Genomic DNA, 576,716 nt, shown 5'->3' on the forward strand with positions numbered 1-576,716 from the left:
TTGGTCCTGTCCGACTCTTCATGACCTCATGGCCCCATTTCTGCCAGTTCTTTATTTACATCTGTTCCCAGGTAGTGCTAGTGGTAAAGATCTCACCTGCCAATGCAGGAGACATAAGAGTTCAGTCCTTGAGTTGGGAAGATCCCCCGGAGGAGAGCATGGCAACTCCACCCAGTATTCTTGCTTAGAGAATCCCCATGGACAAAGGAGCCTGGCGGGCTACAGTCCATGGTTGTGTCCAAAGAGTCGGACACAACTGAAGTGACTGAGCACGCACTTGACTCTGCACTCTGCCCACCTCTCCCGCCACATCACCCCACCATCACCAGTGTCTGTCTGGTGATGTCTGTCTGGACAGTGTCTGTCCAGAAGGGTATAGCACAGTGCCTATTGTGGATTCTGGAGTCAAGCTGTACAAATTCAGGCTCCAACTCTGCCTTGCACTGTGTGACCTTGGTCAAGTTATATAACATTTTCAAGTCTCTATTTCAAGAGACTTGAATATATATACCAATATATCAAGTACAAATGAGAGTATCTAATAGGGTCATGGCAAACAGATGTAAAGTGTGGATCATAGTCCTTGATGCCAAGAAAAGGTCCAATAAATCCTACAAGAAAGTCCATCTTGATTGTCTCTCACACAGAGACATGCAGCTTCCATGTCAGTTCATGCCCATCTTGTATGAAAATTCTCATTACCTTTATAGAGTAGTAATTATAGAATAAGGGTCTGTCCTTATCTTTCAGTTGTCTTCTCTGTTTGGGGGTTTTGTTTTGTTTTTAAAATAGATTTGTCTATTATAGTAGACACTCCAAGTGTTATCTGTAAGTTATACTTACTGGTTTGTAGCATTTGCCTTTTACTGTTACTTTTTCATTCTTAAAGTTATAACAGTTTCTTTGCCTTGTGGCATGCATGAGTACTCAGTTGCTTAGTCGTGTCCCACTCTTTGCGACCACAAGGACCGTAGCCCGCCAGGCTCCTCTGCCCATGGAATTTTCCAGGCAAGAATACTGAAGTGGATTGCCATTTCTTCCTCCAGGGAATCTTCCCGAACCAGGGATCTAACCCCAGCCTCCTGAGTGTCCTGTGTCTCCTGCGTTGGCAGGCAGTTCTTTACCACTGTGCCACCTGGGAAGCCTGTTATTTTGCTTTGTAAACATATATATTAAAATATTTTAAAATAAACTACTTATGATAGAGTAAAATAGTCACACTACAGTGTTGAGTGAAAAGTGTACAAAGTAATAGATATGATTTGATTTCCTATTCACTTCTTTTCGCACATTATAAAATCTGGAAGATTGGTCATTGGAATACCAACAGCAGTAGCTCTTTCTAGGAAGGTAAGATTACAGGGGTTTTTTTTCCTCTTTCTATTATAATAAATTTATGCATGTTGTTCAGCTACTTATATAATTGAACACATTTATATTTTCAGTTTTAAGTAAGCATGAAAAGAATGTTCCCAAAGCATGTCGCATACCTCTTCTCTCTCATTAATTTCCTTTCCGTTTGGAAGGATGAGTCTTGCCCACTGCACAGGAGACCTCTGGAAGGCAGCTGATGCCATCTGGGATGAAACCCTGCCCCTGAGAACAGCTCCATCTTTTTAAGTCCCTCAAAATGAAATGTGATAATGTATTTGTCTGCCTTAATCACTTCATGCCTTTGCCTGTAGGCTGTTACCTGCAACGCTTCTCTCTGAAGAAGAAAAAGATTTTCTGACTCTAATTGGCAGTGATTACTCACTCACCCCACAAGGTGCTGCCTCCCCGACCCTCTGTGGCCCAGCAGAATCAATCACCTCCTCCACCCTGGCTTCAAACCTTTGGTGATCCACTGAACGCGGCCCACCTGTCTGCCTCCCCCATTTACAGAGAAGCCCCTTGAGGACAAGACCTGGGCACTGGGGTTGAGTCGCTTTATGCCCTCTCTTCAGCTCAGTCCCCGTGGGCTCAATGAATGTTATATAATAGATTAATGAACCAACCCAGCAGACGTTTCTCAGCTCCTCCAAGTAAACCTAGTTACAGGTGACTAGCATCTGAGAGGAGGGAAGGGTTAGATTCCTAGAATAGAATCACAAATAATTAAAATCACGCTTCACAATCTCCAGTGAATTTTTTTCTTTTTCTCGCCCCAGAGGTTGATTTTTAATGGAAAACTTGAGACACTAAACATCTCCTTTCCCCCATGCTTTTGATCTCAGTTTGTTTTTTGATTTTGAGAATAATTGCTTTACAATATTGTGTTAGTTTCTGCTGCACCCACAACGTGAATCAGCTATAAGTATCCATATGTCCCCTCCCTCTCGAGCCTTCCTCCCCCCATCCCACCCATCTGTCGCCATGGGGCACGAGCCGAGCTCCCTGTGTCATACGGCAGGCTCCCACCAGCTGCTTTACACCCGGCAGGGTCCACGTGTCAGTGGTCCTTCCTCAGCTTGTCCCGCCCTCTCCTTCCCTCACTGCATCCACAAGTCTGTTCCCTTCGTCTGCGTCTCTGTTCCTGCTCTGCAAGTAGGTTCATCAAGATTTGGTACACACAGTTTTGTGAGTAAAACCCATTTCAAAATACAAGGGTACAAATTTATAATCCATTTCATAACACAAAGAATACATATGAAAATATAGCTATCCAGCATATTTAAAACAGAGGAAGCAGAGACCATGCATGATTTGACTTGAGAAAATTAAACAGGACTCTGCTCTATGAATCCCCATGCCCTGGAGCCTCCTAGCATAGCAGGGGTCACACTGCTTATAACTGATAGTCTACATGTATGTCACCTCATGTGACTTAGTGGAAGGACCATGTTTTTCTTCTTGTCCTCAGGAGCTTAGCACAGTACCTACCACAGCTTAGCAAGGCCTTCCGTTCAGTTGTTCAGTCATGTCCAACTCTTTGCAGCCCCATGGACTGCAGCAGGCCAGGCTTCCCTGTCCATCACCAACTTCCTGAACTTGTTCAAACTCATGTCCATCAAGTCAGTGATGCCATCCAACCATCAGCTTATTAATATTTATAATAAAGCTTATTGACATGTATCAGGAAAAATAAATTTTAAAAATTAAAAAAGGAGAATAAAAAAAATGTGTCAGACACTGTATGAGCTGCTTGTACATTATCTCATGTTATATTTCAATAACCATCAAAAGATTATTATCCTAAACTTACAGAATGATTAATTTGCATGAAGTGTCTCAAGTAGTCTGGAAAAAGCAAGATTCGAATATAGATCTTCAATTCAGTTCAGTTCAGTTCAGTCCTGCCTCCACATCCCATTCTCACGACCACTGTATTCTCCAATATAAAGAATGTGATCTCATGAGCATTTGTTGTGTGTGTTGTTGTTTAATTGCTAAGTCATGTCTGACTCTATTGCAACCCCATTGGCTGTAGCCTGACAGGCTCCTCTGTTCAAGGAATTTCCCAGGCAAGAATACTGGAGTGGGTTGCTATTTCCTTCTCCACAGGATCTTCCCAACCCAGGGATCAAACCCAGGTCTCTTATATCTCCTGCCTTGGCAGGCAGATTCTTTTCCAACTGAGCCATGGAAGTCTATTAACAAATAAGAATAACATCACAAAATATAATTCCAGGAGAAGATAATCAAAGCCCTGATTGCCCACGACCATAAGTAACACAGCCAGCTAGTTGAAGCAGAGACTTGTATATAGAAGGACAACAGTTACAGTTGAAACAGTTACAGTATGAAAAAGCATAAATTCAAGGCAATATAAGATGCTAAGGTGTATTAGAAGTGACTGAGCAGTGTAGGTATATTCAGTTTCTGTCCCACCGTGACAGGCAAATGATAGGCGGCATCAATCAAGATAGAAAGGAAAGGCATCAAGATATGTTACGAACGTGTTTTATTTTCAGACAAGGAAGGAACTGGCCAGGAATTCGAAGTCAGAAGTACGGGGACTTTTCCGCCTCTCACAGTTAGCTCCGTGACCTTGTGCAGTCCCTGGAGTTCAAGTTACCCATCCGTGAACTTGGGATAAATTGGAAGATTTGGGGTTGTTTGTCGACAGCCATATGCTTCTTTCCCCATGTGCATCTCAGTAGCTCTATTGCAGGAACCACGGTCCGTGGCAGCGCATGGTGGAAGGCTTCCCTGGCCACAGCTCACCCGCATGAAATGTGTGGAGGGGTAATTGAGTTCTGGAATAGAACGCTGGTGAGGTGGCTGGCATGCTTGCTAAGGTCACTCACGGGCAAAGCATGGTGTGTGTGAGCAAGCAGAAGTGAGGACCCACTAAAACAAGTACTCATATACGCCATGTGAGTTTATGGGTTTCCCCCCGTTTATTAAATAGAGATGATATTAAATATATGTGATATACAACCCCTCAGTGCTTAAGTGTAAGCAAATCTTCCATCTTGTATTTCATACTTTGTGCTTTGGTGAGCTGGCTAAACATAGAAAATGTTCAACAGTAGCTTCCGGATCCACTTGAAAGGCACGAGAGGTCTGTACTCGCCTGGGGCAGTGACTAGAATACAGAAAGCTGCAAAGGAGGCCATATGATAGGGGCAGCCAGGAAACAGAAAGAACTAGATTCAGGGGTCACGCCAAGGCTGAGACTCCAGTCTGAGGGTGTCTCTTTGCCTCTGTCTCTTCCCCACCTGCTTTGACTAGCAGACTTCTTCTCAGCATGGCAGAGAGGAAAAGAAAGAAATTAAAAACCACATTGATCAGGGTTGCTTCTCGTTAGCAGTTGTGAGAAAATATTTAAGAGGGGGAAAAAAAGAAGTTGAAAGTTCTAAATATATAAGGATTTGCAGGTGGTCAGAGACTTTAGGTACCTAAGCTACGCTCAACACTGTCAGCCCAGACTCTATTTTGCAAAATGGTCACTGAGTCATGGGGTTCCATTCACAGCCTCCCCCATCAGTGGAGTTCTCTGGATGCGTGTTGATTTAATGCCACCTCTTAAAGGCAGCCTATAAATCAGCTCCCCATTATGGCAGGTACTTGAAAACATATTGACGGTTAATAATGTCTGTGAATCAGAAGTGCATCTGAGAGACTTCCCCGGTGATCCAGTGGTTAAGACATCGCGCTTCAACTGAAGGGGGACCAGGTTTGATCCCTGGTTGGGGAATTAAGATCCTGCATGCCATGAGGTGTGGCCAAAAAAAAAAAAAAAATAAGACGTGCATCCGAGTGAACAGAGAAAGATAAATATCATGTGCTATGTCTTATATGTGGAATCTAAAAAATGATACAAATGAATTTATTTACAAAACAGAAAGAGACTCAGAGACATAGAAAATGAACTTGACGTTACCAAAAGGGAAAGAGGGAAAGGACAAATTAGGAGATAACAGATACACACTAGTGTATATAGCATAAACAAGGACCTATTGTATAGCACAGGAAACTATACTCAATATCTTGTAACAAGCTATAAGGGAAAATAATCTTTAAAAGAATATGTATATAACTAAATCCATTTGCTGTACATCTGAATCTAACACAACACTATGAATCAACTATACATCAATAAAAGTGGTCCAGTGGTAAAGAATCTGCCTGCCAGTGCAAGGAGATGCAGGAGGTGTGGGTTCGATCCCTGGGTTGGGAAGAACCCCTGGGGAGGGAAGCGGCAACCCACTCCAGTATTCTTGCCTGGAGAATTCCATGGATAGAGGAGCCTGGTGGGCTATAGTCTACAGGGTCGCAAGGAGTCAGACACGACCGAAGCGATTTAGCGCACACACATGCTACATACAACTATATGTTTACAGGTTGGATCGTGAGACCTAGTTCCTTGCAGCAAAGAGGGGTCCTCTCACACCAGTTCTCCCAGTGTGCTTGCCTGGGCCTCCTCTTGGGCTCCAGGGATGGGCTGGCGAGGAGCATATCTAAACCCCGTGCTCTGGGAGGAACTCATCCAAACTCTCAGTTCCCATCCCCCAAGACCACCTGCCTGTCTCGTCAATGCCTGGAAGCTCACGCCCTCCGCTTCCTACACACCCTCTGCAAGGCTGCCACCAACAAACATGTCAGAAAAAAGGAATCATTTCTAAACATCTCAGTTCCCCTGGAAGAGAGTCCTATTCCAAGGAAGAGACCCCTAGAAGGAGAAGGAAGGCCTTTCCCTGTGCATTTCTCCTGCTTTCTGTCCACTGTGGACTTCTGTATGTCTGGGGTCACTCATACATGTGAGGGGCAGGATCCTGGGTTCCATAAGACCCCCTGGCGCTTTCTCTCCTGGAGCTGACATCTAGTGTTGGGTAGAGATGAGCGGGGTAAGCCGGCCATTACAGTGACATGTCCTAAGTGCCCCCTGGTCTGGGGGAGACCTAGGGACTCATGGAAGGCTTCCAGAATGAGGTGATTGCTAAGCTGAGACTGAACACAGTGACTAGAATTGGCCAATCCACCCATTTTTGCCCACCTCTTAGTGACTTTTTGCACACCACAGACCCCTTGCATATTTGGGCAGAGAAGAGGTAGCTGGGGATAGTGTCACCGAGAAGGAATTCCACCGGGGGAAAAAAGGGCCCAGGGGACACCCCAACCTGTCCCTTCATGGTTCCACTGCTTTCTTCCTTCTCCTGAAAGCAAAGGAGCTGAATCACACAGCTGAGACCAGAGAGTGAGCCCAGGGCTTCTGCCCACCCCATGGGCCTTAGAGAAGCAGAGCAAGTTGGCAGGAGCTGGTGTGACGTCATTGGGTGCAAGCTGGAAAGGCTCCATCTCCGTGATGGCCACCCTGTGGTTACCGCTGCCCATCGTGGTCAATCAGCCGCGTGTGCCCCTCCCCCGCAGTCAGTCCCCCAGCTCCCGTGGGGCCAGTGTCACTGTCCTATTTCACACTGCAGCTCCAGGAAGCGGATGTGAGTGAGCGGGGCACACAGTCCCTGGGTGGAGAAGATCCCCTGGAGGAGGAAATGGCAACCCACTCCTGGCTTCTTGCCTGGGAAATCCCACGGTCAGAGGAGCCTGGCGGGCTACTGTCCTTGGGGTCACAAAGAGTCAGACACGACTGAGCGACTTTCATTTCACTTTCCCTCATAACTCCTTACAGCGCTTTAGTTTACAAGGCACAGGTGGCTCTTGCTCTCTTGCAGATTGAAAAGGCAGAGGCTTTGAGAGCCTGAAGTGGCAAAGATCACACGGCAGGTAGGGGGCAGTCTGGCCTGGAACCAGCTCTGGGTGTAGTCCATGTGGAATGCACAACTCAGCAGAGCTGGAGGGCACATGCTCTAGCAATCTATTTCAAAGGAAGAAGTTTTAGGAGGCCTTGGTGTCTAAAGCGAAAGAGGCATGTTATACATACACATATTCAATTATGAGAGCAATTATAGGGACTTGCCTGGTGGTCCAGATGACACCACCCTTATGGCAGAAAGTGAAGAAGAACTAAAGAGCCTCTTGATGAAAGCGAAAGAGGACACTGAAAAAGTTGGCTTAAAGCTCAACATTCACAAAACTAAGATCATGGCATCCGGTCCCATCACTTCATGGCAAAGAGATGGGGAAACAATGGAAACAGTGAGAGACTTTATTTTTATGGGCTGCAAAATCACTGCAGATGGTGACTGCACCCATGGAATTAAAAGATGCTTGCTCCTCGGAAGAAAAGTTAAGACCAACCTAGACAGCATATTCAAAAGCAGAGACATTACTTTGTCAACAAAGGTCCATCTAGTAAAAGCTGTAGTTTTTCTAGTGGTCATGTATGGATTTGAGAGTTGGACTATAAAGAAAGCTGAGCACCAAAGAATAGATGCTTTTGAACTGTGGTGTGGGAGAAGACTCCTGAGAGTCCCTTGGACTGCAAGGAGATCCAACCAGTCCATCCTAAAGGAAATCAGTCCTGAATATTCATTGGAAGGACTGATGTTGAAGCTGAAGCTCCAATACTTTGGCCACCTGATACAAAGAACTGACTCACTGGGAAAGACCCTGATGCTGGGAAAGATTGAAGGCAGAAGGAGAAGGGGATGACAGAGGATGAGATGGTTGGATGGCATCACCAACTCGATGGACATGAGTTTGAGCAAGCTCCAGGAGTTGGTGATAGACAGGGAAGCCTGGCGTGGTGCAGTCCATGGGGTCGCAAAGAGTCCGACATGACTGAGCAACTGAGCTGAACTGAACTGGTGGTCCAGTGGCTAAGGCTCCACGCTCCCAAGGCAGGGGGCCCATGCTCGATCCCTGGTCCGGGAACTAGACCCCACAGGCTGCAGCTAAGATCTCACATGCCACAAGTAAGACTCAGTGCTGTCAAGTCAGTATTTTTTTAAAAACTTAAAAAAAGAGAGCAATTGTATTTTTTTCAAATTCTTAGGAATTTGGGGGATAGAAATAGAGAAAATGTAGGGAATGGTACAGAAAGAAAATGTAATATTTGTTTGATACTCAGTGAGAGCTGTACCCCTCACGCTTGACATACCACTGACATTCAGTAAAAATTTATTGAATGAATAACTTCATTAAATGTGTATCACATGTAGTAGTAGAATTAATACTGTATATACAGGTATTTTGGCTGAGGCTTGACTATTAGGTGACGTTGACAACAAGAAAGACAGTGAACAAAGTCATGAAGTAACTCTCTTCTCTCTTTTTTTTTTTTTTTTAAATTTAATTTTATTTTTAAACTTTACATGAAGTTACATGAAGTAACTCTCTATGTCTGTTTTTATAGTTCAGTTTCAAAACCAGTGCACTTACATTCCTCTCTCTGTTTTATCCTAATATAGTTCACGTTTGAAAGTACCAGCTGGGTTAGGCTGCCCAGCTGTAAATGACTCAAGAAATCAAATACCCTTCCTCGCTGCTAATGTGTTTTTATACATTAGAGGTCACTGTTGGTCTGTAATCAATGCAGAGCTTGTTAAACAAAAAGTTATCTCCTTTGCTTGAAGTTTAAGTGTAAGCTAACAAATCAATTTATGATTTGTTCTCCATTGTTGTCAGCATTTGGTCTTTTTTTTCATTAGTTCCCCAACCAGGGATCAAACCCATGCCCCCTGCATTGGGAGCACAGAGTCTTAACCACTGGACTGCCAGGGAAGTCCCAGCGTTTGGTCTTTTATCTCTGATCTGTATGAAAATCTATTGTGTGAATGGTGTGTATGGTGAGTGTGAGAGACAAAGGTTGGTGGGAGGCGGTGGGAGGAGAACAAATATAGTTCTTACGTTGACTACAGAGACACATGCAAACGCATGCTGCATATTTTTTTTATTCCTGGGATCAGTATACTACAGTATTCTTACACAGCTATCGAGATGAAACACACATACCCTAAAATGTGTACAGCTTCTCAGTAGGGAAAGCTCCAGAAACAGCATGAAAAGTCACACCAGCTGCTGAAGAGGAAGCTGCCTGGGACTGAAACATTGCTACAACTGGGCTAATGTCTCCGATATTATGTCATTAATAAAAATCTATCATTCCATCCTTGCGCATCTGAATCTCATTTGCAAAATGTGCTTTTAATTTTTGTCCCCAGACTAATCTGCATCTCCCAGGTCTTGCTGAATTCTGGGTGGAAACGAGAGACAGTTTGCTCCCCCGCTGGCTGGCAGTCCTGGAAGGCTTAGCCATTTTGTCTGGTTAAGAATGAAGGCAACAGAGCTACTAAGGAAAAGACCGGAGTGTTCCAGATTGTAACAAACGATCATACTTTACAGGTTAAGAAAATAGTAATAAAATAAAGAGAAAAACCAAAAATTGTCATCGGACCGGGTTTTGATGCATGCAGTTAATTTTTTTCTTGGCAGCTAAAACTCATCTTGTATTTAAGAACATTTTGAAATTTGTCCCTGGAATGTTTTCAATTAGAGGCATTCTCGCATGTGATGCATCAAGGGAAAACAACACTTCAAGTCAGAACGAAGGTACTCCCAGAGACAAATATGATTAATGGGATAATCTTGTAGATTACAATAGTCAGAGGCCACGCCTGCCTTCGTGCTCTCCAAGGACCGGAGGACTCACTCCCATACAAACAGCTGCACATTCCTCAATACCATCATTATCCAATGCAAGGCTGCCTTCGGCCTGCTCAAATTCCTATAATATCCACATTTGGCAATTTCCTGTTGTGCAACTTCAGTTTCAGAAGTTAAGGCTTTAAGAGTTCCATGTGATTACTTGATAGAGCTTACAAACGGAATTGATTTTCTAAAGCGTCATTAAAGGTTGCTCTGCAAGCAACCAGACAAAAGAGTACCCCAACCAGCCATGCAGCTTTTATGTGGCTCATTGAAAACATAAAGGGCAGTCCTGTCATCTGCCAGTCAGGCCCCCAGAGTCCCCCTGAGGGGCAGGTGAATGTTTTTATTTCTGGTTTACAGGGAAGAAACGGCCACAGAGTAGTTAAGCGTCTAGCCCCAGGGCTTGGCTGAACGGAGGTGGAGTTAGGATTAAGAAAGCCAGGTTCCTGCCTCTGATTTCCACGCTCAGCCCACCAGGCAAGCCATCCCCTTCTAAGACAGTTGCTCAGCCTTACAACAAGATCTGAGATCCACTGAGAAAAACGTAAATTCCCCTGGGTCTCTGGAGCAGGGCAAGCCATAGCAATATTGGATGAAATTTGATCATACCTGTTTCTTTTTTCTTCCCATGGTGGGAGTAAAGCCTTCAAAGGGTCCTTAGTAAATTTCTGGATGCACAATACTTTCCCATTCTATTTGTCCCATTCTGCTTCCCAGGTTAAGATCTCTTTCTTGCTGTTAATACTTTGGAAATACACTGACTGATCTTCGCTTTTTCAACTCTAACCAGACTCTTCCTTCTTTAATGTGTTGAATCCGTCAATACTTTTGCTCTTTGCCCAGGACTTTTAGCCTCTTGACACTCCTTTGCCAATTGTCTCAGATGAACAAGTCATAAAACTGCCCTGGCTTAGAATGATAACTGGAAGGAGGTGGCCCGCTCCCTCTGAGTGGCACTATTTTCCTCTCAAAAGCTGAAGAGATTCCCTCCCCACCTGAGGGTCAGCGAGTCTGTTTTGCTAGTAAAACCAGAAAATTATGAAGCTGTTCATGCTAAGATATAAATAACCAATGACAGCTTAAAGTGCCTGTAAGCATTTGCGCACCTCTTGGAAGATGCAAAGCCTTAAACTACAGCGAGGATGTTAGTTGGAGCAAAGTTAAGCTGTGTAACAGGAGGAGGGAGATTTGAATGGTGTGGAGTGGAAGTTCTATGGTTCCTGAGATGATCGTGTATATCCTTGGTTCCTAAACTTGCGTGTCTATCAGCGTCACCTGGACACCTTGTTAAGCCGCAGAGGACCGGCCCCATCCCCAGAGTTCCTGATTCAGTAGGTGGGGGATGGGGTCCAAGAACTGGCATATTTAACAAACTCCCCGATGGTGCTGCTGGTCGACGCTTTGAGTAGCACTGCCTGTTCTGAGGATTCGGGGTTACTGTGCAGTTCCATCAAGAACTGCTCATGAGGCTCGGAATAAAAAATTAAGCTCTTAACAAAAAGGACTAGTACCCCAACCTGAGAAGGTAAAGTGACCCAAGAGGAGGTGGGTAGATAGATGGAGATGTTGGCTGAATGGCCTTGCTTCGCAATCCTTTCTGACCCAGGCCATCCAGGAAAGGAGACTCGTGAGCTGGGGGCACTTTATCAAGGACAGCTTTGCAGGATGTTTAGACATGAGGATTGTTAGCCAGCACTCTGAGTGACCTCAGCTGTCACAATGGTACACAAAGAGAAGTAGCTTGGTGCCCAGGCATCACCCATCAGGGGTTTAGAGATCAATACCCACACCTTGAACTGCACTTGAAAGCAAATCAAAAGCCGGTGCGGCCGGCACAGTGTACAACCCAAGGTGTAGGCAACGATTTGCAAAAATTCTTTAATTAGAGTCGATAGGAAATGTCTCTTGCTCTTTCTTCCCCTTCTATCCCACTTAGCTTGCTAAGGGATTTTAATGCTCTGTAAGACATCACAGATGTTCTTTGGAGGGATGGTGCAGCACTGACCATCAAAAGGCTGGACTTTTATAAATTTACACCAATTGGAACCTATGACCACATAGAAAATATGGGAGTCAACTTACCTAACACAAGCCTGAGTAGAGAAAACAGCTACCAAAATCCAACTGGTCTTCAATCTGGGTTTCAGTGATGTCTCTCAACGTCCTTTTTATAAGGAGATTTTTATTGAGAGAGAGAATAAACACACAGGCTTCCTCCTTCCCTCACCACCTGTAGAAAAATGAAGAACATTTTGTTTCCATTGTGTTCAGTGAAAAAAATGAAGTGTGAGATTCCTTTTCAATGTTTATAGGAGATCCTTTGGTATAAAATACATCGAAATTAATTTTTTGTCTCTCATGGAGTTGGAAAGCACCCTATAGGTGTCTGAGATTTAGAAAAACATAGCTCCTTCCTGCTCCTCTCCCTTCAACCGAGAGTTTCCTAAGGAACTTGAAAGGTGCGCTTGGCTTTGACTTCTGTTTAGATATACAACTAGACTTTTGAATAAATATAAATATCTTCATTACATCTTTTCCCCCCTTTATTATTGCTATGGATGCTGTAGTTTGAGGCTACTCAGTGCCAAGCTGTGGGCAATTATTTTCTTAGTTAAAAGGCCTTTAGGTGAAGCAGTAATTTGGACTCTAATTATGGTGGTTTCCCAACACAGTCCAGTAGTAGGAAAGAAAATATATCAGTCCCCTGAAAGTTGATTTCTTTTTCCAGAGCTCAAGTGCCTTTTAGATACTTTAAGCCACAACTATTCCAGAATTGTACAGTTGGGTGAAAATTCTGATCAACTCCTTTTTTTATATATATTGTTCATAGTTTAGAAAATAAATAACTTCCCTTGTCTAAACTGGAAAGTGTGCAAAGATGAATTGACACGTCAATGTGTTTGGGGTTAAAATGTTTAAGTTTCCTAAGTCCATTTAGGTGTTCAAATAAGAGTCAAGATTGCCACCATCAACTCACTCTTGTGAAAATCCTGAAATGAAACCTCCTCTTCCTTGCTGATTTCTCTAAGCTAGTATTCATTTCCTTTTGGAGGAATTCGGGGCAGGGGATTGAGATTTAAGATTCCAGTTTCCTGAATATTAACAACAGAAATTGAGCCCATTTAACCAGACAGTTGAAGACCCATCGCCTGCCCCAAACTATGTTAGATACACGTGGGAAATTCAAAGCCACGTAAAGAGACAAAATTAACACAAATGCAAATACTGGAGGGGACTTCCCCAGTGGTCCAGTGACTAAGACTCCATGCTCCATGCAGGGGCCTGAGTTTGAGCCCTGGTCAGGAAACCAGACCCCGCATGCCACAGCTAAGAGTTCCCCTGAGACAGTGATCAAAGATCCCAAGTTCTGTAACTAAGACCAGCACAGCCAAATAAATAAATATATTTTTTAATACTTGTTTTTTTTTTTTTTTTAAGGGCAGGGGGCTGGAGTCCTTTTGGCTCAGGAAAAGCATTTTAAATATACACCCCCTAACCTGCCCACAATAAACCCAGTGAAAGTGAGAATAACAAATACAATTAAAAAAAAAAAAAAGGCACAGGCCTTTAGTACCCTCTTCCAAGTTGTTCCTGTTTGAGATTTTACACACCGAGCACTCCATGCCCCATCCTTTACTCCCTGGCACCAGAGTCAGAGCCTCCCTTCAGTCTTTCTCTTTGGACCGAACATTTAAGCCTTGAAAGAAGAAAATCCCTCTCACACTGGAATGGGAAGTCTAAGTTACCAAAGAGCTTTTTGGCCCATCTCATTTGACTGTTACAAACCCCTGTGAGAGAGGCAAGACCAGTACTGGTTATTTCATTTATAGAGTGGGACCAGGAAGGCACAGAGAGGTCATAAAACTTGCCGAAAGTCACACAGCGAGACTCTAGCCAAGCCTGGAAGACAGCCTAGTTCTTCTCATCCACAGTTGTGTGTGATGTACCCTGAAAGGCTGCCTCTAGAGCTTGTTGAAGTATTTCAGTCCTTTACCTGGAAACCCTTAAGATCCTAGCCTGCTGTTGTACAGAACGTAGGGGGATGCCTTGCATCCATTCATGCTTTCCCTCAACAAATACCTACTGAGAACTAACCATTGCTGAACATTTTTCCAGATGCCAAACACAAGAGTGGTCAAGAGAGACCATGACCTCTAACCTCATGAAATTTACATTCGGCTGGGGAGGCAGACAACAAACAAGTCAAATACGAGGGGTTTTAGATATTGAGAAAGTGAAAAATAAAGCAGGGCAGGAAGGGTGGGGAGCAGGAAACCGGTGTTGGGCACTCTGTGAGGGAGGTGGGTGGCTGGAAAGAAGACAGCGGGAGGGCGGTGTCCAGGTGAAAGCGGAGGGCGGGCGGGGGCTGGGCTCTGATTCATCCAGGAGGAGAGGTCTAGGCAGCAGGCACAAATGCTCCTGAAAGGACTGAGAAACAGCAGGTTGGCCAGGGTGACTCAGCCCAGCAAACTGAAGAAGCAAGGACCCAGAGATAGGGTCAGAGGAATAAGCAGGAGCAAAAGCCAGATTGGGGCGGGGGTGGGGGGCACCCCTGAATCACTGTAAAGATACTGCTTTTGCTGCAGTAAAATGCGGCAGAGCCGCTGCGGAGGTTGGAGCAGTGGAGGCTTCATGAATTACCAGCTGCTCCGTGGAACGTAGGCCCCAGGGGGATGAGCAGGGTGGGAGCAGGGAGGGCATCTGGGAGGAGCCCCTGACGTATTCCGATGCAGGGTGATGACGGTTGGGTCACGCCCTTGCCTCTCACCTGTTCCAGGATGAAGCATGGCTAACTCAGACAGAGGTGTTAATGAGGTCGAGGTCAAGGAATCTTGTGAGCATCCTTTGGGCCCGTATTGCCAACCCGAGCTTCCAGATCTTTGGCAGTCCTCTCCTGGTTCCTGCCTATCAGTACTCCTAAGGGAAGTCATTGGAAAGGTGGCTTAGGCTAAACACCAGGCTGCTTTGCAGTGAGCTGAGCTTGTGGCCCCCAGGCTTTCTGTGCTCATCAGAAGGTTGGGTTGATAGCAATGCCTATCTTGAAGGGTTTTTTTTAAGTAGGAAAATCAACGAATACTTAACAAACAGGGTTTGTTTTGTGCATGCTAAGTTGCTAAGTCATGTCTGACTCTTTTGTGACCCCATGGACTGTGTAGCCTTCAAGGCTTCTCTGTCCATGAATTTGTCCAGGCAAGAAGGCTGGAATGGGTAGCCATTCCCTCCTCCAGGGGATTTTCCTGACTGAAACCATGTCTCATGTCTCCTGCATTGGCAGGCGAGTTCTTTACCACTAGCACCACCTGCGAAGCCCTTGTTTTGTAGATCTGATGTTTTAAAGCATGGAGCCTGCAAGGGGTGGGCAGTTCATTCCTTCATTCCTTGGTGGGTAAAATAGTAAAACCACTGATATGGAGGAGGGCTAGAGATCCTGCTTCTGCTCCCATCCAGGCTTCTCTGCTCTTGGTTCCCGAGAGAGGCAGATAAAGGTGTGGCCTGGGTCGGGGCACGTGTCTCTGTGCACTTCCAGTGCACACCCTCCGGGAAGGAGATGGAGTGGTGGGGCAACAGGGTGTTGGCAGTCAGAACAAGTCACCGGGGCCTCGCTTTCCTCATCTGTGGGATTAAGAGATGGGGTTAAATGATCCTCGTGGTGCACCCCAGCCTTAAGCATCTATGATACTGTGAGTGGTCTTTGTCCGTGGGGAGTGAAGGAGAAAGGATATCATTTAACTCCTGGTCAAGAATCCAGGTAAAAGACTGCCCTGGCAACCCAGTAGATAAGACTCCACCCTTCCAATGCAGGGGGTACATGTTTGATCCCTGGTCAAGGAACTAAGATCCCACAGGCCATGTGGCTTGGCCAAAAAAAGAGAATCCAGGTAAACACTAGCACTGAACACTTCTGTATACTTAGAAACTACAAACATGTGTAAATCATTTTTACTCTTGGCATAAGAAGGAAATTTTAAATCCATCTGACAATCTAATCATATGATGTTTTATCAAACTCTGAGTTTAGAAAGATGTTATAAAAACCTGATTTATTGAATGTATTAGGATAGACAAGTCATGCTCCTGATTTATATACTAGGGTCAAACACAATACCTCAAGGTCTTGGGTGGGCTTAAGTTATATCTCAGCTGTAGTTCTTTTTTTTTTTTCAAGAGCCAAGAATATGTGGAAATACTTTGTTTTGTTTTTTATCAATCACTGGAGCTCATGTGAGCTACTTCAAGGGCCAGCCATGCTCTGGGGCTTATCCTCTTGGCAGGAAAGGCAACTGCTCAGAGGTCAAACAAGGGCTCATTTCCTCCCCTACAGGCCAGCGGAGATCTTCTATTCCCAGACTGACTTTCATTCCTTTAGCTGAGCCGGAAGGCATTGTTCCCTAGTAAAACACAACACTTCGGAAGATCGTCTCTTGAGTTGCTCCCAGATTTACTATTTGAAGACTGAGTCGTGATCAGTGCTTGGTTAGAAGAGGAGAAGCAAGTAAACACGATGCCTCTGGCAGGGCGAAGACTGAGGAGCCAGAGGCTGGAAGCACAAAAGTGCAGGGATGCCTCCGGGAACTTCTCTGATGGTCCCGTGGCTAAGATTCCTCACTCCCGATAGTGGAGGCCCGGGTTCAGTCCCAATCAGGGAACTAGATCCCACATGCCATGACCAAGAGTGTGCATGCCACAGCTAAGACCCAGCACAGCCAAGTAAATAAATATTTTTAAAAAATGTACAAGGGTCCTTTCTTACCAGTATTTCCCAGGGAGAGTCCCCAAAACCAGCACAACTAACGTAATTCCCTTTTGGGGCTTCAAGAACCCTATTTTCCTTGGTTAAGCAAACACAAGCATTTGTTTGGACTTACCTAAGCACACATTCCCGACTCTTTTTCTGCTGCCTTCTCGGTTGTTGAAGGATTAACCTTGTTGGGTGTAGATTTGTGGGTCAGACACACTTAAAGTTCACTTAGTCTAACTTTCCACCTCAAATAGAGAATCTGGCCCATTGAGGGCCTCTCTTGATTCTTAACTCTTTCCAGTGATGAAGACCCCACTGCTCCATAAGGGACTGTGTTTATTTTATTTTCAGGAAGTTCTTCCTTATATTAAATCAAATTCTCTGTCTCTAAAGTTCACCCATAAAATCTGGTCTTCCACACTTCCTTTGTTTTTTAGTTTACTTGGCTGTACTGGGTTTTAACGCGGATCTTTAGTTGTGGCTTGAGAACTCAGTTGCAGCATGTGGGCTGCAGGGACTTCATTCAGGCCCCCTGTTTTGGGAGCATGGAGTTTTAGCCACTGGAACACCAGGGAGGTCCCCACAATGGCTTTGATTAGTGGATCTCAAAGTCTAACTTCAAACATCCTCCCCTGATCATCAAGGCCCTCCCCTTTATTCTTTCTTTCACTGGCCCAGTTTTAGGGAAAATCCTATGAAGTCTTGGTGAGGGCCGATCTGACAAGCCATGCCATCTTTCAAAAGAAAAGGAAGGCTGGAAACTTCCCTGGTGGTCCAGCGGTGAGGACTCAGCACTTTCACTGCTGTGGGCCTGGGGAACCCCAGTCAGGGAACTGAGATCGCAAGCTGCATGGCATGGCCAAGAAAAGAAAAGGAAAGGAATGGAAGGCTGGAGGGGCCAAAGCTAAGCTTACTGCAGAGAAGATTTTAGTACAGCTCTTTGGTTCCACGTGGCATATGACATTCTCCCTGGAGATATTCCCCATGCTTTAAGAGGATCATTTTTCCAGATTTGATAACTGATCACATTTTCTAATAGCTTCCAATATCTTAAAATTAACCCACAATGAATATTTTTTAACAACCCCCGGCCTGAGGAAATTACTTCCTATCCAAATTAACTACAAAATCACAAAAAACTTTAAATGGTTCTGTAACCCATGGGATTAGGAAGATGGCTTATAATAATTCACCGGGCTCTTCATGACATCTAGTGGTGAAGCCTGGAAGAGCTTACAGCTACTCAGAAGGTGGGAACATTCTTAATCTTATTATTTAACATTTGTTCTTTGAATATTTTGTTTTGTAAAATTGTAAACTAAATTCATTTCCCATCAACTAGAATGATAAACTCGTCTTTATTTTATGCATCTTTTCTTCTTTATACCTTTCCTATGTGGACTTACTTTGAAATCAGTGAAATTCATTTTTTCACAGATTTAGAAAAAAATCCTCCTTCTATAAAAGGTGCTTTGTGTGTGTGTGTGTTTAATTTTTATTTTATATTGGGGTATACTTGATCAACAATGTTGTGTTCGTTTCAGGTGTACAGCAAAGTGATTCAGTTACGCATCTATCTATTCAAAAGAGGGGTTTTGGATAAGCATAAATAACTCGATTTTGATCTGGAAGCATACTACAAAAATGTTTTGCATAACTGTATTCATCTTCAAGCATGCTTTTTAGATTTGAGGTTCCTGTGAAATCAGAGTCATTTATAGCTAACCTTGAATGTATTGTTATTCACAATTAGAAGTAGATAAATTTCACAGGCAGAGAAGCTGACAAGTCTTTAAGGCTTCACACTTAGTTTTGCAGGAAGAACAGAAGTTAATTAGAAGCGATTATACGTACATTGCATGTGTGTGTGCATTTGTGTTGTGCACACACACCACCAAAGCCTTGGGAAGGCTGCATTTTTTTTTTTTTTATGTTTTAAAAATAAACATAATCTCCTTCCCATGTGTTGCTATAAGCCCAGTAAATCTAGGAAGCTCAGCAGGATTGAACAAGGTCATTTCTTGTCAGGACTCCAAGGGGGAGCAGGAAGCCACGGGGAGCATCAGATGCTGGCATCCTAATCCCCACTCAGCACCGGCCTGCCGGGCACAGGGACGAGCCGTGCCAGCTCCGCAGGCTGGCGGATGACATGGACGCAAGCGCAGAGCCAGGGCCACGGCTCCCTGCCCATCGGCCCCTTGCAAGATGGATCTACATCCCCTGCCCTGGTAATAAAGGCAAAATTCCAGCTGAGTCTGCTCACTTCTTGATTCCGGTAAACAGGAAAGTGATGGAGAACAGCTACATCCAAACCTCTAAAGCAAAGAGGCTTCACTGATTTGTTCTGGGTTCTGTGGAGTTTAAAAACATATATTTAATATAATGTATTTTAATTAAATATAATGTGTTTTCAATGCAAAGGCAAAGCCCTTCACCAGTCAGCTGGTCCAGAGGCTCTGGGTGGGCGCTCCGATGTTGTCCATGTCGGGGCGCTGGCGGGAGGTGATTCGGAGAAGGTGGGGGCTTGTGGCCTGAGTCCCCAGTAGACACGTCTGGTGCCCGGATCATCAGGTGGGCAGGCCGCATGCTGGAGATCACAGAGGCCCGCACAGAGCCGAGAGGAGCCCAGCGCCTGGTCCCGGGGAAGTGGCACCTGAGCTGGGGGGGCAGGGGTCCTACCACTGAGGGTAGCCCAGGAGCCTGGCTCTGCGGGAGCTGGCCTTGAGGTTGGGGCTCCGGGGGCTGGCTGGGCACCGGGGTGGGTAACAAGACTGGTTGCTGAGCCTGTGTTCTCAGGAGCCCGCCTGGAGCCTGGTGTCCACAGAGCTGGTCACCTCCAGGGTTGGCAAGGAGCTTGGGATCCTGGGGAAATCTTTTGGGTGCCTGAGGCTACAGGAGTCCAAGGGCACTGGGATACATGGGGGTCTAGGAGTCCCCTGGGAGCCAGGGGATCCTGAAGCTAGGAGGGCTTCTGGAGCTGGCGGGCCTCCGGTGGACCAGCGGCCTGGGTCCATGGAGGAGGGAAGTCCGGCGCGTGGGAGCCAGCCTGGCTTGCGCGCACGCGTTCCGGTCCCCTGCTCCCATGGGGAGGGTCTCTCTCTCGCTGGACTATCCAGGCCTAGGGCCAGGGACGAGGGGAGGGGGCAGCTTGAATCTCTTTCCCATCCACCTCCGTGCAGCTTTTCTTGGGTCTGTGCCTCACCCGGCACTGTAATCCCTCACTTGGTACCCTTGGCTCTTGCGAAGGTATTTTCGAGTGTGGATGATTTCTGAGGGAGAAGCGGCGTGACATGGTGAGCACTAGAAATTTCTATGACTGCCAGTTTGCCGACTTTCGTATTAATAACATAACTCAATAATAAAACTACAAATAAAATTTTAAATGAAGAGTCCTATACTAAAGACATTCCTCCAACAAACTGGCTAATAAGCACATGAAGAGAGGCTAGACATCACGAATCATCAGAGAAAGGCACATCAGAACCACCATGAGGCATCACTTCACACCTACTAGGATAACTACAATCAAAAAGTCTTACAATAACAAGTTTTGGTGAGGGTATGGAAAACCAGGGCTTTTCCAGGTGGCACTAGTGGTAAAGAACATAGGAGACACAGGTCCGATTCCTGGGTCAGGAAGATCCCCGGGAAGACAGCATGCCAACCCGCTCCAGTATTCTTGCCTGGAGAATTTCATGGACAGGAGCCTGGAAGGCTATAGCCATGGGGTCACAAACAGCCAGACACAACTGAGTGCCTGAGCACTGACGGAGAACCAAGGGCCCTCATACTGTTGCTAGGGGTGTAAAATGACGTAGCCACTGAGGAAAAGAGCCTGGTTAAGCATAGAATTACCATATGAACCAGCAACTCCATTCCAAGGTATACACCCAAGAGAAATGAAAATATATGTCTACACATATGCTGCTGCTGCTGCTAAGTCGCTTCAGTCGTGTCCGACTCTGTGCGACCCCATAGACGGCAGCCCACCAGGCTCCCCCATCCCTAGGATTCTCCAGGCAAGAACACTGGAGTGGGTTACCATTTCCTTCTCCAATACATGAACGTGAAAAGTGAAAGTGAAGTTGTTCAGTTGTGTCCGACTCTTCACGACCCCACGGACTGCAGCCTACCAGGCTCCTCCGTCCATGGGATTTTCCAGGCGAGAGTACTGGAGGGGGGTGCCATTGCCTTCTCCTTCTACATATATACTTGTACAAAAACTTGTACGTAGATGTGTATAGCAGCGTTATTTACAACAGGCAAACATGGAAGCCTCCCAAATATCCATCAGTAGTGAATGCATGAATGAATGCGGTACAGCCATACAATAGAGTATTATTCAGCTACAGAAAGAGAGTATGTACTGACACATAGAGACGCACCTTGAAAAGATGCTAAGTCAAAGAAGCCAGCCACAAAGACCGCATATGATGTGCTTCCATGTACAGGAAATGCCCAGAACAGAGAAATCTATCTAATATAAAGGCAGAAAGTAAATTAGTAGTGATGAGGAGTCACTGTAATGAAGGGATGGGATGTTGAGAGCTAGAGGGAATGGAGCTTCTTTTTGAGGTGATGAATATGTTCTAAACTTGACTATGATGACGGCTACAGTTAGTGACTATGCCAAAAGCCATGGGAGTGTGCAAGTTAAGTGAGTGAATTGGATGCTACACGAGTTATACCTTAAAGCTGTTGTGTGTTTTAAGTATCTTTAAAAGTTTCTCCTATCCGAATCCATTCCATCACAAGTACATGCATCTTTCCAATTTGAATATTTTCATTTTCTTGTAGTATTTTGAAACCTTATTTTTCATGAACATAAATTTTTACTCACCTAAAGGATGGTTAAAATATAGCTAGCGTTAAGGGACTTGACTTCAGATTCAAAACTGTTTTTTACCATGGACAAAACAATCTCAAGCACAGTTTATAAAAAATTGCCTTTATCTGAAACTTCTCCTTCCTATAATGACCCCCCAGGTAGTTCAGTTGAGCCGCCCACTGGTGACAACTAAAAATGCTAGACAAAATTTTAACAAATTCGTGAAAGTATCAAAAAAGATTAGGTCAAATCAGCAAGGCCAGTGTGCGCCAGGGGAATTTGCCCATCCTGGGGGAGATGCCGCGTGACTGAGCTGCATTCCTGCATCCTCTGGTGGAAGTAGATGTGAAACCCGAGCATGTCAAAGGTAAGAACAATCAGAAACCAGCCCGACCTAGGCAGGAACTGCAAGGACATGGTCCTTGGGGGAGGTGGGGGAGGAAGGCTTGAAATAGAAGTAAATTTACGTTAGCCAAAAGAAAGATAATATACTACATTAAAAACACACCAACTAAACTTTAAAGCAAAAAAGCATAATTAGAAACTAAATTCACTCCCTAAATATAAGGGTTCAATTTAGAAGGATATTAGGATGATACAGCAGCTCTAAATGTATCCAGTAATATGACATCAAAGCTAGAAATTAAAAACTCAACGTACATGTATATCTATGGCTGAGTCCCTTGCTGTCCACCTGAAACTATCACAGCGTTGTTAATCAGCTGTACCCCCAATGCAAAATGAAAAGTTTAAAGTTTCAAAAAATTAATTCAATAAATAAGCAAAACAAAACAAACACACACACACAAGACTGTTATACATAACAGTAGGCAGATCTGCAGAACAGAACAAACTGTCCAAAAGCAGGCTTGTACAGTCCCTTAATTTCAGCAAAGGATATCAAGTTACATGTCTGTAAAAACAGCTAATTCCTGCAATGGCATGGATGGACTGAAGAGTTCTGATAACAATTGCATTAGAGTACTATGAAAAATGGGCTTCCCAGGCGGCGCTAGCGGTAAAGAACCTGCTTGCCAATGCAGGAAATGCAAGACATAGGTTGGATCCCTGGGTCAGGAAGATCCCCTGGAGGAGGGCATAGCAACCCACTCCAGTATCCCCGCCTGGAGAATCCCAACGACAGAGTAGCCTGGTGGGCTACAGTCCGTGGGGTCACAGAGAGTTGGACGCGGCTGAGCACGCACACACACGCACTTACCAGGCCCTCTGAGAGTTGCCCTTTTTTGAGTTAAATAACCCCTTTCAAACTTAAAAGTCACCTGCAGTAAAGGCTACTTCCTCATTCCTAATGCTGTCGGTCGCTGTGCTCACTCACTCCTTTGAGAGAATTGTGTGGTCAGGGAAGTAAAACTGCCCCACTATTTTAAAGTGCTTGGTCACAGGAAATCATAGGGACCCAGTGAAGGAGTTCTGTCTGCATCAATGACTGGAAAATGCAGAAAAGCAGGTTTTGACCATTTGCACATTCAATACTACCCTACAATATTAGAAATCTTATCACTAAGGAATGACCCGTCTGAGACTCTGACAGAGGAATCATCTTTGTGAAATTAAAAACTTTCAAGAGAATAAAAGCAGTCATGAAAGAATGTGCTAGAATGACAGATGGGACAGAATTTATAATTACAATCAAAATACAGGAGGAAAAGCACCTGATTATAAGGAAAGACTAAAGCCTTTAATGGCATCTTCAAAGCCGTGCTTTATATTCCTCTTATGGAATGTTGCCATCCAGCCCCACGCCTTACTAATTGTCATGTAAAACTGTGTTCAGTGGTAGACCATGAAAGCTCAGGATTCCTTTGCCGGAAGCGTTTCAGAATCCAGCTGTCTGCTAATGCTACCTTCAACCAAAAGATTATTAATATAATTAATGGTTCTAATAATTAAGCACTACAAAGGTTGTTACCACAACTTACTGGATTGACAATTGGATATCCTCACCAATTTCACTATTTCTACTTTTGATAATGACTACCCCCTCTTGAATTTAAAACCATTCTAACTCCTCCTGTTTTTCCATCCTGCTTAAGTCTGCTTTCAGACTCCTCTTTCCCTAATTCTATAGTATTTTTTTTACTATTTCCTAGTATTTGCTGGTTAGTTTCCTTCTCGCCTTTTCTATTCTCTCTAGACACTGCCGATCATACACCTATTTCAACTACAGTGTCTAAATGATTCCCAGTTCCCAAACTCTAGCCCTAAGATCTAAGACCACATTCCTGCTGAAAAGGAGTGGGATCTTATGGTCCTTGCGCCACGTCCTCAGTCGACTTTTGTCTGTGGAAAAACTTAAACCAAAGAGCTAGTTTAATCAGAGAAGTGAGAAAATGCAGAAAAAAAGGAAAACAGTCCAAGGAAATCAAATAATAAAAGTTTAGTCCGTAAGCATGGTCAAAGACGTTTAGTTCCTTCTCAAGGGCTATATACACTATTCTGAACCATATCCTGGGAGCTGTCTTATAGATACCGAAATTCCCACCAAATGGAGAAATTAATGCCATGATGACCAGACTGTAGCCATGATATCAGTTCAGTTCAGTTCAGTTCAGTCACTCAGTCGTGTCCGACTCTTTGCGACCCCATGAATCGCAGCACGCCAGGCCTCCCTGTCCATCACCAATTCCCAGAATTCACTCAGACTCACGTCCATCAAGTCAGTGATGCCATCCAGCCATCTCATCCTCTCGTCCCCTTCTCCTCCTGCCCCCAATCCCTCCCAGCATCAGAGTCTTTTCCAATGAGTCAACTCTTCGCATGAGGTGGCCAAAGTACTGGAGTTTCAGCTTTAGCATCATTCCTTTCAAAGAACACCCAGGACTGATCTCCTTTAGAATGGACTGGTTGGATCTCCTTGCAGTCCAAGGGACTCTCAAGAGTCTTCTCCAACACCACAGTTCAAAAGCATCAATTCTTCGGTGCTCAGCTTTCTTCACAGTCCAACTCTCACATCCATACATGACCACTGGAAAAACCATAGCCTTGACTAGATGGACCTTTGTTGGCAAAGTAATGTCTCTGCTTTTCAATATGTTATCTAGGTTGGTCATAACTTTCCTTCCAAGGAGTAAGCGTCTTTTAATTTCATGGCTGCAATCACCATCTGCAGTGATTTTGGAGACCCCCAAAATAAAGTCTGACACTGTTTCCCCATCTATTTCCCATGAAGTGATGGGACTGGATGCCATGATCTTAGTTTTGTGAATGCTGAGCTTTAAGCCAACTTTTTCACTCTCCACTTTCACCTTCATCAAGAGGCTTTATAGTTCCTCTTCACTTTCTGTCATAAGGGTGGTGTCATCTGCATATATGAGGTTATTGATATTTCTCCCAGAAATCTTGATGCCAGCTTGTGCATCTTCCAGCCCAGCGTTTCTCATCATGTACTCTGCATAGAAGTTAAATAAGCAGGCTGACAATATACAGCCTTGACATACTTCTTTTCCTATTTGGAACCAGTCTGTTGTTCCATGTCCAGTTCTAACTGTTGCTTCCTGACCTGCATATAGGTTTCTCAAGAGGCAGGTCAGGTGGTCTGGTATTTCCATCTCTTTCAGAATTTTCCACAGTTTATTGTGATCCACACAGTCAAAGGCTTTGGCATAGTCAATAAAGCAGAAATAGCTATTTTTCTGGAAACTTCTTGTTTTTTCCATGATCCATTGGATGTTGGCAATTTGATCTCTGGTTCCTCTGCCTTTTCTAAATCCAGCTTGAACATCAGGAAGTTCACGGTTCACATATTGCTGAAGCCTGGCTTGGAGAATTTTGAGCATTACTTTACCAGCATGGGAGATGAGTGCAATTGTGCAGTAGTTTGAGCATTCTTTGGCATTGCCTTTCTTTGGGATTGGAATGAAAACTGACCTTTTCCAGTCCTGTGGCCACTGCTGAGTTTTCCAAATTTGCTGGCATATGGAGTGCAGCACTTTCACAGCATCATCTTTCAGGATTTGGAATAGCTCAACTGGAATTCCATCACCTCCACTAGCTTTGTTCGTAGTGATGCTTTCTAAGGCCCACTTGACTTCACATTCCAGGATGTCTGGCTCTAGGTCAGTGATCACACCATTGTGATTATCTGGGTCATGAGTATCTTTTTTGCACAGTTCTTCTGTGTATTCTTGCCATCTCTTCTTAATAGCTCCTGCTTCTGTTAGGTCCATACCATTTGTGTCCTTTATTGAGCCCATCTTCGCATGAAATGTTCCCTTGGTATCTCTAATTTTCTTGAAGAGATCTCTAGCTTTACCATTCTGTTGTTTTCCTCTATTTCTTTGCATTGATCACTGAGGAAGGCTTTCTTATCTATATAAGCTGCCACAATTTGAGAGCTGGCCTCAAGAAATGGAGACAAAGAGACGCTGGAACTGAAGACTAACTGTACTTAATCAAGATGATGCCAGTCAGATCACCAATGACCAACTTCAGGATGACTGTCAGAGCTGACTGTACTGTTTCTGCCTGTAGCCCCCACCTTCAGCCTATAAAATCTCATGCCCATGGATTGTCAGTGGCAGGGGAGCTGGCCTTTGGACAGGCATTCCCCCCCACCACCCCTGGTTGCTGGCGTCCGAAACAAATTTCCATTCCATTTCACCCTCCTGGCCTCTTTATTGGCTTTTGAGTGGCAAGCAGCCGGACCTGGGTTTGATTACACATTCTATGTACCTAATAGACATTTCCACATTAATTCCAAAAACAAACAAACAAAAGCATCTGATACATCATTGCTCAAGCCAATGTTGTACCCCAAGCTATATTTCTCTTCCCTTCCCAACTTGCTGCTTTTCCTAAGAACCAGTATGCCTACCACATATATCCAAGTCACTGTGGACTCCCCTCTCTGCTTCTTCCCTCCTCCCATAAACTAAAGACAGCCTGATCCCTTTCACAAGGCAATGGTTTCTTCTTGCTCTTCTAGCTTCATCTCCTCCCCCATCTAAGAAATCTTATTTAATTCTCAGTCCTTTTATGTACACAGCATGCACTTATTCCATTTTTCAGTCACCCAGTCATGTCTGATTCTTTGCGACCCTGTGGACTGCAACATAGCAGGCCTCCCTGTCCCTCACCATCTCCCTAAATTTGCCCAAGTTCATGTCCATTGTATTGGTGATGCCCTCTTCTCCTTCTGCCCTCAATCTTTCCCAGCATCAGGGAGCTTTCCAACGAGTCAGCTCTTCGCATCAGGTGACCAAAATACTGGAGCTTCAGCTTCACCATCAGTCCTTCCGAGTATTCAGGGTTGATTTCCCTTCACTGGTTTGATCTTCTTGCTGTCCAGGGGACTTTGTCCAGCACCACAGTTCCTTACTTCTGCTAAATTCTCTTCCTTGCCTTGTTAAAGTACAAATTCCTACATTCTCTCAGATGTACCTCAAGCATCTCCCCTTGGAACCGGAGAATTTGTTCAGTATGTTTACTGACGACAGAGATCAAGTAACTTAGTTTGGCACTAGGAACAAGTCCTTGCACTACTCCTCATAAGCCTGGTAAGTAAGAGCCTACTTCCTGCTCTGGACCAGGAAGAAGTGACCACAGGGTGCTATGGCAGCAAAGGAGGCATACGTAGTCACTAGTGCGAACTTCTTTCCGTTTTTCTTGTACTGAGCCTTGTAGATAAGCAGGAACTGGACAGGTGAACATTAGGTCAGAGGAAGGCATTAGTTATCAGAGCACATTCTGGTAACTGCTAGTAAGGTGCACCACGCAAGGGGAAATGGGTGGGGGTCGGGGCACAGGGAAGGCCAGGGAGCGAGGGCCCACGGGAAGAAATCCACAAGCAAACTAGCAGCCATGTGGAGGACACGGGGTGGACGCCAGGTCAGAGGCAAGGAGGCAGAAAGGAAGCTGCTGCACCCTGCTTAGCAAAATCCAATGCTCCAAAGCTGCGGCAGCGGGATGGAGGGACAGGGCAGGGAGGACACCTTATCCTTGTTCCAGATCTAAGTAACACACATTTCATCTTCAGAACAAGCCTAAAAAGTGATGTCTTGACCCATTTTTCCTCAAGAGGAAACTAAAGCTCCTAAACTACTTGTTCAACATGACACAGCTTACAAGTAGGAACAGAGAGTCAAACTTCAAGGATCCCGCTCCTGAGTAGCACAATGTGTATCTCAAATGCACATCCCAGTATAAGGAGTAAATCATGTTGCACAAATAAATCTGGCCTGTTCAATTTACAAAATTCATAAATAAACTTCCTCAGAGAAATACTCTGGCAGGTTTAGGGTAATAATCAGGATTTTAATATTACTCCAAGCTGTGTACAATTTTAGATATAGAAATTCTACAGCGATCTTATGGGCCTAGTTCCGCTTTCTCCACTTCTTAATGTGGCACGGACCAGAGTTTAAAAGTATCTTATCAACCTGTAAACTCACTCTGCCCACTTAATCTTACCGAGGTAGGGCATCTTTTTTAAAAGGACTGATCTAAACATAAAACGTGCAGAAAAGAAAGTCAACGCTTACCGGGGGTAAAGGGACAATTGGGAGGCTGAGCTGGACGTGCACACACCGCTGCACACAGAAAACTATGGCCTGCTGTGCAGCACAGGTGACTCGGTGCTCTGCAGGGGCCTGCACGTGGAAAGAACCTTTAAAAGGTGGGACCTTCTCGGGCAGTCTAGTGTTGAAGACTTGGCCCTCCAGTGCAGCAGGTGTGGGCTCAATCCCTGATCTCTGGCAGGGAGCTAGGATCCCACATGCCTCTTGGGCAAAAAACCAACATAAAACGGAAGCAATACTGTAAAAAATTCAGTCAAGACTGAAAAAATGGTCCACATTAAAAAGAAATCTAAAAAATAAGGTGGATATATGCATAACTGATACCCTTTGCTATCCACCTAAAACACATTATAGATCAACTATATGCCAATAAAATTTTTTAAAATATATTTTAAAAAATCAATCTAAAAACCTGAAGCTAAAAGATGCTTAAGATGAGATCAATATTCTGCCATAGGCAATAGGCTTTAGTGAAGGAATAAAACATTTGTATGTTAAAATCACTTACCTAACAAACATACTATATGAATATTACAAAATACAATGTGTGTTTGGCAAACTTTCTAAAATACACTTTCGCTTCTAAAAATGAGGTGTTAGAGCTAAGTGAACACAGTATTCCTGTTTTCCTTTGGTATGTAGTATACGGCCTCCAGCCTTGAGACAAAGATAGCAGACAGTTTTCAACTCACAGATTAAGTAGTTTCTAGAACACAATGCAAGCCTAGGGGAAAATTTGGTCAAAATGGACCACAAATGTCTGCCACAGGCCTAAGAGTAAGATAGCCTGTCTGTTACTCCTGCCCCCAGGCTCAGGGTGACAAAGACTCTGTACTGAAATATTTTTGTTTCTGTTATAGATAGGCTATTTCATTATTATTTCACACCAGATAATGCATGCATCCTGATGTAAAATGTAAGTAAAATCAAGAGAACAGTTTTGTGAGTTGTTTGTGGTTTTGTTTTTTTGCTATGTCTGACAAATAAACTTACTGTTTTCTAGAAAATACTATCTATGGATGGTTTCAGTTACAATAACTAGGGTTACATTTTTTAAATGCTCTTTCTATTCATTTGAAAAATTCAGTGTTATATATACAAATGTATGTATGTATGTGTGTGTGGTACACACACACAGTTATAGGAGAAACATCAGCATTTCAGATTGGTAATTTAAATTATGTCAACTACACATGTTTATTTGTAAAACTTCCTGTAGTGAAACATGCTACAGTTACCTATAAACATTCACTTCTCACTGTTTACAATTTGAATAATTATGAAATGTTTGTATTATGCAATCAACTGAGTTATAGGAAATTCACATAAACAATGTAAGTCTGATGTCCAATCCTTTACAAATATGAAATTATTTTCACTGGACTTTCAAATTGGTAAGTATAAATAAAATGAGGTCAGCAATACTTTAGGTGAGGCAGTTTCAACAATTACCTGAAGAGGTTTTGTTAAATGTACAAATTGTAAAACAAAACTTCTGATATTAATCTCGCCCTTAATTCCAGACATGATTAATCTGAGATGGTCTCTATTAAGGAGTGTTTTATAAACTTTTATTTATTTTACTTCTTGCCTGTTTCCATTTGATCCAAGGCAACATAATCAGGAAATACATAAACTATGTAGACATCACCACAGACCAGCTAATGTGCTTCCATACAAAGTAACTAAACATTACTTAGTGACACTAGGGTTTCAGAAAGTGATTACCACAAAAACTGGACATAATTTTTATTTTTCAGAAACATGTATAAATACATTGGTGTCTCAAAGGCAAATCAGTATCTTGATCATAGTCCTAGACAAATAAGCCCTCAAATTTACTATTAACTGAATCAAAATTAAGTCTTATATACTCTTTTCAAACACTGAATTTTTAAAATACTCAGAGAAATTTAAAAATCAAATTTTAGTTTTAAAAATAGAAAAATTAAAAAAATTAATTAATCCTTTCTAGATTATAGTTTTAAGATTTTTAAGTCATACGGAACAGATGGTCTTGCCAGCCTTTTGTGAAAGACCTTTTAAACATACACGTGGCCAATTCATTTTCAACCTTAAACGAAGTTCTCTGTATATTTACACTGCATCATTTGGTAGTTAAAATAATAAATACTTCATTAAAAGATATCAATTCCTGCTGCTTCATGAATTCACAGTACTTTATTTTTTCCTACTGTTGGATTTCAACATATATTTTCAACATACCTTTCAACATATGTTGATAAAGATGACTCAAGTTTTAAGTCTATCCAAAAGGGTATCAAATCTGTGCTCCCTCTGACAGTCTTAGGTGGGAACAGTTAAGTCTCGTTAAACTAATCTATTTCTGGTAGTTTATAATGTGGGTGTTTTCTATAGCCCAGATGCCCAACTGCTGTTGAACAAACTATGAGTCTAACACAGTTAGCCTTCCCAAGTCCACCTGTCAGAATCACGTGCTGTGCGCACATCAACACACGTACATGCCTCAGTTCCTAAAGCAGTTCTGCTCCTCTAAGGAGGGAAACAGGCTTTTGATCAACACACTATCAGACACTGAAGTCTCTGCTAAAATCAGTAGGTGTCCAATTTTCACAAAAATGGAAAGAGAAAATACTTATTTAGAACAACAAAAGTTAAGCTTGGCAAAAGTAGTTATTTTTATTTACAACTGCATGTATTAAGGTTACAAGAGAAACACTAGTGATACCATCTGAACAAAAGCAATGATTTATTGGTAATGGAAATGAATGAAATATTGAAAGTCTCTGGCGAGAATCAAGCAATTATCCAGGAGCTGTAGATCTGATTGCAACATGGTCTTCCAGTGTCATCTGTACCTTTAGTGGCTTTCTCCTTTTTTTCCAACTACCTAGGAAGAACAAAAATAACTTTATATATACCTCTTATTGATTTAGACATATGAGTTATTTTCAAAATACTACTGTTATCATTTTTAAAACCTATATTAATTTTTGTATTTGCATTTCTTTGGCATGCAGTGTATCTTCATTGTTGAAGCAAACCGTGACACTCCCTCCCCTCCCAGCCTCTAGAAATTAAAACTAAAATACATGCAGGCTATTTTTGGTATTTCACACTGTTTTAAGAAAAAGTAATGCAACTTTTCAAAACAAGGTTGACAGTTTAGAGAAGTTAATAAAAAGATGATGCTACATGAGTGAAACATATTGGCATACTATTTTTAGGCAATTAGATATCAAATGTTGATCACAAAATAATGTAGAATTAAAAGAGTATGCTAAACTTATGTCTTCATGCCCAAGATGACAGGTTTCTAGACTTTTCTATCAATATGTAGACATGCAATGAAAACAGATTAAAAATGACTAATTTTGCCTAGTTTCTATTTTTAAAAAATCCTGGTTACTAAAATATACTACTAAAATACAAAGAATAAATCTAGGTTCAGTCAATGATTAGAAAAATTTTCTATGGCAAGGTTTAAAAAATGTCCTAGGTTGCTATAAACGTGGTAGCATGAAACTATAATAAATAAATCTGATTTCTAACAATGGTTCTAGAAAACAAAGCCTCTATGGGAAGGTTCTAAATCTACATTCTAATCAAACAATTTACTTTAAACCTAAAGTTCATAATAATGTATTCTCATGGCAGAAATGCCTCTAAGGAAATCTACTTGCAAGCCACTGAACATATATTTACATATAACAAAATTTCTATGTACATTTGTAAGTACAATTTTCATATTTTAAATTGACTCTGATCCAAAAGGCAGCGTCTGAATCAAGCAAAACTCACAAAGATCTTCAGTACATATCTGGTCTAAAACAGAACTTGGGATTCTGGGAATCCCAGATTCATGGGAAAAGATGATAAAAACCCATTCTACTGAATTCCTAATCACATTTTATGAGAAATGCTGTTTTCCCCATCTTGAGGAAAAACACTTTTATTGCTTTAAAATAACTCCTCTTTAATCCAAGGAAACCACGTGCTACCAAGTCCAAAAAGCCAAAAAAGACACAGAAGACAGTCTCATAAAAGAGTATGTAGATGAGAGTAAGAAGTTCAGGTTTTAAGAGCCGGGGGAGGGGGGAGTCTTCCTAAGAAAGAAGGGAAGGTGGCGCTATTTGTACCACAAATGAATTTAAGCAGATAAGCACTGAAAGCATTGTTGATCATTATATCACTTGGGAACACACAAACACAGAGCTATTAGATTAAGCAAAAGAAAACAAAAACAATTAATATTAAAAATTAACATTTTAGCAGATGTGATACAGTAGAAGACACGAATCTGCATACTGTTTCACAGGCTGATAACTCTCAACTTGCCAATGTGTATTCTCTGGAAAAAAGAAGAAATTCAGCATTCCAATAAGGAGTTTCTCACCCCAACAGTAAAGCTCTTTTATTCACTTTTAAGTCTTTATATTACACCTCTGACAAACAAAAGTTTTGGTACATCAAAATTAAGTGTCAAAAATATTTATTCAATAAAGAGTCCATTGATTGTCTATGTTAATATTTTAACTCAGCCTAACTTTTAGTCCGTAAGTCTTTCAACTGGCCTTGAACTCACTTGTGTTGGCAAAGTAGAGGACAGGCCCATAATTAATCAGCAAAAAGATTCTAGAGCTACAGTTCCAATGAGAAAACCCGTATCTCTCAATATCAGCCTAATCAATATATTACACTAGCTCTGATGTAAAAGAACTTGGTGAAACTGCTCATATTTGATTTCCAAAATGATTCTATTGTTTCTAAAAATACAAACTTTAGATCGGATTAAAACATTATCCAACTATTTAAAAATATTTATGACAATGTAAGTTTCACTGCAATATTATTTCTCAAAATGTAGTACAAAATTAAATGAGACAGGAGAAAGTAAAAACAAACAAAAAGTTGGGTGAGTAACCTGGTATGGTAATGAAACTAAAGCGCCCAGTTGCAAGATCAGAACAAAAGCTCAAACAAAATAAAGCCAACTGAGGAACATCGACTAGAAGAGATCTGAAGACAGAGATGGTTGAGGCAATCTAGGTAACAGGGGGGTTGATCCAGATGACAGAAGCTGTAGAAATCTTGCCCAGCAATGGCGAGAACGTGAGAAGGGTGAGAGCAGACAGGTGCTAGATGAGCAGAGAAGCAAGGAGGGGAGTAGAGTGAGATAAGGTCAATCTTTATATTACTTCATTTTTAAAAATCTTCTGTTTTTAGTTCATTTGAGTTGGATTAAAAAAGCTGAAAAATAAAGACAAAAATGTTACAACAATAGCTGATACGGTGAATGGCCAGTTAAGAAAAGTCTATTTCTATTACCACGATAGAAAATCTGCTTTGCTGTTCACATGCACCTCATTCCCTAAGAAGCAGAAGCCCCTTCACTTTTGCTCAGTTCTGAATACTTCTATTACTTTTGTATTAAAATAAAGCAAACCATGTGAAGAGCATATTTTTGCAAAGAAAACATCTACTTCCAATTAAAATGGCAAGCTTTCTTCATGCTGCAACATATAGAATACATTTACTACAACAACAGATAGCCTAAGTATATATTATAATCTGGGCACAATGCCTCCTATGAGCCAAAAACAGAAAAACGGAAGGTATGTTCTAGCCTCCCAAATCTGCCAAGTATGACCTTCTAACACTGTAAGAGTATGCGAGGTGGTCTAAGACTTCTCTCCACAACCAAGACTCAACAGCATTACCTTAGCTTCTGTCATCTTAATAACCTAAGGAGAATATCAATGACATTCTGAGAACTAAAATTAACTAGGAACAACTCATGCAACATAAAAACAGAAACTGAAAATGCTACATAATTCTATTTTATCATTCATTAAAATCATTTTATACAATTCTCTTCACTACACAGAGAGGTAACTCTCCTGTCTGTGCTGATAAAACACATGCCAAATCTATATTGAAATTTTAAATTCTAATTACTGTGTGGAATGCCTTTAAAAGTCAAACTGACTAAATAAGTAAAGAGAAAGTGCCGTACTTGACTTGTCCTTGAATGAAGGACTTGCACCATCTCAGTTCCATGCCCAGGGTTCCTGTTTTCCATTCTACCTAGAGCGCCCACTGCTGCCTTGAACTAAGCTTTGATTTATATTGATTAGCATTCCAAACATTAGGGCATTACCCTTTAACAATATAAACTTGTTACTATCAGAGATTATGACTACACATAACACAGTACCACAGGGACTACAAGGATCAGAGCACACATCTATTATTTCCTTCACTAGAATCCAAACTCACTGATGGCTTTTAATAAGTGACTCTCAATAAGGCCAATTTCAGTTAAACATAAGCTGCTTTTTAACTGTAGCTTTCCTACGCTAAAGTTGCTGGCTTGGCACAATATGAAAACTACTAAAATATTAGCTTACTTTTGAGAAATAAAACTACAGGACAACGGAGGACACAAGCAGTGCAATCTCATTCAGAAACTACTGGAAGAAAATGTAACATTAATATACATAAGAAAATCATTCAAACAAAATTTTTCAGACATTATAAAAGCAAAAGATTAAGAAGTCCAGAACACCAAGAAGGAAGACCATTACACTGTTACATAATTTTTGCAGCAGTTCTCGGTGTGATCCAAGCTGGGTGACCTTGAAACCCATTCAGGGAGTCTTCAAGGTTAAAAGTGCTTTTATAATCATGCTAAATAAATTGTTATTTGCCTCTTTAACTCTCATTGTCTCACAATATACAATGAAGTTTTCCAGAGGCTACATGACTTATGATAGCAAAACTGACTGAATGCAGAAGCAAATATGAGAATGAGAGGATTCTACTAGACTGTATACAGTAATTTGTCAAAATGTAAAACAATGTTCTTCTCACAAAATTGGTTTTTGTTTTGGAAAATAAGTATTTTAATTTTAAAAAATCACTTGTGCTAACACGATAATTTTAATAAATATTGTTTAAATTTTCCAGTTTTAACTTCTAAGATGGTAAGTATTAGATAAATACTGGCCACAACAATCTTTAACAGTGTAAAGGTGTCCTGGGACCATCAAGTTTTGAGTACTACTGTTTTACAGTCATTTTTAATAAGGTAAAAAAAGTACCTAGTTAAACATATGGTATTATAGAACAAAAAGAAATACTCTCAAAGAAGAAAAGAAAAATACCTCTACTATCCTAAAGAGTCAAAAAAGGTAGTTTGGTAGTCAAAAAAGAGAGAGAATAGGCTGGAAGAGATGTGAACTGTTGTTCAGTTGCTACATCATGTCAGACTCTTTTGTGACCTCATGGACTGTAGCCACCAGGCTCCTCTGTCCATGGGGTTTCCCAGGCAAGAATACTAGAGTGGGTTGCCATTTCCTTCTCCAGAGGATCTTCCTGAACTAGGGATTGAACCCGCATCTTTTGCATTGGCAGGTGGATTCTTCACCACTAAGCCACCAGGGAAGAGCTAGGGATAGGAGAGGGGATGTTAAAGAGGTGGACGCATCCTGAGATGGGCAATTATTAATGCACACTAGAAAAACTGTAACTGGATGGCAGGCTGGTAAGAAGATAAGTAAGAGTAGGGGTTACCTGGAGGAAACATGGAAATCAAGTAGCATAAGCTGAGGTGAGAAGCCAGGAAACCAGAGGAAATAACGGGATTTAGAGTAACAGATCTTAGGAAAGAATTGCGCTAGAAGCAAACTACGCAAGGCACGGTTCAAGCCAAATCCAACGGCATGTGACTCAAACAAGCAAAGGAGCAGAGCAGGCAGCCAGAACGTCTTTGCTGCTCACACAGTTTCCCAGTGCAGCACACTTCGTATCATAAAAACGTAGATGTTTAATCTCTGCTTCTTCTGACCTGTCATTATGCGTATGTCAAACATCCCACATGACAGATCTAAGAACAAAACTGTTCCTACAGCTCCCAAAAGTTAACTACGCTGTGAGACAGGAAGACAGCAGTTGGAAAACGATGTTAAAATATCTATTGTCAGTGTCCAGTTTCATAAGTTCATCCACTGTTATGAAATTTTATTTTCCTGCAACTGAATTAAAATCAAACCTCATCAAAAAGAATGAGTTTTCTGGGTGTTTCATGGCTTCAATTCCCAAAACAGGGGTCTAAATTGGTAAACCAGGTGCCTCTTCCTCCACACACTGGCAGCCCTGGGGAAACGCTTATGTGCTTCCTCTCTAAGTAATCATCCCAAGTTCTAGACCACCTGCCAGAGGCAGCCATCGGAAATACTGCAATACCTACATCTCATGTGCTGCTGCACACTTAATCTGAGTACAGCAACTGGGTTCTGTACTGATAAAGTTCTTGATGGCACATCTATGCTCTGTGGTTGTGTATTTTAAGAGTCATCCTCAGGAATCGTTACCAGTTAGAAGTACAATGCTCTCATTTCTAAAGGTCCCATGGTAACATAAATTCTTACGCAAACCTTAGGAGTATGTCCTCAAAAACAAAAACCAAACCAAAAAAGCCACTGAACACATATGCCTGTTCACTGAAGAGTTATTTGCTGAAATGTGTTCTTCAGCACAAAGACATGGTTTGAAAGCATCTCAGTGAAGCAAAGGAGCCCATTCTTCTTGATTAAAATCATTGTCATTTTAAATATGTTTTCATCAGAAACAATGATAATCAAAATCTTAATATAAACAAGCAAAAGTTCTTAAAAAGTCACTAATAATGACTTAATGTACTCCAATTTTTCACTATCCCTAACTACCTTCTATAACAAAACAATAATTTATACCTTCTTATTTGGATGCCATTCATTAATAGACACTGTGTCAATGAGACTTATCTTTATTAGAGATTTCTCTTAGTAAGAAATCTAAAAATGTGATTAGAAGACCCTACTCTTCTGTTTATCCTTATAAGATTTCATGATATGATTTTGATACTTTTAAAGTTATTTCTTTAAAATTACTATTTTTATTTCTCCTAGATATCATTTAAACAAACTTACTCGTTTGAAGTCATTCATATTTGTTGCCTGGACTGGAGTCCCAATAAAAGTAAAATATGAAATTCTTGTTGTTTCTTCTTCACCTTGATTGGACTGAACAAATATCTACACACACAAATAATTTTACCATTAACGATTACACTTCTTTTTTGATAAACATGCTCAAAGATTTAATCGATTTTCTTAGGTTATTAATAAAAATACCTTCCATTCTTTATAAGGATTAGTCCAAATTACATTTACACTAGGATTCCTATAGCATCATTAATTCTACTGTCTGCTCGGCTGTTCTTACCTGGTCCAGGGGGATCATGGCAGAATACTTACATATGTAAGCTCTGCATGATTTGGCATGATAATGTTGAAGGGTCAAAATTAAATTATTTACAGGGAATATTGAAAGAGTATGAAACTCAAGATTACAATGGACAGAATGTTACTGAAATTTTACTAAAACCACAATTTTTACTGAGGAAAATCTTGGCAGTTATATTCTTTCTGATACGCCATCATTCATTCTATTCCCTAAAATGTTAAAAGAAAAAAGAGCACGCTGGAAATCAGTTCCTAAAACTACCCTCCGCTTCTCATGTTTTTTTAAGCTCGTCTCTGTACGTGTTCAGTAGCTTCAATCGTGTCTGACTCTCTGAGACCCCGTGGACTGTAGTCCACCAGGCTCCTCTGTCCATGGATTCTCCAGGCAAGAATACAGAAGTGGGTTGCCATGTCCTTCTCCAGGAGATCCTTCCAACCTAGGGATCAAACCTGCGCTTTCTGCATTGCAGGCAGATTCTTTACCTACTGAGCCACCTGGGAAGCCCATACTGTGCCTTGCATGTTTTATTAAGCTTGCTTCTTTTATACTTTCTATTTAAAATTTCCCTCAGCATGTTAGGAGACAGACGCTTTACTCATAGGTTCTTCTTCAATACACTGGATTATTTAAATTTGCTCCATTTTTAAAAATAATACTCAAGATGCTGTCTACTTAAGAATATTGCCTCTCTTGATTTGGGCAACATTCTTTTTCCATTTTCAGATGAAAATCAGTTTTGTTGTTTTTTTAGGCAACCACAGGTTCATCTCGAATTGAGCTGACCAATTAAAAACTTCAAGTCTATAATAAGTAGACTATTAAAGTAGTTCTCTATTTATTTGCAATGCTTTTTTAATCTAAGCACGACAGTTTATATTTACTCTCTTAAAAATTCATATACTTATTTTGATTAGACTTTCTGATCAAAACTGTCTTTTCGATTTCAACTTAATCATCAAAAAAAGTGACAAGTGTGCTTTCTGTGTCTGAACTTAAGTCACTGACTAAAATGATGAGCTTAAAAGTATGATTTAATAGGACACAGTAAAGACTGTGAACCTATCACAAAGTAACTATGTTCAATGATCTCAAAGACAGAAGAGATTACATTAGGATCTCTGGGTTTAAAGAGCTTTTTCCAATAAGCAAATGCCTTCCTCCCATCACTACATAAAGCAATAGGTGTTATTAATTGAATGCTACAAATGTTACAAATATGTAACAAATATTTGTAAATATGTTACAAATGAATAAAGTCAAGAAAATATTTCATAACCAGTGTTCCAGTTTGATATAACCATTTTCTTTAATTTCATCCAGGTAAAATTCTTCTACTCAAAACTCAATATAATCCTTTATCTTACCACTAAGTATATTCTGTGAAATTCCACTGAAAGCTTCCCAAAATGAACACAGCTATAACATTCTTCTAATTTACAAAACCGGAATCTACTGACACAAAGAAATTACACTCCTTTGGCAAGTCTGTGCTCCGGTGACTCTGTGCTGGTTCCAACTCCTTTTTCTAGGCATTCTACTCTAACCCTCCTAAACCCCTGCTCTGATGGAATGGGCTCTGGTTGACAGATGGCTTAGAAGCATGTGCTGGGTTTAACACTAGAATTCAAAAAAGCAATTAGTAACTGCTAAAAAGCTGCTGATTTTGTAATGTAAATTAAGGTAACACAAAATTATGCTTTTAAAAAGTCAGTTTTTACTGAGATCATGGCCACTACACGATTCAAAAGTAAATTGGATTTTAGAAACGTATCCTCACTCATTACCAGGTACGAAGGAAGAATGAGTATCTGGTTTAAGAATAAATGTTCTAGAATAAATTTTTAACAAAAGTTGGCATATACATGCCATATATATATATATATGTATTTGACAAACCTACAAATTAAAAAAATCCACCTTCCTTTTTAGGGCACATAGATGAATTAAAAAGAAGAAAATTTAATTAGCTCATTAGACATTTTTATGCATTTCAAGCCAAATGGACCGTTAACCATTTTTAAGAATAACTTGAGTCAGCTAGGACACTGAAGATGGCATAAATTGTCACCCACAACCCGTTGCATACATGTGAATGAAACACTACTTACAGTTACACTGTTAACGTTCTGAAACTTAACATAACGAAGAGGGACAATACCATCTTCTTTAATATCATCCTCTGTTAGTTCCAGAGCTTGAGTTGGCTCACTTCTTTCTGCCTCTTCAAAATCCATAGATCGCGGTAGATTGATAAAAATTTTTACATATTTAGGACCCTGACCTATAGAACGGTAGAATAAAATTAAATGCTAACATCAAACATATAATACTTTGTCCTCTTTACCATTATGTTCACTCTATACAGACGTGCCCACATATGCACACACCTACCTCTCTTTAGAAATTTTAAGAACGTCTGAGTATTTTCACAGCCATACTCCTCCTCTCTCAATAGATATTTAGTGGTATATTCTTGGCCTGCTGAAACTACACTAAATACTATGGATACCAGATTAAAACACACATACACACATGCACACGCAAACATATACACAGAGTTCCTGCCCTCAACTGTAAGAGACAGGCAATGAGGGATGTACAGCTCCCAGGGAGGAGGTACTGGCAAGGCGGCAGTGGAGTCTGACAGCACATGCAGGATGATGAGAAGTTTCATAAAAGAAACACTGAGCTGCGTCTTGCAGTTGCCATCAGCTGGCACCTTTTGTTATTTAGGAGAAAAGCATTATCAGTGACAATATTTAGCCAGAGGAAATTAACTACACAAACTGCCAAATTTCGTCTTAGGGATTAGGCTGTGCTCAGTGCTAAAACCACTCTGTAGAATGTCTTAGTCTCTCTAGCTTCAGACCAGTACCCTGTGACTGACTGAGGAATCTCAGCATAGCCATACTGCTTACATACTCATTTCTTTGGCATTTGCTTTTACAAATACTTTGTATTTTCAGAATAAATTAACAATTTTATTAGTGAAAAAATCATTAACCCATGGAAACTTAGAATAGTAAATAACTTAAGGGAATGCCATCTGATAAACAGGGCACTGTTTCTCCCAATCAACTAAGAAAGCAACAACAAATCCTAGCCCCCTCTCCCCACCTCAGGCTCCCTCCCATGTCCATTCCCAGCAGCAAAAAAAAAAAAAAGAAACAGAAAAAAGGGGGTGGGGTGAGTCAGGCCAACTCTGTATTGAACAGAATGGGAAATGCCAAATTTGCACAATCATGTTTGCAGCATCATAATATGTATAAAGAAAGTGCAACTATAATTAGAGCACACACAGGAGGATCTAGGGCCTTAGTTTTATCGCCTGTAACAGGAAGAATGTGAAATAAGTCTCCCCCAGTTCCCACCCTGAAAAACAGCTACCTCAAACTTAGAACTCTTAGTTGGAAGAAAGGACTCCTTTGTTTTCGGATGAAGAGGAAAACGGTAAAAGTTGACTTTTTTTTCAAATTACTTTTGTCCCAATAATCTTACATTATATGTCACTGCTTTGTTCCAAGAACAATTTCACTCTTTCCCAAAACAAGAGCTCTCTACCTCCATTTAATAACAAGTTTTAACCTAAGGGACCAGTAACAGAATGGAAAAAGAAGATGGAGTATATACATATACACAATGAAATACTACTCAACCATAAAAAGGAATGAAATTTTGCCATTTGCAGCAACATGGATGGACTTGGAGGATATTATGCTAAGTGGAACAAGTCAGAGAGAAAAAGACAAATACTGCATGGTGTCACTTACTATGTGGAATCTAAAAAATAAAACTAGTGAATCTAACAAAAAAAGATACAGACTCAGAAATAAAACAAACTATTTACTAGGAGGGAAGAGGGGAAGGGACAAGCAAGGTAGTGTTAGGGAATTAAAGAGGTACAAACAACTGTGTATAAAATAAATAAGCTACAAGGATACACACAGGGAATACAGCCAATATTTTGGAATAACTATAAATGGAGTATAATCCTTAAACACTGTAAATCACTATGTTGTACACCTGAAACTTACATACTGCTGTACATCAACTATACACAATTTAAAACAAAGAAAAGTTTTAAATATAAGCCAGCAGGTCTATAGAGCAGAAAGTTACTTTATAGAAAAGCTGCCCATTACTCACCATTATCTGGCCCTTGAAATTTCATTGAATAAAGCTTAACAGGCTGATTGAATGCCACAGTAATAAGAAGCTGTGAAAAAAATAATTGTCTCATTTTTAAAGGGCTGTTAAACATCTTAAGTAACACAACAGCTAAGGAGAATTAAAATAATTAAACAGAAAAAATTTAATTCACCTAACATAAACAATGTAATACAGAATATCAGTAAGCTGAAAGTAACTTGATTAGTTTGACATTTGAGAAATACAATAACCTATTCTTTTTATAAAGGAATAACAACAAAATTTAACAGAATTAATTAAAATTATATGTTAAGAACCTAAGGCCTCATGACCTAAAAACTGGCAACATCCACTCCCCCCCACCTGAAAAACAAATTAAACAAAACCCCCAAATTAAAACTTAAACTATGTATTTTAACATACTAAGCTTAATATTTCCTGAAACAGTTTATCTGTGGCTGCATCTACCCATGTCACTTGACAATCTGGAGACAATGCACACAGGTTATGTGGAGAGACTAGATCTCAAATGGACTCTATTTGATTCAAAACTCAAGAGAACAGGACTCACAGCTCTATTAGTAACCTCTAAACTTCCATCCTAAATGAATCTGACTCACTGAATCTGGAAAGCCACCCGAGGGAACTGAAATACAAAACTGCTGAGACGCCTCTCTCTGATTCCTTCACTCAATCTTCCTTCCACCAAAACTTTGTCTGATGAAGATACCTCTATGCTTCCACCCTGGGAAGAAGGTTTCCTCAGCAGGAAGATTTCAGGGAAGCTGTAGCCAGCCCTTCTGATACAATCATCACATTAATTTAGGGCACCGTTTACAAGGCGCACAACATGACGGTATTTTCAAGCAATAAAGTAAGACAGTTCTGGTTGGAGCAAAGGAAGATGGGATTTAGATTTATTTCAAATCACTGTGGTCTATTTGCTTAAGAAAATACTCAGACTACTCTCTTTAGTTATGTAAGTACTTTTAATACTTGACCTGTATTTGGGTGTCAGGAAATAAACATGACCCATTTAGGGACCTGAACCATAGGTGAAGAGGATATGAGAGTAGAAAGCTGGAAGTAGATAAAGTTAGTAAGCATATGACATCCTCTTCCTGAAGCCACTGATTTGACTCTTGTAAGAAATCAGAATATAAATACGATTTATATTTTAGAGAAGTAACTTTTGTGAACATATAAAAGATATACTGGAATGCGGACAAAGCAGAGGCAATGGTACAGTAACTAAATAAGAAAAATGTTTTTAAGACAATAAAATTTTAAATAACAGGTAAGATAAAGACAGAGACGGCGTGATCAAGGCAGAACTACACTACCCCACTTCCTCTGCGACAACACTGCAGGAGATACAGGGAAACACAACAGGTTTACACTGGGAGTGAGGGCGTTTACACTGGGAGTGAGGGCTAGACATAAAGGAGTGTCATTTAAGTGGGTAGAAAGTATGACGGCAGCTCAAGAATGAACAAAAGGACTTAAGAATAGTGAAGGCTTAACCCAGGCTTCCGGACAATCCAAGACTTCTGTGATTCTCTGCAGTGCAGCTGGGATAAACAAACAAAGAAAGGGGGTGAGTTGACAGGGTCAGAGGACAGAGATGGTTATAAAAAGTAAGAAAAAAGTGATCATCTGGAAAGGAGAGACATGAAACCATGAGATGGAAACGTGTGTGGACACAAATACTGATAATCTCTACAAGCCCAAGCATTCAGTTACCTGTTCATCACAATCAGATTCCAAGAAGGTCATGTCTTTTCGTAAACAGTTGTCAAATCCATGCTCATCACTTTCATTCAGACATTCACAGCCAGCTTTGTTAATAAAAGGCATTAAATCCATCTGAAAATTTAAACCAAAACTTTAGGCAAAGCATTTGGATTTGGTATAAAAATCTTAGTAAGAAATGTAAATATGTAATTCTCTTTTAAACTCTAAAAAATTATGTTTTCAGTGTACAACACTTGTGGTTAACAATTTTTAATGGTTATATTCCACCTATCTTTTTAATAACCTGTACTATATTGACTTTATTCCCTGTGCTGTACAATACATCCTTGTGATTCTTTTTTTTAAACTTTTTATTTGTATTGGAGTAATTCTCTCTTGACTTAAAAAATTGCTATCTCATTTAAAAGTTACTAAAACTTTTATAATAACCCTTTTGTCTAAACTTCTGATATCTACCACTAATAATTAAAGCCAAATTGAGGCTTAGCCCACTTAATAAGTATCTAAAACCAAGTCTTTAACACAAAGATTATTAAATGCTAACTTACACTTTTTTTAGTAACAGTGTTTGGCAGTGGAAAATATGCAAATTAAAATAAATCTCTACAAAATATCTAAAGAAAGCCTACCTCCCTCTTCTAGTGATAATGCACTCTTTAAACCTATATCCAAGAAGAGTTCAGATTAAAGATGAACTAGGGACTTCCCTGGTGGTCCAGTGGCTCAGACTCCGAGCTCCCAGTGCAGGGGGCTCGCGTTCCATCCTTACTCAGGGGAACTAGATCCCACACGCTGCAACTGAAGATCCTGCATGCTGCAACTAAGACCCCAGCACAAGCCAAAGAAATAAAATAAATGGTTAAAAAAAAAAAAAGGATGAATAGCAAATAACTACTTAAAAAATTATATTACGGAAAAGTCTAAACATACATAAACAGACTAACACAGTGATCCTCAGGTGCCCACTTCCTGGATACAACAATCATCAATTCACAGCCACTCTGGTTTCACCTTTACTCTGCAACCAGTCCCAACCTTCTTCCCGATTATTTTCATGTAAATTTTAGACGTTTTTCTCTTGTTATTCATGAACATTTCAGTGTGTTCATAAGCATTTCATAAAACATGTCCTTAAAAAAAGAATCCTCAATATCATTACCATGACTGTAACACTGATAATGTTTTAGTATCATTAATATCAATGTTCAAATTTCTTCAACTGTTTCAAATATTTTACAGTTGAATCAGTTTAGACTCAGAATAAGAATCCAAGAAAAGTATAAACAAGTATATTTGGTTAATGTCTCTTAAATCTCTTTTAATCCAGTCATTCGGCCTAGCGATGTCTCCTATTTGAATTTTGCTAACTGCTCCCTGTGGCGTCCTTTAGCATTTTCCAGTGTTATGTGCTGGCTAACGCCTCCAACACAACACCACAGAGTACAGTGACGGTGGGCATCCCTGCCCTGTTTCTGACTTCAGTGGGAATGTCTCCAGTGTGTTCCCATTAAAATTTTACTGAATGCTTTAGGAATAAATGGATATTGCATTCTGTCAAATATTTTTTCCAGGGCTTCCCTGGTGGCTCAGTGGTAAAGAACTCACCTGCCAATGCAGAAGACCCAGGTTCGATTCTTGATCTGGGAAGATCCCATATGCTGTGGAGCAGCTAAGCCTGTCTGCCACTACTGAGCCTGTGCTCTAGAGCCCCGAGGCGGCAACCACTGAACCCACGAGCCACAACTACTGAAGACCACGTGCCCTGGAGTCCGTGCTACGAGGCGGCAACAAGAGAAGTGTCAGGAAGCATTTAACAGGAGGCTTCCTGTGTGCTGTTTTGGATCTGTCATGAATCCTCTGTTCAAGAGGGGTGGCAAACCGCTCCCGGGGCCGAGGAATGCATGTGTTTCCTTCGCTAGTTTTTCCATGTGGTGATAAGTAACTATCTACTACCCTCTTCCTTTCTATGAACCATACGGTGAAAGTGATTATTTACAGCCCTCTCTCTTTGATATGGATTGCCTTATGTTTCCTTGATAATCTGTAAGTCTGGACTTTTGATCTTTATCTTTGCTGAAAATAGCTACCTTGTAAGACAGTATATATACCCACACTATGTTGAATAAAACACCTTTGCTTCATCAGAGCTTGGGTCCCCATGTCTGTCTGTCTGTCTGTCTCTCACTCTCTCTCCACCCAGCTAATTCTCTGGAGCGTAGAAACCCGTCGTGCTCACTCACTTTCCTGCCCGGGCTTCTAAGACCCTCTCAAGAAGGCGCGCTGTACCTTCACCCCCTCGAGAGGGCGCCTGGTGCCTTCGTGAGCGACGCAAGCCCTGTGTCAAGAACTTTATTGGTTTTCTGCGTAAACCAGGGCATGTTGGCCTCTCTCTCTCTCTTTTACTTTCTTATTGCTGACTCCGGACCACCAGGTTCCAGTCCATTAAAGGACCTCAACAAGTGGCACCCGAACAGGGGCCTGGTACCCGTGGCAGGTTTGGACGGAGTGACCCCAAGGGCCTATTGAGGTCGGTAAGTACTAAGACATGGATCAAACGGCTGGAAAGCCCCATCACTTTTCTACTTTACTTCATCACTTATTTAAAGTTCAGGGACTTCCAGTTTCACGCCAGCAAATAGAGGCTTGCCTTCAGACAGTGGTTGAATGTAACCCTTGGTTTCCTGATGAAGGTAGTTTTGATTTAGAAATCTGGCAATGGGTCAGAGAATGTTGAATGAGCCACCAGACAGGGAAAAAATATTCCGATAGATTTCTGGCCCCTGTGGGCTCTCATTAAAGCTGTGATTCTGCCATTTCAAGGTAATTCTAGCCCTCTTGATATTCGGCAACAGGCAGAACACTTATTATGTGAATATGAATTTGATGATGAAACCTTACAAAAGGCACAATTAGAACAACATAAAATATTTTAGATTTTCCTACAAGCCCTGCCCCAGTTGCTCCAAGCGCTCCTCCCCTGCCAGGGGGCAGAAATCCCAAAGTCTCTCCCTTGCTAGAAGCTAATGATTCTGGCAATGACTCCCCTAAGACACCTTTTGACATTAAAACTGACAACACCTTTCTGAATAACAATAATAAGTTTTTACCACATTCTCTTAATTGTAAGAATTTGCTACCTACTCACTCTCCTTCACAACAGAGGCTTTCTGAATTGCTGGCTTTGCAATCACAAGTCTCTGAAGCTGATGGTTTTTCCGCCTTTCCAGTTTTTAGAAATCCTGATGCTCAAGGGCACATAATACCACAATATGAGGGTATTAACTTTTATCACATGCAACAAATTTAAAAATCTATAACTATGTACTGCCCACATTCATCTTTTACTAAAGCACTTCTAAATTCTATAACATCCTCTATTGGAAATTTTATTCCCCATGATTGGCGAACTTTAATAAAAGCTCTCCTTAAACCAGGATAATATCTTCAATGGATAATGTGCTAGCAGAGATCATGCTAACAGAAATGCTCGAGCTGGTGCTCCCCAAATGCTAACTGGTACAGGACAATTTGACACTATAGAAGCTCAAATACAGTGCCATCCTTTGTTACATGAACAATTAAAACAGTAGCCCTTGAAGCTTAGGATCAAATTACTCCGCAAGGGGAGCCTACAGGTAGCTACACTAAAATATTGCAAGGACCTAATAAAACGTATGCTGATTTTCTAGCTAGATTAGAAACTGCTATTTCCCGTACTGTAATTGGAGAAGCCAAAAAGGCAACTAGAGAAATTACCTGCTTCAGTTCAGTTCAGTCGCTCAGTCGTGTCTGACTCTTTGAGACCTCATGAATCGCAGCACGCCAGGCCTCCCTGTCCATCACCAACTCCCGGAGTTCACCCAGACTAACGTCCATCGAGTCAGTGATGCCATCCAGCCATCTCATCCTCTGTTGTCCCCTTCTCCTGCCCCCAATCCCTCCCAGCATCAGAGACTTTTCCAATGAGTCAACTCTTCGCATGAGGTGGCCAAAGTACTGGAGTTTCGGCTTTAGCATCATTCATTCCAAAGAAATCCCAGGGCTAATCTCCTTCAGAATGGACCGGTTGGATCTCCTTGCAGTCCAAGGGACTCTCAAGAGTCTTCTCCAACACCACAGTTCAAAAGCATCAATTCTTTGGCACTCAGCTTTCTTCACAGTCCAACTCTCACATCCATACATGACCACTGGAAAAACCATAGCCTTGACTAGACGGACCTTTGTTGGCAAAGTAATGTCTCTGCTTTTGAATATGCTATCTAGGTTGGTCATAACTTTTCTTCCAAGGAGTAAGCGTCTTTTAAATTTTATGGCTGCAGTCACCATCTGCAGTGATTTTGGAGACCCCAAAAATAAAGTCTGACACTGTTTCCACTGTTTCCCCATCTATTTCCCATGAAGTGATGGGATCAGATGCCATGATCTTCGTTTTCTGAATGTTGAGTTTTAAGCCAACTTTTTCACTCTCCACTTTCACTTTCATCAAGACGCTTTTTAGTTCCTTTTCACTTTCTGCCATAAGGGTGGTGTCATCTGCATATCTGAGGTTACTGATATTTTCCCCGGCAATCTTGCTTCTTCCAGCCCAGCATTTCTCATGATGTACTCTGCATAGAAGGTAAATAAGCAGGGTGACAATATACAGCCTTGACGTACTCCTTTTCCTATTTGGAACCAGTGTGTTGTTCCATGTCCAGTTCTAACCGTTGCTTCCTGACCTGCATATAGGTTTCTCAAGAGGCAGGTCAGGTAGTCTGGTATTCCCATCTCGTTCAGAATTTTCCACAGTTTATTGTGATCCACACAGTTAAAGGCTTTGGCACAGTCAATAAAGCAGAAATAGATGTTCTTCTGGAACTCTTGCTTTTTCGATGATCCAGCAGATGTTGGCAATTTGTTCTCTGGCTCCTCTGCCTTTTCTAAAACCAGCTTGAACATCTGGAAGTTCATGGTTTACATATTGCTGAAGCCTGGCTTGGAGAATTTTGAGCATTACTTTACTAGCGTGTGAGATGAATGCAACTGTGTGGTAGTTTGAGCATTCTTTGGCATTGCCTTTCTTTGGGACTGGAATGAAAACTGACCTTTTCCAGTCCTATGGCCACTGCTGAGTTTTCCAAATTTGCTGGCAAATTGAGTGCAGCACTTTCACAGCATCATCTTTCAGGATTTGAAATAGCTCAAATGGAATTCCATCACCTCCACTAGCTTTGTTCGTAGTGATGCTTTCTAAGGCGCACTTGACTTCACATTCCAGCATGTCTGGCTCTAGGTCAGTGATCACACAGCATCGTGATTATCTGGGTCGTGAAGATCTTTTTTGTAGTTCTTCTGCGTATTCTTGCCACCTCTTCTTAATATCTCCTGCTTCTGTTAGGTCCATACCATTTCTGTCCTTTATTGAGCTCATCTTTGCATGAAATGTTCCTTTGGTGTCTCTGATTTTCTTGAAGAGATCCCTAGTCTTTCCCATTCTGTTGTTTTCCTCTATTTCTTTGCATTGATCACTGAGGAAGGCTTTCTTATCTCTTCTTGCTAGTCTTTGGAACTCTGCATTCAGATGCTTTTATCTTTCCTTTTCTCCTTTGCTTTTCACTTCTCTTCTTTTCACAGCTATTTGTAAGGCCTCCCCAGATAGCCTTTTTGGTTTTTCCCATTTCTTTTCCATGGGGATGGTCTTGATCCCTGTCTCCTGTACAATGTCACGAACCTCAGTCCATAGTTCATCAGGCACTCTATCTATCTACCTATCAGATCTAGTCCCTTAAATTACCTGCTTATGAAAATGCAAATCAGGAATATCAAAAGGCTATAGCTCCAATTCGTGAGACAGGGACTATTATTGATTATTTGAAGGCTTGTCGCAATCTAGGATCAGAAACTCAAAAGATGCAAATGCTAGCTGAAACAATGGCTGCTGCCTTAAGAAAGGGAAATGAAGGATGCTTTACATGTGGAGGTAAGAACCATTTAAAAAGGGACTGCCCTAAGAAAGCTGGAGGAGGGAGGAGGGAGGAGGGTTCAGGATGGGGTACACGTGTATACCTGTGGCGGATTCATGTTGATATATGGCAAAACCAATACAATATTGTAAAGTTAAATAATAAAATAAAATTTAAAAAAGAAAAAAAAGAAAAGAAAAGTTAGAAAAGAAAAAAAAAAGACCTCCAAAAATCTGCCCTTGCTGCCGTAGAGGAATGCATTGGGCCAAAGACTGTAAATCTAAATTTGACATTGAAGGGAAACCTATTCCGTGAAACCCCAAGCAGGGGACCCTCCAGGTCCCCTTCAACAAAAACCAGGGGCAAATTCCATCTTCTCCCTCAAACCCTCAACACCCGGCAGTGCTGCTGTCAATATACCAGGCCTAAATGACTTTCTCCTTTACCTTCAACCAGTCCCCTCTAGAATACCTACTGGACTTTTTGGACCCCTGCCTCCACAAACCTTCGGTCTTTTACTTGGCAGATCTAGTTTGACTTCTAAAGGAATTACTGTTCACCCTGGAGTAATTGATTCAGATTATAAAGGAGAAATTCAAATTATGATGTCATCTCAGATTTTATGGCAACTCAAAAGGGGGATAAAATTGCTCAATTACTTCTTTTACCTTACATTTCTATTAACACCTCTAATGATGTACGGACAGGCGGATTCGGCAGTACAGATCAAAAACAGCCCTTTTGGATATCATTAGTATCTGAATTTGCCCGACTGACTATAAATATCAAAATTAATGGTAAAAGATTTTCTGGTCTCCTCGACACTGGATCTGATATTACTATTATTTCCAAACATTTATGGCCCAAATCCTGGCCTGTACAAAAAATTTCTTGCCAAATTGCAGGGATTTCTTAAACCAAAGTACAAGAGGTTTATCTGCGTACTCAAATCTATCCATGTGAGGGACCAGAAGGCCAACCTGCAACATTAAGACCTTATGTGATAGATGCACCCCTTAATCTAATAGGAAGGGACTTACTTATGCAATGGGAAACTCAGATATACATTTCACATTTTTCCTAGGGGCCACTGCTCATTTAACAAACAATACAATTATTAAAATAACTTGGAAGAATGACGAGCCTTTTTGGACAGAGCAGTGGCCCCTCACAAAAGAGAAATTATAGGTGGCAAAGGAACTTACAGATACACAACTAGAATTAAAGCATATTGAGGAATCTTGTTCTCCTTGGAACTCTATTTTTGTTATAAAAAAGAAATCTAACAAATGGCATCTCCTAACAGACCTTAGCAAAGTTAATGCATCTATGAAACCTATGGGTGCATTATAACCAGGAATCCATCACCTACCATTATTTCTCAAAATTGGCACATTATTATTATTGATTTACAAGATTGCTTTTTAAATATACCTTTACATCCTTTAGACAGAGAGAGATTTGCTTTTTCTCTCCCTTATCCTAATCATATCAGACCTCAGACCTCATAAACGGTACCAATGGACTGTACTGCCACAAGGGATGATGAATTCTCCCACCATGTGTCAGTACTACGTAGCTAAAGCCCTTGAGCCTGTGAGGAAACAATTTCCTAACTTTCTTGTTATTCACTATATGGATGATACATCGTTTTTGGCTCGATCTATCTTAGAAACTCAACACGTTTGATATAGCTCAACTACGCTTAAAAAATTCTGGATTAATCATTGTCCCTGAAAAAATTTAAACCTTACCATTACTTGGGGTTTGTTAACAGACAACGTATTACTCCCCACCGTACTGATAAATTATCAACCTTAAATGATTTTCAAAAGCTCTTAGGCGATATAAATTGGATTAGACCTTCTTTAGGCATTGCTAATTATCAATTGAATAACCTATTTAATACTTTAAAAGGAGATCCTGATTTAAATAGCCCTTGTTCACATTCTCAAGAGGCACGAGAGGAACTCTATTTAGTGCAAAATAAATTACAAAAACAATTTCTTATGCTCATCAAACTAGATTTACCTCTAGAATTATTTATACTCCCCTCTCTTCATTCTCCCACAGGACTTCTTGCCCAAAAAGAACACCCAGTAGAATGGATCTATACCCGTTTTAGGGGAATAAAGTCACTTACACCCTACCTTGATTTAATTGCTCTAATCATTATCAATGGAAGAAATAGGATTAAAACTCTAATTGGCTCTGATCCTCATAAAACTGTAATACCTATCAATAAATCTCAATTTGAGAACGCATTACAAACTTCTACCGATTTCCAAATAGCTTTTTTGGAATATTTTGGAGACATTTCATTTCATTATCCTTCTGGTAAGCTGTGGAATTTCTTCAAAAATACTGAATTTATTATTTCTCGCATTATCAGCTCACAGCCTATACCACAAGCTGAGGTTTTTTATATAGACGGGACTAAAAGCACCAAAGCTTCATTCTGGTCTCTTAAGGAATATAAAGTCTTTTATAGTAAATTTCATTCTGCTCAACAAAATGAATTATATGCTCTTATTCAATTTATTTGCCTACATCCTTACCCCATTAATATAGTCTCTGACTCTATATATTCAATTTTTGTATTAAAAAATATAGAAACCTCCACCACAAACTCCAATCAACCTATTATTCAACAACTCTTTTTTGAACTACAATCTGTTGTTAGAAACCTCAATTCTCCCATTTATATTACACATATTCAAGCACATTCTTGCCTTCCTGGCCGCATGACTTATGGTACTGAGCAGGCTGATAAAACTGGTTTCCTTTGCTACTCTGAAGGAACACCATGCTCTGCTGCATAACAATGCTGGCTCCCTACACAAGCTATGGACGATCTCATACCGCCAGGCTTAAGAAATTATTAGTAACTGCTCTACTTGTAGACCCCTACATCTTCCACCGATCGCACAAGGTATTAATCCTCGTGGTTTGCAACCTAATGAATGTAACTCATTGCCCTGAACTTTCTCCATTTTCTTTCTTACATGTCTGTATCTACACTAATTCTTTTATTTGGGCCATACCTCTTCGTGGTGAGGCTACACAATACGTTATAACTCACTTATTAGCTTGTTTGCTGTAACGAGAACTCCTAGTTCTATAAAAACAGACAATGGCCCTGCCTATGTTTCTAGACACTTTAAACAATTTTTACAATCTTTTTCTATTAAATATATTACAGGTATTTCTTATAGTCCACAGGCACAAGGCATAGTCAAATGTGTACATCACACACTAAAGTTGCAAATAAAAAAATTAAAAAAAGGGGGAATACACAGGAACACTACTGTCTTCCTTATCTAAAGCAGACTTTACTAGATTCCAACATAAGATATTTTCTAAACCTATAACTATTATTAATACAGCTTTATTTGTTTTAAATTTTTTAAACTTACCACAGGGAGATATCTTAACAAGAGCAGAAAGGCATTTTGAGGAATTGAAGGACACTTCTCTTCCTCTGCCCATTTGGTGCCAAGACAGGTTAATGTAACAACAGAAATCTGGGAAGCTAATCTTACAGGGAAAGGGGTATGCTTGTATTTCCCCAGATGGATCCAACGAACTCACATGGCTTCCTCTTCGGAAGATTCAACCCAAGGGAGCCCCTGGCCTTCAAAATGGAGATGGGACAACAAGGACCCCAGGAGGAAGAAATTCCAATACGGGCCATGGCGGCTCTAAAGATCTCCAGGAAGCGCCGCCCTTGGAGGCATCAACCTTCCAATCTCCCCACTTGGGGACAAATAAAAACCCTTACTAATGGAGCTGAAAATTTGGTCTCTCAACAGGAATGCCTCGGAGTCCTGAATATATTCTCCTGGCAATGCTCAGTCTCTTGACCTGTGCCTCCCCTGTTCGAGCTTTAACTAATCATACTTACTGGGCTTACATATCCAACGCCCCTCCTACTACAGGTGGTCGAATGGACAGAGAGAGGACCAATCGTTTCAACTAATGACTCTATACATATGCCTTCTCCCTAGAGCATTATAGGGCCCTCACACCCTGAAGAAGAAGGAAAACTAATTAATATTTCTCTAGGTTACGAAGTGCTTCCTTTGTGCATGGGCCCAGCAGAATTATGCATAAATGTTAGCCAACAAACTTGGGCTTTCGCCCTGCCTCCCCAAAAGGATTTTTGGATGTTGTTTGGATTATTTACTGCCCTTTCTTTGTCTGTGAACCATGTTTATACTACTGAGACTTGAGGGAAAGAGTTAGGGAAAGAACAAAGAACATTATGCAAAGGGTTTACTTATAAGAACTTTACACATACTCCTGTTCCTTGGGACAAATGTCAAGCCAAAACAGGAAAATTGTTTGGGGCTAAATCATCCAATTGTTGATTGGGGACCCCGTGGTATGTGGTTATCTAACTGCTCAGAAGATGTTAACAGCTCTATGTGTGACTATGCTACTCAAGTGGCATGGAAAATTAATGACACTACAATGGAGCATTACCATGACAAAGGACTTCTTGGGTGGCTTGATGGTGGATTAGCCCCACCTCATCCTAGGATCATCCTCAATAAACAGAGTGGGCCTGAACAATGGGACATTTGGAAACTTGTTGCACTGAAGAACTTGGGACTTGGACCGGATATTTCACAGGGACAAGTCGTAGTCATAATAACTATTTCTTTCGCTATAATCAGTCATATTTTATATAGGCCTGTGTCCCACTTCCTTTTGTTATAGCCATAGGAAATTTACAATTTAATAAGACTTTACGTTCAGTAACTTGTATTAATTGCAAACTATATACTTGTCTTAACTCCTCTCTTTAATAAATGATTCCCTTTTGATTCTTCGATCTCAATGAAATTTGTGGTTATCAATAAATCTCCAACGACCCTGGGAAGATGGTCCCATGGCTGGACTTGCTTCCAGATTACTTACTAAACTGCTCCAACGATCTAAACGATTCGTTGGATGGCTGATCCTTGGCATTTTGGGGTTAACAGCCATTTGCACCACTGCTGCCGTCGCTGGCGCTGCTTTACATACCACGATTCAAACACATAATTTTATCCAAAATTGGACTGAAGATGCTCATAATATGTGGGCTACTCAGGCTCAGGTAGATGAGGGTATTCAAGAGGAAATACAGGAACTAAAAACAGCCATCAAATGGGTCGGAGATCAATTAAAAGATTTGCAAAAGCAAGTAATACTAAAATGTGATTGGAATTCTACTCAATTTTGTGTTGCTGCTGCTGCTGCTGCTAAGTCACTTCAGTCGTGTCCGACTCTGTGTGACCCCATGGACTGCATGCAGCCTACCAGACTTCTCCGTCCATGGGATTCTCCAGGCAAGAACACTGGAGTGCGTTGCCATTTCCTTCTCCACAATTTTGTGTGTGTGTTACTCCTGTTCATTTCAATCACAGTGCCTACAACTGGGAACAAATCAAATTTCATTTACAAAACATACATGATAATGCCTCTCTGAATGTACAATTACAGCAAAAGGAAATCTTTGAAACCTTTTATAAACGTCTGACCTCTTCCACTAATTTAGAAACTTTATCTGAACAACTAGTTGATCAATTATCTGGACTAGACCCACTAGGATGGTTTCAAAGTATTACCCACAGCATTGGGTCTGGAACTGTAAATTTGGTGATTGTCTTGGTAATTATATTTGTTATTTATCATTGCCTTTCTATAAAGTTGGTTAATACTAAACAAACTCAATTGGTCAGGACCTTTCTTACAAATATAATAAAATAGGGGGAATTGTCAGGAAGCATTTAACAGGAGGCTTCCTATGTGCTGTTTTGGATCTGTCATGAATCCTCTGTTCCTTATTAATTCCTGAATATTCAGGAATTAAGAGGGGTGGCAAACCGCTCCGGGGCTGAGGAATGCATGCATTTCCTTTGTTAGTTTTCCCATATGGTGATAAGTAACTATTTACCACCCTCTTCCTTTTTATGAACCATTCGGTAAAAATGATTATTTACAACCCTCTCTCTTTGATATGGATTGCCTCATATTTCCTTGATAATTTGTAAGTCTGGACTTTTGATCTTTATCTTTGCTGAAAATAGCTACCTGGAAGGTATACCTTCAAGCTACCTTAAAGACAGTGTATATACCCACACTATGTTGAATAAAACATCTTTGCTCCATCAGAGCTTGGGTCCCCGTGTCTGTCTTTCTTTCTCTCTCTCTTTCTCTCCACCCAGCTAATTCTCTGGAGCATAGAAACCTGTCGTGTTCACTCTCCTGCCTGGGCTTCTAAGACCCTCTCGAGAGGGCTCCTGGTGCCTTCATGAGCAACACAAGCCCTGTGTCAAGGACTTTACTGGTTTTCTGCGCAAACCAGGGAATATCAGCCTCTCTCTCTCTTTTCCTTTCTTATCGTCGACTCCGGACCAGCGGGTTCCAGTCCAGTACAGGAGCTCAACAGAGAAGCCAGCGCAGCGAGAGCCACGCAGCACAGCTAGAGTAGCGCCTGCCCAGTGTAGCCAGAGACAAGCCAGCACAGCGGCACAGACCCAGTACAGCCAAATGTAAACAAACAAAAAATTCTTAAATGCTTTTCCTGCATATTAGTAGATCATGATTCTTCTGCTCTAGATTGCTGGATTTTGTTTACTTATATTTTATTTAAGATTTTTACACCAATATTCCTAACTGGAACTGGTTGGTAACTTTTTTTTTGTACAAACTCTGTCAGATTCTGGGATCAATGTCATACTTCAAAAATAAATTTGGAAGTTTTCTCTTTTGATATGGTCTTAAGTAACTCAGTAACACTAGACTACCTGATCTTTATAGAGATTTGCTAGAATTTCCCTGTGAAGACATCCTGGTATTTATGGAAGAGCTCTGTTACTATTTTCTCTATTTCCTCAGTGGTGACTGATCTATTAAGGAGTTCTGCTTCTAGAGGAATTGATTTTGATAAACTATTTTTCTAGAAAAGTATCCATTTCTTTGACTAAACAAGAACTGCTTTAAAGTTTACCAAGTAATAAAATCAAGTTTACCAAGTATCAGTTGCATGTTCTATCAGTCTTCATTAATAATACTAATATATACGCTAATACATGTGTATACAGTTCTGAAAGACGAAAGAAACAAATTTTTACAGGTCAAATAATTATCAATATGGTAAAAATTCATTAGAATAGACCCTTAATTATCTACAGACTAGCCTAAATGCTTACAAAGCCAAAATATTCTATTATATTAAATGTTATACTGCATTAGATGTTAAATATATTAGTCAGGGTAACATATTGTAACTAATTCAAAAAGAGAGGTAGGAAGAAAAGGAGCATTACAGAGCCAAGTTCTACTTCTATATTATTCTGAACTCCATAAACATGTCTTGAAAATGTGACAAAAACTTACAAACATTTAAATGTCTACCATCCTACCATGATGCCTCTTCATACTGTATGTAGGATCAAGACCTCAAGCTTGAAGGCAACATTGCAGTCATACTTCCAATACTTTAATGATGAAAATAAACTAAATAAATTATTTAAATAGTTTTTTAATTTATCTTGGGACACAAAATAAGTAGTGTAGTTGAACAGTTGCATTAAGTGCTCTGTTAGTCAACACTGTCTGGGACAAACTGGCCTAATATTATATATTTGATATAATTGCAAATTTACATATTCTGGAAACATGTTATTGGAAATAAATATTACTACTTATGCAATCAACTTGCCAATACTGAGGAAAGAATCATGAGAAAACAATCTCATAAATCCAGATTGTGGGACAGTGCATAAGACAGATGGTCCAGACCTGCACTGTACAATGAGACAGCCATTAGCCACATGTGTCAATTTAAAATTAATTAAAAATAGATAAAATTGAAAATTCACTGCCTCAGATGCCCTAGTCACATAAAAAATGCCACATATGTCTAGCAGCTATTGTAGTAGACTGGTGCTGTTTTAAACTTTTCAAAAAGGCAGTCATGAAAGAAAAAAAGGTATAGAGAAGTTTCTAGACTAAAGAACACTAAAGAGACTGACAAAAGCAATGCATGACCCTCCCAAAATCACTGCAGATGGTGACTGCAGTCATGAAATTAAAAGACGCTTACTCCTTGAAAGGAAAGTTATGACCAACCTAGACAGCATATTCAAAAGCAGATATTACTTTCCAACAAAGGTCCGTCTAGTCAAGGCTATGGTTTTTCAGTGGTCATGTATGGATGTGAGAGTTGGACTGTGAAGAAAGCTGAGCGCCGAAGAATTGATGCTTTTGAACTGTGGTGTTGGAGAAGACTCTTGAGAATCCCTTGGACTGCAAGGAGACCCAACCAGTCCATCCTAAAGGAGATCAGTCCTGGGTGTTCACTGGAAGGACTGATGTTAAAGCTGAAACTCCAATACTTTGGCCACCTCACGTGAAGAGTTGACTCATTGGAAAAGACTCTGATGCTGGGAGAGACTGGGGGCAGGAGGAGAAGGGGTTGACGGAGGATGAGATGGCTGGATGGCATCACTGACTCGATGCACATGAGTTTGGGTGAACTCCGGGAGTTGCTGATGGACAGGGAGGCCTGGTGTGCTGTGATTCGTGGGGTCGCGGAGTCAGACACGACTGAGCAACTGAACTGGGGAAAAAAAGCTATGAAGTACATTTCAGAGACAATTAAGGAAATTTTAATATAAGCTGTACATTACGGCAACCCACTCCAGTGTTCTTGCCTGGAGAATCCCAGGGACAGGGGAGCCTGGTGGGCTTCTGTCTATGGGGTTGCACAGAGTCAGACAGGACTGAAGTGATTTAGCAGCAGCAGCAGCAAGTGTATCAATGTTAAATTTCTTAGAAGTGATAATGGCATCATGGTTATACCAGAGAATGTCCTTATTCTTAGGAACTACGTGCTGAAATATTTACACATGAACCATCATGATGTTTATAACTTATTTTGCAAATGATGCCGCAAAAACAAAAGCAAATACATACATACTAAAGATAGAACAAAAACAGCAAAACATTCACAACTGATGAGCGTAAGTGAATGGTATGCATGTTTGTAGTACACAGTCAACTTTTTTCGTTTGACTATATTTCACCTATTATTTTAGGGGAGGAAGGGATGGAATCCAACAGGAGACAGACAGGAGTTACAAAAAGCTCTTCATGCTTCAAGTTTTTGGTTAAATATCTATCCTACCTACTACGTAAATTAGGGGCATTCATGTTCTATTTATTTTGATGAATGTGACAAATTTGTAGACCAAAACCTACAGTTAGGATGTTGGAATACTGAAATACACTAACGAGCCTTAAGACTTAAACAAAACACACGCAAATATGCGTTTGATTCCGGAATGCCCAGCATGCAAACTTCTGAAGAGGGAGACTTGATACAGCTAGCCCCCTCATGCTATTTGAAGCCATACAAGGTACACTTAGCAAATATGGGAAAGAAAAAAATAGAAATGTTTAACATTTTTCCAATTCAGTAAACATATTAAAAACCAAAAGTCATTATTTTTATAAAAATACTGCCTTCTTGGAGAAGGAAATGGCAACGCACTCCAGTGTTCTTGCCTGGAGAATCCCAGAAACGGAGGAGCCTTGTGGGCTGCCGTCTATGGGGTTGCACAGTCGGACATGACTGAAGAGACTTAGCAGCAGCAGCAACTGCCTTCTTAAAAGAATCTTTTTGATTCTTAACTTTTTGAGTATCATGTTCTACATCTTTTGCAATATTTCAACTCTCCCTAGAAGACATACCTATTTCTTTAACTCTGGCTCCAGTCAAATCACGAGTTTCAAAACTGTAGCATGTGTGAAATCAGTAGTTATATAGCCTTTCAGTGTTAAAACCTAATGACAGAAAGTCTTTAGTCTAAGGAACCCAATCTTTTTTTAAAATTGTGAATATATTTTTGCATGCTTCTATTTAAATCTACTTTAAGACACAGGTTTTCATTCAGTTTCCATTTATGTTGTAAAAACAATAATGTTCTGAGAACAGACTACCAGTTTTAAACATTGAATAACCCCGCAAGATCTACAGTTCAAAACTTTTGCAGTCTTGACACCTGATGGAAAAAAATGAAACTGTTTTTTACAGTTTTTCAGTGTATTCATAACATCTAGATGAAAACTAAATTTAATTTACTTATTAAAACTTTATTTTTTCCTGCTTATTTCCAACCAAAACCCAAACCCTGATATCACACTCAGCTGATGTAAAGAACAGAGCATTCCTACAGTTAAGCACCCAGACTGTTGTGCCCATAAGACTTCTTCATGCAAAAATCCTTAGTAATAAAGGAAAAAATACAAAGAGGTAAACACAACAGTTTACAAGTCAAATGATTTCTAAAATTTTCCAAAAGGTGTCACAACCCTGACTTATACATGCTCATACTTTCTAATTGAATATTACCATTTCAAATTATTATATCATAGTTCTAGTTTAAATAAATATTCGTTATTAAAATTCCTTAACTTTTTTGAGGACATAACCCTGCCACTCACACATATAAAAAGAACTGCTCCTATTTACCTACCTACAAAGTCTCCTTATTCAACATGAATTTAGGAGCCTTACGGAAAGACTGGCAGCCCCGTTACAGCTCTGTTTTATTGCACTTGGTATACATGCTTTCATATACTAGCTTTAATTTGAGGTAACACTTACCTTTTAAAAATTCATTTTTAATCTGCCAATACATTTACTTTATAACAAGCAAAATTAAAAAAATATATATATACATATATATCTTTTGCTATGTATGATTTACTAATTTGCATAAACAAGTCAGCCACCATGAAGTAGCTACTTTTGAATTTTACTTTCCTTCTCAAATAGCTCTCATATGATAGATACAAATTATAACTATTCATGTTATATATGAATATATATAATTCCAAAGTTTCAAAAACTTTGGAATTCTTAAGTCATCAAGCTATTATTCAAAATAATTCTTAAAAATTTTAAAATATATGCAATACTAAAGTCACATTTGGTTCCAAAATAAAATCAGTAACTAGAATTTTTAAATACGAGTGCCAGAAAATAGGGGGTATATTTAAAAAGAGAGAAAACTTTAAAAACTGGTAGAAAGGAAATTCAGTATGTTAACAGTCATACATTAAAATTTATGTGTCATTTTACATAGTTGTCAAAAAGTCCAATGCAAACTTCTTCACTTTTGGGGGAAAAATAGTAAAAATCAAATGTTTAAAAGTGGCGATTAAAATAGTTCAGAAAGCAGATTAAAAACAGGTGGCAAATAAAATTAGAAGACGGACTTCCCTGGTGGCCCGGTGGCTAAGATGCCACGCTCCCAATGCAGAGGGCCCAGGTTCATTCCCTGGTCAGGGAACTAGATCCCACTTGCCACAACTAAAGATCCTGTGAGCTGCAACTGAGACCTGGTGCAGCCAAATAAATAAAAATAAGTATTAAACAAAAAGAGAGAAAAAATTTTGAAAAAAAATTAGGAGAAGAAATTTTGGGAAAAGTTTATGATGGGGACTTAAGGGTATAATGGGCTTTCCAGGTGGCGCTAGTAGTAAAGAACCTGCCTGTTAGCGCAAGAGACGAGGGTTTGATCCCTGGGTCAGGAAGATTCCCCTGGAGAAGGGAATGGAAACTCACTCCAGTACTCTTGCCTGGAGAATCCAAGGACAGAGGAGCCTGGTGGGCTACGGTCCATAGGGTCACAAAGAGCTGGACACGACTGAAGTGACTTAGCACACATACAAGTAAGGTTATAATACATATTACACAGACAAAACCCAATAGTCAGCTACTGAATTCATCTTTAAAGTTCTCACTGAAAAGTATTCTTAACTAGTGAAAGACAAAACATGAAAAGAGTAAATTTCATTTCAACCAAATAATGACAAACGCAAGTGACATCATTTCACTTCTAAGATCACATACATAGCCTTTTGGAATATCGGTGTCCTCGTTGCTCCCAGGGTCGTTCTCTAAGTGCTGCTTGATTTTTTCCTCTAGTCCCACAGCATCGGCTCCTTGATACTGATCAATTCTCACTTTGTTTCGAAAAAACAGAAATGTAGGTGTTGCTGATATATTGTTGGTGGCAGCTGTTCCCTAGAATTGTCAAGTTAGACAGCATTACAAATTAATCTTAAACTACTCGGAATATTCACTCTGCATCTGTATGGAAGTTAAACATCACAAACATGAACTAAAAACATGTAAAATAACTTACTCCTAACTGTTACTTAAGAAAGAGCAAGCCTATTCTTAAAGGTCACAACTATATTACCCACATGTCCACACTGAAGAATAGCCCCGTATTTTTATGTTTTAGTGTTAAAGGCTTCATTCATTCATTCATTCAGGAGAACAATCAGTTTCCAGTACAGAAACTGCACTTGACAAAACCAGATACTTCTCTCATAAGCACAGATTATTTCTCAAATGGAGAAACCCAGAAGGGTATTGAGATTTGTCAACATAAAAAGTACACATGTGAAAAAACAGCAGCACATCTGTCCATGAAACATCCTCATCTAGTTTTACTCTTAAAGAAATGACTTCTGGTCTCCCATCAAAAACACTGCAACTGGTATCTTTTCAAATTCTGCTCCAACTCCATGATATTATAAGACTAGCCACCAAATGAAAATTAGTTAACCACTGATTTCATGGTTTAAGCTCTTCATGAGAAGTGTAAAGAACACAAGTAAAATAAATATGTCCTCTTGCATATTCTAACGCCAGGAAGAGGTATGACTATTTAAAAAAAAACAAAAGCATCAAGTTTACAGAGACGTTTTCTCTAAACCTTGTAAGTGGGAAAAAAAGAAGACTAGTGCCATCCAAAAGAAATACACAAATGTGAGCTGTACATGAAATTTAAAATTTTCTAGAATCCACAAACAAAGAAGTAAAGAGCAACAAGTGAAATTCATTTTAGCAACCTGTGTTGTAAATCCAAATATGCACTTTAACATATAGTCGATATAAAAGTTAATGACATATTTTACATTTTTTTTTGTTCATATTAAGCCTTCAAAATCCTATATGCATTTTACACTCACAGCACAACTCAATTTGGACTTGCCATATTTCAAGTGCTCATTTCAACTCACTACATGTGGCTACCATACAGGACGACACAGCTTCAGAAGACAGCACTTCCAGATTAGAGACGCAGAATACTGATATTAAGGCCAGAGCTACTGTCCAGCAGCATGTGACCAGAGTACTAAACAATGAACATGGAACACAGAGTTTGCACCAAATCCCCAAACTGCTTACCTATGTAACATTTAAGATTTTTGTTTTTTCAACCCAGAAATGCAAAGGCAAAAGCCTCAATGGAAAAAAAAAAAAAAAGCCACTACAGAGTCAAGATTCTCAGTCAAGATTACACTTTTGTAGTCTTCTGTGTTGCAAGAAGCCTTCAAAAACTTTTCTGGCACAACCACTCTTTCATATTACACACACGTGAACGGAGAGCTGTCACCCAGCCATGCCAACCAAGTAAGTGGGGCAACCCACCGACCTGTGGCTCAATCAGCAGCAATCGATGTTTTAAACTTTCTGTTGAGTATGCAGCTTTGGAGCTAAGGTCATAAAATGATCAATTCAAATCAAACTCTAACCAAGAATTCTCTCCCATGGGTTTTTAACCAAACAATGTGTCAACAGTATAAGATAAGATATAATTCCAGATTTGCAAAAAAATAAAGAAATGTAAAATAGAACAGCCAAGTGACCTACTAAGTTTAACAACATACTATTAGTTTTATATCAAAAAATATTAATATAAACAAACTCAGAAGCAATTAATATCAGACTACTTTTCTTAACTAATACAGCCATAACAACACTTGCATTCACCACTGCAAGACAGATATCATCCTACCTCCAAATAAACAAGTACTTAGTACATAAAGAGATAAATAAAGGATGATATTAATGTGAATTTCAAGCCAATTTGTAAATTTTCAAAAAATTTTAAAAGGGCCCTCTTGCCTTACCTGACACTGATGTACATCTACTTCCAAGAAAACTGCCTGTGGATACTTATTACTCATAGAACTGAATGCTGGGGCAATCCTTAAACACGGTCCACACCTATGAAAAACATAAGAGATACTTTGTAAGTAAGATAACACCAAAGATTATACTAATTTACACTCTAAAGATTTCGTCAATTAAAACATAAAATTAAAAAGTTCTGATCATCTTGTCTTTAGACTTTCTCTTTCCACTGTATTATTTAGACAAATGCTTACAATAGTATCACACTACCTTAATGACTACAGATTTATATTGTCTTTAAGTCTAATAGTGTTATATTCCAGCTTTCTTCTCACTGAAAGAAATTAAAGGCTAAATAAATACAGGAATATACTACACTTATGAATTGGAAAACTCAATACTGTCAAGATGTCAAGTCTCCTCAATTTGATATTTAAAGTCAATGTAAAATTCTAACAGGTTTTTTTTGAGAAATTAACAACTTTAAATTCTAAAATTTATAGGGAAATATCAAGGATAGCCCAGGCAGTCTGGGGTTCAAAGCTGAAGGAATTCCATTACCAGATACTAAAAACTACCAAGAAGCTTTATAAGTTAAGAGTATAAAGGATAAACAAACTCACCAACTTTAAAAAAATGTTCAAAAGTAGACCCATCCCATACACAGTAACCTAACTTTTGAAAGAGCTGACACAGTAGTACAGTGGAGAAAAGACAGTCTTTTCAATACGCATTGCTGAGTCAAAATGGATACCCACCTGGGGATAAAAAATGACTAACTCACCATGTACACAAAAATCAATTCCAGATGGATTATAGATCTAAATGTGAAAGGTAAAACTACGGTTTTAGGGTAAAAAAATACAGAGAATACTTTGAAAACCTTGAGTAAGCAAAAATTTATTTCTTAAAACACTGAAAGCACTAAAGAGAAAAAGGAAGAACTGATATTTGGGGATATACTTGATAAGCTGGAAAATATTACGCTTAAGACCTTTTGTTCATTAAGATAACAAAGGTGAAAAGAGAAACCACAGACTGGTAAAAAAAAAAAGTGTAAAACATATCAAACATACGACTTATACCTCTGATATGTAAACAAGCACTTACAAATCAATAAGAAGACTGTTATCCAAAAGAAAAAAAGAGTTCTCTTGAATAGGACAAATGAGGTTATCCAAGCAGTCAGTAGGAGAAGGCAATGGCACCCCACTCCAGTACTCTTGCCTGGAGAATCCCAGGGACAGGGAAGCCTGGTGGGCTACCGTCTATGGGGTCACACAGAGTCGGACACGACTGAAGTGACTTAGCAATAGCAAAAAAAAAGCAGTCAGTAAATAGAAAAAGACTTCCTCAGTCACTAAGGAAACAAAGGATGTGCAAATTAAAGCTACTCCCACTAAGACAGCTCAAACAAAGAAGGAAGCACAGTCAAGAACTTGGAGCAAATGACCCGTTAGTGACGGTGCAAATGGGTATAACCACTTTACCGGGTAAGAAAGGAAACTGAAGTTACCTGTTAAAGTAAGATTTATGCCTACCAATGACCATGTCCAGGGTATACAAAACAGAAATATCTGCATATGTTTGCCTTTAGGGCATATGAAAAAATATTGGTAGAAGTAACATTTCTAATGGCCAAAAACTGGGTATCACCCAAGTTCCTCTCAATAACAGAATGAGTAAACTAACTGTAGTTAATCACACACTGGAATACTATATAACAATGAAAATGACTGATGCAAAACCTTGTGCCAAAACATAAATGAACCTCACAAATAACACTGAGAAAATAAGTATAGTCTATTATTCCACTTAGTTCAGTTCAGTTCAGTCGCTCAGTCGTGTCCGACTCTTTGCGACCACATGAATTGCAGCATGCCAGGCCTCCCTGTCCATCACCCAGAGTTCACCCAGACTCACGTCCATCGAGTCAGTGATGCCATCCAGCCATCTCATCCTCTGTCGTCCCCTTCTCCTCCTGCCCCCAAATCCCTCCCAGCATCAGAGTCTTTTCCAATGACTCAACTCTTTGCATGAGGTGGCCAAAGTACTGGAGTTTCAGCTTTCGCATCATTCCTTCCAAAGAAATCCCAGGGCTGATCTCCTTCAGAATGGACTGGTTGGATCTCCTTGAAGTCCAAGGGACTCTCAAGAGTCTTCTCCAACACCACAGTTCAAAAGCATCAATTCTTCGGCACTCAGCTTTCTTCACAGTCCAACTCTCACATCCATACATGACCAGAGGAAAAACCATAGCCTCGACTAGACGAACCTTTGTTGGCAAAGTAATGTCTCTGCTTTTGAATATGCTATCTAGGTTGGTCATAACTTTCCTTCCAAGGAGTAAGTGTCTTTTAATTTCATGACTACAGTCACCATCTGCAGTGATTTTGGAGCCCAAGAAAATAAAGTCTGACACTGATTCCACTTATATACAGTTCAAATACAGGTAAAATAAATCAATGGTATTATAAATCAAAACAAGTCACTTTTGTTAGTGACAGGATAGGGCATGAGAGATATTTTGAGAGGTTAGTAATGTTCCATTTGTCCAGAAGGTAAACAAACATGCGTGTGTATTCAGTTTGTGAAAATTCTCTGAACTGTATATTTATCCTTGTGTACTATGTATATTTCAATGAAAGTTCCAAAAAATTAAAATTAAGAAAAATCTTGGCTTTAACAGACAGGAACACAAGGAAAAGCAGATTCTAAAGCACAAGATGTTCAAATTCACAAATGTTCAAACTCAAGTTGTGATTCTCTTTCCATTCTTAATATTTTAATCAGCATTTTCATCTTTTGCCATCTTTAAGACTCACAGCTACAAGAAAATAACTATTAATTTCTTAAATACTAAACTTGATGCTTCTGAAAATAAATTTTTGGATCTAACAATTTTAGGCCCTGAGACTAAATTTTAAAGGAACAAACATTTACAGTTGATGAAATCTATCTTTAGGTTAGCAAAATACTACTGGCTTTTAATCAGTCTTAAACATTATGGATAGGAGTACACACTGGTAGATCCTTTTTGAAGGGCCACTTGGTCATTATCTGCCAACTTTAAATGACCACAATTAAAGATTCAACAACCTTTACTCCTAAAAGTCAATCCTATCTTAACAATCAATTTCACAATAATACATATAAAGAAGTTCAATGAAACATCTGAAATAGTTTTTAAAGATAGAAATAATCTAAATGACAATCAATAGAAAAATATTTTTAGAAATTATAATATATAAAATAAGTTATGATATATGGTACAACATAAGGAAACAGAGCCAGTATTTTGTAGTATCTATAAACGGAGTGTGATCTTTAAAAACTGTGAATTACCATATGGTACATTGTAACTTATATAATACTATGTATCAACTATACTTCAACAGCAACAACAAAAATTATGACACATTCACACCAGGGGATAAGGATAAACTGTACTGTTCAAAAGAAAACTTAAGTCTCACAAAAAAATGTTCTCTGTGACCACATTTAACACACGCCTTTATATACGTATCTACATGTTATATACGTATACAAACACATACTTACAACTTAGGTGTGTCACACAATAAACTACTACTTCTGAAAAATGGGATTGGAAAGGAAGAGAAAGTTTAGGGGAGACTTTCAGAACTGCCTATACTCCTGCATCCTCCAGTTTCTCTGACAGTTATTTTCCTTTTACGATAGTGAATAAACTGACAGTAGGCGATTGAGTGTTTGCTGCATGTAAACAGAGGTCACAGGAGAAGCGCAAGCATCACGCTGTGTCACAGAATACACCTGGCATACGCACAGTATCAGAGTTTCTCATTCCTGAAAAATCCTCCTTTCTGCAGAAGCATGTGCCCAAAATAAGAAGGCTTATGGAAAAAATAAGACTGGTGTCAGTCATTTAAATCCATGCAACTTTGTAAACATATTCCTACGAAAAAACAGCAACTGGTACTCAGGAAATACCTGAGGCAGGAGCCTCAGACCTAGAGGCTACCTCAGGGGACATTTAAATTGTACAAAAACGATCAAATGGAAGTGCTTGCTGTATTATAGGTGCTGTGAGAATCAGATGCAAGGGAAGCTCGGAGCCAGCAGGGCGGCCAGCCAGCCAGGGGATAGGAGGAAGGACAAGACAAGACAGACCTCTGCTGGGGAACCAGGGCTAGGAGCTGAGGCCCAGGTTTAACTTTATTAATTTAGACTTAAACAGATCCTGAAAGGGAGCCTGCCTTTGTGGCTGAGGGCTTTTCTGCTTCCTGTTACAGGCTCTATTCCTATTCCTGCCCCTCACTACCTAAGAAAAATACTAGAATATTAACACAACCTCCACCCTTGTATGGACATCATCACTCCACTCATCAATCATGTATGAGCTAACGTGAAGCTAAACAGACTGCAAAATAATGACTGTCTTGAAAATAAATGTTCCCTTTCAAAATTTAACCTTATCTCAATCCTCTGTTTAATTTAGTTAGCTGTCGTGTAAGATGGAACGTCTTATATGATGTCTTTAGTCAAAAATCAAAATAAGTCACAGAACACAGAAGCACATAAATATACAGCAGCATACTTTCACATTATAATCACTCAAGTGAAATTACCTGCTATTTTAATAAGGTCCTTGCTCACCACTAGCATCTAAAGGTAAACTTAAACTTCCAAAATTAGCTGAGCTCACAAACAAATCATTTGAGTTCTCTGGAAAACAGGAAGGGACTAGATTCCTCAAGGGCCTTTCCCATCTCTAGAACATTATGCCCCCCAACATGCCTAAATTTCAGGACTGTACTTTTTTGACTTTGCAAAGCCCTTAATTTGAAGCCCTTAGATAGTAGATAACCTCAGTACCTTTGAACTTGCAAGAGACCAGGGACCATCTAGTCCAGAGATTTAAAGAAAGAAAAAAAAAAGGTTATTTTTCCACCTCTGAACTCTTTGATGGAAAACTTACCTGTTAGATCCAGTATGTAAGAACTAAACTCACAAAGCCGAAACTTTAAAATTGACCTAACAGAACACAATTATTTGATAAGAGGCAAATGCCAGAAAGGAGAAGGAAATGGCAACCCACTCCAGAAATTTTGCCTGGAGAATCCCATGGACAGAGAAGTCGGTGGGCTGCAGTCCATGGGGTCGCAAAGAGTCGGTCACAACTTAGCAACTAAATCACCACCACCAGACGCCAGAAAAGTTAAATGACTTGATCAAGATTAGACACTTTAGTTAGTGGCAGGGCCACAACCAGAACAGTTAACTCCTGAAGCCAATCCAATATCAGTTTTCTTTGAAAACAAGCTAGGTTCTTCTTAATAAGATTTGTATTTAGTCATAATACAAACAGATTCTATTTCAAGAACTTGCTACTCTTTCCCACTTGCTAAAGTAGTTCTCTACATCAAGCGGTAATGTGTACAAATACACTCAGCTGGTATATGGGTGTGGAAAATGTACATGCCTTCTGAAGATGTTATTTTAAAAGTCTACTTTCTCAGAGGCATGCCTGTAGAACGGGTTGTTTCTAGATGTATTATATTTACTAATGGACAAACATGGTCAAAACTGATCCTATTAGGGACACAGAGTCTCTAGCGTTCACTAAGCGTGTATCGTATGTTATGTAATTTATAAAACCTTTAAATTCATTTAGGCTTCACAATTCCTCATTTTAAAGACAAGAACAATGAAGTACAGTGCTGAAATCCGATCACAAAACCCAACTCAACTGCTATTCCAAAACCTCCAAAACAGTGGCCCACACTGTGCTTTTTGCTTTGTTTTGGTTGTTATTTCTAAGTTAACCGCCAAGATTAAAATTACTTACACACTCTTGAAAGGCAACCAGACAGATTATATACTAGATAATACCATCTTTATAGTGTTAGAATTCAAGAGTGACAGGAGCCTGCAGGAGGATGGGGGTTGGGGGTAGTGAGGGATTGTGCAATGCAGGTATTCCTGACTGGGTATTGGTTAAACAGGTGCAATCATTTCGAAAACTTATCAAACTATGCACCTAAATGGTTTGTGTACATTTTCTGCATCCTTGCTATACTTCAATAAAAATGTTTATTTTTTAAAAAAATCTCTATATATTCTCTAGGGCCTGACGAAGCCCTAGTTATCTTTCTGCCACCTATATCACTTCCTAATATTATTTGCTTGGTCCGTATGGACCGTTGGGCCTGTATTACGGTAAAGTACCTTCAGTCCACAGCAATTTCACAATACATAATTAGTACTATTATATAGCGTATTATTGGGACAAACCACCACAATCATTGTATCTCACCATCCTAATACACAGACATTCTTCTTTGTTGTTGTTGTATTAGTCGCTCAGTAGTGTCCTACTCTGTGACCACCAGGCTCCTCTGTCCATGGGGATTCTCCAGGCAAGAATACTGGAGTGGGTTGTCATTCCCTTCTCCAGGGGATCTTCCCAACCCAGGGTTCAAACCTGCGTCTCCTGCATTGCAGGCAGATTCTTTACCGTCTCAGCCACTAGGAAAGCTATTCTCAGACATTCTTAGACAGTAGCAATAACACCTAACTACAAAGTAAAACCTGCTTGAAGAAAACTGAATATATGATAAACATATCTACAAAAGTTTTACACTCATGAATTCATGATAAAAATCACTCATTGCTGAGTTTTATGGGAAAGAAAACATACATCCTTTTAAACTTGGCGTTAATCAGTGATAACAACTGTTTATGACCACTTAAGTGTATTTGGGTATATTTATCAGTTTGGAGATACCAGTTATAAAAATAAGTTATCACAGTATATAGTCCACATACATAATTCCATCCTCTGAACAGTATGGTTGGGTTACATGTTATTATTCCCATTTTACAGGTAGGTATATGAATATTAGAATGTGAGCTGAACTGTCCTCCATTGAAGTTTTGCAGGCAGAGCTTATTCAAGGCAGCATTTACTGAAAAATATCAGGCTCCATGCAATAAAGAGGTGAATTTGCATCACTCTTCTGCTTAGGCTGGAAAGAACAGGATAGCACTTTACAATCCAAACAGTGCATTCAACAATGGGACCTTAAACAAGGTATCTTAAATAGATCTCTTTGTGACTCAACTTTCTTTTAGTTTATAAAATGGAGATAATACCAAAGATTATTTTGAGGACTGCAGGAGTCAACAAGTGCTTAAGTAAGTCCCTTATACAGACTAACTTAAATGTATTAAGAAGTGATGGTTATTTTAATTGCTTAAAAAAAATACTAGAGAAGGGTGCCATTCATTGGGTTAAAGACAGTTTTTCCAATAAATGGTGTTGGGAAAGCTGGAGAGCCACACGGAAAAGAATGAAGCTGGACCCAGTAAGGGTATAAGTTAAACCATATACAAAAGTTAATTACAAATAGATCACACACCTAAAACTTAAGAGCTAAAACTAGAAAATTATTTGATGAAAACATAGGGAGGAATATCCATGATACTGGATTTGGCAATGACTTCTGGGATATGACACCAAAAGCACAAACAACAAAAGAACACCACCACAGATAAGCGGGGCTTCAGCACAATTTTCCAACTCTGCTTGTGCGTCAAAGGACACTATCAAAAAACTGAAAAGGCAACCAATGGGAGAAAATATCTGCAAATGATACATCTGAAAAAGGGTTAAGATCTCCAATATATAAAGAACTCCCACAAATCCACAACAACAACAAAAGACAAATAACCCAGTTCAAAATGGGCAAAGGACTCCAACAGACATTTCTCCAAAGAAGACAAACGGACAACAAGCTTGTGAAAAGATGCTCAACATGATCAGTTATCAAGGAAATGCAAATCAAAACCACCAGAAACCACTTCACACCCATCTAAGATGGCTATTAAAATATTTTTAAATGTTGACACATAGAGAAATTGGAACTCTCCTGCGGGGCTGGTGGAAATGCAAACCTGTGCAGCCACTGTGGAAAATACTTTGGTGGTTTCTCAAAAAGTCATACACAGAATTACATTATAATCCAGCAATTCTGCTCATAGGTATAACCCAAAAGAACTGAGAGCAGGGATTAACAGAGATCCCTGCACACTAATGTTCATAGCAGTGTTATTTACAATAGCCAAAAGACGGAACCATCCAAATGTCCATCAACCATTCATCAAAAGCTGAATAAACAGTACGTGGTATATACATACAACAGAAAAAGGAAGGAAAATAGGACACATGCTATAACACCGGAGAACCTTGAGAGCATGCTAAAATAAGCCATAAACAAATAGACATATATAAATTTCTAGTTAAATGAGTTTCAAGAATAGGCAAATTGATAGAGACAGAAAATAGAAAAGAGGTTGTTACCAGGGGCTGGGGGCACTGGAGAGAAGGTATGGGAATTTCTGTTTAAGGGTGCACAGTTTCAGTCTGAGATGATGAAAAAATTTCTAGGAGATAGGGGTAATGGTGGTACAACACTGTGGATGTACTTAATGCCACTGAATTGTACATTTTAAAAAGGCTGAAGTGGCAAATTTATGTTACATATAACAATTAAAAAAAATAAAAAATAATATTGGAGAAACACAGAAATTCTTAAACAGAAGAGCAACAATCTGCATAGTAAAATTAACAGAATGGATAAAGCATGGAAATTGAGAATAAAGAATATGGCTTAAAATAGAAATGGAAAGGAAATTAAGAAATAGGTGCTTTAGAAAACTATGTTCTTGGCCTAAAGTGGGATGGTAATAACTTTTCTCACGTCAAATAAATTATGTATAATTCTGTCATTTCTCCTCCTGCTATGGTAAGAGAAAAAGAGAGTTTATCATAAAGGCTCCAAAGTATAAACCCTCCCAATGACTAGAATTAGAAAACTGAACTAAAAATGAGATCTGTTGTTAAAATCACCTCTTCCTTTTCCCAACTTTGGCCTAGGACTTAACAAATGTCTAGGTATTTCCTCATATTAAGAATACTGTCACTATAAAACCAACAAAACCAGGAAGACACGCTTTAAAATCTAATGCACTGCCCCTTTCCGATTCCATAAGAGATTAGTTCCAAAATAACTCTTGTTTTCATCTCTATCTGCTTCCCTCCATTCCCTAAAATGAATCTAATCCTAATGCTACCGTTTAGATAGTCAACATTTATTGAATCATGTTCAACAGGTTTGAAGCACTTTTTGCTCTGAAAGTCAAAACACCCGCCTTGCGTTTATGCAGTTTGTTGTTGTTTAGCCGCTAATTCGTGCCCGACTCTTGCTACTCCATGGGTAGCCTGCCTGCCAGGCTCCTCTGTCCATGGGATTTCCCCGGCAAGGACACTGGAGCGGGTGCCATTTCCTCCTTCAGGGGATCTTGGACAATAAAATGTATTATGTAAAAGTGATACTTGTAGGAGATTTCTCCAAGTTATAGTGTAAACAACTACCAGGATGGTCAAGGTGTCAAGCAGAACTTCTAATCCTTCTATTTGGGTGGGCACGGACATATGCATGGGGAGGTCAGTAAAGACACAAACTCACTGAAACCTTGGTTCTGAATAGCCACTTCCAACGCGGCACTCTCACACAGAAACATACCACACACCCAACGTGAAAGATTCACCGGCTCTGCAACCTATGAATTACGTCGAGATTTACGAAACCCAGATAACACCTTTCAAGTTCCCTCTCCTCTTAAATCACCAGGTCAAAAATGGAGTCTATTCGGTCAAAGCCAGATGTGTGGACACCTGTCTACCTGAACTGTATATATATAAATATATATATATATCTCTCTCTACTATAATTGCCCTGATCAGACGCAACTTCTTACACAAGGCGGCCTAAGATTACTAACCAAAGGACTAACAAAACCCTTAACAAAAGTATAAAAAGTATCCTGACCCAACATCTTAATTTAAAATGCATTAGCTGAGCCTCAGGTCTAAGCACAAGGCGGATTAGTTGCATAGCAGAAATCTTCCTTCACGTTTTCCAGACCTGCAGGTGGCGAAGACAAACCATTCGGTAAGTTAAATCTGGGGGGAGGGGGGGTTCCTAAGATACAAGTGACAGCTGGACCCCGGGAAAGAAGGGGACGGACGAAAGCCAAGGGCCGCTGCGGGAAGACGCCCGCAGAGAAGGAAAAGAGCCGGGCCGCCCGCGAGCGCAGAGCTCGTCCAAAGGAGCGGGCGGGGATCGCAGGCCGGGGGACGCGGCCGTCCAGGCCTGCCAGCCCGCCGGAGCCGCCCCCCGGGGCCACAAGCAGGGGCTTCAGTCCGAGTGGCTGAGGCCTCACCCGGCAGCGGCCTGGGGCCTGGGGCCGCGGCCAGGGCCGGACACTTCCGGGGGCGGAAGGAGACGGCATGGCGGGAGGGGCCGGGAGGAGAGGAAGCGGAGGGCCGCGGCGCCCCCAACCCCCCGCCCCGGGCTCGGGCCCGGCCTCACCCCCGCATGGTGAACTTGACCACGGCGAGTCTGGAGCCCGCGCCGCTCAGCTCCGGCTGGAAATCCGGGTCACTCCCGACCGGCTTCACGCCCACCATTCTCGGGGAGCCTGGGCAGGGCGGCCGCGACGCCGCCGGCTTCAAACCTGACGGAGGAGCGGTCCCGGGGGAGGAAGCGGCGGGAGGCGCGGGAAGGCCCAGGCCTGGACTGAGGAGGCGGCGGCCGCGGCGTCTTCTCTCCACGGCGCTCTCTCAGTGCCGAGTCACGCCAGGGAGCGGAGCGGCCGAGGGGGCGGGGCCGAGGGGGAGGGGAGAGGCAAGGGACAGGCCGGCCCGCGGCACCCGGCAGCCACCGCGCGGCAGGGCCGCCTGCGCTTGCGCACGCTGGCGTTATTTCCGCTCCTTCCGTTTGGGCTCCCGCTGCCCAATCCTAAGGCGCGACTTGTGGCCCCACTCTCGACTGAGGGCTCCTTCATTGGCTGGAGTGGCGCAGGCGCGGACGGCGAGTGGTCGCCTGCGCAGGCGCACCTTGCGCCTCAAGTTCACGTCTTTCTTCGCGATGCAGAGACCTGGGGTTTTTTTTTTTTTTTTTTTTTTCTTCTCCACTGAAGAGTTTCCTGGGGTTTTTACCGAGGGGTGAGAAAGTGAGAAAATAACCTTCCTCCCGTCCCGCCCCCCGAGGTTCTTGGCTGCTGCCTTAGGTCTTAGGTTCCCTCCGGAAATACTAAGAGTGTAGTTCTGTCTCACACTGGGGACAAACCGCCGCATTAGATAAAAGACTTTGTGGCGACCCCATGGTCTGCAGCGCGCCAGGCCTCCCTGTCCCTCACCGTTTCCAGTATGGACTTTAGGAGCATGTGTTAACGAATTTTCGGTACACTCGGGCTTACTCTGGGTAGTCATCCAGAAGATATGATGCGCCTTTCACTTGTGCCTGAGAACATGGACCTTGTGCCTCAGTTGTTCGGTTGCTAAGTCCTTTTCTGAGTCTTCGCAACCCCATGGACTTGGTAGCCCACCAGACTTGTCCTCTGCTGTCTCGGAGTTTGCGCAAATTCATGTCCACCGAGTCAGTGATGCTGTCTAACCATTTCGTGCTCTGCCACCCGCTTCTTTTGCCCTCAGTCTTGCCCAGCATTAGAGTCTTGACCAGTGAGTCAGCTCTTGGCATCAGGTGACCAGAGTTTTGGAACTTCAGCCTCAGCATCAATCCTTTCAATGAATATTTAGGGTTAACTTCCTGGACAGAGGAGAGCCTGGTAGGCTACAGTCCACGGGATCGCAAAGAGTCGGAGACGACTGAGCGACTTTCACTCACTCCTTTAGGATGGGCTTCCCTGGTGGCTCAGATGGTAAAGAATCTACCTGCAATGTGGCAGACCCAGGTTCGATCCCTGGGTTGGGAAGATCCCCTGGAGAAGGAAATGGGAACCCACTCCTGTATTCTGGCCCAGAGAATTCCATGAACTATAGTCCATGGGGTCACAAAGAGTCGGACACGACTAAGTGACTTTCCCCTCTCAAACTACCCCTCTCCCTTCCTTACATGGTGATGGGAGATGCCACTATTAGAGACTAAGGTTTCTGGGAGTCCCCACCTCAGAACTGCATTTGGCAGTGCCCGTGACCCGAGTCAGCCCTCTGCAGACAGCTGATCCAGCCTACAGTTATGTTTTGTTTGATGTTACCTGTTGGTATCTGTGTATGTGTGTGTGTGTGCGCTGATGATATGGTGATATTTGGGACTTCCTATTACACATTTTGTTTTCCCTGGTATTTTTTCTTTCTTTTTTTGGCCATGCCACATGGCTTGTGGGATCTTAGTTCCCCAACCAGGGATTGATCCCAGGTCCTGGCAGTGAAAGCACCTAGTCCTACCCACTGGACCATCAGAGAATTCCCTCCCTGATAATTTCTAATTGCCTTGTATCCTCAAACTATTTATCTTTATTGTGGTGGTGTTTTAAACTTTCCAGCATACTGAACATTCTATAATGAAACCTTGAGCACTGTCAGGGTAAGGGGCGCCAACCCTCCCTGCAATGGAAAATCTGAGTAAAACTTGACAGTCAGCCCTTCATATGCACAGTTCTGAATCTGTGGATTCAGACAATCATAGTACAGATTTAGTGAAAGAACTCTGCATATAAGTGGGCCCTAGCAGTTCAAAACTATGTTGTCCCAGAGCCCATTGTATTTTGTCTCTTTTTTTTTTTTTTTGGTTATCTCCTTTCTGGAGCCTTTTATCCTCATGTTTAGTCTAGATTGATTACCTTATATTACCTACTACATGGCTGTCATCTGGGATTTCCCTTCACTGATCATTTGAGTAAGCACTACAAGTCCCTAAATCCACTGCTTTCCTTTTCTATGATACTGCTCTTGGGTAATAGAATTGTTAGATCATATGGTAATTCTTGGGCTTCCCAGGTGGCAAGGTGGTAAAGAACCTGCCTGCCAATTCAGGAGACGCAAGAGATGCGGGTTCTATCTATAGATCGGGAAGATGCCCTGATATAGGACATAGCAACTCACTCCAGTATTCTTGCCTGAAAAATTCCATGAACAGAGCAGCCTGGCGGGCTACTGTCCATGGGGTTACAGAGAGTTGGACCTGACTGAGCACCTGAGCACTCAGCGTGGTAGTTCTAGGTTAAAGTTTTTAAGGCACTGCCAAGTGGCACCATGTTACATTCCCACCGGCAATGCTTAAGAGTTCCAGTTTTTCCACATCCTTGCCAGCACTTTTCTTTTCTTTTTTGGGGGGAGGGGGCAGTGGACGGCCATCCTAATGACTATGAAGTGGTATCTCATTGTAGTTTTGATGTGAGTTTCCCTAAAGACAAGGCGTTGAGCATCTTTTCATGGGCTTTGTGGTCATTTGTTTTCTTTGGGGGAGAACTATCTAGGTAGTTACTTTGCTCATTTTTGAATTGATTTTGGGGGGATTGTAGGATATATGTATATATTGCAGCTACTAATCCCTATCATATATATGATTTGCAAATGTTTTCTCCCATCTTATATGTTGTCTTTTCACTTTCTTGATAGTGGTCTTTGATGACAACAGTCTTTAATTTTGATTAACTTTAATTTGTCTATTATTTCTTTCGTTATCTGTGCTTTTGGTGGCATATACAAGAAATCTTTGCAAATCCTGCATGATAAAGATTCTTTATATTCTCATTAAGAATTTTATCATTTTAGCTCTTATATATAGTTCTTTGATCCACCATCCACCATTTTTGAGGTGATCTTCAATTTGATTCTAATCATTTCAGAGCATTCTGGTATAAAAGATAGGTACAATTTTGCAGTTTAATACACATTTGAATGTTTGTTGGGCAGGCATTATGCAATAACTGTACCATCTCTGATCTTCATTTACCTTTAAGTTTAATCCTTTTGTAAAGCCAGTTTTCAAAAAGCAGGGGTAAGAATTTAATGAAGAAGAACTTTTATTCTACAAAAAAAATTCCCATAAATTCCTCTGAGATATACTTCTTTAAATAACTAAACTTTTATTAGCAGAAATCCAGGGATACAAAATTATTGATGAATCAGATAAACTATATAAAATCCTCATTAACTTATCAAAATTACACCTACCTCAATATTCTACGTACTCTTGCTTAATAGTTCATCGTTAGCTTGTACCAGTAGAGAACTTAAAAAAACAAAGCTTATTGACTGGGTAACTTTAAAAAAAAAATAATTTCAGGTGAGAAACTTTGCTTTATTTTTAAATTTTTGAGGACAAATTATGTAATTTATATAGTATAATGATTAACTAGAAAGGAAATCCTGCTTCATAATTTCTAAACCCTTTCTGGTTGGAAGCCATTGAATTTGAAAACTGAAAACATTTCCCGTAGTTGTCCCTAGGTGGTGCAATATCTTTTCAATCTAAGGGGTGTGATCTCCCCTTAGACAGCAGATCCTTCTATTGACCAGATAGACAACTTGTCCCACTGAATCCTTCAGTGTTGGAAACCAGGCGTTGTCTTGGAGGAGAGAGTTTCCCAGGATGTCGTTCAGTGATCTGTCACTGTCATAAATCTGCTCCTCCGTGAACATACTGGAGAAACTTGCTGACGATTCTGAGTGAGTTTTGGGTGTTTCCCAGAAACCCAAGTAGTTTTTTCTTCTGAAACTTATATCTGAGGTTCAGAAGTCATTAAGCTATCTAGAGTTGCTATTAAGAAAGCCAGATATTTAGACAAATATTTCCATCAACTCAGCCTCTGAAATAAAAAATCCACATTTTAATGTTTAGAAAGAGTATGCTGGGCGTTGGTAAGTCGTTGAAACTGAAAAATTAAACAGAAGTACACATAACTATGTTTTCACTTAGTTACTTATAAAGAGAGTTATTTTTCCTGTGGTAGTGTAGTAGATATTGTCCTGCTAGAATATACAAATAGAGAAGAAATTAAGGTTTTCACTGTATTCAAAGCCTTTTCTCTGGCATGTCCTCAAGCACACACACACACACACCCCCCCCAAACATATGCATCCTCCTCAGTTAGTCCATTCTTGAGTAGCAGTACCTACATACTGTGAGTACACCTGAGAACCAAGCGCTGAAGGCATTCAATAAAAACAAAACATATGTTAGTGGCTTTCATACAATAAGGAAGTGGTTATTTAAGGTTAAAAAAAACATTTCTCACCAAAATTCAGAATATTAGAATCAGAAGGAAGTAGGAGGATCAGTGCTAGGCATCGTATGATTTTACCTGTAAATATTTCAGCCTGCACATCTAGAAGACAAGGCTTCCTTTAAAACTTATAACCAAAACACCATTGTCACACCTAAAGCGTTAACAATTCTTCCTTACTGTCATCAAATATCCACTCAGTGTTAAAATTTCCCATTTTTCTCCTAGTTTATAACTTATTTGAATTAGTATAAAAATCAGATATATACATTGCATTGCTCGATGTGTCTGTTTCTCATCTCCTACTGCAACTTTATTTAGGGATTTCAGTGGTTACAACTTTGTGCTTCCAACGAGAGGGTTTGATCTCTCTGGTCAGGGAACTAAGATCCCACATGTCTCGTGGTACAGCCAAGAAAATAATACAGCACAAAACTTTATTTAATCTTTAATTCTTTTTTCCAACTTTTTTTATCAGAAAATATTCAAGTGAAGAGAAAAGTTGTAGAAGCAGAAGGAGGAGGAAGAGGGAAAGGAAGATGGTGCAGTGGGAAGAGGGGTACCCCTTCTTGCTTGTCATTGATTGGGGGACTCCCCAAGAAGAGTGTGCTCTTGACTAACTTCAGCTTGCTCAAGCATTCACCAGGAGCTGCCCCAGGGATAGATAGGTGAGCTCGGGTGGAAAGCTGAAGAGACCCTGGAGAAGCTAATAGCACAAGCAGTGAGCAAACCATTCTTCATGGGGCTGGGAAGTGGATTTTTCTCGAAAGGGAATCTGGCACTATTTGTAGCACACAGATCCCCTTAATCACACAGGTTTGAGGAGCAACCCTTCCTGGGCTCTCATGGGCCCCTAATCCTGACAGGAAACAGAAGTGGGAGGCTGGCAGGGCGAACCTCAGCCCCTGTTGCTGCAGCTGGTGACAGAGCTCCACATGGCATCCACTGCTTTCCCCCTCAGATCCTAGTTTCCTCTTGATGATCTCAATGAGGGGCCCCGAAATCCTCAGTTGAGAGGAGCCTGAGCACCCCCAAATCTCATCACCTTCCCTCCTTCCAGTTCAGAAGGCATGGGTTGGGAGCACATAGAAATGTTTCTGGAAAAAGACATCCAGTTACTTGGAAAGAAGTCGCTAGATTCAGTGGAAGTCATGAGATGGAAAAAAAAGAGAAGTCTCCCCAGTTGATTTTCATGTCATGTGAGAAAGTACAAAGGGAAACTCTTAAAGGGTTTTACAATTACACAAAACCATGCAAAGAACACTTAACCCACTAAGCTGCGACAGGATGATGAGTGAGTTCTCTAGGGGCCCACGTGAAGACCCAAACGTGACGTGACTTTAAGGGCAGTGGGTCCATTAAGGAAAGGACAGAATTAGCAAAGTGCTAGGCACTGTGGGGAACACCAAACCACAGATTTACAACTAGATGAGGAAGAAAAGAACAGCATGCATGAAACAGTTTGAAAATGATAGTTGGAATGAGGACAACGCTAGACTGCTGGGCAGCGCTTGACCATCTCTCTCTCTCTTCTGAAAATCATTAGTTTGGAGGAACAAACCTTGTTGCTTTTTGGAGAACCTGGAACTTAGGAAGTCCAGGAAGTTTTGGTGTGCTGTAGGAGAATAGCTACTAAATTCTAAAGACAGAATGATACTTGAGTTTTTTGTTTTGATACCTATAAGCAATAAAACGTAGCATGTTGAAGTTCCTGACCCTTACCCCGTGGGTTCTATGTATATAATTCCAGTGACAACTGTGTATTTTTGGTTAAAACATCAACAACAATGACAACTTCCTCGTTTCATTGTCTTTCTTTCCCATCCAGTTCACATGATGTATTGCTGCTACATTAATATTTGTGGCTGAAGCACCCTACAGTGACTGCCCAGTGACTCATGCCCTGTATAATCCTCTCTCTTTGTGTGCAGATGAGACCTGTGACTTGCTTCTAAACAAATAGAATATGGCAAAGGTGATGGACTGTGACTTCCCTGATATAGATAAGTTATAGATAGGTTACTGTCTATATCATCTGTATCTACAGGTATGTGACCCCATTTTTCTTGTGCTCAGTAGAGAGATGCTCTTTACTGACTTTGAAGAGGTAGGCTGCCATGCTGGGAGAGGAACGGGATTCTTAGCCATATGAGTGCTGAGCGCAATCGCTCAGTTGTGTCTGACTTTGCAATCCCATGGACTACAACCCACCAGGCTCCTCTGTTCATGGAATTCTCCAGGCAAGAATACTGGAGTGGGTTTCCATTTCCTCCTCCAGGGGATCTTCCTGAACCAGGGCTCAAATCCACATCTCCTGAGTCTCCTGCATTGGCAGATGGATTCTTTACCACTGTGCCACCTGGGAAGCCCTAGCCACAGGGAAATGGATGAGCCTGAGTGGGCTTGGAATCAGATTCTTTCCTAGTCAAGCCTTCAGATGAGAATGCAGTCTGTCTGACACCTTAGTAGCAGTCCTGTGAGATCATGAGCAGAGGACCCAGTTCATCTGTGCTTAAACACCATTCCCATGGAAACTGTGAGGCAATAAATGCATGTCATTTTAAGCCACTAAATCTACAGTAATTTTTAATACAAAAAGAAAAATGCCATAGTGTATTGGTCAAAAATTTTCCATGATGGACTTCTCTGGTGGTCCATCAGGTAAGACTGTACTCCCAATGCAGAGGGCATGGGTTCGATCCCTGGTCAGGGAACTAGATCCCACGTGCCACAGCTAAAAGATCCTGCGTACTGCAAGGAAGATTAAGCGTCTCCTGTGCCACAGCAAAGATCCAGTGCAGTTAAATACATAAAAATATTTAAAAATTCAGTGGCTTTTTGTTGCCTTTAGAATAGAGTCCAGGGAATTCCTTGGTGGCCCAGTGGTTAAGACTCTAGTCTTCTATTGCAGGAGGTCTGGGTTTGATCCCTGGTCAAGGAACTAAAATCCCACAAGCTCTGCAGTGTGGTGAAAAAACAGTAGAATAAAGTCCATAAAGCTTCTCAGGACAGTCAAGGCTTCCTGTTATCTGAATTTACTTGACTTTTCCCCAAGTTATTTTTCTATTACTGGGTCTAGGCCCACTCTCATAAAGACTACATCAAGCTAAGAGAGAGCGCTTTCAACAAAGAGTCTTTCAACAAAGACTGCCTGTTGAAGGAGTCCCTCGTGGGCCAGAAATAACTGAGTCCTTATATCATAGTTTCTCGTTATGTATGTCTACTTTATGTCCTCTGAATTAAGCTTCTTGTTTATTATATATATAGTCATGTCTTACATTTCAGTACCAGCAACAAAGTTGTTTTCCTTTCCAAGTTTTTCTTAGTCTAAATCCTGCCCATTTTTGTAGATCTCCATAAAATCAAATGTGATTATCCAGCATAACCCCAACCCAGAAGTAATTCATCTCTTTCTCCACTACTCCTTACAGTGTGTATTTCTCACATTCCACTATATCGCAGCCATATATCTTGATGGACATGTGTCATTCAATTTAGTTGCCCATCATCCAAACACTTTTTAGGGAATTCTCTATTTTGTGAGTCTTGGTGGGAAGCAGAGACTGCCTTCTGTAGAAATTAAATCTGCCAAATTCTTGCTTCCTCACTTTGCTTTTCAGTTAAGGTTCAATAACTATATATTGCAGCAAAAAATTTTATTATTTAAGTCTTTGAAAATTTTTATGGAGAAAGCAATGGCAACCCACTTCAGTACCCTTGCCTGGAAAATCCCATGGAGGGAGGAGCCTGGTAGGCTGCAGTCCATGGGGTCATGAAGAGTTGGACATGACTGAGCAACTTCACTTTCACTTTCATGCATTGAAGAAGTAAATGGCAACCCACTCCAGTGTTCTTGCCTGGAGAAACCCAGGGATGGGGGAGCCTGGTGGGCTGCCGTCTAAGGGGTCACACACAGTCAGACACAACTGAAGCAATTTAGCAGCAACAGCAAGATTTTTATATAATTCCTCAAGAGTTATGGTTAGGATTCAGTTCAGTTCAGTCACTCAGTTGTGTCCGATTCTTTGCAACCCCATGGACTGCAGCACAGCAGGCCTCCCTGTCCATCATCAACTCCCAGAGTTTACCGAAACTCATGTCCATTGAGTTGATGATGCCATCCAAATATCTCATCCTCTGTTGTCCCCTTCTCCTCCCGCCTTCAATGTTTCCCAGCATCAGGGTCTTTTCAAGTGAGTCAGCTCTTCACATCAGATGGCCAAAGTATTGGAGTTTCAGCTTCAATATCAGTTCTTCCAATGAACACTCAGGACTGATCTCCTTTAGGATGGACTGGTTGGATCTCCTTGCAGTCCAAAGGACTCTCAACACAGTTCAAAAGCATCAATTCTTCGGCGCTCAGCTTTCTTCACAGTCCAACTCTCATATCCATACATGACCACTGGAAAAACCATAGCCTTGACTAGATGGACCTTTGTTGACAAAGTAATGTCTCTGCTTTTGAATATGCTATCTAGGTTGGTTGTAGCTTTTCTTTCAAGGAGTAAGCGTCTTTTAATTTCATGGCTGCAATCACCATCTGCAGTGGTTTTGGAGCCCCCAAAAATAAAGTCTGACACTGTTTCCACTGTTTCCCCCTCTATTTGCCATGAAGTGATGGGCCCAGATGGCATGATCTTAGTTTTCTGAATGTTGAGCTTTAAGCCAACTTTTTCACTCTCCACTTTCACTTTCGTCAAGAGGCTTTTAGTTCCTCTTCACTTTCTGCCATAAGGGTGGTGTCATCTGCATATCTGAGGTTATTGATATTTCTCCCGGCAGTCTTGATTCCAGCTTGTGCTTCTTCCAGCCCGCATTTCTCATGATGTACTCTGCATATAAGTTAAATAAGCAGGGTGACAATATACAGCCTTGACGAACTCCTTTTCCTATTTGGAACCAGTCTGTAGTTCCATGTCCAGTTCTAACTGTTGCTTCCTGACCTGCGTATAGGTTTCTCAAGAGGCAGGTCAGGTGGTCTGGTATTCCCATCTCTTTCAGAATTTTCCACAGTTTGTTGTGCCACACAATCAAAGGCTTTGGCATAGCTAATAAATCAGAAATAGATGTTTTTCTGGAACTGTCTTGCTTTTTCGATGATCCAGTGGATGTCGGCAATTTGATCTTTGGTTCCTCTGCCTTTTCTAAAACCAGCTTGAACATCTGGAAGTTCATGGTTAGTATATTTTTGAAGCCTGGCTTGGAGAATTTTTAGCATTACTTTACTAGTGTGTGAGATGAGTGCAATTGTGCAGTAGTTTGAGCATTCTTTGGCATTGCCTTTCTTTGGGATTGGAATGAAAACTGACCTTTTCCAGTCCTGTGGAAAATGGTTAGGATTAGGGTATAATATTGGGGGTTTCCCAGTTGGCTCAGTGGTAAAGAATTTGCCTGCCAAAGCAAGAGACTTGGGTTTGATCCCTGGGTTGGGAAGATCCCCTACAGGAGGAGATGAAAACCCACTCCATTATTCTTGCCTGGAAAATTCCATGGACGAAGGACCCTGTCAGGTTACAGTCCGTGGGATCACAGAGTTAGACAAGACTGAGGTCAGCACATATAGTTATATAATACTGAAAGTATTAGAATGCTGAAGATAAAAATCTTAATTTACAGAAAGATTATATGTGTAATATATATATGTGTGTGTATAAAAGTGAATTTTTCTGAACTCAATATCTTAAAATTTATTTTAGTCCTGTGGTTTAGGAGATTACACACATATACAGATATTGGCAATAAACTTTGTAAACTGGTTGGAGAGGGGCCAGAATGTTAAAAGTTGGAAAGTTTCTCATTAATGTTCCAATTAACCTTTCTATTAATATTTCAAGTAATATTAATATTACTTGAAACACAGTAAGTGTACAGTTAATGTTTGTTGAATAAAAGGGTCAACTTTGTCTAGGAAATATAACTTACAGATTTTCTTTACAAAGCAAAGAAGCTTTCACACAACCTAACATTATCCTTTGGTAACACTCTGTCCTTCCTTTATTTCCAAAAAGTCCTTACAGAGTGTAAAGGGGATTATGGACTTAATGGCTTAAATGTATTCATCGTCACAACAGAGAGTAAGTGTATTTAACCCAGCTGGCCAAGGAATTAATATCTTCTGTTTAACATCATTTTTATGCTCTTCCCTCTTCTCTGATGTGATTGCCAGGCCATTAGTCAAAGTAGAAAAAAATCATAGAAGTCCAGTTTGCAGTATAAGACAATTTCAGAATTATTGATTTTCAAGTGTTCTATTGACTTTCTAGGTCAGCATTATGATTTAGTTTTTCTCATTATGGTAGAAGCAGAGCTGGTCTCTACAAATCAACAGAAACAGCATCTCAGAAACAACACCTGAGACCTAAAGGATGCTAAATGGCCCAGTGAAGGAAACTGGGGTATGCCATTTAGGACGCTGATGGATCTGTAATGTGTCTGTGGGAAGAGAGTGTCTAAGATGGGAGGAGGAGAAGGAGAAGTTTGCCACAGCAGCTGTAAAGAAAAAGAACAAAGAGTCTCCCTCATTACTCAGTTCTAAAAAGGGTTAAGTTGCAACTCACTGCAGCTGCCCACAGTGTGCACTGAGGGGAATTCAGGATGAAGAATAGGATGAAGTCTTCTTGTTTTGAATATATAGCCCCAAAGCAGTTAAATGCATATTCAAGAAAGAAATTCAGTGATGCCAGATTCTTGCATAGAAAAGCACTAAAATAATTATTTGAAATTCTCTGTGTTTGTCATTAGCAGTAATCTTTTTACCAAGATATATGTTTAACTGCAAGTATTTCCGAGCCAAAAAATTCACATAGGCTCCTTGCCTGCATCCCTACTTCTTTGCAGCGGTGCCCTCAGAGTTACTTACATGCTGTTTCCTGGACTATAGTTCCCAGTAAGGTCCGTGAATAAAACTCAACTCACAACTTCTACATTGTTTTCCTTCCGGTCAACAGTTTTGGTGACCATGAAGTGTCCCACAGCTGACTGCTCTCCTTTGCCTAAACTCTGCACAGATCCAAACACTTGCTACCAGCCAGGCCCCTTGTCCCTGTCCATCTCCTAAATGAGCCCAGATGATACGGTAAGTTTCTCCTAGTCTGGAAACTTCTGTCTTAGATGATTGATCCTGATTTTTATTATGTGGTGTATAGACTCCACACTAGTAGAGTTTCCCTGGACTTAAGGTAATTCAGGAAGGACGTACCTTGAATTCTAAGTTGAAAGATGCTGGGAAGACTGCTCAGTTGAAAGACACTGGCGAGGTTTGGACTGGGTGATTAGGTAGGAGATGGTCCTGTTCTTTTCCTTGAATGGGTTGCTTTCATAGAGTTTGTTGGAATAAAAGTTAACATACCATAGGTGAGCTTTCAGTTCTGAAGATAGGGGCAGAATTCCTCCTGGCCGGTTTACGGCTCTCTCAGGCAACTGAGAAACTTGTGGAAGTGGTAGAGGCAAGTCCTCCCATAGCACAGCGGCCCTTTGTGACACTCATCTATTAAAGAAACTTGCTTGTCTGGGACTTCCCTAGTGGTTCAGTGGTTAAGAACTTGCTTGCCAGTGCAGGGGACATGGGTTCAAGCCCTGATCCAGGAAGATTCCACATGCCGTGGAGCAACTAAGCCCGAGCACCAAAACCGTGGGGCCTGGAGTCCGTGCTCGGAGACAAGAGGAGCTGCTGCGGCGAGTAGCCCCCACTTGCCACACTAGAGAAAACCTAGTGTAGCAACGAAGACCCAGCACAGCCAAGAATAAATTTAAAAAATTTAAAAAAGAATGTATTTTTAAAACCGAGGGAGAAGAGACCTTTTTAAATTCAAACTGCTAGAGAGGCTCCCTCACCCACAGTCTGATTCATAGCCTCCTTCAGATTCTGTCAAAGATGAATTGTTCAGTCACTATCTTGTCTGACTCCTGTGAATACAAATTTCAAAAGTCTTTTCTGCAAATAGTAAAAATCCTTAGCCATTTGAGTGGATAAACTTAACTTATTCCACTTTTTTTTATAAACTAGTAAGTTTTATATTGTAATACATGTTTCTTGACTGAGTTTTAAAATGAAGCTGTGAGATCTCCGGTTGTTATCTGTTTATCTGTCTGTGTGTACATTATAGATATGTCTCTACCTCCAGATGGTATTATCAAATCAATTTGTTAAAGAGCTCTATTTAATTCACTTAAAAGTAAGTCCTCATAAATTAAATATTTATAAATGTTACAGTAACTAACCCAAATGACTTTCAAGTTTACATGATCTGGGAGATATTCAATATTAAATTAATATACAGTATTAAAGTTTATTGGTTTAATTAATACAGACATGTCTTTTATTGAACCTAGGTTTACTAAAAAGTTATCAAATATTATCTCTGTTATGAAATTTATTAGCAAGAAGAATAGCTTGGGATGATGGCTAACTTGGTCTAATGTCTCATGAAGGATTTCATGCATAATCTAAACATAATTGTTGGGAACAAGTAAATAAATACAAATGAGGTAAGCGCTGTTAGGGGAACTCTTTCTGTTTTATGGTGGTGTGCACAGGAAATGTTGTCTGCCATTCTAGTAAGTAAATAATGTCGCCTGCCATTGCAGTAAACAAGGGGCAAGCCATCAGCCCCTATAGCCCCTCATATCCACCACCCCAAATGGTGCGCCTTGAGGGGAATTCAGGAGAGAGGAAGACAAGGAGCATTATTTGCTTTGGACACTGGCCCTCAGTAGTTAAGATGCGTATCTAGGGAATGATTTCAGTGAGCCCAGCTTCCCGCGTCTTCCTATAGATAGACAAGCACTAGAACCGTGAACTCCTGGTGCCTGTTTGTGTGATTAGCAGTCATTTGGGGATGTTTGACTACTGTTCTTTTTCCCTGCCAAGCAAAAAACTTATATATATCCTGGCTCCTCCCTTACTTCTTTGGAGCAGTTTTTCAGTTATTGGAGAGGTTTTCCCCTGGGTTATAGTCTTCAATAAGGTCCCCAAATAAAATTTAACTGAAACTTTTAGATTGCCTTTTTTCTTCAGTCAACTGTATGTCTGCTTATAAATGGTAACTGAGCAACTTGAAACTTTAAAGTTTTGCTAAGTTAAGTTAAATGATAGAAATTTATTAAATATATAGATGATTGTCAAGTAAAAAAGATACTGAAACATTAATTACTGAACATAGGCTTCCTTTTACAGAGAAACTAAAGACATTCAGGACTATTATGGGGATGCATGGATAAATTTTCTATAAAACATTTTTAGAAATCACAAATAGTATTTGTAAGTTTGCCTATTTATAGAGTGCTAATGTGAAAAGAATTCATAATTGCTTACTTCTTAATTTTCACTACAAAGGAAGGTTTTTAAAGCTTAAGAACTCTATTATATGTAATCAATTTAATTAAATAAAGAAAACATCTTCAGAGGAAAGGAAAAATATAAAGAATGGAAATGCATTTCATTAAAGGAAAAGAAAGTGATTTTTATCTTAAATCTGATTATTTCTAAATGGGGAGGAAAGGGACAGACAAATAAGGATATAAAAGATTTGTGAGAAAAAAAGGAATCTTTATAAAGGAATTCTATGTGGGGTCAAGATTATCTAAGAGAATAAATTTAATTATGAAAATAAATTTTAATATTAAAGATAAGGTGGTGCAAAACTAGAGATTTATTTTCTTTCTTTGCTACGAGGAAATTTTTTTGATGTATTGATATGCTTTTTGATAACAGGAAAAATTTTCTTTCCTTTTAAGTGGTCTGTTAACTTTCTGTAAGGGCTTCTCTGGTGGCTCAGTGATAAAGAATCCGCCTGCCAATGCAGGAGACATGGGTTCGATCCCTGGGTTGGGACGATAACCTGGAAAAGGAAATGGAAACCCACTCCAGTACTCTTGTCTGGGGAGTCCCATGGACAGAGGAGCCTGGTGGCTACAGTTCACTGGGTCGCAAGAGTCAGACACGACTGAGCATGTACGCACTCACGTAACTTTCTGTATTTTGCCTTTAAAATCTTCTATTGTCACTCTGGTTAACTGAGTAAGTATTGTTTCACAGTGACCTATGATTCTACCTGACCAAGTGTTTTAAAACATTTTTGATATCTTTGACAAGCTTTCCCAATCAAGTTCTAAATGAAATTTAAAAAAAATATACACTTTCATCCATCTATTTACTGGGCTGCGCCAGGTCCCAGCTGCACAAGAAATGGAATATTTCCTGCCACATCTGTAAACAAGGATGTCACCGTCATCAGCGACTGCAGCCCTCCACTGTGAGCTGGTGAGCCCTCAGAGAACTCAGCAAGGAGAAGAACACCTGTGATCTAGCAGCCATCAACTACAGCCACTGCCTATGGTGAGCCTTGAGGAAAGGAAGCCCAGAATGCGAAAAATGCAGGATCCTGGCCCACAGACCCAAGGTGCAATCAAAGAAATGATTTCAGTAAGCCTAGACTTTTGCATCTTTCCATACACAGAAAAGTGCTAAATTGCTTGATTTGAGATATCTGGTTTTCTTTAATTAACAATCATCTTTTAAAAAGTATTTACTTATTTATTTTTGGTTGCGCTGGGTCTTTGTTGCTTTGCGCATGCCTTGCCTAGTTGTGGTGAGTGGGGCTTCCTTCGCTGTGGAGCACGGGCTTCCCACTGCAGAGCTGGGCTCTGGGGTGTGTGGGCCTCAGAGGCCGCAGCACACAGGCTCAACAGAGCAATGTTTTGATGTTCAGACTACCTGCCCTTTGTTGCAAAACCTCTGTGTAACCTGGTCCTCTCCTCACCTTCTCGGAGCAGTTCTCTCAGGGTTACTTGAGATACTGTCTCCTGGACTTTAGTTGTAAAAATTTCCACGGAATAAGACTGAAGTCTCAACTTTCAGGATGCGTGTACTTTCTCAGTCGGCACTCGGGATCTTCAGCTGTGGCATGAGAACTCCTAGCTGTGGCATATGGAATCCAGTTCCCTGACCAGGGATTGAACTCAGGCCTCCAGCCACTGGACCACCAGGGAAGTCCCCTAAATGAATTTCTTTTGATCTCTAGCAAACTTTGGGATGCTTCAGAGGGCTTCTGAAACATCTCAAAGAGAGATACTAAACTAATGAGGCTTATGTAGTATTTTAAACTACATGGGAAACATTGTCACTGATGATAAACCTTCTTAGGTTTTATCGTGTGGGTATATGTTACTAATATAAAATTACTAAACTTTGGATATATCCTGGTATATTCTCAAGCATAAATCTAATTCTTGTCTCAATATACTGTGTGTCACAGACATAACCAAATTTCCTTGTCAGTTGTAATTAGATCTTTAACCATCCCATTTTCAGTCTTTTGTCGTTTATACAGACAGTTATTAGTTTGCTCTGATGCTTTAACAAAACTGAAGACCTTCATAAAGATTCATAAAAAGGACTTTTTGACAATATAGGCGTCTGATAACTTTCTTTTTTTTTTTTTGGCTGTGCTGAGTCTTCACTGCTGCGTGGGCTTTTCTCTGGCTGCGGCAGGCGGGGGCTACTCTTGACTGGGGTGCACGGGCTTCGCGTTGCAGGGGCTTCTCTTCTTGTGAAGAACAGGCTCTAGAGCATGTGGGTTTCAGTACTTGCAGCTCCCAGGCACCAGAGCACAGGCTCAGTATTGTGGCGCATGGGCTTAATTGCTCTGCGGCATGGACCAGATCTGGGATCAAACCCATGTCTCTTGTGTTGGCAGATGGATTCTTTACCACTGAGCCAGCCACCAGGGAAGCCTGGGTTTCTGGTAACTTTGAGATCATACTACTGAACTGAGTAAGAAATACCAAAACTCAAATGGAAAACCTCATGGCTTTGTAAAACTACTAACAAAACAATCTAAATCAACAAGAATTAATTGCATGGGACTGAATGACCTGATAAATAAAATTTATAATTTTATGGCTTTTTCTCTTAAATATTAATGGCTTTTACTATTTGTTTTCCAGAGAAGAGTAAACCTTTCCTTGTACAGTAACTACAACAAGCAGCAAGTTGATAAAGTATACCTTTGGAGATGAAGATAAGACATTTACTTTTTTCCCCTCTACTGAATCTCTCCAGAATTTGCCTTCTACAGCAGGCTCCCCTCTGGACTTGTTGGCTTATCATGATCCTGGGTACAACTAGTTACACTAATCAGCGTTGTGAACTTTTCTCTGTTGTTTTCAGACTGTTTATGTTTTATGTCTCTTGATGCTATACTGTGACTTTATTAATGCTATTAGCTACATTACTTATGGGCTTCCCAGATGATGCTAGTGGTAAAGAATCCACCCCCTGATGTAAGAAATGCAGGTTCGATCTCTGGGTTGGGAAGATCCCCTGGAGGAAAGCATAGCAACCCACTCCAGTATTGTTGCCTGGAGAATCCCATGGACGGAGGAGCCTGGTGGGCTACAGTCCATAGCATCACAAAGAGCTGGACACGCGTGAAGTGACTTAGCACAGCATATCAGTGCTAAATATGCCTGTCTTTTATAAGATTATTGTTCTTTACATTACTTGATGTATAACAAAACTAATGATGGATAATTGTCTTGAGGCAACTGATCACATATATAGCTTTATACACGATTACTTAGGAAAAAGCAACAGGAGAGAAGCAATTCCTGGATCATAATAGACTGCTGCTGCTGTTACTGCCGCTAAGTCACTTCAGTCGTGTCCGACTCTATGCGACCCCATAGACGGCAGCTCACCAGGCTCCCCCATCCCTGGGTTTCTCCAGGCAAGAACACTGGAGTGGGTTGCCATTTCCTTTTCCAATGCGTGAAGGTGAAAAGTGAAAGTGAAGTCGCTCAGTCATGTCCAACTCTTAGCAACCCCATGGACTGCAGCCCACCAGGCCCCTCTGTCCGTGAGATTTTCCAGGCAAGAGTACTGGAGTGGGGTGCCATCCAGAGAAGTTTAGGTTATTCAGTTCAGTTCAATTGCTCAGTCGTGTCTGATTCTTTGCAACCCCATGAATCGCAGCACACCAGGCCTCCCTGTCCATCACCAACTCCCAGAGTTCACTCAGACTCACGTCCATCAAGTCAGTGATGCCATCCAGCCATCTCATGCCCTGTCATCCCCTTTTCCTCCTGCCCCCAATCCCTCCCAGCATGAGTCTTTTCCAATGAGTCAGCCCTTCGCATGAAGTGGCCAAAGTACTGGAGTTTCAGCTTTAGCATCATTCCTTCCAAAGAAATCCCAGGGCTGATCTCCTTCAGAATAGACTGGTTGGATCTCCTTGCAGTCCAAGGGACTCTCAAGAGTCTTCTCCAACACCACAGTTCAAAAGCATCAATTCTTCAGTGCTCAGCCTTCTTCACAGTCCAACTCTCACATCCATACATGACCACTGGAAAAACTATAGCCTTGACTAGACAGACCTTTGTTGGTTATTAACAGGACCTAATTCAGATGTAGGGCTTCCCAGATGGATCAGTGGTAAAGAATCCCCCTGCACTGCAGGAGACCTGGGTTCAATTTTGGGGTCGGGAAGATGCCTTAGAGAAGGAAATGGAAACCCACTCCTTAATTCTTGCCTGGGAAATCCCATGGACAGAGGGGCCGGGTGGACTGCAGTCCATAGGGTCGCTTAGCGACTAAACAACAAAAAACCAGATACAGCATTTGAATGGCCTTTCAACAAAATCCTTGCCTGACCCAGGAATGAGCATTCTTAGCACTGTGGGACAACCTGATCGTAAAATGCCTCCCCAAATGGTCAAATTTATGACCCAAAGGAGGGAAGATGTAAACAGAAAGAAGAGACTTGCTCATCTTCTCGTTATACTAAGGGTTAGGTTGCAACCCACTGCCCTGATGGGAATTCAGGGTGGAGAAAAATAGGAGGGGGCATTATGTGTTTTGGCTCCTAAATAATAAATATGCATAGCCAAGGAAGAATTTCAGTGCCAGATAATTTTTGCCTCTTCCCACACAGAGAAAGGGCTCTCCTGGTGGCTCAGACGGTAAAGAATCTGCTTGCAATGCGGGAGACCTGAGTTCGATCCCTGGGGTGGAAAATCCCCTGGAGGAGGGCATGGCAACCCACTCCAGCATTCTTGCCTGGAAAATGCCATGGACAGAGGAGCCTGGTGGACCACAGTCCATGTGGATGCAAAGAGTCAGACACAACTGAGCGATGAAGCACAGCCCAGCACACAGAGAAAAGCAGTAATATCATTAATTTGAGGGGTGTGTGTGTGTGATTAGCAGTAATCTTCAACCAAGATGTATGTTTGGCCTGTGTATTTCCAAGTCAAGTTTCTTTCTCCACAACCCCTCTGCCGCTAGCTGTGCTACATGGCTTGTGGGATCTTAGACTTCTGGGAACTTAGTTCCCTGATGAGGGTTGAACCTGGACCCCAACAGTGAAGGTGCCAAGTCCTAATCACTGGACTGCCAGGGAATGCCCCCAATTTTAGTTTTTATATACTAGCTCCTCACCAACCTCCTAGAGGCTCTTTCCTCAGAGCGGCTGAGAGGCTATTTCCTGGGCTCTCATTTCATTCGGTCCTCAGTAAGCTCCTTGGATGAAACTTCTCTCACAACTTTTACACTCTGAGTCCAGGAATAGTAAATTGTTGACAGGAAGCCTTTTGACCAAACCAACACTTAGCTCTTTTGAGGGGGAATTCACACAGAAACGATCCAGTCTGAAGTTGTTTCTCTCTGCTCTGATTCCCTCACTGGCCACTTCAGGGTCCATCCAGTAGTGCTCTGCTAATCCAGGTGTGATCCAAAGACCAGCAGGAATGGGCATTACCTAGGAGCTTGTTAGAAGGGGAGAATCTCCAGAACTGCTGAATCAGAAACTTCATTTTAACAATCTCCCCGTCAGCTTTAGAGGCAGCAACAGAATTCTTCCTTGTCCTTATAAACCCGTTAGTGAGATTACAAAGGAAAAACAAAGCCACGGAATATACCGTGTATCTTTTTAACACAACTGACTGTTGGCCACAAGCATGGCACCGTTTTTTTCCCTTGACTACCCATTCATTCAACAAATATTTGGGAGGAAAATAAGGGAGCACGGTAAGTAATGAACATCTACTGAACTCGTTTAACCACCTAGACATCCATGAGGCCGTTATGTCTACTTTGTATGTGGGGACTTTGAGGAGAATAAAGAGGAAAAAGCAAGACGCCCCAGTTTGACACCGACAGTGCGCAGTGGAGGAGCAGGATCCGAATCCACGGCCTTCCGAAAGCAGCACTTGCGTCCCACACTGTCTGCCGCCCACACGGGTGTCTGTGCCTTCCCTCTCCTGGGCAGGAATGTCATCTGTTGCACAAGGTCAGACTTCCCCCTTTTTTTTATTATTAATACTACAACAAATATTTATTTCTCATTCATGTCACAGTCAATGGCTGCAGGCCAGCTGCTTCAGCTCTGCTCCACGTGGTTTAGCATCCAGCTGAAGGAACAGCCCCACCCTGGGAAATACACTCCCCGGCAGAGGGAAGAGCATGAGCCCACCGCGCCATGCTTTGCAAGCTCTGCCTGGACACGTCCACTGACATCCCTCTGCATCAGGAGAAAGGACACACCCTCCTCACTGGGGGATGGGGTGGGCAATGTGAGGTAAGGACATAAAATCCTCTAGGAAGGAGGAAGCAAATAGCTGTAGCCAAAAATACAACAGATGACAGTGACTCAACGTGCAAAAAGAGTTTCCAGCTTAAAAGGTATAAAATTCTAAATATGAAAACTGATATACTGTCTAAGTATGTCACAGGTCTCCATACTGCAAAGATCAAGCAGCCGGGTTCCTCCTTTGGCCCTCGGCGTCAAGGGGCCAGCCTAGATCGGGGTCAGACTAACCAAGTTCCAGAGCTAACACCTTCCAGGAGTCTGGACCTAGTCTCGGTTGGGGGTGGGGTGGGCAGAAGAGTAAACGTGCAGCATCCCAGTCACAGGGTGCAAACACCTAGACCTGCCATTTCCTCCATCCTTCCATCTTGGTCCTTCCAGGCGGGCGGTGGAGAGCGGGAATCCGAGGCGAGAAGAGAGCCTAGAGAGGCTTTCCCTTAACCAAAATGCCGGCCGCGCACTCCATGCCCTCAGCCGACATGGCGGCCTCCGGGTGGTCTCCATGGTAACTCAGCCTGCCTCTCGGGTGCCGGCTCAGGCCGGGCGTGTGTGGAGACAAGCCTTTCCCGCCCCCTCATTTTTTTGCGACAGTTGCAGGGGACGTCACGGCAGTTGGCGGGTGTCAGCTGATTTGCTGCAGCGGCGGCGGCGGCGGCGGCGGTGGAGGCGGCAACGGGCGCCTCGCAGCCGCGCTACCGAGGCGGAGGCTGGGCTGGGGTTCCAGCCCGAAGTTTCCGCGCCCGGGTTTGCCCACCCGGCGTCCCGCCCGCACGCGTCCTCGCCTGGTCCTCTTGGCCGGAGGGACGGGAAATAGCCCGGCACACGATGAGGCTGTGACAGGTGAGGGGGCTCTTGGGCTTTCCCGGGGGGAGGTCTCAGTGCGGCTGCGCCCCCGCCGTGGGGCTCAGGGGCCAGGGGCTCGGAGGGTCCCCGCCCCGCTCCCTCTGGCGGCGGTGCCCGCCGTCCGATCGCCGCCGCTGGAAGCTCTGATCCGTGCCGGCGCCCGCAGGTTCGGGCCCGCAGCTCGGCGCCAGTGCCCGGAGCGTGTGTCCTGCCCGGGGTCTTCGGGGCCCCCCGGCCTAGTGAGTGACAGCGCTCCTGCCGACGCTGGCTCTCCTCTTGGGATGGGACCACCTTGCCTCTCCACTCCCAGTGGCAATCTAAACGGAGCGAGATGCTTGACGTTGACGGGTGGGTGGTTCTTGACAGGGCTTTTGGGAAATGTGCTTGCTTTGGGGGTCCACACAGCCCTTCCCGATGCTCTTTGGTTTGCCCTTGCCTAGGGTGCTGAGACATCTGTTAGTACACCTGCCCGCTCTCGTCTCCCTGCCCTAGGACTCGATCTAAGCGGATATCTGCCCCCAGCGCCCACTTACTTAGTGGGTCCCAGCGTTCTGAAGCTCTGTGCTTGGAGTTAGCCATACCCCCCGCCTTGGATTCAAAAGCTGCCGTTTTGTGTTTTGATTCACTTGCTATGTCAGTTTCTCAGGTCCTAGAATTTGAAATTATGGCAGCTGCATCACAGGAAGCGTTGGAGTTGATGCATCTGATTTTAGGGTTCAGTGAGAGCTACAGTTTGCTTTCACAGTAGCATTTGACATGAGCCAAAAAAGGCAAGCTGTGACTCTTTGAGATGTTTATCATTTAGGGCTTTACAGTCAGGATGTCAAGATCGCCTGTTATATGAGAGAAATTGAGTTTTGAAATATACACACTCGTTTCTTTATAAGCAATTTGTGACAGTATGGAGGTGGAGGACCGCTTAAAAGTGAAAATAAAGTGTTGAAATGCCTTTAGTATTATGAAGAATCAAAGGTTACCTTGATTTCATCCAAAATAACATCTTAGTTACTTCAAATTGGGCAAACAGAACAGTATAAACACGTATTAAATGCCTGGTTAATTTTCCTTTTTTTTTTTAAAGTATTTTATTGAAACATAGTTGATTTACAATGTTGTGTTAGTTCCTGGTGTACGTGTACGCACAGTGATTCAGTAATACAAATATATAATAGTCTGCATTTGCTAATCTCAAACTCCCAGTCCTTGCCTCCTTCACCCACCCTCCCCCTTGGCAGTCACAAGCCTGTTTTCTATGTCTGTGAGTCCGTTGCAAAGATAAGTTCATTTGTGTCATGTTAGATTCCACACATGCATTTTTTCTTTAATTTTATTTATGTAACTTATTTTTGGCTGTGCTGGGTCTCCCTTACGGTGCAAGCTTTCTCTAGTTGCAGCGCCCGGGGCTTATTCTCTAGTTGCAGCGCACCGGCTTCTCGCCGCAGTAGCTTCTCCTGCTGTGGAGCACAGGCTCCAGGGCATGAGGGCTTCAGAAGTTGCCCCTCGCGGGACAAGTAGTTGTGGCACACGGGCCTAGTTGATCGGAGGCATGTGGAATCTTCCCGAACCAGGGATGGAACCCGTGTCCTCTGCATTGCAAAGCGGATTCTTAACCACTGCACTACTAGGAAAGCCCCCCTCCCCACCCCACCCTTTTCTTTTCTTTTTTAATAGAAGGGAATACCAACCTTTATTTATACTAGGATTCTAGCTCAGAGCCATTTTAGACAGTATAGCAAAGTGGGAAAAGGCACAGATCCTGGGACCAAGATTCATATTCCAGCACTAGAATGTTAACTGCCCGACAGCTCTCTAACGTTCCCCGCAGTCCCTTCAGTCAAGTGGGTAGAGGACCACCCCTTCTAGTGGCTGTCACAGCTGCCTTTGCCCTAGTGGCCAGCCTGGGTACTCACCCTACAGGCGGCTCAGTTGAGACTGAATTCTGTAGGTCTCAGATCACTGATTAGGGTGGTTCTCACTTTTCACTTTCATGCATTGGAGAAGGAAATGGCAACCCACTCCAGTGTTCTTGCCTGGAGAATCCCAGGGACAGGGGAGCCTGGTGGGCTGCCGTCTATGGGGTCGCACAGAGTCAGACACGACTGAAGCGACGCAGCAGCAGCAGCAGTGAGTTATTGAACATCTGAGGTAGCCCCTACCTCCAGATATTCTGAGGCAAGAAGTAGAAACGTGGCCTGGCTCAAGGACTAAGTGTGATCTTGCGATTTCCTTTAACAGATAGAAGCTCTGTTTTGAAACAGAGGCAGTGAGGTGGCTGGTTTATCTGTGCAGCAGGTGAGCGCGGCAGACTCTGCAGGTAGTGAGCGGGGTGTTGTGCCCTTCTCACCGGGAGCTGGGCTGACATTTAGCCTTAGTGGTGTCCTCTATGCGGGTCAGTCCTAAGGTTTGTTTTGGATCTCAGATGCAGAGAGTTGAGTTAATCTTTTTCAATTCAGCAATCATCACTGGTGCTCTACACATCTCCTGTCCTCCCCGCCCCCCCCCATTCTTTGCCTTTTATTTCCAGTTTCCACTCCCTTCCCTTGCCCACCAGCCCCCGGGCAGCCACTGCAGCATGTATGATATGCATCCTTCTGTTGGTATGTGTTCTTCAATGTATGTTGTTTTGAGCACCCACATTTTAAGTTTATAGAGATGATATTGTGCATGATCTCATTAAATTTTTTTCTCTTCCTGCTCTGTACTATTTTTAATATTATTTATTCACTTATTTTTGGCTGTGCTAGGTCTTGGTTTCTGCATGTGGGCTTTTCTTTTTTCAAAAAAAATTTTATTTTTATTTATTTATTTGGCTGTGCTGGAGTCTTAGCTGCGGGCTCTTGGGATCTTCCTTGCTGGGAGCAAGATCTTTTAGTTTCAATATGTGGGATCTAGTTCCCTGACCAGGAACGGAACCCAGGCCCCCTGCATTGGAAGCGCGGAGTCTTAACCACTGGACCACCAGGGAAGTCCCAGGCTTTTCTTTAGTTGTGGGGGGTGGGGGGAGGTGCTACTCTAGTTTCAGTGCTTGGGCCTCTCACTGCGGTGGCTTCTGTAGTTGCAGAGCGTGGGTCCAGGGCTTGCGGGTTTCAGTAGTTGGAGCTTGTGGGATCTAGAGCACAAGCTCAGTAGTTGTGTTGCAGGGATTTAGTTGCTCCACAGCACATGGGATCTTCTTGAATCAGGGATGGAACCGGTGTCTCCTGCATTGGCAGGCAGATTCTTTTACCATTGAGCCACCAGGAAGCCCCACTATCTACTATTTAAGGATCTATTTGTGTTGCCATCTATTGCTTCTAGTTGCTGCATTCTGAGTATTTCAGAATTTGCATCTCCTACAGTTGATACTAGGGCTTCCCTGGTGGCTCAGAGGTTAAAGCATCTGCCTGCAATGCAAGAGACCTGGGTTCAATCCCTGGGTCGGGAAGATCCCCTGGAGAAGGAAATGGCAACCCACTCCAGTTTATTGCCGGGAGAAATATCAATAACCTCAGATATGCAGATGACACCACCCTTATGGCAGAAAGTGAAGAGAAACTAAAAGCCTCTTGATGAAAGTGAAAGTGGAGAGTGAAAAAGTTGGCTTAAAGCTCAACATTCAGAAAACGAAGATCATGGCATCCGGTCCCATCACTTCATGGGAAATAGATGGGGAAACAGTGGAAACAGTGTCAGACTTTATTTTGGGGGACTCCAAAACCACTGCAGATGGTGATTGCAGCCATGAAATTAAAAGACGCTTACTCCTTGGAAGGAAAGTTATGACCAACCTAGATAACATATTGAAAAGCAGAGACATTACTTTGCCAACAAAGGTCCATCTAGTCAAGGCTATGGTTTTTCCAGTGGTCATGTATGGATGTGAGAGTTCGACTGTGAAGAAAGCTGAGCACCGAAGAATTGATGCTTTTGAACTGTGGTGTTGGAGAAGACTCTTGAGAGTCCCTTGGACTGCAAGAAGATCCAACCAGTCCATTCTAAAGGAGATCAGTCCTGGGTGTTCTTTGGAAGGAATGATGCTAAAGCTGAAACTCCAGTACTTTGGCCACCTCATGCGAAGAGTTGACTCATTGGAAAAGACTCTGACGCTGGGAGGGATTGGGGGCAGGAGGAGAAGGGGACGAGAGGATGAGATGGCTGGATGGCATCACCGACTCGATGGACATGAGTTTGGGTAAACTCCGGGGGTTGGTGATGGACAGGGAGGCCTGGTGTGCTGCAATTCATGGGGGTCCCAAAGAGTTGGACACGACTGAGCGACTGAACTGAACTGACAGTTAGTACGCTGACTCTTCTCTTTGTGGACACCCATCTAGCTTTCATTTTCCTGCCACCTCAGGCAATATTATGATAAACATACCTTTTAGACGTCTCTGATGCTTTCTTTGAGATATCCATCTAGCAACACGACTTCTGGATCATAGGGTGCTTGTGTATTTTATTGAAGGTTTGCCAGACTGTGTTCCCAGAACGGGCTGCAATGGTCTGTCTTCCTGCAGGCAGTTCAGGAGAGTTTCTGTATCCTTGTATCCCCGCTGATGCTCAGTATTATCCGACCCCCTGCTTTCCTCCAGACCTCTGGGTACAAAGTGAATCTCATCTTGAATTACTTTTCACTATTACTCACGAGTGTGGGTCTCTCTTTATGAGCATTTTATCTTCTGGGATTTTTCCTTTTGTAAAATTGTTCATTCCTTTACCGATCTTTTTTTTTCTTTTTTTAAAAATTTATTTATTTTTTAATTGAAGAATAATTGCTTTATGGAATTTTATTGGTTTCTGCCATTCAACAGCATGAGTCAGCCCCAGGTATACCTATGTCCCCTCTCTCTTGAACCTCCCTCCCATCTCCCTGCCCATCCTACGCCTCTAGGTTGTCTCAGGGTCCCTGTTTGGGTTCCCTGAGCCACACAGCAGATTCCCATTGGCTATGTATTTTGCATATGCTTTACCCATTTCTATTCTGAGGTTTCACACTTTTCCTTGTTGATCTCCAGAAGCTCCTTGTATTTCCTAGATTGTTGTTTGTTGTTTTAGTTGCTAAATTGTGTCCTACTCTTTTGCGACATGCCCGGCAAACTACTCTGGCCATGGGATTTCACAGATGAGAATCCTGGAGTGGGTTGCCGTTTCCTTCTCCAGGGGATCTCCCTGGACCAGGGATCAAACCTACGTTTCCCTGCATTGGCAGGTGGATTCTTTACCACTGAGCCACCTGGGGAGCCCATTGCCTCGATTCTAGTCCTTTAAATATTGTTTCTGTTCCTATTCTGTCATTTGTCTCCAACTTTATTTTATGATGTCCTTCATTGAAATTTTCAGTTTGACATAATAAAATGAAAAATTTTTTTGCCTATGCTTTGTGTTTTTGATTAAAGAAATCTTTCCGCAACTCTGTGGCACAAAGTTATTCTCCTGTTTTATGTACTACTAACTTTATAGTTTTCCTTTAAATTTATAGGTCTCGAATCCATCCGGAGTGTTTTTTTACGTGTCACAAGATAGAGATCCGGTTTATTTTCCATATAGCGTGTCAGACTTCCTAGTGTCGGTCTCTCCTTTCACCATAGATAAGTGTTGCTACACTCACTGTGTATTAACCTCTTATACAAGCTCTCAACACTGTATTCTGTTCCTTTGGCTCATTTCTTTGCTTTTGTTCTAAAATCACGCTATTTTAGTACTATGGCTTTGTGAATTTTTTTCTTACATAAGTAAGTCTTTCCATTTATTTTGTTTTAGCTTTATGTTGAAATAATTATAGATTAAAGAAGTTGCAAAAGTGCTACAGAGAGGTCTGATTTCCCCCACTGGTTACATTTCATGTAAATCCACCCAGTTTCCTTCCAAGGTTATATTTTATACAACTCTAGTAAAATAGTAAAACCAAGAAATTGACATTGGTACAGTGCCTTATGTAGTACTTTGCCATTTTATCACCTGTGTGGATAGATTCCTGTAACCACCACTGCGGTCAAGATACAGTACAGGGGACTTTCCTGGTGGACCAGTCGCTAAGACTGCACACTCCTAATGCAGGGAGCCCAGGTTTGATCCCTGATCAGGGAGCTAGATCCCACATGCTGCAGCTAAGACCTGGCAGAGGCAAATAAATAGATAAATAATAAGTTAAAAAAAAAAGATACAGAACTATCCTGTCACCACCAAGACCTCTTTCAAGCTGCTTCCGTACTTTCCCACCAGCAGTGTATGAGAGACGGAGTTCCTTTGCATCCTAGCCGGCGTTTGGCATTATCTCTATAGTTCATTGTGATCTTAATTTATGTTTCCCAAATGGCTAGTGATGTTAAATTTCTGATAAGGCAAGTTTTCCATTCTTTTTTGATTTTCAAAGTTGGCTTGACTATTTGTGGATTTTTATTCTTTTCTATGTATTTTGAAGCTAGAGTTTCTAAAAAACAATACACTTAGAATTTTGATTTACTGTGCATCGAATGTATGTCTATTATGGGGAAAATTGATGTCTTTATAACATTAGATCACCTTATCCAAGAGCATGGCATAGTCTTCCATTTATGACCGAGCAGAAAGAAAAGTTTTGTAGTTTAAAAAAAATACTGTGAATATATAGTAATTTAGAGTAGATTATTGCTGATAGAGGAAAACGCTACTGAATTTCATATATTGATATTTTACCTTTGTGTGTTTGTTTTACTAGAAAGAGATCAAAATACGTAGTACAAATCTTGAAATAATTTTGGTACTTGTAGAGTTAGGCCTGGAACTAGGTAGCACTTTTTTTTTTTCTTTTAATCTTTGGCTGTGCTGGGTCTTCCTTGCTCTGCATTGCAGAGTGCGGGCTCTGGGGCCTGAGGGCCTCCGTAGTTGCGGCAAGCGGTTCATTCTTTGTGGCTCCGAACCCTGGAGCAGAGGCTCAGTAGATGTGGTGAAGGGGCTTAGTTGCTCCACAGTATGTGGAATCTCCCCGGACCAGTAATCACACCTGTACCCTGTGCATTGGCAGGAGGATTCTCATCCCATGTACCACCAGGGAAGTCTTCGGTAGCATTTTTATTATTGGTTTATCTGTTACATTTTTTTTTTTTTTGAAACTATTTTGTTGTTGGAACAGATAAGCTCAATGATTAGAGTGTGGGGTCAGTGAGGTTTATAGATTCTCATCCCATTTTGTCCATTTCATTGCTGCACTTTACACAGTGTCCTCAGTCTTACATATATGGATGCCAGTGATCATGGGCAGAGCCCTCTGAGAGCTTTTGTATGGATCTGTGTGCACTCAGTTGTGTCTGACTCTTTTGCGACCCCATGGACTGCAGCCCACCAGGCTTCTCTGTCATTGGAATTTTCCAGGCACGAATACTGGAGTGGTTTGCCATTTCCTACTCCAGGGGCTCTTCCCAACCCAGGGATCGAACCTGAATCTCTCTCGTCTCTTGCATTGGCAGGTGGATTCTTTACCACTGTGCCACCTGGGAAACCTGGATCTGTATCTGATACTTAAAACTGCTTTGCTGATAAGAGCACAAAATATAGTATTGGAAGAAGTCTTACACTGTGACTGTATTCAGCAAGTTCTGTCCAAGTGAAATTTTAATTTCTTTTGTATTAAGTAACATAGACACTAAATTCATAAAACAGTAATTAATTTAAGTAAAATTGGGCATCTTTTGCAAAGTGTGTTGGTGATGTTTAATGAAAAATGTAGGTTCTTTGGACTGATAGTTGTTTGTGTTCGTAGTCATCAAAAAATGTTGGAGCAATGAAACGTTAGAGCACTGGTCAGTTCAGGATGGAGAAACTTTCTGAAGTGTTGCAAGTTATTCTGTAGGCTCTTGTAGAATGGAACACTGCTGGAAAGACATGGTTGTTTAACCACTGTCTCCCATCCAGTTAGCAATTGTAACTTATGACCCCTCAAGCTCCCTGAAGACATTTTACTAGTGTTTTGCACATACCTATTTCTTTATGAATGTTGGTAGTTAGTATATGTCAATGATAACAGATTGATAGAATGTGCCAGTTACCTTCTGTTCTCACATTCAAGTTTTTTATTTGGCTGTCTTCCTTAAGGGCTCTTCTTTTTTCTAAACATTTCAAATATGAACAAACAATAAACATCACCATTAATGAGGAAAACCTTACACTAATAAAGCACGAGTTTACTAAGTTTAAGAAACTTTACTTAAAGTTACTAAGTTTAGTAGACCTTAGTGAGTGTGGTAACAATAACTTAAAGTAAACCATGTTGGTTCATTTGCTGCCTAGGTCCTAAGCCGCGTCTTTTTGTGTATGTGTCACAGATGAAAGGAAAGAGGCCAGAATATAGGTGCAACCTGTAGCTGCAGCTACAATTAGTGTGCTAGTGGGGATTTGATTAAGGGGATTCGTATTAATTGTTGACATTATTGTAGAAAAATTCATTTATTAAAAACGGAAATCCAAAGCATATAAGATCAAGATGTATTTTAATTTGTTGATGGATACAACTTTTTTAAAGCCAGGCACACGTTTCATTCATTCAGTTCAGTTCAGTCACTCAGTCATGACCGACTCTTTGCGACCCCATGGACTGCAGCATGTCAGGCTTCCCTGTCCATCACCAACTCCTGGAGCTTACTCAACTGACGTCTTTTGAGTTGGTGATTCCATCCAACCATCTTATCCTCTGTCGTCCCCTTCTCCTCCCGCCTTCAATCATTTCCAGTATCAGGGTCTTTTCTAATGAGTCAGTTCTTTGCATCAGGTGGCCAAGGTATTGGAGTTTCAGCTTCAGCATCAGTCCTTCCAGTGATTATTCAGGACTGATTTCCTTTAGAATGGACTGGTTGGATCTCCTTGCTGTCCAAGGGACTCTCAAGAATCTTCATTCATTACTTTGTTCATTTATTCAGTAAATATTTGGGTACCTCCTATGTAGCTGAAATTCTAGGCACTGGGAATACAGTATAGAACAAAAGAAACATAAATCATCACCTTCATGGAATTTATGCTACAGTGACAGATTCAGACAAGAAATAAATAAGTGAAGCATTTGGTATGTTAAATGATTGTAAGGGCTCTGGAGCAGTATAGTAAAATACTGTTGGGGTGGTGGGTTTTACAATTTATATTGGTTAGGAAAGGCCTCACTAAGCAGACAACATTTTGGCAGAGATCTGAGGTGGGTGAAGGAGCTCCAAAGAATGACTTGCTGTCCCCTAAGCCGGGGAAGACTGTGGGAGGGCCAGGTTTGGGGAAGAAGACCAGAGACTCACTTTTGAACTCGTCAGAGTTGAGAAGCTTATTAGCCATCCAGATGGAAGTGCTGAATAGGAAGCTGCGTTTGTGAGGGTGGAGTCAGAGGAGAGCCCCTCGCTGGGAACTGGGGAATTGTCAATGCTTAGCTGGTGTTTCAAGTCGTGAGGCTGGGGCTTCCCAGGTGGCTCAAGGGTAACGAATCCACCTGCCGATGCAGGAGACATAGGTTCGAGCCCTGGTCTGGGAAGATCCCACATGCCGTGGACCAACTAAGCCTGTGAGCCACAACTCCTGAGCCTGTGCTCCAGAGCCTGGGAGCCGCAACTCTTGAAGCCCAAGCACCCTGGGGCCCGCTCTATGTAGCAAGAGAAGACACCGCAGTGAGAAGCCTCGCACCGCAACTGGAGAGTAGCCCCTGCTCAACGCAGCTAGAGAAGAAGTCTGTGCAGCCATGAAGACCCAGCACAGCCAAAAATACATACGTACATCAGTAAAGTTATGTTAAAAATAAAATTGTGAGGCTTGGGGAGATCACTGAGGGAAGTGGGGAGGGCGTGTTGCCAGAGGAGACAAGTCCAAGGACTCCGCTCTGAGTATTCCCACGTTTAAAGGTCAGAAAATGAGGGAAAGTGGAGACTAACGCCTTGGAGACAATGGTAGCAGCAGCGTGTGAAGACGTGGACGCCAAGCGAAGAAGCCTTTCAAGGGAGAAGTATGAAGTGTACCAGTGCTGCTGGTAGGGCAATAAAGAGGATTAGGACTTGACGGGCTCGGCAAGGGGGCGGTTTGGGTGACCTTTCTAAGAACATTTGTGTGGCAGGTGGAACACTGTGCTGTTGTCTGTGTATACGGAGGAGGGTGATGTTACAAGTGAGGACATTCCGATGTTTCCTCAGGGTTTGCAGTTAGTAAATGGAGAAGGAAATGGCTACCCATTCCAGTATTCTTGCCCAGAGGATTTCACGGACAGAGGAGCCTGGTGGGCTGCGGTCCATGGGGTCGCAGAGAGGCGGACACGACTGAGCGACGGAGCATGCGCAGTTAGTAAACGGGGGAGCTGGGGTCTCCCGTAGTCCGTGTGACTCTCAAGTCTTCATGTGTACTCAGCAGACCTGACTGATCCCCAGGATACTGTGGCAGTTCATCTTCTAGTTGGGGAAGCACATTTGTTTCTTCTTCTGTGTTATTCTACTTTATAAACCATGAAAAGCTTCAGTGCCCAGGGTTTTGATGGCAGTTTCCTTTCTGAGGGGAAAAAGTAGGAATGCTTGGGGATGGTGGTGAGATTCTAGTAGGTGAGGGAGATGAAGTCGGTTCTACCAGATGGGCTCTGTTTTCCCTAAGATGTAGGGGCTTGGTGGGCATCGCTTGTTTTTGGCCTAATCGGTAACTCTTGAAACTGAGGCAGTTTGATGATGGGAAGACCATAAATAGCTGCAGAAATTTAAAACGTGATTCATAGGCCTCGAAGTCTATGAATCATTTTTAAAATTGGGATGTATTTTTGACCAGATAGCTCTACAGTTCTTCAAAACCCAGCTCTCACATGCTCAGGGCTGTCTTTGCAATGAGAAACAAGTGGAGTCTTCTGTTGCCATCTGCTCATTCCACATGTTCTTTTGAAACAGAATCCTGGAACTTCCTTTAGCAAAGCCTTTCTGAAGTGTCAGGTTCCCTGGAAGCAGATTTCTTGCCACTCAAATAAGAAAGTATAATCTTGGCAGTTTAGCGACCAGCTTAGTATTCAGGAGGTGAAGTCCCTCACTGACTCTAATTCTGAAGAGGCAGCTCAGTGATTCCTTCAGTGCATTTTACGATCTAGCCATCTCATTGCGTTACAATAAACAGTCTTCATCATCTGATTCAGGTTTTTCTAAGTCTTCAGTGAATTGACCACAAAAGCACAAAACAAGCACAAAGAAAATTCATAATCAGAATGACTACTACGTTCATCACACCGTGAGTTTGACTTGAACGCATTTTTTTGACAAATGATGTAGGGATGTTCTGTGAATTTGAACAAACCTTTAAAGAATCTTCTCTTCATTCATTGCCTTGGTGGCGGGTACGTTTAGTTACTTAGCCTGTAGTCTCTGCTTTTCATCATCCCTGTTGGTAGGTGGCGGCCTGCCTGCTCTTGTTCATGCATGTGTGCCCATTCTCAAGAGAGAGAATTCGAGTTTGTTTTTGTCTGCAGGCCTCAGAGGGCCTGCCTAGGGCACAGGAAGCAAACAGAATGAGGCAGCGTTAACTCTCCTATGAAGACACCTGTGTTCCTGGGCTGGACATGTATCTCGCTGTAGCATTTGAGCATTAGAAAAGCAGTGTAGAGAGATGAACACTGACCTGATACCAGATTTTTCTATATCATCTTGACGCTTGTAGCTTTTAGAAGTCATCTGGAATACCAGTATCCCATTAGATTTTGCAGAACAGGATGGTCTTGCCAGAGTGTCACTCCCTAGGCTATTCATCGTTTTAAAGGGAAGAAAGAGTCACGGTGGAGGCAGCCGGTAGTCGCTGCCTTAGTCAGGCGGTCATGGGCGGCATCACCGACGATGGGACAGCGTGATGTCACATGCCTCCCGTTGGAGACGCAGTATGGACACTGATACATACTGATACAGTATGAAGGAGCCTGCTGATGCCTTCAGATCCGACTTCCAGTTTATAAGAAAAGCAGGAGACAGATGAATGCATGGTAAATGACATCATAAATACAATTAGACAGATCTGAAATGTGGAACATTTTTCAAGCAGTTGGTTTTGTTTTTTAAAGTTAGAATGAAGCATGAAGGTCAATATGAAAAATGAAGTGAGACTTGTTCTAGAACTAAAGAGCAAGGAGGCATCACAATCAAGTGCGGTGTGTCAAACTTGAATAGTTTATTTGCTAATATTAGTAAATAATATTTATTTATTGAGTCATCTTTATACTATTTTTGAACTTTTTGTATATTTAACATTTTTTATAATAAAAAATTGGGGAGAATCACAAGGGGGAAAATAGATTTCATCTTAAGCCTTTTATTAAAAGAACAGTCAAATTTATAAATATTCCTTTGGGAGTTCCCTGGTGGCGGCGTCGTTAGGATCCCAGGCTTTCATTGCCATGGCCTGGGTTCAATCCCTGATGAGGAACTGAGATCCTACAAAGCATTGAGTGAAAGGAAAAGAAAAAAACCCTCCAAATCTAGTGAAAAAGAGGGATGAAAGATTTTTCCCCTTTGCCTTGAATTTTTCTTAGGCTTTGTTAGGCCTTTACAGAGCTAAGCAGGAGAAAGCTGAAGAAATAGGAAAAAGATAACCGGAGAGTACACTGTACTGGAAACCCGAAAGAGGAGAGTCGAGGATTAGCAAGTGATCAGCTGTGTCAAGCGAGTAGCTATAGGAGACTGAATATCACGTAAGGACTGAGTAAGATGGTTAGGAAAGTAGGAATCCACAGTCTAAGGATGTCAAAGCGTCCTGTTTCTTCACTTCTCGTCTGGGACCTTGCTTCTCTCTGCAGTACTGGAGGGTTCTTCTGTGGAGGATCATATCAAAAATGTTGACCTCTGTGTAGCGGGAGATCTTAAGTCTGTTTGAAGATACAATCTATACTACGTGAGGCAGTTGGTAGTAAGGAAATGGAAACACTGCGTTAAAGGCCGGGGGGCTTTCAAAGTGTTGATTGTCCTAACAATGAGAGAAGGAGAGAGAAAATGGGAGAAAGAATGAATGTGAGAGGGAGGGAGAGACAGATTGCCAGATTTACATGCAGGGGGCGGTAACAAGTGAAGGTATTTTGGTCAAAAGTGAGATTAGAACATGTTTGAAGGACAAAGGCTAATTTAATTGACAGACAGATAAAATGGTAGTCAGTGAGAGGGTAATTAAGGGAGTGAAGTGAAGTGAAGTTGCTCAGTCGTGTCCGACTCTGCGACCCCATGGTCTGTAGTCTACCAGGCTCCTCCGTCCATGGGGTTTTTCCAGGCAAGAATACTGGAGTGGGTTGCCATTTCCTTCTCCAAATTAAGAGAGTAAGATCCTTCAAAGAGTCCGGGAAGAATTTAAATCTAATTTAAATTTTCTTCTAATTTAATTTTTTGCTGATTTAGATTTAAATCTTCTTCTAAATCTAAAAAGATGAGATATTTCTTCCTCAGAAATAGCTTGCTTGGCACACAGTGAAAGCTTAATAATAAATGCTAGTTATTGTGATTCTCTGTTTGTTCATTCAATAAATATGTGTTCATTCAACAGGTAAATATGTATCATTCAACAAATACATACTCCTCTATCCATGGAACTGTCCAGGCAAGATGGAGCGGGTAGCCATTGCCTTCTCCAGGGCATCTTCCTGACTCAGGGATTGAACCTGGGTCTCCCACTGCAGGCCAATACTTGACTGAGCCACCAGGGAGGCCCCAGCTGGTCAGCAGGAGTGGTGGTGGTTTAGTTGCTAAGTGCTGTCTGACTCTTGCGATCTCGTGGACTGTTGTCTGCCAGACTCCTCTGTCCATGGAGTTTTCCAGGCAAAAATACTAGGGTGGTTTGCCATTTCCTTTTCTAGGGGTCTTCCTGAACCTGGGTCTCCTGCAGGCAGATTCTTTACCAACTGAGCTACCAGGGAGTCACTAGTAAAAGTCTATAACTATTCTGGGTGCTGGTAAACCACCTCATATCCTAGTGGGATGCAATTTGCTTGATAGTGATTGAATCACAAAGATGGTGGACTTACTTGAATGATCTGGTTTTACTCTAGAAGGGCACAGCTTTTAGTGGAATGGGTGCATTTATAAACAAATAATTACACACAATGGTGAGTGTTCTGCACCAGTGTGTAGAAAATATTGTGAAAACATGATTGCAGGAGTCGTGAATCATGGGTTTTGGAACAGGTCCCTCACAGCAGAGAAGAACTAGTACTGGAACGGGTTATAGGCTAAAGTCAAATGTTTATTATAGTTAAATGTTTTTGAAAACTCATGTTTGTGTGTGTATGGGCATCTTAAAGAACTTGGTGAATCAAGGCCATATGTTTTATTTTATTTATTTATTGTTTTGGCTCCACCTCACGGCTTGTGGTGGAGAAGGAAATGGCAACCCACTCCAGTATTTTTGCCCGAAGAATTCCATGGACAGAGGAGCCTGGCAGGCTACAGTCTATGGGGTCACAAGAGTCAGACACGACTGAGCGACTAAGCACACACACAGCACATGGCTTGTGGGATCCTGGTTCCCGAACCAGGGATCGAACCCGTGTCCCCTGCAGTGGAAACGTGGAGTCCTAACCACTGGACTACCAGGGAAATCTGTGGGCCATTTTATTTATTAAACTGTCTTTTGGAATACAGTGAAATACCCAAAGGTAGGGGGGAATAACCCTTAAGACCAAAGGGTTTATCTTGAGAATCAGGATTCCCACTCAGTCCAGCCTCTTATTTCTCTTCCTTTTTAGAGGTATAGTTATCATTACTATTTTTTTAAATTGGTATCATTACAGAATTATTGTAAATATTTGTATGTGTATGTATGTATGTATATATGTATAGATGTGTGTGTGTGTATATATGTATACAGCTCCTCTTTTAGAACCCCAAACAGGAGTGTATTTTATATACTGTACTGCACCGTTTCCTCTTACTATATATTTTGGAGATTATTCTTTATATCATGCATCGGTGTTCTATTGTAAGACTCGCTAATAAATTTGTTTAATCCCCGACTAATGGACACTAAAGTTCTTTCTATGAACCCATGAACAATTAGAGAAATTTTCAAATATGTAAAACTATTAATAGTAAGAACAATATGGTGAGGACTCTTGCACTAAAAATAGCTTCAACACTTATTTTTATGGTTGAAGTTTCCTGGGGAAAGGAAGCAAGTTTGGTCAGAGGGAGGAGTTGAGCTGTAATGAGTCCCAACAGAATCTCAGGTGACCCTGGAGGGTAGAAAGAAGATGGAATGACCCCTCCAGACTATCCTGAATTGATGTGAGGGGGACTGGGCTTTACTGTTTATCTCCAAATTGCGCTTCCCTGATAGCTCAGCTGGTAAAGAACCTGCCTGCAATGCAGGAGACCCCGGGTCCATTCCTGGGTTGGGAAGATCCACTGGAGAAGGGATAGGCTACCCACTCCAGTATTCCTGGGTTTCCCTGGTAGCTCAGTCGGTAAAGAATCTGCTTGCAATGGGGGAGACCGGGGTTCGGTCCCTGGGTTGGGAAGATCCCTTGGAGAAGGGAAAGGCTACCCACTCCAGTATTCTGGCCTGGAAAATTCCATGGACTGCAAAGAGTCAGACATAACTGAGCGACTTTCATTTTCACTGTCCAAATTGATCAGTCATTGGATGTGGGTTGCAGGCAAGGCGTCTCCCTTTGGCTGGGGGCAGTCATTAGCCAAATGACTAAATGCCAAGACAACCTCGTGGTCTTAGCAGCTGGGATAAGAAGTCCTTTGTTCCTCGAGGTAGATCTGGATGCATTCGAGCCACCACACTGATGATCATATTTCATCTCCATCCTTTTCTATACCTCTTACCCTTCTTCCTCTCCTCATGTCAGAGCCCAGACATCAGATCATTTTATCCATAAATACTACAGTTCTACTTACCTTTGAGTAATGTGTTTTTGTAAAGTCTAGATTCATCAGATTGATTGGAGAATGAAGTTTTCTGGTAAATGAAATTTCATGATAAATGAAGACAGCATAGAATACAGGAGGGCATTTATTTCCTTAGGAATCAGGTCTATGTGTGCCTCTGAGCTCTGAGATCAGTTTGTGGTGTGATTTTGAGAGAGTTACTGATGGACCTAAAGGAGTCTAGCACTAAGAGTTATGTTTAGACAAAACCTTGTAGTCTTCTTTCCTTTTTATGGCAGATTTTAATAAAAATGCAAAACAGTTTAATTTTCTTTCCTATCAACTTTGAATTTGGAAAATGTAAGCACCCAAGCTATTCTGTACCTATTTATTTATGTTTAAATTTTAAAAAGTTAATTTTTACTTATTTATGGCATTCAGGGTCTTAGTTCCCTGACCAGGGATTGAACCTGTGCCCTACCTGTTGTGGAAGCCTAGAGTCTACCAGGGAAGTCCCTGCCTATTTAAATTAAGGGAAGAGAGGTCCACCAAAGGGATTGCAGCTTGCAGAACCTGAGAATAAAACCTCTTCAAGTGAAATTTCAAGGTGTGGTCTGTGTCCCCTGACAACTTTTTGAAAGGAGGATATTATTGTCCATCTTTTACAGATGGGGAAGCTGAGACCTAGCCTAGAGTGGTAACTTTTTCAAGATTGCATAGAAGAGTCAGGATTTGAATATAGTTTTTCTGAGCGTAAGTTCATTGTTCTTTCAATTGTTATTTTTGTTGCTGTTGTTGACTGCAGTACAGTTTTATTTCTGTTTAGAATTGAGAAATAGGTGCAATCAGGTGAAACAGAAAAATATATGAAATTTAGGTAGGCAAAAGAGATGACTTGATTTTTATCTCTCAGACCCCCTGCTCTTGATGATTTGATTTTTTTTTACTTAAAGATGATTCATGTATAAATACTCTTGATGAGAAAGCTAATCCTCGGAGGTGAGATGCTGTCATCAAAGACTGCATGGTTAGTGGCAATATGAGGGATCAAATCTAGGACTCCCATTATTTCACTCTAAAGCTTTTTCAGTAAAAAGATTATATTTAATAGCCAATGTCTAAATATGATTTTAAGTTAGATTTGATACAAATTTCCTCTGTGTCTCAGTTTGATACTCAGTTCTCTTCATGCAGCAGGTGATGTTGCCAATAAAGAGAGCAGTTGAATGATGATGGCCAGAAAACTGCATGCTTTGCATTTACATTGCCATTTAATCAAAAACTTCAGACTTAGATTCCTGTGTCTTGCCAAACTGAATAGTTAGCTCCTGCCTCCTTTGCCCGCTTTTTATTCTGATCAGTCCCTCAGGACCAGGTTTACTTGGTACGGACTCTGTGGTCGTCTCAGTCAGTCCCTCTCAGAGATGCTTGACTGGCCTGTCCTCATGAGCCATGCTGTCCTTCAGTTCACGTTCCTTCGTCCAGTACTTGTGGTGGCTTTTCTACTTTCACTTTTATTTTATTGGATTTTTAAGATGCTGGGAAAAAATGTTTTGAGAGATTTACATTTTTTCTGGACTGAGATATATATTTCTTTGTATTAAGAATGTTCACATCATTTGGTCATATAATGAACTAAACATTTCTCATCCTGTTCTTTCTTCCTTTTGATGTATCTAAGTCATGTACTCACATGACATATAGAGCCAAATAGATCCAGAAGACTTTATTATACAAAAAGAAAAATTGAAGAGAGGAGGAAAAATGTGTTGAAAGCCCACATGTCTGTGGCATAATGATTGAAGATTACGTTGAATTTTAGGTAATTCACTGGACATCGATTGGTTTGGTTATAGCTGACAAGTACCATGGAAGACACAAGCTGTTTATCTTAGTTTTGAGTAAATGAATTAGTCTCTAAAACAGGTCCAGGTTATTAAATAAATACCAGTGATTGAATTATAGAACATATTTACTTATAATGAAGATTTTTTTTTCTTAGTAGATGTTCAAGAAATTTCTGCTGCCTAATTATTACACTGTAACCAGATTTATAGGTTTTAAAGTATTCTTTCATATGCTAATTCTAAATGCATTGAAATACATTTAGGTCAAAACAAGTTCTGAAAGTAATGTATCTTTTCTCTGATTCAAAAATTCATGTTAGAGTCTTGTAGTCTCTCAGTTGTCATGAATGAATGTGTTTGTTGTATTTGCTAAAGGGAATTGTAAACTTTTAAGGAAAATTAATTTTCCTTAAAATAATAATTTTAAGGAGTAATTTGTTTCAATGGAGAACATGTTAATATACCTAGTAAAGTCAGAATGCATGTAGTTTTGCAAGATTAAAAATGTGTTCGTACATTATTAGGTACTTGTCCAGTTTTGAATTTATGGCATCTAATTATATGTACCTCACATTATTTCTTCCTTCTTGCTGGTGAGTAGATATGTTTGCGTTTTTAAGGAGAGAATAACTTTATGTTTTCCAGCAGAAAAGTGTTATTCTCTTAGAAAAGTCATAGAATGAATTAAGAATCTTGCAGGAAATAGCCACAAAATTATTTGATTTCCTCTTTTTTAAGAAGATTAATTTTGTTTGGGAATGTGGAGTCTTAGTTCCCTGACCAGGGATCGAACCTGTGCTCCCTGCATTGGAGGCACGGAGTCTTAACCATTGGACCCCCAGGGAAGTCCCTTGTACCAATCATATTTAATCAACATTAGCAGAGTCGGTGCTCCCCAATTGCTATATGAATTTGATGCAGCTCCAGTTATAATCTCAGCAAGCTTTTCTGCAGAAATTTACAATCTAATTTTAAAATGTGTAGAGAAATTAAGAGGACCTAGGCTATGTATGGGGTCGCACAGAGTCTGACACGAGTGAAGTGACTTAGCAGCAGCAGCAGGCTGTCTAAAGGAATCTTGACTTTAAGAGCTAACACATTTTAGAGCTGGAAGGAAATATCACTGGGTTTTGTGGAGGTATAAATTTCTTGAATTCTCTTAGAAGTTAGGCAGGACTAACTTTTATAGATTGGGCTTGTATAAAAATTAAATATATAGACATTTTGCCGTGTCCCACCCCAAGCCAGCTAAGTCACATTCATCTTTCACATGTTGGCTGACTAGTGATGAATTTTCCTTACCTTCTGCCAGTGTGTGGAGGGGCCTGGCCCCCAGTCACAGGGTGATGGTGGTTATTTGTCTCCCTGTTCTCTCTCACCCCCAACAAAGTCCCCCTCCTTTCCTCACAGTAATTTCTTGTCATTCTTCTTACCTCTTCCTTTATGCCATGGGTTTTATTCTTACACACTCTGCAGATGCAGTGTATTTGAGTATGCAGTGAGAAAGATCATATGTTTATGTGTAACTCAAAACACCATGGCCTTATACAAGTAGGAAGTTTGTTTTTCCTAGCTAAATGAAAGTCTAATCTAGAGTTAGAGGACTTTTTATAAAGGATGAGCTCCCCTATTTAAAAAATATCCTCGAGCTCTCCTGACACGTAGCATCTTAGCAAGGCTGTCTCCTTGTCTGAGGAGAGACGGCAGAGCCAATACCCAAATGTAACTTGACAGTTTTCTCTGCCTCCAACTTTTGAATGTTCTCAAAACCCATTTCCCTACAGTCTGCCTCCAGCTCTGATTTAATGCCTTCTTAGCTAGGAGGCTTTTCTATCAAGTCTGTTCTGAGACTCAGGAACACAAATCTCTTTCTCCACTTGAAGCCTATAAATAAGACTTGGTGTCATTCCCCCCACCGTCCTCCCCCCGCGCCCCCCTCCCCCACTCTAGATAAGATCTGGACTCTTATTCTCCTGTTTCTTCTAATACCATCTTCCAGTCTGACACCAGGGCCCTTTGACTGATTAGTATTTGTGTGGAAATTATTTCTGTTTCTTCTGTATGTTGCTGGGACCACCCTAATCCCAGCAGTAAGACAGATCAGTATCAGTTAGTGATTGTGACCTCTCACTACAGCTTTATTTCAGGTATTCTTTTATGACTTCAACTTTTAAATATTTCACCCAGTAGGCACTTTCTGTTTAGATCCAGGATTGTGTATAATTTAAGGTCATTTGGCAGGGTGTATATATCTGGGGGTCAGTACAGGTTTGTTTATTCAATCTCATGTCCTTGGAAATACAACAGTGAATTTTGAATTCTGGTTCCCCCTCTCTCCCAGGTTGATTGGACAGATCTTGCCTAATTCCTTGGATGAACAGTTATTGTAGCAGATAAGATGATGTACTAGGATTTTCTGGAAAGCATACAGTAATATCTTTGTCATGTTACAGGCAATTGTTTTCACTTATTTTAAGGGCCGTGAAATGCATTCTTCTTCCAGGTTTCCTTGAGCTCCTTGTCACTTGAATACCAGAACGTTCCTTCCTGTTGTACCAGAACAGATACAGCTCCCTGTCGCACATATGTTCCTTAGTCCTGAATCTGTGTATTTGCGTTCTCTTCAAGCTAGGCAGATGCATTGAATAGGAGTCCTCACCTATCGAGAGAAATGGTGTTCTTTCTTTCTTTTTACTTTTTGGCCGCATCACATGGCGTGTGGGATCTGTGTTCCCCAGCTGCGGTCTGAACCTCTGTCCACTGGAGTGGAAGTGTGAGGCCCTGACGATGGGCTGCCGGGGAGTCCCCGGTGTTCTTTCTTGATCTCACCACGTTGTGTTAGTCGCTCTGAGCTTATTTAGTTGAGAGAAACCTTTGGTGATACATCTTAAAAATGAATGTTGTCACCATGGAGAAGTGAACTCCTTCCAGATTCTCTTTTTGAGAAAGTCACTGGTGGATATGTTATTCAGCCAGTAGCATGCTCTACCCAATTTGTTAAAACTGGCTCAGTGCTTTGTTTCATTTACTAATGTTAAATAGGAATGTGGAAATAATTTTTAATGTCATGGTAGTCTATGAACTGCTGAACATGGTACATAAAGGATTTTATAAATAAGAAAGGAAGTTGGGATTTTTCCCTCAAATGCGTCCCTTTTACTTGTTGTAGCAAACAAATGAAGTTTGGGGAGAAACAAATTGATGAAAGCCGTTTTGTTGTTGAGTGCTAAGTTGTGTCCGACTCTTTGCGACTCCATGGACTGCAGCACGTCAGGCTTCCTTGTCCTTCACCGTCTCCTGGAGTTTGCTCAAACTAACGTCCGTTGAGTCAGTGATGCAATCCCACCATCTCATCCTCTGTCGTCCCCTTCTCTTCCTGCCTTCGATCTTTCCCAGCATCAGGGTCTTTTCTAATGAGTTGACTCTTCACATCAGGGGGCCAAAGTATTGGAGTTTGAGCTTCAGCATCAGTCCTTCTAATGGATATTCAGGATTGATTTCCTTTAGGGTTGACTGGTTTGATTTCTTCTCCAACACTATAGCATGAAACCCATTAATTCAAACAAAAAATAAAAGATGCAGTATTAATAGACTGTATTTGGTAAATGTCATTCATAATTTTTTACTTGCCTCATTTTCTTTCCAGGGAGTGGATTTTTGTTTTAGTTTTTATTTGTTTAAAGAGTATAAGTAGTGGATTAAAGAAAAGACTTTTGCTAAAAGCAACCAGCAATGAGACCATAGATATTAAACTAGTTTCTTTCATAGAAAATGGCTATTCCTTGAAGTGTTTCTGAAAAGTTCCTAAGACAGTCTTAGATTCTACAGTGTCTAGATTATACACATATCTTTTGTTGCCACTTAAAAATCAAGTCAATCATGGGGTTCCCCGATGGTCTAGTGCTTGTCAGTTCCCACACAGGCTTGATCCTTAGTCTGGGAAGGTTCCCTACGTAGTGGGCCAGCTAAGCCTGTGTGACACAGCTGATCAACCTGTGCTGTGGAGCCCCCAGCTACACGTAGAGAAACTGAAAGTGAAAGTTGCTCAGTCATGTCCGACCCTTTGTGACCCCATGGACTGTACAGTCCATGGAATTCTCCAGGCCAGAATACTGGAGTGGGTAGCCTTTCCCTTCTCCAGGGGATCTTCCTAACCCAGGGATTGAACCCGGATCTCCTGCATTGCAGGTAGATTCTTTACTAGCTGAGCTATCAGGGAAGCCCCAACGAGAGAAAACTCCCACGCAATGAAAGACCCAGTGCGTCCGCAAATAATAAATAAATAAAAACAATCAAACCAATCATTGCCTGGCCTTCGGGGCCATTAGATCAGCCCAGCTGGCAGGGCTCTTCTGAGGGTCTGTGAGGCACTGTTATCCCCACAGGGAAAGCAGTGAGGGGGGCAGGCAGATGGCTGATGGTGGGGGCCCAGGCTTCCCAGCTAGCCAACAAAGCAGCCCCTGGACTCAGGTTCTGTCAGCCCAGACTGACTGTGAGCTCCTACAGGCCAGTCTGAGAGGAGGAATCTGAGAGCGACTGGTTTACAGGAAGCACAGTGACAAGGTAACCTGTGCTAATGGATTAGAATATATTTCAACTAATAGCATGAAACTTCCCTGGTGGCTCAGACAGTAAAGAATCTGCCTGCAAGAGACCTGGGTTCTATCCCTGGGTCAGGAAGCTCCCCTGGAGAAGGCAATGGCAACCCACTCCAGTACTCTTGGCTGGAGAATCCCATGGACAGAGGAGCTGGGCAGGCTAAAGTCCATGGGGTCGCAAAGAGTCGGACACGACTGAAGCTGCTTAGCATGCATGCGTGATGTTTAGGGGAGTTTTTGGCACTAAGGAAGTTCAAGTGGGCTTCAAAGTAAATGTGTGTGATGTGTTTTAGAGGGAAATACCGTAGCGTTTAACGTCGCTCTCACCGCATCCCCAGGTTTGCCGGCAGGATGGCAGGAAACAGCCTCGTGCTACCCATCGTGCTGTGGGGCCGCAGAGCCCCGACGCACTGCATCTCAGCCGTGCTGCTGACGGACGACGGGGCCACAGTCGTGACCGGCTGCCACGACGGGCAGATATGCCTCTGGGACCTTTCTGTAGACTTGGACGTGAGTGTTTGAAATGCCGATGGCACTTTTTGCATGCAAAAAGCTACTTAAGAAAAAATAACAGTTCCAGAATAATTTTACCTCTGTATTTTCTATGAGATACATTTTGACTAAAATTGGTGTTCAGAATGATTATCAAGATTACTCAGCAGAGTTGACTTCTGCTGGTTTTTGGCTTGATTCCCAATTATAATAGCTATCCTACCTGGCTTACTATGTGTCATTAAGATTTTTTCAGAAAATTTCTAACCATATTGAAGGAAGTTTCCGAAAAAATACTAAAAAAACAATTTTGAGCCTTCTAAGATCAGTGTCTTGAAGAGAGAACACCTTTGTAAAAATGTACAAAACGTACATTTTTTTGCCTTTATTTTAAAAATCAGGGTGTGTGTTTTTGCCATTCTTTACTGCTGTGTGCTCTGCTCCTGGGCGCTCTCTGTGCACAGACGCTCGTTTCCCATATTTTAACCTCCAATCTCTGACAACCTCCCCAGGAATTTTTCTGTAAGGAGGAACAGAGAAGATGGGGTGATAGTTGTCATGGAATGTAGAGGCAAACAAGTTGCTTTTATAAGTAAAAAACTTTTTAACAGCTTTATTGAGATAAAATTTACATCATACAATACACCCTTCAAAGTGTACAATTTAATGATTTTTACTCTGTTCTCAGAGTTGTGCAGCTATTACCACAGCCAGCTTTAGAACATGTTCATCGTCTCATCCACCTGGGTAGTTCCGTGGTTAAGCATCTGTGCTTCCGCTGCAGGGGGCTCGGGTTCAATCCCTGGTCGGGGAACTGAGATACCACATACTATGTGGTGTGGCAAAAAATAAAAAATAAAATTTCAGAGAGAAATTGCAGAAGTAGTATTTCGTGAGTACGTAGAGAGATGGAGATAAGAGTAAAGGAGGGAAACTTGTTAATATAGGTATTGTCTCCCATATACAAAGTTTTATTGCTTCCACTACCTGTAGAGCTATCATTTTGGAGAATAAAACTATAATTGCAGGAAATTTTATAATACATGGCAATAATGAAAGAAGTGAAACGTCATGGTAAAAGCTCAGCATTGCAGGCAAATGAAGTTGGCTCGAATCTTGGCTACTCTGGTGTCTAGCTGTGTGCCTTTGGGCAGTTTGCTTACCTGTCTCATGCCTGCATCTCATCATGTTTAAAATAGGGTCACACACAAGGTTTCGGTAAGGATTCTGTGAGGGAAGTTATATTAAGCAGTTATCACAGTGCTTGTACATAGTAAGGATTTATTTAATGAATAATTATAGCATCTCAGATAATAGAAAAGAAAAAAAAAACTAAAAGAAAAAAGAAAGGAGCGTGGAATGATGTCTGCCTATAGAACTAGCGGCCTCAGGGTCCCAGACTGGAGCAGCAGTGCTGGTGTTGAGTCGTAAGACCCGTCTCATCACATCTGTTAATTCTAAACGTCACTCCTTGCCACTGACAACTTGATAGCTGTCACTTTTGAACTGTGGTCTTTGAGGATGGATTTTTTTTTTTAACCAGTTGAACAGATTATCTTATATATCTCTGTACTAGTTATATCTGAAATGTTTATTAGTTAATAACTGTGACAAATTTTTATGGAATATGGTGAGATAAAAATAGAAAGGTATAAATATAACAATATACCACATTTTTCGGAGAAGGCGATGGCACCCCACTCCAGTAATCTTGCCTGGAAAATCCCATGGATGGAGGAGCCTGGTAGGCTGCAGTCCATGGGGTCACTAAGAATCAGACACGACTGAGCGACTTCACTTTCACTTATCACTTTCATGCATTGGAGAAGGAAATGGCAACCCACTCCAGTGTTCTTGCCTGGAGAATCCCAGGGACGGGGGAGCCTGGTGGGCTGCCATCTATGGGGTCGCACAGAGTCAGACACGACTGAGCGACTTCACTTTCACTTTCACCACATTTTTATTTGTCCTCTAATTATGTTGGTACTCGTTGTATGAAGCCTCCAAGTTTGCTTTTTCTCAAAATTGCTTTGGCCATTTGGTGTCTTTTATGGTTCTACACAAATTTCATCAAGGTTTTTTCTATTTCTGTGAGAAACACCATTGGAATTGTGATAGGATTGCATTGACTCTGCAGATTGCTTTGAGTAGTATGGACCTTTTAACAACATTAATTCTTCCAACCCAAGAATGTGGGGTATCTTTCCACTTATTTATTTTTCCATTTCTTTCATTAGTGTCTTATAATTTTTGGAATACAGGTGTTTCACCTCCTTGGTTAAATTTATTTCTAAGTAATTTATTCTTTTTGATGCCACTGTAAATTTCTCTGTCTGATAACTTGTTGTTATAGAAACAACAGATTTTTGGATGTTTATTTTGTATCCTGCAACTTTACTTAATTTCTTCATTAGTTTTAACAGTCTTTTGGTTGAGTCGTTAGGATTTTCTACATATAAGATCATGTCATCTGCAGAGAAAACATTACTTCTTCCTTTTTAACTTGGTTGCTTTATTTATTATTTGTTGCTCAATTGCTCCGGCTGCTGCTGCTGCCAAGTCGCTTCAGTCGTGTCCGACTCTGTGCGACCCCATAGACGGCAGCCCACCAGGCTCCCCCGTCCCTGGGATTCTCCAGGCAAGAACACTGGAGTGGGTTACCATTTCCTTCTCCAATGCATGCAAGTGAAAAGTGAAAGTGAAGTCGCTCAGTCGTGTCCGACTCTGTGCGACCCCATGGACTGCAGCCCACCAGGTTCTTCTGTCCATGGGATTCTCCAGGCAAGAGTACTGGAGTAGGGTGCCATTGCCTTCTCCGAACTACTCTGGCTAAGACCTCCTATATTATGTTGAAATGAAATGTCAAGAGTAATCATCCTTGTCTTGGTCTTGATCTTGGAGAAAGGCTTTTAGTGTTTTCTACATGGGCTTGTTCCATATGGCCTTTATTATGTTAGGATACATTCCTTCTACACCCAATTTGTTGAGAGTTTTTAATCAGGAAAGGATATTGAATTTTGTCAAATGCTTTTATTGCCCTATGAGATGATTATGTGCTTTTTTTCATTCAGTTATTTTTGTTCATCTTTTAGGTTTTGGTGAGAGTACAGTCAATTTTAGTTACTCTATTATGACTGAAAATGGAATTTTCTAGCAAAGCCATGTACATTGAAAATAAAACTAAGCATTGGTAAATTTGATTTTCTTGGGAAAAATTAAAGAATTGACCAAAAGCATTTTTTTTTCCAGTGGAGGAATATGGAATCTCTGTTTGGAAATGGGGTTGGTTGTATGAGAAAACATTCTAGGCCTATTCTAACCATAAACAATGATGGTATTTTTCTTTCAATTATAATTATGCAAAATATGACTAAGGTGATTTTGATTCCAAAACTGACAGCATGAAAGGTATTAATCATTCTCTTTTCTTAAGCTGGGTATTGACTATGTGGTTAGATGTTTTTTATATCTGGTACATATGTTATAAATATTTGTATATGTATAAAATGTTAAGAAATATATCCTGAAATTACTTAAAGCCCTGATATCACCTAAAATAATAGCATGATGTTTGGTACAAAGTAGATGAATTTGGAGGCTGATTGCCAGACTATTTTAGAATAGTGGGTATTAAGCCATCCTTTCAAAGGCACTATGGCAGTAAATCATTAGTCTGTGACGGTTATTATTGGTTCCTGATAGTTAACGTTGATACCAGCTCTTGGTAAGGGTACCTGTTCTCTATTTTTTGTGTTTGGGATGTCAGTCTAGAGGCTCTAAATGTGCTTTCAGATCACGGAAAGTATTATTTTTAAAAATAAGTGAGGAGAAATTATTTTATATGCTAATTCACATTCTTAACCTGATTTCTCTGTGCACTCGAGCTCTGTGCTAAACACTGCCCTGCTTTAAACCTTGGCTCCATCCCTCTCTGTATGTTGGGCAGGTAATGTCACCTCTTGCTGTTCCACTTTCGACTTTAGAACTATTGGGGTGATTGTGAGCATTGAATTGGTGGGAGTCACTGTTTTGCTGCTGTTAGTTTTTGGTGTCCTGAGCAATTCTTCTCAAATCTGTATCTGTACATTTATACTGAATATTTAACAGAATTCCTAAGAATGATTACTTTAGAAAACATATTGTGTATTTCTAGGTCAACCCTCGAGCGCTGTTGTTTGGTCACACGGCGTCAATCACCTGTTTGTCTAAAGCTTGTGCGTCTAGTGACAAACAGTATATTGTGAGCGCATCTGAGAGTGGGTAAGTATTTTCTCATTTGCTTTTTTCCTCTTAAGTCTTTAATGCAAATAATACCAGTGTATTTGTAAGTAGGGAATTTTATTTTATTTTTTGGGTATCTTTTAAATAAATGTCTCAGTTGTCTCAACATAAAGCTATTTGAAATATGGTTTTGAAAATGAATTTTATCTTTATTAATGATTTTTATAGTACTTTTATTGTAATTTATGGTTATGTCTCTGCCTTGCTTTTGAGAAACTCAGAATACCGTAAAAGTTAAAGTATGGTCGTTAATCCCCATGGCATTTTTACTGAGTTGGCAGACAACTTTGAGAGTTTTAAGAAACCTCAGTGATGCTAGGTTAGCATAAATTTGGAAGATGAAGCCATACAAAAGTTTGATCAGTTATATCGATGTATGTTAATACACTAACATAGCTATATCCATTCCTAAGTCTCAGAGCTTGCTTTTGGAAAGGTAGGTCATTGGACAGCAGGTGAAGGGCCTAGAATGGGGGGAATAAAAACTTTTGGGATGTTTAGAAAATTGTATATTTATGAAACACGTTATTGAAGAGAGTCAGGGAACTGGAAGAGAGTTATTTAAAAAATTATCCCTTCAACTGTCTATAATTTATGAATTTGAAAAGAACCTTGTGTAGCTGAGAACCAGTATCAGGTAAATTCATATTAGAATGCATATTTTAAACAGATAAGTGAGTTTCCTTTGAAAAATTTATACCACATGGGATATAGGAAAGTGAAAGTTGCTCAGTTGTGTCCGACTCTTTGCAACCCCATGGACTGTCCATGGAATTCTCCAGGCCAGAATACTGGAGTATTCTTTCCCTTTTCCAGGGGATCTTCCCCACCGAGGGATTGAACCTAGGTCTCCTGCATTGCAGGTGGATTCTTTACCAACTGAGCTATCAGGGAACCCCTAAGGCATCTTATAATAAGTATCAGGGTCACTGCATTTTATTAATATTCTCCTCTGTTAAATAAATCTTCAGTTTATTTCTTTAAAGGACAAGGCATATTGACATTTCTAATTTTGAATGTTGTCTCTTTAGTTTGAGATAAAGCTTTTTTCTTTTGCTCAGTCAGTTCAGTTGCTCAGTCATGTCTGACTCTTTGTAACCCCACAAACTACAGTAAAATTTCTGCAGCAAATGTGGAATCAAAACTGGAATATTGTGTTTAATTTGCAAAGATTTGGAAATCAGTTGATCTTAAGTTTTGTGTTTTGCAGTGCTAAATTTTCTAGCTACGTTGATAATCAATGGAAAATTGGAATGGTTTAAATTAAACATTTAGTTCTAGTTTTTGTCACCTGCCCTTTTACCTATCACTTAGGCCTGTGCTCTGCTTCATTATTTTCCTTATTCTGAGCTTGAGGGTGAGAGAGCAGCCACTCTGGCACAGAAGTAGAGGAGGAGAGTTCTGGACCAGTTATGGCCAGAACCGCTGCTGCGACTCCACCAGCTAACAGGGAACCAGGAAGTGCAGCCCTCCCCGGTATCCAGAAAGAATGTGGATCGGGGCAGGGGTGGTTAGGCTGAAGGGGAATTTAAGGCAGTGGCTGGGAGGGCCAGAAATTTTGGTGAACAGCGATAATGACTATATGCTGCTTTTTCTGAAATATGTCCATTTTAATGGAAGCTTAATTTTAAACTACCGTGACAAAGTTGAACCGTGCTTTTAAAACTCAGATTTAAAGTCAGCGATTATTTTGTTTTATAGGGAGATGTGCCTCTGGGACGTGAATGATGGCAGATGTATTGAATTTACAAAATTAGCTTGCACACATACTGGCATACAGGTTGGTATTGATTTCTGCAACTGGCCAACTCAGCACCGATGGTCAGTTTAAAAAGTGTTTTTTTTTTTTTTTTTTCTTTTTTTTTTTAAATTTTATTTTATTTAACTTTACAATATTGTATTGGTTTTGCCATAAAAAGTGTTTTTTTTTTTAAACACCAAGTCTCTATTTTTATATGAAAAATGGGTGGGAATGGGTAATGGGACAGGAAGACTAGAATTGCAGCAGTTGAAGTCTTCTTCAGAAGACAGTGTAGTGGGGGAGGAAGACCAAGGAGCAGAGACGAGTGTTGAAAGGTGTAAGCCAGCCATCGTCACTGCTGTGTCTGCTCTTGCTAGGTGTCTTGGTTACCCAAGTGGGAGCCCCTTTATTGGTTGGGTAAGTGTTCTGCTGCTGCTAAGTCACTTCAGTCATGTCCGACTCTGTGTGACCCCATAGATGGCAGCCCACCAGGCTCCGCGAAATAATGGAGTTCTCTCTTGCTAAAGCCTTTGTGATTCCACTCATGACTGACACAATCCATTAAATTTTTTTTTTCCTTTTTTGGCTGCTCTGGGTCTTTTCTTGCCATGGTGTGCATGCTCAGTGGTTGAGGCCTACAGGCTTAGTTGCCCCGAGACATGGGGGATCTTAGTTCCCTGGCCAGGGATTGAACCTCTGATCCCTGCTTTGGAAGGCAGATTCTTAGCCATTGGACCATCAGAGAAGTCTGACACAATCCACTTTTTGGACGATACCCTTTTCCTTGCTTGTGCAGTTGGCCTTGGGTCTGTAAAAGACGCGACCTTTTCATATACCTAACTTAACTCAGGAATTTACAGCAATTTATAGCCTCTCGCCTACATTCCTGGTGAAAGTGAAATCACTCAGTCGTGTCCGACTCTTTGTGACCCCATGGACTGTAGCTTACCACGCTCCTCCGTCCATGGGATTTTCCAGGCAAGAGTACGGGAGTGGGTTGTCATTTCCTTCTCCAGAGGATCTTTCCGGCCCAGGGATTGAACCTGGGTCTCCCACATTGTAGGCAGACGCTTTACTGTCTGAGCCACCAAGGAAGTTACTTATTCCTGGTATTCCCTCTTATTCTTTCATAATTGTCAAATTCTTTGTGCTTCAGATTACTCATCATTTACTGCATTGAGTATTGGGAAAATTGCAGTGTATATAGAAAATGTGATTTATAGTCTTAATGGGGAAGGAGAGGGAGAAGAGGGAACTCAGATTTATAGCAGATATCTACCCTTTCTTGTGTGGTGTCTCATTTAGCCCCACCCATATTCTTATGCATCAGATAGGAGTATATTCTTTTACATGTAAGGAGGCTGATAGAGTGATTAAATAACTTGCCCCAGTCTCACAGTGAGTCATTCCTGTCACTAGGATCTCAGAACAGCTTTACCTGACTCTGGGGACTCTGTTCTTTCAGTTACATCATACTGCCTCCCTTAAAACAAACAAAATAATCTGTTGAGAAAGAAAACCTTCTGTACTAACACAAATTAGAAAAGCAATGGAAAATGTTTAGAGGTGGTTAGTGTGATATAGATCTTTAGTGACTATTTATTGCCCTGGAAGAGCCTTTTAAAAATTGTTTCTTCAATGCTATTAGGGCGTATGCTTTTTTTTTTCCTTTTTAAAAATTTTTTATTAAGCCTGGTTGATTTACAATGTTGTATTAGTTTCAGGTGTTCAGCTTTTTTTCTAATTGCTTGTTATCATTATTGTTTTTCCATTCACATTTAGCTCTGTGATCCATTTTGGATTTTTTTTTTTTTTTTGGCCTCACTGTATGGCTTGTACCAGTATTCTTGCCTGGAAAATCCCATGGACAGAGAAGCCTGGTAGGCTACAGTCCATGGGGTCACAAAGAGTCGGACATGACTTCACTTTCACTTCATGGCTTGTTGAATCTTAGTTCCCTGACCAGGGATTGAACCTGGGCCCTTGGCAGTGAGAGCATGGGGTCCTAACCACTGGACCGCCAGGGAATTCCTAGGACATACGCTTTTTATTTAAAGGGCCTATATTACTTATTTTTTTTTTTACCATATGAAGAGTCATTAAGTTTATAAAGAGGAAAAGGGATAGTATATCATTTAGATTCATTGACTTTATAGATAATTTAACTGAAAAATTATATATCAATGTCATTCAGACTCATTGGATATAAATATATTGACTGCTATAAAATTTAAGATTTAAAAACTTTTGGTTTACAGTTTAAGAAAAATTAATCAGTGTATCTTCAGTGCCTCCTCTTCACCAGATCCGGTATTTAGGCCTTCTGTATTCCGACTGGCAGTCATCCCTAAGGAGAAGATGCTTTTTGGCAGATTTACTAGTGTGTGGCCATTGTTTCCTTTGTGATACTCACCTTCTCAGGTCCAGAAGCAGGTTGTTCTTTTATATACGTAGAAATGGTGAACCTTGATGACATTGGCACTTACTGAAATCACAAGGAAGTGCCAAGTTATTAAAAGAACTCTTGGGGGCATCCCTCAATTAATAATTGGAGAACCTTTTTCTCCATTAAAGTCACCTCTTTTTTGCCCATCTCAAAGTGTCTTGGAAGCTAAATTAGTGTTTGGAAGATGGTTGGAGTGTAACTTTAAAGCAAAGATGAGAGGCGTTCAGTCGGGCAGGTCCGATGAACTATCCCTGCCCTTCGGACAGAGCGCTCTCTAGAGACTGCAGTGCGCGTGTGTTTCCTGGCTGGTGTTGGGGGCGCCCCGCATCCATCCCTTCCTCCTTCCCATCCACCCGGTCCCCCCTTTCGTGGGCCAGGGCTGCCTGCAGTCACGTGACTGTGCGCATCCCTGGCAGTCCCTGGGAGCCCAGATCGTGTGTCATGGGTCGACCCAAGATCTAGTGGTCCCCGCCTTCTGATAGTCTGTGTTTTGCTAGCCCCTCTCTGGGGGTTTTATGGTGCTACCTGGCACTTCGTTAATGTGCTCCGTGCTCCATGTGTGTTCTTATGAAGTGCTCCCAGTACAGGGTACTCCATAGTTGAGAAAATCTTGTCTTCCACTGCTGAGCTCTGAGCAGTGGACGGATGAGTGTGGGAGCAGCCTGAATCCGGTTTCTTCCTTGCCTTCCCAGTTGTGGGGTGGTTACAGCAGGGTCCTGTGTGTGGTGTCCCGCTTAAACACATGTGATTTTGTATAAGGTTCAATCCCTTGGAAAGTAATAGTCTGGATACTAGATGTCCCAGACTTGTAAAAATCTTCTAGGGGAATCATTCCACTAAGAGATAACTTACTTATTTATTTTTTGAGGCTAAGGGAAGATGGGTCCTTTGATAAGTCGATGGTCTTATTTTAATAGGCATTCTTTCTCTGCTCTTTGCTTGCTGGAAACCCTTCTTATCTTTTTGAGTTATTCTTAGCATGCGTTGCATCACTGTATTGGTTCTTTCTCTCTTTGTCTTCCACAAAGTGTAAATGTGCACTACAAGAATCGTTTATAATGGTTGTCTTGCACTCTAGTCTAAGGTAACACTTGCGTTACACAGAATTTACTTCTGATTTTGTTTGAATAGAATCATCCTTGCTTCTAAACTTTATTTGGTTATAACTAGTAATTACAAACCTCTACTCACTGATTCTCATTCACCTAAAACTCTTTCTTACTTTTTGGTCCCACCCGTGCTGCCCTTTTGCTTTGATTTGTTTGTGAAGCTGATATTATTCAGATGTTTTATTAATTCATTCAACAATTTTATATTAGAATGCTACAGGGGGACGAAACAGAAGAATTATCATGAATTCTGCTCCACAATAGTTCAAAAGGGAAGATAAGATGTTAGGAAGAAAATAATTTTTATTAGATATTTTGCGTACTATTAGCGTAACTTGATGTATGCACATGTGTGTCCATAGACACATGTAATATGGACCATATAGTATGTATGTACTATATGTATTGTAGCATACACTATATATCTGGAGATATTACTGAAGAAATTGAGCATCCTACTAAGCTTGGTGAATGTATGTGAATCAAGTATCTTAAGTAAAGAACACTTAAAATTTTTTTTCCTTCTAGTTCTACCAGTTCTCTGTTGGAAGTCAGAGAGAAGGAAGGCTTCTATGCCACGGTCATTATCCTGAAATCCTTGTGGTGGATGCCACCAGCCTTGAAGTGTTATACTCCTTAGTCTCAAAGATCTCTCCAGACTGGATCAGCTCCATGAGTATTATTCGATCCCACCGAACACAAGGTCAGTGTGGCCTTTAGGAACTTCTGCACTATGGTTAGCTTACTATAGGGTTCTATAGTGTATCAAATAATATACTTGCTTATACTGTATTCTTCAATTTAAGAAATAGTGACTCTCATGATTTATGGTCTGTCTCTACCTTCATAAAGGAGTCTTTGATTGAACTAAGATTTAAAGTGTTAGATTATCTCCATTCCAAGGAATAAATCACTAGTTTTTGGCAGTCTTAGAGCATGTCAGGAATTTTCTGAATTGGAAGATCTTAACCCCTTGGAGGTGTGTTGGGAGGAACCATAGTTTGTGTCTCTCTTGGGCCTGGTTTGGTTACCTGCTATGAAGAGGTGTAGGAAGTGTTTCCATTTGTGAAGGTAATGAAAAGGGAGGCGATTATACACAATTCAGTTTAATGACCGTTCCTGGTGAGCACTTGATGTGTAGTTAACGCTCAACATACATGAGTGTGTTTTCTCCATTTCTGTTGAAACCGACAGTAACAGTTGTGAGAGCAAAAGTAAAACTGTTCGGGAAAAGGATAGTAATACTGACCGTTGAATGTGTATTCGTGTGCGCCTTTGGTGTGCTCCTGTAAGCCCTTCCCGATGACTTCGTGGCTGCGTGCTCTGCTGTGAAGGCTGGTCTCGAACTGCTGCCACCATCGACGTGAGACTCCATGTACACAGTGCCCCAGCATTGGCACATGCTTAGCATTTCCGTACGGTAACCACTTCTCACAGCGCTCGGTGACGTAGCTACTGCGTCATAGGATGTGTGGATGAGGAGACGGATGAAGTTTAGCATGATGGAGTCTCCACTTAAGGTCACAGAGCAAGCCTGTGGCTTACTGGCGCCCAGATGGACCCCAGAGAGGTTGCTTTTACCACTGGGTTACGTCATGTCCATTGGTGAACTGCCTTCCCTGGGAGTTTTCCATAGCTTTTTATTCAACGGCTATGGCACAAATATTTATTGAGTGCCTACTCTTTTCTAGGTGCAGAGGACTGAACTACTGGCAGGACTCGAATTGTAGGAAGGGAGGATGATATATAAACAAATGGCAGTCTCACAGTGTAACGTGTGAAAAGACAGAGAAATAGTACAGAGGCTAGAATTAGCAAAGGCAGTGAAGGGGCTTTGAGGGCAGGTAGGAAGGCCCCAGATTCGATGCAGTCTCATCTAAGCTTTGAGAGGTGAAGAGGAGTTTGTCAGATGTGGGGTCGTGATGTTTCTGGCAGAAGTAGTTTGTACACAGGTACATAAAGCCTTGAGGGCTTCCCAGGTGGCGCTAGTGGTAAAGAACCCTCCTGCCAGTGCAGGAGACATAAGAGTTGTGGGTCCGATCCCTGGGTCGGGAAGATCCCCTGGAGGAGGAAATGGCAACCCACTCTGTATTCTTGCCTGGAGAATCCCATGGACAGAGGAGCCTGGTGGGCAATAGTCCATGGGGTCGCATGGAGTTGGACATGAATGAAGCGACTTAGCACACACACACATAAAGCCTTATGTAGGAATGAGTGGGAAATAGCCATCTGTGAAATATATATGCTTGTATTATAGTCTGAACAGGGTAGAATGCAACTTTAATGGAAAATCTTGTGCCGTACATACAATTCTAAATGTTGTCCATTTATAACGTTGCTACCATGCATATTTTTAATCTACTTTGCCATATTCTAGTGTGTGGAGATTTGAGAATTTTGGATTTATTGGTATTTTGCACTTTTACTGTAATTGACGTTTGTGAGCAGTTCTAGCTTCTTTATCCAGTGATCATGGAATTGTAATCAGTGCATTTCAGCGCTTAAACTTGCCTAGGGAACCAGGCAGTACAAATAAAGTTTTTACTGAAAGATAGTAAGCAATTCTTCTCAATAACAGTGATGACTAATCTGTACTGATGGTCTGAGGGCTATACCTGTGGTGTCTTAATTCTCACAACACCTTATTAAAGTAAGTGCTGTCGTTATGTTATTCATTTATATTTGCTTACAGATAAGCACACTGAATTTAAGGTAGGTTAGTTCAGTTATCCACAGTTCAGTGGTTAATCGGTGAAGAAAGTGACTTTTAGCACACCCCTCCGTTGCTCCGGAGCCTACCTGAGACTGCTTTCTCGGAGTTCATGAATACTACTGAGGTGCTGTGACTTTTCCGTCGCCCGAACCTGATGGATTTGGGTTTCACATCACGTCCTTCCCTTGATCATGGTCTGTGGAAAGTGTAGTGTGCAATAACGTGTCTACAAGGCAGGTGGGGTAGGTGGGAAGGGGGAGACGTGTGCCCTGAAGACACAATATGAATGTGCTTCCCCAGGATAAATGAAAGCTAACGTTGAAGAATAAAAGTTGCTTTTTAATTTTTAAAATTTGTTCTTAAAAAGTTTTTTAAGGTTAATTGTTGACGTGGTAATCAAGAATGTTTGACATTATTAAAGCCTGCAAGTTAGAAATAAGAAATCAAGCAGCTAAAAACAGGTTTTCTTTGAATTCCGCGTGTTTGATCATTTTTATTAACCTGTGTCTCAAAATCTGGTTTCTGTTATTTCCTAAAACCTAGAATTAGGTTTTCATGCTGATTGTAAAACATGCTGTTATTTAGTTTCATTAAAGCAAACCATGGTCCACGTCACCGTTGTGACCATGTTCCCGTGTAGAAAGCAATCGTATTACACTTGTAACCGGCTGCTTCTTCTCGGTTAGAGGACACCGTGGTGGCACTCTCAGTGACGGGCATCTTGAAGGTGTGGATTGTCACCTCGGAAATAAGTGACCTGCAGGTGAGACAAAGGAGGCCTGAAGTGAGTTCTCTGTTCTTGTTCTTGAGGAGTCTTACGTTGTAGTCATGATAGGCTGCTTCCCTTTTTTACTTAAAGAGGAAAGAAAAAGCTTTCCTTTTCCATAGTCTTATTGACATAGTGCAGAAGATTCCCCTAGAATGCTATCTCTGTACATGAATTATTGTTTTTCCTTTTGATGGTAGACATATGCTTTATCAAGGATGCAAAACAGAGAAACATATTGTACAGGATATGGAGTAGAGAAGCATAGAAGAGGATTTTCCTCAGTTGCTTCTGTTTAAATTGAAAAGGTAGCTTGCTTGAGGCGGGGGGAAAAAAGCAAACCACTGCAAAAAGGGTATAAAGCCAGTTTTAGTCCTCTGAGTTCCTTAGACTTGAATTCCTTCTTACTTTTTATCAGTAAGAAAGGCAGATCAAGTATCTGGCAAGAGATACTAATCTCGTCTGTCAGGGAATTTTTAGACATTGAATCTGGGAGAAACTGAAGGAAATGATGTTTTCTTTTTTTTTTAACCTACAAGCTTATGTAAAAAACTGACAGAAATGAAAATTAACTAAACTTTTTAGCATCTGTCATTGCCAGTGATGACATTCTGCCTCTCGTTAGTCTGTTAATCTTGAGTAGCTTTGTAGCAGATATGCTGTGCCCACATGACGTTAGGGTACATTTTGGCTGCCTTTTACTACCTTAGTCCTCACCATGAGGGGCTAAATTGATGAGCACATCAAGTGATGTCTTTATTTTGTTTTGTTTATCATTGTGTGATAATTTAAATTGACAATCCTGCCAACCCTAAAGTTTTTACAAATATTTCTCTTTTCAGGATACTGAGCCAATATTTGAGGAAGAATCCAAACCGATTTACTGTCAGAATTGCCAAAGCATCTCTTTCTGTGCGTTCACACAAAGGTCGCTTTTGGTGGTGTGCTCCAAGTATTGGAGGGTAAGATAACTGTATATAAGTAAGAAACTGCATTTTTGCCCTTCAAGGTTTTGGTTTATCAGCTTTCTAAAGATAATTGTAAGGAGAAGCTTGGTTTAGAATATTTTAAATATTTGGTCTGATTTGATATACTCTGAAGTATGGAATTTGGCTACATCGTTGCCTTTTTTTTGATTTGGTCCATAGAATGATTCTGTCAGTGTTTATTAGTTATTAATTTTTGTGTCTTGCTGCCATGTTCTTCATTGTCTTGTCAGTGCGGCATGGGCAATGGCAGTGAGTTTTCTGCAAGTTGGGACATATCTTTGTAGGTTTTCATCCCCAAGTGCCATCCTTTTCTGACGTCTTGGAGTCAGGAAGGTCTTCTTCTCTCACTTTAGAGCTAATGGTGAGAGGTGCATATTGCTTTTCACATTGCTAGATTTTAATGTTTCCATGACAGAAAAAGAGCCAGCAAGTTTTGATCACCTGCCATAGTGCCTACCATATTTTCCAAAGCTTTCCATGTGTTATTTGGAAATAACAATCTGAGGGGTGGTATATTGGTTACCTATTCCTGCATAACAAATTACTTCAAAAGTTAGTCGTTTAAAACAACAAATGTGAATCATCACCCAGTTCCTGTGATCAGGAATCCAGGCATGGTTTAGCTGGGTACCTCTGGCCCAGGGTCTCTCACAGACTGTGATGAAGGATGAAGGGGTTTTGACTGGGATGAACACCCCATCCCAGGGCTCTCCTTGGCGGGGGCTCAGCTTCCAGATTTACTCACCTGCTGGTTCACAGTCGTCAGGTCCTGCTGACTGTGGGCTGGAGACCTTAGTTCTCTGCCATGTGGGCCTCTCCATTAGGACAGCTCACAGCACAGCAGCTGTCTTTCCTCCGAGTCAGTGAGCAAGAGGTGGGGCCGAGACCCCCGACCCTAGAGCTGAGATCGCATCCCCTCTGCCGCGTTCAGTTCTCTAGAAACGTCACAGGATGCAGCCTGCACTCAGGAGAGAGGCTTCCACAAGGATGGAAAACCAGGAGTCGGCCCTCAGTGGGGCCACTTTCGAGGCTGCTTTTCACTCTAGGAATGGTGGCTTTGCCCATTTTGTAGATGAGGCAACTGAGGCATGAGGGGGGTGGCTGCTTTGGCTAAGGTTATACGAGTGATGGTGGTTGTAAGTGACTGAGGTTATACAGCTCAGGCAGCCTGGCTGCGGCCGCCGTTCTCATCACTGCCATGCTGTCCTGCGTCAGAGGGCAGCCTCACCATGGAAGGGCTGCATGGCTGCTGTTTGGGAAAAAGCTTAGAGAAGAAGGCTAGCAGCTGCTCAGCTGTCGTTCACTATCTGGGATCCTTCCTTTGTCTTAAAGTTTAAAGCACATCCAAATAAAAATGAAAACAGACTGCAGGAGGATACAGTGAAAAATAGGCACCCGTTTCCCCCCAGATATGTCCCTTCCCCTCCCCAGAGGCAGTAGCTAATACCAGTTTCTTGTGTGCCCATTGTAAGCCTTTTATCCACGTGAGGGCAGCCTTCTCTTAAATGCACACACAAGAGTGAAAAGACAACCCACAGAGTGAGAGAAGAGAGCCATGGTATGCAACATGATGAGAGACTCTTCTGTTATCAATAAAAAAACAACTACAGATCAAGAAGGAGAACGCAGGCCACCCAATGCGAGATAGCTAAGAGAGCAAAGCCGAGTAGACAGTAAATATGTAGATAGGTGCCGAGTTTCATGAATCATCAGGGAAATGCATACAAACACAGCATGCGGACGGTGCTGCAGCCCACCAGCGTGACTTTCGTAGATTTGTTGTTGTTTAGTCACCAAGTGAAGAGCTGACTCATTGGAAAAGACTCTGATGCTGGGAGGGATTGAGGGCAGGAGGAGAAGGGGATGACAGAGGATGAGATGGCTGGATGGCATCACCGACTCGATGGACGTGAGTCTGAGTGAACTCCGGGAGTTGGTGATGGACAGGGAGGCCTGGCGTGCTGCGATTCATGGGGTCCCAAAGAGTCGGGCACGACTGAGCGACTGAACTGAACTGAACTGAGTCACTAAGTTGTGTCCCCATGGACTTTGCAACGCCAGTCTTCTCTGTCCTTCACCGGCTCCCAGAGTTTGCTCAGATTCATGTACGTTGAGTCGGTGACACTAATCTGACCACCATCTTCTGCCAGCTTCTTTTTCTTTTGCCTTTAGTCTTTCCCATCATTAAGTTCTTTTCCAGTGAATCAACTCTTCACATCAGGTGGCCAAAGTATTGGAGCTTCAGCTTCAGCATTGGTCCTTCCATCAGTCCTTCCAATATTCAGGGTTGATTTCCTTTAGGATGGACTGGTTTGATCTCCTTGCTCTCCAAGGGACTCTCAAGACTATCTGACTTTCTCAGATAGTTATTACCAGAAAGCAGCTTTCAATTTTTGTATGATTAAATTGTCATATTTTATTGTATGGTTTTAAAAATGATTGATGATATGTTCTAAAGGGCTCAGCAAAGCTGAGATTAAAAAAATTTTTTTCTTCCTAATATTTGTATGGTTTTATTTTATATACCTTTGAATCTTTAATCTGAAATTTATTTTGTGTGAATTGTGAGCTATAGATCCAATTTTATCTTTATTCCAATGGATATCAGAATGGATCCGGCAGTTCCTAATGCCATTTGTTGAATAATCATTTTTTGATTCTTGTACCTTTATAATATGCTGTATTCCTACATTTTTTCTAGGACCTGTTTATGGACTTGTTGATTTGTCTGGACTGATTTATGAACTAATATTGTGATTACTTTGTTTCTGATAGTTTTGTAATTTGTTTTAATAGATCATAAGGCTGGAGGGCTGGTGTCCATAGTTCTGTCTTGGACTTTTCTTGGCTATTCGTGCAGTGCTAATGTTGTATTTCTGATATATATTATAGCAAATTATGGTGAATTCGGCTGGGGTTTGTTCTTGTCTCAAGACAGTCTGCACAGCAACTTCATTGTTGTTTCTTTAAAGAAAAATAAGATAAAAACTTGGCCATTGAATTGCTCATTCCTCCTGGGGAAATTTTTTAGCAACACAGTATGTACTTTCCTCAGTGAGTGTGGTAGGAAATGCTGCTAGCTGTTATAAGATGAGGGTTTAGTCCTAGCCTGTCAGCTTGCTGCACGTGGGCCCTTGAGCAGGTGCCGTAACCCTCGTCTGTGTCGGGCTTCGTTTTGTCTCTTGCCTGCACCTCACGGCTTTGGGTTCTTCGTTCCCTGCCCAGGGACTGAGAACTTAAACCCCTAGCAGTGGAAGTGCGGCATCATTAACCACTAGACTGCCAGGGAGTTCGCTGGGTCAGCTTTTTGTCTCTAGCGATACCTGCCTGCCTGCCTGCCTCCTGCAGTGACTCTAAGAGTCACATGAGAAAAGGATTGTAAAGGCATTTTGCAGACTTGGACGTGTCTTATAAATGTAAGGTCGCAGAAGGTCAGGAGTTTGTGTTGCTGATGAAATTATAGGACGTGGCTATTGTATGTGAGAGTTATTAATAATAAAACTGAGTCTGCTAATGTCCTGTTTACACTATTTTAAGACGTTGATGAAATAAGGTAAAGTGAATTCTGCTCTAACATTCCGGTGTTAAGAGGTTTTCGTTAGAAACATTGTTACTGGGTATAGGAAAAAACTGGGAGTCCTCAGCATGCATCCTGGACGGTGGGTACTTGTCATGTGATGGAGCACCCTTCCCTTTAGATGAGAAAGGCTAAGGATTCCTGCCTCTGTGGAGGGAGCACCCCTGAGCCCTGCTGGCACAGTCTCCTGCCTGCCCACTGGAGGCTGGGGGCGTGTCATAGTTGCCCTGTTGAAGGTAACTGTGCCCCAGGGTTCACTGACAAAATGTCTTTAACTGAGGTAGTCAACTGTAAAGGCCTGAGGTTATTAAATATGGTTCTAGAAGTTTTCATTTCAGTTAAAATGTTGCTGTGTTTTACTTAAATGACACCAACATGGACTTGAACATGAATCTCTTACTCCTCGTAGGTATTTGATGCTGGAGACTACTCCCTGTTGTGCTCGGGTCCGAGTGAAAACGGGCAGACATGGACAGGAGGTGACTTTGTCTCAGCTGATAAAGTCATCATCTGGACTGAAAATGGGCAGAGTTATATTTACAAACTACCTGCCAGGTATTCAATAAATAATGACTTACGACTTTAATCAAAAGCGAGAGATTGCATGATTTCAGTGAGCCCAGGCTCTTGCATACAAAGAAAAGCGCTAAATTCCTTAACTTGAGATAACTGGTTTTCCTTAACAATAATTTTTGATGTTTAGACTACCTGCCCCTTGTTGCAAACTTTTTTATAACTTGGCTTCTCCCCCTCTGCCTCTTTGGAACAGTTCTTTCAGGGTTACTTAAGATGCTGTCTCCCGGGTTTGAAGTCCTAAAAACTCCCACCAAATAAAATATAACTCTTAAAAAAAAAAAAGCAAGCGATTCCAAATTTGTGATGTAATCTGAAAGTATGGAAATATAGAAAGTATAAATATTTAATTTAGGTAAAAAAAACTTGAAAACTTAAGTTTGTAATTATAGTTTCATATCTGAGCACAATAATTAGGTGGATTTTTATTTGAGTAAGATATTTTAATAACATTTAATTTAATGCCTATATTAAATTAACTATAAAAAATCAATACATTGTCCATTGTGAAAAAAACTCATCATATGGTATGATAAAATATTTAATGTCAGTATTTTTTTTACTGAATGTTGTATTTTCCTCATTTTCAGTTGCCTTCCAGCTAGTGATTCATTCCGCAGCGATGTGGGGAAAGCAGTTGAAAATTTAATTCCTCCAGTACAACATAGCCTCTTGGATCGAACAGATAAAGAGGTAAAATTCTTCAGGTATCATTTATAGTTGGTGGCTGCGTTGAAAAATTTCTGCAACTATAATTATTAGTGTCTTTGGTAGCTAAGCATTTCAAAGATTGATTGCCATTCAAGGTACTCTATTAGATGTAAAACATTTTGACATGGTCAGTTATTATAAGCATAATTTGTGCATTTGCTTATAATATGCTTATATGAAAGAGGAAATGGCAACCCACTCCAGTATTCTTGCCTGGAAAATTCCATGGACAGAGGAGCCTGGTCTGCTGCAGTCCATGGGGTCACAAAGAGTCAGACATGACTGAGCATGCATGCATGCATAATATGCCTATAATATAGGCATTCACTTTTCTCCAGGAATAAAAGTGATCTTATACTGATTACAAAGTGGCAATGACTTTTTGATAAAATTCATATTGATGTTATAAATTGATTTTACACTGATGCAGTTCTAAATATAGTGACAGATGTACTTTTAGAATGACAAAGATAATTATGTAATAATGCTGACTGATTACTGTTTGAATAAGATATTGCAGTATTTCTCCCAAATCATGTAGTGATGTAAATCATTAGGCATTAGAAATAAAGAAGAAAATAATTTTTTCTCTATAAAAAACAAATTTTATTATGACTTCTAGTGTTTGTTAGTTGCTCAGTTGTCTCTGACTCTGTGATCCCGTGGGCTGTAGTCCGTCAGGCTCCTTTGTCCTTGGGGTTTCCCAGGCAAGAATACTGGAGTGGGTTGCCATTCTTCTCTCCAGGGAATCTTTCCAACCCAGGGATCGAACCCAGGTCTCCTGCATTGCTTCTAAAAACCTACTTAATATCAATTTAAAGTTGAAATGCACTTAGTAATGGGTTTTCAACTCTGTGTTCTTTGAGCATTAAGAAAGAAGCTTTGGTTTTGGAAATAAAGTCTCCTTTACTTATGATCTGGGTTTCTATAACTTTTTCATTCTGAGCATTTTGTTCTATCTTTATGTGGATGAATGGCAAGGGGGTCCTTTGCCATTTTCCATGAATATTTTGAATATATAGAATTTATCCATCCATGTATAATTAAGATCCTTTATGACCTGTCCTTTATTCTCTTAACTTAAACTGCTACTTATTGCTAGACAAGTAAAGCTAGCAAACTAGACAGTTACTTCCACTTAAACTAAGGGATAATTACTCAACGTAGAAAACATACATGATGGAGATTCTCTGTCTGTCCAGTGATTAGGACTTGGTGTTTACTGCTGGGCCCAGGTTCAATCCCTGGTCGGGGAAGTAAGATCCCACAAGCTGCACTGTGCAGCAAAACAAAACAAAACAAAACAAAACAAATGCATATTATATTTCTTTAAGTATCAGCTCACCAATTCATTTTAAATTAAAATATATGTATTATGTGGTGTGAGATACACATTGTAATATAGAATACTGGTTATAACAACGAAAAGTTGTTATACTAGCAGCTTTCCCTGGTTAAGCTTGTTGTTTATCAGTCAAACTTTTAGTAATTTTCAGACTTTAAGTTAAATCAAATAACTGACTGTGCTTAATGCATGTAATTTCTATAGGGTAATGCTTTTTAGCACTGATACTGAATATAGATTATTTGTTAACTATAACTATGCACTGAAGCGTTTTGTTTTTTAACTGCTTTTCAGGATAAGCTTACATACTTTCATACTCAAGTTTTAGTGTATTAATCATCGAAAATTTAAATTTAGGAGTCTACCACTATTTAGTATTTTCAAATAGGTGGTCTCATTGAAGATACAGGATCTTAAACAGAAAATAATGTGCTTTAAAAATGAAAGTGTATGCAAGATCCTAATGAATGGTTTTTGTTCCTAGTAGTTTATAGCTAGCATATCAGGCTAGGTTCAAGTGGGTTATGAAAAATGTGATCAAATGAAAAAAGTGAAAAGTATTAGTTGCCTATTCGTGCCCGACACTTTGCAACCCCATGGGGTGTAGCCCGCCACCCTTCTCTGTCCATGGAATTCTCCAGGCAAGAATGCTGAAGTGGGTAGCCATTCCCTTCTCCAGGGGATCTTCCTGACCCAGGGATTGAACCCAGGTCTCCTGTGTTGCAGGCAAAGTTTTTAGCACTGGGCCACCAGGGATGTTTCGTGCTATTAATTGAAAAATAATCTAATTAAAAAAAAAAAAAAGAGTCTTCTAGTGGTACAAGCATGGTGGTTTAATTTTATAGCCATTCTTGGTGAATAGCTAACAAGGAGTGGGCAGAAAGTTTAGATTACCAGTTCTCTCCTTTTGAACTTTTAAGTGGAGAATTTTCTTTTTGGTATAGAGGGGTGTATCTTTGGATTCATTCCTTAATAATAGACAATTAAATAATTGCATTGTGGTTTTTATGAAGCAGAGAAAAAGGATAAAAATATTAATTCTAGAGAAAGACTATATAAATATAGTTTTTGTTTCTTTGAATGTTTGTGTTATATGTACTGGATTGAGTATTAGTTGACATATATTTATATCAATGCTACAGAATTAATTAAGATATTATTGAATACTCATTCTATAGATACACTTTTTTCTTTTTTAACTCTGGTACTGAGATGAAGTTTATATCCTAATCTGAAGAAACTTTTATCTGTGAAATATTTTGTTTTAAAAGATAGAGAAGGGAATTTGAACAATTTTTTTTTTTTTTACAGTTGCTAATTTGTCCTCCTGTGACTCGATTCTTCTATGGATGCAAAGAATACTTCCACAAACTATTAATTCAGGGTGATTCTTCTGGAAGATTGAATATTTGGAACATATCAGACACACCTGATAAACCGGAAGGTAATGGAGGTTCTAGAAAATCGTGTGCGGTTATTTCTCAATATTTCTAATTGAACAACCTGAACAGTAACCACTGTATGGGAAGTGCATAACGTAATATGTCCTTTTCTTCTTAGAACCATAGTTGATGACAGTTATTCTTTGGTATTTCTCTGAATCAACTATAAGCACGTTTATTTTTACATGTTGAATTTTTTTTTTTTTCCTTCTTTTTCTAACTTGCTCAAATATGTTTCTTTTGTACCACACATAACCTCCACAGGGCTGGAAATGACCACGTCCATTAGTTTGCAAGAGGCATTTGATAAACTGAATCCATGTCCTGCTGGAATTATAGATCAGCTGAGCGTGATCCCCAACAGTAACGAACCTCTTAAGGTGACGGCAAGTGTGTACATACCAGCGCATGGACGACTCGTCTGTGGCCGTGAAGACGGAAGCATCGTTATCGTCCCCGCCACGCAGACGGCCATCGTGCAGCTGCTGCAGGGCGAGCACATGCTCCGCAGAGGTACCTGCACACCCGCTCGCGTGCAGTGTTAGGAGAGCTCTGTGGCCGTGAACCTGACAGGGTCTGCACTCTGCGTTTTCAGCCAGCACAGTGCATCGGGTAGTTGTCGGTGTGCTCTGTGGCTGCTAGTGTAACGTGCAGTTAACAAAATACGGCCCGGGTGGCCCTTGAGCAGCTCAGAGGGTCCGGGCTGCTGGTCCTCTGCACGGTTGAAAGTCTGTGTATTACTTTATAGCCGGCCCTCTGTATCTGTGGTTGTGCATTCTTGGATTCCATCAACTGCCCCTGTGCAGTGCTATAGTATGTATTTATTGAAAAAAATCTGCATACACGTGGACCTGCACAGCACAGTTTAAACCTATGTTGCTCAAGGATCAACTGAAGTCAGTGTCTGTTACTGGAATAACCACTTAATGACTGTAAATGCAGGGCTTCCCAGGTGGCGCTAGTGGTAAAGAACCTGCCTGCCCGTGCAGGAGATGCAAGAGACACGGGTTCGATCCCTGGGTTGGGAAGATCCCCTGAAGAAGGAAAGGGCAACCTACTCCAGTGTCCTTGTCTGGAGAATCCCATGGACAGAGGAGCCTGGCGGGCTGCAGTCCACGGGGTCTCTAAGAGTCGCATATGACTTAAGCGACTTAGCACAATGACTGTAAATAGAAGTATCCAGTTTTTCTCTTTGATACATGTTTAATGTTTGCCATTTATTATTGGGTGTCTCTGGTGTACTTAGTATCATATTATCAGCAATACTGGTAATCTTTTAGAACAATACTGTCCAATAGAAATACGTGTGAAAGGGACTTTTTAATGATGAAATGTAGAGCTAGTCTGAAGATTCTTGTCTACTTTTGTTGAAACTTTGGCAGACTCGAATTTTCCTGCCTTAAGTCCCAAACCTCGTTTGCAGGCTGGCCTCCTCACAGGACACTCCGTGGCCATCGGAGCAAAGTCACGTGTTTGCTGTACCCTCATCAGGCCTCAGCCCGTTATGATCAAAGATACCTCATATCTGGAGGCGTGGATTTCTCGGTCATCATTTGGGACATATTTTCTGGAGAAATGAAACATATCTTCTGTGTCCATGGTGGCGAGATCACTCAGCTTCTAGTTCCACCTGAAAACTGTAGTGTAAGTTGAACCTGAAAGATTATTTCACTATGGTAGAGTCGAACTGTGTTGCTGCCAGACTTAATATAAATGAAATCCAGACTAATCTAAAGTGTAATGGAAGAATTAATAAAAAAAAAAATCCTTGTAATTATAAAACTAAATAGTGGTAACATATGATGTTTAGGCAAAGTTATGATTATTACTATTGGGCATATAGAAATAGAAGATAGACATTTTTTAATTCCTGTTATTCGTGCCTAAATGGCATGGCTTATCCCTGAAACATAGTAGCAATTTAGAATATGTTTGTTGAAGTTTCAATTTTTTGCTCTGAAGCAGTTTTAAGTATCCCTAAAGTCATGCTCATCAAAGTAGTCTCATCATTCTCAACTCCATCTGAGCAAAAAGATATTGAACCTGTGCTTTTATAGCTTGAATGAAAATACTTCTCAATACTTACAAATAGAATACATTTAAATAAACAGTTATTGTGACAAGGGAAAGAATAATAGGCACGATAATGATTTTGGAAAATTTTGTTCATACTTTTATGAAAGCAGATTGCTTTTTCATGATGTGTGTGTAAGTTAGCTGATGATGTCAAATATAAAAAGTCTCATAATTTTAGAAATAGGAAATTTTAGGAGGACTTAGGACAGATGAATAACAGACCCGTAATTTCTTTTACTGTGTGTTTAATGTGAACTTACTCATGTGATTAGCTGCCTTTGTGTGCAGAATCACTATTCCCCAGCACACACACATGTGTATGGATCCACGTACATAAACACACAAATATACTGTCTTTATCACACGTTTCGTGTTTATCAAAACCCCTTCACCGGTTATTGTCTTACTGAAATGAAAAGCATTTTACTGTATCTGATCCATTGTTCAGAAGGAGTCTCATTTCAAAGACCCAGGAAATTTTCCTTGGCCCTTTCTGCTTGCTCACGTGACCTTCATGATAGTGTGTATTATCTGCCATGTTCTGCCAGTGCTAGTTTTCATTTGATTTGACACATGTGGTGGTGTAGGGAGTTCTATACCAGTGTGTGTGTGTGTCTCGTTCTTTTTCCCCTGCCAGATGTGAAAATTTAGGTACTTAATTAATCTCTTCCTTCTTTATACAAATTTTTGCCTTTTTCTTTCTTTCCAGTTTGTTGTTCATTTTTAAAAAAATCTTCATCACTGTAAAAAATTGTTGTGTATTAATTTAAATAGCCAGTTTAGTTCAGTTGCTCAATTGTGTCCGACTTTTTGCGACCCCATGGACCATGGCTTGCCAGGCTTCCCTGTCCATCACCAACTCCCCAAGCTTGCTCAAACTCATGTGCATTGAGTCGGTGATGCCATCCAACCATCTCATCCTCTGTCATCCCCTTCTCCCACCTTCAGACTTTCCCAGCATCAGGCTCTTTTCAAATGAGTTAGTTCTTCACATTAGGTGACCAAAGTATTGGAGTTTTAGCATCAGTCCGTCCAATTAATATTCAGGACTGATTTCCTTTAAGATGGACTGGTTGGATCTCCTTATAGTCCAAGGGGCTCTCAAGAGTCTTCTCCAACACCACAGTTCAAAAGCATCAATTCTTTGGTGCTCAGCTTTCTTTATAGTCCAACTCTCACATCCATACATGACTACTGGAAAAACCATAGCCTTGACTAGACAGACCTTTGTTGGCAAAGTAATGTCTCTGCTTTTGAATATGCTGTCTCGGTTGGTCATAGCTTTTCTTCCAAGGAGTAAGCGTCTTTTAATTTAATGGATACAGTCACCATTTGCAGTGATTTTTGGACCCCAAAAAAGTAAAGTCTCTCACTGTTTCCATTGTTTCCCTGTCTGTTTGCCATGAAGTGATGGGACCGGATGCCATGATCTTAGTTTTCTTAATGTTGAGTTTTAAGCCAACTTTTTCACGCTCCTCTTTCACTTTCATTAAGAGGCTCTTTAGTCCCTCTTTGCTTTCTGCCATAAGGATGATGCCATCTGTGTATCTGAGGTTATTGATACTTCCCCCGGCAATCTTGATTCCAGCTTTTGCTTCATCCAGCCCAGCATTTCACATGATGGATGTACTCTGCATATAAGTTAAATAAGCAGGGTGACAATATACAGCCTTGACGTACTCCTTTTCCTATCTGGAACCAGTCTGTTGTTCCATGTCCAGTTCTAACTGTTGCTTCTTGACCTGCATACAGGTTTCTCAGAAGGCGGGTCAGGTGGTCTGGTGTTCCCATCTCTTTCAGAATTTTTCACAGTTTGTTGTGATCTACAAAAGGCTTTGGCATAATCAATGAAGCAGAAATAGATGTTTTTCTGGAACTCTTTTGCTTTTTGATAATCCAACGGATAGATGTTGGTAATTTTATCTCTGGTTCCTCTGCCTTTTCTAAATCCATTAAACCCATTTTATTTAAATCTATTTAAATAACCAATTTTATGTTTATTTTAGTGAAATAGATATCATTGTAATTCTACTAAGTTTAAGCAGTGTTAGAACCCTTGTCCTGAACCTCATTTTACAGTCCTTATGCCCCATAGTAAAATATAGGTTTTTTTCACGTCTGACTGCAAATTTGGTGAAACATCTAAATTTTTAATGCTGAAGTTGATAATGTAGATGATTTTATTCCTAAGTTTAAAGCAACCATTTTGATCTGGCTGTTTTTTGTTTTCATAAGAATACACTGAAAATACTAGAGTGTGTATGTACATAATGCATATATATATATTACAAATATTAAAAGGAAAGTGTTTTTTGAATAATTTACATAGGGTCATGTTTTCCTTTTGAACTGCATTAACATATGTATATTTCTAGCCTATGTATGTGAGCACATTTTCTGGTTTCTTTTTAAAAAATTTCAAGTGCATGTTTAATAAAATGTTTTGATCAATTGCATTTAGAAATATTTCATAGTGAGTAAAAGCTAAGATATGGACATATATGCAACTAAACAGAAAGTGGTCTTCTCACTAGATGAGGCGCCAGCCAGAGGAGCTGGTTTCCTGGACAGTGTGAAGAGAGGTACCAACAAGGAAGTCTGGTTCTTGGAAAATAATTTGCTTATAGGTTTAACAGTAGAATTTTCTTGCTTTTAATTAACTTTCAAAAGTACTGATTAAGACACATTTGCTTTGGTTTTTGTGATAATATAAGATGTAAATAATAACTGCCTAGGACAGAAGAGCGTGGTAGGCTGCAGTCCATGGGGTTGCTAAGAGCTAGACACTACTGAGCGACTTCACTTTCCCTTTTCACTTTCATGCATTGGAGAAGGAAATGGCAACCCACTCCAGTGTTCTTGCCTGGAGAATCCCAGGGATGGGGGAGCCTGGTGGGCTGCTGTCTATGGGGTCACACAGAGTCGGACACGACTGAAGTGACTTAGCAGCAGCAGCAGCAGCAGCAGTTAATAATGACTAGGCATTAACAACTGCCTAGCTAATAACCTGTTCATTTAGCTGGTCATTTTAGGCCTAGCAGCTAATGTGTTTGAAAATCAGAGAGCCCTAACTGGTTAATAAAAAGCTAAGGATTTGATATTTGCTGAATGTTTAGCAAATGACTGTTCTGCTGATATTATAGAGTTAGTGACATCAAATGCTATCTCTAATGCTTAAATTGTCCATCTCATAAATTGATCCAATGTCATTCTCTTTTAGCAAAAAATATTTTTACTTTTTAAGTGATCTGGTACTTGGAAGATTGTAACTACTACAATACTAAAAAGTTTGTCATCTGCTTTTTGGATTGTAGTAAGAGTTTTGGTTTTTATCTCAGGTAGATTGAGAAAGGAGGTGAGTTTTGATTTCTTGTAAGTTTTTTTTTCAGGAAAAGATGTTCTAAAACAAATGTTGGTTGTATTTTAGCAATGACTTAAATTATCATTAAGATGTACAATTATGATGAGTTTTTCATTCTTAATGTATAGTCATTTCTTGTTTACTAAAATGTAGAAAGTTGTTTAAAAAAAGTACTGAGCAAAATTCATTGTTTCCTAGCCTCTGTAGAGAGTGAACAAAAAGTGAAATCCCGCCTATTGGGTAGAAAAGACACTGTGGCTGGAGATGAGCTCTGAGGACAGGCTGTGTGCCCTTCCGCGGCCCCACAGATGCGCGTCTTATTGGCCTGCCGTCTAGGCATTTCTTTGTCATTCTTTCTTTCCCCACTCCTTCATCTTTATACTGTTTTAGCATCTTTTTCCCCAGGATCTTTCCAGATTCTTGCTATACATTAGCATTAATTTAGTGCCAGACTCAGTGACCCTATATATTTATTTTTAATGAACTATTTATAGGAATTTTAATTATTTAAAAATTTCAACATTTTCCTAGACAGGAAACACTGCCTATAGCATTATGTAGAGTACCTAATTTGAATAGATTTTATGTTTATTGTTCTTTAAAGGTTTTTAGTTTTTCAATTTTTAGAGGAATTTTATATATGTATATATTTTTTCCAAAACTGTAAAACTCCTTTTAGGCAGAGTGCTTTGAAATTGAATTTGAGTCACTGAATAAACTGGTTAGCTGAGATTTAACTTTTATATGGATATAGATTGTTTTCAAGAATTAAAGTACACTAAAGAAAATCTAAAAGTTTCCTGACGATATGCTTTGAGATACGAAATATTGAAGTAATTCAAGACTGTGAAGTGCCAAAGGGTTATTGGGAAAAAATCAGAATGTTTTTGGGTAGAATTAGTGTCTGCCAAGTAATGTATTTCAGTGTTCCAAGAAATGTAAACATATTTTAGGAGGAGGATCAGGTGAATATTTAAGGAAGTCTGTTACAGTGTCGACTATAAACGACAAAGGAGAGATCTGAACGAAATGCTCTGGCGGGCGAGGGTAGGGTGTCTCGTGGGTGCTCAGAGAAACCAGGGGCTTTGTTAAACTCTCAGAAAACCCATGAGATTTGACTGTGTGTTGACTTCACGGAGGGTCCTGGAACTTCTGGTTTTGAGATCGCTGATGTTAGGTTATTTGCCATTTCTGTTGCTTTCTCCTTAAGATTATGGACTGTAGAGAAAAAATTCAGTTTGAGGTAACTTTTTAATTTTGTGTGTGTGTGGTTTGGTTTATTAAGAAAGCAAAATATACTATCCATAATGTGAAAGAAATATGTACATGTATATATGTATGAGAGGTGGGTATACTATATATGCATGTGAAATATACATGTATATGAGAAGAAATAGAAGTAAAACTATCTACTAAAATACTGTTTGAATTACATAACATAATATAAAATGAAGTTCTGTGCCATTTTTGTTTGTCATTTCAAGTTGTGTTTATTGTTTTTAAGCGAGTGGTTTTTGACCTTATATGTTGCTATGCAGATATATAAGATTTTATAGGCAGTTTTACTAGGATTCAGATTTAAAGTGGAACCTTCATATTATTGTTAAATATTATTGCCACTTCAAATACTCATATAGGAGACTTTTTAGAAAAATCTTCTAAAAAGCAGGCTTGTTAACATTTTAGGTGCCTTACTGTTTTCAGTTTTCATCTGCACTTTGGATATTATTGACTGTAGTGTCTTAAAATATTTTATAAATAGGAATACTCAGTGCAAAAAGCATTGAAGGATATTAATAAATATCCTTTTGTTCTCCAGCTATGTCATTCCCTTCCTCCTGAGAGCAGTACTTTATAATTCTAGAGAGCCTTTCTATACTGTTGTTTAATTGTTTGTTTTTATACAGTTTTCAAAGGTTACGCTGCATTCACTTACTGCACAGTACTGGCTCTATTCCTCGTGTTGCACAGTGCGTGCTCACGCCTGTCCCACACCCCATGGTTCGCGTCTTCCTCTCCCTGCCCCCCCTCCCCCCCCCACCCACTGGTGACCACTGGTCTGTTCTGTATCTTACACTGTGCTTTGTACTTTATAAATATAGCATTTTAGTTTAATATTCTTCTAATAACTGAGACATTGAAGCAGCACAGAGTGGTTAGAGGTAGAATGCTTTCCTATTTGAGCAGCTGTCGGAAGTAGGCTTGAGTGAATTTCCACAGTCTGAGCTCTAGGCTAGTGTAGATGGAGAGCGCACCTGGTGCCGGGGAGCCTGAGGAGGGGCGGCGCCAGAGAGGGCAGGCGTCTTAAGGCTTCTGTTGGTAAATTATGAGAATTGAATGGGAGGATACGCACCAAATTCAGATTCTGTTTGCTTTTGGGAGTGGGGGGAAGAAGGATCGAAGGGAACAAAAACTGACTTTGTAAACTGTCATGTTTTATTTACTTTTAGTAAATATATATTATTCCCTTTCTCATTGGCATGGATGGTTGGATTATCAGAGCTTTTTACTAATACTAGAACTTTATTTAGAACGTAAATTTTGGAAAATGTTTCAAAATGCATTTTGAAGCATATATATGTGTTTCCTAAAGGGCAACCCACTCCAGTGTTCTTGCCTGGAGAATCCCAGGGACGGGGGAGCCTGGTGGGCTGCCGTCTATGGGGTCGCACAGAGTCGGACACGACTGAAGCAACTTAGCAGTAGCAGTAGCAGTGTGAACATATAGGCTCAGGTCTTTAAAAGATTTGTTAAAAATGATTTTTTAACTGATGATTATCACTTGCTATTGTTGCTAAGTCACTTCAATCGTGTTCGACTCTGTGTGACCCCATAGACGGCAGCCCACCAGGCTCCCCTGTCCCTGGGATTCTCCAGGCAAGAATACTGGAGTGGGTTGCCATTTCCTTCTCCAACACATGAAAGTGAAAAGTGAAAGTGAAGTCGCTCAGTTGTGTCCGACTCTTAGCGAACCCATGGACTGAAGCCCACCAGGCTCTTCCATCCATGGGATTTTCTAGGCAAGAGTACGGGAGTGGGGTGCCATTGCTAACCTTTTTCTAAAATTAGTTCAAAAGGTTAGCAGAACTAACCTTTTTCTAAAGATTAGTTAAAAATGATTTTTTAACTTCCTTTGGGCTACAAGTCCAAGAATACTGGAGAGGGTAGCCTATCCCTTCTCCAGCGGATCTTCCCAGCCCAGAAATCGAACTGGGGCCTCCTGCATTGCAGGTGGATTCTTTACCAGCTGAGCTGTCAGGGAAGCACCTTAAAAAACTGATTCAGTTCAGTTCAGTTCAGTTCAGTTCAATCACTCAGTTGTGTCCGACTCCTTGCGACCCCATGAATCGCAGCACGCCAGGCCTCCCTGTCCATCACCAATTCCCGGAGTTCACTCAAACTCACGTCCATCGAGTCTGTGATGCCATCCAGCCATCTCATCCTCTGTCGTCCCCTTCTCCTCCTGCCCCTTCTCATTAAATCTTATTAAACTTTTATTGTCACATACCTCCAGAATTATCCAGAAGGGGGCAGCATGGGTTTGTGAAAGTGCGAATGTCAGGCATTTAACCTGTTTCTGCTTTCGTTTGACAATGTTAAATCCCTAGCTCTTGGCAACAGATATGACAATTATGTTTGTATATGTGACCATGTGTTTGCTAGTGTGTGGTATTCACTTGCCTGTGAAGTTCACTGCCGGCAAGAACAGCGGACAAATTAGGTTTTCTTTTTAATCTGTTGTCCTTTCTTTCTGAACATGCTCCTAAGCTTCTGCCCCAGTTAGCCCTTATCTTTACCGTTTTGAATTTGGATTCTTGTTATTAATTCAGTTTGGATGTTACATTTAAAAAGCAGTGTCTGTAATTTTAGCATGGTCCCTGAAGCCAAGTAGAGTAAACTTTGGTGATGCAAAGGAACCAACAGCAGGCAGCAGAACTAACCTTTTTCTAAAATAGGTCACAATGTGCATAGTCTGTTGTAGTATTGTTTTTTCCCATAACACTTCATTCTCGTAGATTTTGAGACTGTTTTCATATGTTTTTATGTATTGAGCGTCATCTTTTTGAAATTAATTTTTATTTTTAAAATTATATAACATATCGTTATACACAATATATTTTCTAAAGATAGTCCGGCCACTTTTGTGCCACTGAGTGTATTTCAGCACAGCATCGTTTTTGATTATAGTCTATAATTTGTGTAATTTTATCAAATTTCAGAATGATGTTTTCTAACATTTTTTTCTGTTATCAGCAGTGGGGCTGAAAATTAGGATAACTAAATATTTTTGCACATCTTGAATCACTTCTGAGGATAAATTCTTAAATGTGGAATTGCTTTCTAAAAGGACATATTCATTTTTCAAGTCTTTTGAATAGTTATTGCCAAATTGTCCTTCAAAAGCTTAGGAATAGGTTTGTATCCCTATTTACCCTCATAATTCTTCATTCTGTTTATAATCTTTTAAACCTTGTTAATTTTCTAGGCTTATAAGCTGTTTGTAGAGTATGTATGAATGGAGAGCACTTATTTTCGTTTCGAAAGCACAAATGCTTTAATATACCAGTACTGTACTGTGTTGGTTATCTATTCTGATTCCCGCATGGTTTTCAAATTTTCACTACTATCATACTATTTTGTTCACTATAAAAGATAAATTTTTCCTGTTATGGATAGTATACATATATTCAAGTAGCATAGTACACCCGTCTCTTTTGTAGGAAGCTGGGGGAATCAGTAATATATGAACTGTCGGTGAGGGATTCCTTCAACAGTAATGAGACAGATTATATTCCTATTCCAGCTCTGCGAATATTGTGTCAAACATCACAGAAATTAATTAATTCATCATCGTCTTATGAGGTTGGTTTACTGAGGTATAGTGGTTATACAGCGTTGTATTAGTTTCAGGTATATAACAAACTAATTCAGTTTTATTTATATATATATAGTATTGTTTTTCAGATTCCTTTCCATTATAGGTTATTACAAGAAATTTATAGTTCCCTGTGCTATACAGTAGGTCGTTGTTGTTGATTTTGTGTATAGTAGTGTGCATATGTTAATCCCATTTATACTCCCCAACCCCCTAATCTAGCAACTTAGATATTCTTCTGTTTGGAGAGGTTTCTTTAGATCTTTAGTCATATTCTTAGTAGCACAGAATGTTACATTGGGCATGAAGTTTATTTTTGTTAATAGTCAGAAGTGATTTCGTGCTAAGCATTGTGATGACGAGCAAAGACGGTTTTTCTTGAATAGCTTAATCATAAAGCAATTTTAAAATGAATTCAGATTTATGTTAAGATGGCAGGAATCGTTAGAAAAATATGAGTTACTTTTTAAGGTAACTCTTCAGTTAGGTAGACTTCCCAGGTGGTGGAGTGGTAAAGAACTCACCTACCAATGCAGAAGATGCAAGAAACATGGGTTTGATCCCTGAGTCTGGAAGATCCCCTGGAGAATGAAATGGCAACCCACTCTGGTATCTTTTCCTGGAAAATTCCATGGACGGAGAAGCTGGGAGGGCTATAGACCATGGGGTCACAAAGAGCTGGACACAGCTGAGTGACTGAGCGTACCTTTCCAGGTACTCTCAAGGGCCAGGTATATAATAGTGGAGGTTAGGTTTCTCTGTGTTCTTTGACAGAGACTTAAAAAGCAAGCCAGGATCCTTTGTAAAACAAGAGATATTTTTAGCATCCATGTTCTAGTAATTTACCTCCAGGAATAAATAGGTTGAAGCCAAGCAGGCAGATTGAGAGTTACCAGGTCAGATGGATGGGGCCCTTCAAGTTCAAGGTGGGACGCAGAAAGGAGGAGGAGGACGAGTGGCCCCACGCCTGTAACTCAGTGCAGTCTAAGAAGCAAGGCTCTTCGTGACGGAGGAGGGTAGTTCCTGGCTTTGTGTCCTCCAGGTTTGGGTCCGGGTTGGACAGTAACTGGGACAGCTGACTGCTGTAGGGCAGGGGAAAGGATAAAACACTTTTGAGTTCCTTAAAAGAACCTTTGACTGTCTTCAGAGTCTTCAGATTCGACTGTCTCAGCCTCTGAAACCCATAAATATAGAATTGAAATTAAACTATTTTTATGTTTTAAAGGGATGAAGTAAAAAATTACCAAGTAAATTCATTGGAAAAAAATGTGTGATGAGGAAATGTACAGGAACAGTGGAAGGTGGTCATTGAGCTGTTGTATGGAAAGCTTTTGTTGACACAAAGTGTTAAAAGTGCCAAAAACTTCATTAATGTTAAGATAATATGTGAGTGATGATAATGATCATGTAAGTGGAACTATTCAGAGTAAATGAAAACACAGCTATTAATATGAGAAGAAAATATAGAAAAGGGGAAACTCATGGAATAGAAAAATTATAGCTGTCTCCACATTTCCTGTTTGAATACCTAAACACTGGCAATGGCCTCAGAAAGTAGATACAACTACATTTAAAAAAGCAGAATTTGTGGTATACTGATATAACACTAATAATAGTAAAGATAACATTAAGTACTATCATCTTTTGTATGCATGATGTGTTAGTCTCTATGCTGATTTCTTTGTGTATATTTCATTTAATTCATAGTGATTCTGTGAGGTGTGGTTTTTGCTGTTAACCGCATTGTACGGAGAAGTGAGGCTCAGAGAGGTTCAGTAACTTGCTCATGGTCACACAGCAAGTGGCAGAGCTGGAATTTGATCCTAAGTAGTCCAACCTGGGCTTCCCTTGTGGCTCAGCTGGTAAAGAATCCGCCTGCAATGCGGGAGACCTGGGTTTGATCCTTGGGTTGGGAAGATTCCCTGGAGAAGGGAAAGGCAATTCTCCAATTCCTGGAGAATTCCATGGACCATATAGTCCATGGGGTCGCAAAGAGCCGGACACGACTGAGTGACTTTCACCTTCTTTCAGTCCAACCTGAGGGCCTGAACTTGACCTTCATACATTCCGCCCCCCATTAGATGTAATTATGTATTGAAAATAGTAGCATTTCTCCAACTTTGACTATATTTTTAGTTACTGATTTACATAAGCATGATTTTGATGCATGCTTAATTTTAAATAACTGATTTATCGAGTATCTTTCACTTTGTAGACCAAAACAGCCATTCTTTTCAATTCCCATGTTTCAGATTTTTCTTCAGAGAACTGTGCATGGCTCTGTTCTTTGGTAATTTATGTTTTAGTTTTTCATCTTTGATTACTTAGGTTTGGAGTTTTAGCCCACTTTTACCTTCTTTTCCTTGTCACGCATTACTTGCTTTTAGGAATATGATGTAAGCTCTAACTGCAATTTTATGAATTTCACATATACACAGTTAAAAGTTTTGAAAACAGGTAACTAAGAAGGTAAAGGTGTCCTGTTATCCTTCTACATAAAAGAGAACCGACCACAGTTAACATTCTGCTATCTTTTCCTCTAGCCTTTTAGTCTTGTTTTTGGCCACTCTGTGGGGCATGCCAGATCCTAGTTCCCTGACCCAGGGATCCAGCCCACTCCCCCTGCAGCGGAAGCATGGAGTCCTAACCGCTAGCCAGCCAGGGACGTCCTTCTGGCCATTTAAAGTCCGTTTACTGCACTTGTGATTATATTGTAGATATAGTTATCTGTGCACGTTGCATCTTCATTTACTATTTTAACAAATACTTTCTCAAGTTACACTCGTTCGTGAAAGTAATTTTTAATGATTGTATACCATTACATTATATGAGCATACAGCATTTACTTAGCAGTTCTCTTGCTTTGGATATGTAGGTTGTACCCAATTTGAACTATTGTAAATAATATTGAATATCTTTGTAAAACTTGTTCTCATTTATGACTATTTCCTTGGATTAATATCATGAATATTTTTTGGATTAGAACCTCAGAATTTTTGTCTAATACAGTATTACCATTTTTAAGAATACTGAGGTTGATTACCAAGTTGTTTTCTGCCCTCAGTGCCCATTTCATGGTTCCTTGCCACACAAGATGTTTTTATTTACTTCCATGCCTCAGTTTCTATATCTGTAAGATGGAAATAATAATAGGATCTACTTCAAAGGGTTGTCGTGAGACCATGATGAGTTACCGCCAAGCATTTAGAGTAGTAATACCTAGCACAAAGTAAGACCCCAATAAATCTTGGTAGTTTAGTATTATAATTTCTACAGTCTTTGGCTAAATTGATAGGTGTAAAGAGTATTTTATTGTTGAAATTTGCATTTCTTTGATTACTAGAGATTATGAAATTTTTCTATAAGGATTTTAGTGAATTTTTGTTTCTTTTTGAGACATAGTTTGTCCTTTGCTCATTTGTTTCTCTTGGGGATATTAGTGCTTAATAAATTAAACACTAATTAGTGCTTAATTAGTGATTAACTTAATTGAAATATTAAGCTTATGTGTTTTTTGTTATTGTTGTTGAAATTTTCTTCTGACTTATTACTTACTTTTGATTTTTTTTTTAACCTGGGGATAATTTCCATTCCTATGTAATCTATTTTATCCTTATTTCTATTTAGCTTCTTTCATATTTTAAAATCCTAGAATCTTACCCCGTTTAGAAATTTGTTGACATTTTATTAAAAAGCAATGGCTGGATTAAAACAAACATCAAGTACTTTAATCTCTCTGAAGTTTATTTATGTCTGTAGGGTGAGGAAAGGTAAAAATCATCTGTCCTTCCCTAAAATAACAGGTTATCTCAATGTCATTTATTAAATATATTTTTCTCTGATAGGGGATATCTTTGTAATCATCCATTAAATTCTTCATATTTATTTGCTGTTTTATTAATCAGGAAGCAGTTGAAGAGATATGGAATCTGACTAGTCCTCTATTTCTTCGTTGTTATTTTTTATATGCGGCGAATGAACAAAGATATTAAAACTCGTCCCTAAAAGTCTTATTTTCATGTAGAACATAAGTATCCTATTAGATCGTTGGTCAGTGCTTCAGTTGGACCACGTGGTCTTATTTTCTAAAATACCCATGAAAGAAACAGCTTTCTACCCTCTCCCCCCATGTTTTAAGAAGGATGAGCTATGGATTTCTGAAAAAAAATTTATCTAGTTTTGTGAAAGTGTGGAAATGTGCTTAACATTGGTAGGCTCTTTTTTTCCCCTTCAGGTAGAATATTTAAAAGTGATAAGTGATGCATCTTAACTGTGCATTTATGTTCCAGAGAAAGAGTTCTGGGAAGTCAGGAAATAATGATTAAGAGAATAGTCGGATTGATTTATGAGTGAAAGAAGCTGGTCATTTATAGCTTGTTGAATGATGGGCATATTTAAAAGGAGAGACAATAGTTAGTGTTCATATATTTATAGAATATTCAGACAAAGTTTGTTTTGGGCAGCTAAGAGATTGCTCCTGGAATGATAAGAAGAAAAGAACAGTTTAGAAAACAAATTAGCAAAGCAGAAAGAAATTTATATATATATAATTTACATTGGGAATTGTTGGAAAGCAGAATAATCTCCCCAGAGAGCTGGTGGGTGGAATAAACTAGCTGTCTCTAGTTTCTGTAATTCATGGCAGATGCTTAGGAACGGGTTACATAAGAGGTTTCTGGGAACAGTTTAAAATGAGGTCTTGTAAAATGCGTGAGGTCAGGCTGGATGACCTAGGTGGTACTTTCTGACTCTCAGATCCTGTGATGGCTTGTGGCATTCTGCTGCTCAGCACTAATGAACCGTGAAGGTTATTTACTGGCAAATTCAGGTAGTGCTTATTGGTTGAGGATCAGAATTATTTGAAAAATAATAATTGACCTTGGAATATATTTGCTTCAGTTCAGTATTGTCCTCCTTTTCCTTACACCAATTATCTTAATTTTTTTCATTAAATCAAAGTAAGTGTTTTTACCTATTGCTTTTCATTAGCCCCTGCTTTTAATTAACTTCTGATGTTGTTGGTGCCTTTTCCTTCTCGGAAAGAACTAATACAGTGGTTGGAACATGATTTTGAATAATATTTACCTGTAATGTACTGACCAAGTTGATCAGATGCTCAGTCCATGCTGTACGAGTTCTGTTCCATAACAAAAAAAAAATTTTTTTTTTAATGGTGTGTGTTACACCCTATAAGTCAGTTGATAGTGGCAGGTGCTAAAGTGGAATCTGTGAGATAGTTGGTTGGGGCAAGGGAATGAAATATTAAACCTCTTATTCTTTTTTTAACCTTAACAAATTGAGCTTATGAACATTTACTGGATGAAAGGACATCGATGCCCGCCTTGGTTCACGCTTAGACGGGCGTGTGTCACGTGGGCTCTGCGTGGGCCTGCTGCCTCCGGGGGGGCCTCAGTGCTCTCCCTTGGTTCTCGCGTTAGAAGGCGCGTGTTGCGTGGGCTGTGCCTGGGCCTGCTGCCTCCGGGGGACCTCAGCGCTTCCCCTTGGTTCACGCGTTAGACTGCGCGTGTTGCGTGGGCTCTGTGTGGGCCTGCTGCCTCCGGGGGACCTCAGTGCTTCCCATTGGTTCACGCGTTAGACGGCGCGTGTTGCGTGGGCTCTGTGTGGGCCTGCTGCCTCCGGGGGACCTCAGCGCTTCCCCTTGGTTCACGCGTTAGAGGGTGCGTGTTGCGTGGGCTCTGCGTGGGCCTGCTGCCTCCGGGGGACCTCAGTGCTCTCATGGGTGTGCTCCCGGTGACAGTGCGTTTTCTATGAGAGCTGGCAGATCGTGCTGTACAGGTCTTAACCCCGCCGTCACAAAATGAGCAGGGCAAATAATGCTGGGAGATATTTCCAGTGAAAATGAAATGCCCTTTTATTAGCCCCATTATCAGGTTCAAACAATGATCACTTGATCAATCTGGCAAGAGGACAGCCATACAATTCTTGATTACAGGTGGCGCTAGTGGTAAGGAATCTCCCTTCCAAGGCAGGAGACGCAACAGACTTGGGTTTGATGCCTGGGTCAAAAAGATATGCTGGAGTAGAAAGTGGCAACGCCCTCCAGTATTCTTGCCTGAAAAATTCCATAGTTGGAGAAGCCTGGCAGACGGCAGTCCATGGGACCGCAGTCAGTCAGATACAACTGAGCCACTCAGTATATAAAATATGTATTTACCTTCACTATCATTAACAGTGAAACCTTCCTAAAGATAAATATTATGCTTTGAGGTATTGGCTACTGCTAACATAAAGTTCTTGCAAGACATTTAAGAAAATATCTCATCTTAAATTTGTTTATTTAAACTGAATCATCCTTTTAAAATATATATTCTTGAGCATGTTTTACAATATACATGATGTATTGGCACAAGTACATATTTAATTTATAAATATACATATAGTGAGGATACATTACAGAGTTCTAATGAATGGGTGTTTGATCAAACAAGTTTGGAACATAAATGTTTTTCAAATAATTTAAAGATAAGAGGTTCATATTTTTTTAGTTCTTTGTATTTTTACTTTACATGCACAATTTAAATGTCTTTTCCTTGTTAAAATATCCTTGGGGTTAAGTCAGGTTTAGGTGACTTTTCCAGGTTGAAATGGAAGAAAGTAAAGTAAAGTAGAATGTAATTAATCAAATTATAGAATGAGTCATTATAGGTGAAGTAAATGTTCAGTAACTGAGATCTCTAGAATTTAATAATTTAATAATAAAAATTGTACTAAAATTCAACTTATTTGTGAGGAAGCTAGGCCTAAATCAGAGTGAAGAAACTATGAAATATTCTTTAAGAAGTGCTTCTTCAATAATTTTGAGAATAGATAAGAAACCAAGTTAATTGTGTTTTAGCAAATCTTTTAAATGCTTTCATTTAGCAGGTAGTTGAGAATTATTTATCATTACTCTGTTCATTGTTTGAATTAAAATTAATACCAAAGTGGTACTTGAATGGCCTTTTTTTCTTTTTACATTTAAATAGGCTAGACCTTTGCTTTCTTTAGACCATTAATTTGTTTTTACACAGCCTGCGAAGGTAACCATCAACTCAGAATTAATTAGTGGGATCAAAATTAATGAGATTTTAACTGTATCTGGGTCATTTCTGCTCTAGGCAAGTTTTCTTCATACAAATTGGACTAGCATTTTCTTGAAAGAAGAAAAATTAAATTTATTTAAATCCATGTTTTAAAAGCAAAGAACCTCTTTCGTTGTGAGTTAAGTACCTCTAATAACTGTGCTTTCTTGGGCCTAGTAATACTAATTTTTGTTGTTGCTGTTTTCAGTCTTGATTATTTTGGCTATTTCAAGGCTGTTGCTCATTACAGTAAAACTAGACCTAACTCTTCAGATGCTTATTTTCGTTTGCATGGATGGTATAGCAAGGAGAGATAAGAAAGCCTTCCTCAGCGATCAATACAAGGAAATAGAGGAAAACAACAGAATGGGAAAGACTAGAGATCTCTTCAAGAAAATTAGAGATACCAAGGGAACATTTCATGCAAAAATGGGCTCGATAAAGGACAGAAATGGTATGGACCCAACAGAAGCAGAAGATATTAAGAAGAGGTGGCAAGAATACACTGAAGAACTGTACAAAAAAGATCTTCATGACCAAGATAATCACGATGGTGTGATCACTGACCTAGAGCCAGACATCCTGGAACGTGAAGTCAAGTGGGCCTTAGAAAGCATCACTACAAACAAAGATAGTGGAGGTGATGGAATTCCAGTTGAGCTCTTTCGAATCCTGGAAGATGATGCTGTGAAAGTGCTGCACTCAATATGCCAGCACATTTGGAAAACTCAGCAGGACTGGAAAAGGTCAGTTTTCATTCCAATTCCAAAGAAAGGCAATGCCAAAGAATGCTCAAACTACCGCACAATTGCACTCATCTCACACGCTAGTAAAGTAATGCTCAAAATTCTCCAAGCCAGGCTTCAGCGATACTTGAACCGTGAACTTCCAGATGTTCAAGCTGGTTTTAGAAAAGGCAGAGGAACCAGAGATCAAATTGCCAACATCCGCTGGGTCATGGAAAAGCCAAGAGAGTTCCAGAAAAACATCTATTTCTGCTTTATTGACTATGCCAAAGCCTTTGACTGTGTGGATCACAGTAAACTGCAAAATTCTGAAAGAGATGGGAATACCAGACCACCTGACCTGCCTCTTGAGAAACCTATATGCAGGTCAGGAAGCAACAGTTAGAACTGGACATGGAACTACAGACTGGTTCCAAATAGGAAAAGGAGTTCGTCAAGGCTGTATATTGTCACCCTGCTTATTTAACTTATATGCAGAGTACATCATGAGAAATGCGGGCTGGAAGAAGCACAAGGTGGAATCAAGATTGCAGGAAGAAATATCAATAACCTCAGATATGCAGATGACACCACCCTTATGGCAGAAAGTGAAGAGGAACTAAAAGCCTCTTGATGAAAGTGAAAGTGGAGAGTGAAAAAGTTGGCTTGAAGCTCAACATTCAGAAAACGAAGATCATGGCATCTGGTCCCATCACTTCATGGGAAATAGATGGGGAAACAGTGGAAACAGTGTCAGACTTTATTTTTCTGGGCTCCAAAATCACTGCAGATGGTGATTGCAGCCATGAAATTAAAAGACGCTTACTCCTTGGAAGGAAAGCTATGACCAACCTAGATAGCATATTCAAAAGCAGAGACATTACTTTGCCAACAAAGGTCCCTCTAGTCAAGGCTATGGTTTTTCCAGTGGTCAAGTATGGATGTGAGAGTTGGACTGTGAAGAAAGCTGAGCGCCGAAGAATTGATGCTTTTGAAATGTGGTGTTGGAGAAGACTGTTGAGAATCCCTTGGACTGCAAGAGGATCCAACCAGCCCATTCTAAAGGAGATCAGTCCTGGGTGTTCTTTGGAAGGACGGATGCTGAAGCTGAAACTCCAATACTTTGGCCACCTCGTGCGAAGAGTTGACTCATTGGAAAAGACTCTGATGGTGGGAGGGATTGGGGGCAGGAGGAGAAGGGAACAACAGAGGATGAGATGGCTGGATGGCATCACCGACTCGATGAACATGAGTTTGTGTGAACTCCAGGAGTTGGTGATGGACAGGGAGGCCTGACATGCTGCAATTCATGGGGTCGCAAAGAGTTGGACACGACCGAGTGACTGAACTGAACTGATACCATTTTTATTTGGGGCCAAACACATTTTTGTGGATGGGGCATGTCATGTACCAGTTCTCACCATTATTGCACTGTGTGAGTGAAGAACAGAACTACTCTTTAAAACGTACTTAATGTAAATACAGATGTCAGAAAAGAACGTATCATGTGAGAATGAAAAACTAGAATTTTTGGAGTTCAGTTATTTTTTCCTTCAGAAAATTACACCCCACAATCTACTTTTTAAAGCACATCCTCTGCTATGATTTAATTTTTGCTTTGTGTTTTACTAATAAGGGTGCTAAGATGATGTAGAGACTTTAAATCTTTTTATGAAGATGGATTGCATTTTCTTGAATTAAAAAAAAAATTATCCACCTGTATATACATGACAAAGGTGACAGTCCTGACGGTAAAACTTCTCATGAGGATTTGGTGCTGGAGGTCAGGTTCTCCGTTAGAACAGGAACACTTCAGCTTGTAAACTGTAGTCGGAGATGCTTGGCCGAGAGAGAACGCTTCTCAGTTTTGTTATCACTTCAGATGTTGAGATCCACCAATAGAACATAATTTGAAAAACACCAGAGTAAAGAATATCGATAAAAAATTCACCTTTTTAACAAACAGACTTCAGCTCCCCCCGCCTAGGGCTCATTTTATCTATGAAAGGGAATGATAGGAATGTATGTGAACATTAATGAAATGATTGTCAACTTGGGGACTGGGAAGTTGGCGAGTTAGATGTGTGACGTTAATTAAGGATTAGTTCAGTTTAAAGATTGAGGAGGCTTCCCAGGTGGCGCAGTGGTATAGAATCCGCCTGCAATGCAGGAGACGTGGGTTTGATCCCTGGGTCGGGAAGATCCCTTGGAGAAGGAAATGGCTTCCCACTCCTGTATTCTTGTCTGGAGAATCCCATGGACAGAAGAGCCTGGTGGGCTGCAGTCCATGGGGTTGCAGAGAGTCAGACACGGCTGAGCCACTGAGCACGCACGCACACACAGAGTCGGATACGACTCTGAGCGACTGAGGGCACGTTCTCTCATCAGTGCCTGATTAAAGGGTGTGAGTAGTGGGAAAGGAACGCTATTTAGAAACAGTTCTTTGCAGTGACTCATACACAGAGAAAACGATCACTGTTAGATTTGTTTTCTCTGGTAAGAAAAATAAATAAAACAGCTACTTTTTCACAGATCCTCATTGCAAAATAGAAAATGTGTGTGCATGCTAAGTGGCTTCAGTTGCATTGGATTCTCTGCGACCCCATGGACTGTAGCTCGCCAGGCTCCTCTGTCCATGGGGATTCTCCAGGCAAGAATACTGGAGTGGGTTGCCATGCCCTCCTCCAGGGAGTCTTCCCAACCCAGGGATGGAACCCGAGTCTCTTACATTTCCTGCATTGGCAGGTGGGTTCTTTACCAGTAGCACCACCTGGGAAGCCCCAAATACAAATAGGTAACCATTCATGTGGCAGTCATCTTTTTGTAAATTGAATGATGGATATATTTGATAAATGCAAAGTCAGTATTAATGTTTATTTGTAGAAATGCAAACTCTCCATTGTACTAAACTACTATTTTTTTATTCACCCTAAACTATTGTCTTCTGTTATCAGTATGTCTGGTCAAAGTCAAAAATACCTTATGTAGTGTGAAGTAATTGAAAATAAAGACATTATGTCATATTTCTGCCATGTTATATTCTAACATTGCCTGTATTTAAATGATATTTTTGTAGTTTGCCACTGTAGTCTGACTTACTGTTTAATTACAAGGTGAAGTTTTACATGCCATAGTCAGCTACCCTTTAGTCCTTAATGTCTTTTTTAAAGAAAGAAATGTTTTATGCTTATTAGGAAGCATGAAATAAATAAGCTTAAAAGATGTGAAGAAAATTCTATGTGATGTTTTAATAACAGTTTATAACATGATCTTTCTGAACTTAGTTTTCTTAACTTTGAAAATTAGTAAATAGCTACTATGCTGATTATAGTTTTTATATCATTATAGAACACAAAGCACAAATAAAGCTAACACAGTACCAAAGGTGGAAACACCTGAATTAAAGAACAAAGTGACGAGTTAAATCTTTCTGTCTTTTTCTAATGTTCTGCTTCATTCAAAAATTGATTTTGGGTTGTTTACAGGAAATAAACAGTATTTAGTTAGATAAAAATAAAGCAAAATCACAGTGAAGAGAACATGAGAGAGAAACTAGATAAGCCCACCAAGAGTCCATGTTCGGAAATGTATGCCCACACCCCCTCTGTTATGAGTGGAAAATTCAGGCCTATGTTTCCTAGTAGCCAAAACATCGAAGGAATCAGTTGCAGCAGCCTTCCCCAAAGTGTGTTCCTTAAAAACTGTCTTATGAGATTATGATGGTCAAATGAATGTAGATATTTGTAGGCCCTCTGTAGATATAATTATACTCCTGTTACAGGTTAGAGGTTCTTCGAAGCTCTGTGGATAAAAACAACTGTAACTTGTGTTTCCCATGCACGTCTGGTCACCCCCTGCCCCTGCCTCCTGCTTTTTCTCATCTGATAACATGTCAACATTTCCCAATGAGGGAGATACTGTTCTTTAGCCAAAAAAGTCTGCTCAGGCAAAGCGCAGCAGAATGAGCTTTGAGAAATTTCTCCTCTGGATCCCATAGAAGGGATGAAGTTGAAAGTGAAAGTCTCTCAGTCGTGTCTGACTCTTTGTGACCCCATGGACTATACAGTCCGTGGAATTCTCCAGGCCAGAATACTGGAGTAGGTAGCCTTTCCCTTCTCCAGGGGATCTTCCCAACCCAGGATTCGAACCCAGGTCTCACCCGCATTGCAGTCAGATTCTTTACCAGCTGAGCCACAAGGGAAGCCTGTAGCAGGGATCATATGTCTTAACATATAGTGCCTTAGCTCTCCTCCTCAATAAATAGCCACAGTAATGAATTTCAGATGGCTATTTTCATACGGGTTCACCTTGATGTGAACCGGAAGCACAATCTAATAATTCACTACAAAGCTTTAAGTTGCTTATACATGGTCTTTCAGACATATAAAGACTAATGTTTAATTTTCTCCATTGTGGATTCAGTTCTCAGTAGCTACTGAAAATCTTTACCGTCTTTGATTGTTTATATCATATTCCATCTTGTTCTAAAAAGGGATGGAAGGGCACAAAGCAGGGATGAGCAGGAAATACAGAGCAGGTTGTTTACTGAGCTTTTGTATGTTAGTTGAGGCCGTGTGCCTGCTGAGGTTCTAGGCGGAAGCTGTGAAGCACACCTTCAGATAATACAAATGGCGGCTCTTCAGAAATGTTTGTGGCAGAGGGAGCGTGAGGGTATTGTTTTTGAGCAAAAGAGCAGGGAAGAGCATGGGTCTAAAAGACAGAGTCACAGACAGAAGCGCTGCAGACCACAGCTCCAGCTGCTCGCAAAGGGAAGTTCAGACGGGGAAAGAGAACACATCATAACAGGTCAATTTCTTTCCAGCTCTGTCTGTTCGTATATAGCAATCATTTTAGTGAGGTCATCTTCCGATTTGAGCAGCAGCTTTTCCTAGGTGTCTTTTCCTTTTTAAAACTCGTTTTAATGTAGTCTTTTTCAAAGTGTTGTGATGATTGAACTGGGCATTTTAGGTGTAATATAAAAGAAGAAAATTTTCGACACATCCTGGTGTTGTGGTTCATGTTTTCGACAGCGGTGAATGTGTAACTAATTTTGATTTCACTGAGGACCAGATCCATGTTATTCTGAATTTAATCTAGATGTGATTGAGATTTATTTTTTCTTTCAGGCAAGAGTGCAGCACTGCATCTGTTCTGTAGCCAGTGACCACTCAGTTGGACTTCTAAGTTTGCGAGAGAAAAAATGCATTATGCTGGCGTCCCGTCATCTTTTCCCCATTCAAGTAATCAAGTGGAGGCCTTCTGACGATTACCTGGTGGTGGGATGTTCAGACGGCTCCGTGTATGTCTGGCAAATGGATACTGGTAAGAACAGATGAGACTAGGAAGTTAAATGCGTATATTTGGCTTCCTAGAAATGAAAAATCTTTTGTCTGAGGAAAACCCCCTGAAATGTCAAAAGGTTGCTACTTGTGTTTCTCATCACCGCTTTTTCTAAGTGTTCTTATAATTATCAACAAAAAAATACTTAGATGTCCTCTAAAATAATTTGTTGTACTCTCTCAGATACTTGTAGAGTAGTTCACTGATCTTTAGAGAAATGTGGTTAATGACAATATTCAACTTAGGACAGATATCAGACACCAGACAGCTAAGTGATTTCTATATAATTCATGAGGCAAATTGTAAGATTAAAGAATCATTTTTGCCTCTAGTTCAGAAACAATGGAAAAAGAATTGTCTTTCATTTGAACAGCAGAAAAATAATACAGGGCCTTTAATTGGAGGAGATAATGAAAAGTTTTAAGTTCTCGAGGGAACATGTAAAATTTCAGGGTTCAGATATTTTACATATGTGGCATAAGATGCTGCAGATAATGTTTAGCTTAACAATATAGGCCATGACATACAAAGTTTACATACAGAAAGCATTTTTCCTTGGAAATTTTTAAGTATGTAACTACATGTTTATTAGTTTGGGCTTTTAAAAACACACTTTATTCTACTTTTTACTATCCTAAGTCATCTATCAGTGAGTTAAACCTTTCTTTATGTTCCTAAAGAACTTATGTGCTATATAATATTTCTACTATTTTTTCCTTTTTTTCTCTGAAACTGTTTTTTGTTTTCTTAAATATTCCTGTTTGAAATCAGACTATGTGTATATTTCTGGCTTGGATGGTGGTATAAGAGGGAGAGCTCACAGGTCTTTTTGGAGCAAGTAGCCATAATCTTCACCTATCCTTCATTTACAGTCCTTGTTCTCTCTGATAGTACACAAGCAGTTTTGACAAGAGGAAGTGTTCTTGAAGAGTGTCAGACTTCTTTACTTTGGCATTTAACTTTTTTTTTTGTTTTTTTGGGCCTGATTGTAAAACAGGTTCTTAGTTTTTGTCAAATTTTGAGAGCACAAAGTGAAGGTGAAAGTCGCTCAGTCATGTCCGACTCTTTGCCAGAACACTGGAGTGGGAGCCCTTCTCTTCTCCAGGGGGTCTGCCTGACCCAGGAATCGAACCCAGGGCTCCCGCATTGCAGGTGGATTCTTTACCAGCTGAGCCACAGGGAAGCTCAAGAGAGTACAAAGGCATTAGAAAAGAAAGATGAACTCAAATTCACCATTGTTCAGTGGGGAGTGTGGACACGTTTCTCTCTAGTCTCATTGCTACACTTTAAAAAACGGATTTGCTGTTGTAGTATGTAATTTTGTATCCTGTTTTGTGTTCCTTTCTGTTGCACCCTATCTGCTGAGCAGCACTGTTTCATGTTCGCTGATTTGGTCCATGCTACAAACCAGATACAGTTGACCCTTGAACAACATGGGGGTTGAGGACCCCACCTTCTTCATAGTTGAACATCTGTGTATAACTTAAAGTTGGCCCTCCATTCCCATGTTTTCTTCACATCTGTGGTTCTCCATTCTTGGATTCAAAGGACCAAGGATTATGTAGTACTGTAGCATTCACTACCGAGAAAGGAAATCCATGCGTATGTGGATCTGCAAAGTTCAGACCTGTGCTGTTTAAGGTTAACTATATACAGAGTTTGTCTTGGGCTCTGGGATTCCCTGGTGGCTCAGACGGTGAAGAAGCTGCCTGCAATGCAGGAGACCCAGGTTCGATCGCTGGGTTGGGAAAACTCCCTGGAGTACAGAATAACTACCCACTCCAGTATTCTTGCCTGGAGAATCCCATGGACTGAGAAGCCTGGCAAGCTACAGTCCATGGAGTCCCAAAGAGTCAGACATGACTGAGCAACTAACACTTTGACTTTTTCGCTGGAGTCAGACTCAGTGTGAATTTAAGATCAACCATTTGGCAGCACTGTGATCTATGGCAAGTCTCTCAATTTACTCATCTGTAAAATGAAGATACGGAGAAGGCAATGGCACCCCACTCCAGTACTCTTGCCTGGAAAATCCCATGGACGGAGGAGCCTGGTGGGCTGCAGTCCATGGGGTCGCTGAGAGTCGGACACAACTGAGCGACTTCCCTTTCACTTTTCACTTTCATGCATTGGAGAAGGAAATGGCAACCCACTCCAGTGTTCTTGCCTGGAGAATCCCAGGGACGGGGGAGCCTGGTGGGCTGCTGTCTATGGGGTCGCACAGAGTCGGACACGACTGAAGCGACTTAGCAGCAAAATGAAGATAATAATAGCTCCCATTTTATAGTGTTCCTGAGAGAATAAAATGACATAATATTTACCTGGTATGCCGTAGATACAGGAAGTGCGCATCCATGTATGTTTGTGTATTTTGTGTGTGTCCTTGCATATGTGTATATTTCCTATTATTGTTATTTAACAAACATGCCTAACTTGTTACTTTGTTGGCCTTGGGGATATGACCTTACCTTTATTAAGAAATTTTTTTTTGAGAATTAATATTAAAGACAGTTATAGTGCTGATAATTATACAACATTATTTTAAAATACTGCATATATAAACAGTTGATATATTATAAATACAAGAGTATGTTAAACTTGTCTAGAACTTTAAACATTAATATGATAAAGAATATAATTTTTCTGAATTTCGTAGATGCTGAAATATATGATACTTGAATAGTTCAGATACTTGAAGGATATTTACAAAGAATATGAAAGTCTTTACAAATGAGACCTTACTGGAAGACAGAATTACTTTTCCAGTAGTTTCCCTAGTAGGAAATGACAAATAGCTCCTGACTGTATGTGTACGAGGATGTTATTTTTATAACCGGTTTACTATAATTAAGCCCAGTACATAATATTGCAGTTGACCAATTATCTTCTGACCTTCAGGAGGATTTTGATAAACAATCAGTCAATATGGCGTTCTTAAATCAAGATAAAGCTAGGGAAGCAGAATAAATTTTGGACTTCAACCATAATAGGGAGTGTACGCTCTTTTTCCATCTTTGCTGTTCAGGTTTTAGCTAGTGATATAGAGGTCCCTGGGGAGCCAGGAAGGCACATCCTGAAGGTATTGACATTATTTATTAATTAAATAAATAAAAAATGAAGCAAAAATAAATCAGATTCGGCCCAGGCTTGATGTATGAAATGTGTTTAAACTCTGAGGAGATACTTTTTGCCTCTACTTCGTGTTTTGGGAATGTATTTTTACAGATGAAATCACATTACATGAAAACTACTCAGGCATTTTGTGCAATTTTCTGTTTGCCATTTTGAATTACACTGATGCTTCTAGCTTAACAGCACTTAAAAATGTCTTAACTTTATAATTTCATGGAGCATTTTGGTTATTTTTCTCTTCAAATGGATAGTTTTTATTTTCAGTGTTCATTTCCTTATGAAATGAAGTTAAAGCTAGTAATACAAAACTTAGAGAGAGAGAGGTCCAAAATTTTTGTTGTTTTATTTATCCTCTTAATTATATGCTGCTGCTAAGTCGCTTCAGTCGTGTCTGACTGTGCGACCCCATAGATGGCAGCCCATCAGGCTCCCCCGTCCCTGGGATTCTCCAGGCAAGAACACTGGAGTGGGTTGCCATTTCCTTCTCCAGTACATGAAGGTGAATAGTGAAAGTGAAGTCGCTCAGTGGTGTCTGACTCTTCGCGACCCCATGGACTGTAGCCCAGCAGGCTCCTGTGTCCATGGGATTTTCCAGGCAAGAGTACTGGGGTGGGTTGCCATTGCCTTCTCCGTTAATTATATGCAATAGTGCTTAATAGGGGGTTTCCCTGATGGCTCAGACAGTAAAGAATCTGCCTGCAATGCAGGAGACCTGGGTTCAATCCCTGGGTTGGAAAGATGCCCCGTAGAAGGGAATGGCTACCCACTAGAAGCCATGGAAATGATTATTCCTTCACAACTCTGAGTAGTTAGAAAGTTAGTATAACAACCAGCAACAAGATTTGGCCAGCTCAACATCTTGACTCCTACTTACGAACTTATTAAAAAAGGTGGGTCACCGACCTAGATGGTGGCTGCTGCTTCATGGAGCTTTCTGTAGGGATCAGGTCCTTATTCTGCACACCTGATGTTCCCAGTAAGCATGTGGTGGTGTTCCCACAGGCCTCTGACAAGGTCAACATCCTTTCTGTTGGGAGATAGTGGCATGCTTCAGGTAGTGACTGTTGCTGCAAGTTGTTCTTCTTATCTGACCATTACCGAGCCTTGACACCATTGTTATCCGCACTTTTTATCATGTTTGCTTCATAATGAAAGTGATTCATCATATGCCTATTCCTGGAGGGACGGTTGTCAGTTGTTCTTGTACAGTTGCAAACACCAGCAGTGATTGCCAAATATTAGAAATTAGTGTATGAAGTCTTACCAGTTTACTTCGTTCTGTTACCTTTTTTCTTTTTTTTATTCCTGTCCCTTCAAGTTTTCTGAAATATTCCTGTTTTTGCAATAACTTCATGAAATATGTGTTTGAATCATTTTTTTAAAACTTAAGTATCCAATAAAATAGAATATGAACTAATATGCTACTGGCACAACATATATAAAGCATGGATATCCAAAAACATTTATTTTGATTTATTTAAATTGATGGTTTTGCCTTGTTATTAAAATTACCAAAGAGAATCAGGAGGTGGTACTTCAGTCCTATCTTTTGTTGTTAGTGAAGAGTTTGCTGCTGCTGCTGCTAAGTCGCTTCAGTCGTGTCTGACTCTGTGCGACCCCATAGACAGCAGCCCACCAGGCTCCCCCGTCCCTGGGATTCTCCAGGCAAGAACACTAGAGTGGGCTGCCATTTCCTTCTCCAGGGCATGAAAGTGAAAAGTGAAAGTGAAGTCACTTAGTGGTGTCCGACTTTTAGCGACCCCATGGACTGCAGCCTACCAGGCTCCTCCATCCAGGGGATTCTCCAGGCAAGAGTACTGGAGTGGAGTGCCACTGCCTTCTCCAAGTATTTTCTTCACGTATTTGACCTTTTGCCTGCAGGATATAATACAATAGAGATCTGATTTTATGTTTCTGTTTCACAGGATATAACATAGCATCATTGACTTTTCTGTATCTTCTGTATTTTTGTTTTCATTCTATTACAAAAATAAGATAAGGACTTCCCTGATGGCCAAGTAGTTAAGAATTCAAACTCCCAATGTAGGGGGCATGGGTTTGATCCCTGGTCGAAAAACAACTATTATAAGATCCCACATCCTGCATGGCATGGCCAAAAATTAAAACCAAACAAACAAGCAACCACTGTAAGATAGGATAGGCAGAGACACAAAGGATGAAATGGTTAAGAAAAAAAACAGTACTTTTCTAGTCAAGCGAAGTTTCTTATTTCCCTTTTGGATTCACTCTGAAATTTTGAAGGAAGAGGTTATTAGAGTGAAAGTATGACTCTCTGTTCAACCTTCCTCCCTGTGAGTCCTCTGTATAATTAATTACTAAGTCCTTCCCATTAGGTAGCCATCACCTCCCTTTTTTCTTTATAGTGTACTATTTTTATATCAGGCTATATTTTTAACACCCATGCTATCTTTGGCTTCCCTGATAGTTCAGTTGGTAAAGAATCTGCTTGCAATGTAGGAGACCCCAGTTCAATTCCTGTGTTGGGAAGATCCCCTGGAGAAAGGATATTCTACCCACTTCAGTATTTTTGTGCTTCCCTTGTGGCTCAGCTGGTGAAGAATCCACCTGCAATGCGGGAGACCTGGGTTCGATCCCTTGGGTTGGGAAGATCCCCTGGAGAAGGGAAAGGCTACGCACTCCAGTATTCTGGCCTTGGGAATTCCATGGACTGTATAGTCCATGGGGTCACAAAGAGTCAGACACAACTGAGCAGCTTTTGCTTTCACTTTAATGCTATCTTTATTGGTTTATGTGTCTTCTGTTTCTACCTTCTAGTCCGTCCTGTACTCTCCTGGCAAATTAACTATAGGAAATAAAACAATAACAACCACACTTGATTCATGCCACTGTCTTAAAGACAAAAACATAAGCAATTTTAGTTCACATATCCTTTAAGACAAGACCCTCCGCAGCGTGGTACGCATCTACCTGTTCTTATCTCCTGTTGTTCTTTCATACAGACTGGTTGCTCTGTGTGAAGAATAGTTCTATCCAAGATTGGGTCACTATGCACTACTTCTTGTCTTTTATATCATGCATATTGTTGCTCATGATTTTCATTCATTTGGAACATGATTTCTTTCTATTTGCTTATTCATTTAAGCAGTATATTATCTTTTAAGGAATAGTGAAAGTGAAAGTTGCTCAGTCGTGTCCAACCGTTTGCAACCCCATGGACTGTAGAGTCCATGGAATTTTCCAGGCCAGAATACTGGAGTGGGTAGCCTTTCCCTTCTCCAGGGGTTCTTCCCAACCCAGGGATTGAACCCAGGTCTCCTGCATTGCAGATGGATTCTTCACCAGCTGAGCCACCAGGAAAGCCCAAGAATACTGGAGTGGGTAGCCTATCCCTTCTCCAGCAGATCTTCCCAACCCAGGAATCAAACCGGAGTCTCCTGCATTGCAGGTGGATTCTTTACCATCTGAGCTATCAGGGAAGCCCTCTTTTAAGGAAACGAATATAAAAACAAAGCTTTCCTTTTTTCCCCAAGTAGTTAGCATTTCTCGTACTCTTCATTGCTTTATATAGATCCAGATTTCTATCTTGAAGGACTTTCCTTTTGCCTAATATTTTTCTTGTGGTGCAGGTCTATGAGTGATTCTTTTATCTTCTGTATATCTGAAAAACTTTATTTCACCATCATTTTGAAGACATTTCTTTCTGAGTATAGAATTCTATGTTGACAGTTTTTTGTTTATTCCTTTCAGTATTCCACTATCTTGCTTGTATTATTTCCAGTGAAAAATTTGCTATAAACCTTATCTTTGTTCCTCTATGTATATGCTATATCTATTTTTTGTGACTTCTTAGAAAATTTTCTCTTTATTATTGATTTTGAGCTGTTTAGTTGTAGTTTTCTATGTATTTCTTGTGCTGAGTGTTTGTTATACTTGAATCTCTGGGTATATAGTTCTCAACAAATTTGGTAGGTTTTGGCCATTATTTATTCAAATATGTTTTTGATCCTCCCCTCTCTTTTCTCTGTTTGGAGACTCCGATTATGTGCCTATTAGGATACTTGAAATTGCCCAGAGCTTGAGGATTGTATTTTCATTTTTGATATTATTATTCCTGTGTTTAATTTTATAATTTCTATTCTGCGTTTTCAAGTTTACTGAGCTTTTCTTCTGTAGGGGTCTTAAGGGAGAGGAAAGGATGCAGGTAATGCTACATGGGAGATCATTAGAGGAAGGAAGGACAAGAAAATGTTTCTGGCAGGCACTGATAAAACATATCCCTACGTTAAAAAATGTTCGTGCATTTTTCCTTTCTTAAAAAAATGGACTTCAGTCATCCGCAGTCGTGTAGTGACTGTGCATGTCCGTGTCTCCCAGGAGCGCTGGACCGGTGTGTGATGGGGATCACGGCTGTGGAGATCCTGAACGCCTGTGATGAAGCAGCCCCCGCTGCTGTCGACTCGCTGAGCCACCCGGCCATCAACCTCAAACAAGCCATGACACGCCGCAGCCTTGCTGCTCTGAAGAACATGGCCCATCACAAGCTGCAGACTCTTGCCACTAACCTCTTGGCCTCTGAGGCATCTGACAAAGTAAGTTTTATATGGGGGCTCACGTGTCCCCATTCAGCTTCATTTAATGACACAGCTTTGACACGTCTTAGGGAAGCATTTTGGGGAGATGACACTGATGAATACTAAGCTTCTGATTTTAAGCAGGTTTATCCAACACAGTTTTGGAGTGTTTCAGGTATTTGGCATTTTGAAAAAGTAACTTGTTCTTACCATTCAAATTACTTTAAAATGATTGCTACAGACGTGAGTGACTTCAGTTTCTGAAATTAGAATGAACAGTTTGTGTATAATCCATCTTCTTAACTTTCTGAGAGTCTTCCTGTGGGAAGGTTTAGCACTAGTGATCTCTTCAGGAGAAAAAAGTAACAACTTAGGAACAATTGTGGCTTATCATTTGTATTAAAAATAGGCTCCGATTTTACTAATGTTAGGCCATTTACAAGATTTAAGAACATATGTGAGAACCGGCGAGATTGCACAAGTGCTGGCATTTTCCGCGAGACCCGAGCTCAGCCACACCTCCCTTCCTGACAGCTGAAAGCGACCCGCCACTTACTTCCTTAGTTAGCAGAAAAGTGTCCTACCAAAAGAAGAAGAGTCCACCCCAGCTCATTAATTGGCTACTTACCATTAGTTTTTTAGACACTAGCCACTATTTCCTTTGTGGTATTTGTTTTCTGGGTATTATTAGAACTAGGTTGTCTCTGGTAAATGGATAAACGAAACCTAGAGACCATCCCAGTGTTTTATCTGAATCACACTTAAAATTCTTAGTTCCATCTAAGAATTCATTAGAATTATGAATGAGTCACCAAATACTTTTATTTTCATTCTCTTTTATTCCTGATTCCTACTTTTTAAATGATTAGATGTGTCCATAAATAACAAAGGGGTTGAGAGGATTGTATACAAATTTGAAAATTTGCCCATGAATTAGCGAGTGCTAATGACATAGGAAATATTTAATACAGGCAGCTCCACTGACCTGTATCCTCCAGTAATTGGCAGAAATAGTTGATCATTCTGTCTTTCCTCAAGATATTAATGTTTTATTTTCTTTGTTATATTGTATGTTTCATAGATTAGAATTGTGAAATCCTTCTGTGGTTTTTTTTTTCATGCTTTCTGTCCCATGCTCTGTAGAATAGAAAACAGGCTGAAATGCACTTGTTCCTATAATTTGTTTCAGGAGATCATGTGGATATTCCCTAGGAATTCAGTGTTCATGGCACATTGTCTGATGTTCTGTATAATTCTGATATTAAGCAAACTTATAAAACAATACATTCCAATGGCAAGTGTGTAAGTTTGGTAATTCCCAAACATATTCTTTTTCTTCTTGATAACCCCTAGAAGTAAAACTTTGGAAAAATAATGATATGACTAGAAAATTGAAGGGGAATAAGTGGTACAGTAACATTTATGAATGGCTTTTGTAAGTGGTCATGGTCCATTATGTGATTTTTTACAGTCTTGTTTGTCCCTGTTTTAATAGCGCATTTTATAGGGCAATTAGTGATAAAAGCACCAGATATCAGAGACACTACACTTACGTATTGTAAAATATATTGCTCGTGAACCTCCTCAGCCTTGTAGCAGTGGTAATTGTTGCCTGGCCTACAAGGAAAACAATTATAGAAGGGGGGAAAGGCTTAGGAAGCCAAGGCTGCAGGAGGATAATCACTTTATGAAAAATGTATGTTGGCTGGACCATTAGGGATTTCTCTAACTATTTTCTCATGTTGACTTAGATGCTCCTCCTGAGGGGAATATTTAAAGAGCCATTTGCTGGATGGCTTTCAAACCTCCAGAGAAATAGAGCCCACCCAAAGTTAAGAAAAAAAAAAAAAGAAACATAACTAAGAGCCGCTCAGTGGTACACGATTTACTCTAGGAAATCGGATCTTTTTTTTTTTTTCCATGGGTCTCAATGGAAAGTAAAACCTCAGTGGGAATACTGTATAGAAAGTATCCAGTTTTCTCCTGGTTAGTGCTGGCAATTGGGCTATTTGGAAGTAACAGATATTTTATATTGTTAATTAGGTTAATTTTGCCTGATATATACAGCTTTACAATCAAAGATAGAGAATTTACTGTCCTGTGATTTTTTTTTTCCTTCTTTCACTGGAAGAGCAAGAAGGTGATAAGTAGAATTATCCTTTATTACTGTATTGAATGCAGTACTTGGATGCAATCTCAAATATGACAGAATGATCTCTGTTTGTTTCCAAGGCAAACTATTCAATATCACAGTAATCCAAGTCTATTCCCCAACCAGTAATGCTGAAGAAGCTGAAGTTGAATGGTTCTATGAAGACCTACAAGACCTTTTAGAGCTAACACCCCAAAAAGATGTCCTTTTCATTACAGGGGACTGGAATGCAAAAGTAGGAAGTCAAGAAACACCTGGAGTAACAGGCAAATTTGGCCTTGGAGTACAAAATGAAGCAGGGCAAAGGCTAATAGAGTTTTTCCAAGAGAACGCACTGGTCATAGCAAACACCCTCTTAACAACACAAGAGACGACTCTACACATGAACATCACCAAATGGTCAACACTGAAATCAGATTGATTATATTCTTTGCAGCCAAAGATGGAGAAGCTCTATACAGTCAGCAAAAGCAAGACTGGGAGCTGACTGTGGCTTAGATCATAAACTCTTTATTGCCAAATTCAGACTTAAATTGCAGAAAGTAAGGAAAACCACCAGACCATTCAGGTATGACCTAAATCAAATCCCTTAGAGTGGGATTTGATTATACAGTGGAAGTGACAAATAGATTCAAGGGATTAGATCTGACAGACAGAATGCCTGATGAACTATGGACGGAGGTTCGTGACATTGTACAGGAGACAGGGATCCAAACTATCCCCATGGAAAAGAAATGCAAAAAGGCAGAATGGCTGTCTGAGGAGGCCTTACAAATAGCTGAGAAAATAAGGGAAGCCAAAAGCAAAGGAGAAAAGGAGAGATATACCTATCTGAATGCAGAGTTCCAAAGAATATCAAGGAGAGATAAGAAAGCCTTCCTCAGTGATCAATGCAAAGAAATAGAGGAAAACAACAGAATGGGAAAGACTAGAGGTCTCTTCAAGAAAATTAGAGATACCAAGGGAACATTTCATGCAAAGATGGGCACAATAAAGGACAGAAATGGTATGGACCTACCAGAAGCAGAAGATATTAAGAAGAGGTGGCAAGAATACACAGAAGAACTGTACAAAAAAGATCTTCATGACCCAGATAATCACAATGGTGTGATCACTCACCTAGAGCCAGACATCCTAGAATGCGAAGTCAGGTGGGCCTTAGGAAACATCACTACAAACAAATTAGTGGAGGTGATGGAATTCCAGTTGAGCTATTTCATATCCTGGAAGATGATGCTGTGAAAGTGCTGCACTCAATATGCCAGCAAATCTGGAAAACTCAGCAGTGGCCACAGGACTGGAAAAGGTCAGTTTTCATTCCAATTCCTAAGAAAGGCAATGCCAAAGAATGTTCAAACTACCGCATGATTGTGCTCATTCCACACACTAGCAAAGTAATGCTCAAAATTCTCCAAGCCAGGCTTCAACAATACGTGAACTGTGAATTTCCAGATGTTCAAGCTGGATTTAGAAAAGGCAGAGGAACCAGAGATCAAATTGCCAATATCCATCTGCTGGATCATGGAAAAAGCAAGAGAGTTCCAGAAAAACTCCTATGTCTGCTTTATTGACTATGCCAAGCCTTTGACTGTGTGGATCACAATAAACTGTAGAAAATTCTTCACGAGATGGGAATACCAGACCACCTGACCTGCCTCTTGAGAAATCTGTATGAAGGTCAGGAAGCAACAGTTAGAACTGGACATGGAACAACAGACTGGTTCCAAATAGGAAAAGGAATATGTTAAGGCTGTATATTGTCACTGTGCTTATTTAACTTCTATGCAGAGTACATCATGAGAAATGCTGGGCTGGATGAAGCACAAGCTGGAATCAAGATTGCTGGGAGAAATACCAGTAACCTCAGATATGCAGATGACACCACCCTTATGGCAGAAAGTGAAGAAGAATTAAAGAGCCTCTTGATGAAAGTGAAAGAGGAGAGTGAAAAAGTTGGCTTAAAACTCAATATTCAGAGAAGTAAGATCATGGCATCCGGTCCCATCACTTCATGGCAAATAGATGGGGAAACAATGGAAACAGTGAGAGACTTAATTTTGGGGGGCTCCAAAATCACTGCAGATGGTGACTGCAGCCATGAAATTAAAAGACGCTTACTCCTTGGAAGCAAAGTTATGACCAACCTAGATAGCATATTCAGAAGCAGAAACATTACTTTGCCAACAAAGGTCCCTCTAATCAAGGCTATGGTTTTTCCTGTGGTCATGTATGGATGTGAGAGTTGGACTGTGAAGAAAGCTGAGTGCTGAAGAATTGATGCTTTTGAACTGTGGTGTTGGAGAAGACTCTTGAGAGTCCCTTGGACTGCAGGGAGATCCAACCAGTCCATCCTAAAGGAAATCAGTCCTGAATGTTCATTGGAAGGACGGATGCTGAAGCTGAAACTCCGATACTTTGGCACTTGATGTGGAGAGCTGAGCGCCTAGAAAAGAGCCTGGTGCTTAGTTATTATCCTCAAATTGTCCAATGATAAACCTAAAGGACATTTGGATAGAACATAGATTAGCAATTTTTTTTTTCTGTAAAGGGTATATAGTGAAAAAAATTAAATTAGGCTTTGTGGCCTATATCACTTGTGTCACAGTGATTCAGCTGCCGTAATAGCGGCATTAAAGGAGCTGTGCGTGCGTGCGTGCGTGAGTGCTTAGTCGCTCAGTTGTGTCTGACTGTTTGAGACCCTGTGAACTGTAGCCAACCAGGCTCCTCTGTCCATGGGATTCTCCAGACAAGAATACTGGAGTGGGTAACCATTCCCATCTCCCAGCAGTCTTCCTGACTCAGGAGTCAAACCGGTGTCCCCTGCATTGCAGGCAGATCCTTTACCATCTGAGCCACCAGGGAAACCCCAAAAAAGGTATAGACCCTATGTAAATGGATGAATGTGACTGGCTCCCAGTAAAATTTTATTAACGAAAATAGACAATGGGCTGAATTTGGCCCTGGGTCATAGTTTGCTGACCCTTGCATCTGAAGATGGCATTATTCTATCAAGGTCGTGGATATAGTTCCCCCGTTGAATGACCTTTGCTTCATTTTTGCAAAGCAGAACAGAGGAGTGGTTTAGAGGCCAAGTTCAGATGACAGATGTATCTCTGTTCCAGTTTCATCTCAGTCATTTCCTGCCTTTTGGTGACCTTGGACAGGTAACCTCCAGTGATCTAGGTTACACATGTAATTGAAATCAAATTCTTGTAAAGGAAGTAAAGGTTGACAGTATATTAGAGAAATGAAATAACACCAAGACTGGGGAATAAAAAAGAGCATATGGAGTTAATAATTAATAAAGTCATTGCTCATCATTAAGAGCTGTTTTGGTAGAGATAATTGGGTCAGAAGTCAGGATACAATGAGTTAGGAATGAACATGAGATCAAGTGGAGGTGCAATGCGTGGAAGAAGTTTGCTGTTAGAGGAAAAGAAGAGAGTAGAGTTAGCTTTGTCGGTGGTTGCAGGGTTAAGAGCAGAGTTTATGCTTTGGGAGCTCACTGACCCTTTTGCTGGTGGAGGGAGTTATCGGTGGGGCCGTGGAAGAGGACATGGTGCTGAGAATAGAGTTGAAGAGTTCACCCTTATTAAAAACTTCCCTTACGATCTGTAATGATGAAAAGAGGGAGGGGAATATAACAAGTTATTTTCAGCACAGCATTTTCAGTGGAAGAAGAGTGATATTTGTTAAAAAAAATAAATAAAAAAAGGAAGTGGTAATAATCCCTTCAAGGTAGTCTCATCTTCTTTTTTTTTTAATCCATCATTCAACTCATAACAGGTGCTCTGCTGGGTTAGGAGTTAGAGGACTTGTACGATATAAATAAATAGGAGGTCGTAACTGGCGTGTAGTGATATTTGAGGAATGCATAAATGAATATGTCAAGAAGCACGTCTGGGCATATCTGGTGATCTTTTTGACAAGTTTTCCCATAAAGCATTTGTCAGACACTGGTTCTTGGTGAGGCGATCTTGATGGATGCCTTGGGCCAGTAGAATTTTATCAGTGAAGCTAGAAAACCCTTGTGGCCATGGAATTCATTTCATAGGCCTACTCTGTGTAACTTTTTATTTGGCCTCCTTACATCTTAGGCTGGAGAAGGAAATGGCAACCCACTCCAGTACTCTTGCCTGGAAAATCTCATGGATGGAAGAGCAAGGTAGGCTACAGCCTGTGGGGTTGCAAAGAGTCAGACATGACTGAGCGACTTCACTTTTACTTTTCACGTCTTAGGCATTGTATCAATCAGAATCACCCTATTTATGTTGAAAAAGAATGAAGTTAAAGAAATTGAAAAGTGGCCAGAATGATTTATCTTTTACCTTGCATTTCTCTGTTGTCTCTCTCTGCATGTCTCTCTCTGTTGTCAAAACCCTGAAAAAATGAATGGGCTGTATTTGCAAAGGTCAGTAGCTTTGTATTCTGTGTAACTAGGCGATAGAATGGGATTTAGAAGTCAAATATAACCTACTGAGAACATACTCTGTGTCTTTTGCTTGCAGAATTCATTCTATAAAACAAAAAAAATTTGTACTGATCGAATTGACTTTATGATTCATTGTGAAAAGGGCACTTGTCCAGTACAGACAGGGACAAGTCAAATGACGCTATGTACAGATACCAGGCCTTTCTGATGAACTGTTTTCAGCCTTAGAAAAATTCTTATGATATATCTGACCTTTGGAGAATCAATTAAACTTGCTTAACATTCTGTACCCAAACTTTAATGAATATCTTAACAGAAAATATGAGTATGTTAATTGTATATTTATTATATATATGAGTTCAGCTTTGGGTTCTTCTAAGTGGTTATTAAGATAAAATTTTTATATTACACTAATTACTGTCTGATGGTTAATAAATAAAGTTAGGGAGACCTAGCTAAGCAGCTGAACCTTAAAGCAACAGGAGAGTGAGTATCTCACTGTAGGAGAAGAAAGATTTATTCAGTGCCTGTGTGACCGGTGCTTCCCTTTAGTGGAGGATAATAATTAGAAACCGAACCTGGATGCTTTGTACGCTCATGGCTCCTGCGATGACATTGCGTCCAGTCCCTCTCAGAAGACAGAGCTGGATAGTATGTTTACAAGGCATATACAGTGATTCAAACAAAGGTATCTTTTAAGTATTTCTGTCTTCCTAAGTATATGAAATACCTTGGGCTAACCCCATGATCTCCAGCTCTAAGCAGACGCCACAGTGCTTGTCCCAGGCCCCCCTCTTGGCCTGTTATAACTCTCCTCTCCCCTGTGAGAAGCCTCACCCAGTACTTTCAGTGTATTGATCTGCTCAGCTCCCCCTTCATGTAGACAATTTCCTGCCCACCCCAAATCTCCTCTCAAGCATACTGACCACCAGCTTACCTCCCACAAAGGAGAAGCCTTTTCTTTCTGATTCTTAGTATGTTTTTACTCTCCACCTTCTGCTTCTCTTAGGCATGATCAGTTGTGTTTATTTATTCTCGTGTTTCTTTCTGTTTAGGTTTCTTTGTCAAAGTGATGTTTTATTTTTAATTCTTTCTTGAATTCAGTCATTTCATTTCTGATTTTTCTAATTCTTATTTGTGGTGTTCTTTCATAGTGAGTATCATTTTAAAAATGTTCTCCAGCTTGTTTTGAAATAGCACATTCATTTCAGTCTGCTTCTTAAACATGTCTGTTTTCTTGCTCTTATTGTCTCTCTCTCTAATAGTAGCTTTATTTTATTTTTTTGGCCGTGCCATGTGGTGTGCACTGTCTTGGTTCCCTGACCAGGGGTCAAACGCATGCCCCCTGCAGTGGAAGCATGGAATCCTAGCCACCAGCTCACCAGGGAAGTCCCGATCTTATTCTCTCTTGGCCTGCAATAATTTGACCTCAGTACTTTTTGGAATATTATTTGTGGGATGATTTTTCCTGGATTTTTTAGTGATTAATTCAGGCAGCATTTTTAGCTTCACAGGACTCCTTCCGTTGTTTGACATGGTTCAGTAAGATGATGGTGACTTGCTTTCTGACTGTTTCCGCCACTGTTCTTTGCCTTACTTTTTTTTTTAATTACCTGTCCATTTTGGTTACGTTCTTAGCACTTTCTCATTACCGGGGGGGCATCCTTTCCTACAAGGGAGCCTGAGGCATCAGTGTTGCGAGGGCCTCGGGACTCTGATGTTCCGGCCTCACATTTCTCACAACGGTGGACTCTCGTGTTCACTTGCTGTTGAGGTAGGTGAGGCTCTCCCAGGTTCAGCTGCTCTTTCCAGATTTATTTTTCAGACGAATATCTGTTGGCTCTTACAGAGTTTTCATGGCAGAGCTCTCAAATACATTCCTGCTTCCATCTTCCCTCCTTCCTACAGCATGCCGGACACCAGGTGGGCTTTGTAGCTGTTGGTGGCCTTTCCCATCCACTTGAATTTTGGAATTTATGGGTGTACTTCATCACTTAGTTCTGTTGAAAATGTTCTCAGTGGGTTTCAGTTATGCCATCTAGTTGCTCTGTCCGTTTTTATGGGGGGATTTGGAAAAACCCAGTAACTATGCTGGCGTCACTGCTGTGATCTTCCCAGAATCCCCTTCAGTCTCTATATTTGGATATTAAGTATAAAATTCAGTGAGATGAATTAGTTAAAGACAAATTATATTAAACATTTAAAATCTTACCTGTGTATTATTTGAACTAGATGAAGCATATATGTGAATATATTTTTTCTGGTTCACACTGGTAAGATACCAGTGTGGTTTTGAATTTAAAGGACACATACTTTCTATTTGGGCTTCCCTCTTGGCTCAGTGTTAAAAAGAGTCTGCCTGCAATGCAAGAGACCCAGGTTCGATCCCTGGGTTGGGAAGATCCCCTGGAGAAGGAAATGGCAGCTCACTCCTGTATTCTTGCCTGGGAAATCCCATGGACAGAAAAGCCTGGTGGGCTACAGTCCATGAGGTCGCAAAGAGTCAGATGCGACTGAGTGATTAAACAATGACAAAGGTATTTTGAAGTAATTTGATAGAAGTGTAAAGATTCATGACTAAAAATCAATATGTTAGTTCTTTGGGTAAGAAATAATTTCTTCCTGTCTAATAGGATTGGGAAGTCTGCTCTTTATTAGACCATACAACATATTTTCAAAGTTCTTGACTTTTGTAGCCTCTGTTAGAAAATAATTGAATCATTCTAGTTCAGGAAACTTTTATTGGCTCTTAGGTACTGTTTTAGGCCCTCGAGAGCCCAAATGAATAAGACATGATATTCACCCTCAGGAAATATAGACAGATAAATGCAGTGTGATGCAGCAGTGAGATGGCCGAGGAGACCCGGAAAGTGCTGCAGACACCTGGCCTAGGCTGACGAGACCAGGACCGGCTTCTTGGAGGAGGGGGCGCTGAAGAATGAGTGGAGCATCGTCAGGTGGGGGGTGTGGGTGGGTGGCGGGTGGCAGCTGCAGGGAGGGGAGTGGGGACTGACCCGTGTGCTCAGTGGAGCTGGGGGCCAGCCGAAGACACATGGGCGGTGGGGGGAGGCGAGCCATCTGTGTGTACCTGGCAAGCTCTAAAGCATTCTCTCTCACCTCAGTAGCTTTCAAACTTAAAAAAGAAGTAGCGTTAGAGTCCTTGCCTCAAAAAAAACTTTGTGAAAGCCAGTACCTATATCAGATCTGAGGATACATAGGGGAGAGTATTAATTGAAGGATGGTTTGTGAGCTGGGTTTGGCAGGACCTAGTGATCTGTTGGGCTTCCCTGGTGGCTCAGCTGGTAAACAATCCACACGCAAATGCAGGAGACCCCGGTTCGATTCCTGGGTCAGGAAGATCCCCTAGAGAAGGGAACAGCTACCCACTTCAGTATTCTTGGGCTTCCCTGGTGGCTCAACTGGTAAAGAATCCGCCTGCAATGTGGGAAATCTGGGTTCGATCCCTAGGCTGGGAAGATACCCTTGAGGAGGGCATGGCAACCCACTCCAGTATTCCTGCCCAGAGAATTCCATGGACAGAGGAGCCTGGCGGGCTACAGTCCATGGAGTTGCAAAGAGTCGGACAGGACTGAGTGACTAAGCACAGCACACGTGATTTGTTAGGCAAAGTGGGTAAGGGAGGTTAACTCAGGTTTCTGACTGGTTGATTGACTAGAAGTGGTTCTGCCCGGTGTGAGGGTGAATGTAGGCTCAGGTTTTGCGGGGCTGATGCAGATGCTTTGTGTATGATGCGGGGTGGGGAGAACTCGAGGGAGGATGTGGTGGCGGGTATCCAGGTGGAGGAATTGCCCGGGCCCACCTCGAAGTGGACGAGGTCCCTCAGAGAGAGCAGATGGGCTGAGAGAGACTCAAGATCCCAACCCGAAGGGGAGTAGAGGAAACGTGGAGAGCAGGGGGTGAGAGGAGAACCCGGAGGAATGCGGACTTGCAGACAGGGAGTTGGGCGTTTCCGGATGGGCAGAGCGATCAACTGTGTCAAACGCAGTCAGTGATGACCTTTAGAAGGACTGAGATGTGTGTGTCCGTGAGGTCACTAGTGACCTTTTCCAGAACTGTCCTCCCAGGATGTGTGGGCCAGAAGCTGGATTGCGGTGTGTTCAGGAGTGAATGGGCTTCCCTGGTGGCTCAGACGGTGAAGAATCTGTGTGCAAGGCGGGAGACCCTGGTTTGATTCCTGAGTCAGGAAGATCCCCTGGAGAAGGGAATGGCTACCCACTCCAGTATTCTGGCCTGGAGAATCCCATGGACAGAGGAGTCTGGAGGGCTATAGACCATGGGGTCGCACAGAGTTGGACATGACTGAGCAACTTTAAGTTCACTTAAAGGACTGAATGGGAAGTGTGGAAATAGACATAGCCAAGTGCAGAACACTTTTGAAAAGTTTGCAGGATAAAGGGAGGAGAAAGAGAAAAGCCAGAGGGGAATGCAGTCTTGGAAACAGGTTCCACTGCAGATTAAGGGTACAGAGCCAGGGGAGAGAGGCAGGTTCGTGATCAGGATCGGGGGGAGACGGCCCATGACACTGGGTTCCACGTGGGATGGGAAGACGGCAGATTTTCAAGGCAGAGGGAAGGCAGTTGGCTTTGACCTGGGGGAGGAAAACTTCATTTTCTGAACCTGAGTTTTAAGGGAAGACGCTGTCTCTGTGACATGAAAGTGGACGTGCCGGTGGAGAAGCTGCAGAACTTCCCCAGAAGGTCCAGCCCCGACCTCTAGTGAAGGTGGCCACCGTGACCAGCGGATTTCCAGCACAGACGAAACAGCCTTCCTCTGGAGGAAGATGCCACCTAGGACTTTCATAGCTGGAGAGAAGAACTTAGGGCCTGGCTACAGAAGTGCCCAAAGACAGACTGACTGTCTCGATAGGGGCCAATGCAGCCAGTGACTCGGAGTGGAGCCAGTGCTCATTTATCATCCTGAAAACCCTAGGGCCCTTAAGAAACAGGGAGAATCTCCTCTGCCTGTGCTCTGTGAATGGAACAACAAAGCACATCCATTTACAGCATGGTTTACTGAGTATTTTAAGCCCAGCATTGAGATGGTAGTTTGGCCACCTGATGCGAAGAGCTGACTCATTAGAAAAGACCCTGATGCTGGGAAAGATTGTAGGTAGGAGGAGAAAGGACAACAGAGGATGAGATGGTTGGATGGCATCGCTGACTCAATGGACGTGAGTTTGAGCAAGCGCCGAGAGATGGTGATGGACAGGGAGGCCTGGCGTGCTGCCGCCCATGGGGTCGCAGAGTCGGACACGACTGAGCGACTGAACTGAACTGAGACAACAACTGAGACTCTGTTGCCCAGAGTAAAAAGGTGCCTTTCAAAATCCGACTGCTGGTTGCCAGTGCACCTGGTGGCTGCCTCAAGCGCTGCTGGAGATGCACAACGAGAGCCACAGTTTCATGCCTGCTACACCACACCCATTCTGCAGCTCATGGACCGAGGGAGTAATTGCAACTTGTAAGTCTTCTTATTTAAGAAATGCTTTTTGTGAGGCTGTAGCTGTTATATTTGTCATGTTTGGTGCTTCCTCTGATGGATCTGGGCAGAGTAAATTGAAAACCTCTGAAAAGACTTCACTTTCTAGATGCCTTAGAACTGTGATTCACGAGAAGAGCTCAAAATATCAACCTTCATAGGAGCTGGGAAGAAGTCGACTCCAACCCTCAAGGATGCCTTTGAGGGGTTCTAGACTTCAGTGGAGGAAGGAGCTGTAGATGTGGTGGAAATGCCAGCAGAGCGAGAGTTAGAAATGGAGCCTGAAGATGTGAGCGAGCTGCTGCCTCCTCATGATGAACCTTGCGCGGATGAGGAGCGGTTTCTGCAGATGAAATCTACTGCTGGTGAAAATGTTGGAAGGTTTTTGAAATGACAACAAAGGATTTAAACTGTGACGTATGCTAGGTTGATAAAGCAGCAGCAGAGTTTGGAGAAGATTGCCTTCCAATTTTGAAATAAGTTCTGTGGGTAAAATGCTGTCAAACAGTGTTACCCGGTAGAGAGGGATCGTTAATGACAGGACGAGTCCATCGATGCAGCAAACTGCGTCGTTTTCTTATTTTTAAAAATCGTCACAGTCACCCCAGCTTCAGCAGCCATCACCTTGCTAAGGTCGGTGACCATGAGCATCGAGGCAGACCCTCCACCGTCAAATAGATGACGACTTCCTGAGAGCTCAGGTGATGGTTAACAGGTTTTTGTTTTTTTTTTTGTTTTCAATTCTGTTCAGCAGTAAAGCGTTTTGAATGTGGTAGGTACAGTTTTTAGACATAATGCTGTCACACTTACAGTGCGGCTTAAACATAACGTGCAGGTGCACCAGGGAACTAAGCGGTTCAGTGACTCACTTTATTGTGATGTCACCTGCTTGATCGCGGTGGTCTGGAAGGAGGCCTGTGCATTCAGAGATCTGTCCATTCTTCTTCCACACCTCTCTCTCTTCTTAGTTTGTGTCAAGATGCCTGTTTTTCTTAATCACAGTCACACCTCAGTCCCCTAGCAGCGATCAGCCTTGGTTAAATCACGCTTTCTCTGGGAGTGGATGGGTTTAGGGCAAGGGGTAGGACAAAGACAGAGGAGGGGATTCATGGTCATAAAGCAGGATGCTAGGTTTTCACAGTCTGATGTCAATTGGTTCTCAATCTTTTCACTTATATTTCAGTAAATGTAGTACAGTTGACCCACCAACAGGGGTTTGAGCTGTGCAGGTCCACTTGGAACCTTTTTTTAATGGTAAACACCACAGCACTCCAATCCAGGAGCGGTTGAATTTGTGGATAAGAGGAACCGTGGTTATAGAGAGCTGACTGTAAATTACACGCGGAGCTTTGACTGCTCGGATGGGTGGACGCCCCCAGCCTCCGAGTTTTTCGGGGTCAGCTGTCTCCGCTCTCCACAGCGTGCAGAGCAGCCTTGTTCCCGTCACCCACCCCCACCAAGGCCCGCGCCCGGCTACTCCCACTCATCTCAGGAGCCTCGGTTTGATGACCACTACTTCCGCAAAGGTGCTGAAGGTTTTCAGGCAATGCCGCTGAGTTTGGCAGTCAGCTGGGCCTTCTCAGATGCCCTGGCGCTGGGCTTATGTTTCTGGCCCGGTCCTTACTCTCGTGTACCGGTACAGGGAAGCAGCAGCTGCGCTTGTTAACGCGCTGTGCCTCTATCGGGGCTTCTCCACGTTAGCGCTGCTGGCGTTTGGGCTTGTAGTGCTCTCTTCTGGGGACGGTCCTTGCAGTGCAGCGTGTTTCTTGGCGCCCCGGCCTCCGCCCACCGCACGCCACCAGCGCCCTCTCCAGACTGTGACTCACGAAGATGTGTGCGGACGTTGCCAGTGTCCTTTGGGGCTGTGGGGGGAAACCGCCCCTGGCTGAGATCCACCGCTTTCTATCTAAGCTCCTCAAAGGACCGTTTGCTTTTTCTCGTGTTTCCAGCGCCCAGCAGTGCTTGCTGCGTTATAGTGAGCAAGCCACTGCTTGAAGGTTGATTAATGTCGGGTGGGTTCACCTTTTCCCTCATCTCCCAGCCCTCCATCTCCCGAGTCTGCAGAAGGGACACTGAGAACCTCTTGATGTCTAGAATCAAAGGTCAAGTAGGTACAGGAGGGCCTGAGCTTCCCGCCCCATCCTGACTGCTGACAAGCTGTGAGGCCAGTGTGACGGACAACCTCTTGGCTTCCATTTGTTTTTAGCTTTGAAGTGTGTGTGTGTGTGTGTGTGTGTGGTGGTGGTGGTGTAATGTAATGAAGTTAAATGAGCAACGTGTTTGCAAACATTGATCTCAGTAGGTATTCAGCGCACACTTGTTTGATACTCCTGATTGATTGATTGATTGATTGCATTCATTCCGCCCGTATTGAGCGCGGACGCTGAGAGGGCCCCAGATGAGAACAGTGTAAAGTGTGTTAGTCACGCCTGCACCCCACAGACCCCGGTCCCGAGGAGTTCCTGCTTCAGTGTGGGGGGCACCAGGCTGTTCACTGGGCTGAGCTTTCGTCTAGACCGTGGGCGCCGGGTGCGACAGAGCCCAAGAAGGGACTGGGAAGGCTTTTCTGAAGGGTCGCGTGCCTAGAGGCTTGACATCTGGAAGAAGCGTGGGCAGGAACATCCCATGCATAGAAAGTGGCGCGTGCAGATGTAGGAAGGGCAGTGATCGGGCCAGAGACTGCAGCGTGTGCTGAGACCACTGGTGGGAGAAGAGAGTAGACGCCTAGGTGGCGCTGTGGTAAAGAATCCGACTGTCGATGCAGGAGACGCAGGTTCCATCCCTATGTCGGGAAGATGCCCTGGAGGAGGCATGGCAACCCACTCCAGTGTTCTTGCCTGTAGAATCCCATGGACAGAGGAACCTTATAGGCTGTAGTCCACGGGGTCGCAAAAAGCTGGACATGGCTGAGCACAGGCATGAGAGTCGACATGTGTGAGTCTTTCTGAAATCAGATTCCTCGCCACAGTGACCCAGGAGCAATTAGAGAAGTTTTCTTTCTTCCTTTTCATTTCGTTAGCATTTAGTCTGGTCTTTTCTCTTACACGTCAGTTACCCAGAATCTCATTGTATTTCCATTCTTTCACAAATGTGTTGAGTTTTGTATACAAAATAGAAGCCCTTCAAACACAGTTTCTTTCCTTAAAACAGTTTCTTTCCTTTAGTGATTTAAACTTTTCACATGCGTCTTTAACATATTCATTTGCAATATTGAATAAAATAAGCTGGATATTATTATCTCTGTTTTCCTAGCAAGAGAAACACTGCTTGTTTTTATCTGTTAGCTGTTGACAACAGCTCTCTGAAGTAAGTAGTCTTTCTTTTATTTGGGAGATGGAAGAGTTAATGCTGGAGATGTCGAGTGGTTCATGTAAGGATCTGTCTAATAGAGAAGCAGGAGGAGTAGGGCCCCTGTCTCTAGGGCTCTAGGTCTTGTTACTTGGTCCCTTAGCCCTTTGGGAAGAGTCGCAAGTCATTCCCCTTGTGCTAGTGTTGTGGAAAGTTAGCATATTGATCTAGGAATGTCTTAATATGTTAATGCCATTTGACTGTTACTGTTATTCCAATATTATCCAGTAAGACCTGGCCTGTAGAAATATCTTTAGAAGAAAGTTTCTTTATAAAAAGTGTTTTTATTTAACACATAATTAACTTGTAATTTACATTTTATTTATGTCATATGAAATAAATTATAGTACAGTATAAAACCTTGGCACCTCCCAGGTGGCTCAGTGGTAAAAGAATCCACCTGCCAATGCAGGAGACTCTGGTTTGACCCCTGGGTCAGGAATATTCCGTGGAGGAGGAAATGGCACCCCACTCCAGTGTTCTTGCCTGAAAAATCCCATGGACAGAGGAGCCTGGTGGGCTGTGGTCCGTGGGGGGGTCACACAGAGTCCAACATAACTGAGAGTGTGCGCGTGCGCACACACACAGACACATACTTAAAACCTTAAAACCTTAATAACTAAAATACCTCTATTTTTGGTTTATGCTTATTAATATACTTGTTAATGAAAACACATGAAAGGAAGTGAAATAACATCATCTAATGCTAGACAGCATACTGAAAAGCAGAGACATTACTTTGCCAACAAAGGTCCGTCTAGTCAAGGCTATGGTTTTTCCTCTGGTCATGTATGGATGTGAGAGTTGGACTGTGAAGAAAGCTGAGCACCGAAGAATTGATGCTTTTGAACTGTGGTGTTGGAGAAGACTCTTGAGAGTCCCTTGGACTGCAAGGAGATCCAACCAGTCCATTCTAAAGGAGATCAGTCCTGGGTGTTCTTTGGAAGGAATGATGCTAAAGCTGAAACTCCAGTACTTTGGCCACCTCATGCGAAGAGTTGACTCATTGGAAAAGACTCTGATGCTGGGAGGGATTGCGGGAAGGAGGAGAAGGGGGCGACAGAGGATGAGAAGGCTGGATGGCATCACGGACTCAATGGACGTGAGTTACTCTGGGAGTTGGTGATGGACAGGGAGGCCTGGCGTGCTGCAGTTCATGGGGTCGCAGAGTCGGACACGAATGAGTGACTGAACTGAATGAGTATCTTGTAATTCATACCTAATCACAAAATCCCATTCTATTCAAAAATCAAATATTTAGAGTAAGTATATTGTCTTAATTCCAACTTAAAACAGGATTCTCTGAGGGAAAGCTCATCTTATCTGTTTTCCTAACTGTCAGTGTGCAGTAACAGCAATACGACAGCAGAGGGCACCAAATCTCCATCTCAGTCTTAACACATTTTCTTGGTCGTTAATTTTTTGTTTCCTTCTTCCCTCCTTGTCTTCCTTATTCCCTTCCTTCCTTCCCTTTCCCCAATCCTTAAAATCATTGACATTAAAACCCTACTTTTTAAAATAGCAAATGGTGGGATTTTCCTCCTTAACTGAATTTTTTAAAAGTACATTAAGACATCATTGTGTTTTTATTTGTTGAAACTTTTGTATTCAACATTATGCATCAGATTTCAGAAGTTCTTTTAAAGGTCCTTATTCAATAAAATATTCTATCCATAATCAAGAATAAAATTATTTATTCATTTTTCTTATGAATTTATTCTTAAATAATAAGCTGGTACTCTATACTTAGTTCCTAAAAATTATTTAGAGCATACATTATAAATGATATCTACATAGTTATTTTATAAAATATATTAATATTTTAAAATACATATCTTTTCTTATATTCTATTGTAGGACTCTATATTTGTAGAGGCTTGTGTGTATGTGTGTGTCAGATAACATTTCCTAGTCTTATTAGTATCCTTCGTCTCTGGTTTCAGAGGAGATTCAAAATTAAGAAAAAAATCATCCATTTTTCTTCTTTCCACTTTACCATCAAAATCAGCTGATGTTTAATGCTAACTTCATAAATCAAATTAATGTTTAGGTAGAAATCTGAACTATTTGATATTATAATTATAGGTTGAACTCAGGACCCTTTCAGGAAAAACAATGAATTATTTTACCAGGTAACTTTAAAAATTGTCCCCAAAATCATGACATTAAAAAACAGTTCAGAAATAAGTAAGCTTTTAAATTGGGACCACTGAAGTAAATGGTACAACAGTAAAATTATTGCCAGTGTTTCAATTGTCTCTTGGTCATTGGATAAGATGAAATAAGGCTGGAGTATCAATATGTCATTGGTTTTAGGGGACAAAGTTATCAGGTATTTCAGCAGACATGACTTAACTTGGCATATATTCAAATATATAATAACAGTAAATGCTGTAGAAAGGATAATATCAACATTTTCTTCTCTGCAGATTGTAAGATAACTGGTTTGGTTTTTTGTCTGTTACTGTTTCTGGGGTCTGCTGAGTTATGCTGTGCATGTATGTGTGTGTGCTGAAAAATACCTGAGGTTGAATACAGATTGATCCCGTGATCACAGTCCGGTCACTTTTCTTGGGTTTTCACTTGAGACACAATTTTAGCCACTGCTCTTCATGTGATTGCCACAGGTTCACTGTCAGTGATGACCACACAACCCAATAATTTTTTCTTATTTTTGCATTTCTGTAATATTGTAAGTCAAGTTCCTTGTTTATCTGAAATGACTAAATCTGTATTTTCCCATATACAGAAGACAAAGAACTTACAGTAAAATATCAAATATGTCTGTCTAATTAGCTTTGTTTTGCGTTACCATTGGGTTTTACTTACCAAGACCATTTCATTTGTGTATTTCACATGATTTAGATTTTCTGTTGGCCTTTTTCAAATAAGTTTTAACATTATTGCCTTAAGTACAGAGGCTTTTTTTTTTTTTCCCTCTCAAGCATGTTGTAGAAAATGGGCATTCTGCAAATATTTGCTGAGTTGAATTTAATCTTCTTCCATGATAATGCAAAAATGAGTTTGTGAGCACACATTTCAGATGTTCTTTAATAAAGATGACAGAGCAAACGCACTAATATTCCTGTTAAAGAATTTCTAGGATCAGTTGGCCTGTTCTTGAAATTGTTAAGAATGTAAGATGATTGAATGAGTTAGTTGTCTCTATATGTTGTATATCTTATGATTAAGCCAAAAGGTCCTTGGAGTTTGGTAGATGTTTTTGTTTATTTTTCTTTAGCTAATCTTTTTTTTTTTTTTTTTTTAATTTTATTTTATTTTTAAACTTTACATAACTGTATTAGTTTTGCCAAATATCAAAATGAATCCGCCACAGGTATACATGTGTTCTCCATCCTGAACCCTCCTCCCTCCTCCCTCCCCATTCCATCCCTCTGGGTCGTCCCAGTGCACCAGCCCCAAGCATCCAGTATCGTGCATCGAACCTGGACTGGCAACTCATTTCATACATGATATTTTACATGTTTCAATGCCATTCTCCCTCTTTAGCTAATCTTAGTGTAATATACTGGATATCAGACATGCCAGTGATCAACTCTGCCATCTTCATGCATGTAGCTAATTTTTTTTTAAGAAACTTTTTATTTTGTTATTAGACTATAGCCAATTAACAATGTTGAGATAGTTTCAGGTGAACAGTAAAGGGATTCAGCCACAGATACACACGTATCCATTCTCCCCCAAACTCCAGTCTCATCCAGGCCGCCAGGCAACCTTGAGCTGAGTTCTCTGTGCTATATAGTAAGTCCTTGTTGGTTGTCTATTTTAAATATAGCAGTGTGTGGTGGTGGTGGTTTAGTCACTAAGTTGTGTCCAACTCTTGCGATCTGTGAACTGTAGCCTGCTAGGCTCCTCTGTCCATGGGATTCTCCAGGCAAGAATACTGGAGTGGGTTGCCATGCCCTACTGCAGGGGATCTTCCCAACCCAGGGATCGAACCCAGGTCTCCTGCATTGCAGGCAGATTCTTTACCGACTGAGCTATGAGGGATAGCAATGTGTACATGTAGCTAAAATCTTACCCTCACAACTTCTCTTGTGTCTATATTTTGTTGTAATAAGACTTTGCTAGTCAGTGAAATCCATGGTCAGGTGTTACAGGTCATACGCGGGACTTGGTGATGTTAGAAGTTGTAGTTCATCTGCAGGATGCGGGCTTGAGCCTTTGTCTGCTCTCCTTTCCTCCTGTCTCGCTCTGTTCTCATCTGCTTTCATTGTTTGCCTTCTTTCTCTTTCCCTCTCTTTTTCTGACTGTGGATTGCCATTAGATACAGTTTTTGCTACAATGATACAATCAGTAGGACCAAGAGGTTGATGAGAGGAGTCGCACACAATCAGGCCCAGATACCAGGGTGCCAGATCCCAGATAACCTCTCAGCTGTCTGAGCACACAGGCTGTCTGCTGGCACACCTCCCAGAGAGAGGCGGCACCTGGGCAGGTCCCGGGTGCTGAGAGGGGTGCGTGTGGTTGGCATCAGAGGAGGGAGCTTCAAAGACGACCTTGTGTCCTCATTCAGGCAGCTCTTGCTGCTTCAAGAATTACCGAGCATGCTTGATTTAAAATTTTTTTTTTTTTCCTCTCTGGTAGTAATGGTTTCTCTTTCTCCTAAAATAATTTTGTAGATTTTTTAACTGGAAAGACAGTATTTACTAAAGTACTGTGTTTTACCTAATGTTGTTATTCCCTCAAACCTCGTGCCACATCTGTCTACATAATATTGATATAAAATACATTTTGCTGTGACATAACCGGCCCTAAGGCCCAGCACAGTGCCCAGGTTATAGCAACAGCTTGGTATGTTCTAGCTCTCCTTGTTAATAGTTTTGATATCAGTGATACTTTAGGTATAGTGTTTTTATTATAAATGTATAATTTAACGTCTCATTCAGGCCAGCTAGTGTCAGCAGGTGCACAGCATTAAGCGCAGTGTTTGACGTCACACAGTCAGTGTATGAAAAAACAAATACCAAAGTGGGGCAAGAAATAAGACAGTAACGTATGCGTCTGTCAGCCCAGATCAGATCAGATCAGTTCAGTCGCTCAGTCGTGTCCGACTCTTTGCAACCCCATGAATCGCAGCACGCCAGGCCTCCCTGTCCATCACCAACTCCCGGAGTTCACTCAGACTCACGTCCATGGAGTCCGTGATGCCATCCAGCCATCTCATCCTCTGTCGTCCCCTTCGCCTCCTGCCCCAAGTCCCTCCCAGCATCAGAGTCTTTTCCAATGAGTCAACTCTTCGCATGAGGTGGCCAAAGTACTGGAGTTTCAGCTTCAGCATCATTCCTTCCAAGGAAATCCCAGGACTGATCTCCTTCAGAATGGACTAGTTGGATCTCCTTGCAATCCAAGGGACTCTCAAGAGTCTTCTCCAACACCACAGTTCAAAAGCATCAATTCTTCGGCGCTCAGCCTTCTTCACAGTCCAACTCTCATATCCATACATGACCACAGGAAAAACCATAGCCTTGATTAGACAGACCTTTGTTGGCAAAGTAATGTCTCTGCTTTTGAATATGCTATCTAGGTTGGTCATAACTTTCTGTCTGTCTTCTAATCCTGGTGCGATTGCATATTTCTGTCTCCTCTCATCTGGGTGGCTTCTGTTTCCTTCAAGCTTGTATTCATGACCTGGATCTATTCTTTTCAGCCAACATTGCTGGTAGATGAATAGTTATAAAATTAAATTTGATCATGTTACTCCCCTTATTAAAGTCTTTAGGTAATAGTTCTCATACTTTGGGCTTCCTTGGTGGCTCATAGTCAAGGGTCTGCCTGCAGTGCAGGAGACCCGCGTTTGATCCCTGGATCGGGAAGATCCCCTGGAGAAGGAAGTGGCAACCCCACTCCAGTACTCTTGCCTGGAAAATCCCATGGATGGAGGAGCCTGATGGGCTACAGTCCATGGGGTCGCGAAGAGTCAGACACAACTGAGCGACTTCATTTTCTCTTTCTCTTTTTGTTGTGCTTTACTGTAGAAAGTCATCTTGGGTTTTCATTAGGCAGATTCTGTTCCATTCCAAGAGACACGGATTCAGGTCCGATACCCGGCCCCAGAGCCCGTACTTTAGCAAGCATCCCTGATGTTCTCAGCGAAGCGCTGCTTTAGTGGCTCCTGAGCCTGCACGGGAACGTTCAGAAGCCTCAGTGTGGTCCTGTCTGCTCTCAGCGGGCCACACCTTGCGTTTTTGGCCCTGGTCACCAACACCAGCACCCTCCTGTGCTTCTCCGGCCTTCGTCCCTTCTCGCTTTTCTGCCCTTTGGCGAGGAGCCCCTGACACCCGGGGTGGACTCAGTACTTTGTTTTTCTTATCGCACCTTCCACTGTCCTTTATTTGTAACACCACTCATACTGCATAGTCATGTCATTATTTGTTAGTTATCTTTGTATCCTTAGAGCCTTGCACGAACATAGATGAATGCGGCATAAATGAATGAAATACTGGGATGGAATTCAAAAAATCTTCTTTTTTTTTTTCTTCATATTTTGTGTAGTGGAAATTTATCGTACTACTTATGCACCTTAGGTTCTTAAGCTATAGTATGGAAATGATATTTATTTTCTACCTTCCTTTAAACACCATGTGTTCAGTTCAGAGCAGAGGTTTATACAAAGTGAGCAGAATTAGTGATAATTCTGGAAATAAATTTTGAAAGAACAGCCACTTGAGCTGCTTCTTGAAGGGTGAGCAGAAGTATGGCTTGAGTGGCAGCAGTGAGAATGAGAAAGGGGTGCCATCCTGGCATGAGCCACGCAGAGGCACGAATGCCTTGGCTGTGTGGTTCTGGAAGGCACAGGTGGCTTAATTTGGTTTCAGTGGAAGATTGTAGGGTTCTAGTTAGAGATGAGGAGAAGGCAATGGCACCCCACTCCAGTACTCTTGCCTGGAGAATCCCATGGGCGGAGGAGCCTGGTGGGCTGCAGTCCATGGGTCGCGAAGAGTCGGACTCGACTGAGCGACTTCACTTTCACTTTTCACTTTCATGCATTGGAGAAGGTAATGGCAGCCCACTCCAGTGTTCTTGCCTGGAGAATCCCAGGGATGGGGGAGCCTGGTAGGCTGCCGTTTATGGGGTCGCACAGAGTCAGACACGACTGAAGCAACTTAGCAGCAGCAGCAGTTAGAGATGAAATTGGAGGAGTAGGCAGCCATCTGTTTTGGAGGCTGTTTTGTGCTTTGCAAAGAAGTCTTTGCTTTGCAAAGGTTTTATCCCTGGGTTATAAAATGCTGTTGAAGCCTCTTAAGCATGAAAGGAACGTAGTTAGGTGGGAGGAGGACTGAGATAGAAGAGAGACCATGTAAAGGGGGTTAGTGTGATGCTGTGATAGAAGAGTTGACTAGCAACTTAAAACAGTTTTACAAAGATTTTTATAATGTTTGTTTATTTTGCCAGGTACTCCAGTAGGCGTGGGATTGCACACGATGAGTAAGACATAGTTCCTATAGAGAACAGGAACATGTAAATACATAAAATAGCTAATTATATCAATACAGCCAAGGCGTACAGGTTTGTGATGTGTATCAAAAATGTTATGGGAACTGGGTTCACTGTGGATTAACTTACCCTGGGAGAATTAGGATCTTGATGGAAGAGAAGGGGTTGGAGTGGAGCCAAGAAGAGTATTTTGGGTAAAGAAGGAAGGGGATCAGTGGGTGAGGGAGAGTGGTTATGGTGCTGGAACCTGTCTGTTAAAGCGGGAAAGTCCTTGGCATTGAGTTGTAATGGACCTTGAATGTTGTGCTTAAGGATTTAGCATTTTATCCAAGAACTGTATTTTCTATTTATGAAAATGCATATTGATTATAGACAATGTAAGAAATATATAGAAATAGGAAGAAAATGTAGATCTGATACAATTGCATCACAAAAAGTAATAGGAACATTTTCATGTATGTCTTTCCAGTGTTTCTCACCATGCTCAAATACATACTTGGGCATTAAAGAAATGAAATCAGAATTTTAACTCTGTTATATAGCGTGTGTGTGTGTGTGTGTACGTGTGTGCTCATGTGTAATCTTATCTCACTTAAAATTGGAATATGGGCATTTTGCCATGTGGTTAAATGTGCCAAGGAAGCATGATTTGTCTTGATTACAGTATTTATTGTATGATTATGCTTAAATTATTTATTTCCTTATTGCTAGATTATTTAGGTTGTCTTCAATCTACAATAATGGGCACTGTTTCACCAAACATCTTTGCACATAAATCCTTGTATTTCTGACTATTTAGGATAGGGTTCTAGAAATAAATGTACAGGTCAAGCAGTGTCAAGGGCTCATACGCCCCTATTCCGCTGAAAGGGCTGCTGTTGAAAGTCCTGCCTGCCTGCAGTGTGTGGGTTTGACTTTCATTGTACTCCTGGCTAAGCAATTTTTTGTGTGTTTACTGTTTGTTAATTTTATAAATGGTATCTTGTGGTTTTTTAACTGTTATTTCCTCGACAGCTAGTTTGAGTCAGTTTTCCCTTTTATTCCTTGGCTATTTGTGTCTTTTATTGTGAATTGTCCTTGACCTTTATGATATCTTTCCCTTTTATTTTGGCACTCATGTTTTTATATAGATTGTAACTTTATCAGTCTTATTTGTGGCGCATTTTTATTCCTATTTCTTACTTGCCTTCAATTTTTCTAGTAGTGAATTTGAAATTTAGGTCTGTGTGGCAAGTCCTTTCTCATCTTGAGATCAGATACATTCACCTATATTTTGATTTAGTTTTTTAATTTTGTATTTTTCATTTCTCTTAATAACCCATGATAATGGGGCAGTTTTTTGGCAGGAGACTGACATGATTAGATTTGCTTTTCAGAAGGAAGTGTTGTGGCTCGGCAGAGATTGGATGGGAGTGAGGAGAGACAAAGGGCGGTGAATCCGTTTTGGAAGAGAGAAAAGAAGGGTCTGGATGTGGTGGTGGTGCTGGGGGCGACAGAGGAGAATGGTTCTCCACCTGTGACTTGGGAGGTGCAGCAGGTTTAGTGGGAGGGTGGAGGTTAGGACATATTAAATATAAGGCTCTGTGGGACATCCAGGTAAAAGCAGTGGGAAAAACACGATTGAAACTCCTTCAGGAGCTGGTGTGGCTGATGGTGGAAATTAGGAGCCATTACAAATAGGGGATAGTTCTATTGTGGGAGAAAGAATGAGTGTTCAAGGCCTCTAACTGAGTGGTCAGAATTAGAAGTTTCAGCAAGAAGGTATTCTCTGGGAATCTCTTTTTATACTTTCTCTTTGCAAAATCAACAATGTCAGAAATAATGAGTACAGTCAGTGATATGCAAAGAGATCAATGAGGAGAGGGACAAAAGAGTTTCCATTGGGTTAATCTGCTACTTGCCTTACATTTGGCTAAAAGGGGCAGTAGACTGGGAAAGAAATAGAAGAAGGAACATGGTAAATCAATAGCACTTTTGAAGACTGCAAGTAGGCTTGAACATAGTTCTCTATTGAGGGAAAAGAATCCACAAACGGGGAGAGATTGAAGGTAAAGTAAAACAGGAATTTGGTGCAGCGACTAAAAGGATACTAGTCGTGATGAATGGATTATGCTTTCCGGCTGGAACAGTAGTCGCTTATTCTCAGACGTATAATTTGCATTCAAGTTATTGAAACAATTTTTAACCTGCTCTATGAGTAGAAAGACTCCCTGCTTCAATAATACAATTTCATTTCTTTTAAAAAAACTGACAATTTTATAATTATTTCAGCTTGGTGTTCTTCTAATTTTAAGTTCCTATCTTTTACGTGCTGCTGATTGACACAGCTGCCTTGTTCCTTTTAATGATACAGGTACCAAAAAAAACAGCTTAATAAGCATCTAAATTCCTTCAACTATGTATTGTTCATTAATGAAGGCATGACATGAAATACTTTGAATTATAACCATCTTTTCAAAATATCTGTTACAGGGAAATTTACCTAAATATTCGCATAATTCCCTGATGGTTCAAGCAATAAAGACAAACTTAACAGACCCGGACATACACGTGCTCTTCTTTGATGTGGAAGCGCTGATTATTCAACTCTTGACTGAAGAAGCCTCTAGGCCGAACGCGACGCTTATTTCCCCAGAGAATCTGCAGAAAGCACCTGGCAGTTCAGACAAAGGGGGCTCTTTTCTAACCGGAAAACGAGCAGCAGTCCTGTTCCAACAAGTGAAGGAAACCATCAAAGAGAACATAAAGGAGCACCTCCTGGATGACGAAGACGAGGATGAAGAGGCGGTGCGGCAGAGGCGGGAAGACAGTGACCCCGAGTATCGGGCCAGCAAGTCCAAGCCGCTGACGCTGCTGGAGTATAACCTGACGATGGACACCGCCAAGTTGTTCATGTCCTGCCTCCACGCCTGGGGCTTGAATGAGGTTCTGGACGAAGTGTGCCTCGACCGCCTGGGGATGCTGAAACCCCACTGCACGGTGTCCTTTGGCCTCTTATCGCGAGGGGGTCACATGTCCCTGATGCTTCCGGGTTATAACCAGGCGGCTTGTAAACTGTCCCGTGGGAAAGCCGAAGTGGGAAGGAGGCTGGCGGCCACCGAGGGCGTCGGGAAGGGGACCTACGGCTTGTCCCGGGCCGTCACCACGCAGCATCTCCTGTCTGTCATATCTTTGGCAAACACCTTGATGAGTATGACCAATGCAACTTTTATTGGTGATCATATGAAGAAGGGCCCTACCAGGTGTGACCTTGATAGCTTGATTTTTATCCTTATGATGCAGAAAAAAAAGAAACCTGTTTTCTTTTTATCACATCTTATTACCTTTTATGCGGTGAGGGGGAACTCTACACGCCTTCGCATTTTTGTGTCATCTCAGTGTTTCTCCTTTAAATTTTAACTACAACACGCATGGCTTAAAATATAATCAAACTGTACAGTTCTATCTGTACTCAGACATACTTAGTAGCTATCTTAAAAAAATACTGGAATGAAAGAGTAGGTCAGAGTTCAGCTTTAACAGATAACTTATAGACTATCTTCAGTAAATATCATCTTGGATTATATCTACCTGTAGTTGGCACTGACATTTAATTCAAGATGTACATTTGGTTAAAATGCTTCTCTTTATTGTGACCCATGTGTAATGAATGGTAAGTGTTCAGTGATTGGTTTCAGAAATTTTGTGAAGTATAGTCAGAATTTCTCAATGGGAAAAGAGAAAACAACTTTTTTAAATGCGGAAGAGTATTCTTTTAATATTTCTAGAATACTTAGCCTGAATTAGTATTTCTTATTTTCCAGAAGTCACGAAGACAACTTTTTAAATTCTGGTTTTATTATACTTTATTGAGAGTTGACCACATATAGAATTTTTTTTTTTTAATTTAACAACTACTAACGTGGCACTTCCCTAGTGTCTGGCTCTGTTGTGAGCACTTTACAAGTGGTACTTCCTTAATGCTCTTAACCCTATAAGGTGGGTACTTTTATTATCCTTTTGTTTTCAGATGATAGAGCTGGGACATGGAGGAGAAGTCACTTGTCCAAGGTCACACAAGTAGTAAGTGGTAGAACCAGAATTCAAAAGGGAACAGGCGGCCGTGGAGACCAAGATTTCTTAATGCCTTATTGCCTTTTTCAGACTTTAGGGCTGAATTATTTGAAATTTGTATATATTTTCATTTATTTATTTTAAATTGAAGGATAATTGCTTTACAGTATTGTGTTGGTTTCCGCCAAACATCAACATGAATCAGCCACAGGTACACACATGTCCCCTCGCTCCTGAACCTCCCTCCACCTCCCTCCCCACCCCACCCCTCTAGATTGTTACAGAGCCTTGGTTTGAGTTCCCTGAGTCATACAGCGAATTCCCATTGGCCGACTATTTTACATATGGTAATTATGGAACTCAATATATTGTTCCATAAATTCATTTGAACCAATGATACAGAGTGGGCTGAAATATCAGCATAATAATATTGAAAAATGAAGGGCTAATTATCATATTATCTGTCAGTGGTAGTAGATTAAATATTTCTAAAACTAGTTTAAAGCATAAACTGTAGATGTAAAAGTTTTACTTGCTATTTGCTAATCATTTAATTTCTGTATTAAAATCTGAAATGGAAAATGTTAATAGGTACAAAGCAAAAAAAAAAAAAAACAACGAAAACCCTCTCTTTTTGGTACAGCAAATTGAAAGGTTCTGTATGTATTTCTATTGCAATTCATTTGGAACTAGGAAGCTTAATGTTTTGAATGGCTCTGGAATTATGAAACTATGAATGTGTGTATATACATGTATTTTCTTCTTCTTTTTAAAGGCCACCTAGACCAAGCACCCCAGACCTTCCTAAGGCAAGGGGTTCCCCTCCAACTTCCAGTCATATTGTGCAAGGACAAATTAAACAAGGTAAAATTAAATCTAATTTAAGTAATTGACATGACATTTCAGCTCTAGAAACTGAGGAGGCATAGCTAATGTATAATCATAACATTTTGTTTGTCTCAGATTGTTAAAGAAAGAAAAGTTGTTATATTCCAGATGTAAATATGGATAATTAAGATGTCAGTTAAAAATAAATCAGATTTATTTAGAAATTGATAAATGAACGTATTTCACATAATTTTATTGTACTGTCTTCGGCCTAATTTTTATGCATTAGGGGCACCTTAACTTGACAATGCTAGTGCCTTAATTGTGTGTATCTTGAGTCTATAAGTTATACACCTATTTTTTAACTACATTACAAACGTTTACATTCATATTTCCCTACTATAGCTATTCTTCTGTCCTTTGCCGGTAGCTCATGCATTATAATCCACAATGGAAATTCTTCCTCTTTTTTTTTAATCATTATTAACTTTAACTTTTGTCTGTAGCTTTATTTTTCATTATGGGTTACAAGAAAGATTGAGTTTTTCTTCCTTTATTTTCTTTTATATTTATTTTAAGACTCACAAGTGAGCTCATCAGAGTTGGTGGGTGGGGGGAAGAATCAGTTCTGCTTAGAGAAATTTCCTTTAGGTTAAAGGTTAATGCCGTCTCTCATAGAATGTGGTAGAAGTGAAAAAGTGAGCAAGAGATGGGACTGTGAAGTTTCTGCTTGTAATGGTGACTTTGTAGGATTTTTTTTAAAGTTTTAGAGAGTCAGTGATCGTTCTGCAAGTTAGGTGAACAGGCCTCCAACTTCACATCTGCAACTTTACTCCTCCCTGGAACAAGCCCTCTTGCCTCTTAGCCGACTGTTCGCGCTTACTCTGACACCCTTAAGCGGCGTGTTTGGTTTTTAGCCCTGGGCACTGTGTGCTGGCTTCGCATTATGGAACATAAGCTCCCCAACTCCTTTGCTACTGCAGCCCATTACTTCCAGCCCCACGAGGTCACCCCTCACACTCCCCTTTCTCTCATCAAACCTTTATGCTCATTTCATAATAGTTTATATTGTTCTGTAAGAGTTTTAATTAGACAGCTTTTTATACTTGTGTATGTGCAAAATGCACACAGAAAAGTGCCCAAGACATAAATATGCAGCCCAGTGAGTTTCACAAACCAGACACCCTTGTAACTTCATCCTTGGACAAGAAACAACATTACCAGCACTCCAGAAACCGCCTCCATGCTCCCCCCATCAGTGTACCTTCCTCTTCCAGAGGTAACTACTGTCTTGACTTGTAACGGAATTACTTACTTGCGTTCCATTATGGTTGTACAACCTAAGTTCAAATCCCTAAACACTGTGGTTTAGTTTTGCCTGTGTTTTGAATTTTACATGAATTCAGTCATCATGGAGTTTGTATTCTTCTGTGTTTGGCTACTTTTGTGAGATTTGTCAGTGTTTTTGCATGTGACTATATTTTGTTTATTTTCATTGTTTTATTGCTGGATAGTTTTCTGATGAATGAATAGAACACAACTCTTTCATCCATTTTTTTGGTCAGTAGACATTTGGATTATATCCAGCGTTTGGTTTTGATAAATAATTCTGCTATGAACATTCTTGTATTTGAACCTTAGTAAGTTTGTCTGTTGCATCTGTAACTGTAAGTGGAATTTCTGCATATATTTATCTTCAGCTTTAATTGTAGATAATGCTAACATCTTTTGCTATGAAAGACTAATATGCATCCATCAAACCAGCTAAGGGGGAAAAGATGGAAAATACCGTGTTAGGTTGGGTGTGGATCCATGAAATGAGACCCTCATACGCAGCTGGTGAGCTGCCCTAGTCAGTGCTTAGTATTTCCCGTGTTTTCACGTGAGCCATTTGATGTGGCTGGTGTATCTGGTATATCACTGCTTTTCATTCCTGGTTACTGTTTTTGTGTATTTTAAGAAATTGCCCTGATATTCCTACTCTCATATGAGGATATTCTTCTCTGTTTTCTTTTAGAAACTGTCTTACTTTGCCATTCTCATTTAGATCTACAATCTGCCTAGACTTTAATTTTGTGTATTATGTGAAGCAAGGGGTCCTGTTTTGGTTTTACTTCCATTATGATCCTGAACTTGTGCAGCACGGTTTCCTACAGAGACGGCCCTTCCCACTGCTCGCAGCGCCGTCCTTGTCATAACAAGGTGTGCTTGTATACGTGCTTTGTTCCTGAGCAGTTTGAGCACGTAGGTTTGTTTGTGTATCTTTGTGCCTTAATTACAGTGGCTCCATAATAAGACAATATTTAATAGATCATCTTCTTTCCTGTTCTTCTTAAAGAATATCTTGGCTGTTCTTGTCCCTTTGAATTTCAGTATAAACTTTAGAACCTTTTTATTGTTGTCACAAAGACCTATTTTAACTTCAGTTTTATTGAATTTGTAGATGATTTTATAGGAGAATTATTATCTTAATGGGATTCACTCCTTTAATCCATCAACTCGATACATCTCTATATTTATTTAGGTTTTATTCAGCTATCATAACTCTTGTATATAGTTTTCTATGTAGAGGTCTTATATTTCTTTTGTTAGATTTATTCCTAGGTATTAGATTTTAAAAATATTTTTGTAACTGATAATAAATTTCTTCGTTTTCTGTCCCTCTGATACAGAAATGCAGTTGGTTTTTGTATATTGACCATGTATCAAACCGTCTTGAAAAATTCAACCTATTAAGGTAGTAATTTCTGTAGGTTCTTTTGATCACATGGAAAATCACACGGAACAACTTCTTTATTCCCAGTATCAAAGGGAGAACTTTTAAGCTTCCATAATTATGATACTTCCTATATGCTTTTATAGATAGCTTAAAAAATTAGCTCTACTATTCCTTTGCTAAGTATTTATCACCAGTGTATGTTGGGTTCTTTTTTTATTATATATTTGATTATTTTTGGATGTCCTCACTTTTTTATTATTTATTATTATTATTTTATTTATTATTATTCATTTGCTTATTTTTGGAGTCCTCACGGAGGCATGAAGACTTTTCTCTGCTTGTGGCGCGGGGGCTGCCCCCTAGTGGCGCTGCGGGGGCTTCTCACCGCGGTGGCTGCTCTTGTTAGGAGCATGAGCTGCAGGCGCGTGGGCTTCAGTTGTGTAATGTGGGCTCAGAAGTTTCGGCTCCCAGGCTCTAGAGCACAGGCTCCGTAGTTGTGGTGCACAGGCTTAGTTAGTTACTCCATGGCATGTGGGATCCTCCTGGACCAGGGATTGAACCAGTGTCCACTGCGTTGCAAGGCAGATTCTTCACCACTGATTAACCAGGGATGCCCTAGTTATTACTAATTTTAAAAACTTTTTAAAAATGATGATTATTTACTGATTTTTCAGCCCTTATTCCTTTAGAATGTATGCCAGAAATCATGTCATCTGTAATAAAGAAAATTTTGTTTTTAATTGGTATGCATTTTATTTTTCTTACTTTATCTCACGGGTTAACATAAAGATGTTGAAGTAGAACGGACATCCTTGCTTCATTCCCAATCTTCGGGATGAAACATTAAGTCTTTGACTGTTAAGTATGATGTTAGCTGTAAAGTTTTTCTTAGTTGAGCTGAATAGTTCCCTCCCATTCCTAGTTTGCAGAGATTTTAAAATTATGAATGAATGTTAGATTTTTTCACATGATTTTTCTGTATTTGTTGAAATTATCAAATGAACTTTCTCTTTTATTTTCTTAATAAGTACAAAAACATTGACTTCTGAGTTTTTAAAAAACCTTGAAATCCTGGGGAAGGTCACACTTGGTCATGATGAATTATGCTTTTTATAGATTATTGAATATAATTTGCTAAAATTTTGTTACGAGTTTTTATGTTAATGGTCATGAGGTCTAGAGTTGGGGTCTAGAGTTTTCATTTCAATAATTATTTCTTCAGTTTTGGTAACAGTATAGTGCTGATCTCACAGAATAACATAGGATATTATCCTCTTTGCTTTGCTGGTTTATTTTGGGGGGGATGGGCATGTGTAAAACCGATACTATTGTGTGTTGTTTTTTTTTTTTAACTTCTTTGATCTATTTTACCAGTGAAACTATGTAGGCATAAAGTTTTCTTTATGGAAAGATTCTTAACTACAAATTTAAGTGCCTAGAGCTATTTAGGATTTTTTAAAAATTTATCTTGGGTGAACTTTGATGATTGTTGTTGTTCAGTCACTAAGTCGTGTCGGACTCTTTGCTAGCCCATGAACTAGAGCATGCCAGGCTTCCCTGTCCTTCATCATCTCCTGGAGTTTACTCAAATTCATCTCCACTGATTTGGTGATGCCATCCAACCATCTCAACCTCTGTCACCTCCTTCTCTTCCTGCCCTCAATCTTTCCCAGCATCAGGGTTTTTCCAATGAATTGGCTCTTCACATCAGGTGGTCAAAGTATTGGAGCTTCAGTTTCAGCAGCAGTCCTTCCAATGAATATTCAAGGTTGATTTGCTTTAGGATGGACTGGTTTCATTTCCTTGCTGTCCAGGGGACTCTCAAGAGTCTTCTCCAGCACCACATTTTGAAAGCATCAATTCTTGAGCGCTCAGCCTTCTTTATGGTCCAACTCTCGTGTCCATACATGGCCACTGGAAATACCATAGCCTTGACTAGACGGACTTGGCAGCAAAGTGAGGTCTGTGCTTTTTAGTAGCTGTCTAGGTTTGTCATAGCTTTTCTTCCAAGGAGCAAGTGTCTTTTAATTTCATGGCTGCAGTCACTGTCCACGGTGATTTTGGAGCCCAAGAAATAGTCTGCCACGGTTTCCACTTTTCCTCATCTATTTGCCATCAAGTGATGGGACCAGATGCCATGATCTTAGTTTTTTGAATGTTGAGTTTTAAGCCAGCTTTTTCACTCTCCTCTTTCAACCTTCATCAAGAGGCTCTTTAGTTCCTCTTCACTTTCTGCCAGTAGAGTGGTATTATCTGCATATCTGAGATTGTGGATATTTTTCCTGTCAATCTTGATTCCAGTTTGTGAGTCATCCAGCCTGGCGTCTTGCATGATGCACTCTGCATATAAGTTAAGTAAGCAGGGTGACAACATACAGCCTTGACATACTCCTTTCCCAGTTTTGAACCATCCGTTGTTCTTTGTCTGGTTCTAACGTAGGAGGTTTGTGTCAAATTTATTGGCCAAAAGTTATTTAACATTCTCTTATTTTCCTTTCAATGTCATATCTGTAGGATTTGAAATGGCATCCTCTATTATTCATAATGTGTGTTTTTTTCTCTTTTTCTCCCTGATTAGTCTGTCTAGTAACTTAGCAGTTTTATAGTTCTTAATCAGCTTTTGGTTCTTCAGTTTTTATTGTTTTTTATTTCATTTGTTTTTGCTTTGCTTGCTATTATTTCTTTTGCTTTAAATTTGCTTGTAATTTTTAGTTTAAGTAGAGCCTGAGGTTATTGATACAAAACTTTTCTTCTTTTCTAATACAGGCAGCCAGCACTATTAATTTACCTCTAAGTACAACTTTAGATGTGTTGCACATATTTTGGTATGTTTTCCTTTTAAGTTTTCTTTTTTTTTTTTTCACTTTTATCCATGGGTAATTTATTGTTAAATTTATGAACATTTGGGAACTTTCCAAAGATCTTTCTGCTCTTGATTTCTAATTTACGGTCAGATAACTTACTTGGTGTGGTTTGAATTCTTTGACTATTACGGCTCGCTTTATGGCCCTAATTCCGGCCTCACTCGGTCAGTGTGCTGCCTGCGCTTCGGAACACTGTGTGTTCTGCTCCGCTGGGTGGGGTGTTCCATAAAAATGTCAGGTCACGTTGTTTGAGAGTGTTCAAGTTGAGCATACATTAGCTGATTTTTCTGTCTACTTGACTCTGTTCTTCAAATAAGGTATTGAAGTCTGTGGCAGTTGTGGATTTGTTTATTCCTCCTTGCATTTCTATCAGGTTTTGCTTGATATATTTTGAAGCTCTCTTTATTGGGTGCATAAACCTTTCAAATTGTTACTTCTTTTGCTTAATGATGCATTTTATATACTTTTCCACATTGTGGTATTGAATTTACCCACCTGGATAGTATGAGGATTTTGAAGTTGGAATGCTTTCATGTTGCTCCTCTCAGAAGAGTCTTGAGTTTTGAGAGAAGAACTAAAGTTTTGTGAAGAAGATACTAAAAATTGTCTTTTTTACAGCATTTAGTTAAGATGATTGATTTAGAAATTTCCATTTGGAGTAGCACAGATGGGTTGTCTTTTAAGGTAAATGGAGGTTAACAATCTGTACTGAAAGTTGCATCGTAAAATACTTTAGGATGGCATTATAAAACAAACTCACTTTCTATTTGAATATTGAAATGTAATATTTTTTTAATAAATATTTGTTAGGCACTTTTTTCCCCAAACAACTGTATTTTGTGATTAGAGAGATAAAACTGATGTATATTGTCTTGAATAGTTTGTGTCCCTCTGGAAGATAACCCATGAACATAAATAACCAATATATATTACAAAGTGGTGGTAGAGATAAAGGGCTTTGATTCTTTGACTGCTCTTCAGCAGAGTTTTATATAGTCTCATCATTCTACTCTGACTCCTTTTACTTTGGTTTTCTTTTCAACATTTTTCCTCTTTCCTTATGTTTTTTTTTTTTTTCCCCTGACTCCTCCTGTAGCCACACTGACTCACACTGTTTTCAAGTTGGATTGCAAACAGGAATATGCTTCTTCTTGATAAACTGTTACTTTATGTTGCTTAATACTTGTTCAGCTCCAAAATTATCTATATGGAATAAAGGCTTTAGCTGGGAATTTGGGTCTGAGAATAAAGATGATATAAAGAGTTTTGCTAACCTAATTTCTCATAAATAGTATCAGGGTATGTCATGGGCAAATAATGTCTTCACAAAAGGTTTATCTTGTCTAGCAGTTTGCTTATTAATTCAGTGTTTTCCAATAATTAACCTTTACTGACAGTCATGTACTTTTTGATACAGTATTTATTAGATACTTGATTTTGCAGTTTATGAAACATCTCACTTGAGAAAGGGATCAGAGATGTCAAACAACTGAATTTTTGTTCAGGGTCACACCTTCCTGAATCTGCCCGTGGCTTTAGGCTTTTCTGTGTTCTGACACATTGTACTTCTCTTTATCAACTCAGTAATCTCATGGCAGAAGTCTCTGGTCTGTGTCTCTAGTGCTCATCTCGACTGTGACCCTTTCTTTATGCTCAGGGGTAGGAGTAGAGGCAAGTGTAGGCAACTTAAAGGTTTAAAGTTATGCTCAGACTTCCCTGGTTGCTCAGTGTAAAAGAATCTGCCTTACAATTCAGGGATCGACATGGGGTTGATCCTGGTCCAGGAAGATCCCAGATAAGCCCGCATGCTGCAACTAAGACCTGATGCAGCCAAATTAATTAAAAAACTAAAACAAACAACAAGATTTAAAGTTATGGTACATTGTTTGCAATTTTATTTTTCAGAAGTGTGTTCAATTTAGGTTTTCTAAACTTAGAACAGGTAGTTGTTTAGTTATAATCAATAGTTACCATCCTTTTCCAGCATCTACAGCAAAAACCTTGGAGTAAATATTATGTATTAGGCTAACGAACTGACCTGTGAAACCCTTAAAACTTGGTGTTTAAACATATGTACCTTTTAAAAAAGTGCTGCAGCTACAGTTTAGTTGCAGAATCTCTTAACTTGGGTCTGCTTTGGAAGCTCAGAGGTCAGGGACATTTTTTATTTTTTGTTCAATGATTTATCTATCACAAGTGCCTCGCACAGTGGCTCGTACATAAAAAGAGTTCAGTAAATATTTGTTGAATGAATGAATCTGTAGATACCTACTCCTTATCCTTCTGGAGTCAATGTGTCAGTCACTGGGAGCTGAGGCTGTAAGGGTTGACACGAGATCCCCACCTTCAGGGAGTTTATATGTGCTGCAGGAGATCTACATATATGACTTTAGTTGACTGCTTATTTGCTTTTCCTCCAGACTCTGACTACTTTGAGAGCAACATCTTGGTCTAATCTTTATAAGTTTTTATAAGCTTAGGCCAGTACCTGGCATGGGATAGGCACTGATTATGTTAATTAAATGAAAGAAAATTTTAATAGCCTTCATATATCTAATTCAAGTTAGTGTTTATGTTATAATTTTATCTTTCACTATAATGAACTCTCTCTGCTTGGTTTCTGTCTTGCTCATTTATTTATTTTGGATGTTAGTAATGAAGGAGACCTTTTACAGAAGGTTGCTTTATTTTGTTTTTGACTCTGGTTGAAGTTGTATGCCAACGTAAAAGTACCCCTCCGTCTGAACTTACTCCCATTCTGCTGTAATCCAGTGGTGATCTAAAGGCTATGTCACTGTATGTTTCAGACATCAGCACTTTTGTGTTTTGCCTTGACGCGTGACTGTCTGAGTATCATCTTGGGTTGGTTACTCATTCGCTTTAGGTCCTTCTCCTTTCTACTGCCTGGAGCTCTGTGTTCTCTTGGAGCCTTCAGCTATTTGTGCTCTTTTACAGTGTTTTAAGGATATCCTTTTTTTTTTCCTTATGGTGTTTGATTAATGATTTATCCTAATGCTTCATATTGATTTAAAAGATGACGAGAACTCCTGTCTACTGAAGATAGAAGTGTAGACATAAGAGAAGTTTATAAAAAGGCAGATGTTGCTCTAAGATCTCTATATTAGATAGCATACCCAGTATGGAAGGCCTTTTTATAAAGTACATGGTAATTGACTCTATTTTCTCATTTCTAATTTTTTCATGTTTTCTTCTGGCTTCCCAGGTGGCTCAGTGGTAAAACATGGGTTCAGTCCCTGGGTGGGGAAGATCCCCTGGAGGAGGAAATGGCAACCCACTCCAGTATTCTTGCCTGGGAAATCCCATGGACAGAGGAGCCTGGTGGACTACAGTCCATGGGGTCGCAAAAGATCTGGATGCGACTTCGTGACTGAGCAACAACAGCAGCATGCTTTCTTCGCTTCTTCTCAAAGCTTCATGATTCTCAGGCAGCACTGCTTTAGATAAAGTGATTTACTGTAAAATAATATTCTTTGTAATTTTATTGTTTAGCTTTGGGAACTTTCTTTTTTCACATTGTATGTGGTTTTCTGCACCTTTTCGGTTTTCTTTTCATTCTTCTTCTGAAAATTGTCCTCAGAGGGCTGTTTATGTCCATCTGCTGGCAGGTAATGAGGTTTGCAGCAACATACAGAGAGCACTCGCTGCCAAAAGTGTGTCCACTTTCTCTCCTACGTAGACTTTTAATATCACAATGGCGGTTGGGAAAGAGGGAGCTTAGATTTAGATTTCGAACAAAGAGTTGAGTGGACCTGTTCAGAAACAGACACCGTGGCTGTTGTCATAGTGAGTGCTTCTGTACACGCCGTGTGAAGGGAAAGCCCAGCCTCCGTGCGCGCATGCCTGTTGTCACACGTTTACCTTCATCTGTCTCTTCATGTGAGAGTAAGCGTTTGTGAAGAGGCTCTTAGCTGCAACATTCCTTAACTTTCCCAGGTTAAAAAAGAGAACTTGTGTCAGTTCTGTCGCCATTTTGAGGCTGTGCTGTGATTTTTTTCCTGATCAGTATTTTACTGATCCTTAATAAGAGAAGCAAATTGATAGTTGACATGGCAGCTTTTCCAAGAAATTAATTGCTTGCTTATGTTTTATGGTGCAAATTTTTGATATTCAGTGTCGTACATGACTTATTCAAGTTTATTATATGTCATTAAATCTTGAGCTTTTTATTGTGGTAGTGGTACTTATTTCTTCTAATTTCTATTGCTGGTTTTCCTATATGTGAACAGTTTTAAAAGCCCTAATAGAGTTTAATTTCAAGATTCTCAATGAATTATGAAAACAGTTCTAGATTCTGTAGTTTCAGAATAGAGTATTTTTTGATGGTGATGCAGAGATTTTTAAAGCATAGTAATTCTGATTCCTTGATTTCTATTATAGTTGTTTTTTTAATTTTCAGTGTGCACAGAATTTATTAAAGGAAAGTGTAAATGGCTTTCTCTATATGCAGTATCATTTAAATAGGACTCCAAAATTATTATACTCAGAGCATTAATTTCTCTCATTAAAAGTAAAGTTATATACATTGAGCATTATTCTGTTAAGACATATTCTAGCAGTTTTGCCAGTAGCATTTCTAGTTTCCTTTAGACTTGTGATTTAGGGAAAACATTCTAGTTTAATCCCACTTCTTCTTCTTTGACCTAGCTAGGGGAATGATCATTCAGTCCTAAACTTTGGTTTATTTGTATTGAATTTTCTCACCTTCCCATTCCAGTGTCCTTTCAGAATTAATGATAAAGTCAGATGAAGTTAATACAGTCTTTTCAGGGATAACAATTATTTCTCCTTTATTTAAAGTGAAATTATTGAAAAACCTCACCAATTGGAAACCACCAGAGGAACTTGCTCAACAATTTTGGTGGCATGAAAGCTAACACCTATAAATTACTCCTTGCCGACAACGACTTACCAGCTTTTTGCATGGGGAAGTGAATAATTTGTAGGCCATAATTACTAAATTTGTAATTGCTTTTAAAAATGAAAAACTATTCAATAGAATATATAGAAATATTGGGGATTTCCTTCCAAGATTAAAATGGAATTCTTAGATTTTATTGCAGGTGGATTCTTGACCAGCTGAGCCACAGGGAAGCCCTATGAAATATACAATTGAGAGTAATTCTAATCCTTTAATAAGCATAAATGATAAGATAGTTGGAATTTCATAAGGAACAGAAAACAGATCTATTATAATAAAAATAATTTCCCAGATAAAACTTTCATGTATGCAACCAGGACTTCCTGGGGCTTATAGAGTTGGATTTTCTGTTTTTTATTTCTGCTCATATACTTTGATTCTCCTGTTTACCTCACACGTGCCTGATTGACATTATGATGCATTCGTGTGGAAATTATGAAAAGTTGTTTTCATGCAGCTGTCCTTTAGTTACAAAAGAACTTCACTGCGTGAAAAGCAAACATATCATTCAGCAGACAATGTTTAATCTGTTCAGGAGCCCAAACCTATTGCTGTTCAATGACAGAAGAAAGGAGAGGGATTAATTTGAAGATGCTTGTGCATGACATATGGTAATTTCTCCATAGGAAGGAAGTGTCAAATGGTGACCTCTAAATCTTAACATTGACCTCCAGTTGTAGAATGTGTGTGCCATACGGTCCTTTTGCTTTTCATGTGATAATTTAAGCTGAACCTTTTCCTGGTAACGTAACTTTTTGGGGTGGGTAGGGGTTGTTTCATCTATTGTATAAAGATGATAACAGTTTAGAATAAAAAGCATTCATATCATATTTTTTAAACTCTGAAGAGTGGAGCTATGTTAGGAGTCTTCCAATAAGAGTTAAGCATATTTGACTTAAAGTTGCTATAGTTTACAAGTTGGTATCATTTAAATTGAGTCTTTATAAATTGAGTGTAGAAAATTGAAATGATCTCAGTGAATGTTGGTTTGAGAGATTAAAAAATAGTTTAGACATAGCTTTAGAAAATAAATTATTAGAAAAAATATAATTGACAATCTGTAGACCAAAATAAACTTTTCATTATGTGATACATTTTAAAAATTGAATTACATTTTTGACGATTCTTAATATGTCTGTCATCATAATCTCTTGTAGCCTTAGTTATTTTAGAACTGCTTTTTATATTAGGTGTCACATCATTCAACTATAAATAGCTTTTGGTTTGAGTTACACTGTGATTGCTATTCAATAAAATATATCATTTTACTGCCATGATCCTTAATAATCATACCTTTCTGATTAAAACATCATTTTCAGTTCTACATTTATTATGTTTTGCCCACTTTGTTTTTCATTCTTCACTAATACTGAGCTTTTTTCCAGAAACTGCTGTACCTCAATTCTCTCCTCTTTATTTCTTCTGTTTCCTCTGCAAGTGGCTGCACCTGTCGTTTCCGCTCGGTCTGAGGCTGATCAGTCTGGCTCTGACCCTGCTTCCACTCCTGCTTTACATACCTGTTTCTTAGTAAATGAAGGTATTCTCTCTCAACTTTCTAACAACTTTCTTCCAATTCTGTGCTTTATTCTAATATGACATGTCCTTTTTACCGAGTTTATACATTCATCCGCTTTGTTATGTATGAGATCCTAAGTTTCCATTTTCTAACTTGATTCGCTAATGCCAATAAGGGTCGGTTATAGAAAGGTAATGTGATTCCTGGCTGGTAGAAGCTGTGTTTCCTGTAATCTAGAGTGCTGTTAAAGAAGTGCAAAGATGCTAATCTTTGATATGAAGTTAGGCTTGAAGAAGGGGATTGGTTTGCATGATGGTGTTTGCCCTGTGGTTTCTGGTGTTAGAGCTAATTATTTTATTTTCCTTGTATTATTATTCAGTGCCAGATAGACTTGGTTCTCTGTACACAGCATGTGCCCTGGTTAGAGGGGAAAGAAAGTATTTTTGGAGCTCTGAGAATGTGAATGGAATTCACAAATATTTATTCCCCAAGAGCCATAGAGGATTATTTATACTAATTGGAAGCTTGGTGGAATTTGTGAGCTCTCAGTTATATCCTCTCTCTTCATTTTGGGCTCAATCTTCACCAGTTTGTATGATATAAAAATGAATAAATTTACAGAATCTCATATGTAACCCAGGATGATTCTGACTCTTCAGTAAAAGCAATAATACTAGTCTATTCAAACGGAAAGAAAAATACAGTAAATATAAAGTACAGAATCCGTGTTCTAAATACCATTTCTTTGGGAAAAAAACATGGAAACTTAAAAGTAGAACTCTTTTTTTTGTTTTGTTTCCCCATCATAGACCTACTAAGGTTGTATGTTAAGACTGGATTTTAGCAACAATAATTAGGGTCATATTTGGTAAGCTGTTGTAAAAGGTGGAGACTTGTTAATTCAAAAATAAGCTACTGACTTTGGACCATGGTGAGAATCAATCTTCATATTAAAGTTTGGTTCATAAATATACTTCATACCTTCATGAGATATTAAAATTTAGAAGTTTAGGTAGTAATTTGTTTATATATATGTATGCATATGTGTGTATATATATTCCTCTGTTGAAAATAAATTATAATCTAAAATGTATGTGTTTATCACCTTAATGAATATAAGTATATATTCTCAGTTGTTGAGAATTTCCTTACTGAAAGGATTCATGTTTACATAGGTGCCTTGCCACCTCCCCGCCCCCTGACCCTGTCTTTCTTGCATTTTTCACCCTCTTTTTAACAATCCCCAAAATCATTTTGAATTTTATGGCTTTTGTTGTTGCAGTTTAAGAATACTATAGCTTAGGTTATTTCAAAACGCTGATTTGCTAAAATTCTGTATTTACAGGTAACTGTCCTTGTAATATGGGCGCCTGTAGTGGCTCAGACGGTGAAGCGTCTGCCCGCAATGCGGGAGGCCCGGGTTCGATTCCTGGGTCAGGAAGATCCCCTGGAGAAGGAAATGGCAATCCACTCCAGCACTTGCCTGGAAAATCCCACGGATGGAGGAGCCTGATAGGCCACAGTCCACGGGGTCACAAAGAGTCAGACACAACTGAGCGACTTCACTTTAAAATAGGGTGGAAATGATTATTTGAGAATGTCTGGATACTAGTACTGTTAAATACGGTAGTGGTTTCCATTGGTTCTTGTGTTTATATTAATATCATCAATTTCCATATTATAGAATAGAATTTTGGAAAAAATGACTTTTATTCCCATACGTTAGAGTTGATGATACTTAAAATTTTATAAATTTTAAATTAAGTTTTTATCTTGGAGGATATAGGAATTCATTTTTTCCTCTCAAAATTGGTGTTACTTACTTCAGTTACCACTGTGGCTAAACTTCTGAATCATTTTATAAGAAAAGGGATCAATAAGTACCTTTATTAAAGACCCTCTAACAGAGAAAGGAAGACATCTCTGTTGACTGATACGATGGTAGCACCAGATGGCCAGGCCTTAAGTGACACGAACCTATCTGTGGCTATCTGTGTGAATGCCCTTTTAACTGTCCGTAGGTTTAGAACTAGAGCTCTAGCTCAGCTCTAAACCTGAACAGAATGTCTTATTTTAGAGGGGCTGTTTACAAAGGTGTTTTTCTTGTGGAGTTTGTATATACTTACTGTGGAAATTTATTTTTATTTGTTTTAAAACTTTGAGAGTTCTTAGAGCTGAAATTAGAGATGACATCTGTTTAAAGGTGAGATGCAATTGTTATGTCTTTGCACAAAATATCTAATAATAAATTGAAATCATGATGTAATTGAGCACATCTGCCCTTTTGGTTTAGGCTTGGTATACTTGCATATAGAAAACTATCTGCATTAGGAAATATGAAGTGTCTGTAATTGGTTATCTTTTAACAGGATGGAGTCAGCTGGCTGCCATGCACTGTGTTATGCTGCCAGACCTGCTGGGATTGGACAAGTTCAGGCCCCCGCTCCTAGAGATGTTGGCTCGGAGATGGCAGGATCGATGCTTGGAGGTAATATTGCAGTGATATGGATAGAAAACGAAAACACTTAAAAGGCACTGGACAAGTATAAATTTGAAGCAAAATGTTATGTTTATCTAGCTTCTTATCACCTGTTTGTTATGTGATAGAAAATATGGATCCAGTGATTCTAAAAAGTAATGTTTCAGTTTGCATATTTGTTTCCTTTTTTTTAACCCAGTGAATATTTGATAAAACTTTTATATACTTGTGGAACAATTTCTTAAGTGTTGATTTCTATACAGATCATTCACATATATGCACACAGACATACTACTTATAATCCACCTCTCCACAAATCGCAGTTTCAGGTGTTAATAGAATCACATCCATCACATCCTGAGTGAATAACCACAGTCCAGTGGAAGGTCCTATGTTAGAAGAGAAGGGGAAGGTCTCTGGAATTGGAAGAGACCTGGGTTTAAGTATCAGTTCTGCCAATTATTAACTTTGTGACCCTGGGCGATTTACTTAACCTATTTGAAGCTCATTTGTAAAGTAGGGATAATAATCTAGTCCTCACGGGATTGCTGTCAGGATCAAATAAGATAATGCAAGTAGAACAGTAAGGACAGAGCTTGACACATGGGTAGGAGCTCAGTAAATGGTAGCCGTTATTTTGTATTAATAGACTTATGTGATATTAGATATGGCTCAGAATATAATATCACCAGAGACTTGGAAATGTTTCATGGGGATTTTGCTTCTTATAGCATTTGAATATAGCTATAGCAGTTTATGCCAGTCAGGATTTTTAATTGACCAAGTTTAGTGACATTTTGCCTCTTTCCTGATCTCTGTTCCCTCACCTCCAAGTAGAATTGCAGCATACTGAAATTTTCAGTTTTGCATTTAAATGGTGTTTGAATTCACTTCTGAAGTTATAATGAAAAACAATTTTTATTTTAATTGTTAACAGACCCTACTGAGTTATCTTTTCAGTTGTGAATAGTTAATAAGTTGATTGGTACGTAAGCTGACAGTTGCCCGGTGTCACTGAACCGCTGCCTGTGACACTTTGGCCAAAATAAAGCAAAACTAGAGTCAAGCTATGAAGTAAAAGTGTGTGCCGCATTGAAAGAAAAATTGAGATAATACAACTTTGAAAAATAGTTTCCTTTTATAGAGCTAATGCCATTTCACAGGAATTTATTTCCTTGCTTGTTAAAAGCATATTGTTTAAGCCTGTCTTAGGTATTCATGAATTGTGTGAAACATACATGTTTGTGTAAATAGTACCTATTTAGCATTATAATAGAAATAAATCCACTAGACAAGGTTATATTTCTTCAACAGTTAATACTTCTAACTGATTTTTTTAAACAATATTTATGTGGAAATTTAAAAAATTGAAAATGCCAAATTAAAAAGTACAAGAATATTTTTTGTGCAAGCTTCGGAAAATGAAGTTTTAAGACAAAATTGGTTAAGTGTTCAAACATTGTTCTATTAATGTTAAGGTATTTTTTCTGAACTTTTTATTTTTTGATGAGATATAGCCAGTTAACAATGTTGTGATAGTTTTAGGTACAGCAAAGGGACTCGGCCTTACATATACATGTATCCTGTGTTAAAAGTGTATTTAAGTGAGATAATTAATTGCAAGATCTTTGATTTGCTTGTATCCAATTTATTCTACTTTATTAGCACTACAACACACTTCAGTGTAGTGTTTCCCATGTAAATAAATGTTGTTTGTGTATTTTCTACCTTGCTTTCATCACGAACTTGCTAATGTTGAAACACCTCACCCACTGGTCTGCTTCCTTTCTTTGCACTTGGGTCTGTGGTTTTAGGTCAGAGAAGCTGCACAGGCCCTGCTTCTAGCCGAACTGAGAAGAATTGAGCAGGCGGGACGGAAGGAGGCCATTGATACCTGGGCTCCTTACTTACCTCAGTACATGGACCACGTCATATCACGTAAGAGCTCACGCTTTGCTACAGAGCTTTTCATGCATGTGTAGGGAAGTACCAAGACTCACAATTCTGCTTGCTACTACCTCAACAAAAGTGAATCATTGACCTTCAGGTGAAAACAGGGGATCCTCAAATTCTGCTCATTCATTTTCTGAATCCTTATAGTTTGGAGTTTGTTTGTTTTTTTAAGCGAAAAATTATGTAAATATAGAAATATTCACCAATGGACTGACCCCTTATAAAGTTAATCCTTAATTGAAAATTCTACCCTATTTAACAGTAGCATCTGTCTCTGCCCATTTCATTACAATAATTGTGGATACCAACTTGTTAGATATTGATCTGATAATATGCAGGTGCAAATACGAGGCAGATCCTTTCTAAGTAAAGGTTAGAATTGTGAATGCTTAAGAATTATCTGGTAGATTTAGACCAGTGTTCTATGGGAAAAGAGAAAATTAGCAAGGATTTTGACTGAAGATTCTTTCAAAAGAGTATAATATCAATGGATTAGGAAAGGTCTTGGGAAAAATTGTTGAAATTCTGAAATAGTTTTTGTAAAATCTTTGCAATCAGACTTCCCCGATGGCCCCGTGGTAAGGACTCCATCTTGCAACGCAGGGACTGCTGGTTCAATCCCTGGTACAAGAAGATCACACATGTCGTGGGGCAGCTAAGCCACGAGCCTCACTGTGTGGCCAAAACCCAACACAACCAAGTAAATAAATGAATATTAAAAAAAAAACACGTTGCAATCATGCTGCTAGGTCAGAGTGCACTGAAGAAAAGTTATAGTGGGCTATGATAATTTTTTTCTCATTAGGAAAAATATCCATCATTCTCAACTCATCATTTAATCCATTCTTTATTCTCCTAAAGAAGAATTCAGAATTAAAATGTTTAACCTGTTATATTGTGTATAAGATAAAATAGATCAGTTTCACTTTTTTTTTTTTTAATGATAAAGTCTCAATGAAAGTTTGAAAAAAGCTTTTTTACTGTGAACATTTGTCCTGGGCTTCAGGTGCTTTCCTTTTAAGTAGCCTTTCGTCAGTACCAGTTATTGTTGATGAGATACTCATTGTACATGTCAGGACAGACAGTATATGATTGTATAAGACAGACAGGAAAAACAGAATTTGAAAGGATTGTAACAGTTAAATCTGGTGTAACTCTACCAGATGTTTGCCAGTGGTGACTATACTGGTTGTTGGATTAGGTGTGTGAGCTTGGACACTTGAACCTTTTCTTCCTCAGTTTTGTCACAGATTAAATGCAGATGATATAGTAAGACTTTATGGGATAATTGGAGAAGGCAATGGCACCCCACTCCAGTACTCCTGCCTGGAAAATCCCATGGACAGAGGAGCCTGGTAGGCTGCAGTCCATGGGGTCGCAAAGAGTCGGACATGACTGAGCGACTTCACTTTCACTTTTCACTTTCATGCATTGGAGAAGGAAATGGCAACCCGCTCCAGTGTTCTTGCCTGGAGAATCCCAGGGATGGCGGAGCCTGGTAGGCTGCCGTCTATGGGGTCGCACAGAGTCGGACATGACTGAAGCGACTTAGTAGTAGTAGTATGGGATAATTTGACTATGTAATGAGTGTATCTTGGATAAGCTCAGGGAACTGTACCTAAGCCATTGTAAGCTCTATATTTTTGTTAAATAAATACATTTATAATCTATAAAAGTACAAATATATACCTCACATATAACCAGAATATCACACATGAACAACTCTTGTTAAATTCTTTAATCTTTTATTTTATTTACATAAATGATACAGACTTTTTGGCTTACTGGGAATTTTTCTGTTTTAATATAAAGAAGTTAAAAATCCCAGGGTCTTTAGGCAATGGACTCTATATAATTTATTAGCTTTAAAGTTCTTATTGAAATATGTATAGGTTAAAAAATCTGTAGAATATTTAAAAAATTGGGATGAAAGCAGTCTGGCACAGTGCTCTTTGTTCAGTAATTTATAGCTATTAACTTCTAATATTCCAGAAAATAGAATTAGCTCTTCAGCTCATCATGAACCTATTGAATATAAGATCCTGATATTTAAGGACAAACTATGAATATAGTTCTGTACAGTAGATTGAAGGTGAAACTAAAGAGCAAATTGCTAGAGATTCTTTTAAAAGGAGAACAATATGGAAATTAGAAAATATTGAGAAACGTTTTCAAGAAATCTTTATTTATAATAGTGGGAGACGAATTACAGAATAATATATAAATGGGAAGCTGTTATAGAAGGAGGTATGGGGCCCAGACCTAAATGCAGATAGGATAGGAATAAAAGACAATTCTAACCTTTAATTACAGACTGCATATAAAAGTCTAAGAAAAACATTAGAGGTTAGTACAGGTTCATGACAGTTTGGCTAGAGAAATGCCATTAGCAGTGGTGGTGGATGCTGTTTTATTTTATCTTTTCTGGAAAGAAGAGAGTGGTTCTAATCATTGTTTAATACACACAAGCTAGATTGTTCTTGTGTCAAATTTAAACCTTTCCATTTATGTAAATAAAAGTCCTGGTATTTAGTAACAGCATTTAGGAGTACTTTATAAATTAACTGAATGCTGACTTACTTAAAACTTTAATATTATCATTTACTGTAAAATTGTATTTTTAGCGAAAGAATAAACAAATATGCATTCTACATGTAACTAAAGCGTCTCACACTAGCAACTCCTGCTGTAGTAATCTATTCTGGAACTTTTACACTGACTGAGTGTAAAATTAGTTTTAGTTTGCTTTCCCAAGAGCTTTCTGTTTTAATAAAAGGATTTCAAGCTAAAGGAGTGGGGATTCTGAACGTGTGAAAGGAGAAGAAAGCATACAACAAATGAGGAATGGCCACATAGGGCTGCTGAGCAGATTTGCTGTCCGAAGGGATCAAAGGTTACGGAGCCAGCTGGTGGACAGCCCACACCTGCCGTGAACGTGCTCGTGGTGAAATTGCTTCCACCATTGTCATTAATGTGTGAGGAATGACGGTCGTGGCAAGTTACAGTGCAAAGCAGTCTTTTAGAAACCTAAAACCTCTTTCCAGCATAGAAATCTATTTAATCACTAAAGTAGGTAAAATGTTAAGCAATACATCTGGTAAACACACCACACATCAAATATTTTCTTATAATTGAATCAGCCGAGCATTCAAACATATGCAATAATGGCCTAAGCGATTTTGGCAGCTTCTAAGTTATGACTGAGCTGGGTCATAATTTGGAGTTATGATAGCTAAAGAGTCCCTCTCTGTTAGATATTTGTCTGAAACTCAGGAACTGCTTTTAGCTGAAGAGCAGAAGGTTACACCGGGCTGATGGCCCTTCCTTTTAGAGATCTGGAGTCTGGGGCTAGTCACTTCAAGTGGGAAGGAACTTGTTCTGACTCTGCACTCAGTAGGTGATTGAGCTGTGACTTGGATGACAGCTCAACTCAACTGGTCATCACTGACTGGGGTCTTCTGGGGTTTTAATTAGGTACATTCGGCAATAAGAGCCTTTTGCAGGTTTGTTTGAGAGTCTGAGGAAAGCAGTGGGCCGGAAGCCAGTTTCTTAGAACTGTTGAGGGTAGTGAAGGGAAAACGTTTGCAAAGCGGACAGCGCAGCACTTCACACGGGCAGTGAGTGTACGTTGACCGTCCCCTTCCTTTCCTGGTGTTGGTATAGTTTTGTCCTCCTCATTGTCACCACCTCTAATTCACTCTAATTCATATTGCTCTGGGATTCTGGATGGTAGAATGGGAATCCCTGGGGAGGAAAAAGGAAAAAAGTGCTCTGCCTTAACTGAAAATCCAGTTCACAAGTTTCTATAAAATCCGAGTCCTAATTGAGTGACAGGAGATTTTTGCTTCTGACAGTGGAGCTGTGTCCTTGAACCTATTAGGAAACATTTTATCCCATACAGCAATGCAAGCAGGGTATAAACTTTTAAAATGCTTTTAAAAAAAAATGATATTTATTTATTTATTATTTATTTATGCCTGTCCTGGGTCTCCATCGCAGTGAGGGCTTTTTCTCTAGTGTGGAGAGCGGGGGCTGCTCTCGTTGAGGTGGGCAGGCTTCTCATTGCAGAGGCTTCTCGTTGCAGAGTGTGGGTCCTAGGTGCGTGGGCTTCAGTAGTTGTGGCTCCTGGGCTCGAGGGTCCAGGCTCAGTAGTTGTGGTGCCTGGGCTGAGTTGCTTCTCCACCTGTGGAATGTTCCTGGACCAGGGATTGAACCCATGTCCCCTGCATTGGCAGGTGGACTCTTTACCACTGCACCACCCGGGGAGCCCCAGGTGTAAACTTTTGATACCTACTTTCTGATGGAAAAATAGAGGATAAGTGCACCATGATTCTTACTTTGGTAGCGGGACCAGAAATAGAAATACTGCATCTATTCTTGTGATAGTAACGTAAATATTGCAAGTATTAATATTTTCTGAGTTATCACTCTTCTCTCTTTTTTAAAGTGTTTTGAAACACCTAAAATAATTCTGCTGATAATTCTTAACTAAGGACAGAGTTCTGTTATTTTGTGAAACTGTTATATTATGATGCAGGTGAAGATAGAATGTTATGAATTGTCTCATTTATTTTGAAGGGAAAATATCTTGTCGCACCTAATTGTACGTATTTTTTATTTGTGACATTCTGCGTGTAGCATTCTGATGATTGACTTTTATTTTTCTTGAGGTCAAGCACCTGCTAGTGTATGAAACACACCCACACTTGCCCTTCATTCGGGCAGTGACCGCTCTGAGGCAAATGCTGATGGTTCCTGATTTCCTTTGGCCTGTGAAGCAGGGTGACCTTACAGGGTATAAGGTCACAAGTGTAATTATTTCTCATACATTGTGTTCTGCTTACTCACCGTGGCTCATCACTTCTTTTAATTTCAGGAATTTTAGACACATAAAAGTTACGACCGTTATATAAATCAAAATCTTTTCCAAAGAGGGTGCTATTGTAATTTTATGCAGTTATGGCCAGTGTAGTATTAATTTGCAAATTTATCATCTCAGATATTGATAGAAGGATGTGTAACACATCGTGCTTAATATGTATTGATGTCATCAGAAAGAACAATCCTTTGTTCTTATTGAGTCCCTGCCTTTTTAGCTTCTTTTTGTGTTAAGGTTACCAGGGTTAGGCTTGTCTTTTTATCCCCCTTGGAACAGAATAGGGTTTCTTTGTTCAATGAAAGACACTCCTAGTAAATGTTTTGGGTTTGACTGTCAACAAGCCATACTCTAGTACCTATCTTTACCTGGGATTGCAGTCACGTTTCTGATGATTATAAAGTAGTGGTCATTCTGAGCACAAATGTGGATGGACCATCAATATACAAGAAGGTAAGATGAAATCGTATATTACAGAGGTGCTGGAAAACTCTATTGTAGCTAGAAAAATAAATATTAGTGCATTCTCTGGTAGGCAGATATTTTCAGGGTTTGCTGGTGGGGAGAGGATGGGGAAAAGGATAGGGAGGGGTTTGCTAAATATGATTTAAATGAATCTCTCCACCCCTCCCCTGCCCCTAAAAGGCCTTAAAAAACACAGCACTCCTTCCTTCTGTTTTCTTTATGTCTCAGTTGTTTAGAATTCTCTAAGACTCTTCTTAGGAATGATTTCTAGATAACTGAAGGTTTCAAAATCACTAGAGGCTCAGATTCTAAAAAAAGAAAAAAGATTAACTCTTTGTGATGAAATACTTTAAAATGTGTTTGGCTTAGTGAACATCTTCTTGGTAGCCAGGATTATTGTTTTGGCCCAGGTTGTAAAATGATTATTGAAGAGAGTGGACTTAGCTGAAAATAAGCACCCGGACTGCTATGCCTTTTGCATTTTGTATTCTGTTTTTAAAAATATTTTTCTTCTCTTTTGGTCTAGTAATTGGTACCGGTTTTATTACTATTGGGCTGTTTTTATCTAACCCCTAGTAGCTTTCCCATTTCCAGAGTTCTGAGGTGTACAGAATCCAGGTTACCAAATTTCAGCTCAATTTAGAATAAGAGTAAACTGGCTGAGAATAAGGTCTCTCTGATGAACCCCTCCCCCCAGGTTTTAGTGTAGGTACTTTGTGGGGTCTCCCACACAGGGAGTGGGGTCTCACTTTCTGCTCACTTGACTGCTTTCTCAGGTCTTCTGTGCCATTCTCCATATACTGTCTTTTGGGGAAATATATTCTAATTAAAATTGGGGAAGGATAGGGGAAATCATTTGGTTGTTCATGAAGAAGTAATAATTCTAAAAAGACCCCTTTTGTAATTAATGTCTCTTTTGTAAATCAGCTGAAAGTGAAGCATGAGCTTTCCTGAGTTGGAAATGATTGCACATTGTGGTTAGAAAGGGAAAGTAGTAATTGTGCCCAAGTGATGTACATGAAAAGTACTTCATGTTCGGTGGGAATTCCTGTATTGTGAGGCAGAGAGGGTTTGTCTTAAGACAACCTGTATTATGCACAGTGCCGTGTGGTTGTAATGTGTCTATGTGCAGCGGTTTCACTGAGACCTGAGGGATTTGTTTCTCTTTCTTCTTCCAGAGTGCCAGAGCTGTTGGGCTTAATTTTAAGTACTTTAGACTGATCATGTATTTAACAGCATTAAACTGTTCTCCTTATCTATATTTGGCTACTCACCAAAGAGAATAACAGAGAAATTTCTTCTTAATTGGTCACAGCTATACAGGATAATCCTTTCGTTTCTCGAGTTCTTTGACTTAATATTTAAATTTAAATATTGCTATTTAATATTTTGGGTGATTTTCCTACATCGTTTGAACACATTTTGGAAATTGGAGGAGTAAAGTGGTAAATTAAAAATGAAAGCATTGTTGGATTGACTGGTTATTTAGACCTTACTGCTGAAGCAATAAGCAATAAACAGAAAACTCCGTTACCAAGTAAGGCTGGGGTTAGGCATGCCACAGATGAAGCTTGGTCAAGTCCTCTGTAAAAGAGGCTCCAACAGTATAGCCAGCAGTCTGATTTCAGGTTGTCAGTAGGAGCCTGGTGACAATTAATAAGCATGTTAAATGTAGAGCAAAACAGGGAGTGGAGCAGAAGGAAATTCAATGATTTGTTCCTTGGTGGACAGTGAGGAAGTCAGGGGATTCCATCAGGCCTAGGGCTTCTTGCCTCCTTCCTTCTCAAATATTCCAGACAGGGAACCCTGGTTATCCACTGGCTCCTGTGGAAAAGCTTCTGGAGTGGAAAGAATTTGAAATAATTTTAGCTATTTTCTCATGCCCTCTCCTCTTCCTCTTTGAGCAGTCTCCTGTTCTTCTCCCTTCAGTACAATTCTGCTGGAGTTGTAGTCAGTGGTTAGGCCCTTACGAGGTACAGCTGCCTGTCTTTGAGGAATTTGTATACTTCCTACCTGCTTTAAGAAGTTGAAGGTACTTAAGCCTGTGCAGATGACTTAGAAAAACTCAGCCAACCAGTGACACACTGTTGTACAAAAGCACTGTTGAGATGGAAATGCCTGCTGTACCTTTAGCGGAGGTTCTAGTGGCCTTTGCTGTAATAAATGGCCTAATCTTGGTTGCTCTGAAGAGTATGATATTGATTTGTGCCATTAGTCTCTTGCTGATTTGCTGAAGAACAAAACTGTGTAATGCTAATGGAAATAAAGTACTTTACAAACCACTGCACATGAATCCTGGAGCATGTCTTTGTAATAGAACAAGTGTCTAGTAAGTTTGAGTATGAATTTTCTTTATCCTAGTACAGCTTGTTTCAGTACAGACACTTAGAGTCCTGCTTAACTTGCTTTTACAGGGCAAACAGCTGAATTGGTGATCTGGTGATGTTTTAGATCTTAAGATATTGAATACGCATGAACAAATCCAACCTGGATGGGATGTGAGACGTTTACATTTTTACAGCATATTTCTAATTTTATTATCACTTTATATTGACTAGATATTATGTATAATTACATTGTTTTTAGTATTTTAGTTCAAAGCCTTGCTATGATCCATATGAGACAGAATAGATCTTATAGTTTAGAAGGAAAACACTGAAGTTATTATAAGAAAATAATATGAACCTATTTTACCTGTAATATTTATATTGTAATAGAAAAAGGTCGATTTTGTTCTAGTGTTGTTTGTAAATTCTTGGGTTAAAATGATCAAATTATGCTAAAATATTTTTTGCCTAATTCATTCTCCTTCCTGTTCTCTGCTTTTTTGGGGAAGAATGGTATTCTATTTTTCTTAGTAATATTGTCCCAATGATTTAGTACATCTACTGTCTTTTTATTAAGCAGATTTTGATATAATAAGTATATTAAATGTGTTTTAATATTTATAAATGGTTTCACTGTGCATGACATTTGCAGACTTGGTTAATATTTTAGCACCTCTAGTACACAGACATAAAGAAAAAAATTTGTTTTATTGGTTTGAGCACCCGAATTGACCCCAGCAAGATTGAGATTGATCTGGTTTCTTCCAGCCTGTTAAATGCCAGTCCAGTCATCTGTAACAGTACTTAGTATTTTTGTAATTTTTCTATACATATTTTCTGTGTTTGTTCTATGAAACTTAACCATCACTGGAAGAGATTTTCCTTGCTTGATTTAGAGATGAAAGCAAGCACCTATTTTATTGCTTTTTGTTTTAAAAAATTGTTTCTGCAGTTCTTGTCAGTGCTATAACCATTCTAATCAAACTTTGCATTTCACTAGGAAAGGATGATGAGACAGACTTACATGTGAAATGTGTACGTGGACTAAAGAACACTCAGCTTTGGGGAAGAAAATGTAGGAGGAAGGATGGGTCTCACTGAATATTCCCACTGATTTTTTAAGAAATGTATTTAAACTACATCCCTCTGATAATTAAACATCATTAAACAAGTATTAAACAAGTTCTGGCATAGTTTGTGGATACAGAGACAGAAATTGTAGCCTGTTTTTGAGATATTTTTCTGTCTCAGGCATGAAGTTAAAGAAGGCTTTTTCTTAGAAGGAAATGGCAACCCACTCCAGTATTCTTGCCTGGAGAAGCCCAGGGATAGGGGAGCCTGGTGGGCTGCCGTCTATGGGGTCGCACAGAGTCGGACACAACTGAAGCGACTCAGCAGCAGCAGCAGCAGGTCTCACTCAGATCTTATTTTGTTGTTTCATTTTGTTTTGATTTTTGCTTGCTTTTTTTCCTCCTGAAGCAAGGGTGAGTCTTCAAAACAAAGAATACCAAAGTCAGAGGAGCTAACCTAGGAGTTAATCTCTAAAGCTGGGTGATGGGTAGAGGAGTAGGCATTTATAGTCTTAATCTAAAGTGTCAGGGTGCTTTTCTTAAAGTACTTACATAAGGTTAAAAGTGACCACACAATCTTGGGTATAACCTATTTTAAGGTATGATTGGGGTTCTGAGAGCATCCCAAGCTCTCTCATATAGAATTTGGGTGGGCAATTGGAACCAGAAGCCTTTCCTGTCCCATTTCATCACTGTCCACTTCTCTGAAGAAGAACTTCAAGCACAGTACTCTCGAAGGGTAAAGGGGGAGGCAGTCGGGGTGAGTTTCAGAAGGTAATTCTCCTGGACATTACTCCCTTCTCAGCTAAGAATCTGTATCCATTACTGTGTACTTTCCCAATCACGTGACACTAATTAGGGCAAAAAATACTGTCCCCCCCCCCACCAAAGGATCTTTCTAATGAATAGTAACAAATTTACTGAACCCAGTTGTTGGTTGGGAAGGCCAATGGAAAGAGGAGTGTCAGAAGTTCTGGCAACTCTTCCTGCTTCACCACGCATTAGCCATGACCCCAGAGAGACACCACTAAGCTTCTGCACTTATTTATTTCATAGGTTCTCTTTATGTAAAAGAAGAGAAATGAACAAATCTCTTTTAAAAAATACTTATATTTTAATAATTTTACTTTCTGTTCCTTTGTGGCCGCCCTGGGTCTTTGTGGCTGCGCGGGCTTTTCTCTGCTTGAGGGGAGCGAGGGCTCCTATCTGGTTGCGGTGCCTGGGCCTTTCATTGCAGCGGCTTCTCTTGTTGCAGAGCACAGGCTCTGGGCGTGTAGGCTTCAGCGCTTGCAGCGTGGGGCTCCTTAGTTGCAGTTCCTGGGCTTTACAGCGCAGGCTTAGTACTTGTGGAGCACGGGCTTAGTTGCTCCTCGACATGTGAGATCTTCTGGACCAGGGATCGAACCCGTGTCTCCTGCATTGGCAGGTGGATTCTTTACCACTGAGCCACCAAGGAAGCCCCCAAGTCTGCTTTTTAAACTTTTTCGGTAGTAAACTTATGTGTAAAATCTTAACCAGAGTCGCAAAATATAAAACATTAAAAAAATCAAATAGTTTCTTTATGCAGGTTTCAATCTGTGTGTGTGTGTGTGAAAAATTATTTTGTGTGCACTGAAACTCTCATCCTCTTTTGTCTTATGAGATCCACAGTCAAAAATTGGTTAACTGTTCTCCACTGCCTCTTGCTCTAACCAATGATTCTCTCCTCAATTCAGTTCAGTCGCTCAGTCGTGTCCGACTCTTTGCAGCCCCATGTCCGACTCTTTGCAGCCCCATGGACTGCAGCACGCCAGGCCTCCCTGTCCATCACCAACTCCCGAAGTTTACTCAAATCATGTCCATTGAGTCGGTGATGCCATCCAACCATCTCATCCTCTGTCGTCCCCTTCTCCTCCTGCCCTCAATCTTTCCCAGCATCAGGGTCTTTTCAGATGAATCAGTTCTTTGCATCAGGTGGCCAAAGTATTGGAGTTTCAGCTTCAGCATCAGTCCTTCCAATGAATATTCAGGACTGATTTCCTTTAGGATGGACTGGTTGGATCTCCTTGCAGTCCAAGGGACTCTCAAGAGTCCCTCCTCACCCCTTTATCCCACTCCCCACACACAATGATACAGGGCAGAATTACAAACTTTCCCTTGACGAACAGAAATTCCAAAATTTTGTTATCATACATAACAACTTTTAGTTTCTGTATAACTCTTATGGTCCTGAATGGCAATCTGTGAAATATTCTCTACCTCTCCAGCAAATGACTATTCTTAATAGAGATTCATAGTGGCTAGAGTGCTTCAGAGTATGTGCTTTCAACATGTTGTCTGAAATGCACCTCATTCTGTCTGTTCCTCCTTTTTTTTTAATTGGTTGTTCAGTGTTCCGTTCTGTGGGTGGACGTTGTTTTCTTCAATGAGTTTCCTAGCAGTGGACACTTGGGTTGTTTCCAGTGTTTGATAGTATGGACAGGGCCACAGTAAATAGACTTGTGCAGATGTCTTTTCATTTTTTGATAGTGTATCTTGGATACATTCCAGGACGTGAGATTGCTGAGTCCAAGGATAAATGTATGCTTACTCTTTTGTTAGATATTGCCAAGTTCTTTGCCGTAGAGGTTGTACCATTTTGCATTCTCAACAGTGATTGTGTTTGATGGCTGTTTTCTCTCTATCATTTCCAAAAGAGTATTTTGTCATGCTTTTGGGATGTTTTGACTCTGATGAATGAGAATGAAATGTCCTTATTGTCTTATTTTGTATTTTTATTAAGAATGAGTTTAGCATCTTTTCATATAAGTGTCTTGTATTTCTTTTAAAGTACCGGTTCATATCTCTGGTTCACTTTTATATGAGATTGTTTGATTAAACCTTTATGGTATATGGTTCAAGTATTTCCTGGTGTGTTATTTTTTCTTTTAACCTTTTTTTATGGTGTTTTTTTTCCCCCCTCATAATCCAATTTATTGACCCTTTCTCATATTGTTTCAGGATTTTGTGTCAAAATTATGAGAGTTTTCCTTGCTATTGAAATTCCCTGTATCATTTCCAGCTTTTCCTCTACAGGTTAATTAAAAGTGGTTCTGTGTAAGTATATGAGGGTTAGTCACTCAGTGGTGTCCTACTCTTTGTGACCCCATGGACTGCAGCCCCTGAGGGGTTTCACTGGGAGAATATCTGTCTTTTCCATCTCCACTTAAAGATTTCTTCATTATCCCACCATCTCACTCTCCCTTCTCCCTGTTCAGGTGGTCTCATAACTCTGGGGAAGTAAGTTTAGTTACGCTTCATTTAAAAATGAAGTACCATTGAATCACACATATATATCTACTGATTATGTATGTTCATTCAAGACTATTGATTTTAAAGTCACTCTTTTTTACAAAAACTCAGCTAGTTTAAAAAGATTTCTACATTGGTAATATGGTGGGGTTTTACTTGAAATATGCTAATTTTTCTAAAATTGCAGTATCCACCAAAAATACTTACTAGTGTTTTGCTTCTAAAAATGAGATACGATTATAACTTACTCTTTCCCTCCCTCATTCGGCAGCTATTTATTTAGGGCTGAACAAAACTGTGGGCTTCCCAGGTGGCTCAGTGGTAAAAAATCAGCCTGCCAACACAGGAGATGTGAGTTCGATCCCTGGATCAGAAAGATCCCCTGGGGAAGGAAATGGCAACCCACTCCAGCATTCTTGCCTGGGAAATGCTGTGGACAGAGAAGCCTGGTAGGCTGCAGTCCATGGGGTCTTGAAAGAGTCAGATATGGCTTAGTGACTACACACAATAACAAATACAGCTGTGGGCCCTGGGGTGTATGCTGATGCATGGAGCTTACTGTCTCTGTTAGGAAGGCAGGTAATCAAAGGAGCATTAATACAGTGTGGTAAGAGCTGTTATAGATAGAGTTTAGAACTATTGAAGTGCCTAGTGGAGCCCAGAGCAATGACGTGTCAACAGCTGGAAGATAATCTCAGTAAGTGGAAATGACAGGGGCTTAATGTCAAAGACATGTATTCAGAAGGTGATATTAAAGCTTTTTTAAAGGCTGGAGCAATTCGAACTATATGAATTCATTTTAATTTTATATCAATTTAGATTTCTCTTTATGCACTGTAAGTAAATAATGATAAATGAAACAGAACGACAATGTTTTAATTAAATTTAATTGAGACCACATGTTTGTGGTCTTTATGTCAGGTATTTTGGTTCTACTTCCTTATTCAAGCTAAAATCAAGATTGCTGGTAGCAATATCAATAACCTCAGATATGCAGATGACACCACCCTTATGGCAGAAAGTGAAGAAGAACTAAAGAGCCTCTTGATGAAAGTGAAAGAGGAGAGTGAAAAAGTTGGCTTGAATTTCAACATTCACAAAACTAAGATCATGGCATCCAGTCCCATCACTTCATGGCAAATAGATGGGGAAACAATGAAAACAGTGAGAGACTTTATATTTATGGGCTCCAAAATCACTGCAGTTGGTGACTGCAGCCATGAAATTAAAAGATGCATGCTCCTCGGAAGAAAAGCTATGACCAACCTAGACAGCATATTAAAAAGCAGAGACATTATTTGCCAACAAAGGTCCGTCTAGTCAAGGCTATGGTTTTTCCAGTAGTCATGTATGGATGTGAAAGTTGGACTATAAAGAAAGCTGAGCACCGAAGAATTGATGCTTTTGAACTGTGGTGTAAGACTCTTGAGAGTCCCTTGGACTGCAAGGAGATCCAAACAGTCCATCCTAAAGGAAATCAGTCCTGAATATTCATTGGAAGGACTGATGCTGAAGCTGAAACTCCAATACTTTGGCCACCTAATGTGAAGAACTGACTGACTGGAATAGACCCTGACTGGGAAAGATTGAAGGCAGGAGGAGAAGAGGACGACAGAGGATGAGATGGTTGGTTGGCATCACTGACTCAATGGACTTGAGTTTGAGCAAACTCCAGGAGTTGGTGATGGACAGGGAGGCCTGGCATGCTGCAGTACATGGGGTTGCAAAGAGTCAGACATGACTGAGTGATTGAACTGAATTCCTTATTCATCAGAACTGTGATTTTTGAATACTCACGACAGATACTCAAAAAATTATTACAGTATTTTTGGCACTATTTTAGGTGCTCTGAAAGTTATAAAAGAGTTTAAAACACACAAATAATAGTTGTATATATGTTTTATATAACATTCAATAAAACACTTCTTTGAAAAATACATACCTTACATTTTTTATTTTTATATATTCTATTTAACTTTTGTGACTGTTATTATCATAAGTAAGTAGCATTTGAAAAGAATATGTGAGCTATCCTGGTAATGTGGCTATATACCTATTTATGTTGAAAGAAATGAACATATACTACAGATGTGCTGTGGAACACTTCAGGGGAAGTTAGTGGTGGGGGAGCAGGGGTTGCAAAATCAGATATCCCAGATTCTTGTGACACCAAGTGGATTGGGATCATTCATTCAGCCTCCTTAAAGCGCAGTTCTTTATTGTCAGCATTCTCTGCAAGGGTAGTTGATGTACTTTTGTTAATCTTCTCATCTTTCTTTATTATAGCTTATTTTCAGCGATTCTGTAATTCCTTTCCTGGTTCTTCCCCACCTCTAGCAACCCTTGCTGCCAGATACGGGGGAAAAAATGAGACTTCTAATTTAAGAATAGCTGCTTAATTCAAAGACATATTTAAATTTTTGTTTTTGGTGGGATTCATTAAAAAATGAAAGTTTATAGTCTCTGCACATTGTAGTTTCTTTGCTATCTTAGCATTCATCTGACTCATTTTTCATTCTTTTTATAACTTTGTTTGCAAGTTATTTCTTTAAAAGCCCTGCCAGAGGTAATGATTGGTGCTGTCTTAGTTACTTCAACTTTCCGTCCTCCTCTAAATCACTGGCTAGATATGAATAGTCTTTAAAATGAATTGTGAGATTTGATCAGTGTAGTGTAGTAGAATAATGATGCACTTGTATAGAGGCATCATTCTCATTACGGTGCGTGGATGTTTATGTCTTCAGCAGTTTGATGCCGTTTTGTCACGTTTCCAGGCTAAAGGCAACGTTTCATGCACCTGCTTACTTAGTTTTCTTTGAGGCTTAGCATTGTACTGCTTTCTTTATAGTCCATGAATGCATATATAATTACAATTTTGAGACATGATTTGTGTGTCTTGATAATGAACTAACAGTGTTCATAAAAATAAATAAATATATGTGTTCAATAAAAGTAAATACATGTAGTAAGTTCTGCACTTTGATTTCCTTGGGGCTAAAAGTCCAGGACCTTATTTTTTGTCCCCAAATGACCCAGCACCAAGCTCTTAGCAGGCACTTAGCTGAGGAATAGACCTTTTATAATGCCGATTTGTTGCTTGAATTATCCCAGTATTGACCATAGGGAGCTCTTTTAAGTTGATCCCAGTGTAATTTTGATATGATCCCAGTGGATTATTTAAGCACCATCTTATTTTCTGTCATAGAACATGCTCCTCACTCATCTCTTTTTTTTTCCCTACCCAAGTCTTAGGTCATTTCCCCAGGCACCCTGGCTGCCTTTAATGGACGTATTAGTAACTAAGATCTGGGTACCAGTTCTGTTTGTTGCTACTGGGATTTCACTGCTTCTTGGTCCTCGTTTTGGATAGAACTAGGAAGTGGCAAAGGAGAAAAGGAAAGATATAAGCATCTGAATGCAGAGTTCCAAGGAATAGCAAGGAGAGATAAGAAAGCCTTCCTCAGCTATCAGTGGAAAGAAATAGAGGTAAACAACTGAATGGGAAAGACTAGAGATCTCTTCAAGAAAATTAGAGATACCAAGGGGACATTTCATGCAAAGATGGGCTCGATAAAGGACAGAAATGGTATGGACCTAACAGAAGCAGAAGATATTAAGAAGAGGTGGCAAGAATGCTACTGAAGAACTGTACAAAAAAGATTTTCACAACCCAGATAATCACAATGGTGGGATCACCACCTAGAGCCAGACATCCTGGAATGTGAAGTCAAGTGGGCCTTAGGAACCATCACTATGAACAAAGCTAGTGGAGGTGATGGAATTCCAGTTGAGCTATTTCAAATCCTGAAAGATGATGCTGTTAAAGTGCTGCACTCAATATGCCAGCACATTTGGAAAACTCATCAGTGGCCACAGGACTGGAAAAGGTCAGTTTTCATTCCAGTCCCAAAGAAAGGCAATGCCAAAGAATGCTCAAACTACCACACAATTGCACTCATCTCACACACTAGCAAAGTAATGCTCAAAATTCTCCAAGCCAAGCTTCAGCAATACGTGAACTGTGAACTTCCAGATGTTCAAGCTGTTTTTAGAAAAGGCAGAGGAACCAGAGATCAAACTGCCAACATCCGCTGGATCATAGAAAAAGCAAGAGAGTTCCAGAAAAACATCTATTTCTGCCTTATTGACTATGCCAAAGCCTTTGACTGTGTGGATCACAATAAACTGTGGAAAATTCTGAAAGAGATGGGAATACCAGACCACCTGACCTGCCTCTTGAGAAACCTGTATGCAGGTCAGGAAGCAACAGTTAGAACTGGACATGGAACAATAGACTGGTTCCAAATAGGAAAAAGTGTATGTCAGGGCTGTATATTGTCACCCTGCTTATTTAACTTATATGCAGGGTACATCCTGAGAAACACTGGACTGGGTGAAGCACAAGCTGGAATCAAGATTGCCAGGAGAAATATCAGTAACCTCCGATATGCAGATGACACCACCCTTATGGCAGAAAGTCAAGAGGAACTCAAAAGCCTCTTGATGAAAGTGAAAGAGGAGAGTGAAAAAGTTGGCTTAAAGCTCAACATTCAGAAAATGAAGATCATGGCATCTGGTCCCATCATTTCATGGGAAATAGATGGAGAAACTGTGGAAACAGTGACAGACTTTATTTTTCTGGGCTCCAAAATCACTGCAGATGGTGATTGCAGCCATGAAATTAAAAGACGCTTACTCCTTGGAAGGAAAGTTACGACCAACCTAGATAGCATATTCAAAAGCAGAGACATTACTTTGCCAACAAAGGTCTGTCTAATCAAGGCTATGGTTTTTCCAGTGGTTATGTATGGATGTGAGAGTTGGACTGTGAAAAAAGCTGAGCTCAGAAGAATTGATGCTTTTGAACTCTGGCGTTGGAGAAGAGTCTTGAGAGTCCCTTGGACTGCAAGGAGATCCAACCAGTCCATCCTGAAGGAGATCAGTCCTGGGTGTTCATTGGAAGGACTGATGCTGAAGCTGAAACTCCAATACTTTGGCCACCTCATGCAAAGAGTTGACTCATTGGAAAAGACCCTGATGCTGGGAGGAATTGGGGGCAGGGGGAGAAGGGGACGACAGAGGATGAGATGGCTGGATGGCATCACCGACTTGATGGACATGACTCCAGGATGGACAGGGAGGCCTGGCATGCTGCTATTCGTGGGGTCACAAAGAGTCGGACACGACTAAGGGACTGAACTGAACTGACTGAGGTAGTACATATGTGCATACCCGCTCTTGTATACCCACATATCTATGATTATTATTTCTGTATCTGCCTATTTCTCTCTATATTATTAAAATAGATATGGGTTGATACATATCCTTTTTAATCCACTACCACAGGATTCAGCCTAGTCTTCCTCTTTTCATATTTGTAATTCTTTCTCTGAGTGTGAGAAATCTGATTCTTATTATCTGTGATAGATTTACTTGTTTTTTCCAACCCTAGTAGACGTGAAAAAGTAGTTTAAAAACTGCTAACCCATCCCTCTGTGAAAAAACCAGTTTACCAACCAGAACACAGTATTAGTGCATAGTTCTTTCTGTCTTTAGCTTTACAGTAAGCAGGGTTGTGGCCTGTTGTGCAAAGCTGCTTAGTGTCAAGTCCCTATTTTTCTTTACATCCTTCTGTGGTGTTATGCCTACTCTTACAGTGTAGTTATGTTCATTTGTCACAGTCTGCAGTGTATTCTGGGTCCCCTGACATACTTGTAAATTTCTAATTATCATTTTTTAAATTTACAAGCAACAGAGTTTACTGTTTGGGTATATAGGTTTTTGAGTTATAACCAATGAATAGGTTCAGGTATCTTCCATCACAGTGCCATAAGAATATTTCAACCACCTTGAAAATTTCCTTTTTACTTCCTTGGCAGTCAGTCCCACCTCTACCAGTCCTTGGTAACCACCAGTTTTTTCTATCCTTGCAGTTTTGCCTTTACCAAAATTCAGTATAAATAGCAATTATATAACATGTAGCATTTTGGGCTTGGTGTCTTTCACTCACCAAAATTTATTTAAAGTTCACCCAAACTACTGCATGACTCAATATTTCATTTGTTTCTGTTGCTAAATAGTGTTCCATTATATGGCTATACCTGAGTTCTTAGGTTTGGGTGATTATGAATAAGTTGCATAACTATTCACGTTTAGGATTTTGTATAGACAAGATTTCAGTTTACTTGGGTAAATATCTAGGATTGGAATTGCTAGATCATTTGATAAATGTGAGTGTCATATAAAAGAAAACCCTGCCGAACTATTTTTCAAAGTAACTGCAGCATTTTGCATTCTTGCCAGCAGTAAATCGTATTAATATTTACTGTTGCTCGGTATCATTGCCAGCACAATATAGTTAGGCTTTTTTAAAAAAATTAAAAAAAATTTTTATTTTAGGCATTCTAAGATGTATCTCATTGTTACTTTAATTTGCACTTCCCTCATGACTAGTGAGTGGGTTTCCCTGGTGACTCAGATGGTAAAGGATCCACCTGTAATGCAGGAGACCTGGGTTCGATCCCTGGATTGGGAAGATCCCTTGGAGAAGGAATGGCTACCCACTCCAGTATTCTTGCCTGGAGAATTCCATGGACAGAGGAGCCTGGTGGACTACAGTCCATGGGGTCACAAAGAATAGGACATGGCTGAGCAACCAAGGGTGTCATGTCAATGACTAGAGACGTTGAACATGTTTTCACATGATTGCTTGCAATCCATAAATCCTCTTTGGTAAAATGCATGTTTGAGTTTTTGCCCATTTTTTTTTTCCCTTTTAGGTTGATTGTTTTCTTATTGTTGGGTCTTAAGGGTTCCTTATATACACACACATCCTTTAACAGATGTGTAATCTTCTCAAATATTTTTCCCCAGTCTTTAAATTTGTCGTTCATTTTCTGAACATCATTTACAGAAGTTTTACATTTTGATAAAGCCCAATTATCAGTTATATTTCATGACTCATGCTTTTAGTCTTCTAGAAACTCATTGGCAAACCCAAGGTCTTGCAGATATTTTCTTTGAGAAGTGTTACAGCTTCCCATTTATATGATGACTTGGTCTTTCCATTTGTTTTTGTTTATACGTAGCATTCTTGCTTGCTTCGTTCTTTTTAACATATAGCATATCTTTCAGCTCATTAACTTACTATCCATACTTATATACCTCATGAATTTTGCCTCTAGTCTCACAAACTCTTGTTTATTTATCGTCTATACTTAGCACTTCTTATGGCTTTCATCCATCCAAATGTTTTTTTTGTTATCTATAGAAGAACTTAACATTCTCAGATAATGAAGTCAGAGCACATCATAATATTTATCTAAGCTAATTACTGTGAGAAATTATTAGAATATCACAAATGCCTTTTGTATTATCTTATAATGTATTACTGCCAATTAAATATGTCATCTACTAGAATAATATTAAAACAAGAGCCCCATGTATTTCAAATCAGTTATTCATTGTGCATTAAGAGATTAAGAAGTCAAAAGCTTTCCTGTGTGTGTGTTTGTGTGTGTATGATTGGCAGTAATAGAGCTAATCATAAGATAAATTGGTTCTTTGAAACGTAAATATTTATTCTGTTTCTGGCTTCAAGTGCCTTCTATATATAAACAGATATCCTAAGATGTCTGCAAATATCGTTCTCAAGAGGAAGGCAATGCTTAATAAATGTTTTAAAAAAGACAAATAAATGAATTCATCAAATAGAAAAAAAAGTTGAGTGTTGGATACTGAAGGTAGTAAAGTACTTCTAGAGAAGAAAATAATTTAATAAAGTCAGCCAAAATTAGCAATAATAAAAGCAATGGTAATGATGCTAATGATGCACTTTACTGAGCGCACGTTATATCTCAGGTGCTGTGCTAAGGCTATACCGCTTGCATCCAGTATTGAATTGAATAGGTAATGTACCCCTCTCTCGTGTCTTGTTTTCACTGAGTTGCATACCAGGATACACGGCAGCTTGGCTGGATTGCCAGAAGCTGTCGCTTTTCACTGGTTGCCGTTTTGGGACTGCCTGCAAGTATAGATCAAACTCTCTGCCGTCACAATTGTCTTCAGACAGCTCCTTCTGGCCCCTCACAAACTGATCATCTACGCTGATAATGAGAAAGAGAAGTTGAAGGTTCACCCTTACTTCCCCTAAAACCTCACGTCTTAAAGTTCTTGGTGACTGTCGTTGCATGGCCACCAACCCCAGCCTTGATTATACTTACCACCTGTGGACCTGTTCTCTCCAAGTGCCATGCTGGAGCCTTAAAGAATAAAGACATATTCCTCTCCTGTTTTGTGTTTTCTGTTAGCCCCCTGCTTCTCATTGTCTTTAGGACTCTGACCAGAACTGTTCTTTTAACCTCTTTTATGCCTCCCCATTTGGAGAAGGAAATGGCAACCCACTCCAGTGTTCCTGCCTGGAAAATCCCCATGGATGGAGGAGCCTGGCGGACTACAGTCCATGGGGTCGCAGAGAGTCAGACACGACTAAGTGATTATCACTCACTTGCCTTTCCACACACCTGTTCTTGTGCTACCCACTTCTGTAGATACATCAGGGTCGTTTAGCATATTGTCCTGTTTACCTGGAATATTTGTTTTCCACTTTTTGTCATTCCATGTAAATTCTCACACATGCTCTAGGACGCAGCTCGTCTGTTTCCTTCCCGTGAGGCTCTTTTTGACACAGGCTCTCTTCTTCACCCCATCCCAAGCAGACTGGAAGGGATTGTTTTCTTTCAGAAAGTGCTCGCTGTATTTCACTTGCAAATCTGTATTTTCCACACAGCTCTAAGTTTTTCTGAAGTCCTTATGTCTTCTCCTTTTCATTTTTAGCCCCTTTAGCTAGCATAGCGTGCTGCAGTCCATGGGGTCGCAAAGAATCGGACATGACTTAGCGACTGGACAGCACCACCGCCACCTAGCATAGCCGTCATTCCAGAACAGGCAGAAGGCTCTCCCTGCTCGTCCTTCCCTGGGTCCAAACCTCCTCCCGCCATAAAAACAGCTCTTGATTTTCTCCCTGTTTATACACTCCTTATTTTTTAAAATTAGAGATCAGTGCTTTTCAGACATTTGGAACAAAGTGGTATCCTTTCTTCAAAGGAAAACTTGACCGCAATGTGCTCGTGCACACACCCCCCAAGATAAAAGGTCAAGTCTGGGAGCTAGGAGGCCTCCGTTTTCCTCCTGGCAGTTCTAGGGAACTTGTAGGGCTCCAAGTAGTAAGGTTTGCTACCTTAGAAAGGTTTGCCCTGGCCTTATTGCTCTGTTTTTGAGTCCCTCCAAATCATTCTTCACCTAGTTCCAGGAGAGAGCATTCTCTTCATTCATTCATTCATTCATTTTGGTGATGCCAGTTTTCCTTGCTGTGCGGGCTTTTCCCTCTTTGTGGCAAGCAGGAGCTGATCTCTAGTTGCGGTGGCTTCTCTTGTTGTTGGGCACAGGCTCTAGGGCAGGTGGACTCAGTGGTGGCGACTCTCGGGCTCTAGAGCAGGCTCAGGAGTCGTGGCGCACGGGCTTAGTTGTTGCACGGCATGTGGGAGCTTTCCGGATCAGGGATCAAACCCGTGTCTTCTGCGCTGGTAGGTGCATTCTTTACCGTTGAGCCACCAGAGGAGCCCTGGGAGAGCTCTTTCTAAAACACAAATCAAATTACACCTCGTGCTCATATCTCGTTCATGAGGCTCTGTGACCTTAGCTCACACCTGAGCTCCTTGGAAGTGTAGGGTGTATCTTTCACCTTTGTGTCACTAGCATCTGGTACAGCTAGTTCGTGGCAGGGGTCTGGTATGCAGTGGCCTGGGTGCTCTGTGCCGTTGAAGTTGATGAGAGAACTTGGCGTGGTGACCCATCTTCCTCACCCTCGTGGCTTTGCTTTTTGTTCAGACGGGCAGTGCCAGCCTCGTTCTCCCTCAGATCTCGGGTCCACCTGGGTCTTCACTCCCTGTGTCACAGCCATCTTTAGCTTTAACAGCCTTCATCAGTTTGCCTTTCTTTAATCTCTAAAGCAATTTGTTACGATTATAAACAACATGCTTAGTGTACTATATTTAGTGCACCTTTTTTGTTACCACTTGATGGTATAACTTCTGCCTGGGTATCCTAGCAACAGCAACAGCAAAAAAACAGCAAAAGTCACAAATGGTTTCAAAGGTACTTTCTGATCCAGGAAGATATATTTTGCCCAGTTCTGAGGTATATAATTTTGGTTATAGGTTGTTATTTTAAGTTTATGTTTGAGTACAGTTTTGCCTTTGTTTCTCAACATGTTATAGGCTGAAAAATAAATGTTCATTTTATTGTGTCCTCTGAAACCAAAATTGGTGTTGAGTCAGCTCATAGCCTGCAAATCAAACAGAAATCTTTGAAAAAGTGCATGCAATGAATTAAAAGTATTTGGTGTAATTTTTACCATGGATCATTTTTAGGTTTTTGTTGCAAAAGAGGAATAATAAAGCTTTATCCACTTAGGTTAATGTTCTGGTGATATAGTATCCTTCCTAATTGTGTTTTCTGTTCCTTGTGTATATTTCAATAAATGTCTCTGCTGCTTTCAGAATTGTTTATAATCACATTTCATGTGAGAACAGTTTTCTAAAGAGAAGGTAACTTGGAAAAAACTGTATTTCATTTCATTAAAAGCAACTATCAAAACCTATGTTACCAGATGATTATTACATTCTTATTCAGGCTTGAAGCCATTTTGTTTATTTTTAACTGTACTTTTCTTTTCTCTAATTGCTTTCTGGCCCTTAATAAACCAACTTGTTTTGATGAAATGATCTCTCTTTAGAATTAGGGGTAAATATCTCTACCATTTTTTATAGGAAGGCTTTTGTCTGAGACGTCTGTACTGCCATATTTTATATTTTTGGTGTTATTGGGGAAGGAAAAGTGGATACTGTGTCTTTAATGGAAAGCAAAAGGTTATCTTTCTCTGGCCTTTGTGTGTATGTGCTGATGTGGATGTAGGCAGCCAGACAGGCAATGTGTGCGGAGAGACCAGGGAACCGGCTGCGGATCGATAGACGTGGTGTGGAGTGAATTAATGCGAGGCAGGCCGTCTGTCTGTCATAAGGATCGTGGGGAATGCGGAGCTGTGCGGTCACTCACTGCGGAGATCTGCTTCCAATAAATTCAAGCCTGCTGCCTGAAAATAAACTCAAGATACACACCTCCTCCCTTCCTCACTGTGAAATTTTACTTTATTCAAAGTAAAGCTACGTATCAGATTCTTGCCTCGTGTACTTTAATTGGAGCACTGGGAAACCGCAGTTGGGAAAGGCTGATTAAAGAAAAAAAATACCTGCTATTCTTTTAGATCCGTTTTTCAATCTCAGTGGAAATCTGTATTACAATGGGAAAGAGAAATACACTGTTTGTTAATCTTTGTAAATATTGTGATATATAGTTCTCTTTCTGAGTCCAAGAATATTGTGTCTCACTTTCATCTAATCTTCAATAGAATAATAATATTATAATGAACTTAAATGGTTTTATATTGCAACATTGGTTATAGTGCTGTGCTTTAAATTTTGTTCTATTAAAATTTAGTATTTAATCTTTGTTCATTTAATCACATGACACTGAAGTCTTCAGAGTTCACCACATTAGTCATTACTCGGGTATTAGGCAATAGAAAAAAATGTTCATAAAGGTACTTTATAAGCTTTTGAAAGATAAATTTTATAATACTGTCCCTGATTTTGCAGGTGGGGAGAGGCAAGTGCAGTTTCATTTCGTTGATTTTGAAAACTGTATTTCCACATTTACATTGAAAATGTTTTTCTGAAGTGGTTACAAATATTGCATACAAATGAGACGTTGTCTGCATGCATCTCTCACTACGAGCAGTGGTCTGAGCATTCTTGTCTGGATGGTGTGGCGATCTCACATAGTCTTCCTTGCTCTCTGCTTTTTATTTTTGCTGGTGCCACAGCCCAGCCTCCTGCCTTCCTCTGCTGTGTCCACACTTATACCACTTTTCTGCTCCATTCCATGTTTTTCCTTGTTTTCCTCCTGATTCACAGTGTAGAACCCATTTATAAATACCTATTTCCAGCATAATCTACATTCATTTTTTTAATTTTGTGAATCTGGATTTGGTTTTTTAAATGCCTCACATTTTCCCATTAATGTTTTGTCTTTTTTTTTAATTGTATCTCTTTATTATATCTTTTTCATCAAAGCAAACTTACTATTATTTTATAGTATATTTAAATAACATAATTTGTGTCATGGGATTGAAGGTATTGAGTTCTATTCTCAATGTATTTATTGAACCTTTATGAGATGTTGTTTACTGCCAGATATTTTGAAGAGATTCAGAAAGTGAATGTCTTAGATTTTATGGCATAGTTTGACAAATAAGATCACCTACAACAAGCACATAAAAAAATGGCAAAGTACCGCCGTATAATTAATTGACAGTACTTATAATGTTGCGTAATATAAATATGCAAGAAGCTAAAGCTTCGATGTAGGTATCCTAGTATTTCTCAGGAATATTTTCATCATCTTACTGATAGTGGATAGTGATGAAATGCCTTTTATGTTTCAAAAAGTTTAGCTTTTTAATACCGGGAAGAAAGGAATACATTTTTTTTTTCTTCTGGTCCTTGTGTTTCATTGAAAATAGCATTGTATTCTGATATAACCTCAATTCTCTTTAGTGACAGTGATGTAGTACCTTCTATTGTATTTTTTTTATAGTTAGGTTTGTTGAGGTATAATTTATATATGGTAAAATTCACTCTTTTTAGTGTACAGTTCTGTGAATTTTAGGCAAATGTGGGTAGTCATATTTCTACTATCACAATTAAGATATTTATTATTTTTGTTATTCTAAATATTTGCTTAGACCATTTTATAGTCAGTCTTCCTACCATACCCCTTGCCTCTGGCAATCACTGATTTGATTTCTGCCCTATAATTTTGCCTTATAAAGAATGTCTCCTATTATCATAAGATAGTAATGTAAAAAAGTGTCACTAAATACTGTGGAGACTATAAATACCTAGGTTTGGGGAATTTTTTTTAAATGTTATTATCCCCCCTTCCTTTTTTTGTAGGTAAAGATTACCATGCTTAAAAAGGTTCAGTAATGGGTTTTGCTCATCTTTTATCATAACTCTATGGTCCAAAAGTTCAAAAGGAGAAACTTCTATCATTTCCTTAAAACAAACTTATTAAAATTAGTTTTAAATCATCTGTGCTGTTTGTATTTGAGAATTGATTTTAGTAATTTGGTCTTTGCATTATCAGTGTCTCTTATGATATCTTCCAACAAGAGTTTGGACTCTCGGGTATTTTGTTATCATCCCATTACCCCCCTTGACTGCAGTTTAGATATTTAGCTGATCCTTAAAAAAATGAAATATATAGAATTTTGAATTATCCAAATCAATCTTTTTTTTTTAATTGATTGGTAATAAAATAACCCAGAAAATTTGACTGTAAGAAATAATAGGATGAGTTACAAGCATGGTCAAAATGAGGAATATAGTTTAATTTTTTTTAATATAAATTTACTTATTTTAATTGGAGGCTAATTACAATATAATTTTTTAAATTAAAAATGGAACATTAGCCTTCCTGACACAAGAAAAACATTCATGGTGGAGTTTGTTTTCTTATTGCATAAATGTTCTTTTTTTTTTTTTTTGGGCAGGTGAATTCTTTTTTTTTTTGCATAAATGTTCTATATGGTTCTTTTCTCCCTGTTTTCTTCATGGCAAAGACCATACCAAACGAGTACACAGAAAGGGGTGTGGATTTCTTCATTGATCTGGAATAGTAGAAAAGCACACTTTTGAAAAAACTTCTTTGAGATATAATTCACATGCCATCGAATTCACACTTATAACTACCATCCATTGTTTGTTTTTTTTTAACATATTCACAGAATTGTGTAACCATCACTGTAATCAATTTCAGAACATCTTCATCACACAAAAAGAAACCAAAGACTCATTAGTTTAAATACTCATTTGCCCCCATCCTCCCAGCCCTTTGTCCTTATTGTTTAGCTGCTCAGTCGTGTCCAACTCTCTGCAACCTCATGGACTGTAGCCCACCAGGCTCCTCTGCCCATGGGATTTCTCAGGCAGGAATACTGGAGTGGGTTGCCATGTCCTTCTCTAGGGCATCTTCCCAACCCAGGGATCTAATCTGCGAGCAGGTCTTATGTCCCGTGCATTGGCAGGGGGATTCTTGACCGCTGAGCCACCAGGGACGTTCTCTCCCAGTCCTAAGCAGCCACACATGTACTTTTCACCTCTCTGGATTTGCTTTCTCTAGTTGTGGTGAGCAGGGGCTGCTCTCTAGTTGCGGGGCACAGGCTTCTCCCTGCGGTGGCTTCTCTTGCTGTGGAGCGCGGGTTCTAGCTGTGGGGCCTTCAGTAGTTTACTGCATGGGCTTAGTTGCTCTTCAGCCTGTGGGGTCTTCCCAGACCAGGGATCAAACCCGTGTCCCCCACGTTGGCAGGCAGATTCTTAACCACTGGACCACTAGGGAGAGTCCAGACGTTTTAAATTTGAATCAAGTTCACTTATCAGTTTTCCTTTTATGGGTTGTGCTTTTGGTGTCAAGTCTGGCCTCAGGTATCAAGGGTTTTCTTTTTTTTTTTTCCCCTAGAATTTTTATGGTCATATGTTCTACATGTAAGTCCATGATTCACTGTGAGTTAATTCTTATAAAAGGTGTGAGCATTAGGTCAGGGTTCATATTTTTGTCTCCATTATAGCAGTCCATTTATGGAAGAGACTGTCTTTCCTCCAATGATTTGCTTTTGCACCTCTGTCAAATATCATTGGGCATATCTGTGTTTTCTTCTGGTTTTCTATTCTAGTCTGTGAACCTAAAACCATGGTAAGTGTTGAAATGGGGCAGATTTTTTTCCTACCTTATTTTTTTCCAATTTTTAAAAACTATTCTAGTTCCTTTGTCTTTCTAAATAATTTTAGAAGAATTTTGTCTATATATACCAATAAATCATGCTGGGATTTTGATAGAAGTTAACACTAAACCTATATATGGAGAATTTCACGTCTTTACTATATAGACTCTTTCAACTTAGAACATGGTATGTCTCTCCATTCATTTATTTAGGCCTCTTTGATGTTTCATCAGTGTTTTGTAGATATCAGCATGTAATTCCTGTATATGTTTTTTTTCAATTGGCATCTAAGTATTTCAGTCTTTTCGAGCCATTATTAATAGAATTTTTAAAAAATTAGGTGTCCATGTGTTCATTGCTAGTGTACAGAAATGTGATCTTTAAAATACTTTTTGTATTCTTTCTTTAAAAATTGCATTTCTTTATTGCCTGGACGCCTCATCGCAGTGGCTTCTCTTGTTGTGGAGCACGGACTCTGTGGCGTGCAGGCTTCAGTGGCCGAGGTGCATGGGCTCAGGTGCTCTGAGGCATGTGGGACCTTCCCAGATCAGGGACCAAAGCTCTGTTTCCTGAATTGGCGGGTGGATTCTTTACTACTGAGCCACCAGGGAAGCCCTTTTTCTTGTATTCTGCAGCCTTGCTGTACTCACTTTGTTTGTTTTGTGGATTCCTTTAAATTTCCACGTAGACAGTTGTTTTTATCTTGAATGGGATCACTTCATTCCAAACTGTACATGTTTTATTTTCTTACTGAATTGCACTGTCTAGAATTTCTAATGCTGTGTCAAATAAGAGCAACAATGTGGACATCTTTGCTTCATTCTTGATCATAGGAGGAAAACATTCAGTCTTTCACCATTAAATATAATGTTACATTTTTAATAGGTGCTCTTTATTAAGTTGAACAAGTTCCCCCTCTTCCTCTATTTCTGTTTTTCTGAGAGTTTTTAAAATCATGATGTTGAATTTTATCAAATTATTGACATGATCATATGATTGTTTCTTCTTTAGTCTGTTAAAATTTTGGATAGCGTTGAGTTGTTGAATATAGAACCAGGTTTGCTTCCCAACTGAATAAATCTCACTTTGTCATGGTACGTGATTCTTTTTAAGTGTTGTTGAATTCTACTTGTTTACATTTTGTTGAGGATTTTTGAGTCTAAATTCATGAGAATTTCTGATCTGTAGTTTTATTTTCGTTTGTATGTTGACCCTTGAACAACCTTAGTTTGAACCGAGTGGACCCACTTACATGTGGTTCTTTTTCACTAGTAAGTACTACAGTATTACATGAGCCAACCAACATTGTTGGTTGAGTATCCACAGATGAGGAGGAACCACAGATACATGGAGGACTTCGCAGTGATAGTTCTCAGTGTCATGTGATTCTATGGACACGTATCCCTCTTTTGTTGTCATAGCAATGCACTACTTCCAGATAGTGGGGGAAATCTGTGTTTTATCTAGAATGGGAAAATAGGTGAGTTAGGAAAAGACATTTGTAGGAAGTTCTTTGAAGTTCTCAGGTGTTCTGGAGAATGGAAGTTTTGGGTGCCCTCATCAGCTTTCAGTTAGTTTCCTTCAGTTCAGTAATTGTCGGACCTTCCATCTAATTCTTGAATGTGTGCTAAGTTGCTTCGGTCGGGTCCAGCTCTGTGCGACCACATGGACTGTAGCCTGCCAGACTCCCCTGTCCATGGAAATCTCCAGGCAAGAATACTGGAGTGGGGTGCCATTTCCTCGTCTAGGGGATCTTCCCAATACAAGGATTGAAGCTGCATATTTTTTGTATCCTGCGTGGACAGGCAGGTTCTTTACCATTAGTGCCGCCTATTATACCCTTGGGGCATTACATTTAAGGTCTCTTTCAAAGACCCGGAACCCAAATCCCTCTTTTGTCATCATCCCTCTTCCCAACCCTCAAATTACAAGCAAACTAATATTAAAGAGAAGCAAACTTTTAAAATAGTCCTTCACTTTCTAGGTTTTCTCTTTTTTTTTAGGCATAACTGTGTCTAAATCTACTAAAATAACTAGTAAACATGTTGAAAGGAAGCATGCGAAACTCTACAACTTGAGTTTTTTTGTTCCCAGATCTTGGTTAAAAGTAATATGGTTTGCATCCATGTATGTACATACATATAAAGCAGTAGAGAGCACACATATTTGGTTCATTACTCTCTGTCTCTTCCTAATTTGGATGAATATATGGTATTTTTTTTTAACATACTGCATTTTCATCCAGTAAGTAAATTAAACCGCTTTAAGAGGTTTTGGTCCACTTCTCTTTTAGTTTTTATAAACTAGCTCTTCTTCTTCTCTGTTTTAGCGGGGGTCTCAGCAGAAGCCATGCAGACTATCGCCACTGCTCCTGATGCCTCGGGGCCAGAAGCCAAAGTCCAAGAGGAGGAGCACGACCTTGTGGATGATGACATCACGACTGGTAAGAAGAGACATCTTTAGTGTCATCTGGATGAACTTTATCTGATATCGGAAAATGCTTCTAGGTCACTTATAGCAGGACTAAGTACATGGATGGAAACTTGCATTGATGGAATGCTTGGTTTTTTGAGACCCTTTAGTGCCCTTTCTGATCTTGAAGTAGAAAGAAGCAGAACTGTTTGTTTGGTCCAGGTTTGCTCATTGTTGCCTTAACAGTGAGCCTGCTAGCTGTGTGTCCAATTTTCCAGGGACCTTCTAATTTAGAGGCTAGGATCATTACTGAAGTGTTGGAACACGTAGAGGAGTACGCCTCTTGTGTTGTGACAGGTTTTGCAGTTACAGTCGTGTTGTTGTTCAGTCACCAAGTCATGTCCGACTCTTTGAGACCCCGTGGACTACAGCACGCCCTAGGATAGACTGAAAATATTGAAGTTGTAATAGTGATACATGCAACATAGGCTACCTGAGGAAACTTACAGGTACTCTTTCTAGCTATACGGTAGAAATGAATGCTGTTTTAAAAGTTACTTACATTGTTTGGGTATTGAGCATTCTTCTCTGTATTATTTATCACATAATCAGATGTGGTAAAATTTAGGAAAGCCGCACACTGCAGTATGTTCAACCTGTCTTTTTATAGACTTAGCGCAGTGTCGATTACTGAATATGCAAATGCATTCGGCTCAGTTTCTTTCAGTGCACAGAGGATACAAACAGCCTAGTTTACTATTTATAGTGACGTCGCTCAGTCATGTCCGGCTCTTCGCGACCCCATGGACGGTAGCCTACCAGGCTCCTCCATCCATGTGATTTTCCAGGCAAGAGTACTGGAGTGGGGTGCCATTTCCTTCTCCAGGAGATCTTCCCAACCCAGGGATTGAACCCTGGTCTCCCGCGTTGTAGGCAGACGCTTTACAGTCTGAGCCACCAGGGAAGCCCAGTATACTATTTGTATTGGTATTAAGAATGATAAGCTCTTGATTTTGGTGTGGATGGTTAAAAAAAAAAATCTGACCAAATAAATCTATAACTATTGTGAAGTGAGAAATATTAATAGTAATCAATAATTTGAAAAGAAGCATGCTCACAAAGTGTCAGTAAAATTCTCAACAGTCATTAAAGGAAGAGGGGGTAAAAAAAAAAAAACACCTAAAGGGAAGTTGGCTTTTTTCCCTCCCTTTTTCCTCTTAAAGCTGTGTGTGGCACGTTCTTTACTGTTATCACCTGAATGCTCTTAAATTTCTTTCACTGGGACGAAGTTGAAGAAGCCTACTGTTCTCTCTTGAAAATGTTCAAAGCCTGTATTTAAAACCTATGGACTGTGCCGCTGCTGTAGTTGACTTTATCAAGGAACATCTGGTTTTCAGCAAAAAATGTGATGATGGTGGTGGTGGCTCTTGCTCTTTAATGTATTGGTTCATTGATTTTAAAAATATCATCCATCTTAAATATACATGTAAGTTATTTCTCAAACTTCCAGCTTTGCTAAAAGTCATTTATACTGTAAGTTATAGGGTTTGTTTCAGTAGCTACTAGAAGATATCATTTCATTTGCAAATTTTTTATTTTTTTATTTCTATTTTTTTAAACTTTGTATTTGGTATTGAAGTGTAGCCGATCAACAATATTGTGATAGTTTCAGGTCAACAGCGAAGGTACTCAGCCTTTCCTATATATGTATCCATTCTCCCCTAAACTCCCCTCCCATCTAGGCAATTTGTAGATTTTTTAAAATGAGTTCTTGCTCTATTCAGTTTTTACTGCTTTAAAAAAAATAATATTATAGATATGTTTGGTTATTACCTCAGATTTTAAAGGTTTTCTTGTCTGCAAAAAGTCATGGTTTAAATAATAGAAGTTGCCTTTGCAATAGCAGAATATCTCACTTTGCATTCCAGAAGAAAAGCTGAATTTTCGAGCACTCAAGTAACTATTATTAAATCAGTACATTGAAATGATGAACTATGTTCTGCCGAAGTCACGAGTCAGAGTTAGGGCACGTGACTCTGTGTTTATTTTACTGTTAAAAAAAAATCAGGAAGCTTAAAAATGAAAATCTAGTTTGGAGAGTTAATTAATGCTACATAAACTATATTTTAATCTGTAAGAAGTTCAGTTAAATGCATGTGATGCATGGCTTTATCAGTTGATTTACTCATTTCCTGCCATGAGTAGTCGAGTCAAGAATGCTCAGGATCCGAAGAATTTAGATAACTGAAAAAGACTTCCTTAACATGTTGTCAGAGCAACCAGCGCACTGCAGCCTGTGGGTCGTTCACGTTACCTTTAGATTGTGTGACTTGATTAAGATGTGGTATAGATTTTTGTGAGGGTTTAGAAGAAAACCATATTTCTTTTTATTGACTAGAATCCTATATAAATTGCATTATGAAAAATATGGTAGGTGCATTTGAGAGAAACCTGTTTCAAGCAGAATAATCTTATTTTAGGCTAACCAGCATTGTAGAGTGCAAGAGGTACTGCAAAATGGAAAACTGGCCAATTCAGCTATTCATCCTGAAAACCCTGATTTTTCCCGATTATTTAAAAGGAATTGCTCTCGTAATATCACCTCATAAAATAGAAATTATATCGTGACAGAGATATTTGCCTATATTTTGAATGAATTCTTATTTGACTGCTGTAGCTAGGCTAATATGCATAGCTGTATTAATTTTATTTTTGTGGTAATCTGAGGCTGAATTCTCCAATTAACTGAATTCAACAGCTGACCAAGGTAACAATTCAAATATGCAGTATAATTTAGTGCTTTTGCTATAGGCAGAATTTCAAAGCTGAAATTTTTCTTCTGGGTGAGAGCGAATGAGGTATGCATATTGTCTTGTGACCCTTGATCTGAGCTTGGCAGTCTTTGTTATTTGTTAGTGTTTGCTGTATAAAAGTAAAGAAGCATGGATAAAGCTGTGTAAGTGTTGGCTATGATCAATTGGAACTAATTAAATTTATTTGAAATGAGTCTTAACTGGAAGAGAACAGCTGGCAAAACTGGGAAGAAAAAATTGAGCCTTGATTGAGACAATTTAAACCTTCACCCTGTCATTTCAAAAATATGCTGCAGCTTCTTTCTAAATCTCTCTTTTTAAAGCTAATATCTATTGATCGGCTCTACAAAGTAATGCCAGTAGTGCCTTGGTCAACACACACCCTCAGTTTTACTTAGCATCCAGCCTAAGGCTTATCAGGCTCTTGCCTTGAGCCAAATGTCTTAAATCGCATATCAAAGCCATGTTAGATTAATAATATCTAATATTAACAATATTAGATTAATATTATTTTATGTAGAAAAAATATTAAAACCTATTTCTCATTTTAAAAAATTATTACAAAGTATACGTGGGGAATATACTCCCTGCCCCCCAGCAAAGGAATTCCTTCAGGTTTTGTAATACTCTGTATATTTAAAATCTATTTTAACAATAATAGTAGTATTTTCTTGAAAGTACAAAGAATGGCATTAAGATTGTTTCTGGATTATTTATAATTTTAGAGTCACACACATATTCTATACCTGTGCATTTGCTTTTGTGTGTATACTTTTATTTTTGATATTCCAGTTTAAATGTTTATATATAAAAAAATCAATATTTGTAAATAGCATGTTCTTATTTTCACTGTAATATTAATAGGTAATAATTATATTAATGAAGTAAATCTCATTTAAAAACTGATATAAGTTTTTAGACAAATTGTAATCTATTTTTTTAAGGTAGACCTTTTGGGTGAGTATTTTGGTTATTTTTATGTGGTTTTCATTGAGGTAAAGGATAGCATTCTGTGAGAATGAAGAGATATATATCCCCTAAATGTTGTATTTTAAAACATCCTCCCTTAATATCAGTTTTAAAAGAATTTTGGACGGGTTTCATTCACAAACCTGCCTGGATCCGTTTAAGAAACTGACTGTATTCTCCTGGGGCTCATGCTGCAGCGTCCTACCCTTTGTTCAATACCACAAGGACACAAAGAGACCACATAACGGCAATAAAGGGTCAAGAGCCACTGACATTGTCAAAAAGAGACAACTTGATGCTAGATCAGCAGCACAGTGGGTAGATTGAGCCACTCACAACGGGTACAGCGATGATACATAAATTCGGGTGGGCGTGTTGACTCTATTTGTTGTACTTTCTCATAAAATTTAATTTATATAAAAAGGATGAGAAATGCTATGGAATAAAGAAAAAATAGAGAAAGGTAAGAAAACTTGAAAGGAGTATCAAGTTGTTAACTTTGTACCAACTGCTTTATTCTTGATTCTAACAGCATTTCTTTGAAGTGTATTCTGGTTATTTGTTCAGATAGATGAGGAAACGTGCTCAGGGAAGTTCATGTTCAAGGGACTGAGAATGTGTCCTGCCTCATTCCAGAGCCCACCTGTGAACTTGAGCACCACCCCAACCTGCCTCACAGTCTCAGACTCGCTGAACTTTGGCATCTTTTCTTTTGAAATGGGAGATGATGTCACAGTCCACCTTTACTGCTTAGGATTGCAAGCCTGAGCCTGACGTTTGCCAGCTATCCTGTCTTACTGCCTAGAAGGCGAACTTGTTATTCTAAAGTTAGAGCAAGAGATTATCTCCCATAAGGGAAAAAAATCAGCATGTATTCTTTAAATGTTCTTTTACAATTTGTTCTTTAAATTATTTACAACTAGTGTGATGTTAAGACTGTACATATAATTAGTGTTCATAATGTAAATAATTATTGTGTACTTGTAAAATGAAATTTGTGTGGTTCCATCCAGCTTTTTGAAGTCACCAACATAAAACTGACACCTTAACATAGATTCACAGAGCAAAGTCAACATTTCTAGTATATTAAGATGGAGCTGGAAAGCATGCCTTGTCTGAGACTAAATATTGATTTGTTAATTTTACCATTTACTGAGGCCCTGTTCATAAAATGTTTATACATTTGTTTTGACTGAAAGATAGGAAATTCATCTTGTTAAAGTTCCAAAGAGCAAAATTTAGGGCATTATATATTCAGAAATCGGAAATACTTTCTTAGCAGAGAGATAGAAGCCATATAATTGGTAAACTAGAATAAGACTTTCTGCATTTTACCCTTTCCCTCTCTCATTCTTTAATTTATCAGAACAATGTGATTTTAAATCATTTGTTCTAAACTGTTATCACTACTCTTCTGATTGACTTCAAAATGTTGGCTACTACAAAATATGAGTTTACTGTTATGAACGTTTTAGATAATTATACATCATGAGTGCTGTGGTTTATTTACCATGTAGTTCCCTTTTTTAAGAAAAATAAGTGTGGATTTTGTAGTTTTCTGAAATATGTCATTTCAACTAATTTACCTTTATATACTTTTTAAAAAAACTGGGACGTGAAAATGCAAAGGAAAATACTTTTTGCTGCTTAGTGTTTATAACTCAGTTTTAGCATACATTGATAGGATGTTCAGTTCAGTTCAGTTCAGTCGCTCAGTTGTGTCCGACTCTTTGCGACCCCATGAACCACAGCACGCCAGGACTCCCTGTCCATCACCAGCTCCCGGAGTCCACCCAAACCCATGTCCATCGAGTCGGTGATGCCATCCAACCATCTCATCTTCTGTCGTCCCTTCTCCTCCCGCCCTCAATCTTTCCCAGCATCAGGGTCTTTTCAAATGAGTCAGCTCTTCACATGAGGTGGCCAAAGTATTGGAGTTTCAGCTTCAACATCAGTCCTTCCAATGAACACCCAGGACTGATCTCCTTTAGGATAGACTGGTTGGATCTTCTTGCAGTCCAAGGGACTCTCAAGAGTCCTCTCTAACACCACAGTTCAAAAGCATTAATTCTTCTATGCTCAGCTTTCTTTATAGTCCAACTCTCACATCCATACATGACCACTGGAAAAACCATAGTCTTGACTAGAGGGACCTTTGTTGGCAAAGTAATGTCTCTGCTTTTTAATATGCTGTCTAGGTTGGTCATAACTTTCCTTCCAAGGAGTAAGCGTCTTTTAATTTCATTGCTGCAATCACCATCTGCAGTGATTTTGGAGCCCAGAAAAATAAAGTCTGACACTGTTTCCACTGTTTCCCCATCTATTTGTCCTGAAGTGATGGGACCAGATGCCATGATCTTAGTTTTCTGAATATTGAGCTTTAAGCCAACTTTTTCACTCTCCTCTTTCACTTTCATGAAGAGGCTCTTCAGTTCTTCACTTTCTGCCATAGGAGTGGTGTCATCTGCATATCTGATTACAATCAAATCACAATCTTGATTCCAGCTTGTGCTTCTTCCAGCCCAGCGTTTCTCATGATGTACTCTGCATAGAAGTTAAATAAGCAGGGTGACAATATACAGCCTTGACGTACTCCTTTTCCTATTTGGAACCAGTCTGTTGTTCCATGTCTAGTTCTAACTTTTGCTTCCTGACCTGCATACAGGTTTCTCAAGAGGCAGTTCAGGTGGTCTGGTATTCCTACCTCTTTCAGAATTTTCCACAGTTTATTGTGATCCACACAGTCAAAGGCTTTGGCATAGTCAATAAAGCAGAAATAGATGTTTTTCTGGAACTCTCTTGATTTTTCCATGATCCAGCGGATGTTGGCAGTTTGATCTCTGGTTCCTCTGCCTTTTCTAAAACCAGCTTGAAAGTCTGGAAGTTCATGGTTCACGTATTGCTGAAGCCTGGCTTGGAGAATTTTGAGCATTACTTTACTAGCATGTGAGATCAGTCCAATTGTGCAGTAGTTTGAGCATTCTTTGGCATTGCCTTTCTTTGGGATTGGAATGAAAATTGACCTTTTCCAGTTCTGTGGCCACTGCTGAGTTTTCCAAATGTGCTGGCATATTGAGTGCAGCACTTTCACAGCATCGTCTTTCAGGATTTGAAACAGCTCAACTGGAATTCCATCACCAGTAGATTATTTCTGAATTTGAGAGTTGACAGGAATATTAAAATATAGTCCAAAGTATGGCTTTTCTTCCTTCATTTTCTCTTTTCATATTTTCCGCTCTGGGTGATTGACTTTCCCTTTTCTTTGGTTTTAGCTGCCGCTTGTTTGTTAAAGACTATTGAATCTGTATCTCCAACCTAAGCTTGTTCTCTGAGTGTCGGATTCATGTGTCCCCGTGCCCGAACGTCCCACAGATCCCTAGATACCAAGTCCAAAATGAGCTTATATTTATTTCTAAAATTCATCTCCTTTTTGTATTGAGGTCTCATAAAAGACGTCACTGAGGGTGCCTTTAGCCACCTAACACCCCAAATCAGAAATGACAGATTAATCCTGGCTCTCCCACTTTCCAACATTGTCCACTGGTAGTTGCTACTATTTCTTGTAAAATACACCTTCTATACACCTCCCACTGATTTTCCACTTGTCCATTTCCACAAAGAAAACCCACGTCTAGACTTTAAATTCTGTGCTTTTAAGCAGTGGTCTGAGTTGCCTCTTGAGCCTCACTGTCTCTCTGTCTGTGCTTCTCCCCTTACCCTGAGAGCTGTGCCACCTCATTACTAAGGTCAGCTCTGTCCCTGAAAACCAAAAATCTTATGGTTTTTCTGGAACTAGAGGTACCAGAGTAGCCATTATCCAAGAGACCGCTCTGGGGCTGGGGCCCCACCACTGGAGAAGCAGGGTGGCTTGTATGGAGGTGGGGGGAGATGGGGACATGGGGAGGTACTCACGGGAAAGAGAGAAATACAGAGTTTTTCCAGAGTTTTCCATGTTTAACACATGCCGTTGAAGAACCAGAGTGTAGAATCCCGTTGTGTGATGGTATGTGTAGTGTATTTTTTGCCATTCTCCTAGGGGTCTGCAGTCAGTCATTTAGCACTATGAAAACTTGCTTTTTATGGTTCATTGAAAATTGCAAAGTTGACCTACCCTGATTTATTATGTTTAAGCTTATGTTTAAAAGGTTGAGCTGAGGTGACTTGCCTCCGAAAAAGCACAAAAGGAAATAAGCAAGAGCACAGATGAAGAAAAGTGGCTAATAAATACCGTTAGAGTCTTCAGCTTCACTTTAAAACAGTTTTGGGACATTTATAGACAGAAAATCTGCATAATATCAATGCATTTGACCAAGAAAGTGTTTGTGTATTTGAATGAATTAAATATCCTGAAGAATCAGAAGTGCTATAATACACATTACTTCAATTAGCTCTTACATTGGCTCCGAATCTTTTATAACGATATTTTCTAATAATAGCACTTTTATTTTTTTTTTAATGTATATGTGACTGACTGTGTAGAATACTTCAGCAAGGGGTAGGTCAGGTAAACAATAATTGATATCATCTTAGCAAACTGTTCTAAAACAACACTTAAAAATCAGGAACTTTAATAATTATCACAACAGCTCACTAGTATTTAGTAAGAACCTAATAAGTATCCATTTATGCTCTGGGCTCTTCTTAATCCTCACAACTCAATTGTAATTATCCTTATCATCACCTCTGTTTTACAAAGGAGGAAAATGAGGCACAGGACGATTAAGTAACTTTTCACACAAGGCCCACAGACGGGAAATGGCAGAGTCAGGTTTGAATCTAGGCCATCTGCCTCTAGAGCTTGTGTGGTTTTTTTTTTCATTTATATATTTTTAATTAGAGGATAATTGCTTGATGATATTTTGTTGGTTTCTGCCACACATCCACATGATCAGCCGTAGGTATACATATATATGTCTCCTCCCTCTTGAGCCGCCTCTCCTGCCCCTGCTGTGCCCACGTCTGTTCTCGGTGTCTCAGTCTGCACTCCTGGCCTGCAGATGGGTTCACCGGTGCTGGTTTTGTAGATTCCGTATATAGATGCATTAGGAGCTTGTGCTTTTAAATGGAAGGGGTTTTCAAAACCAGATACTTAAATAATCATATGAGAAAAAAGAAAAATATATTCATCATGGCATATCATTTTCTCTTTGTATGACATAGAAATGTCTTTTTAATGTTTAATATAGTACAAGGAAATATTCAAACTGTGACAAAAAGACATGCTGTTTTCTTAAAAATAAACTTGGATAATTAGTATAAGAAAATAGTTTCACATATTTTGTAGCTAAAATTGGGATTATTTTATGTTCATGTAAAGCCATATACATAGTTACAGCAGCGTACATACACAATATGAGATCATAAAGGCTTAAAGTTTGTTTTTTTAGATTTAATAGTATATGTGTTTTGTTTTATAAACTTAGACTCAATAGGAACAAAGAAGAAATATTTAATTGGATAAGAATATAGGAGCTGTTAAAAGAAAAACCTTTCATGTGAGTAAGTAACCTTCAGGATGAACTTAAAGTTTGGCCTTTTGTGAGCTGTGTAGTAATACCTCTCGGATAAGAATGAATTGCATTAGATTGTGGCACACTATTATATATCTGTATATTACATGAATTGCCCTTATAATTGATATCAAACCCATATGACCAAAAGTTGTAATTCACAAAAGTCATGACAACAATGTCTCATAATTCACAGAGTTTATGTCATACCTGTGAATGATTACTTTTACTGTGCAAACCATGTTAAAGGGGAAAAACAGGCTTTAAAATAGATATGGAGTTTGAAGAGTTCTTCTTCCTGATACTTTCTAGTCACTTTTAATATACAAAAAGATAGATTGCCTAGTATCCTTGAATTCCCCCATGACTTTTTAGATTAAAATTAATTGCCAAGCATAAAGACTTTTATTCTTAATTTGAAATGTTAAATCACGTAAGTTTATATTTACTATATGAGATGAAGACAGTCAAGAATTTGAATATCTGAATGTATTTTCTCTCCATGATGTAATAAACTAGAAAGGGAAGTTCTCCCCTCAGAGTTAGGGCAAAATCAAGTGAGAATGTTTGCCCTTTCTTTTTCGATTATGGTATATCCTAAATAATAATGTGTGAATTAAATGAAGTCAACCTGATTTAAAAGAATTCAAAGAAACTGAATTAGCTATTCTCTCTTTGCTTGTTTTCACCAAAGTTTTTTTTTTTTTTTTTAAATAATGTGGATCATTTTAAAAATCTTTACTGAGTTTGATACAATATGGCTCCTTTTTTGTTTTTTAATGTTTTGGTCTTTTGGCCATGACACATGTGGGATCTTAGCTTCTCAGCCAGGAATCAAAACCCACGCCCCAGCGTTGGAAGGCAAAATCTTAACCACTGGACCAGCAGGAAAGTCTTGCCCTTTTTGTACATACATATTTTTCTGTGTTGTTGGTATCCCCTAAAAGAATTATAAGGAATATCCCATTTGATTCAACAGAACTTTAATATGTACCTTGTATTTTTCTATCAGCACATTCTGGGGAGGATTTAATAAAGCAAGAATCCTTGTTGAGAGGCTGAAGGTATAATTTTGGAGAAGTTTTACGTTCACATATATCTCTACACACACACACATACACACACATACACGATATACATGTACCTATGACAGACTTTAGGTAGGAGGGTTCAGAGCTCTGGCGATTAGGCGAGGGTATGAACTGCATTTCAGGTGAGCCTGCATTTGTGGCATAGGTGGAGAGACACGAGAGGAAAAACTTGAGCTAAAGCTGTTGCTTCAGAACTTGGTTTGAAATGAAGCCTTATGGCTTCCAGCTCCTGGCTTGTCCTGAGGTGACAGACGGGGAGGACCATCCAGGATCAAGGTTCTACTGTTCTACTGTCAGGTCAAGTGTGTTCATTTGGAGCATGGCAGGTTTTATATCTGTGCTGTGTGTTACTTTAAAGCAGGGCTTATTAGTAAAGGGATTTATGATGTTGATGGTACATACTGGCTTCATGCCCATGTGCTTAATTCTGCTTCCATGGTTTTTCTTTTCATTCAACAGTTATTTTTGCTCACCTTCTAGGTTTTGAATACTTACTAGTTGTTGAGTATAGGGTGAAGTTTGTACTCCAAAGGGCAAGACTGATGCCTGGTTATGTTTCATTATTTGGGGGGAAACTTTTACCTGAAGAACTATTATTCATGAAGCTTTAATAAACTCGTGTTACCATGAGGCAAAACTTACATTTCGTATGTGTGTCCACGAGTGATTTCATGGCAATGGAAAGCAAAATGAAACACATGGAAATCAATGGGATGGAAAGCTGGTTTGTGGTAGCAAATATGTAATTTGAATATTTTAGAATAAATATGGTTGCGGCATAGGCCCTGATATCTCATTCTCTGTTCACATCTCAGCTTCCTCGCTTCTTCACCGTATGGCCTTGTGCAGGTTACATGACCACGCCAGGCCTCAGTTTTCTCACCTGAAATTTGAGGATTTCATAGTTTGAGATTATGAAATTGAGGTTGTTAGAGGGTTAAATGAGACAATGCAAACAATCTTCTTAGCAGAGCAATTGGCACACAGTGAGTGCTCGAGAAGTGTTACAGCCTTTCCTCGTTACTGCTATTATCCTGAAATGATTTGCTTTTAATAGAATAAATGGTTTGTTACTAACTTATGAATCGTTTATAAATTAGTTCTTCCTGATGACTTGATCATCTTTTTTAGGTAGTTTATCACTCCCAGGAATATAAATTTATTACATCAATTTATGCTTTATAGATAGAGAAATAAGCTGCACCCAAACTTCTGTGCAAAGTTTTAGAAATTCCTAAAAACTGGCTCATGAAATATAGATGAATTATTATATTCTCTTAAACATTTTTATAGGGCTTCTTTTTTTTTTTTTTTTTTGCCTCATTTCTTGTCTGAATTGAATCTGACCAAGAAGTATGAATCACTTATAAAATATAAATAATGACAGCTTTAAAAGATATTTATACTTAAGGTAGCTAAGGAAGATTTAATTTTGCATATTCAAACTCATGTTTGTCCAGTGGTGATCTGTAAGGGAGGGGTGAGAGGGAGTTGGTGATGCTGAAAACATTTCTGAAGAATCTTTTTAAATTTTATTTTATTTTCAATTGGAGGATAATTACTTTACAATATTATGATGTCTCTACCATAAATCAACATGAATCAGCTATAGGTATACAGATGTCTCCTCCATCTTAAACCTCCCATCCCACCCCACCCCACCCCTTTGGGTTGTCAAAGAGCACCAACTTTAGGTTCCCTGTGTCATACAGAAAATTCCCACTTGACTATCTACATATGATAATATATGTTTCACTGCTACTCTCTCAAATCATCCCACCTTCTCTCTGCCTGACTGTGTCCAAAAGTCTGTTCTCTATGTCTGTATCTCCATTGCTGCCCTGTAGATAGGTTCATCAGTACCATCTTTCTAGTTTCCATATATATGCATTAATGTATGATTTTTGTCTTTATCTTTCTGACTTACTTCACATTGTATAATAGGCTCCAGGGTCATCTACCTCATTAGAACTGACTCAAATGCATTCCTTTTTATAGCTGAGTAATATTCCATTGTGTATATGTACCACAACTTCTTTATCTATTCATCTGTTGATGGACATCGAGGTTGCTTCCATGCCCTGGCTATTGTAAGTAGTCGACGATAAACACTGGGTACATGTGCCTTTTTCAATTATGTTTTCCTCCGAGTATATGCCCAGTAGTGGGATAGTTAGGTCATGTGGTAGTTTTATGCCTAGTGTTTTAAGGAATAGTCAAGGCAGTCTTGACAAAAAAGAATGGAGCTGGAAGAATCAACGTTCCTGACTTCAGACTTTACTACAAAGCTACAGTCATCAAGACAGTATGGTAGTGGCACAGAAATAGAAATATAGACCAATGGAGCAAGATAGAAACCCCAGAGATAAACCCATGTACCTATGGGCACCTTATCTTTGACAACGGAAGCAAAAATACAGTGGAGAAAAGACAGTCTCTTCAATAAGTGCTGTGGGACAAGCTCAGTAGCTACATGTTGAAAGAGTGAAATTAGAACACTTGCTAACACCATACACAAAAATAAACTCAAAATGGATTGAAGACCTAAGTGTAAGGCAAGAAATTATAAAACTGTGAAACTATATTTATAACTGTAGTTAGAAAACTATACATGTTTTTCTCCTGGAGGAAATCTTAGAGCACTCTGACATAAACCACAGCAAAATCCTCTATGACCCACCTCCTAGAGTAATGGAAATAAAAACAAAGATAAACAAATGGGACCTAAATAAACTTAAAAGCTTTTACACAAGGAAGGAGACTATAAGCAAGGTGAAAAGACAACCCTTAGAATGGGAGAAAATAATAGCAAATGAAACAACTGACAAGGAGCTAATCTCCAAAATATAGAAGCAACTCATCCAGCTCAATACCAGAAAAGTAAGCAACCTAATTAATTGAAAAGTGAGCAGAAGACTTAAAAACAGACACTTCTCTGAGAAGACGTATGCAGATAGCTAATAAATGCGTGAAAAGATGTTCAACATCCCTCATTATTGAAGAAACGCAGTGAGGTATCATCTCACACTGGTCAAAATGGCCATTATCAAAAAGTCTACAAGCAATAAATGCTGGAGAGGGTGTGAAGAAAAGGGAACCCTCTTGCACTGTTAGTGGGAATGCAAATTGATATAGCCACTATGGAGAATAGCATGGAGATTCCTTTCTGAAGAATCTCACTCAGCCATATAGCTGAAAGTCACTAGAGACTTAAGAAAGCATATTTAAAAGACGATAAAACTAACACAACATTGTAAATCAATGATGCTGCAATACAGATTTTTAAAAAGATGAAAAAATCTAAAGAATAAAAGAAAATCTTCATATACTGTCATTAACAGTCTTGCCAAGTAATAAAAAGGAGAAACTTTTAATGCAACTCTCATACTTGTGAAGAATGCTTACCTTTTAGCTCAGTTTTTTAAAAGGTATGTTCCAAATATTTGACAAGCTCATGTTTTACTTCCCAGGCTGTGCTTGATTTCTCCTTCTTAGCCTTCTTCCCTGTATTCCAGATTTGTATAACTGGGTGAGAATTTGGAGATAAATGGTTGAAAGATACAGGAAATCAAGTTAACAGCAGCAACAAAAGAGAATTACTGACTTCATAGAAGCCAAAAAAAAAAGTATTGAAAATGTTATCATGGTTGATCAACCACATGGTTAAGCTGTGAGTAGCATGCACATCTTCAAGAAAATGTCAACACTGAATATGATGTCATAGTTTTAAGAAGAACTATGATATGATAGCAGAGAAGGCGATGGCACCCCCACTCCAGTACTCTTACCTGGAAAACCCCATGGACGGAGGAGCCTGGTGGGCTGCAGTCCATGGGGTCGCTGAGGGTCGGACACGACTGAGCGACTTCACTTTCACTTTTCACTTTCATGCATTGGAGAAGGAAATGGCAACCCACTCCAGTGTTCTTGCCTGGAGAATCCCAGGGACGGGGGAGTCCGGTGGGCTGCCGTCTATGGGGTCGCACAGAGTCGGACACGACTGAAGCGACTTAGCAGCAGCAGCAGCATGATATGATAGATTGGGAGGCAGAGAAAGGAGGCAGAAGACAGACTGTGTGTGAATACAGGGCATGTATGCGAATGGGATAGGGCAGGATCAGGACTGACAAGAGAAGATGCTGCCGGGAGGGAAGATGGTGAAAGGTAACAAACGCTAACTCTAACGCTCTAAGTCACTTTTCTTAGAGTGGTATTTAAGTTTATTTTAAATGTTCTGCTTATTTAAAATCCTTTAGGTTTACAATTAAAATAAATATTCCAGTAAGACAAAACATCCAATAATATGAATGCTTATATGTACAAATGTCGGTTGAAATGAAATAATTTATGTTGTTGCATAAATGCTTTGTTGTGAATTTAGTGTAAAGAATAGTAGTATCATTCATGTGCCATACAAAATCTGCACACACACCACCACCACCCCCAGTTCTGCTAGATGATCATAGAGTTGGAAGACCTAATTTGCAGTCCAGTAGCCAGATTCTGGACCTGTCTTTTCCCCATACAAGGAATTCCTCATACTGCATCTCTAAACATAAAGGTTTTATCCAGCCTCTTCTTTTATTCTGCATTATTCTTTTATTACTATATAATAAGCTACCATAAATATTGCAGCTTAAAATCTCACAGTTTCTGAGGGTCAGGGTGTTGTTTTTAGTTGCAAGTCATGTCCAACTCTTTTGAGACCTCATGGTCTGTAGCCCACCAGGCTCCTCTGTCCATGGAATTTTCCAGGCAAGAATACTGGAGTGGGTTGCCACTTTATTCTCCAGACCATAGTCCCGATCCAGGGATCAAACCCATGTCTCCTGCATTTGGCAGGCAGATTCTTTACCACTAGGGAGACACCAGGGAAGCCCCAAGGTCAGGGTGTCCAGGCAGAATTTAGTTATGCCCTCTGTTATGGTCTCACAAGGCTGTAGTCGGAACTGTGGCCAGAGTTAGGTCCCTTCTTCCAATTTATCATGCCAGTTGGCTGAAGTCAGTTCCTCGCACTTGTAGGACTGATGTCCTCAGCTCCCAGAAGTCATCCACGGCTCCCTGCTGTCCACGGGTCTGTGACATGTGGCCCTCTCCGTGGGCTTTTCCCATCAGAGCAGCTTGCTTCTTCAAAATCGGCAGGAGTCTCTTTACTGCATGCTTATGGTAATCTAATGATGGATGCCCTACGATGCAGCCTAATGATGGAAGTGGCATCCCTTTACTTTGCTGTATTCTGTTGGTTAGGAGCAAGTCCCAGATCTGAGCCCATGCAAGGGTGTAACTCACTGGAGGTCACCTTTAGGTTTCTCGCAGCACACACACTTACTTGTGTGGGGTTCATTGCTTGCACTGTCATTCTTTGCATATCTTGCTTGTTGTGTGTATGCGCATGTATGAGGGAATTTCCACTCCGATGTCCTTTTTCTGTTCTTCAGCACCTTCTCCTGTGACCTGATTTCTAGACCCTTGCCTCTTCCCCTTGTCTGCACCTCCTCCAGTCTGGCAGTAACGTTCCTCGGAATTTAACATGCAGGACTGATGGTGCTGCCACCAGCAGACCAGCTCAAGTCCTGTGGGACCATTACTCTTGCTGATCTGGACTCTAGAATGCTGGTCTTCTGTAGATGGCATTCTGCATTTTTGACTGTTATTAAATATGAAATCACCTAAACTCCATCTTTACATGAAGTGCTGTTAATAGGACTTGATATTTATCTTCTTTTGAATTCTGTCTTGTTGGCTTCAGCCCTTCATCCAGACCAGGAGCCCTTCCTCTGCTGTTTAGTGGGTTAGTTCTTCCTCCAGCTCTGTGTCCTCCATGAATGTGATGAACACACATGCTGTGTTGTCATATGCTAGCCAGTTAATTGTGGACGAGGCCTCAACAAGATTCCTCCAGCACATGGTTAGGGAGCTGCTCACCCTAATGACCAGATTTCACAGGACTGTATGGGTTTGTTTTTTCAACTCCAAGAGATATCTTTAGATGCCTTGCTGAAATCAGGATACATTACATTTATGGACAGTATAGGCTTAAGATAATGAGTTTTAAATTTGTGGCATTGAGTCTAAGAAGCATTCAAAGAGATTTTAAATCATTCTTGAAGTGCATTGAGTTGCAGTGATATTGGAGATATAATTTTTAATTAGCAGCCTATGGCAGTAAATCATCGTCAGGATTTTCAGGGGTCACGTTAGTCATTAATGATGGGATAATTGTCATGTGACAGAGCAGATATAACCACCTGGCCATGGGTATCAGGAAGTTATGTTTATCTTAATAATATGTAAAAAATTATGTTTCTGACTGTGCATGTTTTGTGATTTTCATAACAAATACTTACTGATGGACTGTTTATAAGAATGTGTAAATGCTTGATTTGTTGGATTTAGAACCTAGATCTTATGTTACTAAGTTTTAAAGTTAGCAAAAACGTATAGTAAATCAGATATGTATCAGATTATTTATGCACTATATTGTGGTAGAAAAATAATCTAGAGCCCTCTGTTATTACTGTTTTGAATGAACTTTGGATATTTGTGATTGAATGCATATGATTCATGAAATAAGGAAAGGACTTTACATATACTTTCTGAGAATAATTTCTAAAGATGAGATATTTTCTAAAACGTCATACTTTTAATTTAAAAGAAAATGTGAAGACTGATGGAGAGCTTCGTGTCGTTGGTGTAGACACAGTGGTCAAAGCCAATCTGCACAGACGTTTCCTTTTTCTCTTCCAACTGGAGTTGGTTCCTTTTGAAGTAAAAGTAACAGATGCAAGTAATAGTCCTTTCCTCTGGTCTCTGGCCAGGATTCACCTAAATTTTGGTGAAGAGTGAAAATATAGAACAAATGAAACCATCTGCCACTCCCAACCAGCCAGCGCCTGGCCCAGCGCTGGGGACAATGCTGGAGCCACGCGAGTCAGCTCCTGGGCGGGCTCCTGCTGGGGCTCAGTCAGGGCTTAGGGCACGTCCTGTCAGCACAGATTTCAGGATGCGATTCCCTCACCGGCCCCTCAGAGATCAAAGAAGCTTTTAATTTGCGTTTAATTCCTCCTTGAGAAATCATCCACCATATCCAGCAACAGTGATTGTATACAGAACAACCCCATAAGTACATGCTTTTCTTGAAATCTGAAATAAACTTAACCTCTTCAGATGCTAAATATGAATATGTTGATTCTTTCTTGCATCCCCTAATATTTTTCTCACAAAACTATATGTAAAAGAAGATAAGTGTGAACAGAAAGGATTCCTTTGTTTTAGACAGTTTGCACTTTGTCATAATTTTCATTTCTTTGAAAGAGGCCTTTCAAATAAGACTTCTAAGATTATGGTGTAACCATTTGCTACTGGGAATTTCTATACCAAGATATACCTTCAAGTTATATAAATTAATGCTATTTTCTTTAGACTATTTTTATTAGAATTTTAGCAGGATTGTGGTTTTATTTATGTATTAATTCCTTTGTGAATTTTTACAGCTTACAGGAAAATCATAGGTGTCTTACAGGTAGTCGAAGGCAGCTGCTCAGAGTTGTGACTGAACATCTGTCAGACAATGAGCTTGCGTAAGCCACTTTTCATTTGTCAGGTGTGTGACTTGGCATCTGAATGACAGATGGCAGTGCAGTTAAGACATTTTAATTTGGAGGTGTTAATCTAAGAGGCTCACACCTTTATTGTTTGCATTTTAAAAACAAATGTAGCCATGGCCACTGATGTAATTGGCTCCTTCTGTAGTGAAGAAGAATAGCTCACAACACTAGTAACTCTTTCGATCAAGCCTTTTATGGATAAGACCTGTAAAGAGAGCTTCAAAATTAGTCGTTGTGACCATTTCGTGAGCCAAAGAAGTCTATCGATCAGCAATGGCTGACATTTCAAAATGGCCGTGTAGAAAAATGTTATTGGATTTATTAATGTTTCTCATCAGCTGTAATCACCAACAAATTTAAGTAAAAATGTCACAAGCTGAATCTATTTAATAATTTGCTATTGTAAAATTTTAAACAAGTTTTATAACATCTAATTTTGATTAGTGTGTAAAAAATTCTTACTTTTGAAATCTTATGAGTGGGCTTAAGAAAAAACATTGGAAAAATAAGTGGAAAAAATAGCTTGAGAATTTGATTTAGATATTGAAAGATTTTGATTTATTGAGATGAAACTCGTAACATAAAGTTAACCATTTTAAAGTGAACAATTTGATTTAAGAATAGAAAAACATATTATTATATGAAAAAAAGAGTAGAAAGAGCTGACATACTAACTGTTGCTTGACTGATATGTCTGTAGCTATGCTGTGCTGTGTCATGTCTGACTCTTTGCGACCTCATGGACTGTAGCCCGCCAGGCTCCTCTGTCCATGGGGTTATCCAAGCAAGTATACTGGAGTGGGTTGCCATTTCCTTCTCCAGGGGCTCTTCCCAACCCAGGGACTGGATCCAGGTCTCCCGCGTTGCAGGTGATTCTTTACCACCTGAGTCACCAGGGAAGCCCAGCAGGTCTGTGTATCAGTGAAAAATGAAGAAACTAGGGCAGCTCCCTTCAGGCAGAATTGTGAGGGAGACATTTAAGCTTGGAGCTCAACCAGTATTATAAACAAAGGTAAGGGTATTTCAGAAAAGCACTGTGTGCTGCTGCTGATGACTTCTGTTTGTTTTAGTGTCCATTTTAGAAATTTACATTTTAGTAGTTACCCAAATATTGAGAGGTTAGCATTCGTTTTCATATTGCCAGAATAATTCTTAAATTTTTTAAGGCATTCTGGGGCACATTAATGTAAAGGCTTGAACAAGTATATTACAAGTATAAATGTAGTTCTTATGTGTAAAAAAATTGTATACACATATATACATAAACATACTGGGCTTTGCTGGTGGCTCAGGGGTGAAGAATCTACCTGTCAATGCAGAAGATGCAGGTTCGATCCCTGAGTCAGGAAGATCCTATAGAGAAGAAGATGGCAGCCCACTCCAGCATTCTTGCCTGGGAAATCCCATGGACAGGGGAACCTGGAGGGCTACAATCCATGAGGCTGCAAAGAGTCGGATATGCCTTAGTGACTAAACAAGAACAGCGGAGTACGTTCACTCGTGAATGGAAATGTGGACTAGAATATTTAGGTGGCTGAATATCTGTAGATATTTTACATTCCTTCAAAATTTAAATGTAAACACTTTTCTGATAGACTTGAAGCTCCAATTAAATAAGAACTTCAGCATGATTTTATGAAAAAAAAAATCCTGTCATTTGAATTATGTTGAAAATTGATGTTTGCAGGTTTATCATCAAGTTTGCATGGTCATACAATTTGTTTGTCCTACATAAATATGCAAATAGATCTAAATTTATTGTATTATTAGTAAGCTTATAATCATTAGTTTATAATTATTAGTTTATGGTGAAATAGAGCTCAGGTAAATTATGTAAATTACCTAAAAGATCTTTTTCCTTTATACTTGTGAACAATTTTAAATACTTTAAAAAATATAATTGTAATGTAAATTACCTTGTAGAAATTATAGGAAACATAAAAAGAAAATAAATACCTCTTTTTCCAAGAAAGTAACTGTTAACATAGTTTTAAATGTCTTCCAGTCTTTACAATGCATTTTTAAAATTACTGTAGGGAATACACAATTTTGTATGCTTATTTTTTAAACCCCTACTTGACTTTATATCATAAGCATTATTCTTAACCTTCATTTTAATAATTTAAAAGGCTGCATGCAGTATATACAAATAGCGTGCCTTTTCATTACCCATTTTCTTTCAGGCCGTTTCCCCTATTTACCCTAGACAAACAATCAGACACACAAATAAAAACAGTCATCACTGATCCATTAAATTAAAGGATGTGTTTTATTTTACAGACCTAAGTTTAAATATATTGTATTTAATCAATTAACTGATTTTAATTACTATATCACACCTGAACCCACCACACCCTCCCAACCAAGAACTAGAATATTGCTAATCATTTATATCTAATTTATATCTACATGTGTTTTTACCCTGTAACATCCTCCTGCCTGCTTTTAGAGGTCAGCACTCCTATGTCTATTGTTTCCTTGGTTTCTCTTTGTTTTGTCTCATATACAGTAGTGCCTAAACAATATATTGCTTTGTTTTACTTGTTTGAAACTTTATGAAAAGCTCACAGTAGATAAAGTCTTTTGTATTTGCTTTTTTCACTTAACATTGTATTCCAAAGTTCATGTTGTATGTGGCTCTAGTTCACTTATTTTTACTACTTCAGATCAGATCAGATCAGATCAGTCGCTCCGTCGTGTCTGACTCTTTGCGACCCCATGAATCGCAGCATGCCAGGCCTCCCTGTCCATCACCAACTCCCGGAGTTCATTGAGACTCACGTCCATCGAGTCAGCGATGCCATCCAGCCGTCTCATCCTCTGTCGTCCCCTTCCCCTCCTGCCCCCAATCCCTCCCAGCATCAGAGTCTTTTCCAATGAGTCAACCCTTCGCATGAGGTGAACAAAGTACTGGAGTTTCAGCTTTAGGATCATTCCTTCCAAAGAAATCCCAGGGCTGATCTCCTTCAGAATGGACTGGTTGGATCTCCTTGCAGTCCAAGGGACTCTCAAGAGTCTTCTCCAACACCACAGTTCAAAAGCATTTTACTACTTACTAATAGTGAATAGGAAAAACGATTCTAATTTGTTTATTCATTTTTCTGCCAATGGACATTTGAGTTCTTGGGAATTTTTGTTTTGTTTTTACTGTTGCAAACAGTGCTGTTATGAAGGCATCCCTGTCTTCTATATATGTATATACAATTTTCTCTTGGGTATATATCTAGGACTAGAATTGCTGTATCTTAGAACATATAAATGATCAAATTCTTTTTTGATCAAATTCTTATCTAATGAATATGACAAATTTTATCAATCTACATCCTCTTCAACCTTTGACATTTACAGTTTTGCCAGTCAAAGAGTAGCAAATGTTATCTTATTGTACCTGTGGCTTGCGTTTTGTTTTTTACTAGTAAGTTTGAGCTTGTGTGTGGGCTTCCCTGGTGGCTCAGGAGGTAAAGAATCTGCTTGCAATGCAGCCAGCTCTGGTTCAATCTCTGGGCCGGGAAGATCCCCTGGAGAGGGGAAAGCCTACCCACTCCAGTATTCTTGCCTGCAGAATCCCACAGACAGAGGAGCCTGTCCCTGCTACAGTCCCTGCTTTCAGAAAGAGTCGGACACAGCTGAGCACGTGTGTTTCCCTTTCTGTGAAATGCCTGTTCAAGTCTTTTGCCCATTTTTTCCCCATTGGGTCATTTGTCTTTCTAATTGAAGTTCTTCATATGTTAGAATAGTAATAATTTGTCAGTTGTATTTATGACAAATATCTTCTCTTGGTTTGTATCTTATGTTTTCATTTCTATAAGGTGGTCTTGAAGAAAAGGAGTTCTTAATTTTTATGTAGTTGAATTTATCCATCTTTTATACCTACTGATTTTAGGAACTTAATAAATCCTCCCTATATCATCATTTATGTTTTCAAAAGTTTTAAGCTTTTGCTACTAATATGTAGGTTCTTGATCCAACCATAGTCAATTTTTATTTATGGTGTAAGGTAGAATTGTGGTTTTGATTTTATTCATATAAATAACCTTTTTTCATGATAATGTGTATGTATCTGGACCCTCGTTTTTTGCTCCTTATTTTATTTGTAAATTTATCCCTGCACCAAAGCCATGCTGTTTTAATTACTATAGTTTTATAAATAGTCTTTATATCCAGTAGGACATATTTTCCCTCATTTTCTTCTTCAGAAGTGTCTTGGTTATTCTTGGCCCTTTCTTCTTCCATAATACATCTTACAGTCAAATTAATTATTCAGCACAAGCTGTGCTGGGAAATCTCTGGCTTTCTCCTTCATGCGCCTGCTTCTTGAATACTCACGATTTGGAGAGCAGAGCAGATTGTCCACTCTTGGCAAGTCAGTGTATCCCAATGAGAGGGAAGGAGCTGAGCCACTAAGACCAGTTCCATGTCCTAGAGGCGTCAGTCGGAAAAGTCGCCGCAGTCCTCCTGGGAAATGCTGAGTGCGAACAGGCCGGGCAGCCAGGGGGAGCTTACCGAAGATTTCTTCAGGAAACTGGAGGAGTGTGACTAAGACCTCCCTCGACTTTTAGCAATCTTCTAAAGTTTCTAAGACTGACTCTGTGGAATAAATCAGTGTGTGTGGACGTACTCCAAGCACTCTGACTCATAGCAGATGTGCCTTTGTGTACATATATCTTACTAAAGAAAATCAGTTTCCATTTTTGTGAAGGTCCTGTAACTTCTAAAATCCTTTTCAATTTAAATAAGAATGATCCGTATTTTTTCTTAGGTAAGAGATTTATTGTTACTTTATGTTTCTAAGTATTATCCTACAGTTACTAAGACTTTTCTGTATTGACACTGATGACATTTAGCAAACTATCAGAGTAGTTTAATAGAGACTAGAATAGTCTCTGTACCTCCTAAAATTTCTTTAAGGAAAAAGCAACACATTGAAGCAAGAGCTAAATGCCGTTTTACTGTTGTCCTTCACTCTCCCCCTGGTACACTTTTGAAAAGTACAGACTGTTAGCTGAGACCGCAGCTATTCCAATATCTTTGCTTATGACTGCATGTCCCCCTTATATAATATGTTATGTAATATGAAGGCGATATCTGCCTTTATTCCTGCTAATTACTTCCAGATTCAATTTCACCCAGATTCAAAACCGTAAAATCATGGTTGGTGCTTCACCCCCATTGCCTCTTCGAACTGTTAAACACAGAGACACGATCACAAAGTGTTCATTGCTCTTTTCCATCTCTTCCAAGCTCACGGCCACCACCCTAGTGTGTAGCTTTCAGTGTCTATTGTCTCTCATGTCTTAGATCTCTTAAATGCACAGTTGATGGATTGCCTGTCCTAATGATTACCATGTGATGCTCATTTTTTCCACTGGTTTTTCATTGCTTTTAGATATAATTGAATCTCCTTAGTTTGGTATTCAAGAGCTGTGTATTCTAGAACTACGTCACATTCTCGGCTCAGCTTCCATGTGTTGCTTTCATGATCTCTCTCTGGGACCAAAGCAACCTGGTTCCTGGTTCCTCTACATAACAGAGCTGTTCTGCTTGTGTGCTTTATTCATTACTTTTTACTAAGCAGTCGAAAATATTTATTAAGCATCTATGTGCCAGGCTTTGTTCTAGACTCTTCATCAACGTCTGTGAACAAAATGGCAGAAATCTCAATCCCTATTCTCATGCATCTTCCATTCTAGCAGGGAGAAGAGGTTGGGGAGGGGACAGTAGATACAAGATATTGATATATTTTCTAGTATGTTAGCAGGTGGTAGGTACTAGGGGAGAGAATAGAGCAGGATAGAGGGGAAATAGACAGGCTGGAGGCAGAGGGGAGGGGTAGTGGGGAGTGCTGTTTGGGGGCGTGAATGGGATGGTGTTGAAATATGCCTCTAGTTTTGCTATAGTTTCTTATTCTTTAGTTGCATCCCCATTTCTTCTTGTCAGATCCAAATGGATTTGGGGACCTGTCTCCAGTGACCTTCTCTGTTCGGTCTGCCCTTCTCCCAGTTGAGGTCAACTTCCCTGAGTACCCGACTTTCTTGTTGTTACCCTTCCTTAGTGACAAGTATTAGTTTCTTCCTTGGGTTTCTCAATTATTTGTTAATTTATCTTTGCTCTTCTGTTAATAGCTGAGATCTTTGAAGAAAGGGTTTGTTATACCAACTTTAAAAAAAAAGTTTATTTTTGGCTGCATGGGATCTTAGTTGCTGCTTGGGCTCTTTGTAGCTGCGGCAAATGGAGGCTACTCTCTAGCTGTGGCGGGTGGGCTTCTCCTTGCGGTAGTGGAGTGCAGGCTGCAGGGCATGTGGGATTCAGTAGTTGTGGCTCACAGGCTCTAGAGCACAGGCTTAATAGTTACAGCGCATGGGTTTAGTTGCTCTGCGGCATGGGGGGTCCTCCCGGATCAGGGATCAAACCCATGTCTCCTGCATTGGCAGGCAGATTCTTCACCACAGGGCCACCAGGGAAGCCCAGTTACACCGACTTTTATGGTTTCCTTAGTGTACTAGTTAAAAGTACTGGCCTTGGAAGCCACCTGGGTTTGCATCCTGGCTCCATCACTAACTAGCTGTGAGCCTTGGGTGACTTACTCCACCTCTCTGCCCAAGCTTCCCAGTCTCTGATCTGTCTGTCTCAAGTTCATTGTTTCCTGACTGATTTTCTATGTCAGTCTCTTATCTTTTGCATTGTCACACTTTCTAAATTGTGGTTATTTGTGTGTTTGTCTTCCTTCCCTGAATGTCTGCTGCAGGAAGGTGGAGGACATTGTCTGTCTGGTTACCTGTTTTGTCCCCCTCCCACTTGAAATGAGTGGATGTTTGTATAAGTAACATGAAGGTGTTTGGAATACCTCATGTCCTATATAAATATATAAAATAAACAGTTATATTGTTGCTAAGTCACTTCAGTCGTGTCCGACTCTGTGCGACCCCGTAGACAGCAGCCCACCAGGCTCCCCTGTCCCTGGGATTCTCCAGGCAAGAACACTGGAGTGGGTTGCCATTTCCTTCTCCAATGCATGAAAGTGAAAAGTGAAAGGGAAGTAGCTCAGTCGTGTCCGACTCTTTGCGACCCCATGGACTGCAGCCCACCAGGCTCCTCCGTCCATGGGATTTTCCAGGCAAGAGTACTGGAGTGGGGTGCCATCGCCTTCTCCAAAAAGTTATATATGTGTGTGTGTGTGTGTATGTATACACACACACACACACATATATATATATAAAATACAAAAATTTAGCAGGAGATGCACAGTGCACCTTTGGGACCATTGAACACAAGTCCTTTGTTAATATTTCTTAATGATGACAGGACAAGAATGTCCATTTTTCGAGTGGCTTCTACTATGTTTTATCTTAATCTGTTTCTTCCTCCTGTTTCCCTTAGAAATCACGTCGGCGTTCTCTCCTTTAGCATCTTTATGTTCATGGTTTTAGTAGCATCGATTTTTTTGTAAGGCGTAACTAGTAAATGATTATAGTTTGCGAATCTAAAGGCAAAGAAACAAGAGTATTTTATAATAATGGATGGGAGAAGAGAGAAGGAGAAAGGGTTTTAACACTCTTTCATTGAATTTTCAGCCCCTGAAAGTGTGGTAGTTCCTGGAATGATGGTACTCAGTACTGCTTCCCAACCATCACCTCTGCTGACTGGAAGTGGAGAGTGATGGGTCCAGTCTTCCAAGAAGATGTGACTGTCCTTGAGGGAATACTAAAATCAGCCTGTATTCTATCCAAATTCTTATAAACCGTGAATAATTTATAACCATTAATCTCCATATGATTTCCCTATGTAAATCAACCACGAGTGTATGTTTCAATACATTTGCTATTGAGGGTCTAACATGTCAAAAAACTATAGCACATTTCAGCCAAAGCAAAATGGTTCCATTTTACCATCCCTAAAGTTGATCTGTGTTTACATCTGTTTATAAAATCTGAGCATCCCCCCCACCCCCTGTCGCCCTAATGCTTCAGTGCTCTTTTCTAATAAAAAAATCAATATACACATCCAGCACTCATGAGTAACCCTATAATAATAAACAGAATACATGCAATTGAAAAAAAATAATTGCAGGAAAAAACTGATTAGGATTGTGGTCAGCCACAGTCTTTTTTAAAAAAATAGATGTTATGCAGTATTAGGAATATAATAATTCTTTTAATTTGATTATACCATCTTCTTGAGAAATCCTCGGTATTAAAATGATATGTTTTGGTGTTCTCCTTCACACTATTAATGATGCAGTTTAAGGAATTCTAAAAAAGATGTTTTAAACCTTTGACTTAATTCAGTTTTATAATTCTTTTTCTCTCTCTTTTTTGATGAACATTTATAATGTGAACAGTTATAAAGGAGTATTTATATTCTACATAGTACATTTGATATCAAATAACACATGAAAATATTTCATGGTAGCAAGTATACCTTTTAAAATGGTATATCTTTATTTTCCTAGAAATACAATGATTCCATTTTCATGTTAGGTTGTATTGCTGATTTCCATTTCACAGAATTTTTACATTAAAAAATAAAATATGCTTTAAAAATATGACTGCTTCAGACCTTTGCAGACATATCCCTTCTTATGCAAAACAGGGAATGTACAATTCAGATTATTCACTCTTTTACTAATCTTTGATGGTTGCACTTTGATAAATAAATAGATCATCTAAGATTCAATAGGCCAATTGCAGCATATAATAGCTATTCAGAGGCAATTAAACTGCCTTTTTTCATGCCGGCGTGTGAGCCGCCCTTTCACAACCTTCAACTTGATTCGTGGTGATTCAAAATTAACTTAAAAGTCTTGTTTGCTGACAGCTTAAAGCTTAATTGACTGAAAGCCAAATAGAGTGTGTTCTGTATTCAGCACTAAGGCTATTGATAAAGCCCTGTGTAAATTGCGCTTGGTGAAAGACAGCGATTGGACCTCCTGTTCTCGTATTAGTCCACAACTTAGCATTGCTACAGAGTCAGAATTGCTTTGTCAAGTCTTTTATCACACCAGGTTAACTCTCTGGAGCTCCTCCAGCAGCCGAGCAGTCCAGTACCGGGCTTCTCCAATACAGTGGGGCCCGCGATAATTCTGTTACTTATTTGTGGTTTCATTTTTTTTCTTTAATACAGTATTGGCCTTTCATTTCTGAACAGGACTGTCGTTAGCATATTTCAAGAACCTAGTGATCATCTGTGTTTGTCTCTGTAACAAAGAGCAGGGTGTTTAGGGGTTTTGAAAAATATTTAAAAAAAAACAAGTATCATAATATTGATTTGTCTCTGTTATGACAATCAAATCTAGCCATTTTGAACATTTAATTAGGATAAGGAATGCATGCTTAATAGCTTTGAGTGGAATGTGACTCTTGCCTGACACTAACAATTATGCTGTTGAATTCTTTTCAATACTTTTACACAAAAAAAGATTTCAGTGATTATAGGTACCTTATGGTATGTCTTTCTTTTTTTTACATTTACGCTTAAAGAGTAAATAGGATGAATTGTTAGTATATATTAGTATATTCTATAATATTTTATAGTTATACCTTTTTCCAAATAAGCCTAAGTAGATCCAGTGGTAATTAACAAAGAATGAAAAATTCAAAAGCAAAGCTAGAACAGTTTTCAGAAGCACTGTACTGTTGTCAGCTATTATGTTTATATATCTTAAAACTCTGTATGCTTTATTTTTGAATGTGAAGATTTTGATCTGTTATTGATTTTAAAACTTAAAAGTATATATTTATCATGTAATGTGCTTTGAAAATATCCCATAAGGAACAGTTATGTTTTAAGTTTGGCTTTTTGAATTAATTCTGGGTACAGTGACATTTAAATATGTTTGTCATGAACTCGTCCCTCTGTTTTCTATTTCTTATCTTAATTTTATACAGTCAACTCTGAGATTCAGTATAGCAGATTCACTGTCTTTTTTGAATTTTTTTAATTTACCTTTTATTAGCTACATTAATTAAATATTTGAAATGTGATAAGGCTTAAATTGCCTATTTTATGTCCTTACATTTTAGTGTAGTTATTTTAGTGTTTAGCACATTCAAATGAAAAACATAAAATAAAATCCAGTTTTCGTAATGATTTTGATGGAAATAATGAAAACGTTTTTTCATTATTGTATATTTCAGATTCTATATGATTGGAAATACATTTTGCATCTTAAACATTTGCTTGCAAAAATTTTAGTATCTTTTTACTTCAGCATAAGACTTAGAATTGTATATTGCTATCTCTTATTGATATTCTGGTAACCATGGCTATCTAATTTTACCTACCTTCCAATTGATTTCCAATAAGAACCTAGTCTGTTCATAAGGAATCAGTATAAGTTGCAACTTAGTTTCAAAATGACTGTAATTTCAAATAGTGTTGTTACTCCTATATACTTTTCAATAAAATAGTAATCATGCTTCAAAATGTAAAATCCAAAAGAGTACTGGTTTTATTGAAGTTTCACCTATACCCAGTGAGATTTGAGAGTCAAGAATGAATTGCTTTTATTGATCATGTTTTTGTATTAACAGTTAATCTAACATATTTTTAAAGGCATGAATTATTTGAAAACAGCATTTTGTTTCTTTTTCACAATGTAGTTGTTTAGTATATACAAAACAATTGTATTGTTAGGAAGGCAAATAAAATCCCTTTTCTTATTTTTACCTTAAAAAAAAAAGGCTAAATTTAATTGTATAGATAATAAATCAGTTTTGTTTTACAGTAATTAAACAATTGTAATGATTAAAAATAAAACTTATTACTTAAAATTTAGTGTAGCATAAATGTTGATTGGTACAAATAGATGGTGTAAATATTGATTCTGCAGTCAGTAAGGGATTAGCAGTGAGAGATTCGTGGTACAGATTCTGAAAGGGATGAAAGTGCTTTGTCAGTTTTCGCTGACTTTGCTAGCAGTGTTTTGTAGATTGAAAAAAATAAGAATTTGCCTGAGGTTCTCTTTTTAAAAAAGCTTTTTATTTTATATTGGAGTATAGCCAACTAACAATGTTGTGATAGTTTCAGGTGGACTGCAAAGGGTCTTAGCCGTACATGTACAGGGAACTTACTTGAGATTCTGAAAGAGTTTACCTGTTTCAAGGAGGGTGATGTCAAAATCAAGTCCAGTGGTACGACTTTTATAGATTATACATTTTTAAAAAAATACTACATTTTCTGGCAAATTGTTATAATTGCAGAACTTTCTGTTTTTATTAATTTATTGAAAAACTTTTCAGCTTTTTTTGAGAATCAAAGTTCTCCTATGAAAGTGTAATTTATATAGATAATATGCTGATTTTGAATATTACCCTTTTCGCTTATTATCTGCACACTGTACTTTTATACTTTTACATAAGCTGATAAGTTTTAGTTTTACTACTTTTTAACAAATTTTTCCAAAGAAGTGTCTCCTTTTTATAATGACTAGACTGTTACTGGTTTTTAGCTAACTGTTTAGTTGCTCAATGTAGCTCTCAATGTACCTTAACAAGTGAAAAGGAATGGTGAGTTTTATAGTCCATGGTATATTGAAAGTATATTTCGGTGCTACCTCTAAGGGAAAATTTGACCATTAAAAATTATCTGTGATGAGATTTGGTTTATATAACCTTCTTTAGTTTCTGAGCCTTGAATTGTTTTATACATTGAAATATAATATTATGATATTACATTTATCAAGCTATCCAAGCAGTGTAATACTTACTTGTATCTTAGCAGCTGAAACTTCATTTTGGGGTATTGATAGAAAAATGAAGTTATAGATCACATGGGCTGATAATTAAAAGACTAGAAAGTGTCTATTACTGTTTGTATTTCTATTATGTGTGTTTGACATTTTAAAGTACCTAAAGTGAGCTATTAAGCTAAAAGAATTAGTTATCTAAATATTCCTGGGAAGATATCAGATGTCATCCAGTTAAATAAAATGTTCACATAGTATCATGACTCTCATTTAGGTTGAAATCTATATTGAAAGTGATAAGTTGTAAAACTGTAAATGAGATCCTAAGTGTCTGGCCATATATTTTTATTTGAGCTTTTAAAAAAGAAAAATGAATTAATGTCTTTCAGAAATGACATTTTCATTAATATTAGCTTGAAATTGAGAGGATTAGTATAATAGTGAACAAGAATTAACTTATGTAAGTACAGAGAAAATTACCTTGACCATCAAATTTACACATACAGTCCAAAAACATTACTAAATATAGATCATTCTGTATTATTTATTTAATCTTTCAGGTAATAGAAAGAGGATGAATACATCCTAATTTTCTCTATACCTCATGATACCTAAAATAATACAGGACCCATTATGTTTGATACTCAGCGACTGAGATGATTATATATTGAAAAAGATATGGATAGCATTGATAAAAGAAGTAGTATTTTAAAATACATTCGAGATCAAAGCCAAGATTACTTCCTGATGAATTCTCTGTTGTAATTAGCTTAATTTTGTTCCACTTATATGTGATGCTGAATTATATATAATACTGAATGCTAGGGAGGGCATCAGATTTTATTTGGCTAAATCAGACAGAAAACAGTAGATTTTAACTCTGTGGGTTATGTCATGCTGTCCAAGAGGCTGATCACTATATTGATGTCCTTTTTACTAATCATTTGAATAAATCATCCTCTAAGCTAGTGGTGAGTACGTGTTAATATTTGGGGTATTTTTGAATAAGACAGTACATGGTTAAAACAGAGCGGTTGAAAAACATCCCTAAGTGCTAATGAGTACTTACTTGGTAGTCTATACTAATGCTTTAGTGGATGCTGAACAAGTTTAGATGTTAAGCTTTTTAGGAAGAGTGAATGATGGCTAATGATTATTTAATGACAGATCTCTGGACTGAAAGGCATTTAGCACTCAAAGTATACTGCAAAGCCTATTTCTCAAAGCTTCAGACAGGTTTATTTGGTCTCACCTTGAATAGAACAGTGCTGTATTGATTTCATTGGTGTGGATTTAAACACACTATTGGCTTAGAATAGCACTAGTATGCTAGAGAAGGACTGTCCTAACCCTTATGGAGACTGCAAGCTGTTCTCTGATATTACGGCATGAACTTTGGAAATGATCATACATTTATTTGCAATATTTGGCATTCCGTATGTGAGTTAGGAAAATATTTGTGCATATTGGCTTATAGTAGACATTAACTTACATGGAGGCTATGTAGAGATAACTAAAACTTAAAGTTGTATTTTTAATTAGTGTTTTCTTCCATATACTGAGCATAAACAGTATTACTTTTTGAAGACAAAATATTAAAATAATGTATTATTCAATAGTGTAGCAATTGCTCAGTACTTTGTATTTTTTCAGTATGTTTCAATATGCCATATATATGTATTCCATGTAAAGTCCAATTTAATCTAGTTACTTCATATGCTTGATAGAATAACTTCCCCCAAATTTCTACATTTGTTATGGACAACCCCAGTAGAAAATAAATATAACATTATTAATAGATACTATAGGCCAAAACTTATTTTGACTTTTTTCTAATTATGAATTTTATTTTCTCATTAAATTTTTAAGAAATGTTTTATATTATATAGCATTTGAAGATACCTAGTATAGATTTATCTTGGAGCAAGTGTCAAATATTGACTAGTTTCTATGCAACAAAACATTGACTTACAACCAAGGAAGAGTCTAGATAGTCTGGAGTGATGCCACGAGTGCCCCCTCTCTTTGTGCCCTTCAGCTTGTCACTCCAACACTTAACCTACCTGACCTTCCTTATCTATAAAATGTGGGTCTGTTTGGTTTGAAGAACTCTGTGATCCCCCTTTTCTCTAAAATTCTGAAATTTCCCACTAACAGTCATCTAATCTTGGACCTAGGAGATGTTTTCACACATGCTACTTCTGGTGTGTTTCCTTTTCCCTTCAATTCTTAATTGTTTATCTGCTTTTGTAAAAGAAAAGTGATTATATGGAATATAATTATGTCATTATAACAGTATTTTGTAGAAATCAAAAACATTATGTAAACTATTAGAAAAATATTCATTTTTCATTTTGCTATACTGGGAGAAACAGTTTTATTTGAGAAAAATCGTAAGCATGAAGCATCAATATATATGTATTTTCTAGGTTTTTACATATGGAACTTTCTGTCTTAATAAAAAATGAATTAAGAGATTATAAAGCTATCTCTTCACAACTCCTGAGTAACCTAATGATCTGAGTGAGTCAGGTAGAATTTTGAGGAAATTATTATGTGTTGTCATGTAGCAGGAGCAGGTTTTTTTGTTTGTTTGTTTGTTTTTTTAAAGTCTTTAAAATAGCATGGCATCTTAAAACCCTGACTGTCTGAACGCATGCATGCATAGGTTGACACTGAATTTTGTTCTCAGTGTTCACTTAAGGAGTGGTAGCTTCTCACAATCCATAGTTGTAATTAATCAATGACTTCAATATCCAGGTTGTCTAAGTGTATATGCTTAACTTTTCAGTTAAACATTGGAAGGATTTTGCCAAAACTCAAGACTCAAAGGCTGTTTTAGTTTGATATGTGCAAGATAGGCAACTCAGAGCCAAATTACAAATGGAATTAACTAATTAATAGGAAATCACATACCACTACATGAAAGAACATCTCTGATGGCTCAGATGGTAAAGAATCTTCCTGCAATGCAGGAGACCCAGGTTCTATCCCTGGGTCTGGAAGACCCCCTGGAGAAGGGAATGGCTACCCACTCCAGTATTCTTGCCTGGAGAATTTCATGGACAGAGGAGCCTGGCTGGCTGCAGTCCCTGGGGTTTCAAAGAGTCAGATATGACTGAGCAACTAACACTTTCACTTTCATGCTTATTTGAGAAGGTACATAATAAAAGAAAAAAAGGTCTGTGACAAAAGCATTTGGCAAATAACAACTAGAGCCAATTGATAGACTAGTTATCCCTGTCATAAAATGAGAAAATGTAAAACAATTTAAATATTATCTGTAATAATTTAAAAGGCACATAATTCTTCTCTCTACATACAGCTTAAAACATGATGAAAGCATAAATATGTAGAGATTAGAAATTAAAGTCCTTTGTAGCGATTTAAGCAATTCAGGTTGTCTTTTTCTTAAAGCTCTCTGAAACTAGTTAGAAGTCTCTCTGGAAAAAAATGTGCTAATATGTCATTTACACACATGTGTATTCCTTAGGCTATAGGGGGTCTCCTTTTTCTTTAGGTTCGGGCTAATAATGAGTGTATTCTTAACAGTTTGGGGCTATGGTTTATTTTGTCAGTGGATTTTAGACTGTTAGTACTAATGCTTAGTTAATTTGTGCTTATTTGCTTTTTCCTTTTTCAAAACTTTGCTTTTTTGATCATTTATTAATAGGATTAGTAAGTTAAAAGTCGAAGATATATTTGATCTTTTTATTTCTCCTTTAAATTTCTTTACTTATCTCTTTCTCATTTTATTTCTCCTTTAAGTTTCTATATTTAAGTTGTTAAGAATTGTATGTTAATCTATATCAAATTTTAATAACTCATCTGATGCTTTTAAAAAGATAAAATCATATGTATTTCTGCTAATTGTACACTAGGTTATTAAAGTCTTTACTATAAAACTTTACTTACAGCTTCACTGCCACCCATTTCCCCAGATCTGCTATTATTTCAAAGTTGTGGTCATTAATTCCCAAGATGCTCTATTGTACCTGACTCTGCTTTATTACTTCTGCTTAACACTTAGAGTGAAGAAAGCAGAAGAAAAAAGATAGCATGTGAATAAGTAAATTATTTCTCAAAATTAGAGAAAACATTGTAATCTACTGAGAAAAATAACCGCAAGAAATCCTTTAGAAGTTCTAATTTATTTAAAAGAAATATTTTAATTATTTAAAAGAAACATTTTAAATGATAACTTTTAGTGATGTCATTGTTAAATTATTGTGACCAAATGTATATTAATTCAAAAATATGAATACTGCAAATACTTCTTATAAATGAACAGATATACTTGTTAACCTCTCCTAGGTAGAACAAGGCAGTTATTCCTTTTGATCTGGTTTTATCTCACTGAGTTGATAGACATTACCTAGGTGAAAACGTGTTTTAAGTGAGTCCTATAAATAACTTGTCACTTTATGAATAAGAATGCCCTCAGGGGTAACAGTTTCTTTCTCCATGTGCTGTAATGCACACATATAAAATCTTCATAGAATGTGTTCTAACAGCCCACCAAATGTTGGCTCATGTGTTCCATCTGATCTTTCAAAGAAACACATGATTGTGTCTATTCCAGTGTTTTTACAAGTAAATGTCATTGCAGAAGTTGCCTTTTTCTAAACCTGAAAAAATTAAGATTTGCTGTATTTTCAGACTTATGTAATTTTACAAGCCACAAACCACTATTTCTGAAATATTTCTTTCCTTCTGAAAAAGCTAATAATGGTCTTCTTAATGTTACAATCCGTGGTTTTTAAAACTTAACCTGTATCTCACATTCACCCTTGAAAGGTAAAGTGAACCAAGGATTGAACATTATTCTTGATAATTTTTAGCTGCAAGATTCCTGATTACATACATGCCTTAGATAGATATTTGGAATTTTTTAAATCCGATTTTCTCCCAAAATTAGAATGTTTGCACTAAAAGTAAAAGGAAATAAATGGATTTTTGATGATCAGGTAGACAGTAAAGAGAAAAATAGGATAATGCTGTCTGTGGAAATTAAGTGTAGAACTTGTCTGTGTTAGGGATAAGAAATTGTTACAAGAATTGCTCTAAAAAACATACAAGTTGCTCTCAAAGCTTAAGGTTTCTTATTATCAAAATAATTGACGTACCCTTAAGATAGTGATGATATTAAATTTCCTTTGAAAAAGAAGATCATTTTGGAGTGTTCCTTTCTTTTTCTTCTATCTTATTTTGTAGAAAATAGACTTGAAGTATTTTGTCAAATGCTCACACACACAGTACATCTATGTGTGAGGAGAGGCACTATTTTAAAATGGCTTAATCAGCAGCCACAGAAAGATGTATGCGTTTGCAGAACCTTTTATGGTCCAGCAGGGGGCTATCGAGCATGCATACAAATTAATAGCATGTTTGTTTACTTCAGTGTTCAAGCGAGGGGGGAATTGGAGCAGCAGCAACAAAAACAGCAAAGGCCTCATACATTTGGGGAGTAGCTTCCATATGCTCCATCCGTAGGTGTGAGGAAGACACTGGCAGGTGTGCCACCAAGCAGCTAGAACATATTCTTAATGCAGTAGTGGAAATGACTGTGCTGATACGGAGAGTTTTCTCTACACACACCGGCAGCACTAGCTTTGGTAATAATGTGAGTTTGGAAATAAATTATGAAATTCCCATGTTTGCATTTTTAATCAATACATCTTTTCTCCTTCCCTCCCTCCCAAGGGGAGAGGAAGATTCAAAAACTTCCGTGTTTTATTTTATTTACTTCAGAAGCACAGGTAGAAATGTACACGTTGGCCAAAGAACCGTTTGCCATTTTGTTTTTCCATATCATCAAAATTTATTTGCCACGTTTTGTAAAAGTTGAAAGATGTTGCTGTGCTCTAAGCTGTGCCAACAAAAGTGAAAATAATATACAACATTCATATAAAAGCTTATGGCTTAAGGAACTTAATTACATATGTTATCAGTGGCATGGACTCATAGATTCTCCTTATGAGCTTATGAAACCTGGATTCACCACCAAAGAGTGTGAGATCTTTGAATTCTTTTTCACATGCTGGAATGTTACCAGTCTATGTCTTTTTCTGTTCCCACGTAACAAATGCATCTTTGAAGTATTCAATTAATACTACAGTATTCAGCTGTAGTATATTGGATAGCTGGAATCTAGTTTTTGGAATACTATACCTTTTTAAAACCAACTTGTCTTAAAAATAGATATCAAAAGATTTTTGCTTATTTAAAGATATAAATAGATAATAAAGCTTATTTAGATGATTACAATTGCATATGGAGTAAAATTTGACATTTTTATTGTGCTGTGCTTTATCCAGTCTTAAGCAACCCTAAAAGTAGCAGCCAGTAGCTATGGAAAATATTTCGGCTAAACGTGTGGGAACAATTTATTTACAATTGTAAAAACTCCACTGAGGGTCAATGTTTTTCTCAGTATGACTTAAAACATAGATTACTCATTTTAAAATCTCAAAAATACAGTTTTAGCTGAGGGTATCAAGACATTAAAGCTAAAAATGTTCTATACTTATGTGTGTACATATAATTATGTACTCCAATGTGTATAAGTATTGTAAAATTAACATTTTTGATTAGCATTGTATAATGATTATTTAAAAAGCATATCTTAAAAATAAATTAATATTCCATTAGGCAAGTAGATATATCAATTTAGATAGTAGTCAGAAGTAAGTTGAAATTATTTTGATTGAAACACCTCTCAGAAACAGCTAGAACTCAAGTCACATTTGAAAATTTAGTTTCTTTTAGGTTCTTCTGTTTATGTTCAGAAATACATTAAAATATATTTTCATTTGACATATTTTATTGTCCTGTACTGTTTTAAGCTCTACTTAATATACAATTTAATGTTTTTCATAATATCAGTTAATAATACCATATCACGTTTAATATGTCATTGGGACTGAGAAAAGAGAAACAGATAAAAATGAAAATTTAGAAGAATATTTTACTTGTCTGAAAAAAGAAAAAATTTTTATAATTTTATTGGGTAATATTTGCAGAGCTGCACACTATAAATAGTAAATCATATGTCTCAATTCTGAAAGTTCTCTTGTCTTTAAGATTGCCAATATTAACAAAGTTCACTTTGCTAAATTTACTGTTGTTCTTTAATAATCAATCATAACCTAATATTAGTAAATACACTTTATTGCAAATAAAATAGTTGTAAAGAGCTACAACAAAAACTACATTCCAGCTTAATCCAAATTAGTATTATACATAGTCTTTGCCTGCTGTCCTTTAGTTTTCTGCTGTGAGATCTTGCAATTACTTTTTCCCAATCATTCCCATAAAGGCTTACAAAGCCCTTATTAATATATAACACTTATACCTTAATAACTACAAGTTGTATTTTTTGCTTTGCTAGGCAAGTGCATAGTAAAAGCAATTTGTTTTTCTATAATGTAGTTCCAAAACATATTACTAAATAATGAAAGAGTGAAGAAAAAAATTTTTTAATTGTATTTTTATTTTATTATAATAGACATTTCTGAATTTTGAGAGTGATGTTTTAGAGTATATAAAAATTTATATTGAATTCAGAATATATTTGTATCATTATGAGTGTTACTTGGACTCTGTTATTGCCAAGAATTTCTGACATAACATCGGTATGCTAAAATTAATCTGGTTGTAATGTTTTGGTTTGAAAAAACCCTACTGATATGCTCGTGATATGGTTTTAAATATAGTTATAATCTTGACATGAATTCTGATTGAATTTAACTGCATCATTTCATTTATTTTTACTAAAATTATAGATATTGTAACATAGATAAGTCAGCTATAATAAGCATCTGATACTGAACCCTAAACAAAGAATCAAATTTTTGATGACAGTTTTTCCAGGTCAAATCACCCAATTCTTAAAGTATATTCTCAGAGTAGTAATTGGTGGTATCTTCTTCTCAAAGGTTTTAATACCTAATACAATAATAGCGCCCCATCAATATATGGCTAATAGCAGATATAAAGTGTCTGCTGGTAGGCCATCTCTCATAAAACCGCCGTTAGCCTTAATTCAAATCCATTGATTCCTATTCCAGTTAAAACTGAAGAACTTAATATGTCTTTTAATCCTTTTATTGTAAGCTAGGATAAAATTAATTTTACCCTGAAACTGCACAAAGCCAATTAACATGATCTTTAGAGTTATTTAGTAAAGTGCTTCAAACTGTTAAATTTATCTTGACCTCTCGGTTGCACTCTCTGACTGCTTTTTAAATGAAGCAATCAATATCTCACAGCCCTTTAAATAGCTTAAACTTCTCAAATATTTTACCTGTGTTCTAGTTAAGCTGTAAGTAAAGGGTTTACTCCTGCTCCTGAAAATCTAGAGTCAATTACGCTAAATCTAAAGACAATTATGTACTTTTGAGGAACACTGTATGAATTAAACGGTTGTTTTAATAAAATCAAAGGCTCATATTTTGTTTAAAGCCACCCAATAATGAGGAAACATTATTTTCACACAGAACAAGTATTCTGTTTGCAGCTTCAAATATAGAACATTGATGTCCTTTACCATTGCATGTAGCTTCTGTTTTCCACACAGGGCTAGTTGAAGGTATTAATTTTCTTACTGTGATAGGGTGATCAACCGTCCTGTCAAGAAAATGGATCTCCATGTCACCCTTTAGCATGATTAAATGGAGCCATGTCTCTGTGAAAAAACACCAAATTTTCATGAGACAAATGAAACAGTAGAAAGATCTACTTTTCCAGAATTATTTTATTTTTTAATATCTCAGAATCTCCCATTTGGTTGTCTGTTTGTAGGAAAACATTGCAGTTAATTGTGTATATCTTGTATTATTTAGGAGAAAACACAGGCAAAGCGAGTGATTTTCAATGTTTCCAAATTTGAAAAAAAAGAATCAGAAATTGTTAGGTGGGTGGTAGAATAGTAGCGGGGATGGGCCTCTATCACCTTAGACATTTACTAATCAGTCAGTGTCTCTTTTAGGGGATCCTTCTCTTGTCCTGACTTCTGTCCCTGTTAACAAAGAGCTATCATCTTTTCAGATCTGAGTGCGGATAAAAATTAAATACCATGGAATTTCAGCATCAGTAGTGTTCACAGCCAGTTGGACAGCGTTCTTATGAGCCTGAGCGGATGCCAAACTTTAAATTACACCAAGTAGGGTACTTGACAGCTAATTAAGATTTCCTATTTTGGCCACTTAGCAGAGGGCACCTGTTATGATTCTTGCTGCTAGCTAAAGAATAAAATCTACCCAGGGCAGTTTGAAAGAACATTAGTAAAACTTCCCCAAAGTATCAATTCCTCCTTGAAGGGTGAGAGTTAGGACAAGATTGAGGTAATTAAACAAAAGGAACCTAGCGAAGGTGGGGGCCCGGGGTGGAGGTGGAGCCCTCCAAATGCCCCTGTTGTTTCATTTCCTATGGAAGCTGTCCATGTGTGCCCCGCGCCCCCGCCCCCTCGGAGCCGCGGCCGCTGCGGAGGCTGACCGGCTGGGGTCAATGCCTTGCCTATTGATCAGTATCCCCGCAGCCCCCTGCTCCGGCAGCTGCTTCATTGCTTCTTTCAGGGCCTGCTTCAGTACATTAGAATAGAAATCCATAACCAGAGCTGTGCTCATCCAGGCAGGGGAAGAAACTAAATTAAATGGTATAAAACAATCTTGGATCAGGAGTTTGTGCCAATTCATCTTGATCTAAGATGTCACACCGGGCTCTCTGTCTGAGCACCTGGGCTAGAGGCAGCCATAGTGAAAATAGATGGAGCCGCGATCATTCATTTGTCAGCTGAGGAGCCAGGCAGCGGTTAGCAATTCCCTTCTGCAGAGGTCAGCTGACAGAACAATCAGTGCAACTGCAGAATAGAGCTTTCCTTTGAACTATTGTTACGGAGCACGCTCTTGCTGAGACACGGGGGGAGGGGAGCTTGGTTGGCTTCCTGTTTCCAGAAGACTATGCAAAGAATAAAATACGTGCTCCTTGAATCTAGAGGCCCTGGCACCCAGCTCGCACTCCTGCTGTCTGTTCTTCCCCACAAATAAAGTTGGCTTTAATTGCATGTACTGAGGTATAGATGATCAAACTATAACATATCACTTTGTCTGGAATTAGGGTCCATTTTCATCCTTCTAAACACCAGAGGCAGGGATGATTGATTTCTCTTCCTGTTTAGTGTGGTTGAGCTTTTAGGGTGTCTTCCTCCTTTGATTAGTATAAATTATCACAGATTAGTGTCATACTTTGAATCTGTACTCACATGCACATGTTAACACTTTTACTAACATTTCCTCTTTGTCTTAAAAAAAAAAATCACAAAAAACACCCATGAAGACATAGAGGTGCGTCCTATGGTATGTGATTAGAAGACATAGCTATGTTATGAAAATATTTTTAAACCTTTTAATTGAGACTTTTTATAAAAAATGTAATTCATGAAATATGACTTAACATGACTTTGAAAGTTATAAGTTTGTAACATTGGGGAATGTTATAAAGCAGCCTGTGTGTGATTTGAAATACACCAAACAAAATAAAGCAAATTAGGGAAATAATAACTAAAATTTTATGTGAAAGAATTAGAATAGTTTTAAAGATAAATCTGTTCTCTGTTGTCTCATGTATAAGAAAGAGCTATATAAGATTTTGTCTTTCTATCCATGCTTTAGTGGCAAATTTCCTAAATTAACTCTTTTTTTTTTAAACAGTAAAATGTAACATGCAGAAGCTAAGAAACTATAACAATGACAGGAACAAATCTTTTGTGTTCTCAATTGTTGTCCAATTTTCTTGGACTCCAAATAAACAATAACTACTCTTTGATGTTACCACCTTAATAACTAATCCCCCTTTTTTCCTTAGGTACCTTAATGCCACTTTCTTACTCAATGATTCCTTTCGGACTCTTAAATTCTTTATACTGTCTTGCCATTTCCATTTCTTAGATTCAGCCCACATCCTATTCTGCCTTCAGCAGAGCTAAATAAATGGAATTTAAGTTTGCTAAGAAGCTTTGTGTTCTAGGTGTTGCATGTGTGTGTGTGTGTGTTTTAATTTAATTTCTAGAAAGAGCAGACCTATCTGTCTTGCAGGGGCTTTAAAAATTTTGTTTTTCTTTTGTTTCAGTTAAATCGGATTTTTAGAAGAATTCAGCGCATGATATCTGATATCTTTCTGCAGTGTTTTCTATGAGCTACCCAGAGCTCACCATGGATCTAGAAGCCATCCACTTCTCTGCATCTCCTATTTAACACTTCAACAGCAAACCAACCTTAACCTGTCGCTTTCATTTCTGCAACACCGTCTTTATTGATCACCTCATACCCAGTGTCCTTCATATACACGCAGAATGGCTTTCTAAACCCCTAAGTTCCGCTGTTCAAAAGATGGAAAGATGGGGGTGTGACCAGTAGAGTTGTCTGTGATTTGCCCTCATTTTTACCTCTCCCTTCTTGACTTACAGTGTTCCAGCCCCATTACCTATCCTTGCAGTAGAAATCAGCAAATCCCTTTATGCTCTAGGTTCTTACACATACTGTTCTCTTAGACCATGAAGTTCCTACTGGTTTTGTCACCATTACGTTTCTAATTCCTGTTTAGTCACCTTTAAGATCAGTGGGGATGGGGACTTTGCGTTTCTTATGCCTATTCATTTATCTTAATTCTTCCCATATGAATTCATTAGTTCATATTTGCATAATGCCATGCATACGCTAGATCCCCATTCTTATATGATGAATGATTAACTGAAGGGGTGAATTGTGAATTCTGCTACTCACTGTCCTCCACTTGATCATTGCATCAGCCATCTTTTGATTCTGCTGCTTCTGCTGCTAAGTCACTTCAGTCATGTCCGACTCTGTGTGACCCCATAGACGGTAGCCCACCAGACTCCGCCGTCCCTGGGATTCCCCAGGCAAGAACACTGGAGTGGCTTGCCATTTCCTTCTCCAATGCACAAAAGTGAAAAATGAAAGTGAAGTCGCTCAGTCGTGCCCGACTCTTAGCGACCCCATGGACTGCAGCCCACCAGGCTCCTCCGTCCATGGGATTTTCCAGGCAAGAGTACTGGAGTGGGATGCCATTGCCTTCTCCAATGCATAAAAGTGAAAAATGAAAGTGAAGTTGCTCAGTCGTGCCCAACTCTTAGCGACCCCATGGACTGCAGCCTACCAGGCTCCTCCGTCCATGGGATTTTCCAGGCAAAGAGTACTGGAGTCGGGTGCCATTGCCTTCTCTGAAGGCAGTTGCACCAATTATTCATTTGGTTCTTCTTGACACCAATCTTCTTTTACCTCCCAATCTACCTTCCCATTCTGGGGCTTCCCTGGTGGCTCAGTCAGTAAAGAATCCACTTGAAATACAGAAGACTGCCTGTAATGCAAGAGAGACCTGGGTTTGATCCCTGGGTCAGGAAATTCCCGTGGAGAAGGAAATAGCAACCCACTCTAGTATTCTTGCCTGGGAAATCTCATGGATAGAGGAGCCTAGCAGGCTGCAGTCCATGGGGTCACAGTGATTCAGACACAACTTAGCGACTAAACCACCACCATCACCTCCCATGCTACTGCTATCATGATCTCTCTGACCATGAATCTCATGACACCAGCTTATACAAAAACTGTTCAACAGCTTTCCGTTAGCCTAACATGAAAATTCTTCAGGTTGCTGTATGAAGACCTCTGGTGTTTGGTACGCCTTAAACCCTCCCTGTTCTCATCCCCTTGCCTTTCCTGCAGTAGTATATAGAATAACAAAGGAAGAAATTTGTCTCCACAGAGACAAAATAAAAATATCTAGAAGTATTCTGAAATCCCTGTTGCTAATTTCTTAGTTGCCATACTGCTCTGTGGGCCCATTGTATTGATTTAATTAATGTATAGAACAATGGGGTGAAAGAGACAAGAAAAACTGGATGGGTTAAAATTAGAAAGACAGAAAGCTGACCTCCAAATCAGGATGGCTCCATAAGTTTACCTTTGAAATCCCTCTGTACCCCATGTATAGCTATGATGGATTAAATATTCAAATAGAAAACCAACAAGGCATAATTAGGCTCAAGAAAGATAGTATCTTTGTGGACAAGTAAGAGAACAGAAATGCAGTAATCTCGACCGAAATGATTAGCTGCTTTTCAGAAGCAGGCTTTGGCTCCTATGAGCAAAGAGAACTTAAAATATCTAAGGCCAGGCTTTCTCAGTTCCTGCAAGAATATTGAAAGAATATGAATACATTGTTACTCAGTCAAAGTCAAGGTTGTATTATTAAAGGAGAAGAGGAAAATGGATGCCACTATGTGACTCTCTCTGTTAAACATAATAGAAAATAATGAAGTGAGTTGCGTTCAATCTGGGAACCTAGAAACAAAGAGAAAGAGAGAATAGAGAGAAAACCTAAGGAAAGTGGGAGGAAGGAGAGATAGTAAAAGTAACAGCAGAAATGAGTGAAATAGAAAGCAATGAAACAGATCAAAACCAGGGTACTTTTGGAAATCTGGTAGAAAGTGTATTTCTAGAAAAACTGATCAAGAAGGCAGGGAAAATAATATTGAGAAGGCACAAGCTTCCCAGGTGGCACTAGTGGTAAAAAAAAAATCCACCTGCCAATGTCGGAGATGCAAGAAACGTGGGTTCAGGCCCCGCGTCAGGAAAGTCTCCTTCCCCTGCAGTAGAAAGTGGCAACCCACTTCAGTATTCTTGCCTGGAAAATTCTATGCACAGAGGAGCCTGGCGGGTTACAGTCCAGGGGTTGCAAAGAGTCAGACACGACTGAGTAACTGGGCACAAGTAAACAACACTTGTAAGAATTCATAGCAACTGATACAAGTGAGATTTTTTAAATCATAGAGAACAGTCTAAATAACTTCAGACCAACACTTTTAAAAACTTGGATGAAATGGATGATTCTAAAACTGTGAGCTATCTGAAATGATTTAAGAATTTAGTGGAAAATCAAGCCAAATAATTATTACAGAAAATGAATTCATAACAACAACAACAACAGTATTCTTTCCTCCACCCTACGCCTTGCCTACCCCTGCGTCCGCTACCTCCTGACTCCAGAAGAGGGTCATCCTGAGACACAGGCGCTGTCAGTGGTGGTCACTCAGTCGTGTCCAACTCTGTGAGCCCCTGGGTTGTCGCCCACCAGGCTCCTCTGTCCATAAGATTTTCCAGGCAAGAATACTGGAGTGAGTAGCCATTCCTTTCTCCAGGGGTTCTTCCTGACCCATGGATTGAACCCCAGGTCTCCTGTATTGCAGGCAAATTCTTTACCATCTGAGCTACCAGGGAAGCCCACAGGCCCTGATAATTGTAAATAATTTCATCTAACTTCAATGATTCTTTAACTGTTTTCAGAGGACTGGGGAGTAAAAGTTAACCCAGTTTTAGAGACTTGTATTATATTCCTACCAAGAGCCAACAGGAATAATACATAGAAAGAAAATAATAGTTCAATCTTACCCATGGGCGTACACTCAAAAACCTCTATGAGCAAATTTATTTCAGAGTTTGTCTGTTGGCCTGTTACCTACCTACCTACCTACCTACTGGTTTTCATTCATCCATATACCCAGAGTTTATGGATGGAATGCAAGCATGGTTCAAGGCAAGAAAATATACATTTCAGGTAACATTGATATGATTATATAATAGATAAAAAATATTTGATAAGGTCAGAATCATGGTGACCTCTAGGGTAAGAGAGAGGTGTAGTAAAGTCAAGATATAACCCGTAGTAGACTAGCTGTATCCACATTAGTTAATTTTTGGGAAAACAGTGGAAACAGTGTCAGACTTTTTGAGCTCATTTTTTGGGGCTCCAAAATCACTGCAGATGGTGACTGCAGCCATGAAATTAAAAGACGCTTGCTCCTTAGAAGGAAAGTTATGACCAACCTAGATAGCATATTCAAAAGCAGAGACATTACTTTGCCAACAAAGGTTCGTCTAGTCAAGGCTGTAGTTTTTTCTGTGGTCACGTATGGATGTGAGAGTTGGATTTTGAAGAAGGCTGAGCGCTGAAGAATTGATGCTTTTGAACTGTGGTGTTGGAGAAGACTCTTGAGAGTCCCTTGGACTGCAAGGAGATCCAACCAGTCCATTCTGAAGGAGATCAGCCCTGGGATTTCTTTGGAAGGAATGATGCTAAAGCTGAAACTCCAGTACTTTGGCCACCTCATGCAAAGAGTTGACTCATTGGAAAAGACTCTGATACTAGGAGGGATTGGGGGCAGGAGGAGAAGGGGACGACAGAGGATGAGATGGCCAGATGGCATCACTGACTCGATGGACGTGAGTCTGAGTGAACTCCAGGAATTGGTGATGGATAGGAAGGCCTGGCGTGCTGCGATTCATGGGGTTGCAAAGAGTCGGACATGACTGAGCGACTGAACTGAACTGAATTATTTTTTAAAATCTGAAACACTTATGGAAAATATTAGGATTTTATAAAGTTGGTTGTGTACATATATTTACATCCATATTGCACCATGTATTAATGTTTCATTCGTTTCTATTGCTGAATAATATTTTATTGGATGAATGTAGCACATTTGTTTAGCTATTTAACAACTGATGGACTTTTGCTGTTCCTACTTTTTGGTTCTTGTGGGTAATGCTGTTGTAGACAATCATTGTGCACGCTCAGTTGCTCAGTTGTGTCCGACTCTTTGCAACCCCATAGACTGCACCCCACAGGCTTCTCTGTTCATGGAATTTTCCAGGCAAGAATACTGGAGTGGGTTGCCATTTCCTACTTCAGGGGATCGTCCCAGCCTAGGGATCGAACCCACGTCTTCTGCATCTCCTGAATCGGCAGGCAGATTCTTTACCACTGGGCCACCAGGGAAGCCTGGACGTTCATGTACACGTCTTTATATGTACATTTTTTTTACCCCCCTTGGGTAGATACCTAAGGAGTGGGATTGCTGGGCCATCTGTTATAACTCTAACTACCAAACTATTTTCTAAAGTAGTTGTATCATTTTACATTCCCACCAGGAATGCATGAGAGTTTGAATTTCTGTACAGGCTCAACAATACATGTTATGGGCTGTCCTTGTAATTGTAGCCATTCTAATGGATATAAAATGGTATCTCACTGAGGTTTTCATTTTCATTTTCCTAATGATCAGTGATTTTGAGTAGCTTTAATGTGCATATTGGCCATTCATGTATCTTTGGGGAAATGCCTATTTAAATTAGTTGCTGATTTTAAAAGTTGGGTTTTCTTAATATAGAGTTGTCTGAAGAGGTTCTTAGGTATTCTGGATACGATCTCTTATTAGATATACAATTTGACAATTTTCTCTCAGTCTGTGCATTCTTTTTAGTTTCCTGATTATGTTATTGGAAGCTCAAAAGTGTTTAATATTGAAGTTCAATTTGAAAACATTTAAAAATTTTTTCATGTTTTGCTATAATATCTAAGAAATCGTTGCCTACCCCCAAATCATGAAAATATTAATCTATATTTTTTCTGCAAGTTATTTAGTTTTAGCTCTATATTTAGGGCTGTCATCGATTTTGAGTTCATTTTCTTGTATCATGAGAGGTAGAAATCCAAATTCATTCTTTTGCACATGGATAACCAGTCATTTCAGTGCCATTTATTGAAAAGACGGTTCATTCGTGAACGAGCAGTCTTGAATGTTTTTATCATATATATTGCTAGTCTTTTAATTTCTGTTCTTATGTTTTGGTTTTCAGGTTGCTTATCAAGTGTCCCACAAATGAAAAAAATTTCCACATCTTATGAGGAAAGACGGAAGCAAGCTACCGCTATTGTTTTACTGGGAGTGATAGGAGCTGAATTTGGTGCTGAAATTGAACCTCCGAAACTGTTGACTAGACCTCGAAGCTCTAGTCAGATTCCTGAAGGGTTTGGTTTGACTAGTGGTGGATCCAACTACTCACTGGCCAGACACACTTGTAAGTTAAAAAATTCCTAACGTTGATCTATTGCTTCTCAATACATATTATGTATTGAAAATATCTTAAGAGTAGCAAACATATCCTGAGTTTTAGCACGAATATAATGCTTAAATTAAATTGGAAAGCAGTATAATCTATTTGGCGCATTACCCTGTAGTTATAGTTCTGGGACTTTTTAAAAGTTAAAACATGGGCTTTTAAATGCTTTTCTTAAAATAACACATTTCTGAGCTTTGTGTTTCTACATTTTGGTCAAGACTTTAACCAAAACTTCTAACTTCTAAAATAATTTTTGAAAAACTATGCATCTTGTCATGAACAAGGTTTGAAAAGTCAGGGGTAGGTATGGAAGACCAGCTTTGTCTTCTATATACATACATTTGTATATGAATATATATGTCTGCATTTATATATATAAATATATATGTATGTATTTTATATATAAATATGTATGTATATATGTAAAAATATATTTTAAAGATCATGAATGAGGAACTATGAATTACTTCTATAATTTAAAAAATATTCCAGTAACAGTTTTCAAAAGACTAAAAACATCAGCACTTAAAGGGTTTGTCTCATATTGCTGCTTTTGGTTCTGTGTTTGGTATGTTAGTAATAGGTCAGGATATTTTATAATGAGGTCTTTGGTACCCTATTGTCAGAACGCCCTTAGGTGAAGGTCAGAATGTTCCTACCGCAATGCAGAATCATTTCTAACAAATGTACCACCTTAACCACCAAATATAATTTACCAAATACATCAAGATATTCTTTGTAGCATAAATTGCAATGTGTTCTTTTGGAGTTTTGACATTTAAGCAAGGGGACAAGATATATGCTACTTTGTTAGCTAAGAAGTTCATTGGGTCATTGTCACATACTTTTTCTGAGAAACCAAGGAGTCATGTTGGTAGCTTTATTACTAAAGCCCTGTTCTAGACTGGGTTGCCTGCCCACTCCCTCCCATCCGGGCTGAGATCGTCCCTCCAGGAATTGGCAGCTTCTGTCCCGACACAATCTACTGGTTCCAGAGCCCATGCTTTTGGCCATGATGTAAACTGCTACCGCTCATGGTTTCTGGTTGAAAAGGGCTTAGTGACTAACAAGTGCTGTTAGTTTATAATTTAAAAAGCACTTTCTTTTCTATCTCTTTATTTGATCTTCAAAATAGAAATGAGGATTTCTTCAAACTGGCTCAGCCCAAATGTAGTAAAACCTGAATTTGAACCCAAGTTTCTTGCGACCTGAAAGCTCCTGGTCTTCCTATTTTCTGCCTGGCCACATCTGCTTCCCCTCTCCTGCAGGGGCCTCTTCATCATTTCCCGGGTTCTTCAAGTTTCCTGTTTTCCATTCATAAACCCCTGCTCAAATCTCACCTACACTCCCAAGGGCTCTTTAATAGGCCCAACCTTTCTGTGTCACTCTAGACAGAGTAGGACTTATATATAGAGCACCTTGTTTAGAATTTTGATATCAGAATATTAGAGGTTAATGAAACCTTGACATGATTTAGTCTGGTGCCTTTCAAACTTTTTTGCTCACCATCTCTCTAGTGGGTATCAAGAAATGTCTAATCTCTTGCACAGTTTTGTACTGACAGCTAAAACTTTTTAATAATAAGTTTGAACAATTTCAAAAGATAAAATTTTGAAGATATTGTGATATTGAGATTTAAAAATGAAACTCGTTCTTTTAAATTAATTCAATAGACTATTTGGCATAACTATTTGATACCTGCCATATCATCATCCATTAAAAAAAAATTTCATGGCGAACTTTCAATGTCAAAAATTTTACATCCTTGATTATTTTCTTTGAGAGAAAATTTCCACCCTCAATGTTTTAGGGAAGGTGTTAATTTGCATATTTAGCATCCAAAAATCAATTCCTTTAAACTAACTATGTCTTAAGACTATGTGTGCTTAAAAAACTATATTTTCCTTGAAAAGACTTAAGACACTCCCTTTTGAAAGGGGTTACCTGTTTTGAAGACTGCTGATTTAGTCCAACATGTTTTTTATAATACCGCCACAGCGTTCATTTGTATGTTTTTCTGCAAGGAAAGTGAACGTAAATGTTATTTCCCTGGAATTTTCATGCAGCTTTGTATCTTGGTTGTTGCTGTTGTTCAGTCGCTTAGTCATGTCTCATTCTTTGCGACCCCATGGACTGCAGCACGCCAGGCTTCCCTGTCCTTCACTATTTCCCAGAGCTTGCTCAAACTCATGTCTCTTGAGTTGGTGAAGCCAGGTATCTTAGTATCTGTGTATAAATGTAGGAGCATTATAAGTCAATGAGTCACTGACTAATTTCACCCAAGCCAATAGTTGGTTGTTAGGCAGATGAGTTTGGCTTCCCAAGTGGCTCAGTGTTAAAGAATCCACCTGCCAACGCAGGAGACGTGCGTTCAATCCCTGGGTTGGAAAAGATCCCCTGGAGAAGGAAATGATAACCCTCTCCAGTATTCTTGCCTGGAAATCCCACGGACAGAGGAGCATGGTGGGCTACAGTCCATGGGCCCGCAGAAGAGTGGGACAGTACTTAGCGACTGGGCACACACGGGAGATTGGCTTACACCACATCATCTTACCTGTCTAGGCTAGTTTTGTGGCCATCTGCTTACTAACCGCAGTTTATCTGTATTCAAAATTCTGATATTCATGAATTTGCTTCTGTGTGTCTTTTCTCTTGACTTATAGTTTCATCTGTAAATTATTACTAATGTAACTAGAAAAAGACAGAATAGGCTAGGTGAAGTAGATAATTTTTAAAAAGCACAGTAGTAATATAGCACAGTAGAAATGGAGATTTTTCAAAGAAGCCCTGGGAATTGATAAAGGAATGGAAGGGTCTTAGTACTGCGCTTTGGTTTGTTAAAATTCAGAGAGCTGAACTTTAACTCTCTGCAAAGGGGTCCCAAAGCCTAACTCTGACATGAGGGAAACTGGGCTGAGCTCTGCTTCAGAGGTACTTTTGCTGCCTCCACTTTTCCAAGCAAGGGAAATAAAATTTACCCAAACATTTAAAACAGTGAAGTCTTTAAAAACCAAACTTGTTCTTTGAGCACTTTAGATAAAGAATGCAGATGTGGAAAGGACAGAAGGTAGTGATTCTTAGCAAATAATATTTATAATTACTTCATTGTAACAGAGGACAGAGAGATTCTGAGTTTTCTAGAAAGCAGAAATCATATATAAAAGTGAATGATATAGTACTTACTGGAACAAGTTCAAAATCTATAAAATGTCTGTGGTATTTCTTACATATTATGGTTGCCCTATTCTATTTTAATAATTTAAAAGTACTTTAAAGATAATAATGAGTTTCTTTTAACTTCTATCCCATTCCCCTATTTTTTCCCAAAAGTCTTAGATTTCTTGGTGGTAGATTTGCCTAACACAGGGATTTCTAAGAATTGGGATTTCTTGATTAAACTTCAGGTGTATCAGTTTAAATCTTGCTCTCTTGATTGGAAATAGTCAGGTATCTAAATGTTCCTGTGTCTCACTTGGGCTCTTTGCAATCAGTTCGGCGTAATACCAACACGCTAGCAGTTGCTACGTGTATTGCTGTGGTGTTTATTTATGTGACATTTAAAATGTGTTGCTACCATTAAATATTTAGTCTTTCTGGCATCCTATTGAATGAGTTAGTAATTATTGTCCTCATTCTGAGATAAGGGCATTAAGATACAATATTTGGTGAACTTGAATTGCTGGAGTTCTAACCTTCCTTGTAAAGACATTCTGTGAAAACCCATAACGTAGTCAAGTTCCAATCATCCACATTGGTGGGGAGGGCGGGGAGAGACACTGATGCCTAATTCAAAAGTTAGACATACTTTCATAATACATTTTATTTTTTTGTTTTTATATTTAAAAATTTTTCCATTTCCGTCTTAGATTGACTGGTTAATTTTTAAAAATATTTGTTTTTTACTTGGTTGCATTGGGTCTTAGTTGTAGCACATGAGGTCTTTAATCTTCGTTCTGGCACGCAGGATCATCAGTTGCGACGTGTGGGCTCCAGTTCCCTGACCAGGGATCGAACCGGGGCCCCTTGCATTGGGCATGTGGAGTCTTAGCTGTTGGACCACCAGGGAAGTTCCTGTGATACATTTTATACTCATGCTGGCATTTATATGAATTTTTTTGTGGGTGTTACTCTTTACATAAAGTATCAGAATCACATATTGAAGACAAAGCTGGAAGACTGGAGACTGAGTCCTAGACCAGGCTACTCTGTGACCTTGTACCCTTGGGGAGCAAAGTGACCCTCTAGGGTGCAGTTTCCGCTTGTATAAAATGAAAGGCAGAAACTGTCTACCTTTGAAGCCCCTTTTGATCCAGTTGGTCTCTGCTTCTGAAGTGAAATGGAAAGCATCCCAGGAAATTCCCCTCTTCCTTCACCTTCCTGTTTTCTGCTCTAAGTAGGAATGATTGCTTTCTTGTGTCTTATCAGCTCAACTTCAATAGGGATCTTCCTTCATTTTTATTCTGCTCCACATATGAGATGTGGTTAGAATATTTTATGGAATCATTTATGTTACCTTATAGGGCTTTTGGTTCCTCCTTTCACTCAGTCTCTTCTGCTCATTTTTTTTTTTCTGACTAAAGAAGGTAAGGGAGATTTATTGATATTCATATTTCTTACACAAATTAGAATAAATACAAATAAGTAATATTTAAAGTCATCTAATTTGGTTAAAATGATATGTTATTTCTCCATTTATAAATCAAAGCACAAATGTTTTTTATAAAAGAGTTCTTTAAAACAGCTCTGTTTATAATGTCAGATATTTTGTTTGAAGCATTTTTTTTTTTGCCACTTTATTTTTTTAATTGAAGGATATTTGCTTTACGGAATTTTGTGGTTTTCTGTCAACAAGAATCAGCCACAGGTGCACCCACGCCCCCTCCCCTCCCGAACCTCCCTTCCACTCCCTCCCCACCCCACCCTTCTGGATCGTTCATTGTGGGATGATGCTGGCAGATATGCTGTGGAATGATCTGCTGTCTAGCAGATCTCATTTTGGTCTCTCATTAGCTTTCTGACTTTGGGCAGGTGCCATAGGACATTTCCCGAGGCAGCTGACTCTGAGACACACTTGTGTGCGGAACTCTCCTGGGACTCAATACCTTTAAGGAGAGACAGAAGCTGGGCAGAGGGAGAAGGCGAATTGCATTTCAATTGCCTAGAAAGCTTCAGTTGATCTTGGGAACTCTGGAGCTGGTATAGACTTCAGACTTGTCCTAAAGTAAGTCTAGGGGCTCAGCCTTTACATCTCCAGGTCATTCAGTCATTAAATCAGGGGTGCCCTGAAGAAGGGGTGTGATTTGGGTGGGCCACTCTCTTCATCCTGGGGCAAATCCCACAGAGGGAATCAGCCAATACTTTTGAGCCATGAGCACCCCCAAGACCCTGGGGAGTGCATCCGTCGCCGAGGGGAGGAGGGGCCGCCTCTCCTGGCTTTCACTCACTCCTATGTCCCAGCTCCCCCTTCCGTCCACAGAAACCACCATTTATTTAACAGTGTTTATTCCAAGTCCACATGCATCTCTTTTTACCCTGCAAGACAGATATTTTATCCAATATGAGGTACATTAATAAGAGTCGATTCCTGAGCATTTACTCTGTGCCAGGGTTTTTTGCTATGTTCTTCATATGTATTATCTTATTTAATTTTCTAAACGTGTCAGTTACATGCTGTTACCATTTATTAGATGAGGACCCTGAAGCTCAGCTCAGTACTCACTCAAGATTGCTGAAGTTGAATTTAACTTTCTTCTTACAAACAATGAAGGCATAGGTCAAACGTTTTAACCTCGTACTGCTAAAAAAGCATCAAGCCTGGACTTGAACACCTGTCTTCCAAATCTGAATCTGTATGTTCACCATTTCACGCAGTTGTCTTGTCTTATAAACAAGTGAGATTCAGAAGTGGGGCCGGACAGAACAGGGCACGCACATCAGTGAGCCACAGCTCACCTGGAAACAGGCGCCCTGTTGAATCGTTTGTTTAGGGATGTGCTGGTGCTGTAGAGAGATAAGCATGTACAAAATCCACAACTCCATACTTATGAACAGTTCACATCTGAGGTGTGAAATACTTAGAGAAAGAGAATGAACGTTTCCCCATAGTGGGTCTTTAGGAAGTCTGCAAACCCAGGGCTCTTCTACTGGCCAAGGTGAATGGCGTCACGATGTTGCCTGGGAGATGCTGTTTATGGGCACTTGCATTTCTGTTCTGGAAAAAAGATCCAGATTCCATTCGATTCTCAAGAGAAAGTCATTAAAATAAACAGTTAAGAACCCCATGAGTTTGTTGGAATAAATGGCTCCTATGTTACTATGATTTTTAAATCATAGTAAACAAGAATAGACTTGTGTCCCTCTTGATTAGTTCAGCTGTAATACCACAAATTGGAAGCCTCAATTTGATGCTGACTTAGCAGCAGCAGCAATGTCTTAATCCTATGAAACCTATGTTTAGAGTTTTATATTAATCATCTTCTGGTGCTATGCTTGATTTTAGTTGGTGTGGTCTACTGTTGTGAAAATGATTCGCTGATTACTTTGTGTGCTTTCTAACCATGCATGTTTTATATAATGACTACATTAATCTTTGTTGGAGTTGTTATAATGAATTTTATTTCTGATCTTATGGTGAAAAAGTTAAGCCAAATCTCAGATGTTTTATCAGCAAAATTGGGACAAAGTCACTGAATTGCAGTTAATAACAAAACTAACAATAGTGGCAAATTGTGAAAAAAAAAGCAGCAACAATGATGAGGAAAGCATTGTGTCATTTTCAAGGATAAGCAATGACCAAAAAAAATGGGCCTTTTCCCTGGTCACGTGTAAGTCCTCAGATCGTGTTGCTGAGCTGCTGTTGTGGCTGTAGAGACTGCATTTCTGTTTGCTTTTCCTCGGGTGTAACTCGCCTTCCTGGCATCTGAAAGTGAACCTGCCCCTCTGTCTGGCTTCTTACCCCACTGTCCACCTTATTCACTCTTCTTATTGTCCTCAGTCAGCAGTTCCTATTCTTTACTGCTCCTTCTCGTTGGTAATTTTCCCTTGAAAAATTATCCTGGTTCCAGATGCTACTTGGCTTGCATTGCCATCGTTATCTTTGGTGTTCAGAACTCTAATTCTCACTCTAGCTGTGCACTAAAATCATATCTGGAGTGTTTTGAAAATGCATGTGTCTGAGCCCTACCCTGGAGTTCCTATTTAAAATGTCAGGGGTGAGATTTGGACATCTATGTTATTTTTTTTTAAGCTTCATATGTAATTTTCATCTGTAGCCAGAGTAGACAAACCCAGTAGAAGACAAAGTCCTTATAGTTATTTGACATTAAGTGTTCTATGGTGGTTTGGGTCACTAAACTACCTTGATGCACAAACTGTAATTTTCTTTATATTTTAAAATGGAAGAGGTAATGGGAACTAATCAGAGTGAATAAATAACATTTCTATTACTCTCAGACCTAATTCTTTAGGTAGTTCAGCCTTTTTATTGGAGTTTCAGTATTCTGGATTGCTTGGGTTTAAATTCTGACTCACTGCTCAGTAGCTTTGTGGCCTTAAATGCTTTAGCCTCTGTTTCTTTAACTGAAAAATAGGAACAATAATGTCATGTACCTCTTGAGGAGTATTGTGAGGATAAATAAATTAGTGTATCTAAAGCCCTTTGAAAAGTGCCTGACGTATAAGTAAGTGTTAGTTGAACGTTAGTTATTATGATTGTTACCAGAAATGTGTCTAGAAGAATAAAGAAAAGAAATACATCTGCTATGTATTAGAACATTTATATGTAAATGACATATATATGTATATAGACTACTTGAAAAAAATCTTCCTAAAATCTTATAAGGTAGGTATTACTGTCAACATTTTATATATGAGTGAGCAGATACTCTTAAAAATTAAATTTCTTCCTTAAGGTTATCTGTCCTATAAAGGATTTGAATCCAAATGCAATTTTTCTTCCAAAGCCCATGATATTATTTGCTACAATACATACTGATTCGTACTGTTTGTGGTAAACTACGTTGGTTCCCAGAGGATTTATATAAAAATGCACTTTTCTTCGGCTGTATTACAGCCATATTCGGCCGTAAGTGTTGAAATAAAACACGTATTTTTATAATTATTTATTTGTATTCTTGTATATTTGTATATTATTAATTTGGATGAATTTCTACCCACTTATTACCTTGTTTCACATTTTAACCACATCAACATACTAAGCTCAGATCAAATGGAAAATTTCACTACTCTTCTGTTTTTACTTATCAATAATTTATGTTGTATAACAGCTTTATCGTTTTAACTGTGATCTGACACTTGCATTAAAACCCTTGTTTGGTGATGTAATCCCATCCTTGTTCTCCAAAAATACCTTTAGTTTGCAATTCTTTTTGTTAATTTACTGCACTATGCATTTTCGGTTCCTCTTCCATAAAACAAGTGAGTTAGACAAGATTATTTCTCAGGCCACTTCCATCTAAAATTACACAGTTCTATGAAATTATTTATGTGATTTATTATTGTCCTAACTATACGGTTTCTGTTTATTATTATCACTTGAACTTGCCTGTCTTACTTTCATTGTTCTTTGTCAATTGTTAATCTGCTTTTAAAGGTTCTAGTATTCCAGTGCCATGCCATGTTTGAAGCTGAGCATCTTTAAAGAATTTTTCTGTGATCCCTCCTATGGGTACCCCTTACCAGCTTACCAGGCTACAATTATTTCCACAAAACTCATCCCCCACACATGTCCCGCTTTGTGGACCTGTGTAGTATTGATGTGATTGTACTGTAGGCCACAGCTCAGCAAACCAAAGCTGTGAATCAACCCTGGCCCCCTGCCCATTTTTTTTCCAAATAAAACGTTACTGGAACAGAGCCACGTCTACTTGTTTACATACCCGTTGGCTGTTTCACGCTGTAGCAGTAGTTGCTGTAGAGATTGTATGGCCTACCAAGCCCCGATTTTTTATTATCTGGCTACTTACAGAAAAAAAAATCTGTCAACCTTCCTGTACATTATTTGACTCCTTTGTTAGTGGCCCTTTCTTGCCATTTAATGTACGAAAGGGTTTTAAAGTGACTTTGTTAAAAATATTTCAGTAGCTAAATATAGCATCTATGGTACTCTGAGGTCTGTATCCTTTAAGAATGTAGTACAAAGACATTATACCATTTTGGGGGGTCTAGAATGTGATACAGCCTTGGTATAAATCCCTGCCAACCATCTCATGTACATCATACTTACCTTGACTGAGTCGCAGGTCTAGTGGCAGGTTTGAGCTTTGTATTGCTAGTGGCAACCCCACCCCCCACCTTTTATTTTGAATAGGACTTTCTTATATCCGATACTAAATAACCTTGGTCTGAAGTTTTCTGACAGCTCTGAAGAAGCATTCCTTCACATTTGTCTGTCCTAATTATGTACTCCGGGGTTGCTGTAATTAACATATTTAATTCTGTAAGCTCAAGCAGTTTCATAGCCGAAGGGGACAAAGGCGAGCATCTAGTCTAACCTTTTCAAAAGCTGTGGAACTTTTGACAGTACCCTTCAGTTCAGTTACTGAGTCATATCCGACTCTGCGTACCCTTAGAAAGCTTTTTGTAAGAAGTAAACAGAGACATTTTGTAAGCTTGTTTGTAGATTCTGTGCAGTGTCCTTCAAAAACACAATTCCCAAGGATGTGGAATGTTGGGAGCCTAAGACTGTTTGAATGTTTTATACTCTGGCTTCCATGATCACACAGTAAGTGCTGGTGAACTTGTTGGTGTGAGCCAGTTCAACTGGGAGCTTCCAGAGTGGAAGCCCACTAGAGAACCTGAACGAGATCAGGAAATACAGAGCTCCTTCCTTATGCCTTTGCTTTACAGATTATGTTCTTAGGGTCCTGGGGCTCCATACAGGTGGCTCAGTAACTGCCTGTGCTCTTAACACTCCTTCAAGCACAGCGGCACTGGTGTGACATTGTTTCTATAAAGAGAAACTGCCAAAACAGAGTTAGATTCTTAAAAGCAAAACAAAACACCAAATAACTGAAAACTAGAAATTATCCATCCTTCAAAAACACGATGAAAATAAAAATTCTTGATTTGCCCACTCAAACCTGCTCTGCTTGCAGCCTTCCCCAGCTCAGTTGATAATTATTTTCTTTCCACTTTCTTAGTGATAAGATATGATAGTGAGGTCGCTCAGTTGTGTCCGGCTGTTTGTGACTCCATGGTCTGTAGCCTACCAGGCTCCTCCGTCCATGGGATTTTCCAGACAAGAGTACTAGAGTAGGTTGTCATTTCCTCCTCCAGGGGATCTTCCCGACCCAGGGATCGAACCCAGGTATCCCACATTGCAGGCAGACACTTTACCGTCTGAGCCACCAGGGGAGCCCACCCCTAATTCCTTCCTCTCTCTGACATCTTATCCATCAGGAACTCTTATTGGCTCTACCTTCAAAATATATCCAAAATTCAGCTACTGTCTGCCACTTTTACTGTTATCACCCTGGTTAGAAACCTTCATTTCTCACCAGTATTACTGCCAAGTCTTCCAGCTTCTGCTCTTATCCCTTTATAGTGCAATTTTAAACATGGCCATCATGGTAGTGATGGTTTTAAGACATAAGGTAGATCTTATCACTCAAGGATATCTAGATGACTGACTAGCCACACAAATACTCAAAAATCAGTAGGGTTTCTTTATATAATAATAAACAAAATAGAAAATGCAGAGAATCATCATTTTTTGAAAGACCCTTCAAACTAGACCCTAAAAACCAGGAAGAAAAAGACAGCCCAGTCTAAAAAAAGATTAAATTTATAGGCAGGTGTTTTATCATAGAAGGAATGAAGATGCCAAAATATGCAGCTTATCCAATAATTACAGGATTGGGGGTTAGGAAGATTTACTAGAAATACTTGTTTAAAACCTTATTTTTTCTTTACAGTAAGTGGATATTTGTGTAATTAAAATAAAATAATAAATAGATGTTCATATTTTACAAATATTTTTAAGATCTCAATAATTATGGCAACTAAAAGAAGCCCCATAGCTCATAGCTAAGAATAAACTTAAGAAATATGGAAAAACGGCAACATATCACTGAGAGAAATAAAGTAATATTTGACTAAATAAAGAGGCATGTAGTTCTTGGATGGATAAGAGAATTCCATTTGGTAAATATCACAGTTGTTTCCAAATTAATATATAAATCTCACACAAACACTAAAATCTCAACACTGCTAATTTTAATAGTCAAATGATTCTAAAATTAACACAATGGAATATGTGATTTATTTTGTTTTATTCAGAAAACACATATTAGCACTAACAATATACCAGTCACTATGTTAGGCACTTTACAAATAGTATTTAATTCTAATTATAACCCCTTGCAATACATAATTATTAAAAAAAAATCAACCTATACAGTACTGTAAAAATAGAAAATATTTCTAGGCATTAACTTAATGAAGAATATACAGTGTTTTTAGAAAAATAATTTTAATTTTATTGAAAAAGTTTTTAAAGACCTAAATAAATAGGAAGATATACACTGTTATGGATAAGTGTACCCAGTATCATAAGAATGTCAGTTTTCATAAATTCAATACCATTTCAAACAAAATACCAATAGGGTCTTTGTTATTGTTTATTTTTATTCAGCTTGACAAGCTGATTCTAAAATGTATATGAGAAGACAATGAGCTAAGAAAAGCTATGACATTTCTAAAGTAGAAGAACAAGGTGGAGGTTTTTCCTTACTTATATCAAATGTTATTATAAATTTATAGCAATTCATATCGTGTTATCTTGCTGCAGATTAAACCAGTAGACCTATGGAGCAGAATAGACAGCACAGAAGTGATTCTATACATACAGAGGACTTTGATTCTTTATAGTCTGGCATTGAAGATCAGTAAAATAAAGGGTAGAATTTTTGATATATGGTATACTTGCCATTGGCTATTCATAAGGAAGAATAATGAAACTGGATTCCTCATGCCCATGATAGCCAAAAAAAAAAACCACATCAATTTTATATGGATTTAAAGATGTAAATATTAAAGCTCAAAACCATAATACTTTAAAAAGATGATACAGGAAAACGTGACCTTGGAATGGGGAACCAGTTTTGCAAACAGGTGACAGAAAGCCCAACCAAATAATAAGGTCGATGAATAAATTCAACTATGTTAAAATTAGAAACCTCTGTAATTAACAATGCCTTTTAAAAACAAACAGTAAAGCAAGAGAGGAAAGAGGTGTTTATGACACAGGTAACTGACAGAGACTGTTAAACACACACACGCGCACACACACATAACTGAGTAAGACAAAGACAAATGCAGAGCGGAAAAATGGGTAAAGACTGAAAAAGCACTTCACAAAAAGAAATGAGAATGGCTAAGAAATCTCTGAAAAGATGATAAAGTCTATTCTAAGGGAAATGCAAATTAAAAACCAAATGATCTATCATTTCTCATCTACCAAAGTGAAAGATTGAAGTGTGACATTATTACATTTTGGTGACGATTAGCAGCAAGTAGGACTCTACACTCCACGCTGTGGAGTGTAAATTGGTTTAAGCTCTTTGTAAAGCAACTGGGTACACTCTCCTGTGAGTGTACTCTATCTTTGCATTGTCTAGAAAAGCTTAAATGTGTGAAGTAAATTTTTTTTTTCCATTCTATGATTGCCTTTTGATTACCATAACAATTTGTTTCAAAGAACACAATTTTCTGATTTCAGTGAAGTACAAGTTATGAATTATTTTGCTTACATTTCATGCTTTTTATATTGTAAGAAGTATTTACCTATACCAACGTCTCAAAGATTCCCCCCACCATGTTTTATTCTGAGAGTTTTAGCTTTTGCCCGTAGCTTTGTGCTCTAGTTGGAATTAATTTTTGAGTATGATATGAGGGAGGGTTAATTTTTAAAAATACATATACAGAAATTTAATTCTAGCAACCTTTGTTGAAAACATTTTTTTTCTTTTATGCCCCCAGTTACCTTTTTTAAAATTTATTTTTAATTGGTGGATAATTGCTTTACAATGTTGTATTGGTTTCTGCCATACAACAACATAAATCAGCCATAAAGTATGCATAGGTCCCCTCCCTCTTGACAGTTTCCTTTTTTGAAAATCAAATCAGTTAGGTCTGTTTCTAGATCCTCTCCTCTCTTTCATTAATAAATAATTATATATAATAATAATAAATTAATAGACATTAATTTATGTCTATTGACTAATACTATACTGTCTTGAAGACGGCGGCTTTCAAGTAAGTTTTGAGATTAGGTAGAAGTCTTCCAAACCCACTCCAGTACTCTTGCCTGGAAAACCCCATGGATGGAGGAGCCTGGTAGGCTGCAGTCCATGGGGTTGCTAAGAGTCGGACACGACTGAGCGACTTCACTTTCACTTTTCACTTGCATGCATTGGAGAAGGCAATGGCAACCCACTCCAGTGTTCTTGCCTGGAGAATCCCGGGGACGGGGGAGCCTGGTGGGCTGCCGTCTATGTGGTCGTACAGAGTCGGACACGACTTAGCAGCAGCAGTAGCAGCAGCAGAAGTCTTCCAACTTACTGTTTTACTGTTATAGAATTGTTTTGGTTATTCTAATTCTTTTGTGGTTTGATAAAATTTTAGAATCTCCTTGCCATTTTTTTTTTTAAAGCCTGTTAGAGTTTTGATTGGAATTCCTCTGAATCTGTAGTTAAATTTGGAGAAAATTGACATCTTAACAATTAGTGAACCTTCTGATCTGTGAAGGTGACATATAGAAGAAATGAGGGAAATATGAAATCTCCATCAGGCAAAGTCAACAGTGCTAACTGCCACTGACAAAATGCACAGGTGGATGCTAAAATCAGTATATTAACACGGCCTTAAAGGATCTTCTCCCAAGAAATTTATCAGTTACAATGGGAAATTGGCTTTCTCCACTGTTATTGGTTATGATGACAAAGAGATCAAGGGGAACCTTGTCAGTAACAAGATGTATCGACAGCATTCTCTCCCGGATATGATACACAGAGAAGGACACAACATTACTTTGGTGGTATTTCAGCCAGAAATGTATAGCCATAGTCTAATTGTTAGGGGATGACAGAGGATGAGATGGCTGGATGGCATCACTGACTCGATGGACATGAATTTGAGTAAACTCCAGGAGTTGGTGATGAACAGGGAGGCCTGGTGTGCTGTGATTCATGGGGTCACAAACAGTCGGACACAACTGAGCAACTGAACTGTGACTGTCTGTAATTGTTAGAAAACATCAGACTGAGAGACAGTCTACAAAATGACTGATGAGTATTCATCAAATGTGTCATGAAAAGCAAGGTTAAGTATATGAAATTGCTCATCACAGATTGGAGGAGACTAAAGAGACACAGGGGCTTCCCAGATGGCAGAGTGGTAAAGAATCTACCTGCCAATGCAGGGGATACAAGAGATGCAGTTTCCGTCCCTGGGTTGGAAATATCCCCTGGAGGAAGGAATGGGAACTGATTCCATTATTCTTGCCTGGAAAATCCCATGGACAGAGGAGCCTGGTGGGCTACAGTCCAAGGAGTTACAAAGAGCTGGACACAACTGAGCACGCACACGGAGAAGGCAATGGCACCCCACTCCGGTACTCTTGCCTGGAAAATCCCATGGATGGAGGAGCCTGGTGGCCTGCAGTCCATGGTGTCGCTAAGAGCTGGATACGACTGAGCAACTTCACTTTCACTTTTCACTTTCATGCATTGGAGAAGGAAATGGCAACCCACTCCAGTGTTCTTGCCTGGAGAATCCCAGGGACAGGGGAGCCTGGTGGGCTGCCATCTATGGGGTCACACAGAGTCGGACACGACTGAAATGACTTAGCAGCTGCAGCAGCAGAGCACGCAGACACAAAGAGACACAACAACTAAACACAGTGTGATACTCTGGGATGGATATTGGAAGAAGAAAAGGACATTGGAAAATTCAAATAAAGTCTGTAGTTTAGGCAGTAATAGTTCACCAATATTAATTTCTTAGCTTTGGTAATCATAAGGTGGTTATATAAGTTCTTCACATCAGAGAAAGCTGGGTGAAGAGTATCTGTGAATTCCCTTTCTATTTATGCATCTTTTCTGTGAACCTTAAATTATTTAAAAATAAAAAGTTTTTAAAATGGCAGTTTCCCATAGGTGGTAGTATAAAGACAGATTTGTATTTTTTATAGTAATGTAAGCAATACTATATTTTAAAGTAGCTGAGAATGTTCAGAATTTAAAATTGCAGTTTTATTTTTCTATGGTTTCCATCCCTAGTATCCTGCCCTCCCTGTTTTCCAAGTGTATTATATAATCTGTGGATAGAAAGTCTAGCACCATTTTACTCATAGGTTTAAAAATAAAAGCATAATAATTAGCGATTCTTAGAATATATCATTGTATTGTAGGTAGGTTTTGGAAGACAAAGCAAATTTTTTCAATTTAGTTTTAGTCTATGTCCATTAAATACCAATGCTTCTTACTTTCAAGTCAGCATTTAATTAGATGTGTCCTTCCCTGGGGTAGTACATGAAATTAAGTTGAGAGAAAATAGCAAAGTAAATATTTCCATACTCTGAATTTTATTTATTGCTAGTCATAGGAAAAAAGGAAAAAATCTTTTGTAAGCTCTGGTATTAGAGATGCAATAAATGTGTTTCTAAGGCATTGCCCGACATTTCTGAAACTTTTAAGGCATCTTTTATTTTACATCTACAGTTTTTCCTCAGCTGCCCATGGAAATTAGGTCCCAGTACAGCATGCCTCTCATTTATTAACTTCCTTTTTCTGTTTTACTGTTAAAAATGTCATGCTGAGTTGTACAAGTTAGAAAGTCATCTTGAACCATGTCCAGTGGGTTATAAACACATGCTGTGCCCTCTGTGTTAAACTTTTCTGATCATCATATAACATTTAAAAATAAATGAGTGTTTCTTTTACATTGGAAAGGTGTTGACATGTTGATAAACACGTATTTTGAAGAATAATTATGAGAATTCAATATAAGCTCTAGGTTTTGAATTGTGTATACGCCTAAGTGATGTTTATCTGACTTATGCCCCCTAATCTCTAGATTTTCTCCTTTAAGCAAATAGGGTTAACATCATGATTAATAAATGATCTCAGAATTGAACTCACTGAACATGTATATATATATATATAAAGTAAACGTTATTTAGTTTTGTGAATGACATTTTGATTTAGTCATTTTAGCATATATTTACTGTGATAAAAAGTTTCATCTTGTCATCCATAGATTAAATTTGGCTGGACATTGGAGAGCTCTCATAGTGTCTGAAATGTGCTACTTCCAATTATGTGAAGGAAGGAGGAAGTAGAATCTTCTGGAAGACTGTAAGAGCGGCATAGTATCTCCATCCCAAAACTAAAAGCAGTTACTTTGGGACAGTGTGATGCTGGTTCCTGATAATTCTTGAAGGGAGATGAGAAAGAAGGGAGGTGTATTAGAACAGAACCCAGAACAGTTCTGAACGGAACTGATGTTCTGTTTTTTCTGAACAGAAAAAATGGTGAAGGGTTGCTTATGCGTAGGAAGTGATTAACTATTAAGAGCGGTAGAAGAAACTCTTAGGGCCCAGGAGCACATGCAAAATGTCAGCTCTCACCTCTTCTAGGGTGGGGTAAAATGGGTAATAAAGGAGTTGAAGACCAGGAGACGCCCTCCACCAAGGTGATTACACGGGAGCACCCCGCCTGTGGATGGTGAAGAACCCTCCCAGAGGGCGTGGGCACAAGTGGCCCACTGCTGCCCGAGAGTGCGGGCAGGTGGAGCCAGTCCTGAGGTCCCTGGAGGGCCGCCTCTGGAGTGGTCCGCCTCTGGAGGCCGCAGGCTGGCCATCCTGGGGAGCCGCCCCCATCTCCTGGGGGCTGCGCGGGGCCGCTCAGGAGGGCAGGCCGTCCTCTCGCTCCTCGCTCGGTGGACCTCTGCTGACAAGGCTTAGTGTCTTGCCCCCTGGCAAAGGGGACGTTTACAGAGTCTAAGGCCAGGATTACAAGGTGGGGCTTGTGTAGGGGGTGACAACCATGAATTTAGAGCTGGGATATTTGGCGCTACATACACATACACACACGTATATATAGACTTCCCGGATGGCACTAGTGATAAAGAACCCGTCTGCCAGTGCAGGAGACGTGGGTTCAATCCCTGGGTCAGGAAGATCCCCTGGAGAATGCCATGGATCGAGGAGCCTGGCAGACTACCATCCAAAGGGTCACAAAGAGTCGGACACAACTGAAGCAACTTAGTGTGTGATGTGTGTGTTTACACACACCCCCCAAATATATGTAATATACACGAATTGATAACTGGCCCAGAAGGATTAATTTATTGTTATAATACTATGATGTAGTATCATAAGTCAGAACTTTCAAATAACTACAGTTTCATTCTCTGCTTGGTGCTTTATAATGAGCTAAGTATGTTTTCCATGGGCTTCCCTTGTGGCTTAGCTGGTAAAGAATCCGCCTGCAGTGTGGGAGACCTGGGTTTGATCCCTGGGTTAGGAAGATCCCCTGGAGAAGGGAAAGGCTACCCACTCCAGTGTTCTGGCCTGGAGAATTCCACAGACTATATAGTCCATGGGGTCGCAAAGAGTTGGACAGGACTGAGTGACTTTCACTTTCGCATTTTCCATAACTATTTTTAGTGGACTTATAGTAGTAGTATTTTGGGGAGCTTCCATAGGGAGATCCCCTGGAGTAGGAAATGGCAACCCACTCTAGTATTCTTCCCTGGAAAATTCCATGTACAGTCCACAGGGTCTCTCAGAGTTGGACACCACCGAGCAACTGGTACAAGCACAAATATTACTTTATAAGTTTTCAGAGACTGACCCAGAAATTGTTCTCTACTTTGTCTCCTCTTTCTGAGAAGCCCCCTTGCCATGGCTGTGAAGGCCTCTAGGCAACATAGTCATGAAGCTGCTGACAAGGGGAGGTCAAAAACTCCACTAGACGAGGCCTTGCAGAACTGAACTCTACCTTAGTATGATCAGCGCAACTAACCCCATTTTGCATTTCTGGGTAAATAAATGATGCTTGCGACTATGACCCCCAAATCTGCATTTCAGTGGCCTAGTAATGTCCTATCACTTACGCACTACTCCCAGGGATGTTTGTTAGTGATAAGAATAATTAATGATTTGTTAGCAAGATCAGATCTTTGATGATAATGTACAGCAGATGTACAAATTCTGTATTTAACTTTTATTCGCTTTTTAATTGCTATGGATTTCTGGGCCTGCTACTGGCTACTTTATCAGCGTGAAGAAATGGCTCCTATCATCTCTTATCCTCGGTCCCAGTGGACATTACAGTGTATTTTCTCCAAAATAGAAAAGGCAGTCCAGCTCCATTACGTGTTGTACAATTGCCGCAGTGCCTCCATTCTAGCCGCAGTTGTCTTTTCACCGGGACAGCATTCCTGGAATTTAAGAAAGAACAAAAACGGCAAACAGAATTTACTGGTGTTTTCGTATCAAATGATTTCAAGAAGAAATGTTCCTGGCATGTAGAGGATTCTTCAGACTTTTAAGCACTTGAAAAGAATTTCGAGCTGAGAGAAGGTAATGTATAATGCTAAGCCCAAGCTCATTTAAAATTCTACTTTGACTGCCCATCACGTTACAGAGCAGTCTGCTCTGAAGGTCTCCACTGTCGGTTCTGTGACCTCCGGAGCTTCATCAGGCCGTTGGCTGGAGTGGAACAGGCTGCTCTGCTTCTGGGAAGTGAAGAGAATCTGGGCAGTAGCACAAGTCCTAAAATATTGATGCTGCCACTGCTGAAGCACAGCAATATTATATGATTATATACACTTTTCACCCATGCTCTTTTCACTCCCCAGAAAGCATTATGCTGAAACTCTAGGCTGTCAGTCAAGCTAGTTTTGGTAACTGCAAAGCAGAGTTTTGCCTTTGTGGACATTTATATAACACATGTATATATAATCATAGACTATTTTTTTCAATGAATATAAAAGATGAAAAGTTGCTGTTCTTCCCCTCTAGTGCCTCCCTTAATCTTGTGTCAGTAGTCACCCAGGTGCGTGAAGATGGAAGCCTGTGTGACTCTTCTCTTTAAAAGCATATAAGGGAGAGTGATAGTAGGGACTACGAAATGTAAATTGTTACCCTGTATCTCATGAGTTGCCGTTCTTGAAAGTCAGAGATGATTAAATATTGGCCATTTCATATGGTTCAACCTGACACCAAAGTCTTAGATCTGCTGTGATGTAGAAGAACATCAGGTCAGTAAAGCAAATTGATATGATCTTGGGTGGCCTTGGTCTGCAACGGCTTGGAGCGGGCCTTGGGTTCTCAGCCAGAGACTGGGCTGGGAGGTGGCGGGGAAAGCATCAGATCCGAGCCACTAGACCAGTGGTCAGTGACAAGGGCCCTGGCCCTTCGGCTTTGCAGAAAGGAATTTCTACAAAGACAGGAAGTAGTGAAGCAAGTCATGTGTTTATTAAGAGAGAAAAAAAGTACAGCCCGTGTGGATAGACACACAGGCAAACTCAAGGAGAGAGAGGAGGAGATGCTGAGACATACTTTTGTGGCAGCTTGAATTACTTTTATGGGGTGTTTCTTCTGACAGTCATTTTGGTTTGCTGGGTTCACAGGCCATGTTTGGTATATCTCAGGATCTTCCCATGTGTGCACACATGTCTCTTAGCCGAGATGGATCCCACTGAAGAGGTGTCTGGAGCGCCTGGCGTTAGTGAGCACCACTCTCCATTGACCTCCAGGGAGGCTCTTTGTGCATGTGTGGTTGGAGAGATCTCCAGACTTTAGGAATGAGAAACACATGGTCTGGACAGGGCCCAGCCTCCTGTCTTAATTGTCCTGCTCTTCTCAGCTTGGAGTTTTGATTCTCAGGGAATGAATCTCTAAATCACTTTACCCTGGGGGGACCCATCTACCTCCTACTTCAGTGTAAACCAGAACCCAGATAAACAACCACTTGTTATTGGAAGCTGATGAGATTCAGAGACAAAATGATGTCTAGGAAAGTAATGACTGATTTATGACTCAGTCTGTACAACAGTAGCAGAAGTGAGGTGTCATCCTCATCACTGTACTGGTGGAAAATATTATGGTCACCAGATTGTTCACTTTCTGAGCAACGTGTTTTAGGCCTGCTGCTGCTGCTAAGTCGCTTCAGTCGTGTCCGACTCTGTGTGACCCCATAGACGGCAGCCCACCAGGCTCTGCCGTCCCTGGGATTCTCCAGGCAAGAACACTGGAGTGGGTTGCCATTGCCTTCTCCATTGTGTGAAAGTGAAAAGTGAAAGTGAAGTCGCTCAGTCGCGTCCGACTTGTAGCGACCCCATGGACTGCAGCCTACCAGGCTCCTCCATCCATGGGATTTTCTAGGCAAGAGTACTGGAGTGGCTTGCCATTGCCTTCTCCGAGTTTTAGGCCTAGAATTATGTAAGTCTTTGCGGATAAGTCATTTGCTTCCATGGTTAGCTTCCTGACATGCCTAATACAGCAGATTTTTGTTTCTAAATTCTTTACTGCCTTTCTGACTTTTATATATTTAGATGATTGCCCCTTGGTGACATCATACATTAGTACCTAGGGTGATGCTTTTGTTTCATACTTAAGGACAGCCTTGCCCCAAAAGATATCAGAAAATACCTCATCAATCCACCTCTACTCAACATTCAGAAAACTAAGATCGTGGCATTCAGTCTCATCACTTCATGGCAAATAGGTGGGGAAACAATGGAAACAGTGAGAGACTTTATTTTGGGGGGTTCCAAAATCACTGCAGATGGTGACTGCAGCCATGAAAATAAAAGACACTTTCTCCTTGGAAGAAAAGTTATGACCAACCTAGACAGCATATTAAAAAGCAGAGACATTACTTTGCTGACAAAGGTCCATCTAATCAAAGTTTCAAACTGTGGTGTTGGAAAAGACTCTTGAGAGTCCGTTGGATTGCAGGGAGATCCAACCAGTCCATCCTAAAGGAAATCAGTCCTGAATACTCATTGGAAGGACTGATATTGAACCTGAAACTCCAGTACTTTGGCCACCTGAGGCGAAGAACTGACTCATTTGAAAAGACCCTGATGCTGGGAAAGATTGGAAGTGGGAGGAGAAGGGGAGACAGAGGATAAGATAGTTGGATGGCATCACTGACTCAATGGACATGAGTTGCAGTCCATGGGGTCACAAAGAGTTGGATATGACTGAGTGACTGAACTGAACTGAACTGATCCACCTCTGCAGTTGTGCATTTTCTATTGGTCTACTTTTATATCTTGCTGCTGCTGCTAAGTTGCTTCAGTTGTGTCCAACTCTGTGCAACCCCATAGATGGCATCCCACCAGGCTCCTCTGTCCCTGGGATTCTCCAGGCAAGAACACTGGAGTGGGTTGCCATTTCCTTCTCCAATGCATGAAAGTGAAAGTGAAGTCGCTCAGTCGTGTCCGACTCTTCGAGACCCCATGGACTGCAGCCTACCAGGCTCCTCCATCCATGGGATTTTCCAGGCAAGAGTACTACAGTGAGTTGCCTGATAATTTCTAAAAATGAAAGTCACTGAGGCCTTTTGGCTCTATGAATGAAATGGTAATATTTTGATAACATTTTTAATAATCTTCGTTCTTGTGGTAAGATGTTTTTGTTCTTTTGAAAGTTGAGCTGGATAGTGAGTGTCCATTAGTAGAACAGTAGGCGACTGACACATTTGTTTTCCATTATTAAGGAAAGCTGGATTTTGGGTTGTTCAGTGAACCTCAAGAAAATTTCTCTTGACAGTGGTTGTACCCCAGTGCCATCTCACTGGTGAGAAGCAGTCTGATTTTCCAGCTTTCTAGATAGGACTTTATTTAAACATTTTGATTGGGACCTAGTCAGCTTCAACTTTACCATAGTTGACAGTATATTTAAATTACAATGAGCCATCCAGAGCACTCCTTAGTAATGATTCACAGCTTTCCATTTAAAGAGCAATAATGTAATGTTTATAAGTTAAAGGGTTGATACATTTATAGAACTCTTTTATCTTGAATATGGAAATGCAATGACTAGTTTTTAATGCAGTGCTATTTTTCAAAACTTCAGCTATTAATAAAACTATTCGTTAGAAGTATTTTGCACTTAATCACTTACAAACTTAGTGAGAATTAGTCTCACTTTCTGGGCAATGATGTGTCTTTTGTGGCATTTTGATTCCTAGATACCTATATGCTTTTGTGTGGAGCATTATCATGTTTTTACGAAATATGCCATATGGAAAGTAAAGATTGACAATTATTCTCATCTCCCACCTGTGGAAACCAAGAGGAGTTCATTCCTGGCAGAAAGGAATACTCTAGTATGCAGAGACTTTTGTTCTAAATTATGGTGATTACGTTAACTGTGTGAATGTTCATGTTTAAATGCATTATCTTACTGAGGAAATTTCACTTTCAGATATCCTTTTCTTTATCTTCTTCTATCATAGTGCCAGAATCTTGTTATTGTTGTCTCTAGATAAAATGTTTAAAATTTTTTAACTGTTTCATGGGACAGTGGGAAAATTGGGAGGGACAGAGCAGGTTGAAGTAGATATTAGGGTAAAGATACAGAAGATTGACATGAAGCTGTTTATAAGTAGAATAAGAAAGCGTGTATAAAGCATCACAGATCCTGAAGGATAAGCATGGCCGGGAGAGCATGTAAAGGCAGAACTTTGATGACAAAAAGACTGAAAGTTAAGCCTAAAATCTATGAGATATCTCATCTATAACAATTGAGAAACTTTTACATTGTATTAATTCCCTTTCTGATTATTGTTCATTTTTAGGAGGTATTGTTAAAGACTTTTGTTTCATTTCTGACTACTTTTATTCTAATAAATTTAGATATACCAATGTTGGTACTCTATAAACCTACACTGGTAATGATAATTAGTTGAGGTTTTAGTTATGTGTATTATGTAATCATGTAAGTGCTAAAAGAAAACTAATCTGATGTGGAAATACATCTGTGTATAGTGACTCAAAACCCAAAAGCAAATTTTATATTTATATAAGGTACTGTAAACAAGATTAAAAGGCAATAAAAGTAACAGCACAAAATTGAAAGAGAGACGTAACAATTTACTTTGATCCATGAGTTCACAGTTAGGCGGGGGGAAATTGTACAAAACCTCAGTGTCACTGTAGAGTGATGCTAGAGAATTAACTTCTTATTTTGAAACTTGTAAAGAATTGGAAATAAGCATATATTTTTTTGTTTTTTTTTATACAAGTGCACCTCAGCATAATGCTTGAGGAGAGAAAATTCTTCTTTATAACAGTATTTTAGCCAGTAAATGAAGGAGGGATAATAGAATATCACCATTTTGCCACTCTAAGTAATTAATGGACCTGGACAATAACTCCCAATATCACCAAAAAGAGAGACAGCCAGACTTTGTATACTTGATGGAAATACATAGTAACATCTCAGTTCAGCTCAGTCTCTCAGTCATATCTGACTCTTTGAGACCCCATGGACTGTATGTAGCACACCAGGCTTCCCTGTCCATCACCAATTCCCAGAGCTTGCTCAAACTCATGTCCATTGAGTCACTGATGCCATCCAACCATCTCATCCTCTGTCGTCCCCCTTCTCCTCCTGCCCTCAATCTTTCCCAGCATCAGGGTCTTTTCTAAGGAGTCAGTTCTTTGCATCAGGTAGCCAAAGTATTGGAGTTTCAGCATCAGTCCTTCAGTGAATATTCAGGACTGATTTCCTATAGGATGGAATGGTTGGATCTCCTTGCAGTCCAAGGGACTCTCAAGAGTCTTCTCCAACACTATAGTTCAAAAGTATCCATTCTTTGGCGCTCAGCAACTTTCTTTATAGTCCAACTCTCACATCCATATATGACCACTGGAAAAACACAGCTTTGACTAGGTGGACCTTTGTCAGCAAAGTAATGTCTCTGCTTTTTAATATGCTGTCTAGGTTGGTCATAGTTTTTCTTCCAAGGACCAAGCGTCTTTTAATTTCATGGCTGCATTGATTTTGGAGCCCAAGAAAATAAAGTCTGTCACTGTTTCCATTGTTTCCCCATCTATTTGCCATGAAGTCATGGGATCAGATGCCATGATCTTAGTTTTTTGAATGTTGAGTTTTAAGACAGCTTTTTCACTCTCCTCTTTCATTTTCATCAAGAGGCTCTTCAGTTCAGTTTCTGCCATAAGGGTGGTGTCATCTGCATATTTGAGGTTATTGATATTTCTCCCAGCAATCTTGATTCCAGCTTGTGTTTCATCCTGCCCAGCATTTGCATAATGTGCTCTGCATATAAGTTAAATAAGCAGGATGACAATATATAGCCTTGACGTACTCCTTTCCTGATTTGGAACCAGTCTGTTGTTCCATGTCCAGTTATAACCGTTGCTTTTTGACCTGCATGCAGGTTTCTCAGGAGGCAGGTAAGGTGGTCTGGTGTTCCCATGTCTTGAATAAGTTTCCAGTTTGTTGTGATCTACACAGGCAAAGGCTTTGGTGTAATCAATAAAGCAGAAGTAGATGTTTTTCTGAAATTCTCTTGCTTTTTCTATAATCCGACGGATGTTGGCAATTTGATCTCTGGTTCTTCTGCCTTTCCTAAATCCAACTTGAACATCTGGAAGTTCACGGTTCACATATTACTGAAGCCTGGCTTGGAGAATTTTGAGCATTACTTTGCTAGCGTGTGAGATGAGTGCAACTGTACAGTAGTTTGAACACTCTTTGTCATTGCCCTTCTTTGGGATTGGAATGAAAACTGACCTTTTCCAGTCCTGTGGCCACTGCTAAGTTTTCCAAATTTGCTGGCATATTGAGTTGCAGCACTTTCACAGCATTATCTTTCAGGATTTGAAATAGCTCAACTGGAATTCCATCACCTCCACTATCTTTGTTCATAGTGATGGTTCCTAAGGTCCACTTGACTTTACATTCCAGGATGTCTGGCTCTAGGTGAGTGATCACACTATCTTGGTTATCTGGGACATGAAGATCTTTTTATATAGTTCTTCTGTGTATTCTTGCCACCTCTTCTTAATATCTACTGCTTCTGTTAGGTCCATACCATTTCTGTCCTTTATTGTGCCCATCTTTGCGTGAAATGTTCCCTTGATAGCTCTAATTTTCTTGAAGAGATCTCTAGTCTTTTCCATTTTATTGTTTTCCTCTATTTCTTTGCATTGATCACTGAGGAAGGCTTTCTTATCTCTCCTTGCTGTTCTTTGGAACTCTGCTAAGAAATAGTAAAAATAAAAATAAAAAATTCAGACCTGAATCTGTTCATCCAATTTGTAAGAAATACAGAAGTAAGAACAGTTTATATATCATCATAGGGATATATGATAATCGGCAGACTCCTGATTTTAGAAAATTCTAGGTACCAAAGAACTGATTTTTTCCAACAAAGGGGGAAGAGACAACCTGTAGATTATGAGATTTAAGATTTAATCATACGTGGATTATGATTGGAAGAGACAGACATAAATGAAGGAAAGAAAGAGAGAGAGACAGGGGAAAAGAGGAGGACAGAAAGAGAATCAATAAAATGTGATAGCCATCTCGTTGTTTGATGATATTAAGGAATTTTTGATAATTTTAAGTGTGATAATAGCATGTGATTATGTTTTTTATACATCCCAATGTTTTAGACTTAGGTACTGAAATTTTTATAGGTGAGGTTTGCTGCGGAGTAATTCAAGGTGTTCAGGATTGTGAGGATGTGGTTGAAACAAGACTGGCCAGGAGTTCAACACTGATGAAGCTGCATGATGGTTGCTATAAGACTTACTGTACTTTTTCTTTATACTTTCGTCTAAGTTTGAAATTTTCTGTAGGGAAAAGGATGCCTGACAGTGGAACCAGTTGTCTCGCAGAGTCGTAATCGCCAAGCCAGGGGACTCTGTTCTGAATCTGTAGTCTGCAGTGTGGCCCGAAATGTGTGTTTTCATTAAGCCCTTCAGTTGATTTTAAATTGTTATCGTTCAGTTGCTAAGCTGTGTCCGAGTCTTTGCGACCACACAGACTGTAGGACGCCAGCTTTCCCTGTCTTTCACTATCTCCCAGAGTTTGCTTAAACTCAAGTCCATTGAGTTGATGATCCATCTAACCATCTCATCCTCTTTCGCCCCCTTCTCCTCCTGCTCTGAATCTTTCCCAGCATCAGGGTCTTTCCCAGTAAGTCAACTCTTCACATCAGGTGGCCATAATATTGGAGCTTCACCTTCAGCATCAGTCCTTCCAGTGAATATTCCGGATTGATTTCCTTTAAGATTGACTGGTTTGATCTCCTTGTTGCCTAAGGGACTCTCAAGAATCTTCTCCAGCACCAAAATTCGAAGGCATCAATTGATTTCTTCTGTGCTCAGCCTTCTTTATGGTCCAACTGTCACATCCATACATGACTGCTGGAAAAACCATAGCTTTGACTAGATGGACCTTTTTGGCAAAGTGATGTCTCTGCTTTTTAATACATTGTCTAGATTTGTCATAGCTCTTCTTCTAAGGAGCAAGCATGAATTTCTGGAGCACATCCTATTCATCAAGTGTCTTGATTCTAAATATCAACCAGGATTAAAAATCTCCAGCCAGATCATCTGTAAAGTTTATTCTAATTCTGAGCTTTCTAAGTCTGTATTTCTTTGAATGGTATAAACAGGATGTACTCCAGAAATTTAGGGATAAAATAGTTGGAGTGACCATCAAAACCTTGGTAAATATAGTGAAACTTACCCAAGACCTCAAAATATAGTTAAAATATGGACAGTGACATGTGAATTAAGTCCATTCATTCATTCTAAAAATATTTTTCATACTTCTCAGTTCCAGACAGTGTGCCAAGAACTGGAAAATGGTTGTGGTCAAAAGAGTTATGATGATGATAATTTTGAACTTCATTTATTATGGAAGCTTTGTGCTACCATAGAGAGAGTGCTGATTTTTGAGACTGGAGCTATGACTTCTGGTCCTGCCATCACACTTGTTCTCTAATCTAAAGTAAGCCACATAACCTTTCTGAGCCTCTGTTTTCTGCTCTATCGTCATGAGAAGGTTAGACCCTTTTGGCAGAAAGCGAAGAGGAGCTATAGAACCTCTTGATGAAAGTGAAGAAGAGGGGAAAAGCTGGCTTAAAACTCAACATTCAAAAACCTAAGATCATGGCATCTGATCCCATCACTTCATGACAAATGGGTGGTGAAACAATGGAAACAGTGACAGATTTCATTTTCTTGGGCAGCCATGAAATTAGAAGACAGTTGCTCCTTGGAAGAAAAGCTATGACAAACCTAGACAGTGTATTAAAAAGCAGAGATATCACTTTGCTTACAAAGGTCCGTATAGTCAAAGTTATGGCTTTTCCACTAGTCATGTATGGATGTGAGAGTTGGACCGTCAAGAAGGCTGAGTGCCAAAGAATTGAAGCTTCCAAACTGGGATGCTGGAGGAGGCTCTTGAGAGTCCCTTGGACTGCAAGGAGTGCAAACTAGTCAATCCTAAAGGAAATCAACCCTGAATATTCTTTGGAAGGTCTGATGCTGAAGCTGGAACTCCAATACTTTGGCCACCTGATACGAAGAACTGACTTATTAGAAAAGACCCTGATGCTGGGAAAGACTGAGGGCAGGAGGAGAAGAGGGTGACAAAGGATGAGGTGATTGGCTGGTGTCACCGACTCAGTAGACATGAGTTTGAGCAAGCTCCAGGAGATGGTGAAGAACAGGGAAGTGTGGTGTGCTGCAATCGGCAGGGTCTCAAAGAGTCGGATACGACTGAGCGACTGAGCAAGCTCTTAGCTGTTACAAAATATGAAGCATGGAAATATTTTTCTCTATATGTGGGTGGTGTGAATATGGCATCAAATTTTTTTTCTTACCCTTTCAGTAGCCACAAATTTTGCTTGTCATTCGAGTTGGGTTGGGGGTATCTTCCCTTTTTCCTGCCTCTATAATATGGTTCTATAAACACACATTTAAGATGGCATAATTAGATTCTCTTTATAACCTGAAATAGGTCTGATCCTAAGCTCATTTACTGTCTTAGAACAGAATTGATCTTGCTTTCACATTTAATTCACCTTCTACAGATTTTGAGAGGAAGACAAATAGCAATGCAAGCTCTGCATAACTAGGCCAGAGTTAATAGCGGAAGGTTGGAAATCCAACGTTATCATATTTGTTTGCCTTTCTCTGTCTACTTTTTAAGTGTTCGTATACGCAGATCATTCAGATAAACAGTTCTGGCCGGCTTGAGGCTCTTGCCAGTTTGGCTTTACTTATCATACATGTTCAAATGATTCTGCTCTTACTCAATTGTCACGAACCCCATTTACGGTATCTGGGATTACCAGGAGAAAAACAACAGGATGTATTTCATTTGCAATATTAAACATAAAATCCCTTTGCAGATGTCATCTTACGTGTGGAGTATGACATGGCCTTTTCCTTTTAAATAAATATTATGCACAATATAATGGACAGGACAGAAGATTTCAAGTCAAGGAAAGCGTATTGTGGCATTACTAACAGTATGATCTAGAGTAAGTTAGTTAAGGTTTGTGAAAAGCAGTTTTCCTCATCTTTGAAATTGAAACTAGCATCATATTCCTCCCTGGGTTCTTTTCAGAATGAAATAGCTTACACATAAGCCACCCAGCACAGGACCTGCCACCTACCAGGCAGTCAGCAAACAGAACTGCCCCTTCTTCCTTCTTTTTTTTTTTTTCCTTTTTCTTCATTTATGTATTTTACTGATTTTTCCTACTGTTTTGTAGAAAGCTCTTTTAAAAATACATCTTTTTCCCCACTGTGTCCCCCCTTGGCCTGACAAAGCAATAAATTTCTCCTTCACCCCCCGCCAAATAATTCTAAAAATATAATATATTTTTAGAAGGACTGAAGTTTAAGTATTAATGATTTTCCTCCTTTAAAAAAGTCTTTTTTTGAAGTCTTAGTTCAATATACAAATAAATATCTGCAATTGAAGGAAATAATTAGGGAACAATGTCTGTGTCATTATATACATAGAGATTGTATATGGGAGATGGAGGGAGAGGAATATATCAAAGGCTCCTCTGTGGCAGGCCTGATATGTTGTATCATTCAGTACTCCAGTCAGGGAGGTCCTGGTGGTCCAGTGGCTGAGACTCTGCTCCCAGTGCAGGGGGCCCGGGTTCGATTCCTGGTCAGGGAACTAAATCTCACATGCCACAACTAAAAGATTCTGCATTCTATACCAAAGACTGAAGAGTCTACATGTCAGATAAATAAATAAAAATACTCTTATCAACTCCAGAAACAGGTCTTTCTGCAGCTCATTTTATCTCATTAGATGAGGGAACTGACGCCCAGCTTGTGTTACTAACGTTAGACTGTTAGCAGGTGCAGTTTGGGGGCTGGAGTCTCGGTCTCACTTCACGGCTGTCCACTAGTGTCCACGCATTCTCAGTCACTGCAGAGAGGAGGGCGGCTGTGCCTGCTGACTGGAAGGAAGCAGGGTCACGGTGTGGATGAGGAGACCAGACTGAGGACTTTCTCATGTTAGACTCGTGGTGCTCTGCTCGCCCTCCATTGTGAAACCCACTTCTTGAGAAGGCAATGGCAGCCCAGGCAGTACTCCTGCCTGGAGAATCTGATGGACAGGGGAGCCTGGTGGCCTACAGTCCATGGGGTCACAGAGTCAGACATGACTGGGCGACTTCACTTTCTTCTAAGACATGGTTTAGCCATATGTCATATTCTTCAGGTAGGTTGGGATAGACAGATTGAGCACAATTATTCTATGGTATACTGCCTGGATAAGAAATTACCATATAATCATACCAAATTAAATCCATATATGTCTGTAAAGTTTTAAAAATGTTTTGACAGTCTTATTTATTTTTCTTTATTGCTCCCAGACAATTCAGAAGTATTTGGGCATTTTTATATGTGCTGTGCATAATATCAGAAATAAATACTGTAGTATATTTCTTCCAGGTTCTACTTGGCTGCCAGTGACAGTAGAATAGCAGAAAAAAATGTATTTCTTATTGTGGTTTACAGCATTACTTGTTTCATCTTTTATTGAAGATTAAGACTGGTTTATAGTGCTTTTCAATCTATAGTTTATTATAAAAAAAGAATTAACTAATTTTTGTAGTCATAGATAGCTGTTTTGCAAATTCATTAAGAAAGAAACTACATTTGAGGGAAAATAAAAAAAAAATTAAAACCATGCAGTAGCCAGTAAGATGTGAGGCAGCTAATTGCTTCCTGTCCCTTTTGAAATTACTCAGCCTGAAAAAAGATAGCACATATTGATTTACTGTATAGTAAATGTCCCATGTCTGTGCTCCTCTCACACCCAGATGCACACACACTGCACATTCACACACAGCAGGAGCATCACGAAACTGGATACCCACCCATTTCTTTCATCAAACTTACATAATAAAATCAGGATGGAATATTTTCTTCCTTTGCAGAGGGAGAGCATAAAATCATGAAAACCTGCAAATGAGTGGCAATGTAATATTATCTTGAATGCATGATATGTTTGTTTGCTTTAAATCTTTTAAAAAAGCAAGTTTTCCAAGGAAAAAGAAATATTTCCTGATGATGTAGCAGTATCAGTTAATCCATATGCGTATTAATATATCTATATGCATTTGTAGTGTTAGAAGCGATTCAGAACTTAGGCTTGGTTGATCATTTTTTTGAAGTTAATATGAAGATTATGCAAATTCAACCTGTGCTTGTCAATATGGTCTTTTGCTTTATTTCAGGAATGATCCACTCATCTAGAGAATGGGGCTTTTATTCATGTATGTTGTAACTCCTGTTTGTGATTTTTCTATAAATGTTCGATTTTTTTCAGCATAGACTTTGGAAGTGCTAGTTTTGGTTGTCCTAAAGCCAAGTCATTAAAATGAGTGAGAAGTTTAAAAATAATAATAGATCTTACAGAGGAAACTAAAATCTGCAGTTACTCATGTAAGCATCCATTTCTGGAGTGTAATGGCATGTGTATATTTCTTTTTTGCTTTAAATGAACATAAATTGTTATCTATGATTTTTAGGTGTGATCCTGGTTGCTTCTATAGCTCAGATAGTTCAGGAATTCATTGTATTACAGTATATTGCACTTTATCTTGAAAGGATCAGAGCATCCTTATTTGTAGAGGAGATGGGATTTTGTGATTGGAATGACTTCTCCTTTATTAGATTGTGTGTTAATATGTTTCTGTGTGTCCTTTATGTCCAAAAAATGTGTATCACTCCCCCATCCCACCAAGTTTTTCTTGGAAATATATTTGTCCTCCTTGTTTGACATTAGTATCTATTCCCAAAGAGCTCTGTTTCAGATTTTCATGGAGCTTCGTTGATGGCTCTTCTGTAAACACACCAGCACCCCTTTCATCCCAGGATTCTGAATACAGGCTTGGCTGCTCCTGCAAGGCTGCTGTTTACTGGCAAGTTCCCATTAACACAGCCACAACTCCTGGGTTAGATAATGGACTCAAAGGTTAAGAGCAGAGGATCTCAACAGCTCCAATCAGCAGGGCTTTTCCAGGGCTAATTACCTCTTTGCTGCGCTGACTCTAATGTGACATGTTTATTGCCTTAACTAACAACTCATTAGCTTAGTTGATGTTTTTGTCAATATTAATTCGTTCATTTAAGCCAAGTCAAAGCTTAAACAAAGATGTCCAGACTGAGAAACGGGCAGCAGAGTGACTTTTGTTTGCTCATCTTTTTTTTTTTCCTCCCTTACTCAACCTCAATAAAATAAATGTGTAGAAAGGAAACATTTAGAGTGCTTATATTGAGAATGTTGGTATTCCTTTGCCTGCATGTAGAACAATTCTGAGCTTATTTATACTGTAGTTATTCCACGTTCCATGTCACAGCTTACTTAATATTTAGTATCTACTAAGGGCCACTATCGGAGAAGGCAATGGCACCCCACTGCAGTACTCTTGCCTGGAAAATCCCATGGATGGAGGGGCCTGGTGGGCTGCAGTCCATGGGGTCGCTAGGAGTCAGACACGACTAAGCGACTTCACTTTCACTTTTCACTTTCCTGCATTGGAGAAGGAAATGGCAACCCACTCCAGTGTTCTTGCCTGGAGAATCCCAGGGACGGGGGAGCCTGGTGGGCTGCCGTCTATGGGGTTGCACAGAGTCGGACACAACTGAAGCGACTTAGCAGCAGCAGCAGCAGCAGCAGCAAGGGCCACTATATTTCCCTATGGCTTAGTGGTAAAGAATTTGCCTGCAATGCTGGAGATGCAGAAGACATGGGTTCAATCCCTGGGTCAGGAAGATCCCCTGGAGGAGGGCATGGCAACCCACGCCAGTATTCTTGCCTGGAGAATCCCATGGACTTAGGAGCCTGGCAGGCTATAGTCCACTAGGTTGCAAAAGTAGGACAAGACTAAAGCAACTGAGCACGCACACCAGGGCAGCTGTCTTTACTCTTTGACTATGTGTCTATGAAGGGTTAATGCTCAGCAGCTCCTCATTCCAGTTGAATGTTTTACTGTGGTTATTAGAAAAGAGATCAAGTAATTTTTCATATTATTTTACTCTTCACCAGACTACCTATAAAATTACTTTGAGATTTATCTTATAATGATCACAAAATTCCTTAATTAGCCTGTGTGAAATACTTAAAAAGTGGAAGCAGTCATGAAGTTATATCAAGTGTTTTTTGCCATACTTTTGGTTGTCATTAATAGCATTTATTAAAGACTGTCATTGTTTTGATTTTATGTGTTTGTAAATAATAGTTAAGTTCTAGAAGCCTGAGGGTAGTACACATGGATAAAGTAGCTGAGCATGAGCCCTTGATTGAGTAGGGGGTCGATTACTTTGGAGAGACACATCAGTGTCTTCTGAATCCTGGCATACACTGGCCCAGTCCCTCTCACATGATGTTAATGGGATACAAATGGCCAGAAATGTTAAGGTCAAATGCTAGTGGAGCTGCAGTGTGAGGAAAGTTTCATCTTTGAAGAAAGGCCAGTCTCTGCTTAGAAGGCCAGAGGCTCACACTGGTTGGTTGGTTCCTGGAGGTGATCAGGCCTAGAGAAGGCTGATAGAAGCTATGCATAGAACATGGTAAGAAATACATGTGGTATAAACTGGAGAAACTCCTGTTTCCTCCATCTTTCTGTACCTAGAGAGCATTCCACAAACAACAAATCGTTTTCAGTAGTCATGAGAATTCGCTGTCCCAGAGATAAAAATACTTTAATTTGTGCAGTTGCCTGTCACCCTTTGCAGAGTGCTTCCCTCTCTCTCAGTTTCTGGGCTCTTGGTCTGCCTTATTTTTCTTTACAGGACTTAGTACTACTCGACATACCTATGTGTTCATTTGGTTCTTTTGTCCCAGCTAGAATATAAGTTTCATGAGAACTTCATAAGCTTCAACTTGGTTGACCTGTGCTTTAGAACCATGCCTGGTCCCCAGCAGGCCTAGGAAATAATGGGTCAGTGAAAGGATCCCCCAGCTGTTAGGTGCCAGAGCTAGAACTTGAACCCCTGTTCTCTTGCTTTGCTTTTCCACCCCCTCAACCATTCATGACATTCAACAACCACACACCTTTGGGGAAAAGGACATAGAAGTATTTAGATCATTCAACTAAAGATTCCATAGGAAAAAAAAAGGATTCCATAGATTCATGGATTTTTTTTTTTTACTTCTTTGACATCATAAACATCTACTTCTACAATTTTACTTCTTTATTGCTGATCCGCAAATTGTCAGCACTTTTTACCTTCCTTAAGGAGGAAAAGAGCCTTATGCAGTAAGTAACATCCTTTTGTTTATGTGAAGGTAAAACACTTATTTTGGTCTTCCACCCAAAGCACATGAAATATCAAAAACAAAATGAGATTAAATTTCACTGTTTGACACAACTTGATTAGGAACTCAAACAAACAAACAAAAATGTCCTTTCAATCAAGCAGCATTGGATTTTATACTCTTCTGATTGTAGGACAAGAAACAGCTACTTTCTTTTAATCAGAACTGTTTTGACTAAGCTGATATTACATTAATAAGTTTTAAAATAACTTCCTAATTTAACAGAAAAATTTTATGCCTTTTAGTAAATGAAATGATGACTTGATTTCTATGTAATACAGGATGTAAAAAGTTCAAAAGTAGTTTTTTATAGCTATTTATACAAAGCCTCTCATCATAGAAGTGTTTATCATTCTATGTCCATGAATAATGCACACTGTATTGGGATTATTTTTAATCAAATCATGTACCTGTGTAAAGCCAAAGAATAGAATTCTAGATGGCACTCTGCCATCCTGGTTCTTTGATGGACATTAGCAAGTGGGAAAAGGCTTCATTCAGTTGGTTATACTTTGAAATAAGTGGCCAATCATTATTAATTCATTTTGCACTCATTGTAATGGCACAAATCATCATAAATTCATTTGGTTTAAAGTGCATATAATATGTTCTCCCACAGGAAGTTCTTGTAATTGAGCTATTAATTAGTACATTTTTTTAAATATGACCTTTTTTTTTTTTCCCCTTCTGTACTCTCTAGAGCTGAGGAGGTTAGTGGCCATTTCTTTATTAATGATTTTCTTTTAAGTATGATGAACCAGTTTATCTAAACTAGGCCTGTTAACTAGCCGAGCGCTCAAGTCGCTCAGTTGTGTCCGACTCTGCGACCCCAAGGACAGTAGCCCACCAGGCTCCTCTGTCCATGGGATTCTCCCAAGCAGGAATGCTGGAGTGGGTTGCCATTTCCTTTCCCAGTTAACTAGCTGAAGAGGGACCCAAACCCAATAAAATGGTTCCATGTATTGCCTACAAGCAGGACAATAGCAGTAATTGTCAGTCATCTCTAAGGGCTCTTAGGAAATTCTCTGAAATGCTTTGGTTCCAGTAAGAAAATCTCATTCTCTCTTGGTAAGCATAGTTTGACTGTGGCTTCTGTTTTAATTGCTAATTCTTATAACGTCTTTTTTTTTTGTTTGTTTGTTTTTATAGTCATCTTTTTTTTTTAATTTAATTTTATTTTATTTTTAAACTTTACATAATTGTATTAGTTTTGCCAAATATCAAAATGAATCCACCACAGGTATACATGTGTTCCCCATCCTGAACCCTCCTCCCTCCTCCCTCCCCATTCCACCCCTCTGGGTCGTCCCAGTGCACCAGCCCCAAGCATCCAGTATCGTGCATCAAACCTGGGCTGCGCAACTCGTTTCATACATGATATTTTACATGTTTCAATGCCATTCTCCCAAATCTTCCCACCCTCTCCCTCTCTCACAGAGTCCATAAGACTGTTCAATACATCAGTGTCTCTTTTGTTGTCTCGTACACAGGGTTATTGTTACCATCTTTCTAAATTCCATATATATGTGTTAGTATACTGTATTGGTGTTTTTCTTTCTGGCTTACTTCACTCTGTATAATAGGCTCCAGTTTCATCCACCTCATTAGAACTGATTCAAATGTATTCTTTTTAATGGCTGAGTAATACTCCATTGTCTATATGTACCACAGCTTTCTTATCCATTCATCTGCTGATGGACATCTAGGTTGCTTCCATGTCCTGGCTATTATAAACAGTGCTGCGATGAACATTGGGGTACACGTGTCTCTTTCCCTTCTGGTTTCCTCAGTGTGTATGCCCAGCAGTGGGATTGCTGGATCATAAGGCAGTTCTATTTCCAGTTTTTTAAGGAATCTCCACACTGTTCTCCATAGTGGCTGTACTAGTTTTATAAAGTCTTATAACGTCTCCCTGTAGCCCCTGGCTTCCTATAAACACCTCCTGCCCTAACATCCAGGTTCCCTTGACTCCAGCAGGCGGGACTCCGTGACTGAGGGCCCCGCCCCGTCCTGTCCTTCTGCATTGTCCTGCCCCATTTCCTGCTTCAGCCTCTTCGGTTATTCAGCACCTTCTTCACTGGGTTGTACCAGTTGCTAGAGGGCTTAATGACAGCTGGTTGCAGACAGTGAGACCTTCATGCTTCAAGAGGAGCATGTAAGGGAAAAGTTAGTCCAAAAAAAAAAGAAAAGAAAAATTGCAATTGCAAAGCTGGGAAAAAAATATCATTGATTTTAAAGCTTTTTAAATGATCCTTTCTTATTTAGTGCCGTTTCAGCACAAATAGAAACTGGGTTAAAAAAAATACTATGCAATTCACGTTTGTGTCATGAACATGTCATGTTAGTAGAATCTGTGGTTATGAAAATAAAGATTTGAGTTAGTGTTAAAAATGTTTTGTTAGTGTGTTTAACTGCCAATTAACTGTGTGCCTGTGTGTTTTAAGTGAATAAAATAAGTCATTTTTTTTTCATTATGTTTTGAACAGTGTGCTCACGTTGTTCTTTGTGCTTTGGAGAGCTCAGGGTACCAAGTGTAGTTTCTATACTTGCATTAGACATGCAAAAGGGGAAAAAGTGGAATAGAATCAATAATATAGAGGTGTTATTTATTATCAAATGATGCTGAAAATGATACCCGGTGCTTATAGAAATATAATATAACTACAGTTCTTTATAATTAATAGGGTTGTCTTATAATAGTTATTCATTAAATTGTAGAGTACATTAATAAAGTGAGTCTACACTTTGTGATAAGGATAGAAAAATAATCCATAAAGCAAATTCATTATTTCCTAAGTAACAGTCTCAGAGCGTGTGTGTGTGTGTGTGTGTGTGTGTCTGTGTATTATGACTTGTATTGTTAACCTTTTGAAAGAGCTGGTCATCATAACCAGCCAGATAGGGTAAAAATGTTTTAAGTTGGCATTTTTCCTTGGTCAGTTCATGACAGGACAGCAGTCATCTTGCCAGAGCAACAAGTTAGCCATAGTATATGGCTGTACCCACAGCTTACATAGGCTTTATTTTGCTATCTCTGTGTCAGTCCTTTTCTCATTTTTAGCATGTTGCTGTTACAGCAAAGTGTAAATATTTTCTTGCAGCGTTGTACCTCTGTAGCACTTTTAAAAAAATGGTAAGATTAAAGTAGGAACACTTTTTAAAAAAACAGCTTGAGATAAGCTTGAGATAAAGCATCACTAAAATATGAGCTATTGTTATTACTCTTGACTGCATGACAACGGAATTACTTTCTCAACAGCTGGAGGGTCTAAGTTAATTGTGATTTATCCAATGGTGGATTTTCAGTGCTTTCTGCTCTTTAAGGGGCTCTGTCTTGATTTGATTTCTTGCCAGTGTTCTGAGCCAGTCTGCATTTTGTAGTTCATTTGGCTAGACGTGCAGAGTGGTGATGGGTGGGGCGGAGGGTGCTGCTTGTTTAATTCCCACCATAAAGCTGCCGCAGTGTCTGTACTGTGTACCCGTCTTACTGGTAAGAAAGACTAGTCATCTGATAACCCTGCCGTGGCTATGGTCGCAGGTTGACTTGAATAATGCTGAATTCCGTCCTGTAACAAGTTGAGTTAGGAACCTCTTGGCAGTCTCAGTGAAAAGCCAGTGGCCAGTAATGGGACTTCTCAGCTGTGATTCTTAGAATGGGGAAGGACCATGCAGTTCCTTGGGACAGTACAAACAGCAGTTATAACAAGCAGCAGTTTTTTCCAAAACTTTCTGAGATCATCCTTTCAGGCATGCTCAGTTGTGTCTGACTTTTTGCGACCCCATGGACTATAACCCACCAGGCTCCTCTGTCCATGGAATGTTCCAGGCAAGAATACTGGAGTGGGTTGCCATTTCCTACTCCAGGGGATTTTCCCAACCCAGGGATCAAAGCTGCATCTCTTGCTTCTTCTGCATTGGCAGACAGATTCTTTTACCACTGAGCCATCTGGAAAGCCCTCTGATATCATGGACCAGTAAAATTTCCAAAAATAAAATTTGAGAGTATTTAGCAGAACTTTGTTTTATTTTGATGAGTGCAAACATTAAAAAAATACCACTATCTTTATCATTTTATATAAAAAAATTTATTCACCAAAAAAGTAGTAAGTACATAACCTTAGAATAAGCACTCTTTTAAACTGAATAAATTTAGCTTTATGAAAAAACGCTCATTACATTATTTATATTTTACCATTTCACCAGAGAGTCATGGAAACTTGGACATACACCAGCACAGGTTTGTAGCAGATTCTTGGAAATTTGTGTTCTGTGCATAATTTTACTAGCCATGCTGGGTGCATGCTGTATAAAGTAATTTTCAGTATTTGCCAAAGCAAGAATTATGTATTAAGTATTTACTGAATTTGTAAATCACGATGATAAGCCTCATGTGAAAAAAAAAAGTTTTTTAATGAAAATTTCATATGACCCAGGGAATTTGCTCATTTAGCAGATGTGAAAAAATAATAAAATTAGCTTTGGACTAATTTTGGAATTAATTAGCTTTGGAATAAATACCAAAGATGCCATATTGTTGTTTGTTAAACATATGGATAATAATTGCTCTCATAAAAAGAAGAATTTCATTCTAAGGGAAGCAGAGAAGACCTGGCAGAAATTGCCAGCTGCCAAGCGCAGCCCAGTGCAGCATCCCTGCCTGGAAAATTCCACACACAGAGGTCTCTGGCAGGCTATGGTCCATGGGGTCGCAGAGAGTCAGACAGAAATGAACAACTGAGCGCGTGCACACACACACACACACACACACACACAGTCCATGGAGTCGCAGAGAGTCAGACACGAACAACTGAGCACGCACGCACACACACACACATAGTCCATGGAGTCGCAGAGTCAGTCACAAATGAACAACTGTTCACGCGCATGCACACGGTCCATGGAGTCGCAAAGAGTCAGACAGAAATGAACAACTGAGCGCGCGTGCACACACAGACGCATGCACACACACACAACTGCATCCCATTCTCCTTTCACATGTGAACAAAGCCTCAGAATTGTTGAAGATGGCATTGTGGTTGGATAACAAACTACATTTCCCATCCTTCCCACCCTTCCTTAAACTGGGGGGATTATTATGTAATTTCAGTCTGTGAAATGTAGTTAGATTTTACCGGGGGCTTGACTTACCTGACACATGTCCTTCTGCCCTGCAGCCTTCTGCCTCTTCCTGCTGGGAAGGCGGGTGCAGTACTGGATATGCCATCAACCGTTTAGTGGGTGTTATACAGCTAAGACAGAGTCGAGACAATGATAACTTGGTATAGCTGTGTTTAGCTGTTGAACCAGCAATAGCAACCTTCTCATTGTGTGAGAAAAGATAAAACATATCATTTGTTTAATCTTCTGTTTTGGTAGAGTATCATGAATAAAACTTGGTTGTAAAGACATAAGTTGTGTTCAGAGATGTATACTGGTCACATTGCCTGTGGCCTGAGCCACAGGGGCCTGCAGCTAACCACTTGCCATCCACAGTCCTCAGTTATCTCATCTGAAACGTAGGAATAGATCATTGTTTTCTAAGATCTTTTCGACTTGAAAATGCCATGATTCTAATTAATCCAATTGGCTGAGGATAAGTAGATCAGAATTTAAGAGGCAGTAGGTCTCGCCCCCTTCTGAAAATCTAATCAAACCTCTCCTTCACTTAGAACTTTCTGGTGGTTCCCCATTGTCACCAGAATAAACAAAGTCTTGGCGTGGCATGCAAGGCCCTTTGTGATCAGGCTCTAATAGCGTGTCCTGCCTCATGTCTCTCTGTTATATTTCATCCACTTTCTCCTCTTTTCCCTCTTGCCCATCACCCCAACGCTTTCCCTTTCCTCTGACAAATTTTCCAGCCCTGTTGAACTGTGTGTAACCCCTTGGTCTGGCCGTGTTCCCTCTCATCTCCTGGTCTTTAGACTTGCTATTCTCTCTTCCTATAATATTTTTTTTTCCATACGCCTCTCCCGTGAGTGACTAAGTCCTACTTAGTCTTAAGGTTTGGATATTCAGCTCACCTTTCCCTTCTTTATATCCCTAAGATCAGATTAAGTGCCCCTGTTAACAGTTCTGTCTTGATACCTTAAACTTATAAATATTTTAACACTCTTTGTAATATATTCAGATTGCCTGTTTGCTCACCTGAACTAGAATGAATTTCCTTGAAAAAAAAACTGAATCTTGTTCTCTTCTGTCTCCCCAGCGCTTAGTACACTGTAGCAATACTCTGTAAATAGTTCTTACAGGAATCTTGGGATGGAAGGGTTGGGACCAAATTGTGAAAAGTCTTGAATGAATATCAGGCCAGTTTGTTAAACTTCTTTTTTTTTTTTTATTTTATTTAACTTTACAATATTGTATTCGTTTTGCCATATATCAAAATGAATCTGCCACAGGTATACATGTGTTCCCCATCCTGAACCCTCCTCCCTCCTCCATCCCCATACCATCCCTCTGGGTTGTCCCAGTGCACCAGCCCCAAGCATCCAGTATCATGCATCAAACCTGGACTGGCGACTCGTTTCATATATGATATTATACATATTTCAATGCCATTCTCCCAAACTTCTTAATGCTGCCACTGGGAAAGCCTTTTACAAAGACTCAGTCATAGTGGCAGATGGTGGCATCCTTCTCCACCTTGCTTAATCGGTGAGGTAATGTTCCTTGACTGTAGAACAGTGGGGCACTTATGTAAAACAAGTTAATGTATGCTTTTGTACAAAATTAGATTCCATCTTGTACAGATTAAAATACAACCTTTATTGGGTACCAGAGATTTTAGAAAAGTTCTGAGAGATAAACTTAAAATTCATAAAGTTCTGCCACAAGCTTTTTTTTTTTTTTCTGTCAATAGAGAAAGTACTATCATTGTCTTAATTTTAGCTTTTTTATCACCTTGGTCCATATTGCATAGCACCTAAATCATATGGAGTCATAAGTTGGATAAACTTTAAATTACAGAATACAAGTTGAAAAGGAATAAATGTACCTTTCCCTCATTATTATTATCATATAAACCATTAAAAAAAATCTGGTTCTTTAGTATCAACAGAAAGAATATATGATACAGAAATTTGAATCCTGAGATATCTTCAGAACATAAGTATCAGTATTGCTGGTAACATTCAAGTTCTAAGCATGTTATTAATCAACGAGGCTAGAAATCAGAAGGTTTAACTTAGAAATCCTCTTTATCTCCTCATATTTACATGTTTTGTTGGGAATAACTTGTCAGAGACAGATGTGGAATATTAACATCTGCATGTCTTCAGAATTCCAAAACAGATCATTGGGGGAAAAAAAAAAAAACAGACACTTACTAGTAGATTTAAATTTTGTGTGTTAAATAGGTCATTTTCCTCTCTGCTTCTCTTGATGCTTCCCCAGATGGTAGAAACTGCCCTGCCAGAGCTGTTGGGGGTCTTTGCTTTGTGTTGTTGTCAGTCACTAAGTTTTGTCTGACTCTTTGTGACCCCGTGGACTGTAGCCCACCAAGCTCCTCCGTCCATGGGATTCTCCAGGCAAGAATACTGGAGTGGGTTGCCATTTCCTTCTCCAGGGGATCTTCCTGACCCAGAGATCGAACTTGTGTCTCCTGCATTGGCAGGTGGACTCTTTTACCATGAAGCCAAAAGGGAAGCCATCCTTCTATCTACCCCCATTTCAATTCATTCTCATTTAACAATTGGCCATAACATAAAAGTAAGCAAATGCTTTTATTTGTTGAGTGCAGTAAATTTCATATGCTATGTTCTTAATTTTGAAAACAGACAAGTTCAGCCTGTTATTCAGAATGAGCCCTGATTGCCCTTCATGGAACACATGCCAATGTAGCCCTTGGCAGTACACTGTGTATGTTTTTAATTCATTTAACACTCTGGCCCTTTGCAATAGCTATTATCATCCCCATTTTACAGATAAGGAAACTGAGGTTCACTGAGTATCTTCCTAAGCCTAACCCCCTAGTAAGTTATCAAACTAATTAATACTCTGTTGAATCTGAAAACTCGGTTCCCTTTAACCAGCATGCCATACAGTGATATGATTATAAACTGTTTTGTTTCTTCCCCTCAAAAACAAATACAAAACTTCATCTAAGTTGCAGTTTGTTCTTTACAGTCACTGGTGCTTTTTTTGTTTTTAATGTCAAAATGCCTTTCGAAGTAGATGAGCTTTTGCAGCTTAAACACCATCAGCTTTACATATACAAGTGGTTAGCTTGATCTTCAACATAAAGGAATACGTATTGACTAAAATCCAAATCATGTCTTCAGATTTAGAAGTAATATTAAGCTATTTTTAAAAGATGTGTAAGAAATTTATATAAAGAATTGACCATGTGCTTGACATCATCTGCTATCAGTACATGGGAATGTAGAGGCACATATGTGCTTGGCCTGGGTTAGGGAGAGACTTTTAAAAGCTACACATTCTGCCTTCTCCATTTCTCAGTCCTGGTGATAATCATTGCCTGTGATGAGGCATGTTACTGATGAAGCATCATATATAATCTCTGTTAGATGTAGAAGAAAGATGAAGAAACACCATCTTACATTATTTTAAACCATCTCTATTTTACAGAATGTTGAGTAGGAAGAAAACTGTTTGGAAGTTTAGACTCACTGATATGTTTTGAAATTATATGTACTTATTTATATATAGTTATTATATAATTACAACACTTTAGAATTTAGTAGAAAATGTTGTCACTTAACATCTCTTTAAAGAGATAAAGATACTCTCTTTAAAGTACATGGCTAAACAAACTGTAAACTTGGATATTTTATAGTCTTACTATTCAAAACTCCTTTTCAATTAAAAAAGGTAAATCCAAAGTGGTTTATATTTTGAAAATATAGTTTAAAGAAAACATCACAAAGAAAATTACTTTATCGCTCTGTCTTTTGTTTTGTAATTTTAGGTAAGGCCCTGACATTTCTTCTGCTGCAGCCGCCAAGCCCTAAGCTTCCTCCACACAGTACCATCCGCAGAACAGCCATTGATCTGATTGGACGTGGTTTCACAGTCTGGGAGCCTTACATGGATGTGTCTGCTGTCCTTATGGGGCTTCTTGAACTTTGTGCTGATGCCGAGAAACAACTTGCCAAGTACGTGCTCCATTTTCAGTTCATTTGGCTTCTGTTGGTTTTGTTTGGTTTTAGCAGAGGTCATTGATTATAATTTTTTTTTATAATTTTTAAATTTATAAAAATAATTTGGGGGGGAATTTTTAAAATGCCAAAAAATAGACCAGTATCTCAATATATGAAATTTTGGAAGTAGACAATTAAAGGGAGATATGTTTCTGTCATTTTAATACAATTGAAATTTAGCTGTAAGCCAATGAATGATTTATCTGTGACATAGTTTTAAATTTATTTTTATTGCACTTTGAGATATTATCAGCTAATAATAGTATAAACATATCATATATGGAAAATAATACATATGGCTGCTCAAAATGATGTACGGATGCAATACATGGCCCAGTTGTTGGGGGAATTACTCCTTTGCCCTCACGTTAAGTTTTAAACCTACTTTACCGAGGTTTCATCTGCACACAGTCGACGATCAGCCCTCGGGGGGCTGCAGTGGTCCAGGGAAGCAGGGACGAGAGCAGTGGAAAAGGAATAGGAGCTGAGGCAGTGCCTGAAATGAAACTGAGGCCGGTGCTAGAAGTTAGTATTGACTTGAGAACCCAGCCTCCTGACTCCTGGAGGAAGCCTGTCTTGTTTTGCGTTGATGGTGTCAATCACATAGAACATGAGACTGAGCACTGAGCCCCCTCAGAGGACCCCGTTCAGTGGCGTTGACTTGCACTGGCAGTTATGCTGTCACGAGCGCTCCCTGGCTCGCAGTGTGGTCACCCCGACGGAGACTCCACGTCCACCGAGAAGTCGCTTCCCGGGCTCTCCTCCCAGCGGCCCTGACGATCTTCCGTCTCTGTGAAGTTGCGTGTTGTGGCCGTTTCACATAGATGGAGTTATATAGTATGTGGTCTTCTGTGTCTGACTCCTTTCACTTAGCATAATGATTCCAAGGTCCGTTCCGTTCACGTTGCAGCCTCTTTTCAGTACTTCGTTTTTTTGTATGGTCGAGCGACATTCCATTCTGTTGATTTACGCATTTTATTTCTCTATCCATTGATGGTCATTTGGGTTGTTTCTGCTCTATTCCACTGTTGTGAACAGAGCTGCTATGAAAATTCAAATTCATGGAGATGTATTTGTGTGAACAGCTACTTTCATTTCTCTTAAGTAGAGGCCTCAAAGTGGCATTGCTGGGTCACATGATAATTCTGTGTGTAACCTATTAAGATGAATCACCAAACTGTTCTCCACAGCTGCCACACAAGTTATATGTGTACTAGCAGCACGCAAGAGTTCATCTTCTCTACATCCTCGCCACCACCTGTCTTCTGTTTTTGCTGTTGCTTTTCGAGCATAGTCATCCTAGTGCAAGTGAAGCCTAGTGGTGGGAATTCTTGCCTCCGCATCTGCCTCGCGATGCCTTTCTCAGTGTACAGGCGGATCTTGTTTTATTGTGCATAGCTTCACTGTGTTCTGCAGATACTGGGTTTTTGTGTTGTTGTTTTTCTTTTTACAACTCAAATGTTTGTGCTGACCCTGCATCAAGGAAATCTTTTGGCACCATTTTTCCAACAGCATTTGATCATTCATGACTCTGTGTCTTGTTTTGGTAATTCTAGCAGTATTTCACACTTTTTTTTATTATTGTATTTGTTATGGTTATCTGAAGTCAGTAATCTTTGATGTTATTTTTGTAACTAGTGTGACCTTTTTAGCAATAATGTATTTTTAAATTAAGGGATATACATGTTAAGAAATACGTAATAATATTGCATCCTTAATAGCCTACAGTATAGTATAAACATACTTTTTATATGCTTGCTGAGAAGCTAAAAAATTCACGTGATTCACTTTATTGTGATACTCATTTTACTGCGATGCTCTGGAATTGAACCTACAATATCTTCTGGGTCTGCTTGTTACTGTTATCACCTCTTTTGATTTTTTTTCAGTGAACGACATTTCATTCTTATCATTATTAACCTTTAAAAAAAGCTAGAGTTCTCTGCCCTTTTCTCCATGGCTGCTTCTCTCATATCCATGCTCTGGGCCTGTCTCTCTGCTGGCTGCTCTATGCTCAGAAGTGGACACCAGAGCAGCAGCTGAAGGCTCGACTGGGATGCCGTGACTTTGTCCTCAGGCTGGGCATCCCCATATCAAAGTCCCAAGATTGCTGAGTAGGGGAAGGGAATTCATTTCAAACCTAAGCAGCTGCCCTCCCCAGTCACATCCTGTCCTACCACCATGCTTCCTAAGCCTCACCTCTGAGTCTCCTCGCTCAGCGCCCTTCAGCAACTTGCTTCACCTCTCACCTCAGTTCCATCTACAAGCTGGGCTAATTAAACACCTGCATCATAAGACTGATGGTAGGTGAGTTCGTATTTGTCAAGTGCTTAGGAGAGCACTTAGCACATATTAAGAGACTGGATGGATGTTGCCATCTGATGTTGGGCGGGGGTGTGGATGGTGATGCCGTTGTCATTGTCCTGGTGTTCAGCAGCTGAAGAGACACCCATTTTTAGAATGATCACTTCCACATAATGGCAACATGATAATTTCTGAACACAGGAGGCCTGAACGTTCTTGATTGACTTTAAGGAGTAGGAGGGACAATGAGCCCATGAGTTGGCAGTAGTCGTAAGAGGCAGCTGGCCTTTGTGCAAAGCCCGACATGTATTTTCAATCTTTCATCCTCCCCTTGGCCGCAGCTGTGGTTGACACCTTCACAGAGTCAACAGAATGGCTGCTGTTACCTCAGCTCTCCTGGTTAACCTTGCTGCTGCTGCTGCTAAGTCGCTTCTGTCATGTCTGATTCTGTGCGACCCCATAGACGACAGCCCACCAGGCTCCCCCGTCCCTGGGATTCTCCAGGCAAGAACACTGGAGTGGGTTGCCATTTCCTTCTCCAATGCAGGAAAGTGAAAAGTGAAAGTGAAGTCGCTCAGTCGTCTCCGACTTTTCGCGACCCCATGGACTGCAGCCAACCAGGCTCCTCCGTCCATGGGATTTTCCAGGCAAGAGTACTGGAGTGGGGTGCCATTGCCTTCTCTGCCAGAGAAGGCAGAGAAGGCAAATTGTCCAGAATTTGCTTCAAAAGAATTTTATAGCCTATTTTCAAATCTGGTCCAAACACAATTTCAATAATTATGCAGTCTTGTTTTGTTGCCTGGGAGAAGTGATAGGTTTTCATTTTAGGCTAACCATTTAATATTTTATTTTGTGTTTAAATAAATTCACACAAAGCTTATATCAGCAAACATAAAGATGTGCTGTGCTTTATCTACATGGAGTATGTCTACAGACACCAGTGCTTGGGTTCTCAGTAGGTAATTTAAACCTTGCTCTTACACCCTTTTCTGTTATGAAGGTTAGTATAGCTCTCCCCACATAGCTCTGAATAAATGAACGTATCAGCATGTAGCCTTGAGGGGTCCAATGTAATTTTCATCGTGATAAATTGCATAATAAGCAAGAAAATGTTTGCTTATTAATCTATAACAAGATTTAGATTGAAAATGGCCTGTCCATCCCTGACACCCTTGGTACAGGCTGCAGAAGGACTGAGATGCAGCGAAGCAGAGCAACGAGGGTGACTGGTCATCTTCCCCTCCTGGTGCCCACGGGCCGCCCCTCCTGTGCCTGGTTAACTGCACGCACAGTAACAGCGCCCAGCCGCCTCTCTCCTGACTGTGATCTTAAGCTTGCTTTATGAAAAAGCCTTTATGTTAGGCTTCTCTTTTTAAAAAGAAAAAAAAAAAAAAACATGACAAGAGTGCTTCCCTCTTTATTCCAATTCTTGTGAGTGTATGGAGGAGCTTCCGGGCAGGGCAACTCGCTCAGGCTGCTACCGTCTTCTGAAGGACACCCATGATGGGAGAGTTTCTGTCCTTCCCTCAGTCCCCTGCATCAACATCCTCTGTCAGGGAGGACTCCTGAGCGGGCTTCTGAAAAGCCACATATGGCTCAAGATGAGTAGAGCATTCTCCCAAAATTAAGGTTTTTAATTTCAAAATAGGACTTTAAAACCTTACCTCTTTGGAATCAAAATAAAGCCAGCTGTTTTCAAACATTTTGCCAAATTTTAAACTGTGTTTATTAACTAAGCAAGCATCTATGGAAGGGACAGTGTTAGGTGCCATAGGTAGTGACAAAGTAACATGAGACCAAGATCCTTGAGGGCCCTTGCAGTCTTACAAGAAAGAGAAGATCTTACAGGAAGGAGGAGAGTAAATGGTATGGACATTCAGAGCGTGGCTGATAAATTATAGAGGGGCACCCAGACAGCACCCAAACAAGAGTGTCAGTTGAATCTTCATTTCAGTGATTGTGAAGAGGAGGGGACAGACGGGAAGGCACAGGTGTGCTCCAGGGAGGCTGACGAGCAGCTCCACACGCAGGAAAGTGAAAGGAAGCATTCTTTTTTAGCTAATTTTATTCATTAATTTCTCACAGAACTTAAACCCTGGGATGCCCCCATCAAAAACTTGAACATAATTGCCTTCCTCGTCATCTCTAGGGAATAGAATTGGGGTCAAAGAGAGGATTAGTTTTACCTTTTTCTATATTAAAAGACTGTAAAAATGATTACAAAAGATAATGAAATGACTCTCAGAGAGGTGCTTTCTCTTGTCCTCAGTAACACTGTGGTCAGTGGAAAAGGTGAGGTTCAAACCCAGTCTCACTGATACCAAAAGCCACGCTCCCACCACTGTGTCATCTACATCCGAAACTGTACACCCAGAGAAGTAAAGACCAATGGAACACTCAGCTTAAAACTGCCATAAAACTACCTCTGAAAAGGAACTTGGGCTTCCCTGGTGGCGTGATAGTAAAGAATCTGCCTGCCAGTGCAGAAGACGTGGGTTTGATTCCTGAGTCAGGAAGATCCCCTGGAGAGGGAAATGGCAATCCACTCCAGTATTCTTGCCTGGGACATCCATAGACAGAGGAGCCTCGTGGGCTACAGCCCATGGGGTTGCAAAAGAGTTGGAGACAACTCAGCAACTCAACAACAACATGAAAAGGACTTACAAGGGATCAACTCAGAGTTTTCAGATTTCAAAAATCATTCTCATCAAGAATTTTGCGCCTTCTGAAAATTAAAAGTGAAAGTCGCTCAGTCATGTCTGACTCTTTGTGATCCCATGGAATTCTCCAGGCCAGAATATTGGAGTGGGTAGCCTTTCCCTTCTCCAGGGGATCTTCCCAAAACAGGGATCAAACCCAGGTCTCCTGCATTACAGGCAGAGTCTTTACCAGCTGAGCCACCAGGGAAGCCCAAGAATACTGGACTGGGTAGCCTATCCCTTCTCCAGTGGATCCATTTAAATATCAGTAAGCTTTTTGACTGTTTGGGCATTGTATTATGTGTTTATTCTTATGTATTCAAACACCTGTTATATGATTTCCATTGTCATTTACAATAAGCATTTAATGAAGTCCTAGAATTTTAGAAATGAAATTCTGCTTTAGCAGCATGCAATCTATTGCCCTTAGTATGTATTAAGTAAAAGTAAGTTGTAGGAATTAAACAACTTATCTGAGGTTACACCAGTCCTCTGAGGGCTAAGGCCATCACTTAGGTCTCCTAGTTCTCATTTTACTGCTCCCATACCACATGATTATGTCACCCTTGGTTTAATGAGTGATCCACAGGTAGAATCTTATGAGAGGAATTTCTAAAATTAATAATTACTGGCTTCTTATTCATGACGAACTGTTTAACTGAACATGGAAGCTGCACCTCATTGAAATCATACGTTGCCCCATCCCTTGCTAACTCTGAAAAAATAGAAACATACATGGTATTATCTTTTTTATAAATCCATGATTATGTAGATCAACATGGTCATGAACATATGGATAAAATGTTAGAAACAGTAGAAAATCCTACCTTTTTAGATAATAAAGTACAGAAGGATCCTTGGGCTCTTGTATGTGCTGAGCTCTGTGATTCTGATTCCAGTTGTCCTAATTCATGTTGCCGACCTTTACTCTGAAGAAGACCAGCGGACCAGGGCCAACCCTGCAGCTGAAAGTGCCAGACTCTCACCTCGTACTGCTGTGATGGAGGGGTGTGGATGATCTCCACCAAGCCTGTTGCTTTTCTGTAACATTTACAGTTGCCAGACTTTGAGAAAGAAACATACAATCACTGGAAACCACACATACTTGGATAGCATAGACAAGTGCTTTATGTTAGAATGATTCTTTTTGAATGATATGAAATAGAGTTGGAGAAAAAGAATTGACATTTTAACTCAAATCTTGAGCATGTTTTTTAGATTTGAGAGCCAGAGAATAAAGAACACATCATACAAACAGGTGCTTTATGCTTCCATATTTGAATTATTTTTCCTATTCACATGACATTTATTTTTAATAGAAAGTTTGTAATGAGAGGAAACCACTTATCTAAATCTGCCTGCAATGCGGGAGACCTGGGTTCAAACCCTGGGTTGGAAAGATCTCCTGGAGAAGGGAATGGCAACTCACTCCAGTACTCTTGCCTGGAGAATCCCATGGACAGAGGAGCCTGGTGGCCTACAGTGCATACGGTCACAAAGAGTTGGACATGACTGAGTGACGCTCTCTCTCACACACACGCATATACACACACTTATCTAAATCATGTTGGCATAGATTTTAATCATTGTAAATGTATACATCATATAGGAAGTATGTCTAAAATATAAGTACTTGTTGGAGGAATTACTACCTTTGAGTTTAGGAAATTAGTGCCACCTGTGACTTACCAGATTCCAGTCCCACGTGACGAAGAGGAGTTGCCGACTTCTTACTACATTTAGGACAATTGTTAATACACCTGTTTTACCAGGAAGGGGTAGGAAGGAATTCCCAGATGATCTGTAATTATACCTTTACAAAATAATTTTAGTCTTTATTTTAGAGGGGGAGCATTTTCAGTCCCTGCTACTGTTCATCTTAGGTCACTCAGGCTGCCATAACAAAGCATGTAGATTGGGTTACTTAAACAGCAGACACGTAGTTTTCACAGTCCTGGAGGCTGGGAGATTCAAGATCAGGATGCTGTAAAGACCTCTTTCTGAGGTCCCTTCTCTTGGCTTCTAGGCACTGCCATCTTGCTGTGTCCTAACGTGACTTCTTTGTGGCCAGGATTGGAAGAGAGAGACAGAGCAAGCTCTCTTGTGTCTCTCCTAAGGGCACTAATCTCATCACAAGGGCCCCACCCTCATGGCCTTATCTAATTATCTCCTTAGAGGCCCAGCTCCATACACTATCATCTTGAGTCCTGAGGCATCAACATATGAATTTTAGGGAAACACAAGCTTTCGGTCTGTAACTATCTTGACTATGATTTGCAGGTTATTCTATGAAAGTTTAAGTGTTTCTCCCCCTGGAACATTCCCCTACAGCATTCCTTAATTTGATAGATGGGGAAGTCTGACAACTGTAGGAAGTGCCATTTAACTGAAGTGGTCTTACATGTAACTTTTAAAAAGCGTTTACCTCCATGGGGTAAGGATTAGAACAGGATTAATGAGCAGTCAGGTAAGGAATGTGCTTGGCCTGAGTGGACTCTTTCTCTGTTCATGGTTTTTATCTATAATATCTATCATCTCTGGTATTTCGTATTGGATATATATTCTGAAATGCTGAGTAAAACAGGGAGTGTGGCATATCATATTTTTCACAATAAAGACTGAAACCAAGACCCATCCTATAAACCTATATAACAAATGATCTGCATAACAGCCAGATGAGCTGGATCAGGTGAAAAGACGAAGTTCTGTGTTTATACAGATTCCAGAATAAGACAGACACCCCCTTTCATTTCAAGCCTCTGATAGTATGATCCTTCCTTGTTCAGTTAGAATCTCACATTATAATATATCACACACCCAGCACACTTTTGACTTTCAAGATAACTACATGCAGAATTAGACTTTGTCTGTTGGGACTACCAGATCAATTACTTTGACTTCATTGCCTGGTCAATTCAGTCAAATAACTGGCTTAAGTGATTTTTTTTTTTCCTGCTGAATTTACCAGGTAACTTCATTTAGTGCATAGCTATTGAGCTATTACTATGACCAAAGGCTGTACTAGGCACACGGTGGAGGGAAAAAGGGATACGCAGGATTAGAAGGCACGGTCCCAGTCTGTGTATTGGCTCACAATACAAAACTAATTCAGAATGAGAGTCAGTGCTCAGGACCCAGAAGAAACAGGTTTTGTCGTTGGTTGTTCTTGTTTCATTCAACGTCACTGAGTGCTCTAGCAATTGCAGAATACCACATGGGCTTCCACAGAGTTGAACAGAGCGGAGGAAGGAGAGTATGCCAGTGGGGAAAGGGGGTAGTGGAGAAGTGTTCGCAAAATACTGTGATTGAAAAGGAATGAGTTTCAGGAACCAGCTTTGAAATTAGTCTGGCCGTGGGAGCTTGGGTGTGCAGACGACAGAGTGATAAATTAGCGAAACTAGATTATGGAGGGTCTGGCATCTCCAACCGAGGAGTTTAAGATTTTTCTAAGCACCCAGACCCACTGAAGTTTTTAAGCAGGTTAACCATGAAATAAAGCTGGTGCTCTGGGAAGATTACTCCAGCAGCGGTGCACTGAAGAGACCGTCGGTGGGAAAGGCAAGGTCTCTCTTCTTCCCCTGCTGCCTGGGCGACTCCTCTCTGTTATCATGCTCACAACCCGCCCGCTTGTGCTCAGTGGATACTCTGAGGGTCACTGCAGAGCCCTGACCCAGAGCAATAGCTGCGTCCCCATTCTGAGTTCCTGGCCTCAGACCGCTAGGCACTGAGGACAGGCATCCCTCAAATGCACACACGAGCATCTCTACCAACTGTTGGGTGGTCCAGCTCCCGTGGAGTGCAGTGGCTAGCACTGTGATATGTCTTTGGTTAGCTTCGTTCCTTGTTACGCTATAACTTCTCTTCTTAACCTTATACTTTACCACTTCGCTTCCTGTAAGAAGTTTGCCAATTTCCCCAAATTCACAAGGTCATTTGCTGAGCAGGAGGAAAGGTGGTGTATGACTAAGCCTTTCACTTGAAACCAGTGACCAGCAGGTTGATCTCGTTCTCTTTGTTTCTATTTCTCTGGTGAGAAGAAGCATCTTTTGCAACTGTAATATGTCAGATGCAGGACTAGACGTTTTTGCATCTCGTTAGCTGATTCATTCTTCTCATCAACCTGGTGAAATCAATATTCGAATAGACCCATTTTATAGACACTGTTCTGCTATTTGTAGACGTTGTTCTGCTGTTTAGTACGGTCGCTCTCTGTTACAACTTTATCTGCACACCAGTGGATATCCATGCATCCCATGGCTTCATTCAGGCTACTGTTGATACAGAATAACACAGAGCGAAGGTCCATGTCTTATGATATACCACTAGAAACCTCTCTCGGGGATGCAGGCTAGCCAGGTATCCTAAACTGCTGAATTTAGCCATGTTACCAGTCCATTCATCCAGTTAAGCGCAATGTCGTCCAGCCGCCCCCCATCTATTTTCTCCAGGGGTTGGTTGTCCTAAAAGATGTTACGCTGTTACCTCGACTCCTCACTCAACTTCCCTGGACCTAATTTCTGCTTTGTAAACGGCAGGTATCACCACCTTACAGGGATGTGCTGGGCAGATGCAGAAGGACCTGAGGTGGCACAGGGCAGCCCCGTCTCCACCTTCGGTCCACGTCCAGTTCTTCCTCCTCGCATGCCTCCCCAGTGGGGCCGGGCCACCCTGGAAACAGACACCCCTTCTCCCTGGCTGACTGCTAGGGGGTCTTTCCAGCTCCAGCATCCTGTGATTTCATTCAGTTCGGGAAAGCTGATTTAGGTTTGATTAGAATTAGTCGGTGAACATGCCACTGTGTCATCAGCACCACTCACCCACATTGACGAAACATCCTAGAGTATCTGAAATCAGTTTGGCATTTGAAGTTTTTAAAACAGCCTAATCATGATCTGAACTTTGCAGTAATTTTGCAAGCAGTCTAGCCCAACACTACTCACATAGTGAACATTGCTTTTCCTGAATTCTCAAATAGCAACGTTCAGTCCAGAAGAGAAGCTGCCTTCCTGTGGAGCCCCCTTCTCTGTGCAGCCGCCATGGGGTCCCCAGGGCCTCAGGGTCGCCCGTGGGGGTGATGCGCCCCCAGCGGGTCCCTTCTGGTTATTGTTCAGTGTGTGTGTCCTCAGCTCACATCTGTCTTTTTTGTGGTAAGCATCAAAGGACAGCTCTCCCTCGTTCTCTGCTCTGAGTTTTTACTCTGTGTCTGCCCTCGGTTTGGAAAAAGTAGAGACACGTACAATACCAGTCAAAGATTAAAGTGGTGTAACAGTTGCAGCAAAATACGTAGAATTTTCTATAATCAATTTGCTTTCTTTTAACAGTGATGGGAATGCCTATGTGATGCCTCTTTATTTTCAACTAAAAGTTAATATAATGATTCATTGATTAACTACAGAGATACTTATAAAGTTCTTACAGATTTTTAGTAACTGTAAGTCAGTTGGCACATGAAGCACAAAAACTTATTTAATTGGAGCAGGACAGATCTTAATATAATTTCATACAGATATTTAAATATCAATGTGATTTAACTAGAGAGAGAAGCTGTTAACGGATCTCTTACTGAGTAACAGATACACCCTCTGTACAGTTGATGTGTGGATCACGTACCACATTTCGATGAAAAGTCTTAATACTTTCCACACTAATCTATATAAAGTATAATAGAAGCTTTCCAACAAAAATGTTATTTTTTATGCTCTAGGAGTGGCAAAGAAATACATAACACTACTATCCTATAAGGAGATAGATTTATTTCATCATGTACATATTCTTGTATATAGCCTGGACTATATACATGTGTATGTGTATAATGCCATGTGTATGTTCTTTATAGAGAGAGAATAAGTGTCTGTCAACGCAATTTTTTGCAACAATACTAAATAACTTTTGGCAGAACACGCAAATTAGTAACTTGATTCTGAGAGTGTTGAATGTGGGGTATACTAGCACAACTGAGGGTGTATTAATACAAACTAAAAATTAATTTTGTCATTTTCAGGTCTTCTGATAATTTAATGGACAGGAGTGAGTTTTGCTTCCTCTCAGATATAGGCCTTAAATACAACCTTTTAACTTGCCCTTATAAGCCAACTATATTACCTTTAACTTTTTCAAGGAAAAAAAAAATTGAAAATGCCCTTCGCGATATTCTTTCTTCCCTGACTCAGAGCTCAGTGATATGTATGCAGTGCTAGTTCCTGATAATTTGTTAACAAGGCATCTTTAACGTTTTGGACAGATGCACATACTGTTTTCAATCTTCACGGTTAATTATTTGATTTTGTATTTGATGCCAGAACACCCTGACTTCTAATCACCGCTCATTGTTGCAAGTCCATTATATTCTAACTGTTTGAGTGCTCCCATTGACCTTGAACTGACATTATAAGCTGTGTCTAATCTTTTCAGTCTATATTTCTAATGCTTCTTTTCTCTTTTCCCTTTTTTTCTGATCCCTGTTTAGCATCACAATGGGGCTGCCTTTGAGCCCTGCCGCCGACTCCGCCCGCTCCGCACGGCATGCCCTCTCCCTCATTGCCACGGCCAGACCACCGGCCTTCATCACCACCATCGCCAAAGAGGTGAGAGCAACTTCTCAGTGGGCTCCGTCTTCTCATTTAGAGGAATGAGTTCACATTGTCAGCCGAAGCTCCATGTGCATAGCTAATCCTTCCAGTTTGTTCTGGAACAATGCAAGTTAATAATTTAGCACTGGGATGAATGCATATGTACCTGTGTGCACGCATGCTGAATTCCATGGCGGTGCATTCGTTACTTGGGCTTTTGCATTCATTTCTATTCTCAAAGTTAATTCACTTGTAAATATTTGCCAGTGATTTCTCAATCTGAAATATAGCAGACGTGTTCAAATTAAAATCTATTAAAGGTACCCACAGTATCTACCTGTAATCAAAACTGGACTTATTTAACACTGGCTGTCCAACTGTAAACAAAAATGTAAGTCATAAACTTGCTAATTGTTTTTCCTATGGCATGTCACAGATAAAGACTTGAATGCCAATTGATTCCCACATTCTTAGTGTTCTAACTAATTGGCTACATCTAACTGAAAAACTAGTAAAGAACAATGAACCAATTATAGAGTCTTTCCTGTAGGTCTTAGTAGTAGGAGAGAAGGCAAGGGAGATAAGCTCCTAAATTTTCTTTAAAGGTTTCTTCCGTTTCAGCATGAGTAATGTGCAGACTCGGTGTCCACAGGGCATGGCCTGTGCCTGAGTTCTTTTTCCCGTAGCTATGATGAATTTTTAAAATGCTAAATAAATACCTCTGAACCTGCCCTGATAACCTACAACCTATTGCGCCTATGTCTGCCCCAGAGCCATCCTTAATAGGCATGCAGCAAAAATTTCTGATGTGAATATAGCTAGAAGGAAATGGCAGCCCACTCTAGTATTCTTGCCTGGAGAATTTCATGGACAGAGGAGCCTGGCGGGCTACAGTCCATGCGGTTGCAAAGAGTCAGACACGACTGAGCAGCTAACACACACACATAGCTAGAAGGGAGGAGGAAGGCAGGGCCTAATAGCAGATTGAGTTTAAATGAGGCAGTGGGACTTTGAATTCACATCTAAAATGGATTTGCAGACTGAGGGGCTGTGTTTTCTAATAGTGTGTAGTGTTACAATGAGAGTCTATTATACAGAGATAATAATGTTGAATATACTAAATAAGCCTTACGTCAGTCCCACCCAGATACAAGTTCTATAAATACCAGACCTTAAACTGCCTCTTTAAAGAGAATAAGCAAGTATTCTATATTGATTGTGTTTTTGAACTTAATTTTCACCATTTACATATGAGTATTTTTATTTTTTTAAACGTTTTATTTTATACTGGAGTGTAGCCAATTAACAATGTTGTGATACTTTCCTAGTATGGACATGGTATCTAGACTGAGGGAGTGTTAGTCAGGAGCATGTATGCTCAGTTACTCAGTCACACCTGACTCTTTTGCAACCCCGTGAACTGTAGCCCTCCAGGCTCCTCTGTCCCTGGGATTTTCCCAGCAAGAATACTGGAGTGGGTTGCCATTTCCTCATTGATAAAGAACTTACCTACCAACGCAGAAGACACAGGTTCCATCCCTGGGTTTGGACGATCCCTGGAGAAGGCGTTGGCAACCCACTCCAGTACTCTGGCCTGGGAAGTCCCAGGGACAGAGGACCCTGGCAGGTGCAGTTCATGGGGTTGCAAAGAGTCAGACACGACTTAGCGACTAAACATCAACAACAATCCCCCAGTTGCTACCCACCTCAATGCCAAATATACAAAATTTGCAAAACTTCAGTTTGTCTCTTTTTAAAAATGTCGCGATCAGTTAAAGTCTCATATAATACCCAAGAACTAAAATTCCATTAGGAAATACATACTGAATATTTATTGTACTAAGTACTTTCTTTTGCAATTAAAAGTGTTTCCTGACCTACCCACAAGACGTTTGTTCTTGTTGACTTTTCTTTCTACTGTATTAGTAAGTGAAAAATAACCCAGAGGCTAGAAATGTGAAGTCTGTGAGGCATCGACCTTATCTACAGCCTGGAAATGTTTTCTAGGTGCACAGACACACTGCTCTCGCCGCAAACACCCAGTCTCAACAGAATATGCACACCACCACTCTTGCCCGAGCGAAAGGGGAAATTCTGAGAGTCATTGAAATTCTTATTGAAAAGATGCCGACAGATGTCGTGGACCTTCTTGTGGAGGTAAGAATATTCTGTTTTTTTTCTTTTTAAATATGTATTTAATTGCACCAGCTCTTAGTTACAGCACGTGGGTTCGTTAGTTGCAGCACATGGAATCTGGTCCCCTGACAGGGATGGAACCCGGCGGACTCCCTGCATTGGGAGCATGGGGTCCTCTTAACCACTGGGCCACCAGGGAAGTCCTAAGAATATTCTGTTTTATACAATACATTCATAGCCTAAATTAAGTACTCTAGTGTAGTAATATAAATCAGCATCTTTATTTCCAACACCTCTAAAAGAAAGAAAGGTAACTAAAGTGAACGAACTTTTTTATAATTTCTGAAGACTTTATTTAAATTTCTTCAAACCTCAAAATGATTGTTATGTCCATTTACCATTCACATGAAATTGGTCTGTATTAGAGTAATTTTTAAAGGTTATAATCTCTTTGGTATCTTTCATTATAAATAGAACATAGAGTGTGCTTGAATAAAAGCTACCTATCCTATATATAAAAATATGAAATGCCTTTCAAGTAAACAAGTCTGGTTTCTTTATTTTACTGTGTGCTCTCTTTAAAAAATGATTTTCACGGATAAGAGAAAGGATAGCCTATTGTATAAAGTAAGTATACTATAATTTTAGTAAATGTACTATAATTTTAAAGTAAATATGAAAATAAAATTATGAGAATTTTCATGCAAATACAGCCTAAGTTAATAATTTAAATTATGGAAAATTACGTATTTGAAACTAATTTTAAATTTGTATCTTTTCTGTAAAGGTTATGGACATCATTATGTACTGCCTTGAAGGATCTTTAGTTAAAAAGAAAGGACTTCAGGAATGTTTTCCAGCCATCTGCAGGTAAAGAAGCCTTCTATAGCATGCAAAGTAAAAAAAAGTTTTAGTAACAAATAATTTTAAACTGTTTTTTGAGCAGGATGAGTTAGTAATTGTGGCCAATTAGAAACCCTGTTATGAATTAATATCTGCTTACTTTCTAAAACGATTTAATCGGCTTATACTAAGAAAACACAACTATAACAGAACCACTACAAGGAGTAAGAGATAGCATCTATTAAATATGTCTATTTGTATATCCATTACCAAATTAGCTTTTATATTACAAAAAGAAGAGTTAGGAAGCTTGAAGGAGAAGAAAACTTTTCAGCAATAGAAATCTTCATGCAACCTTTTTCGTAGTATATTTTATTTTTAATATAAAAGCCAGTAGTTGCATATTCTCCTACTAAACATAGGTGATTTCCCTATGAGAAGGAGAGCAGTTCCAAGAAGCCAAGAGCAGTTAACACTTTTATAAACAATGTTGCATAGGTGACATGTAATTCTAATCATTTGTATGTGTGTGCATGCCCTGCTGTTGCTTCAGTCGTGTCCAGCTCTTCACAGCCTGTGGACCATAGCCCACCAGGCTCCTCTGTCCGTGGGCTTCTCCAGGCAGGGATACTGGAGTGGGTTGCCATGCCCGCCTCCAGGGGATCTTGGAACCCCCATCCCTCATGTCTCCTGCACTGGCAGGCAGGTGCTTCATGGTAGTGCCCCTGGGAAGGCCCTTGTCTGTATGTAGCATTTATCAGTAGGAAATGAAGATTTTTTTTTTTAATGTCAAAATGTAATCACATGTTTATTTTTCTTTTAAAGTAGTTTTTGGTTCTCAAAATGTTTATAGCTTGAGATACACTTTTGTTAAAAAATTTTTTTAACTTCCATGTGTTCAGCAGAAATAGTGTTAATGTCTGTTGAAGTTGTTTTAGCAGTTGTTTTTGTAGAAAACAGAACAACCAGTTAGGCACCGTTATGTAACATTGTTCTTTTTAAGATAAGCGCAGTGCTGTCCTTACCGCACGTTTGTTCAGTTCGGTGAGTGTGTTGCGCTGGAAAGCCTGGAGTTTGCAGTGGCATTACGCAGTGCATCGTTACGCCTTCTGTATTTCCTGGCATTTCAGCAAATGTTTGCTGAGTTAATTGTACTCTGCATCCTCCCATATCTTCCCTCGTATTTACAATAGATTTTATATCCTAGTCTCTTCATTTTGCTGTTTCTGATATATGCCACCAGAGGTTAAATCACGAACACATGGAAAAAGTTTACCTAATATGCATGTTGTACAGATGCATATTTTCTTGTGATATAGATCAGGCACGTTAGAATACAGTAATTTTGTAAAATCATGCCATATTTAATTCTGGTTTATGTTCTTTTTATTGAAAATTATATATATTAAATCTTTTTTGTATAATGAATTGATGTTAAAAATACGTGTAGCTGTTATGTTCCCAGTCGACTGTTCTCTAAGGAAACGTCTAAGCAAAAAATGGACATTTATCTGTCACTTAGTGGAAGCAAGGAAGCAGTTTTATTAGGAATTATCCTATTGAAGGTTAGCAAAGCGTTCCTTATAGCACCAGTGTCTGCTGTGAAAATAAGCCTCCTGGAGCTAAGGCTAGGAAATCATTCAGCGTTTAAAGGGCCTTTCTCTTCCCTTGCCTTGCCGAAAGTCTGCCTCCTCCAGCATCCTCCGTTGCTTAAGTCCCGTTCATTTCTGCCAGTCCACTTTTGTTTGCAGTTGTTTAATCACTGAAGAGGAAGGTTTCTGCCTGAATACTAAAGAAACACATATAAGCTGATGTTAATTTTTTTTTCTGATTTGGCTGAAAGCAATTGTATTTTATTAATTTGATACCATTTATTGAACACCTACTGTGTATCAGGTGCTAACTAGGCCCTGGGAATACAATGATGAATGACATGTTGTCCTCAAGGAGCACAGGGTCTAATAGGGCAGGTAGTTAAAAGATAAATAACTCCAGGGGTGAGTGCTATGTTGGGTACTGGAGGAGAATTACATACCAGGGGCAGGGTTGGGCAGCAAATGCAGTGCTTAACTCTGTATATGGGAGTCTTAAAAAGTTCACAAAGAAGAGGCAGAGTAAGAACAATAATCATAAGGGAGTCTTAGGAAGTTTCACAAAGGAGAGGACAGACTAATAATATCAATTTCGTCGTGGAAGTGAAAGTCACTCAGCCGTGTTCGACTCTTTGCAACCCCATGGACTGTACAGGCCATGGAATTCTCCAGGCCAGAATACTGGAGTGGGTAGCCTTTCCCTTCTGCAGGGGATCTTCCCAACCCAGGGATCAAACCCAGGTCTCCCGCATCGCAGGTGGATTCTTTACCAGCTGAGCCACAAGGGAAGCCCTGGAGTGGGTAGCCTATCCCTTCTCCGGGGGATCTTCCTGACCCAGGAATGGAACCGCAGCCTCCTGCATCGCAGGCGGATTCTTTACCAACTGAACTATCAGGGAAGCCCCAATTTCTTTTTTCTGACAGAGAAAAATATTTTAATAAAAATAGCTGCCAGCAGAGACACAGATGTAAAGAACAGAGTTTTGGATTCAGTGGGAGAAGTAGAGGGTGGGATGATTTGAGAGAATAGCACTGAAATATATATATGACCATATGTAAAACAGATAACCAGTGCGAGTTTGATATATGAAGCGGGACACCCAAAACCCATGCCCTGTGACAACTGGGAGGGGTTTGGTGGTGGGGGAGGTGGGAGAGGGTTCCGAATGGAGGGGACCCATGCATGCCTATGGCCAGTTCATACTGATGTGTGGCAGAAACCATCATAGTGTTACAAAGTAATTATCCTCCAATTAAAATAAATAATTTTTTCTTAAAAGTGGCTGCCAAGCAAAGAAAAGGATTTGTCCGCAGGGGCTTAGGGTGGTGTTGGTAGGATTAGTGGCAGGTTTTGGAAAAGCTTCACCAAAGAGTTGATGGGGTGAGCTTTGCAGAATAAATTGCTATGTGTCATCTGGAATTACAGAAAGGATCATACCAGCAAATGTTTGGAGGCACAAAAGTGTAAGAGAGAGAATTTGGTGTGGTAGTGACCAGAATGTAGGTTGAGGGTGGAATTCTCACAACATGTCACAGGATAGGACTTTGAATTCTGTATGAAGGAATTTGGTCATTATTCTGCAAGCATTGGAGAGTCAGCAGAGTTTAAGCAAACTCTTGCCAGAATATAGGTGATAAGGCATAATGTTATGAAGCAGGATTTTTAAAAAATTGTTTTCATTTTGGAAAATTTCAAACATAACACTAAAGTGGAAGGAGTAATGTAATAAATCCCCATGAATCCATCAGTTAGCTTCAAGAATTATCAACACATGGCCAGTCTCATCTCATTTGTAACATCTCTTGTCCCCCTTCATTTTTTAATACAGTAGGTCATTGTTGGTTATTTATTTAAAATACAGCAGAGTGTATATGAAACATGGGGCTTCCCTGGTGGCTCAGCAGTAAAGAATCCGCCTGCCAGTGCAGGAGATGAAGGTCCCTGGGTTGGGAAGCTCCCCTGGAGAAGGCAATGGCAACCCACTCCAGTGTTCTTGCCTGGAGAATCCCATGGACAGAGGAGCCTGGTGGGCTACAGTCCATGTGGTCTCAAAAGAGGCAGACACGACTTTTGTGACTCATCCGCACGTGAAACATAGGATTTATAACAAATAGTTATAAATTGAAGTAATTGACTACCTCTTATTGTGTTAGATTATTATTATTTATTAGAGTTGTGAAGATATAAGCCCCAAAAGGTCAGTGCATAAACATAGGAAGATGAGTAACAATGTTGTAACTTGTACTAAAACTGTTAGTTGGAACAGATAATAAATCATGGAGGACTTCAGAGAACACTAAGCTTAGACAGGAACTCCTTACAGGTCGACGCCATGCCACCTACTTAGGCTGATTTGTACTCGATCAATAAATGAACAACAACAAACATGTTAACATATCAACAGAAGTAAGAATTATTTTATTGAATATCTGCCATGTTTATACCATTGTACTAGGTTCCTTACAGCACTTACATGCCCTCTGCTGCTGCTGCTGCTGCTAAGTCGCTTCAGTCGTGTCCGATTCTGTGTGACCCCATAGATGGCAGCCCACCAGGCCCCTCCATCCATGGGATTTTCCAGGCAAGAGTACTGGAGTGGGTTGCCATTGCCTTCTTCGTACATGCCCTCTACTTAGAAGTAACTTCCTTTCACTAAATATGAAAATCTAGTTAAAGTCAATGATGTGAATATCTGTGGTTCAGTCAGATGAAATTTGGTTTTAAGATCTTTATGTAATGTTGTATTCTTGTCTTCTTCTTGTTTTGTTGGCTTTTTTCCTCTTTCTTTTCTTTTACCCTTTCTTAAAGATGCTATGCGTACATGCTTAGTCACTAAGCCATGTCAGACTCTTTGTGACCTTAGAGCCTGTAGCCCACCAGGCTCCTCTGTCCATGGGGTTTTTCCCAGGCAAAAAATACTGGAGGGGGTTGCCATTTCCTTCTCCGGGAGATCTTCTGACCCAGGGATCAAACCTGGGTCTTCCACATTGGAAGGCAGATTCTTCACCACTGAGCCACCTGGGAAGCCCAAAGATGCTACGTATTTTAGCTTAGGCTAAGCTCTGCAATGCTGCTACACTACCAATATTTAGTTGTTACAGTTAGTAGATCATAAAAAGTTATAAACTTCTTTGTAGTATGTGTGTATATATATATATTTAGTGAGATGATATTTGTCAAAGCACCTAGCAGAGTGCTTGTGATTTTGGTATTCAGAGAATATTAATTTCCTGGGGGAGTGTTTTCTCTAGCCAAACAATAATGTAAAAACCCAAAATGTGTGTAAGAAATTAGTTAATATTCATCTGAGAGGATTTTATATCCCTAAAAAGTACAGGATGGCATTATTATCATTTTCATATAGGTAAAAAAATTGATTTACTTTCCAAATATTAAATAATTTTTAGTGTTATAAAGATGCTTTTCATATCTTAAGTTGTATTAATTCCATCAAGAACCTGGTATACCTGGTATATCTGGTATCCTGAAGTCATTGACTGTTTTTAAATCAAAAGTACTCTCATTTGGGTTATACATAAAATTCACTCTTTTCTGAGTACCAAGATGGATTAGCATCATCAAATGTGAAATGATCCTAAGATTGGTTTTCCTGTTGTTCAGTTTTGTTTTTTAACCTTGACCAGTAGGCTTTGATTCTGATATGCATCTGGATTTTGAGTTTTCAGTTTAGAATTTTAAAACTTGAATGTCGTAATTTCTCTAATATTATCTTCATTGTTAGTAACTTGGCAGGTATTTTTTAGATTGCATATAAAATTTCCATTGGGTTGCTGTCTTGAAAGTCTTGGGCTTAAACTCAGGCTGACCTCTGAATTGTTTGTTGCTATATACCAACAGTCAGTTTATTCAGATTTGCTTGTTTATTCATTTATTTACTCAGGTTTATTAATGATTATATGACTTAATATATAATTTAATGAATAGTGACTCCATCCACTGAACTATGTTTTAATTAAATTTTTGTCCCGTGACATATATACTCAAACAAGTTTAAGCTACAAATTGTAAATCTAATGAAAGAAAATAGGACAGATGCAGAAAGTTTGATTTTTTTTCTAATTTTGTTCATATAATTTTCTATCAGCTGTTAAAACTTCTTGTAATGTCTTCTGCTTGAAAACAGAAATGGATTAGAACATGTGCCCAGTAAAATTTAATAGAATTTTTCCTGTCACTCACCCAAAAGCATGTGTTGATATTAAAACATGAGGTTATAGCACTGTATTAATGTATAATTTGCCAGAGTCGAAAGTGAATGTGTTAATCATTCAGTCGTGTCTGACTCTTTGCGATCCCCTGGAGTGTAGCCCACCAGACTCCTGTCCATGGGCTTCTCCAGGCAAGAATACTGGAGTGGGTAGCCATTCCCTTCTCCAGAGGATCTTCCTGACCCAGGGATTGAATCCAGGTCTCCCACATTGCAGGCGGCTTCTTTACCGTCTGAGCCACCAGGGAAGCCCAAATTGCTGAAGTATAGGTTTATATCTCAACTTCTTGGCATCATGTGTATAAAGAGGGGCCAACCATCAATGCCTGCATCACAATCTGCAGATGATAGAGCAGTTGTTCAAGAGGAACACACCTGTTTGTAGGACTGAGATCAACATGGAGTTGAGAGTCCTCAGAAGAATTTCCACCCACGGTGGTTGAATCTGTGGATGTGGGGCCCATGAAAACAGAGAGCCAACTGTCATAAAACATTTTATGTAAGAGTTAGAGCATTCACAGACATCCAAGGACAGTAGTTCATAGACCCAACTGTTTTAGGGATTTTGGGACTCTCAAGAATGTGTTGGGAAAGAGCTCTCACGAGTCAATATTAAAATACATTCCGTGCCTACTAGCTGAGAGAACTGAAGACACTCGTAATGAATGCTCACTCTCTGTTTGGTCCTCTGAGGAATAATGAGCTCTTCAGTGTAGTTCCTGGATGATCTTCAAGAGAATTACCTGATTTCGAGACTCTGCCTGAGACCCACTGCCTCCGACTATCCTGAAGCCTGATGGTTCCTATGCACACTGAAGTTCAGAAGCAAGTCCTCTGATAATCCTCCATCAGGAAAACAAAACCCGACTCATTGTCCTTTGTGGCACGTTCAGTGATCTAAGAGCTCGGATCCTAGAGTGCCTTTTTTGTTTACATATTGCGTAAACTCAGAATTTCCAAGAAAATGTCTGAGGACATCCCTTCAGCTCCTTCATTCCTGCAGTGATGCACCGTTAGTTTTGAAAGACATGCCCTTAGACAGTAGCTCACAATGCCAGCAGAGACTTTTAACTTCAGACTGTTCATTAATCGACTTTTATCTAAAGCTCCATTGGACAGAACTGGAACACTTAGAAGCTAGTTTAAAAAAAGCATGGTCCATTTATCCCTCTACATAGTCTACTTTATATCCCTAGACTAAGCTAAACTGTCAGAAAGCTGCCTGTTAGGACCACGTTGTCTGACCTCCTTCAGCACTGACTCCCCCAGTTCCTTGTCAGTGTCTGGCCTGCGGTTTGCACTGAGGAACCTGGCCCCTGCGTGTCTCTGGAACGTTACAGTCCAGTTGGGATCATGCTGATGTCCATTGTTCAGGGTCCCTCCTGAGAGTGCTCAGTCGCTTCGGTCGTGTCCAACTCTTTGCAACCCCACAGACTGTAGCCCACCAGTCTCCTCTGTCCATGGGATTCTCCAGGCAAGAATACTGGGGTGGGTTGCCATGCCTGCCTCCAGGGGATCTTCCCAGCCCAGGGATTAAAAAAAAAACATTTCTTTCAAATCCAGATGACAGACGTTTCTGTTTGCTTTGCCCTAAGGAATGAAAATGTGTTTTTTTGTTTTTAATTCCACTTAACCAGAGTTAATTTAAACATTTTGCTTTGGTCATTGGGCAGCTCAAAACCACATTCCCTGCCTAACTTAGAGAGTTAGGGCTTACATCTCCCTTTCTCTTTATCTCATCATCACATCTCAAATTTGTCTTCCTCTTCTGTCTTTTACTGAGTTAGGTTTTATCAAAGTCCCTGTGTTTGTCCAGTCACCAAGTCGTGTTTGATTCTTTCAGGCTCCCCTGTCCATGGGATTTTCCAGGCAAGAATACTGGAGCGGATTTCCTCCTCCAGGAGATCTTCCTGACCTGGGGATCAAAACCGGGTCTCCTGTGTCTCCTGCATTGGCAGGTGGATTCTTTACCACTGAGCCAGCTATTAAGTCCTTTCTGTAGCACATGTGTGTGTGTGTGTGTGTGTATTTAAGTAGATGTGTATGTGAAATTTAACACATTTATAATTTAATTTCAGAAGGCACAGAAACAAAGATGACCATTTTACACATAATACTCACTGTGATTATTTTCTGAAAATTAAAAGAGGTTGTCTTTGTATTAATTAAAATATCCTAGGTCTACCTAGGGTAATTTATGTATATGTAGATATTTTTCTAAAAGATACAAAAATAACTTTTAAAAATTAAAACGTAGCTGATTTATAATATTGTATTAATTTCAGGTGTGTAACAAGGTTGTGTTTTTTTCGGATTACATTTCATTTTAGATTATTACAAGGTATTGCATATAGTTCCCAGGACTATACAGTAAATCCTTGTTGCTTATCTATTTTTATGTATAGTGTTTTGTATCTGTTAATTCCATACTCTTAATTTGTCTTTCCTTCCCTCCCTCCCTGCTTTGGTAACCATAAGTTTGTTTTCTATGTCTGTGAATCTGTTTCTGTTGTGTATATAAATTCATTGGTATTATTTTTAAGATTCCACATATAAGTGATATTTGTCTTTCTCTGTCTGACTTGCTTCACTAAGTATATGTTCTCAAGGCCCACCCATGTTGCTGCGAATGGCACTACGTGCTGCTCCATTATGGATAAATGTGCATATACGATTGTATCTTCCTACGGCAGCCTTCTGTTGGCTGCACTTGGGTTGTTTGCATGTCTTGGCTTTTGTAATTAGTACAGCTGTGAACATTGGGATGCATGTTTCTTTTCAAATTTGAGTTTTTGCTTTTCCAGATTTTTGCCTAGGAGTGCATTGGAGAAGGAAATGGCAACCCACTCCAGTGTTCTTGCCTGGAGAATCCCAGGGACGGGGGAGCCTGGTGGGCTGCCGTCTATGGGGTCACACAGAGTCGGACACGACTGAAGCGACTTAGCAGGAGCAGTAGAATTGCTGGATTATACAGTAGCTTTATTTTTAGATTTTTAAGGAATCTCCACACTGTTCTCCATAGTGGCTGTACCAATTTACATTCCCACCAACAGTGTAGGAGGGTTCCTTTTCTCCACACTCTCCCCAGCATTTATTCTTTGTAGATATTATTTACTATTTTATGATAGCCATTCTGACCATTGCGAGGTAATACCTCGTTGTGGTTTTGATTTGTACTGTTGGCCATCTATATATCTTCTTTGAAAAATTGTCTGTTTAGGTCTTCTGCCCATTTTTTAACTGGGTTGTTTATTTTTTTGATTTTGACTTATATGAGCTGTTTGTATATTTCAGATATTAACCCCTTTTCATTCATATTATTTTCTCCCATTCTGTAGGTTGTCTTCTCGATTTGTTAATAGTTTCCTTTGCAGTGCAGAATCTTTAAAGTTTAATTATGTTCCATTTGTTTATTTTTGCTTTTTATTTTTTTTAATTTTATTTTATTTTTAAACTTTACAATATTGTATTAGTTTTGCCAAATATTGAAATGAATCCACCACAGGTTGACCTTGGGTGACTAATCTCAGAAAATACTGTTCCATTTTATGCCAGAGAATATTTTACCTGTGTTTTCTTCTAGAAGTATGTTAGTGTCATGTTTTATAATCAAGTCTTTAAACCATTTTGAGTTTATTTTTGTGTGTGGTGTGAGGAAGTGTTCTGATTTCATTCATTCACACGTCACTGTCCAGCTTTCCCAGTACCACTTTGAAAAGGCTGTCTTTTCTCCATTGTAGAGTCTTACTTCTTTTTCATGGATTGATTAATCCTACATTTGTGGGTTTATTTCTGGGCACTCCATTCTGATCTGTGTGCCTGTTTTTGTGCAATACCATGCTGTTTTGATTACTATAGTTTTGTAGCATGGCGTGAAGTCTGAAAGGATTATGCCTCCAGCTTTGTTCTTTTCCCTCCAGATTGCTTTGGCAATTTTGAATCATTTATGGTTCCATATTTTAAAAATTACAATTTTGACTGCTGTGTAAACTTCATAGTCATAGATTTAAATATTTCCTAATAATTCACATTTTAGTTCCACGGATATTATTAATAATATAATGGTTTCCATTAGTAATACAAGAAAATTACTAAGATTTCCATGCCCTTGAGAGGCTGTAGCATACAGATCCTTCAAAATATAGTTATTCAAAGAAGTTCTATAACCAGATATTTCATTTCAGTTCAGTTCAGTCACTCAGTCGTGTCCAACTCTGTGACCCCATGAATCACAGCACACCAGGCCTCCCTGTCCATCACCAACTCCCGGAGTTCACTCAAACTCATGTCCATTGAGTTGGTGATGCCATCCAGCCATCTCATCCTCTGTCATCCCCTTTTCCTCCTGCCCCCAGTCCCTCCCAGCATCAGAGTCTTTTCCAATGAGTCAACTCTTCTCATGAGGTGGCCAAAATACTGGAGTTTCAGCTTTAGCATCATTCCTTCCAAAGAACACCCAGGACTGATCTCCTTTAGAATGGACTGGTTGAATCTCCTTGCAGTCCATGGGAATCTCAAGAGTCTTCTCCAACACCACAGTTCAAAAGCATCAATTCTTTGGCACTCAGCTTTCTTCACAGTCCAACTCTCACATCCACACATGACCACTGGAAAAACCATAGCCTTGACTAGATGGACCTTTGTTGGCAAAGTAATGTCTCTGCTTTTCAATATGCTATCTAGGTTGGTCATAAGTTTCCTTCCAAGGAGTAAGCGTCTTTTAATTTCATGGCTGCCATCACCATCTGCAGTGATTTTGGAGCCCAGAAAAATAAAGTCTGACACTGTTTCCACTGTTTCCCCATCTATTTCCCATGAAGTGATGGGACCAGATGCCATGATCTTCGTTTTCTGAATGTTGAGCTTTAAGCCAACTTTTTCACTCTCCACTTTCACTTTCATCAAGAGGCTTTTGAGTTCCTCTTCAATGTCTGCCATAGGGTGGTGTCATCTGCATATCTGAGGTTATTGATATTTCTCTCGGCAATCTTGATTCCAGCTTGTGCTTCTTCCAGTCCAGCGTTTCTCATGATGTACTCTGCATATAAGTTAAATAAGCAGGGTGACAATATACAGCCTTGACGTACTCCTTTTCCTATTTGGAACCAGTCTGTTTTTCCATGTCCAGTTCTAACTCTTGCTTCCTGACCTGCATATAGGTTTCCCAAGAGGCAGGTCAGGTGGACTGGTATTCCCATCTCTTTCAGAATTTTCCACAGTTTATTGTGATTCACACAGTCGGTTCATCACTGTAATAAATAAAGCTATTTTATTATATGGATGTTAAACCATGTTCTTTCTACAACTTAGATATATTAGCAGCAACAAGACTATTGCAACACTGAACTAATTTCATATTCACATTTATTCATAAGCAGAGTGAGAATTACAGTAAGGTAACATTTAAGGAACGAGCTCCTCTACATTACCTCCTGTTATCATTGGACTTCGCTCTACCTATTTCATTTTCCTAGATGATCTTCCCAAAGGCATCACCCAGCACTCTAGATCATGCTTGTTAGAGACAGAAGCACAGAGCGTTCTGAGTAATTTACAGGTAATTACCTAGACCATCAGTAATCCAGCATCCTCAGTTAAAAATACCCTAGACACTAAGAAAGTTGAACTAACCTTTTTTTGAGTCTTGGGGGGATAAATGTCACTGAGGTTTCCTCAGGGGGCTTCCCAAGTGGCTCAGGTGAAGAATCCACCTGCCAATGCAGGAGCCACAGGAGATGCAAGTTCGATCCCTGGGTTAGGAAGATCCCCTGAAGGAAGAGATGGCAACCCAATCCAGTATTCTTGTTGGGATAACACGATGGACAGAGGAGCCTGGCAGGCTACAGTCCATGGGGTCACAAAGAGTCAGACATGACTGAAAGTGAACTGAGCACACATGCGTGCATGAGATTGCCTTAGAATTCATACCAGTGGCTGTGTTACTAAACGTGAATTTCCCTGTGAAGACTCTAATACAGCAGACGAGCCAGCATGGAGCATGCCATGCCTGACTCAGTTTGGTCACTGTCTCATTTCACTCTGCTTTCTTGGATGTAGTAGCATAAAACATGGGAGTGTAGGAACACACAGATGCTACTCAACCAAGAGAAAAGCAGTCGAGCCCACAAGCGTGACATGGATAATTTAAGGGTTTGTTATTCATTTTCCAAAAGTATTCTTTCTTAAAAATTGTTCATTTCTGCTGTACAAAAGATATTATTTACTAATCTCAGAACAGGAAAAATTTAAGCCCCTATAAGCTACTGACTGCTGCTGCTGCTAAGTCATTTCAGTCGTGTCTGATTCTGTGCGACCCCATAGACGGCAGCCCACCAGGCTCCCCTGTCCCTGGGATTCTCCAGGCAAGAACGCTGGAGTGGGTTGCCATATCCTTCTCCAAAGCTACTGACTAGCAAAGCTCAATTAGAAAGGAAGGTAAAATACAGAAACGTAATCAAATTAAAATATACCTTTTAAATTAAGGCAGTTATGTTCTTGAGGGCCAGTAGTGATTCAATGCATAACAAACGATTAGGGATTTTTTTTTTTTTTGATGAATTGTTTTTGCACATTGTGAATAGCTTGAATAAAAAGATTTTTGCATCTATTTCTTTTATTGTGTTCATAGCAAGTAGTATAGGACTTCATCTGGTTAAATACTGTAATATACCCCAGAATTCCCACATAGATCCTATTCCATGCATTTTTATTCTTTTAAGTGGAGGAAATTTATTTAATGTATAACTAAGACTGGCAATTTTTGTTCCTTTCAAAGACTTAACTATGTAAATTCACAGATTCGAAAGGAGTCCCTTTTTGAACTGTGTCCCAATTTTTAGTTTAGAAAATTTGAACTCTCAATATAGGCCCTCAGTAACTGTAGTTGAATAATGATACCAGCTATGCTACTTCATGTGTTTTGTCCTTAATTTTGTCATAATAAATGGCACCAGTTATTTCACTTAAACGATGACCTTGTTGCATTATTTTTATGGAAATACAAGTTGTAGAATTTGGACTCTGCAATGGACTTCACGTTATAAATTACCTATTTCTCGCCTTTATTTGACATATGGACAAACTGAAGAGCATGCTTTTTTAAAAAATAAAAATTATTGGAATACAGTTGGTTTACAGTGCTGTGTCAGTTTCTACCGCACAGCAAGGTGAATCACTGTTCATACTCAACGTGCGCGTGCTATGTCGCCTCAGTCGTGTCCAGCTCTTTGCGACCCTATGGTAGGCCACCAGGTTCCTCTCTGCCTGGGATTCTCTGGGCACTGGAGTGGGTTGCCATGCCTTCCTCAAGGGGATCTTCCCAGCCCAGGGATCGAATCCGCATCTCTTATGTCTCCTGCCTTGGCAGGTGGGTACTTTACCGCGGGTGCCGCCTGGGAAGCCCCCACATATATACACGTATGCCCTCTGTTTTGGATTTCCTCCCCCTTTGGGTCACCACCGAGCACTGAGTAGAGTTGCCTGTGCTGTACAGTCGGTTCTCCTTGGTTATCTATTTTTCCACAGTATCAGTAGTATACACGTCAGTCCCTTCTTGAGCCGACGATCGGGTGAAAGGGAAGGCCTGTTTGGCTGAAAGGATCCCACACCTGCTGTGTATCCTACGCAGGTGGGTGTGCGTGCGCTGCTCATGCATCACGTGGCACAGAGTTGTGGCATCTCAGCAGACGACGAGATGGCTCTCGCTGTGGTCCGGGCCCAGGCCTCCTCCTTGCTGCATCCTTCCTTCCCCATCCTCTCCCTTTTATCCTCAACTTCTCTTCCTCGGTCTGAACACACGCACCGTTATCTCTCACTTGAAATCCGTCCTCTGCTCCGCAGCCCCTCTCTCCGCTGCCCAGACTCTCGTCTCTCCTCCAGGAAGGAGTCTGCGCTCCGTCCACTTTGTCAGCTTTCACGCCCTGTGAATCTGCTGTTGTCTGCTCTTTATCCCTGCTGTTTTGTTATCATCTCTCTGTCTCCCGCAGTTACAACTTTTCGATTGCCAAGTGTTTTTTTTTCAGTCTTGAGTGTAGTGGTTCTCAAACTTTTGGTCTCAGAACCCCTTCAAAATCGAAGATTCCAAAGAATTTTTTATTTATGAAAGTTGTATCTATGGAGTTCTAATATATTAGAAATGAAAACTTGGGTATTTAAAAAATATTCATTGGTGTATTTAATAATAGCTCAATTCATGTTGATGTAAAAACTTTTATGAAAAATAACTACTTGCCAAAACAAAACCAAAAAAACCTGACAGATGAAGCATTGCTTAACATTTTTGCAGATTTCTCTAATGTCTGGCTTAATAGGAGCCAGGTGGATTTTTATATCTGCACATGTCTAATCTGTTGCCATATGTTGTTTTATTTAAAGTTTATAGTGAAAATCTGGCCTCAAATAGATATATAGTTTAAAAAGAGAGTCATATTTCAATAGCCTTTTAAAATAATTTTGCATATTTTTTAGTAGTTCATCAAAACTCAACAGGTGGTCATTTTTTAAAGGTTAGCTGCAATGAGAAATCTGTAGTTTTAAGGAATTTTTCATACTGTTACCTTCAATACATTGGGTGGGTCTTTGAGTGATTTTTTTGAGTGGGTCTTTTGCTATGCATGATTTTATAACATTATGCACTTGTCTTTGGAAGATCTTGGTTACTGAATTATTTGTAAATTCTCCATATACTGTCACATTACAATCCACATTGTCAAAACCTCATATTTGCTAATATCACTGCTGATCTCATTTTAAAAAAAAAGGCAGAGAGTATTGGAAAGCCAGATACTACTTTGCAAAACACCAATTTTTACTTGAAAGCTTGAATTTTATTATTGGCAACAAATTCTGGCTGTTGTTTTCCTGGACAGGACAAAAAGCAGTTCATTTTCCAGAAAACGTCTGGCAAATACCCAAGTCCAAATAATCATAGTTTCTCTCTCAGTGATACTTTCAGTGAAAGTGAAAAAAACAGCTAGTTTAGCTTACACCTCAGTCTTCCAACAATTTTCCCCTGAGACCCCAGTCATATTTCAGTCGATATTAGAAATACTTTATATGTATACTTCCCATTCTGTCACTCTGAATAGTAAAGCAACATGTACTCAAGGGCCAAAATTTAAATAAAATTAATCATTTTTACAGCGTCATCAAGGATATCCTTAAGTGAAAACGCTTCCTTGTTTTGTTTACTGCCATGGCAGTGAAGGTTATTATGACGACTGGCAGAATCTGGTGCCACTGCCTTGATAAGGGCCAAAGGATCCGCAGTGTTACCCAGCACTGTGCGCTATCAGTGCCAGTTCAATACAGCGAAAGCTCATCGACGCCTCAGGAGTTTTATAAAAGTCGTTTTGATCTCACAGACTTCCTAGTAGGAGCATAAAGTCCCCAAGGCATCTGCAGGCCCCACTTGGTTAAGAACCTCTGATTTAGTGGAGCATTTTGTTGCACCAAAATGTGAAACTTACTTCTTCTTTCTTAAAACTCTGATAGAATTTTCTGCATCCTCCATATCCTGAAGTCATCACCTGTCCTAGGATCCAGTATTTGGGGAGAGGGTAAGGGAGATCTCAGGGTATGAGTTTTTCTGAGGCTCAGTATCAATCCTGAAATTTATTCCACTTACTTTAAAGGACCCTTCGCTTTTCTAGGGGTTCTTGGCTCTCTTTGAATTCCAATGCTGCTGGTCCCAGAAGGGGGCCACCTTGAAGAGTCCTAGATGTTTGGTGTTACCCAAAGCACCATGATACGTAATGAAAGGTGAAAGTGAAAGTCGCTCAGTCGTGTCTGACTCTTTGCAACCCCATGGACTGTATAGTCCATGGGATTCTCCAGGCCAGAATACTGGAGTGGGCACCCTTTCCCTTCTCCAGGGGATCTTCCTAACCCAAAGATGGAACCCAGGTCTCCCTCATTGCAGGCGGCTTCTTTACCAGCTGAGCCGCAGGGGAAGCCCAGGATACATATTACCTGGAGGCAAATCTGCCTGTCATTAGGGCCCATGTTATAGATGATATCCTATTATATGTGTCAGACCCGCATGCCTCAAGTCCCAGTCTCAGCTCACGATGCTCAGGGCATGTTAGTCTTCTTTCTATTCATTGAGTAAAGCCACGCTTACTTCTGTCTCTATGCGCTGTCCTGGGCTGGGCCATTGTGGGCTGCCCAGCTCCAGCCTGTCAGTCAGGTGCTGTCCCCGCCCCCAAAGGTCTTACATTGACTTGGCAGAGACAGGGTGGTAAATCAGAGAAACGGTTTCCAGGACACAGAGACGCTCCCAGGTGCTGTGATGGGAGGAACACGAAGGAAGGACCTGTCTGTCGTGCACAGGAGTTAAGAGGAGAATTGGTGATATTTTAGTGTAATCACCTATATGGGGAAAGAATCTAAAAAAGAGTGGATCTATGTATGTGTAACTGATTCACTTTGCTGTGTACCTGAAACTAACACAGTGTTGTATATCAGCTGCTACTGCTGCTAAGTCACTTCTGTTGTGTCTGACTCTGTGCGACCCCATAGACGGCAGCCCACCAGGCTCTACCGCCCCTGGGATTCTCCAGGCAAGAACACTGGAGTAGGTTGCCATTTCCCTCTCCAATGCATGAAAGTGAAAAGAGAAAGTGAAGTCGCTCAGTCATGTCCGACTCTTCGCACCCCCATGGACTGCAGCCTACCAGGCTCCTCATCCATGGGATTTTCCAGGCAAGAATGCTGGAGTGGGGTGCCATTGAGCTATACCCCAATAAAAGAAATTTTTTTAAGTAAAAAAATAATCAGGCAGAGAAATCCTTCTGACTCCAGACTTGAAGGTATTGCCATATGCAAAATTGGCTGTCACTGAATGAAATGTATTAAACATGATTGTAAATCTCTGACCAATGAATCAATGATCCCTTTGAAGAAAGTATAGTGTGTATTCTTTTCCATTGTGTATTTGGAGCCAAGAATGAAGAAATGCTCCATCATAGACCCGAGCAATATAGTTAATGGCTCAACTACTTGGGCTTCTTAGTGGATATGAAAAAGACTGGGGAGGAAACTAACTTTAAATGACACTGGGTATAAATTTCTCTATTGTAAATGGATAATTCACTTAAGTCTTTGTAGTATAGACATTGAAATTTACAGTATTTTGTATGTTTTCCTGGATTTAACTGATTATCTCTCAACTGGCCTCTTAGTATGCTATTACACAGAACATGTACTTTATATTAGAACACTTTTATTCACTTGTGTCCTCTACATATCATTATTACTTGCCCACAGTTTCTTCCATTGAAATATGCTGGCCTAGCGGCCTACCATACAGGCATTAAAAAGCTTGAGAGCAGTTCATTTGTACTGTGGATGGAAAGATGTCAGCAAAAGATAAATTTAAAGAGAAACTAACGGAGTTTCAGAAAAGTATGTAAAATCATTTTAAAAGAAGAAAACTATACGTAAAGATTGATGTACTTGCATGTAAACATATGAAGAGGGGAAAAAAGCTGGAAAAGACACACCCCAAAGTTTTTCTCATGGTTACCTGTGGTGGTGGAGGGGACTGTGGTAAAAGATAGCTTTCTCTTTTTTTCCCATTAAGTCATCTGTTTACTTCTGGCTGCACTGCGTCTCCGTTGCCACTCTCGGGCTTCTCTAGTTGAAGCATGCAGAGGCGCCTCTCCAGTCGCGGTGCTCTGCTTTCTCCCTGCGGTGGCTTCTCTGGTTGTGGAGCGTGGACTCCAGGCACACAGGTCTCCCCGGCTGTGGCACACGAGCTTAGTCACCCTGAGACACGCAGGATTGAACCCGCCTTCCCTGCACTGGCAGGCGGATTCTTAACCACTGGACCACCAGGGAAGCCCCAAGGATAACTTTCTTCTGTTTATTTTTCTATACTCTGGGTTTCTTTTTTTACAGTGAGTGTGTATTCCTTTAAATTGGATATATGTATTAGAATAATTCAAATGAAAGAAAATCATTGGGACAGCATTAAAGCTGTAACATAGATAAGATACAAAATTCAGAGTAAAGTGTTTAAACTTTTGAACTGAATGGTGGAAAAAAAAAATCCAGACAGAAGAGTTAAGAGTCTGTATTTTCAGACATAGTTTACCTTTTCTTAAACTTTGTTATTATGTAGACTGATTGATTCTGCTCTTCATGTGAAAAGCTGAATCAGCTCTGTGAACCCTAAATGGACACTTAAAATACAGTTAAGAAAGTGAACACTGTCTACTTGAGAACAGTCCATGAGCTCATTTTTAAAAAAACTCCAAATCTGTGGTTTGTGTTTATCTCGATGGTGTTAATAATTACAGGATGTAGCATAGCTTCTATCCTAACTTCCAGTAAAATTCTTAAATCTGTTACAATTTTATAGGATACCCTTTATAATAAATATAGATGTCTGTCCTATACTCACATGAGTAGAAATCCTTCTGAAACCATTTCCATCCATGTCCCTACTCCTGAAAACACACCAGCAGGTGACTGTCTTTCAGTGTTAAAGTTCTTGATGAAAAAACAAATCTCTAAAGCTTCCAGAAGTATTCCATTTCACTGTATAACAGAAAGAACATTAAATTTTCCGACTGTTTGAAATGATAATAGAGAAGAGTTTCAAACTAAAGTCATCTTTATCATTTGTATTAGCAACTTGAAGCTGAAACTGAGATAATTTGCTGTTATCAAATTATATCTGAAAATCATAAGTGTTTAAGAAACAAACAAGTTTATGATATTTGGGGAGCTCATTTCCCTTATTTATTAACATGTTATTAGCACTTATTTGCCCTAGGAAAATAGCAAAATAACTGCACCTTTTATATCCTTTCTGTGGTATATATTCAGAGATGCAAATGGTGATGATGATAATTATGGTAGCTACTAAAGTGTGTACTTACTACAGAAAGTACTTATTATATGCCAGGAACACCTCTAAGTACTTTACATGTAGTAACTAATTCAGTCTTCATGATAATCATATCAGGTACTATTATAGTTCCCATTTTACAGATGAGGAAGCTGAGGCATAAATGTTAAGTTGTTCAAGGTCACAAATTAGTTAAGTGCATGAGTCACGTAATAAGAGAGGTATCTCTCAGCCATCATTTACAATACACCTCAACAAGCATGTTTTTTTACCTGCAGAAATCCTGTTTTCAGTCGTGCTTCTAAAACCCCAGCTGCAGCGTTCCTCTAGCTGGTTTTTTCAGAAGGGAAGTAGTTTACCTATTAAATACTTAGTGGTGGTGTTTAGGAAACATCTGTTGAGGATTTGGGCTTCCCTGATGGCTCAGTTGGTAAAGAATCCACCTGCAATGCAGGAGACCTGTGTTCAATTCCTGGGTCAGGAAGATCCTCTGGAGAAGGGATAGGCTACCCACTCCAGTATTCTTGGGCTTCCGCTATGGCTCAGCTGATAAAAGAATCCGCCCGCAATGCGGGAGACCTGGGTTCAATCCCTGGGTTGGGAAGATCCCCTGGAGAAGGGAAAGGCTACCCACTCCAGTATTCTGGCCTGGAGAATTCCATGGGCTGTATAGTCCATGGGGTCGCAGAGAGTCAGACACGACTGAGCAACTTTCACTTCATTTCATTGAGGATTTACAGTGCATAAGATGCTGAGTGGGAAATCATGACTCTCAGATGGAATTTTCCAGTTGTCAGTCACCATCTCAGAATGAAGGGTCCTTTCCATTTTGTCCTTTGAACTGGTGCCTGTCACTAGGGGAATGAAGTGCTTCTAGAAAACATTCCCTCATCCTCCACTGTTCATCCCCCACCACCACCAAACTAGCACAGCTCCCCTTGAGCTGATGCCTTCCTCAGAGCTACTTTTGTGTCTCTAAGTTGTTCAAACGTGTTAGTGGCATGGAGACCCAGAGTTCTGGGAGTGGTTGGTTGTGGGGGGAAGGGTGCGAAGACATCTGGAAGGAGCCTCCTCCTCTATAAAGTGCCCCCCTTGGTTGCAGCCCTGACATCTCTGAGGGTTATTGACTGATGCTCTGAGAACCAAGTCCTGAGCTCCTCACATGGCGGTCCTTACAAAAGCTCTTTGCCATCTCGTCCAGGCCACCAGGGTGTCATCACTGATACCTTCTGTGGTCATACTGACCTGTGTGTTGCTCCACTAAAGAAGGCTGGCCATTCTTTCCTGCATTCATAGCTTTACTTGTGTTTAGGGGTCAGGTCTTGTCCCTGGGCTATTGGGAGCACATCATGGATACTGAGAAGTCTCTCTCCTCATCTAGTATACATGATGGATAAAGGGATGGTGTATTGATTACATTTTAAATAACTTTTGTTTCATCAATAAAGAAAAATCTGCATGCATATCCTGCAGAGTGCAATCAGAGGAACAAATCTAAAAAGTTATTTCATGCAAGTTAAAACGAAAATATGATAGCATTTTTTTCCTCATATTGGCAAAAATGAGGAAAATTTGATCATATCAAGTGGGGAACTCTTTTATGGGGAACTGAGGATAATTTGGCATTGCCTGAAGAAGGGAACGGCTACCCACTCCAGTATTCTTGCCTGGAGAGTTCTATAGACAGAGGAGCCTGGCGGGCTATAGTCCGTGGGGTTGCAAAGAGTCAGACATGACTGAATGACTTTTACTTCACGGGTGGTACAATGGTAAAGAAGCCTCCTGCCAATGCAGGAGACGTGGGTCCGGTCACTGGGTCAGAGAGATCCCCTGGACTAGGAAATGGCAACCCACTCCACTATGCTTGCCTGGAAGATTCCATGAGAGAAGCCTGGCAGGCCCCAGTCCATGGGGTCGCAAAGAGCCAGACACAACTCAGTGACTGAGCACGCATGCATGCACTCCCAGCAAAGTTTACAATGTGTGTGTGCTTTAATCTAGAACCTTGCTTTGGGGAATCTTTCCTACACAAATACTCATCTAGGTGTACAAGGATCTGTGTATAACTTAAATGTCAGAAAGGGACTATTTCAATAATGGAGTGTAAATGCACAGGAGAATAAAGCAGATGTGAGAAAGGATGACGTGGATTCATGTATGTGGGAGGATGCTCCATGAACTACTGAGGGAAGAAAAGAAAGTTGCAGAATAATAGGTGTAATATGACACCACTTTGGTAATAAAAATTAGGCAAAGCTGAGAATGTCCACCAAATTGTTAACAGCGATTAACCCTTGGTGAAGGAGGAGGCATGAGAGGAAAGACTTGCCCTTTGCTACATACGTATTAGTGGTGGTTCTTTACAATTACGTACAGCCTTAATACTTTTTAGACCAAGAGTTTAAAGTTTTGGGATCATTTTCAATCAACATCAAGAATTTGTAAAAGCAGCTAGGTAAGAATCCCTCCTAATACCTCAGCTACTCCTGGGAATGCAGACACGTCCTCAGCACAGTGCCTGATATGCAGTTCGCCCTCAGCCGTGGTAGGTGACTGCAGATAGTTGTGAATCATAGTTATAGCCCAGACATTCTAGTTCTTCCGTCCTTAGATTTTCAGATGGGTTCATTTTAGCTGGAGATTCACTTTGCATTACTGAAGAGGGTTCCTTGTTGCATTTTAATGCTCACGGACACTGTACACAGTATCACCATCCTGAGATCAGGCCACATTATCAGAGTCGTGGTTAAGAAAGTGATATTACGGGCTCTGTCTTTCTTCTAAATCCTATCTCTGCTGGGAGTTGCATGTTTCCTCTCCTTTTTTTTTTTTTTTTTTTTGAAGTATCACACAAACTTCTCTTATTTGAGGACCATTTTTTAAAAAAATTATTTATTTTTTATTGAAGGATAATTGCTTTACAGAATTTTGATGTTTTCTGTCAAACCTCAGCATGAATCAGCCATAGGTATACATATATCCCCCATTTGAGGACCATTTTTAATAAAAAGTAAAAAGGTCATCAATTCAAGGGAGACTGTAAGTAAAGGGTACCAAAGTTACTTAGACTCAGGCATTGGGTGCTTGGCAAACTCTTAGGCAACATGATTTGCTCCAGGATCCTGCCCCAGAGTGGATCCAATTCACATATTTATTTCACACCGTAAACCACCCGTGGTAAGGTGGTGACACCCTGTTGTCAGTGGCTCCTGAGGAGTTGATGTCACAAATATGCTTTGGAGAAATAGAATAGCCTATTCTGGTAGTTCGTAATGACCAATAAGTGATTATTTCTTTTAATTATGTTTTGTGTGATAATACTATATTCAATGAAATTTAAATGTGCCTATTAAATAAATATCTGGCTAATTCTTAGAATAATTTTTATTCTCAGACCATTTATACCAAATACATATACTGTATTGTATATATCATTATTTAGACTGTATTTGCGGAGAAGGCAATGGCACCCCATTCCAGTATTCTTGCCTGGAAAATCCATGGACGGAGGGGCCCGGTGGGCTGCAGTCCATGGGGTTGCTAGGAGTCAGACACGACTGAGCGACTTCACTTTCACTTTTCACTTTCATGCATCGGAGAAGGAAATGGCAAGCCACTCCAGTGTTCTTGCCTGGAGAATCCCGGGGAAGGGGGAGCCTGGTGGGCTGCCGTCTATGGGGTCGCACAGAGTCGGACACAACTGAAGTGACTTAGCAGCAGCAGACTGTATTTGCCTTAAGTTTCAGACCAAATAATCTCTTCTAGTTCCCTGAGACATAATGAAAAAATTTCCATTATGCACCTGTCAGTCTCATGATAATGTACTCAGACTTCAAGAATCTTTACATATAACTTCTTGTAAATCTGCAGTTGTTTGTCTCAATGGAAAATATATTTTTTAGAAAGGTCAGGAGGTTGCTTTCTGATTCATGATTTCTGCCTAACTTCTTTAGACAGTTTTTATTTCCTTTGTTGTTTTATACGAGTTATTATTTTAGACATTAGAAAATTTTCATTAGTCTTAAAACCTGAAATTTTTAGCCTAGTTTATATACTAGTCCCTGAAGGATAAGCATAGTGACTTGGACTTCTTACAGCACTAACCTATGTACTGCTGTATCCTGCAGGGTGTAGCTTAGTGTAGGACCCTGTTCAGTAGGTTGCTTGGACCCTGTTTGTGTATGCATACATTCAACAAAAGATAAAGTCTCTGATGGTGGGAAACAATAAACAAAAAATTATTGTGTAATCACAAAGAGATGACAAGTACAGTAAAGAAAAACCAGGGTCCTGGACTGAAGAGTAGTGGAGGAACAGCTGCTGTAATAAGTAAGATGATGGCTCATAAAGGCCTTCCTTATCTAGACAACCCTGGAGCAGAGACCTGAATGAAGTGAAGGCACAGCCCCTGGGAGGATGAGACTTTCAAGCAGAAGGAGCAGCAAATGTTAAGCTCCAAAATGGATATACTCCTGGAATATTCATGAAAATATAAGGAGATCAGTATGGCCAGAGTAGACCAAGCAAAGAGGAGAAGAGATAAAGTCCAAGAGGTGTTAGGGCCAGGGTCTTAAAAGGAGGGTTGTGAACATTCTAGAGAGGTGATTTGATTTATGGCTGAAAAGGACCACTCTGGCTGCACGTGGACAGTGATGAAGGCATGGAGATCAGGGACTTTAAACGTTTTAGATGATGACCACCCTAGTCCCAGCAAGAAATACAGTTTGCAACATTACACTGGAGAACTGGTTCCAGAAGACTAGTGTGGGGGCAAGGTGGGCTCTGGAAACCCTCAGCAGAGAAATGGTCGCTGTAGCCAGTCCCCAGAGTGAGTACTTGGGAAGTGAATGCACACGTACCTTGGATTTCTTCTGTTAAAAGAGAGACAATTAAAGAAAGAAAAAGTTTAACAAGAAATCCAAAGATTAAAAACATGCCATGAGACCTCCACTGTCCAGAATTCTTTCAGATATTTCAGAAGTATTAGTGTGGTAGTAAATTGCAAAAAATGAAAAATGCAGACCTGTAATATATGGTCCTTTCAGGCAGACTAAAGATTTGATACCAAGAATAGATTTGGTCTTTTTTTCTCCCATAAATAATGGTGTCTGTAGGTGATATAGAAAGATGAGGTTGATACCCAGAGCATAGAAAATGGTCAATGTAATAAAAAACTTTTTAGATTCGAGTTTAACTAAGTAAAATTTTGTCAACATAAATGTATTTTACCAACGGATTGTTTTCAAGAGGATTATTTTGAGGGGCAGTTATGTTTACGTTTCGCAGAAGTGTTGGGGCAATATAACTCTTGCATCTGTGTAAAGTTTAATAACAGATAACAAAATACCCCTGGAAATGTTATTTTCCTGTGGCTGTTAACTTGCACAGAATAGATATTTGTTAAAACATTTCTTAAATATTATATTCTGTGTTACTCTAATATGATTTAAATTGTGTGGGCCTAGGTGTGTTTATGGAGAAGGCAGTGACACCCCACTCCAGTACTCTTGCCTGGAGAATCCCATGGATGGAGGAGCCTGGTGGGCTGCAGTCCATGGGGTCGCTAAGAGTCGGACACGACTGAGCGACTTCACTTTCACTTTTCACTTTCATGCATTGGAGAAGGAAATGGCAACCCACTCCAGTGTTCTTGCCTGGAGAATCCCAGGGACGGGGGAGCCTGGTGGGCTGCCGTCTATGGGGTCGCACAGAGTCGGACATGACTGAAGCGACTTAGCAGCAGCAGCAGCAGGTGTGTTTAGATGTGGTGTAGATATAGGCATACATATAGATATGTAGTGATGCTCCTTTTAGACCACAGTAATTACTGAATACTAAAATAGTAAACATTTTAAAGCTCTTCTAAATATCTTTTCTTTTGTAGTGTGGAAACCTTCAATTTTGAATGCTGATTGTTGGTGCTTTCCTTCTCTACTGAGGGACAGTAGTAGAAAGCTTTAGACAGGAAAGACGTTTAAGAAAGTTTTTATTCACTTCTTAGTAGGGGGATGCTGCACACCTCGAGAGCCTCTAGTCCGCTTCCTTCCCTCAAACCTGTGTGCACAAGGGGACCTCCCATACCGGAGCCCCGCACCACCCCACAGGACAGCCTACAGTAGTGTCTTTCACGTGACTAGAAATGAAGCATCTATCTTCCGCTAAAGAGGAAAAAAGTTGCCTTGCTGGGTGGGGCTTAGAGATCGGACAGAAGTACTACTGAATAAATTTCAAACAAAAAGTTTAAACATTTAATGTCCTGTTTTCCAGATTTATAAAATACATATGAATGTCATAAAGTCTGATAATGCCAAAGCGGCTTTGTCAGACTCTCCCTGGTGTCTGAATGCTCAGAGATATCTCCCCTTTACTCTCTCTCTCAGCCTCTTACCAGAATTTCAGCAATGGAGTCCAATGCCCTACTGGTTTGTTTGTTTTTTAACTCGGTATCAATCTCAAGAAAGAATTAGAGAAATGCTACTTCTTTTCTGTCATCTGTTTTTCCTCCCCCTCCTATGTTTTAAAGAAATAACAGAAAATTTAGATTGGTAGCAGAGAATCAAAGAGAAAAAAGGAAAGGGATATATAGTAAAATTGATGTAATGTCCTCAAAAACATTGAGTGTAGGCCACTAATTTATCTAGGTAACTCTCACTGAGACGGCAGGACTGGATAATGGGAAGGCATATTCAAAACTCTTTGGGGACATCATAGCATACCTTATTTACACTTCTGATAATTTTTATCTTGCCTTCCCAGGCTTTAGCCATATGGCTATGAAATCATGACAAAGCAAAGATCAGGAATTCAAATACATAATCAAATCATGAAAATTAATCCAGACAAATAAACAAATAAAAGTAAATCAACCTTTTACAACCTTCAAAGTATCCTCCCTAAATCCTATTTTCATGCAATGCCAAATCACCAAATATGCTTATTTATGTTACCAATAGGCACAGTTATCTTTTGGATAAACTGATAAATGTGGAAACTAGAAAATTTGCCAGATAACTTTTTTTGGTGAATAACTTTCTAATTTCATTTCAAATTACTGATATGAACATTTAAGCATAACATGTTTAATATACTGGTTTTTTATTATTGTTCTGCTAAAAAATATTTTTCATTCCTTAATACCATAATAAACCATGAAAGCATAATTAGATGGAATATATAAGCCTTTTCATCTTTTCTATTTCTGTTTGAATAGAAATATTTGCATAATAGTCACTGTAGCAAAACTGAGTTTTCATGTTTAATCTTTTTTGTTTTTGACCCTTACTTCTTATTTCAAAATTCAAGAATGTTTGTAATTATGAAGTTGTTTTCTATTGAAAATAATCATTAACAGCCCTAAGTGGTATTCTGCATCATTTTTCTTTCAGTTGATTTTAAGAATTACCACAATGAAACATTTTTGAAAAAGCTCCACTTACTAATTATGGATATACTTATTTAACACTGTTTATTGGAACTGGCTTTAATCTGCAGAGTGTGTTGCTATCCACTTCGACGTGCAGGTCATCTCACCTGTTTTTTCATTTTCGCTGTTGTTTAAATGTTCAATCCAGGTTCTACATGGTCAGCTATTATGAGCGGAATCACAGAATAGCCGTTGGAGCTCGCCACGGTTCAGTGGCCCTGTACGACATTCGGACTGGAAAATGTCAGGTAAATAAATCATTGTGACTTCCTCTCCATAAAGTCCGCAGGTTATTGAAAGGAGTGAGAGACCAGCACTTCACCAGTTGACGTGCTGAGCTGTGGGAACATTATGGATAATGCTAAAGGGATCAATAGTTTAATGAAGGACTCAGAGAATATAGAGCCCTACTGTCTTTATTCACTGGGAATGAAGGGCCGCTGCAGACTTGCTCGTCACAGGGCCCTGAGTAAGGTGGTGGTACTCACGAACCCCTTTGCAATAAATCTTTTCTTCCTTTAAACAAAGTTTTCTGATTTTCTTATTCTTATCATGTGTTTTGTGGGGGAAAAAACGTGATGATACTTTATCATGATTAATGGCTAAACGAAAATTCGCTAAGTAAAATGAGATCTTTAGTAATTTGAGGACAGTATTCTACTCAGTTCAAGAAAGGCAGAAATCACAATGGTGTTTGGTGTGGTTCTGGAAGGAGGAAGCCAAGGCTCTATTTGAAATAATATATTCCTTTTTATGCTTTGATAACTTCCTATGCTTTTATACAACTTTATTATTGATGAGAAGTTTGTCTGGATCTTCATCTTGACCACTCGGTTCTCCAAATGTGCCACTAGGGTAGATGGAGCACGTCTAGCCCCACTTGACGTCAAAGTGATCAGTCTTTTTATCCCAGAGTCACCTTGTTGGTTAATGGCAAAAACAAAGCTAGTAGGCTGATCTAGCTAACAAAGCTACCTGATCGTGGTAATTTATAGTGTTCATTGATAAATAACCCCAAGTCGTTATCCCTTGTCTTCCACTGTAGCAATTATCAATGTTTATATATTCAATCATACTAGAAATTGTATTCAACCACAATAGATTGCTATATTCAACTATTCAATTAGGAATTTCCAGAAGTAATATGAATATATCATGTAGCTAAATTTTAAATTGCCTCTTGTGTTTAATAAACTAGTAATTAGTTCCCCAAAAGCATCTTTGGCAGCTTTCCATAAGATAGATCTAAGAGATGGTAGCAGATTGGCGGTAAAAGTTTCAGGGGTCAGACCAGCTTAGGGGGTATCATTCAGATTTAACACGTTTCTTTATGCAGTCCTTCTCAGAGGCCCTGAGGTGTGAGTGTCCATTGTGCGTTTCCTGTGAGTGTGCACCATTTGCCACACTGGTTAACTATTGAGTTCCTTTTGTGTGATTTTTCTTTTAAGACATTAACTCCTTGTTGGTGACTGTATTGCTTTACTCTGAGCTCTCACTTTAAGCAATGAAACCGGTCTGAATACTTGCTTTAAAAATCAAGTTACACGTTGCCTATAACATTTTCCTCTTGAGAGACAGTCTCCAAGCATCATTTTCAGAATCAGTTGTTATATATTGGAGTTCAGTTGACTCTGAACGTCGCCGGGGTTAGTGATGCAGTGATGCGGTGGTAGTTGTAGAGTCAGTCATGTCCGACTCTTTGCGACCGCATGGATTATCTGTCCAGGCTCCTCTGTCCATGGGAGTCTCCAGGCAAGAATACTGGGGTGGGTAGTGTTCCCTTCCCCATGGAATCTTCTCAACCCAGGGATCAAACCCGGGTCTCCTATACTGCAGGCAGATTCTTTACCATCTGAGCCACCAGGGAAGCCCCACATGTAACTTAGAGTTGACCTTCCGTATCCCTGGTTCTGCATCTGGGGATTCAGACAGTGCTGGATGGCATAGAGCTGTCATAAGGACTGAAATCCAAGTATGAGTGGACCCACACAGCTCAAGCCCCTGTTCTTCAGGGGTCAACTGTATATTATTATTAGCCAGCTTTACAGAAATAAGCCACAAGCATCAACAAGATGAAGACAAAAAAAAAAAAAATCGAACAAGGTGATCTTTTCAAGCTTCTTTAAAATTAAAGTGAGGAAACCATAGAGAGGACACCATTGCCACCAACAGAAGGAAGAGCGAGGCCTTGTCGTAACACCCAGAGGAGTGAAGGAAGAACCCCGATAAAGAGCTGATGAGGACGGAGCAGGCTGCCCTGAGCACACACCTCCTGACACTTCCCCTCCCACGTGGTCTCAGCAATGATCTTAATCAACATGCAAAAAGCATGAATGCTTTGAATATCTTATTCCTTATAATAAAAGTATTTTAGAAACACTCATCAATCAATGACATTCTTTCTTAACAGAAATCTGTAACGTCACACATATTTCATTTTATTTTCGTGCCTTATTTCACTGCATGTCGACATTTCCGTGTCCCTAGGATATTTTTCTGCTTCAGCTTCTTGGTTCTGATATCCCAGTTGTCATTCGTGTTGTACGACGGAATAACCTTTATCTTCCAGCGCACTGTGAAAGGGGAAGGCTACCCTTTCCTCTCATCTTTCAGAGCATGAAAACAAAGCTAAATCTCTAAAATCAATCTTAACTGCTTTTGCCAGTTACCATTTTATCCAGTGACAATGAGCTCTTAAGGGATTCTCTTAATTCCTTCATGGTATTAGTGTTGTAGTGTTTGAAATAAGTGAGTCAACAGTTGAAACAGAATACATGAGTATAGTTGGCATGTTTAGAAATGGTATTTTAGAGGTGAATCAGAGGACTTGGAATTTTGAACTAGAAATGCAGTAAAATATTTTTTGAATTAGCTGTTGAAATCAGTGAACAGAGAGAGTGGGACCATTATACTAATGTTGAACAAAGACATAAGATATGACATAAAAGATGTAGAAGGGATAATTAGTAAATTCACTGGGCTCCAGGGGTAGATTCCAGTTAGGTGGAAATATAAGGGGCAGCCACCTAAATGAGAGCCTCTACTATGGGAAGATGCACCGTGGCCTGTCCAGGATGCCAGAGGCAAGGCAGTGTCCTTGGTCCCAGTGGGAGCCCAAGAACGGGAGAAGGGGCACAGTGCATACAGGGTCCCTGTCGTCCTTAGATGGGCTAGCAAGGGATAGACTCAGAAAGTCAAAATGTATTTCCCTTATCTTTTGGCATTAGCATCTATCTTCCTTAAAGATCAGTCTTCTTACGACCTCTTCTTGTCAATCTAGTACAGGCGATTATACAGAACTGCAGCTAAATGTGCATTCAGTCTGGAATAGGAACTTTACTCATATTGAGTTTGAAAGCTGTTGCCCAAATCTGCCTGCCACCTGTTGCAGTAAGTAAAATTTTACTGGGACACAGCCAGGTCGTTCATTTAAGGATCGCGTGTGGCTGCGGTCACACTGCGGTGGCAGAACTGGGTGTTTGCAGCCAGCGAAGACTGTGTATGGTCCACAAAGCCTAACACATTTATTGTGTGGCCCTTTCCAGAAAAAATTTGCTGACCTCTGTCTTAGGTAATTAGAGGAGGAAGAGTTAACTCATTCAACTGAAAAGTGATCTAAAGAAGCATAGGGGCGTCTCTGGTGGTCCAGTGGCTAAGACTCCACCTGCCAATGCAGGAGACATGGGTTTGACCCCTGCTCTGGGAAGATCCCACATGCTGTGGGGCAACGAAGCCTGTCACCCCAGCCACTGAAGCCCGCGTGCTCTAGAGCCCGTGCTGTGCAACAAGAGAAGCCACAGCAGTAAGACCACGCACCACAGCTAGAGAGTAGCCCCGCTTGCTGCAGCTAGAGAAAGCCACACACAGCAGTGAAGACGCAATACCGCCAAAATTTAAAACTAAATAAAAGTAAATTTTAAAATGTACAGTGTAATATATTGGAAAAGAACAAAGAGAAACTTGTGTGACTTAAATCTGATCGGAATGTTTCTTAGCTTTGCTGAACTGAAGCTTCCTCACTATACAGTGGTAACAGAAATAGTGCCTGTATTTGTGAGAAGGAAGGTAGTTTATGTAAAATTCTCAACAAGTAGTATTCAGTAAGTGTTGATTATATTATAGTAAAATAAACTTGGAAATGCATTACATTGCAATGAAATTACATTAACTGTGGAGAATTTTAAAGATAAACCTTGAGACCTCAGAATGTTTGGAGAGAGAGAGAGAGAGAGAGAGAGAGATAAAGCAAACATCAGTAAGTGCTTAAAAAATGTTAGTCATCATAATTATTATTTAGTTATTAATTAAATAAGACAAAATCAACCCCAGACTTCTTTTCTCTCTTACTTAGGTGTGCATGATTTCATCCTAGCTATATCTATTACAAGTTCTTTTTTAGGATTTTGTTGTAGTTGTTGCTCTTTATTCCAAACAATTTGATTAATCTTAAATGTAGAATGAGTAGAATATCAAACCAAGTATTTAACAAAGTTAAGATTATACTTATTGATCTGTCCTCAACCAACCATGTTTAATGATTATTCTTCATCTATCCTGATTTTTGCATAGCATTAATCTGTTGTCCTACTGATACATTTTTAAAGTAATTTTTTGAAATCATTACAAATATTACTTTTCATGTTCCTGCTATATTAAAATTTTTCTGAGTAAAGCTGATATTTAAATATGGTATTCCCAACTGCCAGCATATCTCAGTTTTTGGCCTATCTGTTTGCATATATTTAAAGTCTTATATTAATTAGCCCCCACTGAATTTTTTTCAAGGATTTTATTACTGTGTAATTTCCCACACCTGTTTGCTTCAGCATTGTTTTTCAGATATGAAAGATGGGGTTAGTGAGCCAGTCATCTTGTGATTCTTATTCAGTTTCTAACTTGTTAGCATAATTTTCTTTGTAGTTTCTCTTGCTTTCAACAGACATGGCTGTGAATGTTCTCATTCTCTCTTACTTGCATGTCATTTATTCTTTATCCTTTCATTACTTATCTCTGTTGAAATTCAGTCCAGTTTTTTTCTAAGCTTACTTCTTTATCATAAATTACAAGCCTTGTAATGCTGCTTAGATGGCTGCTTTTTTAACTCAAAAGAAAACTGCAGTTGGGATCTCAAGGACTGTTGTTTCCTGGTTTTTATGGGGTTTGGAGTTGGCTGAAAATTTTTAAATCCTGCTCCATCTCTGGATCTGGTGAGCTGTGGCAGTTCCCCGGTGTTGTTCCTTCCCTCCTTCATCGCTTTCTCCTTCTTCTGTGTCTTTAAGCTTTGAAGCTTCCTGTAACAATTATTTTCTTACAGGAATTATTTTGTTTTCATTGACAATAATGACCTACTGATGCCTGGCCAGTCAAAAGTGAGTAATTTCTGTAATTTTCTTGCGCACCCCACCCCCAAAAAGTCCGAATATAATGCTTGAATGAGAGTTACATGAGAACTAGGGAAAAGGAAGATACATATGTAGCTGGTGAAGGAGCAAATCAACCTCCGTCTTTCTCTGGAAAGTGAATGAAATTTATTGATTGTCTCGTCAGATTATAAATGTAATTCACACTCATTATAAAATAACCTCAAGCAATAACAAAATATTTAAAGTGGAAAGTTAAAGTCCACTGTAACTGTCCCTTGGCTTTGACTCCTGTTTAGCTATTTATTGTAAACACTTTGAGTCTTGTTTCTGAGATATACAAATAATATTATTCTCTCCCTCCTCCCCAATAATTTAAGGGTTTCCTGCAACCTGTTTTTACCTACTCACTATGAGTCCATATATCTCATTCAATAACAGCAAGTAGTGCCTACTGTTGGTGGCAAATAAAGCAAGTGTGGCTCCTGCCCTCAGGGAGCTTCTGTTCAGTGAGAGGAGACAAACAAGCTGAAGAAGAAAATATCAGGGAGCGGTGTGATAACAAGAGGAGTGACTGGCTGCCTACTGTAGGCACTCCGGGGTGAGCACGTGGAGGGGGCTTCGTTTAACCCAAGACTACGTGACCATCTCTAAGAAGAGCATTATAAGGACGAGGAGCAATTAGGACAACACCTAAGGTGGGAACACCACTGGGAATTCGGGGGAGCAGGAAAAAGACAACTGTAAAGTGCATTCATTGTGTTAGCAAGTGGAAGAGAGATCTGAGGTGGGGTTTGCTAGGAAGCAGACCGATCGCGAAGGCCAGGGTGGGGATCTCAGATTTGACTTCAGTGTGATGGGCTGCCATTAGAGAATTTCATGCCAGGAAATTATATGATGTTAAATGATTTTTTTGCATATTTCTTCTTGTAATTGATTTCTAGTTTCATAACTTCGTGGTCAGAAATATATGTTGTTTTTAGCAATTATTTTTTTCTTGCTTTGCTTTTGGAAGGCATTTGTTCTTTATTTCAAAACTTTGGAATCAAAATAGACACAGTATTCTGCAGCCTAAAAAAAAAAAATCTTAATAGGACATCATAGCTAAACTTCCTGGTCAAACACCATTGTTCTAACATGTTCTTTACAAAATATAAAAAACATTATAAAGCTACTATTCTGTTGATGAACTCTTCAGATTAAGTCCCGCTCTGGGCTCATACAAACACAGCTGTAGTGAGCATCTTTATACACTGGTGCTTTTCTCTCTGTAGGCTGGATCCTAAAAGGAGGAACTGGTTTGATCCGTTTTTATTTGAAAAGATTAATGGCTGCTGAGCTGCAACTAGGGTTATTGCAGTAGCAATGGAGAAATGCAGGCACGAGCAGGGTACGTTTTGGAAGGAGAGCCAGCAGGTCTTAATCATTGTTCAGATGTCGGGTGCAGGGTTGGGGGATTCAGGGCGAGGCAATGGTGAGAGAAAGGAAGGGCTCAAGGGTGACTCATAGATTGGAATCTTGAGCAGCCAGATGGATTATGGTGCCCTTAATAGCTGAGGGGAAAAACAGGCTACGTATGGGTGAAGGTCAGGATTTTAGGTTCTGGGCATGTGAAGTTTGCAGGGCTGTTTTAGTCTGTTTGAATGACTACATCCTATTCCAGTACACAGGTGGAGGATTCATTAGCCGATCCTCTGTCAATGAACATTTAAGCCCCCTGCCCCCTCAATTTTCACCATTTTCAGCAGTGCTGTATTACATAGTCTTACTTCCATACGTTTTTACATCTGTCTGGTTTTCTTAAGGCTGTTTCTGAATGCGTAGTGCTAAAGATTTGTGCGTGTGATCACCAAAGTGCTCTGAAACTACTTTCCCATAGCTCGTGGGCATTAGCTTTTCCACACTCTGCCTAATATTCCCATGAATGAAAGAATGACTCTTTTTTAAAAATGGATTTATTTGTCTGTGGCTGCACTGGGTCTTCACTGCTGCACGTGGGCTTTCTCTAGTTGTGGCGAGCAGGGGCTACGCTCTGGTTGTGGTGTGTGGGCTTCTCGTCACTGTGGCGGCTCTCACTGCACAGCACAGGCTCCAGAGCACAGGCTCAGCAGCCATGGCACACGGGCTTCAGTTGCTCCGTGGCAGGTGGAATCTTCCCAGACCAGGGATCGAACCTGTGCCCCCGTCATTGGCAGATGGATTCTTATGTACTGTACCACCAGGGACGTCCACAGAAGGACTCTTGAACTGCAGTCATTCTCATAAAGAAATGAAGTTCCACAGCTGGGACTTCATTTTATTTATAAAAAATAAAAATAATTTTATGATAACTCTTCTTCTGTATCAGACACTGAATTATGTGCAAGGGATAAAGATAAATACATATAAACTGTTTCTTATAAAGTCCCTCCAAGGAACTTATACTCTGGACTAGAAGTCAGAGGCCTTCCCGGGTGGCACGGGTGGTAAAGAGCCAGCCTGCCAGTGCAGGAGGCGTCAGAGATGAAGGTTTGATCCCTGGGCTGAGAAGGTCCCCTGGAGAAGGAAATGGCAACCCACTCCAGTGTTCTTGCCTTGAGAATCCCATGGACAGAGGAGCCTGGTGGGCTACAGTCCATGGGGTCACAAAGAGTCGGATACAACTGAAGTGACTTAGCACACAAGCACTATAAGACAGATACAAACCCAGAGCTGAAATACTGTGATTGTCCCTTCCAGGAGGGCGAGCTGGAGCACGGTGGGGAACACAGGGAGAGCACAGGCCCAGATTTGTTTAGGTGATGAGAGAGAATGGTCTGGTAGGGCTCTCTAGAGGAGAAGACATCAGAGCTGAACCATTAACTATAGGAGTTAGGCAGGAAGGGGAGGAAAGGGCCGTAATTCCGGGCAGATGACACAGCATCTGCAAAGCCAAGAGGGAGAAGAAATATAGCAGAAGCAGGTTTATGAAAACCTGAGAGATGTGCTCCCCATTGTATGTATGTGAGTGGTTCATGTTATAGCAAAAGCATTACACTGGGAACTGCACAAATCTCAGGAGATAAACAGTCATTCCAATAGAAAAGTAGAGACACTGCTTCTCTGTGCTTTTTTTTTTTTTTCTTTTTTGGGGCCTGTGTAGCTTGTGGGATCTTAGTTCCCTGACCAGGGATCAAACTTATGCCCCTCAGTGGCAGCAGAGAGTCCTAACTTCTGCACCACTAGGGAATTCCCTCTATGTCTTATTGAATGCTAACTCAGTAATATAGATTTTATAAATCAAGTTTACATGGCATTAGCAAAATGTAAAGCAAGAACTGAATGCTGGCATTTTCCATAAACAGTCGTTTTAGGAAAAGGGGGCTTGGCAAGATCTGAAAATGTTTTCAGCATGGGATTCAAAGCATTCTGATGAAGGTGAAAGTGTTAAGTTGCTCAGTCATGTCCAACTCTTTGCAACCCCCAAGGACTGTAGGCTCCTCCGTCCATGGGATTCTCCAGGCAAGAATACTGGAGTGGGTTGCCATTCCCTTCTCCAGGGGATCTTCCCAACCCAGGGATTGAACCCTGGTCTCCTGCTTTGCAGGCAGATTCTTTACTGCCTGAGCCGCTAGGGAAGCCCTAATTTTCTCTAATGCATTGAATTCTGGCGAGCACTCTAAGGTTGCTGCATATTGCAAGGAAGCTAACGTTCAGGCTCGACAGTGTCAGCAAACACGCTTATATGAATAGAAGTTTGGAGAACAATGTCTTTTTCTCTCTAAAAATAACAAAGATTTTACTTCTAGTTAGGAGGAGCAATGGCCCTTAGGGGTTTGGTGGGCAGTAAGACTGATATTTCTTTATGGCAGAGTTTTGAAGCTTCAGGCACAGTTTTCACGGAGCAGAAGTCTATAACGCTTATACATCAAGGGCATTTATGTGATGATTGCGAAAATTGCAGTGAGGATTGACTACAGTGCTTAGTCAGGCCTACATTTTAGGCCTTTTCTTCCTGTTCTTTCAGCAGCTGGTTTTGTGGCAGGTGTTTCCTATGACATTCAGGAGCAGCAACCAGAAATACGGCAGCAGGGATGATGATAAGATGAATGGTTGAGGAAGACAATGGTTTTCTGATGCCCTGTTGAAGAATTACCTAACAAGCTTCCCGTTTTAAAAATGCAGTGCTACTTAGAGAAGAACCTCTAGGAAGAGAAAGAGATATACAGAACAGTCCTTGCAATTAGACCATCATTAACCCTGAAAGTTTAAAATTTTTTAAAGAATTATTTTAATGGAGCACATACAGGTGTATTTTTCTGTCTCTCTGCCTCATCACTCACTGAGTGTTTCTGAAGTCCATGTTGTACTTTGAATGGTAATATTTAAGATTTTTACACTGAGGAAAAAAAATTAATTCTTGGTAATATCTATAGTTAGAAATATGTGAAACAGTTTGTTTCCAAACACAACAGTTATTACAAGCATTTCAATATCTTTGTAAAAGCATTGATTCCCAAAATTCACATTTTATCTACATTTCTCAATGCCATTTAATTTCCTTCCTAGCCTTTTTATTTTTCCTATCACTATATAAAAAATGAGAATATTGACATGTGTCTATAGATAGATGTATTTATGGATTCTATATATATTTAGTCCAGAAAATTAAAAAACATGAGGTAGGAGAATCACAGTGCACTGAATTTATTCTGGATTCAGTGCCTTGTATTCTTTATATCCACTCTTGATATATAAAATACTTAAAATCTGGTATATTTGCTCAGTCATGTCTGACGCTTTGTGACCCCATGGACTATAGCCCGCCAGGCTCCTCTGTCCATGGAATTCTCCAGGCAAGAATACTGGAGTGGGTGGCCATTCCCTTCTCCAGGGGATCTTCCCCACCCAGGGATTGAACCTGGGTCTCCTACACTGCAGGTGGATTCTTTACTGTCTGAGCCACCAGGGAAGCCCAGTTTAGGCATAGAGGGGAGTTTTTAAATAAAGGGACTATGGAGCTTTTGGAAAGATTTCACACTTAGGATATTTTATTTGCAAAGTAATAGAAGGCACGAAAGAGACTTTCAATTAAAGGATCTATTATCTCATGTAACAAAACATCTAAAGGCGGCTGGTGAAGTGAGCAGTCAGCGGTGTCGTGAAGGACCCTCGCTTCTTCACCACGTTCAGAGCATCGGTCTCTTGGGCTGGACCACTTTAGGGTACAAGATGTTGCCACAGCACCGGCAACCTATGCAGAGGATACCATCCAGAGGCAAAAAGGCCATCTGAGAAAGCCTGTTCTCACGTCTCAGTTGACCAAGATTGCATCACATACCCATACCATCCACTAACCCTAACCCTAAACCTGTTGCTGGCAAAGAGAATGAAATTATGATGGACTAGTGGAAGTTCACTCCTGAGATGAAGGCTGTCACCTTTATTGAACACAGGACCTTGGCTTGAGGAAGGCAACCAGCATTTCCTCCCCAAGGGAGTTTGGTGATCTGGCCCTTGGAGTGATGTAAGATGTGATAAACAGGAAGGAAGGTTGATGAGATCTGGGTTTGGGGCCTGCCCTTCCACCTACTATCTTTGACGCCTGGAAATTATGGGCATAATTTTAGGCCCTTATAAAGATTAATTAAACTAACATAAGACATTTAGTTTCATGACTATTACAGTCTCAGTAAATGGTAGTGGTGGGTTGATTCATGGTCATCTTTAATATCCAATTGTGAGTTTCTGAATTTGAAAGAGTCTTTTTGATGTAAGAACAAAACTCTTAATGGGAAATCTGTCCCAGCAAAGGAGACTAATAGTAACACAACTTTAGAAGAATCCGCTTTCCCTTCTCTTGGAACAGAAACAGTGAACTGGAATGCTGAAGTACTGGGCAAGGCTCATGACATCCAGCTGTGGTCCCTTGCCATGTTCCGTCCAAGGCCAAGGGCCCGTTCCCTTCATCGCCCGAGAGGGAGAGGCCTGCCCTGGTTACTCTCACTGTCCCTGTTCCCTCCCAGCCTGGTTGAACTTGTGCTCCAGCATCAGGGCTGTTAAGCTTCAGAGCTGTTAAGCAGATGCACTTGAAGACAGAGTAGACCCATAGAAGTAATGTGCACTTACTCCTCTGAATGTTTCGACTGTTTAAGTAATTCTGCTCTTCCCTAAAGTTACATCTTAATCGAGACTATTCATTAATGCAGTGAGAGGCACTGGAAGCATAGTTTACTTTCAGACAAATGTCAAGAGTAAGAAAACATCCGTATAATGCCCACAATACCAAATTCAGTGCTTCTTTCTCATATATATGAGGGCAGCCCTCTGTGGCCATAAGAAAGCCAGCTGCCGTAAGCCTCTTGAATTTCTCTGGGTGAACATTCCGGCCTATGGCATCATTACTCTATTGCTGTAATTTATGTAAATATGTTGCCAGACATGAATTAAAACTTATCATTGTAAATCTACAAGGATACAGCTATAACTCACACAGATTTATTACCTGTAGACATGTGTATCAGGCCTCTGGAATTACAGCCTGTACAGTAGACAGAGGTTAAAGAGGAAGGGAACAGCCTACATGCGATTGTACACTTCCCGCAGTTTGTCACTCGTCAGCAGTGCTGTGAATACAAACTACAGCAGGCGGACCGTCTCTCACACAACACAGTCTAACTGGCAGATTTCAGGAAGAAAGCTAAACGGAAGATCACCAAACAAGGAGTCAGAAAACTTAGACCGAGACCCAGTTACTAAGTTCATTACTTAAATTCTGTGAGCCTAAGTTTACTAGGTATAAGACTGGTTTTTCAAAAACCTGTTCTTCTACCCCATAACACTTTGCATGTTTTTGTGAGGTAGCCATTCTTTCATTCATTCATTGAATGAACATTTACTGAGTGCCTGCTGTATATCAGTTCAGTTCAGTCACTCGGTTGTGTCCGACTCTCTCTGCGACCCCATGGAGAGCAGCACGCCAGGCCTCCCTGTCCATCACCAGCTCCCGGAGCCTGCTCAAATTCATGCCCATCAAGTTGTTGATGCCATCCAACCATCTCGTCCTCTGTCATACCCTTCTCCTGCCTTCAATTTTTCCCAGCATCAAGGTCTTTTCCAATGAGTCAGTTCTTCACATGAGGTGGCCAAAATATTGGAGTTTAAGCATCAGTTCTTCCAATGAATATTCAGGACTGCTTTCCTTTAGGATAGACTGGTTGGATCTCCTTGCAGTCCAAGAGACTCTCAAGAGTCTCCTCCAAAAACACAGTTCAAAAGCATCAATTCTTCTGCACTCAGCTTTCTTTATAGTCCAACTTTCAATTCCATACATGACTACTGGAAAAACCATAGCTTTGACTAGACAAACCTTTGTTGGCAAAGTAATATCTCTGCTTTTTAATATGCAGTCTAGGTTGGTCATAGCATTTCTTCCAAGGAGCAAGCATCTTTTAATTTCATGGCTGCAGTTACCATATGCCGTGATTTTGGAGCCCAAGAAAATAAAGTCTGTCACTGTTTCCATTGTTTCCCCATCTATTTGCCATGAAGTGATGGGACCAAATGCCATGATCTTAGTTTTCTGAATGTTGAGTTTTAAGCCAGTTTTTTCACTCTTCTCTTTCACCTTCATCAAGAGGCTCTTTAGTTCTTCACTTTCTGCCATAAGGGTGGTGTCATCTGCATATTGGAGGTTATTGATATTTCTCCCGGCAATCTTGATTCCAGCTTGTGCTTCGTCTAGCCTGGCATTTTGCTTGATGTACTCTGCATATAAGTTAAATAAGCAGGGTGACAATATACAGCCTTGATGTACTCCTTTCCTGATTTGGAACCAGTCTGTTATTCCATGTCCATTCTAACTGTTGCTTGTTGACCTGCATACAGATTTCTCAGGAGGCAGGTCAGGTGGTCTGGTATTCCCATCTCTTTCAGAATTTTCCACAGTTTGTTGTGATTCATGCAGTCAAAGGCTTTGGAGCAAAAAGATGTTTTTCTGAAACTCTTTCTTTTTTGATGATCCAGCGGATGTTGGCAATTGATCTCTGGTTCCTCTGCCTTTTCTAAATCCAGCTTGAACATCTGCACATTTACAGTTCACATACTGTTGAAGCCTGGCTTGGACAACGTTGAGCATTACTTTGTTAGCGTGTGAGAAGAGTGCAATTGTGCGGTAGTTTGAGCATTCTTTCGCATTGCCTTTCTTTGGGATTGGAATGAAAACTGACCTTTTCCAATCCTATGGCCACTGCTGAGTTTTCCAAATTTGCTGGCATATTGAGTGCAGCACTTTCACAGCATCATCTTTCAGGATTTGAAATAGTTCAACTGGAATTCCATCACCTCCACTAGCTTTGTTCATAGTGATGCTTCCTAAGGCCCACTTGACTTCACATTCCAGGATGTCCAGCTCTAGGTCAGTGATCACACCATCATGGTTATCTGGGTCATGAAGATCTTTTTTGTATAGTTCTTCTGTGTATTCTTGCCACCTCTTCTTAATATCTTCTGCTTCTGATAGATCCGTACTATTTCTGTCCTTTTTTGTGCCCATCTTTGCATGAAATGTTCCCCTGGTATCTCTAATTTTCTTGAAGAGATTTTTAGTGTTTCCCATTCTGTTGTTTTCCTCTATTTCTTTGCATTGATCATTGAGAAAGGCTTTCTTATCTCTCCATGCTGTTCTTTAGAATTCTGCATTCACATGGGTATATCTTTCCTTTCTCCTTTGCCTTTAGCTTCTCTTCTTTTCTCAGCTATTTGTAAGGCTTCCTCAGACAAGTATTTTGCCTTTTTGTATTTCTTATTCTTGGAGATGGTCTTGATCCCTCTCTCCTGTACAATGTCATGAACCTCTATTCATAGTTTTTCAGGTACTCTGTCTATCAGATCTAATCCCTTGAATCTATTTGTCACTTCCACGGTATAATCGTAAGGGATTTGATTTGCTGCTGCTGCTGCTGCTAAGTCACTTCAATCGTGTCTGACTCTGTGCGACCCCATAGATGGCAGCCCATCAGGCTCCACCGTCGCTGGTATTCTCCAGGCAAGAACACTGGAGTGGGTTGCCATTTCCTTCTCCAATGCATGAAAGTGAAAAGTGAAAGTGAAGTCGCTCAGTCATGTCCGACTCTTAGCGACCCCATGGACTGCAGCCTACCAGGCTCCTCTGTCCATGGGATTTTCCAGGCAAGAGTACTGGAGTGGGATGCCATTGCCTTCTCTGAAGGGATTTGATTTAGGTCATACCTGAATGGTCTAGTGGTTTTCCCTACTTTCTTCAATTTAAGTCTGAATTTAGATAAAGAGTTCATGATCTGAGCCACAGTAAGCTCCAGGTATTGTTTTTGCTGACTGTATAGAGCTTCTCATCTTTGGCTGCAAAGAATAAAATCAGTCTGATTTCAGTATTGACCATCTGGTGATGTCCATGTGTAGAGTCTTCTCTTGTGTTGTTGGAAAAGGGTGTTTGCTACTACCAGTGCGTTCTCTCGGCAAAACTCTTGTTAGCCTTTGACCTGCTTCATTTTGTACTCCAAGACCAAATTTGCCTGTTACTCCAGATGTTTCTTGACTTGCTACTTTTGCATTCCAGTCCCCTATAATGAAAAGGACATCTTTTTTAGGTGTTAGTTCTAAAAGGTCTTGTAGGTCTTCATAGAACCATTCAACTTAAGCTTCTTCAGCATTACTGATCGGGGCTTAGACTTGGATTACTGTGATATTGAATGGTTTGCCTTGGAAACGAACAGAAATCATTCTGTTGTTTTTGAGATTCCATCCAAGTACTACATTTTGAACTCTTTTGTTGACCATGATGTCTACTCCATTTCTTCCAAAGGATTCTTGCCCACCGTAGTAGACATAACAGTCATCTGAGTTAAATTCACCCATTCCAGTCCATTTTAGTTCACTGATTCCTAGAATGTCGATGTTTACTCTTGACATCTTGTTTGACCACTTTTAATTTGCTTGATTCATGGACCTAACATTCCAGATTCCTATGCAATATTGCTCTATATAGCCTCGGACTTTACTTCCATCAGCAGTCACATCCACAACTGGGTATTGTTTTTGCTTTTGTTTTACTGTATATCAGGTACACATTATTTTTTTAGTCTGAAAGAAATCCTTATTTTTGCAAAAAGCAAAGTAAGGCTAGAAAGATGAGATGTTTTATAGAAGGATATGAAAGGGCTTTGAAAATTGCAAATTTCATACCAGGGGAAATAATTATTACTTGTGAAACTAAGCCAGTATTCTTTGCAGGATAATGTATTAATGTTTGTGTTTAGCTCTCCATGGATGGTTCTGTCTGTCTACAAGTTCCTTTTATAGAAAATCACTGGGCATTTAGGGCTTCCCTGGTGACTCAGTGGAAAGAATCCACCTTCCAGTGCAGGAGATGCGGGTTTGAGCCCTGATCCAGGAAGATCCCCTGGAGAAGGAAATGGCAACCCACCCCAGTATTTTTGCCTGGAAAATTCCATGCACAGAGGAGCTTGGCAGGCTATAGTCCCTAGGGTCGCAAAGAGTTGGACACAACGACTGAACAACAACAACAACAAACTGGGCATTGTTCTTTCCAAATGAGGTTACAGGTCAGAATCGTGTAGAAAATTTCAAAATAGATTCCTCCTGCCTCAGCCCTTCTGAATTAGAATCTCTGAGGCAATGACCCAGATTTTAATAAGGTTGCTGCTGCTAAGTCACTTCAGTCATGTCTGACTCTGTGCGACCCCATAGACGGCAGCCCACCAGGCTCCCCCATCCCTGGGATTCTCCAGGCAAGAACACTGGAGTGGGTTGCCATTTCCTTCTCCAATGCATGAAAGTGAAAAGTGAAAGTGAAGTCGCTCAGTTGTGTCTGACTCTTAGCAACCCCATGGACTGCAGCCTACCAGGCTCCTCCGTCCATGGGATTTTCCAAGCAAGAGTACTGGAGTGGGGTGCCATTGCCTTCTCCGTTTAATAAGGTACTTCCAGGTAATTCTAAGGCAAATTGGAGTTGAGAAACTGTGGGTTTATCAAACAAAGTAACAGATTATGTGAGAGATAAACAGTTTGAATTTAAGTCCCCATGGTTTAGAAAATCAAATGATTTTTAAATAAGGAAAAATAGTTTGCATTAGATCTAGAATCATATAGACTAAAATGGAGCCTTAAGATGAGTGGAACTTGATCGGGGGTGGGGGTGTGGAGTATTACCATTGAGAAAGCAGTACAGAAATATGGAGGAAAGGTTTAGGGGAGAAAACCCATCGTAATCCCCCTGCCAACAGAGTTCTTACCTTTATACATTACTACTCACATGTATAACTATTTGTAGGTATTTATAATCATAGTCTATACAACACTAGATTTGCTTTGAAATATTGCATAAAATCATAAAATTTTAGTTTATGAGGTCTTAGTACTCCTTTCTATGCAGAAATTTCTCTGACTGTGCTGAGCTGAGTTGAGGCCAGAATACCTAGATTTTTATATTGCAGTTGAGAATTTTCCTGGTATGTTAACCCATCCTAACAGAGCTTTAAGGAACTACTGTTGAGTATACATTCAGCCTCCTTTTCTCTCCAGAGTCCCCTTTCTGATGACTTTTCTTCATATTACAACAGGAAGGGGGTATCTCTGCCAGATAAAATCATTAACAGAAAAATTGCTTATGGAAGTCACCTGTGTCTTGTTAACCCGTTATAGCTTTGTCCCTAATGGGGCATTTTCTCCAACCACTCAGATCCAGTGAACAATTCAAGATTTTGCTTTCTCTGGATCTCTCTCATAATATGGTAGGATCTTTTGTCTTGCTACAGCATCTGTTCAGATTATTTATTAAGTTAAAAATTTCAAGTATTTGCTGTGTACCAGCTCCTATGTTAGTGCTCAGTTCAGTTCAGTCACTCAGTCATGTCCAACTCTTTGCGACCCTATGGGCTGCAGCACAGCAGGCCTCCCTGTCCATCACCAACTCCTGAAGTTTACTCAAACTCATGTCCATCATGTCAGTGATGCCATCCAACCATTTCATCCTCTGTTCTCCCTCTCTCCTCCCGCCTTCAATCTTTCCCAGCATCAGTGTCTTTTCAAATGAGTCGGTTCGTTGCATTAGGTGGCCAAAGTATTGGAGTTTCAGCTTCAACATCAGTCCTTTCAATGAATATTCAGGACTGATTTCCTTTAGGATTGACTGGTTGGATCTCCTTGCCGTCCAAGGGACTCGCAAGAGTCTTCTCCAACTCCACAGTTCAAAAGCATCAATTCTTCGGCAACTTTCTTATTCTTTGGCAGCTTTCTTTATAGTCCAACTCTCACATCCATACATGACTACTGGAAAAACCATAGCTTTGACTAGACGGACCTTTGTTGGCAAAATAATGTCTCTGCTTTTTAATATGCAGTCTAGACTGGTCATAGCTTTTCTTCCAAGTAGCAAGTGTCTTTTAATTTCATGGCTGCAGTCACCATCTGCTGTGATTTTGGAGCCCAAAAAAGTAATCTCTCACTGTTTCCATTGTTTCTCCACCTATTTGCCATGAAGGGACTAGATGCCATGATCTTAGTTTTCTGAATGTTGAGTTTTAAGCCAACTTTTTCACTCTCCTCTTTGACTTTCATCAAGAGGCTCTTTAGTTCCTCTTCGCTTTCTACCATAAAGGTGGTGTCATCTGCATATCAGAGGTTATTGATATTTCTCCCTGCAGTCTTGATTCCAGCTTGTGCTTCATCCAGCCCAGCATTTCGCATGAGGTACTCTGCATGTAAGTTAAGTAAGAAGGGTGACAGTGTACAGCCTTGACGTACTCATTTCTCGATTTGGAACCAGTCTGTTGTTCCATGTCCAGTTCTAACTGTTGCTTCTTGACCTGAATACAGATTTCTCAGGAGGCAGGTCAGGTGGTCTGGTGTTCCCAGCCCTTTCAGAACTTTCCACAGTTTGTTGTGATCCACGCGGTCAAAGGCTTTGCAGTAGTCAGTGGAGCAAAAGTAGATGTTTTTATGAAACTCTCTTTCTTTTTCAATGATCCAGTGGATGTTGGCAGTTTGATCTCTGGTTCTTCTGCCTTTTTTAAGTACAGCTTGAACATCTGGACGTTCACAATTCACATACTGTTGAAGCCTGGCTTGGAGAATTTTGAGCGTTACTTTGCTAGCACATGGGATGAGTGCAGTTGTGCGGCAGTTTGAGCATTCTTTGGCATTGCCCTTCTTTGGGATTGGAATTAAAACTGACCTTTTCCAGTCCTGTGGCCACTGCTGACTTTTCCAAATGTGCTGGCATATTGAGTGCAGCACTTTCACAGCATCATCTTTTAGGATTTGAAATAGCTCAACTGGAATTCCATCACCTCCACTAGCTTTGTAGTGATGCTTCATAAGGCCCACTTGACTTCGCATTCCAGGATGTTAGTGCTACTCACTGCTGAAATAATATATGTCTGTTTAATGCCTATGAGGAAATTTATGCTTCCTCCAGAGACATACTAGAGCTGCCTTTCTTTTCCAAGTTGTGAATCCAGTGATATTCCCAGGATGTGAGACACTTCCATATTTAAGGGAAATCCTAAGCATTTAGTTTGTCAGTGTGTCCTTAATAATGTACTCGAGGAAGTTAAGCACCAAAGAGAGACTTTATAGCAAAGCAACAAGAGACACGACTGGAGAGGTGGGCTGTGACTAGGTCACAGAGGCCCCTGAGTTATGATGAGAAATTTTGATATTATCCTTAATGCAGTGGGAAACTATTAAGGGTTCTAAATTAGAGGCTTGATCCGATTGAACTGTTGTATGGAGAATGGATTGAAGGAAGACAAAAGTGGAAATAGGAAGACCAGTTAGTGACAAGGCTCTTCCAAAAGTATTCCAGGTGAGAGAGAAATGGACTGATTTGAGATGAATTTGAAGATAAAACTGAATTTGTGATGAATCCAACATGGTTATTGAAAGAATGAGGTGCTAAGGATAATTCTCAAGTTTTTGATGTGAGCAACTGAATAGAAGGGAAGTACTGGTGGAGAATTAATCACTTAGTTTGTGATGTTAACTTTGAGATGCCTGTAAACATTCATATGGCACTGTCAAATATGAAGCTCGTGCTTGTCTTTGGAGATGCTCATTTAGACATCATTGGCATGTTAATGTATTCAGAGCCATAACAGTGGATGAGTATATAGTAAGAAGAGAAAGGGGCGGGGACAAAGCCCTTAAAAAGTTCCACATTTAGATATGAGATGAGAGATACATTCACAGAAATAAGAGACTGGATGGTTTGGAGACACGAAGAAAATCAGAAGACAGTGGTAACAAAAGAGGAGACTGTCTCATGAAAGAAATGCTGCCGAAAGGTCAAGTAAGGTAAAAATGAAGAGAAGGCCGTCAGATCTGGCAGCCGCAGAGCAGGCAGACTTGTGTGTACCATTCCTTAATGGGAGAGAAAGGAGAGGCGACTAGGTATAAATGTGGCATCAAGAGTGTTGCTTTTTCAAAGTACGTATTTTAAAATAATCTGTAGGATATTTGACCCCCACAGGGTGAACACCTGACTCAAGAGTTTACCCAAGTAGAACATTCAGCAGTACAAAGGGGTTTAAAATAAATATGAAGGATGCTGTTTGGGATTGGCCGTGAAGAAAAGACGCCTGCGTGTTGTCTGTGTCCTGAAATGTGGTGACACTGTTATTCTGAGCCATTGTGATATCAATTCAGTGCCACTCAGAGAATTCCAGCAGCATTAGGTCTGTGCTAATTGGAGTAATGCAGGGGTCATCAAGAGAGATCTTTGAAATCACGGCCTAAGACGAAGAACAGGCCCTTCATACGTGACCTTAATAAGTCACTTGTCCAGGGATTTCAAAAATACGTATTACTTGCAAATCTGTTGGATTTCAGAAGCATTCAGCTTCTGAATATTCTTAAATGAAATTACTCAATAATCCAGTACTTCCAGGATTAAAGGGCATATCTCAGAGCACTATTTGGCTATCTGTGCATCATATATATTTGATTCATCAACTATATTTATATTGGGTACAAATATATCCTGGCATGTTACCAAGAAGGAAGTATCAGTTTCGATGAGCACTGTTTTTAGAGGCTTTCTCTTCCTTTTCTCAGGACAAGACAGAAGTTTGCATTCGGTTTGCATATCTAAATTTCCATCAAGGAAATGCAACTGGCCTCATGGCTTGAAACTATTTTCCTATCATTTAGCCCTTTCACTGAAGAAAGCATTACTCTGGTCTTTCACTTTTTCCATAAAGCAAATACAGAGCTGCTTACAACAGCCTTTGTCTGGCTTTGGCATTGATTTTAAATCACCTGGATTGATCATGTGGTTATGGGACGTTAAAAAATCCCACCAAACACCAAAGCCTCTAAACACAATTAGAATTGAGGGGTTTTTAATCTGTGAGCCATGTGTCCATAGGAGTACATTTTAAATTATCCTCAACTTCTGCTCATGTTTGGTGGGAAAAAGCACTACCCTGATGTATAGCGTCTGGGGTTGTGGAGATGCTCTCTGAGCACATAAGAAATGTTCCTAATTTTCAAAATGAGGGAGCATCTGAAATCTTTGTCTCTGAGTGTCTCACTGCCTCCACAGTTGCCTCGGCCAATAGGAGAGAGAGATGCAAAGCAGCCAGCTGTCATGTCACACACCCGGCAGTCACTGGACAACAGCGGGACTTAGGCAAGCTGATCCCAACCGGATGTGACAAAGAGGTGGAAGGTCTAAAATTAAATAGGTCAACACAGATTCTCTAATAATAGGTAGATGAGAAGGGACAATGAGGGATCCCATAGGAAAACCGCTTTTTAAAGACTGCTGATATTATTGCCTTTCATTTCAGATCTCCTATCATCGGTGGCATCTAAGTCTGAACCATCTTATTTGGTGATGAAAGACAGTTTCTATTTTCACCAATTACTCTTTAGATTATTTCCATAAGGTTAGCGTTTTCATGAAATAAGTATTTATAAAGAGTCTTAACTATTTTCAGAAGCGGACTTCTTTTTTAAAGGCAGATGTTTTTCTGAGGCTTGCTGTGGTACTTCAATTTTGTTGTCATGGTGACCAGATAATATAACTTTTCAAAAATGGAAATCTGCTTTTAACCATGTTGTACCAACCTACTAGTCTTAAATGCAGAGTTCATAGCAGACAATTTCTACTCAATTTCTTCCCTAGCTAACCTCTGAGTTTACTTTAAAGACATCAGGTTTCAATAATTACACACACACAGAAAACTCCATTAGGTCTCCTAATCATACAACATAGTAAGCACCAACAAAGGAATTGTGGTTTTTGAATTCATGTTCTTTCTAGTTAAACAACTTGTGTTGCCAGAATAATGTTAATTTTGGAGCATTCTTGCTAAACAATATAGTAGTATTTTCCTTAGTACCTGTAACTAATTATCAATGAATAAAAGAAAAAAGAAACAAGGAAGTATCTTAGGAATAGGCTGAACAAATAGGTAACATTTTTTAAAATTCCATAAAGAGCAGGGCTTTGTTTCCTAAATTCACCCACAAGCCATTTTACACAATTGTCATTTGTTTTCTTTTTTAATGTTCTTTTAATATTCATTTGAAATGGTAACAGTAGGAACATACTATAGTCCTTCCTATAATATTATGTTGAGGAGGTGTTTACATATTTCATGCTTGATCTACTGTACATTTTGATCCTTAAAGATGTTATTTTATCTGCTTGGGAAAAAAAAAGAAACTTTAATTCTGAAAAATAAGAAATAAACCTTAAGATGTTTTCCACTATTCTTTTTCTTCCAGCACATTTTCTTCACATTTCAAGAGAGATGGCTTTACATAGTAACTTAGAAATAACACCTAATGATTAACAGAATGATGGATGTGATGAATCACCTTTTTCTTTAGAAGTAATAAATCAACATATTCCTACCCATAAATTTGTACTGGAAAATGTGAAATATTAGCATCATATATTTAACAAGGTGTCGGGTACAAAAACTGTCGACAAAATGTTGTCCTCTTAACCAGTAAGATGCATTAAAATGTTATGTTCCATTTTGGGGAACAATTCAAGTAATTCAAATATAATTTACAATTTCCTAAATTTAGTATAGTTTTACTTTTTGTCTACTCTTCGAATCAATAATACTGCTTAAGCATTATCAATATTGGGCCCCAAAGTTAAGGAACAAAAGCCTCCTGATGTAGAATTCTTCATTCACAAAAATCCTGATTAAGCTTTCATTTTAGGATCTGAAATAATTCATAAGCTCAGGTTTGCCCTTTTCATATATAAGTGATTCTATCCTGGCCCTCGTCTAGGTAGCGTTTTCTTTCCTGGCTGTGGTTTCATTTTTAGGCAGACTGTTAGGTTTGGATTTTTTTGGAATCCTATTGGAAGGGTGAATTTGTGATTACATGAAAGGATAGTTGGTTGTTCAGTTGCCCAGCAAGTTCGCTCTATTTCCAGTTGGGGGTGTTGTGCCTAGAGTAGCCGCAGTGCATCGTGGGAAGTGGAGCTGGGCAGTGTCCCCCGCCCCCGTGCCCCCTCCCCGGGCCGTATTGATTTGCCCTTCAGCTGTGTGCGCTGCGGAGAGAACCTCGGGCCTTGTTGTTGATTATCTGCACAGTGTCTCTGGGAGCACCATTGACCCACTGTTGCTGCCTGCCTGTGGCTCTTGATTTTTCACACCGTCTCCATGACACTCGTAATAAAACATACTACCTTATTGCCCCTCAGCCCTGAGAGCCGACTGACTCAGCCCAAGAACGCTGTGATGTTTCTGGAGAATGTTTATTGTATGTGGGGTAAAGCGTGGCAATTTTAGGATTCTGCCTTGTGTAGTTTAATAGGTATCTCTACAGCAAGATTTCACACACACTGTTATATTTTTATTGTCTTACAGCCAACACTAGCTTTCCATATATTGTTAACATGAAACTTTGCATTATGAGTACAAAACTATAGTTTTAAAATGTTGTGCTAATGAAAAGCATATTCTCTGTTCACATTAGGCTTGATATGTTGCTGTAATACTCAGTTTCAAAAGTGAGTTTTGAAATATGTCACCAAGAGTGTACCATGATTTATTACTACAGTGCATGATGGTTTTTTGAAGCATCTGGTTGTATTTAATTTCCATATTTCTAATTTGCTATTGTCAAAATCTCCTCCATTATACATTTCAACTTCTGATGGGGTCACAAGTTAGAAGAAATCATGTAAAATCTTTCTTCTTAGTTATCTTGGAAGACTTAATGGATCTACATAAAGTCCGGGCAACAAAATTGTCTCTCGTTGGAGTCTGGTTGTTTCTCAGCTAATTTATTTCTGATTTATGTCTGGGTGGTGTAAATTGAACCCGAGGACAGAAAAATCACAGGAAAGGCATTTCACGTCTCATTCCATCAAATTAATGTTTTTCTTTTAAATTAAAAAATGAGTTCTTCTCTATGATTCTCCATGCCACACCTCATGAACTTCTAGGGCAGGAGATGCCAACAGCCATCCTAAAACCTTTTCAAATCTAGGTACCGAGGCTTGACAACATTTCATTCACCTCTGGGATAATTAACGGGTACATTTGACCCATTGTTATGTAAGCATTGTTCTTTCAGAGCCGTCTTTTACTTACATGGATTTCAGACCCACAGTCTGTCAGGTTTGAGTTCTCTGTGTAGGAGGTAAGTATCCAGTTTACAGCTCTGGTCACCATGGTTTTGAGCCCTCCCACCTAATGGTTTTCCATAGCACACGGTTTGTGCCCCCACTTAAGTAACTGTGTGTCTTTGGACCTTCAGAACCACTTTAAAATGTACGTAAAGCTTCCTCTAACTGAGTCATAGTCATCAGGTATTGCAAAGGTTAAGCTTTATCATCAGCATCCAAAAAAAAAAGAAAGTGAGGTTTCATCAAAAACTTCCATCCTCACAACCTTTCGACCACAATTTGATGATTATTATTGATTATTTCACAGCCTTTCACTCACGCTCTGCCACTGCGGCCAGCCCTGATATACAGATAGGGCTTCAGTCCAGCTAAAATAAGACTCCATCTTGATAATGGACTGAGATGAGATGCTGTTATTTGATAAAGATAATTGATGTTTCACAGCGAATTGGAAAGCAGCTTCAAGAGCACTGTATTTGGAGCTGTATTCTGTCCACAAATATGGCAGTTGTTTACAAAAATAGAACAAAAGAACTAAAGTTAAATATTTGGACATGGTTTTTTAGAGCATTTGGTGCTGTGTGTGTGTTTTTCTTTTTTTTTTTGTCTGATTATTTTAAGCTGTAGTAGGGAAAAAATAGGAAGGGGCATATCACATCATTTTTCCTCTTTGGTTTCAGGTTAGTATGTTAAAATCTTAACACAGCATAGGTGTTATTGATCAGTGTCCTTGCAGACTTCATACCTAAATTCTGTATTTGGATTATGATGCATCACTGTCATCCATAAACTGGGTATCTTAGGTTAAATTTCATGTTGTCATTCATCTCTTGAACATTTTACATACTGCGTGGAAACACAATTTAAATTATTGATCATAAACGTCCTGTCTCTTGGCAAATGCAGTCCAAGTAATCTGTGGACGCAGGTTGGATTTCTTCTCATTTATTATTAACAAATTTCTCTAAAAATAACATGTAACTCGCTGTTTGTGTTTGTTCATCATACTTCCTTCAGCCACCAGGTTTAAGTTGATTAAGGTATCGTTCATCTTAGGTAACGTTCATCCGATTTCTTTTAGTCTTATCACCTTCGTAACCTCTAATTAAGCAATAAGGCTTGACAGGGAGTATGGTTATCATGAGATAATGACACCCCAAGTGTGTTGAGCGGCACAAGGTTCAGCTGAGTGCTTCTAAACCTCTAGGGGTGTGATTATCTCACGATAAACATGCCAGGTTGCTGCTCGCTGATACCGGGGTTGCACGCACGCACATGTGCATACACAGACACACAAACTCCTGTAGTTGTGGGGAGATGGGCTTGTCCTCACCCGCTTTCTCAGCCCTCCAGATTGCTGATTTTATAAAATTATTGCTTCATATCTCAGACTTATAAAGTGTAAATCCATAAGCTTCTATTTTATTGTCTCAGTAGCATCAGTTAACTTACCAAGTACATCTTTCAACAAAATACAGATTTACTTTTCTTAAGAGATAAAGTTTCCTCAGAAGAAAGATCTCGTGGAAAGCAAGCGTATCTTTTGTTGTTACCATTTTACAGCAGTTAGTGGACCCCACTCCAATGAATGGTAAAAGATGAGGCATTCTTGTAAACGCAGAAGAAGCAGGTATGTGCTGTCATGCGAATGACGTTATTAAATAGTTGACAATAATACAGGAAATATTCATTGGACTTTTTTGGTTTGGAAAATCTTTTTAGCTTATCACAAGTAACCATCACAGTTAAAAATAGACTGGTGCAGGGGAGGAGATATATAACTAAGTATATATAATATAACTGTATTATAGTTATTATATTATGTTATAGCTATATACTATAGCTGTATAGTTAGATTTTCTCCCTCATACACCCAGACCTTTGTACATGCTATTTCTTCATCTAAGACTTCTCTTTATTTCCACCCCACACATACCATAGGGCCTCCCAGGTGGCTCAGTAGTGAAGAATCCACCTGCCAAGCAGGAGACCCGGATTCCATTCCTGGGTCAGGGAGATCCCCTGGAGAAGGAAATGGCAACCCACTCCAGTGTTCTTGCCTGGAGAATCCCATGGAGAGAGGAGCCTGGTGGCCTATAGTCCATGGGGCGCAAGGAGTCGGACACCACTGAGCATGCATACATCACATATACAGTCTCCCTCCTTCGTTAAATTAACTGTGATCCTCACTCATTCCTAATTACAACAACCACTTACTTCCTCTCTGGGACACCCAACTGTATTTTGGGGGACTATCTGGTTGCTCGCCTCCTTGTTCTCCTAAGATTGAAATCATGGCATGTGCGTTTCTTAGCTTTGATTACAACATGTGAAAATCATGTTTTATAAATAGTGGGAGAAAAACTAGTTGAATGAAATTTGAATTCATCTCAAAGGAGGTAACTGATCTACCTCATTGGGAGAAGGGGAAGGAGAACTCTAAAATTTTTACACATCATGAAAGAAAAGAAAGTGAAGTTGCTCAGTCATGTCCGACTCTTTGCGACCCCCATGGACTGTAGCCTACCAGGCTCCTCACGCCACGGAAATTTTCCAGGCAAGAGGACTGGAGTGGGTTGCCATTTCCTTCCCCAGGGTGTCCTCCTGACCCAGTGATCAAACCTGGGTCTCGCGTATTGCAGGCACACTTCACCGTCTGAGCCACCAGGGAAGCCCATCATGCAGACCAAGCAGAACTAGTTTGTGGACCGCACTGAGCCTGTGGGCAGTCTATAGACTTGGAGAGAAAGATGAGTTGTTACAGGCTGAGGAAGAAAAAGGAATCTGTTGAATTCTCACAATCTTACACCTCTATTTTAAATGTAGTTTATTACAGCGGCTCAAGATGTTATTTAAATTGTGAATACCAATACCTTGTTTTATAATGGGATCCCAGAGATCTCTAAGGGAACAAAATATTAGTGGAAAGAGAGGGTCTACATCTTTCAGTTCAGTTTCTCAGTATGATTTCATGTGTAATTTAACACAATGTTCAGACAATTCATGCCTTTCAAAATATATTATTATTTATGTTATAAATATATTTTGCCAGATTTTTAACATTCTCCATTTCTTCTTCTAATTATATTAATTAAAACTGAAGACATGAGTCCTGCTCAGTGTAAAGTGACCTCAAGCTTTTGCTGTTTAATTTTATAAAGCACTCATAATGAAAAAGAATAATTCAGCTAATCAAATAACAACTGCTCTTTTCCTTACCTGTCTTGATTAAGGCAGCTGGTCTTCTGAATCACTCCTGAAGCCTAAGAATTCATCCCAGGCTAGATATGTGTCAGTAGCAAAATCCATTCATGTGAGTGCTTTAGAGCTGGGAAGATGGGGTGCCCATTTCCTTTGTGGAATTAACAACAGTACACAGTAACCCAGCGTTTTGTGGATTAGTCTGTCTACGAGAAGAAACTATGATATCTTTATAAAGATGAAGTCTCTATGGAATGTTTTTTAACAAAATATCTCAAAAATGATAGAACAAGTATCAAAATAAGTAGGGATTCTGTGGGGGCCTTTATTCACAGAGATTATTCCCGAAGTTGTGAGTTTTCTTATGCTATCTTTAAAATTTAAATTAAAGCTTTAATTTTGTCTAAAAGTAGAAAATTAAAAAAAGTAGAAAATAATACACTTCTAACAATATTGAGCATACTCATTAATAGTTAGCTATGTAAAGGTCTTCCTTAATTAGGAGTATGAATTTAAAGTTTTATGATTAAGACCATATAGAGCATATAATGCTGATGGAGAACTATTCCAAGCAATGTGCTGTGCTGTGCTTAGTCGCTCAGTCGTGTCCGACTCTTTGCGACCCCTTGGGCTGTAGCCCACCAGGCTCCTCTGTCCATGGGGATTCTCCAGGCAAGAATACTGGAGTGGGTTGCCATGCCTTCCTCCAGGGAATCTGCCAAACCCAGGGATCAAACCCAGATCTCCCGCATTACAGATGGATTCTTTACCATCTGAGCCACCAGGGAAGCCCAAATAATAGGTAATAATTATTTTGAAAAAAACAATGTAATTAATGTAAACACAGTCAAATGAAGGCCTGGTGGATCACAGTTTCCCTGTTTGCCTTGTCTTCCCAGCCCTGCCCTGTGACTTCTGAAGGCCAATGCAGCCTATCCCCAAATATCCCACTAAAGTAGGAGCTCAGGGATAGAATGGCCAAGAAAACATGTCTCATGCTTTTGTGTAAATTTTCCATTAAGAGCCATGTCTCAACTCTGGGTAGTTAATTTGCCTTTTATTTGTATCTTGAATGAGAGAAATGGATAAACCATAAGCTGGTGTTATGATAGTTATGAGTCACGTGTTCTTCAAGCTGGTCCACACTGCAAGCTAACTCACTACTGTAGTATCCTCGTATTTCATAAAATTATATACCTCCCAAACTCAAATCTATATTGTAGTGACCGTGTGTTACATCTGTTTTTACAGATACAATTTTGCTGTAATGAGATGGAGCTGCCTGGAAAACAGTAAACATGCTGACCGCTCTGTGACAAATAGGTTGAGTGAAACAGAGTCATTTGGGAAACGAAGGAGGCTTAGTGGCCCAATAAACTGCCTTCCTAAGAGGAAAGTAGGGCTTCCCTGGGCTCAAATGGTAAAGAATCCACCTGCAGTGCAGGAGATGTGGGTTTGATCCCTGGGTCAGGAAGATCCCCTGAAGACAGGAATGGCAACCCACTCCAGTATTCTTGCCTGGAGAATCCCATGGAGAGAGGAGCCTGGTGGGCTACAGTCCATGGGGTCGCAAAGGGTCGACCACAACTGAATGACTAACACTTAAGAAGGAAAGTAGAAAAGCCTTTGGAAATATTCAGATCATTTAGATATATATCTGTGAACTAAACAGCAACCCACTCCAGTATTCTTGCCTGGAGAATCCTGTGGACAGAGGAGCCTGATGGGCTGCTGTCCATAGGGTCGCACGGAGTCAGACACGACTGAAGTGACTTAGCATGCATGCACACGTGCATTGGAGAAGGAAATGGCAACCCACTCCAGTATTCCTGCCTGGAGAATCCCAGGGACGGAGGAGCCTGGTGGGCTGCCATGTATGGGGTCGCACAGAGTCGGACATGACTGAAGTAACTTAGCAGTAGCAGCAGCAGCAAGAATTTGGAATTCAGAAAAGAACACAGTTTTTCTCAAGTTTCTACCCAATACTTAGGTCTTATCAAAGAACAATTTGGCATATGGATGCCAAGGTTGACATAGTAATCAATTTAACTTTTTTCTTTTGTTTTCTTCTGGAAAGATGCCATGTGCTGTAATGAGATGGGGCTGCCTGGAAAAACAGTAAACTTGCTGACCGCTCTGTGAAGCCACATACTATGATTTTAAATTTTTATTATCGTAAAAAGTGTGACGTCATGTCTAGGGTAAAGGCTCTTAAAAAATTGAATTCATATCAAAAGAAATGCAGAAACACATCTAATCTACCGCTGTCTCCCTGGATAGACCTCTTCAGCTTTTAATTGTGTAAATGCTTCATTTTAAGTGTGTTAGCAGAGCCCTTTTGTTCAGGCTGTCGAAAGGCGCTTCTGTCTCGGGAAGACGTGGGGGTGTGGGGGGGTTGTGTGTTTTTCCTTTTCACCCTAATTTGTAAGAAACCCTTTTGTAGGAATGGTCTTTTCCTGTAAAGTGATCAGTCACCTCCCAGAATGACCTTCAGATCACTGGACACTGTTGGTAGTGATCAGGCAAACAAACTGTTACTAGTCAGTTCTATAGCAATTGCTCGGGTAATAGGCTCTTGCTTGCTGGTGTGGCACTGTGTTCTACATTTTTGTTGGTTTCCATGGGACCAGCGTGGGACTGCTCTGGCAGTCCAATGGTTAAGACTCCACCCTGCCTGCGCAGCGGGTGTGAGCTTGATCCCTAGTCTGGGAACCAAGATCCCACATGCCTCTCAGCACAGCCAAAAGATTAAAAAAAAAAAAAAATAGAACCAATATGATTACTCATTCATTACTATTTAAAGGCATTTTTGCTACACTCTACAGGTGTTTGTGGGGCTTCCCTTAACTACTGTGTAGCTCAGTTGGTAAAGAATCTGCCTGTAATGCGGGAGACCTGGGTTCGATCCCTGGGTCGGGAAGATCCCTGGAGAAGGAATGGCAACCCACTCCAGTATTCTTGCCTGGAGAATGCCAGGGACAGAGGAGCCTGGTGGGCTCCAGTTCAAGGGTCGCAAGAGTTGGATACGACTTAGCGACTACCCCACCACCACCACCGTGTGTGTGTGGGCTCTGTGGATGTAAATGCAAGTCCTTGGAAGTCCCTGACTTCCGCTATGCTTGTAGCATTCCTGAGCTTCATATTTTTCAACTATTCTGTAATTTTTGACTACTGATGATGGCTTTTCATTTTCTTATGAATAGGAATAATGTCCTGGGACTATTTTTCTTTCTGTGTGTGTTTTCCTTCCCAAACTTTTCCCTGAATAATTTAATTGTAAATTCTCATGACACTGCCTGAGTATATTTACTTTTGCAAATGCATTATTTAATAGATTCTGTGGTTTTAAAATAAAACATAGCAAGACTTTAACATCCTCTGTTGGTAGACTGTCCATGGGCCATACTGCCTGTGTTGTGCTGTTCGCTCAGTTGTGTCCAACTCTTTGTGACCCCATGGACTTTTAGCCTTCCAGGCTTCTCTGGCCATGGAGTTCTACAGGCAAGAATACTGGCGTGGGTTTCCAGCTCCTTCTCCAGGGATACCCCATAGTGACCACTATTAAAAAATAAAATCCAATTGCATACTACTCTGGCACACATTAAATCTTTCCTATCTCATAGTAATATAGCCTTTCTTCATTCTAGCATAAAGTTCTAGGCTTCAGGATTGTAAGAGAGGACTTTACTAAAGTGAACCGTATGCTGTTAAGGGCTTCCCTGGTGACTCAGATGGTAAAGAATATGCTAGACAGTGTTCAATGTCTAGGAGATAGCTAGTAACTTATTAATTCATTGAACAAATGTGTCAGGAAGCAATGGCACATCACTTAGATGAATTAAATTCTTAAAGTATTAGAATGTAAACCAGTAAGGCGATTTAGGGGTTTTGTGTATGTGTTTTTTTTTAAGTTATTCATCAAATACTCTGTTGTAGTAATTTAAGCTAGAGTATGAGGGATAAAGGCAATTCCTTTTGAAATTCAGACTTCTGGATTTTCGGAGTCTGGTATAACGCTGCTGCTGCTGCTGCTAAGTCGCTTCAGTCGTGTCCGACTCTGTGTGACCCCATAGATGGCAGCCCACTAGGCTCCTCTGTCCCTGGGATTCTCCAGGCAAGAATACTGAAGTGGGTTGCCATTTCCTTCTCCAATGCATGAAAGTGAAAACTGGTATAATGCTAAGGACAGTAAATTCTGCAGGCAGTGACTCATATCCTTGGTATCTGTGTATAATTCTAGCTATAGGATAAGTGAAGATAGAGGAAGACCTTGAGAAAGCGGCCTTTGATGAAATCCTGCCAGTTACCTCAGAAACACTCATTTTACTTGAACTCATAGTTCAAGTTTTTGAGTTCCTCTTCAAAATGATTATTTCCTGGCAAAAAAAAACAAGTTGAAGGGTGTAAAATCAGTGTCTTTTTCTTTTAAGCACAGTGTAAATGATTAAATGTTCATTTCTTTGGGGAAAAAAAATCTGACAAAGCCAGAGCTGAATCGTCCTGGGACTAGGTCTACCATAGATTCAAAGAATGTTCCCAGCATAAGTCATCCTATGAAATTCCAGCTTCCCTTTAAATGATGCATGTAATTGTCTGTCCCTAATCACACCTAGTTCTTCCTGAACTCAGGGAGTTACTCTTCTGTCATCCCTCACCTCCAGTAATTCACTCCAAACCCCTCAAATGGAGTCTTTTTATGCCAGAAAGTGTTATAGAGTTCTTTCCCTTGAGAGTTCATGAGAACTACTAGAACCATTGAATGCCTCCGATTTCTGACGCCTCCCCACCACCCCTATCTCCTCTCTGTACTGAAACCCCACATTCAGTCAGAGCATCCACTGCCTGAGTGTATGTAATATCTACACACTTCTGGGTCCCCTCCCCACCATCATCAAGGGCATGATCATGGAGGTAGAACCTAGTCTGCCCGTGAAGGGATACTTTGTTCAGTAAGCCATCCATGGAGAGACTCAGATCCATAAGACAGGCATCTGGAATTAATGCCTCTTTGGTAGCTGGACTGCTTGCCACTTTTTGAGGCTTAATGATTTCTTTTCTTATATATGTAATTTTATTTGTTTTTGGCTCTGCTGGCTCTTCATGCCTGAGTGGGCTTTTCTCTAACTGGTGAGCAGGGGCTTCTCTCTCCTTGCAGTGCTTGGGCCTCTCTCGTTGTGGAGCATGGGCTTCAGGGCCCGTGGGCTCCAGTAGTTGCAGCTCCCGGCTCTAAAGCTCAGCTCAACAGTCGTGGCTGCACCGTACCAGGGATCAAACCCATGTCTCCTTCACTGGCAGGAGGATTTTCACCACTGAGCCACCAAGGGAAGCCTGAGGCTTAATGGTTTCAAATCAAAGAATAGAGCAATGAATTGAGAGGACTGTCCAAGGGATGGGAGCATCAGTGTGTCCACTATTTTAAAGTGAGTCCAGAAGTATTTAATAAACAGCTGCCTGTGATCCCTTCCCCTTCTCGTTCACTCATCTGAGGATCCTTTTTTTTTTTCTTTTTTCTTTTTGGTAATACAAGTTGACTGAGACTCTGTTTCTGCTCTTGCAGAGCCGGTAGCCAAGCTATCTATGGTTACTACTTTTTTCCTTCTTTTTTCAAGGTGAACCTAAATAAAAGAAGAGTTATATTTTTCTTTGGTACATACTTTAGGAAAGAAACTGGGCTTTTCCTCTTAGATTCTTGGCCTTGGAAACAGACTTTTTTTTAAATAGTTCACAAATTACTGAAAATACTTAAAACTTGATTTGTCAAAAGAAAAGTAAAAAGGTTTTAAGGCCAAATTTGCCAGATTAAATTTCTTAATTCAGGAATATAAAATGTATGGTTGTTGTAAAAAATAGATGTACCCAAGAAAATATAAGCTAAGATATATATAAATGCAGGCTACTTAGCAGATTGGGAAATCATGCAGTTAGATATTGCCTGGTAAAGATTTTATTTTCCCTTCAATTTTGAGGCAATTGGTCCCATAGAGAAGAGAGCCTCCCAAGGAAGTTAGAAATGCCCAGAACTATTCAGAAGTGGAGCTTCCCCGGTGGCTCAGTGGTAAAGAATCTGCCTGCAGTGCAGGAGGCACGGGTTCAGTCCCAGGGTCAGGAAGATCCCCTGGAGGAGAAAATGGCAACCCACTCTAGTATTCTTGCCTGGAGAATCCCATGAACAGAGAAGCCTGGCGGGCTGCAGTCCACGGGGTCGCAAAGAGTCGGACACAGCTGAGCACCTGAGCACACACACATTCAGAAGGGCACAGAGAAAGCTGCCTCGTCTCTCCCTTCTCTTTTGCCAACCAGTACAAAGTGGGACTTAAATTCTGAGGCTTCACAGCAAGCAGCAGGGTGTTCTTTAGATATAATATTCTTTGTTCTTTTTAGCCTGCCATATCATGTAAGCATTTACATTTATTTTTAAAGTTTCTTTAATATTTCACTTGAGAGGTAGAAAAGAGCATGTGATATTCGATAAAAAAGTACCTGCAAAGAGACTTTAAAATGGCGCTTTTCTAAACCTAAACTAGAAAGGATCACATTTCAGTGATGCAGTGTAACACAAGTGCAGATTATGTTATGTAAATCCAGATTTGCTTGAGTGTTTTGTAAGAAATTGTGACTTGAATGAGATCTCAACAAAAATCAGATTTAAAACAAACCTGGATTAAACAATGAATTGTTCAGAAGGAAGGAAGCAATTACTTTTCAGAAACAACATATATCCTTCTCCATGGTCTCTGGCAGAGTGTTTTCAAGAATGATTTGATCAATAACCTCACAGTAGTGGCAGATATAGAAAAGAATAAATGTTTATCACACTTGTAAACATCTGAGGCAAAGCCGAAGTATTTGCTGAAAAGGCAACATCCATTTTTGAATTTCCCCATGGGTTGGGGCAAGGCAGAAGGTGGGGGTGGCATTTACTATTAAATCTGTAAGGTCGGGTATTAATGACTGGAACCAGAAGTTAAATTTAACAATGCAATTTTATTATAGATATATCTGGGTGTTTCCTGGCAGAATGAAATAAGTTGTACTGAATTGTCCAAAGGGTGTTTCATTTCTGTGCGGACAGCTTACACACATCTTGGCAACCGGGAGGAGCTTATTTGTGCCTTCTGAAAAACAAACAAATGTAATCAAGCCTTTGAAAAGCATTCCACTTGTATTGTTTCTTAGTTGATTCATATTTCTTAATATTTTTAATATTCTTCATTCTTAATATACTTAATTCTTAATATTTCTTATTTAATTCAACTTGGGATATTTTTTGACACTTGGGCTGATATCTAGATTCCAGCTTTTTCAGAAGAAAGGTGAATCCATGGCTTAGGTTGTAAGCAGAGGAGGGCAGAGCTGCTGAGGCTAGCAGGACGTGCAGCGCTTACAGCAAGAACCAGTCAACCTTCCCCATCTTCAGGTGTCCTTTTGTGCAGTCTTGTGGCCTCAAATGAAGTAGTGATTATGTGTATGGCCTGTGTTTTAAAACACAGCTTTAACACTAGCTTTAGAGAAGTCTTTTTTTTTTTTTTTTTTTTCTGATAATCCTTATAGTAAGGATGAGGGACAGAGGAGAAAGTAAACCCTTCTTGTCATCGTGTTGCTTTAGAACACCAGAGTGAAGACAAAGCAGGTCTATACCGGGCAGAGCGAATCTGCACACGGTGGACGGGAGCATGCCACCACCCCGAGGGCACGGGGCTCCTCTGAAAAGGACAGCGTGGCATCCAGAGCCCCCAGTGCGCAAGCAGCGAGGGCCCGAGGATTGCGGGGTTTCGTGTGTCTCCCCGCCCTCAGACCTGTGAGAGATGGGGTTTAAGCTGCAGGTCTCCCGGGAGCCATGCGTGTCCCAGGACTCCTGCCTCCCGGGGCAGAGGCCACGTGCCGCCACCTCTTGACACATGCATTTCACACTGCAGCTGTAGGCGTAACTTGAGGCGTTTATGGTTCTGTTTAATAAGATCAGATTGGAGGAGACGCTCGTGAAACAGGGAGGTGGGGCATACTTAGTGTGGGACAAAACGGTCTACAGGGAAAGAATTGAATCCTCTCATCATACTTGACACCAGTGTGGCCTTCAGTGGCTTTGGATTAATCATAACTTCATCCTCCTCTTACCAGGCAGTTTGATTTTGTAACCACACCACACCCCCATATAGAATTCTATTAAGGAATGATGAGTTGAAGCTTGGATGTCCATGTCAGTGAGTTAATTATCAAATGATACAATAGCTGTGACAAACCTGCAAAATGTCATCAAAAGTCACTAAAAAATAAAATTTACCAGATTGTACATATCAAAAAAAAAAATCACCTTTTTTGATCCAATTAATAGTATTTTTTGTAGGACATGAATGTAATTTAAATGATGTTTACACACACAAAAAAGTAAGGACCTTATTCTACTTATAAAATAAGAAAATACTTTTTTAAAATATAGTAATATGGAATATTTGAGAAGCTGCAGGTCTTATTCCTGATTATTCCGAGTTCTTGATAGTATATTACAGCGCTTAATAGCTAAGGAAAATAAGCTGTTAGCACAGTATCCCAACCTAGTGCCAGTGTGAATAATGTGTCATATAAGAAGGTACATAATTTATCCCATGATTCAAATATGTGGGAATGGCTCCTGCCCGAAGAAATCACAGTTATGAGATTATTTATGGAGCCTCATACTAAAAAATACAATATGATAAACTTTACAGAGAATGTCAGTGAGAAGTCCTGACTGTGCAGCCCTTTAGTTTAATGTGAGAGTTCATAGGCAATAACGGAGTTCACAGTTGCTTTGTGTTCTGCAACATCCATCCTTGTATTCACCATATTAGAAAAAAACCTGGTAAAGAATTTAGGATTGGAAGAAAGTTTTTGAATACAGAACTTTAGAAAAGTTAAATTCATGGACTAGGTTGAGATAATAGATATAAATATTTTAGGAATGAATATTAGGAACTAATATCTATAGAATGATGATAATGGATTATATATTAAACCTCAGTTGGGAAGAAAGAGTTCACCACAGGACTCTTTTAAATCACTGTTCTGAGATGGCTAAAATAATGGGAAAGGAAAGTAGGAACTCTTTTCAACCTTTCTCCATGAGGTCAGCCCCTGTGTTAGTCTGAGGCATCTAAGTCCTTGAAAAATATCTAGAAAAAAGGATTAGGAAAAACAAAAAGTGTTCCAAAACATGTAGGCCAAGGGAAAAAAAAAAACTCAGCAATAAAGGGTTTTTTTTGTGTTGAGAGCCAAGGAGAGATAGAGATACATTATGGTAGAGAAAACAGTCAATGAAAAATAACCAAAACTAATGGGAATTTAATGCTTTTGCATTCTCTTCTTATATAATAAACTCAAAAACACGGAGAGATAGAATGGAAGATGGCAAGAAAAATAGAAAACTACAGATAACTCCTGAGTAGGGCAGAAGTAGGGCTCCGGAAACCCTCCCAAAGGCACTTTCTGAACAGAGTGGTCTCTGTCCGCTGGCCACTTCGGGCTTCTCTCCCGTTGGCATCCACTGCAGGTCACCGGGCTCAGAATTCGCTGTGCCGCGTTTCTGCACTCTGCACCTGCAGTAGCCGTGCCGCTGGCTCAAAGATCACCGTTCCTTAGGAACAGTCTCCACGTGAAGAATTGGGAGGATCAAAATATTTATGGAGTCCTCGGTGGCTCAGCGGGCAAAGAATCCGCCTGCCATGCAGGAGACACAGGGGATGTGGGTTCGATCCCTGGGTCGGGCAGATCCCCTGGAGAAGGGAATGGCAATCCACTCCAGTATTCTTGCCTGGGAAATCCCATGGACAGAGGAGCCTGGTGGGCTACACTCCATGGGGCCACAGAGTCGGACACGACTGTGTGACTAAGCAGTACCAGCAGACAGAGTATGGGAACGCTTCAGGAGACTCAGCGAGTGAGCGTCCTGGCAGTGTGAGCCTTCAGTTCATAAAGTTGCTTTAAAGAGATTTATTAGTATTTGTATTTAATTAACTAGAATTACATTCATATTGTTAAAAGCATATTATAAATCAGAATTTATTCAGTGACCAAGAAGAGGAATCTTAATGAATAGTACTCCAATCTAATTTCACTGACCCTGTGTTATTTAATTTCTTATTTTTCTTAATGGAGAAGGTGTGTATTAAGGATGATACTAAATTATTTATGTCGTTCTCCCTTCGTTGAATGTTATTCTTGTTTTCCATGCCCCTTTATTGGGTATTATTTTAAGTGCCATATTCTGTAGACAAATTAAGTTTTTCTAATAGGTCTTAACCATTTTGGTTTTCAGTAGTTTTGTAATCTTCCTTTCTGGAAAAGAATTAGTATGTTGAAAATCAGTCAGCTTAAATAGCAGCTCCTTAACTGTGTCACTCTCACAAGTTTGCAGAGAAGTGGAAAGCCCTTTTAGACAAACACATGTGAAGTGTGTGGCTTATTATTTTCTTATAGCTTGATTGCTCTTCTGGAAAATGTTCAAAAGTTTTCCTCATGTAAAAGCTGGATTGTCCATTTCATTACTGATGCCATCTATTAAATATGAGTCTTAACATCTTTCTGGTATATAGTCTTTAATGTGTGGAATTTTCTATTTGCAGATTCTAGAATTTCAAAAATACTTTGCTAAATCCTGTACCTTTTGCATTAGCATAGTATTTGTGGACAGTGATAGATAGAAATTTAGGTTTAGAGCTTTAAAACAATGAAATTAAGATGGTTTGGTCCAGCAGTCCTGAATCAATAGCCAGTATTATAAGTTGACCAAAACTGTATGACTATATTAAAAAGGAAGAAATGGTTTCTGGTGGCATGCGCAAAGCTACTAGAGTGGTGAACAAGAGTTCAAGGAAAAGAACACTCCCGGCAGATTTACAGGAAGGGTATCCCAGTTGAGAAACAGTTCAGTTCCATTCAGTCGGTGATGCCATCCAACCATCTCATCCTCTGTTGTCCCCTTCTCCTCCCGCCTTCAATCTTTCCCAGCATCAGGATCTTTTCTAAGGGCTCAATTCTTCACATAAGGTGGCCAAAGTATTGTAGTTTCAGTTTTAGCATCAGTCCTTCCAATGAATATTCAGGACTGATTTCCTTTAGGATGGACTGGTTGAATCTCCTTGCAGTCCAAGGGACTCTGTAGAGCCTTCTCCAACACCACAGTTCAAAAGCATCAATTCTTCGGTGCTCAGCTTTCTTTATAGTCCAACTCTCACATCCATACATGACTACTGAAAAAACCATGGTTTTGACTAGATGGACCTTTGTTGGCAAAGTAATGTCTCTGCTTTTTAAAAGATGTGTAGGTTGGTCATAGCTTTTCTTCCAAAGAGCAGGCGTCTTTTAAATTTCATGGCTGCAGTCACCATCTGCCGTGATTTTGGAGCCCCCCAAAATAAAGTCTCTCACTGTTTCCATTGTTTCCCCAGCTATTTGCCATGAAGTGATGAGACCAGAGGCCATGATCTTAGTTTTCTGAACGTTGAGTTTTAAGCCGACTTTTTCACTCTCCTCTTTCACTTTCATCAAGAGGCTCTTTAGTTCCTCTTCACTTTCTGCCATAAAGGTGGTGTCATCTGCATATTGGAGGTTATTGATATTTCTCCCAGCTCTTGATTCCAGCTTATGTTTCATCCAGACCAGCATTTCTCATGATGTACTCTGCATATAAGTTAAATAAGCAGGGTGACAATATACAGCCTTGATGTACTCCTTTCCCGATTTGGAACCAGTCTGTTGTTCCATGTCCAGTTCTAACTTGCTTCTTGATCTGCATACAGACTTCTCAGGAGGCAGGTCAGGTGGTCTGGTATTCCCATCTCTTGAAGAATTTCCCACAGTTTGTTGTGATCCACACAGTCAAAGGCTTTGGCATAGTCAATAAAGCAGAAATAGATGTTTTTCTGGAACTCTCTTGCTTTTTCGATGATCCAACTGATGATGGCAATTTGATCTCTGGTTCCTCGCCCTTTTCTAAAACCAGCTTGAACATCAGGAAGTTCACAGTTCACATATTGCCGAAGCCTGGCTTGGAGAATTTTGAGCATGACTTTACTAGCGTGTGAGATGAGTGCAATTGTGCGGTAGTTTGAGCATTCTTTGGCATTGCCTTTCTTTGGGATTGGAATGAAAACTGACCTTTTGCAGTCCTGTGGCCACTGCTGAGTTTTCCAAATTTGCTGGCATATTGAGTGCAGCACTTTCACAGCATCATCTTTCAGGATTTGAAATAACTCAAGTGGAATTCCATCACCTCCACTAGCTTTGTTCACAGTGGTGGTTCCTAAGGCCCACTTGACTTCACATTCCAGGATGTCTGGCTCTAGGTGAGTGATTATCTGGGTTATCTGGGTCATGAAGATCTTTTTTGTACAGTTCCTCTGTGTATTCTTGCCACCTCTTCTTGGTATCTTCTGCTTCTGTTAGGTCCATACCATCTCTGTCCTTAGTTGTAGTTAACTTTCCCCAGGAGGAACTGTGGCTGTGCCTGCCTTTGAGACCATTGAAGAACTGGAGGATGGGTTCTGGGGAGCAGCCAGACCCCATACACTAAGGAATTAGCTGCGTGCATTTCTCAGCACTTCCAGGCAATAGTGACAAAAGCATCAGTTCTTATGCCACCCCCTCTTTCCTACTATATCTGTTTTCCTCTGTGTCCATATTGGTACCTGATTTAACAAGGTGTAATTTACATGTAGTAAATTCACCCACCGTCAGTGCACAGTTGGATGGGTGTTAGCCAGTGTGAACAATCTTGTCACCCTCCAAAACTTCCTTCTACCCCTTTGCAGTATCCACCTACCTATATTTTTAGTCTGTTTCTTTACTAATCTCCGATTGTAAACTTCTCACAGAGTCCCAAATGCATACTCCAACTAGAAAACTGGGTGCATCTATACCAGAACAGAAATTGTTTGGCCGCACTAAGTAAAAGAAAACTAAAACCAAACGAATAATTATTTTAAGTCTTCTTTTTTTTTTTAGTTTATTCTGTATACCTTATTACTAGTCATTGGAGTTTTTATTTCCTTTGTCTTCCCCTTCCTAGGGTGCTTTCTAGCATCTGTACTTTTTAATTTAAAGGAAAGATTGTTTTTGTTTTCAGCATTTTGTGGTAATTCCACATCTCTTGTAATAAGGTACTGTGCCCTGAGGTGTCTCAAAACGTGACTAGAAATCAGTGGGTCAGAAAATCCTTATATGAAAAAATAAATTAAACGTAACTTAAAACTATATGTGACTGTACTATAATTTTCTTCACACATATATTTCTAGTACAAGTAAATTATCTAAGTGAATCTACCTTTTTTTGCTTCCTAGAAAAATGTAAGCTGTACACTGAGACTATCATAGAAACGCAAGACAGGAGTTAGTTACTCCCTTCAGCTGACAGCTGTAGCTGGATAATTCTCTCCAGAGCATCTTAGAATGCTTTCTCCAGCCTGGCTCTAAATTGAGTGTTTATCTGCATTCTGCACCTCACATTATTTGATTAGAAAAAGATTGGATGGGATACAAGAAATTATTTCGTAAGTAAAAAGTATCCTGTTTCTGAAACCCTTCTTCCCACAAACGAAGGAGACTAGGAGAGTGAGATACCGTGCCGGCTGCCACACCCAGTGATGTAATATTTAGAATATATAGTCTGGCTTCTACAAACACGTGTAAAATGTCCTGTAACACTGGAGTGGCTGCAGCTGTCATCTCATTTTTTCTGGATTAAGTTTGGTCAAGAAAGAAGCTGCCTCATTTTCTAGTTGTCATTTGCCCAGGAAGTAAAAGCAAATTGTAATGAGGGAATCACAGCAGGAGAACCTCCTAACACATGAGAGGCATATATTGACTGGCAGCCAGCATGCCATTTCAGTGATAAATGTATTTTTATGCGCTGCTGTTCAAGGTCATTCTCTGTTGTCCTTGAGTGTGCAGCCATGAAAAATCATGCAGTTCACATTCTAAGCAGTTCTAATAATCAGTGAAAAGATGCTTTACTTAAAAAAAAATCAGTCATTAATTTTATACAGCAGTTAGATAAATTCGACATCTTTACACTTCTGTGGTGGTTTTATCTTACTTTTGTTCAAAACTGAAATCAAAGCGATCAAGGGAAATATAAATTCATGACATGGTGAAGTATATTTGTATAGATTTATTATAGTGTTCACAGAGGCTAAACTTGAATGTGGACAAATCTCAGTAATTAAATATTCTTTGTTTTATGGTCCTACAGTTTTGTTTTGTTTTTTTATTTTAAAGAATTTATGCTCTAGGAAGTCCAAAACACAATACCTTTTATCTTAAGACCTGTACCATTTGTTTGAAATAGACTTTATGTTAAAAATACTGAAAAGTTTACTTTTAGATTCACCCAAATCCCAAGAAAATGTTCTCACTAACTTTTTGAACATGTTCAGTTCAGTTCAGTTCAGTCACTCAGTCGTGTCCAACTCTTTGTGACCCCATGAATCGCAGCACACCAGGCCTCCCTGTCCACCACCAGCTCCCGGAGTTCACTCAAACTCACATCCATTGAGTTGGTGATGCCATCCAGCCATCTCATCCTCTGTCGTCCCCTTCTCCTCCTACCCCCAATCCCTTCCAGCATCAGAGTCTTTTCCAACGAGTCAACTCTTCGCATGAGGTGGCCAGAGTACTGGAGTTTCAGCTTTAGCATCTTTCCTTCCAAAGAACACCCAGGGCTGATCTCCTTCAGAATGGACTGGTTGGATCTCCTTGCAGTCCAAGGGACTTTCAAGAGTCTTCTCCAACACCACAGTTCAAAAGCATCAATTCTTCGGCGCTCTGCTTTCTTCACAGTCCAACTCTCGCATCCATACGTGACCACTGGAAAAACCATAGCCTTGACTAGACGGACCTTTGTTGAACATGTTAGTTACACTTAAATAAGTATTCTGATATTATTCTGGGAGGACATGATCAAGTTATTTACCATTTTTTCCCCTAAACTAAACCATACTTATCTAAATATAAAGTGACCAAAACCATGGTCATTTTAGTTATGAATCTTATATCGTATGAATCTAAGTGTAGAGATGAATTGTTTAGATATGAATCTAATATCTAAAGGTTTATTCAGTTCAGTACAGTCACTCAGTCGTGTCCGACTCTTTGTGACCCCATGGACTGCAGCACGCCAGGCCTCCCTGTCCATCACCAACTCCCAGAGCTTGCTCAAACTCATGTCCATCGAGTCAGTGATGCCATCCAACCATCTCATCCTCTATTGTCCCCTTCTCCTCCTGCCTTCAATCTTTGCCAGCATCAGGGTCTTTTCCATTGAGTCAGTTCTTTGCATCAGATGGCCAAAGTATTGGAGTTTCAGCTTCAGCATCAGTCCTTCCAGTGAATAGTCAGGACCGATTTCCTTTAGGGTGGACTGGTTGGATCTCCTTGCAGTTCAAGAGACTCTCAAGAGTCTTCTCCAACACCACAGTTCAAAAGCATCAATTCTTTGGTGCTCATGTTTCTTTATAGTCCAACTCTCACATCCATACATGACTACTGGAAAAAGGTTTATATATGAATCTATAAACAGTTATATTTGTAAAAGTCAGTTGTATGTAAAGTGATGGTTTGGATCTCACAATGTCTTCTAGTAAATATTTTTTTAAATATTATTGCTGGGTTTAAACGTCCCTCTAACAGTATGTGTTCACAGTTAGTATATATTCACTGAAAATCCCAGGGCTCTTCATGGTCTGTCTTCAGCCTAATTCTCCATCCATTTTTATCTTTCTTCACGCCATCCCTTCTACCGTTAAGTCCTAATCATTCTCAAGACTTTTTAGTTTTTCTTACAATGTACACTCTCTTTCTTCCAGTCTTGTGATTATATTACACTCTGCATGGAACACTTGTTGTCCCCTACTTCACCCCAGCATACACATAAACACACACAAACACACTCACCCCCCGCGTCACCACCAGCATCACCACCACCACACCACATAATCACTCGTGATCACTGCCCAAAAAATCTCCATGGTTTCTTACTATAATCTCATAGCCTAAGCTCTACTGGAATGTGACTCCCAACCAAACCCCTCAACTCTTAGAGAGCACAGACAAAGCCTTTGTGCCCACAAGGAACCAGGGGGAAGGAGCAGTAAGCTCACAGGACACTGAGTCAGACCCGCCTTTGAGTGTTTGAGGGTTTCCTGCAGAGGCATGGGTCGGCAGTGGCCTGCCATGGGAACAGTGGCCCTGGGAGCAGCAGTCCGGGGAGGCACGTGTTGGCATTAATCCCTTGAAGGTTGCCATTAGCAATACCACAGAGCCTGCATATAGAGGGGCAGGAGGAGTGTCAACTCTGGGGGGGTCCAGTGTCCAGGGGTTTAAGACAGGTAACATCATACTTTTCCCTGACATCCCACATATATTCCTGCTGGGCTTTACGTACATATGCCCTCTATATATGTAAAGATGTTAGAACGTATAAGAGTCTGGTATATACAGTAGATAAGTAGGTTCCTAGTGTCTGACTTGCACCTTGAAATGCTTTTTCTCAGAGAAACTGTTATAAATAGTGCTTAGGAGATTGAATTGGCCCTACAAATTATGCAACAGTAAGAATTCCATAGACTTTTGGAAGCTGGCCTAGAAATCTGTTATTTGTGGCATTGTTCCTATAGATAATTGTGTTCTGAGTTCTAAACAACAGAATTCCAAACCTGTTATTTGATAACTACCTTTTTGGAAATGCTGCAACAGCCTACATGTAAAAGTTTCTCCCAGAGTGTGATCATTAAAAATGAAAAAGTGTCTAGATTGCATGTGGAGTAACATGGAATGACACAGCCTGTCTTGAATGTACAAACTACAAATAGAATGATTTATTATTTCTTATATTTTAATGCAAAATTAATCTCAGGAATTTAAAATGCAAAGAAATTCTCACAGTATCAATTTATTCTCACCTCACGTATACCGTTGACTGACTTTGGACTCTGACTTTTTCATATGTAAAAGTGGAAGTATGAATCAGAATTCTCATGAAATTTTAAACTTTCCAAAGATCCAGAAATGGGCCTTCCTGTTCTCTGTTAACTCAAACCTTCGCTGTGAAGGCGGTTGTAAGTTTTCTCAGGCTCACCACTTGTTTGCTCTGTAGTGTGAGTAAGTTAGTGCTAAAGCAGTTTTAAACTCTGACTCCCGAATAATGAGAAGTTTAAAACCTACAATTTTTAGTGCAGTCTTATTCTACAATGCCGTATCTCAATATCTATCTCAATTGACTGTTAAATGAAACACTCACCATAAAAGTGTTGTTGTTCAGTCGCTAAGTCAAGTCTGACTCTCTGTGACCCCATGGACTGCTGCATGCCAGGCCTCCCCGTCCTTCACCATCTCCTGGAGTTTGCTCAAACTCATTTCCATTCAGTCGGCGATGCCATCCAACCATCTCATCCTCTGTTGTCCCCTTCTCCTCCAGCCCTCAATCTTTCACAGCAGTAGGGTCTTTTCCAGGGTGGCTCTTTGCATCAGGAGGCCAAAGTACTGAGCTTCAGCTTCAGCATGAAGTCCATCCAATGAATATTCAGGGTTGATTTCCTTTAAGATTGATGGTTTGATCTCCTTGCTGTCCAAGGGACTTTCAGGAGTCTTCTTTATCACCACAATTCAAAAGCATCAATACTTTGACATTCAGCCTTCTTTATGGTCCAACTCTCAAAATACTATTTTTTAAATGTTTCTTCAGCCATAGTATTGCCTTTTGAAAGAAACTTCCCCTTTCAAAGAGCACACCTGCCTTGTATTTATTTTATTGTTTTACAAAAATGATTGGTGAGTCTTTGTCTTTTCCAAGCTATAGAAGGAATTAAATGTGTTAAATAGTGTTTCTCTCTTTTAAAAAAAAAACAGAAGTAAGTTGGGGGGTGGGCATACACTTGTCACGTGGGGCACTATTTTAGCATTTAAAATGATCCAACAAGTCTCGTCTCTGAACAAGTATCTTTATAAAAAAATAATGTAGAGGGATAGCAGATGTTTCATACTAAGAAAAGAAAAGCTGATAAACTTTATGATATCAAAGACAAGCTAATAGAAAGCCTGGAAGGATGTATCCCAAAGGGCCCTTGGTAGTTCTTCTGAGGCATGGGACCTGATTAGTGAAAAATAGTTGGGTAGGGTTTCAGTTTTATAACAGGTACTTAAAAAAGAGTGGTGAGGTTATAGGTAATTCTTCATTTCCTTTTTTTGTGTGTTACTTTTTTTTAAAAAAAAAAAAAAAGAAAGCATCCAAAATAAAAATCATACACCTGTTAAAAACCATTTTTGCAGAGTTTATATATATAATCTATTAAGCCTTCAGACATGTGTCCAAACTGCCTTCTTTATATATTTACTCTTAAAAAGAAAGTATTGTATTAAATGGAAGGCTTTTGCTGGAGGTTTATATGTTTTGCTCAGTGGATAAAATTAGTGTGTATACTATTAAGTATGCTTTTAATAGTATCTGTTATAAGGCATAGAATGTTATTTTAAGGCACACATCTGTGCATTACATACATAATAGCAATTATAAGCAGATTAGTAACAAAGTGCATTCTGAGTTAGAGCTTCAAAGGATTCATGTTTGCTTGTGAAGAGCATAAATTAAACCATCAAAACAGTTGTTTCCCTTAAGGACTGTAGTGATTTGGGTAGCTTGTCAGTGCTGGAGAGGGCAACAAGTGGGCTAGTAGTATTGATTTTCACCTTGTGTTACCAAAACATTTTTTCATTGACAAATATTAATTGCTTATTAAGTGCTAAAGAGTTTCATGGTCCAAATATTGGATTTTATAATGAATTGGCCTTTTAGTTTGCCTTATCATTAGGCAGTGTTATTGCATTAAAGATATAAAAGGTTTCAAGCAGCATATCTCCCACTCTAGGGGTATCAAATGAATATTCCTGTAGAGCTTATTCTCAGCACGAGGATATTTAATTCATTTTCCTTTTCATGTAAGTGAATTCTCTTTGGCCTAACTATAGGGAATGCTTGCCTAAAAATGTGTTGTATGACTCTATGTGCTCAGTAGCATCCAACTCTCTGTGACCCCACAGATCTTTGCAACCCCATGGACTGTAGCCCACCAGGCTCCTCTTGTCCATGGAATTTTTCAGGCAAGAATACTGGAGTGGGTTGCCATTTTCTTCCTCCAGGAGATCTTCCCAACCCAGGGATCAAACGCGCGACTCTTGCATTGGCAGGCAGATTCTTTACCACGAGCATCACCTGGGAAGCCCTATAATCAGTGGTAAATTATCTGATATATCTTGTATTGATTCTAGTTTATGAATCCAGTAAATCAGTGGAAGTTCTATCAGAACAAAATTGGTGGCTATGATCATTAATATGAGTCTTTATAAATCATTAGCTTGATTAAAATATTTCTCCTTTCATTTTTGAAAAGAATCTGTATATCAAAGTGAGTAACCAAATACATATGTGTGTATATTTGCATACACTCACATATGCAAAGATGTAACAAGTTCCACTTTAAAATCCCTTTCGTCTTTCCCTTTAATAATATATCTTTTTTAACGTAATTATATTAAAAGAAGTCTATTAGCCCTATTATATAATGACCTTTCTAAAATATCAATATTTGTGGATAACTGATGAAATTTAAGCAAAGTTAAAATTACAGAAATGGGACTTTCAGTATTATCAGTTAATTACTGTTGGTCATTTGGAATTAGAAGTTCAATTCTAATTCAAATATATGCTTTTGATCCTAGCAACTTGCCTTTTTAATAAGTTATTTCCTGATCTGAGTTAAATAATTACTACTTGATAAAGGGTGATTATTTAAAAGATAAGATAAATATCAGACTTCAAAGCAATTTTGTTAAGTATTAACTGCAGTGAATCATCACAAAATTCTCTGCCTAAAAAGTGACTTGTATGTTGGGGACAACTTTGAAGGCTTTCATTTAAAAATATTAGCTAAAAACTTTGAGATTTCAAGTCTACAAATTGTAAAATAAACCAGCCCTTTCTTTTCTGCCCACCCCTTAAGTGGCAGTGTCCTCTGTCATTTCAACCACATCTTTTCACTCTCTGCTTTTCATGGTTATCTCAGCCCCTTACACTCAAGCATTTAACAGATATTCACAGAGAGACTGGCATGTGCCACGAACAGTGCCAAGTGTAGAATCTATGTCTTCAACGTGTGTCTGTGTGCTAACAACTCCCAAATCTGTCTCTCCTTTCCATATATCTTGTCCTGAGTTCCACATTTTTCTTTCTAATTTTCTGACATATTTCTAACTACTTACTCAAGTCCTCTACATTAATATCTACATGTCCCAACCTCAGCTCATTTCCCCCAGATGACATCCCACGGACCCCTTCCCTCCCCACTAAGTCCTTTTAGAGTGCTTTCTTTCTCTTATGCTTCCCTGTCCAGGAAACAGCATCACCACCCATCCAGTTGGACCTCTCTTCCTGCCCGTATCCTGATCTTCATTCAACTCCTAACTTACCTGCTGTATTTGCCTGCCAACCATTCCTTTTCTCCTAATTTCTCTCCCTTCTCTCTGCCAGAGTTTTCCTAAAACTGGTCTGATCTGACTATTCCCTTATTTAAAAACTTGGGGAAACTCCCTGTGGAGTTTGGAGCTATAAACCAAGTCCAAGTTCTTAGCACAAGCAACAGGTGGTTTATCACCTGGCCACAGCTGGCTTCTTCCCTCATCTCCAAAGCCCTCTCCCCGTGTCCCTCTGGCCTCTCACGGTTCTGCTGGCAGAGGGACACAGGGTGCCCAGCGTTTCCTGGCCCTCGCCCACTCCTGCACTCTCCCAGGTCTGACCACAGTCACCTGCCTGCTGGCGTCGAGTCTTGTCCTGCAGGCCGGCTGCTCCGTTAAAGACCTCTCCACCAGCACCTCACCGCACCTTGTTCTGACACCTCCGACCCCTGAGTGGAAACTGCTGCTTATTCCTCTGTCTCCGTGCCACCACACACACATTCCGGCATGCCAGTTCTCGTATTATGTACTGGTTGCTTACTGTCGACCTGTCCTCCTCTCCTCCTCAGTTCATGGACAGGGGTCATATCTCATCTTTCTACTGATATCTAACACACGTCCTAGAACATAATAAGCTCTTGATAAACATTTTAAACCTGTTATTGTACATTTCTCCTAAGAGTATTAAATCCCATGAGTTAGGAAAAACAGATATCATCCTTATTTTAAAAATAAGCAAATTGTGTATCAGAAGATTTTGCCGACCTCTAAAACCAACAAGGATCAACTTTAATCCATTAGGTAAACATGAGGTAGTCTCAGAATAAGTCAGGACTAACAAGTAGTATCAGTGTTATTTGACCTTAGTAACTGCTGGGGAATATTTTCAAATGTAATGGCTCTGTGAAAAAAAAAAAGTCCTACATATATTATTGTATTATTTTATTACTATTTTAATATTGCAAATATGGAATGATACATCAAAGATAGAAGGATGATTTTATAGTGTCCTAATTTTGGGTTTCTTGACTTAACAAAGAAATAGACCTTGTAATTAATTAATAACCTAATTAATTAGGTTATGTTCCAGGCTAATCTGATTTTCTGAGAAGGCAATGGCACCACACTCCAGTACTCCTGCCTGGAAAATCCCATGGACAGAGGAGCCTGGTAGGCTGCAGTCCATGGGGTCGCTAAGAGTCGGACACGACTGAGCGACTTCACTTTCACTTTTCACTTTAATGCATTGGAGAAGGAAATGGCAACCCACTCCAGTGTTCTTGCCTGGAGAATCCCAGGGACTGGGGTCTATGGGGTCATACAGAGTCAGACACAACTGAAGTGACTTAGCAGCAGCAGTCTGATTTTCTGTTTTAATAAGTTGAAGAAGCATAAAAACCACCCATAAAAGTATAAAATTCCTGAATCTGTATTGTGTATTAGTGTATATACTCTCAATCTCAGAAGCAAGTATGATCCAAAAGATAGAATAACATATTGGTTGATACATGTATGAATTTTAGAAACGTATATAATGCTTTAGGTTTCTTTAACACTTTCAAGTCATTTCTCTCTTTAGAATGATTAAAATATTAGGTTCTTTTGAAATGTGATTTTGAAAAATAAATTCCATATTAGTGCATTCTGGTAAGATGGTTTTGTGTCAGCATGCCCTGTACCAGGCCAGAGAGAGCCAAGAGGGCAGGTGCATGAAGACCTTGTCGTGAAGCTCTAGCCAAAACCATCTGTGTTCACCTTGACCCAGATCAGAACCCACGGAAATGCTGAGGTCCATCTGGATGGACGTATCCTCTGTGATGCGATTGCTGTCCCCACCGGTTCCTGTGGACGCGTGTCTACTGAAGGCTGCTGTGGAAGGGCCTGAAGTCTATTGGAATTTAGTTTTGTAGCATAGTATTACCTTTAACAATATACTCTCCTCTGTCTTCTTTAAAAATTTACATAGCCGTTTTATGCTGGCCTAATTTCTCAGGAATCCTTTTAATATTTAACAAGAATTTCTTTTTTTTAACAGAATTTTCATAGTCTGAGAATAAAAAGGCAAAAGTTTGTTCATTTTAAGTCTTGTAGTGTATATTTGAATAGAAGTATATTAAAAGTATGATCAAAAATATTTAGCTTTGGGTGTGAGATCTATAGAAAATATTTGTGCATTTTAAAAGCTACAGAAAGTTATACTTTAATAAATGTCTTATAATTATTTCATACCAGCACTGTGAATAGTTAATAAAATTGATTCATCCACCATCCCTTTTATTTGAACCTGAAGCACATTTATCTAAATCATATAGGCACTCAGTGTTTGAGGATCCATAAATTATCTTTAAATATGACTATTTAAAATGTAAACATATAAGGAAAAATGTTATGGTTGGAATTATGTCTGTACTTTTTCTTTATTCTGTTGTTATTGAGCTTGAGAGTCTCACACACACAGTCCAAACATACTACCATCATTTTATTAGCCAAGAAATGGTGGTGATCATGTTACAAAATAATTGCAGTTTATGATGTTTGGGATTTGGGGCAAACATAATTTTCAAAGGATATTTCTATAAAATTGATCATTTTAGCACATAAAGAAAGGACATATCAATTATTATAATCTAAGTTGGTGTTTTTAAATAACTTTATCCTGAAAATATTTGCTCTATTAAACCAGAAGAGGGATGTGTGTTTGTGCGCAGGTACACATGTGGTCAACTCCTAATTATCTGTAGCAAAAAAAGAGGAAGAAAGAGTCAGACATAAACAATGAGGCTTACAGAAAATTTATTTGAATCTGAAAAAGTTCCTCAGTTGAATAGAACGGAATAACCCCCGAAAACCAGTACATATTTTTTTATAGCGATTGCTGTTATGATCGCTACGATATTTTAAGATTGGAAAACAGCCGTTGGCTTGAATGGCCACTTTAGTTGTTCATTTGTAGATCTGCCTTTTTAAATTTAATTTTGATAATGTACAGTTGATATGAGTGAAAACATCAGCCTCAATATCCTAAAATTCTGAAATTCTTACTAATGCCTAAATTACAGTAGTGAAGCAATCTTGAGCGTTTATTGAGTCTCACTACTCCTGGAAAAGTGTGCTATGCACATACATGTTGGTTATAATCATCCACAAAGAAGTTTCAAAAACTATTGCCCGTGTCTTAAGGATTACCAATGTGTAGATATCAAAACGCCTTTAATTTGTCAGTGTCTATCAGTCTATCCCCAAGTGACGCTGAAGTAGCTTTCAGTAACTGAAAATGTACAGTAAATGCTGCAGCTATTTTTAGGGAACAGAGTCTGTTTACTTGAGGCATTTCATCTTATAAGAAAACTTAAGATAGCAGACTTTTATTATATTTCTCCTTAGATCTATTTTCCATTAAGATGCTAAAATGATACCAAATCTGCTTTTCTTTTGCCCTGGATGTATATTCTTTTCAATTAGATAGCTACAGAAAGTAATTCATTGAATTGTTCCGGTACCCGTTGGATTGAAAAACGCCACAGTGGCTTGACTCTCTTAATACACAGTTGACATAATGTGAAAAAAAAAAAAAAAAATAACAGCATCAGCTCAGCCCTCCATCAAGAAAACAAATTATAGAGATAAACAGCCCATTTTCAACCCTCAAATCTCTGTTCAAAATCACTGTAGAACCGCCAAGGGCCGCATCTAGGTGAACACTCTTACACCCCAGCAGAGAGGACAGCCAGCAAGAGCCGCTGGGCTGTCTCCAGCGCCAGCGCGCGTTTGGAGTGCGTTTCCCATCCGCTTTCATCCTGGCCAGTTATTCTGGTTTCTGTATTTTGTGTCCCCAGTGAGAGCGAGCTGGGCCCCTTGTTTTCTTTTGTCTACCACGGTTGCCGCAGGCTCGGGGACCCTGCCTCTCCCCACACGTGTGAGGGCTGTGGGCATCAGGCACCTGCGTGCCAACAACTTTACCAACTTTTGGAGCCAGTTGCAGTTTTGTGGTAAAATTAAGCACAGTATTGGCCTCCTGGGTGGTGTGATGAGCAACTCTGATGACAGCCAGTTGCCCAGTTCCAGCACTCAGTCCGGTTTTGTAGTCCCACATTTTGAGGATGTGGTTGACCTTTACAATACCATCCAGCTCAATGAGATCATGATTTGAAAGCTTGGAGAAAGTTTAAGGAAAATCTACAGAAATTATTCTAATAGTTGGAAGATGAGCTCTGAAAGGCAAAGGTTATATTATAGTCACTAAATTTTTTTAATCCTAAAAATAAAAAATAAGGAAAAACGGAGCACGTTGCAGTAACAACATTCAAGTTTATGATAAGTTACCATGCTAAGACTGGTGATCACAGACTTCCCTGGTGGTCCAGTGATTGAGACTCCAGGCTTCCATTGCAGCAGGTGCAGGTTTGATCCTTGGTCGAGGAGCTAAGACCCCACATGCCTTGCTGCCAAGAAAAAAAAAACAAAAAACCAACACATGCTTGGTGACCAGCTATTCTTCATCTCTTCTGAGGCTGGAACCGAGGAATCAGGCTCACACTACAGCATTCTGGATATAGATTTGAAAAAGGAAAACTTTTCTGATGGCACACACCATTAAACACAGAAAAGGGCCCTCAGGGGAGGGTTTGGAATCTTCTTGAGAGATTTGAAAAGAAAATGAATTTTCATCTGACCTGCTTTAAGGCAGCCCTGTCCACCTGCAGAAAAGAACAGGTGGCCTCTCAGTGTCGTTGGCCACGTCTTTCGGCCGTAAGAGCCCACCCACAAAAAGGCGGCCGAAGGCTCAGTTCACAGTGGAGATTAAATTTTACTCCGGCCTTCTAATTGGCTGTAGATGAGACTTTCTGAAAATATATTATCGTCTGCCTAAATCGTTTGTTTCCTGGAGCAGGTGAACGTTAAGTACCTAACACAGTTTTCACAAATCGGTTGCTTCGGAGAGAAGAAAGAGGGAGTTTTATTTCTTGAACGTAATTAATTCTTAACTTTTCAACTCTTTGGAAATGGCCCTTTTTTTGACGAACCTTTCCCTGGCCTAACAAACAAAGCCGTCCATCAGCGCGATGTCTCTGTGTCCCCGGACCCCGTCTCTCCCTGCCGATCAGCCCTGAAGTCAGCAGCCTGTGCTGGGGTGTCAGAAAGGCATGCTGAGCAAGCCCTGCTCCGGCTTCCTCACCCACCCTTTCCTGACTGTGCCTGCGGCCGGGAAGAGACGGTTTGGTGGGTGTGTCAGGCACAAGCACGCCCTGAATCTCACTTAGCATTGTTTGGTTTTGGTGGTTGCGTGTTTATTTGTTTTTATATTTTGGCCAAGCCTTGCAGCACGTGGGGATCTTAGTTCCCGACCAGGGATGGAACCCGTGCCTCCTCTGGTGGGAGTGTGGCGTCTTCACCACCAGGACCCCCAGGGAAGTGCCCGTTGTTTGTTAGCACTAAGGGACCAGCAGGGCTTCCCCTCTGCCTGCAGTGCGGGAGACCTGGGTTCCATCCCTCGGTCGGGAAGATCCCCTGGAAGAGGGCATGGAAACCTACTCCAATATTCTTGCCTGAAGAATCCCATGGACAGAGGAGCCTGGCGGGCTGCAGTCCATGGGGTCCCAAAGAGCCGGACACGACCCAGCGACTAAGCACGCACACGGGGAAATGTGTGCATTTGTAGGTCTTTGCTGTTACCTCTCCTTTTTAGAGCTTATCCTCACTTCCTCAGTGCCCACTTCCCTGTATATCTGGCCCGTCTCCAGCTGCTTCCTGCCTCTGTACACAGAGGGACGCGTCATGCATTCTCACCCTGAGCTCAGGGCCTCTGCCGTGCATGTACCAGTACCTCATGAGAGCAAGTTGGTCCTGTTTGCTCTCTGCCAGGGCACAGGCCAGGGAAAATGCCTCAACCAAAGGCACAGTTGTATTCGTAGGAATTTCAGAGACCACGCGCAACCCTCTGGGGACACACAGCTCAGCGGGCCTTGCGGTCACCCCTCAAATTCCAGCTGCCTCAGTTTCCCCAGAGCCAGCCCTGTGATCCCGAGAAGGCCTGTGAGCAGGACGAGCATCTTCCCCCTCAGGCCTGGCAGACCCTGGGACTGTGAAGTTCAAAGTCCTTTCTTTCTTTTCTTTTTTTTTTAGTTTAGTAAGTGTTATATAAAATACACGGGTCAGTCAACATCTTTCCCTTGTGATGGTATTTATGGTAGCAAAATTGTACCTACTCTCGGACATCCTTGCTTTAGAATTTATGTTAAAAGTAGGAAATTTTGTTTCCTGGGCTTTTTCCCTCCCCTTAAAAAAAGTGACGAGACCTGGAAATTAATGCAAGATGCTCTCTTTGATCTTGTTCAGTCTGTGAAGTGGGTGCAGTCGAGTCCTCCATTTTGGTCTCGGTTCTCCGATTTGTCATTCGGAAGCTAAATAGCAAGAAGTCCAGGAAGAGACAGCAGTTTTCAAGAGAATATTCTAGACCGTACTAGTTTGTATCGATGCTGACCAAATCATCTTGGAAATCTGTGTCTCTGTGCCCTGTATGACAGGGTTAACTGTACTCCTTTGCGGAGCACACCGAACGGGCCTGTTAAAAACCATTGGGCACATGCGAGCGTTGTTCCTTATTAATCCTGCTTCTCAGTTCCTTTTCTTTATAAGCAAAAGCGGGGGAGAGTGTTTAACAATTCAACATTCTTGTCTCCTGCTAGGGATATTGCTTGATTTCTTTTATTGTTCATAGCACTTCTTGAATTAGATTAACTTCTTTATATTCCATTTCTGTCTTTTTAAGATGGCACTTTCTCTGACAAAACCTATCACAAGAGCTATGATACTCACCCACATTTAAAAAGTGGACCCGGCCTCCTTTTGTTTGGAAACCTGTTGTTTGGGGAAAAGGTTCTTTCTACTCGAGTGTTTACGATCCCAAACCCTTGAGTGTGCGGAATCACAGAGTGCTTTCACGCTCACTGCCATCTGCACACAGCTGCATCGTGCCAGAGTGGAGGTTCCAGTCAGCTTAGGGGGTGCCCGCACCGGTCCGGGAGAAGTTCAGAGACCCCCAGCAAAAGACATTGGAGGCTAAAGTCAGCTCAGGGGGTGCCCGCAGCGGTCCAGGAGAGGTTCAGAGACCCCAGACAAAAGTCAGTGGCAGCATTTCCATTGCACTGAGGGCCGGAGATCTCTCAGGCTGAGATTGTAATGAATTCACCAGATGTACCAGACCATTTAAAAACAGTGAGCTTCCCTGAGCTACCATGAGTGGTACCTGCTTTCTTATACAACGACAGGTCTGTCCATCAGCTGATGCTGCCATCAGTACCCAGTGGTTTTGCTCTATGTTGCTTTGAAAGACAACCTGTGGGGCACCTAGCCAGATCAGAGTGTGTGTGTGTGTCTGTGTGTGCACGCGCGCACCTGTGGGGCACCTAGGCATATTGGGGTGTGTGTGTGTGTGTGTGTGCGCGTGTGCACGCGTGTGCACCTGTGGGGGCACCTAGCCGGATCAGAGTGTGTGTATGTGTGTGTGTGTGTGTGTGTGCGCACGTGCACACCTGTGGGGCACCTAGCCGGATCAGAGTGTGTGTATGTGTGTGTATGTGTGCACCTGTGGGGCACCTAGGCGGATCGGGGCGGGGGGGTGTGTGTGTGTGTGCGTGCACACCTGTGGGGCACCTAGCCAGATCAGGGTGGGTGGGTGTGTGTGTGTGTGTACGCACACCTGTGGGGCACCTAGCCAGATCAGGGTGGGGGTGTGTGTGTGTGTTTGTGTGTGTTGATGTGCTCTGATCTAAAATGTAGTCGCCTTTGTTCAAAACAGACTTCAAAGAAACTAACCCGTTAAGCTTCGCACCTAACCTTGACAACAACAACAATAAAGGAGAACAGGACTGTGGTTAGTGAAATGAGGGGGAAAGTATTTATCACTAGACAGCTAGAATGAGCACAAATTTAGTTCTGAGTTTCCTGGCAGGAAAGCAGGTACATGTGAGATTATGTACTTATCGTCACATGATAAAAGAAAACAACAAAGTTTATCTGAAAAGGTAAATATTTTCCTAGCAGACAATTCCAAGATGAATTTAATTCATAGGATCTTCTGTTAGAGACACTAGATAATATAATGAAGGGTGTCTTCAACTGACATAGAAGTATTCAAGTAGATACTTTAAATACTATAAAGGATGAAGATATAATAGTCTTCCCCAGAGGGCTGAGTAGTAAAGAATCCATCTGCAGTGCCAGAGACACAGGAGACGCGGGTTCGATCCCTGGGTCAGGAAGATCCCCTGGAGAAGGAAATGGCCACTCACTCCAGTATTCTTGCCTGGGAAACCCCATGGACAGAGGAGCCTGGTGGCCTGCGGTCCAAAGGGTCACAGAGTCAGACCTGACTGAGCAACTCAACACACACATGAAGATATGATATGAAGCATGAGGAGCCCACGTGTCTGGCTCTCTGCAGAGCCGTCTTAGCCAGCCTCAGCGAGGTGCGTGAGGGAGGCCGCTGGGCTGGCACAGCCTTTGGGGACTGCTGGTTTACACTCTGCACACCGTTGCCCTCTGCTACCGTCTGAAGCACATTCTGGTTGCTGGTTAAGGAAGGATGCTCATCGGAACGAGGCAGGCTTAACATTCTGTGTTGAGATTTAGGGGCCCAGACTCCAGGAGGAGGGGTGAATCCACCTCTACACGGAGCTGGGCTTTGGGGGGAGGGGGGATTTGCAAGCAGGGCAAGCTTTTATCTGAGCTTTCAGTGTGCTCACATGTTAGGTGCATACCAGGACCCCAGAGCGTCGAAGAAGCTGTGTTGAATCAAGTATTTTTAATAGGAAGGTGGCATTACATGCCGTGAGGGACCAGACAGGAAATAAGGGGGCCAGGCAGTGGGTGTTGTGTACCCAGACCTGCTTGAGTCAGGGCTGGGACTGGTGACACCAGAGTGAATGCCAACAAGGCCACAGGGCCCCCTCAGTTCAGCCTGGCCCAGGGTGTCGGGGGCGAACACGGGCCCAGGGCAGCCAGAGTGGAGGCAGTCTGGGCTGCTTCAGGAGAGGCTGGAAATCTTGATTTTAAACGATGTTTGATGAATTAGAGTATAGGCTCAGAAAATACATTTTACAGTCATTTTGCAGGCCAAACCCGATATATCTATAATCTGGTTTCATATGTGATTAGGGCTTTATTTATTTTAGTTTTTCATTAAATGGAGTACTTGAGTAATTGATTTATGGGATTGCTTACATTTGTCTAGTCTCTTTTTGGCATTACTGAGATATAACTGACATGTAACATGTGAGGTTAAGGTGTACAACATGATGATTTGATACACTTCTATATTGCAATATGGTTATTCCCCTGGTGTTATCTAGTACCTCCCTCCCATCACACAACCACCATTTCTTTTTTTTGTGGTGGGAACACTTAAGATCTTAGCAACTTTCAAGTATATGCATCTGGTCATCTTTAAAAGAGGAGCAGCACAAATATTGAGAGTATTCATTGAATTATTATGCGCCATGCATCGTGCAGAGGGCTGTGCGTGTGCGAACTTGTTTAGTCTTCACAAAGCTCTTCAAGGTAGGAACCATCAGCCATGGTCGCCACCACCGTCATGGTCATTGTCTCTGCTTTGTTGGCATGGGTGCGCTCAAGGTTAAGGAGAGTAAGTAACTTGCCCCAGGGCCCACAGTGAGCAGTGGCGCCCGAACGCAGGGCAGGCAGGCTGACTCAGAGAGCGTCCTCTGCCAGCCCAGAGCCCGGAGCCGCCAGTCCAGCGCTTTCCCTGAGTGTGGAAAGCAGGCGTTATTTCGGCTCCCCACAGCACCTTGTCTAACGACAGGAAAGAGCAAAAGCTGAAAGCACAGAGGGACACGCTTGTCCCCCATCCCCGTCCCCTTTCTCCCTTCCTCGTAATCAGATGTGAACTGTGAGGAGACACCTACTGAAATTTACAGTCTGGGTGTGGAAGGCAGGGCGGGAGGGGGCGCAGAATCCGCCAGTGAACTTGCTCCCACCGAGACTCAAGAATCAAGTGGAAGCAAACCTTCCAGGTTTGCCTTAGTTTAAGGGAATATATTTCCCCATCCTTTCTAGACCAAGAGAGGTGATCAACCTCCAGTTGTAACCGGACTGAATATTGGTTCATGTAGTGGACATACAGCCTTTAATAGTTTGTGCAGATACATTAATACAATATTATGCTAATTTGTTTAGTATCCCAGTATTTTCGGTAACTATTAATATCATTAGACATGAGTGTAATTTTTTGTTAGTAAAGACCTTTACTCAGAGAGCGAGTCTAAAATACCACATCATTCTTTTTTTTTTAATTCATGATTAAATCAATGATAGCTATTTGGCAGAGGCTCAAAATGATCCCTGTTAACTTGTTTTTAATGGCATTTGATTTATATGTGTGTTCAAACCTCCAACACATGCGTGCATGGATGTGTACTAATTGTGGCCATATGCATTTAAACATAGTGTAATTGGTGGGAAATGAAGCATAAAATGTGAAAAATGTAAAATTATTAAAGGGTTGAAATGATTGTTTTTGACTCCTTCCAGAGCAGAGATGTTATATGATAGAGCTTTATTTTTTTTTCATTATAGATGAAGTTCCTGGACAGATTTGGTGATCAGTTTTTTTAACTTTTTTTTTAACTTTCCTAATTAATTGTAAAATTCTTCCCTCAAATAGACATAAACAGATGAACACATTGGTTTGCCTGTTAATATCTGCTCTTCCTTTGAACTCATGCTATATCCTCCCAAGTAGGAAGCAGGTGGACTCCCCAGAACAAGGTCAGAGCCCCTGGATGAATCAGTGAGAGAACTTCAGCTGCTTTTCCTCTTTTTCTAAGCTAAGTTTGACTCAGTGGACATGAGTTTGAGCAAACTCAGGGAGATCGTGAAGGACAGGGAAGCATAGCGTGCTGCACTTCACGGGGTCGCGAAGAGCCGGACATGACTTAGCGACCGGACAACAACAACAAGTTTATAAATAAAGAACATACCAGTTTCTAGTATCCACGACATAATTGTTCAACTTTGAATGTATTTGCATGTTTAGGTGCAGTAGTTCTGTGCCGTGCATACAGTGAACGACTCGTAATTTTATTTCAGACAATCCATGGACACAAGGGACCAATCACTGCAGTGGCCTTTGCCCCAGATGGACGGTATCTTGCCACCTACTCGAACACGGACAGCCACATTTCTTTCTGGCAGGTAAGCGTAGATGTTACAGGGTCTTGACGTCTGTTGCATGATCCGCTTTTGCTGGGGGAGGCTCCCTGCTGACCTGCCCACCAAGGCCTCCTCATGACGGCCCTCCCTTCAACAAATACCGAGTGTTTATTGCTTGCTGATGATGGGCCAGCTGCCAGCACGCGGGGTCTACTGAGCACACAGTTGGGAGCCCAGAAAGAGGTGGGGTCTGCTCTCACACGGCTTTCAGTCTGAGGGAGACACAAGTGAATAAGCACCTACAGTCCTGGGGGAACCTGGGAGTGAGGTTGCAGGCTGGCTTCACAGAGGCAGAACCGCCTGAGCTGAGGCATGGTGGTGCTGAGGAAGGGCCAGCTATTCAGGCAGGGAGGGGTGGGTGTTCAGGGAGAAGGAGGTGCCTTTAAGGTAAGTGAGGGGCCTGGAAGGGTTCGGGGCGGAGCAGTGGAGACCTCTGCTCAGGCTGTTAATTTACACAAGGCATTCAGAGAACAGGGCCTAGAGTTTAAGGGAGAAGCAGCCTCATATTAACTTCATGCTCCATTTGTATTATCCCATTTTCATTTGTGTTCTGAATTTCGCACATGATGCCCTTCATTCCCAAGCTATTAAAACATTTTCAAAAATCTGAGTACCACTGACTGGCAGTACACAAGGATACCTCTGTTTATTGATGATTAAAATGAATATTAATTAATTCAAGCAACTGAGCTTTATAATAGAACTTGTTTCATCCTCAGTGATTAATCTCCATCCCATCTTCTTTTTAAGTACCTTACTCCTGATAATTACAAAAAAATTAAACATTACCAACCCTGCCCCCAAGTTAACTTAAAATTTTGTTGCCTATCCTAGGATGCAAATATGTTTTATGAGATGCAGTGCATCACTTTAAAAGCTTTAAAAAAAATTAAACAAATAAAAGTTTAAACAAGACTTCACAACTTGAGGATGGTTTTTTAAAAATCAATAGCTAATAAAATGTAAAACAGATACAATAAATTGCTTCATTAACAGCATGCCATTAAAGCATGACAGCTACCAAATCTGTCCTGAGCTTTTCCTACTCTTCATCTAATTTAGTTTTCCAGTTTATTTTCTCATTATCCTTTCCTCCAGAATATATCTCCAGCATATTAATTGGCTCCTATTAAACTCTTTTCCTTAGAGATGTCACCCAGTCTTTGTTTTTCGCATTGGGTAACCGCAGGACTCATATTTATTTTAGCGAAATTCCACAGCGAGTCCATAAACTGAACTCTTGCAACAGTGGTTCTTCAGACAGTGTCCTGCCAATTGTTCCTTTCTGCTAACAGGGGTTTCTGTGACGCCAGCTGTACTTTGACGCCCTCGATAGACATTGCCCCTTACTTCCCGTTCCCTTGAATTCCCGAGGCGCATTCTTGTGAAACTCCCTCCGTAGGGCGCACAGCTGGTGTGGAAGCACTGGGTGCCCGGCTAAGCCTTGGGGGCGGGAACCAAGCCGCCGCGGGTCGCTGCTTCCGCAGGGCTTTGTGTTTGCTCTGTGCTCTCTTCCTAGGAATAAGCAAAAACAGATCTCCATTTTGTTGTTCAACTTTTCTTCCTGCTAAGAAAATATAATTCCTTATATACATGCATACATGCTGTTGCTTCAGTTGTGTCCAACTCTTTAGAACCCCATGGACTATAGCCCTTTAGGCTCCTCTGTCCATGGAATTTTCCAGGCAAGAATACTAGAATGGGTGGCCATGCGCTCCTCCAAGGAATCTTCCTGACTCAGGGATCGAACCCGCCTCTCTTGCATTGGCAGAGAGGTTCTTTATGGCTAGCGCCGCCTGGAAGCCCAATTCCTCATATAATAGCTCCTAAATTTACCAGATGTGAAACTTTCCCCAGTATTTTCCTGAATGTCTAAGGTGTAAACCTTTTCCCCCTTATCTAGATCTTGAGGGTTCTGTCTGGATATATTCATGCCTTTCTTGAATATTTTTCTGTTTTTATCAGAGTTGCTGCCTAGCTCACTGATGGAATTACAGTCAGCATATACCTCGTGCTGGAGATCAAGATCATTCTGTAGATGCTATCTTTTTGAAATAACCTCTTTGCTCCATCCAGTTCAGCTTGTGCTGCTGCCCCTGGACTTCACCAGATGCACTTCACCCTGGGCGTCTATGTGGCTCTGCCTTCGGAGGGCCCGGCCCCTTGCCTTTGTCCAGACATCCTCTCCAGGGGCCACCCTGTGTTACTTGCAGGGGTGGGTGTTGAACAGACAGAGCGCCCAGGCAACTCAGGCAACACCACATCTTTCTTGCCTCCGATCCCAGTGTCAGAATTTAAAACGCAGACCATTTCTTCCCTACTTAAATTACACCCAGCTTGGTCTTAAAACTTAGGAGAAGACACAGAAGCGTCATTTCACCTTTCTCAAGAAAATACAATAAAACCTCTTCCAGGACCATAGCAGGGTTTTTATTTGAATTAAAGAGAGTCAAAAAAGCAGTGTTGGATCTACCACTGCTCTACCCAAATGGGCTTGGCTGATTTATCTAGATGCATATTGTTTAGGTCTAGTGATAGATGATAATACTTTTATATTATTCCAGTAAATGTACTGCAATATATTTTGAAAACTTAATGAAGCCTTATTAATACAGAGCCTTACAAAAGCCATCAGCTATTAAAATCTTTGCTGAGAAATGAGTGTTAATGAGAAATACTAGTTGGATAATTGCTCAAGTGAGACTTAGTAAGAGGTCTGGATGCAGCATTACTTACACTGAGAGTAGCATTAAAGCACTTCCTGTTTTGATGAATTACATCTGTGTGTGTCTATGCGTTCAGAAAACAATCTTCTCAGAACTGGTTTTGTGAAGCATTATTTTTAAAGGGAAAGGAAATGCCACAGTTGCTGTTTAATTACTTTACATACTCAGCTGCTGAATGATGTAATTTGGCAATCTTTCAAACCCTTCGATTCTCCAACAACATATTCCTACTATGTGAATGTTGCACTTCAGTGTATCCACTGGTATTTGAGCCAGGAGAGCTTTGTAATGAAATACAACCATAAATCTCTCACCTAAATTTTACCACCACCCTCCAACAAGTAAGTATCCTTTTCCAGAAATGCTAATAATAAATTAGATGTGTAGTGCTTTCATTTGTTCTTCATTTATTCCATCCTACATCCATTCCAAACTACTGTTCAGCCATTTTAAAAGGATGATGTAAATCTGTAGTCATTAACATAAAAAGATTGCCCTCAACATTTTGTTGAATGAAAAAAGCAGGTTGTCCAACTTCCTTTTATTTATTATTATTTAAAAAAATTTTTGGCTGCACGGTATATGGGATCATAGTTCCCTGACCAGGGATCAAACCCACACCCACTACGTTGAAAGCATGGAATCTTAACCATGGGACCACCAGGGAAATTCCTCCAACTGCCTTTTAATATGAGCTGGTTTATGTAAAATTCCTGAAACCTACTTCTCCTTCTGGAGACAGACTTCCAGATCTAGAAAGAGGTTTACCAAAATGTTAATGATTATCTCTGGAAAGTGATATTTCAGGAGATCTTTGCTTTCTTCTTTATACTTTTCTTTATGATTTGAATTGTTCATGATGAGGATTTATTTTCTTGGAAGTGAAGAAAAAAGCTGAGGTGACCAAATATAATTCCATGGAGTTTTCATTCAAGACTGAGATTGCCTTTAATTTAGCATAATTTGTAGCCAGTCTCTGGTCAAGAAAATGTTAGTATTGAATAACAGAATGACTGGTTGTTGTTGGTGATGGTTCTTTTATGGACCTTATTGGGAAAATTCATACCCACCCTCAATACTCCGGGTTCCTCTCTTATTTGAAGAGATTGTAGGGAAAGGGTGGGCTGAAGAACAACAAATCATAGTTAACACGAGAATATTTATCTTTCCAGCTGTTTCCTACCATCATTGTTTTGTACTCTGCAGAGTTTCATGTAGCCCTGTTCTGAGGCAGGAAGGCTGTTCAGTTCAGTTCAGTTCAGTAGCTCAGTTGTGTCCAACTCTTTGCGACCCCATGAATCACAGCACGCCAGGTCTCCCTGTCCATCACCAACTCCCAGAGTTCACTCAAACTCATGTCCATCAACTCGGTGATGCCATCCAGCCATCTCATCCTCTGTTGTCCCCTTTTCCTCCTGCCCCCAATCCCTCCCAGCATCAGAGTCTTTTCCAATGAGTCAGCTCTTCGCATGAGGTGGCCAAACTATTGGAGTTTCAGCTTCTGCATCAGTCCTTCCAAAGAACCCCCAGGACTGATCTCCTTCAGAATGGACTGGTTGGATCTCCTTGCAGTCCATGGGACTCTCAAGAGTCTTCTCCAACACCACAGTTCAAAAGCATCAATTCTTCAGTGCTCAGCTTTCTTCACAGTCCAACTCACATCCATACATGACCACAGGAAAAACCATAGCCTTGACTAGATGGACCTTTGTTGGCAAAGTAATGTCTCTGCTTTTGAATATGCTATCTAGGTTGGTCATAAATTTCCTTCCAAGGAGTAAGCGTCTTTTAATTTAATGGCTGTAGTCACCATCTGCAGTGATTTTGGAGCCCAAAAAATAAAGTCTGACACTGTTTCCACTGTTTCCCCATCTATTTCCCATGAAGTGATGGGACCAGATGCCATGATCTTCGTTTTCTGAATGTTGAGCTTTAAGCCAACTTTTTCACTCTCCACTTTCACTTTCATCAAGAAGCTTTTTGGTTCCTCTTCACTTTCTGCCATAAGGGTGGTGTCATCTGCATATCTGAAGTTATTGATATTTTTCCTGGCAGTCTTGATTCCAGCTTGTGCTTCTTCCAGCCCAGCATTTCTCCTGAGGTACTCTGCATATAAGTTAAATAAGCAGGGTGACAATATACAGCCTCGACGTACTCCTTTTCCTATTTGGAACCAGTCTGTTGTTCCATGTCTAGTTCTAACTGTTGCTTCCTGACCTGCATACAGGTTTCTCAAGAGGCAGGTCAGATGGTCTGGTATTCCCATCTCTTTCAGAATTTTCCACAGTTGTTTGTGATCCACACAGTCAAAGGCTTTGGCATAGTCAATAAAGCAGAAATAGATGTCTTTCTGGAACTCTCTTGCCTTTTCCATGACCCAGTGGATGTTGGCAATTTGATCTCTGGTTCCTCTGCCTTTTCTAAAACCAGCTTGAACATCTGGAAGTTCACAGTTCACGTATTGCTGAAGCCTGGCTTGGAGAATTTTGAGCATTACTTGACTAGCGTGTGAGATGAGTGCAATTGTGCAGTAGTTTGAGCATTCTTTGGCATTGCCTTTCTTTGGGATTAGAATGAAAACCGACCTTTTCCAGTCCTGTGGCCACTGCTGAGTTTTCCAAATTTGCTGGATATTGAGTGCAGCACTTTCACAGCATCATCTTTCAGGATTTGAAATAGCTCAACTGGAATTCCATCACCTCCACTAGCTTTGTTTAGTGATGCTTTCTAAGGCCCACTTGACTTCACATTCCAGGATGTCTGGCTCTAGGTGAGTGATCACACCATCGTGGTTATCTGGGTCGTGAAGATCTTTTTTGTACAGTTCTTCTGTGTATTCTTGCCACCTCTTCTTAATATCTTCTGCTTCTGTTAGGTCCATACCATTTCTGTCCTTTATCGAGCCCATCTTTGCATGAAATGTTTCCTTGGTATCTCTGATTTTCTTGAAGAGATCTCTAGTCTTTTCCATTCTGTTGTTTTCCTCTATTTCTTTGCATTGATCACTGAGGAAGGCTTTCTTATCTCTCCTTGCTATTTTTTGGAACTCTGCATTCAGATGCTTATATCTTTCCTTTTCTCCTTTGCTTTTCGCTTGTCTTCTTTTCACAGCTATTTGTAAGGCCTCCCCAGACAGCCATTTTGCTTTTTTGCATTTCTTTTCCATGGGGATGGTCTTGATCTCTGTCTCCTGTACAATGTCACGAACCTCTGTCCATAGTTCATCAGGCCTCTATCTATCAGATCTAGTCCCTTAAATCTATTTCTCACTTCTACTGTATAATCATAAGGGATTTGATTTAGGTCATACCTGAATGGTCTAATGGTTTTCCCTACTTTCTTCAATTTAAGTCTGAATTTGGCAATAAGGTGTTCATGATCTGAGCCACAGTCAGCTCCCAGTCTTGTTTTTGCTGACTGTATAGAGCTTCTCCACCTTTGGCTGCAAAGAATATAATCAATCTGATTTCGGTGTTGACCATCTGGTGATGTCCATATGTAGAGTCTTCTCTTGTGTTGTTGGAAGAGGGTGTTTGCTATGACCAGTGCATTCTCTTGGCAAACTTTATTAGTCTTTGCCCTGCCTCATTCCGTATATCAAGGCCAAATTTGCCTGTTATTCCAGGTGTTTCTTGACTTCCTACTTTTGCATTCCAGTCCCCTATAATGAAAAGGACATCTTTTTTTGGTGTTAGTTCTAAAAGGTCTTGTAGATCTTCATAGAACCGTTCAACTTCAGCTTCTTCAGTGTTACTGGTTGGGGCATAGGCTTGGATTACTGTGATATTGAATGGTTTGCCTTGGAAATGAACAGAGATCATCCTGTCGTTTTTGAGATTGCATCCAAGTACTGCATTTTGGACTCTTTTGTTGACCTTTGGGAAGGCTGTTAGACCCTCCCAAAGGCATCCATCAATCATTTGAAGGACGGCTCAACTTTTAAAAAGGAGAACCCAGATATAATCATGGGTTTTGGGGGGGAAATCTTTCCATCCGTCGCATTCCAATAAGATATTCTCTTCCTGTCCTCTTTTGCCTTCAACCTATTTCTTGTCCGTGGCTAAAGCTAAAGGAAGGAATTAAAAAATAAGGCTGTGTCTGAGCCTATTGGATGCCCCTAGCATTCTGAGCCACCAGCAGAAATCAAGCCTCCTACACATTTTCATAGAAAATCCATAAAGAATGAAAAATACTTTGTAGTTATTTATCAACTGAGAAATTATATTTTTTTTTAAAAAGCACAGTATGCCTGTTGATGCCAGTTCATTTTAACCAGCGGCTTTCAGGATAATTTGGATCTGTTCTGTAAGAGAAGTAAATGATGATGTTCTGTTACTCTTTGTACCTGTGAGAACTAGCAAATCAAGCTTCATCATTATTTATATTTAAACTATTAGGGTATCTCCAGAAAGCAATAAAGCCCTGGTTTTTATCTTTTATGGAGTTTCTAGAAAAGGGAGAGAAGAACACAAGGAAAGAGCCCCTTAGAAGATGGCCGGAAGGTACTGCCTGGCTTGAAATGTTAACTGTCCCTTAACAGAAAGAGTTAATGATAATCATACATTTGGTTTTAAAATGTGACCTCGTACACTAGTGATTTTTTTTCACCTCTGTGTTGTGTTCGGCACTATTATTAATGCAGGAAAATCAGTAACATTAGTCATCTTAAAAGGGTTATTACTCAAGATGATTTAAATTGTGAAAATGTCAGCGGAGCCTGCACGCGTCCTGCCAGAGATGGTGTGATTTACACCCCCTGACACCGTCCTGCTGCTGAGAAGGGCCGGGGCAAGGAGCGGCTTCTGTTTGGCAGTGACCCAAACACAGGGCGGTAGCACACGTTCCGCGTCCCAGGAGCTGCCCAGGTCCCCGTGCCAGCCCTCCGTACACACTGGAGCGTCGTCTGCATGCTCCCCACAACTCCCAGTATCATGCAGGCGGAGGTGCTGCTGGAGAGAACTGGGCGCACAAATCAGTGCAAAGAAAAGTATTGTTTCCAAGACCGCCTTCCTGACCTGACCGTCAGTGTGCTTGCCACGTGACTCGTATATCAGTAGCACAAAAGCTGAATACCAAAAAAATGTTAAGTAATATTTAGAAGCTAAAGGTTTCATCAGACTCAGTCACTCAAATGACAGTTCACTTAGATAACTGCCAGTCAGCATTCAGCACTTTGACCTGAATGCACAGTTGTTCATGAGCCTTAATTTCCACATTATTTTCCATTCATGTGAATGGATGAAGAGAACCTCAAATTCCAGTCAGAGCCAGAAAAGCCCCCCCAGAAAAGGGCAGAAATCACCAACTGATGGAGAACACCCTGCAAATGAGGTATTAGAGTGTGCTCTTTTTTAGCAGCAGAGCAGTGGGCACATGGCAGTGTTGAGAGGTGGTTGATTCTTGCTTTTTCCTTCAAAATAAACTAGAGCTTTCCAGAAACTGAATGTGTTTAAAGCAGGTGAGGAGGGAAGGTGTGGTGGGAGCGGAGCTGGGAAAGGGGTGAGTTTTGAGTTTTGATCTGCCTCGCTCATTACTCTGTCTGTTGCTTAACCTCACTTCATTTTCTCCAACTGAGTCCTCAGACTTGTCTTTGGGGCTCATTCTTCAGGGGGAGCAGGGAGCACTGTTACTAAAGAACCAGAAAAGCCTGCTATTTGAAATACCCGCAGTTTCCAAGTACTGTCTGATTGAACTATTTTATTAAAATGTATCGCTTAGCTCCCTTCATAACAATGAATGGGGCTGGGGGGGAGTCTTCCCCGGAGGTCACTTCCAGTGCGAGCAGTCTGGGTTCCATCCCTGGAGGGGGAGCTAAGATCATACATGCTGCGCAGCGAAAAAAATGGGAACAACCCTGCCACAGCAGGTAGTGCCATTAAAAAAAAAAAAGTGGACGGCTTTCCTGCTGTCCAGTTCTACCCAGCAGGTAAAATTTCTCTGGATTTATGCATTTTCTGTAACAGCATCAGACCAATTTCAAATAATACTGGAAGGAGCCCTTCAGAGGTTGAGAATCAACCCTTAGGTGACCCTGAATCCGGTGACGGAGAAGGTGACCGCAGGGCTGTGTCCCTTGGACCCCTCTCCATGGCGGGGAAGGGGAAGCAGCTCCTTCAGTGACTCACATGCCCCCCGTCCCTGTCTCCCCCAGATGAACACGTCCCTGCTGGGGAGCATCGGCATGCTGAACTCGGCACCCCAGCTGCGCTGCATCAAGACCTACCAGGTGCCCCCGGTGCAGCCCGCCTCCCCCGGCTCGCACAACGCCCTGCGGCTGGCCCGGCTCATCTGGACCTCGAACCGCAACGTCATCCTCATGGCGCATGACGGCAAGGAGCACCGCTTCATGGTCTAGGGCTGCGGCCCGTGAGCTCCGTCTCCCAGGTCTCCAAGTCCAGAGCCCCCCTCCCTCGGCCCCCACCCCCCACCCCGCGCCGGGGTCATGGGGGCAGCGGGGTCTGTGTCCTCCTGCCCCCGCCCCCGTGGGCTGGGGCAGCCCGCGGCCCCGCAGGACCCGCCGCCCTGTCCCCAGGTTGTCCCCCCACCCCCACCCCCGCAGCAGGAGGGGCGGCTGGCAGTCCTGTTGCTCCGTGCGCCGGGAGCCCGAAAATCAATAACCACTGTGATTGCACTGCCAGCGAAGATGAGCGGTTCCCGAGCGCTGAACCCCGCATCCAGCCGAGGGGGCACCTGGTCCTTCCGACACTGGGTTTTATGGTCGTGTGGCAGTCCTAATCATTGATACTATTTTCCTTTGGATTTCCTAAAAGATGCTATCGTTTACCAGAAGGATTCTGTGTTTACATGATCTCTCTTTTTTTTCCTTTCTGGGAGATTGCTCGGAAATTACTCAATCCAATTTCCTAGGGTTTAGCCACTACCTTCTTTATTAACAACTAACCAATTGAAGATTAATGAGAAAATACACACACACACACACACACACAGGTTTTCGTGGAGAATAGTTTCCTGGACACCCAGCCTTCCAAAATGCTCATATCCTGTTCAAGCGATGCTATATTTAGTAGCTGAAAATCAAAATCATCAGTGCTGAGATCCAGTTAATATAAGCATCCAGTCACCAGAACTAGTCTCTGACATGGACTTTTGTAATAAAGATCCAAGTTTGGAAGCATAGCATACACCTGAAAAGAAGATTCTTGTGTCTATAGCTACAGATCTTTTTAAGAAAGAGCTTACCCCTTCCTTCTAGAAGCTTCACAGACCTGCAGTTCCCATATGTCAGCTATCATGTTATAGTTACAATTCAGCCTTCAAACCACTACTGACCAGTTAAAGGAAAACTAAGACAATATTTCTTTTAAACAAGTGTCCTAGAAAATCATTATGGCACAGGCATTTGGGAGTATACAGTCACCCTCAGTGTCTGCGGGAAATCAGTTCTAGGAGCCCCGAGGATACCAAAGTCCACATGTACTCAAGTCCCTGGTATGAAATGGCAAAGTACACGAAGGGCCAGCTGTATGTACACCTGGGGGGCCGGCTGTATGTACACCTGTGAGGCCGGCTGTATGTACACCTGGGGGGGGGCGGCTGTATGTACACCTGGGGGGGCCGGCTGTATGTACACCTGGGGGGCTCAGTCAGTCTGAACAAGCACTGCAGCGAGGGTGTTCATCCCACTTCTAAGTAAACTTTAACTAGGGCACTTTCTTCTCCTTCTGTCAGATTATGCTGGTTCCTTGCTCATAATAATGGGGAAAAAAAATCCATAAAATAATATTTTGGATGACTTGCTCCTAACAACCTTGATATGTATATAGTTGGGAACTTGGCTGGTTGGCTGTTGATTGGTTGGTTAATTAGGCAAAATGGTTTATTAAATACAAAAATAGAAAGTGATTTATTAAATTCAGAAAAAAAAATATGAAGTTTACAAAGAAACCAAAAGTGGTAAAGGGAGCATCTGATTAAAAAAAACCTAGGCTGACAGAGTTCTTATACAAAAAAGTATGATCTCAGTCCAGGAACAAAGACAGCTGTCACTTCATTGAAACAGATTTCTAAAGAACACGTTAGGAAATCAAGTCCACCAGAACACCTCTCTCATAGTGATAAGAAGTATGTCATGTCTATTGATGGCAAACCCACCCTATACCTTGGTTTTAGACTTTAGGTAGTCCTCAAAAGTGAATTCCTGCCACATGCATGTACATTGTATTTATAAAGATCATATATGTAGCTTCCCAGGAAGAAACTAAGAACTATACAACGTAGACTTGGTTTGGTGAGTGAGCTATTGTGTCCAATATAGACAGAAAAGCCTGAGAAGAACACTGAGGGGCTCTCATTTTTCCAGTGGTTTCCCGAGTCTTCAGTGCAAATACCCAGCACATGTTTACCTTATGAACTGAAATGAAGATTAATTTATTCTAGACTACAAAGCTGCTTTGGAATGATGACGTACAGGTATACTTTAGAGATTTTTTTTTTTTTTTGAAAAAACAAAATGTTCACTGCGTCAGAAGGAAGGTGTGAGATTTGTGGGCAGGCCACCCCCAAAGAACAGACCGCACGCCCCACGGAAGTTTAGAAGAAAGCTGTGAGGACCTGGGCAGTGGGGCTCGGCCAGCCACATACCCCGGCTGCAGAGACAGCCGTGATTGTTGGCGAGCAGAGCGTGACTGTCGTAGGACGCCGAGGCGGACGGCATCTGCTGGTTAGACAGTCACCTCTAACTGCTACACTAACATTTGCATTCTTGTTCCCACAAATCTCTCCTTGGCTCTTTGAACAACCACCGCTGCAAACTTCATCACAGCTCAGACGTCTCAGCACTGAGGTCGACTTTATATTGTCCTCCCGGCGTGCGCTTTTGGTGTCTTATTGATTTTGTTGGCGCTGTACTTGGACCTGTCCTTGTAAACGTAGAGGCGTATGCGTGGCTTCACTGGTAATGTCCAAGCTCAGGGTGCCGCGTCCTGACACCTGTATGAAAACATGATGATTGAACTCACTGCGTCCAGCACGTGAAGTAAAACGTCTGCCTCTCGAGATGCCTCTTGATGACGCCACTTAACAGATTCTAAATGTGCTGACTGTCCCTGTGTACATATGTGTGTTAAAATAAAACCGAACTGTACCGAAGGTGGTTTTTCTCATTAAAAACATTGTGCGTTCTTTTTAAGCATTCTCCATTGAGATCTCCCCCCACCCCCACCTTTGGTATTAAATTAAGCCTTCTATTTGTTTGGTTATTCATTTCCCTGGAAAGCCAGCTTCCAGAAAGGTGAACCTGTCCACTGAGGAGGCCAGAGCACGGAGAAGTCCTCCAGGACTGCGGAAGTGACAACCAAACTCTCCTACCAAGACTCCACGGCACCCTCTGTGGCTTGGGCAAGGGCATTGCATGCTTGTTGCTTTATCTCCACCCTAAATTGCTCCTAAATAGACTGTTAATTGTACCAAATTATATCTCGTCAGATTTGATGACATGGGTTGGCTGCCCTGGGGTGGGGGGCTGGGCTGAGATCATTAAATCCATTTGGCCTGAATTTGAATCCCTGAGGTAAAGGATATAATTGGTTTTCAGGAAAAAGCAAGAGAAACAAAATAGGTCGTCCTTGCTCACAGAGGGCTAGACATGTCAGTAGTGACTGTGGCTGTTTTCTGATTTGAGATAAGAATTTGAGCCAATCATCAGGTAACAATACAGTTTTCTTTAAGAAACAGGCGGGCATTAAGGGGTTGACTCGACCATCACTGGCCCTATTCAAATGCCCGGTGTCCATCCCAGGAAGTGTTTGAATATCTGCCGATGTCTTGAATGTTTCCTTATAGGGAAAACAGGGGCAGTAACAGTCCTGTGTGATTGGTGATCACATAAACTGATCAAATGTGGAAAGGGCATGACATTAATAGGAAGGTAAAGCCGAGCAGTGCTGGGTGAACTTTCACCTTTCACCCCTTTCGGCTGACTGACAGAGCTGAGTGTTGAAGAAAATCAATACTTTGGAGCCAGGAGGGGAATATTTCCAGCCTCTAACTAGAGAATGTATTTTGACAAGGCCAAGATAATCCAGGCTGCACAGGAGAAAGAGAAAAGAAGACTCATTTTTAAAGCTTGACACTTCAAGGTGTTTTTGTACAATGGTTTAGAGATCGTCAATACATACAAATACCAAAGGTCGGAAAGAAAAGCTAGAAGAATTTCAAAAATTAGATGTTCAGAGCTCTCTGCTGTTTACAAACTAAAAAAAAAAAAAAGACCACAGCGAGGTTTGTGCTTGGAACCATTTACATGAACAGAGCTCGCAATTGTGTGCTTTAAGTCCACCTTTAACCAAATCTTAAATTTATAGAGGTAGCACTGTGAAATATGGAATGCCTAAAAAGTGATTTAGATTTCTGGGTTTTGTACATTTTTTCTTGGATGAGGATTGTTCTTTGAGTGGTTACATTGTCCTTTGAGATGTGTTAACACATCGTTAACATCTCAGAATCTCGTTTTTTTTTAACTCCTACTGCGGACTTCTGTGGTGGTCCAGTGGCTAAGAATTCTCCATGCAGTGCACGGGACTGGGACGTGATTTTGATCCCTGGTGGGGGACTAAGATCCTGCAAGCCAAAAAATTTTTAAATGCTTCTAATTCCAGATTCCTGTTGCTCCTGCCCTGCAGACATGTAAATCTTAGTCCCTCCTTCACATCTTAGCCCTGCCTTCACATTTGGCTCAATTATTTACATGAGAAAAGAGCACCTTTGGGACTTCAGTTGTTCCCAGTGTTCCAAATCCCTTTTAAGCAAATTATTTTTACAAGTATTCTAGTTAGTGCTCGTCTAAGCAAGAGGCTTGTGCATCTCTAGGAAGAATGTGAGCAATTCACTCCCTTCTTACTAGCAAGATTAGATCCATTTGTTCTGTGGACAGGTACGTCCATCAAATGGATATAGATTTGTTTCTTTCCTATAGATAAGACAGAAGTCGAATCGTGCCCTACCTTCCAGCCAAATGCAGAAAGACAAAGGAATCCTGAATACATGAAGTAGCTAAAGTAACCCGTCTAATTCCTCAAGGACAAGCAACACTAGGCAGTTGTAAACATATGCTGATTGTATAAATGATTAAAATAACAGTGAAAATATACCCTTAACTTGTATACTTTATTTCCTACTAAAAAAAAAAAATCTTTCAGGTGGCACTAATGGTAAAGAACCTGCCCACCAATGCAAGAGACATTGGAGATACGGTTATACCCCTGGGTCTGGGGAGGTCCTCTGGAGGAGGGCGTGGCAACCCACTCCAGTGTTCTTGCCTGGGAAATCCTATGGAGAGAGAAGCCTGGTAGGCTACAACCCATGGGGTCACAAAGAGTTAGCCATGACTGAAGTGACCTAGCACACACACACACACACACTATTCTGAATAGATCTGGCTGGAAATCTTTGTTCTCTTTGTTTCAAAAGGAGAACACAGCCAGCCAAGACTCCTCACTATTCTGAGATTTCCCAGAGAAGGCCAGGGATCCAACTAGCGCCTGCTTTGCCTGTGTGTCCTCCGTCACTAAGTCTCATCCAGCTCTACGACCCCATGGGTGTGGCCCACCAGGCTCCTCTCTCTATGGGATTTCCCAGACAAGAATACTGGAGCAGGTTGCCATTTCTTCCTCCAAGGGAAGGAATGATCCCAACCCAGGGATCAAACTCGCGTCTCCTGTGTCTCCTGAATTGGCAGATTCTTTACCACTGAGCCAGCTGGAATTTGCAGTAAGTATCATGTAAATATGTATTGCATTTGTTAAATCCACAAGAGTATGCCTGTAAACTGCTTATAAGAACAGCACGTAAGCACCCAAGAAACCTGAGCTAATACTTTTAGTAGACATTTAGAAGTCCTTATGAAGCATGGATAAGTAAGATTGTAAATTACGTGCATTCTTTGGAAAATGCTGTTGGGTTTTTGTGTTCTATTCTATCTCTATGTGGCCTCCAGTAATACATCTGAACATCTTTCCCGAAGAGGAGTGTCTATGGTTCCACCTTTGTTTACCAGGCTCCTTACCATGTTGCTGTGTTGCCATCTTGCTCCTCACCAAGACTTGTAGACCCTTGAGGAAATACCAAAAATCTATACCAGTGAGTGGATGGGACTGGTCAATTATGGCTGTTGAAGTTATGACTGATGCCTGAAAAAAGACGTAGTTTGCCACATTAAATTTAGGGTTTATCTTAGCATCAAGGATGACTTCGAGTTACTTATATGAGCAGCTTTGAAATATGCATCATCAAGATTGAACAACATTCTGGATAAAGTTTTATTGAGTCGATTTCATGAAGTCACTGAAACAAAGGAAACCGAATGAGTAGCTTCTGTCGCCAGTACCTTCTTCTTCTGTCGCCAGTACCTTCTTTTTCTGACTAGTGTCAGAATGATGTAGCACTTCATCTACCCAGGTGAGAAATGCATTATCTAAAACTTGAGCTACCCAGTAACACTTTAAGTTTCAGTGAAAATTTATGAAAAGTTTAAAGAACTGCAGTGAAACATCATTCAGCCTGTGAACATTTACTGAATCTTAGTATATGCCAAGCATATGTTCTATTTTTCCTCTCGCAGGTAGGCTCACAATCTATCAAATGACTATGAACACGATGGAATAAATGTGGAAAACGGAGATGGGAAAAGAGCTAAGTGAACGCAGAAGTGATTAATTCTGGTAGGAGAGTGTCAAGTTAGGCTTCTGAGAGAGGAAGCATTTGGGCTGGGCTTGGAAAATAAGTGGCCTTCCCTGGTGGCTCAGATAGTAAAGAATCTGCCTACAATGCAGGAAACGCTTGTTCAATCCCTGGGTCAGGAAGATGCCCTGGAGAAAAGAATGGCTACCCACTCCAGTGTTCTTGCCTGGAGAATCCCATGGACAGAGGAACCTGGTGGGCTCCATGGAGTTATAAAGAGTTAGATACGACTGAGTGGCTAACACTTTCACTTTGAAGAATAAATGAATTAACAAGATGGGAAACGTTATAAGGTAGGAAATTATGAGCGTTCAAATTATTATGTGATTTGGGTGTCTATAAACTACTTCATACCTATAACCTGTGGGGGATCTGACAATCCAGGCAGATCTCCAACTGTAGTTAATAACTGCAGTTGTAACTACAGAAAACAAGACTCCCGGCCTAAAGAACATCTGACATCTGAGGGACTGCCGTGGTGGTCCAACAGCTAAGACTCCACGCTCCTAATGCAGGGGCCCGGGCTTTGATCCCTGGTCAGGGAACTAGATCCTACGACCACAACTAAGAGTTCACATGCCGCAATGAAGACCCAGCACGGTCAAATAAACAATCATTTACAAAACGAAGAAACACCCGACAATCGAAAGTCAAACCCCCTTCTCCCAAAAGGTTAGAGCAAAAGCCTTGATAAAAGATTTCTCTTTTCCTGGTTTTCCAGATTTCATTTTCTTTTTTTTTTTTAAGTTATTCTTGTTGGTGTTTTTTGTTTTTTTTTTTTTTGGTAAATTAATCTATTTTAATCGGAGGCTAATTACTTTACAATATTGTAGTGGTTTTTGCCATACATTCACATGAATCAGCCATGTTATGCATTCTCCTTATCCTGTCTTCTAATGGGTAGCAAGCACAGTGTGTTGGCTTGCCTGCCCTGAACACTGCCCAGATTCTCACCTCCCTCCACTCTCACCCCAGGACTGAAGCATTTATTTCCCCAGCTACCGGAGTGTTGGTGTCCCACAACTCTGCTGAGTCCTTGGCTGCAGACTGCTTCACAGTCGGAGAGCTGTCTGACTCAAGGTCCTGTTTGTTCTCCTGGGGATAACCGCATCCACGGATGGCTCGGGAAGGAGGTGTAAAAGCCCAGCCCCTGGCTATTTCAGGACAACGCTGAAGGGCCATCCCAGCTCCAGGACTTTGCGGGGCATTGGCTGAAGCTTTCACTGAGCTGCGTCACAGTTCAGCTTTCCCTCCGCCCTGTCCTGCTTCCTTCACTCCCCTGTGGCGCTGATCTCTAGAACACGGCTCCATAGGCCTCCTACGTGCAGATCTCTCATTGTCTGCATCCCAGAGAACCCAGCTTTATGACACCTGGTGCCAGGGTGGTCCAAGAAAACAGATCGTAAAATACGACTTGGGAGCTGGATCACTGGCAGTGAGGGTGGCATCCTGGTGGCAGGGGAGCGCAGGCAGCCTCTGGCATGCTGGGGCCATGCGACTGTGAAACGTACTCCGATGGTGAGTCAGGACGGATGGCATTCTGATGGAAGGGGATGCGCTGGAGGGTGTAACATGGCGAGTGTTGGAGAAATAAAGGAAAAGAGATTGTATGAGAACAAGGGATGGCTGTCTGCTGGCCACATGGAAAAAAAGACAATGGAAAGCTGAGGGTATCATCAGTTCAAGTCTAAACGTGGCAGCCAGAGCCACTGCTGGGCCACGCCTCAGGAGAGCTTCATTTCCTATAGCCGGTTGTAAGCTGAGGATGAGACCCGAGGCTTGTTTTTGTGAAGCAGAGCTCCAGAGGCGGCTGAAGTCCTAGCCTCCCCAGGTCTGCAACCCCAAGGTCAGAGCCCTGATTGAGATGGACGGCGCTCCCTAGGTTGATGCCCTTGAATGATCTTGAAACCCCGGGTTCCAGGGAACCCTCCCAGGCCTGCCCGAGTGGCCTGCTCCTTCACTTGAGGCTGTGGGGAGGCCTCTCGTTGAGAATGGTACATGCCCTTCACGTCCTCTCCCAGACAGACCGGTTGTTGTTTAGTTGTTTAGTTGCTACGTTGTTTTCCGACTCTTTTGCGCCCCCAGGGACTGTAGCCCACCAGTCCTCTGTCCGTGGGATTTCCCAGGCAAGAAAACCGGAGTAGGGTGCCGTTCCCTCTCCCAGGGGACCCTCCTGACGCAGGGACTGAGCCTGCGTCTCCTGCACTGCAGGCAGTTTCCGTACCACGGAGCCGCCCGGGAAGCCCACCAGGCGTTCGCAAGGGTCCAGTCACAATAGCATTTCACTGCTGAGGTACAGGCCCTGCTAAGAGAGGAAAAGAATGAGATTTCAAAGCGGCTGTAGGACCATCCAACGTGACCCTGCAGGAACTTGGAGAGTAAGGGGCTGGATTCTGGGGGTGCTGGACAAGGGGAGCCAGAATAAGAAATGAGACCAAAGAGAGTTAAACGATAAGGTGCAAACCTGCCGCTCAGTTTGGAGAAAACGGTGGCTGACATGAGGTCAAGAAACAGCCTAGGACTTCCTTGGAAGTCCAGTGCTGGAGGTGTGGGTTCAGCCCCTGGTCTGGGGGCTAAGATCCCACATGCCTTGAGGCCAAAAGATTAAAGAAGAAGAAGCAACATTGTAACAAATTCGATAAAGACTTTGAAAATGGTCCGTATCAAAAAGTCTTAAAAAAGAAGAAACAGGGATGGCAGATGGTAGAAGAAAGAACCAAAAAGCTGAGCGACGGGACTGCTGGGGGAGAGACACTGGGAGGAAGCCCCACAGATGACTGGTCTGCAAGAAAGGCCAGGGAGCATCCTGCTTGCCAAGCAACACGGATGAGAAGGCCCCCACATCATCCCCAGGCTGAGGGCAGAAGAGGCTGCTACAGACCTGGACCCCCGATCACAATGGGACAGTAAGCTCCCGAAGGAGGAGAGACCCAGGGGGGCAGGCATCCTGGGCAGCAGGACCGGAGTGGGAGATGAAGGGACCCGGGCTGCGGAGATCTTTGGGGCTGATTAATGAAACGTGCCTTCCTCAGGGCAGGCCACTAGTGTTCAGTCTCTCCACCCCAGATAAATCAAGAATGGATACCAGGAGGCTGAGGCAGCCACTGCCCCTGAAGTCAAAATTTTCTGCCTGGTCTGTAGACCTGAAGGGTGTGATGATCAGCAGCTCAGATCCTCACGGATGATGCTCTGGGTTAGCAGGTAGTAAGCACCCAAGATCTCCCAAGCACCCAAGATTCTTGCCGGGGAGGAGGGGGACTCAGAGGGGATGGTAGAGGAGACAGTGGCTATGAGTGGTGGTCTTGGGGCCAGCTACTGCATCAAAGGCTGTCGTTGGTCCAACTCATGTTGCTCAGGTCCTCCCAGAATCCCGGACGAGCTGCTCCCAGAATTTATTCAAAGCAAGTGAAGCAAAGAGTAACTGTAGGGGGTGCCGGGGAACCAGGTACTGAATCGTTGACAACTGACATCTGTTGGTGACAGTTCTAACTACCTAAAGTTCAACTAACAGGAACTGCCTGGACTAAAGAGAGCCGCTTTCCCCAAGCCCCCCACCCGCCTTCCCAAGACAGCTGCATCAGGTGGCCAGTCATGGGAGGGCAGAGACCCCACTATAATGGCTTCTATTTGGGACAGCTTCAAGGGGCGACAAAACAGCCTCAGAGCTGAAGGGTTTGGCTGAAACCTCTGTTGCAACTGAATCGCAGCCCAGTATTTCCCTCTGCCCATTTTTGCTTGCCTCACTTAGGTGTTGATCTGGAGAACACGTCTTGATACACTGCCTTCCAGCAAATCTTAGTCTTGCAGTCTCCTTCCCAGGAAATGAAACTGCCCAGGTTCAAATCTGGCTCGGCCACTCATTAGCTAAACAACTCCGCTTGTGCCTCTGTTTCCTCGTCTGCAAAATGGGAATAATGATCATACCTACCTCACGGTCTTCTTGTAAGGCTTAAAAAAAAAAAAGTTGATACCAATTCTCCAATTAAAAAGTAAAAAATTTTTTTAAAAAGAGTTACTACATGGAGAGCACTTAGTGTCGGGCACATAGTATATTCAATAAATGCTAACTCTGCTAACTATTACTATCTTTACACTATAATTATGAGATTTTTCAGGTTTTCTACTTCATTTCCTCTTACCGTGTTACAGAAAAGTATGCGTTTCCATTAATTTTTTCCCCCTGTGTTTTATTCCTTTCTTCAACCCAGATCAAAGTACTGACTTTTAAAAAGCGAGGCGGGGATGGTGGAAGGGGACTCACATTTCCGAGTACTCCTTTTGTGCCAGATACTGTATTAGCCACATTCATTATTCTGCTTAATCCTTAATCCAAAAAGCCATGAATTATTATCTCCCTTTCACAGATGAAAAAATTGCAGGTCACATAAGATAAATGAGCAAGATCACACAGCTAATAAAAGCCATATCCAGCATTTGAGTCCCAGCCTGTCGCCAAGACTCCGCCTTCTCTGCTCTTCCCAGGTCCCTCCTGTGACAGGAGCAGGGAGCCACCCGTCGGGGGCCTTGGCAGCCACCTTCCTTAAGAAGCAGAGGGAAGGTGGTGGTGGAACAGAAACGAATGTTGGTTCATTTACGCTATTAAAGCCCATTATTTTCCTTCCTTCAGGTTTATGGCCATTGTGCCAAATTAAAAAAGGACAAGAATTAGCTTCCTTCTTGGTGTTGAATAATATGACTATTTTGCCAGGAAATGGTGGCGTTAAAATGCATGAGTTTTACAATGTGCTACATTCCAGAGGGATTTTGTCGTAACTCAGGAACCAGTTTTGTTCTCTTATGAAATGGATGTCTCGGGGGAAATGGAACTTGATTTGCAGAAACGGGTCCGAATTTTCACTGATGACTCAGCAGCTTCGGTGCCGCGGGCCAGTCTGTCTCCTCGCCTTCCCAGGGTCTCACCTCTCTGATCTCTTCTCTTGGTTGCTTTTGCTGGCCTCTCTTCTTCCTTAGGATATATAAAAGGCACTTCTGATACCTAGAATTTTAAAAATGGAATCAAGAATCAAACGTTCAGGACACAGCTCACAGGAGACTTGATCTCCCATCTAGGAGCACAGGACTGACTTACTGCAAAGAGGAGACTCCGTCGGGACAGAGGCCTCTCTAGTCTCTACTGTCACACGTTGGGGTTTTCATACTCGAGGCTTTCTTGTCCCTGATGATCTCATTCCAGGAAATACTGGAATCTATCAGAATTTTCTGGAGTAAACCAAAACACACCACCATAATTACATCTATTAGCCTCAGATTTGTCCCTAGAGCACGTGCTGGGCCCTGATTCATTATACACGAATCTTATGTCTCTTTCCTAACGAGTCCCAGGCTCCTCTGGGGGTGGGGGGTCCTGGTGCGTTTTGTCTGCCCCTTTATTGCCAGAACATCTCCTGGTCCCTCCCCACCCTTTCACACTGAGCTTTCTGCTGCTTGTTTCCAAACCTTTTAGAGGAGGAGAGGGGATGAGATATCCAGAAAGCAATTTACCATTCAGTTTGGCTCTAAATTTCTTAGCAGCTGGGGTAGAGGTGAGTTAGATGGTTCTAATTATTTCATAAAGGAAGACCCATACTGGACATAAGGAAAGACCAACTTCTTGTTCTTCTATATTCTAAGGGCAATGTATTGCCTACATCCGTAAGTAAAAGAATTTGAAGGGATAAGTAACATTTATTGGGACTATGTTTGGTACATATATATATGCTATCATATGAGTCTCTCAAAAATCCCGTGAGTTAGTCTTTGCTTTTCTGTAAGTTAGAAAGCTGATACACTGACAGGTTAAGTAACTGACCCAAGGTCACACTGCTAGTTAGAAATGGGGCTAAGATTCAAATCCAAAGTGCTCTTTCCTCTCCATCAGTGGTCAGTGTCTTCAAGGCCACTTTTGTAGTAGCTTTAGAGACATGCTCCATTCTGATATTGACCTCAGTAAAAAACCAAGGACCTCAAAATTCAATCTTCATTTATTTATTCCACAACGACGCACTGAATACCTATTATTTTCCTCACTTGTGGAAAAGGCAAATTAATACAGTCCAGGCACTCCCATTGCTCATGCATCTCAAAAGCTGTCTGGCTAATGTAGTATATTTTGTGAAGTCCATCATGCACATTGCTCACACACAGCCCCTTCCTTCTAACTTACTTAAGTTAGATGCACTAACTTAGCGAAATTTTCGGTGCTTGTGTTCAGCTAGGGTCCCCCACAGTGGACGCAGGCACTGGTTCTGGGTGGCCTCCCCTGGGCGTTCGGGACTCTGCTTTCTCACATGTTTGATGCCATGCTTCCCTGGCTCATCCCTGCCTGAGCCCCACCAGTCCCTGACCTCCTTCTGCTTTTTTTTTTCTTTTCCTCTTCCAGCCCTTGTCTTTAGAGTCTCCTTCACTGGATACAGTGATACAGCACAGAGAAGGAAGGAGGGAGAAAGGAAACCCATATCTGCCCCCCAGAACATGCCCCCTGACTGTGGAGTAAGGAGTTGGCGGGCCATTCAGGCAAATGTTCCTTTGAGTACACACATTCTGGTAGATTCGATTGAACATTCAAGTCATTCACTCATTTGGGGAATATTCGTTGAACATCCCCCATGTGCCAGGCAGTGGACTAGGTGTTAAGAGTAGAGTGGTGAATGAAACCTTCATCACACCTGCCCTCATAGGGCTTATGTTCTGGTGGGGTGGGGCGAGGCCTGGGGATGGATCAACAACCTCAAGTTGTAACACAGTCTGTGGAGAGAGGAAGGAGAGAGGAAGGCTGGACAACCCTGGCTGGGGCTGCAAAGCTGACAGCAGGTCTCTGGAGGGAGAGAACGAGTCAGATGCCTGAGGAGCAGGCAGGAGAAGGAAGGCCTTCCAGGGGAGGGGGTAGCATGCGCGGGGCGTCCTGGAGACAGAGGAACGGGGATGCAGGTGCTGATCCCGGCCTGCTGCCACAGGAGGAGGGAGTGCAGATCACCTCTGATCACGTCGGCCCCGGTCAAGGGCGTCTTGAGGTATGATACGACACTCGGCCGCCACGTGGAGAGTGGGCTGCGGGTGGGCTAGGGGGAGGGGCACAATGAAAACAGGGAATACTGTTTTACTTAGTGTAACCGCATCGCCACATTTATGGCATGAGCAGCACGATCTGGTGTTTTTTTGGTTTTTATATTCATTCATTTATCTGACTGCACCGCGTCTCAGTTGCAGCAGGCAGGTTCTTTAGTTGCAGCCTGCGGGATCTAGTTCCCTGACCAGGGTTCGAACCTGAACCCTCTGCATTGGGAGCACAGAGTCGTAGCCAACTGGACCACCAGGGAAACCCCTAATACACCTTCATGATCTCACCGTTCCTGTGGGTCAGGAATCCCCTGGCACCGCTTAGCTGGGAGTCTCTGCCTCTCACAGGCTGTGACCAAGATGTTAGCTGGGCTGTGCTCTCACCTGAACCTCAGAAAGGAAAGGATTCACTTCCGAGCAAGCCTCAGACAGGAAAGGATTCACTTCCGAGCGAGCCTCTCAAAGGAAAGGATTCACTTCCGATCGAGCCTCAGACAGGAAAGGATTCACTTCCGAGTTCATGTAGTTGATGGCAGGATCCAGCCCCTTCTGGTTGTAGACTGAGGGTCTCACCTTCTTGCTAGCTTGCTGGAGCCCACCCTCAGCTCCCACAGGCTTCTCACGGGCCTTTGCCATGTGCGGTTTCCCAACACAACCACATCCCTCAGAGGGTGGCTGTATAGCTAGGTCTTGAAGGATGAATAGGAGTTGCCTAGAGTAGAAGAACTTTTTGGGCAAATGGAATCTGTCATCAGTCTTGGGGACTGAACCTTGATAGATTTAAGCTAATAATGCTAATTCAGTTCCTGGTAGTGCTTAGGAAAGGCCCTTAATGCCATTCAGGGCCAGTGAGATGTGAGTGGGCAGTTTGGGAAGGGGAGTCCTTTGGGAAACGGTTTTCTTCCCTGATCAGAAGACATTCAAGTAGAAATTGTGGACATAGCTAGGTGACTATGTGACATCAAAGAACCATACAAGCCATCTCGGGCCCACCTTGGTGCTGACCTAAGGCCCAAGGCAACTGCAGAGCAGAGAGATGGAGAACACTGGAGCCTTTGGCGACACCCTGGGTTTCTAGAGCAGCCAGCCTGCAGTTGCTCCAACTTCCTGCTAGATGATGAATCAGTTTCCCATGGGTTAAGTCACTTGCACCCAACGCTTGAAAACAGCTGGTATGTTGTTCAGTGAGCTGGCAGGAAGTAGTGCCAGGCTCAGGAGGGTCACAAAGAGTCGAACGTGACTGAGTGACTGAACGATAGGAAGTGAGGCCAGCAGGCAGACCTTCGTGGCCAAGGCCACAGGAGGACTTGGCTTTCTTCTGTGAGATCCGGGGAGAACTCAGCAATTTCAGTCCTGTTTCTTTGCTGATCTTGGGTGAAGAATAGATAAGAAAATGAAGAGCATTGTTGCAGAAAGACCAGGCAGGAGACAGCTGCGACTCTAATCAAGAGTCTGAGAACCGCAGCTAAAGAAGGCGCTCTGTTGTTTGGTCTCAGTCGTGTCCACCTCTTGTGACCCCATGGACTGTAGCCCGCCAGGCCCCTCTGTCCATGGGATTGTCCAGGCAAGAATACTGGAGTGGGTAGCCATTTCCTTCTCCAAGGGATCTTCCTGACCCGGGGATCAAACCCATGTCTCCTGCATTGCAGGCAGATTCTTTACCACTGAGCCACCAGGGAAGTCCAGCTATAGGAAATATTTTATGTAATGCTTCAATCTTTACAGAACTCCTCCTATTCCTTCTAATTCACAGAATTTGCATAGTCCGTTGAACACATATTGTTTGTTGTTTAGTCGCTAAGACATGTCCAACTCTTTGCGACCCTGTGGACTGTAGCCCACCAGGCTCCTCTGTCCACGGCATTTCCCACGAAAGAATACTGGAAAGGGTTGCCATTTCCTTCTCCAGGGGATCTTTCCAACTCAGGGATCGAAACCGTGTTTCCTGCATCTCCTGTACTGCAGGTGGGTTCTTTACTGATGAGCCACCAGGGAAGCAGTGAACACCATAAGAAAGAGCTAAGGGACTTACAAAGCCAAAACTAGGGGATTTAATCAGCTTAAGGGGGCTTCCCTGGTGGCTCAAATGGTAAAGCGCCTGTCTACAACGCGGGAGACCCGGGTTCGATCCCTGGGTTGGGAAGATATCCTGGAGAAGGAAATGGAAATCCACTCCAGTACTATTGCCTAGAAAATCCCATGTCCAGAGGAGCCTGGTAGGCTACAGTCCATGGGGTTGCAAAAAATCAGACACGACTGAGCGATTTTACTTTAATGAGCTTAAATGTCACTTTTCTGCAGTGGGAGGGACAGGTAGCTAACTGTGTCTGCCAGCCCAGACAACTCACCATTCCTGGAAAACACCACCCACGTACAGGCCTCAATGCCTTTATTCTTAAATTCTCTCTCCCGTGGGAGTAAATTGCCACTCACATAATCCGACATAATAGCATCACTGATATGGAGAAATCAGATTCAATTTACACCATTTGGACTTACAGTACCTTGATCAGGAGCATCGCCCCCAGGAGTGAGATCCACCTGTACAAACTGCTTCCCCGTGACCCCCCAAATCCCACCATAACCCACTGCCACCCTCTGAGGGGAGTGGTACTCAGAATCGCTTCCAACAGATTGATTAAAACCTTGGCCAAAGAATATAAAGCTGCAGTTTCTCACTGGATCTCTTTCTTGAAGAAAAGGCAAAGCTTCATTGCTGGCTCAGAAATGCGCTTAAAACAATGCTTGTTGTGTTTCCCTTCCAAGCACTTATATTTCGTGCTTTTTGTAAAATACAGAATTCAATAACAAAGGGGAGCAGGTATAAAGAGGGAGCAACTACATTCTTCACGCTGAAAACCTGCATAGAATGATTTTCTTGCTTGATGGCAGCTTTCATAAATGTGATTTCACATGGGGCAACACCTTGAATTAAGCTGGATTGTCCCCACTTGATGATGGGTAGAGGGGCTCTGGCTGGTTGTCACGCATCCCCACGATCCCGTGACACACTGGATTCTCGGTGAGCTCTGGTGAGTATTGGGAAAGAGAAAAGAACGAAGGAATGGACAGCTCGTTTGGCGGGAATGGTGCTCCGGCAGAAAATGGCTGCTTTTTACAGACAAACATTGGCAATACACTTGATGATGGGGCGTGCTGAACCCCAGGGAAGTGAAATGTAGCCCTCCTCAAAAGAGATTCCTAGCCTTTTCACAAGTAGACCTGTATTACCAAAAAATCATATTTACTTATTTTCGTGATATTTTGAATTTCGTTAATTAAAATATGTAGAAGTTTGTTTGCTCTTGTTATAGAAGGAAAAAATTTTCCATTTTGCCCCTTGGCCCACCAAGCCTAAAGCATTTACTGTCTGATCCTAGTTTACAGGACAGGGTGGCTGACCCCTGGGCTGGAGATCCCACTGCAAACCTAGTCCAGCCTCCAGCAGCGTCAGCATCCTTCCAGGGGTTGGGGGGTCATGTTACAGATGCAGAGTCTTGGGCCCCCTGCCAGACCTCCTGGGTCAGAATCTGCATTTTGACAAGTTCCCCAGGGGACTTCTCATATTTGAGAAGCCTACGCTGGAGTCCTGTAGGAATCACACTGGAGTTGTTGATCGTTTCATTGGGTTAAAGGCTTGGGGTGAGGGGGGCTGGGAATGGGCCCCACCACCCAGGGTGCCCCAGGGTGGAGGCCAGGCCTCTTAACGGGGGTGCCGCTCCTCCAGGAAGTGTCCCAACACTGGGCAGCAAGCCTGGCAGGCGGGAGCCTGGAGCCCAGACCCTGAGCCTAAAAGGGTCTTATAGGCTTCTTATAGGTCTTATAGGCTTCTTATACCCTCTCTGGAGCCTCAGTTTTCCCTTCTGCATCATGAAGGGGTTTGGAGAGCTGACATCAGAAATCCAGCATGGTTTCACCATATGCCTTCTTTTGTTTTTCTTTGGGAAGGTTGACAGGGCATCACCTTCCACAAACACGGTAGGTGATGGGAAAGACAGGACAAGAACTAAAGCAGTCTCAAGGGGCGGGTGGTGCAGTGAGACGCTGGGCTCGCGATGTTTCATTTCACATAGAACAGTTTCTGTAAGGTATTCTTTCTAGTTGTGGTTTTCTTCCCATAAAAGGAGAAAGTGCTGAGGAGTCAGATTTAAGGACACCCTGTACCACGGGGCCCTGGGTGACTTGATGGCTTTCTGACCAACCCCATCCAATCAGAATGCTGGACAGTAATGGTTTCACTAGTCATCTCAGTCACCTTGGTACCCGGCATTTATGAGGCAGCAGGGATGTGACTGTGAAACAAACTAGACCCAGTTTGTGCCCTCACAGGGCTTACCTTCCAGTGGGAGAGACAGATGCTGAGTAGTGCTGGATTTGTGCGTGTGCTCAGTTGTATCTGACTCTTTGTGAACCCACGGACTGACTGTAGCCCACCAAGTCCTGTCCACGGAATTCTCCAGGCAAGAAATACTGGAGTGGGTTGCCACTTCCTACTCCAGGGAATCTTCCCAACCCAGGGCTGGAAAAACTTGGTCTCCAGCATCTCCTGCATTGGCAGGCAGATTCTTTAGTGCTGAGCCAGCGGGGAAGCCCCATATTTAGTAGTAGTTATAAGCAAAAAGAGAAAAGGTGGATGAACATTCCAGGCTAAGAAGAAGCAGGTGCAAGGAGGGAGCCTGGCCTTTGTGAGAAATAGCAGCAAGGATGGCTGAGGATGGAGTGTGTGGGGGGGGGGGAGGGGGGGAAGGCAGGAGAGGAAGACGAAGCTTGGGGCAGTTGGACAGAAGGGTCAGGTCATGCGGGGCCTCCTGGGCTAGCAAGGATTGCTGTGGACAGGGTGTTCAGCAGGAGAAGGACATGACTGGAAAGGCAGGAAAGAGGCCATTGACTGTCCCATGAGATTCAGTTCAGTTCAGCTCAGTGGCTCAGTTGTGTCCAACCCTTTGTGACCCCATGAACCACAGCATGCCAGGCCTCCCTGTCCATCACCAACTCCCAGAGTTTACTCAAACTCATGTCCATTGAGTCGGTGATGCCATACAACCATCTCATCCTCTGTCCCATCCACTTCTCCTCCCACCTTCAATCTTTCCCAGCATCAGGGTCTTTTCTAATGAGTCAGTTCTTCGCATCAGGTGGCCAGAGTATTGGAGTTTCAGCTTCAGCATCAGTCCGTCCAATGAAAATTCAGGACTGATTTCCTTTAGGACACATGAGATTGGAGGGGAATAGTCTTTAATCATTACACGACTTTGGCACTTTTGAAGAGTGCAGGCTAGTTAGTTTATAGACTGTCTCAAATTTGGATTTGTCTGATGCTTCCCCATGCCTCGATTTGATGACACATTTTTGCAAGAAAACCGTGGCAGTGATGTTTCGTCCTGCTCGGTGCGTGGTGTCAGGGGGCACACTCATGGTGATGTCACTCATCCACCACCTGCTTGAGGTGGTGTCTGGCAGGGCTCTCTGCGATAAACTGTGGAACTATTATTTCCCCCTTTTAGTTAACAAGGGTCTTGTGGGGAGATGCTTTGAGATTGTGCAGACATCCTTTGTTCCTTCTTGAGGGCCTAGGGGAGGGTCTCTTTCTGCCTCTTGCCGGCTTCTAGGGGCTGCCCGTGTTCCTTGGCTCACAACCCCCTTCCTTCACCTTCTGAGCTGGTGACGCAGCATCTTTTCTCTCTGACTCTGCTCTCCTGCTCTTCCATTGTCACATCACTTTTTTGGATACACGATCCTTCTATCTCCCTGCTCTAAGGACTCTTGTGATTATATCCAGCCCACTGGGATAGCCCAAGATAAACTTGCCATCTCAAGATCCTTAAATTAGTCACATCTGCAAAGTCCCTTCAACTGTGTAAGGTAATGAATTCACAGGTTTCAGAGATTAGGATTTGAACACCTTTGAATGTGCTTAGTCGCTAAGTTGTGTCCGACTCTTTGCAACCCCAGGGACTGTAGCCCTCCAGTCTCCTGTGTCCATGGAATGTTCCAGGCAAGGATACTGGAGCAGGTTACCATTTCCTTCTCCAGAAGATGTTTCCAAGCCAGGGATTGAATCCGCGTCTCCTGTGGCTCCTACATTGCAGGCAGATTCTTTGCCACTGAGCATTATCCGGGAAGCCGCTTAGACACCTTTGGGAGTTCATTATTCAGTCTGCCACACCTATCAACATTATGATGGGCAGCTACACTCTTTATGATAAAGGTTTGCTACTAACAGAGGATTAAAACCCAAAGTGCTTACACACAAGAGAGCTATTCAATTCCCTCCCACAGACAAGTCCAGGCATGCAATTTAGGGCTCGGATGGCACCTCTGTAGCACAAGGGACCCAGGCTCCTTCTGCTATGTTGCTCTGTTGTCCTCACCACATAGCTTGTGTCTCATGGTCGGAGATGGCTGCTGCAGCTCCTACCATCAAGTCTGAACTCCACACAGCAGGAAAGAGAAAGAAGATGGGAAGAAGCACTTTTTCTTCCTTTAAAGGTAAAACCCTTATTTGGCACACATCAAATTCATTCATATCCTGGTAGTCATCAGGCTGTGCAAGGACCTCTGGGAAAGTTTAGTTGGAGCCATGTGTCCAGGTAAAATATTACTGAGAAATAAGAAGAGACAGTAGTAGTCTTGCCGAGAGAGAAAAGAGGGCACAGTGATGTCATTTGAGTGACTTGATGGCCAGGAGAGAACAGACAAGGTAGGGGGTGGGAGGTGCATGCTGTGAGTTGGATTCCTTCGGCCGGAAAGCTCAAGGTTAATGCTGAGTCTTACAGACAGGCAGAAGCAGTGCTCGAGTTCCCTGGAGGGAACGTGCGGCAGCCACGTTGGTACCAGCTCCGCATGGAGAGTGGCCAAGTGGGAACCACGCGCAGTTTAGAGACAAGTGGGATTGGACTTGCATTGGTCTCTTCCTCTCACCAATCTTTGGGTCTCAGTTTCTCCATAAATCAAGTGGGAATCACAAAATGGACTGCTGGTCTAGTCAACGAAACGACCTACCCAGGGCCTGGCACACAGCAGTGCTCACACAGCACAGCCAGTGTGATGTGCACACTCCTTGCGGCTCTGTGCTGTTAGCAGCCCCACCTCCGCTCTTAGAGGCAGACGGGTCCCCGTGATGGGGCCCTTTAAGCGGAAGGCCTTTGAGAAATGCTCTGATGATTTGGTTCTAGCTGTTATCCAGCTATAATTTTTGTGTTTGGAAATTCGTTAAGAATTCATTTTGATGAATCCCGAATGCATGCACCATGAAAAACAATTAGCATTAATAGTGTAAAGGAAGGAGATCAATAAATAGATTCATTTTTAAACTGTAATAATTTATTTGCTTCCTGACTTTTGGGAAATACTGCATCTTCGGGTGACACGTCGACCGTTAAATAGCCGAACCGCAGTGATTTATGGACGGAGGCTGATCCGCAGCGCACAGGCCCTGCGCCCGGGGTTGGCAGCGCCCGTGAGCAGCCGGCAACCACGGGAAAGGAAGGGGGAGGCGTCCCTTTTTAGGAGCTGCTGCAACTGGACGAAGCGTCCATCAGGCGTCTCTCATCCTTACATGCTTCCTGAATGCAACACAGCAGATGGGAAAAATTATGGAGACGGGCGCACCAAAGGCAGAGAGAGAAAATCTGGCATCCGTCAGACAGTGAGTGAGGGAGGGAGAGATGGGTATTTGAAGATGCGTGGTGAGGCTCTGAGACACAACGTGCCTGCGGCATCAGCCCCAGAGCAGGGAGGCACCAGAAGGAATGTCCGGGTGCAGAAACGGGAGGTGGTTCTAGGCTGAGCAGGAGGGAAGGGGCAGAGGAAGCAGAGTCCTCAGCATGGGAAAGGGCGGCAGCATCACTCATCACTCATCACCCATCACGGCTGCTCCATCCTTTCTCATGATCGCAGGGGGACCACAGAGACCTCTCTCCTCCTGCCTAAGATGCTAGAGCAGGCTCTCAGAGCCAAAGGAGGCGAAGGTTTGCTTAGCATAAAAGGGTAACAGGGTTGAAAGCAAAACCACAGCCCTGTTATTTTGTAGCTTCCTATGGCTCGTCATGGGGCTTCCCAGGTGGCTCAGTGGTCAAGAATCCACCCACCAATGCAGGAGACGCGGGTTTGATCTCTGGGTCGGGAAGGTCCCCTGGAGAAGGAAACAGCAACCCACTCCAGAGTCCTTGCCTGGGAAATCCCATGGACAGAGGAGCCTGGCGGGCTACAGTCCTTGGGGTCGCAGAGAGTCAGACACGACTGAGCGACTAAACAACGGCAACAGCAGGATGTCATGGGGCAGCGGGGGGCGGGGAAGCATGTGGGTTCCGCCGGGGGGCACGCGGGCTTGGGAGGAGGCACAGCTTGGTGGCTTCGCCCTTGAGGCCCAAAGGCTGCCCGCCAGGCTCCTGGGTGAGCAGGCAGAAGGGCTGAGAGCTGCCTGGTTTGGCAGGTGGGTGCAGATGGCCAGGCCCGTGGGGGGACCGGCACAGATTACATTTTAAGGTGATAGTCACCTTTGACCTTTGGGACCTCCGGGGCCACTGGTCATCCATCTTAGAGCCACTGACCAGCAAGCTCTGGGCTATTTTTATGGCCAGCAAACATTGCACATTGATTGAATTGATTGAAATCTGCATCTGGTTCATGGAGGAAGCACAGTGACTCTCAGCCTGAACGTGCGGCTTGGATTTCTGCTTTTGTCTCCGACCCTCTCCCAGCACCGAAGGGAGACAGGGCACCCACAGAGACACACACGTGCCAACCACACACACTCCCCACATACACACACATACGCATAACCGCAAACGGGGATAAACCTGACCACATTTATTTTCCCCCAGAAGATTTCCTGGTGCGGTGCTCATTTTCTGTAAAAAGTTAAAAGGAGCTTCAGAGGAATTTAGTTGAGAAAAAGCAGAGGTGTGTTTAATTCAGGGAGAATCCACACAAACACACACAGAGGGAGCTACCAAAATGCTCTATCAGGAGCTTGAAAGGTTAGAGGAAAAAAAAGCAAGCAAACAAAATCTATCTGGGATTAAAAACATCCGGTGAATTTGCCATGTGGCAACTGGGCTAACGTGCTAAGTCGCTGCAATCCTGTCTGACTTAGCGACCCCATGGACTGTAGCCCACCAGCTTCCTCTGTCCATGGGGTTCTCCAGGCAAGAAGCCTAGAGTGGGTTACCATTTCCTCCTCCAGCGGATCTTCCCGACCCAGGGATTGAACCTGCATCTCCCGCATTGGCAGGCGGCTTCTTTACCGCTGAGCCACTGGGGATGCCCTCCGTCATGCCCAGTGCTTTCAATTTCTTGACTGAGCCTTGACCCAAGAACGTGACCTAAAGGGAAGAAGGTTTCATGCCGAGTCCCAAGGCCTTTATCCCAGGAAGTGAACACAGCCATTGCATTTACGTTTCAGAACACTGGCCTTGCTGACCTCCTAGGCACCTGGGCTGGAGTCCTCGAGGTCCAGCCTGTGCCAGGCGTGTGTGAACCTCAGCCCCAGCCTGGACTGATGGGCCCTGGCTCTGAGCATCCCGACCGACCGCTGGAACATTTTAGTACCTCCCCTTCCTCCCCTAGCACGGAAAGGACTCAGTTCTGGAATGTTCCTCCTTCTGAGGCTCTTTTTGGGGGAGAACAGGGAATCGTGAGAACGGCACCTCTTTTCTGGCTCAGTGCCCACGTGGGGTGACCAGACCAGGTGAGGAAAGGAAAGGACTCAAGTGGAGGAGGGGGACCCCCCCCCCCAAGCCTCTGAGCAGAAGCCAGGACGGTCTGCACGTTCCTGGGCGTCTGTCCTCTCCTCTCCTCCCTTTCTCTGTCCCCTGATGTGTGTGTGTGCGAAGTTCCAACCGTGTCCAGATCCGCATCCCCGTGGCTGCATAGCTCTCAGAAACGGGTCCCCGTAAGTCCCAGTGGACGCTACCCTGTGGTCCCTGGGAGTGACTTCTCTGTGCCTGCGTGCTAAGTCGCTCAGTCACGTCTGACTCTTTGTGACCCTATGGACTGTCCGCCAGGCTCCTCTGTCCAGAGGATTCTTCAGGCAAGAGTACTGGAGTGGGTTGCCGTTATTTCTGATTTGGAAGGGAAAAAAAAAACCCTGGTCCCCACTTTCTCCTTTTTCCAGTCCATGCCAGCTTGGGTCAGGAAAGAGGGGGTCCCCCCAAGTGGGGAGGGGGCCCCGGGAGCCCTCTCTCAGGAGCGGTCAGGTTGGGCAGCGGGGGGCTCATGCACCTGGTTGCCGGGCTCGGCGGTGGCTGTGGGGCGAGCTCCGGGGCGCTCACAGGATGCTGCGGACGTGGCCCAGGTTGGTGAGACATGCTGGCGGCTTAAGGCTTTGATCTAATGCCAGGTTGAAGACAGGTTCCTGGGGAATCGGCTCCAGCAAAAAAAAAAAAAAAAAAAAAAAAAAACAGGAGAAAACCTAAAAAGAAAATCAAAAGAGAGTTTCAAGGGAGTTTCCTTAGTGGGTAATGAGGCAACTTGGCAGCCAGGAGCTGGGGCCACCCGGCAAGGTGGGCTCAGTAAGGAGAGGCCCCCGAGTCTGCAGGGGACAGAGGGTAGGGCCCTTCTTGAGCAGCTCCACCGCAGGGCCTGGCCGACCGACCGCACGTGCCACCCCACACTCACTGCCATCCTGTTCTCAGACTCCCAGGTCACCAGGAGGCTTAGGAGCAAAACCGCAGATCCTTGGAGCCAGGCTCCAAGTGCGAACCCTCGTTCAAGTCTCAGCCCTCCTCTTTCCAGTCATTGTGATCTCGGGCACTAGTTACCGCTGCTGCCCTCAGCGTTCCTTTCTGTAAAGTGGGCAGTATAATTTTACCTCCACGGTGCTGGCAAGGAACAGCCAAGCTGATGTGTTAAATACCCGCCTCGCCCCGCCTGGTGCAGGGCTTTCCGCAGCTGACAGTTTGGGTGGATGGCCCGTTGCTCTGCGGGGCTGTCTTGGGCAGTATCAGGTGTTTAGCAGCAGCCCTGGCCTCTACTCAGGGGATGTCAGGAGCCTTCCCTAGTGGTGATGACTGAAATATGTGCAGACCTTGCCACGTGTCCCCTAGGGGACAGAACTGTCCAGCTGAGAGCCAGGGCCCTGCAGAGATGCGGGTCTGCAAGTCTCCACTGGGTGGCTGGGGGTGGAAGAGGACACTGCCCTCAATGACCACATCCCATTACAAGTGGAGGCTTTGGACAAGCCCTCTAGTCTCTCTGGCCCTGTTTCTTCACCTGTTCAGTTCAGTTCAATTCAGGGGCTCAGTCGTGTCCAGCTCTTTGTGACCCCATGGACTGCAGCACACCAGGCCTCCCTGTCCATCACCAACTTCCAGAGTTTACCCACTGAGTCCCTCACCTGTAAAAAGGGGGTGATAACATACCTGCCCACCTTAAAAAGCTCCTCGGTTCACAGGCTGATCTCAGCGTAACGGTGTTTGTAAGTCAAGTGTTACCTGAACATAAAGCGGCCTCGCCTCTAGAAGGGGGACCCCAGAGGACACAGATTTTGTCCGCCTGGCCCACTCACTGTTGAGGTGCTCGGGAAATGGGCCCGGCCCAAGGGAGCAAAGACTCCACGGGCTGCCGTGGGTTGCGAGGGGTGAAGCTAGGCTGGGCCCAGCGGGGCTCCTCCCAGCCATGAACGTCGATGAAATCGATTCATCCTGACCCTTTGACCCCTGCAGCAGGGCTGTGACTGGGAGGTTGGTCTCCAACTGGGGTGTGCATGAATATCGAGGGGCCTTGTCAGCAGCGGGGAGCACCAGGCGGGGGGCCTGCCTTTGGACAGGGGCCCCCTCCTGGGCGGACTGGGCCGCCCTGCCGCTGCACGGCATTCCTGGGGGGCGCTGGTTCCCCGGGCCCCCGAGCGGAGGTCCTCGGCCCGGGGCACCCCCTGAGAACAGCAGGCAGCTCTCTGGCTCTGCCTCTGGCTCTGGCTGCAGGGCGGCGGGTTAATGCCCCCTGGGGCGTCTTCGGGAGCAGGGAGCAGGGACCCGGGACCCTGGCAGCTGAGCAGACCCCCCAGCAGGCTCAGTGCGGGGGCTCCACCCCTGTGGAGCCGGCCCATCCCCGCCCCCAGGAGACCAGGGCCCGGCCCCCAACGCTGTTTATGATCTGGGGAGGGATGGGGGGCTTCCTGTGCCCAGGATTTGCTTTCTGATTAGCTTCATTTTATTGTCTTGGTTTTGGAGGGAGGGAAGCTGAAGAGGGTTAGAGACAGGATGTTTGGCCTGCAAGCAGGACCCTCTCAGTCTTGCCCGGAGAGGGAATGATTAAAAACGGGTGATGTGGAGAAGTGTGCCAAGTGCTGCCTTGCGGAAAACGGAGGCAAGCACAAGACCGGGCCCAGCCCCTCGGTCTGCTCAGGCGAAAGACAGCTTGCTGGTTCTCTGAGACAGACATCAGCAGGAAAATGCATCAGCGGGGGAGAGGAGACACTGGTGGGATACTTGGAGAATCCCAGGTCGTCCATCCCTGGAACAAAAGTGATCTTCGCTGACATTCAGGAGGGAGAAAGGGGAGACCTGACAGCTTACTTCAAAAAAGCTACTAACGAGGAATACTTGGCCACTGCCTTATCTATCACAAAACAAAAGTCTCATGACTCTTTGTGTGCGCCATATTTAAACTGATCTCTTATACTAAAATTCAGATCACGAATGGCTGATGGACTCTTTCTTTTCAACAGTCCTGATTTAAATAAGATTGGCTTGTGGCTAAATGGAAAAAAAAAAAAAAGCTAAAGGGGGCCTCAGGGTTCAGGAGCGTGGGCTCTGCTCCCGAAGGCCACAGAGAGAGGGCCGTGAGTCTGAGACCCTCGGCCCTGATCGTCTTTGCAGAACGGGCTTTCCTTGGGCGTAGTAGGTCCTCAATAAATTCTGCTTTAATAAAGCAGAATTCTGGAAATTTGTCAGCAATTTCTGAGCTTCGCTCAAGCCCCCGGTGGTATGTAAATCCTCCTGTGTCTTTAAACCTGCCTGGAAGCTGCCTCTGACAGACTCTAAAGCACCCTCGAGACCCAGAAAGTTCCTGAAGCTCCCGGGAGCCTCCCTGGTTCTGCTTCTTAGGCAGAAACTCACAAGCTCCATGAAAACATAGCAGGAGACCCTCAATTAAGAACCGTGCTTTTTTGTGTGTGCTATTCAAAAGCCGTAGTTAAGCTAATTAGAGCTCTTCATAGCTTCCTTGGTTACTGTTTGGCTGTAAGACTTAGGGCTTGAGAACAGCTGGCCATGCCCCCCCACCCCCCCAATCTCCTTTACCCTCTCACCCCCACCCCTCACCCCCCACCGCCCCACATGGCTCTGGGCAAGCCCCTCCCCTCCTTGACCCAAAAACCAAGCTGCCTCCGGGCTCTGAAGGGGTTGGGGGCTTCAGGCTTCACACTAACTGTTTTCCAGGCACCAGAGGTTCCCAGCTGGGCCTTCCCCAGCACCCTTTTCCTGCATGAAACCATTCCTTTTACAGAGACGAACCTCTTCTGTTTCGTCCTAACTTTCTACTCTGTCATGCTCTTTGCTCATCAACATTTCCAGGCATTCCTGAAGCTTCACAAAACACAGAGGGTAAAAGAGAGGGCTCTTGGATGGGGTGGGCGATTGTCCCAACCGCTCGCTGATTCCTGTCATCTGCAAGGTACAGTAGACAGGGTTAACAATGCGGATTTGGTCCTGAAACCTGGGGGTTCGGGGTGGGGACTGGGGTTCGGCAAGAAAGTTCTTTCTTCTTCTGAACCACATTCAGTCCCCTCTGTGCCCACCCAGAAAAGTGAACGGGCAGTGGCCTGGCTCTAAACCTCCTGCACTGCAGTGAGGACTTGTACCTGCATGCCACGCGCTTGGCCTTGGTGCTGTGGTTGGACCAGGGAGTGGGATCCGGGGGGTGGCCTGGAGGGACAGAGAGGCAGAGGCAGCCGTCAGTCCCGGAGGCCACACCCGGCAGGCAGGGCCAGTGTGGGGACCCGCGCAGAGACCCAGGCTGGGACAGACACGGAACTTTTACAGGTCAGCCGACTTAGAGATCGCAGTCAGACATCCTCCGCCGAGGCAGGTGGCCAGTGAACTGGGATGGCTGCCATCTGGGCGCTGTGGTCTGTACGTGATTTTGGAGTGAAAGCTGACTCTGGGGGGCATCCACCCACTTCCTGCCCGTCTCAGAAGGGAAGGGCGTCCAGCTCCTTACATGTGAGGGCAGGGCTGAATTTAGCTTCTGACAACTGGTGAAGCACCTCAGTGGAAACCCGGAAGAACTAAAGCAGGGGTTGTTGTTTTAGTTGCTCCATCATGTCTGAATGTTTTGTGATAGGAGCCTGCCAGGCTCCTCTGTCCATGGGGTATCCCAGGCAAGAAGACTGGAGTGCGTTGCCATTTCCTTCTCCAGGGGATCTTCCTGACTCAGGGATGGAACCCACGTCTCCTGCATTGGCAGGTGGATTCTTTACCACCGAGCCACCTGGGAAGCCCAAAGCAGGTGACATCTCCTAAATTAAACCTCAGGTGGCATGGCTATAAAGGCCTCTAGGGATCATCTCATTCAGCCTCAAAAAACCAAAGCCCATGGGCACCAATGTCTTACCCGTCAGAACGCAGCTGACTAGAGGCCTTGGAGCTCTTTCTGCTCCATCACAGGTGCTCAGCTCTACCAAGCCCGGTGCCCACTTTATAGGACAAATATCTTGTGATGACCTCTTATCTATCTTAATATTACATTTACAGATAATATAACTGCCCCATATATATATAATAGAAATCGATATAATGCCCTACATGTACTATAAGGGAGAAATAGAAGGGAAGTCATTCATAAAGAAATAGTTCAATAAACAGATACACAGGAACAACTAGACTCAGAGCCCATCACCATGGATGCCGTGGCCACAAATGTAGACTGATGGAAATACACCGTACCGGTGGCTTAAATACCTTTCGTGTCGTCACTACCGATTATGCGATTTCCTGAAATGGCAAACAACTCTCGGCGAAGTTACCACCAAGATGGAATACAGCCTCCTGTTTTTTAGGAAAATTTTAGTCCAGGTTCCCCAGAAAACAGTGTGAGGCAGGAGGAAAATGACGCTTTCTCCAGAGGTGCCACCCCCCGGCGGCAAGAGTGGGCGGAAAAGCTACACGGGACAATACGATGCCGCATAAGCCATTTTTGCAGACACACCACTGGCGGGCTGAGAAAGCCTGGAGCCGCAGGAAGTTGGATCAGATGTAGAGATTACATTTAAGAATGCTGTTCAGTCGCTAAGTCTTGTCTGACTCTTTGTGATCCCGTGGACTATAGCTGCCAGCTTCCTGTGTCCGTGGGATTTTCCAGGCAGCAATACTGGAGTGGGTTGCCATTTCTTTCTCTAGGGGATCTTCCCAACCCAGGGATCTGAACCCCTGTCTCCTGCATTGGCAGGTGAATTCTTTATCCCAGAGCCACCCGGAAGGCCACACTCAAGAATAGACCACCCGAGAAAGGAAAGGAAGGAGAATCTTCAAGCCCCTTGGCTGAAGTTGGTTCCATGAGGAGTTAATTCTCTGGCCCCGCTGGGTTATGTTATCTGGTCCTCCAGGCAACTGCAGCTTTGTTCTGACTCCACAAACAGCAGAAATATCTGGACACGAGGGCACAGGGCTGGCCGGCCGCAGGTGTGGCACACAACGCCCTGAGGGGTCAGGTGGACGAGAACGCTGAAGATCTGGGTCTGGGAGTCTGGCACAGGCCAGAGGATTCCAGGAGGTGAACACACTGAGTTGGATACAACAGGGTGATTGCATTCCTGGCAGAGCCAGTGCACCTTAAAACCTCAAAAACTGTTCTGTGTTCATGTTTTTTTCTTTTCCCTTAAAGAACCACGTTTCAGGCTCAGATTATTTGAACGGTTGGTGGAATGTTTGATAATTAATGTAGAGCACAGGACAAGTGTGTGTGGCTGGGACTGTTTGGTAGATTATAGGGAAGTGACAGCTGATGTTTGTAAGTTCCAGGCATCATTCTGGGGGCTTGGTCCAGATGAGTTCACCGGATGTGCGTAATAACCTTAGGGAATCAGGACAGTTGTTGATGGGGAAACTGAGGCGATACTCTCAGCTCCAAAAGTCCCAGCCTCATCAACTAACCACCAGTCACGTCCCCCACCAGCCACGTGCCAATCAAAGCATCCCCTATGTCAGGCCCTCCCCTCCCCCACCATGGGAGCAGCAGGCTGTGTTCTCCACAGACCTGTTCTCTTCACAGACACACAGCCCGATCGGGTCCCCACTCGGCTTCAGGTTTGCTGATCTCTGGCAGGATCAGGGCTGAGGTGTTGTGAGAGGCGCCCTGGGCCAAAGACTGGCTGAAGGAAGAAGAGTTTGGACCTTTGCAGAGTCCACTTCAATACCCTTCTAGACAGCAAGGAAGGCTGGCCCTCTGGCCAGAGTTGTTTCCGAAGATTTTCAGGAGTTATCATTGTTGTCGCACAGATTCTAGTGGGGCACCAGGAAAAAAAAATTTTTTTAAGTAGAGAAACCCAAACCCCAAAGCAAACCAACCTTCTGTGTCTGTCTTCTGACAGCTCAGGCATTGCTATTTGTGGCCAAAAGCCAGCTGGGGGGTCACCAGGCCCATGGAGCCGCTGGTGGGCCAGTTGGAGCCCATCTGAATCTCCGTCCCCAGGGCGGCTTTGAAATGCAGCTGCCTCCAGAAATGCCTGGTGATCCCGGCCTCCCGGAGCCTTGGGGGGTGGTTTCTCCCCACAGAGCTTCTGACAAGCATCTGCACCGGGAACTCTAGCCCCCAGCCTCCTGGCGGGTGGTCTCAGATCTGCCAACCTGCCAGGCGTGGGGTGCCCGGGGCAGTGGGGGTGAGGAGAGGAGGGGATGCTGGTGGCATCCACCTGTATCCTGGAGGCAAAACTGTCTCCTGTTTTCTCTACCAGCCGAGGTGACATCTGAGACTGTCAGCCTCTCACTCACTCCTGGGATAAGTAAAACAATAATAATAATAATGGCTCAGCCTCACCTGGCACCTACTATGTCCCCGATACTGTTCTCAGCGTTTTATGGATGTTAACCCTGGCAACAACCCTGTGAGGTTACATGTGTTCATAAACTGCCCCCATTTTACAGATGAGAAAACTAAGGCACAATGAGTTTAAGTGATCTGTCCAGGGTCATGCCATCCATTGGCTACCAGGCTTCCCTGGTAGCTCAGATCGTAAAGGATCTGCCTATAATGCAGGAGACCCAGATTCAAATCCCTGGGTCGGGACGATCCCCTGGAGAAGAGAATGACAACTCACTCCAGTAGTCTTGCCTGGAGAATTCCATGGACAGGGGAGCCTGGCGGGCTACAGTCCATGGGGTCGCCAACAGTCAGACACAGCTAAACGACTAACACTTTCCCTTTCATGCCATTCAGGAAGTGGCTCACGGATGTGCTCACCACCCCCGGTGCCCCCCGCTGCAATCAGAGCAGCACACAGCCCCCGAGCTCTGCTCCGGGCAGGGGACAAAGGGCTTCAGCAGCCCAGGATCATCGCAGCTCTCCTGCTGGGAGGCGGCCCCCACGCTGCCTCTCCCTGCAACCTGGCCGGGTGCAACCTGGCCAGGCAGACGCTGCGGCCGAATCCCTGGCGCTCTCGCTCTCTCTCTCCTGCTCAAGCCAGCCTGGGTCTCTTGTCTCAGGGGGTTCCACAGGAGGCCTGCTTCCTCATCACCTCGCTCCCCAGGCTGACTCATCCTTTTGCTCTGCTCCTCTCAGCCTCCTGCTCTGCTTCCTCTACCTCTCCTCCGTGGCCCTTCACCCCCCCCCCCCCCCCCGGGCACCTACTCCTCTTCATCCCCTGGGCTCCACCCACAATCCCCCCGCCCTCTGCCATCCTGGCCCCTGGAATAACAGACCTCCTGGCCCAGAATGTCCTGGGCCCTGGGTGTCCAGGGTCAAAGATGACATAGCTAAAAAACCAAAAAAGCCAGAGTGGTTCTCTTATTAAAACAGGCAGCTATTTCATTTCATGCTGACTCATGATGGTGTCCATACTCTAGGAAAAAAGCAAAGAGAAGAAAAAACCAAAACCAGTGTAAACACAGTTTTATCTTTGGAATCAGATAGATCCCTGTTTCTTTGCACTGGAAATTCTGGAGTCTATGGAATTCCAGGCCTGGCTGCAGGGCCCTGGGCCCCCCTTTCCTCTGAAAGGGCCCTGGGGGTCCTGGGGTTTCAAGGGTCTCCCCCGAGCGCCAGCTCACGACCAGGCAGAGCTAAACATCGGCGCAGGCGGGGTCCAACCCGAGCGGCTCCCAGACCCCCAGGCGCTCTGATGGCCGCTGCCCAGGAGCGGGGCGCCCAGTAGCCCCTGTCCTCCGCACCCCACGCGCGTTCTCCCAGGGGCACAGCGGGGCCCTGCCTCGGGGCCTCTGCCCAGGGAGCCAGGGATTATGGCGGGCGGGGCCTGAGCAGCAGATGGTAGCGCTTAGCGCCCAACTGCTCCCCGGCGCTTTGAACATCTTGAAAAGATTTCTTTAGAAGTTAAACTTGGCTTGGGAGCGACAATATGGTTCAGCCTGTGGCTTTGAAAAGGCCTCGGGGTGGGGTGGTGGCGGGGGAGGCCGTTTCAGGTCCCCCACCCCCGCCTCACTCGGGCCCTTTTTGCGGAGCCCCGTTTTTTTCGCGTGTCCTGTGCCCACAGTGGCCCCTGAGTTTTGACTCCATTGTCTGGGAGTCATGTCTGCCCCGTCGCCTGTGCCCTGCCCCACCCCCGGAAAGGCCAGGCAGGTCTCCTGGGCCATCCTCCAAGGGCACATTTAGATGCCTGGGGCAGCTGGGCAGATTCCTGTCCTCAGGGTACCCAGCACAGCCAGCTCTGTGTTTTGCTGATGCCCTGAGTTCAGCCCAGGCAGGGCTTGCAGAGCATCCAAACAGGGCTTTGGGTCCCAAATCTTTTGGCATCAGCCAGGACCAATTTGCAGCTTCTTGAATCCCGGAGCTCATGGCTAATTGCAGTGGAATAATACCCTCCAAATCCCCATCCTAGGCTTGTCCTATTTAACGAATCCTTTGAGGGACAAAGAGCTTGATCATCTCTGGGCTCAGATGACACCCCCACCCCACAGTTTTCCTGTCCTCATTGGTCCCTCTGAACTCTTTCCAGGAAGAGCCAAGCTTCTCCCCAAGGAAGTCACCCAGGAGCATCTTCGGGGCAGGGAGAGAGGACTTTAAATTGGCAGAAAAGAAACGTGATCCCCAGCCCGCCTGGCCACTGTGGCTCACAGCAGCTTCAGCAGCTAGAAGCAGGCTCCATTGACCATTCATGAGATGTCAGGTGGGCTACAGATGGGAACACAGCATTATTGATTTTTACTAGCCTGCTAAAATTGAAAGGGGAAAAAAAAAAAAACCCAACCCTCCTTAAAAGCTCCCGGTTAAGCTTTGTTTCCTAAATGATGATTCCAGGGGTCCGAGTTTGTCAAAGGCAAATTTAAAATATCAGGGTTGTTGGAGATATAATAAAATGAAATCTTACAGCCCTTAACTTCAGAGAGGCGGGGATCTCTGCTCAGGCTTGGGGGAGTGGGGTGAGGGGAGGGAGGCCGAATCCTAAGGAACAAAACCAGGAGCCCCTTCCTGTCTCCAAGGCAGCCGCTTTGATAAGATTGGAGGTGAATGAATTCAACAACAGCAATGAATTCCAACCGCCCTAAACTGACACCAGTTCCTGGTGAAACGATGACAGAGGACAGGGTCCAGGCGCCTCGTGCGCCCCGTCGAGGGCATTGACTTGGAAAATGGGAAAAGTTTGGGGTTAGAGGGGTGTGCTCTCAGGGGAGGAAGCTAAGCCCTGCCCCCACCCCCACCCCCGACCTGCAATACTTATTTAGAGGTTGTTTTCTCTGTAGCTCATCTTTTTGAGAGGTTGCCTCTTTCCAACGATGGGGAGCCCCCTTGCCAGCACACTCATGGTGGTTGATGGTTTACTCACTAAATCATGTCCAACTCTTGTGACCCCGTGGACTGTAGCCTGCCAGGCTCCTCTGTCCATGGGATTCTCCAGGCAAGAAGACTGGAGCGGGTTGCCGTTTCCTTCTCCAGGGGATCTTCCCGACCCAGGGATCGAACCCTGGTCTCCTGCATTGTGAAGTGAAAGTCGTTCAGTCGTGTCCGACTCTTTGCGACCCTATGCATTGCAGGCGGATTCTGAGCCCCGAGGGAAGCCCACTCAGGGCCCAGACAAGTCTGTGGAGGGATCTGCACCTTGGTCAGCTTACTGGGTTGCTGCGGTCCTTGGCGCCCTCTTTCTGATTGCGTGCTGCGGTTGGGTCATTTTCCTCCAAATCTTTGAAGCTGGCAAAGCCTCTCAGGAGAAATCTCTGTGAGTCCACCAAAAGCTGTGTGCTCGCGTGGTGGTTTCCTCGGAGGGAAGACCTGGGTCCCTATAGCCTCCCTAGTGTGAGTGTACAGGTGTGGACATGCATGTGGGCACACACCCGTGTGTGTGTGTGTGTGCACGCACATGCCTGTGTTTGTGCCCACGCAGGGCTTCGTCTGCCTGTCGGATTGAGTCGGGAATGCAACTTGGCTGGTGCCTACTTCCTCCCGAGCTGCCCAGTGGCACCACAGCACTGTGGAAATATATGGGCTGTTGACTGGTTGACCTTTTTCGAATTAAAAGAGCACGGAGATGGGAGTCATGAACTGGGGGATCTGACCGATGGACTGACCGGCAGGTATGCCCCCGAGCTCTGGACAGTGTTGTGCTGGGGGCCACAGGGGGGTCGTGGAAGCAAAGCTGCCCTCCTGCCCGGGGACGACAGAACATATGTGTCCGTCGTCGGTTTCTCTCACGTCCTGAAGCCGCAGAGCTTCAGAGCTGGACGGGGCTCTGGGAGCCCGCACCTGCCTTCTTACCTTGTGGACGAGGCAGCAGGGGCTCTGGGGGCCCATCTGACCCCCGTCAGGCCCCCGGCGCACCCTGGACTCCAGTCTCTGATGTCCAGCAGCCGGACAGCCCTCCTCAAGCATGTGGGCTCGACGCTCAAGACGTGGGCGGGCGGGCAGAAGTCTGGGCTGCCCACCTTCTCTCTCAGAAGGGAGGGTCATTCACCAGCGCTGGGAAGCTCGGCACAAAGGCCTCGGGAACCTCTTTCAACCCGTCACAGCATGGCAGAGACTCAGGTCCTCCCTTATTACCGCGTTTACCCAACAGTTCCTTTTGCTTCCGCAATAACTATTAACAGACCCCAGGGGCTTTGTGGAGTGCTCTTCACTCTCCGCCTATTTTTTTAAGTTTGCAAATTTGCTTTCAATTAATTAATTAATATTTTGGCCATGCTGTGCAGCTTGCAGGATCTCAGCTCCCCACCCAGTGACCCCAGGGCCATGGCGCTGAATGTGCCAAATCGTAACCACTGGACCGCCAGGGAACTGCCCTCGCCATCAATTTTAATTCTCAGAAGAGCATCATGAAGTGAGTCTGTGTGAGGACACGGAAGCACAGAGAAGGGGTGTGACACCAAGACGGCGTGTGAGGCTAGGATTTGCATGCAGATAGATGCCGGTTCTGCTGGTCAGAGCGAGACAAAGTGGTGTTTGTTCTTGCTTCCCACTGACTGGATAGCATTTATTTGTTTATCGCTAAGAGCACTGGCTATGTCGAGGTTAATGGTGACAACGTATGTTCCAGCACCCCTTCAGAGAGCCGAGGTTGGGTGATTGGACCCATTCATTTCCAGTGCCTGACCCTATTTCAGGAAGGCATGGCAGCATCTCTTCCAGGCTCATGGGCATGTGAACAGAGACGCTATGACAAAGTCTGTGCCATAACACAAATCGGGACGCTCCGTGGAGTCATGTGGTTTGGGGAAATCTTTCTTCCCCACCCCCAAGAAAGACAAATGGCTTTTGAAGTAATTTATTTTTTTCCATTTTAGAGATTTAAAAAATTAATTACGGTTGCAATTGCCTCTCGTATGCCTTGCACACAGTTTCAAGGTGCTATCAAATTCCTTTCTTCTCTGGTCATGAAATCTCTTCTTGGTCAAAGATGGTCACCTTACAGGTATCGTGATGATTCGTCGGAAAGATGCGGTCAGTACCGTGCGCTGCCCTCTTGTCTGTTGTTACATCGTTTATCTCCCCTAGTATTTACACTGACGTTGCCCCCAGTTATAGCATTTGAGCTCTTGGTTTGATGTTGGGGGAGCTGTTTAGGGCAATGTCTTCGGGAATAACGGCATTGGCGACCTAAAAAATATCCATAGAGGGAGCAGAAGGGAACGGTCAGTTGGTCTCTAGCAAGCTCGGGAGTTCCACCCAGACTCCATTTTGTGGACAGAATTATGAAAGGGCTAGAAATTTCCAGATCAACCTCTTGTATACCATCCTCCCGCCTGCCCCCACCCCCGCCCCCGTTCATTAGGGTGACTGGTGTGTCTCTGACCATAACCAAGGTAACCAGGGCCCTCCTGGAATCTGTCTCCAGTCAGAGGACAGGCGCCCAGCGAGGATTTAACTCAGAGGCGACCCTTGTGACCAGGGACGCTCGGAGGCTCCCTTCCTGGAGCCACTGGGGCCGAGTGACAGCTGAAAGGCTGCAAGTGTCCCTGGGAGACAGAGGAGGACTTGGCGCTATGGATAGATTTTTATCGCCCTCCTGAATACTTCCAATTACAGACATTAGTTCCGAGGCTTTGTTTAGCAATTGGTGCCACAGCAATTGGTTTTTGTTCATTGATTTACATGAATGCATATTGTGGCTGGCTTCTCAGGATACACAATTTGCGTCATTGCTTTTGTTCTGTGGAGCTCTTTGGGGGAATGTGGGAAAATGGGAATATCACAGGAGGGGCGCTCTCCCCTCTCCTGGTGACCATGATTAATGATGGTGGGGCAACAAGCTTCTCCTGGGGTGGGGGGGGGCAGGCAGGAGCCCGGTCCTGGCTCTCTCTCTCTCTGTGGCCCCACGCTCAGAGCAGGCTTCCTCAACTTCTGCAGGACTGAGCTTTGGGACTGGGCCATCCTGTGCCTTGTAGAATGCTGAGTGGCATCCCTGGGCTCTGCCTTCTGGATGCCAGTAGCACCCCTCTGCCCACATGTGACACCCCAAAGTGTCTCTAGACATCGCTGCATGTCCCCAGAGGGCAGAGTCACCTCTGGTTGAGAACCTCCAGCTCAGGATAACCAGGGACTCAAGCAGACCTGGGAGCTTCCCATGTGGCTCAGTGGCAAAGAATCCACCTGCCAATGCAGGAGACACAGGGGACTGGGGTTTGATCCCTGGGTCAGGAACATCCCCTGGAAAAGGGTATGGCAACCCACTCCAGTATTCTTGCCTGGGAAATCCCATGGACAGAGGATCCTGGTGGTCTACATCCATGGGGTCACAAAAGAGTTGGGTACAACTCAGAGACTAAACAGCATACAACAGGCAGACTCACTTGCTACAGGCCCTGGTTTAGGACCTAGAATTTAGGTCTCCTGGGGACCCCAAGGTGTGAGGAGATTGGGGAGGAGGATGAAGCTGGACCAGAGTTCACCCACCAGAAGGAAGAAGCTCCCACTAGAAAAAGATAAAATTAGCCAACTCTTCTATAAACCTCACAGCAACCCAATATTTTGCCTAGGAGGTTTAACTTAATTTTTACAATCAACCTATGCAATTGGTTGATTTCACTGCAAGGAGATCCCAGCAGTCCATCCTAAAAGAGATCAGTCCTGAATATTCATTGGAAGGACTGATGTTGAAGCTGAAACTCCAGTACTTTGGCCACCTGATGCGAAGAACTGACCCACTGGAAAAGACCCTGAAGCTGGGAAAGATTGAAGGCTTGAGGAGAAGGGGACGACAGAGGATGAATGGCATCACTGACTCAATGGACATAAGTTAGAGTCAAGTCTGGGAGCTGGTGATGGAAAGGGAGACCTGGCGTGCTGCAGTCCATGGGGTCGCAAAGAGTCGGACACGACTGAGCAACTGAAAAATCGGTACTCTGACTCATCTCCTCTTAAGGATGAGGAAACTGGAGCAAGGGGAAGCTCCTTATGCTCAAGGTCACAAATGCTAACTGAGAGCAAAACTGGGATTTGAACCCAGATCCCATCGGCACCCTCCATTTCAACCCTGGATTGTTTATGACCCTGGAGAAAGCAGGGGCTGGCCCTCGGAGCCCCGTGTCTGCAAGTGGACCCTGCTGGCTCCCTGGTGGATCCTTTTATTTCATCTGTGGCAGCTGTTCCCGCTGCCAGGGGGGTGGCTGGCCAACCTCACCACATGACAAAGCTCGGGGGAAAAAGCTAGAATGACCCTCCTTCGTGGTGTGGTGACATGTTGTGCTCAATCTCCAGGGGAGCTCCAAGAGCCTCCTGAGGTCACAGGGCAGAATCCCATGAGCACTGGTTGGCAGTGACCCCTCCCAGGCCCAGTTCCTTTCTCCTGGGCTCATCCAGTCGCCCTGTGAAAAGCGTGGCTTCGTCAAAAGATGCATTCAACCTCCCCCACTCGGGAGCCTTGTTTACCAAACAAAGATGCTGCAGAATTGGGACTGGGGCGGGGGGGGGGGGTTGGGGGGGGACTCTGGGGAACACGCTAGGTGAAAGGGCAGGGGTCAAGAAGTGGGGTCAAAGGGCTGAGACTCTGGGGAAAATGGGAGATTAAATATCCTCCTTTTCAAATCAAGAGGTTGGGATAATTAATTGGTCCCCAAACATGAAAGTGTCCAATGACTGTTCTGGGCAGTGGCCATTCAGGGTCTCCTTTTCTGCAGTCAGACCAGCCTGATGACATGTTTTGGACTGAGGGAGGTCTTTGCCAGCCTCTGTGCCAGCTTCTGGATACCCTCCCCTGGAGGGACGGGGCCCACCCAGGGCAAGGACATCGGGGCCAACCCTAGAATGATGCCTCCTTTGCAGGCATCCGTCTATCTGAAGCTTGGGGAGGGAGGGAACAGCCAAGGGATCACTTCCTTTACAGGCGCTGGGTGGATCTGTGGGTGACTAGGTCCCACTTTCAGGCCCAGAAACACCCCCATGAGACTTCTGTCCTTGGGGTGCTTGGTGAGAGTTGGGTGACTGCTTCCCCACAGCATGTCTGCGGTGGGCTTCCCTGGTGGCTCGGATGGTAAAGAATCCACCTGCAGCAGGAGATCTGGGTTCGATCCCTGGGTCAGGAAGATCCCCTGGAGAAGAGAATGGCCCTCCACTCTGGTACTCTTGCCTGGGAAATCCCATGGACAGAGGAGCCTGGCAGGCTACAGTCCTGGAGGTCTCAAAAGAGTCGGACACGACTGAGGGACTAACCCCTACCCTACTTCTGATAACACAGCGAAGCCAGGATGGTCCCCACAGACCCTCACTGGCTGTCCCTAGAGGTCAGGCTCAACACTATGAAGCCATTTTACAGATGAGAAGATCAAGGCTCCCCGCGAACATGCTAGCCGAGCTGAGACAGTCTGGGGCTCCTGACTGCACGGTCGTCTCTCTCCGTCTTCTCCACCCTGGAGCACAGGTGCCTGCGGGGCCAGCGGGCAGGACTGTGAGGACGAGGGCAGGCCGGCAGGGTGGAGGGCGTGCATTCCGAGGGCGGGTCTGTGCAGCTCCAGCGCGGCCGGGGTGGAGGGGCCAGGCTGGAAGCAGCAGGACTGCTCAGAGCAAGGGCCAAGTCCAGCGAGTCAGGAGGCCTGGGGGTGGGGGCAGAGCTGAGCTGCCAGGGTTGGGAGCGAAGGCCTGGGGGCCAGAGGCCCTGGGGGGCTTCACGCCCTCCTGGGAGGGGGCAGCCCTGCCCCAGCCTGCAGAGGGATTCCTCGGTTACTGCTGGAGCAGGGGCTGAGGGCCGAGGACCCAGGCGGAGTGGGTCTGCGCTGAGTGCCCTGGAAACGAGCCTGGAGGGCTCTCGGGTTTCCCTCGCTTCTTCCTGGAGCCAATCCCGGGGCTTCGCCTCTGCGTGTGTGACGGTCGTGTGCGAAGTACACTTATGGACTCTAGTTTTTCTAAAATTCTATAAATCGTTATCCCGGCCTTCTCCCACCCCCTCCAAAATCATTCACCGGCTGAAACATTTAGCGATGCGGGTGTTTCTGTGCACGCGTAGCGAGAGAGGGTGTGGAGGGGGCACCTGCCCCGTGGCAGCAGGGGTCTGAGGGGACGCAGTATGTGGAGGGGGGTCTGGCCTATTAGCTGGGAGCCGGGCAGGGGCCGGAGGAAGCCTGGGCCCTTTGGTGGACTCAGTTCTTGCACGATGCAAATTCTGGCTCAGTTCCAGTGCCTTCGCCTGGGCTGGAAACTCTGGTGCTTTCCAGAATTTTCCACCCTCGCCCCTCCCCGCCCCCATACACACGCACTAGCACATGCCGTGTCCCCGGCAAGGCCTGATTGATTTGCGGCTGTTGATCTGTTTAATGTCCCTTCTCCCCCGGCGCCCATCTCGGCAGGCAGAGGTGCTCTATTACCTTGCAGGCCTGGCTGCTGGTTGCTGACGCCCCGCACCCCCGAGGATTCCTGGGGAGGTTACAGGTGCAACCAGCAAAATGAAAATCCATAGTTTTTAAACCTTCATGAATTGAGAACATAAACCTGGAAGATGGATCTAGAGTCACTAACCGACCCTTGCTCTGACGGGCCCATCAGTCCTCCAGGCGCATGGCTGAGGGTCCTCTTCCTGCGGTGCCCCTGACAGACCTGGGAGTCCTCTCCTACCATCCTCCCTGGTCACGGGGCAGGGGCAGGGACGCAGAGGCAGACGACCTGCCTGAGGAGTGGCCGGGTGCCCAGAGGAGGCTGGAGGAAGCAGGGGGCTTGGAGGGGGGCCTGGGGCCTCGCGGGAGGGGCCAGGACTTTGACTTGCAAGTGGCCACATTTACTGGGGGAATCAGGGGCCCCGTCCCCACTGCTGGCTCCAGGTTGGACCCAGCCCCAAGCTTGAATATACCGCCACTGATACAATGGGGCCTGTCCCAACCCAGTCCAGGCGCTGGATGGACAGCTGTGCTACTGGCTGAGGGTGCAAGAGGAGAAGGGACCAGCTCTGGGGTCCCGACTGATCCTGCCATCGGTCCGCAGGTTTGGGTACTGACCGCTCAGGGCCCGCAAGCTTGCCAGGTCCCCTGCCATCCGCATGAGTCCATTCCGTTCCATGCAGTCACCGCCCCTAACCTTCCTGGCCTCCTTTCCTTCACAGCGTTGCTCCCAGTTGGACCTCTCCTGTGCTTTACTTATTCGCTGCTTTAACAGCTGACTCCCTGCTGCTGCTGCTGCTAAGTCGCTTCAGTCGTGTCCGACTCTGTGCGACCCCATAGACGGCAGCCCACCAGGCTCTGCCGTCCCTGGGATTCTCCAGGCAAGAACACCGGAGCGGGTTGCCATTGCCCTTTCCATTGTGTGAAAGTGAAAAGTGAAAGTGAAGTTTCTCAGTCGCGTCGGACTCGTAGCAACCCCATGGACTGCAGCCTACCAGGCTCCTCCATCCAAAACTCCAAGAGGGCAGGGGTTATGGTCTCTTCTGTTCACTAATTTTTTTTTTCCCAGACCAACTGGAAAAGTGCCTTGGATGTAGTCAGTGAATAATACATATTTGCTGATTCAGTGAACATCTCAGGGGAGTGAGGCTCACCCGAAGTTTAACCCAGCACTTCTGCTTGCTGCTTCTGACCTGAGCCTGCCAGGACTGTCCTGCTCAGCTGTCCTGGCATTCCTGCTTGGCCACACAATATGTCTCTGCCCATCAGGGCTGTATTTGAAGACGACATTCTCGAGTCCAGCCCAGACTCAGAAGATTAGAGACGTGGAGAAGTGAGATTTATCGATGAAGCGGCTGCTCTGGAACTGTGGCTCAGCATAGTCCTTGTGCTTGATCGCAACAACGGCAATCAAGTCCTTCACACCCTTTGAGTCTTTTCCCTGACACGCACGGACGGTGACCTGCCCCGCTGTTTAACACCGGGGCAAGTTACGGTCTCAGCCACTTAACTTGCTTTGGCCAATGGGATGTCAGCAAACAGAGAGGCAAGCCAGTTGGACTGCCTGGAGGAGCCTGGCCAAGAGAGCCAGCGACCAGCCTCCTCTGATGCATGAGCCATCAGCAGCTCAGTAGAGCCCCAGAGTTGACCCTCAGCTGACTCCAGACACTTGGATGCGAACAAGTGTTACTGTTGTACATTGTTGAAGCCTTGGGTTGCTTGCATGAGATAGCAATCGATAACTGATATAGGGCCTTCACAAAATCATTCTTAAATTCACCAATTAGCTCCTGTATTCACTAGTGAATATTAATGTCACTTCCACATTCTCCTGGCCTCATGCTTCTCATCCCCAGGCTTCTGATAGTTCTCAGACCTCATCCAACACTCTAGTTCCTCCCATGTTCCCTCTCCATAACCTTTCCCTGCTCTTCCCTCCCTCTTATACACCAGCGGTTCATTACACTAATTGTCTCTCGCCATCTCTCGTTCCTCCATTACACAATGTGAACAAGACGGCAAGAAGATGAAAACACGGAGTGTCGGTGAATTGACCGTTCACCTGGAAGATTGAGATACAGAATGAATGAATGAACTAGAAAATGGAAAACATTGATTGTTTTACATTTTCATCCACCCCACGTTCATCATAGATGCCCTCACATTGTGGCAGGACAATTATTAACCTGTCTAACTACACCAGGAGAACTTTTCAGTGGCTGCTTTCATTAAAGGGTATTAATGTGAGCTGCACAAGGCTAGCGCAGGAACAAAGAAGGAGAGGAAGAGGGAAAAGGTGGTTTTTTTCCTTTGTGCAAATGAAACAGGAAATACGGGGTATATGCACTCATATATGGACTGTCATAAGCTGTGATGGCTGCCTTGAATGAGATCAACAGTTTCTAGGTAACTGTGTGCCCTGTGTTCTGAAAAGGACAGGAACAAGAGCTTGAGTGCAATAAACAGAAAATAAAAGATGGGGAAGGAAGTGGTTGTGACAGAGACATGAGAAAAGGGAAAACTGAGAACAGCCATCTGAGTCCTTGGCTGTGAAGGACGGGAAAATTCACCTTTGGTCATCCGGTCAGGCTCACTCTATCTCCCTGAGATGTCGTGGCTGGTCGTGGCTGGTAAACTAGGAGAATTGAGAAATTTAGAATTAGGGCTCAGAAGTGTTGGTTGGCCTCAGGACTGTGCACATGGGTAATGCCCAGAGTTGTGAAGTTTCTTGTCTGCTCCATCCAGGCAGGGAGGCGGAGACAACTGGGAAAGAGACAAAAAGAAGGAGAAGGAAGGTATATGTGGGGCAGAAGGGAGACAGCATGGGTGCTGGGGGTTCCTGCCTGTGTTCTTTCCCTTTTTTTTTTTTTTTTTTTTTTGCATTCTGCATTTTGTTGTTGTTTAGCTGCTAAGTCATGTCCGACTTTTCTGCAACCCCATGGACTGTAGCTTGTCAGGCTTTTTTAATTTTTAAAATGTTTTATGCAATTTTTAAAGGTTGCACTCCATTTAGAGTTATTACGAAATATTGGTTATGTTCCCCATAGTGTACAAGACATTCTTGTGGTCTGTCTTATGCTCAGTAGCTTGTACTTCCCACACCTGCAGTCCCGTGAGTCCCTCCCTGCCAGTGGTGACCGCTAGTTTGCTCTCCGTACCTGTGAATCCGCTGCTTTTCTGTTAATATTCACAGCTTGTTGTATTTGTTAGGGGCCACGTGTAAGTGATACCTTCAGTATTGGTCTTTCTCCGTCTGACTTACTTCACTTAGCATAATGCCCTTCAAGTTCATTCCTGTTTTTTACTTACACTGTAAAATTATCTCTTAGGCTTGTCCTGCATCACGAGGAGCTCTGCCTCGTGGCCAAGTGTGAGAATCCCTGCAGCAGAGCTATAAGAAATGCAAGACGAAACCCAGTTACCACCCAGGGCATCGACTTGGAGAGAGAATCAGAAAGCTTGCAGAATGCTCATTGAACGGGGGGCAGAAGGCTTTCAGTAGATTTCTCTGAGGAGTCCTCTAAATGGTTTCTTCAAACCACCTGAGCTGCACCTTTTCTCATTGAACCAATAGAGCCTCATATTGTTGGAACTGATCCTTTGATGCTCTGGGTGTCGTTGGGGAGCCTTGCCGCTAAGTCCTAACCATCGCCTGACAGTCAAACCTCCTTCTTCCCTTGGCACCTTAATACATTCTTTCCCTTATCCCTGCCTCCATATCCACCAAGCCACAGGGCAGGGGGCAGAGGCAGAAGGCAAACCTCACGTTTGCTTAATAATAGTTAACTGGGACTTCCTGGGTGGTCCAAAGCTGACTCCACACCTCTAATGCAGGGGCCCAGGCTTGACCCCTGGTCAGAGACTAGATCCTATGTGCCCCAACTACGAGTTCACCTGGCTCAACTAGAGATCCCCCTGCTGCAAGTAAGATCTGGCCCAGTCAAATAACTAAAGAAATATTTTTAAAATGATAATAGTTACCTCTGCATGTGTGCTAAGTTGCTTCCACCATTCAGACACTTTGTGACCCCATGGACTGTAGCCCACCAGGCTCCTCTGTCCATGGGATTCTCCAGGCAAGAGTACTGGAGTGGGTTGCCATGCGCTCCTCCAGGGGATCTTCCCGACCCAGGGGTCGAACCCACGTTTCCTGTGGCTCCTGCACTGCAGGCAGATTCTTTGCTACTGAGCTACCAGGGAAGCCCCTCAGTAGTTAACTCTATGCCCTGTAAAAAAAAAATTGGAAGAATGACTTCTAGGCAATTAAAGGAATCCAAAGTCAAGTGGGGAGGACTGGAGTCCTTCATGGTCACCTAGACAGCCGGCCCAGGGGAGGGACTGAGGGCAGGAAGCAGCCTTCGAGGGGCACGTGGTGACAAGCTGGGGTCCTGCCTCCCACCATGGGGCGGAGAGAAGCAGCCAAACCGGCCAGGCCTCCTTTACCCTCGGTTGCTGGCGGCGGTGGTGGGGGGAGTGCGGCGAGAAGAGGCGGTCAGACCCCGTCCACACCCACATGGCTGTGGGGTGAAGTGGGGGTGATGGGACGTTTTCCTCAGAGCTGGAACCACACGCTTCAGAGAAAAACAGACCCTAAGTGTCCCCTTTGGCTCTGATGCCCTGGGTCCTGAGGGTTCGCAAGTCCTTCCTTGCTGTTCCAAGTGCATTCTGGAACCCATGGCACCGTCTACCCGGGAGTGTGACTGCAGAACAGAACCTCAGCGGACTCGGTTTCAGACCCACTGTCCGAGAATCTGCGTTTTGGGGAGATCCGCAGGGGACTGGCACGCATGGCCGAATTGAAGAAGCACTTTCAAAGGTGGTTGGTGATCCCAGATGACAATCCCAGTGTGAAGGAAACAGTTTCATAGACAGTTTATCCCTCACACAGCACGCACGACAGAGTCCCCAGTCCACCAGGGACCCCTGAATCGTCTGCCTCTGACCTCCCCACCTGCACCCACCCATCACCACGGTCGCCAAAGCCCCCAGCCAGCCCTCCGTCCCTGGAGACCAGTTCCAGCGTTGTTCCTAAGGCTTTGGCTACATCGTCTCCTAATTTGTCTTCCCATCAAGTTGATGATATTTGCCTTTCCAGAAATGTAGCTATGATACAAAATTATTAAATGGCAGGAAGTAATGATACAGAATTTTTAAATGGTAGGAAGGGAGCAAAGGAAGAGAAAGTAACCCAGATTGATGACCCACTCTGTCATCTTTTTTTTCTTAAGAATATTTTTAAAAAATATCTATCTATTTGGATGCACTGGGTCTTAGCTGCAAAGCATATGAACCCTTAGTTGTGGCATGTGGGATCTAGTTCCCTGACCAGGAATCAAACCTGGACCCCCTGCACTGGGAGTGTGGTGTCTTAGCCCCTGGGCCACCAGGGAAGTCCCTCTGTCACGGTTTTAGCCATGTTACCTTGGGTCCTCTCTGATGATGTCAGATGCAGATCAAGAGAGAAACCAGAAGGAGTTTTGTGCTTTGGCTATTTCCAGCCCCCTGGCAGGGAATGGGGCAGGGGCACAGAGCCCACCCTATGGGATCCTAGGGGAAGCCCCAGGGTCTCTTGCAGGCAGAGGAAGAGAGGGCAGCTGTGGGCAGGAGCCTTCATTGTAGGAACAGGCAAGGCAGGGTGAACCAGGTTAGGGTTGGCCTGTGTGTATAATTCCAGTAGGCTCTGGGCACGGGGGCTGTCCCTGGATGTCTGACCCTGGGGTGGTTAGAGCAGGTGCAGATAGTGGCCTGGACTCTAAGACCTCAATGAGGGCGGTGGCAGGGGATGGATTTAACCAGCCATCCAAGAAGGGAAACTGACCTGCCTCCAATCAGGGCCTCAAAACTGGGTCAAGACAGTATTTTAAAAATCTACATTATAGCTAGTCCCCAAATTAGGTATAATCCCATGTTCTTTCATTTGATCTTAACACATAGGTAATGTTGTTCCTGTATGTCCTGCTTATCCATCTCCAAACTTGGCATAAACGACAACCATTTATTATGCTCAAAGATAACAGCCCCTGGGACACAAAACTGTGAGGACAGGAAGCTGTGAGAGCATTTGTTCTCTGCACCCTCATGCTAGACTCTCTTAAATGGCCGGAAATGACTCAAATAGCTGGGACTGAAAGAACTGGGGCTGGAGGCTCCACTGATGAGCTGGCCAGTGGCCGGGCTGAAGGACAGTCTTGGTTGAGATGGTCAGCCAGCGTGCTGACGTGGGGCCCCCCAGCACAGTGGTCTCAGGGCAGTCAACCTTCTGGCGTGGAGGCTGATGGCTCCAAGAACGCGTGCTCCTGGTAATAACCGAGGTGAAGCTCTATGTCGTTACAATCTAGCCTCAAAGTCACCCATCGCCTTTTCATCCCAGGGCTTAGCTCAGAGCAGTCACAGGCCTCCTCCCCCAACTAGAGACGCAGACCAAGGACCTAGACTCCACCCCTCCACAGGCTTTGTGGCGGTGATTTAAAACCGCCACAGCGTATTAGAGAAAAATGGAGGTCCGAGGAAGTCAGGGAACCTGCCCAAGGTCAGGGCTGTGTAGTGAGTAGGAGAATATTAGACCTGATGGACTAGGAGTGTCCTGGCCTCCACGACAGGCAGGGGAAAGGTCCAAGAGAAACGTTCAGTTACAGAGACTGCTCTCCTCTTTTCTAAAAACTTTACGTCTGATTTCTTCCTCCTGAACTCCTTTCCTGACGTTCGTATCTCCTGAACAGCGAGAAGCCAGGGAAGACCAGGAAATCATGAGCGTCTGCTGTTAATACCTGTTGTGAACATCTCCTCTGTCAACGTTTTTAATTAATTAATTTTTGTGTTGGGAGTTCGTTGCTACATGGGGGCCTTCTCTTATTACAATGCCTGGGACTCTCTGTGGCGGCTTCTCTTGTTGCAGCTCTTGGACCCTAGGGCACACGGGCTTCATAGGTGCCAGGGTGTGGGCTCAGTAGGTGTGACACTCGGGCTTAGTCGCCCCTCCGCATGTGAGATCTTCCCAGACCAGGGATCGAACCTGTGTCTCCTGCATTGGCAGGTGAATTCTTTACCACTGAGCCACCAGAGAAGCTCCTCCTCTGTTCCCTTTAATCTAACCCCACACACACGTACGTTGTCTACAAATGGATGTGGTAGCAATGGAGTCAAGAGCCGGAAGCCCCGAATCCAACTTCCTGTTTGAAATCCTCTCTCTGCCCCTTCCTACACATGTGAAGGTCACGGCCAAGTTATTTAAACTTAAGTTGTCTGTTTTCTCAACTGTAAAATGGACATAGTAATCTTCTAAGATTGTGGTGAGAATTAAATATAGATAGAGTGCCCAGAATGCTGCCCAGTGCAAAGTAGGCACCTGGTCAGTGTTTCGGCATCACCTGTGTGTCAGGGAACATCCGGCCCTTCCCTCTCTCAAGGTCAGTACAGGTGGACAGGCACACAGGTCCCAGCCGCACCTGACGAGCCAGGATGTGTGCATAGAGACATAGAGACACTGAGATACTGACATAGAGACACAGAGATACTGACGGCTCTGAGAGGAAACCAGAGGGAGCCAGAAAAATTGAATATTGACCAAACTGTAAAACTGCAAACCCATGGTTATTAAGTTTCTGGAGCTCTGCCTAGACCGCCAGTCTTTGAGAAGTGAAAGTGGAAGTCGCTCAGTCGTGTCTGAGTCATGGAATTCTCCAGGCCAGAATACTGGAGTGGGTAGTCTATTCTTTCTCCAGGGGATCTTTCCAACCCAGGGATTGAATCCAGGTCTCCCGCATCGCAGGTGGATGCTTTACCAGCTGAGTCACAAGGGAAGCCCAAGAATACTGGAGTGGGTAGCCTATTCCTTCTCCAGGGGATCTTCTCCACCCAGGAATTGAACCGAGGTCTCCTGCATTGCAGGCGGATTCTTTACCAACTGAGCTTCTACTCCCAATAGCCATGACTCCAGAGTCAGTGTTTTATAGTCATATTTGGGCTTCAGTGATTGCTAAAGACCATCCCACATGAAAAGGGAGGTTTGCTGAGAAACCCACCTGAGGACTGGAAGCTTCTTCACTCTCTTCCTAGACCTCAGGGCTCACCACACGGGTTGGTGTGTAACTGGGTTGAATTCACGGCTTGATTTGCACAGCTTTGCCTAGCCTCTGAAGTTGTTGCTGGGGGCTCCCTCTTGCCTTCCCAAATCTATGCAAGCTTCCTCAAGAAGGGAAGGTGGGCTCCTTTCTGCCTCCTGCTAAAATTCTCGACTCCTTGGGGTTCTTGAGAACTTCAGGCAAAAGTTCCACAGCATACAATGTGCCTTTGTAACCTCAAAGAAACACTCCCGTGGAGGAATTCACAGAGGAAACACCCCTGACATGAATACGTTGCAGGAGGTGTCAAGACTCCATTTGGGGACAGAGTTCTTGTTTTCTTTCCTACTCCCAGTGCCCACTCCAGGGCCTGGCACACAATGGAGATTTCAGAAAGATTTTTCGAGTGGATAAATGAGGGAAGTATGTGGTTGATGTTACCAAGTTGGAGATCAGAATCTAAGACCTAGTTTTAGGTAAAAGATCTCAGCCAACATGCTGTGGAACCAAGAGCACAGGTGTGAGGTAGATAGGTTACTCATCTCAGCTAAGAGCCTCAGATACCTGAGCCAAAAGTGTAGGGGAAGCATCAGTGTTCAGAATCACATGGAAGAGGAAGTTTTTGGTTGCAAATAACAGAAACTTTCATTTGAATTGAAGAGGGAATGGCAGCCCACTCCAGAATTCTTGCTTGGAGAATCCCATGGACAGAGGAGCCTGGTGGGCTACAGTTTATAGGGTTGCAGAGTCAGACATGACTGAAGCAACCAAGCACACACACACACACACACACACACACAATTACAGAACGTGTAGACACTCCTAGCTAAAATTTCCAGAGGTGGACGGATTTAGGAATCGTTGATCCAGCAGCTCAGATGAATCTAGATCCCTGTTCTCCCAGGGATCCAGGTTCTTTGTTCTCCTTCTCTGCCACTGGAGTTGATGCCATCCAAAGGCTGACTTCCTGCCTAGTAGCTAGCAGCAGCTAGGGCTACCTGTGTCTTTGTGCAGGTCTGGCAACTGGCTGTCCACAACTGCAGTGCAGGAAGCTTGGGTTTTGGTGTGATGGACCACCCTGAACCAACCCTCGTGGCCAAGGTAATGTCAGACAGTGGATGGATGAACCTGCATTAACTAAATCAGTGGCCAAGGGAAGGGGAAGGGCACCTGGCTGGACTCCAAGGTTGCTATGCCATGATGGGGCTGAGCCTGGATGCTGGGAGGCAGCTGCAAACCAATGGAGGAGGAGCCCGGGTGAGAGTCCTCTCCTCCAGCCCTCCACCAAGGATCAGTCCCCCCGTGGCTGCTTCCTGCTTCACTGGTACAGCCTTGAACAAGAACATGGGGATGAACTGATTATGCTTCCTATGCTATTCATAAAAATTCCATTTTCAGTTTCTGAAGCCCTACTACGCTCTTGGTAGTTGAGATGATACTTTTGTGCATCTATAACGTGGCAGATTTATGGAGAAGCAGGACCTCAAGACACAGATGCTAGTCATGTCCGACTCTGTGGCTCTGTGGATTGCAGCACACCAGGCTTCCCTGTCCTTCACTGTCTCCAGGAGACGAGACACAGGTGGAGGTTCTTTCTTTTTTAAAGATCTTTCCCCCAACAGTTTGGGGAGTAGGTGTCATTCCTCTTTTCCATATGAAAATGGTGGCTTGGTTACCCCAGTGGGCAAGGCTGAGACTAGATGCCAGCTGTGTCTCATTCCCGAGTCCAAGCTCATCCTACTTCAGAACCATATTTCTTCTTGCTGGGTTCAGTTCAGTTCAGTTGCTCAGTCATGTCTGACTCTTTGCAACCCCATGGACTGCAGCACACCAGGCTTCCCTGTCCATCACCAACTCCCGGAGCTTACTCAAACTCACGTCCATCGAGTCGGTGATGCCATCCAGCCATCTCATCCTCTGTTGTCCCCTTCTCCTGCCTTCAATCTTTCCCAGCATCAGGGTCTTTTCCAATGAGTTAGTTCTTCGCATCAGGTGACTAAAGTAATGGAGTTTCAGCCTCAGCCTCAGCTTCTTGCTGGGTAGGAATGATTTGAACTTTGTGAGAGCTGGAGTTACAACCATCTGCCCACAATGCACAGCAGAAGGAGAAAAGTGCTCCGAGGCATTACCAGCAAAGGAAGTCGGGATTCATTTTAAAAAAGAGAAAAGAGAGTGGATACAGATGCAGACACGTTCATGTTTTAGGGGAGATACCAGTAACGGGCTGGTGGTCCTAGCCATCGGAACAATGTGTACAAATGTTTCTTTACCATTTTCTGTCTGGATTCACCCCTGGGATTAAGCATGTGCTCCCAGGGACCACCTAGTATCTCTCTGTCCTCTGCCAGCTCCAGGTGTCCCTAAGTGGATTTCTCCTTTCTGAAGCTTAAGCCCCAGGTCTTCAGGACCTCGATGGGGCCTAAAGCTAACAACTTGGTAAAGGTAAGTGCTGAAAGTTTGGAATGACAGTCAGGGATCAAGTGTTTGCATTTTGCAAAGGTGGTTCAAGGAGAGCAGAAGGGTTGGCTACACAGATGCCAGGAGAGATACTGGCACAAAAACAGTACAAGTGCTCTCACACTTCAACCTTGAATTTTTCCTTCACGCTTTACAATCCTGCAGGGCCAGGGTGGGGGCGGAGGAGCGGAGGAGTAGGCTGGAGAGGAAAGCTGTCCCAGGAAAGGACTGTTCCAGTCTAGAGGAGGGCCGGGCAGGAGAAAGGAAAGGAAAAGTAAGCCTTCCAGGGGCTAAACCAGCAACAGTATTCAAACCAGCATGGCCACGCTTCCCCACTGCGCGCGCGCGCGCGCACACACACACACACACTGCAAACTGATAGCAGGCATCCTCTGGAGTAGCCTCGTGCAGAAAGGTGTCACGGAGATGGTCCCCAGGAAAGAAGGGCTTCCCGTGCCCCTTCTACACCTGGCTCAGGCAGTACGACCGCTTGCACAGGGAGGAGGTGCAGCTAAAACCTTGAGAGTGAGAAAATTCGAGATAACAAAATAAAACACGCCTGTCCCAGGGTGTAATCAGCCTTAGAAGAAGGGGCGGGGTTGGGGGGGGGGAGGTGGAGAGGAGAGGGAGGGCGAAGAGAGAGGGAGGGAGGGAAGGAAGGAGGGGGGAGAGAGGGAAGCAGATGTTCCCCACGGAGCAATGCTCTCTGCTCTCAAATGCCTTCCGGAAACGGGGAAGAAAGGCCAGCCTGGCCGGCTGTCTTCAGGAAGCCTGCCTCTCCTCCCACTTCGCCCCTTCTCTCCGCGCAGCACTATGCTCTGTTGGTGGCTCTGGGCTTTGCAAAATGTCGCGATATTCCCGCCCCCAGCCCCAGCCTGACCCCCGCGCCCCCATCCACCCTGGGCCTGGCTCCCCTTCACCTCAGCAGGAATGGGCTCCCGACCCACTCAGCCCGAGGCAGGGGCCCTGAGGCTCAGCCCGGCGCCCAGGCTGGGTTTCACTTTGCCCTCTTGCTTGGCGGGGCTGCCTGCACATCCCCGCCCTGTCTGTGTCCCGGGCATCCCGCCAGCTCCCACCACCCTCCACCGCCCCTGCCGGATGCCCCGCCTTCCACCACGCGGGCCTGGCCCTCATGTCGACGGGCAGACCTCTGCCCGCGCACCTCCGGGTCTCATCTCTCATCCCCGCACCATGGACGTCCGGTAGGTAGGGCCATCCCCACTGCAAGATCTGTTGGAGGAGATTCTCGTGTCTCCACCTCTTTAGGAGCACCAAGGCCCCTGGAGAAGGCCTTTCTCCAGGGGCTCCTTCCTCTGTAAGCCGAGGGCAAATGGCTTCCACGGAGCGGTCCTCGTGTTCCTGGTTTACAAAAATGAGAAATTCCGACTTGTGGTTGGAAGGGTATTGGACAGGGTGTCAGAGACCCCCGCTCTAAGAGGAGCTGTGCCACTAACTGGCTGGGTGGCTCCGGGCAGCCTTTTTGTGATATGAGGGGACCATGTGACCCCCCTTCCCGCTCAACACCCATGATTGAGGAGAGCAGAGGTCCCAACGTCCTAGCTCAGTAAGGTCCAGTTTTGATGTTTACTGACCTGCCGCATTTTGGGGGTTGGGGGGAGGGGGGGTAGGGGGGAAGCATTTAACCCTTCTTTTAAATTCTTCTCCCATCTTTAAACTTTGGCACAGGGAGCATTCAATGTTGAGACATTCAGTTACAAGCCCCTCTTTTTTTTTAATGTTTAGTTTTATGAAGTCATTTATTTTTAGCTATGCTGGGTCTTCCTTGCTGCCTGGGTTTTTCTCTGATTGTGGCAAGCAGGGGTCACTCTCTAGCTGTGGTACACAGGCTTCTCATTGCGGTGGCTCCTGTCGTGGAGCACAGGCTCTGGGACACGCAGGCCTCGGTAGCTGCAGTCCCTGGGCTCCGGAGCACAGGCTCGGTAGCTGTGGTGCATGGGTTTAGCTGCTGCAAAGCATATGGGATCTTCCCAGATCAGGGATTGAACCTGTGTCTCCTGCATTGGCAGGCAGATTCTTTACTGCTGGGCCACCAGGGAAGTCCATGAGCACCTCTTTTTAAAAGGACAAAGAGGCATTTTCTTTATAAATGGGGCATGTTGGATCAACGGGGCAGGGCTGAGTGGTGACCTCCCACTTGACTGGACAAAGGCAAAGCCCTCGGGTGGATGTAAACCCTGCATGAACACAGGTAAATGTGCGCCCCGTGCATGCAGCCCACATGAGGGGCTGCTCTGAATACTTCCCGAGTGTTGCCCTGAGCAGGATGCCCTTCATGATGGCTGCTGACAAGCACATGTGCGGGAGTAAACTAGAGCCTGAAGAATTCCTGCACGCTCTGATAGGTGCTGAAAAGTTGTCAGGCTTCAGCAGAGGTGAAATCTGAGATTTCGGTTTCCTGCAGAGAGCAAAGGGAGAAGGCAGGAATATTGAGGTGAAGAAGTCAGACAGTGGGAACCAGAGAGTGATACCTGGGGGGTGAGGGGGGTGGTGGGGAGATGGCCTGGGAGCAGCAATAAGAGAAAGAACAGAATCGGACACATCAGCTTGTAAAGTCAAAGAAAAGTGATTTTGTAAGGTGGGGGTGTCAAGGGTGGACACGCCCTTCGACCTTCTGGGTGATCGTGGGACCTGGTTCGTTCTGAAGGAAGATGCTTGCTTCTCAAGGAGACAGCCTACAATATGCATGAACTGCTTGGAAAAGGATAAAATCACGTAAAGTATATTCTGGAGGAGTTGCTTCTTAGCAGGAGTTCTATTCTTAGCAGGGCTTCTAGCTTTGTGCCTGTGGTCAGAGAAATTTCCTGTGACAAATGACAAGACCCGTGTGGCTCAGAGCAAATTGTAAACTTACCAAAGCTGGTCTTGGCTCTCCAGCTCTTTCTAAAGACGACCTACCCTACCTCTGATGTTTTCGGAGAGCTGACACCTCCCCAGTCTTTAACTTTCACCACCCCCTCTGTCAGCCAAGAGCTCTCATGACCACCTTTCTTTGCCAGTGGGGATGTCTGGCAACGCCATTCATACTGTGAAGTCTTGGGAACTTACTCTGTTGTTTCCTCTAAATATGAACACTAATAGTAACACTTTTGACACCACCTGGCAAATATTTGGCCAGTGGGCCTCCTCCAACACCCTACACCTTCCATTATAGAACAGACTTCTCCTCCACGTGTGCGTAGACCTGCCGAGTGCAAGTTCTGAGAGAAAAGGGGTTTTCATGCTTGAAACAAGTGAACCTGAACCATGTCTTCATTCAAAACCACTTAGCATTTTGCAGGATGGGGTTGGAAGTTTCAGGAAAGGCTTCATGGAGGAGACAATGCCCAAGGAGGGTTTTGAGGTATAAATAGGAGGTCCCTAAGGAAACAAGAAGGCATTAAAATGGCATCTTTGGGAGGCAGCTTAAATTCCACCTTGGCTGTTTTCTAGCTTTGTGACCTGGTGCACATTTCTTAACCTTTTAAAGTCTCAGTCTCAATGTTTGAAAAATGAGGATAAGAATGGCCTCATGGAGTTATTGCAGGAATGAGATGAGGGCTGGCACAAAATAAGTGCTCAATAAATATTTTCGATTGTGCTTTCTTGAATTTGAGATAGACTTCCACAGAAACCTGTTGAAATTCTCGTTGGCCCCTATTATTGGAGATCTTTAGAATTCCTTTGTCCCCTATAATTTCAACCTCAAAGGAAACCTCAGATTAATCTTAGAGGTATTTATTGAGCATCTACTATATATCCCACGCTCTGTGGCACTGGGGTATAGAGGCAAAAAGTTCTCCTTGCCCTCAAAAGGAAGAAAAGTAAATAAATTAATCTAATATACCATTTTCAGGGCAGTAATGGATGTTTGACAGTGAAGAGAAAGGATATTGCAGAGCGAGGCACTTAGCATTTTGCAGGATGGGGTTGGAAGTTTCAGGAAAGGCTTCATGGAGGAGACAATCCCCAAGGAGGGTTTTGAGGTATAAATAGGAGGTTCCCAGGGAAACAAGAAGGGAAGAGGACATCTGAGGAGTAAAGAGGAACATATGCAAAGTCACACTGACACAAGACAAGAAGATAAAGTTACAGGACTCCAGGAGAGGAGCGAAGGTCATGAGGGGTCCTGCTAAGGAGACCGTGTGAAGTAGAGTGGGCAGATTCTTCGCCCACTAGTGGGTAAGTCTAAGGAAGAATGATCTTGAGCCATTCCGGTGACAGAGTGGAGGATGAGTTAGAGGGAAACATGAGTGGAGGTGGTGAAATATGGGCCAGCTTCTCTTGGGAACTGCTTTTGGCTATTTTGATGTTAACTTTCTCTAATCCTTTTCAAATCTGGTTGTACTGACTTAAAAATAAGTCCCTAAATAGTACAATTTGGAAATGAAAAGAGCTCTGAAAGTTCTCTGTCTCCCTTCCTTTCTTCTTTGACAAATCAATGTTGTATATATTTATGGCATACAATATGACATATATATGTATATATGTGTCCATGTCTCTTTCTGTGCCAGTACAAAGCTTTTTGATGACAATAGCTCAATACTACAAAGTATATTTTAAAGTCAGGAAGAATGATGCCTCCAGCTTGGAAGTGTTTTTGTAACTCATTTGGTGCCAGTGACTTGACTTGAAGCAATTCAGTAGCTAAATCTGAATGGAACTGACGGAGGGCTATGTGTAATGTTTTATTTATCCTATTTGGTGTAAATATTAATACATTTTGCTGCAGAAATATCAAAGTTTGATCATAGGGTGCTACCACAGATTCTCTGAGGGTATTAGGTAATATAAGGCATATGCAACTGTGTTCTCCTTCTAATATTCAAAAAATTCTGAAATGTGAAACACATCTGGCCGGAAGGGTTTTGGCTAAGGAAAGGTATGCCTAAATGAGATCTGCCTGCCATGTGAAAGAGTAATTATTTTTCCTGATATAAACTTCCATATATCCCCTCTCCTACTTCTGTTTTTTTTTTTTTTTTTAATCTCTCATTTTTCCTGATTCATGTACACACTCAGAGTCCGGAGAGTGGATTTTGTATGTTGGTCAATGGATAACCAGAAGATTGACCTCACCAGAACCCCCAGGGAACTTATAAAACACATTTCTGGGCCCATATTCAAAGATTTTGAGTGAGTGAGTGAAAGTTGCTCAGTCGTGTCCAACTCTTTGTGACCCCATGGACTATACAGTCCATGGAATTCTCCAGGCCAGAATACTGGAGTGGGTAGCCTTTCCCTTCTCCAGGGGATCTTCCTAACCCAGGGATCAAACCCAGGTCTCCCTCATTGCAGGTGGATTCTTTACAAGCTGAACCACAAGGGAGGCCCTAAAAGGTTTTAATTAAGTTTAAGTGGAGTGAGCTTGAGATTTTTGGACATTTTTAAAGCCGTTCGTTCACATGAATCTTATTCCCAAATAGGTTTGGTTATTTTCAAAGTAGCAGAGGGGGCTTCCCTGGTGACTCAGTGGTAAGGAATCTGCCTGCCAATGCAGGATATGCGAGTTCGATCCCTGGGTCAGGAAGATCCCGTGGAGAAGGAAATGCAACCCACTCCAGTATTCTTGTCTGGGAGATCCCATGGACAGAGGAGCCTGATAGGGCTACAGTCCATGGGGTCACAAAGAGTCAGACACGACTGAGCGACTAAACAACAACTCAGTAGCAATACTTTAAGAATCAGTGGGTTGCTGTGAGTATTTGGCATTATGAGAACTTTGATTCAGTGTTTTTTTTTTCCCCCTGTGGCTATAAGTTTCAAAGTCAAAATGAAGCTCTGTTCTCTGCTATGTGGAGAAATGAGGTCTATAGAAAGAGGGAAGAAGGAAGTGGATACCCAAGTGAAGCAGAAATAAGAGACAGACCGCAGTCCTGATATTGTCATATTCTTGCTACCAACTGTTTCTGAATCCCAGATGGATCCTTGCTCTTCTGAGGTCTTGGTTGTTCTGTGGAGTCTCCCCAGTTTTTTTCTCTATTAATATCTCATTTTTTTTACATTGACTTGGTTTCTGTCATATGTAACCAAAATATAGTCCTGACCATTATTGTTGCCAAAATATTAAGTAGCTTTTTAATTTAAAAAATTAGAACTAAAAATAATCATTAAAAAGTAAATTTTTATCTGTGATTGCCAGATAAACCTCAGCACACCTCCTGGAACTTGAATACCACTCTTCTGATCTACAGTTGAGAAAATCTTGTCACAGGAGACACTAAAGGAGTTTATCTTGGCCATGTACCTTTAAGTCATTGTGATGTGCCTACACTCCAGCCATGCACAGACTATGAGGACAGGACCCTGACTTTTTTTATTAGAGTAATAAGATTATGTTTATCCTAATTCATTCCTGTTTTTAAAATACTCCTGATAATATCTGTCAGTTTTTAGGAGCTCTGCCTGCCTTGTTGCACTAGAGATTTTATATATAGATATTTTAAATATTATATATAATATATATAACAATATAAAATATCTATAAATATAATAATATAATTATACTATTTTATATATATATATATATATATATATATAGTTCTCTAGGCTGTACACGAGAGTCTCACAAAAGAGCTTTAACTCAGACATTTCCTTCTAGATATTTTTGCTCCACATCCTGGATAACTTGAGATGCAGTATTGGGCTGTGGCCAGTGGCGTGATGGAGCCGGTTTGCACTAGCTCACAAGAGCTGACTGTATTCATATGTATCTCCTCCCACCTTCATATTCAATAACATCTTTGCGTAGCTTGAAGTCAGCCCTTGTGGGAGTACTGTTTACATTGTAGAAATTAGAAAATATTACAAATCATGTTCCCTCCCCTGGAGAAAAATACTTGAAATTTGTTAAACCTTTGCCAGTGCATCACTAGCTACCACCCACTTGATTTGACAGCCCTTCTCTGGGGAGTCACCAAAAAGGGGAACAGATTTTGATACGTCTGTTTTAAGTATATATGAAGATTTATAATTTCTAATTACTGTTTTCCTAAATTTCGTTTGCCCAAATAGCCCACCAAGTAATCAGATCTGTTACAGAGGATTTTTAACTGCACTTCCCACTCAGGATGTACAGCTGGGGCTCTTGCTAATACCAGCACCATGGACAGCACCAGCAAATCCATAATATGCAGAGGTTAGAAGAGCCAAAAATATTTCAAAGCTCAGGGTCTGGACTTGGCAGTGGGTTGAACATTAGAAGAAAGTGAAGAATCTAAGAAGAAGGAAAAATTAAATGAGTATTTGCTAATATCCAGGTCCTCTGCTAGATGATGTCCTGAGGATTCAAGTGTCAGGGTAAAAGCAGAGACTGGAAACCATGAATATAAGCAAAAAATGAGAGCCCCAACTTTGTTCAATAATTCTCAAGGGCAATTCATAAGAAATAAAGTAAAAATTAATGTTCCATGGTACAATAGAAGGGCAAAATATGAAATGGGTGGCCAGGTAGTAACTGACTCATGGGAGGTAGGAAGATGACTGTAAGCAAGTATAATAAGAGGGTAGCCAGGTGGTTTATATACTAGGCAGAGATAGACTGTGATGAATGAAGCACTGGATGGGTCTTGCCCTGGCTCTGCAGCTAATGTGCAAGGTGGCCTTGGTCAGGTTACTTGACCTGTCTGAACTCTGGTCTCATCTGTGTAATGGAGACTGAATTATATGATGTCTAAAGTTTCCACTGTCTCTATATCTTTGTGGAGGATTTTGTCCCAGCCAGGAAATGTCTTATATGCCTTCTTAGGAACTGGAGTACAATCTGTAAAATGGAATCCTCCAACTGGAGTAGAAATTGAAATGAGGTTTATTGAGATTTGAGATTTCACATCTCATCGAGATGATAAATTGGGGGTAGACTTTTGGGGCTTCCCTGGTAGCTCAGTTGGTAAAGAATCCACCTGCAATGCAGGAGACCCCAGGTTGATTCTTGGTTTGAGAAGATCTGCTGGAGAAGGGATGGGCTATCCACTCCAGTATTCTTGGGCTTCCCTTGTGGCTCAGCTGGTAAAGAATCTGCCTGCAATGTGGGAGACCTGGGTTTGATCCCTGATTTGGGAAGATTCCCTGGAGAAGGGAAAGGCTACCCCCACCAGTATTCTGGCCTGGAGAATTCTATGGACTGTATAGTCCACAGGGTTGCAGAGAGTCGGACATGACTGAGTGACTTTCACTTTCAGACTTTTGAGGAGAAGAAAAAATGCCAACATCCTGAAGAGACTCAAACCCTAACCCATAGCTATCCCCAACTGATGATTCATCAAATGAATTAAAACTGAAAGACACTGTAATTTTACTGTTTAGTCTTTAGTACAGAGTTATCATCCAGAAATCAGCTCTACCTTTACAGTTATTTGAGATTAAGCAACACTTAAGCACCAATTTTTAAAGTCTAAGTCTAATCCAGATACACAAAGGAAAAAAGGGAATTCTTAAATACAACACAAACATCCCAGTGAGAAGTTCAGAAGCTATATCTACAGAGAAATATCCTCAGAACCGACAATAGAGATCAATGAACATGAGTCAAGAAAATCGGTCAATTATTTATCAGGATTAATGAAAAAATGAAACTGAATTTCAGAAAACTTCACCTGAGTTTGTATTATTGATGTTCATAAACAGCAGTTAGGCAAGAAGGGAACTGTATAGAGTTCAACTGCTTCTCTTACGAGTTGTCACCCTGCCTATGAATGATAGGTTAGAATCAAACATCACATTTTGTCAAATTTGGAATACAGAGGCGGGCGATCTGTTATGAGAAGATCACGCATTGAAATGTGATCTAAACGCTGTTCTGAAACACAAGCAGATATTTAAGGAGCCTCTGTGAGGGCACGGAGGACACCATTTACAGCACAACCCATCACAGAAAAAAATTATTCCAGGCCCTGATAAATGAGCCCAACTGTGCCAAAAGAGAGGGACTCATGTCTGGAGAATATCACCCAGCCCCCCTGCTGTGAACTACGGGCTTATCAAAATACGATCTTATATGAAATCTACAGTTTCTTCCTCACATGCTTACATGACTTAAAGCTGACTGACTCAAGCGTGCAGAAACCCAAGCGTAAGATGGAAATCAGTGTCATTGCCCATATCAGAAACCATCTGTTCTTCATTCTCCCCTCTTTCAGAGATTGCGTCATCTCGGCATTGTGAGATTATGTTGGACCCAACTCTTTATAGAATCACAATAAGAAGTGTTCCTGTTTCAATGATTTTTGTTTTTTAAATAATACCCCAGATCTTTCTTTATTTATTTATTGGCTGTGCTAGGTCTTCCTTGCTGCACAGGCTTTTCTCTAGCTGTGGTGAGTCAGGGCTACTCTTCACTGCGGGCTGCAGGCTTCTCACTGCTGTGGCTTCTCGTTGCTGAGCATAGGCTTCAGGACAAGCAGGCCTCAGTAGTTGTGGCTCCCCGGCTCTAGAGCACAGGCTCAGCAGTTGAGGTGCACAAGCTTATGTGCTCTGCACATGCGGGATCTTCCCAGGTCAGGGATCAAACCCATGGCTCCTGCATTGCAGGCGGATTCGTTACCACTGAGCCACCAGGGAAGCCCTCAAATACTTTTGTTTGCTTGTTTTTTCCCTACATAGTCTGAAACTTAAATCATCATAAAAACTTTAAACCCTTAGGGAATGAAGGAACCTAGAAGGACACGTTCTCTGGTTGATGGTAAGGTGGCCTCAGTTCAGTTCAGTTAAGTCGCTCAGTCATGTCTGACTCTTTACAACTCCATGAATTGCAGCACGCCAGGCCTCCCTGTCCATAACCAACTCCTGGAGTCCACCCAAACCCTTGTCCATCGAGTCGGTGATGCCATCCAGCCATTTCATCCTCTGTCGTCCCCTTCTCCTCCTGCCCCCAATCCTTCCCAGCATTAGGGTCTTTTCCAGTGAATCAACCCTTTGCATGAGGTGGCCAAAGTATTGGAGTTTCAGCTTCAACATCAGTCCTTCCAACAAACAACCAGGACTGATCTTCTTTAGGATGGACTGGATGGATCTCCTTGCAGTCCAAGGGACTCTCAAGAGTCTTCTCCAACACCACAGTTCAAAAGCATCAATTCTTTGGCACTCAGCTTTCTTCACAGTCCAACTCTCACATCCATACGTGACTACTGGAAAAACCATAGCCTTGACTAGACAGACCTTTGTTGGCAAGGTAATATCTCTGCTTTCTAATATGCTGTCTAGGTTGGTCATAACTTTCCTTCCAAGGAGTAAGCGTCTTTTAATTTGATGGCTGCAATCACCATCTGCAGTGATTTTGGAGCCCCCCAAAATAAAGTCTGACACTGTTTCCACTGTTTCCCCATCTATTTCCCATGAAGTGATGGGACCAGATGCCATGATCTTCGTTTTCTGAATGTTGAGCTTTAAGCCAACTTTTTCACTCTCCTCCTTCACTTTCATCAAGAGGTTTTTCGTTCCTTTTCACTTTCTGCCATAAGGGTAGTGTCGTCTGCATATCTGAGGTTATTGATATTTCTCCCGGCAATCTTGATTCCAGCTTGTGCTTCTTCCAGCCCAGCATTTCTTATGATGTACTCTGCATAGAAGGTAAATAAGCAGGGTGACGACATACAGCCTTGATGTACTCCTTTTCCTATTTGGAACCAGTTTGTTGTTCCGTGTCCAGTTCTAACTCATGCTTCCTGACCTGCATACAGGTTTCTCAAGAGACAGGTCAGATGATCTGATATTCCCATCTCTTTCAAAATTTTCCACAGTTTATTGTGATCCACACAGTCAAAGGCTTTGGCATAGTCAATAAAGCAGAAATAGATGTTTTTCTGGAAATTTCTTGCTTTTTCGATGATCCAGCAAATGTTGGCAATTCGATCTCTGGTTCCTCTGCCTTTTCTAAAACCAGCTTGAACATCAGGAAGTTCACAGTTCACGTATTGCTGAAGCCTGACTTGGAGAATTTTGAACATTACTTTACTAGCATGTGAGATGAGTGCATCTGTGTGGTAGTTCGAGCATTCTTTGGCATTGCCTTTCTTTGGGATTGACGAAAAATGACCTTTTCCAGTCCTGTGGCCACTGCTGAGTTTTCCAAGTTTGCTGGCATATTGAGTGCAGCAGTTTCACAGCATCATCTTTCAGGACTTGAAATAACTAAACTGGGATTCCATCATCTCCACTAGCTTTGTTCGTAGTGATGCTTTCTAAGGCCCACTTGACTTCACATTCCAGGATGTCTGGCTCTAGATAAGTGATCACACCATCGTGATTATCTGGGTCATGAAGATTTTTTTTGTACAGTTCTTCTGTGTATTCTTGCCACCTCTTCTTAATATCTTCTGCTTCTGTTAGGTCCATACCATTTCTGTCCTTTATCGAGCCCATCTTTGCATGAAATGTTCCTTTGGTATCTTTGATTTTCTTGAAGAGATCTCTAGTCATTCCCATTCTGTTGTTTTCCTCTATCTCTTTGCATTGACCTCTGAGGAAGGCTTTTTTATCTCTCCTTGCTATTCTTTGGAACTCTACATTCAGATGCTTACATCTTTCCTTTTCTCCTTTGCTTTTTGCTTCTCTTCTTTTCACAGCTATTTGTAAGGCCTCCCCAGACAGCCATTTTGCTTTTTTGCATTTCTTTTCCATGGGGATGGTCTTGATTCCTGTCTCGTGTACAATGTCACGAACCTCATTCCATAGTTCATCAGGCACTCTATCAGATCTAGTCCCTTAAATCCATTTCTCACTTCCACTGTATAATCATAAGGGATTTGATTTAGGTCATACCTGAGTGGTCTAGTGGTTTTCCCTACTTTCTTCAGTTTAAGTCTGAATTTGGCAATAAGGAATTCATGATCTGAGCCACAGTCAGCTCCCGGTCTTGTTTTTGTTGACTGTATAGAGCTTCTCCACCTATGGCTGCAAAGAGTATAATCAATCTGATTTCGGTGTTGACCATCTGGTGATGTCCATGTGTAGAGTCTTCTCTTGTGTTGTTGGAAGAGGGTGTTTGCAATGACCAGTGCATTCTCTTGGCAAAACTCTATTAGCCTTTCCCCTGCTTCATTCCGTATTCCAAGGCCAAATTTGCCTGTTACTCCAGGTGTTTCCTGACTTCCTACTTTTGCATTCCAGTCCCCTAAAATGAAAAGGACATCTTTTTTGGGTGGTAGTTCTAAAAGGTCTTGTAGGTCTTCATAGAACTGTTCAACTTCAGCTTCTTCAACGTTACTGGTTGGGGCATAGGCTTGGATTACCGTGATATTAAATGGTTTGCCTTGGAAACAAACAGAGCTCATTCTGTCATTTTTGAGATTCCATCCAAGTACAGCAAGGTGGCCTCAGGAGTACATTAATGTCTCTTGGGAGAACTTGAGTTTGCCCGAGGGAGGCGCTAGGATTCTCACATGGTAAAAATAATTACTGCTGACCCCAGTGATCCCAGTGTCAAGATGACCGTAATCCAAGCCTTCAACCAAGGCTGAGGCTGGCCCAACCTTCCTGTACGAGGCACTGGGCACACAGTACCTGCAGAGCCTGGCATGGTGCCCACACTTACCAAGCTCACGGGCTGGTAGGAGGGGCTGATGAGCAAAACTTGCCCAGTGGAAAGGTAGCTGCTTCCCTAGTGCTGACACCATCAGCTATCTAAATCTTCCTCCTGGGTGCTAAACACATTGAAATTTTGAGAAAACTTTGGAGTAGCAGAATTATCATTGAGGAAAAAAAAATCAAAGATTTATAGGGAGAATTCTGGAATAACCAGAACCGAACTAAAGATAAATATGCTTTTCTCATTTCTAGGACTTCATAATTTTTGGTTCCCTTTTAGCTCTTGAAATCACCCGCACCCCCACCCCCTGCCCCATAGCTGCCAGTGAATACATTTAAGAGCTGTGATCAAAAGCCCTCCTCCAGAAGATAGCCCCAATTAATCCAGTCCAGCCGCAAACACTACATTAGTTCTGCTTCCCTTCATCACTTGGTAAGACAAGGGTTGCCCTTTTGGTTTGTCTTCTCTCTCCCATTCACTAGCACCTCAATATGTCCTCTGCCTCCATACAGTCTCTTTTGCAAGTTTATATAGACAAAGAACATGTGTCCTCACTTTTCTGAATTATCCCGTGCCACTAAGCTGAGTACTTTGCACCCAGGATATGCTTGGTCAATGCAGACATAGCTCCTCTTTCATCCTTGAAACCTACATGTTTGTGCTAAGTTGCTTCAGTTGTGTCCAACTCTTTGGGACCCCATGAACGGTAGCCTGCCAGGCTCCTCTTGCCTCTGCTCCAGGCAAGAATACTGGAGTGAGTTGCTATACCCTCCTCCCGGGAATCTTTCCGACTCAGGGATCGAACCCATGTCTCTTATATCTAACCTGAGTTGGCAGGTGGATTCTTTACCAGTAGCACCACCTGGGAAGCCCTCGAAGCCTATGCACACAGGGTTCTTCTGAAATCGGTGCCGGTGACCCTCACTGCCACTCTTTTTCCTTCAGTACCTTGCGTTCCTTGATCAGACCGGGATTTCCTTCACCTTCAATTCTTTCACTGACACTTTGGAATTTAGCTGACTCACTAACCAAGCACTGAAGGGCAGGTACCAGCAAGTTACTTTAAAAATCTCTTTTCATCTTGCTTATAGCTTATGGGAATTTGCTGTATGGCTCAGGAGACTCAAACAGGGGCTCTGTATCAACATGGTGGGGCGTGGTGGGGAGGGAGATGGGACGGAGGTTCAAAAAGGAGGGACTCTATCAACCTAGAGGGGTGGGATGGGGAGGGAGTTGGGATGGAGGTTCAAAAGGGAGGGGATGTCTGTATACCTATGGCTGATTCATGCTGAGGTTTGACAGAAAGCAACAAAATTCTGTAAAGCAATTATCCTTCAATAAAAAAATAAATTAAAAAAAAAGCTTCTTAAGACTTTTCGGAGTTTGTCGTATGTTTGCCATGGTTACAAAGGGAGCTGGCAATAACAGTGTGTGGCAGGAAGTAATGAATTGTCCGTGACCGTAAAATGCTGGTTTTTGTGAAGGGCTCTACGGAGGCGCTGCAGGAGGACGGTGTGCATCGAGGGGGGAGTTAGCAAGGTGTTGGTGCCGAAGAGTAAACCACTTTTTAGAGTGACACCCATGTGGCAGTGTCAACAGGGGCAGGGGTTTTCAGTGCCTCGTATGATGAAGAAAGAGGCATGATTCAAAGGCTGTCACTGTGGGAAGACGATGCTGTAGATGGCACACCGCTGACCTGCTTTACTAGGAAGCAAATAGCCTTGTCAGGTGGCAAATGTGATTCAAGCTGTCACATTCTGAGGCAAATGATTCGATGTGTTTGTGTTCTCAGTTTGTTTCATTCTATATGTGTGGAAAACAAGAGATGCTTGCTCCTCCCTCCGTTCAGGAAACAGCCTCCTCACCCCACAGTTTTCTGATTCCTCCTCGGTTGTTGTGGGTCAGTCGCTCAGTCGTGTCCGACTGTCTGTGACCCCATGGACTGCAGCATGTCAGGCTTCTGTGCCTTTCACTGTCTCCCAGAGCTTGCTCAAACTCATGTCCATGGAGTCGATGATGCCATCCAACCATCTCATCCTCTGTTGCCCCTGTCTCCTCCTGCCCTCAATCTTTCCCAGCATCAGGGCCTTTGGTACTTTGTGTAAAATGTGGCTGTGACCTTTGGCTGGGGGCTAAGGGTGGACCTGTCTGATCACACAGTCCCATAAGATGGTTTCCATTCTGGCTTCACTGACTCCAGCCATCCATGGCATGCTGCTAAATCTTTTACAGCCAGCTTCCTGGGGGTGGGGGCAGGCAGTGGGAAAGAAGCTCAGCTTAGTAGCATTTCCTGATTTCCACGGTATAAATATTCCCATCTGTGCTGATCTCAAGCTGCTAGATGACATCATTGAACGTGGTGTTGGAAAGATGAGCCATTTGGCTCTAGCTCAGCACTGCCAGCAATCCTAACACTCACCCATGGCTGGGCATCCTTGTAAAGAGGGGACAGAATCAACATCCTGATTTCCTGCTCATTGTGAGGTGAGGAGGGCAGCTGTGTACCCCAGAGTCTTGTATAGGTATTCTGTACATCTTAAGTGTCGAGGAGACCAGCATGGCCCCTTTCAATAGGATGATTGTATTCTTTATAATCTTAACAGGGACACTTTCATGATAAAAGGGGATGTTGTTAACATTTATACTAGGACCATGGGCACAACTAGGGCTGTGCCTGGAAAAGCCAGGACTATGTGATCACCTTCCTTTAAAGCAAAATATGAACTTAGTAGGGAGCAAGGCTGTATCCATTCGAGGCCTCCCCCGTCTTCCCCATCTCTGGGCTTGGTTCTCTGTCCAGGGGTCCTGGAGTCCCCATTCAACCTGGCAGGGCCAGAGTCCACACAGCTCCGAGAACTGTGTGTGTGTTCAGACTGATAGCTTCCCTCGAAGCATATTTTCAGCCACAGCAAATGCCCCTTTCTGTCCCAGCAACTGTGTCAGCAGCTCAATGCTACTCTTGTTGGTTGAAGGCTAAACTGCCTATCCTTCTCATAAAAAAATAAAAAAACATATAAGATCTTATGGGAGGAAAAAAAGAGTCCAGTAAATAATCCTCTCTTTACGGGACTCTAAATTTGCCTTTAGTCCTTGCTTATGAGTGTGTGGACATATTTATTGATGGAGTTGTAATCAGTGAGTGCAAACTATTGGGAGTTCTTCTTGTTTCTATTTAGCATTATTTCACACACTCATTTCCATATATTGACTCAGTCCACACGCCTATCATTTTTTATGGCAACATAGTATTCCATCATGTTGACATGCTCTAGTTTTACTCCCTGTTCTCCCAAGAAAATGTCCTGGCTTCAAGCTGGCTGGCTGTCATGACTGCAGGCTGGCAGGGAGAACTCTGGCTGGTTCCTGTTGTGGGAGGAGCTGATCCATTGGGCAGGGGATCAAGTTGATCAGTAACGTGTTTCAATTTGGGGACTGAGTCTCTAACCAGTCCCTGTGACATATGCAAATGAGGCTCACTGAGAGACAGTGCTACACATTTGGGGTTTTTTCTTTTTGGAGATAGCATGTCTCACCTGAGCAAAATAATCTTAACTAAATTTTTTTTTTAATTAAAGTATAGCTGATTTACAATGCTGTTAGTTTTAGGTGTAGAGTGTACAGCAAAGTGACTCAGTGATATATTATATATCTATATTTATATATTTTATACGTATAAAGAAATATATGTGTATTCTTTTATGGGTTCTTTCCCCTTATAAGTTATTAAAAATATTGAGTAGAATTCCCTGTGTAATACAGTAGGTCTTCATTGTATATCTGTTAATCCCAAGCTTCTAATTTATCTCTCCTTTGCCCCCTTTCCCCTCTGGTAATTGTAAGTTTGTTTTCTATGTTTGCGGGGTCTATTTTGCAATAGTGCACATTTTTGCATGTTAAAGTTCAATGTTAACACTCCCCTGTCTTCTGCTTTTATAACTTCAGCTCCTCTGCGGCCCCCGACTTGACCAAGAGAGGCCACACATCAATAAGCACATTTAACAGGGAGGCAACCAGCATTAACGTAGGCATGGGGTGACTTTTAAGTTATGCCTGAGAATACAGACAGTTTAATAGAGCAGCATCCGGGTAAAGTCTGCTGACTCCAGGGCTTCTGAGAAACCCCGGGCTGCCCAGTGGCTCCTCCAAGACCACAGAGGCTGAAAGTAGAGAATTCTGCTCTGCATGTTGAAGTCCTTGGGCTTCATGGTTCACTTCCCCTGCACTCAGAGTCCAGGCCCAGCTTGGGCTTTGCTTTGGGTGAGTGCTGCTTTGGCGCCTAGGGAAGATCAATAAACAGCGTGTGGGAAGAAGATGATACTTAAGTGCAACCTTTGGCCTTGAACCTAAGGCTGAGTTCATTAAATTTGATTATCTTCTTGTTGGGGTTAAAGTCTCGTCTTTGTACAGTGAACTTGCCGATTTTGTGGGGGTGAGTAATCTAGAGGGGAGGTTTGACTTACCTCCCACAGCGCTTACTACCTGGCAGCCTCTGTTTCAAGCACTTAAGGCATGTGTGTGTGCATGCTAAGTCATTTCAGTCATATCTGACTCTTTGTAGATCTATGGACTGTAGCCTGCCAGGCTCCTCTGTCCATGGGATTCTCCAGGCAAGAATGGAGTGGGTAGCCTTTCCCTTCTACAGGAGATCTTCCCAACACAGGGACTGAACCTGGGTCTCCTGAAGTGCAGGCAGATTCTTTACCATTTGAGCCAGCAGTGAAGCCCTCTTTAGGTACATGAATTCCCCAAATCCCCACAACTGTCTGAGGTATATACTATTACTCTCTCCATTTTATCAATGAAAGAAGGAACCAAAACCTGGAAAGATTAAGCAATTTGCCAAAGTCACGAAGTTGGCACAGGGCAGATCTGGGATTAGAACTGGGATTAGAACCCTGGGTTTGCTGCCAGGGTCTATGCCTTAAACTACCACACTGTTTGAGTGAAATTCCAGTCTTTTCACCCAGAAGTGGGTCTGTCCTCGCTCTGCCCTTGGCCCCTTCTGCTCCAGGCCAGACGACGCCATCTTTAGCCTCCAAGGAAGAAGCACATACAGGATGGGCTGATTCTGTCCATCTGAGCCTTGCGGGCTGAATGAACAATTGGAAACACACCCAAAAGGATTAGCCCCAGTTTTGTCTTTAATTTCCTTCCTGAATAGATTTTTCCTCTGCTGATGAAATCTGTCTCAATTTGGGCATGGGTGGGTAGGTAGGGGAGCCTATAAGGATTTGGTTTCAGAAGGTTTCATATGTCTGCCAGGAAAAATATGGGGAGAGATTTCATGCTTCAAATGTGGTGAGAGACTATATTCTTTCATGGCTTATCCATCCATCCATCCTTCCATCTTTTCCCTATTTTTCCACCCACCTCCATCCATTCATCTGTACTGCCTATTTATCTACCCATCTAATCTATCTGATCTGTCTCTATCAACTAACTATCACCTATCTGTGTATCTATCTAGCCATCATTTTTGCAGGTTCATAATAGCAATGTTGAGGCCACCAATCTGGATGCTCCCTGGTATCTCACCACCACAGCCCTGTTTATGGCCATCGTAAAATGTCTGTGGAGAGTCCAACGGCTGATTTCCCAGGGTCTTTTTCTCCTGTCTGAGGGATCAGGAAAAAAAATCTATCAGCTGGAGAAATTAAGCCATTTTTCTTCAGGGGAGAGAAATGGAGGAGCCAGCGCTCCACATTAAAATGCTGCAGTGGATTCCAGATGAATGAAAAATTGGTCTGCATAGTGATGAGTCTTGAGGAGCGATTTGGAGGGTTTGTGGCTGGCTCCTGGCCAAGGCGCGTGGAGTGTGTTGGGCGGGGGACAGGACATCAAGGCGGGATGAGTCAGGCAAGTGGGTCTCTGGGACTTTCACTCATGGGGAGCCGGCGCCAAGGAGTCACCCTCCTTAGTCTCCCTGCCATTTATTTTTCCAAAAAGCTGGTTGTCCAGGTGGTTTTATCAGAGAGGGGCAATTTCTGGGCTCCTCTTCCAGTTATCTCTCTTTACGCCCTCCAGATGCCTGACCACAACCTCACTGCCCCTCACAACTCACACAGGCAAAGTCTGCAGGAAAGAGGGGTTCAGCCTTCGGAGGGGGCGGGGCCTGTCATAGAGGAAGGACATTAGCCCAGCTTCAGACAATTAACCCAAATATGATCCAGGTATAATGCTATGACCGGCCGGAAACCTAATCAGGGCCCATCTATGGTCCTTAACAAATATGAGCAGCCGCTCTGATGACAGTAAGCAGGTTACCGGGAAGCCACAAAAGCAGAATTCATTTAAGGATGTTGGTCCGGACCCCGCCCTTGCTGGGGATTAGCTTCCTGTGGGCTCTCAGACGCCCAGTCTTCCTGAGCTGTCCTGGCTCTAAAGGGCCATTTCTCACCTGGGAGGCTCTTGGGAGCAGAGGCTGCTTTGTCTTGTCACTACCTTTTCAGGCTGAGTCTCCTACCTACAGTCTTTGCCCACTTCCTCCAGAGGCATCCCATCATGGGAGGGGAGAACGGGGGCTCTGGAGAACTTGAATGCAAATCTGCTAGGTGGGTGGTTAGAGCGTCACTGATAAGGTAAGAATGGCGATGCCTACCCTGCAGGGCTGCTGTATCCACCTAGCAGGCATTCCAGCAGCGGGAGCTGATGGTTCATTATTCTTTGCTGCCTGGTGTGAGTGGAGGGGTGGCGAACTCCTGCTGTTCCCAAGTGTTGCCTGATCTACAATGTCTACAGCTCCACCATCACTTTCATTTATGTTTAATTTCATTCCAGAGAAGTTTCTGTGCTCTACTCCCTGAGGTCCTCTGAAATGTCCAATATTTGTGGGAGAGGTAACATATCAGACCTGCCCTTTTCACTTTTTCCCATGAAGTCCCCTAATAACAGAGGGGTGTGAATGTGTAAATTCTGGGTGGGTGTGTCGATTGAGCCATAAGGCATAGCCAGTGTGGGGTTTCTGTGAGTTTTTTTTTCCTTAAAAGTGTATGCCAATTTTGAAGTCTACTCTATAACATAAGGATCCTCTGAATGATTTATTTATAAAAAGTAATCCTAAAGGACGGTCTTCCCGAGTGACTCGATGATAAAGAATCCATCTGCAATGCAGGAAATCCAGGTTCAATTCCTGGGTCAGGAAGATCCCCTGGAGTAGGAAATGGCAACCCACTACAGTATTCTTGCCTGGGAAATCCCATGGACGGAGGAACCTGGAGAGCTACAGTCCATGGGTTCACAAAAAGTCAGACACGACTGAGCTACTAAACCACCACCATCATCAATCCTAAAAGAAATCAATCATGAATATTCATTGGAAGGACTGATGCTAAAGCCAAAGCTCCAATACTTGGGCCACCTGTTGTCAACAGCCGACTCATTGGAAAAGAATCTAATCCTGGGAGAGACTGAAGGCAAAAGGAGAAAAGGGTGACGGGGAATGAGACGGTTGGATGGCATCACTGACTCAATGGATGTGAGTTTGATCAAACTCTGGGGTATGGTGAAGGACAGGGAAGCCTGAAGTGCTGCAATCCATGGGGTCGCCGACAGTCAGACACGACTTAGCAACTGAACAGCAACAAGCATTAGATGATGCAGGAAGAGGCGTGATGGTTGCCCATTGGTCTAGGGATTCCTAACACTGTTTTCTAAACCTGCTGCATCGGAATCACTGGGGGATCTTGAAACCACACAGCTACCCAGACACCACGCCTGAAAGCTTGACCCATGTTTCAGAGTTGGACCCTGGCAATCTGGGTTTTAGGAAGTGTCCCTAATTCCCTACGTGATTCTGACTTGAGGTCAGGCTTGGGACCCACTTCAGAGTAAATGCCCCCAGCCTCTGCCAGGTAATCTGCAGAGAGATATGTGTGTTTAAATGGAGGAGGGGGTGCATGGGAGCTGAAGCCAGGTGTTGCACTCAGAAGGGAGGTAAAGAAGGCTCACAGGAGGTGAGGACATGATGTAACCACAAGTTCAGGGGCTGGAGGAGGAGGGCAGACACCTGTCCGAAGGCTGACTCCTCCCCACCGTGACAGCCAAGTGGGCAAGAGCTTTTATAGACGGAGGGCGGGGGCTGCGTGCAGAAACAGCACAGTCAGCTCTGACAGTCATCTTGAGACTGGTCATCGGTGGTCTGACCTGCATTATCTTGATTGTTTTAGGTACAGCTATTCTTCAGTTCCAGTGCTGGTTATTTCCATTTCTTGAGGCCAGTTCTCAGAATTGTGGCAGGCTGTGTCATGGGGAAACTGGAAAGAGTGGCTGACTTTATTTTTGGGGGCTCCAGAATCACTGCAGATGGTGACTGCAGCCATGAAATTAAAAGACGTTTGCTCCTTGGAAGAAAAGCTATGACCAACCTAGACAGCATATTGAAAAGCAGAGACATTACTTTGCCAACAAAGGTCTGCCTATTCAAAGCTATGGTTTTTCCAATATGGATGTGAGAGTTGGACTATAAAGAAAGCTGAACACCAAAGAATTGATGCTTTTGAACTGTGGTGTTGGAGAAGACTCTTGTGAGTCCCTTGGACTGCAAGGAAATCCACCCAGTCCATCCTAAGGGAAATCAGTCCTGAATATTCTTTGGAAGGAGTGATAGTGAAGCTGAAACTCCAATACTTTGGCCCCCTGATGTGAAGAACTGACTCATTAGAAAAGACCATGATGCCGGGAAAGATTGAAGGTGGAAGGAGAAGGGGATGACAGAGGATGAGATGGTTGGATGGCATCACCAACTCAATGGACATGAGTTTGAGTAAACTCCGGGAGTTGGTGATGAACAGGGAGGGCTGGTGTGCTGCGGTCCACGGGGTCGGAAAGAGTCGGACACGACTGAGTGACTGAACTGATGTCACGGCTCCAGTCTGGTCATCATGTAGTTTACTTCTCCACCTGGGGTTTCCAGTATCTATAATTCAGCTCCTAGGATATGGCTCAGAGTATTACCTATAGCCCCTGAGAAGGAACTAAAGGTCCTTGGCTATGCTTAATGAGTATATTATTATTTGGTCTCCTCTGATTGGGCTTCCCAGGTGGCTCAGGGGTAAAGAACACGCCTGCCCATGCAGGAGACTCAGGAGACACAGGTTTGATCCCTGCGTCAAGAAGATCCCCCTGGAAGAGGGCACGGTAACCCACTCCAGTATTCTCACCTAGAAAAATGCCACGGACAGAGGCCTGGAGTGCTGCGGTCCACGGGGTCACAAAGAGTCGGACACGACTGAGCACACATGCACTCCTTTGACTGTGTCCCTTTGTTTCTGCGTGTTCTCGCTTCTCTGATTAAACTTATTCTTAGAGAAAAACCCTTCCACAGACAAAAGGCAGGCTGAGGATGCGGCTGGGTGGACAAGGGGAGACCATAGGGTCCTGCTCCATTTCAGTGAGACAGACAAAGAATTGGGGCTAAGAAATCGGTGAGATGGGCCTTTTATCAGCAGATTCCACTTTTGTGAGCTCTGCCTTGGCAGGATCAGTACTGAGGTCAAATCTGCCTGAGCCTGTGGCTTCTTGTGGATTGGTGGCCTGAACGCCACCAGCCCTCAGGAAGGTAGAGGGCATCTGAGCTGGACTCTGACCGAGCGGCTGGCCCTTCCACCCACCCCCCGCCCCCCGAGGCCTGGTCCCAATTTGGGTTCTGAGTCAGGCCCAGGTGGGGAGGTCCCCAAGCTGCCGCTGGTCACATGGGCACTGCAGAGGCTGCGTGGCACTGTTTCTCTGATCATTGGGGAGAGGTGGAGGGGGGTGCCTGGACGCCCTGGAAGCTTCTCTAGGCTCCTGGTCCAGGACGGGACTTCCTGGTTAATCCTGGCCGGGGCCTCCCCCTGCACTGCTGGGACCTTCCCTCCGTGTCTGGCCCCCGTGTGGATGCTTCCCGTACCCCACACCCCCCGACCCGGGCAGGACCCCGTGTGTCTGCTGTTCCTTCTCCCGTGATCATGACGAGCACAGGGGCCGGCCAGGAGCATCCCACTTCAGATTTTCCAGTTCGCCAACCAGGCAGGCCCCGAGCCTGAGTTTCTGTGGAGGCAGGTGACCCCTGGGGACCTGACCTCTGACCCTCATCCCTCAGCAGGGCCAGTTGTCAAGGAGATGACAGGATTGAATTCCGAGTTAAGGGACCCAATCCTGTCTAATTTTATCTTCACTCTCATCCCCTTGCCTGCCCTTCCTCCCTCTCCCTTCCTTTTTTTTTTTAAAATCCCATGCAGCCTTTAAAAGAATGGTGGTCATTTTTGAGGTGGTGGCCAAATCATTACTTGATTAAAGTAAGACCTTTTGTTGGCTTTTAGGAAGTCCCTGATGTAGAATTATTTTGCATATTATCCACACAGGATTGTCTTACATTATTGATCGCTTCCAAGCACTTGGCTGCACTCACTCACCTGTAATCCTCACAAAATCTTAGGAAGACTTTGTTACCTCCAACTGTCTATTACAAAACATAGAGATTAAAAGGCAAAGCCCACAGCTAACCAGTAACTAAGCTGGATCTGCATCTCAGGTATCCGGACCTGCACCTTGGAGCCAGCCAGGACTTTGGACAGGACGTCTAACCATCTCTGGGCTCCTGGAGGCTTTACACCTCTGGGGCCGGGTCAGCGCATTCAGTCAGCTGTGCCCAAAGAGGTCTGAGCTCATTTCGGTGCCTAACTGTTGATACTGGTCTGCTAATACTCAGCTTATGGGATACAATGTCATCCGTATCCTTTGTTAAAAGCTGTCCACTTTCCAAGACAAAACTGGAAATGGTGCCTCTTGCTTCTCCTTTCAATACCTACTTCCTTCTGCTCATTTTGAGATAATAAAAATGCATGATATTTCTAAAACACCACTCATCGGGCTTCTTAGACATTCACCTAGAAACTTGCAAAGATATGAAATAAAATGATGACCAAACTCAGTGGGGGAAGAGTCACCCCTGTCCTCTTGGAGGCTGATGGAGGAGTCAAGCCCACATAAGCAGTCCTTTTCTGGTACCTATGAAAAATCTAGGATGAACCCTCTCTACCCGTTATTGTTCCACAACCCAGAAGCATTTTTATTTGTTCTTATTTCAATTTTTAGTAAAGAACAATCAGCTGGAAAGGGCGTGGCTATACCACGTAGATGAAAGTGAAAGTTGCTCAGTCGTGTCTGACTCTTTACGACACCATGGACTGTCCGTGGAATTTTCCAGGTCAGAATACTGGAGTGGGCGGCCTTTCCCTCCTCCAGGGGATCTTCCTAAGCGGGGGGTCAAACCCAGGTCTCCTGCACTGCAAGTGGATTCTTTACCAGCTGAGCCTCAAGGGAAGCCCAAGAATACTGGAGTGGGTAGCCTGTCCCTTCTCCAGCGGATCTTCCCGACCCAGGAACAGAACCAGGGTCTCCTGCATTGCAGGCAGATTCTTCATCAACTGAGCCATCAGGGAAGCCTGACCTCAAGGATCCAGGCCCAGCGAGGGGACATCCTGCTTCCTTCCTGCCTCTGCTGCAGCTCTCTGATCAGAACTTCCCCCTCAGGGAGTCCTCCCGGCTGCCCGTCCTTTTAGCCTCACTCCCGCTCCAGATGTGCCCAGAATGAGCACCCACACACACAGAGCAGCCAGGTTTCTTCCTCCCATGGAGACTTCCCCAACCCGCATTTCCAGTTATTTTCAAGAAGACAAATAAGGCTTTTCTGTAGGATGACCACGTGTCCTGATTTGCCCATGACTGTCAGTATGATTATGACAACATAATCATGAATTGTGTGTTCTTTTTTTAATTGGAGTGTAATTACTTTACAATGTTGCTTCTGCTGTACAACAATGTGAATCAGCTAATGTATATGTATATCCCTTCCTTCTTGGACCTCCCCCTCACTTCCCCCATCCCACCATCTAGATCATCACAAAGCCCTGAGCTGAGCTCCCTGTGCTTTATAGCAGCTTCCCAGGAGTTGTCTGTTTCACCCATGGTGGTGAATATATGTCAGTCCTAATCGCTCACCTTGTCCCACCCTTCCCTTCTCCCCTCTGTCCACATATCTGTTCTCTATGTCTGCATTCGATTCCTGCCCTGGAAATATGTTCATCTGTATTATTTGTCTAGATTCCACGTCTATGTGTTAATGTACGGTATTTGTCATCAGAGAATTGTGGTTCCTTTTGACTCAAATTGGTATCTTCCCTGGTGGCTCAGACGGTAAAGTGTCTGCCTACAATGCGGGAAAACCTGGGTTCAATCACTGGATAGGGAAGATCCCCTGGAGAAGGAAATGGCAACCCACTCCAGTACTCTTGCCTGGAAAATCCCATGGATGGAGGAGCCTGGTGGGCTGCAGTCCATGGGGTTGCAAAGAGTCCGACATGACTGAGCGACTTCACTTTCTCTTTCTTTTGACTCAAATAAGATATCCTATTTTGGACACTAGATTAACCTAGTCTCTCAATTTTTGGGCTCAGGGGCAGGGCACCTTCATTAACATTACCTAAGTGTGATGCTCCCATCTGAAGTCACAGCAGGCTATGGAGAGAGACATCAGGAGGTGGGCATTTCATACGGCTTGCCCCACTGAGTTACAAGTTCTTTTGTCTTGGTTTCCTCAGAGCTTGGGCTTCCCTGATAGCTCAGTTGGTAAAGAATCCACCTGCAATGCAGGAGACCCCGGTTCTGTTCCTGGGTCGAGAAGATCCGCTGGAGAAGGGATAGGCTACCCACTTCAGTATTCTTGGACTTCCCTTGTGGCTCAGCTGGTAAAGAATCTGCCTGCAATGCGGGAGACCTGGGTTTGATCCCTGGGTTGGGAAGATCCCCTGGAGAAGGGATAGGCTACCCACTCCAGTATTCTGGCCTGGAAAATTCTATGGACTGTATAGTCTATGGGATTGCAAAGAGTCAGACACAACTGATCGACTTTAACTTTCACTTTTTACTTTCCTCAGATCTTGGACCAGGGCCTGGAACACACTAGAGTGATATGTGTGTGCTTAGTTGCTCAGTCACGTCCAACTCTTTTTTGAGACCTTGTAGACTGTAGCCCACCAGGCTCCTCTGTCCATGAGATTTTCCAGGCAAGACTACTGGAGTGGGTTACTCTTTCTTCCTCCAAGGGATCTTTCCGACCCAGTGATCGAACCCTCATCTCTTATGGCTCCTGCACTGGCAGGCGGATTCATGCCACTGAGCCACCTGGGAAGCACACCCGAGAGCAGTGATTCTCAAACTTTTTGGTCTCAGAACTCTTTTGTATTCTTAAAAAGTATTGAAGACTCTAAAGAGCTTTGTTTATGAATATTATATCTAACATTTAGAAATTAAAACTAAGAAAATTTTAAAATATGTATCGGCGTTGATTCACACTTTTGCAGGTCTGTTTAGTATGTTACCTAATAGTTTGCTCTTGTAGAAACTCCAGCACGTAGTCTCTGAAAAACTCCCTGGAGAGAGAAGGAAAAAGGCAAATAAGCTCTAGAATTATTATTTAAAAAAATAATTTTGCCCCCGTGGGTCCCTGAAAGCATCTCAGAAACTCCTGGGAGTCCCAGACCATACTTTGAAAACTGCTTCCCTGTCTAGAGACCATCATTCTGAGTGAAGTAAGTTAGGCAAAGACAAATATCACATGGTGTCACTTATAAGTGGACTGCAAAACGAAATTGGTGCAAATGAGCCTATTTAGAAAATAGAAATAGAGTCCCAGATGTAGAAAACAAACTTACAGTTACCAAGGGGGCAGTGGGGGTGGGAGGGATAAATTGGGACATTGGGGTTGACACATACTACTGTAGGTAAGACAGAGAACTGATAAGGGTGGTCTGATAGCACATGCTGTTCGTGGGGTTCTCAAGGCAAGAACACTGAAGAGGTTTGCCTTTCCTTTCTCCAGTGGACCACATTCTATCAGACCTCTCCACCATGACCCGTCTGTCTTGGGTGGCCCCACATGGCATGCTTTAGTTTCATTGAGTTTCACCCTGCTTATTAAACTTATATGCAGAGTACATCATGAGTAACGCTGGGCTGGAGGAAGCACAATCTGGAATCAAGATTGCTGGGAGAAATATCGATAACCTCAGATATGCAGATGACACCACCCTTATGGCAGAAAGTGAAGAGGAACTAAAGAGCCTCTTGATGAAAGTGAAAGAGGAGAGTGAAAAAGTTGGCTTAAAGCTCAACATTCAAAAAACTAAGATCATGGCATCCGGTCCCATCAACTTCATGGCAAACAGATGGGTAAACAGTGGCTGACTTTATTTTTCTGGGCTCCAAAATCACTGCAGATGGTGATTGCAGCCATGAAGTTAAAAGATGCTTATTCCTTGGAAGGAAAGTTATGACCAACCTAGATAGCATATTGAAAAGCAGAGACATCACTTTGCCAACAAAGGTCCATCTAGTCAAGGCTATGGTTTTTCCAGTGGTCATGTATGGATGTGAGAGTTGGACTATAAAGAAAGCTGAGTGCTGAAGAATTGATGCTTTTGAACTGTGGTGTTGGAGAAGACTCTTGAGAGTCCCTTGGACTACAAGGAGTTCCAACCAGTCCATTCTAAAGGAGATCAGTCCTGGGTGTTCATTGGAAGGACTGATGTTGAAGCTGAAACTCCAATACTTTGGCTACTTGATGTGAAGAGCTGACTCATTTGAAAAGACCCTGATGCTGGGAAAGATTGAGGGCAGGAGGAGAAGGGGACGACAGAGGATGAGATGGTTGGATGGCATCACCAACTCAATGGACATGGGTTTGGATGGACTCTGGGAGTTGGTGATGGACAGGGAGGCCTGGCGTGCTGTGGTTCATGGGGTCGCAAAGAGTTGGACACGACTGAGCAACTGAGCTGAACTGAATGGATAGCACAGGGTTCAGTTCAGTTCCTTTCAGTCGCTCAGTTGTGTCCGACTCTTTGTGACCCCATGGACTGCAGCACGCCCAGTTTCCCTGTCCATCACCAACTCCCCTAGCTTGCTGAAACTCATGTCCATAGAGTAAGTGATGCTATCCAGCTATCTCATCCTCTGTCATCCCCTTCTCCTCTCGCCTTCAATCTTTCACAGCATCAGGGTCTTTTCAAATGAGTCAGTTCTTTGAATCAGGTGGCCAAGGTATTGGAGCACAGCAATTCTCTGTAATGACCTATATGGGAAAAGAATCTTAAAAAAAAGTGAATATATGTAGATGTTTAACTGAATCACTTTGCTGTACAGCAGAAACTAACACAGCTTCCCTGGTGGCTCAGATGGTAAAGAATCTGCCCACAATGCGAGAGAGCTGGGTTCGATCCCTGGGTTGGAAAGATCCCCTGGAGGGGGAAATGGGAACCCACTCTAGTATTCTTACCTGGAATCCCATGGACAGAGGAGCCTGGCGGGCTACAGCACATGGGGTCGCAGAGTTGGACACGACCGAGCGACTAAGCACTGCACAGCACAGCATGCTAAGTGAAATGTCAGGAAAAGACAAATATAGTATGATATCACTTACATGTGGATTCTAAAAACTGAAACAAATGAGTGAATCTAACAAAGAAGAGCAGACTCTCAGAGTAAAGAACCAGTGGATACCACTGGGGAGAAGGGAAGTGGGAAGAGCAATACAGGGGAGGGGAGTAGGAGGCACAAAGAATTAGGTATAAAGTAAGCTGCTGCTGCTGCTGCTGCTAAGTCGCTTCAGTCTTGTCTGACTCTGTGCGACCCTATAGACAGCAGCCCACCAGGTTCCCCCGTCCCTGGGATTCTCCAGGTAAGAACACTGGAGTGGGTTGCCATTTCCTTCTCTACAAGGGCATATTGTTTAACGTGGGGAATAAAGCCAATTATTTTATAACTGTAAATGGCATATAACCTTTCAATATTGTGAATCACTATATTTTATACCTGTAACTTACATTGTACAACTATACTTCAATATTAAAAAGAAGATTAAAAAACAACACATTTGAGGATGCTAAAGAAAAATAAAGCAGGTCGGGGGTACCTCCCAGGGTCCCGTCTGCTGCCCTCCTGGCCTGGATCCTGTCCTCTTATTGTCTTATGCTTCAACTTCTTTGCAGTGGAGGTTAGTTTTTTCTGTAGGCGTCCCATTGGCCTGGGTCATGAAAGTGCAGAGAAATGGGTTCTGTGTTGCCATCTGCAACCTGTGAGTGGTTTTCTATGAATTCCACAGCTTGGCATCCTGGCACCTTGAGGGGAGTTCACACTCAGACTTCCCTCTGTGGGAACCTCAGTCGTGAGATTTCAGTTTCACTTGGGAGAACTTTTTCTTTCCCTCTGGTGCTCCAGGCAGATGATGCCTCTTTGCCATTGTCTGAGCCACTGGGAGAGATTTTTTTCTGCCAGCAAGTCTTCTCTTCGTGGAAGAGGCAGTTCTTCCACAGGTCTGCTTAGAGTCAGGGTCCCAGGTCTGCTCCGTGTGATGAAAGCTGGATCTCACTTTGTGTGTGCCGTGGGGACCTCTATCTGCCTGGCTCTCCAGCCTCAGTCGGTTCCATTTTATAGCTTCTTTTTGCCTCCTGTTTTCTTTCTTTCTTTTCAGTCTGGCTCAAAATTTAAAACATATCTTGGTTATATTTTATACAGGACTTCTGTGTGTCTGGAACAGGAGGGAATAGACAGTAACTCTGATTGCTGTGCTACTAGGATTTTAGAGCATCTTTTTATTGGCTTGTCTCAGCCCCTGAAATGCTCCCTCTGGCCTCCTGCATTGTGGTTTAAGAGCACGATTCTAGAGTCAGGCTCTCTGGATTCAGATTCTGGCTCCACCACTTATAAAATGTGCACCTAGGAAAAGTTAACTAAGCTCAGTCTCCTCATCTCTACAGTGGGACACTCATAACACTGACCTCCTTGGACTGTTAGGAAGATCAAATAAGTTAGCATTGACAAGGTGCTCAAACGGGTGTCTGGAACCAGTTGTGATAAGTACTCTGTCCATGGGATTGCCCAGGCAAGAATACTGGAGTGGACTGCCGTTTCCTTCGCCAAGGGACCTTCCCGACCCAGGGAACACACCCAGATCTACTGCCTTGCAGGCAGATTCTTTACCATCTGATCCACCAGAGAAGGCCATATTAATAGGTGCTAGTTGCTATTTATTTTGCTTTAGGGACTTTCCCCATTAGTCTGCTTCTAATAAAAGAGTCAACTCTTGGAAAGTGTACCCATCAGGTTACTGCTCTGTATTCACCGCTAGCATGTTTAATTTATTCTGTTCTCAACCAGTTGTCATTCTGCAGAGGTGAGACGAGGAACCCGAGGAATTGGAGTCTAGTGGCTGAGCTTTGATGCAGACGGGTGGTTCCTGAGAAGGGTGGTCAGGGAGGCTGGTCTGTCCAGGTGTGGATCCAGAGGGAGCGATCTTTGAGAAAAATTGAGAAACTGGGACTTCTCTGGTGGTCCAGTGGTTAAGACTCTGAGCTTCCACTGCAGGAGGCCAGGGTTTGATCCCTGGTTGGGGAACTAAGAACCTGCATGCATTGCAATGCAACCAAAAAAAAAGAAAAAAAATTTAGAAACTAACAAAGAAAAGAAGCTATTTCCGATGTTGGCTCTTTCCTATGGTTTTGAAGAAGGAGTCTGTCTTTTTACTGGAGTCTTTGTCTGGGCCACTTTTGCATTTATTTTTTACTGACAAGAATATTACTTCCTGGTAGACGCGTCTAGGAAACATTTTTAAATATTCCTGTGGGACGCTAAGTGTCTGATGAGTTTCTCTTCCTGAGAAGAGTTGTAAAGTAAGTGCTCAGCCTTGGAGTCTGGACCTCCTGTGCCTTCCTGAAAAACACTTGGATGGGTCAGGCTGCAGAGAGATTTGCTACAGATGGATAATCACTCTATAAGGGCTAGGAATCTTGGTGTGGACCCTGGGGTCAACTTTGGGGGAATAAGAATACTTGGATACATATGCTTCTATTTCATGTTTTGTAGAAAATTAATATATTGGCCAGAGTGAACTTTGTCTCAATAACAGGTATCCATTGAGTACCTACTATGTTCCAAGCATCAACATCCAGGAGGCAAGCATTATACCAAATTTCCTAGACATTCTCTCAGATTATTCTCTACAGGCAAAGACACACACACACATGCATTTTGCAAAAGGTACTTTTGTGTACCTTGCCTTTTCACTTAACATTGTATTTTATAGGTCATTTTGCATCCATGCATTCTTTTTAATAACTACATAGTGTTCCACCACATGGATATACCATCGTATATATGAATAATGCCTAGTTGACCGAGAGTTAGGTTGTTTCCAGTCATTTAAAAATGCTGCAGTGTATGATCTTATACACACAGGTTTCACAGAGGTGAGCATATATCAGTAGGATAACTTCCTAGAAGTAGAATTTTTTAAAAATCCATGTACATCTTCTCTAAAAATGCCAAGAGGGGTAAGTTCAGGCTTTTGAATGAATCAATGGGCTGTGGGAAAGCGGTGCAGCTGGGCGCACTGGCCCGGGAGTGCTTTATTGCAGATAATCAGCCAGTGAACTTGGACAAGTCCTTTTACTTCTTTGAAGCTTAGTTTCTTCATTTGTAAAATGGAGCACTGGGTCATTCAAGGCTGAGGGAGAAACGCTTATGAACCCATGCATCTTTTCAAAGCATTTACCTTCCTAAGAGTAGATTTCCTCTTGATTCCCAGGCTTCTCTGAGCTGGGTGTGTGCATGCTAAATCGCTTCAGTCGTGTCTGACTCTTTGTGACCGCATGGACTGTAACCCACCAGGCTCCTCTATCCATGGGATTCTCCAGGCAAGAATACTGCAGTGGGCTACCATGCCCTCCTCCAGGGGATCTTCCTGAGCCAGGGATCAAACCCAGGTCTCCTATGTCTCCTGCGTTGGCAGGCGGTTTCTTTACCACTAGCACCACCTAGGAAGCCCAAAGCTAGGTGAGGTGGTGGTTTTGTTTTTTATTTTAATATTTGTTTATTTATGTGGCTGCATCAGGTCATAGCTCTGACAGGTGGGATCTTTCATTTTGGCTCATGTTCTCTCTAGTTAAGGCGCATGGGCTTAGGTGCTCTGAGGCAGGTGAGATATTAGTTCCTCCACCAGGGGTTGAACCCAGGTCTCCTGTATTGCAAGGCAGATTCTTACCCTCTGGACCACTAGTGAAGTCCTGAGGTGGTGGAGTTAGGTTCTATTACTTCGTAAGGAGAAGGCACCCTCCACTGCCAGCTTCCATTTTGCAGGAACATGCAGTTCAGTGAAAACAACCCTGAAGAACTGGGGAGTCTAACCTGTCTTATCCCAGTTGGGTGACATTGGGAAGTCCTCTTTTCTTGTATGGCCTCATTCTGTTGTTTAGTGGATGAACCAGGGGGAGGTTCGGGGTTCCAAAGAAGGTTAAAGCCCATTTCCCTTCCCCCCCTCTTTTTTTTTTAACACAGGGGACCCCTCACAGGACAAACATGACTTCACTGTGTCCAACTTCCAAACAGGCCTGAGTCCCTATAAGCATCCTTCCTTCCTGTGGCCAGTGTTTACTCAGAAGGGTGGGCCAGTCAGGGAGCCCCAGGTAGAGAGAGGAGACATAATTGTTGGTGGGAAAGATTAGACTAATCCCCATAAGCCAGCAAGGCTGCTGATGAAACCTTTTCTTCGGGTTCTGTCTGTGGTGCTCTTGTGGCAGATAATCATTCATTACCTGAAGTAAGCCCTGAGCTTTCCCAAGAGTCGGATTGTTCAGAAAACCCTGACCCAAGTGGGGGCACCAGTCACGATGGCGCAAGTCCAGGCACCAGGGGGTCCCAGTCCTTCACCGATAGGCGTCAGTCACTAGTGGTCAGACGCAGAGCTCTTGGTTAATGAAAGACTATTGCTGGTTGGTAACGGAAGTGTCCACATGACCTCAGATAGTGACCTTTGCTGATAGATTTTCTTTATAAATATTTTTGTTCAAGTTCAGGCTTGAGCCTTAAGGGCTGATTAGTGGAGGTGTGTACACAAAGAACAAGGCTGGGTCTTTGCAAGGAGCTTTGACTGACTGTGATGATATGAAGTTGAGAAACATGAATGAATAGGATTTGCTGTTGTGTGGAAGTTTCCTCCCTCCCTCAGGAAGAGTCTCACCTTTCACGTGAATCTTATCCATCCTTGAGCTCTCCGTCATCATAATATCCCAGTTTTCCTGAAACTTCAGACTAAAGTGAATCTCCACACTTACAAAATTCCAGAATGGGGAAACAGCTCTGGGGCACCTTAAATCGAGGTCTCCTTCTGCCCCAGACCACCAGAAGAAGAGCATGTCCCTGGCACCCAACACTTGCAGGCTGCAAGCAGAATGGCAGCCATCTTGGTCAGATCTTGTCCAACTCAAGCCCCCATCACTTTACCTGGTGTCAAGCCTACCTCTTAGCACTTTTTGGGGATCTCTTGGAAGACTTTGTCAGACTCTTCCCAAGCATTGCCTGGAGCTCAACTTTTCTCACTTCTAGAGTTTTCTCACCTGACCTGGCCCCGTTCTTTACAGAGTGATCCCAGCACACCTTCCCGCCTCTCTCCTTGTTGCCTGTGACCTTCTCTGCTTACAGACTCCCAGCCACTGGCTGCCTCGGGCTGGGCTTCTGTTCTGGGGTCCCTGTATGTGCACCTGCTCTGTGTCCAGATGCCTGGCTTGGAGACTGAGTCTTTTGGAAAAAGAACAAGCAAGGCAGTTCGAGGGGACAAGCTGTGAGCTTCCAGAAGAAGGCTCTGAAGGTTCTTTGTGCTCCCACAGCCATGGCTTCTGCCCATCTTTTGCAGCTTTCCCCTCCTTGGGTTTCTTCTGGCTCCCAAGACCCCAGTTCTCACGGCTCCATAGCCTGGCAGTGTCACTCTGTTGGTTGACTTCACTCATCAGTAGGTGGCATGAAGAGCTGGTCCACTGACCCTGTTCAATTTAGCTGGTGTCTAACTTTATAGCTGGTTTCTTCTCACATTGGCTTTGACCTGTCAGAGGGCCCAGCCCTGTTCTGTAACACGCCTGTGAGATGGGGGAACCTTTATCTCTGGCTCGCTCAAGTTTCCACATGGTAGGGCAGTATTAGGGGGAACTCTTTGGTCTTATCTCTGTCTCTCCTCAGGGCTGTATCTGTCAGGCCACGTTTTCCCCTGAAATGCAGGCAGCTTGGGCCCATCATTTTGGGACGGGCAGGCTGTCCCAAACCTGCCCCCTGCCCTGCCCCAAGCGGAGGGAGCTTACTTTTCTTACTTCCCAGCAATGCTGCCCAGGCCTGGGACTGTCACTCCCAACTTGGGAGGCAGGTAGGACACGGATGGAGGCAGGCAGAGTGCTTATAACTCTTCAAACCAGCCTCTCAGAGCCTCCACTTTGGGCGAAGAGGCTGATACTTTGGCGCTAGTAGTAAGGAACCCCCTGTCAATGCATGAAACGTAAGAGACGTGGGTTCGATCTCTGGGTCAGGAAGATCCCCTGGAAGAGGGAATGGCAACCCACTCCAGTATTCTTGTCTGGAGAGTTCCAGACAAAAAGGACAGAGGAGCCTGGTGGGCTACAATCCATAGGGTTACATAGAGTCAGACACGACTGAGCAACACACACACACACACACACACACACACACACACACACACAGGTAAATTGAAACTGGTTATCCATTGGCCAGCCCCAGGAAGGAGGAAGCATGGATAACAGGTCTCCTCACTTCTAGTCAGTAGTGGGAATTAAAGTGCCATGGGTCTCTCACCTACTCAGTTGCTAATTCCAGAGCTTTCTCTGTGTAATTCCTCATTCTGGTAGCTTCCTGGCTGAATCCACCAGGAAAATGGTCTTCCTCTGATTTATCAGTCCTTGTTGCTGTTGTTTTAGTTGCTAAGTCATATCCAACTCTTTTGCAACCCCATGCACTATAGCCCGCCAGGTTCTTTCTGCCCATGGGATTCTCCAGGCAAGAATACTGGAGTGGGTTGTCATTTCCTTCTCCAGGGGATCTTCCTGACCCAGGGATCGAACCCAAGTCTCCTGCATTGGCAGGCAGGTTCTTTGCCACTAACCCATGTGGGAAGCCCTCCCTCCTGAAAAAGATTTCCCCTCCCCCTGCAGGCCAGGGTCATCTACCCAGGCTCATGTGGTGGACGTTAACATGGGGTCACCTTTTGCAACAGCACGACAGTGACTTTTCTCCTTTCCACGTGCCTGCCCTTCCAGACCAAGAAGTGTCAGCAAACACACGTATTGCAGTCACGAGGAGCATGCCTTCCGAAGCCTGCTGGCCGATTTCATCATGCTCCTGGTGGAGTAGGAAGGTGCCTGGAGTCTTCTGCGCACCCCCGGCACTTGCAGGAATAGGTGAATCCACCTGAGAAATCTTTGGCTGCCACCCTGCGTGACCTTTCCCTCTGCCTTCCTGCAGACACAAATGTCCCCAGAGGTGCGTTCAACCACCGAAGCCAGGACACAAAACTAGGTTCTGGTTTTCCTGAAGGGGTTCACCCTTCCTCAGTGCTACGGCCCCGGGGAAGGTTTGCAGGGACCAGACAAGGCTTTCGTCTCTATCTTTCTCTCCAGCTCTATCTTTCTGCCTTTTCCAGACTTGTTCTTTGTTTGAAAAAAAAAAAAGGTCTGGAGGGGAGGAGCCACGGTGGCTGTTGTCCAAGAGATGTAATTTTAACCCCCTCTGCTCCTAAAAAATCAATATTCCTTTGAGTCTCTGTGAAGAGTATTTTATAGACTCCCTTCTGAGCAGCCCCAATCTGTGAAGGCTGATATTATCTGATGACCCTTCACTTACTTACACATTTTTTTTTTTAAATAAAATATTTCCTGAACCTCACCTTTCTCTAGAACTGAGACCTTATTGCATGTATCTGTTTTGTGACAATATGTCTTATCTGTCCAGTTTGAAAAGAAAAGCACCTCATTTACATACCTGGAGGCACCGGGGGGATGACAAAGGTCATCAGCTGACGTGGTAGCCTCCAGCTGGACGGGGAGCGGGAGGGAGGGCAGCCATGTTGTCTGTGAAGGGAGGAGGGAGACTCCAGGCTCTCAACCAAGGTCAGACAAAAAGCCATCAGCTGGAGAACGTGTGTCTCCTGTGATCGGGTCCAGGCTTCACCAGTGTTGCCTCAGACCGAAGGCACCCAGGTTTATTCTTATTGTACATGCCACTTCACAGGAGAAACAAGCCACCTCCACTTAACTGCCAAATTCCAGAGCTAGAACAGACTTCAGATGTCGTCTCATCTGACGTTACAAACTGATGGCTGGACAGGTCGCCACAGTGCACGTGTCTTTTCGACCTGGGTAGCTTTTGTGGTTTGTGTCCTTGTTTCTTTTTTTCCCCCCTGGTTTTTATTAAACCTTATATTTTATATTGGAGTATAGGCAATTAACAATGTTGTGATGGCTGGTGGCTCAGACAGTGGGAGACCTGGGTTCAATTCCTGGGTTGGGAAGATCCCCTGGAGAAGAGAATGGCAACCCCTCTCCAGTATTCGTGCCTGGAGAAATCCCATGGACAGAGGAGCCTAGCAGGCCATAGTCCACGGGGTCACTAAAGAGTCGGAGAGGACTTAGCGATTGAACAATTGAGCACTTTATAGGCACTTTGAGTGACCGTTGAACACCTCTAGCACAGTTGGCTCTGATTGTTAATAACTAGCACAGAGGAATGAATGCATCCACGTCTGTTCCACCCAACCATCATGTTAGCATCCAGTGAGGCTGCTGTTGCTCAAAACTGGTCCAAAACTTACCTTTGACCTTGCTTTAGGGGCCATCTTTGAACCACTCGAGAAAACCTGTCCTTTTTCTTTGTTATCATGTCAAAGTTTCCACACAAACAATACTTACCACCTTATTCAGTTGTGAGTCTTAAATCTGACTCTGTCAACATCTAGGATGTCCTAGGTCTCTGAACCTGTAAAATGTTCCATACATTCAATTGTTATTATTATCTGGCTAAATAGCCATGGCCAAATCCACTTTCAGGGTTGAAAAATTGCCACCATTGAGAATTACCCAAAAGATAATTGAGCAACGAAAGAAATGCCAAGAGAGATATATCAATACATTTTGAACAGTGGGGATGTTGTTGGAATAAGAAAGTATTTTAAAGGAAAGTCTTTTCATTTAAATGAATAAAAAAAAAATCAATCCCATTGCTATATAGTTACTCTGTGCCTCAAGGAACAAGAGAGAGGGAGGAGAGAGCTAAAGAAGTAACAACACAGTGTTCAGAAATAATAAGACCGAAGGTGGATCTCACTCGGTGCATTTCTCTATGTGACCTGATTCCCGGTTGCCTCCATTTATCACTAGGAAGAAGAGTAACCCTTGGGGTAAACCTGCTCTTTGCTCCAAAATAATGGATGCAAAAACTTCCTCTAACTAGACTTTTCCAAGAGATGGTGGAAGTGTTTAGACAGGCAAGATTGAGTACTGCAAGGAGGACCCAGATATGGAGCTGACATTATAGTCGAGGAGATAAAGCAGAACAGAGAAGCATGACCAGCATTAGGGAGGCACGCGAAGGGTGGGAAGAGGTCAGCTTCCACGGGTGTATCCCAGAAAGGTGCCATGGAAGAAATAGCGCTTCTGTTGAGCTGTGAAGTCCTGCAGGCACAAGGAAGGTGTGGAAAGGACAGAAGGAGGAGGGGAGGGAGCCACACCGAGCTAAGAGAGCAGGCTGATTACTTATTAATAAATGACTCAGCTAAAAACTTACACAATAGAGACACAGTCTGTGGATTAATCACTGACTTTCCTCTGCATCTTTCCTTCCAGGGTGTAAAGAGCAGCGTGAGTTTCTAATGCCCTGAAACTGATTTTCCATGCAACCTGGGAAGGTCATCGGGTCCCTTGGCACCTCAGGTTGCACATCTGTTAAAAAAGGGAGGCCTACCTGACAGTCCTATCTCACCAAGTGGTTCTAAGGATGGAACAATCTAGTGCATGCAAAGAATTATTCATGTATTCAAACACCCATCTATTGGGCCCTCTGGGCTCCCATCAGAAGCAGAGGGGGAAAGGCGTGGATGCGGAATTCCAATTAGCTCAAGAGCTAGAACCAGCTCCATCAGGAGGGAGCAGGGGATCGTAATGACTAGAGACATTTGTGCACTGGCTTTGGAAATGCTCTCTTGGCCCCTCAACTGCTGGCAACTGTGTCTTTTCTGTCTTTTCGTTAACTGTGAAAAGAAAAGCTCGATACCAGTAGAGAAGCTTCTCTTGGGCGGAAGTTGGCCAGGATTGGGAGTCAGCACCCTGAAGTTGGCCTGGTTCCCCAAAAGAACCAGCTGCCAGCCACCCTCACCCCTCACGTGCAGATGTCTTGCCTAGGGACTTCCCTGGTGGTCTCGTGGCTAAGACTCCACGTTCCCCATGCAGGGGTGCCCTGGTTCAATCCCTGCTCAGGGAAAGGGATCCCCCATGCCGCAACTAAGAATTCACACGCCCCAACAAAAGATCCCGCATCTTGTGATGAAGATCAAAGGTCCTTTGTCCTACAACTAAGACCCGGTGTAGCCAAATAAACAGATACATATTTAAAATACACACATATATTCCCTAACTGAAACAAAACAGATATCTTGCCTAGGACTCTCAGATATTCCTCCCCTTTTTAACAGGTGTGCAAACAGAGGTGCCAAGGGAGCCAATGACATCCGAAGGTTACAGGGAAAATGTGTTACAGGGCATTAGATATCTTTCTCTTCCCTTTTGGTAAACCACCTAATGTGAAGAGCCAACTTATTGGAAAATACTCTGATGGTGGGAAAGATTGAGGGCAGGAGGAGAAGGGGACGACAAAGGCTGAGATGGTTGGATGGCATCACTGAATCAGTGGACATGAGTTTGGGCAAACACCAGGAGATGGTGAAGGACAGGGAAGCCTGGCGAGCTGCAGTCCATGGGGTCGCAAAGAGTCAGACATGACTGAGGGACTGAACAACGAACAACGGAACACTCTACTTACAGACGGGAGTGTTTGGCTTTTTGTTTCTCTGGACAAAAGGGAAGAATCAAGGGGCTTCTGGGGGAGAGGCGGACACACTGCTAAGAGTGAGCTTACCTTCTTTGAGGAAGACCCCAGAATGGAGCCTGTCAGCTGCCCTCCCCTGGCTTGATACTGGTGGAAAGACTCCTTGCTTTGTCTGAGTTTCTACCCTTCCACGTTTTCCCTGGGTTCTCGGGGCAGGGCAGTTGCTAGGAGTCCCTGAAGGAAGATTAGGAAGAGGTGAAAAGGTAAGGTCTGGGGCAATATTTACTCTCCCACGGCAGTCTGTGTGACCAAGAGGATGAATGAGGAGAACACAGATAAGGTTAATCAACACAACGAGCCCATGGCTTCACTGGGACATTGGTTACAGTTGTCCCAAACCCTGAGAATGCATTTGATAAAGGGGAGAATCATGTTGGGCTTTTCACTCTTGAATTCCCTCAGAAAACCAGGCTTTTCCAGACGCTGGTTTGACACTGTCTGTAAACACAATTAGTCTGGGGTCCCTGCCACACGGTAGTAAAGATGCCTTCAGAAAGGCAGGAGGGAGATTAAATGATTACATTACTAAAGCAAATATATGTATGATAAAGTTTTATGAGCTCTTCTTCCAAGAAAGGGACTCTGCAAAAGCAGTATTTTATTATCCTTGTTTCAAGGCTCAGGGAAATGTAACCTCCTTTATTCAACTTGACCGTTGGTGATCATATTTATCTATTCACGACTTAGCCTTTTTTTTTTTTAAAGAAAGAAAATTCAGACCAAGCATCATATTGGTATTACTAACATTATTTAGTAAAGCATTAAACATCTTGTTTTATACCATTAATCATTCTCTTCTAGAGAGGAGCTCAAAATTTCTCTGGCGAGATAGCAAAAGTTAACCGTAGCAAGCAAAGATTAAAATATTATATGAAGTGATTTCTGGCCTACATGATGAGATTTTCTTCTTTGTAGAACGCTTACAGTCATTTCACTGACTCCTGGAAAACCGGATGGGAGCTGATGGATGAGCTAAAATCAGCAGTCCACTTTCAAGCACCAGAATCCGATTTCGGGGAAGACATCACTTCCATGGACAGGGGGTAGGGAGGATGGTTCCGGTGGTTCCAAACACACTGCATTTATTGTGAACTTTATTTCTAATCTAATGCCACTGCTGATCTGACAGCAGGTACCCATCCACAGCCCCGAGGTTGTGGACCCCTGAGCTAAATGATGCTTTGGGCCTGATTGTTGCCTTTTCCATAGGAACAACCCTCAGGTAAAATAAAAGCTTCTGTTCAGGGTTTCCCTGGTGGCTCAGAGGGTAAAGAATCTGTCTGCAAGTCAGGAGACCCAGGTTCTATCCCTGAGTCAGGAAGATCCCCTGGAGGAGGGCATGGCAACCCACTCCAGTATTCTTGGCTGGAGAATCCCATGGACAGAGGAGCCTGGCGGGCTACAGTCCATCGGGTTGCAAAGAGTCAGACACGATTGAGCGACTAACACACACATTCTCGCCTTTGCAGCCAGGGACTTATAGTCCAAGACAGTCAGTTGTTGCAATAACAACATGCTGCTCTCATGTATAGCTAAATGAATATAATGCAAGCTAACTTTTTGCATTAATTAAAGGAAAAAAATATATCTACACCCAGCAGGTGAAGATGAAATTATGGAAGCCGTATAGTAGTGCCAGTCACCTGTGGTTTTCTAGTGAGTTGAAGGAAAAGTTCTGTTGTTATATTTTGTTGAATGACAAGATGTCACAATAATTGGTTGTTAGAATGGATCTTTCCAAGGAAGCAGTTAGAGCCTCAAAGTAATCAGAAGACAAGGAAGCCTGGTTCTAGGTGTTGTTTTCATGATGTTAGCTTTTTTCTTAAATCAACCTTGTAGAGATATAATTTAAAATGCAAATTTTAACTGTAAAATGCAGATTTTAATGGGTATAGAAAAATGTATCCATCCACGTAACAACCACTTCAGTCAAGAATTAGAACCTATCACCCCAGAAAGTTACCCAGGTGCCTTTGCAGTTAATAATTGCCCTCTATCACATATGAAAGTGTTAGTCACTCAGTCGTGTCCGACTTTTCACAGCCTCATGGACTGTAGCCTGCCAGGTTCCTCTGTCCATGGAATTCTCTAAGCAAGAATACTGGAAGGGATGACCATTCCCTTCTCCAGAGGATCTATCCCACATAAGTGCCTCCAAACAAACATGGATCTGACTTGACATTCAGGTTTTAGCCAACTGAAGTTGGAATAATTCTGACTCGGTGCCTAGCAATGCCCTGGTGCCCTGGTATATAAGGTCAATATAAATAAGGATGCACTGATAATACTTAAACCGGTCCAAACAGGGTACAGAGGGTGGGGCTCTGTAGCTCCAGGATTTGCTTAGAGACAGACCTGGAAGACGGCTCCTGTGCAGCGGCCCCTCCTGTGTCAGCTAGGGACAGGGTGGCAACAGGGTGAGGCGGCTTTATGAGCCTGGTGATGACTGCAGGGTGGCCGAGTCAGGGCATCCTGGGGGTCTGGGAGGGCCAGTGGAGGGTGGTGGGTGTGGGGGGATTGGTGTGAGAAGGGAGGTCTGTGGAGAAGTAGGCAGCCCAGCAGGGGACAGGGTGGGGGGTGGGGGTGGGGACGGGTGGGGATGGGTGGGGGCTGAGCCCCTGGACCCAAGGAGCAGGCTCGGCTGGAGGGGCTGTAAGACCCTGGCTGAGCGGCTCCGGAAGGCCCCTGAAGCCTGGATGGCAGGCGCAGGTCGTTTCCATAATTATTACATCATACAGCCTATGTTGCATTAACATACATTATTTACTAAATAAATGCAAGTTTCAAAAAAACGTCCGACTGTGCTCCTGTTGCCCTTTGGCTTTTGAAAATGGCCTTGGTGCCTCTCAGCCCTTGGCCAGCTCTCTGGGGCTTTGGGGAGCCCTGGCGTGTGAGCGCCTGCCAAGCCTCTAATGACAGGGGCCCATTAGCGCACAGGGCTGGATTCCTGGAACCACCGGGAAGATTAGGAAATGGAGCTGAGAATGAGCTGGCTGCAGGCTCTGCCCAGGGAGGCACCCGCGCACCCAGCGGCGGCTCCCTGGAGGATGGAGTAGGTGTAGACGGCGAGGGTCATTCGGGCAGCAGTGCCGCTGGAGGCCGGCTCTGGGCTCCCCTCCTCTCTACCCGTTCTGGGCAGCTCAGGAATCCTTGTAGCCAGCAGGCCTCACTGTCACCACGAGGGGCAGTGCAGCGTGGAGGAGGCGCGCCGAGGGGGTGTGAATTAAGTGCCACCGGACGGCAGGCAGAAACTTTAGACTGAAACAGTCTAAGACACAGTCCCTGCCCTCAGTGAGAGGGATGGTGGAGGGGTGGGGCCAGTTATCATCTTAGACTAAAAGCAGTCTTATGAGCAGGCTTCCCAGGTGGCTCAGATGGCAAACTGTCTGCCTGCAATGTGGGAGACACGGATTTGACCCCTGGGTTGGGAAGATCCCCTGGAGAAGGAAATGGCAACCCACTCCAGTACTCTTGCCTGGGAAATTCCATGGATGGAGGAGCCTGGTAGGCTACAGTCCATGGGGTTGCAGACTCGGACACAACTAAGCGAGTGAACAACGACAAATTCATATGTTGCAGTCTTGACCCACCCCCTCACCTCAGAAAGTGACCTCATTTAGAGACAGTCTTTCCATAGGTAACCCTAACCCAGTGTGACTGGATCACAGCCAATGTGACTGTCCTCATAAGAAGGGGACATGTGGACACAGATACTCAGAGAGACGAGGATATGCAAACAGGGAGAAGACGGCTGTCTACAACCCAGGGGAGAGGCTGGGAACGGCCCATCACAAGGAATTGATCCTGCCCACACTTAAATTTCGGTTTTCTAGCCTCTAGGACTGGGCAACAATAAACCGTCATTTAAATCACCCAGCCGTGAAGCCCTAGGAAAGCTAATAGAGGTCCTGTGGCACCAGAGAATGTCTAGGCTGGTAGCCTCAGGGAGAGGGGGGGAGGAGCAATGGAAGGTCCTGTGGGCAGCCAGAGGGGGGCTTTGGGGCTGAGGGTGCAGGCGGAGGGTGGGCATGGAGAAAGAAGCGTGAAGGAGCATCAGATGCCGAGCCCAGGAACCAGGTCTGAGGGCCAACAGAAGCCAGTCTCACAGCACGAGTCTCTGGAAATCATACTCTCAGAAACGTCTCCAACTCCACTGGCAACGTTGAAAACGCAAGCCACTGGCACATTGACCCTGGGAGATCAAGAACTTTTTAAAAATTTTGATTACGGTGATTGATTTATGTGAGTTTCTTGGATCATGTTCATTGTCAACAATAATATGAGCTTCCGCGGCTGATGCAGGGATGGGGTTACCGGCATCCGGGGCTGCCTGCGGTTCTCTGGACCAACAGCTGTGGGTGATGCATCCTGCCTGGCCTTGCAGGGCTGCTGGACTCCCCTGCCTGCAGACGAGGTGTGAAGACTGATTGACTGCTTTAGATAACCAGCTTGACATGGAACTAACAAACTTCCAAAGTCAAGTGAAAATGAAAGAGAAAGTCCATTCAGTTGTGTCCAACTCTTTGTGACTTCATGGACTATAGAGTGCATGGAATTTTCCAGGCCAGATTAGTGGAGTGGGTAGGCTTTTCCTTCTCCAGGGGATCTGCCCAACCCAGTGATAGAACCCAAGTCTCACACACTGCAGGCGGATTCTTTACCAGCTGAGCCAGCAGGAAAGCCCCAAGTCAAGTTAGGGGGTAAGGAAATAGGCTGAGGACTTGGATTTTAGTTCATTAATGTCCAAACAACATGGTAACTTTCTGAATGGGAACAAGCCAAGCCAGAATGTTTGGTCTTAAAAATCCTTCCTGGGATCACGATGGGCGTCCAGTGGAGAAGGATGGGGCACTGGGTAACAAAGCTGGCAGGTAAGATTTTCCTCCATTAGAATGCACAAAAAATAAAGCATCTTGGGATGCTGGAAGGACAATACTTGCTTTGCAAATGAGTGGAAGGAGAAAACTGTTAAAATGAAGAGTTTTGGGCCAGCAGTTCTTGGTTCTCAGGAAGGTCACATGAGGATGAATAATCAACTTTCTCAGGGCCAATTCCTGGACAGCGGATCCTGTTTTATTGTCCAAAGAAAGGCAGGGTCTATTCTCCAATGTTCTGTAGGCTGTCGAGATGGGGGATAAATCTGAGACCGCCTTTAAATACTGGGTTTCAATTGCCTTCTTTCTTTCCTGGGCAGATATATGGGCTTGTGGTATGATTTAGTGCCTGAGCCCCAAGGAGCTGGAGTGCTCTGTAGGACCAAGACAGGGCTTTCCAATTATTTTTGTGCTTTCTGCCGAGGACAAGACTCAGTTCTCAGGAGAGGGACGATCAAGCCTGATGATTCTTCTTGGGAGGAAAAGTGAGAGGCCATAGCTAGGGCTGGCCTGGCTCCCCTACTGCTTTGGGGTTTGGGAAGACTGCCTATATAATGGTAATACTAATAGTTACAGTAATAGTAATAATAATAGTTGCGCTTCCTAGGTAGCACTAGTAATAAAGAACCCGCCTGCAATGTGTGAGGTGCTAGAGACACAGGTTCAATCCCCACGTCAGGAAGACCCCCCGGAGAAGGAACGAGCAACCCTCTCCAGTATTCTTGACTGGAGAATTCCATGGACAGAGGGAGCCTGGTGGGCTACAGTCCACGGATCTCAAAGAATCAGACAACTGGGGGACTGAGCACATATAATCATAGTTGCTATTTTGCACTTCAAGTGGGAGAGGTGTTCATTGCTTAAACTTTCTCCCCCCTTGGTTCTCTTTAACCAATTAAAGAGCTGCTGCTACTGCTGCTAAGTCACTTCAGTCGTGTCCGACTCTGTGCGACCCCCATAGATGGCAGCCCACCAGGCTCCCCCGTCCCTGGGATTCTCCAGGCAAGAACACTGGAGTGGGTTGCCATTTCCTTCTCCAGTGCATGAAAGTGAAAAGTGAAAGTGAAGTCGCTCAGTCGTGTCCAACCCTCAGCGACCCCATGGACTGCAGCCTTCCAGGCTCCTCCGTCCATGGGATTTTCCAGGCGAGAGTACTGGAGTGGGGTGCCACTGCCTTCTCCGAATTAAAGAGCTAAATAAGATCAAAGAGTCACCCCAAGCCTAGGAATCTCTCATAAAACTGGACAGCAGCTCTCCTCTCTGAAATGACACGTTCCGTGATTGGCTCTCTCAAGAGAGGCTCTGCTCCTGAGAGGATGGTGGTGGGCAGGGCTGGAGGGCAGCAGACTCCAGAACGTGCCCATCTCCACTCAGGGACCCGGCCCCTGGCAGCTGTGACCTACTGGATTTGCCCAGTTCTCCTTGATCTCCCCAAGCAGACAAGTCACTCCTTCTCTCCCTGGAGCACAGGAGAGGGGTGGGGAAAGAAACCAGAAGTATTTATTACAACATTTCTCTCTTCTAAGTCTGGAGTAAGGAGTTAAAATATAAGACATAGGATCATTGCTGTATACCTTTAATAACTGTAATTGTTGAGGACTGCCCCTGGTGCCAGGTATTCTGATGAGGATATTACATGCATCATTAATTTTTAAGGTGGTTTTGATTTCTTGACAAGGGACCAGAAATCACAGGCTTGCCAGTTCCTCTAAACAGTCGCTGGCTCCACAAGCCAAGCTTTGGGTTAGCAAAGTGCTTTTACCCCTAGACAGTCATCAGGGACCATGGTTGGCCATAGGCTTGGTCTGCTGTGGGTCTTAGGGATCGGGAGCTCAGGAGGAGAAGGGATTGTCCGAATTTTCACATTCCAAGCACCCAGTCAGTGTGATTGGTTCAAGGATTAAGTTTGACTCAGGTTAGCTCAGGGTTCAGTTCAGTTGCTCAGTCGGGTCCGACTCTTTGCAACCCCATGGACTCCAGCATGCCAGGCTTCCCTGTCCATCACCAGCTCCTGGAGCTTACTCAAATTCATGTTTTTAAAGTTGGAGATATCATCGAACCATCTCATCCTCTGTGATCCCTTTCTCCTCCTGCTTTCAATCTTTCCCAGCATCAGGGTCTTATCCAATGAATCAGTTCTTTGCATCAGGTGGCCAAAGTATTGGAGTTTTGGCTTCAGCAACAGTCCTTCCAGTGAATATTCAGGACTGATTTCTTTTAGGATGGACTGGTTGGATCTTCTTGCAGTCCAAGGGACTCTCAAGAGTCTTCTCCAACACCACAGTTCAAAAGCATCAATTCTTCGGTGCTCAGTTTTCTTTATGGTCCAACTCTCACATCCGTACATGACTACTGGAAAACCCATAGCTTTGTCTAGACTCAGGTTAGACCAGGGGACAAAATACTGGGACTTTCTTTGGACCTTTTCTTTCTCAGAAACAGCAGCTTTTTTGTTCGTGGAGGTTGCCGATGATGTGGGTAACGGAGGGCTTCCCTGGTGGCTCAGATGGTAAAGAATCTGCCTGTAATGCAGGAGACCTGGGTTTGATCCCTGGGTTGGGAAGATCCCCTGGAGGAGGGCATGGCAAACCACTCCAGTATTCTTGCCTGGAGAATCCCCATGGACAGAGGAGCCTGGTGGGCTACAGTCCTTGGGGTCGCAAAGAGTCAGATACGATTGAGTGACTAAGCATAGCAATGTTAAGACTGGGAATTTGGGGGAACCCTAGTAGAGAGACCCAGCTTGGGAGGAAAGCTAAACCAGAGATCAAGTCTTAGTGATATTGTTCAAAAACTTGGGCCCCTTGCTAGAGGCTGAGCTAGACATACTTCTGGTGTTCTAGTCCACTGAGGCTGTGTTCTCTCCCCTTTTTTGTGTTGGGTTTCTGTTGCACACAGCCAAAAAAAGTGTTGGTTAATGTATTTGTGGATCTTCCCAATGGGATGAATGATTTTCAGAGAGTTTATTGTGGAAATGAAGTAGAAAAATGCATACCTAATGTTCTCAGAGTTTCTATGACCACACGTAGCCCACTCCCACCTCCAGGCTGAACCAGAGCCTCTGAAGATGTCACCACACTCACCCTTTTAAATTTGGGGTGAAATGCTGTAGTCATTCACAAGAGGGGTACCTGGAGATGTCGGCCCGCAGCCTTGAGAATCTTAGCTGGAGTTGATCAGTCCAGCTTTGGTCACTAATTGGGGATGGGCAAAGGGGTCCTGAAAAAGAGGATGTGCTGAAGGCACTTTATTATACGGGGAGGAGAGGTAGACATTAGTCGTCAGGCTGACTGGGGAGGATGCAGAGCAGTCAGGGCGGGGTGGAGGGAGCCCTGAAGATGCAGAAAGAGGTGAAGGGGTCAAATACCAAGTTTTCCTCGGTAGAGGTGTGACCAGAAGTGCAGAGAAGACAAATCTCCCCAGGTCCCGACTTGGCAATGAGCCCCTACCCTCAGACAGTCGTGGAAGAGGAGCCACATCGTCCATCAGGGAAATGGAGTGTGATCTGGGTCAGACTCTAAAGCGATTGTGGGTGGGGGTGTGGGCAGCCTCATGGGGGAACGGACGCAATCCCAAGTGTGTCCCGGGTGTTCACACGCGTGTGCCCGTGGGTGCACGTGGTGTTGCAGAATCATCAGAGGGTGGGCTCAGCCAACAGGCAGCTGTCAGCCAAGGGGCCCGTCCGCTTGTAATTGAGAAACGACAGCGTGCTCTCTCTCCTGGAGCAGGATGATAGTAATTAATTGTTCATTGATCCCCACAGGTCAGCTGGGGGTCAGGGAAGTTGCTCCAGTGGCCTCCCAGTTTGCCAGGCAGCCAGGGAGCAGTGGTTTGAGACCTCCGTGGGAACTGTCCTGTGCCCTAAACCCTGACAAAAGGTGACGGGATAATTATGGTAACCTCGGTGTCTGTTATTACTAATGATACACGAGCGAGCCGTTCAGGAACACCATGCCAGCACACCATCGAAGACAGGAAGGAGGAGCAGGAAGCGAGAGCGACAGCGGACACTTGTCAGTGTGGAGCGGGACACAGCAGCAGGGCTGTTAGGGTCACTATCAGAAGCTTAAGTAAGTGTCCATCTGGGTGCGATGGAGTGCCTAGAAAGCCATGTAGGGCTCACTGCCGATCCATACAGGGGTCTACAGTCTAAGGTGGAGAACTCTTACACCGTCCGAAGGGCACACAGAGTGGATGGATTCAGTAAGATTCAGGTCAGGTCAGCAAAGCCTTCTCCCATCCGCCGTGTTCTCCTAGACTCCGATGATCCCCAACACGGTCTCCCAGGGATGGGGGGCCTGGGGCTAGGGCCTCAGGTCACATCTCTGTTCTCGTGGAGTTTATACAGGTCCTGGGTTACCCTGCTTGTCTGCGTCTCTCCCCTCCAACCAGACTGTAAGCTTTGAGAAGGCTGGAACCATCTTGGATGCCTTAAACCACAGCCACCGCCAACGCTGACTATTGCGTTGTGCCAGGCACATAGTAAGCTCCATAATGCTCGGCACAGCGTGACACACATACCAGTTCTTAATAAATATTGATTGGTTAAAAATATGGAGCCTAATTATTGCACTGATCATGAGGAGGTGAGGGGCGGGGGTAGGGTGGTGCTGTGGTGAAATCTTAGTGGGTTCACTGTTTCCCAGAGGAGAAGAGGGTCAAGGTGTCAACCTATCTGGTTATCTGCACTTGTATCTTAAAGGTTATGGGGTGATATTACTGATGGAGTCTGTAATTGTGTGAATTTTTTCAGTGATGTATACTATCTCTGAGTTAGGACAGAGCTAATCTAGCTAACACTAGAACAATCTAGTGTCTACATTTCAGAGGTAAAACCATTTTGACTCGGGGAGAGAGAGTGTTTCGGTGAAACCAAGGATCTGGTTTTCTTCTGAAATGCGGGTGCTTTCTGTGTACCTGCCTTTTCCTATCGGGCGGAGCTGGATGTGGCTGCCTTTTGCAGCTCTTAGAGGCGGGACAGTTCTCTCACTGAAGGACCTTCCGTCTGTTTGATGCCTCCCCCCAGAGCCATCAGCCACTACAAAATCCAAAGGACCCCACCTAAAGGATGCCGTTTGGAACCTTCTTGAAACTCAGTCTTTTGCAGGCTATGATCTCTGGCTTTCACGGTGTTCCTCCCCTCTCTCTGCCCGTTTGTCTCAGCCCCCTTGACAGGCTCCCCAAGCGTCTCTCCGTCTCATCCAAGTTCACCACCGCAATTGCCCCCTGTCGCTCTCTGTCTCCAGAGGGATGTCTCTCCCACGCCCAGGTCTCTGTGCCTTTGGACTTCTCAGGCACCAACCTTCACCTGAATGTCCCAGAAGCTCTTGGAACTCAGTAGATAAACACGGGCAGCATCACGTACACATCTCTACCTCTGTGTCCTCATCTCCAAAGCTGTTCTCTACTTAGCAAACGCCACCCTCAGGCACGTTCCCCACGTCAGAAACCAGGAGTCATCCTGAGCTTCTCCATCCCTTGCTTCCTATGCCCAGGTGGTGCCGGAGCTCAGGGATGAGACTGGCTGCTGAGTCACTTTGGTCTCACTGTTATCGTCACCTGCTGGGCCACCCACATAATTCAGTCCTTACCGTCTCCTCTGTAGGTCATTGGAAAGGCTGCTTAACTTTCCCCCCTTCCTTCCCTCTTATCCACATCCCATTCATTTTCCGCCCCACTGTTAAAGATCTTTTAAGTATTTAGTGGCCTTCCCTGGTGGCTCAGTGGTAGAGAATCTGCCTGTCAATGCAGGAGATGCTGGTTCCATCTCTGGATCAGGAACATCCCCCTGGAGAAGGAAATGGCAATCCACTCCACTATTCTTGCCTGGAAAAATCCCATGGACAGAGGAGCCTAGCGGGCTACATGTCCCTGCCCTCTTTAAACTCCACCAGAGCTTTCCAACACTTCTAGAAGGTCAAACACCTGGCCTGGTTTATAGGGACTGTGATACTCAGGCTCTTGATCAGGGTTCCCTGGTAGCTCAGCTGGTAAAGAATCCGCCTGCAATGCAGGAGACCCTGGTTCAATTCCTGGTTGGGAAGATCTACTGGAGAAGGAAGAGGCGACCCACTCCAGTATGCTTGGACTTCCCTGGTGGCTCAGCTGGTAAAGAGTCCACTTGCAATGTGGGAGACCTGGGTTCGATCCCTGGGTTGAGAAGATCCCCTGGAGAAGGGAAAGGCTGCCCACTCCAGTATTCTGCCCTGGAGAATTCCATGGACTGTATAGTCCATGGGGTCTCAAAGGGTTGGACATGACTGAGTGACTTTCACTTTCACTGGTCACCTCTGTGGCCCCCAAAACTGTCCTGCCACATGACTGTCACTATCCTGTATAGACTGATGTTCCCTCCATGGCCCATTAAAGGAACACCCTCAACCACACCACAACAGTCCTGCTGCTGCTGCTGCTGCTAAGTCGCTTCAGTCGTGTCCGACTCTGTGCGACCCCATAGATGGCATCTCACCAGGCTCCCCCGTCCCTGGGATTCTCCAGGCAAGAACACTGGAGTGGGTTGCCATTTCCTTCTCCAATGCATGAAAGTGAAAAGTGAAAGTGAAGTCGCTGAGTCATGTCCGACTCTTAGTGACTCCTGTCCGACTCTTAGTGACTCCATGGACTGCAGCCTACCAGGCATCTCCATTCATGGGATTTTCCAGGCAAGAGTACTGGAGTGGGGTGCCATTGCCTTCTCTGACAACAGTCCTACTCTGCTTTAAGTCTCAACCTCTGAGCAGCTGCCATTATCCTGCTGATCCTCATCTCTGCCACTAGGCAGAGTGGCAGTCTCCTTGCCCATAAATGCCCCTCAATATGCCAACACTTAGAATAACATCTGACGTTTAGGAAGCGCTTGCTGTGCTTGGGCTGGATCTAGCCCAGAGCCCACCCTTTGATCCCCGGCTTCACGCTGCCTCTCCTCCAAGCTGTCTTTGCTTGAAGATCCGTCCTCCCTACTTAAGTATGAGTTTCCTCCAGGGTCTGGATTTGCTTTGTTCACTATTTTTTTTTTTCTTAACCCCAGTGCCTGGCATATCACAGGGGTCAGCAATTTGTAGAAAGAAAGTAGTTCTGGATCTGTCTACTCCAGAGTATATTCGATTTCTCAGATTGTGCCTTTTATCATCTAAAATGTGAGGGAAAAGTGTATATCTGGCATCTTCATGGCTAAGCAAGAGAAAGCATTCTTATCTCAGTATTTATCTTTTATCTATAATATTTACCTATGAGCTATTGAAAATGATTTTCCAAAATGTGTCATGAAGGCAGAAGGGCAGGACAGAAATTATGTCCTCCTGGAAAAATGTCCCTTTTCTCCCAGGTATCAGACTCCTTTTTAAAATTAGCTTCTGAATATGAACGACCCAGCTCTTTAAACTTTAATGTCCCAGCCATTTTAATTGTTTCTTTCAAAGTACAAAAGAGCAGCTGGGCCACATCGGCACTAATCACTTGCCAACTTTCCTTTTTACAAAAAAAAAAAAAAAAACACAGCTAAGCTCTTTCTGAGATTTAAAATCATTCCATCTGAGACCCCTGCTTGGCACCTATGTTTGCACTCACATAAAAGGAGCCTAATTTCTGCTTTTAAGAAATGTGTCGCGAAAGCAATTTTCAGTTTTGTCCTTTTCTTTGAAAAGTATAATGATAAAGTGTACAAATTTTAAAGTTTTTCTCTCCTTTTCCTTGGCCAGTATCCCTCTGCCCTTCTCTCCTTGGATTGTCCTGAGATAGTGTTGCCAAATAAAATACAGGAGACTCAGTAGATTTGAATTTCAGATAAACAAAAGATACCGTCTTACTATACGACTGTCCAATGCAATATTTGAGATATATTTATATGAAAAATGTATTTGTGGTATATTTGAAATTCAAATTTATTGGTGCCCTGTGCTTTTATTTGCTAAACCTGACAGTCCTAACCTGGGAGCTGCCTATTTCTACTAAATGGAAAACACTACGAAGAACAATATTCTGAAAACAAACAAGTAAATAAATAACCCTAACAGCATGTCTCAGGATATCTCATCTCATATACATCCCCGCAAAATCTCGGGTCCCTGATAAATAATTTCTTTCTTGTGATCCAGAAGGATAAGTGGATGTAATTTCTGGACCCCTAAACAACCCCTGTCAATGATCTACAAGCACTTACTGAAAATGAGGATGTTTTTAGGGAACTCGTGACCCAAAGGGGAAGGTGGTGCTGTCCCTATTAGGGGTCGCATTCTAGGTTTTATGAAGCAAGAAAGAAAACGCTTTACTTTAGGGTGGCCCCGATGAGGAGTGACGATGATTTCAGAGAAGGAACAGAGAAAGCAGCCAGAAAGGAGAGCGAGGTGCATCCCTTTGTAAACGGCAGGAGGCTCCCCCCGCCGCCCCACCCCTCCCCCTCTCGGATCCAGGGCAGGGGTGGGTCTGGGGGGTCTGGGCGGGGTCTCTGACTGTCACAGGCACGCCCCCTGGGGCACTGTTTGGCCCTGGGTCTGAAATTGATTCTTTCTGGGTTTCAGGGCAGAGGCAGCAGCTCCTGCTGTCACTTCCAAGACTTTTATAGACTCTGACAGCGGCAGAGGCGCCCTGTCTTTTGTCTTTTGTATTCTGTTTGTGTTCAGCCTCTAATCCACGTGGGGCCTAACATGCAGGGGCCTGAAGGGGAGGGTCTGCTCCAGGGGCTGCGGGCTGGGAGGACCCTCCTGGGAGGAAGTGGGGAGGTCCCCATGCCCCCAGGCCATCCTTTCAGATTTACACACTCACGCTGGGATCTCCTCGGGGGGAAAGGCTTTGCTGGGCCCTTCACCTGGAATGAGCCAGGATGTGCAGGGCATCCTGAGGTGGGAGATGCAGGGAATTCCAGATGAGGGTGCTGCTCCGCAAGGCACTTCCAGCCTGCTTGGGGACACGAGTATTAAAAGAGACAGGTAAGTGCAGAATGAGGTGGAGGTGGTAGTGCCTGCGGCTTCGTTAGCAGGGAGCAGTTCCCGGGCCTGAAATGGTGCAGCGGCCTTTAGAGGAAAGACACAGCAGTAAACCTTTGAAAGAAAGCTGGGATCCAGACCAGACGATAGGATGCCCTGGTGGGCAAGGGAGGGAAAGGACCAGAGGTGGGGGGGAGGGGGAGGCGGGTGTGGAGGGGATGGCCAGGAGCAGCTGGGGGCGGGGAGCGTGTGTTTAGAGTCTTCCGCTCCGATTTGGTTTTCTCCTTTTTTAATTTTAATTTTTACTTTTGTTTTGGCTGCACTGAGTCTTCCCTGCTGCACACGGGGTCTCTTCACTGCAGCACGTGGCCGTCTCGTCGCCGTGGCTCCTCTTGTTGCGGAGCAACAGCTCTAAGGTGCGCCGGTTTCAGTAGTTGCAACACGTGGGCCCGGTTGCCCCGGGGCATGTCAGATCTTCCTGGACCAGGGATCAAACTCACGTCCCCTGCATCGGCAGGCAGATTCGTAACCTCTGGACCACCAGGGAAATCCTTCCACTCCAGTTTAAATGGCCCCCGATGCAGGAAACTGGGGTGCAAGTGTGGTTGAAAGCGTCTAAAACTCGAGCGAACGTCGGCATCACCTGGACGGCAGGAGCTGTTGAAATAGACGTGAGTGGGCCCACCCCCAGAGTTTCTGACGCAGGGGCTCTGGGCGGGGCCTGAGCATCTGCATTTCTGGTCCCCAGGGCTGCTGGTCTGCGGAGCTTACTGTGAGTTCCGCTGGTCCTGCCCAGGAGGACCCGAACTGCTTCCCTTCCTAGTTCACTGTGTCTCCACTTCCTAGAAGTGTGGCTATTCTGTAAACAGTCAGTCATAAAAGGTGATGCCGGCCAGGAGTGGGATTGCTGAGGCATATGGGAGGAAGTCCAAAAGGGAGAGAATGTACGCACACACGTGACTGGTTCACTTCGCTGTGCAGCAGAAACTAACACCACACGGTAAAGGTAAAGCAACTACACTCCAATAAAGCGCTTCCCTGGTGGCTCAGATCGTGAAGAATCCGTCTTCAATGTAGGAGACCCAGGGTTAGATCCTTGATTGGGAAGATCCCCTGGAGAGCAGAATGGCAACCTGTTCCAATATTCTTGCTTGGAGACTCCCATGGACAGAGAAACCTGGTGAGCATATGGTCCATTGAGACACAAAGAGCTGGATGCAACTAAGAAAACATGCACACGTACTCCAATAAAAAGCAAATTTTTAAAAGGTGATACTGGTATCTGTCTATATATTTTTTTTTATTAAGATTGGCAGGAGGGGTGGAGGAGGAAGAAATTTTTCCCTAGTTTATTTTTTCCATCCACTCAATTTTTGGAACTTCAGCTTTCATTTTTTGGGTGCTATTCCCAGCCCCACACCAATTCACCCATCATTCCAATTCACAGATCATTACAAATAGCCAGCAGGTCTAAAGTATTCACCCTGGTCTTTCCTCATCTTTGTCCTTGCGGTGAAGTTGCCACTGGCAGTTGGGGATGCCAGATTCAGGCAGTGTTCTTATGAAGCCTGACGGTTAAACACACTCTTGCTGCCCTCCACCATTTAGAGCACTAAAATCACCACATTCCAGATAGAAAGAGCAAGAAAGTGGTTAAGGAGGTTGGGCATTTTAGACCTGTCATCAGTTGTCACTATGTAACAGGCAAGCTCTGTGACAGAAAAGGAAACCCATCCAATGAAGATTTTTTTAAATATTTATTGATTTGGCTGTGCTGGGTCTTAGTTGTGGCATGTGGGATTTAGTTCCCTGACCAGGCATTGAACCCAGGCCCTCTGCCCTGGGAGCACAGAGTCTTAGCCAGTGGACTGGACCACCAGGGAAGTTCCATCCAGCGGGGAGATGGTGGTCCAGCTCTAAGCCTTGGGAGGAGCTTGCGTCACTGACTGGTGAGCAGATAGTAGAGAAGGGGCTTCACTGATATTTCCGTTGCCTGTTTCTTGATGCTTCTGCTAACGTGTTTGCTTTTTTTTCCCCCTGTCTGTCCTGGTTGTTAAAACTATCACGTCAACTGAGTACCCTGAAAACCGTGAAAAGGAGTCATGAGTTGGGGAAGAGATGCCAAATGGTCACATCTACCTTGTTCTGGACTACAGGGAAGAAGGAGGGATTTCCTCGCCTCCCAAAGCTGAACTTTCAAGGTGGAGCATCCTTACACGGTCTGGAAACGGCCTGCTGGGATGGCAGATGGTGCCGGCTGCTCTGCAGTCAGGAAAAAGAGACACAAGCGAGGAAAGCGGTGTTCTGAAAGAAGCAGCAGAACTAGAGGAGAGAAGGATCCCTGAGAGGCGGCAGGAGGGCCGTCAGACAAGGCAGCCCAGGCCACTTGGAAGGATTGGCAACCTGTGGAGTCCAGACCTGGGGTCAACGAACCCGTTCTCTGTACAATCAGGCTGTTCACAGCCCTCCCCCGGGAAGACAGGTCAGCTGATCCCAGGCCCTTGACCCCAGCTGCTGGTGGGGAGAATCCCCTCCCATGAAGAGGTCCAGTGTAGCTAGCTCTCCTCACCCCCCGCTTCCCCCAAGATCTTTCCCTTCCTCGACCCCTCCTCTGCCTTGTTTTTCCCTTGCCCTTGAAGCCCAAAGGCAGGCAGCCTCCTGTCTTCCAGCAGAATTAGTAGCAGGGCTACAGGGGGGTTGATGAGCGCCCTATTTGCTTTAGGACAAAAACTGACTGTTTCCGGGTCTGCTTCTGCAGACTCCCTGTTTGTATTCCCTTCACGGGTTGGAGATGAAGCAGACTGAATGCAAATGGCCAGGGGCATTGCCTTTCTCCAAGTGGGAAGGGCCTTGTGTGGGGGCTTGGAGACCTGAGCTTGGTCCAGACAGCCACACACCCCCTACGTGACCTCAGGCCACCCCTGTGGCCTCCCCGGGCCCAGTTCCCTGACATGCCCACCTGGGACTCCACAGCAAACGTGGAAACTCTGTCAGGAAGGCCGCTTCTGAAAGCCTCCTGTGTGATCTGGAACATGGAGGTCAGACTCTGACTCGGGAGCACAGGTTGATTTTTCAAGTCTGTTCATTGTGTCCCAGCGCTGGAGAGATGAGATCACTGAAACCAGTGGTTAGTTTTGAACAGCTGAGTTTTAAACCCAGGTCTCCAGGGGGTGGGTTGGAATGGCTGGACATCCTTCTGGGAGATCTTAGGGTCAAGGCCTGGGACTGGGGGGGTGGGGCGGGGGGCTGGCAGGGCCAGGAAGCCCTGAGGCCAGGTTGGGGAAGCCCGTGCTGAATGGTCAGTAGACTCGATGCCCCTGTCTCCCCAAGGCTCTCCCCCAGCACCCGACATGTGAAGTACATGGTCTCCTCCACGAAATGCACTGATTCGCAAATACTTTAGGCTCCTGGTTTCTGTCAGTCAGCACACATCATTGAGTGTCTAGTCTAGACAACATATGGACAAATAATTCCAGGCAAAATTAAAAAATAGTAAAAATCGCGAATATGTTTATACAACACACACCCCTATGCAGCTTATTGTGAATACGTGCGAGCACGGTCTCTTTGTCTCTCTTCAACAACTGAAAACACGTCCTGAGCACTTACAGGGTCTGGGGGGTTCAGGTTGGGAGACTAAGTTTCCAGACTCCGATCAGGAAGAGGGTCCTGGCAGACCCCTGTCTGGGCTGCGTGGAGCCGAGGGCGGTGCCCCTTGGAGACCCTCCCAGGCTTGGAGCCCCCGACCCACTGTCAGCACGGGGCCCAGCCAGACCTCCTGGGCAGGGTCCTCTCGGCCTGCTCCCAGGCCGCCCTCCCGCTCGTCCCAGCCCTGTCTGGCTGCAGCTCGTCTCCCCAGCTCCCTGACACAGGCTAATTGCTTGTAACCAAACTTGGCCTTAGAAATGTCAGGCGTCATGGGAAGTGGGAAGGGGAGGAAGGGGATCAAAAAGAACAAGAGGAGTTGGGCAGAAGCCACCACAGAGCGGGCAGGCCCCGGGGCCCCCAGGGCTGGCCGGGTTCATTAACTGATCCGTATCCAGAAGGTCACCACCTTGCACAGAGGCTGCTCCGGCCCCGCGGTCTCCAGGTAGCAGCTGTCAGGAGAACACCTTGGAAAGGGCAGAGAAGCGTCAGCCAGCCCTCAGCCCTGCAGAGTGCCCGGGGGCCCGCCCGGGTCAGCCTGCCTCCAAATGCCAAAGTGAAAGCATTTATTAAGCCAGCTCCTTCCAGTCTGCTGGGCCTTCCGCTGACAGGAGGCCAGCTCCTTCGAAGGCCCGGCCTTGACTCTTGGGGGCCGCGGGGTCCCCTTCTTGACCTCCTCCCGCCCCACCACACCTGCTACTGCTGCTCTGGGTGGGGCAGAGCTGCAAGCTAAGAAATGGCAAGCATGGCCTTGGAGTCTGCCCTCAAGAAACCCTGTTTTCAGTGCGCTGGAGGTCTCTGGTTTTAGAACTCTTGATGTCACAGTCATTCAAAAACTGCAACAGTGAGGTATGTTTTCTGGGGCATTGCAGTTCTCTGCAGAAAGGTCTGGCCAAGGGCAGTACCCCAGGCAAAGAGAGGTGGGGCTTCCCCCTGGGGGGGGGTGCGGGGGGCTTCCCCTCGGGGAGTGCAGGCTTCCTTGGCTTTTCTGACCCGATCTCCTCCACTCCAGACCAACGCCACTCATGCACTGCATGGGTCCCCAAGTGCCCGAGTGTCAGCGGTTTCTGGTCCTTCGCATCCAAATATGAGAATTAAACACTCTTGAGATCAGCTCCTTGCCTCTCTGGTGAGGTCCCATTGCGTGTTCAGAGGCAGCCCTGAGCACACAACTAAACCCACACTGCTTGTATAGTGACGTCCCAAGCACGCAGTGTGGCAGTTACAAGCCAGACTCCCTGGGTTCCGTTTCTGCACAACTTCTAGCTGTGTGACCTTGAACAAGTCACTTCAGTGCTGTATACCTCAACTTCCCCACCAGCAAAACAGAGTATAGTGTCTATGTCCATGGGGTTATTGCAAGAATTAAATGAGTTAATACAGGTCAAGCGCTGAGAAACATGCCTGGCATGTGGTAGATAGGATATGAGTTTATTGGTGTTATGTTTTTTTCATTTTCTGCTTGAAACCTTTGCAAGCCTGCTTTTAAGGGTAGCTCCTCTTTCCCCAAAACCCACTGTTAGGAGAGGATTCAGTGGAACAGCGTCATCCAGCGGGGACTGACCACCCGCTACACAGGTGCAGGCGCTGTGCAGACAGAGACGGGTGAGTCATTTGCATCTCCCCGATGGACGTGGTCTCTCGCACTGAGGCTGTCAGCAAACCTGGGTGGAAAGCTCCTCGGCTGGCGGATGATGTCAAGGGTCACAGGGCAGGAGTGGTGAAGGGCTGCCAGGGGCTGGAGCCAAGCCCTCTTGACCACACGTGTGGTTTTTTTGGTTGTTTATTTAATAAGAGTGAAAGAGACTTAACGGGCACATCAATCAAATCCTATATGTGGACCTGGTTTGGATCTTGCTTTGAACAAACAAACTGTAAAACCACACTTTTGAGACCACTGGGAAAATCTGATGATCATGGACTGGTTGTTAGGCATGATCGTGGTATCATGGTTATGTTTCAAAAAGTCTTTCTTAACTAGAAATATACACTTGACTATTTACAGATGAAGTGATGCAATGTCCAGAGTTTGGTTTTTTCCCTAGCTTTGGTGATATGATTTACAAATAAAAATTAAACATATTCAGGTTGTATGACATGATTTTTCAGCAGTGAACAATGCAATGATTTGTGCGTTGCTGAGAAATGATTTTTTGCTGTTGTTGTTTAGTCACTAAGTTGTGTCCTGCTCTTTGTGACCCCATGGACTGTAGCCCATCAGGCTTCTCTCTCCACGGAATTTTCCAGGCAAGAATGCTGGAGTAGGTTGCCATTTCCTTCTCCAGGAATCTTCCCGACCCAGGGATTGAACCCATGACTCCTATTTGGCAGCCATCTCCTGCTTGGCAGGCAGATTCTTTGCCATTGAGTCACCTGGGCAGCCAAAATGATGTCTGCTGTCAAACTAATGAACACATCAGTTGCCTCAGCTTTTGTGAGGCGAGGTAATTAGCGTGCAGATGTGTGAGTGTACGATGAGAATACTTCAGATCTACCCTTTTAGCAACTTACAATGCAATATTATTAACTATAATCATCACCTTGCTGTACTTTAGATCCCCAGAATTTATTCATCTTGTAACTGGAAGTTTGATCTCCTTGCAGTCCAAGGGACTCTCAAGAGTCTTCTCCCAACACCACAGTTCAAAAGCATCAATTCTTCAGCACTCAGCCTTCTTCTTTATGGTCCAACTCTCACATCCAGACATGACTACTACCAGTCCATCCTAAAGGAAATCAGTCCTGAATATTCACTGGAAGGACTGATGCTGAAGCTGAAGCTCCAATACTTTGGCCACCTGATGCAAAGAACAGACTCCTCGGAAAAGACCCTGATGCTGGGAAAGATTGTAGGTGGGAGGACGGGATGACAGAGGATGAGATGGTTGGATGGCATCACCGACTCGATGGGCATGAGTTGAGTAAGCTCCGGGAGCTGGTGATGGACAGGGAAGCCTCCTGTACTGTAGTCCATGGGGTCGCAAAGAGTCGGACATGACTGAGCGACTGAGCAGAAGTGATGCCTGGAAGTTTGTCTCCTTTGGCCAACACCTCCCCATGTTCCCCACCCACCTCCTGGTAGCCACCATTATACTCTCTGTCTTTGTGAGTTTGACTTTTTCAGATTCCACATGTAAGTGAGACGATACAGCATTTGTCCTTCTGTACCTGCTCGCTTTAGTTAGCCTAATGTCCTCGGGGTTCATCCATATTATTGCAAATGACAGAATTTCCACTTTTATATGCTCCCAATACTATTCCATTGTATATATGCTGCCTTTTCTCTATCCAGTTGTCCTTGGACTGGAGAGACACTTAGGCTGTTTCTGTGTCTTTGTTGTTGTTCAGCCTCTAAGTCATGTTGGACTTTTTGCGACACCGTGGATGGTAGCCCTCCAGGCTCCTGTGCCCGTGGGATTTCCCGGGCAAGAATACTGGAGTGGGTTGCCGCTTCCTTCGCCATTCCACATCTGGGCTGCTGTGAATAATACTTCGTATGAACAGCTACAGGTGTCTCATCAGGAATGTGCTGTACAGTGTGGGAATGGAGGTAACTCTGTCAAGATTCTGACTTCATTTCTTTTGCATATATACCCAGAAGTAGGATTCTTGGATCCTGGTAGTTTTATTTGTAATTTTTAGAAGAACCTCCATACTGTTTCCACAGTGGCTGCCCCAGTTTGCATTCCCACCAACAGTGCACAAAGGTTCCCTTTTCTCCACATCCTCAACTACATTTGTCCTCTCTCGTCTGTTTGATGAGAGCTACTCTCAGATTCTAACAGGTGTGAAGTGGTATCTCATTATATTTTCTTTTTGTCTTCACACTGGTTTTTATTTATTTATTTTTAATTGGAGGATAACTGCTTTGCAGCATTGTGTTAGTCTCTGCTGTACAACGTGAATCAGCTATAAGTATACGTATATCCCCTCTCTTGAATCTCCCTCCCTCCCCATCCCCAGCCTACCCCTCTGGGTCACCACAGAACACCGAGCTGAGCTCCCTGTACTACACAGCTGCTTCCTGCTCCCTCTCTGTTTTACACACGGTAGCGTGTATATGTCAGTGCATACACATACTCTCAATCTGTCCCGCCCTCTCCTTCTCCTGCTATGTCCACAGTCCATTCTCAACATCTGCATTGCTATTCCTGCCCTGCAAATAGGTTCATCAGTACCATTTTCCTGGATTCTGTATATGTGCATTAATACACAATATTCATTTCAATGTAGCTTTGATCTGCATTTCTTTGATGATTAGTGATGGGCCCCTTTTTGTTCACCAAGAGTCGGACACTACTGAGCAACTAACACACACCCTTTTGTTAATTTGTTGGCCATTTGTGTGTCTTCTTTGGAGAAGTGCCTATTCAGGTAGTTTGCCCATATTTCAATCAGATTATTTGTTTGCTACTGAGTTGTAGGTGTTTCAGCAGGAATCTGCCATACAATGTGGGGTGACAGGGAAAAGAATGAAGATAAAACAAGACTGACAAAACTGTATAATTGTTGAAGCTGGGTGACAGCTATAGGGAAATTTGTTTTTGTGTGTGTTTGAGAATTTCTGTAATAAAAAGTTAAAATGAAACACAGTGGACCCTATAAATAGTCAACTAATCTTTGACAAAGGAGCAAAGGCAATACAATTAAAGAAACATAATGTCTTTGACAAATGGTGCTGGATCAACTGAACATCCACATGCAAAATGAATTAATCTAGACAGACCTCCACAAAAATTAACTCAAAATGGATCAGAGCCCTAAATAGAAGATGTAAAAGTGTAAAACTCCTTGAAGATAATATAAGAGAACACCTAGAGGACCTTGGGTATGATGGTCCTTTTTTAGATATAACATCAAAGACATGATCCATGAAAGAAATAATTGATAAGCTAGACTTCATTAAAATTAAAAACCTCTGCTCTGTGAAAGACAATGTCAAGAGAATTAGAAGGCAAAGCATGGACTGGGAAAAAATATTTGTAAAAGACACATCTGATAAAGGAAGGTTATCCAAAATATACCAAGAACTTTGAAAACTTTACAATAAGAAAATAATCTGGTTTTAAAAACAGACCAAAGACCTTAATAAACACCTCAGTGAAGAAGATACACAGATGACAGGTAAGTTTTTGAAAAGATGCTCCATATCCTCTGTCAACAGGGAAACGCAAATTAAAACAACAATGAGAAACCACAATATACCTATTAAAAAGGACAAAATCCAGAACACTGACACCAAAGGCTAAAGAGAACAGGGAGCAACAGGAACTCTGCTACACTGTTGCCAGGAATGCAAAATGGTACAGCCATTTTGGAAGACTGCTGGTTTCTTACAAAGCTAAACTGACTCTTACCATTCGACCCAGCAGTCATTCCCTGTGGTCTTTGCCCAGAGAAGTTGAGCACTCATGTCCATACATATATCTGTAGCCACTTTTACTATAACTGCCACAACTTGGAAGTAATCAAGATGTCCTTCAGTAGGTCAATGGATAAATAAATTAATAGCGGTACATCCAAGCAGTGGAATATTATTCAGCCCCCACAGAAGAATCAAGTTATCAAACCCTCAGAAAACAGAGGAAGCTTAAATGCTATTGCTAAGTGGAAGAAGTCAATCCGAAATGGCTGCATCCTTTGTGATTCTAACTGTACGACGTCTGGAAAGGGCAAAACAACAAAGACAGTAAAAAAGATCAGCGGTTACAAAGGGTGGATAGAAGGGGAGAGACGCATAAGGAGAGCAGGGGGCATTTTTAGGGCAGTGAAAATACTTGATCCCATAATAATGGACACCTGCCATTATATATTAATATTCGTGCAAACCCATAGAACACACAACACCAAGAACGATCCCTAAGGCAAACTATAGATTTGGTGACTATAATATGTTAACATAGGTTCATCCTTGGTAACAACTGTACCAATCTGGTGAGTGATGTTGGTTAACAGGGGAGGCTATTCATGTGTTTTGGAGCGGGGGGTATGTGGGAAATCTCTACCTCCCTCTCAGTTTGTTGTAAATCTAAAACTGCTCCAAAAAAGGAAAAAACACACACACAGTGGCGAGGCAGCTGCTGTGGCTGGGACAAAACTGCCCACAACCTTGCTCTTCAGACCTGGGCATGGTCATCTAGTTCTTATCCCAGGGGCCCCTGTCTGACCACAGGCCCTGTGTCCTTATCACGAAGTGAGCATACTCTGACAGTGAACCCAGGGGTTATACGGACGAGAATTCACGGTTTTGAAGAAGCCCTACAGGTAAAACATGGAAACCAGGACAGTCCACTCCTGGGATTGCAGTGTATGTGCTAACCAGCTTCTTCCCACTCTGATCCAGGTGCCGCCAAGGAATTGCCTTTCCCCCCTCACACATGCACAAGGAAGAGGTTTCCATGGCCTTAAAAGGCCCCGGTGTCCCTGGGCTCCTATGCTGTGCTGGTCCCAGAAGATCTTACTGGTGCGAGAAAGCTGGATGGTTGTTCCCTTGTCAGTGTCTCCGCCTCGTGCTTCAAGTATCCGTCCCTGAACGTCTAGGGGAATGGCTGTCACTTTCCGATTGTTTACATGCAGTTCACAGGTCTCTCGCCCAGAGAGCCCCATCACTCTCCCAAAACACCTCCGGAAGGAGGTTCCTTTTTTCTCCCTCCCTCCTTCTCTGAGTCCACTCCACAGCCTTGTTTTGGAGCTTGGGCAAGCGGTGGGGAGGTGACAGGGCTTTTCACCATCGTAGAAAAGCTACACGGCCATACTGGGTTGTGGGGAAGGTGCTTGATTAGAAGTCAGGGGCCTTGGGATTCAGAGACCTCTTTTCTGTTATCTGTCAATCCTAAAGGAAATCAGTCCTGAATACTCATTGGAAAGACTGATGCAGAAGCTGAAACTCCAATACTTTGGCCACCTGATGTGAAGAGCTGACTCATTTGAAAAGACCCTGATGCTGGGAAAGATTGAAGGCAGGAGGCGAAGGGGACCAGAGGATGAGATGGTTGGATGGCATCACCAACTCAATGGACGTGAGTTTGAGTAAGCTCCAGGAGCTTGGAGCTTTATTGGAGCTTACATCGCCCCTGTGGTGATGGACAAGGCGGCCTGGAGTGCTATAGTCCATGGGGTCGCAAAGAGTCGGACACGACTGAGCAACTGAACTGAACTTTCTGTCGTCTGGTTTGGGTCATAAAAGGCAATTCCTTTTATCTTCTCTCATTTCACCTGTTCTTGTTTGGAGAACTGGATTGTAAGGTTGTGTCCCGCTCCAAAAGTCAACTATGTCCTCTTTTTAAAGAGTTCCTGGCTCATTTCCACTTGAGGGAGAGCCCTCACAGACCCCATCTCTCCACACAGTGCCCCAGTGATGGTGGGAACAGCCTCCGTGCCTCCCAGTGGACCAGCGCAGGCTCAGGCCGGACGCTGCCCAGCTGCTGTGAGCTTGCCCCACTGCAGCCCTCGGGGAGAGGAGCTGAGTGGTACCCAGATCAAAACCGACATTTGAGCCCACAGTGGGAGGGGACGCGGTTTTGTCAGATCAGCCTGGAGCTGCTTGCGAGACCTTCTGGGCAATCCTGGGGATGTCAGCACACCAATTAACAAGTTTCTGTTAAACCTGCCCCTTCCCAGTCAACTAGCCATTTGGGATCCTTTCCCACCTACCTGAAATTCTGGTCTCTTGGCTCCCCCAGTCCCACCTGGAGGAGGGGGTGGGATAGAAGGCAGCCAAATGTTGTCTGCTTGGAGTCCTTCCTAAGTAGCTGTTGGCACTCTGCCCCAGGTACCCCTGGCCTTGGCAGTGGCGTCCCCCGAGGGAACAGCACTCAGAGCCAGTTCGGTGATGGTGAAGAGGAAGAGGCAGGACCCTCTGGAGTCAGATGCCTGAGATCCATTTCCAGCCCCACTACTTACCAGTCCTAGGTGCTGTGCTGTGCAGTGCTCAGTCACTCACTCGTGTCCAACTCTTTGTGACCCCATGGACTGTAGCCTTCCAGGCTCCTCTGTCCATGGGATTCTCCAGGCAAGAATACTGGAGTGGGTTGCCATGCCCTCCTTCACGGGATCTTCCCAATCCAGGGATCGAACCCAGGTCTCCCAAATTGCCATTGCCAAAGAATCTCCTGGATTCTTTACCATCTGAGCCACCAGGGAAGCCCCCTAGGAACTAGGGCCAGCTATTTAACTTTTCTAGGCTTTTGTTTCCCCATTTGTGAAGTGGAGCTCATAATGCTCTCTACCTCAGAAAGTTTTCTGATGAGAATTACATGAGTTAAGCTGTCAGAAAAGAGGGCTCAGTGACCATTAGTTACGGGATGACTATCCCACATGCAGCTGCCCGTCACTGTGTGATCTTCAAAGAGCCCACTGTTGGCAGGCAGCGGAGTTACTGCGCAGTGGTGGGGGACGGTGGGGCGGCAAGAGTATCCGTTGTTTTATTAGCTCACAACTGGGGGAAAAGGATCCTGTGTCCTCGGCTCTATGCAGACCCTGGGAAGCCGCTCAGATCTCATTTACACTCTTTGGGGCTCACCCTGCAGCTCCCCTGGGCCAGAAGTGCTGGGGCTGAGTGACGGGAAGTTTCACTCATCCTGGACTCAAGTCCCACGCCCAGCGTCAGCCCCCAGACTTTGCCCGGGAAGTAACCCCAGCTTCACCTGGGAAGTGAATTAGTTCCCTTGGATGCCTTCTTTGTTGAGTGCCTACTATGTGCTCCCAGTTGACCAGAAGCTGGGGACCCAGACTGTGGCTCAAATTTTCTCTCTGCCTCAAGGCTCCTTCTTAGCCCCCCGTCTAATGAGCTCCACCCAGGTCTGTGCCCAGAGCCCTCCTGCCTCTGAGCCTTCACCTTGCTGACCCCCTTAGCTCAGATTGCTCTCTTCATAAGATACACTCTCACGACTCTCCCAGGCTTCCTGCAGGTCCATGCTTGAATGTCACCTCCTCAGGGAAGACTTCTTTGAGTTCACTGTTTAAATCAACCCACCGGGCTCTATGCCTTTCCCCAGCATTTTGGTCTTCATTGAGCTTATCACTCAGTTCAATCGCTCAGTCGTGTCTGACTCTTTGAGACCCCGTGGACTGCAGCACGCCAGGCCTCCCTGTCCATCACCAACTCCCGGAGCTTACTCAAACTCATGCCCATCGAGCTTATCACTACCTGACATTATTCACGTAGTTTGTATTTTGCCCATCTCTCCCAGGCTTGGATATATATCAGGTGTTCTTAAGATTTTTTTTTTTTAATGTCCCACGACCCCATTAGCAATCTGATGAAGCCTAAAGATCCCATCTCAGAATAAAGTGCTATAAATGAATCCAATCCAATACAGTCGGACTGGTTGAATCCATAGATGGGAAAACCTGTGGATACTGAGGGTCACCTGTCTGTAGTTTTAAAAGGAAACCAACAATATTGAAATATGGCTATGGAAATACAGAAAAGCCCACACATTTATGACACTGGAATATATGTGCTTCTTAAATAGCACATAAAATAATGGTATCTAAATGGTCTGCCAAATCCCTAATTTTGAAGTAATGCTATTTCTAATAATTATCCCCAGGTATCTGCAATAGCTGTAGTGTGACATGAAAAAAAAAAAAAATATATATATATATATAATATATATATATATATATTATATATATATATATAAAAAAATATATATATATATATATTTTTTTTTTTGGTGACAAACCGATATTGCTAATACTACTGTTTGTTTCCTGCATTCATAATTGAAGGAATGCTAAAGTTTAATTACTTTAGTGAAAATAAAGATACATTTTTTCCCCCAAAGGAGTTCACAGATTCCTTGAGTTCTTAACTTCTGTTTAAGCTCTTCAAGCCTGCTAGCACCCCCAGACCACGCCTGGCATATCACAGGCAGTTGATAAATGTTTCTTGAATAAACAAAAGCTTATGTTACAATCTAGTAGTTAAAGGGTTAAAAATTTTCCCTACTCTTTCGCATCCATTTTAATAATACTATGATGGCAATAGCTAGTGTTCAGTGATCATATGCTGTGTGCCAGGCATTGTTTTATAAATCTTACATCATTTATTTCTTCCAACAACTCTGAGGAAGGTGTTATTAATACTCCTTTTCTGCAGTTACGGAAACTGAGCCAAACAGAGTTTAAGCAGTGTGTTCAAGGCTGCACAACTGGTGTTAGAACTCAGCTTCGTCTGATGCAAAGACGGACTCATTGGAAAGGACCTTGATGCTGGGAAAGATTGAGGGCAGGAGGAAAAGGGACGGCAGAGGATGAGATGGTTAGATAGCATCATTGACCCAAAGGACATGAATTTGAGCAAATTCCAGGAGATGGTGAAAGACAGGGAAGCCTGGGGTGCTGCAGTCCATGGGGTCGCAAAGAGATGGATATGACTTAGTGACTGAACAACAAGAATTCTCTGAGTCCAGAGCTGTGTTCTTGGACTCTCAAAGGAAGCTTCCTCAAGTGTCTTGGCCTGGGGAACTGCCCTCAGTTCCAAAGGTCCTGCCCTGGTCTCCTCCACTGGCTAAGGCTCAGACCAGCTCTCATTCACCTTCATCTTCTGAGGCACTATCTGTGAGATCTCAGCTGCACCTCAGCTTAACAGAACCACCTCAAAACTAAGGACCGCCATCATTAAAGTCTACAAGTAACATGCTGAAGAGGGTGTAGAGAAAAGCGAACCCTCTTACACTGTTGGTGTGAATGTAAATCTCTGCCGCCACTATGAAAAACAGCATGAAGTTTCTTCAGAAAACAACTACCGTTTGATCCAGCAAGCCCACTGTCCTGAGCATATACCTTGACAATACTATAATTCAAAGAGATGCATGAGCCCCCGTGTTTATAGCAGCGCTGTTCACAGCAGCCAAGACATGGGAACAACCTGAACGCCCACTGACGGATGAACGGATAGAGAAGATGGGGTGCGTATCTTCAGTGGAGTACTGCTTCTGCTGCTGCTAAGTCACTTCAGTTATGTCTGACTCTGTGCGACCCCATAGACGGCAGCCCACCAGGCTCCCTGTCCCTGGGATTCTCCAGGCAAGAACACTGGAGTGGGTTGCCATTTCCTTCTCCAATGCAGGAAAGTGAAAAGTGAAAGTGAAGTCGCTCAGTCGTGTCCGACTCTTCGAGACCCCATGGACTGCAGCCCACCAGGCTCCTCCGTCCATGGGATTTTCCAGGCAAGAGTACTGGAGTGGGGTGCCATGTACTACTCAGCCATAAAAGAGAACAAAACAATGCCATTGCAGCAACATGGATGCAACTAGAGCTTATCACAAAGTGAAGTCTGAAAAAGAAAGACAGATTCCATATGATATCACTTGTATTTGGAATCTAAAATATGACACCTATCTATGAAACAGAAACAAATTCTTGGGCATAGAGAGTGGCCTTGTGGTTGCCAGCGGGGAGGCAGTTGGGATTAGCAGATGTAAGCTATTACACAGAGGATGGATACACAGCAAGGTCTATAGCCCAGGGAACTATATTCAATATCTTGTAATAACCTGTAATGAAAAAGAGTGTGAAAAATAATACATACATATAGCATTCACAAAGGCTTTGTTTTGGTTTATTCTATATGTATATTGTAACTGAATCACTTTTCTGTACACCAGAAACACAGCATTGTAAATCAACTATACTTCAATTTAAAAAAAAGCTAGTGACCACTGGGTCAGTATCTCCAGGACAGGCTTTTCTTCTACTCTCCAAATCTCAACATCCATCTGCACACTGGGCATCTCCCCTTGATGTTCTCCAAACCCCGCCATGCCAGAGTAAGGCTCGCCTTCTCTGTGAGCGCTTTCCTGACGCTTCCCAGGTAGACCTGCCAGCCTGGTGTCTCCACTGTTCTCTACACACAGCTCACCAGCATCCCAGTGGCACGGCGCTGCAGGATTTGCTTATGTGCCTGCCTGCCCTCCCCATTCTGGCAGCTCCTTGAGGACAGGGGCTGTTTTGAGGGTGCCTCTAAATCTCTAGGATTTAGAGTGATGTCTGACAGTTAGGTGCCCTGTGGATGTTTACTGAATGGATGTACAGATGAATGAATGAATAAATGAGTAATTATTTGGTCCAACGCTACCTCCCACTTTGGCTATTGTGCTTATTATTGTTGTTGTTTAGCCACTCGGGTCCCACTCCTTTGCAACCCCGTGGACTGTAGCCCGCCAGGCTCCTCTGTCCATGGGATTTCCCAGACAAGAGTACTGGAGTGGGTTGCCATTTCTCCAGGGGATCTTTCCCACCCAGGGATTGAACCCAAGTCTCTCTCCTGCATTGGCAGGTGAATTCATTGCCACTGAGCTGCCAGGGAAGCCATGTGTTTATTATAATTTACATATAACCAAGCATCTAGTACCATTACTTGACCCAAGGGAAATGGATTCTGAAGGTGTGAGAACTGAGTTCCTCTTTATTTCCAAGCTTGCAGTCAGTCTGAGCAGTAAAAATACAAAGAACTAGATCACATTAGGGTATTTTAGCTATTTGTTTCAGTTCCTCAAATCAATTCAAACCCCGTTAATACTTAATTTAATTCCTTGGTTTTTTTCCCCCCTAGAACATTAACAGATATGTTATTAAGCTGTGGGGTCATCCATAATTGGTCATCTCTCTGTGAATTAAATTTTAAAAAGGAAAAGTAAGATCAAAGGATAATCAGATTTCCTATTTATGCAGGACAACTGAGTTAAATTATATTTTCTTGCTAAAAATAGATTATTTTCTTAAGAATTAAACATTTATTTTTATCTCAAACAATCTCCATACATCTTCTGTAGAGTTAACAAATAAATTCCAGGTAATAGTATTATGTATTTAATAAATGTAGGGTGATTTGGATGGTATTAGAGTGCAAAGCATCAGGCAACTTCTGGAGGCAAGTAAAAATGGATTGAATGGTCTCGTCCCAAAAAAAGGAGTTTGTGAACCAAAGAAGGGTGTGAGCCTTGAGGGAAAGGTTGAGCAAAGCTGGCCACAGAACTTATATTTCAAAAAACCAAGTTGAAGCTTTGAGACATTTTGAAGTATTGGCCTAGTGAGATGGTTCCTGGAGGAGAGATTTGTTGGGTCTGAAGAGAAAGGAACATGTGGTATAACAGAAGTGTTACCGTGAAAGTGTTAGTTGCTCCGTCGTGTCTAACTCTCTGAGACCCCATGGACTGTAGCCCACAGGCTCCTTGGTCCATGGAATTTTCCAGGCAAGAATGCTGGAGTGGGTAGCCATTCGATCTTCTTGACCCAGGGATCGAACCTGGGTCTCCTGCATTGCAAGCAGATTCTTTACCATCTGTGCCACCAGGAGGCTCATGTGGTGCAAAAGGCTTCCTTAAATCACACTCGCCTTATTAACTCCCCACAGTGATGGGTACCTGGAGTGTGTTCCGATTGCCACAACACTGCCGAGCACGCTTGCACCTGATTCTCTATGTGCCACCCCTGGCATATGTACCCAGGACAGCTGGATCACTAGGCATTATCCAATCTGATGGCACAAAAGGTATGACATAGGCTAATGGTTCTCAACTGGGGACAGTTTTGCCCCCCCAGGGGACATATGAATATCAGAAGACATTCTGATTGTCTTGTTCAGCATGTGGTGAGTAGGAGTCAAAGATGCTGCTAAACATTTTACAATGCACAGGACAGCCCCCACTGCAAAGAGTTATCCAGCCTAAAATGTCAATATGCTGAGGTTGAGAAACCTTAATCTAGGTATCTTAATTTTTTGGTCCATATTCCTTTTTGATGACCTACTGATGGAATTGAGTGATTTATGAGCCTCCTGCAAATGTATGCTGAATTTTATGTGTGTGTGTTTATGAAATATGAGATGATATCAAGAGCATCCTCCCTGTGCCCTCAATTCATGTACACCCAGAACCTCAGAATGTAATCTTGTTGAGAACCCAGGTCTTTGCAGATATAATTAGTTGAGGATCTCAAGGTAAATCCTTCCTGAGTTTAGGGTGGGTCCTAAATCCAGTGACCGGTATCCTTAAAATCAGAAGATAGAGAAGATACACAGAGATAAACAAGGAAAGTCATGTGAAAGTGGAGACATACAGAGACTGGAGTTAATGCTGCTGCAATCGAACCCACGTCTCTTGTGCCTCCTGCATTTGCAGGCAGATTCTTTACACTGTGCCACCAGGGAAGCCCTCAAGGAATGCCAGGAACTGCCAAAAGCTGAAAGAGGCTAGGAAGGATTCTCTTCTAGAGCCTTCGGAGGGCGTGTAACCCTGCCAGCCACTTGATTTCAGATTGCTGGCTGCCAGAACTGTGAGAGAATAAATTTCTATTATTTCAAGGCACAAAGTTTGCAGCAGTGCTAGGAAACGAATACGAGGAACATGCATTCTTTAGGGGGCAAAGACTTTGTTTTTCACCTGCCCAACAGTCTTTTCCTTTCATTTTATCACCGCATCCCCATCTCCCTCCTACTTGTTTCATCCATGCGAGTGGTCCAGAGTGGGGTTGGCCTCATCCCCAGTCACGTGACCCAGGCCCAACCAGTCTCCCAAGTGATGTTTCAGTTGGACATGTGCCCGAGTCATGTCCTTCCATGGAATCCTTTCAGGTCAGGGTGTTGGGTGGATACATAAGACTGCCTTTGCTGGTGGCCCTCTTTGCCACCGTGTAGAGACAGCCTGTTGAGGATAAAGTCAACACAGAGGACAGTATAGCCAACAGAGAGAGGAGATGTCTGAGGATTCCACTGGAGACTCAGGACCAGTCTATCCTTGACGACTCATCTCTTAAACTTTCCTGTAACCACCCTTAGTCCCACCCTTTTTTTTGTTTAATTCAGGATAAATTGGGTATTGTCAACTGAAACTAACTAAAAGAATTCTGACAAATAGAATCTCCAGTTTTCATTGACACTGCAATAGGATGAGTCCCCTTAAATGTTTATGAATCCCAAACCCTTTTTAATTGTTAGAAAGGCTTGTAGTTCTGTGCTTAAAAGCTCATTGTATAACCATAAGAGTAACAGGGCAGTCTCAAATCCAGGAACAGGGCTTTGGTTTGTTGAATTTCAGATTCTATAAAGTTTTCACAAGTTCCTAGGATCATGGAATATTAGAACTGAAAGTGATATCAAAGAGTATCTTGATTTTTTTAGAGATAAAAGCATGGAGGAAGAGGATATTATGCATTGGCAATTCAGATCATTAGAAATATAATTTATCTTGAGTCCTTTAAATAAGCACCTTTCATTGCACATGTAAAATAAAATTTGTTTAGAAAGATATTTCTCTATTGGCCTCCATTGGAATGCATCTGTTATGTAAAGAAAGTGAAAGTAAAAGTCGCTTAGTCATGTCCAACTCTTTGCAACCCCATGGACTGTACAGTCCATGGGATTCTCCAGGCCAAAATACTGGAGTGGGTAGCCTTTCCCTTCTCCAGGGGATCTTCCCAACCCAGGGATTGAACCCAGGTCTCCCACACTGCAGGTGGATTCTTTACCAGCTGAGCCAAAGGGAAGCCCAAGAATACTGGAGTGGGTAGCCTATCCCTTCTCCAGGGGCTCTTCCCGACCCAGGAATGGAACTGGGGTCTCTTGCATTGCAGGCAATTCTTTACCAACTGAGCTATCCGGGAAGCCCTCTGTGAAGAAAGATGGGCTTATAAATGATGCAATCATATATTCAAATGATAAGTGAAGAGGAATATTAAAAGCTTACTTGTTTTGATCAACATTCGTTTTCTGAGATGTCCATCTGACCTCCCTGTGGTTTGTGATGCCACCAGTGAGCTAAGAAGTTCCTTAACGAACAAAATCAATACGTCTCCACTGCCTGCCCTTCCTCTCCCCCGATCACCCCTCTCTGGAGGGATGCCTGTCAAACACGCACTGGAAAAAAATGAAGATGAGGATGCCTGGGTCTTTATCACAGTCACACGTAGTCAGTTGTGTGGGTTTGGGGACCACATCTCCAAGTTGATTGACTTGCTCTTGGTGGTTTAGAAAGTGCATCATTGCACACCCCACACTTTGCACACCTACCTGAGGTCTTAGTAAGAGTCCCTCATCCTGGGTTCCAGGTTCTGGCATGATGGAGTGACCTCATTGGTCCCCTGGGACCCTTTAGCAGTGGGAGGTGGAAGCAGCAGCATTTTTCTTTTCCGCTGGAATGAAGAAATAAGATGCACTTGCCAAATCCCTCTGTCCCTTCTCCCCCACCTTTCACTAACTTGGGGGATGTTTGATACTCTCTCGAGCAGATCTCAGAGAAGACACCAAAGCAATACTGAAGCAGTGATGCTTTTTTCTGCACTTTTTTCTGAAGCATAACCTTTAGATTCTGAGCAAGCTGCTATGTGGTTGTGTCCTCGAGTCAGGCAGGCCCGAGGGAGGGAAAGGCAGTGTAACCAGGCCCGTACCCCGGTAGCTGAGTTCACCTCCACAGCCTTCTCAGGAGCTCAGGGGGATTTCTGAAATTGACCTAAAACTGCCGTCAAGCTAAATAAGCCCCACAAGGACATGAATTTCAGGCATGCGTGAAGGATTCTCAATACAATGTTAACCGTTGAAGAGCTAAGACAGATCTTACAGAGGAGTTTCCTTGCACCCATGATCTCTACCTTTCCTATTGCTGATGTGTAGACATAGAATTGGGCTTCCCTGGTAGCTCAGTTGGTAAAGAATCGCCTGCAATGCAGGAGACCCTGGTTCCATTCCTGGGTCAGGAAGATACGCTGGAGAAGGGACAGCCTATACACTCCAGTGTTCTTAGGCTTCTCTGGTGGCTCAGACGGTAAAGAATCTGCCTGCAATGTGGGAGACCCGAGTTCAATCCCTGGGTTGGGAAAATCCCCTGGAGAAGGGAAAGGCTACCCGCTGCAGTATTCTGGCCTGGAGAATCCCATGGACTGTACAGTCCTCGGGGTCGCCAAGAGTCGGACACGGCTGAGTGACTTTCGCAACTTCCACTTCAGACAGAGCCAGAGGTTCTCAGACAGCAGGAGCACCCAAGCTACTCATCTTGATTAAGATATGACAAATAAAGGGTCCTCCGATAGGACAAAACTAATTGCAAAGGTGGGTTCATGCCAGGTGGTGGTTCCAAAACATGCTCCCCAAATTCCTTGACATTCCTACCATGGATAGAGCAGCTAGGTCCCTCTCCTTGAATCTGGGCCCCGTGAAGGAGTGACTAACGGAACAATGGCAGGAGTCAGTGAGGCTGCCGTTTCCCAGCACCAGGCTTGATCTTCTGTCTCTTGGAACTGGCATTCTTGGAATCACGCTGTGAGGAAGCCTGAGCAGCCTGTGGAGAGGCCGTGTGGAGAGGAATGAGGTCCCTGGCTATTAGTCCCAGCTGAGCTCCCAGCCAACGACAATGTCAACTCAGCAGCAGGCTTCCCCGGAGGCTCAGTGGTGAAGAATCCGCCTGCTGATGCAGGAGACATGGGTTTGATCCCTGATCCGGAAAAACCCCACATGCTGCAGAGCAACTAGGCCCAGGAGCCACTACTGTTGAGCCTGTGCTCTAGAGCCGGAGAACTGCAACTCTTGTGCCCACGTGCCACAGCTACTGAAGTCTGAGCGCCCTAGAGCCACGGTCTGCAACAAGAGAAGCTGCTGCAAGGAGGAGCACAGCAACCAGAGAAAGCCCCCAAAGACCCAGCACAGCCAAAATAAACAAATAAGATTATAAAAATAAATAAATAAAATTCAAACAACAGCAACTCACCAGCCCTGTGAATTTCATCCTGGAAGTAGATTCTTCAGCCCCACCCACCTCCTGCCCCAGGTGGTGCCACAAGGAGCAGAGAAGGGCCTTCCCTGCAGATTCATGGGCGAAACAGAGGTTTGTTTTCAGGATTTAGTGGTTTTAAGCTACTGCATTTTGGGTGGTTTGTCATTCGGCAATAAATGACTTGAACCCTCCCTATCTGATACAGTCTTTATTTCATCACCGCCAGCCAGCATCTCGTTGGGCGGGGGAGGTGGGGTGAATCAGGAGGTGTTATGCCAGTGGCGGTCACACTTAACCAGAAAGAGTTGTGAAGTGGGGAGCTTGCTAAAAATGCAAGTCAGCTGAGTATTTCAGTTGCCTTTGTTTCGGTCCGAGTACCCACATTTTAAACATACACCCAGGGTGTCCATGAATCTTGTGGCGTCACCAGTTGATTAGATGATCGTTACTCCAACAAGAGTAAGCTCGCTGGGCAAAAATGCTTTGGGAAAATTACAGCTGTCCTTCAGATCTACCCTCTCTCCCACCTTCATCATTTTTCAGCTTGAAGAAAACTGGTAGTTGGCTTTCTAGAAAGAGGGACACATTTTTTTCATTTATTTTTTTAAATTGGAGTATAATTGTTTTACAATGTTGTGTTAGTATCTGCTGTACAACAACATGAATCAGCTAAATGAAAACATTATTTTAACTCATTTACACAAGATAAAGCTCCATGACTCTGACTTCTTCATTCAAATTCTACCTATTCAGAGCTGCCAGCCACCGACTTTGCTCCATGTTCTCCCAGGGTGAATCGCTCACTTAGGGTAGGGTGTTCTAGTGGTTAAAACACATGCCATCATATCAGACAAACCCGGCCTCAAAGCCTGGGGACCTCGTATTAGGCATTGCCTCTAGCCAAAATCCTAGGTCTCTGATTATGCATCTGGTAAATGATCATAGATGACTAATGCACGTTAGACGTTCAACACAATGCTTGGCACATAATAAGAGCTCAATAGACATTTTGTATTATGACTCGTCCAACAAAAGATAAAGGGGAGGGGACAGTCTACATGTCACTCAGCCAGATTTTATACTTGGAGACAGAGAAATGGACAAAATCAGTGATAACCTCAGCCCGATATAAATCAGAGTCAAATCTCTGGGGCACATCTTTAAAAACACAGAATCCTGGGCCCCAGTGCCATAGATGCTGATTCAGATATTCATGGGCCCCAGAACCTGTGCAAATAACTCCGCGACGCTATCAGGTCTGGGAGCTGGTGGAACACTCAGGCCCCTTTCCTCCTGAACATGCTGATTACCTTGTACATTACAATAACCTGCAAGATGCTGTCCCTTCCAGCACATTTGCAAGCATCCTATGCATCCCCCCTGGAGAACGTGGCTGCCTTGCTCCTTAATCAACTTGAGTGACACCGTCATTCCTCTGAGAACCAGTCCTGTTTCTCTCCTCCAAAGAGGCTGGGGCTCCTGTGTGCCTCAGGGTGAGAGATGACCCAGACACCTCTGACTCCCTAACCTTCCTGAAGTTCACAGTGGCCACCTGCACACCTGACCTGGCTCTTCACTCACAGAATAGAAGTAAATGTCACTCCTGGAGATTTTAATTAATTGTCTTTCTATTTTTTTTTTTTTTTTTTCCTTTTGGGTCAGACTCTTAAGTGTCGATCAAGTTGATGGAGCTCCAGGGAGTCTTCTGTTCTGAATAGGTGAAAAATTGTACCCACAAAAAGAGTTCCCCATCCGATCAATTCTCTCTAACAACTTTATTGATTAGCTGCAGGAACATTTTTCATTTATTAATTATGAAGAAGATGTCTCAGAGATTTCTTAAAGTTAACTATTGTAATTCTTTTTTAATCCTGAGTTAACATTGACTTGTCTCACACTGCTTCCCAGGGCACAGAGTCCTACAGCAGGTGTGGGGGTGCCAGGGAAAGGAGGCTATTAAAGTGCTTGCGAGCAGATACTGCAGACTGAATCTTCATTTGGGGCCGATTAATTGATTCCTTGAAAAAAAACAACACAGTTTGTCCTTTTCAGTAATGTGTTAGCATCAAAATATCATCCCATTATGATGTCTAGGCTAGTGATGGTTAATTAATTAATTGCTGCCAGTTAAAAACACTGCTCGACCCAGGTAAATCTTTCATTTATTAAAATCGATTCTGATAATGGCTTTGCAAAGGGATTCGGGGAGGAGGAGGGTAGAATCAGGAATCTTGACCAGCTCCTCCTTCCTTCCCTGCACCTTCCCTTCCTTTCCCCTCCTCCTCTGACCCACTAATCTCTCTTTCCCCTCCCTCCTCCATTCCCCCTTCTTCTTCCCATCGTTGATACCCTGTCCGAGGCAGGGGTCTGTTACAGCCCTGTTCAGCAGTGCCATTCGGGGGCTGCCTGGGCTCTGGATACTCTGAAGGTTGTAAACTGGCTCCCTCCCTCTGAGTTGTTCAACAGAAAGCCTCGGATGGTGGACCAACTTGTCAGCTCGATTCTCAGGCTTCCTGAGCAGGCAGGCTGGGCTGCTAGGAACTTGTGCCTGGAAATCAAATTCTGGCTCCCCAGCAGCCTGTATGAGTCCCAGCCCTTTCCCTCATCACACCAACGCTGGACAAGGTTCCTGTAAGTAACTCTCAGTCTGGACACAAGAAGGAAGGCATCCGATTATCCAGCTTTGTTTGACAAATATCCCGTGTCCATTGGGCTGGATGGACCAAGGTTTGTGGTGGCACAGATGTGAATATGGACTCATCCCTGCTCTCAGGGTGACTGCAATCTACAGAAGGAGCCTGAAACCTTCTTACACTTCTAGGGCGATCGGAGAACCCTCAGAGAATATACGCATATATGTGAAACTGAATCACTTTGCTGGACATCTGAAACTAACACAACATTGTAAGTCAAATATGTGTGTGTGCTTGCTTAGTCGTGTCTGACTCTACAACCCCACGGATTATAGCCTGCCAGGTTCCTCTGTCCATGGAATTCGCCAGCCAAAAATACTGGAGTTGGGTTGCCATTTTCTACTCTGGAGGATCTTCCCAACCCAGGGATAAAACCCACATCTCTTGCATCTCCTGCATTGCAGGTGGATTCTTTACCACTGCCCCACCTGGTGCTGTGCTGCGCTTAGTCACTCAGCTGTGTCCAGCCCTTTGCAACCCCATGGACTGTAGCCCACCAGGCTCCTCCATGTCCATGGGAATTCTCCAGGCAAGAATACTGGAGTGGGTTGCCATACCCTCCTCCAGGGGAGCTTCCCAACCCAGGGATCGAACCCAGGTCTCCTGCATTGCTGGCAGATTCTTTACCATCTGAGCCACCAGGGAAGCCCCATAAATCAACTGTATTTCAATAAAAATAAATAAATAAATAAGTGAAGAACCCTGAAGAAGAAAGCTGGTGGTGGGTGGGTAAAATCAAAGACAGGAGAAGATGCCCACCTCACCTCAAGTACTTCAGAGGAAAAATGGGTTTGATTCCAAAGTAAAAGATTATAAAAGGGAATATTTCTCATGGGGATAGGAGAGGGCAAAAATGAATTGGATTACTGAATGTGAATGAGCCCAGTGAAAAGGAAAAGAGGGTGAGAGACAAAATAAAACAAAGCAAAAAGCAAAACCCCTGGTGCTGCTCAGGGAGCTCAGAGCGGAGTGTGAGGTTGGGGAGTGCGGTGAGGGTGGGCCAGCCCACCGAAGGAGGGAGAGGGTGCTGAGTCAGGAGGAGCCCGGGTTCCCCAAGGGCAACATCGATTCACAAAAGCGCTAAACTATGTGTTGGTGTAAGAAGAAAAAATGGGGTAGGGAGGGATCCAGATTTGAGGAGGTTGATGGGGGATCACGGGGCCATGGAGCCCGTCTGGGTTCTCGGGCACAACACTCAGCAGCAGGGGGACAGTGGGGGACACAGGGGTGTGTGGCCGCGTGAAATGGGCTGATGTTGCCAGAGGCATCTCACGCCAGACTCTGAAAAGAATTATACATGTGACCTTAGTACTATTTTCTGTTGCTAAGAAATTAAGGAAGGAGGATAGGAAAATAGGTATTGGTTAACCAAAGCCCTCATTTTCAGGTAAAAAAAGAAAGGGTGGGTTCTAGAAACCTTAAATTCAAACCCTGGTAAAATTCCAGAACAAGTTATTAAAAGGAAGATCGAGGGCTTTTGGAAGTGAATCCAGAGGGTCTCAGTAGCTAACACGGATTTGTGAATCACCAGTCAAACTAACTAGATGTCCTTTATGATAGGGTTCTAGACTTGTGTATCATAAATACAGCAGAATCAAGGATTGTCTTGATTCTGGCAAAATAACTAAGCTGACCTTGTTTGATATTCTTATGGGTTAATTTGTAAGTTCTGGGTTCAATTTGTGCTGTTAGTTTAAGTCATTATCAATAAAAATTCTTAGCAGAAAGACCTTGATTATTGAACCCAAGGAGGAGTTTAGTTTAGAATTCTGTTCCTGACCCAATCTTGTTCAACACTTTTCTAAAAGAAGTCAATGAAAGCACAAAAGACATGCTTATCAGATTTACAAATATGACTCATGTCTGGAAGGAATAGTTAACACAGCAAAAGAACAAATCAATATTCAAAGTTATTCCGTTAGGTTGGAATATGGAAGTAAACCAAGAGTATAACAGGAATGAACACAAAGTCTGAGTTCAGGTTAAAAAAATCAATAGGAAAGGCATAGCATAAGTAAGTATGACTTGGCAGCAGTTGATATGAATAGGAGGTTGGAGATTTATCTGACTGTAAAATCAGGATAAAGCAACAGCATAACGTCATGGCTAGGAAAGTCGATCCAGTATTAGGCTCTGTGTTGGTTAGGGTACCCCAAGAAGCAGAGTCCAAGATAAGGGTTCCAGTACAAGTAATTAATTGGGGAAGTGACCCCCATGATGCCTCATCCTGTAGGGAGTGGGCGAAATGGGATGGGAAGGAGCAAGCAGAGAGTGAGTATCAAGCCAATGACTATGCATGAGACAGGAGTTGATGCTGCTAGGACTCTCTGAGAAGCATGGAGAAAGTGAAGCTCAGGGTCACCTGGGTGAGGCAGGGAGGGAGCTGGGGCATTTATACTCCAACTACCGTTGGTCATTGATCGAAGATCATCATGGCAAGTGTTCATTCCTTGACACTTCCAACTGGGCACAGTCCAATGGGCTCTGGCAGCCAGAGAGAGCCCTCAGGTGAAGCCATACAGGTGCTGGCAGTTAGAAGTCAGCCTGGCAGGCACCAAAATGGAAGGGCTCAAGAGGACATGAGCTGCGCACCAGTAATATCTGCTACAGTCTCTCAGACTCAGATAACATACAAGTGTCCTTCCTGTTGGTCAACCGTTACCTGGAACACTGCATGTAGTTCTGGTGCCACACGAAAGAAGAACCTTGAAAAATGGAGTATTTCTTAGAGCAGGGACCCAAGATCATAAGGATTTTGAGGACCATGTCATCTGAAAATGGAACTCAGGAACCCCAGTTTGGACTTGGGGACAGAGAGCGTATGCTTGACATCTCCTGGATGTCTAGCAAACATCTCCAATCTGACACATCCACGTGGGAATTCAGTTCCTCCCCTGCCTCCCAAAAAACTACAACACCTGTGTTTGAAATATTCGTGCATAAATACAGAAAATATAATACAAGAGGGCCCCTGTGTGCATGCTCAGTCACTCAGTCCTGTCTGTTTCTCTGTGACCCCACGAACTATAGCTCACCAGCCTCTTCTGTCCATGGGCCTTTCCAGGTGAGAATACTAGAGTGGATTGCCATTTCCTCCTCCAGGGGATCTTCCCAACCCAGGGATCAAACCTGGGTCTCCTGCACTGGCAGGTGGATTCTTTACCACTGAGCCACCTGGAAGTCCAATAGGGCTCCTGCTGCTGCTGCTGCTGCTAAGTTGCTTCAGTCGTGTCTGACTCTGTGCCACCCCATAGACCGCAGCCCACCAGGCTCCCCCATCCCTGGGATTCTCCAGGCAAGAACACTGGAGTGGGTTGCCATTTCCTTCTCCAATAGATGAAAGTGAAAATTGAAAAGTGAAGTCGCTCAGTCGTGTCCGACCCTCAGCGACCCCATGGACTGCAGCCTACCAGGCTCCTCCATCCATGGGATTTTCCAGGCAAGAGTACTGGAGGGGGTGCCATTGCCTTCTCCTAATAGGGCTCCTACCTCCCACTAAAAAACATGTGGTGATATTTTTCTTCTACAAAAATAGTAAGGAAGCAGGGATGAATAGATATGGAAGACCCACATCCAAATGCCAAAACCATTTATGCATATAGTTTTAAAGAGGCACTAAAAGTTTATACTGAAGCAACTGGTTCAAAGAATATATAAAATGTCAAAAAAATTTTAATCTGAGTCTTTAAAAGAATTAGGGAATTCATTTTTTAAAAAAACTAAAACAACATCATGGATGAATAAATAAAAGATCATTTGCTACTCAATGTGAGCAGATATTATGTGAATAAATACCCTTCATACAAATACATGACACATATATAGTTATAGTTTACTGGTAACTACTCCACTAACACATGTATGCACGTATCGCAAATTATAGCTGGGTATGATACTATGGGCGTGAAGCTGAAGCTCCAATACTTTGGCCATCTGATGTGAAGAACCAACTCGTTAGAAGAAACCCTGATGCTGGAAAAGATTGAAGGCAGGAGGAGAAGGGATGCAGATGAGATGGTTGGATGGCATCAACGACTCCATGGACATGAGTTTGAGCAAGCTCCAGGAGATGATGAAGGACAGGGAAGCCTGGCGTGCTGCAGTCCATGGGGTCGCAAAGAGTCGACACGACTGAGCAATTGAACAACAATGATACTATTAATGCTAATTCCTCCTATTGGATAAAATAAATTATGACACACCCATAAATAGAATATGAAGTCTCCACGTGTTAGTTGAGAATAACATTGAAGATACAGTTTTCTTCAAACACGCAGAGTCTCCCCTGCCATGGACACAGGCCTGTGTTTTACTTGGATTCAGTGCTGACAGGTCCCTCCCTTTTTTTCACTACTCCTGGGTCCTGGTCAGGCTACTTACTAAGCATGAGCCCTTGAAAAAACTCCTCTAACTTCTCAGGATCCGTATTTTCCCCCAAACATTTTTGTCACAGGCTTGCTGCGGAGAGCACTGGGAATAAGAACGAGCTTTTGGAATTGAAAATTTGTTTTTTTGTTGTTGTTTTGAGTTGACCAGAGCCAGTATGGCTCACATGGTAAAGAATCTGTCTGCAATGCAGGAGACCCAGGTTCGATCCCTGGGTCAGGAAGATCCCTTGGAGGAGGAAATGGCAACCCACTCCAATATTCTTGCCTGGAGAATCCCATGCACAGAAGAGCCTTGGTGGGCTACAGTCTGTGGAGTCGGACATGACTAAGTGACAAACTCTTTCACTTTCGAGAACTAAAGAAATCGAAGCTGCCCCTGAAGCTTTTGTAGAAAGAAGCATTTATTCCTTTCTTCATTTACTGTTGCTCTAGGCATGAGACAAGATGCTTGCTCCTGGAATCTGCTTCCCCCGAGGAGGCCATCAGAGATGCTGCGATCTGGACTGGTAGTAATGGACACACACAAATCAGAACAAAAGCAGAAAACAATACAAAGGAACAAAGAAAGCATTGGAAGGCAAGTCACCTGGGCGGGTACAGTGGAGGTCAGAAGCTGTGGCAGGAGCACTCTGGGAATCCGAAGGCAGCGATGGGCGGGGAAGCTGTCAGTTCTCATCTAAGCCATCCCAAGACCTCCAGTGACAGTCAGGATGTCACTGCAAATTGAATGAGCAGAAAGACACTGTGTGAATACCAGACTCAGGAAGCGTCTTCCAAAAATGAGAGCGAACTGCGCCGATGCAACTAAACGGACACTTGAATGTCTAGCATTCGTGAGAACAAATTCAAGGAGCAGCTACCTATAATGAAGAATGTGTTACTATACACAGCTAAGAAATTGAGGTCAGTGTTTGAGGCAAGATGAAATAATTAGAGTTGACCCCGATGATGGAAAGATTTTCAGAAGGCTTTCATTGTTTAATCTGTTGCTATCAGTACTTTCTAGAGAATAAGGTGGAATTTTGTCTTTCTTGCCAAGTGGCTGCCTTGCCAGGGACTGGCATTCTTGACAACTCAGCACTCTAGGCTTTGGAGGGTTGATGGTGGAAGAATAACAGTACCTTGTACTTTACAAAGTCCTGCATCAGTTATCTTAGTTGACCTCAGTACCACTGAGAGAAATGCAATATGAGGAAACTTGGACTCTGCAAACTGAGGGGTGTCACATGTCAACGCACCAGGTTTCTAGGTGTGTTCGTCCTGGCATACCATGGACCACCCTACTTCTACCAGCCACCCCTCCACTTCTCAAATCTTGATTGATCTATTTCCAGCCCTGAAGTAGCATTCATTCAACAAACGTATCTCAGGAATCCCCATACCAAGATGAAAATACCTCTAGGAGGATTATCACATGGATGACATTATCTGCCAATGAGTTTATCCAATAGGATTCTTAGGAGAGGAAAGACAAGACAGACAGGATGTTCTGAAATCAGGATGGAGAGAGCATAAGAAATCTGGAGCACACAACACTGCTAGATACAGTTGGTGAATCCAGGCAAGCGACCCAGAGGAACCTCTGAGCAGCTGGAGAGCATTTAGAGGGTATAGAGGGACCCAGAGAAAATGGACAGAAAGACCCCAAGACAAGTGTCACCTACGCTGTGGTTTTATCTAGAGCTGGTCCAGATCACGTGACTAGGGGGAGGTCCTCCATTTCCATGCAGTTGGCCAGTTCAATGGGATGAAGAATCGGGTTTCGTTGAAGTAGACCAAGGGAAACTGGATGCCCAAAGACGACTATGGGGGGGAGGGGGTTCGTTAGCACTGGGAAGGGTGCTCAGGAACTTTAAATCTAGACAGAGGCCATAATCCCAGGGTCTAGGGACCAAGTCCATGCAGAGAGGAAAGGTCTGCAGCTTCCTGTGATGTGCTAGCCTGAGTCTCAGAGGCTGAGATCAGGGTCTGGCAGGGAGCACATGGCAGGTGAGGGTGAGTGGCCGCCCAGACCCACCGAAGCACCCCTGAAGTCACCGGTCCCCAGGGAACCAGGGGCCCAGCTTAGAGACTTGGAATGTAAGTGATCAGAGGTCCGGGCTCTGTTACCCAGGGCCCCAGGGGTTACACGAGTAACTCAAAGAAGATGGGAAACTAGAGTTAAGAAGAACACGTTGACCTACAATTCCACTCCTGTGAACTGTAATCTACAGATACCGTCATAGGAGTGCGGTGTGCCGAAATCGTGTAGTGGTTAGTGCTCTCCGTTGTGAGCGCAGCAACCTTGGTTCGAATCTGAGCCGTGGCAGTAGTATTACACCTGGCATCTGCTTTCCTTGGGCTTCCCAGGTGACGCCAGTGGTAAAGAACCTGCCTGTCAGTGCAGGAGATGTGAGACGGGTTTCCATCCCTGGGTCAGGAAGATCCCCTGGAGGACATGGCAACCCACTCCAGTATTCTTGCCTGGAGAATCCTACAGAAAGAGGAGCCTGGTGGGCTGCAGTCTATCGGGTCGCAAAGAGTCAGACACAGGTGAAGTGACTTAGCACACACACATAATGTATGTAATCTAATCTGTGTTAATATATCCTTATACACATGAGAAGTGGCATGCATACAAGAATACTCACTGTGGCGTGGTTAGTAGTAGCCAGAGATCAGAGACAATCTAAATGTTCATCCATAAAGATGGCTAGAACAAACTATGGCCTATTCATGCAAAGACATTAAGGTCCAGAACTCTCTGTGCGTGGTGGATCTGGAATAATCTTCAAACTATATTTCCCTCAAAATAAGCAGAGCAGAGTACTGTGTACAGCGAGCTACCATTTTTTTTAAAAGAAAAACATGACTGGGTGTCCCTCTAAGGCATGACACCTGGGCTCCTGTGCTATAAGGTAGGAAGGAGAGGCTGTTTTTGAACCTTTTATTTTGTATTGGGGTATAACCCATCAACAGTGTTGTGATGTTTCAGGTGAACAGCGAAGGGACTCAGCCATACATATACATGTACCCATTCTCCCCCAAACTCCCCCCCATCCAGGCTGTGACATGACATTGAGCAGAGTTCCATGTGCTGTACAGTAGGTCCTTGTTGGTTATCCATCTTAAATATAGCCGTGTATACATGTCCATCCCAAACTCCTTAACTATCCCTTCCCCTTGGCAACCTTAAGTTGATTTTGTATGTCTGTGAGTCTCTTTCTGTTTTTTACATAAACTCATTTGCATCATTTCCTTAGGAAGGAGATATTTATCAATATGCCCTCTTGTCATTTTGGAGATTTGTACTCTGTGTATGTGTTGCCTATTAAGAAAATACAGGCTTGAAAGCATTAGACGACAGGGAACAGGAAACCCAGAGCAAAGTGTCACCAAAGACGGAACCCCAGGCAGGGGCAGGGTGGTGGGATGTGAGCTCACCATCGGACCTGTGTTCCTAGCAGTGTCCGGGGGTGGCCAGAGAGGACGGGGGTGGGGCAGCGTGGCCCAGGAAAGGGACACCTGACCGCGAGGAGCGAGGAGAGGGACCGGTGACCAGGCAGGTCTCCCAGTGCCCTCCTGCCTTG

General features: G+C 42.0%; 2 protein-coding genes, 2 long non-coding RNA genes and 1 other non-coding gene across 10 annotated transcripts in view; 2 read left to right on the plus strand and 3 right to left on the minus strand.

Annotated features, from left to right (window-relative positions):
* LOC129636024 (uncharacterized) overlaps positions 1-1,598 on the minus strand; it is a 14,121-nt gene extending 12,523 nt beyond the window's left edge. Inside the window, exon 1 of the long non-coding RNA XR_008706599.1 lies at positions 1,491-1,598. This is a non-coding gene — a long non-coding RNA (uncharacterized LOC129636024). The remainder of the gene's footprint in view (positions 1-1,490) is intronic.
* Positions 1,599-30,717: 29,119 nt separating this feature from the next.
* Positions 30,718-73,965, minus strand: TXNL1 (thioredoxin like 1). 4 transcript variants are annotated; one of them, XM_055559704.1, is made up of 9 exons: positions 73,606-73,961; positions 63,184-63,280; positions 61,109-61,282; positions 43,241-43,363; positions 41,495-41,564; positions 39,457-39,629; positions 37,033-37,137; positions 32,369-32,411; positions 30,718-30,950 (listed from the first exon to the last, which is right to left on the minus strand). In XM_055559704.1, the coding sequence occupies exons 1-8, from the start codon at positions 73,701-73,703 to the stop codon at positions 32,373-32,375; spliced, it is 879 nt and encodes a 292-aa protein (XP_055415679.1). In that variant the 5' UTR covers positions 73,704-73,961; the 3' UTR covers positions 30,718-30,950; positions 32,369-32,372. The 4 variants fall into 4 exon arrangements, 3 of the variants coding, with proteins under 3 accessions (XP_055415679.1, XP_055415680.1, XP_055415681.1); XR_008706851.1 differs by lacking the exon at positions 32,369-32,411 and having other exon boundaries at positions 34,471-37,137; XM_055559705.1 differs by lacking the exon at positions 32,369-32,411 and having other exon boundaries at positions 73,606-73,951.
* A 165-nt stretch (positions 73,966-74,130) lies between these two features.
* On the plus strand, positions 74,131-90,511 carry LOC129635916 (uncharacterized). The gene is made up of 4 exons (XR_008706533.1): positions 74,131-74,248; positions 78,744-78,933; positions 85,213-85,340; positions 90,212-90,511. It is a non-coding gene; the product is annotated as an uncharacterized LOC129635916 (long non-coding RNA).
* A 3,947-nt stretch (positions 90,512-94,458) lies between these two features.
* WDR7 (WD repeat domain 7) lies at positions 94,459-444,867 on the plus strand. 3 transcript variants are annotated; one of them, XM_055559425.1, is made up of 28 exons: positions 94,459-94,689; positions 117,264-117,435; positions 121,571-121,677; positions 123,400-123,478; positions 127,523-127,697; positions 130,394-130,470; positions 131,316-131,435; positions 135,449-135,594; positions 136,203-136,305; positions 138,980-139,112; positions 139,375-139,623; positions 140,534-140,754; positions 162,357-162,552; positions 170,059-170,273; positions 195,617-196,386; positions 197,973-198,061; positions 209,986-210,084; positions 212,433-212,551; positions 214,357-214,480; positions 243,732-243,845; positions 290,200-290,421; positions 333,270-333,456; positions 344,971-345,088; positions 347,081-347,230; positions 347,997-348,079; positions 374,298-374,397; positions 432,911-433,015; positions 441,911-444,867. In XM_055559425.1, the coding sequence occupies exons 2-28, from the start codon at positions 117,277-117,279 to the stop codon at positions 442,112-442,114; spliced, it is 4,464 nt and encodes a 1,487-aa protein (XP_055415400.1). In that variant the 5' UTR covers positions 94,459-94,689; positions 117,264-117,276; the 3' UTR covers positions 442,115-444,867. The 3 variants fall into 3 exon arrangements, with proteins under 3 accessions (XP_055415400.1, XP_055415401.1, XP_055415402.1); XM_055559426.1 differs by lacking the exon at positions 209,986-210,084; XM_055559427.1 differs by lacking the exons at positions 374,298-374,397; positions 432,911-433,015; positions 441,911-444,867 and adding an exon at positions 355,717-356,388.
* Positions 444,868-455,697: 10,830 nt separating this feature from the next.
* TRNAG-CCC (transfer RNA glycine (anticodon CCC)) lies at positions 455,698-455,771 on the minus strand. The gene has a single exon. It is a non-coding gene; the product is annotated as a tRNA-Gly (tRNA).
* Positions 455,772-576,716: the final 120,945 nt, after the last annotated feature.

The sequence above is a fragment of the Bubalus kerabau genome, chromosome 21, assembly GCF_029407905.1.
Source record: "Bubalus kerabau isolate K-KA32 ecotype Philippines breed swamp buffalo chromosome 21, PCC_UOA_SB_1v2, whole genome shotgun sequence".
In the NCBI taxonomy this organism is placed as follows: domain Eukaryota; kingdom Metazoa; phylum Chordata; class Mammalia; order Artiodactyla; family Bovidae; genus Bubalus; species Bubalus kerabau.

Coding starts and splice junctions, on each gene's coding strand:
- TXNL1 (XM_055559704.1), bottom strand. CDS start 73,703: ATGGTGGGCGTGAAGCCGGTCGGGAGTGACCCGGATTTCCAGCCGGAG. Junction 37,138..39,456: donor AGAACGTTAACAGTGTAACT/GTAAGTAGTGTT, acceptor TTGTGTGTGTAG/ATATTTGTTCAGTCCAATCA. Junction 32,412..37,032: donor ATATGAATGACTTCAAACGA/GTAAGTTTGTTT, acceptor TCTTTTTTCCAG/AGAATACACATTGGCAAGTT.
- WDR7 (XM_055559425.1), top strand. CDS start 117,277: ATGGCAGGAAACAGCCTCGTGCTACCCATCGTGCTGTGGGGCCGCAGA. Junction 139,624..140,533: donor CGAGCACATGCTCCGCAGAG/GTACCTGCACAC, acceptor CCTCGTTTGCAG/GCTGGCCTCCTCACAGGACA. Junction 433,016..441,910: donor GCCACATTTCTTTCTGGCAG/GTAAGCGTAGAT, acceptor TGTCTCCCCCAG/ATGAACACGTCCCTGCTGGG.